This window comes from Capricornis sumatraensis, chromosome 6 (genome assembly GCF_032405125.1).
Source record: "Capricornis sumatraensis isolate serow.1 chromosome 6, serow.2, whole genome shotgun sequence".
NCBI lineage: Eukaryota > Metazoa > Chordata > Mammalia > Artiodactyla > Bovidae > Capricornis > Capricornis sumatraensis.
In genome coordinates, this window is record NC_091074.1 from 72,897,997 (window position 1) to 73,474,712 (window position 576,716).

General features: G+C 40.2%; 7 protein-coding genes and 2 pseudogenes across 13 annotated transcripts; 3 read left to right on the forward strand and 6 right to left on the reverse strand.

Moving 5' to 3' along the window:
- The first annotated feature begins 5,452 nt into the window (after nt 1-5,452).
- STX17 (syntaxin 17) lies at nt 5,453-60,218 on the forward strand. The gene is made up of 7 exons (XM_068974464.1): nt 5,453-5,610; nt 16,604-16,669; nt 39,164-39,389; nt 48,570-48,685; nt 48,764-48,814; nt 58,865-58,951; nt 59,700-60,218. Exons 1-7 carry the CDS (start codon nt 5,488-5,490, stop codon nt 59,937-59,939), a joined length of 909 nt encoding a protein of 302 aa, XP_068830565.1. The 5' UTR covers nt 5,453-5,487; the 3' UTR covers nt 59,940-60,218.
- On the reverse strand, nt 27,708-36,798 carry LOC138081209 (pre-mRNA-splicing factor SLU7-like; annotated as a pseudogene).
- Nucleotides 60,219-76,064: 15,846 nt separating the features above from the next.
- On the reverse strand, nt 76,065-165,214 carry ERP44 (endoplasmic reticulum protein 44). 2 transcript variants are annotated; one of them, XM_068974218.1, is made up of 12 exons: nt 164,978-165,214; nt 125,839-125,911; nt 123,368-123,407; nt 118,275-118,390; nt 97,923-98,107; nt 96,564-96,679; nt 94,722-94,779; nt 92,414-92,530; nt 90,059-90,170; nt 89,052-89,193; nt 78,511-78,613; nt 76,065-76,521 (listed from the first exon to the last, which is right to left on the reverse strand). In XM_068974218.1, exons 1-12 carry the CDS (start codon nt 165,032-165,034, stop codon nt 76,420-76,422), a joined length of 1,221 nt encoding a protein of 406 aa, XP_068830319.1. In that variant the 5' UTR covers nt 165,035-165,214; the 3' UTR covers nt 76,065-76,419. The 2 variants fall into 2 exon arrangements, with proteins under 2 accessions (XP_068830319.1, XP_068830320.1); XM_068974219.1 differs by lacking the exons at nt 123,368-123,407; nt 125,839-125,911 and having other exon boundaries at nt 76,067-76,521.
- Nucleotides 165,215-168,547: 3,333 nt separating this feature from the next.
- INVS (inversin) lies at nt 168,548-300,141 on the forward strand. Of its 2 annotated transcripts, none has more exons than XM_068974493.1 (16): nt 168,548-168,653; nt 183,577-183,743; nt 228,665-228,838; nt 232,032-232,199; nt 235,860-236,040; nt 238,357-238,466; nt 240,839-241,010; nt 247,242-247,397; nt 247,811-248,040; nt 252,085-252,191; nt 260,366-260,578; nt 274,267-274,553; nt 285,848-286,565; nt 293,895-294,130; nt 294,836-294,907; nt 297,601-300,141. In XM_068974493.1, the coding sequence occupies exons 1-16, from the start codon at nt 168,548-168,550 to the stop codon at nt 297,750-297,752; spliced, it is 3,249 nt and encodes a 1,082-aa protein (XP_068830594.1). In that variant the 3' UTR covers nt 297,753-300,141. The 2 variants fall into 2 exon arrangements, with proteins under 2 accessions (XP_068830594.1, XP_068830593.1); XM_068974492.1 differs by having other exon boundaries at nt 293,895-294,124.
- TEX10 (testis expressed 10) lies at nt 299,231-348,280 on the reverse strand. Of its 5 annotated transcripts, XM_068974494.1 has the most exons (15): nt 348,167-348,280; nt 344,395-344,583; nt 342,048-342,760; nt 341,426-341,669; nt 337,150-337,262; nt 328,378-328,616; nt 327,533-327,668; nt 325,978-326,153; nt 324,213-324,390; nt 320,193-320,299; nt 318,769-318,902; nt 307,224-307,304; nt 305,303-305,484; nt 300,661-300,871; nt 299,231-299,464 (listed from the first exon to the last, which is right to left on the reverse strand). In XM_068974494.1, the coding sequence occupies exons 2-15, from the start codon at nt 344,572-344,574 to the stop codon at nt 299,351-299,353; spliced, it is 2,808 nt and encodes a 935-aa protein (XP_068830595.1). In that variant the 5' UTR covers nt 344,575-344,583; nt 348,167-348,280; the 3' UTR covers nt 299,231-299,350. The 5 variants fall into 5 exon arrangements, with proteins under 5 accessions (XP_068830595.1, XP_068830597.1, XP_068830600.1 ...); XM_068974496.1 differs by lacking the exons at nt 299,231-299,464; nt 300,661-300,871 and adding an exon at nt 304,197-304,297; XM_068974499.1 differs by lacking the exons at nt 299,231-299,464; nt 300,661-300,871 and having other exon boundaries at nt 305,302-305,333; nt 305,430-305,484; nt 307,224-307,300.
- A 50,693-nt stretch (nt 348,281-398,973) lies between these two features.
- LOC138080739 (putative serine protease 47) lies at nt 398,974-414,770 on the reverse strand. Its single transcript, XM_068973604.1, has 6 exons — nt 414,742-414,770; nt 414,266-414,564; nt 413,083-413,266; nt 411,368-411,645; nt 408,913-409,073; nt 398,974-399,321 (listed from the first exon to the last, which is right to left on the reverse strand). The coding sequence occupies exons 1-6, from the start codon at nt 414,768-414,770 to the stop codon at nt 398,974-398,976; spliced, it is 1,299 nt and encodes a 432-aa protein (XP_068829705.1).
- An 8,404-nt stretch (nt 414,771-423,174) lies between these two features.
- Nucleotides 423,175-426,138, reverse strand: LOC138080740 (uncharacterized). Its single transcript, XM_068973605.1, is given in 3 exon segments — nt 423,175-423,213; nt 423,216-425,627; nt 425,629-426,138. Coding segments are annotated over 3 exon segments (2,961 nt in total).
- A 28,770-nt stretch (nt 426,139-454,908) lies between these two features.
- Nucleotides 454,909-474,945, forward strand: LOC138080741 (serine protease 40-like; annotated as a pseudogene).
- Nucleotides 474,946-475,035: 90 nt separating this feature from the next.
- On the reverse strand, nt 475,036-483,349 carry LOC138080742 (putative spermatogenesis-associated protein 31C2). The gene is made up of 5 exons (XM_068973608.1): nt 483,333-483,349; nt 482,794-482,801; nt 482,072-482,129; nt 476,562-480,865; nt 475,036-475,100 (listed from the first exon to the last, which is right to left on the reverse strand). Exons 1-5 carry the CDS (start codon nt 483,347-483,349, stop codon nt 475,036-475,038), a joined length of 4,452 nt encoding a protein of 1,483 aa, XP_068829709.1.
- Nucleotides 483,350-576,716: the final 93,367 nt, after the last annotated feature.

Sequence of the window (576,716 nt, forward strand, 5' to 3'; positions counted from 1 at the left end):
CCTACCACAGTGCATAAGGGTTCCCTTTTTTCCACATCCTTGCCAGCAGCCAGCATTAATTATTTCTTGTCTTTTTTGATGATAGCCGTTTTGACAGGTGTGAGGTGGTTTTGACTAACTTTTCCCTGATGATTAGTGATACTGACAATCTTTTCATGTGTGCTAGGAAAAAAATGTCTATTTAGGTCCTCTACCAATTTTTAAATTGGATTATTTTTTGATATTGAGTTGTTTCAATTAAAATTTCATGGACAGAGGAGCCTGGTAGGCTACAGTCCATGGGGTTGCAAAGAGTCAGACACGACTGAGCAACTTCACTTTCACTTTATATATTTTGGATATTAATGCCTTATCAGATACATTATTTGCAAATATCTTTTCTCATTTAGTAGGTTACCTTTTTGTTTTGTTGATGGGCTCCTTCACTGAGAAAGCTTTTTAGTTTGATGTACTCCTATTTGTTTGTTTGCTTTTGTTGCCCTTTCCTGAGGAGAAAGATCTAAAAACGTTGCTGAGACCAGTGTCAAAGGGTATACTGTCTGTTTTTTTCTAGGAGCTTTATGGCTTCAGGTCTTTTATTTAAGTCTTTAATCCAGATAAATGGACACTTTGATATGTCCTTCTCCAGATATGTTGCTAGTGGGAACGTAAATAGGCACACCCTTTTTTGGGATTTCTAATATTAAAAGCCTTAAAAAATGTGTCTACAATGGAACAAAATAGAAAGCCCAGAGATAAATCCACACACATATGGACACCTTATCTCTGACAAAGGAGGCAAGAATATACAATGGAGTAAAGACAATCTCTTTAACAAGTGGTGCTGGGAAAACTGGTCAACCACTTGTAAAAGAATGAAACTAGATCACTTTCTAACACCGCACACAAAAATAAACTCAAAATGGATTAAAGATCTAAATGTAAGACCAGAAACTATAAAACTCCTAGAGGAGAATATAGGCAAAACACTCTCAGACATACATCACAGCAGGATCCTCTATGATCCACCTCCCAGAATTCTGGAAATAAAAGCAAAAATAAACAAATGGGATCTAATTAAAATTAAAAGCTTCTGCACAACAAAGGAAAATATACACAAGGTGAAAAGACAGCCTTCTGAATGGGAGAAAATAATAGCAAATGAAGCAACTGACAAACAACTAATCTCAAAAATATACAAGCAACTTATGCAGCTCAATTCCAGAAAACTAAACGACCCAATCAAAAAATGGGCCAAAGAACTAAATAGACATTTCTCCAAAGAAGACATACGGATGGCTAACAAACACATGAAAAGATGCTCAACATCACTCATTATCAGAGAAATGCAAATCAAAACCACAATGAGGTACCACTTCACACCAGTCAGAATGGCTGCGATCCAAAAATCTGCAAGCAATAAATGCTGGAGAGGGTGTGGAGAAAAGGGAACCCTCCTACACTGTTGGTGGGAATGCAAACTAGTACAGCCACTATGGAGAACAGTGTGGAGATTCCTTAAAAAATTGCAAATAGAACTACCTTATGACCCAGCAATCCCACTGCTGGGTATACACACCGAGGAAACCAGAATTGAAAGAGACACATGTACCCCAATGTTCATCGCAGCACTGTTTATAATAGCCAGGACATGGAAACAACCTAGAGGTCCATCAGCAGATGAATGGATAAGAAAGCTTTGGTACATGTACACAATGGAGTATTACTCAGCCGTTAAAAAGAATTCATTTGAATCAGTTCTGATGAGATGGATGAAACTGGAGCCGATTATACAGAGTGAAGTAAGCCAGAAAGAAAAACACCAATACAGTATACTAACACATATATATGGAATTTAGAAAGATGGCAATGACGACCCTGTATGCAAGACAGGAAAAAAGACACAGCTGTGTATAACGGACTTTTGGACTCAGAGAGAGGGAGAGGGCGGGATGATTTGGGAGAATGGCATTCTATCATGTATACTATCATGTAAGAATTGAATCGCCAGTCTATGTCTGACGCAGGATACAGCATGCTTGGGGCTGGTGCATGGGGATCACCCACAGAGATGTTATGGGGAGGGAGGTGGGAGGGGGTTTCATGTTTGGGAACACATGTAAGAATTAAAGATTTTAAAATTTAATTAAAAAAAATAATAAAATAAAAGTAAAAAAAAATTAAAAAAAAAATGTGTCTACCTGTTAATTCTACTTCCAGGTATTTATTTTAAAGAAATAATCATATAGATGGTTGTATGGACTTTTGTGTAAGGAAGGTAATTACACTGTGGTGTAGTTTATAATAGAGGAAAATTGGAAACATCCTAAATAGCCAACATTAGGTGATTAAATCATCGAACCTCTATATAATGTGATACTATGCTGCTATAAAAAACATTATAGAAAAATAATTACATGGAAACATTTTTATTTAATCAGGTTGTTCAAAATAAATCTTTTATTTGTTCTTTTATTCATACTTTCCTTTGTTCACCCAGTAACAGTATACTTAATTATTATTATTTTTTTTGCTCCTTGCCATTCTTTTCCTTTGGGTTTATTTTCTTTATTGTTAAATCATGCCTTTTAGTAGTTCTTTTAATGAAGGGCTTTGTAATAAACTCGGTCTTTGTAGGTCTGAAAATGATTATTTTACTCTCACTTCTTAATAAGCTGGATATATATCACATCACCACTTTGAAGATATTTCTGTCTTTTGCTGTGTTGCTTTGATGAAAAGTTGCTGCTTTTGTTGTTTTAGTTTGTCTTTTATATCTGCTTTGCTTTTTAAAGTAGTTTTTCTTTTTGCTTAATGTTCTGAAATTTCCCATCTGTGTATTTTGGTAAATTTGTGTTTTTTAATGCTGCTTGGTGCTTATATGCATTTTCAGTTTTGAAATTTTACATCTTAATTCTTAGCATATTCTCTTTGAATAGTGCCTTTTCAGTTCAGTTCAGTTGCTCAGTCGTGTCTGACTCTTTCCTACCCCATGGACTGCAGTACGCCAGGCTTCCCTGTCCATCAACAAGTCCTGAAGCCTACTCAGACTCATGTCCGTCGAGTCAGTGATGCCATCCAACCATCTCATTCTCTGTCATCCCCTTCTTCTCCAGCCTTCAGTCTTTCCCAGCATCAGAGTCTTTTCCAATGAGTTGGTTCTTCACATCAAGCAGTCAAAGTATTGGGGTTTCAGCTTCAGCATCAGTCCTTCCAATGAATATTCAGGACTGATCTCCTTCAGAATGGACTGGTTGGATCACCTTGCAGTTCAAGGGACTCTCAAGAATCTTCTCCAACACCACAGTTCAAAAGCATCAATTCTTTGGTGCTCAGCTTTCTTTATAATCCAACTCTCACATGCATACATGACTACTGGAATGTGACTCTTACTTGTTATTGAGCTTCTCATTTTATCCTTTATGTTGTTTATCTTCTTTTTCCTTTTTCCTTTGTTCTGACTGATAGCTTACAGCCAATAGTTCTCTTTTCAGCTACAAAATTTACTGTTTAGCCCACCTTTGGAGGTTTTTATTTGTAGAATTTTTACTTGGTTTCTTTTCAGATTGGCCTGTTAGTGTTTCATAATATCTAATTTTTAAAAAAATTCTGTTTCTTTATATTTTTATTTTAAAATGTACCAATTTTAATTTCATTTTTAGATTATTATCTCTAGACCCTGAGCTATGAATTTTCCCATTTTGTTTGGTCTGTTGGCCAACTCTTTCGACAGTGAATTTTCCTGTGCACTCTAATGTCCACTAACCACTGTAGCTGTTAGACTATTTATGGTGGCTGGAGATTTTCCTTTTCTGTTTTCAAACTTAGATCAAATGTAAAGACCAAGTTTCTGGTGGATAAGATAATTTGTATAACCAACACTTCAAAGAGAGAAACATTATTTAAAGTAATAGTTTTTAATGTTTGTGGAGTGATAGAGTGTTTTGATAATTTCATGAAAGCAGTTGACTCCTATCTTCTGAAATAATTAAAAAATAGTCCTAGTTTTTTTGTAAAGATTCAGTGACTCCTCAAAGTCCTGAACCCTTATCTCTGTGCACCCCAGTCTAGGATACCATCATACAATGAGATTAACATAGTCAACTTATCTATTTTTAATATGGGAGAGGTTGTGGCTAATTAGATAGCATGAAAACGTGATGTACAAGAGTGTTTTTCAAGCTTACTTAGGCAGTGGAGAACCTTTATTTACATAAAATCAAATAAGTTCAAATTTATGAAATAAATGAAACAAAATTTTCTGAAGCTGAAGCAGGTATGGGGTCCTGGAGCCTGCCCACTTGACAGCTTTTATCATCACCTACTCTGACCCCAAATACATAACGCTAGACTCTCTGCAACACTGGTAGAGAAACTACTGGTGAATTAGAAAGAGCTTTTGATTGTACTCTCAGGAATACTGGGTTCTTATTCCATCTCTGTCACTGGTTACTTGTATTGATTATAGACAATGCTAATTACTCTGTAAGAAAGGGAAAAGGCAATTTAAAGAACATCAATGAGAAGAGTTGCCTTTTATATTTCAAGAGAAATGTTTATATATCAGCAGAAATGTTAAGAATAAAATTTTTTCTTCCAGTTTTGCAAGTTGACACCTGTTTAGAAAACATTATTCACTGTCAAAGATACATTGGGTGAACAGTATGCTTCTGGTTTTCTGAAAAAAGTTATTTTAAATACATGCATATATTGTATTAAAAAGACCTGGAAAGACATACATCAAATGGAAAAAATAAGGGGATGGGAGGGAGGAAAAATGGAAAGAGTAGCTAACTGTAAGTGAGATGATCATTGATTTTGTTTTATTCTCTATTTCCTAATCTCTAAACATTTTAAAGTGAATATACCTGACTTGTAGGAAGGATGGGGTGGAGAAGGCAGTGGCACCCGACTCCAACACTCTTGCCTGGAAAATCCCATGGATGGAGGAGCCTGGTAGGCTGCAGTCCATGGGGCTGCTAAGAGTCGGACACGACTGAGCGACTTAACTTCACTTTCACTTTTCACTTTCATGCACTGGAGAAGGAAATGGCAACCCACTCCAGTGTTCTTGCCTGGAGAATCCCAGGGATGGGGGACCCTGGTGGGCTGCTGTCTATGGGGTCGCACAGAATCGGACATGACTGAAGTGACTTAGCTTAGCTTAGGAAGGATGAGGTGGGAAGGGGGTTCAGGAGGGAGGGAACACATGTATGCCTATGGCCGAGTCATGTTGATGTATGGCAGAGGCCATCACAGTATTGTGAAGTAATTATCCTCTAATTAATATAAATAAATTTAAAAACATTTTTAAGTTTGTTAACAAGTCACTCAGGTTCAGCATCAAGTTGAGTATATGTTCAGAATATCTTATAAAATTACCTAATTGTTGGTTTTTAAAAATAATGGAAGTTAATTTTTAAAACTCTTATATTTCCCTTTTAGGTTTTTCTACATGAGTGGAGAAGATAATTGTTGCAAGTAGGAGAGGCACAGCATTTTTTTAGGATGTCTGAAGATGAAGAAAAAGTGAAATTACGGCGTCTTGAACCAGCTATCCAGAAATTTACTAAGATAGTAATTCCAACAGATCTGGAGAGGTTAAGAAAGCACCAGATAAATATTGAGAAGGTGAGTTTTTTCATTTTCTTTCTTTTTTTTCCAGTTTTTTCTTTTCCTTCTAAAGAAAGAGTTACATATTCTGATTTATATTTGTTGTGCATTTCACCTACATTGAAAATCCCAGGTAAGAGACTTTGCTAAAACATGTAGCTCTTGTTGATTTAACAACATTGTTCATTTTTTCTGTTCTACAAATACTCCTCTCATATTATTTCTTTTTTAATGAAAAGATATAAGAACAGAATCTATGCCTTTTTAGTTGTACATAGTGATGAATTAGCAATTAATAATTAGAATTTGTTTGATAGTTGACTATAATATGAAGGTGATGGATTTCCACTAAAGGGCTTGCCTTAATTTCATTCACCCAGTGGCAAGTTTTCTTAACTGTGAGGTTGTGTTCATCAGTAACTCCTGTCCTCTTCAAGTGCTTTTGGATTAAAGAGGTAAATCATTGTTTGATATGAGAGAATTTCCCAGCTTCATGGCTTCCCTTTGAGGAAACCCCAAAGCCCAAATATTAGCTAGAGGTCAGCTTACAAGATAGGTAGGGGGAAGAATTAGCGTCAGGGACTATGGTGGAGGTTGCATAGAACCTGGCCCAGCTAGGGTCTGATGGAATGGTTGTGGCATTTATGGGGACATGAAGTTTGCTGTGTACTGAGCATGGATTTGGCAGGTTGTGTTGTCTTATTTGCTGTGGGACAAATCAGTGGTATTTGATCTCTCAGGAGAACCTCCCCCGGTACAAATTTTAAGTTGTGAGGTCCTCCATTAAATGTTTTTTGGCTGGGAGTGGGTGGGAGGTGGAAGTGGTCGTTAAGCCTTTCAGTATAAACAGTATTTATCACCCTCAACTGTGTACCTTATACAAGTAAGAAGAGTGCCAGCTTTTTATTTCGTGGATACCAACTGTCTTTCTAGTACTTAAGTCTTCTGTAAAAGTTTAGAAAGTAAGTTCCAAGAAAAATAAGGTGAAAATTTCAATGCAAATATGAATAGAATTCAAGATTAACATTTCATAATCTTTTAGTTTCTTTCTTCTTTCTCCATGATAAGTATTATGACTTTTAAGGATGAAGGAGTTGTCTGGTAAACTGGTTATTCTTGTGGTAAGCAGAAATAAAGATTCCATGTTTTAATTAATAAGGAAGGCATGTTCTTTTAACACTGTAACAATATGGAAATGGAGTTGTTTACTTTTGATCAATCATATCAGGGTGGGAGGTTTGATAAGGTGTGTTTCAAAGTCCTGAGCTTATGTTGAAAGTGTTCGGTTAACAAGATAAGAATTTGGCAAATGAATTGATTCTGAAAGGAAGAAATAAGTGGACTGTGGTCTATTAAGACTCTTTCTTTCTTTCATTGTCCTATTTTGCCTTTGACATTTTTCCCTTTGGCAAATTGCCCCTTTTTTTGTATTTATTCTACACAAACAAAATGCCTGCTGTCATTACCCTCAGATCCTAGCCACGTGTACCACCCGATAATCGATGGAAAGGCCAGAACCCTGGGAGAAAGTTGGGTGGGGATAGAAACAGGTCTGTTACTGATTTAATTTGCTGTGCCAGACTTCAGAAAAAAAATTATTCTAGAGTTATATAGATCTTTTTCTGCCAGAACAACTTTTCCTCTAGCATTTTCTGAAAATTTTACTTTTTGAGAAACTTTTAGATGGTATCAGAATAATTTACTGTATAGGTGATGTCTGAAGCTAAGCAGTTAGACTTACACTGAGTTATGTTTTAGTCCATAATCTTAGATTATTCTATCTATAGGACTTCTAGTTTAGTTTTAATGGTGATTTTTTTAAATCTATATAAGTTTGAATAGCATATTTTAGTAGATACTTTATGGCAGTGTAAAAACATTAAAAAGCCACTGCCTCTACTGTGAACAATAGAGTTAAGAACTAAATTTAGAGTCCAGGTGTCTAACAGTGCCTCATTTTCAAAAAGAGATAGTCTTCTTGAGAGAAGGGTGTAGAAAGATAAAATATTTATTATGTTAGCCATCAGTCATCCAATATGAATTTAAAAGAAGAAAGTCAGACTGAAGGGAAATTGAAGGTAAGCCTTAGTAGAGTGATTGTGCAACATCTGAAAACAATGAGGGTAGTGTGCTGTGGACACCTGGGACTATATTCCATAGGTCCTTCAGCATTATGTTTTATTACTCATGATAGACTTGATTAGAATGTAATACTGAAATTTGAAGTGTTAGCATTTCAGCTTTGTTATCTAACATAGAATAGACTTAAGCATAGTTAATAGGAACAACAACATAATAAGCTTTGAACATAATTTTCTTTGTTTCATTTTATAGAATTTTTGGGGAAAACTTACTGTGTAGCATGCCCCACCATACACATCCTCCTGATTACCTGGTTGTGGTACCTCTAGTTAACTGAGTCTTTCTGGAGTAGTGCTGTTCCTTTGACTCACTTCTCACTGCCTTTCTCTCCCACTTTCCACCCCTTCTGTAACCCTGGGTTTCAACTTTCTCTGCTCGAGTAAGTCAGCTGCAACATATCCATTCTCTTTCCAGCTTCCAAAATGTTGTTAAAGTTTCTTGTCAGTTAATATCTCCTGTTGTATTCTCATTATTCTTGGGGGTTGATCCCTTTTAAAGTTCTTTACTGTCATTTTGGTTAAATTTTGAAAAAGGGCAGAGATGAATATTTCTTCTATCTGCCAGGTTTAATGAGAAGGGAAATTATTACAGGATATAAATATATGTTGGCTTTTCATAAGCGCTGGTGTTTGCTGTTTCTTATATTTTTAGCGTTGAAAGTTATGTAAAAAATTAGGTCTCTAATCTGTAAGAAGTTTACCCTCCAGTTAAAGAAAAAAGATAGGAAATATTCAGATATGATGAGACAACATATAATTAGGTGTGAAAATGAGTGGTATAGACTATTTAGGCAGTATGAAGCCTGAACTATGTGGTACAAAATCAGATATAATCAGTCTTGTTGATTTGTTACTTTTGATTTGGTTTCATTTACTTGTTTTTTTAACTTGTGATTACAACAAAAACTATTCCCATTTCTCTTTTTAGTATGAGAATGTTGGTTTCAATCTTAGGATCACATTTCCCCCCTCATAGTTTTTTTCTGCTGGACTCCTGATTCAGTTTGCTTTCTCCTGTGTTATAGGATAGGAAAGCCTCAGCACAGCTGGTGATGATAATGGGTCTAATGGTGATAATTTCATGCTTGTCAGTGTTTGGTTAGCAATGAAAAATAGACATATCTGACTAATGAGACTTGAGGGAAAACATGTTTGGGATATGGAACTTCTGGAAAAGACTTTTCTACTGTATAAAGATGTACACAGGAGGAAGCAGTTCTGCTGGTCTTATGTCTCCCTGTTGTATATGTAACTGTAGCCAGGAGGGGATAAGTATGAGAATGAAAACTCTTTGTTGAAGGTAATAAAGCAGACAGAACTTGGGTGCTTGACAACCTTGTAAGCTTCTGAACTAAACTACCCTTGAATTTATCATCCCACTTTGAGGGTGCTGTTTATGTGAGGTAATAAATATCTTTATTAGTAAAGCCATTTCTTTAAACTTTGAGCTTTCTGTTATTTGCAACCAAAAGCATCCTAATTGCATCAAGTTATAGTACAACTTTAACTTATCTATCTAGCATCACTGTGCAAATAGACAATACAAAAAAATGACATTTTGTAAAAACAAACATTTAGAAATGTTTGTCAGTGGTCCCAACTTAACTAAATTTTTAGGGGGTTATTTCTTATAATTCCCTCCCCCCCAACACACATTAAATCATTTAAAGCCTTTTCTCCTCTGCAGGTATTTGGAATGACAGCCTTTAATAATTAAACCTAATTTAGGTTTAACATTGTGTAGCAAACATAGAGTCTGAGCTATTCTCTTTTTCTTAGAATTTTGTTGTGAGACGTAAGGTTTCATCTATTCGGTCTTCATCCAAGACACTAATCTCTTCTACAACTTACTTGACATGTGAGCAAATAATAATAGTAATAGTAAAGACAGTAGCTATTGTGTTTATCTGTTGAATGCTGTATAAAGTTTTTGTATTTATCATATTTAATCTCACAACATCCCGATAGGTTAGCCTTCTTACTGTCTTCCTTTTTCAGGTGGGGAAGCAGACTTGGAGTGGTTAAATTACTTTCTTGAAATCACCATGCTGCTAAATATATTAATCTTCTAATATTGTGCCTGAAATATAGCATGATTTAAGTTTGTTCTCACTCTTTTTTAGTTTTTGTTTTCCTCTTAGTCTTGTCTATTGTGGACTGTTCTATTTTTATGCTCATTTTCCAGTGAAGAAGGAAAATGGAAAAAATAGAATTGAGTACTGTGACTTTCCTACATTTATTAGCAGTATCCACTCCATTTGCTCACCTTTCAAACTTTGTTTTTTTTGTTCAAATCCCAACTTAGTTACATCCTGTGGAACATTACCTGGTTGACTCCAACCTGGGTCAGATACAAATACACCATCCCCACACAGCACTGTGCAGTAGACCTTCAGGTTCACCATCATTTTAACCATTCATGGGCAATCTGCAGATGCCCATGATTGATCTCTAGAGAGTTGTAAAGGTAACATTAAAATCTTTCTCATAGTGTTATTCTGAGGATTGAGATATTATATAAAGAATCCCTGAATGCAAAGTTGATACTTAGAAATGAGTTACTTAACAGGTACGTTATTGTTTTCAGGTACTCAACATTGGTGCTGTCAGTTAATTGTTTATAATCATTAGGAGAGTCACAACATTCCTGAGATCTTTTGTGTCTGAGTTTTACATTTTTCATATATGGTAGACACAGTAAGGTGAATTACTTTTAACCTCACTGTACGGTGGATATTATCATCATTACATGAGTAATCCTAATTTTATGGGTTATGCTCATTGGACTATCTGTTAATATTATGTAGCTTTACTCTTTGAGTCTTTGATTTTTTTCTTTTTTATTGAGTTTAATAAATAATTTATTTGAATTGAATACTTAAACTTTTCATCATCTACAGTACTCTCCTCCTACCTGGTTAATCCTCCATAAAGCCATCATCTTCCCTATAATGGGTTCTGATCATTCAGATCATTGAGATATCCTTTTATACCCAGCAAAAGAAGCTTTCATCTACTTTCTGTGCTTCTTTCTCATCATCTTCCCATCATACATTATACCACAAACACATTGATCTTACGTCAGTCCTTTGGATATCACATATAATTTTACAGCTCCATAGTATTTCTTGGTCTTTTTCTCTCCAACTGAAGCATCTTTTTTTCCTACTATGCCCGTAAATTTAAATAAATCTTTTAAGTGTCAGCATAAGGTTTAAAGTGCTTTTATACCCTAAACTCCTAAATCCTGAACACTCTCTGTGTTATATCATCATAAAATTTCCCAAACCTATAATAAATAACTTAGGCTTCCCTGGTGGCTCAGATGGTAAAGAATCCTTCTGCAATGTGGGAGACCTGGTTTCGATCCCTGGGTTGGGAAGATCCCTGGAGGAGGGAACGGCTACCCACTTCAGTATTCTTACCTGGAGAATCCCCATGGACAGAGGAGCTTGACAGGCTACAGTCCATGGGGTTGCAAAGGGTCAGATATGACTGAGTGACTGAGCACATAGTGAAAACCTTATATAATTTTGGAAAATCATTTTTAATAATTATGATTAGCTTTTATGTTTTTATACTCTATGTAGTATGAGGCAGGATTATTATCATTGTTTTTCAATTTTGAATCAAAATATTCTGGAAGATGAAATGACATAAAATGTGAGCCTACAAATATATAAAGTTGTTTAAGTAAATGGTGAGGCATTCTAGAGAGAACTCTTAGCCCGGATACTACTTTTGGAATATTTGTTCTCCTTGCCCAGCAGGCAAAGCGAAACTGAGAGACCTGGTGTCACTGCCAAAGAGCACAAAGGGATTAATGTCAGGAAGGCTGAAAACTCCTGTGCAGAGGCGTTCATCACATGGTGGTGTGGGTTCATAATCAGGGTTATCCAAAATGATAAACTAGAAGAGAGGGCAAAAGGAGACAAGGTGTTCAACAGGATGAGAATGGTGGACACGGCTTTTTCTCACCAGAATAAGAGTGTGCTTTGGTCTTTTTGGGGAAAGTCTAGGGGAAAGGCTGTTTCTGTGAATGTTGGATTCTCTGCTTGTGCCTGTTCCACTTGTATACCATGAGGCCATAAGACACATGAAGAACAACATGAAACATCTTCCTGAAATGACTGAAAAACAATATCTATGATTTTTTTCTGTAGTTTTTCCTCTTTTTTGGTCCAGTTTATTCATAGCAGTTAAAGGTATTTATTAGAATACCTCTGCAGTATCCAGCAGAGGAAAAGACCGGAATCTGAATCACACTGGGGATGTCATTCTGAGTTCCACCCACCTTGAAATATTGGGGCAAAGCTTAATGGCCTGGAAGCCACGTAAGAGCAAATAGTGCTGAGACAAATCCTTCTGCCCACTCTATGAAAAGTGTATATCCAATAGCATCTAGAAAATATTTCCTTCCAAAGTTGCTATGTTTAAAAACCTTTCAGAGAGAAGCCCTAAGGAGAAGCCCTTGGCAAAGGCAAACTGTTTTATAAAATCTCTTGACAGGTAATCTGCCCATCATTCCTTTTCCATCTCTTTGAATCGAGTCTTTGATATTTTCTATGTAGACAGTTATGACGACAGACTGTTTTATTTTTTCCTTTCTAATCTTTGCCTGCCTACTTCCTTCTTTCTTTTCTCTCTTCTGTTTCCTCTCTTTCCCCTCTCCTCCTCCCTTCCTTCCTTCCCTCCTTTGCTTTCTTCTCTCACTTCCTTTCTTACCTTATTGTCCTGGTTATGGCCTCCAGTGCAAGATCAGAAGTCCTTACCTTGTTCCCAATATTAGGGAATGATCTTTTACCACCAAGCATGATGTTAACTGTAGAGTTTTTGCAGATGCTTCTATGAGGTTGAGGATGTTAACTTCTTTTATAAGTTTCTGATAAGTTTTATAATGAATAGATGTTTATCAAATGGTTGTCTTTAAATCTGCTATCTTGCTCTTTTTGTCTATTTGTTCCATCTATTCTTTCTCCCCTTTTTTTCATGTTTTACTCCCTTTTGGATTAATTGCATATTTTTAAGATTCTGTTTTTTCTCTTTTATTGGCTTATTAATTATACTTCTCTGTTTTTATTTTTAAATGGTTGCTTTACAGTTCAGAATATTCATCTTTAACTTATGATAGTCTACCTTCAAGTGATGTGTTATATATATATCACTTCACATATAAAAACTTTATGACAATACACTTCAATTTCTTCTCTCAGAGTCTATGTAGTATTACTGTAATATAATTTACGTCCGTCTAGTCAAGGCTTTGGTTTTTCCAGTAGTCATGTATGGATGTGAGAGTTGGACTGTGAAGAAAGCTGAGCACCAAAGAATTGATGCTTTTGAACTGTGGTGTTGGAGAAGACTCTTGAGAGTCCCTTGAACTGCAGGGAGATCCAACTAGTCCATTCTAAAGGAGGTCAGTCCTGGGTGTTCTTTGGAAGGACTGATGCTAAAGCTGAAACTCCAATACTTTGGCCACCTCATGCGAAGAGCTGACTCATTGGAAAAGACTCTGATGCTGGGAGGGATTGGGAGCAGGAGGAGAAGGGGCCAACAGAGGATGAGATGGCTGGATGGCATCATTGACATGAGTTTGAGTGAACTCCGCGAGTTGGTGATGGACAGGGAGGCCTGGCGTGCTGTGATTCATTGGGTTGCAAAGAGTAGGACACGACTGAGCAACTGAACTGAACTGAATTTACCATTTTCAGTGCTCTCACTTTTTTGTAGAGCCAGGTTTCTGTCTGGTATTATTTTCTCATCAACCTGAAGGACTTCCTTTCACATTTCTTGTAGTGCAGTTTTGCTGATGGTAATGAATTCTGCTTGCTTTTTTGTGTTTGGAAAAAAATCTTATTTTGCCTTCACTTGAAAAAAAATATTTTCTCTGGGTATAGAATTCTAGGTTGACTTTTAGATCGTTTTAGTACTTTCAAGATGTTGCTTCAGTGATTTCTGGTTTGCACTGTTTCTCACAAGAAGTCCTCTATCATTCTTACCTGTGTTCCTCTGTACTTCACATCCTTTTTCCTCTTACTCTTTTTTAGATTTTACTATCATTTATTGTAAGTACTTTTGTTATGATATGCATTAGTATAATTTTCTTCATTTTCTTATTTATGGTATTCCTTGAGTTTCTTGGATCTGTGGGTTTATAGTTTTTACCAAATTTGGAAAAGCTTTGGCCATTCATTTTTCTTTTTTCCTTTCTTGTTGAGATATAACTGACATGCAGAACTGTTTAAGGTGTACAACATAATGATTTGACTTACATACATCATGAAATGATTATCACAAAGAAATAATGAATGTCCATCATCTCATACAGATACAAAATAAAAGAAAAAAAAACAGACTAGGATTTACTCTCTGTTTAACAACTTTTGTATGTAACATACAGCAGTGGTAATTATCTTAATCATGTTATACATTATCTCCCTAGCTCTTATATATCTTATGATTGAAAGTTTGTATCTTTTGTCCATAAACTATATGGTTTCTTCTTTATATCTTTAGTTGTGGAAAATCTCTTCTGGTAGTCTTTAAGTTGTTCTTATCCGTACTTGCTCTGAAAATAGTTGTAATTTTGGTGCACCTGTGGGAGGAGCTGAGCTCAGGGTCTTCTTACTCAACCATCTCAGCCAGTATCTCATTAATTTTTCACATATTTTTTCTCTCCTTCAGGGAGTCCACCTGCATACCAGTTGCTTACAGTTTTCAATGTTGCTTTCAATTGGCCTTTGATTATTGATACTATATTCATTTATTGGCCATTTTTTTTTGTTTCATTTTGCATGGTTTCTGTTTTACATTTTTAAATTTACTAATCTTTTCTTTGGATGTCTTAACCTTCTGTTCATTTTTCATTTCAGCTATCTTTTTAATTTTAGGAATTGAATAAAAAATATCTTTCATATCTCTGTATCTTCAGTTTTCTTCAGCTTTCTTAAACATGGAATACATCATAACTTTTAATATCCTTGTCTGTTAATTCCGTTATCTCTATCATATCTAAATCTGTTTTTGTTGATTGGTTTTTCTTATTACAGATCATATTTTCCTGCTTTTTATTTTTGCATGCATGGTAATTTTTTATTGGATGCCAGACATTCTGAATTTGTTGGATACTGAATATTCCAAAATTTCTTTGAGTACTTTTGAACTTTATTTATTCTGAGACACAACTAAGTTATTTAGGAACAGTGATCCTTTTGAGGCTCTCTTAAGCTTGCAGAGGATCAGAACAGACTTTGTTCCAGGGCTAACTTTCCCCCACACAGTACAGTACTTTGGAGTACTCTGCCTGATTCCAGTATGTTGAGAGATTTTTCTACTCTGACTGGTGGTCACATGAACTGTTTTTGGGCTTGTGTGATTTGGGGTGATGAGCCTACCTGGTCTTTTTCAGTGATTCTTTTTCTGTCTTCAGGTAGTTTCCTTATGTGCTTGTGCTGCTCTGTACTCAGCTGAAGACTCAAAAGCAAAACCCTGCGGATCTCTGAAACTCTCTCTCTGTATGGTCCTCTCCTGTTAATGCAGTTATATCCTCACATGCAGCTTTTTCTTCTCTGATACTCTGCTCCATGGATTCTTGCAGCCCTGACTTCTCTGGATTCTCTGTTTCCTTAACACTAATTTTTATTAAAAATATCATGACAGATTAGTATTAAGTAATAAATTTTAAAGTGACTTGTTTTCAGATATGTATTTTTGGCTTCCATTCCCTTCTTTTTATTAATATAACACTATCTAAATGAACATTTATACTGAATCTGCTGGCATCATTCAGTTTTTATTAGAAGTGAAAGTAGTAAATTTTAAATTTATTTGATTGGGTAGTGGTTTTATGTTTGGCAAATATATTTTCAATATAGTCTAGTTATTTTTAAGCTTAATAGCTATTGTTCTTAGATGATGTAAAAAAAATTCAGGAGTTATCAAGAGTTTCCTTTTTTTGCTGTGTTGTTAACAATAGAGAATATAAAAATACCCTTGAAAAAATTTTAATGCTCTACTTTTATAATCTATTAGGCCTTCTATGTACATATGGGACATTTTCATGTTTATGTGCTTTCAGAATATTTCTAGGATGATTTTGTGTGTGTGTGTATGTGTGTGTATGTGGGTGGTATACCAGAAATTTGTTTAATGTTATTATTCACATCTACTGACATCTTAATTATTTGGATTTTTAAAATTTCAACCAAAAATAATATGTGATGTTTGACATTGTTTATATTTTGTGTAAATATTGTCATGTTACCACATTTTGCTATGGTTCTTCTCAAATGAAAAATTTTCCATTATGCTCAATAAGTTTCTTAGATGAGACTCTGAAAACTAAACATAATCTAGGTAAAAAGCTAAAATATATAAAATGTTCATTCTCATTTTTACATACTTTCTAGTCTGTGATATCAGTGTTCCTTCTTCTCAAATGAGATTTTAGTTTTCAGTAGTTGTCTCTATCATTAACAGACATTTCAAAATCTTCATGTATAGTAAGAATATCTGATGAATGCTGTTAATCTTTTCATTTTTCACATTCTTTTACATTCTCAATCTTTATTTTTTTTCACCTCCAAGGAGTATGCGTTATTGACAAAATACATACTCTTTTTCAGTAAAAGAAAGTAAATAGTATTTAGTGGTTTTTATTTGTTTTACCGTTTGCCAGAATTTTGTGTGTAATGTTTTTGAAAACTTCCTACCTATATGGTCTTTGGACAGTTAATTCCCACTACTAAGTCAGTAAGTTTTTTAGCTTGCATGTTTAAGTTTGGGTGGGTGAGTGGGGATTTTTGTGGTAAACTGGGAATAATCACTTAGTGATTTAAAAAATTCAGTACCTTTCCTTTTCTTTCGTACAGTATCAGAGGTGCAGAGTATGGGACAAGTTGCATGAAGAGCATATCAATGCAGGACGTACAGTTCAGGTACGGCTATTTTATTGTTTCAGGTAAATCGATATGAAAAAGACAGTCTTAAAGAAATTTTGCTAAAATAAATACCCTTGTAGCTGAATCCTTTTATTGTATTTGTAACTATTTCCTTAAAAGTGCATTTTTAGCAGAAATTATTGAATCAGATGTCAGTCATCTTTTTAAGGTTTTGAATAATATTACCAAAATTTTCTCCAGAAATGATATATTAACTTACACTTTCACTATGTATCCATTTTACAACATTAATACTATTCATTCCTCAAATTTTTGCTAATTAGTAGGTTAAAATAATACTGCTTTGTTGTTTTAATCTGGACTTTTTCTTTCATTGCTTTGAAAGGTGAAACTTTTTATATATACCTTGGATAGTAAAATTTTTTTTAATGAATTGTCTGTTCACGTCCCTTGCATATATTATGTTGTTGTCTTCTGTCAGAATTCCTTATAATTTTAAGATAATTGATCTTCTTTTTATAAGACTGATGCAGTAATATAGTGTTGTAAATATTATTTGCCAGTTATTGGCTTTTTGATAAATGTTAATTATTTTAAATTAATTTTTGAAATTCATATATTTACATAGTTAAAAGCCAAGTAAAAAGACATAGCACCTACCCTTCTACATCTCCAGGTCCTTCTTTTAAGAAACTGCTTTTAATCCTTTTGGCCATGTTCCCTGGTATTTAACTCTTTATTCCTAAATACCATGTGTAGACTGTTATTTCTTAATCAGGTCTAGACATAGCCTCTTCACTTCTTGCTATATGAGGTGCAGATCTAGCTTTCAACCCTACTCTCCTATTTTCTTCCCCATATTTATATTATTATAATTTTTGGTTAAATGAGCAATATCTCATTGTTTTGATTATAAAGACATTGTTTCTTGCTAAGCCAAATAGTGATAAACAGTACAGACTTTTGCTTTGTTTTAATCTAACGACTTTTAGAATGTGTTCAGTGTTTATTTTTAATTGAAATATAGTTGATATACGATATTATATGTTATAGGTATATAACATAGTGATTCACAATTTTTAAAGGTTATATTCCATTTATAGTTATTATAAAGTATTGGCTATATTCCCTGTATTGTACAAGGATATATTTATCCTTGTAGCTTATCTATTTTCTACGAAGTAGACTGTATCTCTTAGTTGCCTACTCCTATCTTGCCCCACCTCCTTTCCCTGTCCTTAATGGTAATCATCAATTTGTTCTCTATATTGGTGAGTCTGCTTAGGTCTTCTGCACATTTTTTAGTTGGATTGTTTGTTGTTTTTGCTGTTGAGATATACAAGTTGTTTATATACTTTGGGTATAAACCCCTATTGGTCGCATCATTAGCACACATTTTCTCCCATCCAGTAGGTTGTCTTTTTGTTTTGCCAGTGGTTTCTTTTGCTGTGCAAAAGCTTTTAAGTTTGATTAGGTCCCATTTGTTTATTTTTGCTTCTATTTCCTTTTCTTTAGGAGACAGATCCAAAAGAAATATTGCTAAGATTTATGTCAGAGTGTTCTGCCTGTGTTTTCTTCTATAAGCTTTATGGTTTCTGGTCTTACATTTAAGTCTTTAATCCATTTTGAGTTTATTTTTATATATGGTTTTAGAGAATTTTCTAATTGCATTCTTTTATATGTAACTGTCCTGCCTCTACTTACTGAAGAGACAACTTTTTTCCATTGTATATTCTAGCCTCTTTTTGTAGATTTATTGACCATGAGTAGGTGGATTTATTTCTCAGCTCTCTATTCTGTGCCACTATCTATGTGTCTGTTTTTGTGCCAATACCATACTGTTTTGATTACTGTAGCTTTGTAGTATAGTCAGAAGTCAGGGAGCATGATTCCTCCAGCTCTGTTCTTTCTCAAGATTGTTTTGGCCATTTAGGATCTTTTTTGTTTCCATACAAACTTAAAAATTATTTGTTCTAGTACTGTGAAAAATGCCCTTGGCATATTGGTAGGGTTTGCATTGAATATATAGATTGCTTTGGGGAGTATGGTCATTTTAAGAATATTAGCTCTTCCAATCCATGTACATGGTATATCTTTCTGTCTGTTTGTGTCATCTTCATTTCTTTCATTAGTGTTTTATAGTGTTCCAGGTATAGGTCTTTTACCTCCTTAGGTAGGTTTATTCCTAGATATTTTATTCTTTTTGATGCAGTGGTAGATGGATTATTTACTTAATTACTCTTTCTGATTACTTTGTTGTTAGTATATAGAAATGCAACAGATTTCTGTATATTAATTTTGCATCCTGCCAATTTACCGAATTTATTGAGCTCTAGTAGTTTGCTGGTGGTATGTTTAGGATTTTCTAAGTATCATGTCACCTGCAAACAGTGACAGTTTTACTACTTTCTTTTCAGTTTGGATTCCTTTTATTTCTTTTTCTCATCTGATTGCTGTGGCTGGAACTTCCAATACTATGTTGAATAAAAGTGCTAAGAATGGACATTCTTGTCTTGTTTCTGACCTTAGAGGAAATACTTTGTCCTTTTTATTGTTAAGTATGATGTTAACTGTCCTTTTGCTTCTTTTGGAGTTAATAATCTTTTCATTTAAAAAAATTTCCTGTTTTTTGTATATTTTTAGTTAATTTTTTTTATGTTTGTTGTAGCTAATGTTTTATTTTTTTATTATTTAAATTTTTATTTTTACTTTGTTTTACTTTACAATACTGTATTGGGTTTGCCATACATTGACATGAATCCACCACGGGTGTACATGAGTTCCCAAACATGAACCCCACTCCCACCTCCCACCCCATATCATCTTGCTCCACATCTCTGCCACAATGCTGTCAATATTTTTCATATGCTCAAATATGTCAGTTCAATTCTCTGTCATAAAGACTCTCTCCTGAAACCCTTCTTCTGCCATTTCCAATTTGAACTCATTTTCTAGGTTTGTTGCACAGCTGTTGTTCTGGGACTTCCCTCAGTTGTTCCCGTGTTGGGTTCCTGTTTTTTCTGGATATCACGTCTTCCTCATTTTTGGCTTACTCCATTGTGCTTTTGGAATATATCTTTCAATAGCTCTCAAATAAGGGTACCTTAGAGGTAAAATTTTAATTTATTATGTGTCTGATAAATACTGTTATTCTCCCCTCACATGTGATTGCTAATTTCAGTAGGTATAGAATTCTCTTTCAGTTTTGAAGGCTTTCTAATTTACTGTTGCTCTTAAAAAGTAAATATCATCTAGTTTCCCATTCTTTGTGTAGGACCAAGTTTTTTTTCCTTTTGGGAACTCTGAAATTTGATAATGTGATATGCTTTGTATTGGACACTTTCAATTTAAAAACTCATGATTTTAGTTCTGTGAATTTTTCTTTCCTTTTCATAAAATATATTTAAAAAAATTATTTACTTATTTTTGGCAGCACTGGGTCTTCATTGCTGCTCTAGGACTTTCTCTAGTTATGGTAATCAGGGGCTACTCTAGTTGCACTGTGTTGGTTTCTTGTTGCAGTGGCTTCTCTTGTTTTGGAGCATGGAGTTAGGGCATGCAGGCTTCAGTTGTTGCAGCTTGTGGGCTCTAGAGTGCAGGTTCAGTATTTGTGGTGCATGGGCTTAGTTGTCTCACAGCATGTGTGATCTTTCTGGATCAGGGATTAAACCTGTGTTCCCTGCATTGGCAGATGGATTCTTAACCACTGGACCACCAAGGAAGCCCCTGGGAATTTTTCTTACTTATTGATTATTTATTCCTCTGTGTTTTCTTTTGTCCTCTCTTTTAAAATTATCCTTTTACCACAAGGGTCAGCAAACTATAGCTCACAGGCCAAATCTTGCCTGCTGTGGGCCCCATTTGTTTATGTACTATCTTTGACTGTTTTCATACTACAACAGCAGAATTGAATGGTTGCATCAAGAGATCATATGGCTGGCAAAGCCTAAACTATTTACTGTCCAATCCTTTGCAGAAAAAGTTTGCTGATCTCTATTCAGTTGAATGGAAGACTCTTGGATTGCTTTTCTAATTTTCTATTCTCTTTTCTGAGAGATTTCCTCAGCTTTATTTTCAATTCTTTCTACTGAATTCTTTGTTTCTACTATTATGATATTTATTTCCCAAGAACTTTTTCTTATTATTTTTTATAGCATTTTACCTTTGGACATAACAATTCTTTCTGCTTTTCTGAGACGTTAAAGAGCTTATTGCTTGTCTCCTGGTGGACTTCACTTAAATTTTCTTTGATAGGCTGGCATTTTCCTTGGAGCAACCTCCAAGTATCAGTGTCTGGAGGTTGTTGTGGTTTAGTTTTCTGAAGAAGAATCCTTGTTTTCCTCCTAGGGTAAGTATGCACTTATTTCCTAATTACAGAAGCAGCGTAGGTGAATTCTGCTGTGCTTCCATTGTTCAGTCATGTGAGTCCTGCCCCCTCTCTATTTTAGCCCTGTGCCAAATGTTTCTGAATTTGAAGTCTCACCAAAAAAGGCATCTTTAGTCCTCTTACATTTCAAGAAAGGTTACTATGGCTGCAGTATACTCAGTAGATTGGGATAGAATATAATCAGTGCAAGAGATTATTTAGGAGTGGTTACAGAAATGGTGAAGGTATAGAAAAAAAGATTGATTTGAGACTTAGGTGGAAATTTGACTTGCCTTTCATATATATGTATTTTATCAGTATTTCTTGTTGCCTAGATTATAGCCCTAATATCAGTGACTATGTCACCACTAATTGTGTATCTCAGAATGCCAGCTGCTCAGCAAGATTCAGAGTTTATGGAATGGTACTGTGCATGTTAATGTCAATGAGATTATTATGACTTTTGTTTCTTACCATCTTCACTGTTTAACATGTTATTGAAAATCACTTATGACTTTCTTGAGACAGTGGTAGGGTCAAAGTGTTTGTTTAGTGATTTTTTAAAACTATATATGTATATTTACATTATTGATCTCCATCTGGCATAGAAGTTTTATGTGTACCATTAAAATAATGAGATTGAAACTGTTTTTAGATGTAGGTATTGGCTTAGTTTTATTCGTATATGCCTTGAATTTTTTGTATAGGCTTGTTCTTTGCTAGTTTGTGTAAAACATTTTTAGATAAACAATTTCATGAACAGTTACTATGAATTTTCAAGATTTATCATTATTAGATTTGTACAGTAAGAACTGTCCTTTTACTTTTGTTACAATGTCTTTGTTGAAAAGGAGCTCTTAATTTAAATGTGCCAGTCTTTATTTATCAGTCTTTTCCCTTGTGGTTCATGCTTTTGCTGTCTTGTTCAGGGAATGTTCTGTGTCCTAAGATCAAGAAGATATTTCCCTATATTTTCTATTGAATATTTTAAATATTTTGCTTTTAACATTTAAGTTGTTAATCCACCTGGTATGAGGTAGGTATAAGTAAAATATTATCCCATTTGGAAAACCAGTTGTCTTTCGTTATTAACAGATTTCTGCAGTGTTACTTACATATTGCAGTTCCATATATGCATGAGTCTGTCTCTGGTCTTTCTCTTCTATTTGTCTATTTCTCCATCAAAGTCCACACTATGTTAAGACAGCCTTCTTATAAGGCTTGATATCTAGTAGGACAATACGGTTACCTTATTTTTCCTTCCCAGGAGTGTTTTGGCTATACTTGGCCATTTGGTAATCCATATAAAATTTGGGATCTGCTTTTCAAAGTTTATACACAATCTTGTTGGAAATAAGGGAATCACATTAGATTTGTTCATCTATTTAGAGAAAATTGACATATTTACAATGTCCAGTTTTCCTACCTATGAATATATGATATTCTTGCACTTGTTTACAACTTCTTTATTATATGTGTATCATTATAGTTTTATGCATAAGATTGTGGTAGATTGTACAATCTATCAAGATATCTACCAAGGTTTTTATCATCGTACATGGTCTTCTACAATATGACCTTGTTACTCCCCACCAAAAGGTGGAGTCTCATTCCCTTCCCTTTGAATCTGAGCTGAGGCAGAAGTAATGCCACTAGACCTCTGAGGCTAGGTTAGAAAAAGCCAAATAGCTCCCAGTGGTTCTCTGAGGATGCTTGCACTGGAGGAAATTAGCCATATGCGAAACATCCAAATATCTGAAGACCTCCATGCAGGAGATATCCACAGCCACAACTGAGCTCTTAGGAATTTCCAGCCTCAAGTGCTAGCCACATGAGTGAGCCATCTTGGACATCAGTGCAGTTGAGCCTTCAAATGAATACAACTTCAGCCAGTGCCTGACTTAATTACATGAGTGACCCCAGGGAAGAACTCTTCAGCTGATTTCTTCAATGTCTGGTCTGCAAAGTCATTAGCAAAATTAAGTGGTGGTTTTAGGCAGTAGGAATTTGGAGGAATTTGTTGTGCAGCAACAAATGACTGGAATACAGGACTTACACTTAATTTTGTCTATTTCAATCTACTTCATTAATTTGTTCTTAAATACTTTATTGTTTTAGGATGTGTCTTTGTGTTTGAGGAAGGTGTGAAACATTGTCCTTTTAAATTATGTTTTCTAACTTTTGGTGGTATATATAGAAATATAGTTAATTTTCATAGATAGATCTTATGGCCAATTATATTAAATAATAATTTAAAGCTTTAGGAAAAGAAGTATCATAAGTCAGTATGTGACTAATTGTCAAATATATTCTGGAGACCAGTAAGCGATAGAATGTCAGCTATTTGGATGCTGGATAAGGGCAATATTATTCTCCTTTTTCGGATTAAAGAAGGCTGGAGAACAGAGAAACTGGTGTTCGTCTAAAGCACCAGACTGTCATAAGTTGAAGGACAGGGGAATTATTTTTAATATTAACTCAGGTAGATAGACTAATCCAGGAGTATTCTCAGGAATACTGCACTTAATACATAGACAGTAGGTCTTCATTAGATATTTGTTGAGTAAATGAATGGAGGCCCTTTTCTCCTTTGGTTTTTATTCCTTTTGGTGGTTCATGTAATATATTTTAAGCTATATGTAATCTTTTTGGTGCCTTTTGATATTGAAATATGTGTGAAGTCATTAACTACTATTAATACCTTAATGTAATAGTTAGGTAATACAAGCAAGGGATAGTCCAGATTTATTTTAATTAAATAGTTATGGCTTTGGGGTCCTTAATAATAAATTGTATGACATCTAGAATGTGTTTACTCTAAGTTGTTTAAATGTTTCCCAGTGGACTTGTGCTTTATGTTTGTAAAGAAATCAGATTAATTATTATGATACCAAATGTTTTCTGCTGTGTACAATTTGCTCTCAAAATTAGATGTTGTAAAAACACATTAGAAATCCTTAAATCAATATTTAACAAAGGCAAATATATGCATAGCCTCTCTTGTTTTAATCATTACATACATAATTAGCCATTTTTCAGAATTTTAATTAACTCAGAATGATTACTTTTTACAATTATCAGAATAGATAAGTATACATTTAAATATATCTTTTAATCTATAGACAGAAATTTCAGGATATTTCTGGAAGAAGGGAAAAAGCCATAACTAGTTACTAAATTTAGATGCAGAACTAGAAAGAAAGAGATGTCACCTTTACTTTACTGAAAATTTGGCCATAGTTTGCAGTTTACTACTACTTGCTTACTGCAAAATGTTTTAATTACTGAGTTGGTATACTTTAAAAAAAAAACTTATTTCCTTGATTATAGTACCATTTATCAAACTTGATAGTTTTGCATATTTTCAGAACTTGGCATACTATTGTTTATTTTCAGGAGATTATTGGGAGAACCTGATTATTAGGAGAACAGAAACACTTGAACATTTACTATGTCCTAGATACTATTCCAGGGCTTCCCTGGTGGCTCAGCAGTAAAGAATCCGCCTGTAATGTAGGAGACGCAGGTTCGATCCCTAGGTTGGAAAGATCCCTTGGAGAAGGAAATGGCAACTCACTCCAGTATTTTTGCCTGGGAAATCCCATGGACAGAGGAGCCTGGCGGGCTACAGTCCATGCAGTTACAAGACATGACTTAGCCACTAAACCACCACCACAGATACTATTCAAGTCACTGGAGATACAGCTGTGAGCAAAACAGAAGATAATTCTTTTCTCATTAAACTTATATGTTGGGGGTAGGAATGAAGAAAACAGACATATTTTTAAAATAAATATTTAGATGATTACAAGTACCTTGAAGTAAAAGCAAAAGCTGGTTAAAAGGAACAAAGAATTGCTGGAGATGATGAGTGTTCTTTTGTATAAAGGATGGTTGTGGAAGGTTTCTGATGACATTTGAGCTGAGACCTGGAGGAAGTAAAGGCATAAGGGAAACCCAATGTGAAGACTCTGAGGTGAGAGGATGTGTGGCATATTCAGGGAGTAATAAGGAGGTTAGTGTGGTTGATGTGAGCCCAAGAGATGAGGTCAGAGAGATCAGCTGTCTCTAATTAGGGAAGGCCTTGCAGGATGTGGTAACTTAAAGTTTTGAGCATATGATAATGTGATATGATTTAAAAGAGCACCTTGCCTATTATGAGAAGGATAGATTCTGTGGGAGCAAGGATTGAAGCAAGAATGCCAGATAGGTGGCTAATTTAATAATCAGGGTACTATGGGTCTGCTTTTTAGCAGAAACACTCATGTATAGACAATTTGTGTAGAATGTCAGAGGCCTGGTATGTTAATTTTTACATACTTTCTGTAGCCCTGGGAAAGGTTCTGGACTTAAAAGCTTGACAGAGGAATAGGGGACTATCTTGATAACAAATTGAACATTGAAATACCATTTTGAGAAGTTACACACACTTCAAATATACAAAAATGTAGGAAAGGAAATAACGAAAATATAACATTTATGTACTCATCACTTAACTTTGTCAACTCTTAACATTTTGCCCAATTTCTTCCCATTGTTTTTGGAAAGAAAAATTTAGAAATACCACTGAAGTTAGTTGTGTACCCTTCCTTGATTCCATTTACTTTGTTCCTGTCTGCATCTGAAGGAAATCTTTTCCCTTGTTTTAAATATTTGCAATTTTTCTGCATATAACTGTATATAAATACCTGGAGAAGGAAATGGCAACCCGCTCCAGTATTCTTGCCTGGAAAAATCCCATGGACAGAGGAGCCTGGAGGGCTGCAGTCCATGGGGTTACAGAGAGTTGGACACAACTGAGCACTTGTCAGCAGCATATATAAATAATATATGATATTGTTTTTGCTTTTGTTTCTGCTTTTTTTCCCAAACAGCTTTCTTGAGGTATAATTGACATTTGATAAAGTATACAATTTGATAAGTTTTGATATATGTACACACTGTGAGATCATCACTGCAATCAAGATACCATGAACCCTTCACCACAGTCCAGATAACAAAAATATATCCATTGCTCCCAAAAGTTTCCTTATACCCCCCTGGTAACCCTCTTTCTGACTTCCTCTTCATCCTCCCACATGCACATACACTCCTACTACCCGAGCCACCACTGACCTGTTTTCTGTCACTATGCATTAGTTTGAATTTTCTAGAATGTTCTATAAATAGAAGCATATAGTATATACTTCTTCTTTGTCTGGTTTCTTTCACTTTCACTTTGCATGTATATTTTGAAGTTCATCCATGTTGTATTGTGTATCAGTACTTCACCACTTTTGTTTTTATTTTCAATTATATATCTTTATTAACAAAAGATAAATAAAATACAAAATAGACACTAATATCAGATTTTATGTTGAACCAGCCTATGTTAAGGTAGGAATATGAAAACATAAAATTTGACATTCTTAAAGTAGGTAAGAATTAGATCTGTTTGCATCACTGTTTTAATTTCATACTGGTCTGAATTTAGATTCAATGTATATCCTCAGTACTTGACAGTTTGATTTAGTTTCTTTCCCATCAGCAGTATTTCTGAGATGTTAACTTAATGCAATATTCTAGTGGGTTTTGGTAGTTTGGAAAAGCCAGTGAACTGTTCAAAGTCAATGTACTTGTGTCAGGGGTTTTAAACAGGCTGTTTTCACTGATTCCATGCTGTCAGTATTATCTTCACAATGTTATTAGAAGAAGCTAAAAATCATGTCATTCTCAGTTACTAATAACCCTACAGGCTATACTTGTAATATTTTGAAGAAACCTTCAACTTCAGGTTTCACTTCTTGCGAATTTTACCAAAAGACACCTGCTGGCTATAAAGATTAGGTACAACAGATACTCTACAATCTTTAAAAACTCTAATATTCATGATTGTTATATAAAGGCAGTCACAATTAAAATAGCAATTAGTATCACAAAGCATATCCTCTGTGATAAAGGAGAGGATTTCGGTGTCTGAATACCTCCATCCAGAATTGTAAAAGAACTAGGACTGATCAGTCAACACTGACTCAAGGGTGAAAAACTTTTTTTCCCCATTCAAAGGCTAACACATTTAGTTCTGAGTATAAGATACAAGGAAATGTTTTGAAAATCAAAATTTTATAACCAAGTGGAAAACAGAATTATTACTACACAGATTGACATGAGGGATAAAGTTATTCACATGTTCTACAGATTTCCTTCCAGTAACCCAACGCTCAAGATAGGTTATCAGCTTCAGATCAGAAAAATCTGAGAAGGCAAAAAGAAATGATTATCAAATAACTACAGTTATAGTTACTACTAATTTAAAAAAAATGAAGTCCTTGTTTCAAGAAAGAGTAACTAATTGCCTTCACAATGAGTCCTAACACTACATAAAGGGCCATAAAAACTGAGGAAATAAAGTTTGAAACAAATAAATGTTGAGAAGATATTTGTGATAGGTGGAGAACTAAGACTGTTACCCACATCACTAATATAAAATCTCAAATAAAATCTTAATCTGCACTTAATGTACCACTTTATTTCTTCTTCTTTGTTCTTCACTGTGTAAAGGAAAGAATTTACTATGAGACTTCTGGATGCTTTATTAAAGTCAGGCAGTCTCCTTGCTTTCTGACTTTAATGAGAATAGATATGGATTTTTCCATTGATAATCAACAGCAAGAATCTAAAAGAATGTATCAGCAGAGTCTATCTTGGGTCACCGTCAGTGACGAGTTACTACTGTCCAAGGAAGGAGGCCATGGGGTCATCTGGCCTCTGACGTTTCATTCTGTAGGCCTCCATTTCCTCTTCAGTGGTTCCTGAGTTTCATATATGCTGTTGTAAGGTCGCTTCCTCTCATCGATCTGCATGATCTCCTTGATGTGAAGAAGATGGGCCTCTTCTGCATTCAGTGCCTTTTTTTTTTCTTCTTTTTCTCCTCCTTTAGTTTTTCCTGATGCATCTCCATGAGGGTTTGAGGGTTTTTTCACAGATTCTTCTCCAGTTGCATCATTTATAATACATTCCTCTGAATTAGCAGTCTCATTCCCAGCTTCTACAGTACAATAGAATACTTGAAAAAAGAATGACAGCATTTGTATCACCATCGGCCTTCTTTCCAGTAAGATCCCCAGATATGTGTATGATTGTTGATCTTCAGATCTTCCTCGTACTTGGAGCAGATGACAGCCACTCCTGGCCTTTGATGACTGTCCAATATCTTGAGTATTCCACATAGTTTTCAGTCTGAGCTAAAAGCAATTTGGCTGGAGGAGCATCCAAGCGTTCTTGCCTGCCGTACTTTTCCAGGATGCTTTCTTTCTGCTGTTCTTTGAAGTCTTCTTTCTTGACTTTGAAGGACTCATACAGTAGCTCTAGTTTTGTAGGATCTGCCTGTAGATGCACTTCACACCCCTTGTCATAGGCTTCCCAAGCAAACAGTTGAGTATGAGCCATTGAAATGGTGTCACCTGTGTATCTAATGAAGTTATCCCCTGCATAGCTGACTTCATCTGGATTCTTTCCTGCATTTACATAGGGATTCTCTTTCATTGCTCCAGTTTTGGGATCATAGTAAGCAGAATTTGCATCTAAATTCTACAAATATTTTACAATATATTCTCGAATCCTGAGATTATGACAGTAATTCATCTCTTAGAGTCAAAATTCTGTCCAGGCATGTCAATATCATCTGCATATTTATCTTCATCCTCATCTTCACTGTTATGATCTTTTTCCATCTGAGAATTCATTTCTTCTTCTCCCCATGGATGTTTTAGAGAATTAGCCTGTTCCACTAATTTTCCTGAGGCTAATTCTTCTTGAAGTTTTTGGGCTTTCAGTGTTTGCTTTGCTAGGTCAACTTTGGCATCAGTTCAGTTCAGTTCAGTCGCTCAGTTGTGTCCAACTCTTTGCAACCCCACGAACCACAGCATGCCAGGCCTCCTTGTCTATCACCAACTCCCAGAGTCTACCCAAACCCATGTCCATTGAGTCGGTGATGCCATCCAGCCCTCTCATCCTCTGTCGTCCCCTTCTCCTCCTGCCCCCAAACCCTCCCAGCATCAGAGTCTTTTCCAATGAGTCAACTCTTCGCATGATGTGGCCAAAGTATTGGAGTTTCAGCTTCAGCATCAGTCCTTCCAATGAATACCCAGGACTGATCTCCTTTAGAATGGACTGATTGGATCTCCTTGCAGTCCAAGGGACTCTCAAGAGTCTTCTCCCACACCACAGTTCAAAAGCATCAATTCTTCGGCACTCAGGTTTCTTCACAGTCCAACTCTCACATCCATACATGACCACTGGAAAAACCATAGCCTCGAATAGACGGACCTTTGTTGGCAAAGTAATATCTCTGCTTTTCAATATGCTATCTAGGTTGGTCATAACTTTCTTTCCAAGGAGTAAGTGTCTTTTAATTTCATGGCTGCAGTCACCATCTGCAGTGATTTTGGAGCCTCCCCAAAATAAACTCTTCTACAATTTTCATATATCTGGATTGTAGCCATTCCACCGATCCCTCTTCCCATCGTAGTCAAACATCAGCTGAGGCTGGACATGTTCATCTGGAGCTATATTAGTCTCTGTAAATTTTGCTCCAGCTTACCTAGGTCTCTCAAAACAGTCTTTCGTTTTGTGTGTCATGGCTCTACAGTTTTCACATGCTCCTTTTTGATATTTAGTAGTTATGGAATTCTCTTTCACACCCCTCTTATACCATTCTCCAGATGGGCCTATACTGCTTTTGTTTCTCTGGCTGTGGTCTCTGGTGCTTTAAAGTAGGCATTTTTGATGGATCAACATACCATGGCACTGAAGAAATATACTGAGGAATATGAGGATTGATGTCTTTTCCTTCTTCATCAACTTCTGCAGGGGCATTGCCCAGTTTTCACTGTTCTTCTAGATCCTTTTTCTTTCTGCAGTCCTCTTTAGTCATCTTCTTTGGTTTCTCCAAACTTATTTCCTTGGGCCCTGACAAGGGGGCCACATTGGCTGCATCACAGCCGCAGCTGACATGGTTATCTGGCCTCCTGGTCCCAATGCTGCTGACCCTATGACAGCTTGACACGAATAAACTTCACCACTTTTTATTATTGAGTAGTTACTATATTTTATGGATCTACCACAGTCTGTTTATCTATTCATCTGTTGATGGACATTTGGGTATTTCTAGTTTTTGTCTACTACAAATAAGTCTACTATGAATGTTTGAATATAAGACTTTGTATGTACAAAGAATTTCGTTTCTCTTGGATAAAACTTATGAATAGAATGACTGGGTCATATTCTTTACCTTTTTAAGAACTGCCAAGCTGTTTTCCAAAATAATTGTAGCATTTTAAACTCCTGCCAGTTCCTTCATATGCTTGCCAACACTTGTTATGGTTAACCTTTTAATTTTAGCCACTTTTTATAGGTCTGTAGTGGAATCTTATTGTCATTTTAATTTCATTTGACTAATGATGTTTACATTGTAAATTTCTTAAGTAGTAGAATCTTACTTGAAGATAAACTATACTTAGTATACTATAAACCCTAAAGTAACAAAGTTATAGCTAGCAAGACAAGAAAGAAGATGAATGGAATGAAATATACGTAGTTAATTCAATACGTCTAGTCAAGGCTATGGTTTTTCCAGTGGTCATGTATGGATGTGAGAGTTGGGCTATAAAGAAAGCTGGGTGCCGAAGAATTGATGCTTTTGAACTGTGGTGTGGGAGAAGACTCTTGAGAGTCTCTTGGGCTGCAAGGAGATCCAACCAGTCCATCCTAAAGGAGATCAGTCCTGGGTGTTTATTGGAAGGACTGATGTTGAAGCTCAAACTCCAATACTTTGGCTACCTGATGCCAAGAACTGACTCATTGGAAAAGACCCTGATGCTGGGAAAGATTGAGGGCAGGAGGAGATGGGGATGACAGAGGATGAGATGGCTGGATGGCATCACTGACTCGATGGACATGGGTTTGGGTGAACTCCGGGAGTTGGTGATGGACAAGGAGGCCTGGTGTCAGACACAACTGAGTGACTGAACTGAACTGACTCAAGGAGTCAGACACAACTGAGTGACTGAACTGAACTGAACTGAATTCAATACAAAACATAAACTGAATCTCCATACTGTTCTCCATAGTGGCTGCACCAATTTACATTCCCACTAACAGTGTAGGCAAGTTCTCTTTTCTCCACATCCTCTATAGCATTTAATGTTTGTAGATTTTTAAATAATGGCCTCCCCTCCCAGTCTTTATGCTGCTGTTGTCATATATTTTACTTATACTGATACATGTGTTATTTATTTCATAATGTTTAAACAGTTATCTTTTTCAAGTGATTTAGATATTAAGTGGGAGTGGGGAATCTTATTTATTTACTTCTGTTATTTACATTTTTTGTGTGCTTAATGCTTTTATGTAAACCCATATTTTTATTTAATTTTTTATTTTTTTATATAAATTTATTTAGTTGGAGGCTAATTACTTTAAAATATTGTATTGGTTTTGCCATATATCAACATGAATCCGCCACAGGTGTACACGTGTTCCCCATCCTGAACCCCCCTCCCACCTCCCTCCGCATACCATCCCTCTGGGTCATCCCAGTGCACCAGCCCCGAGCATCCTGTATCATGCATCAAGCCTGGACTGGCGATTCGTTTCACATATGATATTATACATGTTTCAGTACCATTCTCCCAAATCATCCCACCCTCGTTCTCTCCCACAGAGTCCAAAAGAGTGTTCTATACATCTGTGTCTCCTTTGCTGTCTCTCATACAGGGTTATCGTTACCATTTTTCTAAATTCCATATATATGCGTTAGTATACTGTATTGGTGTTTTTTCTTTCTGGCTTACTTCACTCTGTATAATAGACTCCAGTTTCATCCACCTCATTAGAACTGATCCAAATGTATTCTTTTTCATGGCTGAGTAATACTCCATTGCATATATGTACCACAGCTTTCTTGTCCATTCATCTGCTGATGGACATCTAGGTTGCTTCCATGTCCTGACTATTACATACAGTGCTGCAATGAACATTGGGGTACATGTGTCTCTTTCAATTCTGGTTTCCTTGGTGTATATGCCCAGCAGTGGGATTGCTGGGTCATAAAGCAGTTCTATTTCCAGTTTTTTAAGGAATCTCCACCCTGTTCTCCATAGTGGCTGTACTAGTTTGCATTCCCACCAACAGTGTAGGAGGGTTCCCTTTTCTCCACACCCTCTCCAGCATTTATTGGTTGTAGACTTTTGGATAGCAGCCATTCTGACTGGAGTGAAGTGGTACCTCATTGTGGTTTTGATTTGCATTTCTCTGATAATGAGTGATGTTGAGCATCTTTTCATGTGTTTTTTAGCCTCTGTATATCTTCTTTGGAGAAATGTCTGTTTAGGTCTTTGGCCCATTTTTTGATTGGGTCATTTATTTTTCTGGAATTGAGCTGCAGGAGTTGCTTGTATATTTTTGAGATTAATTCTTTGTCAGTTGCTTCATTTGCTATTATTTTCTCCCATTCTGAAGGCTGTCTTTTCACCTTGCTTATATTTTCCTTTGTTGTGCAGAAGCTTTTAATTTTAATTTGGTCCCATTTGTTTATTTTTGCTTTTGTTTCCATAATTCTGGGAGGTGGGTCATAGAGGATCCTGCTGTGATTTATGTCAGAGAGTGTTTTGCCTATGTTCTCCTCTAGGAGTTTTGTGTTTTACATTTAGATCTTTAATCCATTTTGAGTTTACTTTTGTGTATGGTGTTAGAAAGTGTTCTAGTTTCATTCTTTTACAAGTGGTTGACCAGTTTTCCCAGCACTACTTGTTAAAGAGTTTGTCTTTTCTCCATTGTATATTCTTGCCTCTGTTGTCAAAGATAAGGTGTCCATAGGTGTGTGGATTTATCTCTGGGCTTTCTATTTTGTTCCATTGATCTATATTTCTTTCTTTGTGCCAGTACCATACTGTCTTGATGACTGTGGCTTTGTAGTAGAGCCTGAAGTCAGGCAGGTTGATTCCTCCAGTTCCATTCTTCTTTCTCAAGATTGCTTTGGCTATTTGAGGTTTTTCTTGTATTTCCATACAGATTGTGAAATTATTTGTTCCAGCTCTGTGAGAAATACCATTGGTAGCTTGATAGGGATTGCATTGAATCTACAGATTGCTTTGGGTAGTATACTCATTTTCACTATATTGATTCTTCTGATCCATGAACATGGTATATTTCTCCAGCTATTAGTGTCTTCTTTGATTTCTTTCACCAGTGTTTTATAGTTTTCTATATATAGGTCTTTTGTTTCTTTAGGTAGATATATTGCTAAGTATTTTACTCATTTCATTGCAATGATGAATGGAATTGTTTCCTTAATTTCTCTTTCTATTTTCTCATTATTAGTGTATAGGAATGCAAGGGATTTCTGTGTGTTGATTTTATATCCTGCAACTTTACTGTATTCATTGATTAGCTCTAGTAATTCTCTGGTGGAGTCTTTAGGGTTTTCTACGTAGAATATCATGTCATCTGCAAACAGTGAGAGTTTTACTTCTTCTTTTCCAATCTGGATTCCTTTTATTTCTTTTTCTGCTCTGATTGCTGTGGCCAAAATTGAACCCATATTTTTATATGGTATAATTTTCCTTTTGCCTGATAGGCTTCCTTAAACATTTTTTAGAGTGCAGTTTTGCTGTTGTTAAATTCCTTTGTGTATGTATCTGAAGAGTCTTCATCTGGCCTTTGTTTTCAAAAGGAATTTTGCTGTATATAGAATTCTGCATTGTGTTTTTCCTTCAGTACTTCAAAGATGTTGTTCAACTGTCTTTTCAGTTGCATTGTTTCCAATGAGAAATCTGCTTTATTTTTATCTTTATTCCTCTATATGTAATATGTGTCTTTTCTCTCGGTACTTTTACAGCATTCATTTTATCAGCGGTTTTGAGCACTTTGATTATAATGAGCCTTGGTAGAGTTTTCTTCATTTTTCTTGTGCTTCAAATTTGTTGAGCTTCTTGCATCTCCTCATTTATTGTTTGCATCAAATTTGGAAATTTTTTTGGCCATTATATCTTAAAATTGTTTTCTATCCCTTCCTATCTCTGATCTCCTTCAGGGACTCTAATTATATATATACTATGCTACTTGAAGTTAGCTCACAGCTCACTGATGCTCTTTTAAATTTTTTGCATCCTCTTTTCTCTGTGTGTTTCATTTTATATATTTTCTATTTCTATGCCTTCATATTCACTAGCATTATCAGCAGCCATGTCTAATCTACTGTTAATCCATTCAGTGTATTTTGCATCTCTTCTTACAATTTTTTACTCTAGAATTTTGATTTGGGTTTAATATCTTCCATTTCTCTACTTTTTAAACATATGCATACAATTATAATACTTTTTATATGCTTCTCTGCTAATTGTAATTTCTGGATCAATTTCACCTGATTATTATCTTCTTTATTGGCCATATTTTTCTTCCTCTTTGTATATATAGTAGTCTTTGCTTGGGTTACCTTTGTATGACTGGATGCTAGATAATTTTATATTCCTGTAACTCTTCTGAGCTTTGTTATAGCACATAGTTAGGTTACTTGGAAAGAGTTTGATCCTTTTGGATCAAAATGATCCTTACTTTATGATCTATTATAAGCTTGATTGGAACAATGCTTGGTCTAGGGCTACTTATTTTCCCATGACTGAAGTAAAAACCTTTTTGAGTATTCTACCCAATGCCCCATGAATTAAAGAGTTTTTCCAGTTTATCTGGTGGGACACTTTCCAGCTTTGAATGAGTGCTGAGCACTGTTCCCTCTAATCTTTTTAGATGGTATTTTTCTCCAGCCTTGGATGGTTTTCCCACATACATGTTCTAATCAGTTCTTTGCCAAATGCTTTAGGGTTACCCTTCTTCATATCTCCAGCATTCTTTTTCTGTACAGCTCTTTCCTCTTCAGTACTCTGTTCGACAAACTCTGCAGAGACAGAAGTCTATCTGTTGTTATGTTTTGAAACTGCAGGTGTTGAGGTTGGCCAAACCAAAAGAATAGGTTTAATGGTTTTATTCTTTGGAATAAGAAATCATTAAGAATAAGAAAGATTTTGTGATCAAATTTTGAAACTAAGTGAAAAGTTGAAATTGTTACTACTCTAATAATTCGATGAAGAACATTAACTTGGCTTTTATAGAAACTTGGTCAGCAGTGATGATGCAGAGCTTGTTGAGAACACGGATTTCTGGGACTCACTTTAAAGATTCTGATTCAGTAGATGTCAGACCACATTTGGAAAGAAACTGCTCTACAGAGAGTCTGTCCCAGTTCCATAGGTAGCATAAATACAAAGAAAGTCAGGCATGGAACTGGTAGAAGTAAAATATGGCTTTCATGATTTTATTACTACTAGGAGAAATACAGGATACTTGAGCTACTTTTTAATTTTTTAAGGAAAAATTACAAGGGAAAAGTAGTAGAAAAGAGAGGGAATGAGGAAGATATAGGGAGAAATGAGGATAGTAGATAAAAGCTAGGAAAAAAAGAAAAGATTAGACAGAAGCAAGGCCAGGTATCTTAAGGGAGAGAAAGAAGAGTAGACACTAAAATGAATGCAATTAGGAGATAAATTCTTTTTAGGTTATTATGAGTTTAGAGGAATTTAAACTTAAATTTTGACTTGAAATATTTGTGAGCTGATTAGTCAGGATTTAGGATTCCTGCCTGCCTCCCCCCTTTTTTAAAAATACATTTGGTATCTATGCTTCTACTCTGATTGGAATAGGTACTATAGAACCTCAGGGAGGAAATTAAATCTGAGGCACCATTGCTTGTAAGATAGACCAGTATTTTCCTCTAAGAGGCATAAAGTGCTGCCAGTTAAATATGCTTTTTTTTTTTTTTTTAAAAAAAAAAAACCATCTCTTTTTAAGATATATTCCAGTTTCAGAGATGTTGGAAAGATGTGCCCTAAAATTGATGAAATACAGTATTTCCACTCCACCTTTATCTTTTTCTGATTTATTTTCTTTTTTAATATTAGTCATCAAGAATGGCTCAAATCTCACCTCTGTCATGAAGCCTGTGTAGATCCTTACAGTGAGATGTTTCAGGTTTCCTTTGAGCATGTTTCTTATGCCCCTTTCAGTTTTGAATATTCTTCTTAATGGAGAATCAGAAGCAAAATAGGAGTTAAGTAGTTCTGCTTTCTCTGTATCATCTGCTAACATTATACCATCTGCCCCAAGCAGTAGGCCTAAACCTTCTTTCTTGTTCCTCTTGCTCTACATGTTTTTTAAGTCTTTTTTATCGTTCTTAACATTTTTCACCAGCCTCCGCTCATTCTGGGCTCTTACATACATCTTCTTCTCCTTTCACATCACTCTTTTGTGTTCATCCTTATTCACATGCCTTTCTTTTCTTTCCTTTTTTTTTTTTTTAAAACGACTGTCTTAAAATTATGAACTTACAGCACACTTTACCCAGTCATACTGGATTTTTAAAGATATCCGTTCCCCTTAACATTTTCCCTTCACCCATAGTAACAGAATTCTTAAAGTCTGACACTGTATTTTTGCCTGGGGATATAACATTGAACAAATTCTATAGAAGAGGGAGAATATGTCACAGGCAAATGCTCATTAGCTGCAGAAACTTCTTAAAGCTTCTCCAAACTAATATTACCTAACGTACTTCTGTGAACCATGTAGCGTTTAACCAAGCTTTGTAACTAGTGTAGAAAAAAATCACACAGCCAAGAGAATATGTCACAGGCAAATGCTCATTAGCTGCAGAAACTTCTTAAAGCTTCTCCAAACTAATATTACCTAACGTACTTCTGTGAACCATGTAGCGTTTAACCAAGCTTTGTAACTAGTGTAGAAAAGAATCACACAGCCAAGAGCCATGTAGTGAACAATATTGTTCCAAGGCTTGAGAACTGGACCTAATCCTAATTCTGCCACTGTGTTCAACTGGACTCTGTAAAATTGTGAGGTTGAATGGATAATCTTATAAGCCCCTTAGGCTTCTATGATTTTTACATATAAAATGCTTAATATCGTATATCTTTAGTTTTTCCAGTTCACATTGGAATGGTAAGAGTGGATATAAAAGAAATATAAAGTCATGATAGGATAGAGGTACAACTTTTTGATTCACCCAGAAAATCTTACAAGATGCTTTAGTGTAGCTAAACTTTTTTTTTTTTCAGAATTGGCTTTAATATAGTGCAATAGGTACTTTAGATTGTATTAAGGTGCCATATAGCTAGGAATTATGTTTATAGTTTAATGGAAAGGTTGCTGACTTATAAGAATACCTGGGTTTTAACCTCAGCTTTGCTGGTAGATAATTAAATCCTGAACAAATTTTGTTTTGATTTCTGTGTGTAATAATGTGAAATGTAATTATATGGACTATATCACCCCACTGAAAGTAGGCACTTGAAACATTAAAGGAATCAGTACTTTTTGTTCTGTTTACTGTGCAGGATTTGCATTTGTGTCTGTGAAAGTACATTAGGGGAAAATAATTTAAAATATATGAACAGAGATCTGCAGTTTTAAAATAGGCATCATATATAGATCATTCCAATATTCTTGCCTGGGAAATTCCGTGGACAGAGGAGCCTGGCAGGCTATAGTCCATGGAGTTGCAAAGAGTCAGGCACAATTGAGCTACTGAGCACACATGCACAAATAGATTGTTCTTACAAGTTCTGTTTAATTGTAAAAGAAAAATTGGATTTTATGTTTTCCAAGTATAGACCATTGAAAAAGATTAAAAGCTCCCTGGTTTATTTTATGAAGGTAGTACAGCCTGTTAGAGTGAGTTTAAACCTAGTGAAGGTAGCACTTACCTGTTAGAGTAAGTTTAAACCTAGTGAAGTTAGTATAGACACACACACTGGTCATGTATGCATCTGTGCACACATATACACATTCACATACTCAACACGTACTAAAATTCCAAATAAAGTATTAGCAAATTGAACCCCACAGTGTATTAAAAAATTGCATGTATTGACCAGGGAGGGTCTATCTCAGAAATATTCAAATGGCTCTATACCATGAAATTTGCCCAAAATTCATTATATCAACACATTAGAGAAAAATTTATGATTATGCCAGTAGGCGATTTTTAAAAGCGAGAGAAAAGCATTTCATAAAAATCCAGCAACTTCACTCAGAAATTTAAATAAAAGAGAGAGACAACACATAGTACTGGCAGTATATGGGGAAATGGAAACTCAGACATTAGTGGTAGTGTGAATTATTAAGCCTTTCAGGGGAAAACTGGTAATAGCTTTTGAAATAAAAATGCATGTTATCCTTTGAATTCCTACAAAATATAGTATAATACTATATACTAGAATACTAATATATACTGTTACTATTTATTAGGATTTATGTGCATGCATCCTCAGTCATGTCTGACTCTTTGCGACCCCATGGACTGTGCCTGCCAGGCCCCTCTGTCCTTGGGATTATCCCAGAAAGGATACTGGAGTGGGTATCCATTCCCTTCTTGAGGGGATCTTCCCGACTCAGGGATCCAACTCATGTCTCCTGCAATCAGGATTTGTAGTCTAGGACATTTGTTTCATAGTTTGTAATAGCTAAAAACTGGAAACAACATGAAAGACTGTTGATCACTGGGAGAGTGACTGAGTAAATTATATTATATCAGTACTATGAAATATGGTACAGTCATTGACCAGGAAGGATACCCATTATGATATTGTTAAGGTGCAGTGTGAAAGTTTGTCAGTTATAGATTATTCTGCATAATCTGCAATTCATTTTTTGTGAAAAGAAGGTCTATATATGCTAATATTTGTATGAGCAGAGAGAAGTATGCAACCCTATGTAATAGGGTTAAAAGAAGTGGTAGGCTTGATGAAGTGAGGAAATCATTGTTTTTCTTGATGTGTTTCTGCAGTGTTTCATTTTTTATGAAGAATATTTGTTACCTTTGTAATAATCACATTTAATGAAGGAAAAATGCTAAATTCAGAATATGAGGATATGAGTTCTAAAGAAGCTGGATTTGGCCAGAGATATAAAAAATAGAAAGTACTAACTAATACTGTCTGCTCTAGAGGATACTTGTAATCATGTCCATTCAAAGCCATTGTTACAGCTTGGCTCTGAATGTAAAGATATTTTATATTGAGATGGTAGCTTTAATGATTTTTTTTTTTCTTTTACAGCAACTCCGCTCCAATATCCGAGAAATGGAGAAGCTTTGCTTGAAAGTGCGAAAGGATGACCTAGGGCTTCTGAAGAGAATGATAGATCCTGTTAAAGAAGAAGCATCAGCGGCAACAGCAGAATTTCTCCAACTCCATCTGGAATCTGTAGAAGAACTTAAGAAACAATTTAATGATGAAGAAACTTGTTTACAGCCTTCTTTGACCAGATCCATGACTGTTGGCGGTAATGTACTGTCGTATTCTTGATCATAGTATTGTAATGCAGTTAATTAAGTTCACTTCCTTGTACTGATATTGTAGATTTGCAAATTATATATAAATCTCCAGGGATACCTCCTAGTTCAGTATGTTGAATTCTTGGTCCCTGAGTGTGACTGGAAATGTGTATCCTAAACATTTCATGTGTATTAGTTGCTCAGTCGTGTCTGACTCTTTGTGACTCTGTAGACTGTAGCCCATCAGGCTCCTCTGCCCATGGAATTCTCCAGTCAAGAATACTGGAGTGGGTTGCCGTTCTCTTCTCCAAATCATTTTATAGGATTAAAAAAAATAGAGGCTATGCTATATAGTGTGAAACATAAAGGCTTCAAGTACCTACTTGTTCATATATTAAAAATAAGTTTTAAAATTTTTCCTAAGGAGAAAATTAGTACTCTGGTCTGCAGAGTACTTCTCCCTCATCTCCAGGTACAGAGGCAGCCTAGCCAGGCATGCTTCTTTCTGAGGCATTCTAGTTTTCAGAGGGTATGTCAGATCTATCTCCCATAAAAATCTGCATTGGGGGGTCACACCATTAATTTTTATGAAGTGATACTCTAAGGAAGAGGCCAGTAAAACCTGTCATTATAGCTCCTCTAAGGATGTAATTGATAATTGTTGATTACATTAAACAATGTATGTATAAAGAAACCTGAAAAAAATTATTGGTTTAATTAGTACTGCTTCAAAGCAGTTAATCTTTTTTATTCTTATAGATACTGAATGGCATAACTAACAAAGTTTCCTGCTTGAGTTGTTTACTAGAATGTGAAAGAAAGTGAAAGTCACTGTCGTGTCTGACTCTTGGTGACCCCATGGAGCCTGGCAGGCTCCTCTGTCTGTGGAATTCTCCAGGCCAGAATACTGGAGTGTGTAGCTGTTCCCTTCTCCAAGGGATCTTCCTGACCCAGGGATCAAACCCAGGCCTCCCACATTGCAGGCAGATTCTTCACTGACTGAGCCATCAGGGAAACCCAAGAATACTGGAGTGGGTAGCCTGTCCTTCTCCAGTGGATCTTCCTGACCCAGGAATTGAAATGGGGTCTCCTGCATTGCAGGTGGATTCTTTATCAGCTGCACTACCGGGGAAGCTTACTAGAATACTTAAATATAATTTTTTTAACTTCTAAAAGCCTAAGTTTTGAATTTTCCTGGCTTGATTTTGTAATTACTGCCCTTGTTTTTCTTTTGAATTTCTCTTTTTAATTTATGCATCCTATTATATTTTATACATGTTCTAAGCCACCTTAAAACTTTATGGAAAAGATGGGGTATAAATAAATTGTTGTTGTTCAGTTGCTAAGTAGTCTCCAACTCTTTGTAACCCCATGGAATGCAGCAGCCCAGGCTCCTCTGTCTTCCACTATCTCCTGGAATTTGTTCAAATTGATGTCCATTGAGTCAGTGATGCTTTCTAACCATCTCATCCTCTGCCACCCCCTTCTCCTTTTATCTTCTATCTTTCCCAGCATCAGGGTTTTTTCCAGTGAGTGGGGTCTTTTCCATTGAGTTGGCTCTTTGCATCAGGTGCCCAAAGTATTGGATCTTCAACTTCAGCATCAGTTCTTCCAATGATATTCAGGGTTGATGTCCCTTAAGACTGACTGGTTTGATATCCTTGCAGTCCAAGAGTCTCTCAAGAGTCTTCTCCAGCACCACAGTTTGAAAGCATCAATTCTTTGGTGCTCAGACTTCTTTATGGTCCAACTCTCACATCTGTATATAACTACTGGAAAAAGTGATATCACTGCTTTTTAATATGCTGTCTAGGTTTGACACACACACACACACGTTAGTCACTTAGTTGTGTCTGACTCTGTGACCACACACACACACACACACACACACACACACACACACATACACGTTAGTCACTTAGTTGTGTCTGACTCTGTGACCCCATGGGCTATGGTCTGCCAGGCTCCTCTGTCCATGGAATTCTCTAGGCAAGAATACTAGAGTGGGTTGCTGCTCCTTTCTCCAGGGGATGTTCCCAACCCAGGGGTCGAACCCAGGTCTCCCACATAGCAGGCAGAATCTTTACCATCTGAGCCATCAGGGAAGCCCCATTTGTCATAGCCTTTCTTCTAAGGAGCAAGCATCGTAATTTCATGGCAGCGGTCACCATTTGCAGTGATTTTTGAGCCCAAGAAAATAAAATCTGTCACTGCTTCCACTTTTTCCCCCTTTTATTTGCCAGGAAGTGATGAGACTGGTTGCCATGATATTAGTTTTTCTAATGTTGAGTTTCCCAGGTGGCCCTAGTGGTAAAGAATTTATCTGCCAGTGCAGGAGATGTAAGAGACATGGGTTCAGATCCTGGGTTGGGAAGATCCTCTGCAGGAGGACATGGCAACCCAATCTAGTATTCTTGCCTGGAGAATACCATGGACAGAGGAGCCTGGTGGTCTATAGTCTATAGAGTCGCAAAGAGTTGGACATGACTGAAGCAACTTAACATGCACACATGCCAGTATTCTTGCCAGGTGAATCTTGTGGGCAGTGGAGCCTGGCAAGCTGCAGTCCATGGTATCGCAAAGTGTCTGAGGACAACAATAAAATACAAATTAGAATACAATCTGAGAGGTGTTACCTCTGACCGCTTTTCCTCTTTTTATTTATGTAGAAAGTAGGAGGCTCCTGTATCACTCTCTGGCTCCAAAACCTGATTGTTTTAATGCTATATTTTCAGTGCTAATGAATCCAATTTTACAGGTCTCTACCAGGCTCCTTTGTCCATGGGATTCTCCAGGCAAGAATACTGGAGTGGGTTGCCATTTCCTTCTCCAGGGGATCTTCCCGAGCCAGGGACTGAACCCAGGTCTCCCGCATTGCAGGCAGACACTTTAACCTCTGAGCCACCAGGGAAGCCCTAATGCATCCAATTTTACAGGACTCTTTTTTTTTTTTTTAATAGAAGAAACATTTAGGCCATTATTCAGTTTCTGGATAATCTTACTTTCATTGTCTCCTCAGTACCTAAGCATATAGTACATAGAACTTGGCACACAGTGGACCGTTAATAAATGTGTTATAAGTATGAATGAATAAAAATCTTTTTAGAGACAATTTTGTAATTTCAGATGTGCTCTAGTCACTTCACTGTGTAGATAATCACTGTCTAACAACACTACTCAAAGTATTGTTTTGGGTAGAAAGAAATCTTAGCACTCAACCTTGGTTGAAGAGTATTTAGGAAGAATTCTTTTTACTGTTTATATCATTGTGTTCATATAGAATTATCACCTCCATAATGATGTGGCTAAATGCTGTTCTAACTATGAAGTAGAAAGCTATGCTTTCTGTTTATGTATAGAGAAACTGGGCCTTATAAGTTCCATGAGATTAAGGAGTCGTCTTATTTACCAGACCCTGTGACAGTTGTGATGGTAGTAATAAAAGTGAAGATGGTGGATTTTCTGGAAAGAATCACTGGTATCAGTCTCTTCTGCTATTTAGTTTTGAATTGCCCATCACCAGCAATTCCCTCACAAACAAAAATTTTGAGTTCTATTTAAGTATTTTAGCCTGAATTTGCATTTTATTATTGCATTGTTTATGTTTTTACTAGTAGAATTGCTTGGGCTCAACAAATTTGGTTCTACGTGTCATCAGAGGAATTGGGTGATTATTAGAAAAAGGCAGCTTACCCAGTTTGCTGGCAATTAACTTTCTCTGTAGGTAGCTGACTGGTATTTAAAAAAAAAAGTGATGGGAAAATTTGAGGAAGCATGTATATGGAGAAAGTGAAGAAGATTGGGGCAGAGCTAGAGGGTGAGGGAGAAGAAATAGCAGGTGAAATTTGTTTTCCAACTCTGTTGATTCTCAAACTTCTCACTTCATGGAGCACCAGATTAGTTAAAGAACTAATCACTTGCCACTGAGAGAAACTATGAAATCAAATCTCTGCATCTAGTGCAGATTTGATTGAAACAGTCATTCCATTTATGAGATCAGATACCTGAATCTCATAATCTAAAACACCTAAAAAAAAAAAACTCATAATCTAAAACACTGTGTACAGTTTCAAATTCTGAACAATCTTCTGGTCAGATTTTGCTTTGACTTTGTATCCATTGCCAACATTAAGCAGTTAAAATTAACTGTCTCACTTAGTGCCTGAGTATTTCACCAAACATGAAGTTTCTACTAGGTGGTGTTAAATCCATAAATATTAACAAGTAATTGAGAGGGTGGGAAAGGAGAATAATGAAAAGGAAGTAACTAATTTACATAAAACTTTAATAGTGGGGAAAGAACTGGGTTTGCTCTATGTGTGGTCTTCTAGCTATAGACTCTTTTCTGTCACCCTACATGTTTTTATCCTGTGCTCTCTGGGTTTTTTGTTTTTTGTTTTTTTTTCCTTTTTTCCTATTTTTGCTTTTGGTACTCATAACAGTAGTGACAGCTTATACAGAAAAAAAAGAAAAGTGATTTGCGCAGAAATTTAAGTGCCTTAAAATGCTTTTTCCTTTAAAAATTCAATCTAATTATAAATAAATTGGTTGGAAACATGAGAGCAGAAATTCAGGAGCAATGCCACATTTCCATGACTGAGATCAAAATGCAAAAATAGTGTTTCATTTACAGATAGAAATAACAAGTAGAATAGAATGTTTTTATGTTTTCTGGAGAATGAAAGAAGCTATTACGTTTAGGGGGAAGCTGTGATGATTTTGCTGTATCTTTTGTCCAGATTCTGAGAGTTTCTAAAGCACATCTTCTCTGCCAATCTTGCTTGATCTGAGAAACTCCCTTCTGTCTCAGTTGTGTATCTAGTTTCATTTTTAGCATATTGCTTCCCACCAAGAGAAGTGATGAGCCTCAAATTTGATTTGTATTTAGCAAGGTGTATCAAGTCATATAGAGCAAATCAGTGCTTCTCTCTGTCTTTGTCTTTCTTACTTCCCATCCAGCTCACACACTTCACCAGTGCAGTAGGAACAGAATCTTACTACATTTTAAACAACTATTCAGAAAAGAGAAGAGTCAAACATTAAAATCCTGGGAACTTCAGACCAGCATGTTGAATTTTATGAAATACTAGATTTTATCACAGGTATATGTACACTGGTATTGAACACATTGTGAATCATGTAGATGTTTTTATATATTACTTAGAAGGTGTCTTTTGAATTGACTTTAATTTTCTTAAAAATGCTCCTTTGGAGCTAAGTTAAGCCATGACTCCAAAGTCACTTTATCTTGATAGGTAGGTTTATATAGATGATCAGTAAAGTAATTTCAGTATGATAAAGCTGTTAGAACATGAAAGAATTCAGGAAATGCTTTTGAATTAACTTAGATTTAAAATGGAACTTTTCCTAATGTAAAATGTAGTGGAAGTTCCTTAAATACTGTGTTGTAATTCTTACTGGAATCATTGCCCTTCCTGATATGTGGAGAAAGATCGGGGAGTGTATAGTGAGAATAGTTTGGACGCATAGAAGGAAGAAGTCTTATGTCTATGTTGCTAAGCTTATTTTTTACATCAACTAAAAATATCTTAATGTTTGAGTTTATAGTCAATAATGTTTTAAAAAAATAGAATCTGAATAACACTGCTAAGTGATACCATATTCCACATAGACTTTACACTTGCAGTTGTTTGCAAGTGAGTGAAATTGAGATTGTTATACAAGAATAGCAGTTTTGACTTCAGTGGACAGAGTAAGAATTGTTTGGCTGTCTTTCCCGCAGCTATAATCTCTCTGTGTTTTGCCTCATTATGTCTATAGTAGTTTGTAAAAGTTCAAAGTCAATGGATGAACACTGAGATAGTGATTTTTAATACAAGCTAGAATAAATGAATTACGGAAGTTGTAGAAATTAAGAGGTTCCTTTCTTAATTGTTCGTCATGCCTTGAATTGATTAGCAATGTTCTGAGTTGTAAGTTTACAGCAGGATTTTCCATGGAAGAGAACAGATTTCTTTGTTCTAAGACTCCATTTGAACTAAGATACATACGCAGTTTGGTTTCAAGTGAAACGTAAATGACTTACACATTTAATTATTTTTTTCATTGAGGGAAATCTTTTATGTTTGCTTAAAATGTCAAACATTTCCCATCCCTTCATTTTTAGATCAAGAATTTTTGTATGATAATCTCTCCTCATTTTGTTATACATCCTGGCATACTGCATTGGAAGCTTCTCTAATAGTACAATAATTATGGCTTTAAAAAGTCTTTTGAGTGATATTTACAAAGTTTTGCTTTACATTTGATCTATTAATGAAAAGAGGTATCATTATTTATCATCCTATTAAGGAAGTTGGAGTTCTTATTACAAATGGAATATTAAGTAGAAGAAAGATCTTAGAGTAATTAATTACTTTGATTGAAGTAAAAAGTTTTTTTATGTGGTAACTTAGGACATGGAGTAAATAACTCTCCTAAACGTTTGTAAAAATCAGAGCTTTTAATATGTTGGATGTTTGCCATATGTTGTAATGTAAAACTTTACTCTGTGTGTGTTGTTTTTGCTCTTCCTTTAAGGTAGGGAAACATATTCATTTCAGTTAAGATTCAAAATTAAAAGAACACTGTCAATTCTGATAGACCTACAGATTTTAAACTTTTAATCAACTGACTGCCCTTCCTAAATAATTCAAATAGGTTTTATTTCTTAAGAGGTAAAACATTCACAAACTTTGAAAGTAAAATAGAAATGCAGTTTTATAAAATACCATTCAGAGGGGCTTCCCTGATAGCTCAGATGGTAAAGAGTCCATCAGCAATCCAAGAGACCTGGGTTCATTTCCTGGGTCAGTAAGACCCCCTGGAGAAGGGAATGGCACCCACTCCAGTATTCTTGCCTGGAGAATCCCATGGGCAGAGGAGCCTGGTGGGCTACAGCCCATGGGATCGCAAAGAGTTGAACATGACTGAGCAACTAACACAACCACATAGGCTTAGATGAAAGGAGAAATTGATAGAAAAGATGAACTTAAGAGTCATAATGACTTATTTTTAGGAATACAGCAGGTCACATCACTATGTTACTTTCCTGTTTATAACCTTTAGTAGATTTCCATGGTCTTCTAAATAAAGTCCAAAGTCTTTTAACTGGGCTGCAAAGTCCCTCCTAACCATCTATAATGTCTTATACTTCTAGCTGTACGTTTTCAACTTTATGCTTTGGCAAGACCAGACTGCTGATTTTATGTTAAGCTATATTGGGTATTTTCTGAGGAACTTTTTCATGTTGGTCTCTCTATTTAGAATTTATATTCCTGTCTTCTTAGCCTAATAAGAAAAAATTAACCTCTTTTAGTAAGTTGTTCCATAAACTGCACACCACACCAAACTTGATCAGACGCCATGCCCAGCTTGAAACTCCCATAAACACTGTAGGTATCTGTATCTATTTATCTAGATACCAGTGCAGTCTCTTATTGTTTTAGGATTGTCTGTTTGTATGTTTACTTTCTAGAATGTAAGTTCTTTGAGAACAGCTACTTTGTACTGTTCACTTTTTTATCTTTGATGCTCAACCCGAAACATAATGGATACTCAGAAATATTAAAGTACTAGATGTTTTGAGCTTTCAGTAAGGAAGACAAAGGGAAGTAGACCTTCCGATCTCATCTCTCCATTTCCACTGCCGCTGTTCTAGAGCACACCGTCATCATTTAGCACCAGACACATTGAAAAGCCTCCCAACTGGTTTTCACTCTCTAATTTTTTGCCTTTCAACTCAATCCTTAATCTGTTCTTCACACTACAGCTGTGGTTACCTTTCTAAATCTGAAATCTGATTATGGCACCCTCAATTTCCCAGTAGTCTCCATATCCTTTTAAAAGTTCCGTATTGATCTTAAGAGAAAGACAAAACTCTTTAATGTAATTTACAGTGCCATAAATGATGTCACCTTAGACTTCCAGCCTCAACCATTGCTTTCTCTTGTCATAGTCTGTGCTTCAGCTATACTGACTGGTTTCAGTTCCTAAACTTAAGCACGTTAGTCTTTCTGAACTTAATATTCTCTCCTTCCCCCTTCACGCTTGCCCTGGTTCAGCACTGTAATTTCTGTTCATCCTCAGGCTTTAGCTTCACAACCTTGTCAGATCACTCTTTCTCTACAAGTCTCAGTTAAATATTAAATACCTTTCTTCTGTGCTCACATAGCATACCATACTTACCCATATCATAGTTCTTTTCAGACTGTACTGAACTTGCCTGTAAACCTCTTTATCACACATTATATAGTAAACTCCATTAACAGTAACAGCAGTGACAGTATTCTTAATAGATAAGCCAGGCACCATTTAAAATAAACATCACCTTATTTTACAAGTGAGGGAAATAAGCCAAAGAAATCAAAGAGCTAAGTAAATAGGCAAAGTAGGATTCTAACCCAGGTCTTTCCAACTAGGCCGATACTCCTATCCACTATGACTTCTTGGAACTGATTTACCTTAGCATATTGATTGGCATATAGTAGGCATTTTATAAATATCAGTTTAATGACATTGGTAAAACCAAGGAGGAGGTAATGAGAAAGACTTGAAGGTAGAGTTTGGAGTATAAATTCATCTTTATAGCAGTGTTAATGACTAAAGGCTTAAAGGGTTGATGACTTTTTAAAATTCAGAAAAGACATAGAAGAATGAAGGCACAGGCCAGAAAAATTACTCTGAGGAAAAGGATGACAGTATGTGCAAAAGGATACATATGGTAAGAGGTGTTTAATGACAAATTTACTATTACCAAAAATGACTGATTTTTCATTGCTAAAAATGCATCATTTCTCTACTTTTAAAATCTTGTGAATCTGATGTTTATTACTAAAATAGCCAAAGAAAATGTTACTGATTTAGCAATGAAAAGTGTTATTTTGACTAGGTTGTCCCTTCATAGAACATTGGCCAAATAGAATAGTTCTACTTTATGTTACTTTAGCATCTAGCCCCAGTTGTTCAGATTGGGTAAGTAGTATTTGTAGTAATTTTCTTAGATGATTTTGTAGAATAATTAAAGAAATAATGTTTGTTAACTAACCTCCCCATAGATAATCAATTTACTTTTAGCCTGAACTTAATTAGTAAGCATTTTGCATGGTAGTTGTTTCATGGAATTGATTCATGCTACCATCTTTCTAACAAAGCAGATATACTCTAAACATGAGGCTATGTTCATCCAGGAACATTTCACAGTACTGAAGATGAAGCTGATCCTCAGAGTATGACTCAGATTTATGCATTGCCTGAAATTCCTCGAGATCAAAATGCTGCAGAATCATGGGAGACCTTAGAAGCGGTATGTTAGAGATGATTTTCCTTTTGGCAACTGTGAGGCATTAAAGTAAGTAATTTCCTCTTTCTCTCTCTTTTTAAGGACTTAATTGAACTTAGCCAACTGGTGACTGATTTCTCTCTCCTAGTGAATGTAAGTATATAACTGTTTTTGACTCAGAGATGTTGGATTAATAGAATAAGAGGCTTTTATCAATTACTAGACTTCTGATTAGAATTTTAATAGAATTTACAATTTCTAAGACTGGTATTGAGCCCTAGACCAAAGTCTTAAGTGTCCTCAAATCCCACTTCAATTAAAAAAATTTATTAAGCATTTTTTTATATAGAATATACTGGGTATTAGGGTTATGACAAGATTGGATATAGAAATAAATGAATCCTGCTCTCTGCCTTCAGGGATTTACAGTGGGTGGCCATAAACTTGGACCCCACCAAAACTGAAATTTCAAGAATTATTGTTAAGTGTAAAAATAAGCTATGAAAAGTATTATTGGCTCCAAGGAGAAGTGTTTAATTCCAAGGGAAAGTTGCAGGTGTCATGGCACATTAAGAATAATGTCATAAGATAGGTAGCATTTGCCTTCAGCCTTGGAAATTGAGTAAAATTTCCACAGGTGGGAATGAGGGGTGCAGTTGAAGATATTTAAACAAAAACATAAAGTAGAAAAGTGTATGGGCTTCCTGGGTGGCTCAGTTGGTTAAGAATCTGCCTGCAATGCAGGAGACCTGGGTTTGATCCCTGGGTTGAGAAGATATCCTGGAGGGAGGGCATGGCCACCCACTCCAGTATTCTTGCCTGGAGAATCCCCATGGACAGAGGAGGCTGGCAGGCCGCCTGTGAGGTGGGAGACCTGGGTTTGATCCCTGGGTTGAGAAGATCCCCTGGAGGGAGGGCATGGCAACCCACTCCAGTATTCTTGCCTGGAGAATCTCCATGGACAGAGGAGCCTGGCAGGCTGCAGTCCATGGGGTGACAAAGGGTTAGAGCACAACTGTCCTTTCAGGAATAACAAGTGTTAATAATGTGACTAATGCATAAGGTACCATGGGTAAACTAAGCAAGGAGATTGAGAGGCCACTGAAAGCCATACCAAAGAATTTGAACTTTACTTTGTAGATATTAAAGAGCCAGTAGATTTTTGAGCAGATAGAGTGATGTGATATTCTGTACTTCAGAAAGATCACTACTAGCCGTGTGAATAATTGCCCTGGGCGGGAGGAGAATATAGGTGGAAGGACCTTTGGAATCAATTCCAAGAGTTTCACTGAGTGCATGGCAATACAAATATTAATACAAAGGTAAAAGGCAGCCTAGAGGCATTTCTGGGGTCAATTTATGAGAAATTGGAGACAGGTGGAAGAGTCAAAATAAATTAAGGCTTTTTTATTCTACATAATTGGGTGGCCAGTGATACTGTTAACAAAGATTGGGGAACAAAAGTAAATTTGGTGGGAAAGATAAAACAGATTTTCTGTCATTATTTTAGTAAGTTACTCTTATTTTTCCTTCCCAGGAATTATGGGAAGAGGGGGGTGTGTGTGTGTGTGTAGCATGTCTGTTTCTGCATATGCTTCTTCTGGGTTTAGTTCATTGTTCTTGATCAAACTATGAGTTAGGAGTTGTACATCTTTGAATTATGGTTTCCCTGACATTTGGCTTTAAATTATAGGACGTTCCTAGGTCATACAATCTCAGGTTTGGAATTGGAAAGGACTTATGAGGCCTATTAATCTGATGCTTCTACTCTTGCTCCAGCTTCTTAAATAGATGATCTTTTGCCTCCTTTTCAACAATCACAGTGCAGAGATACACTCATTCCATTTGGAGGCGCTAACTCATAGAAGTTTTTTTCTTATGTAAAGTAAACTTTGATCTTAATAACTTCCTTCTGGTACTTTCGCCCTCTGAAACCCTGTCCTGAAAAAGTCTTTTTTCCTTATAAAAGTTTTTCACCACAGCCAACATAATACTCAACAGTGATAAGCTGAAAGCCTTCCCACTAAAATCTGGAGCAAGACAGGGAGGCCCACTCTCACCACTTCTATTCACCATAGAATTGGAAAGCCCAACCATGGGAATCAGACAAGAAAAAAAAAGGTATCCAAATTGGAAGAGAAGAGGTAAAATTGTCAGTGTATGTAAATGACATAATTCTGTGTTGATGGACATTTAGGGTGCTCCTATGTCTTGGCCATTGTAGAGTGCTGCTGTGAACTTTGGGGTGAATGTGTCTTTTCAAATGGTAGTTTTCTCCAGATATATGCCAAGGAGTGGTATTTTTGGATCATACGGGAACTCTATTTTTAGTGTTATGAGGAACTTCCATACTGTTTTCCAGAGTGACTGTACTAATTTACATTCTCTTCAACAGTGTAGGAGGATTCCCTTTTCTCCACACCCCCTCTAGCATTTGTTATTTGTAGACCTTTTAATGATGGCCATTCTGACTGGTGTGAGGTGGTACCCCATTATAGTTTTGATTTGCATTTCTCTAATAATTAAAGATATTGAGCATCTTTTCACATGCCTATTGGCTATCTGTATGTTTATTTCAATCTTCTGCCCATTTTTAGATTGGATTGTTTGTCTTTTTTGTTACTGAGTTGTATGCATTGTTTGTATATATTGGAAATTAATCTCTTGTTGGTCACATCATTTGCAAATATTTCTCCCAGTCTGTAGATTGTCTATTTTTTTTAAAGTGATTTTCTTTGCTGTGTAAAAACATAGGTTTGATTAGACCCCACTATTTATTTTTGCTTTTATTTCTATTACCTTGGGAGCCTGACTTAAGGAAACATTGCTGTAATTTATGTCAGAGAATGTTTGGCCTATGTTCACTTTATGATGTCTGTCTTACATTTAATTCTCTATGCCATTTTGAGTTTATGTTTCTGCATGGTGAGAGAGTATGTTCCAACTTCATTGATTTACATGTGGCTCTCCGATACCACTTGCTGAGGAGACTGTCTTTTTCCTATTGTGTATTCTTGCCTCCTTTGTGTGAGTTTATTTCTGGGCTCTCTAATCTGTGCCATTGACCCATGTGTCTGTTTTTGTGCCAGTACTGTGCTGTTTTTGTTACTGTAGCTTTGTAGTATTGTCTAAAGTCTGGGAGAGTTGTGCCTCCTGCTTTGTTCTTTATTTTGGCCGTGCTGTTGTACAGGAGACAGGGATCAAGACCATCCCCATGGAAAAGAAAGGCAAAAATGCAAAATGGCTGTCTGGGGAGGACTTACAAATAGCTGTGAAAAGAAGAGAAGCAAAAAGCAAAGGAGAAAAGGAAAGATATAAGCATCTGAATGCAGAGTTCCAAAGAACAGCAAGGAGAGATAAGAAAGCCTTCCTCAGCGATCAATGCAAAGAAATAGAAGAAACAACAGAATGGGAAAGACTAGAGATCTCGTCAAGAAACTTAGAGATACCAAGGGAACATTTCATGCAAAGATGGGCTCGATAAAAGACAGAAATGGTCTGGACCTAACAGAAGCAGAAGATATTAAGAAGAGGTGGCAAGAATACACAGAAAAACTGTACAAAAAAGATCTTCATGACCAAGATAATCATGATGGTGTGATCACTCACCTAGAGCCAGACATCCTGGAATGCGAAGTCAAGTGGGCCTTAGAAAGCATCACTATGCACAAAGCTAGTGGAGGTGATGGAATTTCAGTTGAGCTATTTCAGATCCTGAAAGATGATGCTGTGAAAGTGCTGCCCTCAATATGCCATCAAATTTGGAAAACTCAGCAGTGGCCACAGGACTGGAAAAGGTCAGTTTTCATTCCCCAGTCCCAAAGAAAGACAATGCCAAAGAGTGCTCAAACTACCACACAGTTGCATTCATCTCACATGCTACTAAAGTAATGCTCAAAATTCTCCAAGCCAGGCTTCAGCAATACGTGACCTGTGAACTTCCTGATGTTCAAGCTGGTTTTAGAAAAGGCAGAGGAACCAGAGATCAAATTGCCAACATCCATTGGAGCATGGAAAAAGCAAGAGAGTTCCAGAAAAACACCTATTTCTGCTTTATTGACTATGCCAAAGCCTTTGACTGTGTGGATCACAATAAACTGTAGAAATTCTGAAAGAGATGGGAATACCAGACCACCTGACCTGCTTCTTGAGAAACCTGTATGCAGGTCAGGAAGCAGCAGTTAGAACTGGACATGGAACAACAGACCGGTTCCAAATAGGAAAAGGAGTATGTCAAGGCTGTATATTGTCACCTTGCTTATTTAACTTATATGCAGAGTACATCATGAGAAATGCGGGGCTGGAGGAAGCACAAGCTGGAATCAAGATTACTTGGAGAAATATCAATAACCTCAGATATGCAGATGACATCACCCTTATGGCAGAAAGTGAAGAGGAACTAAAAAGCCTCTTGATAAAAGTGAAAGAGGAGAGTAAAAATGTTGGCTTAAAGCTCAAGATTAAGATCAGAAAACTAAGATCATGGCATCTGGTCCCATCACTTCATGAGAAATAGATGGGGAAACAGTGGAAACAGTGTCAGACTTTATTTTCTGGGGTTCCAAAATCACTGTAGATGGTGATTGCAGCCATGAAATTAAAAGACGCTTACTCTTTGGAAGGAAAGTTATGACCAACCTGCTGCTGCTACTGCTAAGTCACTTCAGTCGTGTCTGACTCTGTGTGACCCCATAGATGGCAGCCCACCAGGCTCCCTGTCCCTGGGATTCTCCAGGCAAGAACACTGGAGTGGGTTGCCATTTCCTTCTCCAATGCATGAAAGTGAAAAGTGAAAGTGAAGTCGCTCAGTCGTGTCTGACTCTTCATGACCCCCTGGACTGCAGCCTACCAGGCTCCTCTGTCCATGGGATTTTCCAGGCAAGAGTACTGGAGTGGGTTGCCATTGCTTTCTCCATGACCAACCTAGATAGCATATTCAAAAGCAGAGACATTGCCAACAAAGGTTTGTCTAGTCAAGGCTATGGTTTTTCCAGTAGTCATGTATGGATGTGAGAGTTGGACTGTGAAGAAAGCTGAGTGCCAAAGAATTGATGCTTTTGAACTGTGGTGTGGGAGAAGACTCTTGAGAGTCCCTTGGCCTGCAAGGAGATCCAACCAGTCCATTCTAAAGGAAATCAGTTCTGGGTGTTCTTTGGAAGGACTGATGTTGAAGCTGAAACTCCAGTACTTTGGCCACCTCATGCGAAGAGTTGACTCATTGAAAAAGACTAATGCTGGGAGGGATTGGGGGCAGGAGGAGAAGGGGACGACAGAGGATGAGATGGCTGGATGGTATCACCAACTCGATGGACATGAGTTTGAGTGAACTCCGGGAGTTGGTGATGGACAGAGAGGCCTGGTGTGCTGCGATTCATGGGGTTCCAAAGAGTTGGACGCGACTGAGCGACTGAACTAAACTGAGCTGAGGTGTTTGTAGCAAACGGTCTTTCTCTGGTTACAGCCAGCAGGGGTACTCTATAGCTGTAGTTGTGGGCTTCTCACTGTGGTGGCTTCTCTTGTTGAGCATAGGCTTTAGGGTGTTCAGGTTTCAGTAGTTGTGGTGCCAGGCTTAGTTGCCCCACTGCATTTGGGATCTTCTCAGAACAGGGATCGAACCTGTGTCCCCAGCACCGCAAGCCAGATTCTTAAGCACTGGACCACCAGAGAAGCCCTCTTGCTTTGTTCTTTTTCTTCAGGACTGTTTTGGCAGTCCTGTTTTCATGATTGATTCTGGGTCTTTTATGGTTCCATATAAATTTTAGGATTATTTGTTGTAGTTCTGTGAAAAATGTTGTGGGAAGCTTGATAGCATTAAATCTGTAGATTGCTTTGGGTAGAATGACCAATTTACCAATATTAAGTCCTTCAATCCAAGAGCATGGGATATCTTTCTGTTTCTTTGAATCATCTTTCCTTTACCAGTGTTTTATAGTTCTCAGCATGTAAGTCTTTCACCTCCTTGGTCAAGTTTATTATGCCTAAGTATTTTTTATGTGATTAAAAGGAATTTTTAAATTTTAATCTTATATCCTGATACCTTGATGAATTCATTTGTCAATTCTAGTAGTTTTTATGTGGAGTTATTAGGGTTTTCTATATACTACTCAGCTATAAAGAAGAAGGAAATAATGCCATTTGCAGCTACATAGATGAACCTAGAGATTATACTAAGTGAAGTCAGAAAGAGAAAGACAAGTACCATATGATATCACTTATACTTGGAACCTAAAATATAACACAAATGAACTTATTTACCAAATAGAAGCCGACTCACAGACATAGAGAACAGACTTGTGGTTGCCACAGGGGTAGGGGATGAGGGAGGGATCGACTGGGAATTTGTGATTAGTAGATGCAAATAATTAATCTTATGTATAGAATAAATAAAGTCCTACCCAATCACAGAGGGAAATGTATTCAATATTCTTTTACTAAAACATAATGGAAAGGAAAAAAAATTATTCAGTTTTTTGAGGTCAGCATTATCCTTTCTCACCCAACCACACCGCAGCATATTTTCTTCTCTTAAGAACCCTTGATTCTCTAATGTTTTTTCTAGAGTCTAATTTCTCAGCTTTTCAGTACTAGTTATTTACTCTAGTTTGTGGATTTATTTCTCGAAATGTAACACCTAAAATTGAGTACAGTACATTGTTTGAAGCATTTTCCTTTTTTATGCTTCTGAATCAGAAGCAGCAAAATGTTTGAAATTTCTGAGTTAGGTATCTGTACAATCTATTAATATAGTTGTGTATGAAAGAGAAGTATATAATAAAAATCCAAAAATATTTGTTTTTATAATCATGATTTATTCAATTTTTATAACTCATAATCTGATCTAATCCAGTTTGTAAAATCTGTACATGTAGGGTTACACAAATATTTAGATTTGCTGCAAATCATCAATATTTACACAATAAAATGGATGAGTTACAATGTATGTAAATTATACCTCAGAGTTGATTGAAAACTAAACATGTACAAGTTCTCATTCAAAAGGAGTGCATTTGTCTTCCAATGAAATAGGCACATGAAAGGGAATTTAAGGGTTTGTGGCCATTTAACAAGTTCTATTTCCTATTAGGTTATATAAGCAGCTCCTAGCCCCTAATCTAAGAAAGATTTGTACAAGAAAACTCTGGGTATAGCCATGGCTCTATACAGATGTCCTATTTATAACAGTCTGTGTAAGGACATGAGACAGAATGCTATTAGGCAAAAGCTCAAAGAAGAACCCCTGATTACTGTTCCCAGGGTGACTGAGTTCTCATGACCACATGGTCAAGGACTCAACAGAAACTCCATTTAGACATGATATGATTTGGAAACATAACTAAAGTGACCACATCCTTTCATTATCATCACATGGACATGATAGTATTTAGGCTAATTAACCATGTATTTATGGAATGCTTTTTGTGTGCATAGTATTGTGCTAAACTCAGTACAATGAAGAATAGAGAATAGTATTAAAAAAGAACCTATAGGACAGTCACAATAGTTACGCAAAATTGTGAATGTGCTTAATACCATTGAATTATACACTTAAAAATTGTAAATTTTATATATACTTTTACCATAATAAGTAAGCACTTGCAAAGCCATTAAGAGATCCATGTATATTTCAGTAAATGTTAATTATTGTCTACTAGACAGCCTGCTTTTTTTTCTTCAGCCTTATTGCTCAAGTGCCCTCTTCTGTTCTTGTAACTGTGGAACCAGCCCTGTTTCTAGTCAAGAGGAACTAGGAAAACTCTGGGCCATTTGCTCAATAGCTTGTCACTACTGCTGCTCATCCAGTTTTGTCTCTACCTTTTGCCATATCCTGTATGGCTTTTATACTTAAGTTTTACTCCCAATGCATAAAAACTGGGTTGTAATTGATTAGATCAGATTCTTCCATTTATTATTTATGTGACCTTCAGAATGTTAACTACACTTAGCTTTGTAAATTGTTGGGAGGACTCCATGAGATATTGTCTTATTTCTCACTCCCTTCCCTACCCTTGGAGTAGGAAATGCCAATCCACTCCAGTATTCTTGCCTGGAGAATTCCATGGACAGAGGAACCTGGCAGGCTATAGTTCATGGGTCACAAAGAGTAGGACACAACTCAGCGACTGACACACACACACCATTCCCTACCCCAACCCACTGCATTCTTGCCTTTGTCCCTCCCTGTTTGATTCACTCTTTGCTTAGAATTCCACTTTTGCCACCACCAATACCTTTAGACATTTTAGTACTGTAGTTCCTATAGTCGCTTTCCTATTACTGGAATCCCTTAATGTCAACACCATACTTACCCACCCTGCTTATTGCCTACTCTAGGCCAGTAGATTCTGCCTGTGTATCATAGTGTTTATGTGCTTGTTTCTGGGCTTTTCTGTGTATATGAGTGCATATAATTAAGTTTAGTATATTCATATTATCTATCTTTGGAGCTCAGAACCAAGATAGCTTAGTTGGTTGGGATCTAAGACTAAAGCTGGCCTTGAAAGCTGGCTGGAATTTAGAGAGAGAAGAATAAAGGAACATATCTGGAATTTGGCATTAGTTTCTTAAACCTGTACTTTCCAGGCACATTAATAAAACTGTACAACTACCAACAAGGGGAAAACAATTCTTCATAGTTTTGACTTCAAATGCCCAAATTGCATTCTGCTTGACAAATATTAACTTAATAAATCACATTTCCCCCCAGAATCTTAGGTGCTCTTATAACTGCTTATTAAGATTCTGTTATTTTTTTCAGGCAGGTAAGGAAACCTAAGTCAGTGTTAAATCCATAAACATATTCTTAGATTCTTTGGAGAATTGTTTTCCTTTAAAAAGGAAAGTCTATTCATTACTCTAGTTTGAGAAAACTATAGTGATCCTCATAAATAGTTTAAATAATTGTTAAAGGGATGCTGAGAACAATATGAGGTGCCAGTGTTAAGTTGATGGTTGTCAGATTTGGGAGGCCTAGGTCAATGAAAGCAAACATAAGTAAATCAGAAGCAAAAGGGAAGGTTGGTAGATAGGGGTGAGGAGGCTTTGTTGTTCGGGGCTTGCTGTCCTGTAGTAGAATAAAGTTGTGTATGTATAGTTTGGCCCAGCATAAAGAGCCAAGATCACAGTGGACAAATAGGGTCCAGATTGAGCTCTGAATGGAGTCTAGTTTGGCATTTAGTTGGGGTTGAAGAGGGATTCTCTTCTATTATCTGTGAATTAAAAAAAACCCTCAAAAGTAAATAGTCTATATGTTGATGTTTACATCAACATGGGTTGATGCTTACATGGGTTTATACATGTGTGAGAACTAATCAAAGGATATGCCCTAAGAATTGGTTGTATATTATATGTAAATTCCATGTAAATATAGTTTTCTAAAAATGGGAATATGTTCCTCTGTCAGGTAGTGAGTTCTTGTCACTGGAGATGTTTGAGCTGAGATTCAGTGGCCACTTATCAGAAGTGGTATAGTGGGGTTTCACATAGCTGAGGGGAAAGTTGCACTTCCACCCAGAGATTCCGTGTTTCTGTTGTGTCAGCACAGATGTTGCCATTTTATGTAGACGGCTTTATTAATATGTTTGATCTGAAACATTTTAATTTGTCATGATTTTTAAATGTACTGAAGTGTACAGGTGTAAAACATGGGACAGTAAGTTCGTTCACTGCTCCCTTGTGCATATCACAAATGGAACAATTTTATGGCAGGTCAAACCATATTATATTTTTACTCCTAAAACATAATAACTTGTGTTTATTGGATCAAGGGCATTTAACTCCTGAGACAGATTTGTCTGTTTTAAACTGAATCTTCAAAGAAGATAAGTTAGAAAGGCTTTTGGTTTGATTTTTTTTTTTTCCATCAAACCTCGCATGACACATAAATGCTTATTTGGATGTTTTTCCTCCTGGAAAGTAGATTCATTTGGAGAATAATATGTTTGTATGTTAGAATGCATTTTAGTGTGAGATGCTTTGTCCTATAAAGGTGCCACCCTTTTCTTGTCTAATAATTAAGTCACCCTCTTTTTTTCATACAAGTGAATTTGTACTTTCAACATGGTTTATCAGATGCTATTAATGAACCACTATTAAGACTGCAAGGCTGCAGTACCCAGGGCTCTGATTACAGGAATTAAAGTAGTGTGTATTGGCTGACTGCTGCTCCCCAGCAGGAACGTTCACTCATAATTCCTTTGCATCTAGTCTCAGCAGGAAAAGATTGACAGCATTGAAGACCATGTCAACAGTGCTGCTGTGAATGTTGAAGAGGGAACCAAAAACTTGGGGAAGGTAAGATTCTGCTCCTGCTGACAAATCAATGGTACTCTGGCTCTCAGGAATCCCTAGTATTAACCCAATTGATCTGTTCTCTTTAATGTTGAGGGAACCAGCAATTAAGAAAATAAGGAAGAAATGACACATAGGTAGTGCAGGAAATCAATGGTTGTTGTAATATTCTATTCTAAGATTCCTTCTGTCGGGAGAGAAATTTTTTCAGAGAGAGAGTAAACTGGAGCCCTGCTATATGGCACTTGGTGTTACAAAATAATATTTTCAGGGGTCCAGGAGAGGAGTAGAGAGGGTTGCCAGAATCCAGTAGGGGCCAAAGTTTAGGGACGTGACAGCACACATGGTGTGGGTCCATCTATTTCCCATAGAACGTGGCTTTTAACCCCAGGTACATAGCATGGAGTAATCTGTGTGCAACATAAAAGCTTTGGGAGTATCTGTGGCTACTGAAACTGTTTAAATAAGCTAGCTAGATAGTTAGTGAATTGACTGTTTTGCAAGTAAATCAATCTGTAGCAGTCCACTCTTTGTAGCTCATTTCTCTTAAGTTCTGAGATCTGGAGCAATTAGAGTACCTGTGGAATACTTTCTCCCCTCCCCCAACCCCAGAACAATCTCTAAGGTTAATTATGTACCACGAGTTAAAGAGGCATTGCCAGGAGTAATGAGAGGAAAATGCATATCACCACAGGGAGATATTCTCAACTCAATTTCTAAATTGAATTTTTTTTTTTTTTTTTTTTTACAGGCTGCAAAATACAAGCTGGCAGCTCTGCCTGTGGCAGGTGCACTCATCGGAGGAGTGGTAGGGGGTCCGATTGGCCTCCTTGCAGGCTTCAAAGTGGCAGGAATTGCAGCTGCACTTGGTGGTGGGGTGTTGGGCTTCACAGGTGGAAAATTGATACAAAGAAGGAAACAGAAAATGATGGAGAAGCTCACTTCCAGCTGTCCAGATCTCCCCAGCCAAACTGACAAAAAATGTAGTTAAAAACCAAACTTCGGTATTATTGGTGCCAACATGTCTATCCTAATGACGAGCTTCGCTGCTGTTGGACACCCAGTCAGCTTTCAGAACATGATTATATCCCAATAGTGGCTATAGATGCTCAAGTGGAATTGAACTGTGATAAGAGGATATATTTTTTTGTTTGCTGGGGTATTAATGGAGATGTGAGAAACTGAGGAGCCTGGACTGAGGGTGTACAGTATTTGTCAGGTAGAGTTAAAGAACTGCCAGGGAGCAGATTTTCTACTTGGAAATGTGAAAACTGAACCTATAACTTTGATCAGGACTTGTGATCTGTAGACTTGTTGGGTTATGGAAGGACCGTTTTCAGAATATTTTCTTCCATGACCCTGACTTGGAGACTCCAAGGCTAAGCATATTGTAAATATGCGTCTTTAACTCCTAAATATACATTATTTAGACAGTTTAGCAGATAAAAGAATGGAAGTTCAGGAGCTTTTCACATCAAATAGGGAAATCAGGATCTAGCAAGGGGCCCAAGTGAACTACATAATGGAGTCCATTTGGTGAGCCCTATTGCCGTTTGGTCTAACACTATTTTCCAGTAAAGGAAATAAATATTGTAAGAAAATGGAAAAAAAAAGGCCCAATTTCTCCTTCAGGTATCTTAATTTGTGACACTAGCTTCTTCTCTGAAATCTTTCTTCTGCCTTTCTGTAAATAAAGAACACAGAGTCTCAAGTCAGCCTATCTCTTAACACCTCAGAACTCCCTCTGCCTTTCTGTAATTTTGAAAAGTTCTTTGACTTATGGGATGAATTCTGCCATGTTTAATGAAGACTTTTCTTGTAGTCTGGTTCTTTTTTTTTTTGTATTGTAGAGAGAGGTGTTGATCTCCAAACATTGTTAGAGTTTGGGCTAAAAAATAAGCAAGGCGGGGATAACCAGATCATTTCTTGGGGCATCTTACAATTTCAAGGGGCTCATGTACTTGCCGTGCAGTGAGTCTTTGACCCTATTTCTTTTGTCTTTTCAGCTGGCAATTGGAGGAGCTAAGAACTAGCTTTCTACCTCACTTCCATTACTACCATCCTTTTCCCTAGGTTTTACTATCTCCTGTGCTTTCCTTCACTTTGTACAGCTGCATTTCTTCCCGAGAATAGCATTCATGCTTGCCTTTTCTCACATTCAAGATTGATGATGGACAAGGCCTGGTGCCAAGACTCAGTCCTGGTGGAGGATTTGTGGTGCTAATTTCAACACTTGACATTGATAGCAAGCATGACCCAGCCCAACCCAATGTCTGTCTCAAATAGCAGGGAAATTTTAAATTTAGGAAAAAAGAATTTAAGATTATGGGCAGCCTCATCCTGTACCCTCAACTCATCTGAAGTAGGAAGGAACCACCTTTTGCCTTGTTCTTTATTCTTTTCTGAGGACAGAGGAAAGGGCATCTATACCATAAAAGATGTGAGCTCTCTGCTTAGGAACCAGATGGATTCATCAGGTGGTTGAATGGTTTATCACTTCTTTCTTGCTGAGTTTACTCTTAATAATTTTATTGATTGCTGCCTTTTACCTGTATGTCTAATCTAAAGAGATCTTTCTCTTTCATACTTTTTGCTTCTCACCAGTGAATTCCAATGAGGCAACATACCATTTCTTATCGTTATTGAATAACTGGAAAACATATTGGTCCCTGCTGACTTGTATCCTTAGTATAATACCAGGAGGGGAGTACTTTGAATAAGCGTCAGATTCTGATCCAGTATTTGATATTAGATACCTGTGAGGTTGGGATAATTACTTTTGAGCTCCACCTTTTTATGTTTTCTGATCCTTGCTGTCCCTTTAACACAGGATGTTCAAGCCAGAATGAGGATCAGAATTGCCCAGGGTGCTAATTTAAAACAGAATTCCTATACTTCAATCCCATGGGTTCTAATAATAGCCATTCTGATCCTGTCAGCTAAAATGATAAATTTAAGATATAGTTACATCAAGATTCAGCTGAACTGCTGAATTCTGTAATTTCTAGTATTCTACCCTTCAGCATAGCCCAGTCTTCATCACTGCATATTATTCCTATTCTGCCAATCTAAAATTGGTTAGCTCACCATCTTAACAGCACTAGGGATTCATTATACTGTCAGGGTGGTTTTTGCTCAAGACCTGGTGGAGGAAAGAGGCCTATTGTTGACCCTCACATTTTGTTTTGGGATCTTTCCTTTTCACTGAGCTAGTGTGGGCCATCAATGTATGTGCTCATATAGGCCTTGAATTTTTTTTTTTTTTTTTTTTTTTACTGCTCATCAGGATGGGACTGTTACTCTAGCGGAGTAATATTTTATGCTTAGGTAAGTTACAGTCCTTTTTTAAAGTTTTATAATTCAAAATTATTTAGAAATTGTATCTAATTTCCTCATTAAGAGAGCCTAATAGCCAAATTTTTGTAAGAAATTTCTATAAGTGTTTAATCAACTATGAATGATATACCTATAAACTGTGTTAGAAATATAAATTAGCCAGTATGACACAGAAACCAGTCTTAAAATTGAATTTAATGCCCTGTAGTATCAGATTAAATTTATCTTCTATATGATTCATGTATTATTTTTACTGCAGCAAGTTAGAGGTAGGGAACATTTTAAGTTCTTGAAATTTACTGAGGCTTATTTGGTTACAGGCAGCATTCCTACAGCCTTGTTGATATAATAACCTGAGAATTTCTCTGTAGAGCAGAGACTGAAACTTTTTGGTTGTAATCTATAGTAAAAAAAAAATGCATTTATATCAAAACTCAGCATATGAATCATGGAACAATACTGTATGTTCAGTGTACTTTGTTTTTTGTTGTTTTGGCTTTTAAAATATGCTAGTTGTAACCTATGAAATTGATTTCATAATCTACCAGTAGGTGTTGACATTTAGTTTCTTAAAAACAACAAAACCCATATAGAGGAACTGATACTTATGGAATATTTTCTGTTGGTCAGGCACTTCACTAGGCATTTTATAGGTAAGGAAACTGGGTCTCAGAGAAACTAAATAATTTGCAGATGGTTATTCAACTGCAAAAAGGTGAAGCCAGGATGTGAACTAGGTCTGTTGAACTACAAAAACTTCTGTACTCTTAATTGTGATGGGCTAGTCACTCTGCTTCACCCAAACACCCATATATTCTGTAAGGTAGCAGCAGCAGGCTTGGTTTGAAATTACATGTGCCATTCATTTACACTTTTCTTAAAATCTTCTTTTTCCTCACCAAGTGTCTAGCAACCTCAGAGTTTTTAATGGTTCGGACAGTAAAGAATTTGCTTTCAGTGTAGAAGACCCTGGTTCAATTCCTGGGTTGGGAAGATCCCCTGAAGAAGGGAATGGCTACCCACTCCAATATTCTTGCCTGAAGAATTCATGGATAGAGGAGCCAGTTGAGGCTGCAGTCCTTAGGGTCACAAAGAGTTGGACACAACTGAGCGACTAACATACACACATGCAATGCAGAAGTACATAGTGGTGAATCTGGTCCTTAGGCTATAAAAGTGTTTCCATCCCACATGTATCCTACATATTTCCTTATCTTTGTGGGTCACAGTCATCACTTAAACAGTGTTTTTTATATTGAATTTTAAAATAAACTCTGAAGTAATGTTTTAAAACAATTATAACTCATAGAGTCAAGTTTTTATCCTTTACCATGGTACCCTTGGGAGGCCATGTACTTACTGTAGTGATGCTAGTATTACTTAGAATATTTTTGAAACTTTTCTTTTGGAATTGGCTTTAAAGACATTTTACAGATCATGTAAAAAAAGCCACCTCAGTGTTTATTAGTCACAGATTATGCTCCTTTATCCTTATGACGTCTTCTTTCCTTAGTTTTGCTTTTCTTGTGCTGATTTAGCTCTTCTACCCACCTGTGCAGGAGCCAATAACCTAAGAAGCCCCAGAAGATGGGTGTGTTGGCCAGAGTTCCAGGAGCAAGAATTTTAGGTTATACTGAAACTGAGTGCTGTGTAGGGAGAATTCTGTGAATCCAAAAACCCATCTTCTGTGGGCTGCATAAGTGCCATAAGTAATTTGCACAGGAGTAAGGACTGCAGTATCTATGACTCACAAGAGGCTGTAGAAACTTAAATAGAAACAATTGTGTACATCATTTTTCTCCAGTGAAAGTCACAGAAGCCAAACCAAGCCATTCTTTGTTCTCAGGGTCCCCTTTGCCCTTCATGGCTGCCACTCAAAATCTCTGGGAAGGACGAAAAAGAACTTGGGGAAATTGTTCTCCTGTAAAACGGCATTTTCTTCTCTTGTGATGAAGTATGACATGGTGGTGGCTATCAGTACTTGAAACTCTAATTAGTGAGAGACCTAATAAAAAATAGGGAAGCTTCCCCACTAGCCTAAATTAATGTAAACAGTTCAGGTTTTGTTTATGTTTTTATCAACACGTCATGTTTCTAACAGGAGTTTCTTACTATTTATACTGATTAATTTGACGCCATTTTACAAAGACACTTCTTGGGTATTATAAACAGTCAGTGGTAAAAGATCCACATATTATCTATATTACTGCCCTCAGAAATTATTGGTATAGACAAGAAAAACATCTATGCAATATTAACAAAAATAAATTTATTTAAAAACATGAAAGGTGTCAAAGGCAAGTGATTTCCCCAAGGTTAAAGCTACTTAACACAAAAGTTAGAACTAAAACCATGGTCCAAGAAAAAAAATCCTCAAATAATTTAACTGAGTTTCTGTTATGCCATATCAAGTTGCTTGCTGAAGTTTGTGGTCTTTCAGACCAACATTAACATTCCAAATCAGTCAACAGCTCTAGTGGAAAGAGAATTCACTGGGGAATCAGGTCAGGGTTTTAGTTTTGTCTTTGTCTATTGTAGTAAGTATTTACTCAGGGTAGCTGCTTTCTCCCATTCTCTAGGCAGGGATTCCCCCAACCTAACATTGTCCATTCTTTATATTTAGCCTCCTCCTGGGTCTTGTCAACTGTTTGAATATTAGTTTTTTTTTTTCATTTCTTATATCTATTCATAGCCATCACTCTAGTAAAAGACTATATTACCTCACATCCCCTACCTCATCCTCCCCAACTTTAGATCATTCCTCACATCACTGCCACAAAAGTTATCTTTTATTTTTTGCTGAAATATTTTCAGCAGCTCCTATTGAATAGCTGATCAAGTTTTTCCCTTCCATATTTTGGCCCCAGCTTGTCTCTTCAGACTTGCTACTCACCATATGACAGTGCCACTGAAAACCAGACATTCTATAAGAATGATTTTAAGCTTTTTATATGGTGAAGGAAGAAAATGGTTATAAACTATGTTTACATTTTTTCCAGACTAATTTCTGTAACAGTACATTTTACAAAACTAACCAGCTGAGTTTTAAGCTTTTGAACAAGCCTAAAAGTTGTTTCCTAAGGAGAAGAAATCTTTTGTCCCCCCCGCAAGAAGAAAGCATATTCAATTTCTTAACCTTCGAACGTCAGTCTTGCGACCTGTGCATTGGATAGCCAAAGCCATGAGGATTTTAATTTAGCACATAGATAATTCCAGACTAGAACTGACTGTTGTCAAGCTCCTGTGAGAAACGTGACTGATCAATATTTGAGGAAAGTGCTCAAGAGATCATTTCTCAAGTACTAGAGATTGGTTAATCACTAAAAAAGATGTTTACCTGGGCTTCATTAATTGACCCCCCCAATTATGTCTTCCATTTTATTATTAAAACCTTTGGTGTTAGCAAGGGTCAGCACAAGAAAAGGCCCAACAGAGAATTTCTACAATTCTGTAAAGCCTCCTGAGTTCACTTATTGTGTTGCTGAGTGGTGCTTATTTAAGGAAACATGCAATAAATTTACTTATCCAACAAACATTTAACTGAATGCCTGTTGTATGTTGGGTGCCAGTGCCATATGTAGAAAAATATTAGACCTATAGAATCTACCCTTATAAACCATTCAGGCTAGTGAATTCAGACACTCAAAGCAAGTAAATCACCATAAAACATGGTAAGTACCCTAAAAAAGGAGAGCAAAGTATGAAGATACAGAGAATGGAGTGACTTGTTCTGCCTGGAAAAGAAGGGGAAGACTTTGTAGAACATGGGTTATTTGAGCAGTGCTCCGAAGAAGAATATGCCTGACTGAAGACTGGATTTGTAAGCTTTCAAATGGCAAAGGAATTGCAAGTACAAAGGGTTCAAAACATGAACAAGTATAGTGTGCTTAGAGAAAACGAAGGAGTTAAATGTGAGTGATGAAGCTGGTTAGACCTACAGACCAGGGTTGTTTTTATATGTGTGTGTATGTATTTAATATATACATTTAATAATTATTTGTTTAAATGGATTATTTGTATCAGATAAGACTGTTACAACCCTCTAAGTTCTTTGCTTTGCCTTCCTTGCCAGAGAAGTTAGCAATAAAACTCACTTTTGCCTGGGCTCTTGGTACATTCAGCATATTTGCTTTTCTTCCCCACGTGTAAGAAATGATTTGTGCTTTCTTGCCTCTGTTGTGAGATCCCCTGCTTGACACAGAATGTCTGCTTTCTTCCTATCCCGTTACTCATTCCGTAAATATTTATTGAAAACCCACTGAGAAAATAGTCATGAAATTTACTTTTGCCTTTTAGTGTCCAAGACCTTCATGGCCCAGTTTCCCTTCTCTATGTGAGTATTTCTTGGTAACTGCAATTCATTTGGCTTTCATTTTCACTTGGGGCTAATTCTGCAGTGTTTTATAACTTAACAGGTATAAAATTCTTTCATTTGTGGTAGTGTGATCTCTCTAACTAGAATGCTAGCTTCTTACAGGGCAGGGACTGTATCATCTGCTGCTTAGAGTATTTTACAACACAAAGTACAGCAATGAAAAGGGAAAAAGAAGCTATACCCCTGTTAGTGACTTCTTGATGATGAGTAATGAGGTCATGGCATGTGTGTTTTGCTGTTTACAGAGATGTGTATTGAAATGTTAAAAAGCTTTCTAAGACATACCAAGCCTTTGCTCAGCCCTCACTTTTGTATATTAACATAGGAATGAATGATGCAACAGAAGAAATCTGGAAAACATCTCTGGGACTTGGATATCATGAACTGAAATTTTCAGAATTTGGAGGTAAAGGTATTTCTCTTTTTCCAATTAAAAGTCATGAGTTGGAAGAGAGAAGATATAAATCACTAAAGGAATGATGTGGGAGAATTGGGTTTTCTGTCTTACCATAGAATTAGTGGTGTCAGAATAGTAGGAACCCAAGAATTTATAATCTGATGGTCTAGTATTGAAACAGAATAGTGGCAGGAATTTAATTGCTCTGTCCGGCAAGCAGAGATTGCAATTAGGTAAGGGCAAGGTTCAATCTAGGAAGTAGGCATTTGACAGGATTTGAACCAAGGTTTCTAATACTCAGGGTCATGCCTCTCAGTTAATAGGAATGAAGAGGAATGAAGTGCTCCTCACTTACTAATTCTCCATGGGTCTTAGTTCTTTTTCTTTCCTTTCTAGGTTTTATTGTGTGTAACAGATTGCTGCCTCTTTTCTGGGTTCGGGTGGGGGTCAAGAATTCAGGACTTCCTTAGTGATCCCCTCCTTGCATCCCCAACTCCCTGTTGGTAACTTACCCATCTTACAGGGTGGTTGTGAAGATTTTAACATTTATACATATCGAGTGCCTAAATGGAGCCTGGCTCATAGTAACTACAAATGCTAGTTGCTACTGTTGTTGTTGCAACTATTATTTTTCCCTGAAGTTTAAAGGAAAGGCACATTAATGAAAAATTAACGTGAATAGTGTTAGCTGCTGCTGCTGCTGCTAAGTCGCTTCAGTCGTGTCCGACTCTGTGCGACCCCATAGACGACAGCCCACCAGGCTCCGCCATCCCTGGGATTCTCCAGGCAAGAACACTGGAGTGGGTTGCCATTTCCTTCTCCAAGGCGTGAAAATGAAAAGTGAAAGTGAGGTCGCTCAGTTGTGTCCAACCCTTCACGACCCCATGGACTGTAGCCTACCAGGCTTTTCTGTCCATGGGATTTTCCAGGCAAGAGTACTGGAGTGGGATGCCATTGCCTTCTCCAGAATAGTGTTAGGGAGACACCTAAAATGAGTGGAAAGTGGAAATGTTAGTCGCTCAGTCGTGTCTAACTCTTTATGATCCTGCCAGGCTCCTCTGTCAATGGAATTCTCTAGACAAGAATACTGAGTGGGTAGCCATTCCTTTTTCCAGATGAATCCTAAAATAACTTTAAAATGGCTTAGTTACTAAGAAGTGGTATAATGATGACAGATGCTTGATAGAAAGTAAATCTTAATCTCAATTAAGAATGATACCCAAACATGAAAAGGTGTGGCTCAGATGGTAAAGAACCTGCCTCCTATGTGGGAGACCCAGGTTTGATCCTGGGGTCGGGAAGATCCCCTGGAGAAGGAAATGGCAACCCACTCCAGTATTCTTGCCTGGGAAATCCCATGGACAGAGGAGCCTGGCTCCATGGGTCACAAAGAGTTGGACTGAGCAACTGACACACACACTTAGTAACAGGGTGATCATCTATTCCAGTTTGTCTGGGACAGTCTTGATTTACATCTCTTGTCATGGTGAAATTATTGCTTAATGCTCCCTTTCACTCTCAAATAACTTCAACTGGATAAAAAAATCAAAGTGTCACCCTAGTTACACTTGCAGTAGAAGTAAGTGTGAAATTACCAAACAAACAAACAAACAAAAAAAAAACCCAAACCTGTATTTTGAAAGAATTTCTAGTTTATAGGCTCAGATTTTTTTTTAAAAAAAGCATCCTAAGGTTAGTGAGAACCTGTATATGTGATCATGAAGTACTACCAGCAGTCTTTGAGGAACTAGGAAATAAAACATGCCAGAACACAGCTTGGGCAAAAGTCTAAAATCCAGGCATAAAACTGGGTTTCAGAGAGCAGGGAATTTACCTTCTAATCCTAGGAAATTTCTGAAGTGAACTGTTCAGCATTGTATTAAATCAGAAAGCTGTGCTCATCATGAAAGCATGAAGAAATAAGAAGAACTGATTAAGTCAGAATAGAGGCCTTGTTTTTTCCCCTTTACTATGTGAATAGCCAGGGATGTCCTGCACTGTCCCTCTTCTTGGGCAGTGGTTAGGGCAAGATAACAATCATGGTGTCAGGCCTCCAAGACTGATCTGATCTTACCTAGCCAAGTATACACGTAGCATCAGGAGAATGGGCATACAGCTTTCTGCCTGGAACTCATCCCAATAAGTAAAGCACATGAGAGACAGCACAGATAGGCTGTTATCTGTTAACTGAGTGGCCGAGTTGGGAAGGAAACAACAGGGCAGTAATTACTAGTAACACTTTGCTACTGAAGTAAGACACTAATAGAAAATCACAGCAGCCTCTATTAATGTAATGGGGCTTCCCAGGTGGCACAAAGAATCCTCCTGCCAAAGCAGGAGACTTAAGAGATGCAAGTTTGATCCCTGGGTCAGAAAGATCCCCTGGAGTAGGAAATGGCAACCCATTCCAGGATTCTTGCTTGGAGAATCCCATGGACAGTCTGTGGGGTTGCAAAGAGTTGGACACCATTGAGCATGCACGTATGTATTAATGTAATTCTCCTAGAGGGGAGAAGTTTAGGAAAGTATAGTTCTTTCTGTTCCTATGCAAGAAAACCACTTATGAGAAGATTCCCTTGACCCCCAAGGCTGCACACACACCTCCATGCCTCTGTGGTTAACTCAGAACAGCACCTAAAACATTCTATTATAATTTTTACTTATCTGTTTAGCTCCTTCACTCAACTTGGAAGTCTGTGACAGTAGGGGCAATCTCTTATTCACTGTTGTATCCTTATCCTGGCAACAGTAGATTCAGTTCAGTTCAGTCGCTCAGTTGTGTCCAACTCTTTGCGACCCCATGCATTGCAGCACGCCAGGCCTCCCTGTCTATCACCAACTCCCAGAGTTCACTCAGACTGACGTCCATCGAGTCAGTGATGCCATCCAGCCATCTCATCCTCTGTCGTCCCCTTCTCCTCCTGCCCCCAATCCCTCCCAGCATCAGAGTCTTTTCCAATGAGTCAACTCTTCGCATGAGGTGGCCAAAGTACTGGAGTTTCAGCTTTAGCATCATTCCTTCCAAAGAACACCCAGGACTGATCTCCTTTAGAATGGACTGGTTGGATCTCCTTGCAGTCCAAGGGACGCTCAAGAGTCTTCTCCAACACCACAGTTCAAAAGCATCAATTCTTCGGCACTCAGCTTTCTTCACAGTCCAACTCTCACATCCATACATGACCATTGGAAAAACCATAGCCTTGACTAGACGGACCTTTGTTGGCAAAGTAATGTCTCTGCTTTTGAATATGCTATCTTGGTTGGTCATAAATTTCCTTCTAAGGAGTAAGCGTCTTAATTTCATGGCTGCAGTCACCATCTGCAGTGATTTTGGAGCCCAGAAAAATTAAGTCTGACACTGTTTCCCTATCTGTTTCCCATGAAGTGATGGGACCAGATGCCATGATCTTAGTTTTCTGAATGTTGAGCTTTAAGCCAACTTTTTCACTCTTCCCTTTCACTTTCATGAAGAGGCTTTTTAGTTCCTCTTCACTTTCTGCCATAAGGGTGGTGTCATCTGTGTATCTTGAGGTTATTGGTATTTCTCCCAGCAATCTTGATTCCAGCTTGTGCTTCTTCCAGCCCAGCGTTTCTCATGATGCACTCTACATATAATTTAAATAAGCAGGGTGACAATATACAGCCTTGACATACTCCTTTTCCTATTTGGAAACAGTCTGTTGTTCCATGTCCAGTTCAAACTGTTGCTTCCTGACCTGCATATAGGTTTCTCAAGAGGCAGGTCAGGTGGTCTGGTATTCCCATCTCTTTCAGAATTTTCCCCAGTTTATTGTGATCCACACAGTCAAAGGCTTTGGCATAGTCAATAAAGCAGATGTTTTTCTGGAACTCTCTTGCTTTTTTGATGATCCAATGGATCATCTCTGGTTCCTCTGCCTTTTCTAAAACCAGCTTGAACATCTGTAAGTTCACGGTTCACGTATTGCTAAAGCCTGGCTTGGAGAATTTTGAGTATTACTTTACTAGCATGTGAGATGAGTGCAATTGTGCGGTAGTTTGAACATTCTTTGGCACTGCCTTTCTTTGGGATTGGAATGAAAACTGACCTTTTCCAGTCCTGTGGCCACTGCTGAGTTTTCCAAATTTGCTGGCATATTGAGTGCAGCACTTTGACACCACCATCTTTCAGGATTTGAAATAGCTCAACTGGAATTCCATCACCTCCACTAGCTTTGTTCATAGTGATGCTTTCTAAGGCCCACTTGAAATTCCAGGATGTCTGGCTCTAGGTGAGTGATCACACCATCGTGATTATCTTAGTCGTGACGATCTTTTTTGTACAGTTCTTCTGTTTTGTCAAGAGAACACACTGATCCTAGCCAAACACCCTCTTCCAACAACACAAGAGAAGACTCTGTACACGGACATCACCAGATGATCAATACCAAAATCAGACTGATTATATTCTTTGCAGCCAAAGATGGAGAAGCTCTATACAGTCAGCAAATACAAGACCGGGAGCTGACTGTGGCTCAGATCATGAACTCCTTATTGCCAAATTCAGACTGAAATTGAAGAAAGGAGGGAAAACCACTATACCATTCAGTTATGACCTAAATCAAATCCCTTATGATCATACAGTGGAAGTGAGAAATAGATTCAAGGGACTAGATCTGATAGATAGACTGCGTGATGAACTACGGACCGAGGTTCGTGACATTGTACAGGAGATAGGGGTGAAGACCATCCCCATGGAAAAGAAATGCAAAAAAGCAAAATGGCTGTCCAAGGAGGCCTTACAAATAGCTGTGAAAAGAAGTGAAAAGCAAAGGAGAAAAAGAAAGATAAAATCATCTGAATGCAGAGTCCCAAAGAACAGCAAGGAGAGGTAAGAAAGCCTTCCTCAGCGATCAATGCAAAGAAATAGAGGAAAACAGTAGATTAATTCTTGCCAAATGATAAGTGTATGTTTTGAAAACCACATGTGGTGTTTTGTCAATTCACTCTAGTCTGTCCTTCCACAAGGCTGAGTGACTGAGAAGGGGTCAAATCCACCTCACAGAAAATGTGTCATGTTCATGGTAAAGTTTCCAGCACTTCTGCAGGACTCTACACTGCCCAAATGGGCATTCCAGTGTCATTCTGAAAGTTATGTATCTGTGGGTTGGTTTAAGATTTTAATCTCTTCTAGAATAAAACTCTTAAGACTCCATAATCAGTTTAGGATATAGGATGAAATGTGACTAGCTATCAGATAATTGGGATTCACAGATGATGTAACCAAGGCCATTCCAGTTATGGGGATGCTTTGTTGTCCCTTATTCATTCATTTATTATGTAATTTGACTTTTTTTTCCCCATCACATAGTAATCACTTGTTCTGGGAATCAAAGATGGAGCAGTTTGTGCTTCCAGAGCCAGCCTTCACATGGTGATCAGGAAAAGGGATACATATACTTCCAACTTCTTTTAGACTGGTATTCTAAAACACTTAAAGGGCTGTGGGACCACAACAGGTGGTAATGGTCCTGGGCATTGAAGGATGGATAGAAGGATTTATTAGGCGAGGTGGGGAAAGGGAGGGAGGGAGTAAAGGGAGCACTTTTGGGGCACAGTTTGAAAGCTGCACTCTTCCTCTTCCAGTGTCTCCAAAACCTATTCTCTGAAGGCAGGCTGGCCCTTCCCCAGTGTGCTCTGCAAGAGGGAGCTTTGATGCTTTAGCTAAAGGCTAGGTCTGTTACCAGCACATGGATTCATACAGCTTCCCATGCTGAGTCAGGTACAATTAAATAATCTAAAAAATAACTGTAAAACTGGAACATCTTGTGACTCTGGTCATCTGAATTTTGAGTCAAATATTCATGACAAATAAGTAGTCTCAAATATAGAAGTATTTTAGAAATATAGTTTTATTACTTGGAAATACATACAAAAATTCAAACACAGCTAAAAAACAGTTGCCAAGCAGCAGCCCTATCCAATCTGTTTTAAATGAACACACAAAAGTTTATAATCAGCATAAGACAATTTAAGTTCTAAAACAACTTACTGTCTTCAGGGTCTTTAAATATTGGGCTTAAAACTGATTATTCTTTACAGCTGTTTAATCATCCCCACAACTATAAAGTACTAACTCATGGTTTTGAAAACTGGAAGAATGTTTGTCCATTTCTAGTCTTCTGTTACCTTATGATCTCCATGGTTTCTTAAAAATTCCCAGCAGTTGCTGACAGAAAGCATTTGGTACATCCAGCAGCTGTCTGTGATACTGGAGTTTGGGCCTAAGAGCCCTAAAACTATTCAAGGTGGCAACATTTTTACTTCCTATTTTTGCGGTTTTGCTTATGTCATTTTTTTGTCCAAGCAAACTAGGTCTCTTTGTCAGAGAAAAAAATAAAAAGTGAGTTACTCTGTTTTTCCTGATTGTTGATCCAGTATACTCCTTTATCTGTTTTTCTTTTTGCTGTGATTCAGGTTTTAAAATATTTTTTGGCAGTGTTAGTGTTTTCTGCACATTTAAGCTCATTCTGAGCTTTAACATATCTAACACTGTTTTTTATATTTCACTTTGCTCTTTTCGGGCCTTATCATGCCAGTTTTTCCTTCTTTTGTATGTAATCTTTGACAAGTTGACTTCATCAGAGAGCTCTCCATGAGATGCTTTAGTCACCCATTCTCTGCCTTCTTCTCTAGGTTCATTTAACTTTTAAAAAATGTTCAGAATTTCATCTAAAGTAAGTTCACCCTTTTATCGTCCCCCTCACTACTGTAACTATTAAAAAACAACAACAACAACTGGAGAAGGTAGTGGGCTGACAAGCAGTAGGGCCTGCTTTTAATTTTGGTTTTGCAACTTGACTCTGTTCTTCAGTCTAGTCTAGCATCCTTTCTTTCACAGCTGAGGAGCCTGAGGCCTGAAGTAGATTGGATATCCTGATTCACTGAGGTTCAGAGGAGAAGTCTAAATTTTAAGTTCTAGATTCCTGAAGTTCTCTCTCTATATCCAGCTGGTGACAAATGCCTATGGGACCTCTTGTATTTGTTTCTCTCCATCTCTGCTGTCCCTATCTTAGCTCTGCCTTTCTTTCTCCTCCACTGAACTCATTTAATTATCTTGAGACCTCTGCTACAGTGTTATGAACATACTGACTTGCTTAAACTTGTTGATGGGTCTGGCTATAAGATACAGTAAAAATCTCTTCCTTAGATTGGCATACAAGGCCCTACACAGTCAGCTCCAACTTACTTTCCCATTGTCCTAGCCACAGGCCTCCTCCCCACCCCAACCCTGCACTAGCCCTGTGGCAAGAACTTACTTTCTCTAATGCATTTCTGCTGTTTTGCACTTGAGCTTGTTAGTGACTTTACAAAACTGGGCAACAAATCCTGATGAGTGCTGAGCATTTCAGGTATAAAAATTACCCAACGTCACTGCATATCTCATTCATTCAGTAAACATTTATTGATGTTTATTGTCCCGATACAGGCATAAAATTTAGTATCCTTGCATGCCCTCAGTGGCTTCACACTCTGGAGAAGACAGTGACAGTGGCAGGGCTACAGTCTAATAAGCCCCCATATGCATAAATGCTAAATAAAGCCTCAAATCCACTTTAACAAGCCACTTAGATCACACTGTGTTATCTTAGATCACACTGAAGATGTGTTCTTCAGGGCCTTTATCATGACTACTCTCAAACCAATTCTATGCAACCCAATTCTTAAGTGTAATCTTCTGTTTACTATTTTTTTAAAAGTCAATTAAAGGATTACAAATTTATTCCAGTCAATTGCAGATGCTGCTTTTGGTTTTGTATGCTTGCTTGTTTAATGTTTCTAAGTTTTCATTCTGACACCTCACATTTGGTCCATCTTCTGACTTGAAGACTGTAGCTCTGATTTCAAAGTTACTGATTAAAAGCAATGGAGAGAACAGAACTAAGGCCCAAACTTGAGGAAGCGCTGTCCTGCTTTTCTAGCATTTTCTATTAAACATGCCCCATACTACCTTACTAACATTTATTAGTCTAAATGAAATGATGGGCAAGTCATGCATAACAAAGAATTTTAGACTGATTTTAAAAAATAACAATCATTAAATATCTATTATAAATATTTACTTTAAAAGAATTGAAAGATGTTACATATATTACATACTACATATAATGGCACATGTCAGCCTTTTAAGCTTAAAAATAATCTTTCCCCAAACTGGGACTGACTTAGACTCCAAGTATAAAATGACTCTTGGCCTATAGCACCAACCCAGGCCCAGAGGAAAGCCAATTTTGAACCTGTCCTCTGGCATTGGGCTTCCTGATATGACACCGAGGGTCTTCTCCCTCTGGTTTTGCTCCCTGGCAGTACTGAGGCCTGGCACAGGGACCCATTTGACTGAACGCTGCAGGCCTAGGAAATCAGGGAATCTAGAGGACATAGGGTCCTCCTTAACAGTTTCACAATGAAGAAAGAAATATGCCTTACTGTCTTTGCTTTTGATCTATACAACTAGAACAAGACTACATGATGGAAGAAGGTCAGAATTACTGAAATACATTTTCTCTGCTGGTTTTTCTCTTTGGAAATTTAAAAGTGTCATGATAGGAGGAGCCTTAAAAGTCATCTAGTTCAATACTGGTAATCTGTTCCACTAGCATCTCCTTTTCCTCAGATTTAGGTATAATTCAAAGTTTTAAATGCCACCCATATGCCACTTTGTTAGACAAACACATAGAAATTTAATAACACTTTTCTTTTTTTTTCTTAATTTATAAGGACAATTCCTGCCAAATGTTCTGGCTTATGGCTCTCCTCCTCTTCATACTATGTTTAAGTTGCACATTAAGAATCCAAAAAATACCACTATGGAATTTTCATAAGCAATATCCAACTAATCAGTAAAACACAGTACACAGTGTGAAAATTTTAATTTATTCCCCCTCCCCCCAGCCATCCAGAATGTATACCCCTTTAGCTTTGAGAAATGTGAGAACTAAAAATACCAACAGAGTTGATCATATATAGAGAAAAGAATGAAAAACACATACTACACAGGAAACACCCCTAAGTCCTCCCTAGCCTAGTAGTGCAAGTTAATGGTATATATCTGGCAGTCTCACCTTTCACTTGATGTATAAAAATTTTACAGGACAGATTTAAAGTAAAGGTAGGCCTCTGATTTTTATTTATTTATTTTTAACCCTAGCAGATTTTTTTAAAAGAGGCTATATTAAATGATAATACATTTTGAGTCGGGGAGAGAAAAAATTAAAAAACCCAAAACTTCTTTCAGTTTATTCAAAATAAAAATACACATAGAATTATGAAAATATAGGTTTACTATTTCCACCATGTAAGTTGATGCTGCTGTTTGAAAGGCTTGCAAATTGTTTTTCCAAGTTTTTAAAGCTCATCTCGATCCCTCAATAGAGTATACCTATATTCACTGGGTGCTAGTTTCTGGAAGGAGCTCTCAGGAGGACTGCTTGCTACATCCTGGACTTCCTACATGGGAAAGAATAAAACATTTTTATATCAATATATTTTATAGTTAATTTTAATAGGAGTATTAGATGCATGGTAATTGCCCTATAATTATTTATTAATAATCAATAAACTATAGCTACTATATGCCAAAGACAGACAAGAGTTGAGTTTGAAATCTTGCTTTCCCTGTTTCAAATGCCCTTACTCAGATTCTCCAAGGCAGGGCTACCACAGAGCCATTAACCGTTGATCTGATGACAGTTACTGAGGTGTGGTGGAGAAGCAAAACACCTTGACACCTGGGTGCTTTCCTAGAATATTCTGTAGAGGCAGTAAAATCCTAAGCTGGCCAAAACCCTTCCATTTTACAAATGACTGCTAAGATTATTAAAGGCACCTGTAGCCTGGCAGGCAGCAGTCCATGGCATTGCAAAAGAGTTGGACACAACTTAGCAACTGAACAACAATTCTGCAGACAGAGATCTGGACGTCAGCAGTTACAAAAACCTAGTTGACGTAAGGAAGAAAAACACTTCAATACTCTCAAGAAATTTCTGTAGTATTTTACTTGTATACCAACAGTACGTAAAAATATCCAGTGGAAATATAAGAGTGACGTAGAAGAATTTCAAAGGGACGGTGCAGTCTATCCTTTACATTGTGAGCTCCTCAAGAGTAAACGTGATTATCATTGTTTTAATATTCCCTGTAGTTTACACAGGCACATAGTACATGTAGTACACTATATATATATATATATATATATATATAAATAAAATGGCACATGGGAAGCAATATATCCACACTTTACTTTTTATACTTAGTCACATTCCCTTTCCCCAATACATTTGTTATTTTTTGCTGAGATATGTTTGGTTTAATTAATCTGAAGCTATACTACTATGAAATGAACATGTATTTGGTGCCTACTATGTATTAGTATGCAAAGATAAATAAATACAAGAAGTTGAGTATCTAATATAGAAATTGAAACAAATCAGGATAATACAATAATGGCAAGCCACATCTTTTCTTACTCTGATAAAATACTAAGCAGGCCTACTTTGGGTTACTGCCAACAAAGTTTTCCTACATCTATAGTTGCTTAATTATCAAAGAAAATCTGATCTCAGACTGTAAGGAAAAAAGCATGTTGTCAGATTCCCAAAAGTAACTGGTAACTCTGAACTTAATTTGACTGTTAAAAATTCACTTAGTTTTTATTTTTCTTTGGTGGTTCTTTTGGCAAAAACAGTGTATTGACGTTCTGGGCATATGCAGTAAGGGTTTTGGTATATATCATCTCTGGTATATATCATTCCCTCTCAGTATAATGGTAACAGACATGATATAAATCAATAATGCATCAAAATGCAAATTTAGGGGTGTTTAACAAAGTAGGTACTTATACAGAATTTACAAGGTAACTTAGAACAGAAGAAAATTCTCAGGTTAAAAATACCTATCTGTATATCAAGCAAATATTAAATTGTATTGGTAAACAGTTGTCAAGCATTCTATATCTCAAACGGAAAAGCTGCATTAAACTGTAAGTTTTGAGCATTATGAATACTGTGGTGATGAAGGCTCGTAAGATATCAAATCATTATTTTCTTTATAGTGTGGTGATCACTCAGCCACAGAGGAAGGCTTAAGCAATTAATGAAATCCACTGATTTCTTTGCTAGTCTACCTGCTTCTAATTCCTACCTCTTCTATATGAAGCTAACTGTATTTAACCCTTTTATGGCCATTTTCCACCAAGGACTTACCAGACAACTTTGTTTATATGATCAAGGAAGTATATTGTAATATTCTTACAACTTTTCTGAAGGTTTAAAATTTTTAAATGAACATAATTTGTATATTATCTAGTTGGTTTAGAATTTTTTTACAAACATATTCAGGACTGGAAACTCAAGCTTATGCAAGAGCTTCAGAGTCTTTTCAAGACTAATTGAAAAAGAAAAAAAAGACTTCCCACTGAGAAACAAACAAGAGTCCTACCTCTCCTGGGGCAGTATCAGTTGGGTCAGGACCATGATGGAATTCTCTGTGTAGTTTTCCAGAATGTAAGTCAAATACAAACTGCTTGAGTTTTCCAGGAATTCTAAAACCAAAGTAAAACAAAAATTTAGCTTAAACTATTTAGATGGACTTATTTCTATTTTACCAACTTCACAACATTAAAAACAATTAAAAAAAAATTTAGCTACAATCCCACCAACTCACCATAACTAGTAACAAACAGTCCAGGTACATCTCAAACATTTTCACACAGTTGTAAATCATCATGTCTAGTACTCAACTGTGTGTTCCAATGCTTGCACTTGTTTTACAGAAAATTTTCTACGCTTACTGGAACAAATGCTTCAGAATCAAGATGGTGTCCTAAGGCTTATTCCCTTATGTTGGGCATTCATAAATTTTCCTTAATATATAGAGCTGCAAAATCTTATGTTCTGCAAAATTACACTAAAAATAATAGAAGCTCAAGGGAAAAATAATGTAGGGACTAATCACTTAAAACTATGTAGGTCTGTCCTGAATTAACTGAAGGAAGATTATATTACAAAGCTCCACATCCATTTGGCAAAGTATTTGGAAGGCAGAATTTTAAGCCATGGGAAATAAAGAGAATCACACAGAAAACAGAGACTGATGTGAGCACTTCAGAATGACATGGTGCTTCCAAATATGTAAGGCTTCTCCACCATTCTACACGTTCATGACAAAGGAAATGAGACAAAGACTATGAAATAGAAAAAAAATAAACTGGTTACAAGTCATAGCTTGTTACATAGGTTTGTAACCAGATTCCTACTAAGAGCCTAAAAAATATTAGTGCCCTTCAGCCTCCTCCAGCATTTGATCTCTGTGTCAGCCAGACGACACCTTAACCTGAAGCTTAGCAGTCTTTTTTGAGATATAGGGCATTCACTGCCAGCATAACAAACTTTATCAAAATAATCTAAACCAGGGTATAGCTCTTTCATGTTTTTTCTTAGAGGGAGAACTTTCTTCACAACTTAAACCACACAGGCAGTTTCATCGGCTACCTTAACACTGTGAAAAGCAAAGCACTTCTCAAGGCCAGTGGCCTTAAAAAAAAAAAAAAAAAAAGTCTTCATACATCACAAACACAAAGGCATTGTCTTTTATGGTGAAAAAGCTTTCCTTAGTGGCTTCAAACTATTCTGAGGAAAATAAAGTGAACCAACATCAGTTCAGTTCAGTCGCTCAGTCGTGTCCAACTCTTTGTGACCCCAAGGACAGCAGCACACCAGGCTTCCCTGTCCATCACCAACTCCCGGAGCTTGCTCAAACTCATATGTCCATTGAGTCGGTGGTGCCCTCCAACCATATAACTCACTGTATATTTGATGACATTCCTGTAATTACCAATTATGGTATGAGCACATCTGCAGGACAGAAACATGCACTGCAGCAAAACAGACCAGTATAAATCTAAGCAGATTTACATAGTACCAGCCTTTTCCTTCACAATTATTTCCCTGAGTTGTATCTGATAAAGAAGGAGTGATGAGTTAATGTGTAAGAACTTAAAACAAAGTGGGCAAATTATGGTTACAGAACATCAGTATTGACTACTGCCTGTCTACCTGTTTGTTCTCTGAGGTCTTGCCAGCACTTTTGTCTTTAATACTAAAATCCATTTTGCTAATTTGATAAGTAAAAGACACCAGCATTTTGATTTCCATCTCTTCAGAAATTAAGCATTTTTTCCATTGTTTTAATTTCTATTTCTGCTCATATGAATTGTTTGTCCTCTGCTGAGATCCTGGTAGAGATCTGGCCTCTACTGAGATCAATTAAAATTCATTATATTTTTAAATAGAAACCTGTTTCTCCCCCTCCCCCCAATCTATTGCATGGAATAAAATGCAGGTCTACAAACATTTTGTTTCCTTCAGTAGAACTGATTTTTTAAATGACTGTTTTGGTAGCATACCTGGCTTGTGTTAATATTACCAGTTTTTCTTTTTATCCTCTCCTGAGGTCCTGCAAGTGCTGTTTCTTCTCTTCAATAACTCCCACTGAGATTAACAGCCAATAACTTCATTGTACACCCATTTCGGCTCCCCACTAGCTCCAATGCAACAGAGGCCAGCAGGTGCCAAATGCACAGTTTACAAATACAAATGGCTGTCAGGTAGCTGTATTGACAGAATGCCTCTGAAAGGGTCTCTGGTACAGAAGAAACTGCACATGCACCAGACAGAAACACTGAGAGGATATCAATTTAATCTGACATCATCTATTGTCACCCACAGCAAAGTACTCAAATATATTCAAAGAATTGCAAATCTATAATGTTTAAGATAAAGCCCTTGCTAGTTTGTTATTTAAAAATGTTCAAAGATGGTCACACCAATACAATGTGAATTGCTTCTGCTAGTCAAGAAATAATTTACAATTAAATCTTAAGTGTAACAGATTCATAGACTACACTCCAAACAGATTTTTCCCCTACTTGATTTTTTTCCCCTTTGTCAACATGTGGGAGAACTGTGAGTAAAAGCAAAGACAAGAGAGAGAGGATGAATCTGAATTGATGTGGTAGAAAAACAGATGACAAAGAGCTCTTACCTAGCTTGTGGCTAGAAATTATCCAGTTATTAGGTAACAATCAGTGAATCAACAATACATTGTCAAGAAAACAGGCAACACAGTTATTTGCTAAAAAGGAAGATAAATAACCCTTACTATAATAAATTCAATTAAATTTTCATACTTAGGGTATACTTTTTCTAATTAGAACCCCTAAGTGTTTCTCTTTCATCCTCCATTTTTTTGTTTGCTTACAGTATTTATTTTTAGGTGATACAAAATTTAGACATGGTGAAATGCACAAAACATAAGTGTATCATTTAAACGAGCTTTAACAAGTGCATATGAGGTGAGAAGTATTTTTATTAAAAAATTTACATACAATAGAATTCATTTTTTAGGCTTAAGTTATATGAGTTTTAACATAAGCATGTAGCATCTTGTTATCACCTATACAAACAGGAAATAGAACAATTCCAACACTCACTCCTATCTTCCTCTTCGCTTTAACTCTTGCTGATCTGATCTATTCCCATAATTTGTCTTTTCCAGAATGTCATGGATGTGAAATTGTGAGACTGGCTTCTTTTACCTAACACCCTGCATTTGAGATTTATCCCCTTTGTTGCATGCATAAAAATGTATGTTCTTTTATTCACTGAATAGCATTCCATTGAGTGGATTTACCACAACTGGTTTATTCATTCACCCACTGAAAGACACTGGTTCTTTCAAGACTTTGGTGATTGTAAACAATGCTACCACAAATGTCTGGGCCTAGGTTTTTGTGTGAATATAAGTTTATTTCTCTAGGTAAAATACTAGGTTATATGCATGGTGTATGTTTGACTTTTTAAGAAACTGCCAAATTGTTTTCCAGAGTGGCTGTATCATTTTGCAGTCCCACTAGCAATGTATGAGAGTTCCATTTGCTCCATATGTCAAGTATACCTCTGTTAAGCTGGAAAAAAAAATGGGGGACATATAATTTGGAGTGGAGAAGGAATTGATCTATGTGGGTTGAGCCAATCAGATGTCTACAGAATGTAGGCCAAGGGGTTTAAGGAATACAATCAGATGATATGATGAGAGTTAAAAAGTCATAGAGAGTTCAGACTAAGTCCCATCATGGTAAATCAGAACCACGTCCAGGCAGAAGTTAGAGCAGGGCAAAGGAAAAGCTGCTCTACAGAGAGGAGGAGGGGGCAGATGTGAAGTGAGAGCCCAGAGAAGAGCTCCTGGGCCCCAGAGGAAGGGAAGAAGAGATCAGCTGCCCAGCACTTGCAGTGGTTCAGCCTAGTTCCCCTCAAGCAGTTCCATTCCTTGTCATTTTCTTAATAGTTTTTCAGCATAAACCCCTTGGTTTTGAGCTTCACCGGGTGAGTTATTTTGTTCCTTGAAACTGCAAATACTTAACAGCAGAACTATCCAACAGAACTTGTGTGATGACCAAAAAATACTGTGTATCTGTCCTGTCAAATACAGGAACCATTACCTGCATGTGGCAACTGAACACTTGAAATGGGTTTAGAGTAAGTGAGAAACTAAATTTTTAATTTATATCATTTAAATTAATGTAAACTTAAGTATCCATATAGGGCTATTAACTATCATATTGGATAGCACAGCACTATGACTTTTGACAAAAGGTCAAAAACAAGAAGCACAATCAGTAAAAGACAATGAAAGAGCCATTTCCCCTCTACCAACAAAGGGAAAATCATGATGGGGAAAGTGTTCCATAGCATCAAAACTACAAGGATGTTAATGAGGATGAATCAAGCAAAGTCCCATTAGTAGCAGTGTTATTTTTTCATGGGAAAAACCTGGATTTCAAACAACAGAGGTTATTTAGACAAATCATGAAACAATCCATTCAAAGGCAAGCTATCTGGCCACTAGAAATAATGGAAAAATACCGATGAATGGGAAGATATTTATAATGTGTGGATAAGTTAAAAAGAAAATTTATAAAATAGCATGGTTCCAATTTGGAGAAGGCGATGGCACCCCACTCCAGTGCTCTTGCCTGGCAAATCCTATGGTAGGCTGCAGTCCGTGGGGTCCCGAGGAGTTGGACATGACTGAGCAACTTCCCTTTCACTTTTCACTTTCATGCACTGGAGAGGGAAATGGCAACCCACTCCAGTGTTCTTGCCTGGAAAATCCCAGGGACGGGGGAGCCTGGTGGGCTGCTGTCTATGGGGTCACACAGAGTAGGACACAACTGAAGTGACTTAGCCACTTAGCAATGGTTCCAATTTTATAACACATACATATATTTAGATCTCTTTTGTGGATTTATAGGTGATTTTTATTCTTTGGCATTTTATCAACTTTAAGAATTATCCACAAAGAAAATATTTTTATAATCAGAAATAAGGGACAAATTATATGTTTAACAGATACATAGAGAGCAGACATTTTTGCCTGGTGCTTGATGTTAAGAGGAAAGCATTCAGTCTTTTACCATTAAATATGATATTAGCTGTAGGTTCTCTGTAAATGTCCTTTATAAGATTGAGGAAGTTTCCATATATTCCTGGTTTCTTAAGCATTTTTGTCATGACTGATATTGAATTTTGTCAAATGCTTCTTGTGTATGTTGATGTAATCAGTATATGCCAAATTACTCATTGATTTTTGAAAGCTGGAAGGAAATGGCAACCCACTCCAGTATTCTTGCTTGGAAAAGCCCATGGACGGAGGAGCCTGGTAGACTACAGTCCATGAGGTCGCAAAGAGTTGGACATGACTGAGCAACTTCACTAATGACTAAATGTACCAGCCTTGCATACTTGGGATAAAGCCCACTTGGTTGTTGATATATTATTCTTTTTTCACTAATTGCTGGATTCAATTTCCTAGTATTGTTTACTACTTTTTAACTCAACTTATACAACAGTTTGAACTCATTCAATGTATTACAGTGTAAAAACACTATATCTTGTCATTTTAGTTACTTCTTTGAGCTTCAGCTTTCTGATATGTGAAGTGAGAACAACTTCTTTATTTATCTAACTGTATTGTTTTTATAGTCACAGACTTGGATTTAAATCCAAATATATTAGTGCCTATAATAATCACACGACTGAGCGACTGAACTGAATAATCATAGCTAGCCTTCTAAACACTAGCCATGTATCAGACACTGTTCTAAGAGTTATACATATTCATTTAATACTCAGAAGAACTCTGTTAACTAGGTAAAATTATTATCATTCCTGTTTCATGATGAGGAAACAGAGGCATAAAGGTCTTAGGAAACTGCCCAGGGTGATATAACTAATAGATAACAGACTGGGTCCAGAGTCTGTGCACATAACCACTGTATTCCTTGCCTCTTTAGTGACTCCACTTTAGTGAAGTTTCTAAATCTTGCAGAGCTTAACTTCTTGATTGTAAAGTAGAAATAGTATCTACCTTCTAAGCTTGTTATAGATTAACTGAAAACACATATAAAAGTATAAAGTAGGGCTAGTACAGTGCCTGGCTCTGTCAGTGCTTGATGTCTGTTTTGCTGGCAAAACCAAATAAGGTAAAAATACATTGGAATGATCTGAAAAGTAAAAGTACTTATAAATACTACATCTCAAGATCAGGTGTACAAAAAGTATGTTACAGGAATATAAAAATGGTATTTAGGGGCCTGGACCACTGTATATGTATCAGCCCAGTGGCTGATAAGAGAGACACATTCAGAGAATTAAAACTACAGAGATGAACAGGAGAGGTAGAGAATAGGGCAGATGAGTAACTGATAAATATTAGGATATATTCCAGATATATACATTCAGAATAGTCAAACTCTTAATCTTATAACAAGTGATGAAACTAAAAGCAAATTAAAAGCATTTAATGAACATCTACTAATGCCACCACAAAGCACTTAGTATAGCAAGAGATGATGAAAACTAAATACTGGCCTTTTAAAAAGATTCTCAGGGTAAAGAATCTGCCTGCCAGCGCAGGAGACATGGGTTAGATCCCTGGTCCAAGATCCCACATCCCTTGAAGCAACTAAGCCCGTATATGCGACAATAACTGAGCCTGTGCTCTAGAGTCCATGAGCCACAACTACGGAGCCCGTGTGCTGCAACTACTGAAGCCCTTACATCCTAAAGTCCACGCTTCACAACAAGAGAAACCACTGCAATGGGAAGCCTGTGCACTGCAATGAAGAGCAGTCCCCGCTCACCATAACTGGACAAAAGCTGGCACAGCAATGAAGACCCAGCACAGCCATAAATAAAACTATACACACACATAAAAGATTTTGCAGCACCATTTTTTTTTTCAGTCAAAAGCCTGACTTGGGTTAAAAAAAAAAAGAACCCCTAGATAATGAAGAATGAAACCAGGTTGTCAAGGTTACAAGGGTAAACATTTCTTTTACCTATCCTCTAAGTTCTTTATCATCTCATTCAGTTCCTGGTTTGTTCCCTCTAAGTTGAAGGAGACAGGCTAGTTCATCATGGCAGCAACCAAACTGCTAAATTAGGGAGATACCCACCCCTGTAGTTTCAGTTTCATGTTGCCTCTCTCCTCTCCTCACAACCATGCCCCCTGAGTAGTTTAAGGAATTATGATCATAATTTTCAGTGATGCAGTGATTTGAAATAAATGACCTAGATCTCAGAATTGGGGAACTCCTTAGCCTTAGAGTAACTTGTTCATTTCCCTAGGAGTGATCTGACATCCTGCTGCTTTTTCCCGTCACTGGGGCTCTGGTGGGAGCTTACCTAAGAACCCCTGAGCAAAGGAACAGATGGTGGGGATTTGCAGGCCACAAATTTTAGAAGGTAAGTTTCTCCAGAAAGCCCTTCAACAGTCTTTACACTAGACCCCATCATTTATTCTCTTCTCTCAGGGCTGGTGAACATTTCCTAGGCCTATCTCTATGTGCTTAGGCTTCAAAACTTCCCCCTATTCTACCTCCATATAAAATCTTTACATTTGGCAAGAAATCAATCTGGTCAAACAACAGATAGATAGATAGATAGATAGATATAAAACAACTAAGGATTCAGAGATGTGTGATTCAGTTTCAGGTATTAACAAACAGTGCCTCTTCAAACATCTTTCACATTCACGCTTAGGCTGCCTTTGTATGTACTGAAAATGTAACTGTTTTGGTATCAAGTGTTACGAGCTTGAGGTTTGGGGGTTCAATATACTCTGACATGACTTCTAGCCCTGCCAGTGATTAGTGGTGTGGCCTTGCTGGTTATGTTACATCCCTAAACCTCAGGTTCTCTGAAATAAGGGACGAACAGAATACTGGTTAGCAGCTCCCCACACCATGCTGCAGTGCCTGCCTTTAGCATGGGAGGAGACTGCATCATAAATCTGCTTTCCCTCTCCTTACCACCACATACTTCTACCAGCTGACTCCAGAATTGCTGAGTTACTAAGTAAAAGTAATAGTAATTACAGTAATTTATGGAAACGGCTTATCATTTAAGCCTTAATTACCATGCAGCACAATAACAATTACACAAGCCATTAAATGTGTCAGATTCACTTTGCTGCATGTCTTTTATTTTTTAACACTAACATCTATTCACATAGGCTCAGTTTGTAGCTCACACAGCATGTGCCTCCTTATAATTAAAAAAATATTAGAGGAAACAGTGCCTAGGAGGGGAAATCAGGCACCTAAGGGAGAAATTAAAAGTAATTTGTTTCAGAGCTTCAAATATAATCACTTCTCTTATCTCCCTCCCTGCTCACAGGACTCAACACTTGCAGGATGGGAAAGAATCATTTCCCATTTCCATGTTTCTTTGGGGAATTTTACTGACTCTGTCTTTTTGCACCAGGGCACAAGCAGAGAGAGTGCTTCCAGCTGATAAATTAGCTTTTGTTGGTAACATGCCCATCTCTTGGTCCAGTGAACTGTGGCTGGAGGATAGGGGGATTGGGTCATGTGATAAATAATATGACCGCTGATCTTAGTTTGGGTACTCTAACAGACACCAAGATGGGATTGGAAAGGCTAGAGTGTTTTAAATCTGACTTCAGAACTGGAGGAGAAAACGTAAAAGATAGCCATGGTGAAATTTGTCACAGGTTTCCCTTCATGTGTAACAATGTTCCTGGGAATAAAAGCCAAAGTTGGGCATAGTTTGGTTTCTGACTCGTAAACCTAACCTGAGTCAGCATCCTCTTGACTTTGGCTAACTTGAAACTTCATAATTAGGGCTGGAAATTTACAGTGAAAGGAAGAGGTAGATAATCAACCCAAGATTTGCCCACTACCACAGGTAGGAAAATATAAAACTTCATGCAAATAACCCATGAAGAGGGCAGCATTTTAATACCAAACACTGTCACTGCCTGGAAGCTCTTGAAGTAAACTCAACCACTACAACAGCTGCCCCCTCTCCTAAAAGGTCTGTTCTTTTAGCTAGAGTTTACAGCCTCTGGAGGCAAGCCAATGAAGTAAGAGGAAAAGGATATGCAACCAGCTAAGACATTTCTGTCTAGCACAACAGTCAATGCTCACACAATGCTCAGCAATTTAGATGTTTTCACTTTACCTACACTCAGAAGAATACCACTTAGCATATTAACTCACTGAATATTTATCTGGGTCTTCTATATGACAGTTGTAAAATATAAACCACTGGTTTATATATAAAATAAAACCAATGGTTTATATATAATATAAAAAGTTTACTAAGACTGGATCCCCAGTTCAGTCCAAGAACTCACAACCAGGTAGAAAAAGGAGATAAGCTGGGAATAGGCAATTGGGTTTTATAATGTGGTAAGTGCTCTGACAGCGTTCAGCAGAGGGGCACTGATTCAAGATTTCTGGAGATGTTAACGCCTAAGGTAGGACCTAATGTTCTGGAGAAGTTTTTCATGGAGGAGAGGAGATGGGGCTTGGAGAAAGGCGATGCTGGGAGGAACAAGTACAGACACTGTGGGCTGAATATGAGTAAACAGGAGGGGGATTGCTGAGGTAAAATAAAAACAACTAATGTTTTTAAGTACTTAATGGTTCATAACACAATCATCATCTCTCATTCATTTTTATAACAATCTCATTAGGGAGGCTGTACCACCAACCACATGTTAAGTGTAAAAGAACAAGTAAACAGAAGTGACTTGCCTGAAAGTGAAAGTCGCTTTGTCGTGTCCGACTCTGCGACCCCATGACTTGCCTGAGTGAGGACCCCAAATGGAGACCTCCTCTATGTGAGGACTGAGAATCTTCTTCTATCAAACAACCATATCTCTATTAAAATATTTAGAAGTGAGTGAGGTAGTCCATTCTGCAATAGGACTTCAAATCACCCTCAAACTGTGAAATTTAATCTTTAAACATTAAAATGGGTGATATTTAAATTAATTTTGAAAAGAAAAAGGTCTATTTTGAATTAATAGTTGGCTGTATGCCTTTATAAATGCTTTGTCATAGCCATCTTCTGGTCTTAAATACCACTAACATTCTTGACACACAGTCACAAATGAACACCAATATTATTCATTTTCTTTAATCTACTTACTCCCTTGATGTGCTGACAAAGACTAAATTCAATTCAAAACAAATTTCTCATAGGTCAAAATTTTTCTTTCAGAAATTAATTCCCAAGCATTTAAGATTATCTAATTCTGGCATTTCTATAGAGATATATCATAATTCTCATCGTCATTTAACATTTTCTTTTTTTCCTTGGTTTTGCTGCTCAGCTCATGGGATCTTAGTTCCCTGACCAGGAATTGAACCTAGGGCCACAGCAGTGAAAGCACCAAGTCCTAACCATGGAACCACCAGGGAAATTCCCCACAGTCATTCATACTACACTCTGGAGTTTAAACAAAACAAAACAAAACAAAACTCTTCCTTCCAAATAACACAGCATTACTGTTTCAACATAGGATTATTTAAAATATCCAAACAATCATTTTAAGTTCATTTTTGAGACACAGATCAGTAATTTTAAAAAACCAAAATGAATACTTACAATACATCCCTGAAGTCTCCAAACACATACATATGCCTAAAGCTGTCGATAGCTATTACAGGGCAATCTGCTGGAGTTTTCTGTATGTGCAGAAGAGGATGTCTAAATTTGTCACAGTCAGCATGTAAAAAGTTTATTGTACCTTAAAAAGAAATAGAATTTGGAGAGGTAGATTAGAATATTCTTTATTATATTTTCATAAGTTTGCAAGTTCATAAAAAGTGATATACTAAAAACTTCCCAACATGCTTTAGAGTGATACAGACTACAAAGACTAAAACCTAAATATTACAACACTTAAAGAGGTAGGATTTTAATTTTTAAGGCAGAGAGTATAATTTCTTTAGAAATGCAATAGTGAATTTTAAATTTTTCTGGGCAGTTGTTTGCCCTGGAGATTATCCTGGTCTGTTCTCATGGGAACATCTTCATTTCATCAAGGATGCCCTTCCAGTCCCTACTGGTTGATTTTTAATCTACTACAATTCCCAAAATATTTACAGAGACTGAAATGGGCATGGCTCTATATAAAACCTTCAGTCTATTTTGTTTGACTTTCTTCTCCAGTGGTGATAATGCAAATTCCCTTTTGATGCTTTGGAGAAGTTTGCAGAGAACTACTCAACTTACTTTCATTTAGAAATACAGTAAATGTTAATCAGGCTGTGAAAGTCCTCTCAGCAATATCTCTGGAACTATTAGAAAAGGACTAGACAAGCATCAAGGTGCTGGAAGAAAGTGCCTAAAACACACTGTCCACCCATGATCCCACTTTTCATGGTACTTGATTTTAAAAAGCTAAAAAAATGGTGTGTTTTGTTTAAAGCTACTGCTTTGCATTATCTCTACTCATACCTCCCTTCCCCATATTTTCATGTAATTTTAGGAGTTGAGTTAAAATAACTTAAGTTTTTAATCCAAATATACTTATGTCAATATTAATGTAATGGACAGGGGGAAAGTAAAAAGAAAAAGAGAAAAGAAGGATATAAACACCATCTGTCTACCTTTTTCACTTATTAATTGTCGGGCTACTTCATTCTGGAATATTTCTAAACTTTCTGTATCTTCTTTCATGTGGAAGAGTATGAGAAAAGGCAGTCCTTCTTCTGTCAGTTCCTGTATAGAGAAGTATTCAATGAGAATTATCAGGCCTCTCCATTCAGCTCTAGCTATTTTCTAGGTAGGAACAATTTAACCTCAGCCCATGTAACATAAAGCAGCTGCAACATTCCAGGAAAAAGAGACCAATGGTGTAAATAAATGCCTCAGTGGAAGAAGGAGCCACTGAGAATGGCCCCCTGTGTCCTGTACCTTGGGAACTGACCTGCCTTAAGGTAACCACTTGGCTGACCTGTGACCTAGTACTGGATGAAGCCATGGTATTTAAAAAACGAGCTGACTAATGAGAGGATAAACACTCTTCACAGATAACAATGAAAAACTGAGTGTACAGCAATAAGTAAATCTAACTGGTTTGCAAACTTACATTTATTCTAAGGTTTATTGCAAAAACCACTCCACTTACATGAGACCTACCAACAGCTGAAAAGTGTGATACAGAGCAAAAGACAAAAACACCATAATATAGCCAGTTTTCAATCAATATACAATTTATCAACATTATTAACAAATACTTCCACTTATATGTGTATGTTTATATATATACCTTGTGCATATACACACACAAAAATACCTTGAATCTGTTCTGAACTCTCAGAACATTTTCTCAGTGCCTCACATGTGGCATGTTACTTTTTAGAAAATTTAAGAGCTAAGAAGTTAAAAGTAGAAAAAATATATTACTTTATTAGTAATAAAATTACTAATTTTGTAACTAAACTAAATTTTTTGTTAAAAGAAATCCTACAAATATAGGTGAACTGACAGTTGTTAAAGAGAGAAGTAATAGATTAGTAGTTTGAAAATATGAATTAGTTTGCTAAACTAATTTACACACATTAACATAGTAGCTGATAGTTTAACCTACTAGAGCTTCCAATGTACCCATGTCCACATCTGTACCAATATATTCTTTACAAGTAGGTAGTCAAGAATTCAGGAAAAAGAGAGCAAGACAACCAGATTTACAGGTTAACAAATCTTTCCTTATATTTTAAAGGATTTGTGGGTAATTGGTTATGAAATGTAACACGTCTAAAGAATTTCATTAAATGTGCCGACTACTATAGATGAGAGGCAGGGTTGGGGGTGGAAGGACAGACCTCTGTTTAATTGTTCAAGATTTTCCAGGTCTGTACCTTTAAACTGTTTTGAAACTAACCCTGTAAGAACTGCCAAAGCAGTGAATAATGACAGGTTACTAGATCTTTCTGAGTCTCTAAGGTCTAAATGAGCTGTTACAATAAAAATGTTAATTAATTCAGATAAACATACCTGAAGCCCAGGGAACAGAGAAAGTAGAAAGGATAAAACTAAGACAATAACCAAGCAAGCAAGCTTTACTGCAACACAACGACACTTATTTATGTACTGTCTAAGGCTGCAAGTTGAATAGCTGCAACACAGACTGTATGAGCTGCAAAGCCTTAAAATACTCACTGACTTTTTACAGAATTGCCAACCTCTGACTTGGTGGGAATTATATGAGAGTGTTTATTCTGTCATAATTTCTTGAGTTGTATATTAATACCTGAGCTATGTACTTATTCTTTTGAAGCATATATCCATATTGAAAGTTTTAAGGTAAAAAAAAATTTTTTTTTTAAATTGCATTCTAAGGCTGTGGCTTTTGAAAGTGAAGGAGTAAAATGAAATGAAAGCTATGTTTCAAATACAGTAAAAAACAGAGATGTCTTTTTAAAAACAGACACAGCTCTTTGTATTTGCTCCTCCAACCTCCTAGGTTTTTATGGGAGTTGTTAAGAACTGGAGATAGGCTTTATTTCAGGCACATGGGATCACTGAGGACAGTTACATGGTAATAATAATTGCTTTCATTATTTACAATGGAAAGAGAACACAGGTTCATTCTTTTAGGAGAGGAATCAGAAAAACATTTTCAAAGCAAAGGATTATTCACTGTATATAATCAATTCTAACTAAAATCTGCAGAACATTGCTTCTAAAGCAATCTCCTTAAATAAGAATCTTCAATCAAGGGTGGGATCAGAATCACCTTCAAACTCGTGTTCAAGGTGGTCATGAAACACTGCTACTGCAGGAAATACAACAGTGGGATGTGGGACAGCAGAAGTGGCCCACTGGCCTGTATTATGGAAAGAGCTATGACATGTTCACTGTAACAGTAAGTTCTGTGTTAAAACAGCAAGATGGGTAGAAGCAGCTTGCTCTTTCGGAAATCTTTATTAAAAATAGCAACATACACTAGAAAGCCATACCTCTCCATTTTCGAATGTTATTTCTCTGACAAGAGGAACGCATTTATCTTGAATCCAATTGTAAGTCCCATCAAAATTTGTCATAGATCCCAAGTACACCATATCTGGAGCAGAATGCTGTTACAAAAACAAAGAAAAAAGTAAACATCTAACCTGTGCTAGCAAAACTGCATTCTTAAAGCCATCTATGAGCTTAGAAAATCTACACGGGATATAAAAGAAGCAAAAAATCATGGAACTTCTGAGAAAGAGGACTACTGATGGTAATAAGCTGCTAACTATGATTATGAGGGACCTGATTATCTAATCTGTGATGCCTAAGCCTTCCGCTTTCCCTTGGATTTGCATCAAGTAAATGCTTATCAGTATCTTCATCAATAGCCGGCAGGTGTTGGGAAAAGAATTATCCTAATGATTTAATTGAGCTATCTCTCCCTTCAAAAATGTCAGAAGACAATTTGGAGACTTCCAGTGAAAAAGCGTTGAAAAATACATGATACTATATAAATCTAAACTAAAATTAACTGCTGTTATCTGTTTCCACATTCACTCAAAATCAGTACCTATGAAGTGCCTAAAATGATGATAAACTGCTAACATTACCTAAGCCAACTACTGTGACCAAGCATTGTTTTATCACCTTGTATGTGTTTTAAGCACCTTGTATGTGTTGACTCAATTAATCCTCAAAACATCCCCATAAAGCAGGTACTAGTATTATCATGGCTGTTTTTACTAATGAACAAACTAAAGCACAGAGAAGCTCACAAACTTTCCCAGAGTTTTATACCTAGGAAGGTAGCTGATTGTATTATTTTAGTGAAGTACAGTTGATTTATGGGCTTCCCTGATAACTGGAGACCTTGGTTCAATTCCTGGGTTGGGAAGATCCACTGGAGAAGGGATAGGCTACCCACTCCAGTATTCTGGCCTGGAGAATTCCATGGACTGTATAGTCCATGGGGTCACAAAGAGTTGGACACAACTGAGTGACTTTCACACACATAGTTCATTTACAATGTTGTGTTAATTTCTTCTGTATAGCAAAGTAACTCAGTTATACATACATACATATCTATATAAACCTGTATTGTATATATGTATTTTGTTGTTCAGTCACTAAGTTGTGTCCATCTTTTTGTGACCCCTGTGGACTGCAACATGCCAGACATCCCTGTCCTTCACTATCTCTCAGAGTTCGCTCAAGTTCATGTCCAGTGAGTCAGTGATGCTATCAAACCATTTCATCCTCTGTCGTCAATTTTTCCCAGCATCAGGGTCTTCAATGAGTCGGCTCTTTGCATTACGTGGCCAAAGCATTGGAGCTTCGCTTCAGCGTCAGTCCTTCCAATAAGTAGTCAGAACTGATTTCCTTTAGGATTGACTGGTTTGATCTCCTTGCTGTCCAAGGGACTCTCAAGAGTTGTCTCTAGCACCACAATTCAAAATATTAATTCTTCAGCACTCAGCCTTCTTTATGGTCCAAATCTCACACCCACATATGACTACTGGAAAGACCACAGCTCTGACTATACGGACCTTTGTTGGCAAAATGATGTCTCTGCTTTTTAGTACATTTTCTAGGTTTGTCACAGTTTTTCTTCCAAGGAGCAAGTGTCTTTTAATTTCATGGCTACAGTCACTGTCTTCAGTGATTTTGGAGCCCAAGAAAGGAAAATCTGTCACTGCTTCCAGCTTTCCCCCATCTATTTGCCATGAAGTGGTGGGACCAGATGCCATGATCTTAGCTTTTTGAATGCTGAGTTTTAAGCCAGCTTTTTCAGACTGTTAGGTCAATTTGGGGTAATAATTGTGAGTTTTGTCTTTCTTATTTGTGGTTACCATCACCTGGGTCTAAACAGCTACTTCTAAGTTTAGATACACTTAACTTCTTAGCCAAGGGTTAAAAACAACCTAGTGCTCCTTAGTATCTGCCAAGTACCAGGTGAACTTATACACCAGGAGACATGGGAGTTTGGCTAGTCTCATTCAAGCTCGAGTGATGACCACAGACCTCTGAAGCATTGTTTTGAACGTGAGTCCCAGACTGAAGGTGAAATAGAAGTGGGAAAGGCCTGGGGGTCAGGCGGTCTCTAGTCCCAGCTCTGCCACTAAGTGCCTGTGTGACTTTAGGCTTGTGTTTTCATCTTTACTTTAAAAGGTTTGGATTAGGACAAAATGATGTCTTAAGGTTCCTTCCAATACTAAAACTGTATGAATCTGTGAATATTAACATGTACAAAACTATAAATTATAGTATACATATATTTACATTTTAAATTATACATACTAAGAAATAGCAACTTACCCCTGGAGGCTTATAGACTATGTTGTCTCCACTGTATCTTTCTGGTTTTGAAACAACCCTAACAGAAAGAGAGAAACAGTGATAATATTTTTTAAGAAAAATAATAGCAGTAATATGTCCAAAGTATCCCAGGTGGCACAGTGGTAAAGAATCTGCCTGCCAAAGAGATGCAAGAGATGCAGGTTTGATCCCTGGGTTGGGAAGATCCCCTGGAATAAGAAATGGCAACCTACTCCAGTATTCTTGCCTGGGAAATCCCATGGACAGAGGAGCCTGGCTGGTTACAGTCCATGGAGTCACAAAGATTCAGACATGACTGAGCAAGCATGCTTAGGAAATATGCTAGTTGTTTTGCAACATATGAACTATAACTTGAAATACATACCTTTCCATCTTTCCTACTTATAAGATGATGCAACACCAAGAAAAGCATACATCTGAAGGAAAAGTTTAGTACAAGGCAGATTTTTTTTTTAAGGGACATTTTAGTTAGCTGTTTTTGTGATTGAGTATTGTTATCTTTGGATTAGAAGTTTTGGCAGTAAATGGCTGTTTTTGACCCCAGATTGTTTCTAGTAACTGAGGTGATATCTGGACAAAGCCCTTCGGATAGAGACAATAAGGATAAACGCTCTGCTATGAAGTGTGCTTGCAGTGTTAGAGGAATAGTGAGGGGCCTGCATGGCTGGAAACAGTAATGCAGAAAACGTAAGGGAGATGTTCCTTCATTATTTACTCTGTACAACCATCCTCATAAAACACTGATAATGTTTACAATAGAACACACATACAAAACCTACAGAAGCATTTAAAATGAGGGAAAAGGTCACAAACTGGAGAGGAAATACTATGCCCGAAATCTGGGCTCTACTCAAGACTACAATTGTACTAGTCAAGGTACTGCAATTGAATCTTATCAGTTACAGGTCAAAGAAAACAGATAGTATTGCAAAACATCAAAGGATGGTGGAGATAATTTTCAGTGAGAAAAGACTCAAGGACAGAACCATAAGAATGATTCTATTTTGAAAGAGAAAGAAAAAAAAAAGAAGATAAAGCCAGGGAAATCAGAAATGTAAGGATCAAACCAGGGAGATTCAAGGTAAAGTACAGACATAGCAGAAGAAGGACAGGGTAGCTCAGGGTCACATCCTTCAGAGAAATTGTAGAGAACTAAGATTGGAAAAAAGACCACTGGATTTGCTAATTAAGAAGTCACTTTGTGACTGTAAAGAGAGATTTCTTTAGGGTACTGGAGGTAAAAGTTTTCAGGAGGTTAACATATTTGAACCATTAGAGTATGAGAAATTCAGGGTAGTCAAGCATAACTAATCTTTGAAAAAAATTTAAGAATGAAAAGAAAGAGTTGAGTTAATAGTTCAAGAGACAGAAGAGACAGATTAGGAATGAGAGAATCATGCTTTTGGAAAAGGAACAGTTCATGAAAAGGGTCAGACTGAAAACATGAGAAAGCAAGGACAACTGATGGATCAAAGCCGCAGAGGATTTTGAAGGGACAACTGTAGGGATGCTAGTGGAGAAGTTAGCTGTGGAATGAGCATGTTCCTCTGAGGTAGGGAAAAGACAGAAGAAAAGCTGGTCCATCCTTTTCCTCTTATGTACATTTTGAAAAATATAGTACAGAAAGAATAATTAACAGACTTTTAAATTCCTAAAAAGAGAGGTCAGAGATAGGCATAAAAACCTGTCAGTGACTTTAAAAGGACTGACATAATCTTTATGAGAGGTCATCTTCAAAAAAACCACCACACACAACAAGAATTTAACATGGCAGCTGAGCTGACCCAACCACCAACACACTGTACCAATTAGGCTACTTACCCAAATGCAGCTAGGAAGGCACAATCATCATGCAAAATATTTGCTACTCTTTCAAAAACTCTGTAGTTTTCTGAATCCTTCTGCTCAAAATATCCAATGATATTTCTTTTGCTGCGCTGTAAAATAAAGTATGTAATTACTTTATAAACATATGTAGTTCTTTAAAAAACATTTTATTTCATTTACCTAGCTGCTGTTCAGTTATCTCCAAATGAAGTGTAACCAGCTTTTAACACCTAATCCAAAACTATTAAAGATTACATTAGGTTTAAAACAGTCTGAACTATCATCTAATGTAATAATTTCCTAATAACACTTTATTTTAAAATTTCAAGAAATAATAACTGTTTAATTGGTGACAGTTTTTTTCCTAAATAAGATGACTAATTCTAAGGTGTGTTAAAATAATACATTAATTTGTAATGTGTGGCTGTTGGCAGAGACTCCATCATGGGTCTCTCACACTTTTAAACATTTAGGTATACCCAAGATCCAAGAGTCTGACCATTCTTGATCCAGGTCATCTCTCAAGGTTGTGCTTATAGGGAGCAAGGCTCAAGTATGAGGTGATGTCTCCCTCCAGGACAGAGAGCAGGCTTACTGCTGGGTCTGAGACAGATATTTCCCAAGCCTAGAGTTCTCCTGTCACAACCCCCTGCATGAGCAGGGATCCATCTGGCCCTCTTTCACCTCCAGGACTTGGGGGACAAGGAAACAAATGCAACCATGCTCACACTGTTTGCTGTGATGTGAGCAAGAAAACTGTTGTCTCTGACCAGGAGCCTTTTGTCTTCTAACAGCATCCATGAAATGAATTGGCTAACCTGTTCATTTGTAAGCAGGGTAAGAATCAAGTTGCAATGACAATCTGAAGCCCAAACTTAATGTTTTCGTTTGCTTTTAAAACACTTCTTGGTGTACAAAGAAAAAGACCTTGTTAATGTATCATTAAGGGTGGTTAGGTCAGAGGATACTAAAATTTATACAAACTGCTGCTACAGGAGTAGTGAGAGCAGAGACCCTGAGGGTTGCCACTAAGCAGAAAAAGGAAACTGTGGTTGTGTGTGCCTGACATTAACTTCTATTTCTTCGTAATTCAGGCTACCCTTTGCCCTCAATTAAATTGAATTAGTGCAACTTTATTGCTTTATATATTTTATTCAAAGGCTCAGTAAAACATTAGCATTCCCCTTGAGAATTAACTCAAGAAAAATTCAACTTGTTATGTATATGTATACATCAAAATCCACTGCAGTGAACTATAAGAAAATGTCTATAGATTCTTTGGTTTCCTAAGAATCTGTTTACATGAATCAAGCAGGGTATGCTCATTTGATCCAGCAAAAGTCAATGACTTACATCAGGAGTAGTGATTTCTGCCAAGTCATGAAGTTCTTGAATGGGGTCACTTTTTTGTTGCCTGATGTAATCTGCAAGTGCTTTCACTGATCGCTGACCCCTGTATTCTCTCTTCATCATCATCCCATTACGAAACAACTTGAGGGTTGGGTATTTGCTTATCCTATATCTCTGGGCTATATCAGCTAAAAGAACGAAAACAAAAATTAACTTTACCTTCTAACTTGGTCTCAGTGGGCCCTTTAGCCCAGCTGTAAAAATCTTACAGTTATTTAGGGAGAACATTTTGGTTCATATAATTCTTTTCCAACATTAGAAAAAAGAAACTAATCATGACAAGGTTCATATTGGTTAAGAGGCTAGGTTCCAGATGTATACTGCCTGGTTTAAACCTCAAAGCTATTTTACTGGCCGTTGAATTTGCAAGGTGCATCAACTCCCCATGCCTTATTTCTTATCTGTTATATAGGGATAATAATTTCTACCACACAGAGTTATTTTAAGGACTAAGTGAGACAACTCAAATGCATAAAAGAATAAATTCTTAATAAATGTCATATTATTGTAGATGCCGTCTAGAAAAAAAATTGCAATGTGCAAAATTCCAATTTTGAAAATAGTCATTCAAATTACTTTATATTGTAAGGATCTTACAGTATTTAGTAAAAGAAAATTAAATTTAAATCACTCTTAAAGGCTAAAACTTAGATTCATGGCTAGAAGAAGTATTTATAATCTCACATATGAAAATTTTCTGTAAGCTAATACAATTAAAAGCAAAACTCAGAGTATACACCAAAAAAAAAATATATATATATATATATATATCCCTTTACTATGACCTAAGGGTATATTCTCACACAAATCATTAAAATTAGTATTCAGAGTTTCAAAATAAGAAACTGAGTAAAAATGTATGCTGATCTCACTTTTAGGAATCACAATTACTAAGATACAGACTGAATCAGAATGGAAAAGCCTTGAAATTTTTCTGCTGTTACTTCTAAGAGGTAGCTACTAGGAGAAATCAATGGTTTCTAGACACTTGTCTTAATTCCTAAGTCGTGTCCATCTCTTTTTGTGACCCCCACGGATTACTACCTGCCATGGTTTCTCTGTCCATGGGATTTCTCAGGAAAGAAAAATGGAGTGTGTTGCCATTTTCTTCTCCAGGGGATCTTCCTGACCCAGGGATCAAACCCACACCTCCTGCATTGGCAGGGGGATTCTTTACTGCTGAGTCACCAGGAAGTCCTAGTGAAGCTCAACAGCCATACTAGTCACAAGTATGAGAATGTTAAAGGTGCGCTACACTTTTAGACTGACGGGAACCTGAGAGAGCATAAGTAGCTTAAGACAGGTGAAAAAAAATGTTTTTAACTGAGTTCTAAAATTAAGGAATTTTAAAATAGCAGCACAAAAACCATGAAAATTCTCTAGCACGACCTCCATTCCTAGCAGTTACAAAACAAAACAGAATTGCAATACTGTCTTTAATTTTCTAGGAGATCAGACGGTAGAAACAACAGTACCAGAGGATATATACTCGGATGAGTGCTGACAGTTTCATGGGTGTACACATAGAGCAAAACTTAATTTGTATGTTTTAGGTATGTACAGTTAGGTCAACTATACCGCCATAAAATTTTTTTAAAATTAAAATGACCACTGACTATACAAAACAACAACTATGCCTTGTGGGGTTTGACACAAAATACATAAAATAAAAACAACAACATATAAACTGGGGGAAGGGAAGTAAGCAGAAGGTTAATGACTGCATGTAAGCATTCTAATGTCTTTGCAATGCCTTGGAAGAGGTAAAAATACACTATTTTGGTAACTCAAGGTTGCATTTATTCCCTAAGATCAAAGAATGCTAAAATGGTGTATTAGAAGTTAAGGATGGAATATGGGTTCTCAGAAGTAGGTTTGGAGAAAAGATGATGTAATTAAGATCATATAACTCTTTGTTAACCTCCATGGAGGATTTATAAAGGAGTAAATATGCTTGACTATTATTAACATGGGCTTCCCTTGTGGCTCAGCTGGTAAAAAATCTGCCTGCAATGCGGGACACCTGGGTTCAATCCCTGGACTGGGAAGGTCCCCTGAAGAAGGGAACAGCTTACCCACTCCAGTGTTCTGGCCTAGAGAATTCTCGCAGAGTCGGACGTGACTGAGCGGCTTTCACTTATTATTAATATAATTCTTTAAATAGAAGACAAATATGAGCAAATAGAACCACGGGTCATATGAGACTGAGGAGAATATTTTATTCACCAAATCACAGAAATTTGAAATAATATTAAGATATCTTAATATGCATGTATTTACTAGACATTAATCTGTTTGGCTTAGGAGTCAATACTTTCTGAAGCAGAATACTACAGGATATATCAGCCATAAGCCCTTTATCAACCTGATAAATTAATGAGAAAACATGTCTTTAAGGTGTTATAAAAATGGTGGGTTTTATTACCTGAGCAAGGAATTTAATTAAACTAAATTGGTACTATAAATTAAGGGGTAAGTTCAATTTAGTTGTTCAGTCATGTCCAACTCTGCGACCCCCATGGACTGCAACACACCAGGCTTCCCTGTCCATCAGCAACTCCCAGAGCTTGCTGAAACGCATGTCCATGGAGTCAGTGATGCCATCCAACCATCTATATTCTCTTTTGTCCCCTTCTTCTCCTGGCTTCCATCTTTCCCAGCATCAGGGTCTTTTCTAATGAGTCAGTTCTTGCATCAGGTGGCCAAAGAATTGCAGTTTCACCTTCAGCATCAGTCCTTTCAATGAATATTAACGACGGATTTCATTTAGGATTGACTGATTTGATCTTCTTGCGGTCCAAGGGACTCTCAAGAATCTTCTCTACCACCACAGTTCAAAAGCATCAATTCTTCAGTGCTCAGCTTTCTTTATGGTCCAACTCTCACATCCATACATGACTAAAGGAAAAACCATAGTTCTGACTAAATGGACCTTTGTTGGCAAGTAATGTTTCTGCTTTTTAATATTATGCTGTCTAGAATGGTCATAGCTTTTCTTACAAGGAGCAAGCATCTTTTAATTTCATGGCTGCATTCACCATCTGCAGTGATTTTGGAGCACCAAAAAATAACTGTTTTCTGTCACTGTTCCCATTGTTTCCACATCTATTTGCCATCAAGTGATGGAACCGGATGCCATGAACTTAAGTTTCCTGAATGTTGAGCTTTAAGCCAACTTTTCCACATTCCTCTTTCACTTTCATCAAGAGGATCTTTAGTTCTTCTTTGCTTTCTGCCATAATGGTGGTGTCATCTACATATTTGAGGTTATTGATATATCTCCTGGCAATCTTGATTCCAGCTTGTGCTTCATCCAGCCTGGCATTTCACATGATATATGCTGCATATAAGTTAAATAAGCAAGGTGACAATATACAGCCTTGATGTATTCCTTTCCCAATTTGAACCAGTCTGTTGTTCCATGTCCAGATCTAACTGTTGCTTCTTGACTTGCATACAGATTTCTCAGGAGACAGGTCAGATGGTCTGGTATTCCCATCTCTTTCAGAATTTCTACAGTTTGTTGTGATCTACAAAGTCAAAGGCTTTGGCGTAGTCAATAAAGCAAAAGTAGGTTTTTTTCTGGAACTCTCTTGCTTTTTTCATGATCCAATGGATGTTGGTAATTTGATCTCTGGTTCCTCTGCCTTTTCTAAATCCAGCTTGAACATCTGGAAGTTCATGGTTCACATACTGTTGAAGCCTGGCTTGGAGAATTTTGAGCATTAACTTTGCTAGCGTGTGACATGAGTGCAATTGTGCGGTAGTTTGAGCATTCTTTGGCATTTTCCTTCTTTGGGATTGGAATGAAAACTGACCTTTTCCAGTCCTATGGCCACTGTTGAGTTTTCCAAATTTGCTGGCATATTGAGTGTGTCACTTTCATAGCATCATCTTTTAGGACTTGAAATAGCTCAACTGGAATTCCATCATCTCCACTAGCTTTGTTTGTAGTGATGCTTCCTAAGGCCTATTTGACTTTGCATTCCAGGATGTCTGGCTCTAGGTGAGTGATCATACCATCACTCACCTAGCTGAGGGGTAAGAGTTTTTGTATAAGCAAGAAGTCTTTTAAGAAAAACAGAAGCACTTGCTATAAGGAAAAGGCTACAAAGTCTTATGCTTACCCTAATACATGAAAACCAGCTCAAAGAAATAATAAAAAGTACAGAACTTTACCTTTCCTAACTAAAAAACTCATTCAGTCCTCATCATGCCACACACTAAACCTAGCATACTATAAAATGAATTTTTGCAATAATATATAAATGAACAAGTTTTTAGTAAAAAATGCTGTTAAAATTAGGCTAAATAGTTCTACTAGTCAATGCTACAATGCAGTGGACTGGACTGTGGAAACATCTTTTTAAAAGTTACTATTTTTCCTGAATATCCATCAGTAGGACACTGGTTAATTAAAGTATGGTACACCTATACAACAAAGTACTAGGCTGTTATATAAAAGAATGAAAAAGATTCCTTTGTGCTTCTGAGGAACACTCACTAAGATACACTGTTCAGTGAAAAAAGCCAGGTGCAGAGATGAAAGAAATATAAAAGAAACTTAGAAAATAAGTAGGACTATGTATATATATGTATCTTTGCCCCCTTACCCCCTCATTCCCTCCAAAAAACATCAAAGGACGAAAATGCAAGGTGAAGTCAGGAATGGAATTTATAGCTCCTGACTTTACCGTGGTTTACAGTTTTGATTTGGGATAAAGAAAATATTTAATAGTAAAACAAAATTAGATTAAAGATATTGAATACTCTAATTATTATTTTGAACTAAACACACACACATTATAGATAAAGCCATGAGTAATCTTGCTAATGCTATTAAAAATCAAGATTTTCAGAATAAGATACAAATATAAAATTGAGGAAATTAAATAAAAACCCTGTATTATTTAGTTGGAGTTGAAATCACTACCAAAAATTCAGCATGTGTTTTTTTCTCTTTCAAAAAAACGTATTTATAAGCACTTTCCACTGAAAGCTTCATTGGCTAATTCTACCAAATATTTAAGGAAGAAATAATTCCACTTCCACAAAAACTTTTCCCCAAAACTAAAGAGATTACTTTCCGATTATGATTACTTGGAGTAATTACTTTCCAATTACTTTCCACCATTACCCTTATATCCAAGCCAGATAATATTTGGGCATTTCTTATAATACCCAAATATTATTTTAAAAATTACAGATTAGTATACCCAAAAATCAAAATTAGAGGACCTACACTAGTGGATTTTAACACTTAATGTAGGCCTCCAGTAATTTAGACATTGTGATACTGACATAAAGATAGACAAACAGACCAATGGAATAGAGTCCAGAATCAGACCCACATACCCATGTAGAACTGATTTTTGGCAAAGATACAATAGTAAAGTCTAACTATACACTACTTACAAAATACATATCTAAACCTAAGGATGCAAAAACCTTGAAATTAAAAGGACAGGGAAATATATACTGTGTAATACTAATCAAAAGAAATCTCAAGGGCCGAGAGGAGCTACTCCACGTTCAAGGTCAGGAGGGGCGGCCGTGAGGAGATACCTCTCATCCAAGGTAAGGAGCAGAGGCTGTGCTTTGCTGGAGCAGCCATGAAGAGATACCCCACGTCCAAGGTAACAGAAACTCAAGTAAGACAGTAGGTGTTGTGAGAGGGCATCAGAGGGCAGACACACTGTAAACATAATCATGGAAAACTAGTCAAGCTAATCACAAAGACCACAGTCTTGTCTAACTCAATGAAACTAAGCCATGCCATGTGGGGCCACCCAAGACAGACGGGTCATGGCGGAGAGGTCTGGCAGAATGTGGTCCACTGGAGAAGGGAATGGCAAACCGTTTCAGTATTCTTGCCTTGAGAACCCCATGAACGGTATGAAAATGCAAAAAGGTAGGATACTGAAAGACGAACTCCCCAGGTCAGTAGGTGCCCAATATGCTACTGGAGATCAGTGGAGAAATAATTCCAGAAAGAATGAAGGGATGGAGCCAAAGCAAAAACAATACCCAGTTGTGGATGTGACTGGTGATAGAAGCAAGGTCTGATGCTGTAAAGAGCAATATTGCATAGGAACCTGGAATGTTACGTCTGTGAATCAAGGCAAATTGGAAGTGGTCAAACAGGAGATGGCAAGAGTGAACGTCGACATTCTAGGAATCAGCGAACTAAAATGGACTGGAATGAGTGAATTTAACTCAGATGACCATTATATCTATTACTGCGGGCAGAAATCCCTTAGAAGAAATGGAGTAGCCATCATGGTCAAAAATGAGTCCGAAATGCAGTACTTGGATGCAATCTCAAAAACGACAGAATGATCTTTGTTCATTTCCAAGGCAAACCATTCAATATCACAGTAATCCAAGTCTATGCCCCAACCAGTAATGCTGAAGAAGCTGAAGTTGAACGGTTCTATGAAGACCTATAAGGCCTTTTAGAACTAACACCCAAAAAAGATGTCCTTTTCATTATAGGGGACTGGAATGCAAAAGTAGGAAGTCAAGAAACACCTGGAGAAACAGGCAAATTTGGCCTTGGAATGCGGAATGAAGCAGGGCAAAGACTAACAAGAGTTTTGCCAAGAGAACGCACTGGTCATAGCAAACACCCTCTTCCCAACAACACAAGAGAAGACTCTACACATGGACATCACCAGATGGTCAACACCAAAACCAGACTGATTATATTCTTTGCAGCCAAAGATGGAGAAGCTCTATATAGTCAGCAAAAAGAAGACTGGGAGCTGACTGTGGCTCAGATCATGAACTCCTTATTGCCAAATTCAGACTTAAATTGAAGAAAGTAGGGAAAACTGCTAGACCATTCAGGTATGACCTAAATCAAATCCCTTATGATTATACAGTGGAAGTGAGAAATAGATTTAAGGGACTAGGATCTGATAGATAGAGTGCCTGATGAACTATGACAGAGGTTCGTGACATTGTACAGGAGACGGATCAAGACCATCCCCATGGAAAAGAAATACAAAAAAGCAAAATGGCTGTCTGAGGAGGCCTTACAAATAGCTGTGTAAAGAAGAGAGGCGAAAAGCAAAGGAGAAAAGGAAAGATATAAGCATCTGAATGCAGAGTTCCAAAGAATAGCAAGGAGAGATAAGAAAGCCTTCTTCAGCGATCAATGCAAAGAAATAGAGGAAAACAACAGAATCGGAAAGACTAGAGATCTCTTCAAAAAAATTAGAGATACCAAGGAGACATTTCATGCAAAGATGGGCTCGATAAAGGACGGAAATAGTATGGACCTAACAGAAGCAGAAGATATTAAGAAGAGGTGGCAAGAATACACAGAAGAACTGTACAAAAAAGATCATGACCCAGATAATCACGAGGGTGTGATCACTCACCTAGAGCCAGACATCCCTGGAATGTGAAGTCAAGTGGGCCTTAGAAAGCATCACTACGAACAAAGCTAGTGGAGGTGATGGAATTCCAGTTGAGCTATTTCAAATCCTGAAAGATGATGCTGTGAAAGTGCTGCACTCAATATGCCAGCAAATTTGGAAAACTCAGCAGTGGCCACAGGACTGGAAAAGGTCAGTTTTCATTCCAATCCCAAAGAAGGAAAATGCCAAAGAATGCTCAAACTACTGCACAGCTGCACTCATCTCACATGCTAGTAAAGTAATGCTCAAAATTCTCCAAGCCAGGCTTCAACAATACGTGAACCGTGAACTTCCAGATGTTCAAGCTGGTTTTAGAAAAGGCAGAGGAACCAGAGATCAAATTGCCAACATCCACTGGTTCATCGAAAAAGCAAGAGAGTTCCAGAAAAACATCTACTTCTGCTTTATTGACTATGCAAAAGCCTTTGACTGTGTGGATCACAATTAACTGTGGAAAATTCTTATAGAGATGGGAATACCAGACCACCTGACCTGCCTCTTGAGAAACTTGTATGCAGGTTGGGAAGCAACAGTTCGAACTGGACATGGAACGACGGACCAGTTCCAAATAGGAAAAGGAGTATGTCAAGGCTGTATGTATAGTGTCACCCTACTTATTTAACTTATATGCAGAGTACATCATGAGAAATGCTGGGCTGGAGGAAGCACAAGCTGGAATCAAGTTTGTCGGGAGAAATATCAATAACCTCAGATATGCAGATGACACCACGGTTATGGCAGAAAGCAAAGAAGAACTAAAGAGCCTCTTGATGAAAGTGAAAGAGGAGAGTGAAAAAGCTGGCTTAAAGCTCAACACTCAGAAAATGAAGATCATGGCATCTGATCCCATCACTTCATGGGAAATAGATGGGGAAACAGTGGCAGACTTTATTTTTCTGGGCTCCAAAATCATTGCAGATGGCAACTGCTGCCATGAAATTAAAAGGCGCTTACTCCTTGGAAGGAAAGTTATGACCAACCTAGACAGCATATTAAAAAGCAGAGACATTACTTTGCCAACAAAGGTCCGTCTAGTCAAGGCTATGGTTTTCCCAGTGGTCATGTATGGATGTGAGAGTTGGATTATAAAGAAAGCTGAGTGCCGAAGAATTGATGCTTTTGAAGTGTGGTGCTGGAGAATACTCTTGCAAGTCCCTTGAACTGCGAGCCGATCCAGCAGTCCATCCTAAAGGAGATCAGTCCTGGGTGTTCATTGGAAGGACTGATGCTGAGGCTGAAATTCCAATACTTTGGCCACCTGATGCAAAGAGCTGACTCATTGGAAAAGACTCTGACGCTGGGAAAGATTGAAGGCAGGAGGAGAAGGGGACGACAGAGGATGAGATGGTTGAATGGCATCACTGACTCGATGGACATGGGTTGGGTGGACTCTAGGAGTTGGTGATGGACAGGGAGGCCTGGTGTGCTGCAATTCATGGGGTCATAAAGAGTCAAACACTACTGAGCGACTGAACTGAAATGAACTAAACTGCATGAATCACAGAAAATGTCTCAATAGCTTTCAAATGATTCAACTCATAATGAGAATAAAGTAACTTCTATATGCCATGGATTAAAGATGAAATTACAAAGGGAAACTGGAAAATATTTTGAAATGAATGATAATGAAAATACATATGAGAACTTCCAGCATGCAGCCTAAGCAATACTTAGAATGAAAATATAACACTAAAATGGATATGTTGGGGGAAATTCTACCAAACATTTAAGGACACGATAATGCCATTTATACAACCATTCTAGAGAAAAAAGAAAAAAAGGGGACATTTCCCAAGTAATTTTATGAAACAAATTATTCATATTCATAATATATAAAGAGCAGTAACTAAAAGACCATCAAAAAAGATAAGTGGGCTAAGATATCAATTTATGAAAGAAACCTTTCATAAAGAATGACCAATAAAAATATGACCAATAAAAATATGCTCAGTTGTAATCAAGAAGTAACAAATTAAAACTATCACAGAACACATTTTGACCAACCTATCAGCAAAAGAGCAATAACAAAAAAATTTTTTAATAATACCAAATCCTAGGAAGGGAAAATATATCCTACTAGGTTCAGTTTAGGTGCACATTTAATGTTAAGTCTAATGTGCCAAGAAATTAAATCCCCAAAGGATTTGGCAGAAAGGATATGAGATAGATTCAGAAAGAAATGAACTAGTCTAATACAAAACATCCATTTTCTATTTGTGGCCTAAGTATCAGTATGAAAATGGATAGCAAGAGGCACTGCTTGAGACAATATAATGCTTTCAACTTCCTTAACTTGGTGAACTAGTGGGCATAATGGGAAAAGAGAGTTCTGATAGCAAATACGCATATACTAGAAGTAAAATAAATAAGGCTAGAGATGGACTCCAGAAAATATTAAGTGCTAAATTAATGGAATTTGAATTTTATCCTACTTGTGATAAGCAGTCCCTGAGCAGCAGAGCCGGGCTTTGAAAATATTCACCTGACAGTGTAGAGCACCAGGAAGACTAGTAAGGAAGCCACTACAGCAAACCCAGCAGCAATGAGTCTGTTTACCAACTTAAACAGCACAACCTTTAGAACTGCTGCCTTAAAATCCTAGTTACAGATTAAAAAATAGATTAAATAACACTTAAAGACTATTTAGAGGGATAGATACTTGCTTAATTCTCAAACAACATCATGGCAGCAGGTATACAACATAATGAGGTAGCGTTTAATTACTAGGAAGTAATAACCTTAAAATTGCACTGATCAATAATCTCAGACATAAAGGTGACTTTTTACAAGCTTTGGTCAAAAGTGACTTTAGGATAATTACAAGGTGACATTTGACAGTACAATGAAGAATGACTTAAGGGGTATAATAAATGGAGGTTTTTTTAAAAAAAATTATTATTAACTGGATGGATCAAATGTTAAAATGGATGGCAAAGGAATTATAAATTTAACAAGGTTAACAGCGTGCTGATTGGAAATTAGCACATACTTCTGCTTCAGTGGTCACTTACTGCTCCTTGATGTGTTCTGCCTGCCAGCCTGCCATCCTCATGCCCAGCAAGGTTCCAAAAAGGGAAGTGCCCCTTGCTCTGGTCTGAGCAATGTCCCTGCCTGCTATGATTATCCATGTCAGAGAGTAAAAGAGGCAGAAGATTTCAATAGACAGGTCTTACTGTTCTAGTTCCAGGATAAGGAACACTGCTACCTATGTGTTTTTCTATTCCCAAACTACGCCCTCCCACAACGTGGTAAAAAAAATCCAAAACAAAACCAAACCACAACAATAAAATAAAACCCTAAATGTAAAAATCAGAAACAAAGCCTATAAGCTTACTCGGGATTCGGACTAAACCTGCTCATAGAAGTTCTATTTTATGCACATGAATTCTTCACTGTATATCTTTTTTTCAGAACTGAAATATGTCATGTTGACTTGATTCATTTCTATACTGCAATATTACAGCATGATCCTCCTCACTATAGTGTTAGCTAATATTCCTAAATTTACATAATTATGATTCCTTTTTTGTCGTGGGAATAATTAAGATCCAGTCTCTTAGCAAGTTTGACGTTAATACAATATTGTTGTCTATAATTATTTTCCCATTCTTAATGTCTCACTTGTTTATAGCTCTTAAAAAAACTTCTCAGTTTCTTATGTGGAAGGTTAAAGTTGCACTGGAAGGCAGATAGGTGACAGTGACACTGGTATTTGGGAGAAAGTGCTGCCTACTTCAAGAACAATTACAAAGTACTTTCCCAAAAGTGCTAGTGGGAATCTGAATGTTCTGCACTGACCAGCAAATAATACATTCAACAAGACTATCTCTTGCTTGGAGAAGGAAATGGCAACCCACTCCACTATTCTTGCTTGGAGAATCCCATGGGCAGAGGAGCCTGGTGAGTTATAGTCCATGGGGTAGCAGAGTCAGATACGACTAAGCTACTGACCCATCTCTTGCTCAGTGCCATACAGCCTATAGCCACTGGAGGTCAGCAGAGAACCTGGTCCCACCAGGGGCAGATGAATGAACTTCCTACATCTTAAGGCAGCATGACCACCAAGGAAAGTGATTAATTTTATCCCCAAACTCCCCAAAAGAGGTTGAATAAGATGAGACCAAGTGATATCATCATCTGTAAGTGAAGAACAGGCAAGTTTTAATCATGCACATATGTACAAATTTTGGAAGACAGACAATTACAAACAAAAGGACATGAGAACATTTTGTAATCCAGCTACCACTGGGGAAAATCACTATTAACATGTTGGTTATATATTGCTGCATTTGAATAACAGTTGCTTAACTAGCAGTGACATGTTTTAATTGAGAAAAAAATATATAACTCTGAGGTTAGTCAAACAGTAAAGTGCCAGCATCAGTACTTATAGAACGGGGTATTAACAGATTGGAAGAAAATCCTAGAAACACTCAAAATGGCACAGGAGTCGACATTGTGTGGAAAAACACAAGAATCAATGACAGAATTGGAAAGTGATTGCACAGGAGTCAGATTCTGAATGTGAAACTGGTTCAGGATTTCTTGAATGAATCTGTTTCCCTTTTCAGGTGCATAAATAACCGGTGCGACAAATCTGTAAGGAATTCTAAATAGCTCTTAGGATGGACATAAAAATCCCAAGTGATAAGAAAACACTGTGCTGTAGTTCTGTTTTGTTTTTCTGGTTGTTTTTTTTTCAGTTACAGATAGAAGTGTGCTTATAATCAGCGACAAGTAAACTTGATAAAATACAGCAAAAAATATATTATCATATTGTTGAGAGGTAATGAGAGAACCTATTTGAAGGATTTAACAAAGTACCTACAAAGGAACAGTTCATAAATGCTGGCTATTATTTACCATCCATCTATTCAACAACTATAAACAAACACTGGCTGTGTGCTAGGTGTCAATCCAGTGCTAGACATAGAGGGGTAAAAAGACAAGATCCTTGCTCTTACAGAGCTTCCACTTTACCATTATCGTTGTTGTCATTAATATTACTACTGTTGCTACTGCTATTTCTAACTGTTTCCACACACTAGAATCTTTTTTTTCCTAAAATTTATTGATTCATTTGGCTGTGCCAGGTCTTAGTTGCAGCCCGGGATCTTCGGTCTTCGTCGCAGCATGTGGAACCTTTAGTTGTGGCATGTGGGATTTAGTTCCCTGACCAGGGATTGAACCTGGGACCTCTGCATTGGGAGCTCAGAGTCTTTGCAACTAGATGACCAGGGAAGTCCCCAGACTAGAACCCTAAATGAAATTCTTAAAACTCTTCATATATAATACAGGTAACAAAAAGATGTACCAGTCTGGATTTTCAAGATCAGTATAAAAGAAATCCTTGAATAAGTCAATAATAAATATATCTTCACCAGAGATGCAGCAATTCCTTTTATGGGGCCCCCAGATGGGTGAAATTAATAGGCAATTGTCAGATCTGTGACAAATATGAGCCCAGTCTCCCAGTCCTCTGCAGGATGAGCGAGGACATAGTGGCCATCACAGGACATAAATGCCCTCTGGGTTGTGGGAAGATTGTTTTTCTATCTGTATCTTACATCTCTCTTTAACTACCCTGACTTTTCCTTTTTCTTTTCCTCTACTTCTCTTCTACTTAAATAAAACAAATGGAGAAGTTAGGGGCTCCTAACCGAACTAAATTCTACCACTAGATGAGAGTTTTTCAAGCTACAAGCTTTACACTGGGATTTCAAAAAAAATATAGCTAAGCTTAAACAAAGTTGGAAGCTTCCTGATGTCACCCCAGCATCACTCTGAGTTTAAAATTCTCTAACAGTTTCCAGCCTTTTGCAGGAAGAAAGTAGAGTGGGGAAGGGAAATCAAAGCTGGTGCCTCCAGCTTATACACAGAAACCAAAGGGCTGATGGAGTGAAATTAGCCTGCTGCAGCACTCTTGCCTTCTCTCCTCTAGCTCCAGGTTCTCAGCCTATTTACCTGAACCTTTCAACCTTCAAATAAAGTCCTAAAAGGGCATACAGAGGTGAGATAAAGGTAAGAGAGAAAGCACTCCATGGGGTGCTGCTAGGTGGAAAAGACATAGAAAGAAATGTGGGCAGCAGACCTATAATTATGCCCTGAGATGGGGTTTCCTGATCAACTAGTAAACTGAAGTAGAGGACAACTCCAAACTAAGAACGTCCACCAGGTTCTAAGGAATGAGTATGTGCACTGCCTCCCACAGGGACTACTTTGAAAATACTCACTTGGCATGTTTTATGAAAATTAGTGCCATTACCTTTTTGTATTATTATATAATTATGTTGCTTGTTTCTTAACTTATTGGTATCCTCCTGTCCTCAGTTCTTAAGCAAGGCGGATAAAGAAAACATACGTAACACCACATTGGCAGAAATTCCCAAATGCAAGACAATATACAAGATTTGTGGCTAAGATAAATAGGTAAATTCTGACATGCCACACCTCAATTTAAGCTTGGAAAAATATTAGGAAGCAATACACAGTCACTAAAGATTTTAAAAATTCAATGCAAGCAAAGCGTGGCTCATCCATTTTGCCACATTAATTTCTTCCAATAATCTATCTTGAGTTTTATTAAGTCTTTCAGTGTTTATTGATAGGATAAGCTGGCTTTCCTCCTTTTAGATCTTGATGGGATTTATTGTATTTCCTAACATTAAGCCATTTTTGTGTTACTGGCATAAATTTTTTTTTTTGGCCGCACAGCACATGTGATCTTGGTTCCCTAACCAGGGACTCAACCTGCACTCTCTGTATTGGAAGCGCAGAGTCTTAACCACGGGAATGCCAGGGAAGTCCACATAAGTTCTACTTGGTAATGGAAGAATGTTCACGAAGGGCACATCCAACTTCCACTGTACCTGGTGGTAATGCAGAGATGCTACTGTCCAAGAGAAGGCAGCTTATGAGAGAAGACAGTTCATGACCCATAAAATGCCTTCAACTACCATCCCTGCACACAGGAGGTTTTCATTGAGAAAGAGACAGCCACTAAGAGAACTTGGGCTCGGATTCCAAAAGCCATCAAGTGGCTCTAAGTATTCCTCGAAATGCCAGTAAACGTCTATTCAAGGACATCCTTTTTAAATTCAATCATCATGTTGAAAATTACTTATCACAGTGAAAACAAACAGAAATTACAATTAACAGTAGTATGACAGAACACCTGTAGAGTGCACATTTCAAGCTGTTTTTATCTATATTTTCTCAAAAAGTCTAAATCAACAAGGCTCTCCTCTCTCTTTTCTAAATTAGACAAATTATAGTTCAGTGACTTTTTATAACAGCTTTCTATCTTGAAAATTTTCAAGCTTATAAAAGAGATGAGAAAGTAATATAGTGAGTACCTGTATGCCCTCACCTGAATTTAACATTTAACCACACCCACCCCTCCTCACCCCTACACATACTTTTTATTGTGGCTCCTGAATCAAGTTCAGTGATTTTTTTTTAAAAAGATAACTTGCCCAACTATATATGACTTAGTAGGTAGCAGGCCACTGGTACTAGGACAAAGGCTTCTACCTTAGTAGAGGGTTGGGCCACATACTACAGAAACAATAATAGAAACAATATCATATGTAAGTAAATACATTTTTATGTATACACTGACCCAGTATATATAATTTAAACAGACCATTGCATTATTCATACCAAACATTTTAAGTCATTTTAATACAGGAACTGGGTGAATTCTCAGTTTCTTTGAGAAACCTCAATTTAAATTACTTTACTTTGATTTTCAAAATCATAGTTACCTGATAAAAGCTGTATACTCCTGGGGACAGTCTGGCTCCCTCCATATACCATGTAACCTCGATAAATCACTTACTCTCTCTAAGTCTTTTAGTGTCTTTATCTATAAAGCAATAATATACTCCAGCTCTCTGGAAGTCCAACGTTCATTACCACCTCAGAAACTTCACATTTACTGCTCCTCCTGTCTGAAACACTCTTCTTCCTCTATTTCCCTTAAAAACTCCTACTTTTCCTTATTCTCCAAGGGGACCTCTGTATACCCTTAGACTAAGTTGGACTTATTATCTCATAGTACCTAAAACCCTCCCCTTCAAAACAGTTATCCTGATGAGCAATTGTGTGTGTATTGCCCTTGCCTTTCTGGGTTTATCTGGCTCATTGCTGTATCTCAAAAACTTCCCACACTGCACTACAAAGAGCAGGCATATTAAAAAAAATGCTGAATAAGTAAATAACACTATCTAACTCAAGGGGCTGTGGCGAAGATAACTGAAATAATACACGCAAAAGGCATGCCTAACTCCAGTAGGTTTTTCCCAACAATCTGACTAGAATTTTTTTCCAAGATCTTTTTCCAAGAAATAACACTATTATTTTGAATGGAAGTTCTGGGTGACACACTGAGTCAGAAGCAAGACAGACTTAAGTATCAGAAGGTAAGACAGAGTAGGTTGCCACAGTACCAGACAGGTGATTAATAAGAAAACCTATGTGGACAGGATGGTATTTTGATTCTGAGGTCACCTTCTGGTTTTGATAGGAAACTTTATATCAAACTTCTGTCTGACAGACACAAATCCTAAAGCACCAAGTAGGTACACTTGGCTGGAAAAACTACTGTAAGGAAGCAAAGACTGTAAGAAGTAAAACTTTTTATTTGCATACAGCATAACTGTCTAAGTAAGGGATCTACATAAGACTTATTAGAACTAATAAGTACCAGTATACAAGATCATTATACAAAAATCAATTGTATTTTATACACCAGCAATAAACATCAGAAATTAAAATTTTAGTTTTTACAAATGTACCATGGAAAGGTAAAATGTCAATCAATATTAGGATAAACTATGTTAAGGGGTAGAAGGAAGGTCACTGTATTATCTTCAGAATTTTTCTACAATATATCTCTACATTTGTTCCAAAAATAAAAAGGTTATTTGAAAAGTATCATTTACAGTAGCATCAAAAATAAATACCTATTGATAAATCTGACACAGATGTGAAAGACATGTAAACTAAAACATTGCTGAAAACTGCAAAACACTGCTAAGAGAAACAGAAAAGACCTAAATAAATGGGAAGACATACAGTATTCATGGATTAAGAGAGTCAATAATGTCAAAATGACAGTTCTCCACAAAGTGGTCTAAGGGTTCAAAGCCATCCCAGTTAGAACCCCAGCCATCCTCCCGCAACCACACCCTATGGCTAGAAATTAACAAGCTGATTCTATAAGTCTTACAGAAATCCAAAGCAACTAGAGTAACCTAACTACTGTGAAAAAAACGATAAACTTAGAAGATTTAAACTACTTGCTTTGAGACTTACTACAAATCTAAGAGTTGACTCACTGGAAAAGACTCTGATGCTGGGAGGGATTGGGGGCAGGAGAAGAAGGGGATGACCAAGGATGAGATGGCTGGATGGCATCACTCACTTGATGGACCCAAGTCTGAGTGAACTCCGGGAGTTGGTGATGGACATGGAGGCCTGGTGTGCTGCGATTCATGGGGTCGCAAAGAGTCGGACACGACTGAGTGACTGAACTGAACTGAACAAATCTAAAGTAATCTAGAAAGTGAGGTACTGATATTAATATAAACAGACAAATATATCCAGTACAGAACAGAGACTAGAAATAGATCCATATATATATGGTCAGATGATTCTGACACAGATGCAAAGTTAGTGAGGAAAGGATTGTCTTTTCAACAAGTAATGTCAGAACAACTTGGCAACTATTTAAAAAAAAAAAGGCACTCTAATCCAAATATTGTGCCACATATAAAAATTAAGTCTAAATGCATCACAGACTTAACTGTACACTTCATGCAGAAAATCTTTGTGATAATGGGTGAGGCAAAGATTTATTAGAGAATTAAGAAGTATAGTCCATTTTTGAAAAGGACAGAATTAGATGTCTTTCAGAAGATACTCTCAAACAAAACTTGAGATCTCATAATTCCTAACTTCAAAACTTATTACAAGGCTACAATAATTAAAAAAAAAAAAGTGTGATACTAGCATAAACACAGACATATTGACCAATGGAACACAACAGATTATCCAAAAATAAACCCTCATATATATGCTCAAATGATTTTTGACAAGGGTGTCAAGATCATTCAACAGGGAAAAGATAGTCTCATCAACAAATGGTGTTAGAAAACCTGAATGTCCACTTGCAAAAGAATGAAACTGGATCCTTACCTTGAACCATACACAAAATTCAAAATGGGTAAAAACCTAAACTTACCATCTAAATGATAACACTCTAAAAAGAAAATATAGGAGAAAAGATTCACGACATTGGATTTGCAATAATTTCTTGGATATAACACCAAAGAAATTATTGCAAATCCAAACGTTGGCAGTTCCATGGTCACCTGAGGATGGACGGGAGAGACACACCACAAAGGAGCATAAGCAAAATTTGAGGGATGACAGATATGTTGATATCTTGACTATGATCATAGTTTCACAGCTGTACATGTGTCAAAATATTAAATTGTTATAATTTAAGCTTGTGCAGTTCACTATATGTCAATTATACTTCAATAAATCTTAAAAAAAAAAAAAAAAGGCAAACCCTAACAGGCATTTTTCTCCATACTACAGGACTCTTAAGGTCCTTCCAGATGAAAACTTCTGCAATTCAACTATTATGTGAGGGATTACCCAAAGTACAGCCTATTGTACAATCTCTAAAGACAGAGTAGAAAATATGAACAAATCATTAATAAGGATTTCATGGTGTCACTTTAAAAAGGGAAGAATTGGGCTTCCCTGGTGACAAAGTGGATAAGAATCCACCTGCCATTGCAGGGGACACAGGTTTGTTTTCTGGTCTGGGAAGATTCTAAATGCTGTGGAGCAACAAAGCCTGTGAGCTGCAACTACTGAGCCCAAGCTTGTGTGCTGCAAATATTGAAGCCCATGCGCCCTACAGCCTACACACTACAACTACTGAGGCCCACAAGCTGCAACCACAGAGCTCACATGCTGCAGCTACTGAAGCCCAGGCACCTAGACTGTGCTCAGCAACAGAAACGATTGCGACGAGAAGCCTGCAAACTGCAACAAAGAGTACCCCTCCGCCTACTCCAACTAGAGAAAGCCCATGTAAAGCAATGAAGACCCAGCGCAGCCAAAAAAGGGGGAAGAATTACACAGAAGGGAAAAATAAATAAATAAAACACACAGTGTCTCAGATATAACTTTCACTATTAAGAAACTAATTCTGTAGATGTCTCTAGTGAATTAAAAAAAAAAATCTTAATTATGGCTATTTACTCCCATAAAAAGATTACTAGCAATGATGTTAGATTTATTTATGTTCACTAATCTGTTAGAATTAATGATATGTATTGTTAAATAAGTTAATTTTTCTAATAACTGTAAGCTTGAGAGCAGAATTTCAGATCTTATAATCCAAATTCAGTCAAAGTAGGGACTGTTGTCTGTTCTAATTAAATACATTAAGAATAGAAAATTTTGAAATGAGAGCCCACACCAAAAACCTCATGTTCTCTGTCAGGGAAAGGTGGGAGGAAAGATCCAAAAAGCAGGCCATGGTTGCACTCACAACCTTTTCTTGCTCCCTTCCTCTTATATAGTTGTGAACCTCAGCAGACAGATATGTGGGGCATGGTTTAGGAGATTTTGAAATACTTTGCTGTCAGCTGTTTCTCCCTAGCACAGGGCTTTACCAGAAAATCCCCAAACCATTTGTTGAACTGAATGGAAAAGAAGTAAATGGGTCTGGGAAGGCATTTGGTCAGGAGATCTGGATTTGAATTCTGCCCTGACTAGACAGTAAGCTATATGACATTGGTTAAGTCACTTTATTTCCATTTCCTCATCAGCAAAGTGAAAAGTTAGTGTATACAAACATGTGCACGGACACACACACACACACAGTCTTGTCAGGTGAAATGTAAAGGACAGGAAATCTGCAGAATAGGAATGTTCTGTAATTCAGGCCAACTTACCAATAACTCAGTACTTTTTTTAATGAGCTATCTTTGTCACCCAGAAACACTCAGATGCTTGAGATTCAAAGAATTAATTTGGTCTCCACTTATTAACAAAAGGGAGATTTAAAAACAAAGCTAATAGTTTCTGCCTTTGAAGAACTGACATTACAGTTGGTGAGACAACCAAGACACAATGAAGCAGAACCACAAAGCGCAATGACTTTGGCACTCTGAGAGAGTTACATTCAAGGATAACGAAAGCACTCAGGAAGAAACCTCCAAGTAAGCACCCTGGCTCACACTGGAGAAATCTGTCATGTATACAGAAAATTATAAGGATTTTACAAAGAAAGCACCAGTGAGACAAATGAAGTCCAAGAGGTTGGGTTCTAAGTAGGACTAACCCAAGTTTCTCAAAATTAATCAGTAACTAGAGCAAATTATACCTCAAAGATAGTTTAAGACATCCTAGTAGAATCTTTTATATAAGAGAAATCACACAAAAATCTGAGACTGTTTTATTTGAAATGACTACAAATGGTATTTTTGCATGATTCTAAAACTAACAGAAATCATTTTCTTTCCTAAGCCTATATATCAATTTTATTTATTGATTTTGGTATTTGCTTTGGTAGAAAACCACAGTGATTTACTACCTGCATGCTTGCCCTACTATAGTTTAATGAAAAAGGTTTTTTTTTAATCCTTCACACAGGCAAAATGGAAAGTTGTATTGCAAGTATCCATACATAAAGATTAAATATTAATATTTTAACTAAAGTCAAGAGCATTTTTGTCTTGTTCTCTACTTAGAGCATTAAAAAAAAGTGTGTGGGTATGTGTGTGTGTGTGTAGGAGAGGTGGGGACAGGACAGTTTCTTCCAGACTTCCTATGAGGTACTTACAGTGCTGATCACAATCAACTCTGGCAAAGACTACTTGATTTGCATTTGGGTATTCTTCCTTAATGACATTGGAAGCTTCCTCAAAAATTGGGTGCAACATCTGGCTGAAACGACACCTACACACAGAAAAGGATACCAATTAAAACTGAAAAGTAGAAGCAATAAAATTTTATTTTTGTTTTTATCTGTTTATATTTAGTATTTACTATATGTACAATAAACAGAATTAACAATCACACTGTTAATTCAGGATTCCTGATGTCATTCACTGGAGATGAAAACAATTTGAAATTCAAAGACTATTCCGTTTCAGACTGTACAAATAATTTAAAGATGGATCTCTCACAGAGGCAATGAAACAAGTGTGAGATTAAGTCCTCTAAAATGTATCTACTTGGATCTGTAATTACTGAGTCTCAGGCATTTATAAAGGAAATTAGCTTCTCTGAATAATGAACATATTTTTAGACTACAAAGTCTTTAAAATGATAAGTTTATTGCAAATATTAGACTGATTCACCTGACAAGTTCAATCAAATCTCATAGGCAAGTTAATACGAAAATGGCATATGGTGTAGACTGAACTGTTTCCTCTCAAAATCTACCTCTTGTTCAAATAGGCTTTTGTAGTATAAGCTATTAAACATACTAAGTTCAGGAGCAAACTTTTTTAATTCTCAAAGGAGACTTCCTATCCATATGTCCTCTGTCTGTAGTTTTCTGCTCTGCCTTTACTTTTAAAAGGGGCCATAAACCCCACAATATTTTAGAAACATGAGACTTCTAATTCCGACTGCCCCTTGATCAAGCCAACTACTTCACAAATGTATCCTCTGAGTCATTAAAGGCACCTGATGAGAAAGAGAAGAATCAGAATCAGCACACAAGCAGCTGGGCTAGAATGGTTATTTTCATATGAAAAAGGTTTTGAGTGTTTATTAACAACAACAACAAGAATACAACTATAATTCCTACTATTGTTTCCAGAGCCCTTTTCCATCAAGAAATGTACCTAAATGAAGCCTGTGAACTCTCATCCACATGTAATTAGGTCAAAGAAAGAAAGTTTTAGTCACTCAGTCATGTCTGCCTCTTTGCGACCCCATGAACTATAGCCCACCAGGCTCCTCTGTCCATGGAATTCTCCAGGCAAAAATACTGGAGTGAATAACCATTCCTTTCTCCAGAGGATCTTATCAAACCAGGGATCAAACCCACATCTCTTGCATTGCAAGCAGATTCTTTACTGTCTGAGCCAGGGAAGCGCAATTAGGTCATACATATTAATTATAGTTTAAGAAAAATATAAAGTCTATGACAGGATACAAACTTTATACTTCCTCCCTATTTCTCTTTGTATGTAACTCTTCTAGCCCACTCACCTGACTTCCTAATGAGATGTCAGAAATACCAAGGAGACACAATCTGTATCTTCAATCTCTCGCTTTCAAGTGGCTCTTTTCTCTTCTAGCATTCTTAAATCTCTCCCATCTGGGATAGGTGGGTGGGGTCTGCAGACATCAGGGACCGTGTCTTATTCTGAGACTACATATTCTAATAAGCATTTCAGTAGATTTCTGTTAAATGAATAAATTGGTAGGATGGAGGAACTGGACAGGCTAGGGTCACAGGTTTCTGGGTTCTAGAGGGCCAGGGAGGCAAGGGGTAAGGATTGCATGATGATTTCTTGAAGAAATTAGGATATGGCTTAGTAAAGAATCCTGATTTAAGGGCAAGAAAAGAGAGATATTAAGGGCTCCTTTCTGGATTATCCAGTTTGCTGCTCAATAAGCACTTATAGCACTTATCCTATTAAAACAGGCTCAGTTATAATACCAAAAGGTGAAAGGGGAAGATAAAATAAAACTTCAATTGCAATATAAAGTTACATTTACAAAAGTGACACAACCAAAGCAAATAGATCTATTAACAGGGCCTTGGAACTGTGGTGTTGGAGAAGACTCTTCAGAGTCCCTTGGACTGCAAGGAGATCCAACCAGTCCGTTCTAAAGGTGATCAGTCCTGGATGTTCCTTGGAAGGACTGATGGTAAAGCTGAAACGCCAATACTTTGGCCATCTCATGCGAAGAGTTGACTCATTGGAAAAGACTCTGATGCTGGGAGGAATTGGGGACAGGAGCAGAAGGGGACGACAGAGGATGAGATGGCTGGATGGCATCACCGACTCAATGGACATGAGTTTGAGTGAACTCTGGGAGTTGGTGATGGACAGGGAGGCCTGGCTTGCTGCAGTTCACGGGGTCGCAGAGTTGGACATGACTGAGCGACTGAACTGAACTGAAGAGTCATCTGAATCCAATCTCCGTATCTAGTACTTGAAATCAACCCTTTACGAATCAACCAAATGAGGCAAAAGTCTTTGAGGGGACAATTTAAGGACACTTACTAGTATAACCTAGTGGGAAAAAAATAAGCTTCAGAGTCAGACATACTTGAGGTTAAATCTCAGTTCCACCACTTACTAGCCGAACGACCTCTCTGAGCCTCAATTTCCTCAATCTAAAATGGAAATTATAATACCTACCTGGAGAGTAGTTCTGAGCATTAAAAACAATGTATGTAAGGAACCTGGCACATAACAGCATTATTAAGTTCTACTGTGGTTTACTGTCCTTTCAGTTATATTTTTAGGCAACTCTGTTAGAGAATTCTTCCTTAAGCTGTGCCAGATCCACAACTCCCAGAGGGAACTCAGAATCCTGACTTTGAGGCCACGCAGTGTAAGTCTAAGTCCTATGTCAAGTTATCCACGTTTTTTTCCATTGAATAAAACAGCATTAACTTATGTGCAACTCCAAGTATTCTTTGGTAAAAGGTTTCTCAAATAACTGTAGTTAGTCCACATTTCCAATCTGCTTTTTCACAACAAGGTTGGTGGCATGTTCTATTTCTCTTTCTTACAACACACAAAACCCCTCCATCAAGGTAACTGCATTCTACTGGGTTGGCCAAAAAGTCCATTTGGGTTTTCTGCAACATCTTATGGAAAAACCCAAATGAACTTTTTGGCCAACCCAACAGTTTCAACTCTGCCACAATCTAGTCAGGTAAGTATGGGAAAATATTCCTCTGAATCTGTTTACTTTTAAAGTGGACTGAATTCAATAATTTTCTACCACATTCTGTGGTTAATGTTACATATGCTGCTGCTGCTGCTGCTAAGTCGCTTCAGTTGTGTTCGACTCTGTGCAACCCCATAGACAACAGCCCACCAAGGCTCCACCATCCCTGGTATTCTCCAGGCAAGAACACTGGAGTGGGTTGCCATTTCCTTCTCCAATGCATGAAAGTGAAAAGTGAAAGTGAAGTCATTCAGTCATGTCTGACTCTTAGCGACCCCATGGACTGCAGCCTACCAGGCTCCTCCGCCCATGGGATTTTCCAGGCAAGAGTACTGGAGTGGGGTGCCATCGCCTTCTCTGAATGTTACATCTGGACAATCCTAATTTACTTCGGAAACTATCTTCTGTTTTACATTTTATAAATGGTATTTTCTCTGTATATGTTCAACATTCTACTGAAGTTCTTTAAATACAGATACTATACATTGTTGACCCAGTAAATATTTACTATGCACTTATCTGCCAACTGTCATGCAAAGTGCTTGGTGATTCATGTTGAAAAAAAGATAGATATGGTAACTTTTCACAAAGTTAATGATATAGGAGGGAGGCACCAACTAAACCGTGGCATACAAGTGTTATGACTGGCTAAGTATGCAGGGTTATGAGCAGATATAGAAAGGGTTCCTAACTATATTTGAGAGTAGGGGTAGGGGCATGATGTAGGAAGGTGGCCTGGAGAAAGTGGTGTCTAATCTAAGACTTGAAGGATGGTTCAGACTTAATGAAGTAAACAAGTGGGTGAGAGAAGAGAGATTCATTCAGACAGAAATACCATGACTAAAGGTCAGTGATGAAAGGATACAGAGTATTACAGAAACGTAACAGAACAGAATGTGGGAATGGAGAGAGGCAAGAGATACAGCAGCAGAGGTAGGAAGGAACAGGGCCACCAGGGGCCTTCCAGGCCAAGGTAAGGGACTCACCTAAAAGTAATGGAAAACATTTAAGGTTTTTAAGATGAGGTGTAAACTAATCTAATTTGCACTTTAGGAAAGAGTACTCTGGCTTACTTTGTAGCAAAAAGAATGGAGACATATAAGACCAGAAGCAGAGGAAGTAAGCTAAGACTGTTAATAGATATCTAGGTAAACTGCAGGACTATGTGTGGCCTGATGTAGGGGTAGAGGCACCTGCTAGGTGGTAAGCCTAAAAGGGTCATATAAGATATAGACTGTCTAGGAGTAAGGATGATGTGAGTTGTTTCAAATTTCTCTCCAGCTGAAGTACCCCTCTTTCTATCCCCATGCCACATTCTTTAACATCTACAATATACTGTGCCCTTGTCTCAATGCTGGGAACACTAAGAAAAACTTTATCTCTGCCCTCAAAATTGATTTGCTGGAACACAGAGATTGAAGACAAAACAATGTAGTAAGAAAAGAATGTGGGACATAGGGAACTATATGAACACACAAGACAGAATCCGATTCAGACAGGGAAAGGAGTAAAGGCTTCCTAGAAGTAGTAGTAGATGGTATGCATTACAAAATATCAACATTATTTTTCCTTCTAAATCTGCCATACCCACATCCTCACCTCCAAACACTGCCCTACTTCCTCAGTAAGGAAAAACAGACAACTGCAGTATGTACATGTGTGTATGCATGTGTGAGTGCCAGATGGAGAGACAAAGAGAGACAGACAGACTGAGTAAGACAGAAATCTGAGCTATTCTGTAACGTGATTTTAAAATGTGGGATGATGGAATCAGTATATTGTCTCTCTTAAAACAAATGCTCACCAAATTAAGTTGCTTCATCTATGAATGAATGAACCTGAATTATTAATTTTGTCTATGGAATATTGTCTTACAGAAGAAAGAGGCTTCCCTACTTACTCCTTTCTAGCAAAGAAAAATCACCTCTAGAAAGTTAAAAGCAAAAAACAAAATTGACCCCAAAACCCTTAATGATGTACCCCTCCCCACCAAAACAAGGTATTACTTACCAATCAGCATAAAAATTTACTAAAGCAACATCAGCATTGTCTGAAATTGAAAAACAAAACCAAACAACCTAAGTTACTTGTGTCTACATAATTATGACACAATTCAAGATAATGGTTTTCATCATAGCCTTTTCTATTTTAAAGGCTCACTAAAAATACACAGTAACTATTAAGTTATCTCTCACTCAGAAACCTGTACATAGCATCAAAAATGGCTTACATAATTTGTGGGAGCCCCTATTCCTTTTCTCTATATCCACCATCTTAATACCTCCACTGAATGAATATAAAATAGAGAATCAAGCTCAGATCAGGCAAGTAAGCTACTAAATAGCCTACTTTCATAAAAAGTGAAGTGGAGTGATCTGGATTTTATTAATCCACTTTTTGACCTTCCATATTCATGAATAACTGAGAATTAGCTCTGCAAATATTGCACTGGCCAAAAAGTTCATTTGGTTTTTCCTTAAGATGTCACTGAAATGGAGAAGGAAATGGCAACCCACTCCAGTAATCTTGCCTGGGAAATCCTATGGACAGAGGAGCCTGGCAGGCAAAGAGTCAGACACAACTGAGGGAGGGGCAGGCACTCGCTAGAGGCCCCAGGGCTTTTCACCCCTGGTCTGGGAAGACCGCACGTGGCAGAGCAGCTGAGCCCATGCATCACAGCCACTGGGCCGGGGCTCTCGAGCCCGGGAGCCACAGTACTGAGGTCTCTGGGCACCAGAGCCTGTGCTCCCCGAGAGGAGCCACCGCGGTGAGAAGCCCACACCCCCTTAAAGAGCAGCCCCTGCTCGCCACAGCTAGAGAAATGCCCCCGCCGCATGAAGACCCTGCATAACTATAAATAAAATCATTTAAAAAACATAAAAAAAAAGATGTCACTGAAAAACCCAAACAAACTTTTTGGCCAACCAATAAAATCCTATTTCAGAGAACAGACTTGTATAACTAAGCTATTTCTAAAACTCAGATGCCAGCTAGTAGCAACAAGTAATCTGCAAATAACAGCGTTGCATAAGATGTACCTTTTCTGGTTCCTACTCCTTTAACATTTATTCTCTGTTGCAAAATATAACAGTATTATTTGCATATCCAGATGTGAAGACAGGAGAAAGATATCTGTTCCTTTTGCCTAAATCTAAAAAAAACTCAATACTCAGTAAACTGCATGCACGCACACACGCACGCAAGCACACGCACACACGCGCGTATACACACACACACACGCAAATCATACCCACAAAGATATTCTAGAATGTGAAAGATGAAAGGAGTGAAGATGATTTGTGAGTTTCAATTCTCTTTTTCCTTTTTTATTTAATATCTTTAAAGCACTTTTTATCCACGTACTATTCACTAATGCAGAGTGGTTCTCAAACTGTGATTCCTGGGACCAGAAGCACCAGCATCACACTGGAACTTGTAGAAATGCAAATTCCTAGGTTGGGTCTAGCGATTTCTATCAGAAACTGGGGGCAGGCCTATCAATACTGGTATTATAGGTCCTCTATGTGACACTGATACAGGCTAAAGTTTCTCTCAAGATGTTATGAGGAGGGAGGTTCATGTTTGGGAACGCATGTACACCCGTGGTGGATTCATGTCAATGTATGGCAAAACCAATACAGTATTGTAAAGTAAAATAAAGTAAAATAAAAATTAAAAAATAAAATAAAATAAAGTTTCTCTCAAGAAATCCCACAATGTGGGAATAGACTTTCTAGCATTTAAACTAGTTCCAAGGAAACAAGACAACATATGATGGTCAATGAATAATGCTTTTATCTTTCATTATTTTTAGTTTTGCTCAAACCAGTGGGTGAAATGAAATGTTTTTTTAAAAAAGACATCATTTATCCACAGTACATTTTCTTAAATTTCCTAAGTTGTGATTTTCCTATTAACCACATCTTTACCTTCCCTCTACTTCTTCTAAAAAGAAGAAGAAATGTCTTCCCCCAAATTTATTGAATCTACAATCACACTGTCAACAAACAAGCAAAAAGACTTACTAAACTTAATTGGATCAATGACAAAAAAAGAAATCAGAGTACGTGATATAGTTAAAAGCTAAAAAAGACACACATACAAAAAAATTGTAGACTGTGTCCTAACGTCATTAACATAATACTGCACAGTGGAAACTGCTGGTCTTTAAGCAACAAAATACTCTAAGAGTGGTATTTATGACAAGGCAAAGAAACAAAACAAGACTAAAAGTTTACCTGTAAGACAGGAAAGCAGACTTACACATTTTAAGAAATTTTACCAAAAACTAAAATGAAAAGTGCTTAAATACATATGCACACACACACACACACACACACACACACACACACACACCATGGAATTAATCAGAATGCTGGCTCTTCAACTGTTTTAGGTAACTGAGATTTCATTTTGTTTTTGTATATAAACTAATTCTTAATAGAAAAGAAAGTATACTTTAAAAATATGAAGGTACTTACTTAAAATGTCATCTATATTCTCTGTATCAAGACTTATTATTTCAGCTGTTACAGGAGTAAAAACCCAAGTTACCTGGAAATTTAAAAAACGTGAAATTAATAAATGTTTCTACAAAAGGCAAATGATGCTGAAAGTCTAAAAAGAAAATTTACAAACTAAGTTGGTTCCACTAGTTAAAAAATTACCAAGTTGTTTTAATCCTTATTATCTACTCTAACTCTTCATGGGATCACTGAAATAGGAGCAGTACAACTTCTCAAGCCTGGAAACGGGGTTCAGCAGATTTCCTATACTTCTTTCTAAATACATAAAAGAAACTGTTTCTAAACAATTTTCAAAATTAAAAATGTACTCACTCTTTTAAATTAATATTCTCAACAACTTTATCTCTGCTGCCACTAGAAAAAAAATTGCCAGATTATTAACAGTCTTGAAAGAATATAAAACCAAGGCTAAGTTTGCTGATTCTAACCCACCATGCTTCTAAGACAGAACAAAATACTGAAAAGAATTCAAGAAAGACTTTTCAAATTGATAACCAAAAGCCCTTCTTGCCTGGTCTTCACATGCAGGTGGTAACAATGTGAAGGTGAGAGGCTATAAAGAAGAGAGTAAGAGTAGGTAAAATAAGTGTGTCCACTTTAACATGTCTAAGACACTAAATTCAAAGAAAATTTCAGATTGCCATCTACGAAACAAAGAAAAGGCATGATTTTAAACTAAACAAACAACTGCTTACTTATTTTAAAAAGTTGTATTATTTAAAAAGTAATGTTATCTCACACACTAGTAAAGTAATGCTCAAAATTCTCCATGGCAGGCTTCAGCAATACGTGAACTGTGAACTTCCAGATGCTCAAGCTGGTTTTAGAAAAGGTAGAGGAACCAGAGATCAAATTGCCAACATCCACTGGATCATTGAAAAAGCAAGAGAGTTCCAGAAAAACATCTATTTCTGCTTTACTGACTATGCCAAAGCCTTTGACTGTGTGGTTCACAACAAACTGTGGAAAATTCTGAAAGAGATGGGAAGACCTGATCTGTCTCCTGAGAAATCTGTATGCAAGTCAGGAAGCAATAGTTAGAACTGGACATGGAACAACAGACTGGTTCCAAATAGGAAAAGGCGTACGTCAAGGCTTGTCACCCTGCTTATTTAACTTCTATGCAGAGTACATCATGAGAAACGCTGGGCTGGAGGAAGCACAAGCTGGCATCAAGATTGCCACGAGAAATATCAATAAGCTCAGATACACAGATGACACCACCATTATGGCAGAAAGCAAAGAAGAACTAAAGAGCCTTTTGATGAAAGTGAAAGAGGAGAGTGAAAAAGTTAGCTTAAAGCTCAACATTCAGAAAACGAAGATCATGGCATCTGGTCTCATCACTTCATGGGAAATAGATGGGGAAACAGTGGAAACAGTGGCAGACTTTATGTTTCTGGGCTCCAAAATCACTGCAGATGGTGACTGCAGCCATGAAATTAAATATGCTTACTCCTTGGAAGGAAAGTTATGACCATCCTCGATAGCATATTCAAAAGCAGAGACATTACTTTGCCAACAAAGGTCCATCTAGTGAAGACTATGGTTTTTCCAGTGGTCATATATGGATGTGAGAGTTGGACTGTGAAAAAAACTGAGCAGCGAAGAATTGATGCTTTTGAACTGTGGTGTTGGAGAAGACTCTTGAGAGTCCCTTGGACTGCAAGGAGATCCAACCAGTCCATTCTAAAGGAGATCAGTCCTGGGTGTTCTTTGGAAGGAATGATGCTAAAGCTGAAACTCCAATACTTTGGCCACCTCATGCGAAGAGTTGACTCATTGGAAAAGACTCTGATGCTGGGAGGGATTGGGGGCAGGAGCAGAAGGGGACAACAGAGGATGAAATGGCTGGATGGCATCACCAATTCAATGGAGATGAGTGTGAGGGAGGCCTGGCTTGCTGCAATTCATGAGGTCGTAAAGAGTCGGACACGACTGAGTGACTGAATTGAACTGAATGTTTAGTGTATTTTATTTTTAGGATCCATCTTTAATACACTATGTGTTTTTATCTTTGTTTCTGCACTCAGAAAGTTTACTTCTAATGGAGAAACAAGCATTAAGTAACAAAGACAAAATCAAATAAATCATGTATGGCATCCAGTGCAATAAGTAATTTGATAAATACAATGAGTGAAAGAGAGATGTTTCAACATCATACTTGGTGGGACTGGTGAACAAGTCCATGAAAAATAAACTCAACCAAGGAATGAATACATACAAAAACCAGGAAAGAGGATAAAGGGAGAAATTGAGTATTAATTTCCAAAAGAGACCCACACCTGCTTTGGCAGCAAGCTGTAAGGAAAAGTCTGAAACATTGCATATGGCCCAAAAGTACAAACAGGACTGTGCATGTTGATGTGCATCAGTCCTTCCAATGAATATTCAGGACTGATTTCCTTTAGGACTGACTAGTTGATCTCCTTGCAGTCCAAGGGACTCTCAGGAGTCTTCTCCAGCACCACAATTTGAAAGCATCAATTCTTCGGCACTCTGCCTTTTTTATGGTCCAACTCTCACAACCATACATAACTACTGGAAAAACCCTAGTTTTGACTACAGGGAACTTTGTTGGCAAAGTGATGTCTCTGTTTTTTAATATACTGTCTAGATTTGTCATAGTCTTCTTTCCAAGGAAGAAGTGTCTTAATTTCATGGCTGTAGTCACCATCTGCAATGATTTTGGAGCCCCCCAAAAATAAAATCTGTCACTGCTTTCATTTTTCCCCCCATCTATTTGCCATGAAGTGATGGGACCAGATGCAACACTCTTAGTTTTCTGAATGTTGAGCTTTAAGGCAGCTTTTGCACTCTCTTCTTTCACTCTCATCAAGGGGCCCTTTATTCCCCTTCACTTTTTGCCTTTAGAGTGGTATCATCTGTGTATCTGAGATTGTTGATATTCCTCCCATCAGTCTTAAATCCAGCTTAAGCTTCATCCAGCCTAGCATTTTGCATGATGTACTCTGCATGTAAGTTAAATAAGCAGGGTTGACAATATATACCCTTGACATACTCCCTTCCCAATTTTGAACCAGTCTGTTGTCCCATGTCTGGTTCTAACTGTTGCTTCTTGACCTGCATACTGGTTTTTCAGGAGGCAGGGAAGGTAGTCTGGTATGTCCATCTCTTTCAGAATCTTTCAGTTTGCTGTGATCAACACAAAGACTTTAGTATAGTCAATGAAGCATACGTAGATGTTTTCTGGAACTTCCTTGCTTTCTCCATGATCCAACGGATTGTTGGCGATTTGATTTCTGGTTCCTCTGCCTCCTTGAAATCTGCTTGTACATCTGGAAGTTCTTGGTTCACGTACTGCTGAAAGCTAGCTTGAAGGATATTGAGCATAACCTTGCTAGCATGTGAAATGAGCGCACTTGTGTGGTAGTCTGAACGTTCTTCGGCATTGGAATGTAAACTGACGATTTCCAGTCCTGTGGCCACTGCTGAGTTTTCCAAATTTGCTGACATACTGAGGGTAACACTTTTAACAGTATCATCTTTTAGGATTTGAAATAGCTCAGCTGGAATTCCATCACCTCCACTAACTTTGTTCATAGTAACGCTTCCTAAGGCCCACTTGACTTCATACTCCAGGATGTCTGGCTCGAGGTGAGTGACCACACCATCATGGTTATCTGGTTATCATTAAGACCCTTTTTGCATAGTTCTTCTGTGTATTCTTATCACTTTTTCTTAATCTCTTGTGCTTCTGTTAGGTCTTTAACATTTCTCTTCTTTACCATGCCCATCCTTGCATGAACTTTTACCTTGATATCTCCAAGTTTCTTGAAGAGATCTCTAGTCTTTCCTTATTTTAGATTCTTTTTCCATATAAGCCATTCCAGAGTATTGAGTAGAGTTCCCTGTGCTATGCATTAGGTACTTATTTGTTATCTTTTTTTTTCCCCAATTCTTTTTTGTTTTTCTGGCCATGTGGCATGTGGGATTCTTAGTTTCTTGATCAGAGATCAAACCCATGTCCCCTGCAGTGGAAGTGGAGCATCCTGGCCACTGTCCCACCAGGAAATTCCCTTAGTTATCTATTTTACATATAGTAGTATGTATATGTCAACCCCAATCTCCGAATTATCTTCCCCCGCTCTCCTGGGAACCATAAGTTTGTTTCCTACATCTGTGACTCTATTTCTGTTTTGTAAATAAGTTCCACTTGTACCATTTTAGGTTTCACATTAAGTGATATCATATGATCTTCATCTTTCTCAGTCTGACTTATTTTACATAGTGTGACAATGTCTAGGCCCATCCACGTTGCTGCAATTGGCACTGCTTTATTCTTTTTCATGGATGAGTAGTATTCCATCGTATACATGTACCACATCTTCATCCATTCCTCTGTCAATGGATATTTAAATTGCTTCCATTTGCTATCTGGACAGTTTTTGGTTCAATCCTGTTTATGTGTGGAAATCCATTCATTGAACCACTGCTCTTTATCAAATGACAACTAACATTAGACCCTGATCAAGGTACCAAAGACATTCTTCTGCCCACTCATTTCACGGATGCCTTTGGTACTCACAACAGTTACAATTTAAAATTTTATAATTCACCAACACTCAGTTTCTAAGTAATATAAAGACACATATTGATGTAGCTAAATAAGCCTGTAATTTTTGAAATATTTCTATAAATTCATTCTTTTCTTAGAAAAAGCCTGAGAATAATACTAGTCTTATTTTCAAGTTACCATCAGTTCAGTTCAGTTGCTCAGTCGTGTCCGACTCTTTGCAACCCCATGAATTGCAGCACACCAGGCCTCCCTGTCCATCACCAACTCCCAGAGTTCACTCAGACTCACGTCCATCGAGTCAGTGATGCCATACCAGCAGTCAATCACTGACATTATTTCTATTAGCTACCAATAAATTATACTCTCCTGAAAGCAGGCCAGATAATTTAAAATCCCCTAATATTTTACTTATATACTAATCTCACTATTTTCAATACCTTGAAAATCAACTGGAAAGCTCAGATTTCCCTCACTAGTCATTACTTACTACCCATACCACAATTAACAAATCTTTTCCCACATCAGTGTATGACTAGCTCTAGACAACTATATAAAATTTTTGAAGATAAACTGAGGCACATTAAAATGTTTAAGGGTGTATGAGCAGAAATAAATTTGAATCACACAGCATCCAATCTAGCAGAGAGAAAAGAGCTTCAAGGAGCCGTACAAAATGAAAGACTTTTTAGGCAGAGGGGAGAAGGAACAAGGACATTATACTAGGCAAAGGAAAAAAAAGTTGGTTGGTTATTGCAAATTTACTTTCCTTTAGAGGATGGTAGTGGGTCTATCTGGCAGGTCACCTAAAAATTGATAATCAGGTGACTCCTGATTGACTGGTTTAGAGTTCATTTCTGGAAGAACCTCAACTGTAATTAAGTGAAGCCATGGTTTGGTGATGTGGAGCTTAGCATAAATAACTCTACTTGGGGTCTGTTGTCTTGTTTCTAACAACAGTATTGATACCCCAAGATTTTAGAATGGATTGTATGTTGAAAAAAATTCAAGAAGATCACATAAAAATATCATAGAGCAACAAAGCTGGTCATTAGCAAAGTCAAGTCATTAAATAACTCAACAGTCATTGACAGTGTCTGCTAGGTGCTGAGGGCACAAAAGCATAAGGCATATATAATATGCATGCTCTATCTCAAGAGCTCTCAAACTAGTGGTGGCAATAAGAACTGGAGAAAAAAGTGAGTCACACAGATATGATCATGATCTTCAGCTGTATAAGCCAAGGAAGCCCATTTTTGAAGTTAGTCACCACCTATCAAAACACATGTTTACAGAGAAGCATATTCTAAACTTAATTGCTTTTTACAAGCTAGACAGTGACAAAAATTAGGCACAATCAATTTGGCTGTATTAAACATAACTATTACATAAGAAGCATAGTGCCAATGAGCATGCAACTGCTAAGACAGATTCCGCTAACAGCTGTGTTTAAGGGGGCCCAAAGCAAGCACACACTCTCTGACCCAGTAATCTCTCCTCACTGTAGGGTGTAAAGGAGGCAATTTATCATTAACATTTCTATTAATACACAATATGAGGGGAAAGACAGGTTGTTTATTTGAATTGTTAGCAAGCCCCACTAGTCTGACAAATTGTTTCTTTTCATGTCAGCCATAGGCAGAAACAAGATTCTCCTGGGGAAACATCTTTATATGTCAAATGCTATAGTGCTTAAGTAAAATACAGACAAGTAGCTCTAAACCAGGAAGGAAGGATGAAAATCATTTTTTAAAATTTATACTTTAAGGTAACTTTTAATTTTTTCTTAAAGAAACAACAAAAGCCTACATAGAAATCTTCAATAGCACTTAATAGTCCTGGAGAATTTAGCCTCTAATGATGAAATATTACAACATACATAAATATACAGACACAAATTTCTGAAACAGTTTACAAACTGGTCATTCTTTCCAGTTCATTAGCTCATTTTCTTGCCAAGAAAATTAAGAAGCATTGCCAATCATCTTATATCGGTTGTAAGCTCAAGCTTAAGCAAGTTCAAGGATATATTGTACAACACAGGAAATACAGCCAGTATTTTGCAGTAACTATAAATGGAAAGTAACCTCTCAAAATGTATAAAATAAATAAATAGGAGATTCTTCTTCAGCAAGTAAAGAATATTTTCTTCATTAGATGGCTTTTAAATACTGAGATATCTTTGGGAAGTGAAAAGCCTGCCTTTCCTTTAATGTCTCTGTACCCTTTATGGCCACGCAACTGGCTCGTAAAACCAGTGCACTAGCTGTATTTCCACAGCAATTTTTAAGCCACTCAGTAGCCAGTTACTTTTCTCTTTTCCACTACTGCATAATCAATCCTTCAAAGATTAATTCTTTCTTCCACATTGCTTTATCTGGTTTTCCTGGCAGAAAATGCCTTTTCCCCCCCTGCAAAGCCCAACCTGCTCTGCAAGCATAGAAAAAGGAAAAATGTAGGTTAGGGAAATGGGAGTTACTGCAAAACTAAAATTCTTTCTAGATTAGATGTCAATTTAAAAAAAGATACAATGAAAAGTTAGTTACATGATTTTAAAAAAGTATTTTGGAAATAAATCTTGGAAGATTTATTATTTACCTTCTCTCAATGTGAGGTCAAACTTACTGTTACAGCATTAACATGTAAAAATGCTATAATACTAATACATATAAAATGCTCTGGCACTCACTGCTAAGCCCTAATGCAATTCCTCTTTTGAAAAAAACATTAACTGAACAAGATGTCAACCCAACAGGATCTTCTTTAGAAGTACAACTAACATCAATAATAACACATGTTGGAAGTGAATCATTAAAATTCTCAGCATAATTTTTAAAATAAATAAATACATTTTCCTAGTACATTAAAACCATTTGAGTGGTTACCATTTGAAAAGAGCCTTAAATGACACTCCCTGAATCAGTATCTCCCTTCAATCCAACCTACCCACAGAGTCCAGACTAATCTTTTTGAATTCTGCTTTGCATATATCGATTCCTCTGCCCCTAAAAAAAAAAAAAAAAAAATCTCCAGTGGTTTTTCACTGTCTACAGCATAAAAGCCTAACTCCTTAGCTTGCATTTAGGACCATTCACAAAGTACCCACACTAGCATTCCTAAATCACATCATACTGCTTCCCATTCATATTCTGTACTCCAAGTAACATAAAGTATAGTTAACAGTGACCATACATTCTAGTTGGTCATATACTCTAGGTTGCTTGAGACAAATCCAGTATAGGCTTTTTGCCCTGGAATATTATTAATAGCACCACTCTCTTTCAGAAGGGTCCCAGTTTGGACAATAAATTATATATTATATATGGTCAGCCTATTTGTAGTAGATTCTTGGTAACTGGGAGCAACTGTAACTATCTCTTCACAAATCCTAAATTATTAATAAGCATTAATAATGATCTCCCATATAACAGGTGGTAAAATGAGAGTGGAATGAGAGATGAATAGGGAAAAATAAAGATGGACCAAGATATGAATGCTAAGCTAAACCAATCACTAGCCTTAGGCATTGACTTGAAACACTGGGCCCTTAGGAAGGGGATAAAATTAGTAAAATCAGTAACTTAGAAAAACTATTATATGACTGCTCAAGGATCATTCACAAATGGTCCAAATCCTCTAAGCTACAAATCTAAGAATGCAAGGGGTCTTCAGTATTTGCAGTTCCTAAAATGTGCCATCTTAGTCTCTTGCTTCCATACTTTGCACATGTAGTTTCCTCTGCTTGAAACAGCTAGGAAAGCATTTAGTTTTCAAGACCCAGTTCATATGCTATCTTTTCTATGAACGCTTTCCTGATGATCCCAGACAAGAGTAATTAATTTTGCTCTCCTCTGAAGCTCCAGAGCACTTTCTTAGGTTGTTAACATATTAATTTTTCACAGATTATTTGTCCTACCTTACCTCCTGTAGGAGACGTTCAGTACCTTGAAAGTAGAGATTGTATTTTATTCCACTTTGTACCCCACACATCACCTACTACAGTACCTACCAGTACGTAACGATTACTCAATGTACTAAGTGAATGAATGGGCAGATTGTGGTAATAAACTGAGAATTTAGAGGTAGGGTGTTAGAAGTGAGAACCAAGGAAAAGGGGTTCACAAATGGGAATAGTCAATAAATATTTTTAACATGTTGGAGAAAAAGAAGGTAATCAAATAAGTCTATTTTAAAATTTATTTTTAATAATGTAATGATGAAAAGCACAACACTAGTGATGATACACACACTCAGATTTAGAAGGATACTCAGAAGTGATCTTTCTATTCACTACAGAAACTCCTTGCTATTGCTGTCTTTGAGCTGTCACAAAACCCTAGTAATACCGTCTTCCAGTTCCCTCAGCTATTCCCTGGCATGACTTCCAGACACTTCAGCACAGAGAATGCTCACACTTACAAATAGCTATGCTACAATAGTGGATAAAAATCCAATATGTCTTGTATTGTTCCATTTTAAGGCTGTTAATTCAGTCATGAAAATAAATGATTTGGGACTTTCAGGACCAGAAGTTAATACAGTTTAATACCAGGCAGAAGAGGTTATTAAATATTTCTTTTGGCAAGATTTATAGTAACAAAAGCATTTCTTCAGCCTTACTATGTTTTATTAGAATATTTAGTAAATGAGTTTAGAAAACAGAAAGTATTTCCAGTGAGTGAGTTTGTATTATAGCCCAATGACTTCAAACTTTGCATTCAAACAATGGTCCCTGAACCAGCAGCAGTGGCATCATGGAAGAGCTGGGGAGAAATGCAGGCCCCACGCCACCTACTGAAGCATAATCTCCACTTTTATAAGATCTCCCAGTGACTCCTGTTCGTATTAAAGTTGAAGTACCATGGCCTTAGAGAACAAAAGTTTTGACTCTGCAAACAAGCACATAAATTCATTTTAAATCATGTACAAGGTTTTTTGGCCCTCAAATATGAATACAGTAAGCTCATTCATGAGAATTTTGTATTGACCAATTTTAGAGAAATGGGGAACTAAAATCTCAATAGAAATCTACATTGATGTTAATTTTTAAAAGTATGTCCTGCCTGAATAGATATTTCTACACAAAAAACAGAAGCTTCAGTAGAGGATGTATCTTCTCTATGGCATTACTGTTCTCAGCGGCCATTACATGTGCGAGGAATTCTGCAGTAACAGCTTACTGTATTTTTGCTGAATCTTTCATTTACCCGCCTTTCTATTGGGAGATTCTCAAAGCCCTTCACAAGCTATGTGTCTCCTACGCGTGCTAAGTCGCTTCAGTCGTATCCAACTCTGTGTGACTCCATGGACTGTAGCCTGCCAGGTTCCTCTGTCCATGGGATTCTCAAGGCAAGAATACTGGAATGGGTTGCCATTTCCTCCTCCAGGGGATCTTCCCGAACCAGGGATCAAACCGGCGTCTCTTGTCTCCTGCTTTGGCAGGCAGGTTCTTTACTACTGGCACCACCTAGGACACCTGTGTGTCTCCTATAGCAAGAAATGAGAAATGTACCAGGCACAAGGTTCCTTGCATTTATGATCCAGACTGACAAAGCAGCCTCCCACTTGCAGTCCCAATGCCGTGGGGCCAGAGTGCTTCTCCTCCCTGGGGCGGTGTGCTCACTCTCGGTTTCACATTAAGCTGGCAGGCAGCAGAAACACAGAGGGCTGCAGTTAGCTGCCAGGAGCTAAAGATATGAACGGTCCCCAGAGAAAATAAGCTGAGGCTGTTAGGCACTGTAAGAGCCGTGAAGCTGAGTATCAATCCAGGCACATCTCACTGTTAGTATTCCCAGAAGCATTATAATGAACCACAAGTTCAAAGAGAGGGGAAAAACAGGACTAAGTATAGAATAGCACTGGGAAGCTACTATAACCCTTAACTCGCTCAGATACAACTTTCCTATAACATCAGTGCAACGCATTTTGGACAAGTTAGAACCAATTTGCTTTTATAAAGAAACATTAAAACAGTCACAACTTTCTTCATTAAATAACTCAAAATACGGTGGGTGCAGACATGTTTCAGAAAACAAATTCTATACAAAAACAAAGAATTCAAATATAAATAATACAATCCCTTAAATCAAATTCTGTCAGTAAAAACAACCGTAGAAAATAAAAAGAAAAAAAATGCTGTAATTCATACATTTTCTTACATATTAGTTATTTGATCATGCAAGAATTTCCATTAAAAATTGATGTCAAAATTGTGTTTTGTTCTTCACTGTATCCTAAAAATGGATTAATCAATTTACCTGGAAGACAATGCACTTCTCTGACCTTCAGAGAAGAATACTCTTATTACAAAAAACTCTTCAGGACTGAGAATGAGCTTATCATTGTGTGGAAAGGATTTTCTGATAAAACCACCACCTCTCTAAAACCCAGATTTCCAGAAATGGAAGTACTAACAGAATATAGGAACTGGAAGAAAATTCAAGATGAGAATTGTTTTCTTCCTTTTCTGTACACCCTCTGGGACCATGGGGAAATGTGTGAGAGAACATTCCATTCATCACCATCTCCCAATTAGTTTCTAGCACTGGATCTGGCAAGATAACAGTCCAGAACAAATATTCATACATATATGCCCAGAGAAAATTATGACTGCCCTCCTTGTGCTAAACTGTAATTCTTCCCCAAGATGCCCGTAAGAGAGTCTACAAACATGTGGTCCAAACATTCTTTTGTTAGGTCACTCATTCAATCCACAAATGTTTCACTGAATCATATATTACATGCTAAGTGCTGTCAGTAAAAACAAGACTGGGAGCTGACTGTTGCTCAGATCATGAACTCCTAATTGCCAAATTCAGACTTAAATGATGAAAGTGAGGAAAACCACCAGACCATTCAGGTATGACCTAAATCAAATCCCTTATGACTATACAGTAGAAGTGAGAAACAGATTTAAGGGACTGGATCTGATAGACAGAGTGCCTGATGAACTATGGATGAAGGTTTATGACACTGTACAGGAGACAGGGATCAAGACCATCCCCATGGAAAAGAAATGCAAAAAGAAAAATGGCTGTCTGGGGAGGCCTTACAAATAGCTGTGAAAAGAAGAGAAGCGAAAAGCAAAGGAGAAAAGGAAAGATATAGCCATTTGAATGCAGAGTTCCAAAGAATAGCAAGGAGAGATAAGAAAGCCTTCCTCAGTGATCAATGCAAAGAAATAGAGGAAAACAATAGAACGGGAAAGACTAGAGATCTCTTCAAGAAAATTAGAGATACCAAGGGAACATTTCATGCAAAGATGGGCTCTATAAAGGACAGAAATGGTATGGACCTAATAGAAGCAGAAGATACTAAGAAGAGGTGGCAAGAATACACAGAAGAACTGTACAAAAAAGATCTTCACAACCCAGATAATCACGATGGTGTGATCACTCACCTAGAGCCACACATCTTGGAATGTGAAGTCAAGTGGGCCTTAGAAAGCATCACTACGAACAAAGCCAGTGGAGGTGATGGAATTCCAGTTGAGCTATTTCAAATCCTGAAAGATGATGCTGTGAAAGTGCTGCACTCAATATGCCAGCAAATCTGGAAAACTCAGCAGTGGCCACAGGACTGGAAAAGGTCGGTTTTCATTTCAATCCCAAAGAAAGGCAATGCCAAAGAATGCTCAAACTACTGCACAATTGCACTCATCTCACATGCTAGTAAAGTAATGCTCAAAATTCTCCAAGGCAGGCTTCAGCAATATGTGAACCGTGAACTTCCAGATGTTCAAGCTGGTTTTAGAAAAGGCAGACGAACCAGAGATCAAATTGCCAACATCCGCTGGATCATCGAAAAAGCAAGAGAGTTCCAGAAAAACATCTACTTCTGCTTTATTGACTATGCCAAAGCCTTTAACTGTGTGGATCACAGTAAACTGTGGAAAATTCTTATAGAGATGGGAATACCAGACCACCTGACCTGCCTCTTGAGAAACCTATATGCAGGTCAGGAAGCAACAGTTAGAACTGGACATGGAACAACAGACTGGTTCCAAATAGGAAAAGGAGTATGTCAAGGCTGTATACTGTTACCCTGCTTATTTAACTTCTATGCAGAGTACATCATGAGAAATGCTGGGCTGGAAGAAGCACAAACTGGAATCAAGATTGCTGGGAGAAATATCAATAACCTCAGATATACAGATGACACCACCCTTATGGCAGAAAGTGAAGAGGAACTAAAAAGCCTCTTGATGAAAGTGAAAGAGGAGAGTGAAAAAGTTGGCTTAAAGCTCACCATTCAGAAAATGAAGATCATGGCATCCGGTCCCATCACTTCATGGGAAATAGATGGGGAAACAGTGGAAACAGTGGCAGACTTTATGTTTCTGGGCTTGCAAATCACTGCAGATGGTGATTGCAGCCATGAAATTAAAAGATGCTTCCTCTTTGGAAGGAAAGTTATGACCATCCTCAATAGCATATTGAAAAGCAGAGATATTACTTTGAAAACAAAGGTGCGTCTAGTCAAGGCTATGGTTTTTCCAGTGGTCATATATAGATGTGAGAGTTGGACTGTGAAGAAAGCTGAGCACTGAAGAATGGATGCTTTTGAACTGTGGTGTGGGAGAAGACTCTTGAGAGTCCCTTGGACTGCAAGGAGATCCAACCAGTCCATTCTAAAGGAGATCAGTCCTGGGTGTTCACTGGAAGGACTGATGGTGAAGCTGAAACTCCAATACTTTGGCCACCTCACGGGAAGAGTTGACTCATTGGAAAAGTCCCTGATGCTGGGAGGGATTGGGAGCAGGAGGAGAAGGGGACGACAGAGGATGAGATGGCTGGATGGCATCACCGACTCGATGGACATGAGTTTGGGTGAACTCTGGGAGTCGTTGATGGACAGGGAGGCCTGGCGTGCTGCGATTTATGGAGTCGCAGAGTCGGACACTACTGAGTGACTGAATTGAGGTGCTGTCCGAGGCGCTTGAGAAAGAGATGTGAATAACACTATATTGGTATTTATATTATATCTGGTAAGATCAAACTTAATAATTTCACTTTCATATTTAAAAAGAAAAGACATTTTCTCTCAAGTATTTTAAGAGTCACCATAATTCCTGCAAAAAAAAAGTGTTAGTCATTAAGTCATGTCTGGCTCTTTGCCACCCCATGGACTGTAGCCCACCAGACTCCTCTGTCCTTGGAATCCTCCAAGCAAGAATACTGGAGTGGGTAGCAATTCCCTTCTCCAGGGGATCTTCTTGACCCAGGGATCAAACCCATGTCTCTTGCATTGCAAGTCAATTCTTTACTGTCTTAGCCATCAAGGAAGCCTAGATAACTGCTGGGCACGGAGTAATAAGTATTATACAGTAAGTCATAGTCCCTTTTTGCCTAGGCTATCCAGAAGCTTTGAATTAATCTTAATGTGAAACAACCACATCGACACTGTTACTGAACAATCTTAACATCTCTACAAGTAGGACAACCACATATTGCTTTTTTCTACCTGTTTTCTTGTGATGTAATTGACACATAGCACTGTGTTTAAGTGTTAGGGGTAAGCATAATCACTGAATGTATATCATGAAATGACTACCACAGTAAGTTTAATAAACATCCATGATCTCATGTAGAAACAAAAGTAAAATATGTATTTTCCCTGTGATGCGAACTCTTAGGTTTCCCCCTCACAGCAACTCTCATATACAGCATACTGCAGCATTAACTATATACTAACACACGACTGAGCGACTGGACTGAACTGAACTGAATGTCTCTTGAAAGAATGCAATAGGAAATAAAAAGCACCACTTATGAAGTAATCTTAATCCCCTAAAACTGAACCTGATTTCAATCTAATCAAGCCCAAGAATTAGTGTATAGGAAACAATTGTTTAGTCACTCAGTCATTCCCAACTCTTTGTGACCCCATGGACTGTAGCCCATCAGGCTCCTGTGTCCAAGGGATTTCCCAGGCAAGAATACTGGAGTGGGTTGCCATTTCCTTCTCCAGGGGATACTCCCAACCCAGGGATTGAACCTCCATCAGCAGGCAGATTCTTGACCACTGAGTTGCCTGGGAAGCCCACATAGGAAACAACGAATACACGTAATGTTATACCATGAGGATGCAAGCAGTTATGTCAAAATAAAGGACATTTTAGAGGAATATGATAGCTTATCTTCATTTGGGCTCCTGCCAAAAGTAGATCCCCGAGACAAGCAGTTTATTTGGGAGAAAAAGTTAAGAACCCACAGATAAGTGGGGAATTAGGATGGCAAAGACAGTCAGTACACAATATAATACAGTGAACTAAACACTAATGCTTTCACTTACATAATTTAAAGTTTTAAACTCTCTTATTTACTAGGTTCTTCTGGTAGCCCATGCATTCCTACAATGCAGAATATGAATATGAAGGAAATATCTCCTACATATGTCAAAAAATTATTTTATTTCACTATTAAACATGTGAACTTGACTTTTTTTTTGACACGTCAACAGCCTTCAATGAAAAACTGTTCTTCAGTGAAAGTTTTTGTTTCCCATTTTCTACATTCACTTAGTTTTAGAATGAACTCAGGCTTTCTAGCTTCTTTTCTTCAGTACTATGTTTTAAGGTAAAAATATATATTTTTAATCAAATCCAGGCATGATTCCATTATTATACAGGCCTAACATATTAATCTACTACTAACTTAAAAAAATCTGTTATCTTCATAATGTCCTGTTACTTCTAACCAAACCAATTCTAAATGTCAAACACATCCTTGAAAGGCCATATACTAGCTAAGATATCTAACCTAATTAAATAATCATTAGAAGAAAGACTCTTTAATGCTGCCTCATAGGCTCCACAATATTTTAATTAACTTTTGTCAAGAAAATAGGTTTCTCTTTCTCTTATCTGGTCTAAAAGGTCCCCAGAGATGGTCTCAAAGCTCTCATATATATTAAGGGTTATTATCTTATAGCCTCCATCACCACCACATCGTTTTTGTTTACTAAAATATTACTCAGGAAATGACTGTGGTTTGCTACAAGGAAATCTGAATTTCAGAATCTGTCTCCTTTGTACATTTCTGTCTCCTTTTTCTTAACTGCCATGAGATAGAGGTAAAGAAAGAAGGATAAAAGAATTGGCATAATTAGGAATTACTAACATCAGAAGTGAATGAGGGCACATCACTACAGATCTCATGGACATTAAAAGGATAATCAGGGGATACTAAGAACAACCCTACGCTCACCTAGATGAAACAGACCAATTCCTCAAATGACACAGTCTACCAAAAAACACACAAAGAAACAGCCTATCTAAACAGACTGACATCTATTAAAGAAACTGAATCAATAACTAATAACCTTCCAAAACAGAAAGCACCAGGCTCAGATGGGTTCACTGGTGAATTTTACCAAACATTTAATAAAGGGAAAAAAACTACACTTATTCTCTACAATCTCTTTCAGAAGACAGGAGCAGAGGAAATATTTCCTAACACATTCTATGAGGCCAGCATTACCTTCATACCAAAGCAGACAAGCCATTACAAGAAAATACAAACCAATATCTTTCACAAACACAGATGCAAAACTCTTCCAAAAGATATCAGTGAACTGAGTCTAACAGTAAATAGAAAGAATTATACACAATGACCAAGTGGGTTTTATTCCAGGTATGCAAGACCAGTTCAACACTAGAAAATCATTTAATGTAATCCATCATCACAACAATAGGCTAGAGAAGAAAAGTCATAAGATTATATAAATACATGCAGAAAATGCATTTAACAAAATCTAATACCTACTCATGTAAATTAGGAAAAGAGGGGAAGTTCTACAACTTGTTAATGAACATATGAAGTCTACAGCAAACATCATACGTAATGGTGAAAAACTTGAGCATTACCACTAAGGTCAGTTATAAGGCAAGGATGTCTCTTCATACCATTGTTTTTTAAGATTACACTGGACATCCTAGCTAATACAATAAGACAAGAAAGGGAAATAAAACATATGCAGATTGAGAAGGAAAAAATAAAACTGTCTTTGTTTACAGACAACTTGATAATCCATGCAGAAATTCAAAACAAATGACAAAAAGCTGCTAGAACTAATAAATGATTACAGCAATGTTGCAGAATATAATGTTAATACACAAAAGTCAATTGCTTTCCTAAATCAGCAATAAACAGGTTAAACATGAAATTCAAAATACGCCATCACATTGGCACCATCCAAAATAAAAATACTTAGTATAAATCTAACAGAATGTATACAAGATCTATGTGAGGAAAACTACAAAATTTTGATGAATGAAATCAAAGAAGAACAAAGTACATATTCATGTACCAGAAAACTCAAAAAATTGTCTAGAGGTGAACTCTTGCCAACCTGATCTATACAGTTAATGCAAACCTGGTCAAATTCTCAGCAAGTTCTTACCTGGATATTAAGAAACTAACTCTAAAGTTTATGCGGAAAGGCAAACAATACAGACTAGCCAACACAACACTGAGGAAAAGAACAAAACTGGAGGACTGACACCACTGACTGCAAGACTGACTATAAAGTCACAATAATCAAGACAGTGTGGTACTGGCAAAAGATCAGTGGAAATACAGAAACGGATCAGCGGAAAAGAATAGACAGTCCAGAGATAGACCAAGAAAAACAGAATCAACTAACTGATCCCTGATGAAAGAATAAAGGCAATACAGTGGAGCAAAGACAGTCTTTCCAATAATGGTGCTGTAACAAACTGCACATGCAAAAACATGAATGTAGACACAGACCATACGCCTTTCACAAAAACTAACTCAAGACAGACCACTGACCTAAATGTAAAGCACAAAACTACACCCGTGGCGGATTCATGTTGATGCATGGCAAAACCAATACAATGTAAAGTAATTAGCTTCCAATTAAAATAAATAAATGTATATTTAAAAAATAAAATAAAATTCCTAGAAGATAACACAGGAGAAAATCAAGATGGTCTTAAGTTGATGACTTTTTAGATACAGCACCAAAGGCATGATCCATGAAAGAATGAATTGACAAGTTGGATATAATTAAAAATAATACTTTCTGCTCTAAAAAAATTTTACTTTTTTATGTAAAATTTTACTTTTGCCAATGAAGTGTAGCTTTTATACTGTTTTGTTCATTTATCTCCTTAGTACCTAGTATATGCTTGACACATGGTAGAGACTCCACAATGTTTGCTTAATGAGCAAAGAGATTAACCAAATAACTTTAAAATTCTTCCATGTTTAGCCATTCTACAATTCTTTGAGACCTCAAAAGACGCCCATCTACCTAAAGCTGGAAGAGGACGTGAATGACATTTACTTGATTGTTAAAACAGAAGGCATTTTCTGAAACTTTTGCCTGGGGACTAGAACTCAAATTATGACAGTAAAAGGATCACTTTTAAGTAGGAAAAAGAAACATAATTCATCATACAGCAATAATTCTAGAGACCTCCCACTCACAAAAAGACTTGAGAAGAATATCTGGTCTGCCTTAGGACAAGCAGCAAGTAAAAAAGTGACAAGTCAATTCACAATCAAATGAAGAGAATGAATTTTAAAAATACTGTTCTTACCAATGGATTTTATTTTAAAAGACAGAGAAAAGCAAGTTTCAATCAGCTGAAGTTCACATTCTCTAGCCTTGTGGGGAAGAGTATAATTTTTCTATTTATCATAAATAAAATTAACATAGCAATTCCAACAAACATTTTGTTTTTAGTAATTCAAAACAAAGTTTTTAGATAAAGAGTAGGCTAGATAGTCTTCTAAATGGAAGTCTCTCAGTAGTTGAACAAATCATCAAATGTAAAGGTCACAAAAATGTATTTTGTAATTTTGAATTTTGTTTTCAACATCATGAGATGTAAATAGAGCACTGAAAAACAGGTCCAAAACCTACAAAGATTACTCAGCTATAAATTATTAGTATTACTGTTTAACATCTTGTTACCTTTGTCAATTCCTAAATTCCCATCAGTCTCCCTGGCCTCTTCTTTATTAGGTCAAAACAGTACTTATTTAGAATTACAAAGTTGAAGGGGACACGGATTTATTTGACTGAATAATACCCTCCCCTCCTGGGTCATGCAGAACTCTGCTTAACAGCATCCTTGGCAGAATGGCCATTTAGCCTCCAACTGAACACTAGATATGATAGAGAACTCACAGGATGAACCAATACACTTTAGAGTGGAAAGTTTTACCCTACCAGGCTGAACATCTGCTCACCTTTTCCTTCCACACATTTATCAGACAACTCTATTACGTACAGCTCACCAGGAACATATCCACCTGCTCTCCCACAAGCTCACTGAAGTTCTTTGATTATAGTCTATGGGGATGGAAGCACTGAACCAGTAGGGCCTGCAGGGAATTCGATTAAAGGCACATTCTGTCCTTCAAGAGATTCATGATCATGCATGAAAAGTTAGCACAGAAGACATATGATACCAAGTATTGCAAGGCTTACAGAAAAATTTAGGAGAAGGCAGAGAGCACAGGATGGGTAAAATGAGCAGAGCAGTTTCCACAGATGAAGTAAGTGAACAGAAAGCCTGGCTATGGAAGCTCGCATAGTGCAGTATGAGAGGAGATGAACCTGGAAGCTAGAATGTCAAGGGAAAAAAAAAAAAAAAGACAAACACCAAGATGTTGGGAGAGTAAGTACATGCTGTGCTGTGTGATAAGCCGCTTCAGTGGTATCCAACCTCTTTGCAACCCCATGGACCAAAGTCTGTCAGGCTCCTCTGTCCATGGGATTCTCCAGGCAATACTGGAGTGGGTTGCCATACCTTCCTCCAGGAGATCTTCCCAACCCAAGGATCGAACCCGCTTCTCCTAAGTCTTCTGCCTTGGCAGGGAAATGCCTTACCACCAGTGCCAACTGGGAAGCCCAGAGTATAACACTCTTGAAAGCCTGACAGAGGGACTGAAATCCGCTGTAGCAGAAGTGAGACGTCATGGGAGACTTCTCAGTAAGGAGGGAGCCCTGTCTTTAAGTTCTGGAATCACTGTGCTCCTCTCTTTACTGGAGAGAAGTAAGATAATACAGCTAATTGAGCAAAACGGTAATACAAAGAAGAAAGGGAAATAAGGGCCTGGACTGGGGTTGGGGAGATTTATAGAACTTTCAAAAGAAAGACAAACAGGTCATGGTGACAAACTAAAGGGAAACAAAAGTCAATGAGGCAAATGGAAGTCTCTCAGTAGTTGAATAAATAATCAAATGTGAAGGTCACAAAAATGTATTTTGTAATTTTGAATTTTGTTTTCAACATCATGAGATGTAAACAGAGCACTGAAAATAGTTATAAATCCAAGTAGCTAGAGGAAATGAAAGTAAGACTATTTTAGAAAAGCTATTACTATGCAATCACTGATTCACTTCAATTTCACTAGGTATATGTCTTGCCCAGTCAATGAGGAAATAGCTGACAGAAGATAAAGTACCTTCTACCAACTAGCAGGAAGAGTCTGGAAACTGTATTTGACTACTTTTCACAGCAGGACTAAAACACCAAGAAACTAACTGAGTCCAAGGCACTAACAAAACACTAACAGACACCCAAGTCACTCCAATCTTTAGAAGCAATAGATAAAACTGTGAGTTAAAAATCACTGGATAACAAGATGTGATGAGAAAGGAGAAAAGCAGCTCTTAGCCAGTACATTTATCTCCTTACTGTCCTCCTTCTGTAACTCATATGAAGGTCTTTTCCCTTTCTCCAACCAGTGAGGGGGAGGGGGAGACAGAGGAACAGAGAGAGAAAACGGAGTGAACCACTGAAGCATAAAAGAAGGGGAAACATTCTCTATATGATTTCAGTACCTTCAACCATGAAATTTTTACACCCAGTCTTATGTCCTTGGATACATTCCAGTGTCTCTTATAGTCTATGCGAAGCTGAATAGAATTCGTATTCTACTGTTATGTGAAACCTGTATAAATCTTAATCATGTTGAATTGGTGCATAGTGCTTTCCGGTCTACTATATCCTTCTACTTCTCTGTATAGTCATTCTATTAATTTTTGAGAGTTTGATGTTGAAACTCCCAACTAAACAACGTTAATTTATCTACTTAAAAAGATAACTGTAATATATCATGGAACTATATATGTAACTTCGTTCTATATTTTCCAAGTCTCCTGTAAATGAGTTATCATATTTTCATAATTTAAAAAATAATAAAGATGTAGGAGAAAAGAGAAAAAAAGAAGGGGCATGCTACTTCAAGAAGAAACAGGGTACCTGACAGAATAAAATGTTATCAGGGTATGAGTGAGAGACTTACTACAGGGTAGTCTAAAAACCTCACAATCATCATTTTTAAAAAGTTAAACCATGTCTGGTGCCACTAGTAAGGCAGACACAAGCTCCTCTACTTATACACTTTCAGTCTATAAGCTTAAAATTTGTTTACATGGATGCAAATCAACAGACCCACATAGACTCTTCCTGCCACCAACAGATAAAATTAGCCAACCGTTGTATGAGGTGTCACTGTAGACTTAGGAAGAAGTGAAGTGAAGTGAAAGTCGCTCAATCGTGTCCGACTCTTTGCAACCCCATGGACTATACAGTCCATGGAATTCTCCAGATCAGAATACTGGAGTGAGTAGCCTTTCCCTTCTCCAGGGAATCTTCCCAACCCAGGGATCAAACCCAGGTCTCCCACATTGTAGGTGGATTCTTTACCAGCTGAGCCACAAGGGAAGCCCTAGACTTAGGAACTAAGGCATTAACAAATATCATTTCAGAAGCTAAACAGAAATAGAAATGCTTCTTTATATTCCTTAATGATTTCCAGAAAAAAAGGGAAAAAAAAAGACACACTTGCACACATTTGGCTTGTGTGAATGGAATTGACTTAAATTACCTAAAACAACTTACTGATAGGAAATACGTCAGTCCTGACAATGGGATGATAAACTCTGATAGTAATACAAGTATCATGCATTCTCTTAGAAGAAAATGTGCCCAGAAGATACCCTTGTTCCTTCCTTAAACTAAAAACCATTTAAACAACCTGAATAAAAGCCCATTTTAAGCCACTGAGAAAATATCTTCTATCCCATTTTTAGACTATTCAGGGATATTTATTAACTTAGTCTTTGAAGTAATATTCCAGAATAAATAGTATACTCTTAGAAAATCAATTCATGTTGGAATATATACAACTTTCTGGTAATTTCTTCATATATCACCATTTATTTGGCATAAGAAATAACAGCTGAAGATGATCAAGGGAAGTCAGTACCACTGTACATATAAGTATTCCCCAAATAAGGTAAGCTAAGAATGACTTACACTTAGGCATCCAACACTATACAGTAAGTACAGTTAAGTACTTCCTGGATGGTTTTCCTTGCTCATGGGCCAAATGAAAAAAAGAAGACTCAAAATCTGATTATTCTGCTACAGAATATTGAATACTTTGCAGAATTAAAAGCTATCTCTTGAAGGCTCATTTATATACCTTAAACCACCCCTGTGTTCAAGACAATAACCAGTGTATATCAAGGAGGTCTTTACAACTTAGTGTTGTGGACTGGGAAACATAATTTACCCTTCTTTTCTGACCAAGTACCCATCTTCCCAATTGGAGGGGTTTGTAGATGTAGTCATGAGATTAGAAAAGGAAAACCATATGATGAGTTTTTCTTGATCCAACTTGAAATACTCTTTATAAACTATCTTATATGCCAATAGGTTCTTACCGAATACCTTTATCACAATTTCTAAACTCAAAAACATCTGTTATATCCTCAGTTTTCATCAAATCTATAAGCAGATCTAGCTTAATGGCCAAAACTTACTAAAAGTGGTATATATTATACATGCTTATGTGTAAATAACTTCACATGCTGCTGGAAGCAATATTTAAGGGATAACTACGATATATGCAAGTTAAGCTTTATAGGAACATATGAAACTGTATAACCAGCAATTTGAAATCTTCCACACTTACACAAATAGGATTTTTATATTTACATCTTTTCAGTGACCAAAATATGCTGCAATAATCTTCTATTCTCTAAATTCTACTAGAGAAAGATTATATATTTCTAAGGAATCATCATCATTTTCCAAATACCTCATCAACTACAACAGTCAGGGATGTCTTTTTTTGAATGATTTTGAGAGTACAAAGTACTAGAAATGATGCCTTTCTGTGTGGAGCAAATGATACCTTTCAAACAGAAAAGCGTAAAGCATGTTTCTTACTTTCATTTAAACCACTTAAAGGAATTTATTTGCTTTGTAGTAAAAGCAGAAATGCATATCAAGTTAGATTTTTATTTCCATCAATCACAGTTACATTTGCCACTATTTTGATAAGACTATGTTGCAACTTACTAGGGGAAAGAGACAAGTTGATAAGCACTTTGAGAAACCACAGTGTTTAGAATCAGACTTTTGAAATAAAAAGCCTCATCCATTTGCTCATTTCAGAAGGTTGGAAAGGTAGCACAAGCACCGAAAGTTTATCAGGACAGGCGTAATCCTCCTCCAAGGTACTCCTCCATTTCGTAAGCACGACTCTATCTTCCGTCTCTATTCATTACCTTACAGAACAAAAATCTCTTCTATATGCCAGACATGATGCAAACTACTTCATATACACTGTATCTTAAGCACACAACCATGGAAAATAATTATCCACATTTTCAAAATATGAAACTTGAGGGTCAGAAAGATAAAAAAAAATTTTGCTTAATATCACACAACTACAAAGAGGGGTAGAGCTGAGAATGAACTAGGACTTTCAGTTATCCTGGAATTTCAGATCTTAGAATTACTTCCATAAAGCATCAACTCTCCTTGAAAGGGATGTACTCCACTGTAACCTAGGCAGCAGGGAAAATGTAAGTAACAAATATATGTTTGAAGCACACAAGAATATTTCAGTGTTACAAGTAGATTTACTATACACAAACACACAGCTCTTTTACATCATCATAGCAACTCCTGAAGCTGAAGTAGAAATTATCTCTAGTTTATAAATGAGGAAAGTGAAAGTTTGTAGTATTTCACACACAATAAGTGCAAATAGCTGCTGAAGGATTAAGACTCAAAGACTAAGTGACTTGTGGAAACTAGTGGTGGAACAGGGTTCAAACCCAGGTCTTAATTCTAAAGCCAGTGGTCTGTACAACAAAACAACACTTTTAATTCTAAAACCAGCAGTTTGTACAACAAAATACCACTCTTTCTGTTTTCATCATTATATACTGAATTTAAGTACAAATCTAAGTATAGTTATAAAATAGAACTCAGTTCAGTTTAGTTGCAGTCATGTCTGACTCTTTGCGACCCCATGAACTACAGCACACCAGGCCTCCCCATCCATCACCAACTCCCGGAGTCTACCCAAACCCATGTCCATTGAGTCGGTGATGCCATCCAGCCATCTCATCCTCTGTCGTCCCCTTCTCTTCCTGCCCTCAATCTTTCCCAGCATCAGGGTCTTTTCCAATGAGTCAGCTCTTCGCATCAGGTGGCCAAAGTATTGGAGTTTCAGCTTCAACATCAGTCCTTCCAATGAATGCCCAGGACTGATCTCCTTGCAGTCCAAGGGACTCTCAAGAGTCTTCTCCAACACCACAGTTCAAAAGCATCAATTCCTCAGTGCTCAGCTTTATTTATAGTCCAACTCTCACATCCATACATGACCACTGGAAAAACCACAACCTTGACTAGATGGACCTTTGCTGACAAAGTAATGTCTCTGCTTTTTAATATGCTGTCTAGGTTGGTCACAACTTTCCTTCCAAGGAGTAAACGCCTTTTAATTTCATGGCTGCAGTTGCCATCTGCAGTGATTTTGGAGCCCAGAAAAATGAAGTCAGCCACTGTTTCCATTGTTTCCCCATCTATTTCCCATGAAGTGATGGGACCAGATGCCATGATCTTAGTTTTCTGAATGGTGAGCTTTAAGCCAACTTCTTCACTCTCCTCTTTCACTTTCATCAAGAGGCTTTTTAGTTCCTCTTCACTTTCTGCCATAAGGGTGGTGTCATCTGTATAGCTGAGGTTATTGATATTTCTCCCGGCAATCTTGATTCCATCTTGCGCTTCTTCCAGCCCAGCGTTTCTCATGATATACTCTGCACAGAAGTTAAATAAGCAGGGTAACAGTATACAGCCTTGACATACTCCTTTTCCTATTTGGAACCAGTCTGTTGTTCCATGTCCAGTTCTAACTGTTGCTTCCTGACCTGCATATAGGTTTCTCAAGAGGCAGGTCAGGTGGTCTGGTATTCCCATCTCTATAAGAATTTTCCACAGTTTACTGTGAGCCACACAGTCAAAGGCTTTGGCATAGTCAGTAAAGCAGATGTTTTTCTGAAACTCTCTTGCTTTATCAATGATCCAGCGGATGTTGGCAATTTGATCTCTGGTTCCTCTGCCGTTTCTAAAACCAGCTTGACATCTGGAAGTTCACAGTTCATGTATTGCTGAAGCCTGGCTTGAAGAATTCTAAGCATCACTTTACTAGCGTATGAGATGAGTGCAATTGTGGGTTGTTTGAGCATTCTTTGGCATTGTCTTTCTTTGGGATTGGAATGAAAACTGACCTTTTCCAGTCCTGTGGCCACTGCTGAGTTTTCCAAATTTGCTGGCATATTGAGTGCAGCACTTTCACAGCATCATCTTTCAGGATTTGAAATAGCTCCACTGGAATGCCATCACCTCCACTAGCTTTGTTCGTAGTGATGCTTTCTAAGGCCCACTTGACTTCACATTCCAGGATATCTGGCTCTAGGTGAATGATCACACCATTGTGATTATCTGGGTTGTGAAGATCTTTTTTGTACAGTTCTTCTGTGTATTCTTGCCACCTCTTCTTAGTATCTTCTACTTCTGTTAGGTCCATACTATTTGTGTCCTTTATTGAGCCCATCTTTGCATGAAATGTTCCCTTGGTATCTCTAATTTTCTTGAAGAAATATCTAGTCTTTCCCATTCTATTGTTTTCCTCTATATCTTTGCATTGATCACTGAGGAAGGCTTTCTTATCTCTCCTTGCTATTCTTTGGAACTCAGCATTCAAATGGGTATATCTTTCCTTTTCACCTTTGCTTTCTGCTTCCCTTCTTTTCACAGCTATTTCTAAGGCCTCCCGAGATAGCCATTTTGCTTTTATGCATTTCTTTTTTGGGGGGATGGTCTTGATCCCTGTCTCCTGTACAATGTCACAAACCTCCATCCATAGTTCATCAGGCACTCTATCAGATCTAGTCCCTTAAATCTATTTCTCACTTCCAATGTATAGTCATAAGGGATTTGATTTAGGTCATACCTGAATGGTCTAGTGGTTTTCTCTACTTTCTTCAATTTAAGTCTGAATCTGGCAATTAGGAGTTCATGATCTGAGCCACAGTCAGCTCCCGGTCTTCTTTTTGCTGACTGTATAGAGCTTCTCCATCTTTGGCTGCAAAAAATATAATCAAGCTGATTTCGGTGTTGACCATCTGGTGATAACCATGTGTAGAGTCTTCTCTTGTGTTGTTCGAAGAGGGTGTTTGCTATGACCAGTGCATTTTCTTGGCAGAACTCTATTAGCCTTTGCCCTGCTTCATTCTGTACTCCAAGGTCAAATTTGCCTGTTACTCCAGGTGTTTCTTGACTTCCTACTTTTGCATTCCAGTCCCCTACAATGAAAAGGACATCTTTTCTGGGTGTTAGTTCTAGAAGGTCTTGTAGGTCTTCATAGAACTGTGCAACTTCAGCTTCTTCAGCATTACTGGTCGGGACATAGACTTGGATACTGTGATATTGGATACTTGGATTACTGTGGCATATCTTGGAAACAAACAGAGATTGCATCCAAGTACTCATTTCAGACTCTCTTGTTGACTATGATGGCTACTCCATTTCTTCTAAGAGATTCCTGACCACGATAGTAGATATAATGGTCATCTGAGTTAAATTCACCCATTCCAGTTCATCTTGGTTCGTTGATTCCTAGTGTGGATGTTCACTCTTGTCATCTCCTGTTTGACCACTTCCAATTTGCCTTGATTCATGGACCTAACATTCCAGGTTCTAGGCAATAATTTATTCACTGCATGGTCACATTTTCAAGTTGTTTTTTTTTAGTATAATACTGACAGTGTAATCAGCACCAGAAGACCACAGGGGCTGGAAGCTTGTCATGCTAGCTTATTACTTCAATGCACACAACTGTAATACCACAGGATGGACAACTTGAAAGTTAGCTAAAAGAGCAAATATATTCAATCATTCATTCATCCACTCACTGACTCCTTAAACTAAACAACATTTGTTGAGCACTTAAAACATGACAGAAATAAAAAAATGTAAATGCCTATGATGTACCATGGACACACTCATAAAGTCTCATTTTGTCTTCCCTGAACTCTTCAAAAGAGAGGACTGTATTCTATTTGACAGGCAAGAAAAAGGAAGCTCTGAAAAACTAAATAACTTTCTAACATTAAGTGGTCAAGCTCAATGCCATTTCCAAGTTCCATGGGCGCAAAACGCATGTACACTCGTGGGCAGCTTCTGTTCTCAGGTAGCCAGTAATGGTAGACTACAGCAGGACCAAACAAGAACACGTGCCCAATACTACATTGTTCAAAACACACATTTCACTGTTAAAAAGTCCTTTCAAATATGCACACATAAAAACTGGAAGGATGGATATACACTAAAATGTTTTAGTGGTAGGAGTATGTACTTTTTTCTTCATTATGCTTTTCTGTACTATGAAAGTATATTGCATTTAGCCATCAAAAAAAAAATGTCAGGAAATCTTTTGTCTTAACAGCTTGAATTATTACAACTTCAAGTTGTGACCCATCATGTTACACACAGAGAATATTTTCAATTTAGCAAACTGGGGGAACACTGGGATAAACAGCCAAGGTGACTCCCAGCAGAGCCAACTGGGCCATGGCTGAGATCAATATTACCATCAAGCCTGTTAGGGAGTTCTACCTTCTTGGGTCATATCAGCAATTTAAAAAAAAAATAAAGCACAGAATAGAAAAAAAGAAAAAAGAAAATGTCAGCAATAAAGACAGCTTTGCAAAATGTGTTTAGGTACACGACTTACTCTTCTAATGCAGTGCACCTTCTTCACAGCATGCCACACACACTGCCTTTCTTGCTGCTCCTTCTACATGCCTGTGACACTCTCACATTAGGGACCACTCTGGCTAATGCCCTTGCCTGGAAGGCTCTTCCCCTCAGGAAATCCCAAGGACTGACTCCCTCACCCAGTTCAAAGCTCACCTTCTTGGTGATGCTCACAAACTCCTACTCCTCTGGGCATTCCTGGTCCTCCTTACCCTAGACTTACCTTTTCTTTGTTTCATACACTCAACAAAATTATTATTGAGCACTTAATCTGTGTAAGGTATTGTACCAGAAACTAGTATCTGAGAATAAAAAGGTATGATACCTTTTTAGCACTTTTGTTCCACAGAATCGTAGAACCATGGAAATAACACCTCGTATGAGTCAGACACAAAACCTGTATTAGTCCTCAGAAGTTAATAGGCGAGACAACAAAAGGTGAGAAGCAGCAGATTCAAGATTTGAGCCCAAATCTCTGACTCCTAAATTAAATATTCTCCTAGAAGTTTTCTTTAGTTGATATACTTTCAAGTTATTATTAAGGAAAAAATACTTCACTTTGCCTCTGGAAGATACTCATGATCAGAGTGCAGGCACAATTAAATAATAAACAAACTGGACAGCTTCTGAAACAAATAAATAGAACGTGGTTTAAAATGCAGCACACTTTTTACAGTTCTAAAGCAAAATTACGGTACCTGAAACTGTTCATTCAAAGGTTAAATTAAGAACCAAATATTTTGCAACACTGTGGTACTTGTGTTAATTGTGAAGAGATCACAAGACTTCCTATGAGAATCAGAATCCATTTTAATAGTAAAAACTGGTGCTAGAAAAATTGAGGAATCAGTCCATTTGAGTAGCTGTTTTCAAAGAATTATTTTGACTACTAAAAAAAAATTATAGCTCTTCTTTATCTCAGCTCTTTCAGAATGTGAAGTCATTACAGAAACATGAGCTTTTACTAGCTGCTGCTGCTGCTGTCATTTCAGTCATGTCCGACTCTGTGAGACCCCATAGACGGCAGCCCACCAGGCTCCCTCGTCCCTGGGATTCTCCAGGCAAGAACACTGGAGTAGGTTGCCATTTCCTTCTCCAATGCATGAAAGTGGAAAGTGAAAGTGAAGCTAGCTGGGGTTTTACTGCAGTTGGGTCAGATTCTCTTAGGGAATCCTCTGGTAACCTACTGGTTAGAGCTCTTCCACTGCAAGGGGCACAGGTTTGATCCCTGGTCAGTGAACTAAGATCCCGCATGCTGTCTGGCACAGCCAAAAAGAAAAAAACTCTCTCTTAGATCACACACACAATTGAAACCATTCTTCACTCATAAACAGACTTCCATATTGTTTCAGTAATATTTTAACAGCTGGCATTTTCCCCTACATTTTATAAAACTTCAAAAAAAAAAAACAACCCAGCTAAACAGCAGGCATGTAAATATGAGAGTATCTTGTCCAAAGGACCAAGGAATTATAACTACATTTACTATTTCCCTTTATATTCATAATCTCTACTCCATCACTGGGCTTCCCTGGTGGCTAAGATGGTAAAGAATTTGCCTGCAATGCAGGAGACCTGGCTTCGATCCCTGGGTTGGGAAGATCCTCTGAAGAAGGAAATGGCAACCCACTCCAGTATTCCTGTCTGGAGAATTCCACGGACAGAGAAGCCTGGTGAGCTAAGTCTATAGGGTTGCAAAGAGTTGGACACTACTGAGCAACTAACACTTTCACTCCATCACTAAATCACAGTTTCGTCAACATTTTGGAGTTGGCTCAAATTTCTTAGAAAATGCTTTATATATTAGATATTGGTTTGTCTTAATGAACTCATGTAACTTCTGGCCATTGTAAAGTGGGCAGGAAGAAAAATGCACATTAACTTCTGGGTTTATCAAATTAGAAGATTAAACTCCTGGCAAAGGTATCCTTTTGAAACCTGAGGCAAACAAAACATACGGGGGCCATCTTTCTACAGGTAATTTTAATAACTAAAATGTAGGAATGTTCTTAATCAATAAAGTTTCCTCTAAAGTATCACTTCTGAAGATGAAGCACTCAAAAGGAACTTTATGATGGAGACAAACTGTAGTCCCTCAAATTCCAAAGTCCCAGTCACATTCCAGTGGAAGGCTCATTGGACTGCCCCAAACAGTTTATATGCAATCCTACTCAATTTTCAGTCGAAAAACAAAGCCCCAAGAAGGACAGTGACTTGTCCTAAACTGCCTTGTGAACTAGTAGATGAATCAGTACTAAACACTCAAACTCTTATTTTTGAGTTTTAACTATATTGTCTGAGGTGAGGTGAAAGTTGCTCAGTCATGTCCGAGTCTTTGAGACCCCATGGACTATACAGTCTACGAAATTCTCTAGGCCAGAATACTGGAGCAGGTAGCCTTTCCCTTCTCCAGGGGATCTTCCCAACCCAGGGATATTGTCTGATGTCTCCCTAAATTTGCTATCAGGCTGCTGCTGCTGCTAAGTCACTTTAGTCGTGTCCAACTCTGTGTGACCCCACAGACGGCAGCCCACCAGGCTCCCCCATCCCTGGGATTCTCCAGCCAAGAACACTGGAGTGGGCTGCCATTTCCTTCTCCAATGCATGAAAGTGAAAAGTGAAAGGGAAGTCACTCAGTCATGTTTGACTCTTCACGACCCCATGGACTGCAGCCTACCAGGCTCCTCCATCCATGGGATTTTCCAGGCAAGAGTTCAGGAGTGGGGTGCCATTGCCTTCTCCAAAAGACAAATCTGTGCTAACAAGACAACTAACATTTTTCCAGGTTATTGCTGCCCCTTGGACAGGCAAGATATATGTTCCTCACATGCACTGAAACACTATTTATCTGAGGCATTTTCCTCATTCTTTACCTCACCTTTGTCTTGGGTTTCTGAGACAGATGACAGCTAGACCAGCAGTATCCAATGGTACTTTCTGCAACAATGGAAATGGTTCATCATCTGCGTTGTTCAATACACTAATCATGGCTCAGTGGGTAAAGAACTCGTCTGCAATGCAGGAAGACACAGGAGATGCTAGTTCGATCCCTGGGTTAGAAAGATCCCCTGGAGAAGGGAGATGGTAACCCACTGCAGTATTCTTGCCTGAAAAATCCCAAGGACGGAGAAGTCTGGCAGGCTACAGTCCAAAGGTTCGCAAGGAGTCAGACACAACTGAGTGATTGAGCACACACACGTGACCACTGTGCCCTTGAAAAACGGCTACTGTCACTGAGGAATGGAATTTTAGATTTTATTCCATTTTAATGAATTTACAGTACAGTTATAGATAATTAAACCTTCAGTCACTCTACCGCACGTGACCCACCTAGTGAACTGAGCAAAACACTAACAATAGAGTCCCATAGAAAAATTCCTTTTTTCCAGTGTTAAAAATTCTTCTGATGCCTAAAGATCTTTTTCTAAAATCTCTTAAGTTCAGTTACAACAGCTTCCTTCCACTACTAGACTCTTAATCTTAAGGAAGAAATGGGATAAGTACTGGTACTCTAATTCACGTGACAGTTTTCTTTAGCTCCAATACTCAAATATTTTTCTGAGATGATTTCTTCCTTCTTTTCCCTTTTTTTTTTTTTTTTTTGGTATTATTTCAGTAATGTTCATGTCTACACATTCAGGTGACTAAAAATTAGATACATTAAAATATAATGTTCAAGGTTCAGAAAATCACACAACTAGAGGAATCAGAGATCCTGATCACAACATCACTGAAGGAATCAAAGCAGTTAGAATCTGACTACAGTCTCTACAAGAACAGAACCAAGACCTGAAATCCATGGCATTACATAAGAAATTTCTCCACAGTCACATTTTTGTCCTTCTCCTCTTGAGTGGAGTAATTGGAATACTACTGAGAATCCACTAACGACCATGATTTTTATTTTGGCTAAGATAATAATGAGCTGTTCTAATGGAAATTGGCCAAAGGGTTTGCTAGCTTCTTTAGGGCCAATTCTGACATCTGGCCATGTCAGTGAGCCACACAGGAAGAATCCTTAAAAAAAGAAAAGGAAAGAAAACCCCAAAAACAGGTATCCAAATCATGATACAGATTTATTGTCATTGAAGGATATAAGCTTTCTTATTCATTCCACTCAAGACTGAAAATTAACTCATCAATTTAACCTTTGAAGGCTCTGTTCTCGTCTTCTTTCAAGACTTCTGATTCTGCCAATGAGAAGAAATTTGCTTCTTTTTAGATGTCTACAGCTGTACTTCTCATACTTAATGGTCATATATGAATCAACAAGGTACACTATTAAAGTACAGATTCTGAATCAGTATGGCTGGGGTGAGGACACTGGAAGAAGCAAGATCTACAAATCACTTCTACAAATACTTTAAGGACACCTATCATTCTCATTTTGGAATTCTAATTATTTATATATAGATATTCTCTCCCTCAATGAACTTTAAATTCCTTGAAAGCATGATATGAATCTCAATTATCTTTCTCTTCCATAGCAGACAGTAAACAGGCTCTCAAACGACAGCAGGAAAGGAAAGAATAATACCAAGGAAATAAATCTGCTGCAGCCTGAAACTCATGTAGATCCTCTCTATGGGATCAAAGGTAGGCTAACAAGCACTGAATGCTGCAAAAGGCCAAACTGTGTTTTTTCATTTCATTAGTTAAATGAAACAGAGTACAGTAATATAAGAAAAGCTGTGACCAAAGCATGCTCTTCCCCCCCACTGGATAGCAGAGTGAGGGGGGCATAGACCTGCAAAGCCAGCAGATTTTTTGAGGAACTACCCAATCGAATAAGAAATTCATTAATTAGAGAAGTCAGAGGAATATCCTTTTAAAAAACAAGATAGACTACCAAAGAATCACTGAATCATCAAATCTGGAGTGCTTACCTTAGAGACTAAAAAATTTAGTTAGGTGATTTACCCAAGGATACAGTGTTAAGGATGTGGAAGCGGTGGAACTTGCACACAGATGCCTTGACAGCTAACCCTGTATTTTTTGCATTCTGCTACCTCATGAATGGACACTAAATGAAGAAAGAACACTTTCTGTCATTCTTAAACTGTATCTTGTGAGCACATCTATTCTGAATTACTGCAATGAGTAAACAAGGTTTTCAAAGGGGTAAATAACAAAAAGCTCAACATTCAGAAAACAAAGATCATGGCACCTGGTCCCATCACTTCATGGGAAATAGATGGGGAAACAGTGGAAACAGTGTCAGACTTTATTTTGGGGGGCTCCAAAATCACTGCAGATGGTGACTGCAGCCATGAAATTAAAAGACGCTTACTCCTCGGAAGGAATGTTATGCCAACCTAGATAGCATATTCAAAAGCAGAAACATTACCTTGCCAACAAAGGTCTGTCTAGTCAAGGCTATGGTTTTTCCAGTGGTCATGTATGGATGTGAGAGTTGGTCTATGAAGAAAGCTGAGCACTGAAGAATTGATGCTTTGGAACTGTGGTGTTGGAGAAGACTCTTGAGAGTCACTTGGACTGCAAGGAGATCCAACCAGTCCATTCTAAAGGAGATCAGCCCTGGGTGTTCTTTGGAAGGAGTGATGCTAAAGCTGAAACTCCAGTACTTTGGCTACCTCATGCAAACAGTTGACTCATTGGAAAAGACTCTGATGCTGGGAGGGATTGGGGGCAGGAAGAGAAGGGGACGACAGAGGACGAGATGGCTGGATGGCATCACCGACTCAATGGACATGAGTTTGAGTGAATTCTGGGTGTTGGTGATGGACATGGAGGCCTGGTGTGCTGCAGTTCATGGGGTCGCAAAGAGTCGGCAACTGAACCGAGTCGGCAACGACTGAGCAACTGAACTGAACTGAAATAACAAACATACATACATATTCAAGCAGAACTATAAATAATCATTAATTATGAAGAAAACAAACCTTTGGTTGTAATCAAATAAATGTACATTTAAACCAGATAATATTGTTGGTCTACTAAATTGGCACAGACTACAAAAACACCCATTGTAACTAGTGTGTGAGGAAGTGGATATACTCATACATTGTTCATAAAAATAAACATCTGTATAACTTTCCAGTAGGACAAATTTGTACAATGTATCAGAAATCCTAAATAAAAGACATACCATAAAAGAAAAAAAAAAGGATTTAAGATATACAATTCTAGAGAACTAACCTGAGAATATATTTGCAGATCTATAGTGAATATCATTGTATGTGAATCATCTGCACATTTTTTTAACAACTGGAAAACTGGAGATGACCAATAACTGTATTTTATATTAAAAATATCATTTATATTAAAATAGTAATATTTTAACAAATGATGAAGCAAAATATAGTGCATCAAAAAGTTGAGTTACTACAAAGCTATTAAAAGTCAGAGTCTACAGTGTGGAACATGTTGTCAGTAACTGTGACAATCAGACATTTTTTACAAGGCTTTTACAAGTTTTAACCCAACCAAAATACTACTGAGTTGAGTAGTACGCTCCAGTGCTTCTCAATCTGACTGAATTTGAGGATCAACTAAGGTGATAAAGAGTTAAAATAAATGAGAAAAGTCTGTTACCTTGTTGGTGAGAACTCAAAATGGCAAAACTCCTGTGGAATTTCCACTATCTAGCAACAGCTACAAAGTTACATTTATTATTTGCCTGAGCAACTTCAATTACAGGAATCTATTAATATCTCAAAGATACACTAGCAAAAGTAGTTCTGAAAGTAGTTTAACATATTTGTTAAAGCAAAAGAATGGGAACAATAGTAGCCACATCTACCCAGAGGAGAAATAAACAGTTTAAAAGAAATAAGGAATATTCCTATCCTGAATACACTTTACACTCTAGGATACACTTTACAGATTTAAAGAGGGGTGAGGTGGGCAGAGAAAGAATGAATAATGTGCTACAGTTTACAAAATGTATGGAGAAACCTACAGATATACAGATACAAGTAGACTGCTTACATTTCTTTTTAAAAGAAAGAAATAAAAATTAAAAAAAAATTTTTAAGGTTTCTTATATTAGGAGGAAGTTAAAAGAAGAGAATAGACCAGGGATAGCCTTCTGTAAATACAGTTTGTTTTATAGATTCCTTTGAAAGCAGTAAACCTTACATAATGATAATTATATATTAGAAAATAACTTCTTAAAAACTGAAAAAGAAATGAACCTAACTACTGAGTTGGTGGTTAAACCCACATAAAAGTTAACTACAAATGTATTGGGAATAAATGGAACAGAGAAACATGAAACCACACCACGAGGACACAATCAGAAACATTCAGAAAGTGAGAAATAATATAGGACAGAGGACCCAGTTTCTCAGCAATAAATTACAAGGGAAAAAAAAAATTGAGATTGAGAGAGAAGCCAAAGATTTAAAAATTTTACAAGAGATGTATAATCCAACTGGGATGTATGGCCCTTACACAGCTCCTGCTTTGAACATTCAATTTGTTAAATTTTTTTCTCTTTGAAACAGGAAAATCTTAACACTAAGTATTTGATGATATAAAGAAATTTCTGTTACTTTTTCCACTTGTGACAATGGTATTCTGTTTTTTGCTCTGTTGTTTAATTCTCATCTTTTAGGGAAACATACTAAAGAAAAAACAAATGACCTGGGAATTAAGAACAAAGCAAACAAACAAAAAGCAATGTTTAGGTCCCCCAGATATAACTAGCCTGGTAGAGGACCTACACAGAATTGTATTAAAATTGGCCCAGATGGTTCTAATGAGCAACCAGGTTTTATAAACCACTGATCTGGAGCAAGCCGTATCAATAGGATAAATAACCCACAGAGTTCTAAATGTAACAACATGTATCCAGAAGTACTCTTTTTGATGACAGGAATCAGTATTTATAATAGCCACTAATGGCTAAAACTGACATCTCTGAATTCTACTGTACTTATTTTTTAAGGTACTTAAAGAGTTTAAACAAATATTTACTTAGCTCTCTGATTTACTTAGTTCCCTAAGCAAACACTTCTTGGCTTCTTATACATATTGAACAAACCAGGAGAACAATAATGTCCAGGCACAAGGCAATTAGGGCTAGTAACAATTTATGATCTATAAACCTAACCATCAAGAGATTAATGAGAAAGCCTTCTCCATAAAGTAACTGGAGCAGAATGTTATAAACCTGTGAACCACAGAAAAGGTGGTTTAGGCTGTATCAGACAACTTCATTCCAACTTAGTCTTATTTCACTTATCTCATACTCTCAAAACTCATGTACAAAACCAATGCTGGAAAAACTATTAAGAAATAAATAATTTAAGGGGAAAATGATCACTTTTAATCCTGAGTAAAACCGTCTCAGAAAGATAAGCAGAAAAGAGCTAATGGATAAGTAACTGATTTTTTGGTTAGTGATAAAACATCCCCTTAACTTATCCTATGAGCTGCCAAGTAAAGACTGTCACATAGCAAAATGAAAAGATACTGCCATGATACATCTGGCCAGATGCTTTTTCTCTGATTCAGGTAGCTCTCCTTAAAAGCACACACAACTGAGAAGGAATTTCCCAATCCAGACATTATATACATGGAGCTTTAGTAGAGAAATGCTGCTCCAGCATTCAAATATCCTCAAAATATGATAAACAATTATAGAGGCAGAGATTATGCAGTTTAGGAACTAGAGTTGTAATTGCACATCTAATGGATCAATTCAAATCATAACAGTAATAATATAATGACATACAGTAAAGGCATCAGGAGGATTATGCCTTTTTTGCATTTGCCAGGTGACTCAAATACCTTTTCTGATTTACCCAAAATCAGTGTCTACAATACCTGACTTTGCCTAAGACATGTTGCAAATTCAGTAGAGTTTAAAAATGATTGAAAAGCAAAGGGTGTGTTTCAAAAAGCAAGCCCAAAATACAAGAACTCATTGTCTAAGACCCTAGCTTTAAAGCTATCTAAACATAAAAACTCAGGGAAGAAAAAGTTGTTACATTGAATTTTTATGTTTAGTTACCCATCCCAGAAAGGCTTTTAAGCCATAGCATGATATATCCCAAAATGATTTTGAGATAGAGGTCGGGGGAGGGGAACTACCTGCATACAGAAGTTTAGGATTTTATGTTTCAGCTGTTATCTTATGAACACCACTAAACAGATCTAGTTCTTCAGGGTGGAGGTATAGTTTGCCTGAAAAAAAATCACTGTGGTAAGAGACTATATGGCTTTTTGGAGCATGCTATTTAAGGGAGAGAAAGAAAATGACCTCAGCTAAGTGGGAACTTAGATATTCAATGGCTGAATGAGGGAGGGAATAAACTTGAAGTCTGAGAGTGGAAGTTGGAAGGAGGAGGAAGAAAGTACACTAGAGAAGATAAAGGATATATTTTTAGACAGGTGGGTTACTGAGTAAGCAGGTTCCATCACAAGAACAGAACTGGCAATTGGGTAAGTAATTGAAATTGTGATCAGACAGATGTTCTATGAATATTTGCTAACTGGGATATGATTATTAAAACTACTTTGGTAAACACTGTGTTCAAACTGAATTTAGCTGCGCTTGTAACTCTGGCTTACTAAACCTTTTCTTGGGCTTTATTTTCCAGCCTATTAACCTTTACAGGTTAACCTTTATTCTCTAAAATACCTTATGTATTTTATGTACCTATTCTGCTACATTTATTTAGAGAGGTAAGTATACAAAATGTTAACTAGATTTTAGAAAAGTATTAGAAAAAAATTTTTTATGCTTAACAAGGTTTGTAGGCTTTCTATAAAAAGTGTAAGTTATTTCAAAACAAATTATTTTTCTTAAATTCAGCTCAATAGCCAGTGAATCTTATAGAGTTTCTCTAATCAGTATTTCACCTTTTCTTTTCAATCTCTTATGATTTTTTCCCTTTATATTTTTTGTAACCTAGAAGTAATTTCTGGCAAACAACTCATAATTCAGGCCATTTTTATGGATATGGCAAGATTAGTATCTATTACCCTTAAAGACAGTGGTCTCTGCGTATTATTCTAGTACTCCAGAAGAAAGAGACCCACAGGGTATGATGCAATTACCAAGAAATAATTCTCTACAGAATATTTTCCTCTATAGAGAAGACACTCGTTACCCTATGATTATAAGAAGTGACAACAGGACACTTCATCATGTAACATTACCATGTTTATACGCAACTTTTAGTTCTCAAAAGTATTTTGACATACTATCTTTAGTTCTTTAATAGCACTTTTCCTCTGAAAAAGTCCAAGTACTGGGTATGGCCTTTGAATATGACTTGAAAAATCGCAGAGAAAAGAGGGAGAAGAGAGGAAAGAGAGGGGAGAGAAAACAGGAAGAGAGGGGACAGGCAGAGAGAAACTATTTCATACACAAACATTAAAAATTTAACGTGATATGGCAGAATAATCACTGAGTCAAGACACTGGCTTCAAATCCCAGTTCTGCCAGTAACCAGCTATATGACTTCCTGTGAGTCATTGAATTATATTTCTTACATTGTCAAGAGTGATTTTAACAATGTTCAACTTAAATTTAGCTTTATAAAAACTTAGTACAATTAAAGTACTTTCAAATATCGTGTTATAACAACAGTTCAATTAAAAGTACATCATTTTGCCACATGGAGTTAGTCCTTCACTTTTGTCTAAATTTGACCTGCAGCCTGGATTACTCAGGTTGCACACTTCAGATGTACTTTGGAGGAAGACGGAGTGGGGGAAGATTCCTTTGCAAGATGGGATGGTGCTGAGCCGGTGAGGCAGTTAAGGAATAAGTGCACATGTATGCACAAAACCTGGTCATTCACCAATCAGGAGCCTGAAGAACAACTCTGCTTAAATTTCGGGGTGGAGAAGGGCAGTATAACCAGATGTGAAGGAGGCTCTGAGCTGAGGCTTTCTGGTAATCACAGCCTCCACCCTTCAAACCTTTGCTCCCCCAGTGGATACCAAACCAGCTTCCAGTTCCGGGTTCTCAACCAATCGTATCAAGCCACAACAGAGGGCTCCGCCGACCCGGGCACCGTTTCAGGGCTCAAGAGCGAGATTCACAAGACCCCAGCACCTGTCGGCCTCACACTGTTCCCAAAAGAAGGGGGTGGGAGGGAACAGAAGGTCTACGCCCCGACCTTTTGGACACAGACTACCACCAAGTTCATGAGCCCTCTGAACTGAAACAACCTCCGAAAGCCGGGGGAAGAGGCGCTGCTCGCCCTGACCCTCCCACAGATTCTTCTCCCAGGGCTAATTCTCGGGTTTACAGGTCTCATTCTCCGTCCGTGGTTTCTCAGGCCTCAGGAACCCGGGGCCTGGGAAGCGGACAGACGGATGCCGAGAATGAAGGCAGAGGGGGAGGGTGCACTCCTCGCCACCAGGAGGAAAAAACAGGAAAGCAAGGGTAGGAGAAGCTGTGTCCCCCTCGGTAAGGGCGGGAGACAGACAGACCATCTATCGAAGGGTCTGTCATTCCTTCACTCACTCACCAGGAGAAGCAGGGAGCATCTGAGGTCGGGTAAGGATAGGAAGATGGCAGGAATCATGGTAACGCCAGAGTCCGCGGCAGGGACAGGCGCTGGCGTCTGGGACTGGAGAAGGTTGGGTTAGGATAGGAAAGGGCTGGGCTCCGGGCGCCGGCGGCAGTGGAGGATTCTCCCGGCAGCGGGACCCCGTCCTCTCGACCCGGAGCTCCAGCGGCGAACACCCGGGACAACTTCCAGAGAGGCCTCGCACACCCTCACTTCCGGGTCCTGCCTCTCTCAGAGCCCGTCGGAAGATGTAGTCCTGCACCATTCTCAAAAAGCACGTCATCAAATGCACGGAACTCTTTTCCCATCAAGCTCTCGGGCCTGGTCCAGCAAGTCGGCCGCGCGCGGGGCCTTGTGGGATAGAAAGGGCGTGGGGGAGAGTTATTAGGGGACGCGAACTACAATTCCCAGAAGGCTGTGCCGTCAAGAGCCTCGCGCTGCCTTCCGAGGGGTTCCACTACTTTTCAGCTCGGTGGGCTCAGCCCCAGCTGGATGTAGTGGCCTGGCCTGGCAGGAGGGGCGGCCCAGCGGGGGTCGTGCCTCCTGGAGCCGCCCCCAGGACGTGAGTCCTGGAGGAGGCGACGGTGAGTAAGAGGGGGCCTGGCTGGGGAGGCTCCTATCGGTCTGCAGTGCATAGCCCCTGCCTCAAACTCTCGGCCCTCCTGGCCTGAGCTGTGGCCTGAAGCTCCAATCACTGGCCTCCTTGCCTACTTGCTCTTCTCTCTGCGTTAGTTCTAGCATTATAAAGTCAGAACCACCCCCTTGTTGTGTTTCAGTGGAATATGTTAATGACTTACCTGTAATTGTCACTTTGGACTCCTGTAAGGAATAGTTATGGGATGGACTGGGGAAGCCCGTTGTAAACTGAAAAGCTCAGTTCGAGAGTGATTGCTACTGATGGATGGATCACTCCTACAGGATAATTACAACACTTGCTAGCCAACCAGTTAAGGAACTTAACCTGGGCCCGGTTAGCTCTCCAGATTCATTTACGAACACCTAGCTAGATCGCCGTGCAGCCAATTGTAGCCAAGCAATCTCAACTGAGCTTGCCTGGTAGCTCAGCTGCTGAAGAATCTGCCTGCACTGCAGGAGACCCTGGTTTGATGTCAGTCACCATCTCTGAGAACTTTCCAAACAACCAATCCTTTGGTCCTAATTGCAGTTACTCTTCCTTTGCTTGTGACTACAGCACCACTTTGGGCTTCCCTGGTGTCTCAGATGGTTAAGAATTCGCCTGCAATGCAGGAGACCTGGGTTCTGTCTCTGAGTCGGGAAGAACCCCTGGAACAGGGAATGGCTCCAGTGTTCTTGCCTGGAGAATTCCATAGACGGAGGAGCCTGGCGGGCTACAGTCCATAGAGCTGCAAAGAGTCAGTCATGACTGAGCGACTAACAGTACTACTACTACAGCACCACTAGTTTTCTACAGTTATTATTAGAGCGTTTATTACACTGACTTATTTTATAGTTAGTTGATGATGATACCTTTGCGTTTTATAGAATTTCATAACTAAGAGGTTTTGATCTATAAAAATTAATGAAAAACAGCGCTAAAAAATTTTTGTATACATTTGAGGTTTTTTTTTTTTTTTTAAAAAGGATTTCTCAGGCTGACAAAATTAAATAGTGATGGAGTCAAGATTTTTATTTAGGTCTCCTCTCTCCTAGTCTGGTGTTCTTATCTCTTTACCACTCACCAACCTCTCTGGTAAATAGAAATGATGAGACAGATGAGTATGAACTCATTACTCCAAGAAACTAAACATTGACCCTGGTCACCCTCTGGACTTAGTACTCAGCCTATGACTGATTTTTCACTCAACAAGCATTCACTGAAAACCATCTATCTACCTGTTTCTGTACTAAGTTGCTAAGAATTATGAAATGTATATAAATATATATAACAGATAAAATTTTTAATTTATTTTCTAAAAGTTTTTTTTTGTGATTCTGATGTGTCCAAAACTCTGATCACCTTGAGTGATCTAAAGTGCAGAACAATGTCTAGAGATCAGAACAGTGCCTATCACATAGTTGCCACTCAACCTGTTGAATGAATCTGCATGGTCTGCTGATTTTATGTTTCATATTTTACGGGAAGGCAGAGCTGAGGTAGCCTATGTTTACACTGCATATTATTAAAGAACTGGACCTTGAGCCCAAGTATAATTACTCTTCTGTGTTTTAACCTCCACCCCTGTTTTGCAGCTTCTTTAAGTCACTTTAATTTAATCCTGCATATAACTGGTTTTTCTGACATGACAGACTTGCTCAAACATGACAGAAGTCTCTCAAAAGGCCCATAATTTCTGCCAACACATGAACTGAAATTGTCAGCAAAATAAAGCCATGAAGAGCTAAACTTTACAAAATTAAGAAAATACTTTCACTTTAAAATAACCAATAATCCTTGTCAACGACAGTCAAGCTCATGAACTGTAATAAATTTATTTTACAAAAGAGAGTCACAGGGATTGGAGTTTCACTTTTTGTTAAAATCAGAAGAGGGCTTGCTTACCTTTATGGTAGATATTAGCTGAAGCTAATTAACAGGTGCTCCCTTTAGATAGGTACACATGTCCAGTTTGCTGTGTTACTTGTCACTCCCCATGTTTCTTGTACTTATCTCCCTTATCCTTGTAGGTTCAAGTTTGAAACTTTGATAGGACATCTTAAGTTTAGGATGCAAGTTTATGATCATTGATGAAACTACTCCTCTTTCCTTCCATCAGGTACTTGAATTCTTCCTGCTCCTTTTCTGACATAATCCAATCTCTGCTTAAGCACTCTTATGATAGGGAATGTACTATTTTCCTATGCAGTTAATGCATTTCTAGAAGAGTCTATCAAACCATATCAAATGACCAGTCAGCAAAATTTTCCTTAATGAAACATGGTTTATCCTAATGGTGTGATTTCCAAGTTAAGTTCCTGAGGTCAAGATCTCTAACTAGGTATATTTCCGTGGTGGACACAAGAAGAGAACAAATAAAAATGCCTCCTTTTGTGGGCATGAAAGAAAGAATGAGGTACCTTCTAATTTAGCACTTAAATCTAGGTAGTTTTAACCTGATAAGTTTATATCATTATCTATTTTGTGACTTCATCATCACCTTTAGTCCCAGTATCAGTTCTAATATTTAGTATTATGTGGAGTCAAATCACCTGTATTAACTTAGCCAGTCACTGTGCCTTTTGAACCCTGGGTCTAACGTTAAATACTTAGCCTTTTTTTTTTCCCTCAGCCCCTGATAAGCGTCTTCAGTTCAGTTTGATAAGCGTCTTAGAAGCATCTAATCCTTTCATTTTACAGATGAGCAACTTGTACAGAAGTTCAGCTGCTTTGTTCCTTATGTCTCTTCTAAAACTAGGACTGTAGACATTTTGAATCCTGGTGAAGTGTTTCTAGTAAGCCATAATTATAACATACCCATTTAGAACTGGTGAGATGGATTTCAGAAGTGTTTCCTATGGATATTTATTGGTTGCATCATCATTTCAGGTTGTTCAGTTGTTGAGAAGACTATGAACAGGTCAGAGAACTTGTTCTTTCCCGGTTCTTCATTAGCATCCCAAGTTCATGCTGCTGCTATTAATGGAGATAAGGGTGTTCTTCACAAGCTTATCGTAGGTAAGCTCCAAGTTCCTCTTTAAGTACAGAAACTTGAAAAAATAACTCTTTGTCCTAAGGAAATTTTTTCATTTTAATTTGCAGTTTACTCACACGTTTTAGTGGAAATACATTATTGTTTATATTTGGTTTCAAGACTTGGACAAGAAAGAAATTAAGTCCTGAAACTTAAAATTGTGGTTTTTAGATTAGATGAAAAGTACTTGAGAAATACCTGTGTATGTGGCATCAAATCTAGATCCGTCTAGTCAAGGCTATGGTTTTTCCAGAGGTCATATATAGATGTGAGAGTTGGACTATAAATAAAGCTGAGCACTGAAGAATTGATGCTTTTGAACCGTAGTGTTAGAGGAGACTCTTGAGAGTCCCTTGGACTGCAAGGAGATCCAACCAGTCCATTCTAAAGGAGATCAGTCCTGGGTGTTCATTGGAAGGACTGATATTGAAGCTGAAACTCCAATACTTTGGCCCCCTAATGCGAAGAGCTGACTCATTTGAAAAGACCCTGATGCTGGGAAAGATTGAGGGCAGGAGGAGAAGGGGACGACAAAGGATGACATGGTTGGATGGCATCACCGACTCAATGGACATGGGTTTGTGTGGACTCTGGGAGTTGGTGAGGGACAGGGAGGCCTGGTGTGCTGCAGTTCATGGGATTGCAAAGAGTCGGACACGACTGAGCAACTGAACTGAACTGAACTAGATAGGTACTCTAAGGTGCTAAGAGAATTAATTTGTCTTTTAGTAATTCATCTGTTATTAGAGATCTCTGTAAGAACAGAGATCTGGAATGAGATATTAGATAATGATCTATAACATTTAATATATTCCCAAAGTAATGTTTACAAATGATTTAAACTTCAATGATTTTAAATTGATTAAATGTTCTTATCACTGATTCAGCTGATTGAAGTTGATAGTGGTCACCCTGTCTTATATAGAGAGAAAGGTCAGGTTCTAGAAGAACTTTTAGAGAAGCTCTAGAGAATAAAGTAAACAGGAAAAAGACAGTGGCTGAGAATTTTCCAAGACTGCAAAAACCACAAATCTACATAGTCACAAGTCGTTAGTCCCAAAGAAAATAAATAATATAAAAATCTCCGTTATTTGTAATCTCGATACATACCACTAAATGATGATATCATGATTGACAACCCAGTCTTTAAAGTCAACACTACTTGAACCTCCGTACCTATTCCTTTAGAATGTATTTTCACTCTAAATGTCTCGTTTTTGCAGGAATTTCTACCCATGCACCCTAACTGATGACTAGTTTTTCTATTCCTCAATATGACATAAATTTTGTCTTTGTTTCCTCTATACATCTATTCCTTCTCCCCCTTTTTTACCTTCTACCCCCTTACCTTCTCTGCTAAGCAAACTCCAACTCATCTTCAAGGGCAAAGTTCTCTTACCACATTCTCTGTAAAGTTTTCTCTTCTCTTTCAGAGATGTGATCCTCACTTCACCTCAGCTATCTACATTCAGTTACTCTTCGAATTTGACGTCTTCTACCACCTCTGACTCTTTCACTCAGACACCCACCATTCAACTAAAACTCTCAGTTCCCGCTCATTTACTAATGAGAATGATAGTTTTTCAGTGTCACTGAGTCCTCCAGTCCATTATCTTTTCCACTTTTGACCATCATTATTCTTCTGTTTTTACTTTCCTTTCTATTCAGCCCTGATTCCACAGTCTATTATTAAAATCCTTCTCTTGGAAGAACTCCCTTTTCTTCTCACCTGTGACACCTGGCTGTTGCAATCCCAACTCTGGATGGACCTAATCCATCTACCTCTGTCAAGCCCTGAACAGTTTAACCTGTGTGGAAGATTGGTAACACCTTAAATTCATGCCTTCCTACTTCAGAAAGGCACTCAAGACTGCTCATCATATTACATTTCTCCATATGACTGTCCCATACCTTTTTCCTCTACTGAAACTCTGACTACTGCCATATCTCCCTCCCTCCCTTTCTTGGCTAATTCTTTATGCTTCTTACTTAAAGTGGAAACACTAAATAGGAACTCTCCCAACTTTCAGCCTAATAACCATGTCAGCCTACAGCTTCACCCATCTTCTTCTCTCTTCCTGCTGAAACAGAGCAAATATACCTTTCTGTCAAAGATAGTTTCTCCCTACGTCTGTCTTCTCAGGAATCTTGTTTCATATTTTTAACCTCGGATTACTACATCACCAACCTTTTCCTCTATTCTAAATTCTTTTATCAACATTGAAGATAAACATGCTCTGTTAGCTCCATTATTTAAAAATCCTTCTCTGCTCCTTCTAGGTATCTGCCTCTAGGTATTGCCATATTTGTCAGCCTTCCTTTGTGTAAATGTATGAGTACATGGGCTAAACTGCTTTAACAGTGACTTAAATAAGATAGAGGTATATTTCATTCTCATAATAGAACAAAGGTAAGTGGGCAGTCTAGGGTGGAGAGACATCTCTGCTTTACAGAATCATCCAGGGATGTTGCTAGAGCTTTACTTTGCCATTCTCAACATGTGGCTTCCATCTTTGGGTCAAAGGCAGATTCTTTCACTGTTGTCAGAGCCCAGCCAGCAGGAAGGGGGAAAGAGAGTGTGCAGGGTAGCAATTTGTCATCCTGGAAGTGGGTGGAGTTAGAGCCACGCCTAGGACAAAGAGCCTAAAAAAACCTCTCTCCCTGAATGGCATCATGCCTGGCTAAAACTCAGGGTGCTCAGTTCCCAGAAAGAAAGAATGAGAGAGTGGTATGGGGCACAATTATCAACCTTTGTCACCAAAACCAAGCTTCTCGAGCCATCTGCACTCTTTATCCCCACATCTTTATCTCCATCTATATTTTACTGAAAGAAAAGAAAATATACTTTCTTATTTTGAAATATATGTATAGAGAAGTCCATAGAACTTAAATGTTCAATTTAATGAATAAATATGAAGCAAAAGTGCATGTAGTCAACATTAGGTCAGAGAACAGGACATTATTTTTCTAGAAGCCCCAGTTCATTGCTCCTTCCCTCTTGGCATAATATGGTGTCTTGATGTTTATGTCGGAGAAGGCAATGGCACCCCACTCCAGTACTCCTGCCTGGAAAATCCCATGGACGGAGGAGCCTGGTAGGTTGCAGTCCATGGGGTCACTGAGGGTCAGACACGACTGAGCGACTTCCCTTTCACTTTTCACTTGCATTCCTTGGAGAAGGAAATGGCAACCCACTCCAGTGTTCTTGCCTGGAGAATCCCAGGGACGGGGGAGCCTGGTGGGCTGCCGTCTATGGGGTCACACAGAGTTGGACATGACTGAAGTGACTTAGCAGTAGCAGCGACGTTTATGTGATAATTATATTGTAGTTTTGCCACCTAGTCATATGTCTTACACTCTATAGTTTAGTTTTGCCTTTTTTGGACTTTTCTCCTAAATGTTCCATGTTTACTTGTACTAAAAATTGTATATTCAGTTATATCGAGCTCAAAACACTTGAATTGCTTCCCATTGTATTTGGAACAAAATTTTGAAACTATACCTCTTTCTCTCTCCAACCTCACATTTCACCACTCTCTTCCTAGAAAAACCTGCTTTATTTTCATTTCTCAAATCTGTAAGCCCTTTTCCATCTCAAAGCTTTTGCCTAAAATACTATTCTCCTCATTGTCTGTCGGGCTGACCTTTACTCATCCTTCAGATCTCATCATTGAGGTCACTTCTTCATAGAAGCCTGCTCTGCCCGTTGAATCTCAGTGAAGTCTGTTCACTGTGTCCTCTCTTGTAACTCTTCAGTTTTCTTTCATAGAATCTATCTGAGGTCATAACTGTGTATGTGTATGTTTGACTATTTTAATGTCTCTCTCTAATTTAAAAGCCTCCATGAGTATAGACTAGGTCTGTTGAAGTCGTCTTTATACACACAAAATCCAGCACAGTGCTTGGCACATAGTAGGCACATGAGAAATGCTTGTTGAAGAAGTGAATGAAAATTATTTTCATTGTTTTAAGTATCTTTCCTCCCAGTAAGTCTATAATCATTTAGAGGGCTGAGATTAAATCTGAATTGAGTTAAATTGAATTAAGAGACAAGTTAGGGCTAAATTTCATTGGGAAAAAATTTTTAAGTCAGAACTCCTCAAGAAAACATATTTTATAACTCTTTCATTATTTTAACATGAAATATAATTATTAAGGGGAACAAAGTGTGCAGTATAGGCTCAATCATACAAATTAATGTGTTATATAATAAAACTTGAAATATTTCTGTAATTTTATATCTCCAAAGGAAAAAATTCCTTAAAAACAAAGAAGCAATCATGATATGAAACAAATACAGAACTGACAAATGTATTTATAAGTTGATTCTATGTATTTTATTGTGTTGTCTAAGGAATCCCTTACTCATTACTCACTTTGAGCTGTAATATTGTTCACCTTTTAAGAATTACGCCATTTTTGTCTTCTGTTCAAAGACAGTAATACCTTTGCTCTGTGGTATTTCCTAACATTTATATATTCCCACCAAATAATATGTTATTTTTCAGTATTAAGATACATCTTAAATTTCAGTGTATCTTCTATGTTCTTTTATGTAGCATGAATGATGATTTCTTAAGTATATGCTGTTTCTCTTTTCTAAACTAGCAACATAGTACTACAGATGAATTATTTTTTTCCTTCAATCTTTGCTCACCAACTGCTCCATGAATTCATTCACTTTAGCATTTTCTGTTTTCCCTTCTCTGTTTCCATGGAGAAGTGTGTCGTGATGTGTTTGACTCCATGGGAACAGATGAGCATCTCTTTCTACATACACAGCTAATTAAATCGAACACTTTCTGTGCTGCCCATTGTCCTGGAGGAGGAGTGAAGAGGCTTTTCCTGAATGAGACATCATTTTAGTAGCAGTTCTTAGTGTTTAACCTAATACAGTGGATTAATGTTTTAACATAGCTTATTACGTCCTAGATTCAGATGAATTGGGACTCAGTACTGGGCCCTGAAAACAAACATACATAGTAAAATCCTTTCATTTTATGCCTATCATTTATAGATGTGTAGATTTTTCTGTTAACATTAAGCTCAAATAATTTAATTGAATACCAGAGGTATTGTGGATAATATATTTTAGTTGATTCATTTTAATACTGTACAGTGTAATATAGTAAAAAGGATACAGATTTTAGAGTCAGATAAACATGAGATTTTAATTCTGGCCTTGTCTTTTTTTTTTAATTAAGTAATCTATTTATTTGGCTGCACCAGGTCTTAGTTGCAGCTGCAGAACTTTGATCTTTGTTGAGGCATGTGGGGTCTTTCAGTTGCCCAGTTCTCATCACAGCATGTGGGATCTGGTTCCTTGACCAAGGACAGAACCCGGACCCCCTGCATTGGAAACATGAAGTCTTAGCCACTGACCCACCATGGCCCTGGCTTTGTTATTTATTAATTATATTACCTTGGCTTAAACCACTTGACCTTTTTGAGCCTCTTTCCTCATCTGTAAACTATAGATTATAATACTGTGCCTGTGGGACAGTTAAATTAGATAAGGAATGTAAAATATCTAGTATCACACATGGCAGACAATAGATAGGTTGGATTTACAGTAAAATGATCAAATCTTGTGTAGTTTCAGAAATGTCTCCGAAAGAAAAATCTCTAAATGCTAACAAAGAATAACCCTTCTTTGTAAAAACCAAACAAAATAAGTAGTAAATATTCACTGTGTGTAATGATGGATCCTGGCCTCATTGCTAAAAGTGTTTGGGGTATTTGCAGTGGTAAGGTAGCCAGGCAGCACCATTTCTGATTCTACTATAACTTTTGTTGACCTGTCCATGCTCTGAACTTACATAAATCTCTCTGAATCGTTGTTTCTCTTTGTTTGTAACGTCTCCCAACACAGTAGTTAGGTGTGGCAGGGAGCCTCATAAGTCATAGAGCAGTGACATTATTTTAGGTTACTTTTTCCTTTACCCTGGCTTTAAATGTTATGGTCATTAAAGGTTTTATAAATGGTTGCTTACATACATGAAAGTGAAAATGTTAGTTGCTCAGTCATGTCTGACTCTTGGTGACCCCATGGACTGTAGCCTGCCATGTTCCTCTGTCCATAGGATTCTCCAGGCAAGAATACTGGAGTGGGTAACCATTCCCTTCTCCAAGGGATCTTCCCAACTCAGGGATCAAACCTGTGTCTCCTACATTGCAGGCAGATTCTTTACTGTCTGAGCCATCAGGGAAGCCTACACACGTATATTTTTACAAATATACTTACAGGCATATGCATCTATACTAATAATGATAATAAAATTAGCCAACATTCATAAAGTTATGTTATATAAGCACCGTCTTAAATGTTTTGTAACACGTGAACTCATTTAATAACAAAACACCACGAAGAGTTTGGGGTACTCTTACTTCCCTCATTTCATAGGTCAGGATACTGAGATGTGGAGAGATTAAGTAACTTGTCTAATAAAGAACAGAACTGAGATTGAAGCCTGCAAGACTGATTGTAAAGTCCATGCTTTTAAATACTAAACTATAGGGCCTCCATGTGTAGGTATATCTATCTAACATGCGCATTCTTGTGTATGAGTACGTAAAGAAAGACAAACATAAGAGGAAGACAAGAAAGTTGCTTAGTTCTAAACCTTGACTCATGAAATTAATAGTTATCTAGTTTGGACTTTTCTGAACATTTTTGTGCTATGAACTCTTTTGGCAATCTGGTGAACCTTGTGAACTCCCTTCTGAGAAACGTGTATTTTAAGAGCTTAAATATTATGTAATAACAATCCAAAGAAAATCAGCTGTATCAAAATACAGTTATCAAAGTATTTTAAAATTATGATGTAGCAATATACTTACATTCATTTTGTAAATCAAATAAATAGCAAGATCTAGTGGCAGATGTAGCAACTATGATAATTTGAAAATAGCGATGAATGTAAATAATATTTTAAGATAGCTCACAATGATAATGAGATAATATATAAAAATGTTTTGTAAAATCTCAGGTGCCCTCAAAATATATATCCCTCCCATGTTGTTATTCTCATTTTATATCAGGACACTCAGCAGTTAAGCAGTATAACTACACAGTTAAAACTCAAACCAAGTCATTGGATTGTGGATCCTATCTTCTTTCCATTGTTCCCATGTGGCCTCTATAAAAATAAGCAGATAGTTTTTAGATCACCACAATTGTCTTCCCAAGATTGTGACAATCTGAAATGTATGAAGTAAAAAGCAGGTGAAAGGAGATAAATGCATCTTTGATGCTACACAAAGGCAACATTTTAGAACAAGCAAATTAGATATCTATAGAGAATGCTGAATTCACTTGTGTGGGACAGTATGACACCATAGCTATTGTGTAGAGTGGCACAACTGTCACTACATGTCACAGTCATTGCCTCTAAATGCTGGAGTTGGAGCTCTGGCTTCTGCACGTACCAGTCTGTACAGAGACTCTCCTGTTTCAGCTAGCCTTAAAATAACCGACTGCAGCAGAGCAGTCGGTTTCCAGTCATGGTTCCAGCTCAGCTTCCTGAACTGTGTATAGACGGAGCACATGCAGAATGCCAGCCACAGTTGGTGGTGGATTAGAGGCTACCTCCACAGTTGCCAGAATAATTAAAACAACACAGCACACTAGCCAGCTGCATCCTACATTAGCTGTCCCTGATAGGAATGCAAATTTAAGTGACTGCTGTCCAGTGAATACTAGTTTTCATCATAAGCCCTTCATTTGTACAACATGTTGCAGTTACCAAACACTTCCAAACAATGAATCATCTCATTTGTTCATCAGAAGAAGCTGTGGTGGAGACTGGACAGGTATTAGCTGAATGTTGTAACCAAGGAAATGAAGGAAAGGAGTAGGGTAGCTAGATAAAGGAAGAGGCCTTTCTCAGCTACTCTCATTTAGCAGGAAGCTCAGAACCTAATGGGCTGCTCAGAACCTAATGGGCTGCTTAGAACCTAATGCTCACCACTTGGAAACTAGCCATAGGGCCACTATCCCCTTAAAGCAACTCAAAACAGGACCCAGGTGAGGAGGCTAAGGGCTGCTTTTTCTAGTCATACTAAGGGATACATACTTTCAGCTGCCTCAGTTGCAGAAATGTTCCTTATAGGCACAGCATATTGGATGGTGGTGACACAACCAAATTAAATCTTCCCTGTTGGAAAGTATAAATATCAGTGACACAAAACCAAAGTATGTCAGGAGTTGAAGAGAAGCCTTGGAGTTTCCCTGTATCTTACAGCCGACTGTCTAAGAGTGAAGCGGTTGCCCTGGGATGCAGAGTGACCTGTTGACCCTGTGGTTCTGACCCCACTTTGGCCCTGAGAAATCTAATCAGTCAGGATTACCCCAATGTGTGCCAATTGCCTCCGTTTCTCACGTTCATTCTTATGACCACTGGTCCTGAATCCTCTCCCTTATTCAAACTTCTAAGGAAGGATGCTACTCTGCTGCTGCTAAGTCACTTCAGTCGTGTCCGACTCTGTGCCACCCCATAGGCGGCAGCCCACCAGGCTCCCCCGTCCCTGGGATTCTCCAGGCAAGAACACTGGAGTGGGTTGCCATTTCCTTCTCCAAAGCATGAAAGTGGAAAGTGAAAATTGAAAGTGAAGTCGCTCAGTCGTGTCCGACTCTTAGCAACCCCATGGACTGCAGCTTTCAGGCTCCTCCATCCATAGGATTTACCAGGCAAGAGTACTAGAGTGGGGTGCCATTGCCTTCTCTAGGATGCTACTCTAGGAGGAAATTATTACATAAATTACCATTATCTTGCTAACAGTAAGCACTACTGTCTTTGCTTAATACTAACAAATAAGATGCGGATGAGAGTGTATATCAATTATGAAATACAATAAGCTAGAGACCAGCATTTTTTCCAGTAGTCATGTATGGATGTGAGAGTTGGACTGTATAGAAGGCTGAGCACTGAAGAATTGATGCTTTTAAACTGTGGTGTTAGAGAAGACTCTTCAGAGTCCCTTGGACTGCAAGGAGATCCAACCAGTCCATCCTAAAGGAAATCAGTCCTGAATATCCATTGGAAGGACTGATGCTAAAGCTGAAACTCCAGTACTTTGGGCATCTGATGCGAAGAACTGACTCATTTGAAAAGACCCTGATGCTGGGAAAGATTGAAGGCGGGAGGAGAAAGGGACAGCAGAGGACGAGATGGTTGGATGGCATCACTGACTCGATGGACATGAGTTTGAGTAAGCTCCGGGAGTTGGTGATGGAGAGGGAGGCCCGGTGTGCTGCAGTCCATGGGGTCACATAGAGTCAGACACGACAGTGACTGAACTGAACTGATTCTCTGTGTCATTTTTCACTGTAGAAGGACTCAAATGATAAAAGGAACACGCTCTACCTGTAATACATTTCAGTTCTGTTAATGAATGTGGGTTTAAATGAGCCCATATCTATAAATGCAGTGATAGAATCTCTGGAATCTTCTGGATTAGATATTGGAGGTCTTTGTATAGAGAATAATACCTAGCACTGAGTGACCACCCAGAAGACTTATGCATAGGGGCTTCTATTATCAGATATGTTGAGTCAAATTCAAAACTTACCTCCATCTTCAAAACCGAGATTCTGAAACAGAACAAAAACTTGCCTCTTCCAGGAGTTGGGCTTCCTTGGTTGCTCAGGTGGTAAAAAATCTGCCTGCAATGTGGGAGACCTGAGTTCGATCCCTGAGTTGGGAAAATCCACACTCCAGCATCCTGGCCTGGAGAAGTCCATGGACTACAGTCCATGGGATCGCAAAGAGTCAGATATGACAACTGTAGCCTATCAGGCTCCTCCATCCATGGGATTTTCCAGGCAAGAGTACCGGAGTGAGTTGCCATTTCCTTCTTCAGGGGATCTTCCCGACCCAGGGATCGAACCCAGGTCTCCTGCATTGTAGGCAGACGCTTTACTATATGAACCACCAGGGAAGATGAGTATTTTGTAAGGCTCTTTCAAATTTCAAGAGCAGTTACCTTTCATGCTTTATTAGCAGCATACAAGGAAACATGGATCAGCAAAAAAAGTTATTGGAGAAGGTATGAAGTACTTCTGGGTCCCAATACATCCAAGATTCAAATATATATTGAAATATTTAGAGCTAAAACAGCTTAGTTTCAGGCAAAAATAACTCAGACCAAAGCGTGACATGTTCCCTTTCTTCATTTAGCAATTGTATTTCCCCAAAGCAAATATTTTGTGTGGTCAATTTTCTTCCTCTGTTAGCAGTTCATGCTAAAACACCTTAAAAATAACTGCCTTCCCTCATGCTCAACTGATATATGATTACCCTGAGCCAGTACGTGGATATCTGATGATTTGTGATGAAAGTAAATTTTTTTCACTTTAAGTGTTATGGTATCTTTTTTTGTTGTTTTAAAGTAAAGTTTATGGAGTTTTAATACAATCAATAGTCAATTTTACGCTTTTTCAGTCTGTAGTTACTTAATTTTAGCAAACATGTGGTCATGCAATTACCACCACAGTCAAGATGTAGAACAGGTCCATCACACCCCAAATTTTCCCATGTCCCTTCATCATCAATCTCTCCCCACATCTCAGCCCCTGGCTGCCCCTGGATACAACTAGTCTGTCTTCTGTCCCATAGTTTTACCTTTTCTAGAAACCCATGTAAATGAATCATACAATATGTCTGTACCCTTTGAGACTGTGTTCTTTAACTTAGCATAATACATTTGAGATTTTTCCATGTTATTGAGTAGATTAGTACTTCATTCCTTTTTATTGCTGAGCAGTATTCTGTTGTATAGATGTACTTCAATTTCTATTGTCATTTTCCAGTTGAAGGACAATTGAGATGTTTCCAGTTTTTAGTACTAATAAATGAAGCTTTCATAAACATCCACATGCAGGTTTTTATGTGAACATAAGCCTTCATGCTTTTATTTCTCTTGTGTACTAAACACTCAATGAAATTATTGGGCCATGTAGTAAGTGTATATTTAACTTACTATGAAACTGGCAAACAGTTTTCCATAGTGGCTGTAACGTTTATGGTACCAATCCTACCAGCAAAATCTGAGTTCTAGTTTTTCCACATCCTCACCAAGAATTTGGTATTGACAGATTTGCTTTGGTTTTGGTTTAGCCTTTCTAACAGATGTGTAGTAGTATCACATTGTGGTTTGAATTTGTTATTTTCCTGTGTATTAATGATGTTGAGCATTTTTTCATATGTTTAATTGGTGAAATGTCTATTCAGACCGTTTGGCCATCTTATAATTTCATTATCGGCTTTATTATTCACTTGTAAGAGTTCTTTATTCTGGATATATCGAAGGCTTTATTAGATACGTGTTTTATAAATATTTTCTCCAACTTTTTATGACTTGTGTTTTTATTTTCTTAACAGTGTCTTTCAAATAGAATTTTAAGTTTGGATGAAATTCAATCTATCAATTTTGTAAAGGACTATTCTTAGGTATCATCTCTAAGAAATTTTCACCTAACTCAAGGTTGTAAAGGTGTTTTACCTTTGTTTACTTCTAAAAGGTTTATGTAGTTAGAGATTTTATATTTACATTTATTATTGATTTTTAGATAATTTTGTATATGGTAAAAAGTATAGGTTTTGGTTTGTTTTTTTTTGTTTTTATATGTGGATGTCCAATATTTTTCGTACCATTTGTTTAAAAAATTATCTATTGGTTTGCCTTTGCACCTTTATCAAAAACCAGTTGATCAGGGAGGGATAAATTAGGAGTTTGGGATTAAAATATACACAGTACTGTATATAAAATAGATAACCCACAAGCATGTAGTTAAGTCCTCTCTCTTTTTTTAAAAAAATCTTTTTATTGGTGTGCTTATACCATTTACCTATGTATATGTATATGTGTTCAGTTGCTCAGTCATGTCCGACTTTGCGACCCTATGGACTGTAGCCTGCCAGGCTCCTCTGTCCATGGGATGTCCCCAGCAAGAATACTATTTCCTCCTCCAGGGGATTTTCCCAATCCAGGGATTGAACCTGCATCTCCTGCATAGCAGGCAGATTCTTTATTGCTGCATCACTGGGGAAGCCTCCCGTACCTATAATTAATCATTAATGTTAGAATTTAAGATTTCCAACTTATTGTGTATTGTTTCCTGTTTTTCATTCCTCTTTTTTTCCCATTCCTGTCTTCCTCTACATTTCTTGAATGTCTTTAACATTTCATTTTAATGTGTATGTAGTGGAAAGTATTGCGATCCACCATATCAGCATACATACAAATTTAAAATGTGCAATTCAATAGTTTTTTTCATATTCACAGAGTTGTATTGTACAAACATCACAATTGATTTTAGAAGAATTTCATTGTACCCCTATAACCGCTATATCCTTTAGCTATCCTCAAACACTTTTCCTTTTCACTCCTGGTCTACGCAAGCACTTGATGTAGAATTCTGGGTTAATAGTTCTTTCTCCTCCCCCTCAACACTTGGAAAATGTTGTGCCATTGCCTCTGGCTTCCTTAGTTTCTTATGAGAAATATACTATAATTTGAATTTAGTCTTCAGAAATTTGATTTTGACTGACTCAGTATGGATTTCTTTGGGTTTATTTTGTTGAGCTTTGCTCAACTATGTAAATTTGTAGGTCTGTGTCTTTCACTAGATTTGGGCCATTTCTAGTCATTATTCCTTCAAATATGTTTTTAGCCTCTCTTTTTTCTCTCTTTCTGGGGCTCTGATGATATGAATGGTAGAAACTTTGTTTTTGTCCCACAGAGCCCCGGAACTCTGTTGATTCTTTCTATCTTTTCCAGCAGTTGTTCAGACTGAATAATTTCTGTTGGTCTGTCATCAAGTTCTGTGATTCTTTCTTTTGTCATTTCCATTCTGCTATTGTGCCTATTTAACGTGATTTTTATTTTAGTTTTTTTATTTGTTTTTTTACTTATTTTAAAAGTGGTATTATTGTGATATTTTCATTGGATTCATTGCTTTTTTATTTTTAGTTATTTCTCTTTTTTTCTTTTTTGGATTTCACTGGATCTTTGCTGCTGCATGTAGGTTTTCTCTAGCTGTGGTGCACAGGCTTCTTGTTACACTGGCTTTTCTTGTTGCACGGCATAGGCTCCATGGCACACGGGCTCTAGTAGTTGCAGCATGCTGGCTCCAGAGTGTGGGCTTAGCAGTTGTGGTACACGGGCTTGGTTGCCCCACAACCTGTGGGATTTTCTTGGACCAGGGGTTGAACCTGTGTCCCCTGCGTTAGCAGATGGATTCTTAACCACTGGACCGCCAGAGAAGTCCCACTGAGTTCATCTTTATGAGGCTTTGGATTTTTCCATTTGCCTCAATAGCATTCATAGTTGCTTATCAGACTTTTTATGACAGCTGCTTTAAAATCTTTGTCAGCTAATTCTAATATCTGTACCATCACAATTTTGTTGCCTGTTTATTACCTTATTTAATATTTTCCTGATGTTTGGTTTGTCTAGTAATTTTGGATTATATCTTGAACATTTTGTGTATTATGGTAAAGACTCTGAATCCTATTTAAATCTCCTATTTTAGTAAACTGATAATCTGTTTAGGTTAGAATGAACATTTTGTTCCAATTTTGTGGACTGTGGTTCAAATGTCAAACTTTTTCAAAGCTCTTGCAAGTTATTTTCTGGTCTGCCCCACTTTTGTAATACCCTGGCCAATTTAGAACCTGGGCAGTATTCCACTAAGAGTTCAATTCTCAAAGCTTTTTCTATTTTAACTTTGGTCAGTTCCATACATGGTCTGCTAAAAGTTATCCATGGCATTATGCACTGATATAAAGAATTGCTTTCTCTAGCTTCCTCCTTTCTTTTCTCCACTGTCTAGTTGAGAAGGGATAAGGTAACACCTCATTGCTATCCTTTGCCTGATTCAGGGCATAATGCTTCATAAGGCTCCTTCCCCACAGTCTCTGCAGTATCAGATGGAAAGGAAAAGAGGTACAGTTTGTTGTCCCATGTGCTTTGAATAGAGGAAGTTAGTCAAAAGATTTCAGTGCTGCTGAGCTACTGTTGTCCTGATGTTTTGACTGGAGAGAACAGGCTTCTTGGGGAATTTTGTGAATGTGCCTCTTGGTGTTTCTGGTGTTCTGGCTACTTTAGCACCCAGGCTGTCTCTATATATAGGAGGCAAAAAAACCTGCAAATCTGAGAACTCAACACCACATTGTTCCTGGAGTTTCTTTGTTCTCTAGCCAATTTGCCTTCCTTTCACCACCTTTCATTTATTTTTCCTGGAGTGTTTAGTTTAATTAGCAGGAGGATTATAAGCTGGTTCCTTATTGTCTAGCACAGAAAGTCAATCATGACTCATTTTTGTGGTTCTCAGAAACACACCACAGTGCCCAGTGTATGGTCTACATTAAATAAGTATTTTTTTTTTTTTTGACAAAGAGTAAGGGAGGAAAAAAATAATCTCATATCTCAAAATGTTAATTTAGTATAACATAGTAGTTAAGAACATACTGCTTAAAGTCAACACTCAGTTTGAATTTTAGCTTCACCATCTACTTTCAGTGTAAGGTGAAAAAGTTACCCAACTCCTCTGAGTCTCAATTTCCTATAATATAGGTATGGGGATTTGATCTCTGGGTTGGGAAGATCTCCTAGAGAAGGAAATGGCAACCCACTCCAGTAGTCTTGCCTGGAAAATCCCATGGACAGAGGAGCCTGGTAGGTTACAGTCCAAGGGGTCGCAAAGAGTCGGACAAAACTGAGCAACTTATGACTATGACTATGACTATGACTGTCTCTCTCATAGGGGGAGTAAAACTGAGGTAGTATATTTAATGCATTTACCCCAGTACTTGATGAGAAACAGCTAGTAAATATAGTTCCTAGTTATATTAGTGATAACAACAATAATTATCAAGTATCGTGATTTGTTTCTTGTCCTCACAGGGAACTCTGCCCTTAAAGACAAAGAAGATCAATTTGGGAGAACACCACTTATGTATTGTGTGTTGGCTGACAGACTGGATTGTGCAGATACTCTGCTGAAGGCAGGAGCAGATGTTAATAAAACTGACCATAGCCAGAGAACTGCTCTCCATCTTGCAGCTCAAAAGGTGAGAAGTCAAATTATTCTGAAGAGTAAACCTGCTTTGTGGTATTTGTAAATTGATTAGTGGAACTGTGCAATGGACAGATGGTAAAGAAATCTCCAGTTTATAACTTTATTTTCATATGTTTTCTCAAAAAAATGCAGTCTTTAAACTGCAGAGAGTAAGCACAGATAACCATCACTTATTCAAGTTCCTCAAGCAATGAAGTTTATTTTCTTATCTAAGATTAAGCTGGGGAAAAGGAAGTAAAATTATATGGATAGTATGATTGGATTATGTTAAACTATATTTCAAGTCAGTTTATGCATTGGAAAAGGCAAAGAAAGAAAGAAAACTACCACACACTAAATTGTCAGTAGTTGTTGGGTTTGGGAATTTCCTGGCGGTTCAGTGGCTAGGACTCTGAGCTTCCATTGCAGGGAGCATGGGTTTGATCCTTGGTCAGGAACTACCTGCAGTCCATGGGGTCGCAAAGAGTCGGACGACTGAGCAGCTTCACTTTCACTTTCATGCATTGGGGAAGGAAATGGCAATCCACTCCAGTGTTCTTGCCTGGAGAATCCCAGGGACGGGGAGCCTGGTGGGCTACCATGTATGGGGTCGCATAGAGTCGGACACGACTGAAGCGACTTAGCAGCAGCAGCAGGAACTAAGATCCCAGAAGCCATACACATGAAGCACAGCCTAAAAATAATAATTGTCAGTAGCGTTTGGATTGAAATAATGGGAATATATATGAATTTTAGTACTTCTCATTGTTTAAAATGTTTTCCTTAGTGAGTGTTACTTTTACAATAAAAAGCTGTAGTCTTGTAAAATATGTGGCATTAGAAGCATAAAAGAAATTTATTTTCTGAAATGTATTTTCAGTTTTTTTAAAATCTAAAACTATATTGCTAGTATAAATTATTTCAAATTTTTAAAGGCTTGTTAAGAGCTCAGCTCTTTTAGGATTAAGCATATCAAAACAATTTTTAAATGGGAAGCTTCTAAACTTATTTGAAGATTTTATTTACCTGAAAACAGTTTTTCTCACCATGAAATTTTGGTCTATAAAATGTATTTCTGGTGCCTGGTATTTTTCTCTTTGTTCTTTTAGATACGTATTTTTGGAACAAAAAGCAATGAAAATTAGTTAGATCCAGCAGAAACTATTAGTTATTTCCCATTAAAAAATGTGAACCAGATATAGCTGATTAATTGAGGGGTTAGAAAAATACCTTTTCATTAGTTGAAAGCATAAAAAAAGATTGACATTACGGTGTACTTCTGAATATGCTACTTATATGCGCTTATCAGTTGGGTCTGTCAGGTTATTTCCAAAGTTATTGCTCTTGAATCTGCTTTTCATTACAGTAATTTAAAAGAATTCTCCCTCATTTTCAATCTCTCTTTTAACTACTGCTGAGGTATCTATAACCTTTCACCTAAGCTTGTCAGCTGTTAAAAGTATTCAGTCAGGAAGGGTAACTCTATTTAACTTGTTATCATAAAAAAATAAACATTTCAGATTGGGAATAGCCCCAGTATTAAGAATTTAATACACTTTAGATTTTTTTTCATTGTGATTCATTTAGGTTTAAAACTCAACTTCAAAAATGTAAGGGGAAACTAATTGCACATTAAATGGATCATGCGAGAAAAAAAGAGTTTAAGAGTTGATGATCCAATCATGTGACATTTTGTAGAGGTACAGTGTGAAAAAGTTGAAAGGGGAGTGCACAGCCAGTCGCGGGAATTGTTCAGTCTCTCAGTGAGATGCCGCACATCGTTTCCATTTGCTTTTTGTTTCTCCTTTATTTTTTTGGTAGTGATTTCTTTAGTGTCAAAGAATAAATAGAACTATGATTTACATGTCACAGTTTACATAACTGATTTTTATAAATAACAACTTTCACAGTCTCACACCTATCTGATAATTATGCATTTCCCCCGTCTCTGTGTTGCTGTGTGTATTTGTGTGTTTGCCAAGAGTCATAATACATCTTTAAGTTATACTTAAAGTATAGTATTAACTAGTATTAGTAGAATACTAGTTAAGTTATACTGGTATTAGTAGAATTTCCAGAATAAGGGTGATAATCATTCTTTAATACTCTACTCTGCCCACATCAGACCTGGGTGTTGTGTTTGGTTTTGTGTGTCATGCAAAGGCACCATTATTTAGAACCAGAGATAGTATAGTTCAAGCAGGAATAAGATGGTGGAGGATCTAGAAATAATTTTCAAAAACGGTTGGAGATGTCCCAGGTCTGTAGCCCAACCTGCCTTTCAGTAGTCACAGACCCAAATTCTCTTTAGAGAAAATAGCTTCACCTTAAACTTCCCATATATATTCAGCTCAGTTCAGTCGCTCAGTCGCGTCCAACTCTTTGCAACCCCATGGACTGCAGCACACCAGGCCTCCCTGTCCATCACCAACTCCCGGAGTTCACTCAAACTCATGTGCATTGAGGTGGGGATGCTATCCAACCATCTCATCCTCTGTCATCCCCTTCTCCTCCTGCCCATATAAATTAAAACAGACCAAATATGATCTCACAGTGAAAAATCACCGACACATAGGGAAGCGATGTACTGTCAAGGAGAGTCAGTGGAAACAATAAACAAATTTCTATCAAAAACATTAAAAACACAATATAAAGTAACCAGATGGAATATTTAATGGAATATTTAAAGATAGATAAAAAAGAAATATTTAAAGATATAGAAAAGGAAATCATAGTAAAGAGCTACCAACCAGACACTTTCGTGACTAAGCATAAGTTCTCACCATGAACCCCTATTTTTGAATAGCTTGTCTGCCAAAAGCATCTGAAAACTTAACAAATATGTTGTTTGAAGACATTGGAAACAGTCAGCACAGGCAGGATCATTCAGAGAAGGGAAGCTTGTGAAATTAGCTCCACGTTCATCCTGGCTTTTTCCTTTAAGGTGTTTTCCAAATTGGAATGTAAAAGAATGCAGCCCTAGCAGGAAGCAGGATTCTTAGAAAGATGGAAAAATCCAGGTGGAGTTTGGTGTTAGCAGTAGCTGGAACTTGAAAAGCAAACCCTGAAAACCTGAGTACAGATTCCTCACAAGTCATTAGCAGCTACTTTGGAAGAGGATAAGAATGGAGGTACATAAAAGCCATTATAGTTCAGGCCAAGAGAGAGGAAGAGTTGGATCCAGGAGATATAGTTGCCAAGTATCTGCTCTGTATCATGTTTATACACCTAGTAGTTGTTGTTCAGTTGCTCAGTCGTGTCTGACTCTTTGCAACCCCATAGACTGCAGCACTCCAGGCTTCCCTATCCTTCACCACCTCCTGGACCTTGCTCAAACTCATGTCCATCGAGTCAGTGATGCCATCCAACATTCTCATCCCCTGTCATCCCCTTCTCCTCCTGTTTTCAGTCTTTCCCAGCTTGAGGGTCTTTTCTAACGAATCAGCTCTTTGCATCAGCTGGCCAAAGTACTGGAGCTTCAGCCTCAGTCCTTCCAGTGAATATTCAGGACTGATTTCCTTTAGGATTGGCTGGTTTGATCTTGCAGTTCACGGTACTCTCAAGTGTCTTCTCCAGCACCACAGTTCAAAATCATCAATTCTTCGATGCTCAGCTTTCTTTATGATCCAATTCTCACATCTAAACACGACTACTGGAAAAACCATAGCTTTGACTAGCAGACCTTTGTGGGCAACGAAATGTCTCTGCTTTTTAATATGCTGTCTAGGTTGGTCATAGCAGGTGTCTTTTAATTTCATGGCTGCAATCACCATCTGCAGTGATTTTGGAGCCCAAGAAAAGAAAGTCTCTGTTGCCATTGTTTCCCATCTATTTGCCATGAAGTCATAGGACCAGTTGCCATGATCTTAGTTTTTTGAATGTTGAGTTTTAAGCCAGTTTTTTCACTCTCCTCTTCCACCTTCATCAAGAGGTTCATCTTTAGTTCCTCTTTGCTTTGTGACATTAGGGTGGTGTCATCTACATATTTGAGGTTATTGATATTTCTCCTGGCAATCTTGATTCCAGCTTGTGCTTCATCCAGCCCAGCATTTCGCATGATGTACTCTGCATAGAAGTTAAATAAGCAGGGTGACAATATACAGCCTTGACTTACTCCTTTCCCAATTTGGAACCAGTCTGTTGTTCCATGTCTGGTTCTAACTGTTGTTTCTTGACCTGCATATAGATTTCACAGGAGGCAGGTCAGGTGGTCTGGTATCCCCATCTTTTTAAGAATGTTCCACAGTTTGTTGTTGTGATCCACACAGTCAAAGGCTTTAGCGTAGTCAATAAAGCAGAAGTAGATATTTTTCTGGAATTCTCTTACTTTTTCTATGATCCAGCGAGTGTTGGCAGTTTGATCTCTAGTTCCTTTGCCTTTTCTAAGTCTGTCTTGAACATCTGGAAGTTCTTAGTTCACGTACTGTTTGAAGCCTTCCTTGGAGAATTTTGAGCACTACCGTGCTAGCATGTAAAGTGATGGCAATTATATGGTAGTTTTAACATTCTTTGGCATTGCCTTTCTTTGGGATTGGAATGAACTGACCTTTTCCAGTCCTGTGGCCACTGCTGAGTTTTCCAAATTTGCTGGCGTATTAAGTGTAGTGCTTTAACAGCATCATCTAGAGAGAATATTAAAAAATGAATAATATATCTGCTATAAATAAGTACTGTCAATACTGAGCCCTATTAAACTTCACATCCCTTTGTTTAGTGAAGTTATCTGATATTTTGGATACCAAATATTCTTTTCAAGTATTGTCTGTCTTAATTCTATTATCTGTGAACTCAAAAGTGCTACTTATGTAACACTGATATTCATATATATGTGCATGCATGCATACATTCAACATATGTTAAAAACTTACTGTATAACAGGCACTGTGCTAGGCATTGGAATGCAAAGATGAAAGACATGATTCCTGCTCTTAAACTGCTCACAAACACCATGGATAAAGATATTAAATAACAAAAAAGATATTAAGTAACAAAGTTGGCCTATCTACTGTAAAGTATATATACTTACATGTGATATTAATTTACCTAAGTGTTTTGTAAATTTCAACAGCCATAACATGTAAGTAGTCATTGCCATTATTACTGACCCAAAGATTAACCATTTTCATATATTATTTATTATGGTTTTGGGTTTTTTGTGATAATGAACTATGTTGTGGTATCTTAGGTTGATTAATAGGAAAAACTCATGTTTGCATAGCATCTCATTCATATCTCTATTGGAGCCCCACTGTCTCATATGTGTGATAATTATTACTTACTTGTGTCTTTCCCACCAGATTGGAGTTCCGGATGAGAGACTTGTTTTATTTATTTTTGAATCCCCCAGAATCTAGCACAGTGTCTGATTTGTCTTGGTTGAATGAATGAATACATTTTGTGTCACTTATATAGAAAGTCATTATTAATACAAATGCTAGACATTTTGTTTGTTAGAAACATTTATCCAATTTCAAAATACATACATGGTAAAAGCTTATTGAACTGTGTTGATTGACTTAGTTATTCTGACACATACTTTTCTGGAAACAAATTACTATTAGTCCAAGCAGCTAAGGAAATTATACACATGAGAATAAAATTAATCTCAATATACTGTATGTTTGTACCTAGTTTGTTTTTCATTTAGCACACTCAGTTTAATCCAAGAAAGAAATCAATCATACCTTTTCTGGGTTTCTCACAAAAGATAGCTGTTAGAAATGTTTTGATTCAGGGAAGCTACTGTTTCTCTGATTTCAACAGATACATTTATTTATTGATAAGGATAAAAAAAAGCTTTAGCAATCTCACTAAATGTCAATAACTGTGCATTTTTAATCTTCCAGAAAGTTATTAATTTGGCTTCAAGAAGATGAATATTACCCACCCACTTTGAAAAATTATATCATGTTAAATACACAAATTAAAGAAGCCTCAGGTTGTGGTTGAGTGTTCTTTTTTTATTCATAAAAGAGAATTCTCAATTCATCTCTGAAAACTAAATATTAATTTTCAGTTTTAAAAATACGTTTGCATGTTAATGCTTTAAAAAGTAAAGAAGAGTAGAATACCTCTGAAACTTTTCTGGAAAAATTAACACCAACAGCATTTGGTTTCCTTATCTTACACTCATATACAGATGTCTCTGTATACTTGAGACGTATGCACTACTATATATGTGTTATACCTCATTAAAAATCTATTATAAAAAAATGATAAAATATCCAGAACTTTGTGACCATTATTTGTAGTTCAGCAAAAGGAGAATGGAAACAAGAATGGTTCCTAGCCTAGACTTTTTTGTTGTTATTATTCATTGTTATAATTTCTTAATTTTTATTTTATATTGGAGTTAGTTGATTAACAATGTTGTGTTAGTTTCAAGTGTACAGCAAAATTATACAGTTATACATACACATGTATCTGTTCTTTTTCAAATTCTTTTCCCATTTAGGTTATTATGGAGTACTGAGCAGAGTTCCCTGTGCTATCCAGTAGGTCCTTGTTTGGTTATCTGTTTTAAATTTAGCAATATGTATGTGTCAGTCCCAAAATCCTAATCTATCCCTCCCTCCACCACAGTTCCCCTCCAGCAACCCCAAGTTCCTTCTCTAAGTCTGCGTCTATTTCTGTTTTGTAAACAAAATCGTTGGTATCATTTTTTCAGATTCTGCATGTAAGTGAAGTAATATGATATTTGTCTTTCTCTGTCTGATATTTGTATGTAATCTCCGGGTCCATCCATGTTCCTGCAAATGGCATTATTTCTTTTTTTATGGCCGAGTAGTATTCCATTGTATATATGTACCTATGTATGTACCACATCTTCTTTATCCGTTCATTTATCGATGGACATTTAGATTGCTTCTATGCTTTGGCTACTGTAAACAGTGATGAAATGAACATTGGGGTGCATGTCTCCTTTTGAACCATGTTTTTCTCTGGATATCTTCTCAGAAGAGTGGGATTGCTGGGTCATATGGTAACTCTATTTTTAGTTCCTTAAGGACTCTCCGTACTGTTCTCCATAGCAACTGTACCAATTTACATTCCCACCAATGGTGTAGGAGGGTTCCATTTTCTTCATACCCTCTCTATCATTTATTGTTTGTAGACTTTTTAATGATGGCCATTTTGCCCGATGTGAGGTGATTATCTCATTGTAGTTTTGATTTGCATGTCTCTAATAATTAGCGATATTGAGCATCTTCTCATGTGCCTCTTGGCCATCTGTATGTCTTCCTTGGAGAAATGTCTGTTTAGATGTTCTGTCCATTTGTTGATTGGGTTGTTTGTTTCTGGCCTAGGCTTTTAAGCACTCAGGTCACATTTCCCCAGCCTTCACCTCAGGAGCTATTTGGAAGCCTTGTATCTATGCTGTAATCCAGTGGTTCTTAAGTATGAGCACACAGCAAGATGACCTGGAGTGTTTAGTGGGTGCTCCCAGGCATCTCTGTGACTGTATTCACTCAGTCTGTTTAAAACCAATTTAATAAGCGCTCACTCTCCCACAAACTATAGCCAGTGGATATCTGAAGTGTAAGCAAATGGGGTTTTAGCTCTTGGTGTGCTTCAGGTGGCTCAGTGATAAAAGAATGCGCCTGCCAGTGCAGGAGACACAGGTTCAATCTTTGGGTCAGGAAGATCCCCTGGAGGAGGAAATGGCAGCCCACTCCAGTATTCTTGCCTGGAAAAATCCCATGGAGAGAGGAATCTAGTGGACTCCAGTCCATAGTGTTGCATGGAGTCGAACACTGCTGAGCCACTAAGTACATGCTTCTAAAAGAAGGCACCAAAAGGCATTTGCAATGCCCACATTACATAGAAAGTCTGATCTTATAAAACCCTTATATTCTGGAATTTTAATGATTGCTCAAGACCACCTCTGGACTGAGATGGGCTATGTTAACAACCTTTATGTACTCTTCCATTTGACTTCAGCCCTAGCTAAGCTGCCTTTTCTGGCAGAGAGAGTCTTAACCTGAAAAATCTTAGCTTCATTACATTCTAACTTCTTAGGTTTCCAAGCCAGTATCAAGTTTGTCCTCTTCTGAGTACTTAGAAACTGTATTTAAACCTGTCTGCTGGTTTTCCAGTTTAGAACCTGATTTCAAATAATTAGGGTCTTTGAATTGAGTGTTCCAACCAAATGAGTGTTTCAACCAAAACCAAGATTGGTCTATTTTTAAACAAATCTGAGACTTGAAATAAAAGCCTGTCCATTCTTTAACACTTTGACTATAGTTAATGCACTTCTACTTTCATAGTTACAAGAAACAAAATGTCAGCAAATCTTGATAGATATCACTACTTCTGAGTTGTTCTAACATAGTACAGCTCCAAGCCACCTGATGCAAAGAGCTGACTCAATGGAAAAGACCCTGATGCTGGGAAAAATTGAGGGCAGGAAGAGAAGGGGTTGACAGAGGATGAGATGGTTGAATGGCATCATCGACTCAGTGGATGTGAATTTGAGCAAGTTCCAGGAAATAGTGAAGGACAGGTAAGCCTGGCATGCTGCAGTTCATGGAGTCGCAAAGAGTTAGACAGGACTTAGCAACTGAACAACCATAACAACATAGTTCTAGTAAGAAAAAAACCTTCATAGTAGCTTCTTAGCAATTAGAATAGTTGAATATTAACTGTTTTCTATAGAAGTAAACTGAGGTCTGGTTTGAGTTCTTCAAGGCCACTTTTTCACTTGCAGATTCAGGAATTATCTTGTGTTTTCTGATTCCCAGCTCAGTGCTCCTGGTAATGCTCCACTGAAGGAGAACTCACTCTTCTGCAGCTTACTTTTTCAGACCTCTGGTTCTGTCATAGAGAAATTCTGAAATCCAGCTTCCCAGTCATCTTCCCGCCAAAGTACCTAAGTCTTTCTTTGTCCCTTCCTTCTTTCCTTCCTTTCTCTTCTGACAAAGCAAAAGACTTTATTGGAAAGAAGTGCTCAAGCAGAGAACCATGAAATAAGGGAACCCAGGAGAACTGCTCTCCAACAGGCTTCTTTCTTATGGGCCAGATTCAGAATTTAAACCCAGAGCTAATGCCTTTACATTAGTTTTTTTCTTCTTCTTCTTCTTTATGTTGTAATACCTCCCAAACACAGAAGAACAGCCTTGCAGGCTGTGTTTTGAAAACTATGTCGCTTGCAGCATTGTGTTTCGAACGTGATCATGTTTTCTACTACCATATTCATTTTCTAATCATCTTTATCTCTTCACTGACCCCCACTTTTACTAAGCCATGAAAATTCAGGCATCTGCTTTCCACGACTAGAGATCCCCACAAGCCTAGATTCCCATGGAAACCAATCAGAAACTAAAAGGAAAAGAAAGAGTATATATTGAATTTCCCTGAGACCTACAGCTTGTTTTTCATTAGACTCATGCTGATTTCTTTTAAACTCTGGGCATGGGGCCAGTGAATATTTTTACAGCTGATAAAAAGGAACTTCAGATCCATTTACTTTCATTTAAACTTCTAAAAATTAATTTTGTATATAACATCAATTCCAAAGAAAATGTGATCATTAATTTGCTAATTACCTTCTTGTGTCTTAGAACTGTATTTGTTCATATAATTTTCTCTTCTTGTTTTTTGTACATTTTACTGTTCAGAATTGAAATGAGAGGGAATCAGGGGGCTCATTATTCCCAAAATATGAATATTGTCAGCCCCTGGACACAGCATTTTCCTTGTGACCAATCATAGACCTCTTTATAGCTCTTCTGACTATGAAGCTTTTCCAAAGCCCAGATGATCATTTACTAATATAATAAGAGAAATATAACCAAAATGCTAAACTAAGGGGGTATCAAGAAAACCAGGGAAGAGGCACCTGGGGAAAGCAAATTAGAACTGTAAATAAGGCAGTCAGAATAGTCTTCACTGAGATGGAAGCAGTCACATTGGAAGCAAGACTTGTAGAAGGTGAGAAAGTAAGCCATGTAAATAACTGAGGGAAGAACTTTCTTTTATTCCAGGCTGGAGGAACGGTCAGAACAAAGACTTAAAGTGGGAGCATGCCTGGAATATTGGAGGAGTAACAAAGAGGCTAGCGTGGTGATAATGAGTGAGCAAGGGGAGAGTAGTCGGTCATGAGGACAAGACAGAAATGGGTGCCAGATTCACTGAGCCTTTCGGCCATTGTCAGGAATATGTTTTTATTCTGAACCAGATGGAGGAGGCATTGGAGGGTTTTGAGGAAAGAAGTGATATGATCCGACATGTCTTAAAAATAATCATTGTGGTACTTCCTCTGGCAATCTAGTGGTTAAGATTCACTTCTTCCACTGCAAGGGGCACAGGTTCGATCCTTGATCAGGGAACTAAGGTCCCACATGCCATGGGGCATGACCAACAGTGTAATGATAATAATCATGATGGCCAAGTGAAGAAATTTTTCTCCAGTTTTGCTATTCCTTCACTCCTTCTTCATAGAATGTTTTCAAGTCTCTGTTCCATCCTGAATCTTTCACCATATATGTATTTGGAGACCACAATTTTAAGTCTAGGGGTGCTTATTGTTACTGGGTTGATTGTTTCTAAGCCATAGCAGTAGACACTGCTTGGAAATATTTTTTAAATAAAAATACAGTTTTATCATTTCCTATTCTAATTCAGGACTAAGTTTGGTTGGTTGTTTATGTGTGTGTGTAGTTCTTTGGTTTTTTAGACTTACCCACTGTTATCTTACATTTCTACCCCTTTTTCTTACCCAGCTGAGAATGATGGAGTATCATATCTCACACACACACACACACATACACACACTTTATTTTTTACATTGTTTACTGTCTTATACTCTACCGCAATGTAAACTCTATAAAAGTTAGGGATTCTTTTGGTCTGTTTTATTCACCATTTTCCTCCTGTTGCCTAGAACAGTGCCTGGTACATGGTTCATGCTCAAAAAATGTTCATTAAATGAATGAGTGTGTTTCTAAAGTTACAGCTTCATTAGCTTTCCAGCATTCCCTACATTATGTATGTATTCTTAACTAAAAACATGTACTGACTTTCCAGTTGTCTAACAGAATATTTTTTAAAGGAACAATAGATCTGCTTTGCTATCTCTTTTTCTCATGCAACCCTCCAACCCCACCCCAATGACTCTTGCTTGTTCTTCATAGAATACTTCCTCTCTTGAGACTGTATTTCTTTTTTCTTTTTTTCCTCTCTTCTTCTAGTAAATAGCCATAGACTGTCCATTTGAGCTGACTCTCATTGGAAAGTGAGTCAGTGTAGCCTAGTGGAGAGCGAAGGACTGAGTATTTGCATCTCCAGAATGTTTGTATTGACAAATGGCAGTCAGTTATTGACATTTATGTCCCTTGGTGATACTTCAATTGGCTTATCTTTGCTGGTCAAATGCCTTAATTGTTCTGGCCTTTAATTCAGTCAACGTTGGAGTTAGAGCAGAGGAGAAAGAGAAGGAGCAAGCTGAACAGAACATCAAGCTTGAGCTAGGAGGCTGCTGGCAACGATCAGCCTGTCATAATGTTATGATTTGTTCATTTTTATACCATTTATTAGCCTTTACTTGTTGTGCCATTTGGCCTCCAGGGCAGATAAAGTGCTGTCTAATTTGGTAGGTTTGCTTCTGTCAGAGCAGCCTCGACAGGGAAGGTGTTAGCTGCAGTGACAAGTAATCAATAGCTGTCGTTGTCATGAGGAACGTGAGCAGTTGGGCCTTTCATCTGGAGGATTAGAGGTCTAATTGGATTGAGAATAGGGAGGGTGGGCTGTTGGGTAACCCTGTCAGCCTTGTGAAGCTGTCAAATGTCGGCCTTATTCATGGTGAAGGGAATAAGGAACGTGTGCTTTTAGAATTGAGGGGGAAGGCATGTGAAAGCCCTTTATACAAAAGAATGGATCCTGAAGTCGACGTAGCTAAAATAGGCTCCCTTTTTTATTTAATTAGAGATCCCTTTGGATAATAAATCTATGTAACGTTTAACGATATCTTCAAGCGTGGATGTACAAACACACACACATACACACAATACAAATCTACATTGGTTCTTTTTGTCTTTGATCACACTAGAAGGTAAACTGCTTAAGTGGAGATTAGAAATGAAACTATAGGGGAGAGATTGCATAAATTGACATCTCATTGTCAGAACTAACAAGTGATAAAGATTTTAAAGTGTTATTAAAAGAAAATGACAGAGACATTAAAGGATAGATGAGTTAATAATGAAGTATGGATATTTGATAGTATTTTTCTCCCATACTCATTTAGAAATATTGTTCCTTATAAAACAAAATCTTTCATTTACTCCTACATGAACTAACCCAAAAAATGAAGTTATGCATTAGCTAAATTGTTCCTTCCAAATAATACACAATTTTTTATTTCTTAGTGAATTAGAACAGGTGCTAGAATTGGATTTAAGTGATACCAATGCTATTGTGTCTAATTCAGGCTCAAAATCACTTCTCTTGTATATCCCTATATACTTATGCTATTCTTCTATATGTATCATACATTTGTAGTATGAATGGAGAAAGTACTTGGAAAAAATGAGTTAGTTTATTCTCTAATGTAGAGAGATCCTATTACCACCTCTTCAAGGCCAAGTAAATGACTTTAAATTTCAGTAACAAACTATGAAATGAACTTAACAGTGATAAACGCTAAACATTTATGTTTCCTTATACGTACACTACGTACAAATTAAATTCAGTGCATTTTTGTCATTCAAAAGCATATATAATTTTTAAAAATGCTTCTGTAGTATACTGAGTACTGAGAGCATTTGTAAGCATTATTTATACAGCATATCTTCATGAAAGCTTGAATAAAGGTATGTTGACAGTAATGTCAAGAGTGTATGAATAAGCATTTGTAGGTTATGGATTATGTCTTCAGCCCATCCCTATAGCTCCATGGTCTCTTTGCTATAGTCATTCAAAGCTCTGCTGACCAATTTGAAATGACTCAAGAAAGTATGCCAAAAGAACTGAATGATGTACAAACTAGACACTGCATAGATAAACCCAGTGACCCCACTAGGCCTTCAAACTCTGAGAGTCATTATCATTACAAATATTTTGTTAAGTTCTTCCTGCCTAAGTGCTATCTTGAAGAGTCTATTATAGTCCATAAAGATTCTATTCTTTATAGTCCATAATGCATATTATAAAAATTCTCAATACTGCTGACTAAGCATTTAGATTTATTATTGAAAGTACTTGTTTTGTTTGATCTAAGTTAGGAAAATTTTTAAGTTTCAAAGCAACTCTCCAAGGGTTGCAGAAATCTCTCAGATTTCATGCAGTTCTTCTATAGTTACATCTGTGAGAATATAATTGTGACCACATTTTCTTAAGCGAAATTGCTCACAGGAAATGGTAGAAGCAAACTTGTTGTCCTTGGAAAAGAAGTTTAACATTTAAGTAGCTAGATTCACATTAGGGTGTTTGATCAAAACATACTGTCTGTGACCGATAAGTGGCATCTTTGCTGTTGAAGTCACATTAGGTTACTTTATTGCCTTGTAACTCCTGATAATCTTATTGATTCTTTCATTTAACAAGTGTTTATGCAAAAGCCTCTATGCTAAGTTTCAGAAATAAACCATGAACAGGACATGATCCTGCCCTCAAAGACTTCATAGTTTAATGGGAAAAACAGATAAGGTAAACAAATGGTACTTAGACTATATAATATGCTCAAAATTCTCCAAGCTAAGCTTCAACAGTACACAAACCAAGAACTTCCAGATCTTCAAGCTGGACTTAGAAAAGGTAGAGGAAAGTGAAATTGAAAGTCGCTTAGTCCTGTTCAACTCTTTACGACCCCATGGACTATATAGTACATGAATTCTCCAGGCCAGAATACTGGAGTGGGTAGCCTTTCCCTACTCCAGGGGATCTTCCCAACCTAGGGATTGAACCCAGGTCTCCTGAATTGCAGGCGGATTCTTTACCAGCTGAGCCACAAGGGAAGTCCAAGAACACTGGAGTGGGTAGCCTATCCCTTCTCCAGTGGATGTTCCCGACCCAGGAATCAAACTAGGATCTCTTACATTGCAGGTGGATTTTTTACCAACTGACCTATAAGGGAAGCTCTTAAAGGCAGAGGAACCAGAGATCAAATTGCCAACAACCATTGGATCATAGAAAAAGCAAGAGAATTCCAGAAAAATATCTACTTCTGCTTTATTGACTATGCTAAAGCCTTTGACTATGTGGATCACAACAAACTGTGGAACATTCTTAAAAAGATGGGAATATCAGACCACCTGACCTGCCTCCTGTGAAATCTATATGCAGGTCAAGAAACAACAGTTAGAACCAGACATGGAACAACAGACTGGTTCCAAATTGGGAAAGGAATACGTCAAGGCTGTTTATTGTCACCCTGCTTATTTAACTTCTATGCAGAGTACGTCATGAGAAATGCCGGGCTGGATGAAGCACAAGCTGGAATCAAGATTGCTGGGAGAAATATCAATAACTTCAGATATGTAGATGACACCACCCTAATGTCACAAAGCAAAGAGGAACTAAAGAGTCTCTTGATGAAGGTGAAAGAGGAGAGTGAAAAAACTGGCTTAAAACTCAACATTCAAAAAACTAAGATCATGGCATCTGGTCCCATGACTTCATGGCGAATAGATGGGAAACAATGGAAATAGAGACTTTCTTTTCTTGGGCTCCAAAATCACTGCAGATGGTGACTGCAGCCATGAAATGAAACGATGCTTGCTCCTTGGAAGAAAAGCTATGACCAACCTAGACAGCATATTAAAAAGCAGAGACATTACTTTGCCCACAAAGGTCTGCTAGTCAAAGCTATGGTTTTTCCAGTAGTCATGTATGGATGTGAGAGTTGGATCATAAAGAAGGCTGAGCATCAAAGAATTGATGCTTTTGAACTGTGGTGTTGGAGAAGACTCGAGAGTCCCTTGAACTGCGAAGAGATCAAACCAGTCTACCCTAAAGGAAATAAGTCCTGAATATTCATTGGAAGGGCTGAAGCTGAAGCTGCAATACTTTGGCCACCTGATGGGAAGAACTGACTCATTGGAAAAGACCCTGATGTTGGGAAAGATTGAAGGCAGGAGAACAAGGGGACAACAGAGGATGAGATGGTTGGATGGCATCACCAACTCGATGGACATGAGTTTGAGCAAGTTCTGGAGCTGATGATGAACAGGAAGGCCTGGTGTGCTGCAGTCCATGGGGTTGCAAACAGTCAGACACAACTGAGCGACTGAACTGAATTGAGACTATAATATTGTTGCGTTAAATCCTAGAAGAGGAATAAGCTTAGGGATATTGTGGAGAAAAGTGAGGGGCACCTAAGCCACCATGGTGTGTAAACAAATAGCACCTGCTAAGTGGAGAGAGAAAAGAGGTAGGGAGACTACTTCAAGAATATCTTGGAGTGTTGTTGGCAATTGGTCTCTGGTTCCTCTGCCTTTTCTAAAACCAGCTTGAACATATGGAAGTTCACGGTTCACATATTGCTGAAGCCTGGCTTGGAGAATTTTGAGCCTTACTTTACTAGCGTGTGAGATGAGTGCAATTGTCCGGTAGTTTGAACATTCTTTGGCATTGCCTTTCTTTGGGATTGGAATGAAAACTGACCTTTTCCAGTCCTGGGGCCACTTGCTGAGTTTTCCAAATTTGCTGGCATATTGAGTGCAGCACTTTCACAGCATCATCTTTCAGGATTTGAAATAGCTCCACTGGAATTCCATCACCTCCACTAGCTTTGTTCGCAGTGATGCTTTCTAAGGCCCACTTGACTTCGCATTCCAGGATATCTGGCTCTAGGTGAGTGATCACACCATCCTGATTATCTGGGTCGTGAAGATCTTTTTTGTGCAGTTCTTCTGTGTATTCTTGCCACCTCTTCTTAGTATCTTCTGCTTCTGTTAGGTCCATACCATTTCTGTCCTTTATCGAGCTCATCTTTGCATGAAATGTTCCCTTGGTATTTCTAATTTTCTTGAAGAGATCTCTAGTCTTTCCTATTTTATTTTCCTCTATTTCTTTGCATTGATCGCTAAGGTAGGCTTTCTTATCTCTCCTTGCTATTCTTTGGAACTCTGCATTAAGATGCTTATATCTTTCCTTTTCTCCTTTGCTTTTTGCTTCTCTTCTTTTCACAGCTATTTGTAAGGCCTCCCCAGAGAGCCATTTTGCTTTTTTGCCTTTCTTTTCCATGGGGATGGTCTTGATCACCATGGAAAAGAATATATAGTCTACTGTATATAGATCACTGACTATGAGGTATAAAATATGGAGAGATGATATTGGGCAAGTAAAATGGAGTCAAACCTTAATGGACCCTACATGGAGAACTGTGAAAGGACTTGAAATTTTATTGAAGGGTTTTATTTAAATATGATTATATTGGGCTGAAGGAAATGGATTTGCAGCCAACTCACCAATGCCTTTCTGATCACCAAATTCAAATTCTTTTCCTAAGTCCTCATCTTCTTTGGCTTCATTGGTACATTTGACCTTTTTTATAACCCTCTCCATTAATTTCTTTCTTTTTCCTGAGTTGTATTACCTGTTACAGTGGCAAAAATATTGCACTAGACTCAGAAGTCAAAAGACCTAGATGGATGACGTAGGTTCTATTCCTTTATAACTAAGTGATTTGGGGCAAGTTTTAAGCATAATTGCTCTGGGCTTCTGTTTCATATTCTTTAAATTTGTGATAATACTAATCTCAAATGGTTCTAATGCTTAAATCATGAATTTGAAAGGACCCTTTGTTTCTGCTAAGGGGTATATAGTCTGAAGAGACCTGACTTGAATCTCAAAGTGATAAGTCTGTTAAGTTAGGAAAAGCATGTATTCAAGCACATTAAATGAGTCACTTCAAAGCTAAAATTAAGAAACAACCACTGAGATAATCAGGTAACAGTTCTGAGAATCTTCTATTTGATCTTCCCTTATGAACCTTTGCACTTTTTATCCTGTATTGTGATTATTTATGAACAAATCAAGTGTTCCGGAGTGCTATCAAAGTTATCTTTGTATCCCCTTGCAATCATTTCACTAAATAAGTATTAAATATTTGTGTATTGGGAGGAATGAAACAAGGAATTATTGTGCTAGTATTGTAAGAATTCGTTCTGTGTACAGTTTCATATTCAAATCCTTGAAGCTATGTGTTCTTTCATTTTCAGTTTTGCAGACATGTTTAAAATAGCATTTATTCTGTAAAACCTTTTATTACCCAAACTTTAGGATTTTTTAACAAAATATAGCATACCCTCTTTGGCAGCACATATATGAAACAAAATGTAGTAGTATTTGACTTACAGTGAGAGAGGAAAGGACAGAGCCGTGATACTGACCTCACCTGCTTGGTCAAGGAAAAATAAGAGAAGTTGTGTTACCCAGTTTGTTGTAAGGGTTCAGCAGGAGGGGATGTTGCATCATGTAGAGATTATACTTGATCTGTAATCAAGGATAGCTATCGTCAGCACAAGACCCAAAATAAAATAGTTAAGTGGTACTTATGTGAATGGTCAAGACTACCTAAATGTGTCTTCCATCATCAGGTTGGTGCAGTGTCTGTCAACCATCTAGAGAGCTTTTTAAACTTAAGAACGCCTTTTCCATTTGCAGCAACATGGATGGACCTAGAGATTATCATACTAAGCAAAGTAAGTCAGAAGAAGAAAGACAAATACCATATGATATCATTTATATTGGAATCTAAAATATGACACAAATTAGCATATCTCCAAAACAGAAACAGACTTACAGAGATAAAGAACAGGCTTATGGTTGCCAGGTGGGAGGAAGGGTAGGAGATTAGCACATGGATGCATAAACAAAATCCTACTGTATAGCACAGGAAACTAATGTATTCAATATCCGGTGATAAACCATAATGGAAAAGAATATGAAAAAGAATATATATGTATATATAACTGAATCACTTTACTGTATACAGAAATTAACACTTTACTGTACAGCAGAAATTAACATTATAAATTATACTTCAATAAAAATATTTTTTAAAAAAGAAATGAAAAATAACAACACCTGTTAATGATGGTGTAGCTCATTTTGGATCATCCTTCCCACAAAATTCATTTTAATACTCTGGACAAAATTTAAAAACAACTACCTAGAGGAAGTGAAGAGTGAACAGAAGCATGCTGAAGTTGGAGAGGAATAAACTCTTGGAATAAGTAAAGACAAGGAGGCTTTGAATGGGTTTCCACTTTTATCACTGGGCCTAGTCAGTTCTTCAAGGAAGAGGAAAACTGAATAGAAGTCTGCACTGGTGCTACTTATGAGGAATCAGAGGACAGCATTTAGGATGATGGCTCCAAATCAAGAAAGGTATAGAATAAAGCGTTTGTTGCTCAGTTATGTTCGACTCTTTGTGACTCCACAAACCATAGCCCACCAGGCCTCTCCATCCATGGAATTCTGCAGGCAAGAATATTGGAGTGGGTTGCAATTTCCTTCTCCAATTAAAGAATAAAAGTACTCACAGAAGTGGGGCTCTAAATTCTACATAAAAGCTGCCAAAATCTTCAGCTGACCTCTTATCAAAACTTTAATTGCTACCTGCCCATACAAGAGAAATAGTTTAGAGTTTGAATTCAGACAAGTTGACTGACTGTTTAAAAAAGAAATCAGTACAGGTGTACCTTGAAGATATTGCAGGTTCAAAGACCACTGAAATAAAATGAATATCATAATAAACAAATCATGTGTATATTTTGGTTTCCCAGTGCATATAAAAATTATGTTTATACTGTAATCTGTAAAGTGTTCAATAGCATTGTATCTTAAAAAAGAAAGTATATACCTTAATTAGAAAAGACTATTGCTGAAAGATGCTGTCTTCTGACAACACAGAATTGCCACAAACCTTTTCTTTTTTAAAACACACAATATCTAATAAGCACAAAAAAGTGAAATGCAATAAAATGTTATGTCTATAATCTTTCACTAGTGGTAAAGAACCTGCCTGCCAATGTAGGAGATGTAAGAGATGTGGGTTTGATCCCCTGGAGGAGGGTATGGCAACCCACTCTAGTATTCTTGCCTGGAGAATCCCATGGACAGAGGAGCCTGGTGGGCTGTAGTCCATCGGGTCACAAAGAGCCAATCATGACTGAAACGACTTAGCATGCACACACAGAATCCAGAGTCTCATTTACAGTGTGTAAAATGTTATCTAAAATTATTAGACATGCGGACAAATGGGAAACTGTGATCCATACTCAAGAGAAAAGGAAAATCTTTGAGAGCAACCAAAGATGATCCAGATGTTGTAATTAGCAGATGAGGATTTTAAAGCAGCTTTCACTCTGTTTACAAAAAATATACTCATAATTAATAAGCACAGATAGTAGAAGCTGTAAAAAAAAGAACTAAATGGAAATTCTAAAACTGAAAAATATATAAATAAAAATTTTATTGGAAGAAATTATTGGTAAGTCAGAGATGACAAAGAGTCAGTGGGCTTGAAGATAGATCAATATAAATCTTACAACCTAAAATAAGGAATATATTGAAGAAAAAATTATGTCTCACTGATTTGTGGGGCAATATTAAAAGATCTAACATACTTGTAATGAGATTGCAAGTGTAATTACAAGAGGTAAGAGGAGAGGACATGGGGCAGAAAAATAAAGTTTTCTCATTGATGACCAAAACTTGCCCAAACTTGGTGAAAGACATAAATTTAAAGATTCAAGAGGCATGGTGAACCCCAAAAGATAAATACACAGAAAACCTTACCTATAAATACTATAGTCAAACTACTAAAAAACAAAGATAAAGAGAAAATCTTGAAAGCATCCAGAGAAAAAGATACAACCCAACAGAGTAAACCATGAATACAAATGACAGCATACGTCTCAGAAACAATAGACATAAGAGGACATTAGAATGATCACTTTAAAATGCTTGGGGGATGAAACTATCAACCTAGAATTCTCTATGTAGTGAAACTCTCTTAACATATTAAAAATAAGGACAAACAAAAACTAAAAATGTATCTTAAAAAAACCCACATTATAAGAAATGCTAGAGGAAGTTTTTTGAGCTGAAAGGAAATGGTATCAGATAGGAACTTACAGTGTTGTTGCTGCACCATCTACTGTTAAAGCCAAATTTTATGGCAGCTGGCAAAGGAGAAATGGTTATAAAGTCTAGCTCCAGTATCACTGTGTTTGTTCAGTGACTCAGTCGTGTCTGACTCTGCAACCCCATGGACTGCAGCACGCCAGGCTTCCCTCTCCTTCACCATCTCCCAGAGTTTGCTCAAACTCACGTCCATTGAATCAGTGATGCCATCCAACCGTCTCATCCTCTGTTGTCCCCTTCTCCTCCTGCCTTCAGTCTTTCCCAATATCAGACTCTTTTCTAATGAATCAGCTCTTTGCATCAGGTGGCCAAAGTATTAGAGCTTCAGCATCAGTCCCAGTCCTTCCAGTGAATATTCAGGGTTGATTTCTTTTAGGATTGACTGGTTTAACAAAATAAAGAAGAGTTTATTTGGAGTTATAAGGCAAATAATTGGTAACTGCTACAATGATTGAGGAAATTTATTTTGATTCTAGTTTGCTGAGAATGTGTACCAAGAGTGGGTATTGAATATTGTCAGATGTCTTTCTCTCATCTTTTTGTTCAATATGACCATTTTTTCTGTTGTTTCTGTTGTTGTTTAGATGCTAAATTAGGTCCAACTCTTTTGCAACCCTAGAGTAGCCCACCAGGCTCCTCTGTCCAAGAGATTTTTCCAGACAAGAATATGGGAGTGGGTTGCCTTCTCCTTCTCCAGGGGATCTTCCTGATCCAGGGATCAAACCTACCTCTCCTACATTGGCCCTTACCCCTGAGGCACGAGGGAAACGATTTTTTTTTTTTTCTGTTAGGCTGTTATAATAGCTGCTCTAGAGTGCTTGTGTGTGAATTCCAACATCTGAGTCTTCTTGTTCAGTTCAGTTTAGTCTCTCAGTCGTGTCCCACTCTTTGCGACCCCATGGAGTGCAGCATGCCAGGCTTTCCTGTGGATCATCAAATCCTGGAACTTGCTTAAACTCATGTCCATTGAGTCGGTGATGCCATCCAACCATCCCATCCTCTGTCGTCCCCTTCTCCTCCTGCCTTCAATCATTCCCAGCATCAGGGTCATTTCCAGTGAGTTAGTTCTTCCCATCAGGTGGCCAAAGAGTCATCTTGAGGTCTGTGTTAATTGTTTTTTTCTATTTTGTCCAAAATTTTTTTGTTTCTTTGCATGTGTAGTAATTTTTTATCATGTCCTCACAATTTTAGGTGGTATGTTATAGAGACTCCTCATTCTGTTGTCTTCCTCTAGAGAGTGTTGATTTTTTTTTGTTTGTTTTATCAGGTAGTTAAAACTGGTTAATCACACTGAACTTAAATGTTTTACTTTTTTCCCTAGTCTTTTGTTGAATCTTTCAGACCTGATCCGTAGCCCTGGTACATAATCTATGCTTTTAAGGCATGGCTCTTCGAAAATTTCAGTGGAAACCCTGAGAAGTGTATCAAGCCCTCTAACTACGTGAGACTCAAAACTTCAAATTCTGTCTCCTCTGTGCTGGGTGGTAGCTGAAATCTCTGATCAACTTTTTTTTTTAGCATATTTATTTATTTATTTTGCTTTACATTACTGTATTGGTTTTGCCATACATTGACATGAATCAGCCATGGGTGTACATGAGCTCCCAATCCTGAACCCCCCTCCCACCTCCCACCCCATATTGTCTCTCTGTATCATCCCCGTGCACCAGCCCCAAGCATCCTGTATCCTGTATCCTGTATCGAATATACTGGTGATTCGTTTCTTACATGATAGTATACATGTTTCAATGCCATTCTCCCAAATCATCCCACCCTCTCCCTCTGATCAACTTTTTCAACCTTTAGTTTATTAGTTTCTGCAGACTTCTTGGAGTTTCTCCATGCATTTGCAGTTCAGGGGTCAGCCAAGGATTTTAGATGAATCTATGTGCATATATGAGGTCTCCCCACTTTGGCTCTTTTTTCCATTCCTGTTATTCCATCATTCTAATCCCATCCATCGTAATTTAATGTCTAAAGAACTAAAGTAGCCTGTCAGCATTCTGGATTCAATTCTTCCCTCTCAAACCATTCTCCATGCTGCAGCCAGTTTCGTTCATTCATTAACTCATTTGTCAAATAATTGATGAGCACACACTCAAAAGACAATACAGTCGAGCAGTCAAGCTATTGCAGCTAGTAGGTTGGCTTGCCACATCAGCAGATGAAGAGACCATAAGATCACATGTATTTCAATCGTTTATTATTTATGATAGAGCAGGCAGCATTGATTCTTCTTGCCCCCAAGTACTACGGTGATGCAGAAGCAAGTCCAGGTAGATGCTACACAGGCAGTAGGACTGTGTCCCATTTGAGAAAACTTGAGCTTAGAAATCTTACATTAGGAATGTGAGCACACCTGCCCAACCTTTTCCCTCAAGCAAGACATTATCTTTGTTGTCCCTGGGCAGCAAGCAGATTCATCCTCCTGCCTGAAGGGAGATACTATCTCTAGATTCCAAGGCCACTTACTGTGCAGACATCCTTGAAAAGACAGTCTAAGTAACCAGACAGGTAGAAAGACTGAAGAGTCACCTCCAAACAAGTCCAGAAGCAAACCAAACTTACCTTAGGTTGAAGTTTCAGAGTGATTTCAGAGATAATAGAAATGTGTCCATCTGTTCCCTTAAGTCCTTCTTCCTTCTTTTCATCTGCAAAGGAAAAACGGAATCCCAGTGAGGTGATAGGTTTAAATTTCCACAATATATTTTAAATCTTTTATCCCACCACAAAATATAAGGCTGTAAATTTTAATTACCTTGGAAGTCTTAGACTTATATTCTTTTACACTAAATTGGAAAAGTGTCTGCAAAGGCAGAATTTGTTTATAATCAGCAATTTATTAACCCTTTGAACAGCTATACAAAGGAATTGGGTTAGATTTTATTGAAGAAGAAAGAATATATGTTGTGATTCTACCTGCAAGAGCCCTATACCCAAAATGAGTAGAATGGGCCTATACTTGAAGAGGGTATTTTTCTTATAAGACAGTGTCAGTATCCTGAGTGTACCTTCTAAAGAACCCAGGCCGTAAGGGTTTCTTGGGTGGTAACAACTACCAAGGGAAGCTTTTATGGCCCATTCCAGTTTCCAGTGTTCTTCCTGCTGGGTATGGAGAGGCAGTTATTAGAGCAGTCTGCCCACCCCTGCCACTTCCTGGTGTAAGTGCAGACTTGCATTGAACTTAATACTGTTGTCACGATGGCAGCTTTGCATTGTTAGAGGAATCATTCCTTGAAGCCTAGTTCCTTCTGATTATTTAGTATATAAATCACTGTATGAAAAATTCTTCCTTTCTAAAATAACTAAAATAGCTGTTTCCTATACTGGATAAACCTAATATATGGAGGGCCTGAAATTTCAGGTGGGCCTAGTGAAATGGTCAAACTTAGACAAAGATCAGAAATGAGGGGTAGAATTTCAGATAGAAGGAATTGAGTGAGCCAAGACTGAACAGCAGAAATGGACTTAGCATTTTTTTTAAAAAGAAACACTAAGGAAGTTAATTATAGAAGAGAATGAGAGATGGACTCATTTCCTGTAAGTTTCTTTCTTATTTAATCCTAATTCTTTTTGTATTTCACTTTCTTCCTTTCTTTCTGGTTTCCCCATCCTTTTCTTCCCTATTTTACTTGCCTATAGCATAAACCTTTCAGTTTCATACAGTAGCATCTATAGGCATTGCTTACTTATTTTGGGTGGCCTCCAGAATTAAAGTTGCCGCACGTCCAAAGCTTGTCCTTTCCATTGAATATTCTACTCTTAGGTCAGCAGAGTCATTCTTGAACTTGGCTGTATTACTGAGCAGACTCATTCATAAATTTAGACTCCTTGGACTAACTAGATTTATTGTGGGCTACCAGAAATCCCTTTCAGATGTGCATGACTGCACTTGGAAGCTCTGAGCTTTACAGCCCTCTTTACTTCCATCTCTTCTAACCAGAGCAATATCTCTTATCCACTAGCAGAAGAGAGTTAAAGATGTGATTGGGAGTTTGAGCATGAAAGTAATGTGATGGGCTTGGAGAGTGTGAATGCAAGATGTGTTGGAGATAATAAGATAGGTACTTCACCACAGCCATAGGCAAATTCTGTCTCCTAAGGTATTACTACAAAACATAAAGCCCAATATATACTTAATGTTTAGCATCTACTACATTTGCTGAGGCATTGTGAAGAACATACTGGTTACTATGATAAATTAGGGTGAAAGGAGATTTGATTGGAAACAATCTCTGCTTCAAGTGTTTTGTGGTTTGGGTGATTTTTATTTCTTGCTGCACTTGCTGGCATTTATTCCCAATGTTTTACATTACCCAGTAGCTTGATTTTTATTATTGACAATTATAGTCTCAAGTGACTTTCTCCTTGACTTTGTGAGAGTTTTTCCCCCCCAAGCATATTTCCCAGGTTTATTCTATCCAAGAAAAATGAGGGTAGTTAATAACCTGCTCTATGTTTCTTATTTAAAAAAAAAAATTATAAAAGCTTAAAAAGGACCTTGAAAATCATTATGTACATCATTTCCCAAAGCTCCTTCCTTAGAACAGGTAGTCTCATGCAATGTTGTGTGAAAAATGGATCCCATCGTCAGAGAAGTTTGGGAAATACTGAATGTTCTTTCTTGGAAATTTGCAATACACACTAGCAACTTAAAGGCTCTGAAAAATGATACAGTAAAGAAACCTGTGTATTTTTTTTTGAATCTAGGATTTTTCAAAATCATTTGATCTCAACACTTTTTAAGGCATAAACTGATAGCATCTTAACTGAAAGTGAAAGTCGCTCAGTCGGTTACTGACTCTTTGTGACCCCATGGACTATACGGTTCATGGAATTTTGTAGGCCAGAATACTGGAATGGGTAGCCTTTCCCTTCTCCAGGGGATCTTCCCAACCCAGGGGATCAAACCCAGGTCTCCTGCATTGCAGGCAGATTCTTTACCAGCTGAGCCACAGGGAAGCCCAAGAATACTGAAGTGGGTAGCCTCTCCCTTCTCCAGCGGATCTTCTGACCAGGAATCAAACCAGGGTCTCCTGCATCACAGGCGGATTCTTTACCAACTGAGCTATCAGGGAAGCAGCTTAAGGAATTGGTCAAAGACTTGGTGAATACTAGTTTATTTGAATATCTTTATTTCACAGCTGAAGAAACATGGGCCCTGAAAATTGTCTTACTCATCACATCTAAAAACAATGCCTTAGATCTACAAATAAATGATAGATAATGATATGCTCTTATTTAGGAAACTAGTTGTAGCCTCAGTCAAAACCCAGACTAGTTGGAGCCATGATCAAACCCCAGATATTCTAACTTGTATCTCATACCGTTTAATACTGATAGTGCGTTGAAGTTATGTGTGCTACTGTTTAAGCTGAAGATAAACTTTAAAAATGTTATTATTGCTGTAAAATGTTTCATGCTAGCTAAAAAGGCAAACTAAAAAGTGAATATTTTGGTGATGTTTTCAATAGTTTTAGACTACTGCTGTCTCTAGTCTATAACATTGTCAAGTGCTGTCCCTTGAAATTGGTTAGAGTGCTCTGGGTTTTGAAAAAACAGTTCAAGTCTCTTTAAAGCCATCTGAAAGGGGAATTTTCTGAAGCTTTTTCTATTCCCATGATTCTCACAAGATTCTCCAGTTCTTTCTAGTATAGAAAGTAATGGATCTTCCCTTAAAGAAGTGCTAATCCCAGAGTGATCATGTAAGACAGATTTTCCCACCTCTGATCAGGTTTTTTTTTTTTTATATATATGGTGTTTTATCCTCAAGGTGTTTCTTTTTTCATGAAAATAGTGTACTGTATATAAGAAACACTCTTGGAATTTTTATTTTTCAGGACTCTATTTTGGTATGACATTTTTTGATCACTACCACACTTAGCTAAGTCAGATTTCACTATCATCAAAGAATATATCTTAGAATTAAGATCTCAAATTTCGCTTGACCTTCCTGATTTGCAGTCTATTTAAATTAGATAGTATCTCCCGTCGTCTTAAAACAGGTGACCTCTTAGAACGCTACCATTTGTGGAGAAAGCAACTATAACAATAGGAAAAATATGGGAGGTGAAGAAAAAGCCTGTATCATTTGTTTTAGCATCAAAAAAAAATCTATGAATAGTTTTTAATGCTGGAGATAAACAGGTATCATAAATGGTGTATGGGGGTTGACATCAGTGTATCAGAAGTTTTTATGGGCACTCTTGCTGATTACTTGATGCAACCCTGTATATATTGTGCTGTGTTTTCTCAACTGCCTTTGTAAACACTGTGGCCTTAATAGATCATTTTGAAAGAAGCTACCATCCCACTGCATCTGTTGGTAGCCTTCTTTCAGGTTTCTGACATATCCTTAATCTGATGCTCAGCCTTGTCATTTGGATCAATAGTCAACCAGATAAGATGTCTTCTACTTGCAAGACTATGGCTATAAAAGGTATCTGAAAAATAAATTCACTTTTTATGTCCATGCCACAAACCTTGGGGGTACTAATTTGTCATTTGTCTCTCCATCTATCTGTAAACAGTCAGTTAAATTGGTTATTGATGAGAATAAGGTGAATTATACTTGAAACAAGAGTAATATAGAAATAAACTTCATAGTAAATTTCTTAGATTCCTTCAGAAAAGTGACATCTTTTTAAGAGATGGCATATCTTAAATTTAATCTCTATTTTAGAACGAGCAATTTGTTTCCTATATTGTTTTCTATTCTATATCATCAATAATAATCAATTATAATAATGTTATACTTTATAAAGCACTTTTATATACATGATCTTATCTTCATAACCTCATAATGTATTACCAGTTTTATAATTTGTAATGCGTTTGTCAGTCATTCGGAAATTTTTATCTAGTACCTGTTAATACTATATATATATAATATATATTTATATATTATATGGCACCATGCTAGGCACTGCACATTCTGTATACAAAAAAATGTTGGTGATGATAGAAGAAATTAAAATTGTGACATTTTAGTATTAGAAGGATTTCCCCAAATCATCTCCAAACTTATTGTTTTACAGGAAGCTAACTTGCAGCTGGTTTGTGAATCATAGTCAACCAGCCATCCAGTAGCATTGTTTTTTTTTTTTTTTCTGTTATATAAACTGATAATCTTTCTAAAGTCAACCCATAGTTTAAATTTTCGAATCTGTGTTTCTTCATCTATGAACTGACAATGATTCTGACCTTCACAAAAGGGATATTATGAATATTAATAAAGGTATGATTATGGAACATTTCAAAATTGAAATGCCCATCTGAGGATAAGAAACAGGTCCTATAGGGAAGAGACAGGGAGCAAGTGAATCAAAATGTAAGCCATGGTTCCCTCATGTTTGTGAAGTGCAGGCTGCTCATTGTTTTTTTTCTATTTTTCTTCATTTTTGAAGTTTCTTTAATGAACATCCTACTACTTTTATAATAAAATTAAGTTTTTTCCCCTCTCTACCCCCTCTAACTTTATACTTTGGAATAATTTCAGATTTACACAAAAGTTGCAAGAATGCTGCAAAGAATTCTCATGTACCCTTCACCCAAATTCCCCAGATGTGCACATTTAACCACATGCACTTTATCCTTTACTCTCAGTGTATATGAGTGTGAGACATTGTCTTCTCAACCATCTGGAGTAGGTTGTAGACATGATCCTCCTTTGCTCTCACATCTTTAGTGCATATTTCCTATTAACAAGGACACCCTCTTAAATAACCACAGTTCAATTATTAAAACCAAGCAACTAACATAAATACAGGCTTCCCTGGTGGCTCAGACGGTAAAGCATCTGCCTGCAATGCGGGAGACCCAGGTTTGATTCCTGGGTCAGGAAGATCCCCTGGAGAAGGAAATGGCAGTCCACTCCAGCACACTTGCCTGGAAAATCCCATGGACAGAGGAGCCTGATAGGCTATAGTCCATGGGATCGCAAAGAGTTGAACACGACTGAACGACTTCACAACATAAATACTATTATCAAATTCTTATTTAGATTTTTCCAGTGATCCAAATAATACCATCTATCTAAGAGAAAATCCAGGATTAGGCATTTCATTTGATTATTATATTTTTTTAAATTTTCATTAATCTGAAACAGTTCCTTAATCTTCTGTGTGTGTGTGTTTGTGAGTGTGTATGTGTGACCACATATGACATTACATTCTAAAGTGTACAGACCAATTATATTGTTTTTCATTTTGAATTTGCCTGATGTTTCCTCGTAATCTAGATTATACGTTTTTGGTAAAAATGTCGCAGGAATGATGTGTGGTTTTCTTCTCAGTGCACCATAGCAGAAACGCATGTTGATATTTGTCCCATTACTGGTGATGACCCTGATCATTTGGATAAAGTGACTTCTGCCAGGTTGCTCCAGTGTAACCTTACTTGCTTTCTTTTTGTGATTAATATGTATTTTGTGGAGTGCTCATTTGAAACTATGTAAATATGTTATTACTCCTCAAACTTTCACCCACAAGTATTAGCCTCCTCTGGCCACTCCACCTGAGTCAGTTATTATTATGATAGCTGCCAATAATAGAAGTTTTTTTTTTTCATAGGTAAGAAGTAGATTTATTTAGAGAGAAACACACTCTGCAGACAGAGAGTAGGCCCTAAAATGTTATTTTTAATCAGTCGCTGCTGGTTCCAGATATGAAATTGGGTGTATGGTCTGATGGAAACTATAAAAGTGACCTCTCCTGTTAAACAAAAAAGCTAATAATAAGTGGAAGAGATTGTACCAAGAGGCTAAAAAAAAGCTTATGTTAGACTTAGGGTAATGGAATTATAGGAGCTCTTTCTTCTTATTTTCCAAATTTTTAATAATTTTCCAGTTTTCAATACATATGAAATATATAATTCATAATTTTTTAATTGCTTTCTAAAATGTGTATTTGTTTATATCTGATTGGTCCACAAAGAGCTTGAGGGCAATACTAAATGTTGATTTAAGAATTGTGATGTGCTTGAATTTAGAAGGACTGTTAAACTAGAATTAAAACATAGCTGTGGCAAAAAGGACACTTTTCCTGGGATAAGTTATCAAATGGAACAATGAAAATAATCTTTGATCTGCTGATGTTTCTTCCCCATTCTAACTGCTAAACTGCAGCATTATTTTTTTTACCAACTCAGTTGCCTCTTTCTTAGTTTCAAGAGAAAAGGTCCCAGAACAGTGGAAGATGAGGAACAGTACAGAGTTCAGGGGTTGATCTGTAGATGGAGGTGGTGTGTGATATGATATTTTGAAGATGGCTTAGATTTAACACTAGAAGGTACGTGTTTGAATTCAGGTATCACCATTCATTGTGGGGACCTTGGCTACTATTTTGAAGATGGGTCATAGTTATGAAGTCAGATAACTACTTAGTGCTCAGCATTTAGTGAAAGCCTTTAATGAGTAGCCTGAATGAGGTTCATTAAGGATTTCTGAGTGTAATTGAATTTATTTACATATTTATCTGTCATTTGTCTTTCCCACTATCTAAGAAATCCATCCATAGTGTGGAACTGAAGTAGAGAAGGCAACAAATGGATTCAATCAGTTGTTTGAAACAGTTTCCCCAAAGGAACATATCTTAGCCAAATAGATGAATTGATTTTTTTTTAACTGCATGTTAGGATCGATAGAAGGTACGTTGTTGAAAACTAAAGATGGAGCCCTACTACAAGACTTGGGGTGCTTCAAAGGAACCAAATGTTAAGCAAGATTTGTTTGGATTTAGCTTCTAAATTTAGTAGTGAAACATGATTTTTTTAAATATAAATTTATTTATTTTAATTGGAGGCTAATTACTTTACAATATTGTAGTGGTTTTGCCATACATTGACATGAATCTGCCACAGGTGTACAAGTGTTCCCCATCCTGAACCCTCCTCCCACCTCCCTTCCCATCCCATCCCTCTGGGTCATCCCAGTGCATCAGCCCTGAGCACCCTGTCTCATGCATCGAACCTGGACTGGTGATTCATTTCACATATGATAATATACATAAAACATGATTTTTAAAAAGTAACTGCTTTCAGTGCAACTCAGGAGACTGCTCAGGGTCAGTGAGGAGAACAGACCAGGCAGATTATGATGTTCATCAAACAGTGAGAACACTAGGAGTAAATTCTTTCCTCCTTTGAAGGTTGTCATCCAACCTTCCTGGTGTGTTTTTGTATTTTTTATGCACTTGCCCCTCCTTGCATGTACTACATTGTAATGTATAGTGACCGTGCATATGTATTTTAAGTATTTTTAAAGCTTCCAAAACCCTTAGCGGAGTGTCTGATTCAGAGTAATTACATAGTAAGGAACTGTTGAGTATCGAATGAATTGTTGAATTAGCAAGTCTCACTCTTGATACCATTTTCAAATTACCTGTAGAGCATTTAGGAAATACTAATCCCAAAGTCTCAAATTCTGATTTCATTGACCTAGAATGAGACAGGCATTCTGTTTTGGTGGTTGTGAGTGCTTTTTTAAGTTCTTCATGGTTGAGAACTCTGATAATTAGGTTATTTGTTTAAACAATGATTCTCAAAGTATGAACTCCTGGACCTATCAGCACTGGTATCTCCCATAAACTTGTTGGAAATGTAAATTCTTACACCCCACACCAGAGCTAGTGAATGAAAAACTCTGAGGGAAGTCCCCAAGCAGTCTGTTTTCCAGCTCTTCAGAGATCCTGATGCATGCTAGAGTTTGAGAACTACTGATTTAAGATGAAATCAATGTTTTCCTGTAAATAAAATGTCAACTATGAGAAACAAAATACATTTTATAATCAGCCCAAAAGGTTGTGCCAACTTAAAGCACCACTCTAAGTAAATGAGGGTAGCTCACAAGCACGAGGGAATTGTACTTGTGGAAATAAGCATCACAGCATTTTACAGTTTTTTAATATTTATTTTTTTTTAATGAAATGCTCTCTACTGAAGGGGCTAACTTTCATACTAATCTTAAAAAATTGCCCCTATCAAGCAGAAAAATCACATGAAAAATCCAGCATTGTGTAAGGAAGCCTCAGAGTCAAGGATACCTTTCTATAGTTTCTTTTCTTAGAGAAAAGTCTGTCGACTTTTTTCTTGACAGTAACATTTTCTTTTTCTGTTGTGCTGTTTGACTATGTGCCACTTGATAGTTCTGTCTGTTCCTGTGGAAACCAAGTTAGTGGATGGAGCCAAGGCTTGAGGGAGGCATTGAAGAGAAATATTAGTAGAGTTCAGCCACAGAGCAACTAAAGACGTTGCCTTTCCTTCAGTCAAATCCTTCTTGAGAGCCAGAATCTGTTTTAAGCCAGGGAGATGTTCTTGGCTGATGTATTGTCTAGCTGCTCTGCCAGATGGATGAACATCTTAAACTTGAAAAGCGACAAATAGAGCTCCCATTCTGCCTTTGAAGTACCATTCTTAGCCTTTGCTTAGAGAATTGTCAAATAGGTTTTTTTTTTTTAATTAAGATTTGCTTAAGTTGACATGTTAGTGATGTGGTTACCATCATTAGGTGTTGAGTAATTAGAGCTTTTACCTGTAAAACACAGTATTTAGGCTTGAAATCAGAAATTTAAGGAAAGGAGGAGAATGTCTCTGACTGGAAAAAGCAACATGAATTTCATTTCATTGCTATAGCTCAGTAATCCATGTAGTCATTTCTATAGCTCAGTCATTCAAAAATTTGGTTTTTAAAGCTGTTTCCTGTAAGGATTCACATTAAAATTTTTTTAAAGAAAAAGCATGAAACCAAAGTACAGTGAGACACCTAATTGGAGCCCAAAAATTATCCAAGCAGACAATAATAATAATAAGGAAAGGCCCATCTTTTTTCCAATTCACTTACACTCTGTATTTGATATGGTAGCAGTATCTCGTGGTCTAGGAAAAAGAACAGTGTGGATCACATTATACTAAGCTAAGCTATTTATATGGTTATTTAAATTATGTTTATATTTCAGTTAGGATGTATAGATTCATTTTTCCAGTTTTATGTGCTTTCATTTATGCCAGAAATTATGTCTTTTGATAAAACAGTTGACATAGCTATTAATATAGATGATTTATAACCTTGTATCTTGAATCCTAGCCATCTCTTCCAATCTTCAGATCCATATAGATTCTCTTCTTTTTCTACTTTTCTTTTTTGATAGACATCTCTGTATAGATTTCCCTCAGGCACCCTAAACTCCACATGTTAAGAAAACAGAACTCAAAATCTTCATCCTGAATCCTGTTGTTCCTTCTGTCTTTTCAGTTATTGATACCACTCTCCATTGGACCCATTCAGGAGTCCTCTTACATTTAACAGCCCATCCTCTAATTTCCGCTTGCTGCTGCTGCTGCTAAGTCGCTTCAGTCGTGTCCGACTCTGTGCAGCCCCACAGACAGCAGCCCACCAGACTCCACCGTCCCTGGGATTCTCCAGGCAAGAACACTGGAGTGGGTTGCCATTTCCTTCTCCAATGCGTGAAAGTGAAGTCACTCAGTCGTGTCCGACTCTTAGCGACCCCATGGACTGCAGGCTACCAGGCTCCTCCGTCCATGGGATTTTCCAGGCAAGAGTACTGGAGTGGGGTGCCATTGCCTTCTCCGAATTTCGGCTTAGCTGCCAACATTTCTATTCTGGATCACTGCTGTAACCCCCTAACCAGTTGCACTGCCAAAGATTTGTTTGCCTCAAATCAATGCTTCAGACTGCCTCCAGGGCATTTTCTAAAAACATAAATTTACTTACATCATTTCCTTAAACTCTTCATTGGTGCCCCATTACCTATATGATAAGTTTTAGACTCTTCATCTTGCTGTATTAGACTCTCCATTTTCTAGCCCCTACTCACCTCTCTAATCACATTTCACTTCTTATACTTCATTCATGTTGCAATAATATAGAACTGTTTTCAAGGCCTAAGGTTTTATTTTACCCTGTATACAAGCCAAGAAGTTAGTCTGTTACTCCTTCATGGATGTTGACAATAGACACAAGCCTCTAGGTCAGGGACAAAGAAACTTATTATTCATGGTGTAGAAAAAAAGCACAGCACCCATCTGTTTGCATCCCTTTCCCCAAAGAACCATGAGGAAGGCCCACATAGGTGCTGTGCACACAGTAGGTTTCCATCACAGCACAGAGGAACACTGAACTTCAGGAATCACACTTTTGTAATGAGCAGTTAGTAAACCCAGGGGAAGAGATGTCCTGTCCTTCAAATTGATTGCAGCAGACACAGCCCAGAGAAGCTGCCTAGGCCAAGAATGGTCAAGTCTCTGCATTTGGGGCATAAGAACATGCACAGCTGATTAGGACCCATGGTAAATTGCTTCTCCCACCAACCCACTACTTGGCCTTCCATGTTCTTCACATGAGCATGCCATTCCATCAGCTACTCTGATTAATCTAACCAACAGAGACTAGGAACAAACCTAATTAATATGTCTCATATAGCATTTAAGTGATAGAATTCTAAGCTGCAGGATGAGAACAACCTGCAGTATTGACTTCAGTGTCCTGGATTAAGTCCACTGTGACTAAGTACCAGGGGAGACAGCAGGTCTTACTTTACACAGCCAAGATATACTCTAAGGCTTTTCTGTTATCAATTATGATACATGCAAGGGAGTTTGGCTGACCTGCTGATCTCAGTGTTATTGCCAATAATTATAGGAGGCACTAGATGGGCTGAAAAACAACCCCTAAGCCCAGTGGAGAAATATTTCCCCTCTCTCCTCCAGATATAAACATAAAACTTGAAGAGGCACAAGTCACTTTAGTTCAGGGTTTATTGTTAAACATGGATCACCATTGGCTTTCCAGGTGGTACAGTGGTAAAGAACCCGCCTGCCAATGCAGGAGACGCAGGTTCCATCCCTGGGTCGGGAAGATCCTCTGGAGTAGGAAATGGTAACCCACTCCAGTATTCTTGCCTGGAGAATCCCATGGATAGAGGAGCCTAGCGAGCTACAGTCCATAGAGTCACAAAGAGTTGGACATGACTTAGCGACTGAGCATATACACACACATGCCACCCAGAGGGTATACCCACGAGGCCAGCCTGGGATTACTCTTAGGGTATGAATCCTACATTTTCAAAATAGCTGTGTATAACCCCCCACTCCTTTTGTCCTGATTATTTCCCAGGAGGCTGCCATGAGAAGATGAACTCTTTCTGAAGATGGCCATGTATAGTAACCAAACTACCTCTCTCTTAGGTGTGTGGATCAGGAAGAGGTAACAGAAGTAGAGTTAGAAATCTTTCTGAATTTGTTTTTGAGGAAACCATGCCTGCTCCTGATTATTTCAGATTCCTGGAAACATTATGGGGCATAGAATGTCCATCAAATATCTCAACTATTGGCCCAATTTTGGATGGTCTTTGTGACAAAAGACACATCATAGTCAGATGGTATAGAAACCCAAAACATGAAAAACACTTTAGTTTCATGGGCCTCAATGCCGTGGCTAGTATAGGCTAATCAGACTGGATCAGTGACATTGTAACCTGAAACATGTCTGCAATCGTGAGGCATAAGGTGTCCCTGAAAGGGGTTGGTCAAAATCCCTACGAAGAATGGGCAGGGGCAATGCCCTGTTAAAGTGGCCTCCTTTATTTTAAGAGAAATCGGCCAACTTAGAAGAACAAGCAAGTCTGGTATGCAGTGGTAGCTTCTACATCAAACATGTACCTTTTACTCTGGGTCCAATCTGTGATGATGGATTCATTACCGTGTTTAGTGCAATGATGAATCCAGGAGGCAAATGGCCGATGACCTTGGCAATACAGGCTTATTCAGCAGCCTGAAGCCAGCTGGTCTCATAAGAGAATAGGCCCTTACAGTGGGCATCTACATGACTGACCCAGACTGTTCAATTGGCAGCTAGAGTTTATCTCCATAGTTTGTAGCCCCATAGAGGGATGTCTTTAAACGATCATCTATAGTCTTCCAGGTGCCAGATCAGATGACTTGAACATTGACAACATTCCATGAGTTAAAAAAAAGCATGTCGCATCCCTAAGAGTAGTGTCTAAGTTAAGGACAATGGCTTTCACTTGAGCCCACTGGGCTGACCCGTCGTTAGCATAGTCGGTCTTCCAGAGTTGCCGTTGAGACTGGACTGCTTCCCAGTTGTGGTTGGACTGCCTCCCAGTGGATGCCATCTAGTTTTAACTTAGCCAGATCATCAGTAAATCAGGCCAAGGCATTCAGGGGAACCTCTGTGCATTGAGGGCACCATTAAACAAGCAGCTTTGCTTTAAACAGTGGCCACCTCTACACCCAGTGCTTTGTCCTCATTACCAGACAAAGCAGACCATAGCAGGGATTGGGTACATGGCACAGTTGGCTCTGCATTATTAGACAAGGCATTGCATTCATTTTCACTTTTGAGCCGTTGCTCACTCAAGTCTCAACCAAGGGAACGTCTACTGTTTTCATTCCACCCAAAGTTCTATATCAAATAGCAGGGTCTCATTGCTTTCACCATTTAGTTTCACTTTGGAAAGTCCTTCGCTCAGCATCCACAACCACACTGCCTTTCAGCTTGCTGCCCCATTCTCGTGCTGCCATTTCTTTCTCTGACTGCCCAGAGGAAGGTGAGCTAAAACCAAGGCGTCATTTGGGCAGATTATTTTAATCCTACTCCTCATCACTGAGTCAACAGACAGGTCAGTGGGGTCCTTTACCTCCCCAGCCCTGCCCACCATGTGGATGTGTGAAGATTCCACATGGAATCTTCTCATCCCTGAACCTGACCTGCAGGGCCCTTGCCCTTACTCTTAGAGAAGACTATGTCTCTGTCAGCATCCCCTCCTCATTTCCTGTAATGTCAGGTGTTGGATTTAATTTATCCTACTTCCCTGCTTTTTTCTTTGTATGTACCAACTTCCTACAAGGTAATGAATTAGCTCTGAGTACTGGCAGAAGATATATGAGTACCTTCAGCGACAAAAGAGCTTACTACTGATGCACAGCAGAAAGCATAATCACTTGCGTCTTTGCATCCGTTCCTTTACACCAAGAACCAGGAGGCATTGCCAAGGCCCCAGATGGACACTGAGCACACAGTGGGTTCACATGGCATCTGAGGGATGCTGAACTGGGACGAATCTCCAACTTTTCTACTTACTTTAGTAAACACTAAGCAAGACTCCTCTCAATCTAATGTTCAAGGAGACATGAATGTCCCACAAGTTTGCTCGGTACAAAACCAACTCCAAGAAATGGCCCAGGTAGAGAAGTCAAGGCTTTGCATTCTTGGCACGCTTAATAAGAACATGCAGGGACACTCCAGCCCCATGGCAGAGTGCCTCTCCCGACACTACTGTGGTATTTCTGACTGATTTGTGTCTGCAGCCATTACAAGAAAGCTTGATATAAAGAGGTTATTGATATTTGTGACCTGTATACTTCCTGCTGCTGCTGCTGCTAAGTTGCTTTAGTCGTGTCTGACTCTATGCGACCCTGTAGACCTCAGCCCACCAGGCTCCTCTGTCCCTGGGATTCTCCAGGTAAGAATACTGGAGTGGGTTGCCATTTCTTTCTGCATATACTTCCTAGGGATAGTGATTTTTATTAAAAAATTAATATTGTAAATGCCTTGAGAGTTTATAAATATGTAATTATATAGATATCATTAGAATTAATAATAACAAATGTTTATATTACTTCCATTTAAGTTTCAAATGATATATCTTTTGGGGGTACAGAATGATTAGGATTTAGATAAAATATGGCAGAATGCCTACCTTACATTTATTTGTGCTATTATATATATATAGTTATAGTTATAATATTTCCAGGACAAAATTATACACAAACGTATAAATGAAAACAAAATATAATGAACATTTGGTGGACAGTTGTTTTCTCCCTCAACTACCATGAGAGTAAATATAAATGCTGAGGACATAGAACAAGAATGCATCAGGAAACATACAGGTTTGGGGAAAATATATGGTCTCTTCAGTGTCCCAGTGGGGAAAAGGGCTGCTGTATGCAGTCCTGTATTCACACTAAAGCAAAAAAAAATTGCTTAGAATTTGGGGGTATTCTTTGTCTTGACATGAGGCTATTAATTTAGAGGAAGCTGTTTTAGAGAAGTGGCAGGAGCAGGACAAAGATCAAGTCTCAGGAACAGGAAGCTACCCACTAGCTCAGTGACAGTAACTGTGATACCCCTAATATCACTAGACGTGGGGCTGTAAAACATCATCATAAATACAAATTCTTAAATGAACCAGGGGCTGGGCATTAGCAGCTATAATGGTGCGCAGAGAGAAAAAAAGGAAAACAAAACAAATAAAAAATAACAGCAAACAATCTTCACTTCAAAATGAACCCACAGACAAAATAGATGAAGAAATCTAATGCTGAGACAGCTAACAATATCATCATTTCAGATAATGAATTTATTCCTAGCAGAAGTGTGTAAACAAAGCAAAAAGGACAGCCACACAAAGAGAGAAGATGTTTGCTAAATAAGTCAAGAATTAGTATCCAGGAAACTCCTACAGATCAGTAAGGAAAAAACAAATAGCTCAGCTGTGGAATGAGTAAACAACACAAAAAGGCTGCTCAAGAAGAAGAAACAAATAGCCAACAAAGACATTCCACCTCAGGAAGGGAAGTGAAAATTAAATCCATGATAAGACACAGTTGTGTACCCACTGGCAAAAGTTAGCAAGTCTGACAAAACCAAGTGTGGAGAAGATGTGGGGAAACAAAAATTCTCAAACGTAACTGGTGTGAATGTCAATTGGAGTACCTACTTGAGAGAACAGCTTCAGCCCAGCAGTTTCAGAAATTCTGGTACATGTACCAAGAGATATATGAGAAAATTCCTTCCAATATTGTTTGTAATAGTGCAAAATGAGAAACAAGCTAAATATTCCCTTAGAGATAAATAAATATACTATTTTCATATGACAGAATGCTTTCTCCAGTGAAAATGTATGAACCAAAGCAATTTGGATATATCTCAAAAATATTGCTTTGAGTAAAAGGTGGCAAGTGATTCCTGGAGGACTACTTATATAAAGATTGAAAACATACCAAATAATGCTGTGTAGTTTATGAATACATGTATTTGTAAGAAATAAAATATATCAAAACATTCATGAGAATAATAATCACCAATTTCTCCAAAGATAGGGAATAGACCGGGGGAAGGGCACAAAGGGAGTGTTAACCATATATGTTATATTTTATTTCTTAAAAATGAAAAATTAAAATATCAAAGTATTTCACTCAAAACCTCCAAATCTTTGTTATTTAGATTAAATGACTTTTCCAAAAAAAAGGAGTTCATCTTAGCAAATTGGACAGACAAAAATATGAACTTAAGTGGCATTTTGAGTTGAGTCAGATTCATTTCAAATGCTGTTCTCCAGGTCAGAGAGCTTTTTCATTCTCTTTTACCCTTTTAGATATTATACTCCTTTTCACGTATCTGAGGAAAATCCAAATGTCATAGTCATTTACATGACAGACAAAAGAAGATCATCATGTTAATAATTGTAGAAAGATTAAGATGAAGATTATTAGTACCTAACAATAACAGCAACAACAAAAAACCCCAAACCAAAAAATGACATCTTATTCAATGTTTCAGAGCCATTAGGAAATATTTTCACATTTGCATGGCATAATAGACATCATATCAGAGTTAATATCATTTTACTGATGAAAGAGGACATTTTTGTAACTTTAGTTCTCATTTCTACTTACTTGCCTGCAGAATTTTCTTAAGAGTATATACTCTTTTGATCTATTATCTATTTCACTCTTACACTGTTTCCTACCCAGTCTGAAATTATAAAAGTAGATCCCCACTCTTTACCTCAGGATCGTGTCATGTGGCCTTAAGAGATGATACTAAATTCTTAGTATCAAAACAAAAGTAATTGTGTCATAATAAACCTGAAAATTTAAGCAGTCCTGATTTGGAGCAATAGTGAGGAAATGTTTGAACATTTTGTTTGTTTGCGCTTGTATTGAGTTGGCTTTATGGGAAACAGAGTAGCCTATAACACGGGTCCCCAAAGTCATACAGTCTTCAGGGGGTTATCAAAATAGCTTGCTGCCTGAAACTAGTATTTTCCTCTTTTCCACTGTTACTAGAAATACTCTCTTGATTTTAGCTCAAAAAGTTGTCTGTCCCCTCTGTTCATTCTCAGAATTGAGTTTGTATACACTGAGCATTTAACAAATGCTTGTTCGTAACACCAAGGAGGTTGATGTTGGTCCAGATGGATTATATTTTTTCTAGTCCGAGCATTTGTCAATAGTATCTCAGATGGTCTGTGTCCTTCGGAATAGGAGAAGCTAGCCTGATCATGCAGGAGACCCTGGTTCAATTCCTACCCACTCCAGAATTCATGGGCTTCCCTGGTGGCTCAGGTGGTAAAGAATCCTTCTGCAATGCAGAAGACCTGGATTTGATCCCTGGGTTTGATCCCTGGGTTGGGAAGATCCCCTGAAGGAGGGCATGGCAACCTAGTATTCTTGCCTGGAGAATCCCCATGGACAGAGGAGCCTGGGGGCCTACAGTCCATGGGATTGCAAACAGTCAGACATGACTGAGCGACTAAGCACAGCACAGCAACACTCCCCACTAAATTCCTGCTGGGTATGTTCTTTTTGGTACTGTATCACCTTTATCTGAGGTTATAGACATTTTTCTCAATGTAAAAAAAAAATCAGAAAAGCCATTATATAGAATATTCCATCTGTTTTTATTTTCACCTGTTCCTAACCTTGGTTCTCTCCTTAATCACTAGCTATGTACACTGTGTTCAGTCAGATCTTTCTATCTACTTGCCCTCAGTCATGGGCCATTCTTGGTTCCACTTGACCATCTGTTTTTTGTTGCTTCCTCCACATTGGAAAACTGTTTGTAATAAAATTAGCAAACATCACCGAGCATTTGCTTTGTGTACTGTTCTAAGTAAAAATATTACCTTTATCATTTCGTATACATGATAATCTCAGGTACTATTATTATTCCTGTGTTACAGATGAGGAAATTAGAAGCACAGGAAGATACTTTATTTGATATGTAAAAATTTACCCTGATACTTCTGTGAGGAACAAAGATGAAATCTGTGTCAAAATAAAGTACATTTTACTCTTGTCTGCTTTGTAACAAGGCTCCAAGAATGTTTTTTGAATGATTGAGTAATTATTACTGAAATGTACCATGTTTTGTGTATGTAGAACCCCCAGAATAATGTGGAGTGCAAATATAATAAGCACTGTGTCTATAACTCAGTAGCCACCCCTAACATATTCTAGTTTCCTTCTTCTCCTTCCCTTTTCCTCTTAATTTCAAAATCACAATGATTGTCTGATTGACTGTCTTTAAAAGGTCATGATGAATTATTCTGTAATATTTGAAATGTTATGCTCAGAAAGGTCAAACCTTATTTTTTTGGTATGAAGTACCACATAGGTTTGTTTTTCCTGGGCATTTTTTTCTTGTTTCAAAGAAAGATGGCAAGAGATTTAGAGCAGGGTGCCCTCTTGAGGAAATTTTAGTACCTTCTCAAAAACTGGAACTGGCATTGGGTGAAGTGAAAAAATCCAGATAAATGATGTCCACTATGAATGAAGTGCTGGTAAATAAATCTTAAAAAATAAGAGTAACGAAATACCACATATTTGAGAATTAATATTCTTAACTGTTATGCACTAATTTAGCAATTGTCAATAAGTTTTAAATAAAAACAAAAAGCTCTAGAAGATATTTTACATCCTCCTAGTCACTCAGTCCTTCAAGTAACATTTATTAAACACCTAGTCTGTGCTAGGAACCATGCCGAGCACAGTGATCAATAAAACATAGCCTCTGCCTTCGTGATGCTTACTACTTGTGAGGAAGATCTCAGTAAAGAGAAATTAACAGATATATATGTAACTACAAACTGGGGAAAGTGCTGTGAAGGAAATGAAAAGATTCTGCAATAAAGAAGAACAAAATAAGTTTTCCCTAGGATGGTCAAGGAAAACCGTTCTAAATGGAAATAACTGAGCTGCATCCATGCTTTTCAGTCCATTCCAGGTTTGCCCACTAGTGTAGACAGCCTTATGGACCCCTTTCCTAGTTTCCTCCCTTATTTCAGCCTCTGCCCTGGAGCTGAGTTGATTCCTGCCTCTGAGGCAAGCAGACAAGTCTCATTCTTCTTTCCTCACCTCCCTGTTGCCTTAGAGCCTCACATTCATTACAGCGGGGGTGGGGGTGCTCAATTAATAAGTGTCTTCCTTATTAATACTGATAGCCCCGTTAGTAGAACATTAAAGCATTGTAACTATATTGCTTAAAAGCCGCATTCCCAACAGTGTTAAGATGTAGACGGTGTCAGTTTCAGTTGCTCAGTCGTGTCCAACTCTTTGTGACCCCATGGACTGCAGCACACCAGGCTTCCCTGTCCATCACCAACTCCTGGAATTTGCTCAAGCTCATGTCCATTGAGTCGGTGATGCCATCCAACCACCTCATCCTCTGTCCTCCCCTTCCCCTCTTGCTTTCACTCTTTCCCAGCATCAGGGTTTTTTCAAATGAGTCAGTTCCTCACATCAGTGGCCAAAGTACTGGAATTTTAGCTTCAGCATCAGTCCTTCCAATGAATATTCAGGACTGATTTCTTTGGGATGGACTGGTTGGATCTCCTTGCAGTCCAAGGGACCCTCAAGAGTCTTCTCCAACACCACAGTTGAAAATCATCAATTCTTTGATGGTTAGCTTTCTTTATAGTCCAAATCTCACATCCATACATGACTACTGGAAAAACCATTGCTTTGACTAGATGGACCTTTATTGACACAGAAATGTCTCTGCTTTTCAATATGCTGTCTAGGTTGGTCATAGCTTTTCTTCCAAGGAGGAAGCGTGTTTTAATTTCATGGCTGCAGTCACTATCTGCAGTGATTTTGGAGCCCCCCAAAATAAAGTCAGTCACTGTTTCCTTTGTTTCCCCATCTGTTTGCCATGAAGTGATGGGACCGGATGCCATGATCTTAGTTCTCTGAATGTGAGTTTAAGCCAACTTTTTCACTCTTCTCTTCCACTTTCATCAACCAAGAGGCTCTTTAGTTCTTTGCTTTCTGTCATAAGTGTGTCATCTGCATATGTGAGGTTATTGATATTTCTCCCAGCAATCTTGTTTCCAGCTTGTGCTTCATCCAGCCCAGCATTTCGCATGATGTACTCTGCATAGAAGTTAAATAGGTAGGGTGACAATATACAGCCTTGACATACTCCTTTCCCAATTTGGAACCAGTCTCTTATTCCACGTCCAGTTCTAACTTTTGCTTCTTGACCTGCATAGAGATTTCTCGAGAGGCAGGTCAGGTGGTCTGGTATTCCCATCTCTTGAAAAATTTTCCACAGTCTGTTGTGATGCACACAGTCAAAGGCTTTGGCCTAGTCAGTAAAGCAGAAGTAGAGGTTTTTCTGGAACTCTCTTGCTTTTTTGATGATCCGACAGATGTTGGCAATTTGACCCCTGGTTCCTCTGCCTTTTCTAAATCCAACTTGAACATCTGGAAGTTCACGGTTCACGTACTGTTGAAGCCTGGCTTGGAGAATTTTGAGCATTACTTTGCTAGCGTGTGAAATGAGGGCAGTTGTGCAATAGTCTGAATGTGCTTTGGCATCTTCGCATCCTGTAATGCCAAGTCAAGTGGGCCTTAGGAAGTATCACTACAAACAAAGCTAGTGGAGGTAATGGAATTCCAATTGGGCTATTTCAGATCCTAAAAGATAATACTGTTAAAGTGTTCCACTCAGTATGCAAGCAAATTTGGAAAACTCAGCAGTGGCCACAAAACTGGAAAAGGTCAGTTTTCATTCCAGTCCTAAAGAAAGGCAATGCCAAAGAGGGTCTCAGAAGGTGAAAAAGACAGGCTGCCCTGCCTGCCACTATGCTTTGAGTAGAGAAAGAGAAATAGGCATGAGGATGGCAGAGAATTTGATCATGGAATATAGTTTGTTCGTGTTGACTGTGAAGTATATATGGAATCTAGAAAATGGTACTGATGAACCTCTTTGCAGGGCAGGAATAAAGACATGGACATAGTGAACACACTTGTGGACATGGAGAAGGGAAGGAGAGGGTGAGACAGATTGAGAGAGTAGCATTGACATATATACACTACCAAGTGTGAAATAGATAGCTAATGGGAAGCTGCTGTATAGCACAGATTACTCCACTCAGTGCTCTGTGATGACCTAGACAGGTGGGAGTGGGGAGGGGGAGCTCGAGAGGGAGGGGAAGTATGTATACTTATAACTGATTCGTGTTGTTGTCCAGCAGAAACTAACACAACTTTGTAAAGCAATTATACTCCAATAAAAATGAAAGAAATAGAATTATCTATGGTACCAAGCATATTGAAGTCTCCAATCAGAATTGGAAATATAGAAGTAGATCTCAGGGAAGAGTTCAAAAGCACTGCTCTTCAAGGGTTTCAAAGCTCACACAGGCATACTGTATAATGGTTGACTTAAGTACCATTATGTGTTAGTGTTTCAGTCGTGTTTGACTTTTTGTGACCCTATGGACCCACCAAGCTACTCTGTCCATGGAATTCTCGGCAAAAATACTGGAATGGGTTGCCATTCTCATCTCCAGGGGATCATCCCAACCCAGGGATCGAACCCGAGTTTCCCGCTTTGCAAGTGTATTCTTTCCTGCCTGGGCCGGAAAGGAAGCCCAAGTACAATTACAGTCAATCCATCTGGAGAAAGAAGTTTAGCTAGAACTTCTTTCTCCAGATGGACTGATTGTGCCAGATTGGAAGGTTTAACCGATGTGGATAGCACTGCCTGCACTGGGTGGCCCTCAGTGACTTTTGGGTTGGTGTTTTTGTGGCCATACGAGTCTGGAACCTGAGCTGTGAGGAAGTTCCTTATACCTTAGTTGTAACTATAAATAGCTCTCTTCAAGAACACTAACCACCTTCTTATTAACCAGTTGCTATGGAAAAAATATTTAACCCCTTTGAATCTCACTTCTCTCACCTCTAAATTGGGGTTAAAAATCTGTTTACTTCACAAAGTTATTATACTTTGAATATAAATAATATATGCTGTGTTGGTCAGATTGTGCTGAAACTAATACATTCATACATTGTTGGTGCTGCTAAGTCGCTTCAGTCGTGTCCGACTCTGTGTGACCCCATAGATGGCAGCCCACCGGGCTCTGCCGTCCCTGGTATTCTCCAGGCAAGAACACTGGAGTGGGTTGCCATTTCCTTCTCCAATGCATGAAAGTGAAAAGTGAAAGTGAATTCACTCAGTCGTGTCCTACTCTTCACAACCCCATGAACTTCAGCCTACCAGGCTCCTCCGTCCACGGGATTTTCCAGGCAAGAGTACTGGAGTGGGGTGCCAGTGCCTTCTCTGACATTGTTGCTACTAGATAGCAATTTGAAAGATACACCAAAAACCATAAAATGCACAAACTCCTTTGACCCAGTAATTTTGTTCCTGGTAATTTATTCTATGGAAAAAAAAAAAAAAACCTAAGTGAAAAATCATATACATTGGAGCATTTTCTATTCAAAAAGTTATAAACAATAATAGGATTATTAAATAAAATATCTTGCCTTAACACAATGAAATATTGACCAACTCCTAAGGAAACTATAGGTATGTAGAAAACAGTTGGGAAAAAACATGAACAAAATAAAACAACGGATAGTATAGTAGAATTTTAAGTATTTTTCCTTTTATTAATTTATCTGAATGTTATTACTCCAGCAGAATAATTAAAATGCGTAAAGCATTTTAAAATTAAAAAAGAATTTTTGGCTCCAAACTAAATTTCTTCTTACTGTCTCTTATTTTTCATTTAGGGAAATTATCGTTTCATGAAACTCTTACTTACACGCAGAGCAAACTGGATGCAGAAGGATCTGGAAGAAATGACTCCTTTACACTTGACTACGCGGCACAAGAGCCCTAAATGTTTGGCACTTCTGCTGAAGTTTATGGCACCAGGAGAAGTGGATACACAGGATAAAAACAAGGTAACAGACTATCAGAATGGAAGACAAGTAGAACAGAAAGCAAACACTGTATTTTATGATGTGAAGCCTCAAGGAAGAAGGCTCAATTACCACTCGTACATGGCAGAACAATTCCAAATCTCCATATGCCCAGTAAAGGATTTCACTTAAACTGTGTCCTGCCAGCAACTGTAGTGTAGTGGGTAGTATCATCTTCTCACATATGGGGAAACCGAAGCTCAAGAAGATTAAAATTCTACCAAAGATCCAAGTGCCAGGACTCGAATGTGAACCCAAGCCTGTCTAACTCTAACTCATTATTTGACTGCTAGTCATGATAGTTGCAATTTGCTGTGAGATTTGTGGTGACCAAATGCCCCCAAATAATGTACTTAGTGCATAACTGCTTTAATGTCCTGGGCTTTGACATACTTCTTGGGTTTCAGTGTCAGTTCAGTTCAGTTGCTCAGTCGTGTCCGACTCCTTTGTGACCCCATGAATCGCAGCACGCCAGGCCTCTCTATCCATCACCAACTCCCGGAGTTCACTCAAACTCACGTCCATCGAGTCGGTGATGCCATCCAGCCATCTCATCCTCTGTAGTCCCCTTCTCCTCCTGCCCCCAATCCCTCCCAGCATCAGAGTCTTTTCCAATGAGTCAGCTCTTCGCATGAGGTGGCCAAAGTATTGGAGTTTCAGCTTTAGCATCAGTCCTTCCAATGAACACCCAGGACTGATCTCCTTCAGAATGGACTGGTTGGATCTCCTTGCAGTCCAAGCGACTCTCAAGAGTCTTCTCCAAAACCACAGTTCAAAAGCATCAGTTCTTCAGCGCTCAGCTTTCTTCACAGTCCAACTCTCACACCCCATACATGACCACTGGAAAAACCGTAGCCACTTCCAGTGTAGAAGCCACTAATTGTTCTGTGTGCATCAACTTACTTAACCTCGCTCTACTTCAATTTTCCCGTATGCGAAAAGGGGATAAACAGGGTTGTTGAAGATAAAATGAGATAATATATATCAAGTGTTTAGCACAATGCCCAGTGCATAGTATTCTCTCAATAAATACTAGCTGTAAAATTATTATTAATTTCATTTTCATTGTAATATTTGCTCTGACATTGTTATTGGGATTCATTATCTTCCATGCTCTTGAATTTGAACATGTTGTATCAGTTCAGTTCAGTTCAGTTGCTCAGTCGTGTCAGACTCTTTGCAACCCCATGAATCACAGCACGCCAGGCCTCCCTGTCCATCACTAGCTCCCGGAGTTCACTCAGACTCACGTACATCAAGTCGGTGATGCCATCCAGCCATCTCATCCTCGGTCGTCCCCTTCCCCTCCTGCCTCTAATCCCTCCCAGCATCAGAGTCTTTTCCAATGAGTCAACTCTTCACATGAGGTGCCCAAAGTACTGGAGCTTCAGCTTTAGCATCATTCCTTCCAAGGAAATCCCAGGGTTGATCTCCTTTAGAATGGACTGGTTGGATCTCCTTGCAGTCCAAGGGACCCTCAAGAGTCTTCTCCAACACCACAGTTCAAAAGCATCAATTCTTCGGCTCTCAGCCTTCTTCACAGTCCAACTGTCACATCCATACACGACCACTGGAAAAACCATGGCCTTGACTAGACGGACCTTAGTTGGCAAAGTAATGTCTCTACTTTTGAATATACTATCTAGGTTGGTTATAACTTTTCTTCCAAGGAGTAAGCGTCTTTTAATTTCATGGCTGCAGTCACCATCTGCAGTGATTTTGGAGCCCCAAAAAATAAAGTCTGACACTATTTCCACTGTTTCTCCATCTATTTCCCATGAAGTGATGGTACCGGATGCCATGATCTTCGTTTTCTGAATGTTGAGCTTTAAGCCAACTTTTTCACTCTCCTCTTTCACTTTCATCAAGAGTCTTTTTAGCTCCTCTTCACTTTGTGCCATAAGGGTGGTGTCATCTGCATATCTGAGGTTATTGATATTTCTCCCGGCAATCTTGATTCCAGCTTGTGTTTCTTCCAGTCCAGCGTTTCTCATGATGTACTCTGCATAGAAGTTAAATAAGCAGGGTGACAATATACAGCCTTGACGTACTCCTTTTCCTATTTGGAACCAGTCTGTTGTTCCATGTCCAGTTCTAACTGTTGCTTCCTGGCCTGCATACAGATTTCTCAAGAGGCAGGTTAGGTGGTCTGGTATTCCCATCTCTTTCAGAATTTTCCACAGTTTGTTGTGATCCACACAGTCAAGTGACGCTCAAAATTCTCCAAGCCAGGCTTCAGCAATATGTGAACCGTGAACTTCCAGGTGTTCAAGCTGGTTTTAGAAAAGGCAGAGGAACCAGAGATCAAATTGCCAACATCCGCTGGATCATGGAAAAAGCAAGAGAGTTCCAGAAAAACATCTATTTCTGCTTTATTGGCTATGTTGTATACATTGGTCATTGTTTTGATCAACATCTGATTATTCTTTACAGGAAAAAAATGTGGTCTTTAGTTAGACAAAGGCAGTCATCCTCTTCCTTTTCATCAGGCACTTAATCATAGAGTCTTGCAAACTCCTGCACACTCATGAAATTAAAGCTGTTATAATTAAGTCCCTGGGTTGATGTTCAATAACCTTTTCACTCCCATAGTATTCTTAATGTGATTTTTAAATTTTGTTGAGTAGTCACTCATATAACCTGAAGTTCTGAGATCAAGTTTTTAATTTTACAACTACTGTAAATTGATGTTATTCCTAACTCACAGCATTTGTAGTGCTAACAGTTCACTGAAATTTCCCTGGGCATCCAGTGGTTGGGACTCTTCATGTTCACTGCTGAGAGCACGGGTTTTCTGGGTTGGGGAACTATGATTCTTTAAGCCATGTACTACGGCCAGAAAATAAATATTTCACTGAAAAAAGAACTTTGTTCAGTCCACAAAGACCCATTAATCACTCGATCGTAGTAAAAGTCCTTTACTACATTTATGCCATTTAGCAGATTGCTTATCCTCCTCACGCTCAGTTTCCTCATCAGTCACAAAATTCAAGAGTGCAAATCAGTGCAAATTCAAGAGTGCTCATCTCCCAGAGTTGTCCTGATAGAGACTACAGGAGAGGAAATATGCAGAAGTCTTACGGCAGTAGCTGCCATGCAGTAAGAGTGTGGGAAAAGTTTGTTGTGTTGTCACTGTTCTGTTGTCTATGTCATTTTGAGAATCTTCATTTTGCAGCAAACAGCTCTGCATTGGAGTGCCTACTACAATAACCCTGAGCATGTGAAGCTGCTCATCAAGCACGATTCTAACATTGGAATTCCTGATGTTGAAGGCAAGATCCCACTTCACTGGGCAGCCAACCACAAAGATCCAAGTGCTGTTCACACAGTGCGATGCATTCTGGTGGGTATAATGGATGGCCTTACCCCCCAAGAGAAATTATGTTATGAATTATCCACTGTATGCAAAAGCATTTTACAGCACACTAGCAAACTATGACACAAAAGAGTACAACAAAAAACGTGTGAGTTCATCAGCAAGAAAGAGAGCATTTTAATACTGTGATTTAAGACCACACAGAAATTTCCTGCATGCCTGCTTCCAACGGCGTTCTCTCTCCCTATGCCATGCTCATTTCTGTCCCGCATCGGCTACTTTTCTGAGTTCCTATTTATCATCCCTGACTTTGTTTTATACTTGTTCTTATCAAATAGTAAGTAGATGTAAGTGAATAAATACATTTAAGATATAAGGAATAAGGAAACTTATGTACTCATCACTGAGTGGAGGAGCCAATTAAATCACTGTTTAAGTTCCCTGGGTACCTCCAAGTAGCATTCTTTTATCTCCTTTCTCAGAGGCAGCCACTACCCTCAATTTTGTGCTTATTATTCCACGGGTTTTCATTATAGTTTTGCCACATATGTTTGCATTCCTAAACAATGTACTGTTTCATTTTTAACATTTTTGCATTTTATATTCATAGAATCATACTGTATGTATTCTGAGACATCCTTTTCTCTTGCTCAGTGTTAAGTTGGTGGTTTTAATCTGTGTTGCTGTGTGTAGCTGTAATATGTTACTTTTTACTGCTATATGCTGACTAGTATTCCATTTTTTGAAGATTGAGTGGCACACATTTTTCATTCTGTTATTGACAGACATTAGAACTGTTTCCAGTTTTTTGCTATTTACAACAGTGCTGCTTTGAACCATTTTTAAAAACCCTATTTAGGGTATGAATTTAACTGGTTGTTGCAGGTGCATAGAAATGCAGTTGATACTTTTGGCCATTAATTATATACCTAACCAACTTTCTATACTTATGAATTTCGAATGTTTATCAGTAGATTCTTTGAGGTTTTTTAATCATTTCTTCCAAAATTACCACTTACATGCTGTGGTAGTCTAATGTTTGGTCCTATTTGCTTATAACACAGAAATCAGACATTTGAAGATGTTATTGTTTTATTTATACAATGATTAACTTATTTCTACTTGTTTGTTACCTGATTCCTCTGCCGTGCATTTCTCCTTGGATCTCCAGTTTTCCTTCCAGAGTTACTACCTTTTTCCTTGAAATACAATTCTTAGCACTCTCATTAGTATAGATACATGGTAGTTAACTCCCTGATTAATTCAACTGTTAAGAATGTCTGTGTTTCTACAATGCTCTTGAATACGTAGTTTTTCTGTATACACAATTCTAGGTAGTTACTTTTATCAGCCGTTTCAGACTGTTATTTTGCTGCTTTCTGCCTTTCATTGTTCCTCTTAAACAGTCTGTTATTTGTCTAATTGTAATCCCTTTATAGATTATCTTTTCTCTCCAGGTGGTTTTTAACATTTTTCTACATAGTATTCTACAGTTTTACTACAGTGTGTCTAGTATGCCTTTTTTTTTTTTTTTTTTCGTGTTTAGTATACATTCTGATTATCGCATCTCAGTTCTGGAAAATATATAGCCATTATCTCAGTATTGCTTCTCTTTCTTTCTCTCTATGCCTGCCTATGGCGTCTCCAATAATGCATATTTTAGACCTTTCCATCTTACTTTCTATGTCTGTTAACTTTTCTTTTACATTTCTATCATCTTGTCCCATTCTGCTACATTCTGGGTAATTACATCAGATCTGCCTTCCAGTTTACCAAGTCTTTCTTCAGCTGCATCCAGTCTTGTTTACACTATTTGTTTAGTCTTCAATCTTGGTGATTGTGGTTTCACTTCTAAAAGTTCTCCTCAGTTCTTTTCAGATCTGCCTGATCATTTCGAGAGCTTTTCCCCTTGCTTACTTTAAACCTTTTTAACCGTGCTATGTGGTTTGTGGAATCTTAGTTCCCCCACCAATAATCAAACCCATCCCCCCTGCATTGGAGGCACAGATTCTTAACCACTGGACTGCTGAGGAAGTCCCCATTTTTTATATTCTTACGTGTTTTATCATTAGTTATTTTATATTCTCTATGTGTTAATTTCAAAATCTGAGGTCTATGGAGGGTGATTCGCACTTATAATATCTTCCTTACAAATTTGGCTTTTTTTTCCCCCTCCTTTATAAGTGCATTTAAGTCCTTGGGAGGGTGAAGGTCCTAGAATGCCGCCATGGTAATATTCTACTTCTTTTTTGAAGTGTTTTATAATACCTTTTATACTCTTCTTTTATAAAATAGGCTGACTGGATAGAGAGCTCTAAACCTGGAAAGGCCCTTCAAAGAGTTCTTAAATTGGGACAGGAGGGCTTGACTTTGGGTATGACCTAATCTGAGAAGGGACCTGAGGTAGGCGAGGAACTCTCTTCAGCTAAAGCAGTTCCAAAAAGCTGACAGGAGAAGATCGTCTGCTGGTAGCACTTTCAGCAGCTGTGGAGGTAGGGAAGGAGGACCTAAGCAGTGCATCATATCTCTACAAAGATCCAGGAGAAAAACAAATAAATGTTGTGAACTGTCAGTTTAAAGCAAAAATCTACTATCCATGTGATAAAAAAATTTCAACCTCATTCATAAAAGGAATACAATTTAAAGCATCAGTGAAATGCTTTTCATACCTACAAGGGGAAAAATGTTTTAAGTTTGATAATATCAAGTGGTTAATTTGTGCCAACATGTGGGGAAATAAAAGCTTTTACACATCGTCATGGATGTGTTAATTAGTACAGCCATTTGGAGAGCAGTTTGACAATACCTAACTGAAGATGCAGATATCTTTTAACCCAGCAGTTTCCCTTCAAAGTATCTGGGCTAGAGAAAAATCTCACATATATGCCACAAGGAGATATGTAAAGGAAGTGCAATGTAAAAAATGGATTGCAGCATTTTTGTTAATAGTGGAAAACAGTGTAAGTAACCTAAATATCCTTCAGTAAGGGCTTCCCTGGTGGCTCAGATGGTAAAGAATCCACCTGCAATGTGGGAGACCTGGGTTCCATCCCTGGGTTAGGAAGATCCCTGGAAAAAGGAATACCCAATCCAGTAATCTGGCCTGGAGAATCTCCATGAACAGAGGAGCCCGGTGGGCTACAGTCCATGGGGTTGCAAAGAGTTAGGCATGACTGAGTGACTTTCAAGAGAATGGATAACTAAATTGTGGTTTAACAAAGAGATTAGTATCATTACAGATACCCAAATGTATTGTGTTGAATTAAAAAAATTTAAAAATATAATTTTGAAAGAAAAAATTCAAGGATATACATGGCATAATGCATAAGTATAAATATTGAAAACACATACAAAATTTATCTATTGTTTATGGATGTATATATATGAAGCAAAAATACAAAACATATGGCTTTAGCTGAATCCATAACAGATTAAAAAAGCACATTAGGGAAAGTGTTGATTCCTATTTAATCTAGATAGTACAAGTACATTTATTTTTCTGTACTTTTTATAGTTAAATATGAAATTAAATATTTTAAGATTTAGACTGTATACTTTTTTTAATTTTATCACTTCTGCTGAGAGAGAATATATAGGTTTCAAAAATTGCTCAGTTAATACTTATATCAAATGTGGCTTTTTTGAGGATTCTATGTATGTCTGAAGTCTCTGGTTCCTTAAAAATAGGATGCTGCTCCAACAGAGTCTTTACTGAACTGGCAAGACTACGAGGGTCGAACACCTCTTCACTTTGCAGTCGCTGATGGGAATGTGACAGTGGTTGATGTCTTGACCTCATACGAAAGCTGCAATATAACATCTTACGATAACTTATTTCGAACGCCGCTTCACTGGGCAGCTTTGCTAGGTGAGTTGACTGTGAAACCAAGGATCAACAGTAGGAGGAACTGCTTGAGTACAGGAAATTTTCCGTGGCTTCTCCCCGCTATCAGCTCCCACCTCCTATATAACTGGTTTAATTTTTAATTGATATGTAGTACTTTGTACCTAAATTCCTCTGTTGTATGCTTAAATTTTAGCAATATAAATGTATTCTATGTTATATGTTAATTTCAACAACATGTCTTTTAAAATTGTTATTATAAAACCAATGTGCATTTGTTAACAAATGTAAATATAAAATAATCTTCACATTTCAATGCCTTTGCTTTTTTGGAGAAGGGCTATAATTTTATGTTTCAGCTAATACTATGTTTGATTTTCTTCTTCATATTTCCTGATGTGCCTTTTACTTACCATTTTTGGGGATCACTTTTTTATATGGGAGATTATATATGTGTATCTGTCTGAATTTTGGCAATCTGAGAGTCTTTCCCTTTAAGTGAAGGAGTTTTGCCCACTGACAGTCATTGTTACAAATTGTACAATTTGATCTTTTTTCTGTTAATCTGATCTTTGAGGATTAGTTTTTTTTTCCCCTTAATTTGGAGTTTTTCCTGATTTCTTTGTTTTCTGCCTTGTGGTGTATGGATTACATTGTAGCTATCTGGTTTTGAATTTCCTAATGTTTCAGGAGGGTTTCTAGGTTTTACTAGTAGTTACTTTTAAATTTATTAAAAGCTTTCTTGAGCCTAAGCCTGAGTCAAGAGCAAAACTGCATTTACTGATTCCCATCTATTTAAAATGAGGAATTTGACATACTTTCACTTATACTCTTTGGGTGTTTGTTATATGATCTGACAGTTATTATTAATATTAATGATTATAAAAAGATTATTATTATAGACTTAGTTTTTAAATTACATGTTATCTCTTTTTAAAATTATTCTTACATTTGCCTTTGGTTTTGTAGTCAGATTTATAATTATTATTCAGTCTTCATTTCAGTGTTTAGTTTCATTCCTTTTCCTCTGCATTTTTGCAAATTTGTCTGCATAGCACTAAACTGAATTTTCTTTTCATGAATTCTGCTTTCTTTCTGCCTCTTATAGATTATATTTTAGGCTATGTTTTTATTTCCTTCTATCATCCATATTTCTTTTTATCTCAGCTTTTTATATTTTTACCTCCTCCCATTACCCTTTCATTTTAGATTATCTTCTTCTTAGGATACTGTTTCACTTCATAGAGGCCATCTTTCTATAAAAGTCAAGGATGCCAAACTGTTGCCTGAAATTTTCTTCCGGATCCTTCTCTAGATCATTTTCTGAGGTATGCTCTTGTTCTTTCTGATAGTGTTCCTTTCCCCCGTCTTAAGAGTGTTTCCATAAAGCCTTTTCTGAATTTTTCTCCTTATCTCTCAAACAAGATGAGAAGTATTTAGATTGAGTGTGTGGCATAAATTGCCCTTGACCCTACTTTTGCCCATTTGTGTTATGGAGCACTCGATCTCAAACCACAGCTGAGGAGCAGGCAGAGGAGCACAACTCCCATGCAAATTCCTGTTTTTCTGCTTGGCGTTCATGCAGTGTATTCTTGCTCTGCTAATGTGGCTTCTGCGCCATTGCCTCACTCCCTGAACACTGAAGCAATAGCATGTATGAAATTGAGGTTTCCTAAATATACTGTTAGCAGGTCTGTTCATCCTTTGATCTTTTCTACAGTCCTTCACTTGGGGAGACCTCCTCCACATCCTCCAAAGTGGACTGCAGAGCACTCTTTTCTACCAGCACCTCACTATTCCTGCCCACTTCTGGGGTTTGAAATTACTGCCTAGATGTTCAAACGTTGGGGGAAGGAGGTACAAAGTGATAGACAGAAGGCCCAGAGGTCACAAGAGACTGTGTTATAGCTGGTCCACCTGAATAGCAGACGAGAACAGCCATACAGTTCTGATTGGTTGTGCAGTAGAACCTGGAGATGAGGGACAGAGAGGGCCTGCCTTCTGACACCTTCCCTCCCTCTTGATGGGCAGTTTTATAAGGTGAACCAAGGGATGCAGTGAGCTGGTACCATATACAGTTTTTTCTCAGTCTGGCAATTATAATTAGTCATTTCCTTGTTGATCAAAGCATTGAGTTTTTAGTATTTACGTTTTTGCCTTTGTGCTGCCTAATCATAGTATTTTGGTAAGAAGTTAGAAGAGGCTGCACTAGGGACCGTTCTTCTGAAACCCTTGTGAGTGCTGGTTTATGGACTAGTGATTTTTCTTTTCCCTTTCCTTTAAACAGACCATAAATGAATCAGTCCTTTTGTGTGATAACTACCGTGTGTCTGCTTTCAGGCCATGCACAGATTGTCCATCTCCTTTTAGAAAGAAATAAGTCTGGAACCATTCCATCTGACAGCCAAGGAGCAACACCCTTGCACTATGCAGCTCAGAGTAACTTTGCTGTAAGTAAACCATGATAGTTATCTCCTTTTAAATTAGAATGTTATCATCAGCACAGTATAATTCCATCTTCCTCACCTCCCCTAATGCACCATTGAATAGTACACAGAATACTCAGATTGCTAAAATACCTTAATTTCCCACATTTCTTTCTCTCTGGTACCCATAACAAATATAGCTATAGTTTTCCTTCCTGGCACTCCTAAAAATCTATTCTACTTACTACCTACAGTTTCGGTAAACCTTTATCTTCTATTATCTCCCAAGATCTCAGAAAAATACTAAGTTTTGAGGTAGGGTTCATTCTTATTATGAATAGATAAGAAATTCAGTTGGCCCACTATAGTCAATCTATGGAAATCATAATTCAATCCATAGTTCAACACAGGCCTATGTAAAGACATGTTATCCCTATTTAGGGATGAAAAAACCAAGATTCCAAGAGTTTAAATGATTTACCCACGAGGTTTTTTTTTAATATACTTTAGTGTTTTTATAGTTTATTTATTTTTGGCTGTGCTCCGTCTTCATTGCTGTGTGGGCTTTCCTCTAGTTGGAGCAAGTGGGGGCTACTCTCTAACTGTGGTATGTGAGCTTCCCTTTGCCGTGGCTCCTCTTGTTGCAGAGCACAGGCCCTGGGGCATGCAGGCTTCAGTCGCTGTGGCATGTAGGGTCAGTAGTTGCAGCTAACAGGCTCGGGAGCACATGCTCAGTACCTGTGGTGCATGGGCTTAGTTTCTCCGTGGCACGTGGGATCTTCCCAGATCAGGGATCGAATCCATGTCTCATGCATTGGCAAGTGGCCTGTTTACCACTGAGCCACTGGGGAAGCCTTGTCTAGAACCCAACTCTTGGATTCCGGATTTAACTATGTACAGAAACTAGTAGTTAAGTAGCTGTGCTAATGAAAGTAAGAAAGAATACTAGAACATTATAGATGTTTTTTCAAAGAAACACTTGCTGTAGATAGTTTGCCAATTACAAAAATAGTTTTTTAATGATTATGCAAAGTCTAAGCTCAGTTTCAAGTTCCTTGATCTCCTTTAGACTCTATTAACTTGCAAGAGGTTGTAATTCCCTTTTTAAAAAACACTGCCACCAACATCAAAACCCCATAAAACCCTTGTAAGTATTCATCACTTAGAAAACATACTAAACAAAAGAAATGTTTGCAAATTGTTAAAAGAAACCCCCCAAATCACCAACATTAAACAAAAAAAACTATTTCTGTATTCAAGTCTACTTAATAAGCACCTACATTAGCTCCTGGGAGCTAAGCTATAATACTGCAGTAGCTCAACAACTAGTTTTAAGACTAGGAAGCAGTGTGTGTTGCAGTAGAAAGAGTGTGGTAACTTAACCCTGGATTCTACTTGTGTGTTTGCTACCTGTGTTTATGTGGCCTTGAGCCTAAATCTCATCTGTAAAATGAGGAGCTGGAATAGATGAACCCTTACATTTTTTCTTGCTCTAAAGTATTGAACATCAACATTTTATGCATTTCTAGCCAACTCACAGCCTCCAGAAATTGTTTTTTTCTGAAACTATTTTATTTCCATCCAAGCAAAAGTGCCTATGATCTTCCTATAAGTTTGTAAGCATCTGAGTTTTGAGGAAAGATGCAATTTTAAGTGCTGTGAATATTGTTGTTATTTAGTCGCTAAGTCGTGCCCATCTCTTTTCAACCCCATGGACTGTAGCCTGCCAGGCACCTCTATCCATGGGATTTCCCAGGTAAGAATACTGGAGTGGGTTGCCATTTCCTTCTCCAGGGGATTTTCCTGAGCTAGAGATCGAACCCACATTTCCTGCATTGGCAGGTGGATTCTTTACCACTGAGCCACCAGGGAAGTAGCTATGAATATTAACTGCCATTAAAATTGTCGAACACTATAAGAATTATTATGGGTCCTCATTTTTGTATGATTCTATAGAGGAAGTACTTAGAATGCAGGAATTACTGAATAATATTTGTTAGGTGAATTGAACACTGCACTTCTCAGTAGCCACCACTCATCATTTGATAAATCTATTAACTATTTAAAAAAATAGTAACAAAGTACATAGTTTCTTCTCTGCAGTTAAATTTTTAAATTTAATTGAGAATAATCATTCTCAATTATAAGAATATTGAATGAGGGAATTAAGTTATATTTTAAAATGCTGTGAAAACTAAAACCAATACATAAGGACAGCAGATTGTTATTTTCAATGGAAATCATAATTTTATTATTCATAAAAAGATAATTTCATTTGATTCAAAAGTAGACCAAAAAATTCTTTGCTTCTTAGTGGAAGTCACGTGTAAACACTGGTTTTATTGCAATAGAAAATGCCACTCTCATGTCTCAAATTTTTTAATGTTTTCTTACAGGAAACAGTTAAAGTGTTTTTAAAACATCCATCAGTAAAAGATGATTCAGACCTTGAAGGAAGAACATCCTTTATGTGGGCTGCTGGGAAAGGCAGTGATGACGTCCTTAGGACTATGCTGAGCTTAAAATCTGACATTGACATTAATATGGCAGATAAATATGGAGGTACAGGTAAGAACTGGCAGACATATTCAGCTTTCATTCAGGCTTCAGAGTATAGATGGTGCTATAATACTTCCAAAATAGCGAGTTGAAACCATTGTTCCTAATCTACTATTATTTGACATTGATCTTTACTTTTTAAGTTTAGGTTGCCAGGATATCACTCCAACAGCTTTATTTTTCCAAGTATTACAGCTAAAATTACCCTATGTTATTATCAAGTAAAATTTGACATTGATTTACAAGCCTTGTTGCTCCTTAGACATAATTGCAGGAACTCTTCTGATCATATATCTTTGCATAAAAAAGCATAGACCTGAACTTTAAAAACTATGCATACTTAGCAGTTATTAACTACATTTTCAAAAATTTAGAATTAATATTTTAAAGAATGCACACATCTATGTATATTCTCACCAGTCTCATTTAATATGCTGTTTTCTCAGTTTTGAACAGCATTACTGCTGTTCTCCTGAATCTCCCATTTCTCCCATTAACCTCCCATGACTCTAGAAGCTTCAAAGCTTTGAAAGCTCCTCCTATATGCTTCCTTTAATCTCTTTTTCTAAGAAGAGAGCCCTCGAACGATGTGTTGATTACTAAGAGAAGTACTTGTTTTTGTAACACCCATTGTTACCTTGGGTGACACAGCTCTTCCTTGTGTACTGCAGTCAGCCCTCCATATCCAAGGGTTTTGCATCTGTGGCTTTGGAAGGCTGACTTGTACTGCACCATCTCATAAAAGAGTCTTAAGCATCTTCAGATTTTAGTATCTGTAGAGGCTCCTGGAACCAATCCCCCATGGATAAGAAAGGACACTTGTATATACAAATTACAAGTCAGAAAGAACAATCACAGCACAGAAACACTGAATGGAACAAAACCTCAGCTACAAGCTTCTCAATGTTATGTTTTCTTACACATGAAAACATTCTAGAGCCATTTGCACCTACCTGTCATCCTGGATAAGATCTTTCTATCTTTCTTGATCACCAAAACTGTTCATATAGCACTTGTGGGACAGAGGGGTATGTGGTTGCTATACCTAATATCTCCCTCCTTATACCTAGAGCATCTCACCTTCTGATTTTTTAAAAAGAGTTTTTAGGTAATATCAATTTTGATAAAGGCTTCAACTTTTAAAAGTATTTGTTTATCAGAATTTTACCATAGACCTTAAGCTCCTTAAGGAGTATTATACAGACACATAAGGCATTGAGTTTATAAATGATCTGAGTATTTATTTTTTTAACAGACTTTTATTATTATGCAGTCTTTATCACTGGCATCGCTCTTTGTTTAACTTTTCATGTATTTTAATAAAGTATGGGCTAGGATACTTGCATTCTCAACCAAAGATGTCTTTCTGATGTACATCTTAGTTGGGGTTGAGACCTAAATTTTCAAATTCATTCATTCCCTGGGCTCTTTCTCTTAAGGATATTTTATTATACATCAGTGATACATATCTTTGTGACATTTCTATGCCAGTGAGTTCCTCTCCATCATCCCTTTCAGTTCAGTCAGTTCAGTCACTCAGTCGTCTCCGACTCTTTGTGACCCCATGAATTGCAGCACACCAGGCCTCCCTGTCCATCACCAGCTCCTGGAGTTCACTCAAACCCATATCCATTGAGTTGGTGATGCCATCTAGCCATCTCATCCTCTGTCATCCCCTTCTCCTCCTGCCCCCAATCCCTCCCAGCATCAGAGTCTTTTCCAATGAGTCAACTCTTCGCATGAGGTGACCGAAGTATTGGAGTTTCAGCTTCAGCATCAGTCCTTCCAAAGAACACCCAGGATTGATCTCCTTTAAAATGGACTGGTTGGATCTCCTTACAGTCCAAGGGACTCTCAAGAGTCTTCTCCAACACCACAGTTCAAAAGCATCAGTTCTTCGGCACTCAGCTTTCTTCACAGTCCAACTCTCACATCCATACATGACCACTAGAAAAACCATAGCCTTCTTCACAGTCCAACTCTCACATCCATACATGACCACTAGAAAAACCATAGCCTTGACTAGATGAACCTTTGTTGGCAAAGTAAAGTCGCTGCCTTTGAATATGCTGTCTAGGTTAGTCATAACTTTCCTTCCAAGGAGTAAGCGTCTTTTAATTTCATGGCTACAGTCACCATCTGCAGTGATTTTGGAGCCCAAAAAAGTGAAGTCTGACACTGTTTCCACTGTTTCTCCATCTATTTCCCATGAAGTGATGGGACCAGATGCCATAATCTTAGTTTTCTGTATAATGAGCTTTAAGCCAACTTTTTCACCTAAAGCCAGACGTCCTGGAATGTGAAGTCAAGTGGGCCTTAGAAAGCATCACTACGAACAAAGCTAGTGGAGGTGATGGAATTCCAGTTGAGCTGTTTCAAATCCTGAGAGATGATGCTGTGAAAGTGCTACACTCAATATGCCAGCAAATTTGGAAAACTCAGCAGTGGCCACAGGACTGGAAAAGGTCAACTTTCATTCCAATCCCAAAGAAAGGCAATGCCAAAGAATGCTCAAACTACCGCACAATTGCACTCATCCCTTTAGAGGGTTGTTTTTCCTCAATTAAAAGTGAGTTCTTATCAATAGCAATCTATAAGTATTATTTGGATCAAATAAATCAACTATAAAACAAAATACAAAGCTATCAGGAAAATGTGAACACTCTCTGGGTGTATCTGATATTACAAAACTTGTGTTAACATCTTTTAGATATGAAAATGAGCCTGTATTTTCTTTGCATTGCTGGGGCTGGGGTTCTGCAAACCACATTTGCTCTTTGCCAGCAGGGGAGTCAGCCCACAGTAGGCAGTACAGGGAGACTGGAAAGTCAGAAGAGGAGTTTGGGATTACAGCTTCCAGTTTGCTTCCTATTCTTGTATTTGTTTCTAGTTCCTGTCAGCGTATCCTAGTCAGTCTTACTCAGCAGAGCACTGATCCCTTGTTCCAGTGGCAACAGTTAATTCACTTTGTGGTTTTTCCAGCACTACAGGACCTACCAAGCAAAGCCCCTCCTCAGAGGTCTGAGTCTCAGCTTTGCAGAGCACCTCCTCTAGGCCTTTAAAGTTGTAATAATTCTATCCTCTTCTTTTTGTTCCCTCAGTCTTAGAATTGCTAGCCTCTGTGATACCTTAGTGTTTCCTTTTTGCTTTTTTAGCTCTTTAGTACAAGGCTGGCAATCCTTCATGTTTAATTTTCTCTGTTAAAGTATCTGAGAGATACTCTGATTGATACAGTGACTGTGTTTTTAAAAAGAACCCTCATCTTTCAGCCATACTAACTAAAATATTCACAAACAGAAGGATGTGACTCTAGACTTTTCTTCAAAACAATCAGAAGTGGGGGAATGAATAGCAGTTAAATGAAACAAGATTAGCCAACAAGATCACTGTTGAAGCTGGGTGATGACAGTATTCACCCAGAGACTCTTGGCTTTATTTATCTTTTTTTGTAGTCTTCCAAAAAGATACATGCACCCCTATGTTCATAGCAGCACTATTCACAATAGTCATACATGGAAACAATCTAAATGTCCATTGACCAATGAGTTGATAAAGAAGATGTACCTTTACATTTGAATAACATTTGAAATTCTCCATAACATAAAGTTATTGGAAAGAATTTTTAAAGTTCCTATGTAAACGTGTTTTTTCAAAGAAGAAACAATGATTGGAGTCTAAAATTGTTTTAAAATAAATGAAAATAATCAGAAATGGGAAATTTCATTTAACAAGATCCTTAATTCTATCTTTCACTCAATTGAAATTTTGTCTTTAAAAAAAAAAACTTGACATTGATATTTATCTGAAGAGTATCTGTTGATGCCACATTACACAATTGATGCCACATTACACAATTATAGAATTTCAGAGTTAAAAAGTACCTTAAAATTACATCTAGTCCAGGATTTTCTAAGCTGTGTTCTTCAGACCAGTACCTTCCCATAGAGTTATCTAAAGTGTTGCTGAGGGAGTGGGTGCTTGAGTGGGTAACCCCTACCCCTACTTTAACCAGAAACACTCACCTCTTAACTATTTTATATGTTGGATGTTTTATAAAATTTCATTTGGGAGGGAAAAAACTAACATTCTTATGGTTTTAAATGTGAAAATCACTGAACTATCACAGATGTATCATGTGCCTTAATCTGCCTTATAACATTCTCACCAACATTTTTTTCATCGAAGACATCTCCTTACTGTCTTTCAACCTCCAGTTGAACAACCTCCAATACAGATAACTCATTACCAAAACTTCGGTCTTTTATTTTGGCTGTGCCATGTGATTTTTATGATCTTAACTCCCCAACCAAGGATGGAACCTGGCTGGGCCCTTGGCAGTGAAAGTGCAGAGTCTTAACCACTCAACCACCAGGGAATTCACCCATTACTTCCATCTTAATCTCACTCTATTAGGATGTGCTGCTTTATACTAAGCCAGTATTTTTCAGACTGAGTGTTGCTTTCTCTGTTGTCTTCCACATGACATGCTTCAGATACTTGAAGGCTCTCACACCCATCTTGTCTAGGCTAATCTACCTTTCAGGCATTTAGGTCAGGCTTTTCAAACTCTTGTATGCATAACAATTACTAGAGATATTCCCAGATTAAACAGAGATCCTACATCAATTCCTGTTAATAAGTCCTGTTGATTCCACATCCAAAACATTCTAAATTTTTTATGCTTCTCTCCATCTCCATTCCTGTCACCCTAGTTCAAGGCACCACTAGGTACTAGTGTTAACTGGTCTCCATGCTTACATTCTAATTTGCTTGAATGTATTCTCAAAATGGCTAGTGTGATTCGTTTTGAACATAAACATCACTCACCCACGTAAAGCCCTTCAGTGTCTTCCATCACTCTGACCTGATGGCCATTTATGATCTAGCCTTTTCTACCTTTCTGGCTTACTGCACTCTCACTCATATACTGCAGCTTCTTTGCCTTCCTTAAACACATGCATTCATCCCTGTCCTTGTTCTCGTTATTCTTTTTGCCTGGACTAGTCTCCCTTGAGAGCTCTGCTTTGCCTCTTTTTTTATGATTTAGTCTCAGCTTAAATGTCAGCACCTTGACAGGGCTTTCCCTAACCACCAATCAAAAGTAATCCCCAGGTCTCTTCACATATCAAAATAGTTTTTACTTCTTTAACTGTACCATCTATCATCATCTAACACTTAAATGTTATTAATTCATTGTTTTTGTTTTTTTCTGCTTTGCTTCTTCTATGAAAATGTAACCTTAGCTATTTTGTTCCCTACTGAATTCCCAGCATTATATTGTGTACCCAGCCCATAGTGGCATCTCAACAAATCCCCAGGAATCTGCATTTTATAGGCACCCCAGGTTTGGTCCATGGATCACACTTTATGAAAAAAAACATTGTCCTAGACAGTATAGAGCCGTAATTCTTAGATAGAACTGGCCTGAATCTCTAGACAGATACCCTGAAACATTGAGAAGAATTTAGAGAATGATGACTTAAATAGAATTTAAAGAGTAATCTAAAGAGTGATGACATAAGTACTAGAGGAGAGTAACAGGCAGGGATCAGTGCGATGTGAAACTCACACGTAGTCAAAACTGCTCTTTCAACCCCTTACCAGAGGCGAGACCACATTCCACTTGGTTTTTTTCCTCCAATCTTGAAATGAATTGCTCTTTTTAAAATTGGGCCCTGAGGAAATAGCTGGCTTGCATTTGGAATCATGTTCTGTGAATAATGCTCTCAAGGCAGTGAGATGCACACACTTTTGGTACCATGTGGATACACAGACCACCTGGAAGAGTAGCACAGGTAACCGACTGAAGAACCAGTAGACTGACGGCTCCCATCACATCCCCTCGGAGGCATATACTGATTGTGAGTGGCTTGGTGGGCAGATTGCCTGCATCATTTAAATCATTTCTCTTTGTCATTTTTTGTTCTCTTGCTCTCTCAAAAGAGGAAAAGATAATAAACTAGTAACTGAGGAGACCATTTCAGACCAACAGGATAGAAAGGAAGAAAACAGTGGGATGAGAAAGGTAGAAAGAAGGGAAAAGTGGGAGTAATAATACATACCAATAGAAAGGAAGATATAAAGAAGTGTGTACAAGTGGAAAATAGATAATCTTGAAGATTAAATTGCATTTGGCCAAAATGATGGAAAAATCGAAAGAGGAAGAGATACATAGTTAGAATAGTAAAAAGGTAAAGTTCTTACTTAAACGTTCTTCACTCTCTTTTGCTCCCTTTTTAGCTTTACATGCTGCTGCACTTTCTGGCCATGTCAGCACCGTGAAGTTATTACTGGAAAATAACGCTCAAGTAGATGCTACTGATGTCATGAAACATACTCCACTTTTCCGAGCCTGTGAGATGGGGCACAAAGATGTGATTCAGACACTCATCAAAGGTTAGTTATTAAGAGTGCTCATAACAAGTCAGTCTCAAAAGGTAGGATTTCTTACATTCACCTTTTGAAATACAGCTGTACATGGCAGAGAGGTGCCTGGGTGGAAGCATGGAGGAAAAAGCCTGGCATCAGGAAACTCGAGAGTCACTCCTAGCTCCACCTATTAGTAGCTGTTTGATTTGGGAAAAGTCACTGTTTCTGCCTGATCCTCAGTTTCACTTCATATAAAAGGGGAACGATTTCTATCCTGACCAACTCCCAGGCTTATTATAAAAATCTGAAATAGATGATATACCTGAAAGTTTTTTGCTAAGAGTAAAGCATTTAAAGGACTGTTATATTCTTTAAACTTCTCTTCTCTTTGATAAATGCTCTCTATCTTAGACATTTTCACTTTATTTTTGCTTTTTCAGGTGGAGCGAGGGTGGATCTAGTCGACCAAGATGGACATTCTCTTCTACACTGGGCCGCGCTGGGAGGAAATGCAGATGTTTGCCAGATCCTGATAGAAAATAAGATCAACCCAAATGTGCAGGATTACGCAGGAAGAACCCCACTGCAGTGCGCTGCATATGGGGGTTATATCAACTGCATGGCAGTGCTCATGGAAAACAGCGCAGACCCTAACATTCAAGACAAAGAGGTAAAAATTCTAGGTCTTCTCTCTATTGTTTGCTCCAAAGTGTTTGCAGCATTGCTTCTTTGTTAACTAAAATTAAGTAAAATAGTTTGTCAAGTGAAGAGATCACTCGCAAATCTGTTAGTTAAAAGTGATTTTTATTTGTCCATGTTCTCTTCTAGTCCTTGTGCATACATATATATAATTTTTAAAAGCCATAGGATGGGAATAGTTTTATAATTTTTATAAAATATATAGATACATGGCATATGTATATAGGTATGTAAATATATATATATGATTTTACAAACCACATTTTGTTTTGCTTACTTAAAATTATCACCAATATTTTTTCATTTGGTATATAATCTTTTTCATAATCATGGATGCTTAATATTTCAAAGTTCTAAGAGCTTTTTGTTTTGTAACTCATTCAGTCCTCACAGCAAGTCTATAAAATCGCTTTTATTTTCTATATTTGAAATTTTTCACTATTTCATTGATATTTATTCTTATCTTTATTATTGCCTATCATCCACTTTTATAAGGTTTGATTTAATATTCTTTAAAAAATTCTTTTGATGAAATTTTAAATCATTGGTTTTTTTTTCAATGTATATATTTAAGCATGTTTATTACTCTAAATGCTGCTTTAGCTGCATCTTACAAATTTGGATAAACTGTACTATCCCTGGAGAAGGCAATGGCACCCCACTCCAGTACTCTTGCCTGGCAAATCCCATGGATGGAGGAGCCTGGTAGGCTGCAGTCCATGGGGTCACGAAGAGTCGGACATGACTGGGCGACTTCACTTTGACTTTTCACTTTCATGCATTGGAGAAGGAAATGGCAACCCATTCTAGTATTCTTGCCTAGAGAATCCCAGGGATCGGGGAGCCTGGTGGGCTGCCGTCTATGGGGTCACACAGAGTCAGACACGACTGAAGCAACTTAGCAGTAGCAGCAACAGTACTATCACTATCATTCAACACAAACATTTTCTGATTTCCATTTTGATTTATTATTTGAATTATTTGAATTAGTTAAGTGTATTGTTTAATTTCTAGGTAGTTTGGTATTTTCTCATTATCTTTTTGTTAATGATTATATTGGTGTTCTATTGCTGCTGTAACAATTACCACAAACTTAGTGTTTTAAAACTAAACAAATTTGTCATATTACTAATGTGGGTGTCAGAATTCCAAAATGTCCTAAAGATCAAGATGTTGGCAGGACTTCATTCTCTTTGGCGACTCTAGGAGAGAGTCTGTTTCCTTGACTTTTCTAGCTTCTGGGTGGTGCCCACATTCTGTGGCTTGTGGCTCCGTTTCTCCAGCTTCAAATCTAGCAGTGACTGGTTGACTTTTTCACACTGCATCACTCTGACATTCACCTTCTGCCTCTCTCTTTAACTTACTATAAGGACCTTTGTGATTACACTTGGCTCAACTGGATAATCCAATTCATAGTCGACTGATTAGCAACCTTGATTCCATCTACAACCTTAATTCCCCCTTTCCATTAATATAACATAATTACAGATTCCAGAAGTTATCAGGCCTTATTCTGCCTACTCACTGATTTGTAGCTTAAATTTTACTTTAGTTTAAAAAAATACTCTGCATTATTTTAATCTTTGAAAAGCTTTTGAGGCTTTCTTTATGTTCCAGCTTATGGTTGATTTTGGTAAATGTTCTGTGTACCCTTGGATACTAATTTTGTCATTGTTCAATACAATGTTTTATATACATTTTACATTGTATTGTTCATGCTACCTATACCTTTCCTACTTTTTAAGCTATTTCTGCTATCAACTATTGTATGACATGGGTTAGAAACCTCCCACTGTAATTATGGATATGACTGTTTCCTCTTTTAATTTTGTCAGTTTTTATCCTATATATTTGGAGACTGTGCTATTAGTTGCATTCAGATTTAGGATTGTGACATCTTCTTCTTTGACTTCTTTAACACTATGAAATATTCCTTTTTATCTCTAGCAGTGCTTCTTGACTTTTTTCCTCTTTCATGACATTGAAATTTTTAAAGAATACAGGCCATTTATTTTCTAGAATTTCACTCAATTTGTTGTTGCCTAATGATTCATCATAATTTGATTCAGGATTTACATTTGAGATGGAATATTACGTAGATGATACTGAATCCTCAGAGTATCATTTTGGAAACATGTGATACTTCTTCAGTTCAGTCCAGTTCAGCCGCTCAGTCGTGTCCGACTCTTTGTGACCGCATGAATCATAGCATGCCAGGCCTCCCTTTCCATCACCAACTCCCGGAGTTCACTCAGACTCACGTCCATCGAGTCCGTGATGCCATCCAGCCATCTCATCCTGGGTCATCCCCTTCTCCTCCTGCCCCCAATCTCTCCCAGCAGCAGAGTATTTTCCAATGAGTCAGCTCTTCACCTGAGGTGTCCAAAGTACTGGAGCTTCAGCTTTAGCATCATTCCTTCCAAAGAAATCCCAGGGTTGATCTCCTTCAGAATGGATTGGTTGGATCTCCTTGCAGTCCAAGGGACTCTCAAGAGTCTTCTCCAACACCACAGTTCAAAAGCATCAATTCTTCGGGGCTCAGCCTTCTTCACAGTCCAACTCTCACATCCATACATGACCACAGGAAAAACCATAGCCTTGACTAGACGGACCTTAGTTGGCAAAGTAATGTCTCTGCTTTTGAATATACTATCTAGGTTGGTCATAACTTTTCTTCCAATGAGTAAATGTCTTTTAATTTCATGGCTGCAGTCACCATCTGCAGTGATTTTGGAGCCCAAAAAAATAAAGTCTGACACTGTTTCTATTGTTTCCCCATCTATTTCCCGTGAAGTGATGGGACCAGATGCCATGATCTTCGTTTTCTGAATGTTGAGCTTTAAGCCAACTTTTTCACTCTCCACTTTCACTTTCATCAGGAGGCTTTTTAGCTCCTCTTCACTTTCTGTCATAAGGGTGGTGTCATCTGCATATCTGAGGTTATTGATATTTCTCCCGGCAATCTTGATTCCAGCTTGTGTTTCTTCCAGTCCAGCGTTTCTCATGATGTACTCTGCATAGAAGTTAAATAAGCAGGGTGACAATATACAGCCTTGACGTACTCCTTTCCTGATTTGGAACCAGTCTGTTGTTCCGTGTCCAGTTCTAACTGTTGCTTCCTGGCCTCCATACAGATATCTCAAGAGGCAGGTTAGGTGGTCTGGTATTCCCATCTCTTTCAGAATTTTCCGCAGTTTATTGTGATCCACACAGTCAAAGGCTTTGGCATAGTCAAGAAAGCAGAAATAGATGTTTTTCTGGAACTCTCTTGCTTTTTCCATGATCCAGTGGATACTTCTTAACATAATATTTTTTATAATTTTATTTCTTTTTGGGTGCAGTGAGTCTTTGTTGCTTTGCATGAGCTTTCTCTAGTTGTGACAAGTGGGAGCTACTCTTTCCTCATGGTGTGCAGGCTTCTCATTGCAGTGGCTTCTCTTGTTGCAGAGCACAGGCTTTACGCATGAGGGCTTGACAGTTGGGACCGAGGGCTGAGTAGGTATGATGCACTGTCGTAGTTGCTCCACTTCCTGGACCAGGGATCAGACCTGTGTCCCCTGCATTGGCAGGTTGATTCTTCACTGTGCCACCAGGAACGTCCCTTGCTGCTGTTACTGCTCAGTCACTTTAGTCATGCCCAACTCTTGGCAACCCCATAGACATAGCCTTCCAGGCTCCTCTGTCCATGGGATTTTCCCTGCAAGAATACTGGAGTGGGTTGCCATGCCCTCCTCCAGGGTATCTTTTCAACCCAGGCATTGAACCTGTGTCTGCTGCATTGCAGTCTGATTCTTTACCACTGAGCCACCAGGGAAGCCCGGGAAATCTATTAACATAGTATTAATTTTGATCACTTGGTTAAGATACCGTTCATTTTCTCCACTGTATACTTAATGTTTTCTCTTTCTGTAAGTAAGCAACTGGGAGAAATGTTTATATATTTGAGTTAGCATAAATAAATATGCGTCCCAAAATACTGACACCAGATGTATTTGATTTCTGTTTACGCTTGTAGGGAAGAACAGCTTTGCACTGGTCCTGTAACAATGGATACCTTGATGCCATTAAGTTACTTCTAGACTTTGCTGCTTTCCCTAATCAGATGGAAAACAATGAAGAGAGGTAAGCCACTGGCAAGAAGAATGCATCATTGTTCATCTCACATCCTTTCTGCCATATTTTAAAATTTTCAAGTTTAGATGCTCGTTCAGAAATAGTATTTCATCAGGAAACACTACACTAAGAAATCTTGAACCAGAAGAAAACAAACGTTCCATGTAGTGTTGATTTAGAATCATGGGATTTTAAAGCTATTAGAAACTTCAGGCATCACTTAGGGCAAGCTGACACTTTCCAGATGAAGAAATGTAGGATCTTCTTTTGATGTGTGTCTAGCATCAAATCAGGGGAGTCCTGACTGACCAGGACTAAGAATTCAGTTAGGCCAGTGAGATGTGTTATATGTTCAAGAAGTTTCTCTTGATGAAGAGGATATTATCAGTTAGTGGACAGAGATGCCACCATGTAGCGTGAAAAAATAAGGAGAAACTGAGGCTAAAGCTCAGGATTTTAATCATAATACAGATTTCTTAAATAATATGAGATTCACAGAGTTAGGCTGGGGTTGCTATCCAGTGACCCAGACCCAATAAAAAGGACTTGACATAGTGTGAAGTCTAAGCAGGAGACATTCTTGATGGTCTTGGATCTAGGAAGATTCTAGTAATTTGTAGGTAACAACTAAGATGGTAATCAGATTTCCATACCTGCCCCCTGCCCCCTACCCCCTACCCAGATCTGTGCTTTAGTTGTCATTGTTCATGGATACTGTCACTAAAATGGCCTTGCAGTGGCACCATCCCTGCACTCTCAGCCACCACCAGCTTTTTCTTTCTTTCAGGAGGTGGGACACTTTGTAGAAAAAGAGGGGTTTCCTCTAAGCCCTCTGTCTCAGAGGAAACATGGGGCCGACCCCTTCATCTTTCCCACTTCTTTCAGAACCTTTCCCCGTTATTTTACCCTCCATCTGTTATTTTCCAAGTCTCTTTTCTCTGAGGTTTGTCTTCTTTGCCCTCTCTCACACTGTCTTCACTGCCTCCGTTTCTTCATTGTCACCATTCATGCCTTTGCAGTTTGGCATCCACCCTCTTGGTTACACTGAAATCTGCACCTGAATGGTCCCTGACAGATTCCTAGTTGATAAAGCATATGATGTCTTCTTTGCCCCCTCATTGGCCCTTCTGCCTCTCCTCTCTGTTGACCCCTCTTCTTCACCTTCCTGAGCCTGCATGTTCTCTAAGCTTCTGTGACAGTATGTTTTCCCAGTTCTCTTAGAATTAGGATTCTCTTCTAATCATGCTCCTTCTCCATTTCTTTTGGCTTCTGTTGCATTTTTTTCTGTTTTAAATATGAACAGTCTTCAAGGAGTGGATCAGTTCTCTCAGCCTACCTCCTTTGGCAACCTGACCAACCGCTGAGGCTTCAGCACTCACCTGGGTGCTGGTACGTTCTCAGTCTACAGTGCAGACTCACACCCCTCCTTGGTTAACACTCCACTTCACCAGCACCGCTGTCTTGCCCTCTCTCACTCTTTCTGAAACTATTGCAATGCCTCCTCACTTGTTTTCCTTCCTTTGATCTTTCCCTCATTCAATTCATTACCTTCCAAAGTAACCTTTCTTAATCAGATCGCTAATATAGTTGTTAATCATGTCATTCCACTGTTCAAATTCAGTGTCATCTAAGGAGATTGTCCTGGTCCTGCAGTCATGTGTCCCAAACTGTGTTTCCTCCCCACTGTGAATCTTTATAGCCCTTGGCACATTTCACTTTTTATTATGATTGTATAGAATTTGTCTTCCTTTTAGCGGAGAACTCATGGTCATCTATGAATTGCTCACAGCACTTTTCATGAAGTAAATGCTCAGTAAATAACTGGTGAATTGTCAGATCAGTGTTTTCAGGCTCCCAGTAGCATCACCCTGATTCATACCTTCATTAGAAACTTATGTGGAATTCTTAGACCACAGGCAAACTTAGATAAAGCAAATTAGTATGCCTTACTTTGAGAGTGATTATATAAAGAACTCCACATCTCTATTATAGTCAAATGACAACTGCAAAACCACAATGAAGATAGGCATTTGGACATTTAAGGAAACTGGAAAGCCAGAAGAATCCTCAAGGTTGAGGATTTGACCTTAAAACAGGTATGTGAGGGTGCTGGAGGCTTCTCCCTTTGAAACCCTGAAGAAGCAAAAAGATTAAGAATTCTTAGAATTAGGGATGATATATTTCTATAAGGTATATTTTTTATAAAACCATTTACTGCCTGAGTGCTATTTTTTAGGAAACAATAAAAAAATAATTTTTTTGTAATTCAATGTCCATTTATATGCTGAATTTTGAATTTCAGACATAAGTAAGCTTATGAATTAAGAAACTTACCACCTCCTGGAGCAAGCATATGTTAATTACAGACCAAAAGACCAAAGGAAAAATCCTCCAAAGTGTACTTGCCAGTCTATGGATGAAAAGAGACAGTGGCAATATCCCAGTCTGTTTTAATGTTTCATCAGCAATGCACCTTGATGTACAAATGTCAGAACTTGGCACTGCCTTTTATGTTTATTGACATTCCAGTTTAGGCATTCTACTTGTTCCATCAGACCATTCCCACATGGCAAGTCCAATTGTATCTTGTCTCTTGTCTTTATCTGCATTGTTTCTTGACTGGTTACCATCAATGTACTGTTAATTTTTAATTCACATGCATTGACACAAACTGCTTGATGTTCTCTGTATAGACATAATTTTTGCCACCTACTGCTGGCTTTCAGTCAATAACTATCTGACAGCCATACCCTGACATAGATGGGAATATTCACAGTGCTAGAATGTGTCTCAGTTGAGTTTGGGATGAAGAAAGATTCAATAGTAATAATCACAATGCGGTCAGTTGCCTAAACACTAAGTATAGACTTTAGTCTTAAAGCCTTGCTAGATATTTAGTTTGTGTCTACTTGAGTCAAAAATTGACCGAGAAGTAATTTGAAGAAACTAATTGTAAAAAGAAAAAAAAAGGAAAAAGACATTTTTTAAAAGAAAATCAGGAAAATGTGTGTTTAGAGTAGGCATTAGATCTTGCTAAGGAATTCCTGTTAATTTTGTTAATACAATGGCATAGTGATTATGTTCACCCTATTATAGTTAAATCTAAAATGCAGAGAGATTAAATGATCGGAGTCTGGGATTTGCTTTATTGATTGATTGATTGATGGCTTGTGGGATCTTTCCCCACAAGGGTTTGAAACTGGGCCCATGGCAGTGAAATCTCTGAGTGCTGACCACTGGATCCACCAGGGAATTCCTCTGGGATTTGCTTTTAAAATATTTGAGCAAAAACAAAAAAGAAAGGAGTAGATGAAGTGAATGTAGAAAAATTTTGCTAATTATTTGGGTAATGAGTGTATAAAGCATTAGTGTGCTGTTCACTCTACTTTTGTTTATGCTTAGTTTCTCATAATAAAAATATGATTTTTTATAATAAAAATATTTAACATATTTGAAATGCAACTTTCCATCCTCAAGCAGCCTGAGAAATCTAGTTCTTCTTCTCCCCTTCCTTTCACCTTTTACAGATGAGGAAACAAACTCAGAGAAGTGAAGAGCATGCCCAGGGTCACACAGGTCTGCTGACCTCCGGTTCAGCATTCTTTAGGGAATATTATGCCCATGTCATTTCTTTTTGTCATATTTGTAAGTAAACACATAACTTGGGCCTCACTTTCATAAGCCATATTTTGATAATCCTTCTTGTATACTATGTGAAAGATACTGTGTATTAATAATTATAGAAAAAAATGATCAGACTTAATAAAACTGCATATGTCATTTGCACATTGATTTAGAAGCAGTTTCATTCTGTAGGAGACATATATTCAGTGATTGAGAGATGAATTATGGAAGGATTACTGTACTGAACAGGGCAACATCTGATTATAATCCTACGTTTTGCAGGTAACTAGTTACATAGACTTAAGCATGTTGCTTAATCTTTCCAGGTCTGTTATAGTGAGGGTGTTAAACTAAATCTGTCAAATTCACTGCAGTGGTTCTCTGACTCTGATGATTTTTTTCTATTGGGACAAGTACAGTCATGAAAGGCATTTTAGAATATATAGTGGCTTTTGTAAAAGTTCTGAATTTACAAAATACGCTGCTGCTGCTAAGTCGCTTCAGTCGTGTCTGACTCTGTGTGACCCCATAGACCGCAGCCCACCAGGCTCCGCCGTCCCTGGGATTCTCCAGGCAAGAACACTGGAGTGGGTTACCATTTCCTTCTCCAGTGCATGGAAGTGAAAAGTGAAAGTGAAGTCGCTCAGTCATGTCCGACTCTTTGCGACCCCATGGACTGCACTGCAGCCTGCCAGGCTCCTCCGTCCATGGGATTTTCCAGGCAAGAGTGCTGGAGTGGGTTGCCATTGCCTTCTCCTACAAAATGCTATTTACATGTAAATAATGTTTTAAAGTTTATTCAGGCACCTCTACTTTATGGCCTTCTGGTTTCTGAACAATATTAGCAGATCAAGCTGTCCTTAAATGGGGGTTCATTCATTTTAGCATTCAAGAGCTTCCTTCTGACTTTGGAGTCTCCTGACTGAAGTGACCAAACTACCCTTTGCATTTACTGAAAACCTCTTCCTTTTGTATCTTACTGCGACTGTTAGGTGAGTTTTGAAGAGTTTCTTTTCTATAATCATTGGCTGATTTTCTGAGTCTAATCATGCACCCATATAGTCATCATTTTTCCAGCTCATCAATCAGCTGATTATTTCCTTCCAACACTTGTGACTGCACTGACTCAGTGACAGTCATCCAGAGGAAGCTGATCTGGCAGTTGTTCAGCAGTCATAAATGCTAGTTTGGGTCTGTGCAAATAATATTCGTGATAAGTGCTATCACCAACACATAAGCACTGCAGTGTGTGTCCTGTAATAGCACTAATCACACTAACTTTTATGAGCTGCTTCCCTCTTGCCAGGCACACTGCTGCCTTCTTCACACTGATTATTTTATTCTCTCATCATGCCAAATCTGTACGAGGATAAGTGGGGCATAAGTTGGTCAGGAAGTGACAACCATTGTTATTACCACAGTTGGATGGTTGGGGGTATTTTCTTTACTTCAAATTTTAGTACTTTTTACATCATTTGAATTCTTAAACTGTATGTCATTTTTACAAAGTGATTATTTCTCTTTAAAAAAGGAAACATATTCCCAAGATATTAATATTAACAGTGGTTAACTCTGAGAGTGAGAGTGTAGATGACTGTTATTTTCTTCTCTATATTTACCTGGTTTGTTGTAGATTCCAAAAATAGAGAAGATGTATTTTTTTTTTAATCTGCCTAAAATCACAGATCTAGAAAGTAGTCAGTTGAAATTCTAATATATAACTCTATGATAATAATAATATCCATCTTTTCTAAATAATATACTTATCAAAAAGGTGTGTACACTGTAGAAAATTTAAAAAGCATAAAAGGGCATTTAGTAAAACTAACTATCCCTCCTATCCCTGTCTCTGAGACAGCTAGCTTCCTCCCCAGAGACATCACTGTCACATTTTCTTGGGAAACTCCTAGAGAGTTATATCAATATTTTACATAGGTGAGAATATAGGGATATATTCTTTTTATATCAGTAAAGCACATCATAATACTGTTGTGGTTTCTTTTTCTTTTTTCCTTCACTGAACAAGTCATCCTGGTGATTGTTCCTTGTTTATTCATGTACACAATAATGGCTGCTTTACGCAGGTGACTTTATGATGGGATGGCCTGTACTTTATTTAACCAGTCCTATATTGATGGAGGGCTTCCCTGGTAGCTCAGCTGGTAAAGAATTTGCCTGAGTGCAAATCACCCCAGTTTGATTCCTGGATCGGAAAGATCTGCTGGAGAAGGGTTAGGCTACCCACGCCAGTTTTCTTGGGCTTCCCTGGTGGCTCAACTGGTAAAGAATCTGCTGCCTGCCATGCAGGAGACCTGGGTTCAATCCCTGTGTTGGGAAGATCCCCCGGGAGAAGAGAACAGCAACTTATGGGGAAACAGTGGAAACAGTGTCAGACTTTATTTTTTGGGGCTCCAAAATCACTGCAGATGGTGATTGCAGCCATGAAATTAAAAGACGCTTACTCCTTGGAAGGAGAGTTATGACCAACCTAGATAGTATATTCAAAAGCAGAGACATCACTTTGCCAACAAAGGTCCGTCTAGTCAAGGCTATGGTTTTTCCTGTGGTCATGTATGGATATGAGAGTTGGACTGTGAAGAAAGCTGAGCGCCAAAGAATTGATGCTTTTGAACTGTGGTATTGAAGACTCTTGAGAGTCCCTTGGACTGCAAGGAGATCCAACCAGTCCATCCTAAAGGAGATCAGTCCTGGGTGTTCTTTGGAAGGACTGATGGTGAAGCTGAAGCTTCAGTACTTTGGCCACCTCATGAAAAGAGTTGACTCACTGGAAAAGACTCTGATGCTGGGAGGGATTGGGGGCAGGAGGAGAAGGGGATGACCCAGGATGAGATGGCTGGATGGCATCACGGACTCGATGGACATGAGTCTGAGTGAACTCCGGGAGATGGTGATGGACAGGGAGGCCTGGCGTGCTGCAATTCATGAGGTCGCAAAGAGTTGGACATGACTGAGCGACTGAACTGAACTGAACTGAACCTACTCCAGTATTCTGGCCTGGAGAATTCCATGGACTCTATAATTCATGGGATCACAAAGGGTCGGACATGACTGAATGACTTCCACTTTCACCATTGATGGAATTGAGGTTGTTTCCAGACTTCCCTTTTGGCTCAGACGGTAAAGCGTCTGTCTATAATGTGAGAGACCTGGGTTTGATCCCTGGGTTGGGAAGATTCCCTAGAGAAGGAAATGGCTACCCACTCCAGTACTCTTGCCTTGAAAATCCCATGGACAGAGGAGCTTTGTGAAAGCTACTGTCCATGGGGTGGCAAAGAGTCGCACGACTGAGTGACTTCACTTTCACTTTCCATTGTTTTACTATTTCAAACTGTGCTTCTGTGAATATCCTTATACATAAAGCATTTCAGAGGAGAGCAGATCTACTGGATGAATGCCTATAAGTGAAGAGGCTATGGCAGAGGGCAGATACATGGATAATTGTGAAATATATCGCCAGATTGCCTCCCTAGTACGTAGAGAGCCTGTCTCCCTCCATCCTCGCCAGCACAGTGTGTTATTAAACTTTCTGGTCTTTGCTAAATTAATCTTTAGATTAAAGTGCTCACTCATATTAGTCTTAAATTGTATTTCTCTTAAATGAGTGACATTGAACATATTTCTATATGCTAGTAACCCCTAGTATTTCCTGTTTGAAGAACTGTCTTTTGTCTTTGTTATTGGTGTTTTTGCCCTATAGATATTTGTTATTTTTATGTACTCGGATTTATCAGTCTTAAGGTTTCTGCATTCTGTATCTTTCTTTGGGAAAAAACTTCCCACTCCAATATTTTTAAAAATCATCCATGATTTTTTCTTCTACTTTCACTTTTTTTTTTTTTTCTGGCCATACCATGCAGCTTATGGGATCTTAGTTCCCCAAGTAGGGATTGAACGTTGGCCCTCAGCAGTGAGAACACAGAGTCCTAACCACTGGACCACCAGGAAATTTCCTTAGAAAAAAAAATTAGATCATTACTTCATCTAGCATTCATTTTGGAGTGAAAGTGATGTAGGAATCTTTTCTTTTTGTTTTCCCAGATGACCATACAGTTGTCCCAACTCTGTTTAATAATCCATCATTTCTGCAGGGGTTTAAAGGGCCATTCTTCTCACAGACTAACTCTCTCCATTTGGAGATATATTTTGCATTTCATAAACATTAACTATCAGTAATCATGGGCTCAAACTTAGGAACCTCACAGAATATTATTTGCAGTGTTTTTTAGATAGGATTAAGGAATTACTTAGAACATGGCGAGGAAGAAAAGTGATCATGTATTCTCAAAGCCCCTAATTTGTGAGCAAGTGAGCAAAACTGAGGAATAGACATGGTCAGCAGTGCAAAACACCAGGTACCAGCTCCACCCTTGTTCTGTGCTCCTCAGAGAAAAAGGAACAGCCCCGGAGGACAGAAGATAGCCATGCCTCAGGAGTATTCGACATCTTAGAATGAGGTTTCCTCCCACTGCATAATGTCACCAGTTTAACTGTCCTCTGAATTACCTTACAACACTTAAAAAAAAATCTCCCTACTTCAGGTACACCCCCCTGGATTATGCTCTGCTTGGGGAGCGTCATGAAGTGATCCAGTTCATGCTGGAGCATGGTGCCCTGTCCATCGCAGCTATACAGGACATCGCTGCCTTCAAGATTCAGGCCGTCTACAAAGGGTACAAGGTCCGAAAAGCTTTCCGAGACCGGAAAAATCTCCTCATGAAGCATGAACAGTTGAGAAAGGATGCTGCTGCCAAGTAAGTGTGAACTCTAGAGACTGTGTTCTCACAACTCAGGAGTCAGTGTGGAAGGGGGCACGGTGGTGGGAGGGGCCAGGAGAGGGAACCAGGAGGGAATCTGAAGTAACTGTGATCCCTACATCCATGTCACCTCCCCACTTCTGCTCACCAGTGCTTCAGGGGACTGAGGCCAACAGGAAGGACCGTGGCCTTGTCTCCACTTGGTGGCTGTTCCTCTAGGTTAGTCCTCAGGGTTCTAACTCTGGGACACATCACTGCCATACTCAGCCATGGCGAGGAGCTGGGGGTGAGGGCACTGCCTGCAGTAAGCCACAAAGGAATATCTGGTCCTCTCACTCTTCCTACCTTTTCCAGAGAAACTCATGCCAATATCTAGCCTGCTTCTACTAGACAAATATAGGTCTAATTTTGATTTGATTAAAGCAACCGACTTGTACAAATAACTTGCTCTTCCTTACCTATTCCTTAACAAATCCCTACTAACTAATGCAGTTTATTCCAGAAATACTGATTGAATTCTTACTGCACATACAATACTCTTGACTTGAGCCTAAGGAGAAAATAGTCCTTGCTTCGAGGACCTCACACTTGTTTAGGTAATGATATAGTGTGTGAAATAGTCACTTGTGCCTGTTATAAATCTGAAACTGTTAGTTGCTCAGCTCTGTCTGACTGTTTGAGACCCTATGGACTGTAGCTCACCAGAATTCTCTGTCCATGGGATTTTCCCAGCAAGGATAGTAGAGTGGGTTGCCATTTCCTTCTCCAGGGGATCTTCCCTGACCCAGGGATCAAACCTGGGTCTCCTGCATTGCAGGCAGATGCATTACCATCTGAGCCACCCAGGAAGTTTATTATACATTGTGATTGTTTTTACTGTGAGTGATTGATTTTAGATTATGTTTTGGTTTGACTTTTCTGTTATATACGTGTTGGGTGTTTTAAATAGGAAGAGAGTATTGCATTAGCAGATATAAAACCAAAACATCTGATGATAAAGATCACAGGAAGATTCTGTGTGTGTGTGTGTGTGTGTGTGTGTGTGTGTGTGTGTGTGTGTGTGTGTGTGGCTGTGCTGGGTCTTCCTTACTATGCGGCTTTTTCTCTAGTTGCAGGGAGGTGGGCTACTCTTTTTGTGGTGCACAGACTTCTTTTTGAGATGGCTTCTCTTGTTGCAGAGCAGGGGCTTAAGGATGCATGAGCTTCAGTAGTTGTGGCTCCTGGGTGCTAGAGCTCAAGCTCAATAGTTGTGGCACACAGGCTTAGTTGCTCTACAGCATGTGGGATCTTCCCAGATCAAAGATCAAACCCATTGGCAGGCAGATTCTTTACCACTGAGCCATGAGGGAAGCCCTGTTCTTAATTCTTAGTTTCTTGGGAGCTGTGCTTACTGTGATAATCATTGAAATTACCAAAACTGAAAATTTTAGCCTTCTTTACTTTTTCTCAGTCACAGTCTTCCTCATTATAGGGAGTAAATGAGTTTCTTAATACTTCTTAACCATCACCTCCTAATAGTCATTGTAGCATAGATCTCCAGGAGAAATGTTTGAATCGAGAATTACTGATTTAATTTGTGTTAATTTTATTTCTCAAAAGTTATTCCTGAAAATGTGAGTCAGTGTTTCATTTTGGTTTTGAATTTGGTTTTAAGGAACAGAAATCAGAATGTTAAATTTAGCCTTTGCTGCTGCCACCTCATTGACTAAGATGGCCCAGGCACATCACATTGCCTCAACATACCCTCCCCAATTTCTCATGTTAGGATGGCAGAAATCACCGTCCTTAGAGTAAGGGTGTCAAAGAGACTGATTAAACTTAAAGTGATTTCTATTTTGCTGGTAGAGAAATTGAAAGAGAGACGTTTTAGTCATATTTTCTAAGGCTTTTTTGTTTGTTTGTTTAGGAAATACCTATAATCCATTTAAAAGCACTTTATAACTCATACTACACCTCCAATGTGTTGCCAAAATGAACACTACTGTAATCTACCTGCCAAAGCACAGAGCTGAATGCACATGAAAATAAGACTGTATTTATGTTGATCGCTCCTTTTCCCTGAAGCTTCCTTTTTGCTGGGTTTTTGTTCACTCTCTAAGCTCAGATCCCCTCTAACTTTCTGAACTCTCCCTTCATACATCTTTTCAATTATACCGTCTCCACACTGAAGTCAGCGCTACAGGCTAACCCTTTAAACTTCTTTTCTTGCCATATTTTTTTCACTGAAAATATATCTACTCTTAAAACTTAAATTACTTTATCTTTGTGGATAACCCCTTCATCTCTCTGACATCTTAATCTCCTGGAACTCTAGTCCTAGATCATCAGCTCTCTACCAGGCACTTCCACTTGGCTGTCCTTTTGTTACTTGCCAACATGTCAGATCTTTGGACATTTCCATTTGCACGCCCTGTTGTCACTGTCACTTCAGGCTCACTGTGTGAACCATACAACTCATCACCACAGACTGTCTCTCTCTTCACCTCCTGATCTCCCTGCTAGTGCTGCCACCACCAGTTGTGCTAATTCCTCTTTCTGAAATGTCCTTCTGTTTCAGTTCTTCTGTCCCACCACCCTATACAGGCATCAGACCCTGTAACATTTTACTTCTGCTTATATCTCCAAGTCTCACCTTTCTCTCCACTAATTCCACCCATTCACCCTCACACCTGACGTCTCAACCGTCTTGAACTTTCTTCATTTCGTCACTTACAGCTTTCCTTACAGCCCACGCTCTTGGGAGACCTGAGCTTCTTTCTGACTAGTGTATGAGACTATGTCTCTTAAGAGTTATGTAATCAAATCCAGTTTGGGTCACCCAGTTCAAGCTCTCATGATGCTCAAGTTCCTTCAATGGGAGGTTGTTCTGTGTCCTTAAAAAGTCAAGTGACAAGGAGTTCTGTGCCTCTAAGGCAGCACATTTCATTAGTGGACAGTTCTGTTGCCGGTATTCTTGCCTGGAAAATCCCATGGACAGAGGAGCCTGGTGGGCTACAGTCCATGGGGTCACAATGAATCGGACACGACTGAATGTCACACTGTTGGCAGAAGTTCTTTTCTCCCTTTTGATCTTGAGCTGCCCCTTGAAGCAAAAGAGAAAAGTCTAAATCCTCTTCATAAACCAACTTCCAGATAATTAAAGAAGGTGCTCCTGATACTCGCACTCCAACCCCAGCTCTCTTTCTCACTTTGTAATAGATCCGCTTGCAGCCTGCTCCCCAAACATCTTCCGTTTGTCAATGCCTTTCTTCAGGGTTGACCCTTAGGTCTGAATCTTCTGCTCACCTGTGGTCTGATGCGTGAGAACACTTCCATCATTCCACTCTCTGAGCCTCAGTTTCTCAATAAAAAGAAATTTTTTTAGTTTGGGACAGGTTTTGGGGCTCCATGAATGCCCTGAAACTGTAGGCAGTATTTTGTATGTTATGAGTTCATATGCACTTGGTGGGAAGAGAGGATCTAGATTTTTATCACCTTCTCTAAGATGGCCCATGAATCACAGAAAGATTTTTTTAAAAGATTGGACTAAATGATATCTAAGGTTCCTTCCAGCTATAACATTCTATAAGTCAAAGGTCCCAAAATGCATGACATTTTCTTATTCCCTTGAAAGGAAGTCAAAGACCAAATATTACTAAGCCTGTGCTTCAGCAACAATCAAGAGATAGAATCTGACAGACCCCACCCCAGCCCCCATCCAATGCAGTACCAACTGAAAAGGTTAGAGCCAAACCTTTTCTGTCTTCTGAGGTAAGCAGTTTCCTCTCACTGAAAATGTTCCAGGATAAATTGAATTATCATCTCTCCAGGATAAATATATAAGGAATTTAAAAAACTATATAAAAGAGCCGGGCTCTCAGATCTCTTCTGAGTCAAAGATTCTATGAGAGCTGTGCCCTCTGTCTGCCTGAAATAACCTTCTCTCAATTCTCTCCTTTCTCACTTTGACATTATTTCTATGTAACCTTTTTTTTCTCTTCCAGTTTAATTAGTCTCCCATATCCCCAACCCCCAGCTCAGGGTTAATACTTCTGTTTTCAGTTCAGTTCAGTTCAGTCGCTCAGTCGTGTCCGACTCTTTGAGACCCCATGAATCGCAGCACGCCAGGCCTCCCTGTCCATCACTAGCTCCCGGAGATCACTCAGACTCACGTCCATCGAGTCCGTGATGCCATCCAGCCATCTCATCCTGGGTCGTCCCCTTCTCCTCCTGCCCCCAATCCCTCCCAGCATCAGAGTCTTTTCCAATGAGTCAACTCTGCATGAGGTGGCCAAAGTACTGGAGTTTCAGCTTTAGCATCATTCCTTCCAAGGAAATCCCAGGACTGATCTCCTTCAGAATGGACTGGATGGATCTCCTTGCAGTCCAAGGGACTCTCAAGAGTCTTCTCCAACACCACAGTTCAAAAGCATCAATTCTTCGGCGCTCAGCTTTCTTCACAGTCCAACTCTCACATCCATACATGACCATTGGAAAAACCATAGCCTTGACTAGACGGACCTTAGTTGGCAAAGTAACGTCTCTGCTTTTGAATATACTATCTAGGTTGGTCATAACTTTCCTTCCAAGGAGTAAGCGTCTTTTAATTTCATGGCTGCAGTCACCATCTGCAGTGATTTTGGAGCCCAAAAAAATAAAGTCTGACACTGTTTCTACTGTTTCCCCATCTATTTCCCATGAAGTGATGAGACCAGATGCCATGATCTTTGTTTTCTGAATGTTGAGCTTTAGGCCAACTTTTTCACTCTCCACTTTCACTTTCATCAGGAGGCTTTTTAGCTCCTCTTCACTTTCTGCCATAAGGGTGGTGTCATCTGCATATCTGAGGTTACTGATATTTCTCCCAGTAATCTTGATTCCAGCTTGTGTTTCTTCTAGTCCAGCGTTTCTCATGATGTACTCTGTATGTAAGTTAAATAAGCAGGGTGACAATAAACAGCCTTGATGTACTCCTTTTCCTATTTGGAACCAGTCTGTTGTTCCATGTCCAGTTCTAACTGCTGCTTCCTGACCTGCATACAGATTTCTCAAGAGGCAGGTCAAGTGGTCTGGTATTCCTATCTCTTTCAGAATTTTCCACAGTTTTTTGTGATCCATACAGTCAAAGGCTTTGGTATAGTCAATAAAGCAGAAGTAGATGTTTTTCTGGAACTCTCTTGCTTTTTCCATGATCCAGCGGATGTTGGCAATTTGATCTCTGGTTCGTCTGCCTTTTCTAAAACCAGCTTGAACATCAGGAAGTTCACGGTTCACGTATTGCTGAAGCCTGGCTTGGAGAATTTTGAGCATTACTTTACTAGCATGTGAGATGAGTGCAATTGTGCATTAGTTTGAGCATTCTTTGGCATTGCCTTTCTTTGGGATTGGGATGAAAACTGACCTTTTCCAGTCCTGTGGCCACTGCTGAGTTTTCCAAATTTGCTGGCATATTGAGTGTAGCACTTTCACAGCATCATCTTTTATGATTTGAAATAGCTCACCTGGAATTCCATCACCTCCACTAGCTTTGTTTGTAGCGATGCTTTCCAAGGCCCTCTTGACTTCACATTCCAGGATGTCTGGCTCTAGATTAGTGATCACACCATCATGATTATCTGGGTCATGAAGATCTTTTTTGTACAGTTCTTCTGTGTATTCTTGCCACCTCTTCTTAATATCTTCTGCTTCTGTTAGGTCCAGACCATTTCTGTCCTTTATCGAGCCCATCTTTGCATGAAATGTTCCCTTGGTATCTCTAATTTTCTTGCAGAGATCTCTAGTCTTTCCTATTCTGTTGTTTTCCTCTATTTCTTTGCATTGATCACTGAAGAAGGCTTTCTTATCTCTTCTTGCTATTCTCTGGAACTCTGCATTCAGATGCTTTTAGCATGCATCATATCTAGAATTCAGCATCTTCAGGAGTAATGGGTCTGATTTCCCAACTAGATTGTCAGTTCCTGGAGAGCAGGGATTGTGTTAGGTACCTCCATACTTCTAGTGACTTAAAGCCCCTGATATGTTTCTTGTTCTTCAGTCACTAAGTCCTGTCTGACTCTTTGCGACCCCATGGACGGTAGCACACCAGGCTCCTCTGTCCTCCACCATCTCTCAGAGTTTGTTCAAATTCAAGTCCATTGAATTGGTGATAACATCCAGCCATTTCATCCTCTGTCACCATCTTCTCCTCCTGCCCTCAGTCTTTCCTAGCATCAGAGTCTTTTCCAATGAGTTGGCTCTTTGCATCAGGTGACCAAAGTATTGGAGCTTCGGCCTTAGTCCTTCTAATGACTGTTCAGGGTTGATTTCCTTTAGGATTGTCTGGTTTGATCTCTTTGTTGTCCAGTGGATTCTCAAGAGGCTTCTCTGGCACCACAATTCGAAGGCATCAATTCTTTGGTGCTCAGCCTTCTTTATGATCCAACTCTCATATCCCTATGTTGTTACTTGGTTAGTGATGTCTGACTCTTTGCGACCCCTTAGACTGTAGCCCACCGGGCTCCTCTGTCCATGGGATTTTCCAGGCAAGAATACTAGAGTGAGTGTCCATTTCCTTCTCCAATATCCCTGTGTGACTATGGAAAAACCATAGCTTTCACTATATGGACCTTTGTCAGCGAAGTGATGTCTGCTTTTTAATAGCAAGCATGTAATAATAAAGAATCTGCCTGCAAAGCAGGAGACCCAGGTTCGATCCCTGGGTTGGGAAGTTCCCCTGGAGGAGGAAATGGAAACCCACTCCAGTATTCTTGCCTGGAGAATCACATGAACAATAGAGCCTGGCAGGCTACGGTCCATAGGGTCATAAAGAGTTGGACATGACTGAAATGACTTAGCACGCACGCAAGAGAGGCTTGAGAGATGTGATTAATATGGCTTCTACAGAAAAAGGGGTTGTGTGGTTTCAACAATGAGCATTTCCTGAAAATGTCATCAGGCCCAGCCCTGTAACTCCTAGATGGTGGGGCACTCATGCCACACCCACACTTCTTCACTTCCAACCGGAACCAGTGACAGCTTAACAGCTTTCAGTTCAGTTCAGTTCAGTCACTCAGTCATGTCTGACTCTTTATGACCCCATGAATTGCAGCACGCCAGGCCTCCCTGTCCATCACCATCTCCCGGAGTTCACTCAAACTCACGTCCATCAAGTCCGTGATGCCATCCAGCCATCTCATCCTCTGTCATCCCCTTCTCCTCCTGCCCCCAATCCCTCCCAGCATCAGGGTCTTTTCCAATGAGTCAACTCTTTGCATGAGGTGGCCAAAGTACTGGAGTTTCAGCTTTAGCATTATTCCTTCCAAAGAACACCCAGGGCTGATCTCCTTTAGGATGGATTGGTTGGATCTCCTTGCAGTCGAAGGGACTCTCAAGAGTCTTCTCCAATACCACAGTTCAAAAGCATCAATTCTTCAGCGCTCAGCTTTCTTCACAGTCCAACTCTCACATCCATACATGACCACTGGAAAAACCATAGTCTTGACTAAACAGACCTTTGTTGACAAAGTAATGTCTCTGCTTTTCAATATGCTATCTAGGTTGGTTATAACTCTCCTCTTGATTACTTATATTGATATAGTTCTTTATAGCTTACAAAATCCTTGTACAATAAACCCTTACAATAACTCAGTAAAGTAAACAAGGCATCTGTCCTTAAACTCATTTCATGCAGGGGATGATAGTACCAATTAAGTTGCCTGAAATCACTCAGCCAGTAAGGGAGGAGGTTGGCACATGGATCTCAGTCTTACCCTAAGCCAGGGTTCCTGCCATGGCTTGGTTCTGGGGAACAGCCCCCAGCCATGCTTATGCAGTAGGCTCTCCAGATCCTAGCACTATCTGATAGGCCAGCATGGAAGGGCCCTGCTTCTTTCTCTGACTTACATGCAATATATAACTGTTGGTGCAAAGGTCACCAGGCCCCCCATCAGCTTTTGTCTTAACCCAGCGCTTAGTCAGCTGTGCATGTTGTTTCCAATGGCTGTTAAGAGAGTGGCACCAAGCTGCCACCATCAATTCTGCAACATTGTTCAGGAAAAATCTTATGACTCAGAGCTAACCGAGCAGAGCATACCAGTATCCTTCTAAATCCTTGAGAAAGTTAGGAAAATTAGTTGGCCCCTAACCTACACCAGGACTATGACCAAGAAAGTCACCAAGGCAAACCCAGGTGTAATCAGTGCAACAGCAGGACACACTAACTTAACCTTCCTTTCCTGTGGAAACCATTTTAATCACAGCTCTCAAACCTCTCTTAGTCCTGTATTGATGGCACTGGCGACTTGAGTACTCATGAATGAGAATGAACCTGCTTTATTTCTGTGGGGTCTGGCAGAATTACTTTCTTTTTGATGAAACTGGACAACTATTAATACAGCTCTCTGTGGAAGCCACACAGTGGGGTAGGGAAAAAAAAAAACTCCATCAACTTCCAGGACTTAAACTTTCCAGACCCAGAGGAAAGCATGTGCTGTCTTGTGCAAACAGATGCATCCAATGCTGAGATGCTGAAGCTGTGGAACGTTCAAGTTACTGCCCTTGACCTAGTTCTCTGCACAACAAGCAATCTTTTAATAATTTGGTTTCTTTTTTCCTTCTTCTCTTTTTTATTGAGGATAATTGCTTTACAATGTTGTGTTGGCCTCTGCCACACAATAAGGGGAATTAGTCACAACTGCACATGTCTCCTGTCCCTCCTGAGCCTCCCTCTCCTCTCCCACCCACCCCTCTAGGTCATCACAGAGAGCCGGGCTGTGCTCCTTGCATTCTGTGGCAGCTCCCCAGCAACTCTGGTTCACACATAAGAGTTTGCATATGTCACTGGTGCTCTCTTAGTTCTACCCTACCCTCCCTTTTCCCCACTGTACCCACAAGTCTGTTCTCTGTATCTGCCTCTCCATTTCTTCCTTATAAATAGGTTCATCAGTACTGTTTTTCTAGATTTCATATATATGCATTCATATACAGTATTCGTTTTTCTCCTTCTGACTTCACTCTGTATAACAGGCTCTAGCTCCATCCACTCACTACAACTGACCCGCATTCATTCCTTGGATAAGTTTTCAATTAGCAATAACTGCAGCTCGGATAAACCTCATTGGCTATGATGATAACTGCCACAGTGCAGAGCTCACTTGGTTTCTTTTTTTTTTTTTTTTTTGCTGTTGTCATCTAGGCTGCTCATTTGTCAGGTCCTCTCCTTGGGTCTTAGATCTGTCTTGGGAGAGTTCCAGGGTATATCTCTGTGCCACCACAGCCCTTCGGAGATTTGCACCAGCAAAGTGTGCTTCTGGTCTTTTTTCCCCTGGGTGAAACAACCCTTGGTTCCTCTAGTCCATCCTTTGGAGACCCTCTTCACCGTGTGGTGGACAGCACCTGAAGCAGATGTTGTCAGAGATCTGATCCCTGGTTGGCTTTCTTACAGTTTTATACTGTAAGCCTCTAGGGAGCGGTTCAAATTGCTCTAGAAAGACAGTACAAGCCAGACTAATTGGCAGCCCATCAGAAGATGTTGTCTGGTGATTTCCCGTAGCGGAAAAGGGGAGGAAAATGTGGGACTGGTTAAGATTCTGCCATCTTAATAAATGTCCAGCTAAAATGTTGCTTGCTGTGTCACGGCCAGGATTTTTTTTTTTCTCTTTAAGTTTTCATGTAAAGTAGAATAACTTCAGTTTGTCCTCTTTTATTTGTTTCTTGAACTTTACAAAAATAGGTCAAGTGTATAGCATGGCCCACCCTGAAGATTAAAGATCTTTGACAGTCTGAAATAAATTAGTCAGAGAAAACACACTGAAATTTTAGGATAATTATTAAGTCTAAGAGTTTAAGACTAAAAGCTAAGCTAGACGCTAGCTTGAAATGCTGTTAATGGTTACTTTGATGTGATGTTGCCACTTTCTTCTTATGACCCAATTCATTTTTTACGTGATAGAAGAAGATTTGACATTTTTACAAATGATTTTGTGAGGTGAATTTTACAGGAAGAAGTTAAGCTGCCAAGTTCAGCTCAGTTCTGTATATAGTTTAGCATGTAACATTGGGCAAGTCACTAAGCTCTCTGCCTCAGTTTCCTTATCTGCCAAATAAGAGCCTGGCCTCAGTAAACTGAGATTCTTTCAGACTCTGAGCAGTGGTTCTGGACCTTTTTTTCCCAGGGAAACTAACACACACACGCACACACACACACACAGGATCATGTTCTGTTCTCAGGAGCTGTTTCCTGTGTGTGTGTGTATGTGTCTCTGTGGTGGTGGTTGTTGCTTTTTGTTTCAAGGTGGCAGTATAGATAAAATAGGATGCAGGTCAGGCATAATTCCCAGTTCTAATCCCCCCTCCTCCTCAGTGATCACAACTTTTACATCAGTAACCACAGCTCTCGTGAAATGCACATTTGTGGAATGTGTGCATTGAAAGATTTTTTTAAGTGCAAAATGCATCAGTTTTTGAAAAACATTAATTCTGTTCCTCCGCTGAAGGTGTAATTATATATTCTTCTGTTTACATTCTTTCTCCCGGCTTACTGAGTTCTACCACAATGAAAAACCAACCCCTCTGCAAACCTCCCCCTCCAGAGGAGTCTTAAAAAAGCAGAGCTCCCCAAGTGCTGGCCAGCCTGATCACTCTGAAAGGCTGGGTCCCCTGTTTGTCCCATGGCTGTCCTCATGGGAGGCCCAGAAAGGTCTGCAGTGACAAAGTTTGCCCCCCAGGGCTAATTATACAGTGGCTTCTTGGAATTGAAAAGGAGAGCTGTTTGGTCTCCTAAAACAAAGCGAAATAAATGACTGCTCAAATAACAAAGTCTAGGTTGTCACCTCAAAGGCCCCATTGATGGCAGTGATATATCCATTCAGGTGCCAAGCTGGGCAACCCCACACGCCTGTCTGTCTGCAGGACCAACATTCTCTTAAAGCAGTTCTATTCATCCAGCCTCGTAAAGAGAGCAGCTCCCCACCTCCCTGCCAGGAGCAAGGTTGCTAGATCAATTAGCAGCACCTCTGCCACCCAGATAGTTCCACTTTCTTCTGAAAGCAGGCTTCTCCCATTCGAATCACACTGAAATGGCACCATCCATGTGAACTGCAGGCCCTGAGGATGACAGGCTCTCCGGCTCGCCTGTCGATTGCAGTGCAGCATATACCAGTGTCAGTGCTTGGAGAGGCCTGTATCAAGACTACAGCTGAACGAGAACGTTCGAGCTGCACTGGAGTCAGCATGACCCACCGGCACACTGTCTCTGGGGTGGCCCCCAGTGGGAACCTATCAGGAGGGCTTCACAACACAGGCCAAGAGACGAGTTGAGTTGACCAGGCTTTCTATTTAAGTGTGACTCATATCTGTCGTCTGGTCTTCCCTGTCCCTTGAGATATAAATAAGCTTTGCTTCAAATTGCACAGTCTATGGAAATCTGAATTCTGTGACTTCCTGGGGGCTTGGGGTCTCTGTCTCAGCTCTTGCTTCTGTGTCTGGGACCTTAGCCCTGCAGCTTTCAGGTTGCTTATGAAAAGGCATGTATGAGCATGGGACCTTCCAGAAAGCTGGTGTCATCAAGACGACCCCATTTTCATATCCCATAATGGTATAATTAACAGTGCACCTGAGTATAGTTAACAGTCCTCATGAGACTTGCCTGTTCTCTTAAGCTTTGCTTCTCAGGGTGTGGTCAGAGGCCCGATAGTACCTGTATGACCTGGGTGCTTGATAGAAATACAAAATCTTGAGCCTGACCCCAGGCCTGGCAAGTCAGCATCTAGGTTTTACCAAGATCCCAGGAGATTCCGGTCCTTAAAGTGTGTGAATCACGGATCTAAAGTCCTTGGCTGTCCCCTCACCCTGGGCGGATTCTCTGTCCCACCCTTGCTCCACACGGTACCCATTCTTCTACTTCCTCTTTCTTCCGCCTCTGTTCTCTCTCTTGTTCTTTCATCTCTTCCCTCCCTGTTAGGAACTACAAATAAATTCTTTGTATCTTGACAGATCAGGCCTCTTCTCTGGAGTCTCAGAGTCAGTCATCACCTAGGCCCTGAGGGTCTCACCTTCTACCAGCTCTCAATCCTGTCCTCAAGCTTATTAAAGTATTTGTCTAAACAAGGCCCCCAGCTTAGAGGGACCCTGATACCAGATACTCTGATAAAAGAAATCTCTCCATCTCAGTATAAAACACAGCCGTGATTTTATCAAGACATTCCAGAAGTGAAAAGTGAGAACTATTGGTCACTCAGTCGTGTCTGGCTCCTCGTGACCCCATGGACTGCAGCCTGCCAGGCTCCTCTGTCCATGCATTCTCCAGGAAAGAATACTGGAGTGGGTAACCATTTCCTTCTCCAAGGGATCTTTTCAACCCAGGGATCAAGAGCCTAAGTCTCTTGCGTCTCCTGCTTTGCAGGCAGATTCTTGACCATTTGAGCCACTGGGGCTTTTACGAGACATCCAAACAGACTCTTAAATCAGTTCAGGATTATTAGCTATCATATAAGCGCTTCTCAGTGGCACTAATGGTAAAGAATCCACCTGCCAATGCAGGAGACACAAGAGACTTAGGCTCAATCCCTAGCTCAGGAAGATCCCCTGGGGCAGAAAGTGACAACCCACTCCAGTATTCTTGCCTGGAAAATTCCATGACAGAGGAGTCTGGTGGGCTACAGTCCATGGGGTTGCAAAACTGAGCACACATGTGCACACACACAGAGCTATCAAACAAGGCTTAGACCTGGAGAAACCGAGTCTTCTACAGGAAAGTGACTTATTCAAGGTCTTCTTGCATAATTTTTTCATGTAATCGTTAAGTTTTGCCAGTGGTCTTTTTAATGAATAGAGAAGATTAAAGGTTACCCCTATGCTTATCATTCTCAGTTGCATTCTGATGTACTTTCTGGAACAGGAGGAAAGAGTGTAGTTACAGCTCTGGGGATCACAAGCTTGGGGACACACCATGGGATCCTGTTGTATCTCACCAAACAGTTTCATGTCATGTGTCTCCCAGCTGGGCACAGGTTGACCTGTAAGGTTCTTTCCAGCTCCATCATCCTTTCAGATATGAAAGTCAGGAATCTGTGAAATTGTGAATTACCAAATCCCCCCATGTTGTGGTTCAGTTCAGTCGCTCAGTCATGTCCAACTCTTTGCGACCCCATGAATCGCAGCACGCCAGGCCTCCCTGTCCATCACCAACTCCCGGAGTTCACTCAGACTCACGTCGATCGAGTCAGTGATGCCATCCAGCCATCTCATCCTCTGTTGTCCCCTTCTCCTGCCCCCAATCCCTCCCAGCATCAGAGTCTTTTCCAGTGAGTCAACTCTTCACATGAGGTGGCCAAAGTACTGGAGTTTCAGCTTCAGCATCATTCCCTCCAAAGAAATCCCAGGGCTGATCTCCTTTAGGATGGACTGGTTGGATCTCCTTGCAGTCCAAGGGACTCTCAAGAGTCCTCTCCAACACCACAGTTCAAAAGCATCAATTCTTCGGCACTCAGCTTTCTTCACAGTCCAACTCTCACATCCATACATGACCACTGGAAAAACCATAGCCTTGACTATACGGACCTTTGTTGGCAAAGTAATGTCTCTGCTTTTGAATATGCTGTCTAGGTTGGTCATAACTTTTCTTCCAAGGAGTAAGCTGTAGCTCCTTTTAAAAATCAAATCTCACTCGAGAGTACTTGAATAGGTAACGCTCTGAATTTTTTCCTCTTTGCCCTTGGTTTTGTTCCTAGGAAACGAGAAGAAGAAAACAAGCGGAGAGAGGCAGAACAGCAGAAAGGAAGGCTAAGCCCAGATTCCTGCAGACCCCATGCTGCTCTCTGTCTGCCCAGCGCCCAAGCTGAGCCCCACAGCCAGAGCTGGGCCCCCAGCAAACAGCCCCTCTGCAGCGACAAGGCCCAAGGTCCTGAGCGGAAAGCCTGCAGACGGTCTCCAGGTAGAGGGTCTCCAAGCAGAGCCCCCCAGAAGGAGCAGCAGCTCTCCTCAGACTTGCAGAGAACAGAACCCATAAAACCAAATGGTAAGTGTATTGCCTTGCGATTCAGTGCTAACCCATGGACTGTGGACTCTTTTGTTTCATATTATTTAGACCATTTACATTTGAGATAATTATGTCAGCACTTAAGTCTGCCACTGTATCATTTATTTTCTGTTTATTTTTTCTGTTTCTCTTTTCTTCCCTTCCTGTTGTATTTCCTCAAATTCTTTGTTAGCTTGGGATCGTTATATAGCAGTCCCCTTACCCATGTTAATTAAAAATGCCTCTTATTTTTTAGCCCTCAGAGTGAATGCTCCTTCCTCTGACACGCGTGCATTCCCACCCTGAAGCTTTTTCCCTTCTATATGCTCCCACAGCTTTCCTGTGCATCCCTATTGTAAAGATCCTCAGCTTGCACTGTCAGTGGATTACTGGCTTACTTGTCTGTTTTTCCCACTAGACTATACAGCCTGTAAAATCAGGATTGCTTCAGTTATGTAATGCTGTGTAACAGACTACCCTAAAACTAAGTGATTTATAATAACAGTTTACCATTTCTCCTGATTCTGTGGGTTGGTCTCGCAGTTCCTCTTCAGGTATCATCTACGCTCACTCATGTGGCTACATTCAGGTCGAGGTCAGTTGAATTGGTTGGTCTAAGATGGCCTGCCTTGAATATCTGGCAGTTGGTGGTGGCTGTCAGCTGGGATTCCTTGGCTCTTTTACATGGCCTTTCATCCTCCCATAGGCTAGACTGGCTTCCTTACACAGGGGTCTTGGGCATCATTCTGACAAAGCACAGGAAAAAGCTATAAGACTTCTTGAGGAATAGGTTCAAGAATGTGCACACCACATTTTGTTGATCAAAGAAGTTGTATGATCCTCCCAGACTAAATAATATAAAGAAATAGAATCCATCTTTGCATACTAAAATGGGAGTAATTTTTGGCTATTAAACAATCTATCACAGTTACTTTTTGGTCACAGATTATTCACATTTCTCCCACATGTAAAATGTTTCATCCCTTATCTTAGGACCCAAAAATCTCATCCCAGTTAACACATCAAGTTTGAAGTCTGGGATCTTGAGACCTGTGTGAGATTCCCCATGTGTGAATCTTTCTGATTCAGAGAACAGTCAAAAAGAACACACATTGGCCCACACATGCATCCAATAAGCAATGGTGAGATAGGACCAATTCCAGGTGGCTCAGAGGTAAAGAATCCACCTACTAGTGCAGGAGATTTGGACTTGATCCTTGGGTTGGGAAGATCCCCTAGAAAAGGAAATGGCAACCCACTCCAGTATTCTTGCCTGGAAAATTTCACAGACTGAGGAGCCTGGTAGGCTACAGTCCATGGGGTCACAAAGAGTCAGACACAAATGAACAACTGTGGATGCACACAAACCACAATAGATACTCCTGTTCCAAAAGAGGAGAGATTGGTACATGGCAGTCACTGCTGCTGCTGCTGCTGCTGAGTCGCTTCAGTCGTGTCCGACTCTGTGCGACCCCATAGACGGCAGCCCACCAGGCTCCGCCGTCCCTGGGATTCTCCAGGCAAGAACACTGGAGTGGGGTGCTATTGCCTTCTCCGTAGCAGTCACTAGTCCATAGCAGTTCTAAAAGCCACCTGGTTATACACTGGCAAGGCCCCTATTCTGAGATATGAAATACGGCTTGAGTAAGGTCTGGTTTTACTCCTCTGTGTGTTTTCTATGCCATGTTCGTCTTGGCTCTGGGCTGTGCCACCTGGGTTCTTGGCCCTGCTGAGAAGTCTTCCTTTTCAATGAGACGTAGCCCATATTTGCAGCTGAGTAGCTTTCTTAGCCTGTTTCCAGCATAAAAGAAATTGAGGACCCAGAGGCTCCTTTGTGTTTGAAACTGCCTCCATAGGTCAAGCTCGTGGTACTCTCAGTGATACAATTATTTCAAAAAAAATTCATGGGTTTCCTATGAATCTGATTGAGTTCACTTCATGTTTCAAAACCACATCAATTATTTTTCAAATAGGCCTTTCTCTACTTTGGGTGGCTCCGGCTACTATGGAAAAATGCCCTTGAGATTCTTTTGAGTTCTTTTGTCTAGCCAAAAGGCCCACAGTGTACCATCTTTAATATTTATGAGATCTTAATAAAGGGTTGCACAGCCATACTCTTGATTTGATCTTTATCTCTAGGTCATATTTTACTATGAGACTCTTTTGGTGGCTGGAAAAAAAGAAAATTTAAAACAGTTTTCTATTCTAACCCAGCACTGGGCTTTTATAGTTACTGTAAATTCTTCTTGTAAGCTGAGAAGTTCTTTTTTTTATATTATTTCTTTCTCTCTGTATGTGTGTGCTAAGTTGCTTCAGTCATATGCAACTCTATGCTACCCTATAAACTGTAGCCAGCCAGACTTCTCTGTCCATGAGTGTTCTCCAGGCAAGAATACTAGACGTGGGTTGCCATGTCCTCCTCCAGGGATCGAACCTGAGTCTCTTATGTCTCCTGCACTGCCAGGTAGGTTCTTTACCATAGCACCACCTGGGAAGCCCTCTTTCTCTCCACAACTTATCATGTGCAGCTAAAAAATCCATTTGATATTTTCTTCAACATTCCTCCTGGAAAACTCCTAAGCCATATCTGTAAGTTCATTAGGTGTATTTTCTGTCTTCCAAGTTACTGCAGGTTGCCAGTTATCATACCACTGAACTACATGGTTCACTTTTTTCCAGACTCCTGTAGCAACTCCTATAGCAACTTCCTATAGCACTTCTCTAGTCTTCACTAATTAATAGTGTCTTCATTGTCTTTCTAACCTCTGCTCACCAGCCAGTCCCAAAGTCAGTGCTCTGGGTTTCTGCTAGGCCAGCCAGCCTCTGTTTTAGGGATCAGTTTCTGTGTTGATTATCTCTAATCATTAACACCCCACCCTCCAAACTTAACACAGTGATTTATTATTTCTCACAGTTCTGTGGGTTGGTTAGGCAGTTCCTCTACTGGATCAGCTGGGCTTGCTTTTGTAGCTGCTAGAAGGGTGGCCAGGCTGGAAAGTCCCAATGTCTTCCTTCACATTTCTGACAATTGGTGCTGGCTATTGGCGATTGGTGTCTCAGTTCTCTTCTTATGCCCTTTCATCCTCCAGTAAGTTAGATCATCTTACTTTCATACTATTCTCAGGGCGGTGTCCTGAAAAAGGAAAGCAGAAGCCACAGGCCCTTTTGAGGCCTGGGCTCCAGAACTATCACGTCCCTTCTACCACATTCTGTGGATTAGAGCAATTCACAAGGCCAGCCCAGTTCAAGAGAGTGGAGACATAGACATATTGCAAAATCACATTTGAAAGGTGAGTGGATCCTCAGATGGGAAAAATCCTTGGCCATTAAACAGTCTATCAGAAGGACCAGTATGTCTCACTTCTATATCCCAGCAGGGTATTGGGCACATAAGAGATATAATAAGCATTTGTTGAATATATATCTGTATGGTACTGGCTAAGTGCTTGAGATTCAGTGGGTATGACTGGTGGGAGTGTCAGTGGCCCTTACATTTGGAACATGCACAGTGGCTAAGGCAGCAAACTCTGTTTGCTTACCTCTTTCCTTACCCCAGTTATGTATACTCAGTTATTTGCTATGTCATCATTTAGAATCTTGCCTGGAGAATCCCAGGGACGGGGGAGCCTGGTGGGCTGCTGTCTATGGAGTCGCACAGAGTCGGACACGACTGAAGTGACTTAGGAGTAGCAGCAAGGTATCTCAAACTCAACCTGTCCAAGATAGAATTGAATAACATATTCATCCATCTGTATGTCCATCCCAGGAGTAAAATCTGATCGTTTTCTTCTTTTCCTTTACCACTCAAAATCCAGTCTGTCACCAGCTCTTGTCACCTTTACTCCCTAAATACCTTCCGTTCTCCGCATCTCATCTACTACCGCCACCTGGTCTAGCTAACGTTTGCTTACCTTCGTCTCTGTCTTGGACTGTTGCAGCAACTTCCCAGCTGGCCTTACTTATCTACTCTGATTCCTCTAATCCATTTTCTTCTCAATATGTGAGCATATCAGTGCCTTCGAACGTGAAATCGCATCGAAGCCTTGTAATCAGCACTTCTCCAGGAACCAGGTTCCTTTTGTTGGAGATGGTAATAGAAACCAAGATCTGAGTGCTAGGTGTGTATACCACTGTTGGACTGTCATTGCTCCTAAGCCCTTTCAACAGAGAGAACTGAGAAATATTTATATCTATTTGGCATCTATTTGTGTATATCACACACACACTGTTTTCATATCAGTACCTCCAATTGCATTTGACACCACAGATTTTATTCTAGCTTTTATCTTTTTTATTTGAAATTTTTTTCTCCCAACTGACATATCTGGCTTCAGTTATCTGTGATATATATGCTTATTTGTTCAACCCCATTATACACCTAAAGTAGTTTTAGAATTGCCATCCCATACCCCTTTGAGAAATAAATTTACTAACTAGAGCTCAGTATTTTCATACATTCCTTAGTCTTACAGTACTCAGCCAAAATAGGATTTTACAAAGTTACTTTGGTAAGTTCCCTTCTCCACATTTTAGTGTGATTACCTCATCTATTTGTAATAGTGTTAGGTTTATTTGTTATTATTTTTATTCCATCTTGGGTTCTTTCCCACATTCTAGCTGATTCTAATTGCTGTTTTTGGGGGTTTTTTTGGTAGTGGGGTACTTTTTATTTAAACAGACAATGACATTTTCTCATAATTATAAAATTAGTTAATGTATGTTACCAAAAAATTTAAATAAGAGAAAAGAACAAAGAAGAACAAATAAAAATCCTAAAAATTAACAAAAATCTTTTTAAAAAATCTTAAAAGTAAACAATTATACAAACCCTTCTAATTTTTTTAAAATCAGAAAATTGTGGACATCCTGTTTTGAGGTATTCTTATATCATTTCTTTGTTTTCAATAAAAGTGTTAATAGCTGCTTATTATTATGTCAGATTATGAATACAGCATGCTTTGTTTAATCATGCCTGTGTTGCAGAATATGTAAACCAAACAGCTTTTCATATAAAGTTTTGTGTTTATCTCTAATATTTATAGCTCTTTAAACTTGCTGCCAAACTTCTTACCAAGAAGGTTGAAGAAGTTTGTTCTACCCTTTCAAAAGCCAAAACCAAAAACCTCTCTCCAAACACTTAGGCAAATAATGGTTTTACTAAATCCTAGTTAGAAAGATGAAATTTTGTCATGTTTTTATTGGCTTTGTGTATTTATTTTCTGGATTATTCACTAACATCCTCTGCCAATTTTTATATTGGTTTTTCATTTTCTTAATAGTTATAAAATCTTTTTATATAATAAGGATAGTAACCTTTCTCTCTCATATATAATAAACTTTTTTGCATATGCTATAATTCTGTTTCATTTTTTTCTTCTGAGATTTTCTCTTTGTGGTTTTATGCCAAGAAAACATTTTTCTCACTTTAAAATAAATACATATATTTTCTAATTTTTAATATCTCATTCAATTTGTTGTATAGTGAGTTTGTAACCAAATGGTTTCTTTTTAGAGAATAAGTGGTCATGCCAGCCATAAACATTGAGCCATCTGGAGCTGCTGTGCTGGCAGCAGGCTTGTGAACAGTGGCTTCTGGAGAGCATAGCATTGCTGTCTGGGGTCATGCCCAGGGTCTGTGAGCACCTCAACTAATTCAGAATGCCATCTTTATTTTCGTAAATGGGAATATTTTTAGCTTTCTGTTCTTTCTCACTGATCTGTCTCTACTAATACCCAAATCACATCATTTTTATCATTATTAGTTATTAGTGTGTAATAATATCTATTAATAATAGTCTCTTCATTACCTGTTTCTTTATGATAGAGTTTTCTTTTTAAAAAAGATTAGTACTTACCTGGTTTTGGCCATGCTGGGTCTCCATTGCTTCGCGGGCTTTTCTTAGCTGCGGCACGTGGGGCGACTCTCCAGCTGTGGTGTGCGGCCTTCTCACTGCAGTGAGAGATGCACTGCAGTCGGCCACTGCAGTGGCTTCTCTGGTTGTGGAGCACAGCTCTGGGGAGTGCAGGCTTCAGTAGGTGCAGCCCTCGAGCTCAGGAGTTGTGGCTTCCAGGCTTTAGAGCACTGGCTCAATAGCTGTAGCACAAGGGCTTGATTGCCCCGCAGCATGTGGGATCTTCCTGGATCAGGGATTGAATTCTGTTTCTCCTGTATTGGCAGGCAAATTCTTTACCACTGAACCAACCACCAGGGAAGCCCTAGAGTTTGCTTTTTAGAGAAGTTTTAAGTTCACAGCAAAATAGAGCAGGAAGTACAGAGAGCCGCCATATACTCCTGCTCACAAATGCATATACCCTTCCATCATCAACACCCTACACCAGAATAGCACATTTGTTAACAGTTGGTGAACCTACACTGACACGTCTGCTTCTGCTTCATTGACTACACTAAAGCCTTTGACTCTGTGGATCACAACAATCTGTGGAACATTCTTAAAGAGATGGGAATACCAGATCACCTTACCTGCCTCCTGAGAAACATGTATGCAGGTCAAGAAGCAACAGTTAGAACCAGACATGGAACAAGAGACTGGTTCCAAATAGGAAAAGGAGTACATCAACGCTGTATATTGACACTGTGCTTATTTAACTTATATGCAGAGTACATCATGCAAAATTCTGGGCTGGATGAAGCATAAGCTGGAATCAATATTGCTGGGAGAAATATCAATAACCTCAGATATGCAGATGAAACCACCCTTATGGCAGAAATCAAAGAGTAACTAAAGAGCCTCTTGATGAAAGTGAAAGAGGAGAGTGAAAGAGCTGGCTTAAAGCTCAACATTCAAAAAACGAAGATCATGGCATCTGGTCCCATCACTTCATGGCAAATAGATGGGGAAACAGTGGAAACAGTGACAGACTATTTTCTTGGGCTCCCAAATCACTGCAGATGGTGACTGCAGCCATGAAATTAAAAGACACTTGTTCTTTGGAAGAAAAGCTCTGAAAAACCTAGACAGCATATTAAAAAGCAGAGACGTCACTTTGCTGACAAAGGTCCATCTAGTCAAAACAATGGTTTTTCCAGTGGTCATGTATGGATGAGAGAGTTGGACCATAAAGAAAGTTTGGCACTAGAGAATTGATGCTTTTGAACTGTGTTGTTGGAAAAGACTCTTGAGAGTCCCTTGGACTGCAAGGAGATCCAACCAGTCAATCCTAAAGGAAATCAGTCCTGGATATTCATCGGAAGGACTGATGCTGAAGTTGAGGCTCCAATACTTTGCCACCTGATGTGAAGAGCTGACTCATTGGAAAAGACCCCAATGCTGGGAAAGATTGAAGGTGGGAGGAGAAGGGGACAACAGAGGATGAGATGGTTGGAAGGCATCACTGACTTGATGGACATGAGTTTGAGCAGGCTCTGAGAGTGGGTGAAGGATAGGGAAGCCTGGAGTGCTGCAGTCCATGGGGTTGCAAAAAGTCAGACATGACTGAGCAAGTGAACTGAACTGACACTGACACATCGTTATCACGCAAGTCCAGTTTACAACAGCATTCAGGCCTGGTGTTACACATTCTGTATAATAACTTGTATCATACAGAATAGTTTTACTGCTTTTATCAGGGGTCTCCAGAGAAACTGAACCAATAAGATAGACAAATAGACAGACAGACAGACAGATAGACAGGCAGGCAAGCAGGCAAACGTTAAAGGAGATTTGGTATAGATTGCTTGTTTGATTGTGGAGGCTGAGGAGACCCACAGTCTGGCATCTGGGAGCTGGAGACCCAGGAAAGCTGGCAATGTGACTCAGTCTGAAACTTAAAAACAAGGGAACAGATGCTGTGAGTCCAAAGTTTTGGAAATCGAGGGGCTGATGGTTTAAGTCATCATGCTCAGTTGTGTCTGACTCTTTGTGACCCCATGGACTGTCACCTGCCAGGCTCCTCTATACATGGAATTTTCCAGGCAAGAATACTGGAGTGGGTTGCCATTTCCTACTCTAGAGGACCTTCCTGACCCAGGGATTGAACCTGTGTCTCTCCTGTATCTCCTGCATTGGTAAGTGGATTCTTTACCACTGAACCACCCAGGAACCTTGTACAAGTCCTGGTCCAAGTCCAAAAGCCTGATAAACAGGAACACCTGTGCCCAAGGGCAGGAGAAAATGGATGTCCCAGCTCTAGCAAAAAAGGAAAATCACCCTTCCTCCACCACTTTTTTCTGTTTAGTCCCTAAATAGATTGGACTATGCCGACCTGCCTTGGTGAGGGTGGTCTTCTTTACTCAGATTACCAACTGAAAAGCTAATCTCTTCCAGAGACACCCTCACAGACACACCCAGAAATAGTGTTTTACCAACACTCTGGGCATCTTATACCAGTCAAGTTGACATTACATTAACTGTCATACTGCCCTAAAAATCCACACTTTCTTTCCTGAACCCCTGGTAACCACTGAGCCATTTAGTGTCTCCATAATTTTCCCTTTTTCCAGAATGCCATGTAGTTGAAATCATATAGTATATGGCCTTTTCATGCTGACCTCCTTCACTTATTAATGTGTATTAGTACTATTCATGCAAGGATAGTAATATTTCACTTCATAATCTGTGTGGCTGGGTAGCTCATTTCTTTTTGGTACACATTCACTTTTTAAAAACTTATTTCCTATTAGTTCACTCCTTTTTATTGCTGAATAGTATTCCATTGTCTGGATATAGCACAATTTATTTATATGTTCACCTACTGAAGGACATCTTGGCTGCTTCAAGTTTGGGCAGTTACAAATAAAGCTACTATAAACACCCATGTGCAGGACGTTGGGTAGACATAAGGTTTTAATTCATCTGGGAAGATACCAAAGAGCAGGATTGCTGGATTGTATAAGAATATATTCTGTTTTGTAAGAAACTGCCAGTCTTCCAAAGCAGCTGTACCATTTTGCATCCCACCAGCAATGAAGGAGAGTTCCTGTTGCTTCTCACCCTCATCAGCATTTGATGTCAGTATTTTTGATTTTTACCATGTATAGTGGTATCTCATTGTTATTTTGATTCACTGTGGGTTTTTTTTTTTTAATTTTGTTTTGGTACCTGTGAAACATTATAATGCGTCTGAGAGAGCGGTACAGGAAGTTTCACTCAGGAAAGCATCTATCACTTCCCCACTCCATCCTTGTAGGGATCTAGTCTCTTCAGTTTCTGGATTATCCTTCTATATTTGTTTTGTACAAATGAGCAGATGCAAGTCTATTTTCCTATATACCCTTCCTTTATACATGAAGAATATACATATTCTTCCACACGTAAGAATAGTTATTTTAAAGTCTGTTTCTGAAAACACGTCTGGATGACCTGCGTGTCTGTTTTATTGTCTATTCTCTCTCCCTCTCTCCTTCTCTCAATTTTCTCTTGTATCATCTCCCTGTATATTTCTCACTAAGTACTGGACCATTGAGTATAACAAAGTAGAGAAATAAGTTAAAGCCTAGCATGGTATGATTCATAATTCCTCCAGGGCGGATTTACATTGACTTCTGCCAGGCATTCGGGAGAAAGAGCAATCCAGGGTCACCGTAATGCGGTCCCAGAACTGAGATGATGCAGAGTGGGGCTTTCAGTGCCGGCAAGGGTCAGTCCACTGCCAGTTCACCTTTTCTCCCTGGAACAGCCATAGAGGAGCCCAATCCAAAACAATGCTCTTTGGCTGAATCTGGGCTCCAAGTTTTGTCCGCCAAACCTCAAGGAGCTTATTTCCTTAGGGATATGTAGCTCCAAATGCCTTGTCCATCTCCTGGTCACCTGATTTTCTTGGATCTTGGCCTTTTTTTTTTCCCCTGCCTTGTTAGCTCTTCAGTGCCTCAGACAGGTGCATGCATGCTAAGTCACTTCAGTTGTATCTGACTGTTTGCAACCACATGGTCTGTAGCCCACCGGGCTCCTCTATCCTTGGGGTTCTCCAAGCAAGAATACTGGAGTGGGTTGCCATTTCCTTTTCCAGGAGATCTTCCCAACCCAGGGATGGAACTGATGTCTCTTGCATTGGCAGGCAGTTTCTTTACCACTAGCGCCACCTGGCAAACAGGTGGTTGTAATATTTTAGCTTTTTGATTGTCCTTATTGGTGAGTATGCGTAATTCTGCCGTTATAGAAGCAGAACTTCCTTCACTGTTTATTACCTCAAGACTAACATGTTTTCATTTTAGGTAATTATATTTCGTTATTTAAATTTTTTTTCTCTAACTTTGAACTTCTGTGTGTTAATGAGTACGCTTTGTGCACATGTATGTGCACATACACATTGTTCTATTAGTTGACATTTTTGTTGATCTAATCTTGCTATTTTTCTCTGTTAACTGTCCCTCATAGTAGGCTGTTTCCTTGTGTTTTTGTAATTATGGATTGCAAAGTTATTTTTAGGAGGTCCCCTCTGTGCGGCCTGTGTTTGCTTCTATGAGGCCCCCTGCATTACCACCATTCTGAGACTAATTTTTATATAATTTTTCCTCTGGGTTGAGAATAAATGAATACCAAACCTATGTGAGGCACAGCACTTTGGTTTCAAACTCTCATGCATGACCCTTTACCCTATCTGGAACCGAGGCTGAGACAAATTTCTTTATCATCTTCTAGTGCTGGGAAGCAGAGAAGGCGATGGCACCCCACTCCAGTACTCTTGCCTGGAAAATCCCAGGGACAGGGGAGCCTGGTGGGCTGCTGTCTGTGGGGCCACACAGAGTCGGACACGACTGAAGCGACTTAGCAGCAGCAGCAGCAGCAGTGCTGGGAAGATATTTTTATCTGGATTATCATTTCCCAAGAGTTTACTGCCTCAAGAGTCCTGACTTCATGCAGTGTCCTGTTTCCAGTTAACTTTCTGCCTGCAAGGCTTGTCTTCTATTCTTATCTGGATGTTAAAACAATCTGTTATTTAATAAGACCAGCCATTGCCCACTTCACCACTACCACCTGCCTGACAGTCGCTGGATCAGCTCACAAGCTTATTACTAGAGTTCTCGGTTTTCTCTTTGTTTCTGGCCCCCAGGGATTTCTTTTATTTTTCTTGAAGGCACTGTGGTGCTTTTAAAATAACGTTTATTATATTTTAGTCAGAATTTCTAGGTTTCTATAGGGGAAGGCTTTCAGGTTGTCTAACCTACCATTACTAGAAAAAGAAGTTAAACAATTTTTCCTAATCATACTATCACTATCATGGTGACACAAAAGGAAAAGTCTGAATATTTTTTTGGTGAACAAGTGGGCAGCACTGCCCTACCCTGCAAGTTTTGGACAATAATGGTTCCTCCCCTTCTTCCTTGTCTCCCCAAGAAACAGCCAGAGAACATTCTAAAGGCCGATCTGCCTGTGTCCACTTCAGCCCCAGTGAAGGCAGTGATGGGAACAGGCGTCCTGGAGTCCCCCCTGCTGAGAAGCCCAGAGGTGAGACAGCTGGGGAGCAGCACTGTGACAAGGGGAAAGGCTCCTCCAAGCAGCCCTCCCATGTCAAGGGGGCTGGGCCCGATGTGGAAGGCAAGGAGGCCAGCTGGGCAGCTGCAAGCCTTCCACAGCAGGACAGCCACTGGAAGGCCAGCCGGCGGCAGGACGCAGCACCCAAGGCCATGCGTGCCTCCCCGAAGAGGCGCAGCCAGGAGCTCAGAGGAGGTAGGCGCTCCCCGGCCGGGTCCAGCCGGCCTGGCAGTGCCAAGGGGGAAGTGGTCCACGCTGGGCAGAGTCCTCTCCACCACCGGACGCCAAGGAACGCAGTGACACAGGACAAGCTCGCAGGAGGGACCTCCTCAGATTTGCCACCAAGCACAGAGGTGTTGAGATCAGGAGTCAGGAAGCTGGGGACATTGGCCCGGCCTGAGGACACTCGACTGCCCAAGGAGACTGATCCGGCTCCTGGTCCCGTCCCTGGGCAGACTGTGAACATTGACCTTCTCACTGTAGAGCTGCGGCTGCAGATCATCCAGAGAGAAAGAAGCAGGAAGGAGCTGTTCCGCAGAAAGCACAAGGCCGCAGCGGTCATCCAGCAGGCCTGGAGGAGGTATGAAGGCAGGGCGCCACCACAGCTCTGGCTCTGTGGCTGTCCTCCACCTGGCGCGACACTCCCTCTCTCTGGGACACTTGCTTGACCTATGCAGTTTTATTTATTTATGGCTTCTTTGGGTCTGCATAGCTTTTTTCTGGTTGAGGTGAGTGGAGGCTACTCTTTAGTTGTGGTGGGCAGGCTTCTCACTGCGGTGGCCTCTCTTGTTGCAGAACATGTGCTCTAGAGCCCAGACTCGGTAGTGGTAGCACACGGGCTTAGTTGCTCTGAGGTATGTGGGATCTTCCCAGACCAGGGATTGAACCTGTGTCTCCTGCATTGGCAGGTGGATTTTTTTTACCATGCAGCCACCAGGAAACCTTCTAGTGAATTACATGTGCTGGCCTGACAAGGCCAATTTTACTGAGCCTACCTATGAGATGCACACGTTTAGATCTTAATAGTTTATATTAAGCTATTTGGAAGGTGTTTTTGCCCAGAGAGAGAGGAAAGCACCCAAGATAGTGGGGTGTAAATGAAAAACCGGGGAGCCTGAGTTTCAGGTGAAGCTCTAACACATTATCTGACCTTGAGCAATGGCCTCCCTGACCCTCGGTTTCCTCCCCTGTAAAACGGTGTTTAACAATTGCTGCAACCTGTCCTGCTTTTGTGACAGGTTGCTAGGATGAGATTAGCTGTGCTTTGTAAGTTCTAAAGCGCTGCACATGTGAGGAGATAATTTTCCCTCTTTACTACTCAGGAATTAGATACAGTGCATCGAGTGGCTGAAAGTTATAGAAACCTGTGTGAGCTCAGAAAGTGGAGTGGGTGCTGGGAGTGGTGCTTCCTGAAGTACTGAGCTGAATACACCCAGCTGTAAGTCTGGGAAGACTGCAGAAGTCCTTTGCTTCAGGTTTTCTCATCTCTCATAATCCCTTTCATACGGCAGGCCCTCCTAGGGCCCGAATCCAGATTAGGCCTTCTGTGATGACCACACCCGGGGGAGGGCCGGACCCGTCATGGGCGGGTGGGAGCCATGCGGTCTCCGTCTTGGTAGAGAGGAAGCTTGATGGGGGAACAAAGCAAGCAGATCAGTGCGAGCACAGGTGTGCCACGTACCAATGCCCCTGTTGGGAGATAAAAGTGCCAGAGACCCTAACGCTGGCAGAGGGAGAGCTGAGAGTCTTGGGAGGTCCAGGGAGACGCCTCAGGGATCTTCGTGCTGAAGTCTTCTAACCCGGAGCCAGCAACCTGCCCGGGGCCTGCCCGGTCATCACTGTAGGGCATCTTCATGTCTGCTGAGGCTCGTGGCTGCTTACAGTCACCTCATGCCTGATCTCCTCAGCTCTCCCAGCCATGCCATGAGCTGACACGGCAGGGATTCGTATCCCTGTTTTTCAGACAAGCAGATGTTTTCAGGAGACGAGGCTGGTGCTAATGGTCAGATCCAGCGCTCGAAGTTCCGTCTGACTTGAGTCCAGGTATCTTTCCCTTAGGTTCTCTGTGAAGGTAGTGTGTGCCGTGGTCAAAATGATGGAGGCACAGGCCAACCTCACGCTGTTCACCTCAGAACAGGCTAGAGAATAGGCTGTCTGGATGGTCTCACCACATCAACATGTTTTTATAATGTTATGGGGTTTGCTGTTATCACTGTTACTAATACCAGTAGTTGCGTTCATCTGGCACTCCCGCCAGACACTGCTCTAAGTAGTTGTGCATGTATTAACTCGGGTAATCCTCACAGTAAGCCTGTGAGGGAGGCCGGGGACACTGTTCTTCCCCCCGTTCCACAGTGGAGGAGACAAGCACAGAGAAGTTCATCAGCCAGCCCTGCTTACAGAGCTGGTATGTGCCAGTACTGGCCTCCCACTCAGACCGGTGACCTCTGAAACCACAGATAGGAAGGGTCCTCGCTCCCCGTCTTGGGTGTTCTGCCAGGACGTACACTGGCTACCATCCCAGAGGAACTTCTTGTTAAGTATCTCAGCTGAAACCTGGGATCCAAACAAGCCTGTGAGGCTTTCCACGTCGAGCCCCACAGCTGCTCCCCAGCTGCAGGGCCTCCCTGTCAGGCTGGCCTCTGGCTCCTTTGAAGAGTCAGCAGCTGACAGGTCCTGTCAGCCAGTGTCCACAGCAGCAAATGAGCCTTCAGTCATTCTCCTCAAGAACAGTGGACTCACAGTCTGTGTGTCCACCTGGGGAGGTAGTTACACAGGCCCCTCTGGTTGCACCCTGTGCATTTCTGAGTCCTGGGAAATCAGCTCCCAAAGGGCTTCTGGGAAGCTGCAGACTGTGGCAAGTCCCGTGCCAAGCGACAGTTAAAACCCCTTCAATGACTCTGCAACAGCCATGTCTGTCTTCTGTTTGAAGCCCAGGAGCCCTCAGTGCCATCCAGGATGATGCAGGGTGTCCGAGGTGTCCTCAGGGGCCCTGAGGGCAGGGGTAGGGAGCAGGGCTTAGCACATGAGCTCCCATAAACTCAGGTCACAGTCCTAGGACATATGCCCAGGGAAGCAGGCAGGCCAGCTGAAAACACACCGGACAGAGTGAGCAGATTGAACCTGGGACCCAGAAAAAATGAAACTTCGTCCTAGAATGTGTTTTATTACCAGTCAAGGCTTGACTAAAGGTTGAAACTGGATACTGGACAAGCTAGGCTGCGCTGGGAAGTTGCTGTGATGAAGAGGAGTTGCTGTGTAAGGCACTTATCAGCTCCTCTCCAGCATGTTTTGAAGTAAATAAGCAAGGAGCAGCTGGATCACAGCAAGAGCCCTGCACCCAGGCCGAAAGGGACCATTGAGTGTGTTTGGATTCTCAGCAAACCAGGAGTGCACATTCTCCTTGAGAACAGGAGACCAGCAGGCAGACTCAGTCTCCACACCAGAGTCCATGAGGTGGCAGTTTGCTACAGCTTCAGCCAACCCCTCGGTTCCCAGCCTCCGCTTGCAGAGCAGGGGATATGGGAGAATTGAACTGGGGAGCCGTGTTGTCCCATAACGCTTACTTCTCTCTATAATTGGCTTTTTGAAAACATGTACATTCTAGTAAAGGGGTGCCATGGTTTGTCATGCTCTGGGGAAAGAAAGGAAAAATTGCTGTAGTTCTACTCAGATAGCCTTTAGGACAGGAGGGAAGGGTTGCACCAAGCACTGCACAGAGCTTCGAGCACTTGGGAAGAAGGTTCTGTCCCGTCTGGTATATTTTAAGACCGGGCATGCAGCTTCCTGTGAGCGCGCCAGGAAGAGTTAATCAGCTGCAGTTAATGAACCCTGGTGCAGCTTCCCTGGGAGGCTGCACAACAGCCAAGGGCTCAATAAGAGCTTTGGGAGTGCACATGGGATAAACACTGGAAGGAAAACACCAGAGGTAAATATAGCCATCACCCTGGTGCCCCTCCCCTCCCCCACCCAGGCTCCACCCTCCAGCAGAATGGTTTTAGTAAGACTCAGCTCTTAACCTTTGCCACTGTTTTTAGAAATCTCTGAGCATCCCCACCAAGAACAGAGTAGAGACCAAGTCATTAGCAGTGTTTGGCTGCTGGACTAGACAAGCACTGATCTGAATGTTGGCTTCTCCTGGCTGTTAGCCTTTTCCCTCCAATTTTTATTGTGATATAATTGAGATGTGGCCCTGTGTAAGTTTAACGTGTACAGCATAATGACTCGGCTTACATATGTTATAAAACCATTACCACATAAGTTTAGTGAACACCATCATCTCACATAGGTAAAAGGTTTTTTCCCTTGTGATGAGAACTCCTAGGATTTACTCTTTAAAAACTTTCACATATGTCATAAAGAAGTGTTAACTATAGTCATCACATTGTACGTTGTATCCCCAGTACTTACTTGTCTTATAACTGGAAGTTTGTACCTTTTGATCATGTCCATCCAATTCCTCTCCTCCAATCTCTGATGACCACAAATCTGATTTCTCTATGTTTTTGAAGATTGCACATGTAAGTGAAATAATGCAGTATTTATCTGAAATAACGTCTTTAGGGTTCATCTGTGTTGCTGCAAATGGCAGCATCTCTTTTTATGACTGAATAATATCCTATTGTATATATATAATACATATATATAGGAAGAAACACTATGACCAACCTAGGCAGCATATTAAAAAGCAGAGACATTACCAACAAAGGTCCGTGTAGTCAAAGCTATGGTTTTTCCAGTAGTCACGTATGGATGTGAGAGTTGGACTGTAAAGAAAGCCGAGTGCTGAAGAATTGATGCTTTTGAAATGTGGTTTTGGAAAGACTCTTGAGTCCCTTGGACTGCAAGGAGATCCAACCAGTTAATCCTAAAGAAAATCAGTCCTGAATATTCATTGGAAGGACTGATGCTGAAGCTGAAACTCAATACTTTGGCCACCTGATGTGAAGAACCAACTCACTGGAAAAGACCCTGATGCTGGGAAAGACTGAAGGTGGGAGAAGGGGACGACAGAGGACGAGATGGTTGGATGGCATCACTGATGCAATGGACATGAGTTTGAGTAGGCTCCAGGAGTTGGTGATGGACAGGGAGGGAAGCGTGGCGTGCTGCAGTCCATGGGGTCGCAGAGTCGGACATGACTGACTGAACTGATAATACATATATAATGTACAGTATTCTATTGTGTGTGTATATATATAAAACAACTTCTTTATTCATTCATCCATCAGTGGACACTTATGTTGTTTCCATGTCCTAGCTCTTGTAAAATGCTGCTGCTAGGGATATAGGGATCTCTTCAATGTACTGCTTTTATCTCCTTCAGTTATATACTCAGAAGTGGGAATGCTGGATCATATGGTAGTTCTGTTTTAAATTTTCTACATTTAAAGTAATTATTGGTACATGTGTGCTAAGTTGCTTCAGTCATGCCCAAGTCTGTGTGACCCTATGGACTGTAGCCCTCCAGGCTCCTCTGTCCATGGGATACTGCAGGCAAGAATACTGGAGTGGGTTGCCATGCCCTCCTCCAGGGGCTCTCCCCAACCCAGCGATCGAACCCACGTCTCTCACATCTCCTGCATGGGCAGGCAGGTTCTTTACCGCTAGCGCCACCTCAGCCCAATTATTAGTAGGTAAGGATATACTGTTGCCATTTTGCTGTCTTGTTTTTTTGATCCATTGTTCCATCTTATCCTACTCTTTTTGTGTGTGTTTTGGTGCTTTCTGGTATCAATCTGCATTGACTTATCATGTTCCTTGGTGTAATTAGTACAGGTTTTACCCCTGTGATTACCATGAAGCTTATATAAAGTATCTTAAAATATCATTATTTCCTTTGGTATCATATTTACCTGTGGTTTTTTTTTTTTTTTTTTTTGGCAGTGAGGGGAATTGTATCCTTGGTCCCTTACGTTGGCATCTATGCATTTGAATAAGCAGTCTCCTCTCACAAGTTTGCTTTGGCAGAGACGGTTCTTCAACACTGAGCTCAGTTTGGGTTTCTGGATGTGTCTGCTGATAATGTACTTGGGCAGGTGGGACTTGCTTTCTCTTTTTGGGCAAGGCCGCTGCCTAAGCTCTAAGATTGCATGGCGGGGAGTGGACAGGACTGCTGCTTTGGTTCCCTGCTCAAGTGAGGCTGTAGGTTGGGCTCTGCAAGTTGCCCGGATTCTCTGGTCAGGCATACTTAGTCGAGACTGGCAGTAGGCAGAGCTAGGATTTACCTTCCTGCTCTGGTTGGATAGGACGCCCCAGCATGGGCACTGAATTCCCTGGCCAGACACAGCCACTAGTTTTATTCTGTAGAGGGGAAAGCCACGGGCAGTCCTCTGTTCAAATGCCACTCTAAGGACTATGGGATGGGTTTCAAGGCTTGAGTGTACTCTGGTGAGGTCCCCTGGTTGGACGGGCTGAAGGCTGTATTCAGCCATGGTGGGGCTTGGCATTACTTTCCCTACTCGGACAGAGTGGAGGAACTGGTTTCAAAGGTGGCTTATTCGTGATCTTGATTCAAGGTGCCCTGCTCCCCAAGGTCCCTGGCTGAACAATGCTGTTGGCTTTGTGGATGATCGGCTCTGCCTGCTTTGCACTATTCTTGAGCATTCCTGGGCTACAGAGCTTCCAGGTGGTCTGGCCAGCCTTTCTGGTCAGGAAGCGACCAGAAACTACACTCAGCCATGGGCTGGGCTATGACTCAGCTCTCCTGCCGGGGCAGGGTCAGACTAGGCTCCAAGGCCAGCAAGGTTTTTTGTAGAAGAAACTGGATCAGGGAAACTTGAACTCCAGTGGGTTCCCTGGTCAGACTGTACTGCCATCTTGTTTCTACACAGTCCAGTCAGAGCTACTGGTTTGAACTACTACTTGGACTCTACAGGTAGGCTCTGCCAAGATCCCTCTGCTGGTTGTTACAAGCCCCTCATTCCTTCTCTGTCATCACTGGATTCCCAGTGGTTAAGTCCCAGAGTCCCTTGCAGTCCCCATGGAGTAAGACAGGAGTTGCTCCCAAGAAGCAACCCATGATGCTGGGGGAGCTGGATGTCCATCCTGGGCTCTTTTCCCACTGGAAGCCTAGCAGGCTCAGGGCAGACCTCTCCGTGTGATGCTGTGCCAGCCTGGGGGAAGGCAACGCTGTCAGCATGGAGCTGCTCACACGGTTACCCTTCTAAATCTGTCTCTGGAGCAGGGGTTCCTTTAGCCTCATCCCCATATTCCAGGATTTTCTCACTGCTGTCTTTATCCATGAATATTAGCTGCTGTTCTTGTGATGGGTAGCAGTCAAAATGGACTTATGTCACCATCTTGGTGATGTTCCCCTCTACTCAGCCTCATAACGTCTACCTCACAGGTTTACTTTCAGACTTAACCACAGGGGAGGTGCCTGGTATTCAGGAGGCCCTGACCAAATGCTGGTTCCTTCCACAGTGGGGCCCAATATCCAGTCCTCCTTGCCTTACCAAATACATAATCCTTTGCACACATCTCACTCCGCTAGTAAAGATTCATGCACAAATGCCCACATCTCTAATCATGTCAATTCTGCTACCCAGAATGCCCTTCCCTGCCTAGCAAGCTTTCACTTATCCCTTAAAACCCAGCACAAACACCAGCCATCTAGCTCCTAGCTCTCACATAGTACTTCTCATACTTCATTTGTTTACACGTTGTCCTGTCCCACTTTGGCAAGGACCCATCTAACTGATTCCTAGTTCAGGAAATACTGATGGACAGTATTGCCATCAATATGGCAATTGCCATCAACATATTGCCACTGAAATTAGGAATGGGACTTTGAATGAATCTCACAAGAGTTCAGCAACTACCATCTTATAGCTTCTAGGAACTTCAAGGGACATTGGTTTTCTCAGTACTGTGACCTTAAATTCTCTGCCCTCCTCTGACTCGCCAGCTACCAGCTCAGGAAGCACCTGTCGCACCTCCTGCACTTGAAGCAGCTTGGAGCCAGAGATATGGACAGATGGAACCGAGAGTGCCTGGCTTTGATCCTCCAGGTTTGGAGGAAGGAACTGGAACTGAAACCCCCAAAGACCATGGCAGTAAGCAAGACCACCAAGAGTCCACCCAAGGGCAGCTCAGGCACCAAGCCCACCAGGCACTCAGTGCTCAAACAGATCTACGGTAACTGTCCTTCTGTGTACTGTATGGTAGCATCCCCGAAGTGTGTCACCTCAGATTTTGAAAACAGGATTTAATTACATTGGGCAAATGTCCATTTAGGTAGGAACTGTATTAAACAGCCAAAGAGAATTCTCATCATATTTATGCCTCCTTTGCAGCAACTCTGGGTTGGAATTGGTTTCATGAAGCATTCTGATCTCAAACAAGAGAGCCTTACTGCCAAGAGATTGTCTGCTGGGCTTCCTCATGGAAGCCTCACCACACAAGCTCTCTAGACTGCTGCCGGGTTTCCCCTTAAATTCTCATTAAAGGATCCCAGGCCCAGGCTGACCCTGCCTGCCTCATGCTGACCTTCCCTGTGCTTAGAGAGCACAGAGCTGCCTGTCTATGGGAACACCCCAGATCCAAGCACTGAAGTACATGCTTGTTTGGCAAATAAACTGCTGCATACTGAAACCCTTTCAGCTCTAGAACGTGCCTGACTCGCTCCTCGATGGAGGGAACAAAAGTTAAGGCACCTTCACAAACAGATCTGTGGCCCTGGCAGCAAAATCTCCAGACTTAACCCCAGACCTATGTGGTTCTGCACATACCTAATTTATCTTGGTGGACACCTGCAAGCTCAAGGCTTCACCTCTATAAGAAATTCAGCACTTGGTCAGGCTACAGCTGTCACTAGTTAAAAAACAGGTAATTGTTGGTTGATTTCAGGTTCTCAAGAAGGGAAAGTACGTCAGCCCACAAGATCTTCGAAAGCCCACTCTGTGCTGGGTCTCAACTCAGGTAAGGCAGTCCCTACATGGGCAAAGCAGACAGGGGGGACCATGTGAGAAGCACTTCCCTTTTCTGTTTCACCCCAAAGGTGGAGATATTAGAGCAGACTGCCAGGGGGTTCCAATGGCCAGTTGATTTCAGGACTGCATGTTTTTCATCCCCCTTTCATGGAATCATCACCACAATGAACATCTCTTCTTCAGAAGAGACAAGTTATTTTTATAACCCAAAACTATAACATTACCTCCAGCAGAAATAATAAATAGCACCTATTACCGATCACTTTACCATACTTGTTCACATACAGGAAGGGTAAGCACAAATACTGTTATTCTTCAAAGTAGTATCCTGGGAGTTCTTATTCTGTTTTGGTTTCCCATTAAGATCCACCATCTCCTCCTCAAAGATGGGAAGAAGTCCTTTTACTACAAATTCTGGCTTTTGCCTTTTAGAGCCACCTCAGGAGGACATTTTAATAGCAGGTCCAGCTCAGGTTCAACTGTCCACACTTTCACTCACACAGTCAATTCAGAGAACTTTCCTTTTAGCCCAAGACAAGAGTGTCTTACTCAGGGCCCCTCCATTCATGCCAGCATTAAATGTGGGTGATAAGTTCAGTGCTGTCAGCAGTTAATGCCAGGTCTAGTGTTTCTCATAGGTGGCTATGGCAACACGCTCCCCCCAGTCCCTGATCCAGTCATCCGGCGGGAACAGGGTGCAGCTGGGGAGGTGAACAATGATTGTCAGCATGAACTTTAATATTAATTTAGTTTTTGATGGGGGAAAATCTGGAGTTGGGACAGTAATTACTACCAAAGCTTTAATAAGAGTTGGGCAATTCATCTGACATAGGCAGGCTGATCAGGGCAATTAGAAACTCAAAGGAATCAGGCCCATAGTTCTAGGTTTAAAAGAAAAAAAAACACACACACACCTCTAGTTATCTTGAGTGAATTGAAGAATAGTTTCAAAAACAACTGTTAGATAAAATTACTTTAAGATGTAGCATTTTTGGTATTTTGGTATTTTACTCAGTCTCAAGAAAGTCCAAGACTATCAAATCTTTAAAAAATGAAGGTGTTTAACAGCATAAGAGGTTTTAAGTTAAAGGGCTCACAGTTAAAGACAGAAGAAACAAAAGTCAATAGTTTCTTAGAACTATATGTGAATTAGTTTATTCTACACTGGCTTGAAAATGGATGAGGACGGAAGAGAATCTTTTCCTGAACCCAAACTTGAGGACAAAGGTTTTATGAGGCCCACCTACCTACTCACATTAATCATTAACCTGTGAATAAAGCTGATGGGCAGAGCAGCAAGCTAGTCAGCTGCAGCCCATGTTTTACTCAGAATACAAGTCTATAATTTCCATGAAATGGGCATGACTTGGAGAGACATATTTGTTTCTGCAACATGGCGTCACAGATGGCCAACTGAACCAAGGAAGACAAGCCGTTTGTTTTAGTCTTTACCTTGAGTATAACTTTTTGCTTTGAGGGACTTCCCTGGCAGTCTGCACTTCGATTGCAGGGGGCATGGGTTCCATTCCAGGTCAGGGATCTAAGATTCCACATTCCCTGAGGCACAGCCAAAAAGTTTGTAAAAAGTTTTAATTTTTTTTGCTTTGAGAATTCCATCGAGTTAAGGATGTCTGACTTTTGTCCACTGTTTATTTAGCTTTAGTGCATTGTTGGGCATATTGTAGGTGCTCAGATCTGAGTTCAGATTGTGGCTCCTAACCTTCAACTCAAGGAGAGATGTTAGTGCTTTTATCTCTTACAAGGAATAGAAAGTTAGCTGGATAAACCAAAGAAACAAACTCCTTGGACTATTTCTTTACATGCATCCAGGAAACAAACAATTGCATTCTCCCCAGTCTTCCCACCCACCTGCAAACCACCCACACCCAGAAAGAACAGCACCATCATAATGGATCAGAGAACAGAGAGATAGAGAGAGAGAATGTCCCAAATTTGGAGGCCCATCTCATTAAAAACTTCCTCTAAAAAAAATCCCATTCCAATAAATGGAATAACCATGGCTTAGTAAAAATGGTACCACCTGTATGAATGCAGAATATCCCTGCCCACCTACAGAGGGGTATGCAGATAAGACGACTTGATATACAGCAAAGCAGCCAGAAAACATCAGAGTTCCAAAACAGTCCACTTCAGCTTTATTGAATAACAGTAATAAAAACAGAAGAGAACAATTATCTTTGTAACTTTTTAGAAAAACTACTCACCTTTCATGCTTGCTTCTTTGCTTCACAGCAAGTTAGGAGCAACATTCAGCAATACAGCCTCCACAGCGTCTCTTAACCCTTCGGAGCCTTAGCATCCTCCTTTGTTAAGTCAGAGGGTTGAGTGCACCACGAGTTTTCCCACTGTAGCATCCTGTCTTAACTGTCGTGTTAAGAGGAGATGCAGAGAAAGCAGCATCATAGTGGTTATTTCAAACAAACTGAAGACCTATGTTCCAGTCCTAGCTCCTCAGGCACCTGCCCCATCACAGTCAAGTTTCTTTCTTAAAAAGATGTCAAGTATCTTTGAGAGGATGGAAAAGGGGGGGCTTATGTCATCCTGTCTCTACCATAAACCATCACCTTTTTGGGTCCCATGGATAGTCCAAACCTAAACCCCTTTTCCTCCCCACCCTGCCCTTCAGCATTAATAATTTGAGTATCTATCTGTTATTAACAGTGAGCAACTTGCAGTGTATTCACCTCCTTGAGAACAGTGGAAGATCACAGAATTTTTCTTATAACCTGCAATCAGCTAACCCATCAAGAAACAAACTAAAGCTTCGACTGCCTAAGGAAGGAAGACTGGGCCCGGGGGGCTCGGATAGCTAGTGCAGACTTCAAGTTCTCTGATTAGCGTTTACACTTTAGGCAACTTTAATATCCCAAAGCCTTATTAGCCTGAAAATGTGGTAACAACTGAAAAGAAATGTGTTTTCCTTCTGCTCTCACATAGCACTGTTTTGTAAATTCTTCACCTGCACTGAAGGGACCAGGGTAGTCCATACCTGTGCAGAACTGCCCATCTGCCTCCACTTCAATAGGACTGGAAAAGACTTTATAGTAACAATGAGTCTATGTAGAACTAAGAAAAGTGAGCACTGAAGATGCTGCTGGGTTGGGATTTCTCCCTGCCAGCCGGTGCAAGCCTGGCTTTGTTGACTCCAGTCTGAAGAACCTAAGTGAGATGCGGAGGAGCCTGGCCCACAGCAACTGCCTTCAGCTCACTACCTTTCAGGAATCAAATGCAATGAACTTCATTATGGACACCACATCCTGTTATTTTTAGACGAGAGTCATGACCCAGTGTTTGCTTTTAGAGATTGTAAGACTGTACCAGGTATATCGTTGATGGCTTGCTTACATTTTAGTTTCCACGTCAGCCTCTGGAGGCCACAGGTGGCTGCCATGTCCTCTCGGTGAGCGGTGTTCCTTCCGCTGAGCACCGGCGGCTGCACCTAGCCCCAAGTCCTCAGTCAGCAGACCTACAGACCAGATCATTCACGCACAGGGTGCCAGCTTGGGCCTTAACCTCCTACTTCTATTTTCTGCCTGACCTGCAGAGGTGAGCCATCTTGTCAAATTGCCTTTCCTCTGGCACTGTGCGAACTGTGCATTCCAGCTCTTGAAGAACATCTGGTTTAAATAAAATCAGTGATTATGGGCTTCTTCATATCTACTAAGGGCAAAGCTACTAGGAATGTAGACAGGCAGAAACAATGACATATTAGGCTCACAGGTATTTCTAGGACTGCTTCTGTTTTAAGATTACTGCCACCCCTGTCTTGACAGTAAGAGACGGGAAACAATAAAGTGTTAAACACTTGGATTTTTTTTTAACAGTTGGCTAATTACATCATTATTGTGAAAATGATTATAACAAAAATTATAATCACTAGTAGAAAAATCATTTTTTAAGAGTTTTGCAGCTCAGACCAAACACCACTTAGGTATAGGAAAATTCACAACAATGGGAGTACTGTCTTGAAATCCTGCTAGAAATCCTCTGTAAACAACACAACTCCAAGGCGAGAAGCAACCACTCCCAAACCAAACCAAAATCTAGTCTGTTGCTGTCTGAATGAACTGGGACTGAGAACACACAGAATGAGGTTTGCCTAGATGGGGCCAAAAAGATTCAGCTGGTTTCTTAGAATCTAAGAGAAAAGTACCATATTATTGCTGTGTATTTTATATATACTTAGCTATGAGGATGTATATACTTAACCACACATCACATGCTAATCCAAGAAGCCAGCCTGTGCATCAGTGGCAACTCCCAAGCATTATTTTCCTGTTTCAGTGCAAAGGAAGGTTCATAAACAGCTTCTTTAAAAGTTCAGCTTTAATGACAAACATTTATGACATCAGTCTCTCTTCAAAATTAGATGTGAATAAACAGTTTCCAACAGAGGTGCTGCAGTGCCTTTTCAATACACTGTATTCAATGCGTTGGGGCCCTGGGGATGCCCAGTGATGTACACGTTGAAGCAATAATGTAAGTCTGTAAGCCACTGCTCCTGCACACCTCCGCTCTTCAGTGTCTGCAAAGAAAACGAGAATAATGTGAGAGTGGTACCAAAACTGCTTCCTGATGGTTTTTATCACACCCAAACAAGATCTCAAGAGTCCCTTAGTAGTATCATCATCTATAAATTACGACAGCAAATCTCAGTGAAAAGGGAACCTACTACTGGGGAATTACCACAGGGAGTTAAAACTACTCGTTTCATCCTCAAGCACAAGTGCTACCAGTTTCTTGTTGCGTCTCTTCCCTCCTACCTCTGCTAGGCACTAATGAAATTGCACCATTAACCACCCCTTACTCTGTATTTCTGCCCTTTTGCATTCTAGAATCTCATGATCTCTGCATTAACATCAACTGAGAATAATAATTCTACAGGACTCAATTTGTCATTCTTATACAGATGGGCTGATTCTCCGAATTCTTGACTTCCTCTATTTCTGAATTCTGCTTCGTCTTCCATTACAGAAGAGATTCAGAATGCATCCTATGTTTATGCATGTATAAGCTCTATGACTCAAGTATTATTATATATACCAATTAATAACTTCCTCCAATCAAAAAAACCTCATTTCAACTCTCCAAATCAAAACACCCAAATGAATCCTTAAACAGAGCTGCCTGCCCCAGGTGAACACAGAACCAACCGTTAGACAAAGCTAAAGCCTACAACTTCCAGCTTCTTCCCCCTCTCCAGTGACCTAAGTGACCAGAAATAGGTCTGCAGTTTATTCCTGCTAAATTTCCTTAATGACAGCTAACATTTGTTGGGTATTTAATAAATGGCAGTTACAGTATAAACTTTACTTGGATGATTTCATTTTGGTCAACAAAACCCAACAAAGTTGCTACTATTTCCATTTCTACAGCTAGGAAAACAAGCTCAGATAGGTTTTTTTAAAAAAAAGAAAACTTGCCAAATCACCATAGTCAATTAATAGAATCTATCACAATCCAGGCAGGACTGACTCTGATGCCGTACCTTTTCCAACTAAGCTGCCTGCCACCTTAATTTAGTTTGAATATTTTAAGGCTTTTAGTACTGATTCTGGAATCAGTGACAGTTACCAGACACTAGGGGAAGTCTTAAGAAACCACCACACTGGGCTTAATCCCAGGAGTCTGTCAAGGTGCAGGAACCCTGGCCTCCCACAACCACCTCTGCGCCCATGAATCTAGTACAAGCAGTAGGGTGGCCCTGTTCGTGCTTCTTACTGTGATATTCTTGATGATCTGCTGCACCAAGATGGCGTTGGTCAACATGTGGGTCCTGAGGGGTGCATGCTGCAGCAATAGGCGGAGCAGCTGGCCCACTACAGGCAGCTCCTCAGGCCCAGCTCTGTTCACCCGCAGGCTCTGCAGCATCAACCTGAGGACTCGAGGCAAGAGGGCCAGGATGGAGACACAGACCCCCCAGAGCTTGTCCCTGCAAAACAAAGAAACATGTCAGTGAATGGACACATAGAGGAGAGGGGCCCTTTCCATACTTCCCAAGACTGAAAAATGTCCTTTTAATGAGAAACAAAGTGTTTTCTGATAAAACCCCACAAACCAAAACTAGTAGGAACTGAGTTTCATTGAGAGCTAAGTAAGCAAATGCAGTGATGAATTAGCTGCGTGCCCCTATTTTAGGGGTTTCAGAAAGCCTAGCAAGCAGCATTTTCCTGGGCAAGACATTCTTGAAGCCCTAGTGATCATATTTAACAGAAAATTCACCAGAGAATAGAAAGACCTGTACATACATATTATTCTCTACCAGTGAACATTATGCAACTGTTGTACAATACCAAAGGTCAAAGGGGAAAGAATATCCCACTGGTAAAAGAATAAGAAAAGAACCTCATGAAACTCTAAGCCTCTGACCTGGATTCTGAGCTTCTTCAATGTGTTAGAACAGGGCAAATTTGCAGAGAAATATGTGCTCTCAAGGAACCAAAAGGCATCTGAGAAAGTAGCCTGTCAGGGAACTGTCATGGACCAGAGACAGTAAATCCAAATTTCAGTGAGCATCATTCTTTTGGTAACTTTATAGAACAGGAACAGAAATGTTTTATGAGAGCGGTAAATGGTCTAACCACAGTCTAGAAAAGCATCAATTAAATGGAGGAAAAGTCCACTGGCTGCTAAAGGCTCTGATCTTAGTCTGTTATGGTTTCAAGAGTGCATAACTGACCCAGTCCCAAGACTTTCTAAGAAAACCTGACTACCTCTAGACACAGAAGCAGCAAACCTTTCACCATCTGACCTCCCTCCCAAGTCCACATACAGCAACTGCATCAAAGGTGGATACTGAATCCATCCTAAGGCAACCAAATCCTCTTATTGGAGACTTTATTCAGCCTGTGGACTCATGCACAGCCAGGTCAGGACAGCAGTGTGCAAGAAGAGAAAGTCAGACTGAAAGACACAGTTAATGATGAGGCAAAGGCAGAGATGGTAACTACACAATCTAGAAAAGACTAGAGAAAGCCACTTTGGTTCTTCCTGGGTTTCAAATTCCTACCTGCACAATTCCTACCCCTTGGGGTTTTGTTTTTTTAAAAAAAACAAGTCACTACTATAATGACCCAATATATTCATTTTCTACTTGAACTTGAGTGAATTTCAAATAACTGGATCAAGACTTCTAAAAGGACTCATAGATTCTACATCATACCAAATTAAGTATAGTGAGGGGATGAGTGGTTTAGAATTTCACCTTCACACACCACAATTAAAGAAAACTGTCAGGTCAAAAAGAAGATGACCTGGGGAACCACAAATGATGGAAGCAATACCATTTGAAGAGTCATTCTTAGGTTTTTCTAAAAGTTGTTATGTACAAAAATAACTGTACTTAACTATAAATTATTTAAAGGACAGAAGCAGAACCAATGAAGTTGAGATTTTAGCTCAACAGAGAACAATGGTTCTAAACCACTCTAAAGGAACTGATGAAAGTCATTTCATATATAATTTTCAGGAGTTCCACTAACTAACTGCAAACTTCAGATATAGTCTTGTCAGATAATACCAACCAATCCTCCACCCCCTAAACACAGAAATATGGATAATATACTTAAAAAAAAAAAAAATACAGCAAAGCTCAAAAGCTAGAATGGTGAACTCTCTAGGTGCCAGCAACTGACAGAACTCCTATAGATACACAGGGGCACAAACTGGATGTGGGATTTTAGGACGCGTTTTCAACAGCCAACAGCTTTGGAAGATAAGGCTTCAGCCCCAGTTATAGAAGGTGGGGAGCTAAGAACTGGGCTCCCTGCAGAGAGCTGGAAGCCAGGAAAAGGCAAATGTGAAACTGCCCACAGGGAGGTCTCCACAGATTCTCACAACAGATGAATTCAGAGAAAGCTATACAGCCCCAAACATGAGGTTGTTTCTTCATCCCCATGAGTGACATTTCTAGAGCCTGACCTGCTCCCCAAAACAAGGGAGAATTCCCACACCAGAGAAACAGTGAACAAAACAAACTGACAAGAAATTTTACACCAATGAATGAAGAATAAGCAAGAATGACAAAGAGCCAAGTAAAAACTCAAAACAGATCAAAGGGAAAACAACAGCTGACAAAATAAAAACTCAACAGAAGGGTTAAAGAATTAGCAAAATGGAAGATGTTAAGAGAGGACAGAATCAGATGCTCCCTATGTTTAAAAGGAGTTTTTAGGAGAGAACAGAAACAGTGGGTGAGATAATAGAAATAAAAACGGTACTTCCCATACCTGAAAAAAAGAAACTTGTCTTCAGATTAAAGAAGTTAAGTCTCAAGCAGGGTAAATAATAACAAACCTACACTAGGATATAACCTGACTTTCAAGGGAACAAAGAGAAAAGAGTCAAAAACCGTGGAAAAGAACAGACTATCTATGAGACAAGAGGGCTCAGTTGAACAGCAGATCTTTCATTTATTAACAGAGTCCAGGAAACAATACAACAGTTTCTTCAGAGTACTGTGGCCAGAGTTTTGAATACCTCAATTGGTTGAGCCCGATTTTTTGGTTAGCACTTGTGAAGTTCCCAGTAGTTTCACTGGCACACTCACTATCTGTAATCTCACAATTACCTTGTGTAAGAGGGTAGGAGCAGCCCAAAAGGGAAACTTAAGTACCTAAGGCTCTGGCTGCCAACCCTTTCTTGTGCCTAAGTAACATCATCCAGAGATGCATATGGTCATCGTAGTATCAAACTTTCCAATACCCAGCACAAAACACTTTTACAACAGAATTTTTAAACAGGCAAAATGTATCAAATACACTTAATTTTGTCAGTCCAACCACATACAATCAAAGCAGAATGTTCTATAAGAAACTAAGAAGACCTCTGAAACATAAGTGTACCACAAAGGGCCTATATTTCAAATGACAGGAAATGACAAATAGCAAAATAGCTATTTCATACACAGGGATGCTCATTATAAAATTTTTATAACCTTGAGAAGTTCCTTGCTATTTACAAAGGTTTTTCTTGAGCTATTAGACCTAAAGTTTGATGATGTGTAAGAAAAGTACCGTCAGATCTATTTATTTATCTGTAAATTTTACAGGATATTAACAGTGAAATCTACCAAGTTTTAAATACGCACAACACTGTGGGAAAAATCCCAATCAGTAAGTTATAGTACATTCATAAAACGGAATACTACAGAGCAAAGGTACCAGACGACAGCCAATCATGCTTGCAGACTGTATTTGTAAATAAAATTTTACTGGAACACAGCCACACCTATTCATTTATGTATCATCTGATGCTGCTTTCATAGGATCAGGGAGTGCTGAGTAGTTCTGACAAGTTCTGACAAAAACCTAAAATATTCACCATCTGACTCTTTATAAAGCAAGAAGTTTGCTGACTCCTGGTAGAGAGAAACAAAATGAATTACATCCTTAAATCAGCATGAGTAACTCTCACAATGATGATGAAAATTAAGTCACAAAAAATACACTATGATTCCTTTTATAGTAAACTCTTAAAACATGCAAAACAAAGATTCACTGTTTATACATGCACATAAAACTTTTAAATAAAAAGGCAGCAGAGTGAGTAACACAGAAGTGATCTCTGGAGCTGTAAAAGAGAAATGTAACTGTGGAAAGGACATGCATAGAGTGCATGCTGACAAGGTTCTATTCCTAAACCTGGAATTCAGCTAAATGGATGTTCAGTTTATACTCTTTAAACTACTTAAATGTTTTATACAATCATATGTATGACATATTTCTATGACACTTAAAAGCTCGAAAAAAGACTTAAAAGGCAAATGTCAAAATGTGACAGAGTGATTTTTATTTTCTTATATGTGCTCATCTCTTAAGACTGTTTAATAACCTCCTTGCAATGAACTGTAAACAGCATACCGAAAAGAACATAAGCATGAGAACACTTATAATGAAAGTGAAATCTTCCATACTATCCTAGAAGCTTTAGTCTAAAAATTATATAGGAACAAAAGTAATAATTAAAAAACACCAGCATCTTAGAACAATTTGGTTAAACCCATGAATTTAAAATTTGAGTCTACCTAGTTCTAATGAAGCCCAAACAAAATACAAAGGCTCGTATTAATGAGTCCATTCTTCTTAATTTTTTCTTGCCAGATCTATAGCAAAGTTAAGGAAAGCTGCCAAGAAACTCTATAATACCATCTAACTTTTCAAATTTGTAGCCTACAAGAAAAAACAAAAACTAAGACTGCTATACCACATCACAAAGAGGATTCACAAAAGAACAAAGAAGCAGGCAGCTAGGGATATACAAACTCTAAAAAAGAATTAGATTTTGGAAATATCTTTCATGGATTGGCTGACTGAAGGGAGTCGAACAAGTAGGAAACAAAAAGTTAAGAGTACAAAACTGTTACCTTTTTCTTAGATGTTCTGCTTCTCCTTTCTCTAAAGTAAGCAGAAAATAAAGCAGACTGTAGCAACAAGAAGCCAGAAACGGCAGTAGAGTTTCACTAAGTACACACGTATGATCCAGGAGCTTACAGATAACACCCAAAACACAGCCAGCCGTGCTGTCAGGAATTACAGTCAATCCAACCTAGGCAGAGAAATATGAGGTTAATGACCTGTTCACAACAGCCCTTCTCCCCAGAATAAAAACAAATACCATCACCTGGACAGTTAACCTCCCATCACTACTGGTGGCTCAGATGGTAAAGAATCTGCCTGCAATGTGGAAGATCCAGGTTTAATCCCTGGTTTGGGAAGATTCCCTGGAGAAGGGAATGGCAACCTACTCCAATATCCTTGCTGGAGAATCCCAAGGACACAGGAGCCTGGCAGACTACAGCCCATGGGGGTCACACAGTCGGCGAGGACGTAACGACTACCCTACTACTGGTGGAAATGAGAATAACCACAACACATGCCATGCCACCCACCGCATCGGAAGGTCCTGTTTCCCTCTGACAACTTAACTGCTACCTGAAATGACCCTGAAAATATTTAAACTCAAGAAATACTATCAATCCAATCCCCCACATCCCCTTCAAGACAAAGTCTCTTAAATTTTCTAGATGTTACAATTTCTACTGTTGGCCAGAAATATTATTTAAAAGGCTTATTTCATGCATCCAAAGAAAATCTTGATACCAACAATCACATTTACATGATCCTGAGTATTCAGACTGGAAAATGCTAATCTGGCACCACCCTCATCTCAGGAAATTAAATGCACAAACCAGAGTTCATTTTACAATTTTCCTTCCCCTGCCCTTTGATTTGACCGGTCATGCAGACATAACCAAAGAAAATCATCTGCACTGGAATAAGGTAATACTATACTTACTCTTGACTGCCTCACTGCCCCAGACCCAGACAGGGGACATCCTGGTACACTGGCTCACCTGGACTCTACTGTATCAACAGCCATTAAGGTGGACTCTTAACTTGTAACGATAAGTATACATAGTTAAAATCTCCTGCAAGCAACTGTTGAGTAATCATAGTCTGCAGGCTCTGAGGTCTTAACCTTTCTACCAGGCTGTCTGAAGAAAGCGACCAAGACTGACTGGAATGCTGATCTTGGAACAGTGAGTTAAAAAAAAAAAAAGATGGGGATCTTTGGAGATACAATGTATATGGATTGGAAGTTTAATAGCAGGAAGAAAAGGGTACTGAGAATTCAAAGGGGTAGTCCTCCAACTTGAGGGAAGTAAAGAAAACGGGGTACGCATGTGCCTATAAAATTATCCAAACAAGTGACAGTCCCTTGAAGAAAACCTTGGGGGCTCTCCCTTGCACTGTAATATATCATTATACTAAAAAGTCAAAGATCAAAGTGTAATGGTTGGAGGAAGTTAAAAGCAAAACGCAGGCATACCTAATGAGAATTCAATACCAATGGGAACAAGAGACACCCACAGGCCAAAAGACAAGTAAGTTTCATGGCTAAGCTCAGTTTCTAGTGGCCTTGAGCCTGTGAGGTGACAGCCCTTACTCCACACCTCACCCCTTCTAGGTATGACACTAAGCACATGTTCACGAAAGCATTTCAAGTCAGAAAGACCCAAGGTATCATTTTAAGGTCTTTCATTGCTCATATGTAGAGAGTAAGGTCCTGGGAAAGTGAGGGATTTCCTTAAGGTTACACAATTAGTTAGCAACAGCCAGCAAACAAACCAAGATTTCTCAGTTCTCACCACAGATGAGAGGCCATGAAATTATTAAGCTTAGATTTCTGGACACTCACTCTATCCCTGATTATGGCAAACCAAATCTTAACAAGTGAATCTCTATGCTTTTTCTGTAACAGAAAAAAATGTTAAGTATATTTACCAAATGCTTACTGATGGCAGTCTGCAGGACGTCAAAGCTTTGGCTTCGGACAGGGACAACCAATAAATTGTGACAAACTGTCTGTCAGAAAGGAGAAAACCAGTACCAGATCAGAACACTGTAGGTCAGAAACAAGTCCAATAGTTTTTTTTTTAAACCTACTTGCTCTACATATCAAAAAGAAACTCAACAAGAAGTGACTCTAAAGATGCAAACATCAATCAATCAATCCTCGTATACAGGGGCTAATTTTCCAAATAATTCATTTATTAAATACTTACTGAGCACTGTGGAGAAGGAAATGGCAACTCACTCTGGTATTCATGCCTGGAGAATTCCATGGACAGAAGAGTCTGACAAGCTACCAAATATGGGGTCACAAAGAGTTGGACACAACTGAGTGAGTACCACACAAACTGAGCTAGTCTTATCAGGCGCTACGCATAGGAGTGAAAGAATGAGAAACTTCTGTCTCACAGCCCTCGGGTAGCTTACAATCAACCAATGTAGAGCCTACATTCCCATTAAATAAGCGCTACAATAGGGAATACACAAAAATACACAGAGAACTGTACAGAAAAGATCTTCACGACCAAGATAATTGCAATGGTGTGATAACTCACCTAGAGCCAGACATCCTGGAATGTGAAGTCAAGTGGGCCTTAGAAAGCATCACTACGAACAAAGCTAGTGGAGGTGATGGAATTCCAGTTGAGCTATTTCAAATCCTGAAAGATGATGCTGTGAAAGTGCTGCACTCAATATGCCAGCAAATTTGGAAAACTCAGCAGTGGCCACAGGACTGGAAAAGGTCAGTTTTCATTCCAATCCCAAAGAAAGGCAATGCCAAAGAATGTTCAAACTATGGCACAATTGCACTCATCTCACACGCTAGCAAGTTCAGTTCAGTTCAGTCACTCAGTCGTGTCCGGCTCTTTGCGACCCCATGAATTACAGCACACCAGGCCTCCCTGTCCATCACCAACTCCCGGAGTTCACTCAGACTCGCGTTCATCGAGTCAGTGATACCATCCAGCCATCTCATCCTCTGTAGTCCCCTTCTTCTCCTGCCCCCAATCCCTCCAGGCATCAAAGTCTTTTCCAATGAGTCAACTTTCACATGAGGTGGCCAAAGTACAGGAGTTTCAGCTTTAGCATCATTCCCTCCAAAGAAATCCCAGGGCTGATCTCCTTCAGAATGGACTGGTTGGATCTCCTTGCAGTCCAAGGGACTCTCAAGAGTCTTCTCCAACACCACAGATCAAAAGCATCAATTCTTCGGCACTCAGCCTTCTTCACAGTCCAACTCTCACATCCATACATGACCACTGGAAAAACCATAGCCTTGACTAGACAGACCTTAGTCGCCAAAGTAATGTCTCTGCTTTTGAATATGCTATCTAGGTTGGTCATAACTTTTCTTCCAAGGAGTAAGCATCTTTTAATTTCATGGCTGCAATCACCATCTGCAGTGATTTGGGAGCCCAAAAAAATAAAGTCTGACACTGTTTCCACTGTTTCTCCATCTATTTCCCATGGGAGTGATGGGACGCAATGCCATGATCTTTGTTTTCTGAATGCTGAGCTTTAAGCCAACTTTTTCACTCTCCTCTTTTACTTTCATCAAGAGGCTTTTTAGTTCCTCTTCACTTTGTGCCATGAGGGTAGTGTCATCTGCATATCTAAGGTTATTGATATTTCTCTCCCGGCTATCTTGATTCCAGCTTATGTTTCTTCCAGCCCAGCGTTTCTCATGATGTACACTGCATAGAAGTTAAATAAGCAGGGTAACAATATACAGCCTTGATGTACTCCTTTTCCTATTTGGAACCAGTCTGTTATTCCATGTCCAGTTCTAACTGTTGCTTCCTGGCCTCCATACAGATTTCTCAAGAGGCAGGTTAGGTGGTCTGGTATTCCCATCTCTTTCAGAATTTTCCACAGTTTATTGTGATCCACACAGTCAAAGGCTTGGCATAGTCAATAAGGCAGAAATAGATGTTTTTCTGGAACTCTCTTGCTTTTTCCATGATCCAGCGGATGTTGGCAATTTGATCTCTGGTTCCTCTGCTTTTTCTAAAACCAGCTTGAACATCTGGAAGTTCACACTTCACGTACTGCTGACACCTGGCTTGGAGAATTTTGAGCATTACTTTACTAGCATGTGAGATGAGTGCAATTGTGCGGTAGTTAGAGCTCAAAATTGTCCAAGGCAGGCTTCAGCAATACGTGAAGCGTGAAGTTCCAGATGTTCAACCTGGTTTTAGAAAAGGCAGAGGAACCAGAGATCAAATTGCCAACATCCGCTGGATCATCAAAAAAGCAAGAGAGTTCCAGAAAAACATCTATTTCTGCTTTATTGACTATGCCAAGCCTTTGACTGTGTGGATCACAATAAACTGTGGAAAATTCTGAAAGAGATGGGAATATCAGACGACCTGACCTGCCTCTTGAGAAACCTATATGCAGGTCAGGAAGCAACAGTTCTAACTGGACATGGAACAACAGACTGGTTCCAAATAGGAAAAGGAGTACGTCAAGGCTGTATATTGTTACCCTGCTTATTTAACTTCTATGCAGAGTACATCATGAGAAACGCTGGGCTGGAAGAAGCACAAGCTGGAATCAAGATAGCCGGGAGAAATATCAGTAACCTCAGATATGCAGATGACACCACCATTATGGCAGAAAGTGAAGAGGAACTAAAAAGCCTCTTGATGAAAGTAAAAGAGGAGAGTGAAAAAGTTGGCTTAAAGCTCAACATTCAAAAACAAAGATCATGGCATCTGGTCCCATCACTTCATAGGAAATAGATGGGGAAAACAGTGGAAACAGTGTCAGACTTTATTTTTTGGGGCTCCAAAATCACTGCAGATGGTGACTGCAGCCATGAAATTAAAAGACGCTTACTCCTTGGAAGGAAAGCTATGACCGACCTAGATAGCATAGTGAAAAGCAGAGACATTACTTTGCAAACAAAGGTCCATCTAGTCAAGGCTATGGTTTTTCCAGTGGTCATGTATGGATGTGAGAGTTGGACTGTGAAGAAAGCTGAGTGCCAAAGAATTGATGCTTTTGAACTGTGGTGTCACGTGAGAGTCCCTTGGACTGCAAGGAGATCCAACCAGTCCATTCTGAAGGAGATCAGCCCTGGGATTTCTTTGGAAGGACTGATGTTGAAGCTGAAACTCCAATACTTTGGCCACCTCATGTGAAAGTTGACTCATTGGAAAAGACTCTGACGCTGGGAGGGACTGGTGGCAGGAGGAGAAGGGGACGACAGAGGATGAGATGGCTGGATGGCATCACCGACTCGATGGACACGACTCTGAGTGAACTCCGGGAGTTGGTGATAGACAGGGAGGCCTGGCGTGCTGTGATTCATAGGGTCGCAAAGAGCTGGACACGACTGAACGACTGGACTGAACTGAACAATATGGAGGTCTCAGTGATATAAACAAAGAGCTGACAAAAGCCTTTCTCCCATCTGGTGGAAAAATACATCACTGCAAAAAACATGATCCACAAAATAGAAATTCCATGTGCAAATTATGCTGCCTCTTATTCCCTAACGGTAAAAGAACAGTCTATAACGAAGAAAAAGATGAATGAGATGGGAATCAAATCTCTAGTATTTTTAATTTTCCAAGATCTCAAGAAAACAAGAAGCAGAATGACAGCATCAAGTCCTTCAGAGAATCACAACACAACTCCAGAAGCCAATGGAATGCAGTACCAAAATGAAGTTTGTAGAAAAATCCCATGGGGAGACAAGATAATGCTAGTGGAAAGAAGAATATGACTCTAGGAAGAGAAGGAATCGTCAAGATAAATTCCAGAGAACTGTCAATCCTCAAAAATCAACAGTATCTGCATTATGTCTCTATAAACCTCTTGCAGAGTGATACTACCCAGAGTTTTCACAGGGCAATTGTCTTCTCTTTTAAACCTGTAGGTAACAATGTAAACAGGATATTTTCAATGCCATCTTCCTTCTTCAAAATGAGCACAGTGAATATTATCATTCATAAAAGGTAAATCATATTTGAAAGGCCCATTCAATAGTAAATGATCACTCAATCCCCTCCTTTTTCCTTTTTGCCTCCCTCCCCTCCTGAACGACTCAGTTTAGCTACTGCGTGAGGCCAAGCTAGACATCAGCACTAGAGTCAATGGGAGAGCTTCAGTGGCCCAGAGTCAGTTATCTGTTAACAAATAGAGGTGCTCTGTCCCCAAGAATTGAAGTTCAAATGGGAGAAGAAAGATGCCCACAGGGGAAAAGGGTGGCACCGAAAGGAGACGATCACAGACAGAGGAAGTGACCAAGTAGGTAAATAAGTAAATGGAAGTCGGGTTTCTCACCATCAGAAAAAGCAGGTACAAGAGGGAAAGGAGAAAACCAGAATGAACCCCATGGTGTTGAATTCCTGATTTCTGTTCACTGATAAGGTCTGGGAACAGCAATATCAACTAGCAATGAACACACTTCTAAGAGTCCAGAATCGTTTCCTAAAATCCATTCTCCACCTATAGGAAAACTGGGCTTCTTAAAGAAATACCTGATTGCTGGGCTGGGACACGGAAAATACAACATGAATCTGAAACAATCTGTGATACAATAAAGGTAGTACAGCTAACCCTTGAACAACATGGGGAGGGGATTAGAGGCACAGACCCGCTGTGCAGTTGAAAATCTGCACGTAACTTAACAGCGGGCCCTCCACATCTAACGTTCGTATCTGCAGATTCAACCATGGGTCCATGTAGTAATGTAGTATTTACTACTGAGATAATCTGCATGTAAGTGGGCCTGCACAGTTCACATCTGTGTTGTCCAAGGTCAACAGCACTCAGAGAAACGTGAGGACATGTCAGAAGAACAAAGACGTTTGCTTCCAGGAGGACCATGGCAAACATGAACATCACAATTAATAAAGATAGTAAGGAATTTTAATCCACTGGAAAGTATAAGAAACCATTCTAACAAAAAGAAATAAATGAATAAAAGAGAAGACCAAAAAGAAATGATATTTACACTGTTTCAAAACATCATAAAATATTACTAAAGGGGAAAAAATAGAGTGGAGAAGGTGACCAGATACCACTTACTCAAGTGGGCAAAGTGAACATCTAATGGGACAAATCAAAACCCTGCACCATCTGACAAGCTGCCATCAGAAACCCACAGCATCACTTCAGCATCACTTGTGACATATTCCTGCCACATCTGTATAACCTGATTTAACCATGCGGAAATAAACCTGAATTGAGAGAAATTTTACAAATAACTGTCCTGCAAAAATGATGCTTACTCCTTGGAAGAAAAGTTACGACCAACCTAGACAGCATAGTAAAAAGCAGAGACATTACTTTGCCAACAAATGTCTGTCTAGTCAAGGCTATGGTTTTTCCAATAGTCATGTATGGATGTGAGAGCTGGACTATAAGAAAGCTGAGCGCTGAAGAATTGATGCTTTTGAACTGTGGTATTGGAGAAGACTCTGGAGAGTCCCTTGGACTGCAAGGAGATCCAACCAGTCCATCCTAAAGGAGATCAGTCCTGAATGTTCACTGCAAAGACTGATGTTGAAGCTGAAACTCCAACACTTTGGCCACCTCATGTGAAGAACTGACTCATTTGAAGAACTGACTCATTTCCCTAGTGCTGGGAAAGACTGAAGGCAGGGGGAAAAGGGGACGACAGAGGATGAGATGGTTGGATGGCATCACTGACTCAACGGACATGAGTTCAACTCCGGGAGTTGGTGATGGACATGGAGGCCTGGCGTGCTGCAGTCCATGGGTTCACAAAGAGTTGGACACAACTGAGTGACTGAACTGAACTGATTCTTCAAAAATGTCAGGGTCAATGAATGACACTGCTTTATCAGCAAAGTCTATGTGCTATTCTAAATCCTTTGTTGTCATTTCAACAATCTTTACAACATCTTTACCAGGAGTAGATTCATTTGTTCATTCTTTGCTCATTCATTAGAAACAACTCTTCATCCATTCAAAGTTTTATCATGAGATATCTGCAATTCAGTCACATCTTCAAGCTCCATTTCTAATTCTGGTTCTCTTGCTATTTCCACAACTGCAGTTACTTCCTCCACTGCAGTCTTGAACTCCTCATGAAGGTTGTAATCAACTTCTTCTAAACTCATGTTAATAGCGACATTCTGATCTCTCGCTGTGAGTCACAAATGATCTTTATGGCATCTACAAGGTGAACTCTTTTCCAGAAAGTTTCCAATTTACTTTGCTCAGATCCATCAGAAGAATCTCTAATTATGGCAGCTTATAGCTTTAGAAAATGTTATTTCTTAAATAATAAAACTTGAAGGTCTAAATGACTCCTTGATCCATGGACTGCAGAACGGATGCTGTGCTAGCAAGCATGAAAAAACATTAATCTCATTATGTATCTCCATGAGGGTTCCAGAATGACCAGTGTTTTGTCAATGAGTAGTAATACTTTGAAAGGAAGCTTTTCTTCTGTGCAGAAGATATCAACAGTGGGCTTAAAATAATCAGTAAACCATGGTGCACTGTCATCCAGGCTTTTTCCTTTATAGGACACAGGCAGAGTAGACTTAGCATAATTCTTAAGGGTCCTAGAATTTTCAGAATGGTAAATGAGCACTGGCTTCAACTTAAAGTCACCAACTGCATCAGCCCCTAACAAGAGTCAACCTGTCCTCTGAAGCTTTGAAACCAGGCACTCATTTCTCTCTAGCTAAGACGTGTCCTAAATGGCATCGTCTTCCAGTATAAAGCTGTTTTGTCTATATTGAAAGTCTGTTATTTAGTGTAGCCACCATTTCAATCATCATCTTAGCTGGATCTTCTGGATAATTTGCTGAAACTTTCCCATCAGCTATTTCACCTTACACCTTCATGTCATGGAGACAGCTTCTTCCCTTAAGCCTCATGAAACAGTCTCTGCTTCCTTCAAACTCTTCTGCAGCTTCCTCACCTCTTTTAGCCTTCAGAGAATTGAAGAGACTACTAGAGTTTTAGGGCTTCCCTTGTAGCTCAGTTGGTCAATCTGCCCACAATGTGGGAGACCCGGGTTCGATCCCTGGGTCAGAAGATCCCCTGGAGAAGGAAATGGCAACCACTGCCAGTATTCTTGCCTAGAGAATCCCACAGACAGGAGCCTGGAGGGCCACAGTCCATCGGGTCGCAGAGGGTCGGTCATGACTTAGCGACTAAATCATCATCAGGGTTTTGCTTGAGATTTGGCTTTAGCTTTAGGGAATGTTGTGGCAGTTTGATCTTCTATCCAGATCATTCAAACTTTTTCCATGTCATCAATAAGGTTGTTTCACTTTCTTATTATTCCTCTGTTCATGGAATAGCACTTTTAGTTTCAAGAACTTTTCTTTTGCATTCACAACTTGGCTAAACAGCACAGAGGTCTAGTTTTCAGCCTATCTTTGCTATCAACATGCTTTCCTCACTAAGCTAATAAGCATTTCTAGCTTTTGATTTAAAGTAAGAGATACACAACTCTTCCTTTCACTTGAACACCTGGTGGCTCAGACAGTAAAGAATCTGCCTGCAATGCAGTAGGCTGCGGTTTGATCACTGGGTCAGGAGGATCCCCGGGTCAGGAGGATCCCCCAGAGAGGGAAATGGCAACCCACGCCAGTATTCTTACCTGGAGAATTCCATGGATAGAGAAGCCTGGCGAGCTACAGTCCATAGGATCACAAAGAGTTGGATACAACTGAGCGACTAACACACACACACTCACAGAGGCCACTGTAGGGTTATTTATTAACTGCCCTAATTTCAATATGGTTGAGTCTCAGGGAATAGGGAGACCTGAGAAGGAGAGAGATAGGGAATGGCTGGCTGGCTGGTGGGGCAGTCAGAACACACATATTTTACTAAGTTCACTGCAGTATCTCATGTGGGCATGGTTCATGATGACAATTAATTACAAAGCCCGAAACAATTACAACAGTATTATCAAAGACCACCAATCACAGCTCACTGTAAGAAATAACAATGAAAAAGTGTGAAATATTTCAAGAATTACCAAACTGTGACACAGAGACATGAAGTGTACCCATGCTATTGGAAAGATAACAGACATCCTCAATGCAGCACTGCCACAAAATTTCAGTTTGTAAAAACTCAACCTGCAAGTACGAAAAACACGGTCTACTTGTATGCTGAAGTATGGACTATGGGCATTTTGTCAAATAGTTTAAGAAAACAAGTTATCTGTACTGCAGTTGTAATTTTTCTCTAAGTCTGAAATTGTTTCAAAATAAAAGTAAACAAAAATACAAACAGAGACACACAAACATACATATATATAGGCAATCTTCACTTTTGCAACTACAGTGTTAACCAAAACTTGCATACCTCAGATTCCTGACCTCACAGTGCTCAATTCCAGAACAGGCATGGCAATTTGCTACTGTGGAAGCTAAGTTTTTAAAAAATTTTCTACCTAATTTTATACAGAAATATCATACACATAAAACTGTTAATAAAATGAGAGATTTCAAAAACAAAAGAAAAATGGTCTATTTCTTAAACTAGAGTAATGTTTTATTATTATTCTTCAGAATTTAGATAAAAAGCAGTCTTTTCAAACCATTCAAAATTTTAAAAATGACAATGAAAATTAACCTTAAAAACTTCCACTAGCTCTGGAAAAGACACTTCCATTTGGGAACAATATCTCTGTCCAAAGATTCCTTTTCCCTTTGTGATCTTTCCCTTTCAACTACTATTTCCATCATTAATGGCAAGATCAGACAATTCTTTCTTCAGTGTTTGGAAAAAATGATCACGAAGATACTAAGTGAAAACTGCAAGATCCAAATCAGAGTATGTTATTTGTGTAAAAGGAGAAGCCAAAAGAATACATATAATCATTTGTGAAGACACAGAAGTTATCCAAAAGAATACATTTAGAAACTAAGGAAGGGAAGTAGGTGGCTGGGAGACAGGGAATGGAAGAACACTTTTACTATGATCCTTCTGTTCTTCTAAACTGTACTTTGTGGGACTTTCCTTGTGGTCCAGTGGTTAAGAATCTGCCATCAATGTAGGGGACACAGGTTCAATTCCTGGTCTGGGAAGATTCCACAGGGCAACTAAGCCTGTGTGCCAGAACTAACGAAGCCCTAGAGCCCTTGCTCTGCAACAAGAGAAGCCACCACAGTGAGAAGCCTGCACTCCACAACTAAAGAGCAGCCCCAGAGAGTGACCCCCACTTGCTGCAACTGGAGAAAGCCTGTGCACGGCAACGAAGACCTCGTACTGCCATATAAAAATAAATAAATGCTTAAATGTAGTTAAGTAGATAAATAAATTATACTTTGTTTAGAAAATCTACTCAGAAAAAAAGGTCCGATTTAAATAAAAAACCACTTCAGACTAAGCAGATAAAACAACTAAGCAAACCCACTCCATGGACTACTAACTTTTTCAAATGAAATAATAATAAAAAATCAATTTTTACACTAAGGCTGTCAAAAACTACATATATTTCAAATAATTTCATATGAAAAGGCCAACTTAAAGACAAATTTTATCCAAAACAGAACTAGAATCTTAACTTCAAAAACTAACAATGAAACTTTCAGATTTTTCCTAATTTATGTCTTAACATTTCAAAGACAGCATCCTTGAAGTTTAATACATGTCCTTGCCAATGTACACTCAGAAACATAACCAATCACATTTTCATGACATGTGTCTTTACACATATGTGATTCTGAAAAATAAAAATTGTCAGAGAAAGATTACTGGAGTTGTGCAAGTTATCAAACTAGACACATAACAAGTCTATGTCTGGAATCTGGGGCCCACTAATCAATCCCCATACCACGCTTTCCCCAATCCATAATGATGTAGTTTAAAAACATTAGAAACAATCTTACAAAACAACTACTAATACTAAACCCAATCTCTTCATGTACTATGGATTAAGATAAAATGCCAGATATTAGATATGCAGGCTGGGTACCTAACTCATTAGTTTTCACTGTTTAAAATCCACTATTTTTTGAAAGCCGATATATGAATATAGTTAGGCACCTGGTAATAAAGAGAAGAAAGTGTCCCTGGCATGACCTAAGTATTGTGATCAGAGTCAAACAAAACCATGAGAGAAATGTGTTAGATGTCTACAAAAGGTGTAGCCCTAAGATACAGGAAGAACGTAAAGATTATTCTGGAAAAGAATGCAAGAAGTAGTAAATAGATCAGCTGAATAAAATCAATTGGTATAGCAATAAAACAGATTTAGGTTCTAGAGACTACCCTGTTGAGAACAATGACAAACGTTGTTTTTTGTTTGAAAAGGCTATGGCCTAGCCTTAGCTATGGCCTACGAGTTGCAAGAAAAGAATATACAGTCAACACCCTAACCAAAAACCTTATGTATCATTAAAAAAAAAAAGTTAGCTAGCACAGAACACAACCTCAGAATTTGCAAGAAAAGTTCCAACCAACATTATTTGGGATGACACAACTGCAATCCTACTGGGCAAGTACTGTTCAATGCAAGGAAAGAAACTGAAGAAATACGTAAAAGACATTAACTAACATATAAATATCTTACAGACTCAAATCCTTAGGACTAGTATTTATGATGCTTTTACATATTTATATATTTGTAACACAAAACAATTCTGACGATTAGCATAAAAGATCAGCCCTATAATTCCAATTTAAAACACTATTAACATCTAACCTAGACTTGTAGTTTTAATTTGAATTTCACTATAAACAGTACTGAAACTTAAGATATTAAGATGTACCATGCTTGTAAGTTTATTAAATGTTTTAAGATTTACCATAACAATTGTGAAGGTTTGTCTGAAAACTGAACTATTTACCAAATAGTGAATATATTATTTAAACTGTTTTTTAAAGTTTTAAATATGTTTGTAACAGGGATAAAACATAATTAAAGCCTCCTTTTAAAATGATTGCCTAAACTTACTATACTTATCTAAAAAGACTTGTTAGGCTGAACTTTAAAATTCAAGGGAAATTTGGGGTTTAAAATGTAACTTTGATAAACTACATACTAATTCTTTAAAACCAAATGAACTTCCAAATAATTTTTCTGTTTAGAAAAAAAACCCACCTTCAAGGAAACAAAATCCTGCTTAACTCTTATTCATCCTTCACTAGCTACGTAAAATTCTTCCCTTTCCATGAAGCCTTTCCTCTTTTCTATAAATGGATTTATCCTTTTACTCTACACTAGTAAAAAGAAAATAAATGTGTCTCTATCATTCAAACAGCTAATTTATTCTATTCTAGTGGCATAACTTTTTGAACACTCTTCTTTTAGGAATCTAGATCGCCTATCCAAGGATCACATACACTTTCAGAACAGGGACTGTATTTTATACTACTCTGCTGCTGCTAAAGTCGCTTCAGTTTATACTACTCTAAATCTCTAAAAATATCTTACACAAGGCAATGCTAACACATAGTAACTATTGGTGGCTGACGAACTGAATTCTAACAATCTTGCATGCCTTTTCAAACGGACCATTACCTCTGTTACGTCCCAATGGTGTAAAAACTGATCCAAGTCAGTGAGGTAAAGTAGCACAGGGGAAAGCTGCGTCTGGATGACATGAGGCACTCCTCGAAGGCTCTGAAGCCAAGTCAGTTCCTCTTTTGAAAACCCTAATTTGAGTAAGAAAGCCAATTTAAAATAAATCACAAAGCATGTAACATTCTTCAATAATTTTTTAAAAACAGGCATGTATCTTCAAGTTAAATTCTTCAAGCTGTTTTCTCTGAATTTCATGTATTATTTTAAAAAATGAAATGCCAGCAATGTAATAAAATTCATATAATTATGTAAACAAAGATGTGACCTGAATCAATGTGTAATACATCAAGAAATAACATTATACCCCTTATACTGAGGACTTTACCACCTTTATACTTAAGTAAATGTGAAAGATATAATCATTCTAATTAATGTCAGGTTTAAAAAAGCAAACGAACAAGAGAAACAGCATGCTCCTTCATACATACACCAAACTCTGTATTCTTAAACAATAGCCTTCCAAATGTTTTAAAACTATTCCATCCCTCCTAAGTCTATTTCTTCAACAATTACTGTGTACTTTCTTCTACCTATCCTATTTGTAAGATTTCTGATTCTCTTACCACCTCTATTATACCTAGTCTGACCTACACAAACAACTTGCCAAAGTCCCTCTGGAAAGACAGCTCTTAGAATGATCAGAATACCAGCACAATGTGGTCTGACCCTAGCTACCTGCTTTGATGTTTTCAGATCACTGCACTTCCATGAACATGCCCTAAAGAGTCATCATCTGGTTTGGAAGCCATATCACACTCCTGATTGATTCCTAATGAGTTTCCTAAAACCACTAAACCCTTTGACAGGTACTCCTAATTAAAACATGAAGCCCTCACATCCATCTCAAACGCATACATCCAAAGCTATCAAACAAACATGTACAAGCCTACTTGTTTCTTTCATATAATATTTATCTTGCTACATTCAGCTCCTTATCAGAACCTTTCAAGCTATTTTCGGATTCTGATTTAACATATTTAATAAGTCTCTTAATTTTAAGTCTTCAGAAAATTTCAAACACTGTCATCTTTATCATCCAATTACAAAACAAAACTACTGAAGACAGTACAATCATCTAAAACAACAGCAAAAATACTTACCAATCCAACACATCAAGACTCATTTTACTAATTTTTCTTTGAAATCAATGGAAAGCAAAATATGGCTAATTAAAATCTGATGTTTTTCCTAACACACTGAACATTTTAAACATGTTTAAAATGAATATTCTGTTCACCATCTTATTAAACTATGCAGTGAGGTTCAAAACTTAGACCCAACCAGGTAAGACAGTAAATCTTAGGAGAATTTTCATACTAGGTTCTTTTCCTTTCCTTAACTTGGCAGATCAGTGTAGTTACCTGTAAGTGTTGAAAATAAGAAGCTGAAATAGTCCGCATTACTGATGTTTAACTGAACACTTCCATTCTGTTCTTTCACTGAAGACTTCCATCCAGAAAATGATGATCTATAATAAATGGAGACCTAGTACTAGAAGTGACCAACTTGAAGACTCAGGAATAAAGACAGAATATATGACTATTTTTCTTTGTTGAAAACAAGTCTAATTTAAGAGCTCAGACAAAAATCCACAGTATGTATAATCTTTACATATAAGGGTTCAAGTACCATAATATGGAAAACATTTTTAACATATATTTATGTAGTTTCCTTGAAAAGCATAACTGGTCCACATATATGGTACAACTTAAAAAATTTTCCACACCACTCAAAACTCAGATTCAAGGAGCCAAGATGAAGTTCTGCTTTTCAGTAGTAGGTTCAGCTGCTATGTATTTACTACCTCATCTTTATAAAAAAAAAAGTCTTACCTTGCTTATATAAATGAGCTAAGTTTAAACAAGCTCCTGCTTCCTACCTAAGCAAAAGCATCTTAACTAGGTAAAGAATACTTCAATTTAAAGCCACTCTGTGTTAACTATGCATTCCTATACTTTGCAAAGCTTTAGAACTAGTCTACTTCACAATCCTGCAGCTAAAGTATTGGTAGGGGACTTAAGGGAATAGCTAAACATAAAGCAGCTTCTCATTAAATGAAGATTATCTGGTTCCTGCTATGAGATCAGTTTCCAGTGATATCTTTAAAAACTCTCTTCAAGGTAAGACTAAGGAGGAATACAGGCAAATGTCAACCATGGATACAGCAAAAAAAAAAAAGAAAGAAGAAAAAGCTGAGAATCATCAGATCCAAAAAGCTAAGACTACAATTTTTTATCACAGAAATCTGAATAAATGTCAAGACAAAATTAGGAGTTTCTAATTCAACAAGAAGCACTTAAATTTTTTTACCACTGAAATAATTGTATTTATTAATATTCTTAAGAGTTGGGGAGTTAAAAATGGAAACATTCTTCTGAATCATTCCCACTTAAAGGACTTCTCTTTGCTTAAAGGGCTATGGAGGGAATGTCACAAGCTCAGAGGTTATAAAAAGTCAGAGATGTTCAATGGAAATGAGTACAAAATGGTGATTAGAAAACAAACCAACATCCTCTTGAATCCAGTGAAAACTGCGCCACCCAGTGGCTAAAAGGGGTAGCAAATCCATTTAAAAATCTAGTTTGGACAAAAGACAAGCAATGTATCACACTGTCCTTAAAACTACCATGACCATATATACTGGACAGACCAGAACACTTCTGAGAATAGAAGGGACGCTATTATCAATCATGCTTGGACAACAGCAGCAAACTAGACCTGCTCCTGGCAGCCTAGCTCACATGTTTACCGTGCTTCGAAACCGGGCTGAATTTCTCAGTAGCTGCTCCCTTCTAATATTTTTTCTAACAGTGTAGATTACGTTTCCACATCCACGTCTTATGTTCCCCAAATCAGCTGTAAATAAACTAGGGGCAGAGAGGATAAGGAAGAGTAAAGGTCAGCAGAACAACACAGGTAGATGGAGGGGGAAAAAAACTCAAACTCAAAAAAGCTCTAAGTGGATGGTGAAAAAGGTAGGAACAGCAATTCTAAGTACAGTTTTTAAAAGATAAACTAAACACCAACAGTTTTAAGTTGATGGGTTTTTCACACATTGAACAAACTGAGATGATCTGCTCTTAGATAAACTCCCTCTGCTAGAGACAACAGTGTCAGAACTACAAAACCCAAAGTGAACTAGATGGTAGAGCCAATTAATAGATGAAAATCAGAAATCATTAAAGGAACATTTCAGGAAAATTAACCTGACAACAATGCATGATATATATGGAGCTGAGAAGCAAGACTACTTACTATAACGGTACATGTGGGAGATAATGAAAAAGCTGCCAAGTTTACAGTCATGATCAAGGACAGAAGGGGATATTTTGAAGAAAAAACTTAAGATATGAAATAACCCAGGTGACTTCTAAGGAACCAAACATTATTCTTCAATTCTAAATCTAGAAAAAGTGATGCAATAATAATACCACTGGCCTGGGAAAGTTGAAAAGCCCCCATTTTGTTTTAATTTTTAAAGAGATTAGTTTGAATAGGGACAAAACATCTACAGAAAGAGAAGTATACTAAGACTCTGTGCAAATGCTAAAAGGCAAAATTTAACTTAGTAGACTTTTAACTACAAGACAGTTTGCTTTTGATGATTATAAACTTCTATTGCCATTACTTGAAATTAATATTTTCTCAGTACTAGCCACAAACCCACAAAAAGAGGTAAAAGACAACGTGTGAAAAAAATCCTTTACAGAAGTTATTGAGCATAAGTCAAAAATAGCTGATGCCAATAAAGATACTAAATACAAGTTCTAAAGAGAATTAATTTTAAGAGGTGTTCACAAGTTGCTTTTAAATGAATGTTAAAACAGATCCTAAACTAGTTTCTATCATGGGAAAAGAGTGCCCTCTACTGGAAGTTAACAGACATGAAACCACTTAAGTTAACTGCATTGCTTAAAGACCTGGCATTAAGTACTCAACTAGACAAAGAGGGGTTTCACATATAGGCAACACATTGCAAACGGCTCTCTTTTGCTAAAAGGAAAAAGTTATTATCAGTTATGAAGCACACTTTGGGTGACAGCATTCAAACATACATCCTATCCTGGTATGAAGAGACTGGCAAACAAAGCTAAAGAAATCTACTAATAAAGTGAGCTACTCCTGTTTAATTGGGACAGAGGATATCTGCTCAAGAAGCCAGCTACAGCATAGATTCAATTTCTGCCTAAAACTATCAGACCCTGGCCTTGAGCCACAATCAGTTAGAAATGGCTGAATACGAAAGTACTATGCCTGATACAAACATTAAATTTTAAAGGATACTTTGAACTCGCAACATGAAACACTATTAATTTTTAAGACCTTTGAGGGTAAAAGGGTACAGTCACACTCTGGAAAGTAGTTCCTCAAAAAATTAAACAGAAAATTAACATATGATCCAGCAATTCTACTTCTGGCCATACAGCCAAAAGAATTAAAAGGATTCAAACAGGTATCTGCACACCAGTGTTTATAGCTGCATTATTCATAATGGCCAAAAGGCAGCACAACCAAGTATCCATTAACAGATGAATATATCAAAATCATGAAGACAAAACAGTGGTAAACAAGGGCTGGGAGAAGGGGAAATAATCAGTACAGAGTTTCAGTCTGGAATGATGACAAGTACTGGAGGTGAACAGTGGTAGCAGTTGCACAACAGTGTGAATGTACTTAATGCCCCAAAACAGTTCTAACTGTACACCTACAACTGGTTAAAACGGTAAGCTTTATGTGATGTATATTTTGCCACATACACACCCATCCACCCAAAGATATTTCAATGATTCCTTGTCGGAGTCTGCAAGCTTTTATTTCACCACCTACATTAAACTGAGCTCCCTTCCAAAAAGGAAGACCTGTATTACAATTTCATAACACCAAAAGTTTTAAAGCACAGCACTCTCATCTGCCACTGAATCCTTACTATGGCTTACTTCTGATCATTTTAACCTGTTTCAATCCACCTACACAAATCACTGTATGTATCTACCTATGGCTCAGCGGTAAAGAATCCACCTGCAGTGCAGGAGAACAAGGGTTCGATCCCTGGGTCAGCAAGATCCCCTGGAAAAAGAAATGGCAACCCACTCCGGTATTCTTGCCTGGAAAATCCCATGGGCAGAGGCGCCTGGTGGGCTACAGCCCATGAACTTAGTGACTGAAACCATGACGATGCAAACCACTGAACAAACCACCGGGAGCAGTCTTCCTCTAGTCAACTTCCTCCATCTAGTAATAACCAACAATTTTAACTGCTGTTTCAAGAGCCAATGAAGGGAGGGGCAGTATTTGTAAGTCAGTTCATAAACTGCCCGGGACAGGGGAAGGGTGAGGGAGAAGATTATACACTTGAAATACAGCTCACTTCAGCATGCTACCTCATGTGCAGTATCCCGATAAGCATGGCAGCCAAATTTGCACTGAGTCTTCCCATAATACAGCAGCGACTTAGCCGAGAAAGCAAGTCAGCAGGCAGACTGGGTAGAAAATACACAAGCTGGACCAAAAGCTGCTGAGACTCTGCTGGGAGAACCACCACAGCGCCTTCTTGTGGATCTAGTGAGGTAGGAAGACAAGTTACAGTTTAAAAGATACACAAATAAGAATTAATAAAGCAGACATAATTTTCACTGTGCTATGGTGAATTCTCGGAGAAGGCGATGGCAACCCACTCTAGTACTCTTGCCTGGGAAATCCCATGGACGGAAGAGCCTGGTAGGCTACAGTCCATGGGGTCGCGAAGAGTCGAATATGACTGAGCGACTTCACTTTCACTTTTCACTTGCATGCACTGGAGAAGGAAATGGCAACCCACTCCATTATTCTTGCCTGGAGAATCCCAGGGATGGGAGCCTAGTGGGCCGCCGTCTATGGGGTCACACACAGTTGGACACGACTGATGTGACTTAGCATGTTGAATTCTAACATACCAATTACATGGAAAAAAGTTTTATCAAAAAGGATATATGTATGGCTTAAGGTACTGCCTAGAGTAAAAGACTAAATACAATCATTATTTAGAGATAACATTTAACACTGAATTTCATAACATTCAAATGTGTTATTTGAAATAAAAACTGATGGAGTTAAAGGAATCAGAAACAAAGCAAAACAGTAAAAAAAAAAAAGCAAGCACTTTTGCCAAACAGGGACAATTATGATATCAACCTAATTTAACACCAAAGACTTATTTGAGTACACACACACCCCTACATATAAGCAATACTAAAAAATACAGATTTTATAATACCACACACAAAAGGTAGACACAAACCAATGTTCGTCACCTAATAAATGGATAAATATAAAGTGGTGTATCTTCAACAATGGAATGTTACTCAGCATTAAAAAGAAATGCAGTACTCATATATGCTACATGAATGAATCCTAAAAATAGTATGCTAAGTGAAAGAAGCCAGACTGAAAAGACCCACATTATACAATTTCATCTAAGAAATGACCAAAATAGGCAAATACAAAGAGACAGAAATGGTGAGCAGCGGTTGCCAGGAGCTGAGGAAGGAAGAAATGAGGATATAGGGACGGACTACTAATGGTAGAGTTTCTTTCTGAGGTGATAAAAATATTCTGGAATAAGAGAATAGTGACTATTGCACAATCTTGGGAATATGCTAAAAATTAATGAATTGCACAGTGTGAAATGGCCAATTTTATGGTATATGAATTGTGTCCCAATAATAAATACTAATTATACATATGTATATATGTCAGTATGTTTTTATTGATATTTTTGCTTAAAGAATGAAAAGGTTTTAGGGGTGAATAAAAAATTAATATATGAAAGCCACACAAGATATTGATAATGATTAAATAAGTAAAATGTGCCAAAGTTTTAAAAGAATTTTGTAAGAATACCAGATCAGTTTTGAATTTGTGAGTTTCATGGCTTAAAAGACAATTTAAGATTTGAAGAAACATCTACAACCTTTAATTTTCTAAAACTATTGTATTAAGTAATACTACTGAAAATGAATTTACTGGTTGATATTTTGTTCATTTTACCATGGTATAATTAATGCCTAATCTGAAGCAAAAGTAAAACCTAAAGATCTCCCCTTTGCAACATCGTTCCTAAGTTGGGGCAGACAGATTACTACTTACACAGGTACACAAAACTCTTACCATAGATTCGGAGAGCAGTAACTTGTAAACTTTTGAGCAGCTCTTTATTTGCTCGGGCTGCAGCAGTATGGATAATGTCAATAAGCTGTGTTGAAAGTTCAGGGTTTCGGGAGCCGAGATGAGCAAGCTGCAGTGGTAAACCAGCCAACCAACGTGATAACACTTTACTACGGTATCTAAGGCCATCAAAGAGAAGAGAAATACACCACATTTATTTAAACATTTGAGAGCCTATAAGATGGCTGGCATCATTTATTCAGCTATAGCATTCTCTAAGGTTTATCCCACTGTATTTGAAAAGTTTATGTAATTTGGGGCACTATGTAAATTGTAGTTTTATCTTAAAGGACACAAACTCTACTTCACTTCTTGTGAACTATTTACACTAATTTGTAATAATTATTTTATTATTGATGCACTCAGTATAGGGTGCCCCACATTAAGTGGCTTCAAACTTGTGTTATTTCAGTTCTTTCCTATACTTGCTAACTCTCTAATGCCTCATCTCGGACACAGCAATCACTTTTGCTGTCCCCCAAGAGCTTAGTGATTTACACATGACCTTTGGAGTCTAACAGACCTGAACTTAAGTCTCAGTCTGGCTGCCCTTTAGCAGCATGACACTCACCAACTTATTTAACCTAAGCTTCCTTCTATAACCAACAGTACCTACATCGAAGTATGAGAATTACTGAAAAATTAAGAAAAGCCCTGACTCACAGTAAAGACTCGAATATGTTCTAATAACTACCTATGTATGCTGAGGTATCCCAAATCTCTTATCTTAACCCAAACATCTCTTCCAGACTATCCCAAATAAACCTCAAACTCACCATATCTAAAAACGGATTCCTTAGTTCTACTCTTTGTGTTGTCTATGTCACCAGACAGCACCAAACTAAGCCAGGAACTTTCTCACTTTAAAATACTCCCATTTTTAAAAATTTATTGAAACATTTTTGACACACAGTATTATCTTAGTTTCAGGAATATATCACATAATAATCTGACAACTGTACACACTGCAAGTGGTCACCACAAGTCTAGTAACCACCTGTCCTAATAAAAGTTACTGTAGTATTACTGGTCATATTCTTTATGCTGTATATTACACCCCCATGGCTTATTTACTTTATAAGTAAGTTTGTACCTTTTAATCTCCTTCACCTATTGTACACTTCTCCTCTTCCACTGCCCTCATTCTTATACCATATGTCCCAATATGTCACTAAGGGCCAGAGGTTAAACCTCCATAAAATTTACGGGAAGCAAAAGAAAAAGCTGAGGCTGCTACAGGTGGTTCCAATTGTCCTTTAGCTGTTAAGCAGACAAGTGGAAATATATGCTCAAAGAGACGTTTACCTTCTCAGTTATGTGTATAAAGGTTACTGGAACTATTATGTACACCTCTTTATAAAAAAAATTTTTTTAATGAAACCAAAAAGGATAAAAGACAGAATTTCTCCAAAGATTTAATCACTCTATCATCTTATTATACAGATTACAAAGTAACCTGGTAAGAAAAAGAAAAGCAAAATAACATAGGGAACTGTACCGGATTCTGTAAGATCTCAGTTCTTCTTTTTGATAGATTTTACTGAAAAACTTCAGTAACAAAGTCCGAACTGGAATGAGCAGGCCTCTTTGCTGATACAATGTATAAACTGCCTTTATGAGAGACTCTGTCGCCTCTAAAAACAAGAGAAAACAACTGCATGTGAGTCAAAATGTTTCTTCACCAGCACCATAATTCTTCTAAAAAGCACAGAAGCACCTTGTTCCTATGACAAAGCAGATTTTAGCCACAAACTGATGACTACCATCAAAATCCTACATCAATGGCCTAATACAAAAGTCAAACCAACCAGAGATTACAGTACAAATATTCCTAAGAGACAACAAACCTAGGAAAGGACAGCGAAAAACAGAATACTAGAAAGGTGGATAAGCCAGGAACCAACCAGGAAAGCTGTTTTGAATGAAAAGAATTATTAAGTCACAGTAAAAATTGACAATGCAACATAATTTCAAGTAGCAAGAAAGGTAAAGAGAGAAGGATCAATTTCTAGTCAAATTAGATCAGAAAAGAGTACTTCTTCATCCTTAGGCTCAATGTCACTTCCTCTTAATAAAACATACCTCCTTTCACTCCAACTATATAATCTACTAGAAAACCTTCCCATCAGCTTCAGAGTGGACCTACTCACTGAAAAAGGGGTGTTCTCAGCAATCAGGGTTCAAGGAGATATTCCTTCATGATTATGCTAGCTACCTTTTATAGCTTGAACGTAAATGACTATGTGAAATGTTTGACAGTTATGAACTCAAAGTTAGACTCTAAATGTTAATAGCATGCATAAGAGCTCCTCTCTTAAATAAGGACAGAGCATTAACACCTACCTCTGTTTGGCTGTATCTGCATTAACCTCCAGGAGACTCCAAGCAATCTGTTCAGCTGCTTACTATTTAGCCTAGAGCCATCTTCAAGGGTTTCTGTTACAAATTTCCTTATCCTTTCTATCCAACTGGAATCCTTCTGCAAAGTTGAGGCATTTGCCAGGGAGACCATGATATCAGACAGTGTTAAATTCAGTAAAAGATGATCTACATTATTCGAGAGAATCGTGCAATGCTTGATGCTAAAAACAAAGACATACATAACTGTTACGTGTTGTATCTACCATGCCTGCTTCACTAAAATACTTAACTATTCTTCCCAGATTCCCTGGTAGCTCAAAGGGTAAAGAGTCTGCCTGCAATGCGGGAGACCCAGGTTTGATCCCTGGGTTAGGAAGATCCCCTGGAGAAGGAAATGGCAACCCATTCCAGTATTCTTATCTGGAAAATTCCATGGATGGAGGAGCCTGGCAGGTTACGTACAGTCCATGGGGTCACAAAGAGTCGGACACCACTAAGTGACTTCACTTTCACTTCATTCCTCCCAGAATGAATTGCCAAGAAGGTAGGTATATAAAAGCGACTGTAAGTAAACTATTCATTACAGAATCAGGGTTGTTAAGGGATAAATTAAGAATGCATACTGCTCAGTTCATTACCCAAGTTGCTATTCACACAAAAAATACAGGCCCTTGAAACACTGCTTGGTAATCCTATATGTAATGTGGGGATAAGAACACTTGAAAACTTCAACACACTTGAAGATTTTAAGCAGATATTTATATTAGGATGAAACTCACAATAGACCTTGATTCTGCTTCTAACTAATTTTGACTTAACAGAATCACTGATTTCTCCTGACCACAATTTCCTTATGTGTGAAGACTGGTCTAAATAAGCCCGATTCTGAAACAACTTAATTTTATCACTCACATATTGAAATCACTTTTTCCTAGCCATATAAAACACATTTCTTTCAAAGCTTGAAAGAAATTTCAAAAAAAGGTTCTAACAGATTATCTTAACAAAAACAAAGTTTGCAACTAAGGATATAAACCACTAGATACATAAACACTATATAAACACTGTAGATTTCAGGCTACACTGCATTCAACAGCAGGGCAGAGCCTATTTATTTTCATGTCCAGAAACACGGAAGTTGATTAAACTAAAAAAATACCTGAAACTAACTTATTTTAAAAGAAAAAGTTAACCCTGGATTAAGCATGAGAAAGGACACAGTAGTAACAAACCACAAATACAAGGGAAGGGAAATTTTTAACATTTGGTGTTATTAGGGTATCAAATGTAGAGTTAAGAATGACAAATGGGACCAGATCACAAAGAGTTGAAAGCTAAGGACACTGAAATCAATTCTGCAAGCACAGGAGTAACATAGTTGAAAAGTTCTTTCTTTTCTGCTGATGAAAAAGAAAAAATCAGTTACAAGACTCTAAACAAAGTAGTTGTATGTCTATTTGAGCAATACAGGCAAGACGTGACGAGCTCAAGAAACAATGCTGGTACAGACTAGGAGAAAGGGGGATGTATGGAAGAATAAAAGTTAGCTGGATCTGAAGTCTGCTTAAATGCATACATGCATGTGAGCTTTTAGCTCAGCTGGTAAAGAATCCGCCTGCAATGCAGGAGATCCCAGTTCGATTCCTGGGTTGGGAAGATCCCCTGGAGACGGGATAGGCCACCCAGTCCAGTATTCTTGGGTTTCCCTGGTACCTCAGCTGGTAAAGAATACGCCTGCAATGTGGGATACCCAGGTTCCATCCCGGGTTGGGAAGATCCCCTGGAGAAGGGCATGGCAACTCACTCCAGTATTCTTGCCTGGAGAATCCTCACGGACAGAGGAGCCTGGCAAACTACAGTCCATGGGGTCGCAAAGAGTCAGGACATGACTGAGAGTAAGCATAGCACAGCACAGCACAGCAAATGCCCAGCAAAAAACTGGGAATTCTATAACAAAGAGGAAGAATGAATGAAAACTGGGACAGATGACTAGCAATATATATACTACAAACCCAAAACTACTGGTAGGTTCTTTGCCCAACTGTTCAGTGTCCAAAACCAAGGCACATTGTTTACTAACCAGACCACACAAAAGCTCGACTGCAACATTTCTTCACCACAGGTAAAGCTTTTGAAGATCTACTTTAGTTTATCTTAAGCAGTATAACCTATTACTGTCTGGAAGGTGTCAACAGACATAGAAAAGTTGGGAGAATTCATCCTGCTCCTCCAAGAATTTACACAAAATTTTAGTCTAAATACACTGACCACCAATTCTATGAGGGAGGCAGGAAACTGGGGAAACTCATTTTCAGCAATGATAGAGGAGGAAATTAGAACTGAGTCCCTTCCTGAAAATAACTTTAAAAGCTGGATGAAATAGTTTTTAACAACTCAAAAGCATTCAAGAAGGAACAAGATGATGATCAATTGCTGGGTCCCCCAAATAAAGCAAGGCCACAGCACTCAACTTCCAAGGGCTGCTGCCAATTCCAACGAAAAGGCTAAAAAACTGAAGTAACCTTTCAGAGGCCTCACAGGGAAAAGTCAAACCCCAGAGCCAGACAAACACAGGGACTCTGGTATATTATTCCTACTTCAAGTTGGACCCTTAAGGGCTTTCCCTTTCAGAGTACAGGTGAACTGGAAGTAAAGAGAGCTCTTACATAAAACAGACCCAGTTATGCATCACCTCAGTAGTTAACAATTTTTCCCAACTAGATCTATAGATTCAACACAGTTCCAATCAAAACCCCAGCCAGTTACTTTATAGTTATCAACAAAATGATTTCTGAAGTTTATACACAAAAGCAAACACTAGACTACCCCATATAAGACTGAAGCGGAACAATGTTGGAGGACTCACAACCACTCAATTTCAAGACATACTGTACTACAGTAATCAAGACAGTATGGTACTGGTGAACGAACAGACAAACATAGGTTAATCCAAGAACCCCAAGAGAGGTCTGCAAGTACAGTCAACTGATGATTTTAGACAAAGGAGCAGAAGCAATCCAAAATAGAAACAATAGTCTTTTCCACAAACGGTGCTAGAATAACTGGACAGAAACTCTAGAACTGAAAAATAAAAACAAAACAAATTCAACAAATATATGTTTGAATGATAAAGAGAAACAGAAAAATCAGTAAGTGGGTCTTATACACATTCAATTAATCTTTAAAGGGAAGGAGAAAAATGGCACAAATATTTTTTTGAAGATGAGATCTTTTTCAGATGTGTTTACACACTTCATTCAAGATCTCAGATTTAAGAAGCTCACTGAATTCCAAGGAAAATCAATAAAAAAGAAAACCACACCTGGATACATCATTATCAAACTGCAGAAAATAAAAGACAAGGAGAAAAGTCTTATGGGAGGGGAGGGGGGAGTAACTTTTATAAAGTAGCAATAGTTCAGACTCATAGCTGACTTCCTAACAGCAGTGGAAACCAAGAGAGAGCCAAGTGTTGCTGTCAGTATGCTCAAACAAGAAAACTGCCAAACCCAAGTACTGTGCTCTGTTAAAATAGTCCTTGGAAATAAAGGAGAATACATATATTCTCCTTCATTATACATATATGTATTTGTGTGTGTGTATAAACCATCTAGCAGCTTCTAAATAAGCCTAATGAAGAGAGATGAAAAAAATGAAGAGCAAAAAAGTAGGATATACAGATGGTGGATACAAGTTCTCCCAAAATATTCATTTTTGCTTAAAGATTCAAATTTTATCTCTAGCTCAGACACTATTTTCCTGGAACTGATAGGCTTACTTTATTCATTTCTGAGAAAAATATCTGCAAATACCCAAGTCTGAATAACCACAGTTAGTCATTCAAATTAAAATCATGTCCATCACAGAAAATACAAACAGAATGACAAGTGCATTTCCTTGAGACAACCATCATTCTTTGGTATGCAGCCAAAATACTTTAGGCATACTTCCCATTTCACCACACAGAATATTAAAAATATGTGTTTTCAAGGACTGTGACCTCACAAGATTAGTAATTTTTACCACTTAAGAACAATTTTAAGTGAAACTGGCATGTTCTTTTAAACTGTGAATGCATGGTGGTGAAGAATACTGTTAGCCCTCCAGACCGTTCTGCATCCACGTATTCAACTGACCGCAGATGGGGTATCATGTTTATGAATTGTGGTTTTCTGAATCCACAGATGCAGAACTTGCATATTTGGAGGGCAACTTGCTTCTGCTGCTAAGTCGCTTCAGTCATGTCTGACTGTGAGACCCCACAGACGGCAGCCCACCAGGCTCCCCCATCCCTGGGATTCTCCAGGCAAGAACACTGGAGTGGGTTGCCATTTCCTTCTCCAATGCGTGAAAGTGAAGTCGCTCAGTTGTGTCCGACTCTTGGCGACCCCATGGACTGCAGCCTACCAGGCTCCTCTGTCCGTGGGATTTTCCAGGCAAGAGTACTGGAGTGGGTTGCCGTTGCCTTCTCCCAACTTGCTTCTAGGACAGTGAAAATACCATGTATGACACCGTGTCTTACACAAAACTCAGACTGTACAACACCAAGAGTGAACCCTAACATAAACCAAAGACTCTGAGTATAAATGATGTGTCAAGTTCATATTTTACAACAGATATACAGCTCTGGTGTGGGATGCTGACAGTGAGGGAGGCCATGCATCCACAGAGGCAGGAGTACAGTATACGAGGACTCCATCTCTCTGTTCAATTTTACTATGAATCTAAAATTGCTCTAAAAACTAAACTCCATTTTTAAAAAAAAAGGAATGAAATGCTAGTAGCGCTACAACATGAATAAACGTTAAAGATATCATGCTAAGTGAAGTTAAACCAGACACAAAACAATATTTTAAGTTTCTACTGGTATGTGGTACCCAGAACACTCAAATTAATAAAGGAAGAAAAGTGCAATAGCAGTTCCCAGTACCTGTGGGAAGAAGAGGATAGGAAGTTATTATTTAATGTGTAGTGAGTTTCAGTTTGGTAACATGAAAACCGTGAATGTACTTAATGCCACCAATCAGTACACTTTAAAAATGGTCAAAATGTTAAATTTTATGCTATCGACATTCTACCACAATGAAAATAGTATCTTTTGTAACTCCACAGTTCCACCCAAGATTAAAAAAATCTAGACATCAGGTCAAAATTGAAAACCACTGGCCTAGGCCACATTGGCTCCTCCAACTTTAACTTGTGAATTTAGTAGATAGCCTCCAAAGGCTACATGCGAAATAGTCAATGCACTTCCTTATGGAAGTGTAAGAGCAGCCTGCAGACCCTCAAAACAAATCACTAGGGAAATTTATGATAGTCAATCCACTGTCAATCCACTTTTGTTAAGAATTCCACAATTTCACCACCTCAGTCTCTTCATAGTTCTTTTCACCTTTTATATCTTGGCACAAATTACTCCCTAGGCAGGCAGCCCTCTCTAGGACCTATGCCCCCCATGAAAGAGCAAGACCAGCTCCTTACTACATTGATATACTCTTGTTACCCTATTCTTTTTCCTAAGTGCCTTCAACATATTAAGTGTCCAATAAAGTGAATAATGACAGTACACCCATATGCTCGAGTAGTTTCAGTTCAGTTGTTCAGTCGTGTCTGACTCTTTGCGACCCCATGAATCGCAGCACGCCAGGCCTCCCTGTCCATCACCAACTCCAGGATTTTACCCAAACTCACGTCCACCAAGTCGGCGATGCCACCCAGCCATCTCATCCTCTGTCATCCCCTTCTCCTCCTGCGCCCAATCCCTCCCAGCATCAAGGTCTTTTCCAATGAGTCAACTCTTTGCATGAGGTGGCCAAAGTATTAGAGTTTCAGCTTCGGCATCAGTCCTTCCAATGAACACCCAGGACTGATTCCTTTAGGATGGACTGGTTGGATCTCCTTGCAGTCCAAGGGACTCTCAACAGTCTTCTCCAACACCACAGTTCAAAAGCATCAATTCTTCGGCACTCAGCTTTCTTCACAGTCCAACTCTCACATCCATACATGACCACTGGAAAAACCATAGCCTTGACTAGACGGACCTTTGTTGGCAAAATAATGTCTCTGCTTTTTAATACTCTATCTAGGTTGGTCATAACTTTCCTTCCAAAGAGTAAGCATCTTTTAATTTCATGGCTGCAATCACCATCTGCAGTGATTTTGGAGCCCCCCAAAATAAAGTCTGATACTGTTTCCACTGTTTCCTCATCTATTTCCCATGAAGTGATGGGACCAGATGCCATGATCTTAGTTTACTTACATTTAATGGTCTACCAAATTCCAAACATCCTTTTATTCTATCTCATTTTGATAAAAATTATATCTGAAACCTCTTACTTGACAACATAAAAAACACATATAATTATATTCACACGTTGAAGGATATTCTAAAGCTTATCCCATGCATCTGATTAAAAACTTCTGTGTCAATAAGAAAACTGTATCTGGAGGAAACAAACCCTAACAACTTACTTGCTCAAGAAAGTATCTCCCTATTTGGTTCTGTCACCTCCAATTCCAGAAACTCTAAATTAATGGTCCTAAAACATGGTTTTGATCCAACCAATAGTCTTCAATGCCAAAAGGACCAAGGATGAAAGAGAAATGAGGGTCAGAGACAAAAAAATGACTTTCAACATTAAGGGTATTCATCAATAGAAACTGATGTGATGCAGGTCTGTCCCATGTTCTCCATTACACCATTCTATGGCTTTCTCATGCCCTGTAATATCTCCTTCCATTACTACAATCATCCTCCACTTCACTTCTGCCTGCTAAAGTCACATTCATGTTAAAACACTATTCTCCAACACTGCTTTGTCTGTTTATCCTAACAAGGATCTGTCTCCTCCTATGAATTCCTATAGCATTTCTTAATCATAAAGTTCTAATGACATTTAAATATGCCTTGTGTTAAGTATGTAGATTCATTTTTCTTCCTGCAAGTTACTGAGCTTTTGTTTCTCAGCCTTAAAACCACCCTTCCACACTCTTACTTTGTGATTCTGGGAGTGAGTCACATTTTCTCCTTTACAGTTTGCTTCTTGTTAGGCTCTGCCAATAAAGTACTTGTTATTGTTTAGTCACTAAGCTGTGTCAGACTCTTTTGCAACCCCGTGGACTGCAGCCCGCCAGGCTACTGTCCATGGGGTTTCCCAGGCAAGAATACTGGAGCGGGTAGCCATTTCCTTCTCCAGCCGATCTTACCAACCGAGGGATTGAAATCTGTCCCCTGCATTGGCAGGATTCTCTACCACTGAGCCAGCTGGGAAGCAAAGAGGTACTTGAGACTGGAAAGCTGTAAGAGGAAAATGCGGCACTTTCTGTTTGCTTCCTACTTCTAGTTTTTCCTCCCTTTTGCCACCAGTGCAACCCAACCACTCTTCAGGCCAGCAGCAGTTCATTCTAGCAGCCAGAGTCTGCTCCAGTCTGTATTTCCCTGACACAGAACCAGCATCATTGTGCCCCTGGAACACCAGTGCCAGCCAGCCAGAACCCCCTTTGCTGAATCCTGTACCCCTATCCCACTAGGCCCCTCTCCTGATCTCAGACATCAGTCCCAGCTGAGTGCAAACCCCGTCCTAGAGGGCTGAGTTTGGGCTCCAGACAGCGACTCAAGATACCTGCCCTCTTCTCTCTGTTCTCCCAGTCGAGAGGCAGTGGCCGCTTCCTGCAGGCCTACCTCTGCAGTACCGTACTGCTCCCATTCACCTTTCCACTATGAAGTGGAAATACCTAGTTTCCATTTTCCATCAAACTAGGAAATACCTAGTGTAATACCTAGTTAAAACCCGTTTGTATTAAATTCTCTGTGAAAATCACTGGTATGATTTCCATCTCATGACTAGAGTCTGACACACATTTTTATCAATTTTAAGATTTTGTATTGATTTTTGCAATTTATGAAATCACTTAAGAGATCAAAGAGTATACGTTAGGACATCTAATTATCTGTCATAATACTTTACTTACAGTGAGAGACCAAAAAACTTTGGTGAATGAATGAAATTTATCTGCCTACAACATACTTTTCACTTCTGAGCATATCCTCTGAACTCTACCCAAAGAGCCTCACTGATTCTCCTCACTGTTCTTCCTTTTGATAAATTTAAGAACCTTCTGACAAACTTTAACATCTGTTCAAGTGTTTGCTCATTTGGGGAATTACACCTTGAGTTTTCTAACTTGTATCTGCTTGTCAAATTTTATTGGGTAATTTGTTTTTACGTTTATCTGCTCTTACTTCAGGTAATCATTTGAAATAACTTCCAGGCTTACACTTTTCCAGTGAAACTTCATCCATAATTCATTCTTTCCACTTATTTTAAAAAAGAGAGCTACTTTTCTCCAATTATCTCTCTTCCATCAGGATACTGATAATAGTTATATTACGCTTCCCTGTGTATATAAATGAGAGCAGAAACTAGTGATGTTATGCTCTCAAAGATTCAGTAATTACACAGCGCCTCTCACAAATAAACTATCCACTCTTAGCAAATTTTTATTAAATTTTTATCTATACAATTTGATAGCTGACACTCATTTAGCACAAAACATTCACTTTACAGATTAAAAATAAAAATAAAAGTTAAGTAAAATTGCAAGTCCAGGGCTTAAAGTGACTTAAGATCAGATACTATAGCTTTTATCTTTACTTCACAAAGTCTATATAAAAACACCTCACAGTGTACAAAGTTCAGTTTAAGACTGTTTTCTGAAAATGTCAGATTAAACAGTGGAAGAGAATGGCAATACCTTTTATTTGTCTCTTTCCTTTTTTGCTTGGTTATTTCTTTTAAGGCATATGGAAAATTATTCATAAAATGGTGTTTGAAATCAATAAGGTAATTCTTTCGAAGCCATGACTCCTAGTAAAATAAGCACAGATTAGAAAATCTATAAGAAACAATAACTTAAAATAGCAAATAAGACTTTAAGCAGAAACAACTTGTCAATATTCACTTACAAATTTACCCTTATAATACATCTTCTGCTAATGATATAATATGTAAATATCTTAAAATCTGAATAAACTGTTAGGCCATCCAATTTTCACCCACAGTTCTTTTTGCTGGTTTTATTTTTACATGCATTTATCTACTTAGAAGGAGAAAAAAGGGAGAAAGTTAAGATTTACTAAAATTCTACATTCAAACTACTAATATTTATAAAATATACAAGAAAATCTTCTCCCTAGTATTCCATTTAAGAGTAACTATTCTCTAGAAATGCTACTGCTTGTTAAAGGCATTTCACACCTTCACAAGTCACTGTACTTGTCTAAAATTCTTCAGCAGTATTCTTCAATGTATCATGTTCTCCTACCTGAAACACTGATTTCCTGCTATCCAGAGGACCAATCATTGCAGTCTGCCAGTAACTGAGGGGTTGCTTGGGATATGGGACATGAGATGCTACAATAGCTAGCTCCAGCTCCAGCAAAACTGGAGGCCAAACTCAGACCATAAATCAATAGCTAGCTATTGCAGTACATCTCCTTAGTTACCTTCACTAGGTTCTTCTCTTTTTCTTGACCTAAAAACATGTACTTGACAACTCCTGGACTTCTAACAGGCATCTTAAATTTAACATGAATAAACTGAACTCTCCTATGTGTGGTCACTCCATCATTTAGACCATTAATACAGGCATCACTCCTGCTCCTCTTTTCTTTACTATATACACCAGCATTCAAGCTGCTTTCACCAGAATCCAGCTGCCTCTCATCACTTCAACCACTAGCTACTGTAGGACTCCAAGCCACCATCACCTCTCACTTAAGATTACTGTTTCAGTCTCCCAATGGTCCTCATGTTTTTCCTCTTGCCCCCCTAAACTTAATTCTCTACACAGCAGCCAGGGTGATCGTTTAAATCATAAATCACACTTCAAAATATTACAGGAAAGGATAAACGAGATAATGTATATAAAGGAAGGACAGGTCATCCATGGGATCAATGATCTCAGTTGGGCCCCAGTTTTGCTAGAGCTGGAGAATGAGGACATGGGAGTTTATTACTGTTTTATTTGTAAATGTGACATATTAAAGTTAAATAAACATAATTTAGATCATACCACTCCTCTGCTCAAAACCCTCCAATGTGGTTAAAATTGTAACTCTTTACCACAGACCACAAGGAACCACACGATGTGGCTACTGTCACTTCCCCCCTCATCATCCACCACTGTCCCAGGACCGCACTTGCATAGGCCTTGCTGCCATTTCTCAAATATGTCAAATTTGTTCTCACTTCAGGGTTTTGCACTTGCTGTTCCCTGTGCCTAGAAGGTTCTTTCCACAGGTCTTCACAAGACTTGCTCCTTCTCTTCATTCAGTGACATGTAGATGTTAAGAAGGCATTCCCGACCACCTATTTAACAGTCCCCTCCCTGCAGTTTCATTACATGTTCTCTCTTATCCCACTTTCATCTTTCTTCCTAATGATGACATGATGGACATCATCTATTTGTTGGACATCATCTCTCAACCCCACCAGGAGCTAAGTATTTGCCTTGTCAGTCATGTTTATCTCTGTATTCCCACAGTCTAGCACAGAACCTAACTTACTGCAAAGCAGTGCTATTCAAAAGACCTTTCTGCAGTGACAGAGCTATTTTATATCTGTGCTGTCCAACACACCTGCCACCTGAGGCTACTGAGCACTTGAAATGTGACCACTGTTTACTGAGGAACTGAATTTTAATTAAACAGCCAAATTTACAGATGCTCAATTCACCTTTGCATCCAATTCTTTCTCACAAATTCTGATCTTCATGGTAAAAATGAAACAATAAAGAAACATTTAGACTGAAAGTAGCAAGCATTAAAATACAAAGCTAAGATACAACAAAATCTCCGTAGTGTATAAAATTATAATACTGACCTAAAGTTATTAATAGAGGCCTCCAAAAACTGAAGTTAACTAAAAAGTTAATGTTACATTATATTTTAAAACAACTGTGTGTCTTAAAAATATTAAACACAGTATACTTTAAATTAAGGATACTAAGGATACAAAGAGTGTATTAGAAATAAACCACCTCAGTCAGGATCTGAGTACTCAACCACTGCAAATAAGATTTAGTGTTAACTTGAAATTTCTTTCCAAAAATGAAAGATTTCAAATTCCTAAAAAGGTTTTTTAAAAAAAAATACCTGGACAAAAATGAAACCTCTCAATTATGCAGCAAAATACAAACACACTATATGCATTTAGCAAAACTTAAAAAGTAAGCAGTCAGTTACCCTTAGGTTGCACCCAAATACAGATGCCAATTTATCAACAGAAAACCTACACATTTTCTGAATTTTCTGAAAAAAATTCAGCCTGTGGTGCATAATTAGAAGACCAAGGAATGCCATTTCATTCCTCCTAAAGTTTGAACTTTGACTGCTCAACATCTTAAGTACGAAGCTATAACTAAGGTGAATGAGAAAGAGGAACAGCAGGAATGGTAATGAAAAATTAAATAACAGGCATTTTAATGCCATCTGGTGTAACATACATATTTATACTCTGTCTGCAAAGTAATAGATTTACCTTATTCAGTTATTACAGTTCAAATCTGCCATGGTAAATTAGAGAATTCTACCAATGGATGCTTTTAAATACTATTTCTATTTGAATTAACCACCCTCGGTTTACTTCAATTTTATACACTATCCCACTTTACTATTCTACATAACCTTCAACAGTCTGTGCAAAACAGTCGTCTGAATTTAGTATTCTATGTTAATGAACTAATAAATAACTTTAGTTGTAATAGCACAGAATATTTCTAAAACATACTATTTTAAATATTCATAAAACTAAGGCAGTGTTTAGATTCTGTGTTATCTCAGTGTTCTTGCCTGGAGAGTCCCAGGACGGCAGAGCCTGGTGGGCTGCTGTCTATGGGGTCGCACAGTCGACACAACTGAAGTGACTTAGCAGCAGCGGTAGCAGTGTTATCTGAATGACAGTAGATGATCCAAAACTACACAATTAATGAATCTGCGTTTAGTCCTACCATTCTATCTAATTACAAATATTACTAAAGCAATAATAAGCATTAAGGTGCCCATGAATAATTAAACACCCAAATGCCTGAAATAAAAAGAACTGAACAAAACTAAAAAACTGCCTTGTCCATTCTGTACATATGTAGGCAACTTCAAAGAGTCACAACTTCCTAGTTAAGTCATTGCAGAAATTCTCCTATAAAACGATGCTCCAAGCTTTAAAGTATTGTTCGAGCAGCTGCCTTTTTTAAGATTAACCACATTAATCCAGCATCACTCAAGCATGTTCTTCCTTACTTGTGCCATGGACTATGTATTATATTCCCCACAACAAAACACCTTTAAAAAGCCCACCAATATTCAAAATCTCCCCAAACAGGAGGTAAATTCACTCATCTAGAAACATGTTTGCTAGCTGGAAACTGTTCTATGACTTGGAATTACTTAGGTTAACGTCACTTGCACCATACCAGCAATTGCAGCTTACCTACAGTAAAAGTAACTTTAATAAATGCTTTCCAATTTACATTCTTTATCAAGAAGAAAACAAAAAAGCATACACCAAGCAAATTTACATATAGCTTCTTCCCTGAAATGTAATAGTTTAAAAACAACTCAGGGTTAGATATGAGATCTTCGGTTTCATCCATTTCTTGGCATAAACTCTGTAACGTGGCCCAAACTGGAAGACACTGCTTAATAACCAACTTTTTAAATCAAGTAAGAGGTCTCCAGACACTAGAATGTTCCTATGTAATCAATCTGCCATAAATAATACAATGTAACATTATTATAGTTAATAAAAAAAGAAATCAAGCACCTTGCTGTACATTTCACTTAAAAATTAAAACAGATAACAAACTCAAAGAATTATTTTAATTTGCAGTTTTGAGCAAATGTTACAAGTTTATAGTTAAATCTTGGGAATTTTTTGGAAAATGCATAACCAGTTAGTAGTAATACACTGATTTTTAATCTGTCCAGTTATGATAAAAGGCATTACTCAGAAAATAACCCAATAGTTCTCACCAATTTATGAGTTTCATCATGTTGCTTAGAGAGTTTCCACAAAAGGGAAATAATATTAAGAACTTGCTGCATAACCTGCAGAGGTTCTCGTTCTATACCATTTCCAACAGAAGCCATTAGTTGTGGAGGCACAGCTTCAATCCAGCACTCAATTAGCAATGGAATTATTATCTCAATAAATCCTTTCAAGTTTTCAGTACACGACAGGCCTTCATCCACAGTGCCTAGTCCTCCAACCAGATACCTAGCAAGGAAAGGTAAGAATGAAAAATTTTTAATTAAAAAATATTACTCCTTGCTTAATTTAAATCTTAAATATATTAAGTACCAGTAAAATGAAGCACCATGAATTGATAATTACATTGATCAACACTAGCAAGAAAAACAGAACTCTAAGACAAAGCCAAAAGATGATCAATTTTTACTTTCCATTAGGCTTTGCTAGAAATGAGTAAATTAGTATACTTTGAAATGACTCCTCCCATCAGTAAATAAAATTAAATTATGAGTAACTATTGAAACTTTGGAAGACACCTGCGTGTCTCCCGCCATTAGCCATCAATGGTCAGCAGTTATAATTCAATACAGGAAAACTGAGTGTGGACGTAACTGAAATCCTTACCGTAGCCTGAACTGTGAACTGACATTTGGCTGTGAACCCCCATTTTCATAAACCTGGATGTGTTGCTGGTCGTTGGCATGTTCCTTCCAGTTGATAAAAATGGAGTTGCTAGTGGCATGGGGATTTTCTTTTTGTTCCTGAAGTCCTTCACTTTCTCTCAACCTACTGGATCCATCTGTCAAGGCCTGAAGGAATTTACTGAGTCTCACTAAGACTTTCAGCCTCCACTGCTGAGAAGTGAGTCTCCGATTAGGATTTACAGAAAGTATCCAGGACTGGGATCTGTCTCTATTTACCAGTCCTTTGGACGGCTGCTGATGAGAAATAAGTTCTACAAAATTCTTAAGCAATATACTGCTACGGTCAGTAATCAGAGCTGGGTACTGTTCCAGCAGAATGTCCAAAACTTTTAAAGAGTCCTCCTGAATTCCTTCAGTAATGTGAGTCATGGCACTAGAGAGATGGGCACTTACCAAAGGAAAAAATGGAGAAATTTGTTCAGCTCGTATTTTGGGGGCCAGGAATTGAAGAAGTTGAACTGCTGCTAATCGTACATTAGCATCTTTATCTGTAAACACAGCAGTCACTTCACTTAATATGTTTGAAAGGTGTGCATCAATTATATATGGGTATTGAGACAAAAGGTCTTTAAGTCCAAGAAGAGCACTTTGTTTAACCCCAGCATTGTAGTGATGCATCTGTGACAGCAAATCCTATAAATAAAAATACAGGTTTTAGGTATATACATATACATACACATCATTTTCAAATAAACAGTGCTAACTGAAACTATGCTAATAAAGTGACACTTCGGTGGGTGTCAAGGGCTGCTTCAGTAGGTATTTTTCAAGTGTTACTTTGAGAAAAATGTACCTTTTGTTAAGATCAGGAACAGTTTTAGCTTTAACGTAGCTTTGGCTTCATAAAAGAATTGTTTTAACTTTCAGTCAGTATTTTCTCGTTTTGAAATTACACAGGATTAGGCACACTGTCGTTTAAACTGATAGCAATCATCATTATCACTTAAAGACCTACTATGTACCATATACATATTTACACTATTTTCTACCTATTTTAAGTGGTCTTTCAGGGTGTCTGTGTATTTTATTCAGAGTGTAACATACGGCAATTCTATTTAGAATAATTTATATAATCTGTAAAGAAACCACAACTTCAAATATCTTTTTGATATTATTTAACCTGCAGACATTAGAAAGCAAAACTAGAACACGTGTATCTTCACAAAGATTTGTTCACAAATGTCTCTAACAGCATTATTCATAAGAGTCAAAAAGTGGGAGTAAGCAAATGCCCATCAACTGCTGAGTGAAAAAATATAACACAGCTCTGCACTGCAATACTATCTGACACATCAAAGGTATGAAGTATTGTTTTGATATGTGCTGTAACGTGGATGAACATCAAAAACATGCTAAATGAAAGACCAGTAACAACAGACCACATTTCATGATTCCATTATATGAAGAGTCCAGAATAAGCAAATCTTTACTGATAGCTTAGTGGCTGTCTGGTGTGGGGAAGAAATGGGGAGCAACTTCTAATAGGTATAAGGTTTCTTTCTAAAGTGACAAAAATGTTTTAAAACTAGATTACTGTGATAGCAGCCTAACAATGTAAATATGTTAAAAACCACTGAACTGTCCTCTTTAAATAATAAATATTATGTGCAAATTACATTTCAATAAAGCTGCTACATTTTTAAGCAAAAATACTGCTTAAATTTCAATTAATTTCACACATTTACTATGAATCTGGAATAGCGATGCATTGTAAAGGTTCAAAAATGGGTAAGACAGGGTCCTATCCTAATGAGCTATAAAAACAGCTGAAGACCTGTCACATCAAAAACTTGACACATCAAAAAGATATAAAAATTACTTCCAGATGACGTATTAAATTATCACATGAATACCCAAGGGAGAAATCACTTTGACTTTAGCTGAGCAAGTGTTTCTGGAGGAAGTGGGCAAGTTGTAGTGCCAGCATGACCTCTGAAAAACAGATAAACTCCAATGTTCAGCCACTTCCCTGGTGGCTCAGACGGTAAAGCGTCTGCCTGCAATGCAGGAGACCTGGGTTTGATCCCTGGGTAAGGAAGATCCCCTGGAGAAGGAAATGGCAACCCACTCCAGTACTCTTGCCTTGAAAATCCCATGGACGGAGGAGCTTGGTGCTGGCTACTGTCCATGAGGTCCCAAAGAGTTGGGCACGACTGAGCGACTTCACTTTCACTTTCAAAAGTTAAAACAACTTTCCATAAAAGTACACCATTCTAGATGACTTTAAGGAAAATCCTATCTTATCAAAAAAAATGTTTATGATTTACCTTTATGTTAAGTTTTCTATTGTTTGTTGGAAGTGTTACATCCTCTTTGAGCTGCTCGGGCAGATGTATAGTCTTCGTTTTAAAGTTTGTAAGAGTAGAATTTTCTGACCTGGGCTTCTTCTTACCAACTTTTAGTTTTACTTTCTGAAAATCATCTTGGCGTTTTCTTTTTTTGGTCATTCTTGAGTACTATGATGAAAGAATTAATTTAAAAACAATGAATACAGACCAAAGATAAATTATAGAAGAATAGAGAAGGTATTTTCTAACCTTTACATTACTCTAACATTATCAAGATCAACAATAACCATGCCAATGCATCAAAACATTAAATGGAAAATACCTTTATAAAGAAACAACAAAGTCAGTTTACTTAAGATATTTTTCGCTATGCAACCTTTTGTCAAGCAATGTTCTAAATAGGAATCTTGGGTCGAGCAATGTGCTAAGTAGAAAACTTGTGTATATTTCAATTAATATATTTATACTTCAATAAAAAAGGAAAAAAAACTTCTGAAAATTTTTTGTTTTCATAGGACAAGAGGGAGATAGCAGAGTTGCTACAGGTATACCTTGCACCTACTGGGAAGCTCCTGGCCCCCAGAAACCCCCAAGAAACTCTAGCAAAACAAAGTCTAAACCAATTTTATCACTGAATGCAGCCTGTAATAGCTAGGAAAAATTTCATGAACCTAAGCTGAGTGCCTGAAAATGGGGACGATTCAGATATGCAGCAAGGACAGGCACTGGGCATTTCATGAGCAAGGAAAACAGTAGAGATGAAGAAAAGGGGATAAGCTTGGTATAGGCAAAAATGAAAGTACTAGCATTCTGAACACCAGGAAAAGTTCAGACTAGATACAAACCGGAAACAAAAAGAGGAGGGAAAAAAAGCAATATAAAAGGAAATACAGTGTAACAGAGAGCTAAGGAACAAAGACCAGCTAGGCCGCTATTATAACCACTCAGGTATAACCCTGTTGAACTGCACTTCTCTTTCTCCATCATATTCTTTCAATTTACACACAGATTATCCCACTTACACACAAAATCTTTGATCTGTGCCTTCTCCCCATTCCCACTCCCTGCTTAAATCCTTTATTTCAACCCAAGACTGTTCAAGTTTCCCCACCAGCATTCCTGCCTTGTCACTAGTGTCCACTTCATGGTCCATTTGATAATCGCCAAAGGGCTCTTTCTAAACACAGATCTGATCAAGGCTCACAAGCTTTCAGCTGCTCCTTTTACTTGCTTACAGTAAAAACACCTGGGTTTGACGGTCAGCGATCCTTCCTAACTTCCTCTACAGCTTTATCTTCCCATCAACTAACCTCTATCTAAAAAAATAGCCTTCTATACCTGGAACTGGCTCAGCCCTTCTTGAAGCCTTTTCCACACAAAAATAATAAACCCTACCTTGCACTGTATACCCACCAGAGTAGGTGTCTCTGGAATAAATAAAACTTCCCCTGACCTATCATAATTATCCTATGCCTAGCTACTTTTTTTAAGTCACAACGCTACACGCGGGAGTTCAAGAAATTTGAACAAAATGAAGGTTTGAATTATTTTAAGATTAATAAAATGGCTGGTGCAAGACCAGAAACTTGAAGTTTCAGGAATCTAGAAGCTAATCACCTATGACATTACATTCAAATTCACATGGTTACAAGGTTTTAACACATTAGAGCCCTATCACCTAGGGTTTGGCTACATAGGTTAAGAGCAGATACAAGAGAGCAACTAGCTCTTATCCAGACTCTTGCACTTTATAGCCATAGTTAAACCATCTGTCTCAGTTTTTATCTACAAAACCGGGCTAATAATAATGCTTACCTCATAGAGTTGTTACTAGGTAAGATGAATGAGGAGCAAATGAGCTCATGTGTAAAATACTCAGAACTGTGCCTGGCACGGTCAACAGATATGCTATAAGCACAAAGGTGTATTTTCTTAGTCTCATGACCAGTACATATCAAGCATAATAGCAGATATACAAAAGCATTCAGTTCTCACAAGACCATGCAAGGAGGGTGATGCTAAAACCATTTGAAAGATGTGTCAGTCCTTTACTAAGGACTTGAAAGAGGGTTTTGTAAATAAGACTGAATTCATCAAAACCAACTTTATGCTATATATACTGCAATCCTGGTGAGAATTGGGGGAAAGGTGGCAAAATGGCTTGCCTTATTTCATTTATTCCAATATCAAATTTTCAGCCCACCCACACCTCTAGTTATTCTGGTCTAAAATACGAGTAGGTAAAAACTACAAAGAGGGCTGTAATACTCACTTGGCCTCTCTGAAATAAGCAAGCACAGTTTGTGAGCTTTCACTACAATTACTATCTAGTACCAGAGATGAAAACAAGTCGAACAAGATATTCAGAAAAATCGAATCAATTAACCCTCCACCCCCTTATTCTCTGTGCTATCTTTAGCCACTAACTAGCTGATCAGGGTCCAACACACAGTCAAGCTTGTACAAGCATTACCCACCACTCAGTATTAATTACTCTGTTCTCCCTCTGTTAGGAAAGCTAACAAGACTGACCGCCTCTCCTTGACTTTTCAAGCTAATAAGATTATTATTATGGTACACAGGGAACATTATTATACTAGGAACTCAGAGTTCTACAGCAACTGTTATTTTCGCTTAAAAGCAAGATTTTCATAATACAGCAAACCAAACGGCCTCCCTGGTGGCTCAGAGAGTAAATCTGCCTGCAACACAGGAGACCCGGTTCGATCCCTGGGTCAGCAAGATTCCTGGAGAAGGAAATGGCAACCCACTCCAGTATTCTTGCCTGGAAAATCCCTTGGAGAGCGTACGCTAGAGTCCATGGGTTCACAAAGAGTCGGATACAACTGAGAAGCTAACACAAGCCACTTTTTCAGAAGCTGGTATCGAATAGATGGTAGGAACACCAACCTCAGGGACTGAGCTCTCACATCACTTGAAGCAGGTGAGCCTCAAAAGTTTTCAAGATGAATTTCATATGCTCCAACTACAGGCTTTCTAATTTCAATAAAAAGGAGAGTCTAGTCTACCAGGATTTCAACCGAACCGAATTTCAGCTAGTTTGTCTGCCACCTCACTACCCTCTCCTAATTTCCAACTTCTTTCCACCCGCCAAAAAAAAAACCCTCAGTAAGTCACATTGTACTCGGCCTTTGGTTAATTTCCTCTCTAACCCTTTACGCTCACGAGTTCCTCCAAACTCTACCTAGGGGCCAATCGGAGACACCTGACTTTCCAAAGAACAAATATCCCAGACCAGGACCACTCGAGACGTCCGATGGTCTGAACTTGCTCGGCTGGTTACTCCACACCTGGACTGCGAGGGCCGAATTGAGTACGAGACGACTGCGCATCCTCAACCCCAGACTTTGGTCCCGTATCCCATAAGCGAAGACCCCGTGGTTTTCAAGAAACTATCTTTCCTTCTCCCACAGGGGAAGGCGGTCCGAACCACAGTCCAGGAAGCGGGGCCCAATTAACGCACACCGGCCTAAAAGTCTCCTAGACCCGAAACCGCGCGAACCCGCCCAGTCACTTGAAACGCTTCAAATGCCCGCGGGGCGCCCCGCCCCCGCGCTGCCCCTCTCCGCACCCAGGCCCTGCTCTGTCGGAGCGCCACGACCCGGCCCCCGGGGGACGCAGACTGACCCCAGCCCGCCCTACCCGCCTGGGCCGCGGACCGAGGGGCAACGGCCCCGCGCGCCGTCCCGCGCCCCGGGAGGGCCCGGCCCGACCGGGGGCGACCGCTCACCTGCGGACCCGGCCGGGACCCGGGCGCGGAGGCAGAGGGGAAGAACGTGCGAGGAAGAGCCCAGTGGGCAACGGCGGGCGCCACCGGCCTCAGCCTCTCGCTCCCGAAGCGTGTTTTCAAATCGCCTCGTCCTCACGCGGCCGCGTCTCCTTCCGCCGCCCGGAAATCAGGACCCCTCCTCCGCCGCGCCGCGCTCACGTGATCACGGCCCGCAGCCGCGCGCAGCCGGGGAGGCGGGAGCGGGAGCGGCAGGCTCCGCCCCCAGGAGGAGCGGGCGGGCCCGCGCCGGAAGCTCCCCGCGCTCCGGGAATCCGAGATCGTAGAGCGCAGGATCCAAGGACAAAGCTTGACCCTCCCTGAATTTCCCTGGCGTGCATTTACTGATGGGTGTCGCCCTGGTCACAGGTAGTTGAGGGCTGGCGTCTTCTCTCCCTGCTAGAACACTGTTCTTCAGACCTGGAGCCACATTCAAATAAGAGTATAAGTTGAACTGAATTGAGAAAGAGGAAAAGTTTGGGACTGCAAGAACCCTAGAATTCCTGGGAACTTTAACCTGGATGGAGCAATTAAGAATTAGTTGACAAGAGGGAAAAATACGCCTAGCATCTGGAGTCTGAAAGTGTTAGTTGAGGATTTTATCTAATATTTAGTTTCTCTGCACTAGGTAGGGTTCCTGCTGCTGAAATCAAGTGGGCCCAGAGAATTTAAGAGAGAAAGTTGAATGCCTAGAAAGGAAGTGGGAAAGCAAAGACAATGCGTCTTTGAAAGATACCCTTGCCAAAGATTTGCAGGAGGCGTGGAGCCCCAGATATGGATTTTAGAACTTGATTTAAATTTGTTTTTACAGTTTACCAGGTTATAAGACTTAGTAAAGCGAATAAGGAGTGAGCCTCAGTTTGCTGGATAGGGATTAACAGCAGTGATGTCTGGGAGCTCAGTGGAAGAATCTGGTCCAGGCCTCTCTCCAAGCTTAAGCTTTACATGTTTCTTCGCTTATAGATGGCGTTCTCTCTGTCTTCACAATGTCCTCCTTTCCTGTGTGTCTGTGTCCAAATTTCCTATTTATAAGGACACATGTCATTTAGGGCGTACCCTAATGACCTCATTTTAACTTGATTACCTCTGTGAAGACTCTTATTTCCAAATAAAGTCACCTGAGGTAGCAGGGGTTAGGACTTCAACATGTCTTTTCAGAGGGACACAATTCAACCTTTAACAGTCAGTAAAATCTGTGTCCAGGAATGGCTTATATTTCTGAACATCTTTACTTTCTTTGTCTATGCTCAGAAGCATCACAAAATTCTAACCTATTACCACAACATCTACGGAAACTTTGCATCTTCTTTGTTCTGTATACTAGGCTCTGCTTAAAAAAAAAAAGTTGAAGCTCTATTAATCTAATAAATTTGATTTTATAATGTGTTAATTGTTCAGTTGTGTCCAACTAATTGTGATCACATGGACTGTAGCCTGGCAGGCTCCTCTGTCCACAGAATTGTCCAGGCAAGAATACTGGAATGGGTAAGCGGTTCCCTTCTCCAGGAAACCAATCCAGGGATTGTACCTGGGTCTCTTGCATTGCAGGCAGATTCTTTACGATCTGAGCCACCAGGGAAGCTTTTATAATGTCAAGACAGATAATAAAAGCGTAAACATGTTAACCTGGCTCTTACATTTCAGGTCTACTACTAACACAAAACCAGAGACTCTCTGAAGAAATGTGAAAAGGAAGAGTTCAAATTTGCTACAATGATCAGGGACTGGAAAAGTGCATTCTCTAGGAATTAATCGATACATTATATGCAAATGAGTTGATACACTGCCTGGCACACAGCAAGCCTTCAATAAATGGCAACAGATTTTCCTGTTCATTGGACAGGGTTTGTGCAAAATGAAAACTTGTAGTCAAGTTTCTTGGATAAAGGAACCAGTTCTGACTTTAAATTAAAAGGAATTTATTCAGAGAATGTTGACTAACAGAAAGGTGAGAAAGGCTGCCGATCCAGGCTTGGATAAGAGAAAGGAGGGAAAATACTCAGGAGCCAGGAGTACCACCACTGTTACACTACAAAATCTGTCCAAGACACAAGAACTGAAAATGATGTAAAATTATCTACATTTCTAGAAATAATTGTATGCCTAAAAAATATCAACTGAAAGGCTACTAAAAACAATAAGAGAATTTTTAAAGGGTGCTGCTGCTGCTGCTGCTAAGTCGCTTCAGTCGTGTCCGACTCTGTGCGACCCCATAGACAGCAGCCCACCAGGCTCCCCGTCCCTGGGATTCTCCAGGCAAGAACACTGGAATGGGTTGCCATTTCCTTCTCTGTGAGGCAGTATAAAACTAACACTTATACACTAACAATAACCAGTTAGATAACAGGATAGAAAAGGAGGCACCTTTTGCAATAGCAATAACTTATAAAATTCCTAGAACTGAATAAAAAATTTGATTAGAATATTTAACTTCCTAAATATACCTGTTGTTGGAGAAGGCAATGGCACCCCACTCCAGTACTCTTGCCTGGAAAATCCCATGGACAGAGGAGCCTGGAAGGCTGAAGTCCATGGGGTCGCTAGAAGTTGGACACGACTGAGCGACTTCACTTTCACTTTTCACTTTCACGCATTGGAGAAGGAAATGGCAACCCACTCCAGTGTTCTTGCCTGGAGAATCACAGGGACGGGGGAGTCTGGTGGGCTGCCATCTCTGGGGTCGCACAGACTTGGACATGACTAAAGCGACTTAGCAGCAAATATACCTGTTGTCCCTAAATTAATTGGTAAATTGAATGAGATCCCAATAAATATGTCACCAGGGTTTTTTTATAGACCTACACAAACTGATTAAAATTTTTATATGAAAAATTAAACAAGTAAGGATAGCCAACAAATTTTTTTAAAAGGAAAGCAATGAGGAGGACCAACCTTATTGGATATGGAAATATAAAACCTCAGTGATTCAAACATAGTTTTGGCATACGAATAGACAAACCAGTGGGCCAAAATACAAAATCTAGAAATAGAACCAAATAAACTTGAGAATTTATAAATTAAAAAATTTTTATATGTACATTATAAAGATAACACCTCATATAAATGGTATAAACATAATCAGTTTGCATATAGGGAGCCAACCACTTAATGAAACATAAAGTTGGGCTCATATTTCATGTATTACATTCAAAGATGTAAATTTAAAAAACAAATCCATAAAAGTACCAGCAAACAAAATGAGTGTATCATTTTACAACTTTGGATTTCTTCTAGAACTTAAAACTTAAATACCAGGGGAAAACTTTTAAAATTTGATTACAGGCTTTTCCCAAAACCTTTAGAAATCTTCTTTACGACCATAAAAAAGAGAGAGAAAGAAATCAAAAGATAAGACAAATACTGAAAAAAAAATTGCAACTCATATCATAGGTAAATGATTAATTTTCTTAATATACAAAGAATTCCTAGAAACGAAGGGGGGAAAATCAAGTACTCATTAGAAAAATATTTATTTTCAGCCAGTTTACAGGAAAAGAAATAAATATCATTGTTACATAAAAGATATTCAGCCTAATTCACAAAAGAGAAATATAAATTAAAATAAGATTTTTTCCCCTCACTTTTACGCTTATCAACGTCCAAACTTCTTTTAACATTTCTTTTTTACCTTCTGGCAGTGCTGGGTCTTTGTTGCTGTGCGGGCTTTGCTTTAGCTGTGGGAAGCAGAGGTCACTCTCTAGTTGCAGTGTGTGGGCTTCTCGTTGCAGTGGCTTCTCTTGCTGGTTTTAAACTCAACATGCAGAAAACTAAGATCATGGTATACAGTCCCATCACTTCATGTCAAATAGATGGAAAACAGTGGAAACAGTGGCAGACTTTATTTGAGGGGGCTTCAAAATCACTGCAGATGGTGACTGCAGCCATGAAATTAAAAGATTCTTACTCCTTGGAAGAAAAGCTATGACCAACCTAGACAGCGTATTAAAAAGCAGAGGCATTACTTTGCCAACAAAGATCTGTCTAGTCAAAGCTATGCTTTTTCCAGTAGTCATGTGTGAATGTGTGAGTTGGACTGTAAAGAAAGCTGAGCACCGAAGAACTGATGCTCTTGAACTGTGGTGTTGGAAAAGACTCTTGAGAGTCCCTTGGACTGCAAGGAGATCAAACCAGTCAATCTTAAAGGAAATCAGTCCTGAATATTCATTGGAAGGACTGATGCTAAAGCTGAAGCTGCTCCACCTGATTCGAAGAACTGATTCATTTGAAAAACCCTGATGCTGGGAAAGATTGAAGGCAGGAGGAGAAGGGGATGACAGAGGATGAGATGGTTGGATGGCATCACCGACTCGATGGACATGAGTTGAGCAAGCTCTGGGAGTTGGTGATGGAGAGGGAAGCCTGGCATGCTGCCGTCCATGGGGTCACAGAGTCGGGACATGAGTGAGCAACTGAGCTTACTTAGAACTTAGTCTCTTGTTGCAGAACACAGGCTCTACGGCACATGGGCTCAGTAGTCGCTGTTCCCAGGCTCTGAGCACAGGCTCAATAGTTGTGGTGCACAGAATTTGTTACTCCACGGCATGTGGGATCTTCCCAGATCTAGGATTGCACTAGGATTCTTTACCATTGAGCCCCCAGGGAAGCCCCAAAATCCAAATTTTGACACCACATCTATTCTCTACAGTTGACACTGTAGAGAAGCAGCACTCTCATACATTGTTGGTGGAAACATAAATTGGCATAAACTCTACAGAAGATGTATTTGTGAGAATTAAGTTTGATGGAAGTAACAGTAAAACACAAGATCACTATTTACTTTTTCACATTAAAGTATAATTGCTAATTCCTGGCATTAAAGTCAAGATGTAGGCAGTCCAGTCTTCAGGTGGCTCTGTACCAGCAATCCCTCAAACACAGGCCACTTGTCTATTGTTTCATCAGACTCAAGGTCACCTCATGATTCAAGATGGCTGTTTTAGCTCCAGCCATCACACTCATATTTCAGCAAGTTAAGGTAAAGGAACAAGAAGGATATGGTCTCTCCATTTAAGGACACTTCTTGGAAGTTGCATATAGTATTTCTGATTACATGCCTTTGGCTAGAATTCAGACTGCTACTAACTGTATAGGAGCTGAGAAATGTGAAAGATATTCTGTAAGTAGTAAAATCCTCCACCTCAAACATGGTTTTGTGATATAATTTTTGTTTCAGTTTTATATAAACCTGTATATGTATATTCATTGACAAAGCAAAATACATTCTTATAGTGGTTCTCAACTTTTTAAAAGCTCAAAAACTGAGGCAACAATAGTGCAGAAAGAAAAACCACATGGTATTTTTTTGGATCTCTAGGTGGAAAGGACTTCTCAAAGCATAAAAGCAAAGGAAAAAAGTGACCAAAAAAAAAAATTGTTGAGTTGGACATAAAAGCTGTTAAGGTCTATATATCAAAAATATTTTAAACAAAAACAGTAGAAAAAGATGGGTTACATAATGATCACTGTTAGGACAACTGATGAGCTCTTTAAGGGGTGGAGGGAAGTGGGATTAGCCTCTGGAAAATTCCTAACAACAAAAGCATGCCATAACATACAAAAAATCCAAAGGAAAAGATTTAAAAATTCAACAGCATCATTCAGGGTCAAATCAGGAAACAAAAATCAAGTTAGTTATTTTAAGAGAGAATTTAATATAAAGAACTGTTAACCAAGTACTAAAGAAATTAAAAGGCAGAAAGAGAATCTGAGATATCCTAGGAGAATAACTGCAGGAAACAGATACCACACCAAGGGATGGGGAAAAGAGGGAGAGAGTGGGGATTATTGAAATTTACAAGGATGGATATGGAGCCCAGTGAGCTGGAGGTCAGACCCACAGAGAGGGTCAGGACACCTAACTGGTATCTCTGTGGTGCCACCTAACTGGTATCTCTGTGGTGGTGTGATATGGATGTTTTCCAAGTATTGGGAAAACTGCAAATTGGGATGCTATTCTGAAGCTAGTTGCCACTGGATGAAGACCAAATACTGCAGTGATGTTGACAGCAATGCAGGACAAATAGGAGTAAGCAAGTCTTTTCCTTTTGTATCTTTCCAGTCTCACTCTTCACTTGTCACTGAGAGCCCAGCAGGGAGCTACTTGACAAAGCGGAAATGGGGTTGGCAGAGTCCTATATCTAGAGGTCATCAAAAAAGCAAGAGAGTTCCAAGAAAACATCTATTTCTGCTTTACTGACTGTGCCAAAGCCTTTGACTGTGTGGATCAAAATAAACTATGGAAAATTCTGAGAGAGACGGGAATACCAGATCACCTGACCTGCCTCTTGAGAAACCAGTATACAGGTCAGGAAGCAACAGTTCAAACTGGACGTGGAAAAACAGACTGGTTACAAATAGGAAAAGTAGTACGTCAAGGCTATATATTGTCACCCTGCTTACTTAACTTATATGCAGAGTACATCATGAGAAATGCTGGTCTGGATGAAGCACAAGCTAGAATCAAGATTGCTGGGAGAAATATCAATAACCTCAGATATGCAGATGAAACCACCCTTATGGCAGGAAGTGAAGAGGAACTAAAAAGCTTCTTGATGAAAGGAGGCTTTCATCAAGAGGAGAGTGAAAATGTTGGCGTAAAGCTCAACATTCAGAAAACAAAGATCATGGCATCTGGTCCCATCACCTCATGGCAAATAGATGGGAAACAGTGGAAACAGTGGCAGACTTTATTTTGGGGGGCTTCAAAACCACTGCAGATGGTGATGGCAGCCATGAAATTAAAAGACACTTACTCCTTGGAAGGAAAGTTATGACCAACCTAGACAGCATATTAAAAAGCAGAGACATTACTTTGCCAGCAAAGGTCCGTCTAGTCAAGGCTATCGTTTTTATAGTAGTCATGTATGCATGTGAGAGTTGGACTATAAAGAAAGCTGAGCACAGAAGAATTGATGCTTTTGAACTGTGGTGTTGGAGAAGACTCTTGACAGTCTCTTAGATGGTAAGGAGATCCAACCAGTCCATCCTAAAGGAAATCAGTCCTGAATATTTATTGGAAGGACTGATGTTGAAGCTGAAACTTCAACACTTTGGCCACCTGATGCAAGGAACTGACTCATTTGAAAAGACCCTGATGCTGGGAAAGATTGAAGGCAGGCAGAGAAGGGGACGATAGAGGATAAGATGGTTGGATGGCATCACCGACTCAATGGATATGAGTTTGAGTAAACTCCGGGAGTTGATGGTGGACAGGGAGGCCTGGAATGCTGCTGTCCATGGGGTCACAAAGAGTCGGACACGACTAAGCAACTGAACTAAACTGAACTGAGTATCTAGAGGTACAAAGCAGAGTAGAGAGGGATAGGTTTGAAGCCAAGGGAAGGTAGCTTAGTAATCAAGCACTTCAACCCCATGAAAACTGTAAATCATTAAACAAAATAACAAAAGTATAAGAAAAAAATTTATACAGTACAAGTATAATTAAGGGATTGGGGACGTTTTCATTAAGAAGATAGGAGACAGAAGTCACTGAAGAAAAATATAGATCTATTTCACAACGTTAGAAAATATATTTCCCTGGTGGCTTAGACGGTAAAGTGTCTGTCTACAATGTGGGAGACCTGGGTTCAATCCCTGGGTCGGGAAGATCCCCTGGAGAAGGAAATGGCAATCCACTCCAGTACTGTTGCTTGGAAAATCCCATGGACAGAGGAGACTGGTAGGCTACAGTCCATGGGGTCGCAAAGAGTCGGACACGACTGAGCAACTTCACACACACAGTATGGCAAATGATGCCATAAATACAAACCAAAGGCAAAAAGTAGCTTAGGAGAAAGATTCTATACATATACGAAAGGTAAATTATTAATGTCTGCAATATACAAGGAGCTCTGACAACTTATCAAGAAAATGACAAAAAGAATTCAATTGAAAACAAGGTGAAAACTATTAATGATTTACTCACCAAAAATCCAAATGATCAATAAACTTTGCAAGACTGTTCAATCTTGTTGTCAAGGAAAGGTAAAATTAATAACAGTGGATTATAACACCTCATTTATCAAATTTGCAAAATTATAAGATAAAATAATGCCAACTGCTGATAGGAATGAAGAGAGAAGTGTATTCTCATGCCCTGCTTTGTTTTTCATACTTTGTTGGAAATATATAATACTGCAACCATTTTGGAAAGGAGTCTGGAAATATCTTTTTAAAAGGTTTTAAATTCATACTCTTTCAACCTAGTAATTATATCCCCTGAGAATTTATCCCATAGATACAAAAGCACCAGTCTGAAGTATATACTTATGAGATATTTATTACAACAAAAATTGAGTAACAAAGCACTAGGAAAAAAATGAACGTGTAATCAAAAGGGAATAATTGAATGAACGGTGATAACTGATATTTTTGGCACCATTGAAAAGGTTCAGTTCCATCAAGGGATTTCTCTGGTAGTCCAGTGGCTAAGACTCTGAGCTCCCAATGCAGGGGGCCTGGGTTCCATGCCTGGTCAGGAACTAGATCCCATATGCCTCAACTGAAGATCCCTTGTATGGCAACTAAGACCAGCACAGACAAATAAGTAAATAAATATTTTTTTTAAAGATTCAGTTCCATCTATACCAGTTAATTTGGAGACTTTTTTTTAAATGTATTTTCAAGTAAGAAAATGTATATAATCTAATCACATTGTTATGAAATAAACCAAAAATATAAACATCAATATATGTCTATATTTGTGTATGACAACATAAACATGGAGAAAAATATGAAAAAAAAGTCAGAATGTTATTAATTACTTGGGAGAACCAGAGGGAAAGAGTGATATGGAAATAGCATAAAGAGATGATTGAAAGGATCAAAAAGGTTATCAAAAAGTTAAATAAAGTAATATTTAACACCATAAGGTTAAGCACTGTTCTGTTTTTTATTTTAACATAGTATATTGTTGAAACCAGGAAATTGGTATAATACTATCAACTCAGGTACAGCTTTTTTTTGGACCTCAGCAGTTTTTACTACAAGAAGTGATACTTTTTTTTTTTTTTTTTTAGTTTTGTTAAGGTATTGGGCTTCCCTGATAGCTCAGCTGGTAAAGAATCTGCCTGCAATGCAAGAGACCCTGGTTCAGTTCCTGGGTTGGGAAGATCCACAGGAGAAAGGATAGGCTACCTACTCCAGAATTCCGCCTGGAGAATCTCATGGACTGTATAGTCCATGGGGTTGCAAAGAGTCGGACATGACTGAGTAACTTTTACTTTCACTTTCTCTTAAGGTATAATTTACATACAAAAACCTACAGATATTTAATGTATGCAATACAATGTGTTGGGATATATGCATGTATCCAGGGTACAAACATAACAAACAAGGTGATAAACATATTCATCACTTTCAAAAGTTTCCCTGTTTCCCTTTACATTTTTTTCAAGTTACAAAAATATTATGATGAGGACATTTAACATGAGATCTACCCTCTCAGCAACTTTTTAAATGCACAACAGCAAATTGCTAACTATAGGCATTATGTTGTACAGCAGATCTGTTTGCATAACTGTAACTTTATACCTATTGATATCACTGCCCATTTCCTATTCTCCCCACCCCCTGACAACCACCATTCAGTTTTCTGCTTTTCGAAGTTTGACTGTTTTAGAGACCTCATGTATGTGGAATCGTGCATTATTTGTCCAAGCATTGATTTTTAAATGCTTACTTAACCATATCCCCAAACTTGAGACATTAGCATGCCCTCTAACAACACATCTGTAAGTCCCATTACAAAGTTCTGGAGAAGATTCATCTTAATCAAAATTTTGTCTCTTAAAATGCCTGAAGAAGGAAATGTCAACCCACTCCAGTATTCTTGCTGGGAAAATCCCATGGACAGAGAGGAAACTGGTGGACTGCAGTCCATGGGGTTACAAAGAGTTGGACACAATTTAGTGACTAAACCACCACAACTAAGACTTGATGCAGCCAAATGAGTAAATTTATAGTAAAGCTAGAAAGCAAACAGACCACTTAAGTAAGAAAGTACATTCTTTAACAAAACTTTTTGAAAAAGTCATGGAATCATCATAGAGGTTAAAGTGTTACCTTACAAATCCTATACATCTTCATAGTCTCGGTAAATATTTTTCCACATCTGGATGTCACTTTTGACCCTCTCACTACTTCTGCTAAACTGGAAAAGTTTGCAGTTTCCACAGCTAGAGAGTGAATAAAGAGCTCTGTGGGATATTCTTACCGGGAGAATCCCATGGACTGAGGAACCTGCCGGGCTATGGTCCATGAGCTTGCACAGAGTTAGACACAACTGAGCAACTAACACACACATACACAGCTGCTGCTGCTGCTAAGTCGCTTCAGTCGTGTCCGACTCTGTGTGACCCCATAAACGGCAGCCCACTAGGCTCCTCCGTCCCTGGGATTCTCCAGGCAAGAACACGAGTGGGTAGCCATTTCCTTCTCCAATGTATGAAAGTGAAAAGTGAAAGTGAAGTCGCTCAGTCGTGCCCAACTCTTAGCGACCCCATGGACTGCAGCCTACCAGGCTCCTCCGTCCATGGGATTTTCCAGGCAAGAGAACTGGAGTGGGTTGCCATTGCCTTCTCCTCATACACAGCTAGAGAGTAAATAAAGGGCTCTGCAGGTATCCTTGATTCTGTGTTGAAAGTCAGAAGGCACAAGCACCAGGTTAACGTTCTTATTCCCAAGGATGATAGGATGGCAGTTCAAAAGTTTTAACAAATGACACAGCTCAACACCAGACAATCCACACAGAGGCCCAGCTTCAAAATACCAAGACAGCCAGCCTAGTGCCTCCCAAGTGAACATCAACCCTGAGGAAACTAAGATACAAGGATGTGTATGTAACTATGCTACTGCTAAGTCGCCTCAGTCATGTCCGACTCTGTGCGACCCCGACTCCCACCAGGCTCCTCTATACCTGAGATTCTCCAGGCAAGAACACTGGAGTGGGTTGCCGTTTCCTTCTCCAATGCATGAAAGTGAAAAGTGAAAATGAAGTCTAGGTAACTATAAACTCTGAATCCGGATATCAAAACCCCTAAATTTACAGGGAAAGAAATGAGACAGTCTTCCGTATTATACTCAACTAGAGAAAATGTTAAAATTAACAAATGGCTGTTACAGAGCCTGGGGCATTATTTCCAAAGTATTATCCCGTAAAACAGCATTTTGCAGTTAACATACTATAGTCAGAAATTTACATTTTTAAAACTTTATTTCTATAACTTTACAATGATTGCACACACACATGCACAGCTATTCTATATTTGCCATTAGTTTCTGAAAACAATAGGTGAGTAAGCATGAGTGTCACCAACAATATTTCAACATTTCTCCATGGTTTTGAAACTGTACAGGTTAATTTTTTATTTTTTCTAATGTGAGCAATGGCTTTTTTCTTACTTCTCTACATTCTATAAAATAAAATAACAAGCCTTGATTGTTCCTGCTGTGCTTATAGTAAATGTGTGTGAGAATGGTTAGGACAGAGAGGAAAACCAGCCCTCTCATCTGTGGAGACAATAGCTGGTGCTTTTCACTATGCAGTAAGAAACTACAACACTTTAGCTCTGAGACTTCCACTGCTAAGACTCCATTCTAAAAGAAAAACCAGACACATAAATAGAGGCTTATGTATAAGCTATGTACAAGATTGTTGGTCCCACCAATGTTTACAGAGTGGAAAATCAGAAACAGTCTAAACGTGCAGCAGTTAGGGAACGGTTATAGAAAGCATGGTAAATCCTTAGGAAGGAATACACTGAAGCCTTTCTTTGAAGTATTTTTGGGACTTCCCAGGTGTTCCAGTGGCTAAATCTCCACTATCCGAATGCAGGAGAGCACTTTCAACCCCATGTGCTACAATTAAGATCTGGCACAGCCAAATAAATAAGTAAATAAAAATTAAAAATACTTTTAAGAATATTTAGGGATGTGGGGAAATCTTCAGTGGAAGGATCAGACCAAAAAGTTGATCAGAGAACTTTTTTTTGGTAGAAATATTCCAGCTAATAAATGAAGAAGGAATGAAGGGATTAAAACATCACCATTTTCAAAAGCCCTTAGTAAACAAATGGTAATGATCATAAACAGCTTTTAAATTATGGAGGGTGAAACAAACTTTACATACCTTATTAAAGAACGCAATACTATCTTTATAAAAGACTTACCAAAAAATTCAAAGTTGAATATGATCAAGCCTAGATCTATGGAATGTATGTAAATTAAGGGCAGAAACGACACCCTGGCAATGTAATCAGCACCTTCTGGATGCAGGAAACAAGACAAACCACCTGGTTTCTTCTGGGGAGAAGCTGATTTGAAGGAATGAAAAGAGACTGAGTAACTCTCTTGGTAATTGTCACATTGCACTCGAAATGATGGGGGTTATTTTCAAATATCTTTTCTTATTGGTTTCTAACAGAATTCCACAGTGATAAGAGAACAGACCCTGTGTGATTCCAATGCCTTTAAGACCATGAAATTTTTACACCTTGTTTTATGTCCGTGGATAAGTTCCAGGGTCTCCTAGTTTACAGTCTATGGGAACTTGAATAGAATTTGTGTCTTACTTTTCTGTAAAAATTGTATAAGTCTTAATTATATTGAATTGGTTCATAGTGTTTTTCAGGTCTAGTATATCGATTTCTCTATATATTCATTCTCTTAATTTTTGAGGGTTTGATACTAAAACTCCAACTAAAAATCTTAATTTATCTTCTTAAAAAATAATTGTAACATACAGTATAGCTATATGTAATCTTGTTCTGTATTTTCCCAGTCTCCTGTAAACGTGTTATTGTACTTTCATAATTTAAAAAATTAAAATAAAAAACTACCGTGTATAAAATAAATAAGCCCCAAGGATATATTCTACAGCACGGAGAATATAGTCATTATTTCATAATAACTTTAAATGGAGTATAATCTATAAAAACACTGATTCACTATATTGTAATACTGAAACAAATCAACTACGTGCTCATGCGTGCTCTGTCTCTTCAGTGGTGTCTGACTCTTTGCTACCCTGTGGACTATAGAACACCAGGCTCTTCTGTCCACGGGATTCTCCAGGCAAGAATCCTGAAGTAGGTTGCCCTGCCCTCCTCCGGGGGATCTTCCCCACCCAGGGATTGAACCCAAGTCTCCTGTGTCTCCTGCATTGCAGGCGGATTCTTTACCGCTGAGCCACCAGGGAAGTAAATCAACTATGCTTCAATATAAATACCCTCCTCAAAAAAGAGATTGAGTAGGAAGCTAACAGAGAAGGCGATGGCAACTCACTCCAGTACTCTTGCCTGGAAAATCCCATGGACGGAGGAGCCTGGTAGGGTGCAGTCCATGGGGTCGCACAGAGTCAGACACGACTGAGCGACTTCACTTTCACTTTCCACTTTCATGCATTGGAGAAGGAAACGGCAACCCACTCCAGTGTTCTTGCCTGGAGAATCCCAGGGACGGGGGAGCGTGGTGGGCTGCCGTCTGTGGGGTCGCACAGAGTCGGACACGACTGAAGCGACTTGGCAGCAGCCGCAGCAGCAGGAAGCTAAAGATCAGAGAATCTTAAGTGATACATCAACCAAGAACCCTGATTTAAACAAAGAAACTAAATTAAATTGGCAATCAAGGAAATATGAACACTAGATCTTTGATAATATTAAGGAATCATGGATAATGATAAAGGAATTTTAATTATTTTTTAAAAGACTTACTGCCTTTTAAGAAAACATGCTGAAACATTTATGGATGAAATGATGATATAAGATTATTTGCTTTGCTTTGGCTTAGGATTTGCTTCAATCATCTCTATGAGGGGTTGGGGGGTGAGGTGGATCAAGCAGAAATAGAAAAAGTTTGTCCATGAGCTGAAAGCTGTTGAAGCTGGAGGATCAGAGAATATAGAGATTTGTGTTCTATTTTTTGTGTGTGAAATTTTCTATATTATAATCTTAAAAAGAAAAAGAAAAAAACTAGTAGACCCATTGGTTTTTTTTAAAAAAGCAAGTAGGTCATAAGAGTGTAAGAAGATTTCCAATAATGGATAAACAACCTACAAATAGCTATATATAATGGTTATCCTACTGGAAATTTTAATATAAGTAAATTCAGTTATTTGGGAAAGTTTCTTTCAGGTTTATATGTTGTATTTGGAAAATATAACAGTCATACCCAGGGGCAAGTGACAAGACTCATCTGTGCACCTGGGTCTTCGCTGCCAATGCCTGTGACACTTAACTATTTTACCATTACCACGCTACCATTCTCAGAATATAAGGCAAATCTTGCCTAAAACACTGTCACCGACCCCAGAGGGTCCTAGTCCAGAGCCTTCAAGAAGGTCTTCCTCCAGAAATTAGACATGGTCCTTGTGTAGTTCTGTCCTCTAGAATCTTTCTCCCAAGTAACAAAAGAACAAGAGGAGAAAGGCAAAGATGTTCTGGATTTTTTGAAGAATCATCTGGGTGGATCAAGCTGTTTCTTTCTTCCTTCAGTGCACATTTACCAAGTCCCTCACCTGCGACAAGCTTCAGTGTCAGGTCTTGGTGACACATTCCCACTCAGAGACTGTCTCCTGGGGGAGATGGAGAAGTAAGCAGACAGGTAGTAGGAAATAGCTTCTTAATCTGAATTAGATCAATTTAATTTGAAAGAGGAAGTAGGTTTACAGCAATCCTTTTTCTCTTCATTGCCAGATTACCTCATTGCTTTAAAAGAAAATGAGCTCTTCCTCCTCAAGTGTTTGGCAAACAATAGTCAGCAGATTTGTGTGAAAAAAAAAAGTATACATAGTCAATTAGGGATGGGTTACAAATTCCTATTCGGGGAGTGTAGAAATTGGGAACCTGGGAGTAGGGTGGAAAGGAGATTTTCCCCTTTGAATACTTTATGCCTTAAAAATTTTGAGCCACGTGAATGTATTGCTTTATGTAATTAATTAGTTAATTGTTAAAAATAAAGATTAAATAAATAAAAATAAAGATTAGAATGGAGATCATAATGCCTAAAAAAGCATAAAGAGATTAACATCACAGGGCCATTTGCTCCTAACGTAAAAACCAATACAAATCACTCTATTAAGAATCAAAATTAAATGACACATAATATCAGATTTTCTTTTGCAAAATAGGCCCTTGTGGGCAAAGTTGGTGAATTCTGAATAAAATCTCTAAGTTAGATAACACTATTGTATCAATATTAACTTCCTGACTTTAGTAATAGTACTGTGGTTATATAAGTCTTTTTTAAGAAACACACATCAAAACATTAGGGGTAAAGAGCTGTCGTATCTGCAACTGTCTCTGAAAGAGTGGGGATGAGGTGTATAGAGAAAGACAGAAAATAATAATAATAAAGTAGAGTCGATAAAATGTTAATATTTACTGGCAAAGAGGAGGAGCGCCTGGAGCTGTCACGCACTAATGGTAGAAGTAAAAAAATTATGACTATTTTTTAAACCAGGCAATGCTTTAATAATGTTAAACATAGACTTATCATATGACCTAGCAATTGCACTACTAGGTATTTACCCAAGAGAAATTAAAACATAGAGAGCCAAAACGTGTGTATAAGAATGTTCATATCAACTTTATTCATAATGGCCCAAAGTGTAAACAATCTCCACGTTCATTAATAGGAGAGTGAATTACGTTCATCAATAGGAGATGAATAAACAGATGTTTATCAATAGGAGAGTGAATAAACAAATGTATTCCCACACAAATGTTTCACAAACATTACTTTCACAAACAGATGTATCCACCTGCAAAGCGGGAGACCTGGGTTCCATCTGATCCCTGGGTTGGGAAGATCCCCTGGAGAAGGGAAAGGCTACCCACTCCAGTATTCTGGCCTGGAGAATTCCATGGACTGTATAGACCATGAGGTGACAAAGGGTCAGACACTGAGTCACTTTTACTCCACTTCATTCACTCAGTAGACATGGGAGATGATTCTCCATGGGTCCCTTGTGTTTCCACACGTCTTATGAACAGAGGCACTGACGGTTTTGCTCCAGACAATCTTCTCAAAAAAGCACCTGCATAGCAGATACCCTTGGAAAATACAGTTTCTCCATCTGGAGCAGAGGGCAAGTTTTTTGGAGTCCAGTACAGTGAAGATAATGTCTCCTTCTGGGAACAAAGGTTGGGCAGATTTTCTTGCAGCCTCTTATTAAAGACTGAGATTTTCTAAGCTTAGGGTTCCTCAGCTATGACTCAAGATTTACTATGTGTGGACATTTGGGTTGTTTTTACCTGTATAAGTTTATTGAGGCATAATTTACATGCAACAAAATCATATTTGATCTGGTACAAGCATGAATCCGAGGCAGCCTAACTTGTTTGCTTGCAAATAGGATAAAATCTCAGATTCTTCACAGTCCTTGACAGTGGAATGCTGCTCAGCAATGAAAAGGAATGAATCACTGAGACACACAGCAGTGCAAAAGAATCTTGAAAACGTTATGCTGAGTGGAAAAGCCGAGCCCAAATCAAATATAATACTGTCTGACTTTATTGAAAATTCTCCATCAAGCAAAATAAATCTGTATTAATAGAAGTCACATCAGCAGTTGCCTGAGACAGGGGATTTGAGGCATGTTGACTACAGAGGTAAAGGATGAAGGATTTTCCTAACAGTCCAGTGGTTAAGAATTCTCCTTGCAATGCATGGGACACAGGTTCAGGGAACTAAGATTCTACGTGCTGTGGAACAACTAAGCCCATGCACTGCAAATACTAGGTGAGGAAGAGCCCGCCCAATGCAACTAAGACCCGAGGCAGGCAAATAACTAAGTATTAGAAAAAGAGGTGAGGGAGGAAACTTTCTAGCATGGTGGGGGTGGCGGAACTATTTTGTATCTTTGTTGTGTTTGCATGGATGTATACATTTTTCAAAGTGTATCAAACAGTATGCCCTAAAATGTATAATTTTGTTACATGTGAAATATGCCTCAGTAAAGTTGCATAGATAGAACAGTCTAAACATCTATCAACATATGAACAGATAGGCAAAATATGGTATATACATAAAATGGAATATTATTCAGCCTTGAAAAGGAATTAAATTCTGAAACATGCTACAACATGAGTGATCCTTGAAATCATTACACTAAGTGAGAGAAGTCAGACATGAGAAGACAATTACTGCATGCCACTTCTCTGAGGTACCTGGAATAGACAAATTCATAGAAAGTAGAACAGTGGTTATCCAGGGCTGGGGAGTTGTGATTTAGTTGGTACAAGGTTTCAGTTTGGAAGGATGAAATAATTCTGGAGATGGAGGTGATGGTGTTGTACAACAGTGTGAACATACTTAGGGCCACTTAACTGTACATTTAAAATGCTTAAAATGATAAATGTTATATCTAATATATTTATATGTATTACAGTAATGGTGTGAAAAAAATAATCTCTCTCTCCAGCGGTGTGCTGCAAAATGTATAACAACCAGTTATGCAAGGGAGGCATATTGGTAGTACTCACTTTGATAGAAACACTCCCACAATGATCCAGTTCAAGCAACAGTGTGATATCACTGAATGTAGAGTTTGGAAAAGATGCTAACAATTGATTTTACAAAGTCAGTAAGACCTGGCTCAAGGACATTACTGTCTCTATCCAACCGACCAATTGTTAGTATACAGCAAGTCCAATAAAGAAAACACAACATGAAAGTTATAAAGAAAAAGGGAAAAAAATCACCCTGCCACTATTTATATGCAGTTATCTGTATGCCAGCCAGGGAGGTTGATTGTTATTTGTGGGCTAATAATGTACAGGAACAAGAAGTTGCCAGTCATTGATCCTGCAAGCTGGAAGGCATCAGTTCTGGTTGGTTGGTGCCCATTGCCGTGTGTGTGTGTGTGTGTGTGTGTGTGTGTGTGTGTGTGTGCGTGTGCGTGTGTGTGTGAAGTTGCTCAGTCGTGTCCGACTCTTTGTGACCCTGTGGACTGTAGCCCACCAGGCTCCTCGGTCCATGGGATTCTCCAGGCAAGAATACTGGAGTGGGTTGCCATTTCCTTCTCCAGGGGATCTTCCCGACCCAGGGATCGAACCCGGGTCTCCTGCTTTGCAGGCAAATGATTTATCCTCTGAGCCACCAGGGAAGCTTCCCATTGCCATATCAGTTGTTAAATCTCGTGGCTCTTATTCCTGGTGGCAACATACAGAAAAGGAAAACTGTGGGACCTTCTTGAATTATGTAAGTTTATCTACCAGTAGGTAACCCTTTAACATTTTTATAGATCTTCACTGTTGTCATATTCCCTTTGTTTCGGCACAAAATGGCTCCAAAAGTAGAGGAGATACAAAAATTTGAAGCCATTTCCAGAAGATTTAGGCTGATTCTCAGTGCCAGTGACTCTCAGATAGGGTGTACATGTAATTACTTGGAGTAATCTTCATTTCAAAAGAGAACTACTGGTGATTCTAATGCAGTTGTTTCATAGACCACATTTGGCAACATTGTTGATGATGTAGCTATTTCCCTTCTCCCCTTACATAATTTCACACCACAGCCACATTGCTCTAAGATGCAAATTAGGGTAACTGATGTCATACGGCATGTCCCAATGTGTGTGTAACAATGTCTGAAATGATTTTAAGATAATTCACTATAGACAAGGTGACATAAAAGTATGCTAATTGATTTTACTGTCATTGGTGAAACAAGTGTTGTTCAAGCCTTTTGATGTGGCAGATATATTTTAAGACAATCCCTTCTGTTCTTTGAACAGGAAATAAAATCTAGCAAACTGTGTAGCCAGTAACCTTAGGGATTGTACTTGAGGCTTGATCTGTAAAAGATCTTGAGTCCAAAAGTTGAACTTAACTCTGCCTGTATTGTTCTGCCTTGAGTGAGCCTTTCATGCATGCTGTGATCAGTGCATTTAAAAGAGCAGAGATCTGAACTTTATTGAGATTTACCTTATGCTTTATTATTGTGGGCTTCCCAGGTGGCCCTAGTGGTAAAGAACCCACCTGCCAATGCAGGAGACATAAGAAATACTGATTGGATTCCTGGGTCAGGAAGATCGAGGAGGGCATAGCAACCCACTGCAGTATTCTTGCCTGGAGAATCCTATAAACAGAGGAACCTGGTGGGCTACAGTTCATAGAGTCACAAAGAGTCAGACACAACTGAAGCAACTTAGCACACATGCATGTTTTATTAATAATGAATTTCTGTTTAGTAAATGTTTCATAATTATGTGCCAGACTTGCTTTTCTTATAATCTGGTGGCAAGTTTCAGTTCAGTTCAGTTCATTTCAGTAGCTCAGTCGTGTCCAGCTCTTTGTGACCCCATGAATTGCAGCATGCCAGGCCTCCCTGTCCATCACCATCTCCCGGAGTTCACTCAGAGTCGTGTCCATTGAGTCGGTGATGCCATCCAGCCATCTCATCTTCTGTCGTCCCCTTTTCCTCCCGCCCCCAATCCCTCCCAACATCAGAGTCTTTTCCAATGAGTCAGCTCTTCGCATGAGGTGGCCAAAGTACTGGAGTTTCAGCTTCAGCATCACTGCTTCCAAAGAACACCCAGGGCTGATCTTTAGAATGGACTGGTTGGATCTCCTTGCAGGCCAAGGGACTCTCAAGAGTCTTCTCCAACACCACAGTTCCAAAGCATCAATTCTTCAGTGCTCAGCTTTCTTCACAGTCCAACTCTCACATCCATATATGACATAGCCTTGATTAGACGGACCTTTGTTGGCAAAGTAATGTCTCTGCTTTTCAATATGCTATCTAGGTTAAGGAGGCATAGTTAGTCTTCATCCACTCTAACTAATAAATGCTACATGAATCTACCAAAAAGAACCTTATAACTGTGCTTTAAAAATTGGCTTAGGGCAGCTCTTAATAAGGTGTTTGGGGGAACACTAAACCCCAAGATGCTCATTTGAAGAAAGGCTTGCATGATTAAATAAACATAGGAAATGCTGCATAGTTCAATATTTTATTTTTTCATTTAGTCCACCATTTACCAAAATTATTGATTAAGCATTTTAAAATTTCATGAGAATAATGTTTTGTGGAATACATATTTAGAAAAGAATTCTCCAGTGCTCTGGTGAAAATCTTAGCTGTGAAAGGGAGCACAGGGATAGAGAAGGAAATTAATATGGCATTCCTGACTTCAAACTTACTTTAACCACATATATTTGTACTATTAAATATAAAGCATTTGAATGGATTTACCAACAGTCATCAAGGATAGTCAGAAGGTAACTTTCCTGGTGGTCTGGCGCAGCCAAAAATTTTTACAAAAGGATAGTCAGAAAGTATTCAAGTTCCTTCTTGAAACTGTATCTGCACTTGACAGCTCAGTGAACAATTCTTTACCTAGACTTCTCTTACATAACGCAAACAAAACCTACATTCAAAAGGCTGCATTTTCAAGTAAGCATCAGTTCTCTGGGACATACTGTACTAATGGTGAGACGAAGCTCTGGAGCTAAGCTCTGTAGGTGAGAATCCTGGTCCACCACTTTTTAGCATTATGGGCAGCTTAACCTTTCCAGGTCCTTGGTGTCTCACATGTCAGTAAGGACTGTTGGAAAGACCAAATTTTTGAGACAAATAAAGACAGGGAGCATTATTTTTTTTTTAACTCTTTAAACTTTTTATTTTGTATTGAGATATAGCCGATGAAAAAGCAATGCTGTGACAATTCCAGGTGAACAGTGAAGGTACTCAGCCATACATATCCATTCTCCCAAACTCCTCTCCCATCCAGGCTGCCACATAATATTGAGCAGAGTTCCCTGTACTATACAGTAGGTTCTTATTGGCTATCCAGGTGTGCATGTCCATTGAAAGGGTGTATTAATTTTAAATGTTAATTCATATTATTGCTACTTCTTTCATTTTACCATTTATGGTAAAATAGTAATATTACCATTGCACTTCCACATAACTTCTGACAAATTTACTTTTTATCCAATGAACAGACCTATTGTTTTCACACAGAGTACAATTTATTATAAAAGATTCACATTTTAATATTAGCCATTGGGATACATATAGAATATATTTAAAATAATCTTAAATTTTCTATACAGCAATTGCAAAATAATTTGATTTTGCTATTGCTCATCTGTTTGTTTCAAAACACTTAAATGCTTTTCAAAACCTTACCTCCCAAATAATTGATTTCTCTGTGGAGTTTCCATAGTTCTCACGAGTTTGAATATTTCATCAATTTTATCTTCATCTAATTTTTAAAACCATTTTAGAGATACAGTTTCTTTTTCCATCTTAGAGGTCACTTCATCTGCAGGACAGAAAGATATTTTAAAAGAGCAGAAGAAAATTATTTGAGTTCCTATTATTTTGATTCTGTGAAGTAATAAATGGGAACCTTAAGAGAAAAAGCTTTCCATAAATATCATTGTACTATATTTCAGTGGATTCATGAGATGAGCAACAACTGTGCTGATGTTTTGAAAGGAAACTATGATGCAGAGTTCTTTGGAGGGAAAAATGCAGGTAATTTGTGCCATTACCTTGATAACTTTACTAAGGTGCCTGCAGGGTCTGATTCATCCCCCCTGAATGCTTAAAGGTTAGCTTAGGCAGGCTTAGAGTAAGCTTTCACTAACCACGCTCAAAGGAGCTAATGCCCAAAGACTGAGTGTCAATGTTTGGATTTCTAAAAAAGAAAAACAAAAAAATAGACCTGCTGCAGAGCCCAGAACACTCAAGGCAATAAACCCAGCACAGTCTTATCCAGTTATGGATAAGACTTATCCTGTTATGCCTTATCTTATAGGCATTTTTCCATGGGAAGAAAGAAAAACTATGACCACAAGGCTGAATAGGGGACATGGAGATAAAATAAAAGGAATACATTAACTTGAGCGATTACTGGTAAGTCACTTTCAAAATTAAGTCAGATTTTCTCTAGGAAAGTGATTTCCAAAATTTTCCAAGTAAGTTTCTTCCCCTGAGCAGTGTTAAATGAGCAGACCAAATTTTTCTTTAGGAAGTTTCCTTTTCTTTTGTTTAAAAGGCCCATCAATTCCTCTTCTGATTGACACATTCTTTAGCTATAAAATAAATTCAGTTTAGCTTCAGTCTTCCAATCCAGAAGCCTGTCTTTCTTTATAAGTGACACATCCCTAACTCAAAACTCATAGATATTGTGATTGTACTTTAAGTCTAAAAAATGAAACTTTATTTCCTTTATTGATAATTTCTATTTGGGCCTCTTCATCACCACCACCTCCCCCACACATATAAATCTACCCTTTTGATATGATCATCATCATTAATTATACAATTGTACAAAACCAGAATTAGGAATTTAAAAGTCTCCTTTTGAATACTCAAGAAAAAGAAATTAATTTTATTGTGAGACACACGATATGCTTAGAAATGTTGAGACCTTGTAAAAATATCATCTTTTAATTTTGCTATCATTAAATCTAAATTCTAATTTTGATCCTGTTTTCAGTGTGGAACTCAGATAATAGAAAACACAAAGGCTGTTACTTGTCTTTACAGAGTACAGGAAAGGAAAAAGAAAATCTTCAAATAAAATATAAATTTTTAGGTTAAAAAATAGATAAATATATTCATATACTCACAAATTATGCATATTTCAATTTAGAATCAGAAAAATATTTCAAATAAAAAAATTTCCTTTTCTGTACCACTTAGTCTTTTTTTATGAAATATGGTTATAGGGACTAATAATCACAAAATAAGAAAGCTAGCTTGTCTTTAATATCAACCAAAACAAAACAAAATGCAGAAGCCTACAAATAAGAAAAGTTTTTGGCTCAATAGGGAAGGGATATAAATACACAGTTATGCCTGATTCCAGTTGTTGTAAAGCAGAAACCAACACAACATTGTAAAGCAATTATCCTCCAATTAAAAAAAAAAAGGAGAGAGTTTACTTGGGGTCTTAAGAAATGCAGTTTGGAAGACAAAGATTCAGGTAAAATCAAGAATGTTTTAGGGCAGAGAAAGAGTCAGAGGCTTATGTAAGCAAAAGGCATGAGGCTGGACTCTGACACAAGAAAGGATATATTTGTCCTTAGGAGGTGGCTGTCACTAGTCACCAGTCTTCCCACCAGTCATTTTAGGGTAAAGGTCCAGTAAGTAGATAGGCTGTCACAAGTTATTCTAGGGTGAAGTCACCATAAGTGTGCTGAGATTCTGACAGATGTTCTGGATGCCTTTGTTAGGACAGTAAGTAGTCAAAAGGTCATATTCCATCCAGGTTGAAACTTGCATAAGTTACATTATCTCAATGGCTTCCTGATTCCATTTTAGCAAGGTCTCTTAGCAATACCAACTTCATTTAAATTTTTCTCCCACATTAGCAAATGGTTTTATGATCTTTCCTATTTGTACAGCAGTCAGTTTCTTCATAAAGCAGTAAATCAGATGTTTGGAGTTAGAAAAGATCTGGGAGTGTTGTTACTTTACCCTAACACAGCAGCTCTTCTTCAGTTCTTCCTTAATTCACCTGTGCTGTACTTAGTCACTCAGTTGTGTCTGACTGTGTGATCCCATCGACTGTAGCCCACCAGGTTCCTCTGTCCATGGGGATTCTCCAGGCAAGAATACTGGAGTGTGTTGCCATGCCCTCCTCCAAGGGATCTTCCCAACCCAGGGATTGAACCCAGGTCTCCCGCATTGCAGGTGGGTTCTTTACTGTCTGAGCCACCAGGGAAGCCCTTATAAAGCACCTAAGCATCTAAAACTTTGAAAAATTATCAGGAAGTTTAGGAACAGCAAAGGGAACACGTGCCACAGTCACAAGATCATCTCTTGAGGCTTATTCTTTCCATTTGTACATAAGAGTGAAGTACTAGATTCTAAAACTATACATGTGTACACTATGATATAATGTATGGTAAGGACATTAACTATACTTCTCTATATAAGCTATACCTGGAGAAGGCAGTATGTAGTGAGTGAGCCCAGTGCTGCTGGCAGGCTACCAGATAAAATTCGCTGCACCATCATTTGAAAGTTGTACAACTTTGAGCAAGCTGTTTTACGTTTAAGTCCTTTAGTTTCCTCATCCATAAAATGTGGATTATATTAGTACCTATTTTATTACACCATTGTGAGGACAAAATGGGTATATATAGACAGAAAGAGAAAGAAGGAGAATTGGACATAGTCCCTATTGTAAAAGAGGCAGAACCTGACACATCTTAGTTTTCACCTGGGACTCTTAACAAAAAGACAGATTAACAAGATAAAACCAGTTTACTAACACCTACAAGCAGACATCACACATCATGTGTTAGAAATCTAAACAAAAAATAACTCAAAATGACAGCTTACAATTCCTGCTTACAGAGCATCATCAGCAAGGAACAATAAATTTGTGGAGAGATGACAGGATAAAGGAGAGCAGCATAGGCTCCCAAGGTCAGCCAACTGTGGGGAAATATTGTGTACACAGGAGGAAACTAATGGAGCAAGATCTGAGGCTTCCTCTGGGCTGATAGAATGGCTTCTTTCCTCCTGGTACAGGGAGGGACCCTTTCACGCGGGAGTTTGTCTCCTACTTGCACAAAGTAAAAGGAGGGTCAGAGCATCCTACTTGCATCTGCCGTTTCTTCAGTGCCTTTAGTCAACATGACAAAGGAGTGTATTTTGGGGTGACGTATTCCAGTTTCCTTCACTGTTATGTAACATGACAATGCCAAATGGTAGCAGGAAGTAGAGTAACAGAAATTCTCATATTTTGCTGGGAGCTCTATAAAATGGTATACTCACTTTTGAAAACCATTCTTCGTTTTTTAAAAATTGAGCTTAATGTATACTTACTGTGTGATGAAGTAATTTCACTTCTAGGTATTTCCAATTCTAGGTATTTATGCTAGAGAAATGAAAACTTACATTCATGAGAAATTTTGCTCAGGAATGCTCATCACAGCTTTATTCATAACTGGAAATAACCCAAATGTCCATCAACAAAAGATCAAATAAACAAATTGTGATATGTTCATACTCAGCAATAAAAAGGAACAGGTGAAACACACAATAACATGGATAAATCTCACACATTATTTTGATCAAAAGAAGCTACATACTACAGAGTACATATTGTATATTTCAATTTTTATGAATTTCAACAATGGACAAAACTAATTCATAAACTAGTTTTTAAAGATTGAGTAGTGGCTACCTCTTACAGGGCTAGAAGGAGTGACCTGAAAGATACACAAGGGAACTTCTGAGGTGACAGAAAAGATCTATACTTTGATAGGGATGTGAGTTGCACAGAGATGCACATTTGTCAAAGCTCATCAGACTTTATTCTTAAGATGTGTCCATGTCACTGTGTTAATAGCTAAGAATTCTATCTTTATGGAACAAGCAGCTAATTCATCTCTTTTATTTAAAAAATATTTATTTACTTAACATTTATTGATCATTTACTGTATGCTAAACAGTTCTTTGTTATACTATACACTGTATATATACTATACACTATATATATATACATATATACACACACACTATGCTGTCTTGTGCTGTGCTTAGTTGCTCAATTGTGTCCAACTCTTTGTGACCCCATGGGCTGTAGCATGCCAGGCTCCTCTGTCCTTGGGGATTCTCCAGGTAAGAATACTGGAGAGGTTGCCATGCCCTCCTCCAGGGGATTTTCCCAACCCAGGGATCGAACCCAGGTCTCCTGCATTGCAGGCAGATTCTTTACTGACTGAGCCACCAGGGAAGTCCATATATATATATATATATATATATATGCACCATACACTTTGTATATACATCTCAGATATGCAGATGACACTACCCTTATGGCAGAAAGTGAAGAACTAAAGAGCCTCTTGATGAAAGTAAAAGAGGAGAGTGAAAAAGTTGGCTTAAAACTCAACATTCAGAAAACTAAGATCATGGCAAATAGATAGGGAAACAATGGAAATAGTGACAGACTTATTTTTGAGGGGGCTCCAAAATCACTGCAGATGGTGACTGCAGCCATGAAATTAAAAGACCCTTGCTCTTTGGAAGGAAAGTTATGACCAACTCAGACAGCATATTAAAAAAAGCAGATACATTACTTTGCCAACAAAGGTCCATATAGTCAAAGCTTTGGTTTTTCCAGTAGTCATGTATGGATGTGAGCGTTGGACTATAAACAAAGCTGAGCGCTAAAGAACTGATGCTTTTGAACTGTGGTGTTGGTGAAGACTCTTGAGAGTCCCCTGGACAGCAAGGAGATCCAACCAGTCTATCCTAAAGGAAATTAGTCCTGAATATTCATTGGAAGGACTGATGCTGAAGCTGAAACTCCAACACTTTGGCCACCTGATGCAAAGAACTGACTCATTTGAAAAGACCCTGCTGCTGGGAAAGATTGAGGGCAGGAGGAGAAGGGGATGGCAGAGGACGAGATGGTTGGATGGCATCACCGACTCAATGGACATGGGTTTGAGTAAGCTCTGGGTGTTGGTGATGATGGACAGGGAAGCCTGGCATGCTGCAGCCCATGAGACTGCAAAGAGTCAGACACGACTGGACTGAACTGAACTGATACATTTTGTTATAAGCACTCTCATATAGTTTATAATTAGTCAATGGTTTAGGTGGTCTTATTATCATTATTATATAGCCATGAATAATAATATAAATTAATAAAAATGAATTATTATAATAATATATTGGTTTATAACAAGTTAAATAACCAAGTACACACTACTAGTGAGAGATATTACTGGGGTTAGAACTCTTATTGCTTACAATGCTATCCTGTCTGCCTTACTTCAAACTGAGTTTCTGATGTAATCTTATAACTAGACCAAATCATGTTAACTGTAGTTCAGTTACATGTATTTTTAAAAATTAGAGACACATGTACCGCAATGTTCATCGCAGCACTGTTTACAATAGCTAGGGCATGGAAGCAACCTAGATGTCCATCGGCCGATGAATTGATAAGAAAGTTGTGGTACGTATACACAATGGAATATTACTCAGCTATTAGTAAGAATGCGTTTGAATCAGTGCTAACGAGGTGGATGAAACTGGAGCCTATTATACAGAGTGAAGTAAGTCAGAAAGGAAAATACCAATACAGTATATTAACGCATATATATGGAATTTAGAAAGATGGTAACGATGACCCTATATGTGAGATAGCAAAAGAGACACAGATGTAACTTTTGGACTCTGTGGGAGAAGGCGAGGGTGGGATGATTTGAGAGAATAGCATTGAAACATATATATTACCATATGTGAAATAGATCGCCAGTCTAGGTTCGATGCATGAGACAGGGTGCTCAGGGCCATTGCACTGGGATGACCCTGAGGGATGGGATGGGGAGGGAGGTGGGAGGAGGGTTCAGGATGGGGGACACATGTACACCCATGGCTGATTCATGTCAATGTATGGCAAAACCCACTACAATATTGTAAGGTAATTAGCTTCCAATTAAAATAAACTAATTTACAAGAAAATTATTGTTTGAACAATAGGTGAGACATGGAAAAAACCTAAGTGTCCACTGACGGATGAATGGATAAAGAAGTTATGGCATATATATTAAACAAAATATTATTCAGCCATAACAAAATGAGGAAAGCCTACTATTTGTGACAGCATGGATAGAACTTGAAGACATTATGCTAAGTGAAATAAATCAGATAGAGAAGGCAAATACTATACAATCTTACCTTTTTGTGACATCTAAAAGAAATATGAACAAAAACACCCAAACTCATAGAAATAGAGATCTGACTTATGGCTAGCAGAGGTGGAGTTTCGAGGGGCAAGGAGCTATAGAAAGGTAGTGAAAAGGTACAAGCTTTCAGTTATAAGATAAACAAGTACTAGAGATGTAACATACAACATGATGACTATGGCTCACACTGCTATATGATACATAAGAAACTTCTTAAGATGGTAGATCCTAAGAATTCGCACCACAAGGAGAAGCTCTTTTTCCCATTTCTTTTCTTTTATTGTATGTGAGAAAGAAGTCAGTTGAACCAATCGTGGTAATCATTTCACAAGATATGTAAATCAAATCATCATTCTGTATGCTTTAAACATATACAGTGATGTCTGTTAATTATTTTTCAATAAAACAGGAAATTTTAAAAAATTGACATAATTGCAGACTTCTGATTCATAGAACCAAGATTACAAGCGGATATTTTTATAAGCCACTATGCTGAGAAACACTGGACTGGAAGAAACACAAACTGGAATTAAGATTGCCGGGAGAAATATCAATAACCTCAGATATGCAGATGACATCACCCTTATGGGAGAAAGTGAAGAGGAACTAAAAAGCCTCTTGATGAAAGAGAAAGCAGAGAGTGAAAAAGTTGGCTTAAAGCTCAACATTCAGAAAACGAAGATCATGGCATCTGATCCCATCACTTCATGGGAAATAGATGGGGAAACAGTGGAAACAGTGTCAGACTTTATTTTTTTGGGCTCCAAGATCACTGCAGATGGTGATTGCAGCCATGAAATTAAAAGACGCTTACTCTTTGGAGAAAAGTTATGAGCAATCTAGATAGCATATTCAAAAGCAGAGACATTACTTTGCCGACTAAGGTCCGTCAAGGATATGGTTTTCATGTTGTCATGTATGGATGTGAGAGTTGGACTGTAAAGAAGGCTGAGTGCCGAAGAATTGATGCTTTTGAACTGTGGTGTTGGAGAAGACTCTTGCGACTCCCTTGGACTGCAAGGAGATCCAACCAGTCCATTCTGAAGGAGATCAGCCCTGGGTGTTCTTTGGAAGCAGTGATGCGGAAGCTGAAACTCCAGTACTTTGGCCACCTCATGAAAAGAGTTGACTCATTGGAAAAAACTCTGATGCTGGGAGGGATTGGGGGCAGGTGGAAAAGGGGATAACAGAGGATGAGATGGCTGGATGGCATCACTGACTCGATGGATATGAGTCTGAGTGAACTCCGGGAGATGGTGATGGACAGGGAGGCCTGGCGTGCTGCAATTCATGGGGTCGCAAAGAGTCGGACACAACTGAGCAATTGAACTGAACTGAACTGATGCTGTTCTCAAGAAGGCAATGGCAACCACCTCCAGTACTCTTGCCTCGAAAATCCCATGGACAGAGGAGCCTGGTAGGCTGCAGTCCATGGGGTTGTGAAGAGTCAGACACAACTGAGAGACTTCATTTTCACTTTCATGCATTGGAGAAGGAAATGGCAACCCACTCCAGTGTTCTTGGCTGGAGAATCCCAGGGACGGGGGAGCCTGATGCGCTGCTGTCTATAGGGTCACACAGAGTCAGACACAACTGAAGCAACTTAGCAGCAGCAGCAGCATGCTGTTCTCAGTTGCTAAGTTGTGTCAGACTCTTTGCAATCCTATGGACTGTAGCCTACCAGGCTCCTCCATCCATGGGATTTTCCAGGCAAGAATACTGGAGTGGGTTGCCATTTCCTCCTCCAGGGGATCTTCCCAACTCAGGGATCAAACCCACATCTCCTGCACTGGCAGGCAGATTCTTTACCACTGAGCTATCTGGGAAGCCATAAGCCCCTATACATTTGTAATTCGTTTCAACAGCAATAGAAAACTAATACAGAGGTCTTGCTCTTCTTTAGACTGGGCACCAGCCACCGCCAAAGAACTTTCCAAGCAAGATGATATGATAACACTCAGTTTAATACCATGTGATACCCACGTTAGATGTTAAGTATACTTTCAAAAAATAAAAAAAAAAAACAATTTACTGACGGATCTTTTGATGACCATGAGAAGGAAGCTAGTCAAACTACTCAAATGAAAGGGAGTTTGTTGCAACAATATGAGAGGAAATTCCAGACCACCAGCACAGCTAATGAACCTAGTCTTTACACAAAAGAAAAAGAATCCAATAAGTACTCCTGGAGAAGGTTTCCTTCACATCTTCAAGCCAGAGCACAGTCAGAATAAATACAAAAATAGATCATTGTCAACAAATTAGTTAAAATTAAGTGCTTCATTTCCAGGCCCAAGGGGCAACCCAAGACAGGTGGGTCATGGTGGAGAGGTCTGACAGAATGTGGTCCACTGGAGAAGGGAATGGCAAGCCACTTCAGTATCCTTGCCTTGAGAACCCCATGAACAGTGTGAAAAGGCAAAATGATAGGATACTGAAAGAGGTACTCCCCAGGTCAGTAGGTGCCCAATAAGCCACTGGAGGTCAGTGGAGAAATAACTCCAGAAACAATGAAGGGATGGAGCCAAAGCAAAAACAATACCCACCTGTGGATGTGACTGGTGATAGAAGCAAGGTCAGATGCTGCAAAGAGCAATATTGCATAGGAACCTGGAATGTCAGGTCCATGAACCAAGGCAAATTGGAAGTGGTCAAATAGGAGATGGCAAGGGTGAACGTTGACATTTTAGGAATTAGCGAAATAAAACGGACTGGAATGGGTGAATTTAACTCAGATGACCATTATATCTACTACTGAGAGAAGGAATCCCTCAGAAGAAATGGAGTAGCCATCATGGTCAACAAAAGAGTCCAAAATGCAGTACTTGGATGCAATCTCAAAAATGACAGAATGATCTCTGTTCGTCTCCAAGGCAAACCATTCAATATCACGGTAATACAAGTCTATGTCCCAACCAGTAACACTGAAGAAGCTGAAGTTGAATGGTTTTTTGAAGACCTACAAGACCTTTTAGAAGTAACACCCAAAAAAGATGTCCTTTTCATTATAGGGGACTGCAATGCAAAAGTAGGAAGTCAAGAAACACCTGGAGTAACAGGCAAATTTGGCCTTGGAATGCAGAATGAAGCAGGGCAAAGACTAATAGAGTGTTGCTAAGAAAATGCACTGGTCATAGCAAACACCCTCTTCCAACAACACAAGAGAAGACTACACATGGACATCACCAGATCGTCAATACCGAAATCAGATTGATTATATTCTCTGCAGCCAAAGATGGAGAAGCTCTATACAGTCAACAAAAACAAGACCAGGAGCTGACTGTGGCTCAGATCATGAACTCCTTATTACCAAATTCAGACTGAAATTGAAGAAAGCAGGGAAAACCACTAGACCATTCAGGTATGACCTAAATCAAATCCCTTATGACTATACAGTAGAAGTGAGAAATAGATTTAAGGGGCTAGATCTGATAGACAGAATGCCTGATGAACTATGGACTGAGGTTCGTGACATTGTACAGGAGACAGGGATCAAGACCATCCCCATGGAAAAGAAATGCAAAAAAGCAAAATGGCTGTCTGAGGAGGCCTTATAAATAGCTGTGAAAAGAAGAGAAGTGAAAAGCCAAAGAGAAAAGGAAAGCTATAAGCATCTGAATGCAGAGTTCCAAAGAATAGCAAGAAGAGATAAGAAAGCCTTCTTCAGTGATCAATGCAAAGAAATAGAGGAAAACAACAGAATGGGAAAGACTAGAGATCTCTTCAAGAAAATTAGAGATACCAAGGGAACATTTCATGCAAAGATGGGCTCGATAAAGGACAGAAATGGTATGGCCCTAACAGAAGCAGAAGATATTAAGAAGAGATGGCAAGAATACACAGAAGAACTGTAGAAAAAGATCTTCATGACCTGGGTAATCACAATGGTGTGATCACTCATCTAGAGCCAGACATCTTGGAATGTGAAGTCAAGTGGGCCTTAGAAAGCATCACTATGAACAAAGCTAGTGGAGGTGACAGAATTCCAGTAGAGCTGTTTCAAATCCTGAGAGATGATGCTGTGAAAGTGCAGCACTCAATATGACAGCAAATTTGGAAAACTCAGCAGTGGCCACAGGACTAGAAAAGGTCAGTTTTCATTCCAATCTCAAAGAAAGGCAATGCCAAAGAATGCTCAGACTACCACACAATTGCATTCATGTCACACGCTAGTAAAGTAATGCTCAAAATTCTCCAAGGCAGGCTTCAGCAATACATGAACCGTGAACTTCCAGATGTTCAAGCTGGATTTAGAAAAGGCAGAGGAACCAGAGATCAAATTGCCAACATCCACTGGATCATCAAAAAAGCAAGAGAGTTCCAGAAAAACATCTATTTCTGCTTTATTGACTATGCCAAAGCCTTTGACTGTGTGGATCACAATAAACTGTGGAAAATTCTGAAAGAGATGGGCATACCAGACCACTTGACCTGCCTCTTGAGAAATCTGTATGCAGGCCAGGAAGCAACGGTTAGAACTAGACATGGGTCAACAGACTGGTTCCAAATAGGAAAAGGAGTACATCAAGGCTGTTTATTGTCACCCTGCTTATTTAACTTATATGCAGAGTACATCATGAGAAACGCTGGACTGGAAGAAACACAAGCTGGAATCAAGATTGGCGGGAGAAATATCAATAACCTCAGATATGCAGATGACACCACCCTTATGGCAGACAGTGAAGAGGAACTAAAAAGCCTCTTGATGAAAGTGAAAGTGGAGAGTGAAAAAGTTGGCTTAAAGCTCAACATTCAGAAAATGAAGATCATTGCATCCGATCCCATCATTCCATGGGAAACAGATGGAGAAACAGTGGAAACAGTGTCAGAATTTATTTTTTGGGCCTCCAAAATCACTGCAGATGGTGACTGCAGCCATGAAAGTAAAAGACGCTTAGTCCTTGGAAGAAAAGTTATGACCAACCTAGATAGCATATTCAAAAGCAGAGACATTACTTGCTGACTAAGGTCCATCTAGTCAAGGCTATGGTTTTTCCAGTAGTCATGTATGGATGTGAGAGTTGGACTGTGAAGAAGGCTGAGTGCCAAAGAATTGATGCTTTTGTACTGTGGTGTTGGAGAAGACTCTTGAGAGTCCCTTGGACTGCAAGGAGATCCAGCCAGTCCATTCTAAAGGAGATCAGCCCTGGGTGTTCTTTGGAAGGAGTGATGCTAAAGCTGAAACTCCAGTACTTTGGCCACCTCATGCGAAGAGTTGACTCATTGGAAAAGACTTTGATGCTGGGAGGGATTGGGGGCAGGAGGAGAAGGGGACGACCAAGGATGAGATGGCTGGATGGCATCACTGACTCGATGGACGTGAGTCTGAGTGAACTCTGGGAGTTGGTGATGGACAGGGAGGCCTGGTGTGCTGCAATTCATAGGGTCGCAAAGAGTCATACACGACTGAGCGACTGAACTGAACTGATAAAGCCCTCTAGGTGTTGTGCTGTGCTAAGATGCTTCAATTGTTTAGCCCACCAGGTTCCTCTGTCCATGGGATTTTCCTGGCAAGAATACTAGAGTGGGTTACTAGGCCCTCCTCCAGGGGGGTCTTCCTAGCCCAGGGATTGAACCCATCTCTCTTATATCTCCTGCATTTACCGGTGAGTTCTTTAGCACTAGGGCCAGCTGGGAGGCCTAAAGCCCTCTATGTACCTGAGTGTATAGGAGCTGTGTAACTTAGGATTTAAACAAGTATCTACAGCAGTGGCAATGGTGGGACACAGAGGAGGTGGGGTGCAGAGAGTTCATGAGTAGCAGAATTCATGGGTCTCCATGATGGATTGGGTATAGAGGGACAGAGAAGGAAGAACTTCATGATTCTCAGGATTTTAGCTGCTCTGTAAACTCCAGGAGGACTGCCAAAGTCCAATTTCCTTTCCTTCCTCAGCCTACAACCAGCCTACATTTCCCAGCCTCTGCTGGGTTTGGTATGGCCATGTGAGGATGTTCTACTCTATCATGTGATTCCACTTATATGAGGTACCTAGAGCAGTCAAATCCATAGAGACAGAAAATAGAGTGGTGGTTGCTGGGGGTAGGGGGTTGTGTGGAGAGAAGGGAGTGAGGAGTTATTTCAGGGGTATAGAGTTTCAGTTTTGCAAGACGAAAATCATTCTGGAGATTGATTACACAACAATGTAAATGTATTTAGCACTACTGAACTGTACACTTTAAAATGATTAAGATGCTTTGCATATTTTACCAAATTTAAAAAATTAATTGAAAATAAACACAAATGCAGGAGTTTGTTAAAGGAGAGCGAGCAGAGGAGAAAATGACTCACAGCTGACATTTCAGGAAATTTTCCTGACCAAGCCAGCTCAGCTGTGATTGTTCCTTTCTGTACCTTATCTATTTATTTTGTATTGAATCACTTTGATCTTTTGGATAAATAACTGATTTTTGTCATGCTTTTGCATGAATTTAGATTATGTGCTATGTGTTCAGGCAGTCCTGTCCAACTCTTTGTGGCCCTGTGGAATGTAGCCTGCCAGGCTACTCTGCCCATGGAATTTTCCAGGCAAGAATGCTGGGGTGGGGTGCCATCTCCTCCTTCAGGGGACTCTTCCCAACCCAGTGATCGAACTCTCGTCTCTTGCATTTCGTGCATTAGCAGATGCTTTACCACTAGCACCACCTGGAAAGCCCCATTAGTTAATAGATTATAAGCCCTTTCAGAATAGACATTCTTTTCCACTTCTCTGTAAACAGTAAATGTTTACCTTAGAACTACACAGATTTAGGAAATTCAACGTTTTCATTGTGAATTACTAGAAAGAAAGATTAAAAACAAAACTAGTGGACGCACCAACTGCAAGTTCTGCATTTTTACAACATCTAGTCCAAGACGTCCTATCAAGGTCTTCTCAGCTGTTATTTAGGATCACGATAAACAGCACAAAAGATATAATCCACACACACAAAATTTTAGCTCTCCCTCACACAATCAACTAGTGTGATTAATAAAATTACTTTAAGATGGTCTTGGAGAACAGGTTTATTTTCTCTGGCTGCAGCACACAGTATGTGGGATCTTAGTTCTCTGACCAGGGATCAAACCTGCACCCCCTGCTTTGAAAGTGCAGAGTCTTAACCACTGGACTGCCAGGGATATCCCAGGAGAGTGGGCTTAAATTCCCCGACTTTTGCCTGCAACTTGCCTGAGGCTTGGTTGAAACAAGTGCCTGCCCTCTATAGTTCACTTCCCCTCCTTTCTCAGACGTCAAATTGTGTTCCCTTCAACTTGGGTCATCGAGGAGTGTTCAAAGACTGGGTAATACTCATATGGGTGCTCAATGCTGGCTGAAATTTTACTTCCTTAAATAAACAAAAAAAATACTATATTTAATAAGAAAAATTCGACACAATATAGAAAAGAAGGGAGGAAGGAAATTGACATTTGCTGAATGTGTACTTTGTGCCAAATTTCATGTAAGAGTCTACTTCAATATCAAGTTATTGTTCTATCACTTTTAACCTTAAGATTAGAATGCCTGTTTTTTTTTTTTGTTTGATGTAGGAAATTTTATCTGCTCATTCTATATGTATGAAGGGAAATTAAATTTATTCATAAAATTTGTATGATTAAACTAGCTACTATGACTTCACAGATCCTGGTTTTAATTAACACAATCAATATAAGATGATTTAGACTATCTTTCATTGAGGAAAAAGGCACTTACATTTCTTTTAGAATCAGTTATGGTTCACATAAAAATAAATGATTACAAGAGAAATATTTTTAAAACACGTTTTAGAATTAGACTTCTGTGACTGTTTGCTGGACCCCAACCCTCCCTAAGGCAATAAACTTATCTATTAACCCTTATTTGAAATTTGTTTAATTATTTCATCACAGAATTCTTGTAGCAAGTATTTTAATGAAGTAGGAATATTGCCTTTCACTGAAATGTATGTGCCAATTAGGTGTTATGGGGTATGCTAATGCAAATGCAACTTATTTTTTGTTACAATTAAATATTCACCATAAGGGAAATTTAAAATGTAACTTGGAAAAAAAACTCCTAAATGGAAACTATTTGTGCAACAATTTTCTAGAACTTCCCTCCTCAGACTAATAATCAACACAGTAGTACACATCTAGAACAGCAGCATCCCAGGTTCTTTCTGGTGCCTTTTGGGAATCACACAGCTGCATTTTTCACTTAGAAATCCCATTAACCCAACTATACTGAAGGATTTTTACATTGTCCCATTTCAAGTCCCTTGCACATTGTACAAACATTCACACAATGAACAGAGTATATCTGTCTTAAATCTCACACATTTGGTCTTCACAAAGCAATCATGTGGTATATTTACTAATGCCTGATAAGGCATTAAAATTTTTTGTTTTAAATATTTATTGATTTGGCTGCACCAGGTCTTAGTTGCAGCACGCAGAGTCTTTAGTTGGAGCATGTGGGATCTTTTAGTTGTGACATGTGGGCATTTAGTTGTGGCACGTGGCATCTAGTTCCCCATCCAGGGATCGAACTCAGGTACTCTGCACTGGGAGGATGGAGTCTCAGCCACTGGACCACCAGGGAAGTCCCTAAAAAGTATTTTTTTATTATTAGATATTATAGAGAATCACTCATGGAACATATTTATAGACCAGGCTTGCATGAAGTGTACATTAATTCTGAACACCTATGAGTAAATACAAATTTAAAATAGTTAAACATTGATTTAATTAAAATTCCCCTTGTGCCTAAAGGGAAAAAGAAATTTTCCCATTTTCCTTCATTTTAGCATTTTGTTTTAGAAAACTTGAAGCTGTAATTGCTTTCTCTGTCTCCTGGAGATGTATGTAAATCTTTTTTAGAACTAAGTGAGCTTCTTGCCAGTTCAGCATCTCAAGAATCTCTTTTTTGGAGCCACCTTTTGGAAACTGAACCTCCAGAAGCACAGTTTCCTAGCTACTTGGACTGACCGGGGATGCTTGGCTACAAGATGGGACTTCTCGCTGTTGAAAAGATATGAGAAAAGAAAAGGAAATTTTCCCCTTCCGTAAAGATAGTTAACGTATGTTTGTAAAAAGGTGAGATTTCTTTTTTATTTTACATCTTTTTAGTCATTAAGTGTGATAGGCATGATGTAATGCTTACTCAATAATAAAACTTTTTTCTTTTTTGAGTACCTTTGTGGAAATGTTTCCTTGGTTGTCAGTGAATATATTTAAAATTATTTCCTCAACACTCATGTTCCATTGACTGGTGTTCAGACAGGGCCACAGCTACAGAGGGAATAGAGAGAAAATAGTTAAACTGTGTTGTCCATGTAAATAAGGGAAGGAAAACTTCATGACTGAGGTCAACTGATCACTGGATGTGGGGCGTGGGCAGGGGGCAGGGGGTGGATAGGTGGGTGGGGAAGCTGCAAATTAATTAACAATAGACAGATTAACAAAGAATAACTTATTATGCTCAAAAGAGTACTCAGTAGTTAGTAATTCCCCGAATCAGTTCAGTTCAGTCGCTCAGTCCTGTCCGACTCTTTGCGACCCCATGAATTGCAGTTCGCCAGGCCTCCCTGTCCATCACCATCTCCCGGAGTTCACTCACACTCATGTCCATTGAGTTGGTGATGCCATCCAGCCGTCTCATCCTCGGTCGTCCCTTTCTCCTCCTGCCCCCTATCCCTCCCAGCATCAGAGTCTTTTCCAATGAGTCAACTCTTTGCATGAGGTGGCCAAAGTATTGGAGTTTCAGCTTTAGCATCATTCCTTCCAAAGAAATCCCAGGGCTGATCTCCTTTAGAATGGACTGGTTGGATCTCCTTGCAGTCCACGGGACTCTCAAGAGTCTTCTCCAACACCACAGTTCAAAAGAATCAATTCTTTGGTGCTCAGCCTTCTTCACAGTCCAACTCTCACATCCATATATGACTACTGGAAAAACCATAGCCTTGACTAGACGGACCTTTGTTGGCAAAGTAATGTCTCTGCTTTTGAATATGCTGTCTAGGTTGGTCATAACTTTCCTTCCAAGGAGCAAGCATCTTTTAATTTCATGGCTGCAATCACCATCTGCAGTGATTTTGGAGCCCAGAAAAATAAAGTCTAACACTGTTTCCCCATCTATTTCCCAAGAAGTGATGGGATCAGATGCCATGATCTTCGTTTTCTGAATTTTGAGCTTTAAGCCAACTTTTTCACTCTCCTCTTTCACTTTTATCAAGAGGCTTTTTAGTTCCTCTTCACGTCCTGCCATAAGGGTGGTGTCATCTGCAATCTGAGGTTATTGATATTTCTCCCAGCAAACTTGATTCCAGCTTGTGCTTCTTCCAGCCCAGCATTTCTCATGATGTACTCTGCATAGAAGTTAAATAAGCAGGGTGACAATATACAGTCTTGACGTACACTTTTTCCTATTTGGAAACAGTCTGTTATTCCATGTCCAGTTCTAACTGTTGCTTCCTGACCTGCATACTGGTTTCTCAAGAGGTAGGTTAGGTGGTCTGGTATTCCCATCTCTTTCTGAATTTTCCCCAGTTTATTGTGATCCACACAGTCAAAGACTTTGGCATAGTCAATAAAGCAGAAATAGATGTTTTTCTGGAACTCTCTTCCTTTTTTGATGATCCAACGGATGTTGGCAATTTGATCTCTGGTTCCTCTGCCTTTTCTAAAACCAGTTTGAACATCTGAAAGTTCATGGTTCATGTATTGTTGAAGCCTTGCTTGGAGAATTTTGAGCTTTACTTTACTAGCATATGAGATGAGTGTAATTGTGTGGTAGTTTGAGCATTCTTTGGCAAAATTCCCTGAATAGTCAGAGATAAATGTTTATATACCAGATTAAAAAAAGGAGGACATTTAGGGCTTCAAAGGGAAAGTATGTTTCCCACTGAAAGGAAGATTCTATTGAGTTTTTTTATACTAATGTCAGCTGAGTTTGGACTTCCCTGGTAGCTCAGACTGTAAAGAATCTGCCTGCAATGCAGGAGACCTGGGTTTGATCCCTGGGTCAGTAATATCTGCTGGAGATGGAAATGGCAACCCACCCCAGTATTCTTGCCTGGAGAATCCCATGGACAGAGGAACCTGGTGGGCTACGATCCATGGGGTTGCAAAGAATTGGACGTGACTGAGCAACTAACACACATAAACGCAGCCGAGTTTATACTTTCTCATGCTGAGGGTCAGTCTTCTTTCAAGAAGGAAACTTTCTTGGAGGAGGGTAAATAGCAGATGTATTTCTAGAGGTTCTGCTAAAGTTCAGCTAACAAGTTTTTTTTCTGTGGCTGCTGATTGCTGAGATGTTTCCAGTTTAAAATAATTTCCAGACAGCTTTCATACCACTTTGGTGAGCTGTTAATGCCTTCAGTTTGATAACAACTAGCTAGCTTTTGCTTCTGCAGTAGATCAGATTCATATGTCTTCCCCAACACAGAACACTTTCAACACTTACCCAATGAAGAAATCCTAATGTTCCATGCTGTCAATGCATTCAGGAGAGTGACTTAGTGCATAGCTCCTGTTGAAGATCTTGTCTCCCCTCAGTGACAGAGAAACCAGCGCAGGTGTTGGATTTTTATTTACCCTTCAGTTCAGTTCAGTCACTCAGTCGTGTATGACTCTTTGCGACCCCAGCAATCGCAGCACGCCAGGCCTCCCTGTCCGTCACCATCTCCTGGAGTTCATTCAAACTCATGTCCATTGAGTTGGTGATGCCATCCAGCCATCTCATCCTCCGTTGTCCCCTTTTCCTCCTGCCCCCAATCCCTCCCAGCATCAGAGTCTTTTCCAATGAGTCAACTCTTCGCATGAGGTGGCCAAAGTACTGAAGTTTCAGCTTTAGCATCATTCCTTCCAAAGAACACCCAGGGCTGATCTCCTTTAGAATGGACTGGCTGGATCTCCTTATAGTCCAAGGGACTGTCAAGAGTCTTCTCCAACACCACAGTTCAAAAACATCAATTCTTAGGTGCTCAGCTTTCTTCACAGTCCAACTCTCACATCCATACATGACCATTGGAAAAACCATAGCCTTGACTAAATGGACCTTTGTTGGCAAAGTAATGTCTCTGCTTTTAAATATGCTATCTAGGTTGGTCATAACTTTTCTTCCAAGGAATAAGCATCTTTTATTTTCATGGCTTCAATCACCATCTGCAGTGATTTTGGAGCCCAAAAAGATAAAGTCTGACACTGTTTCCACTGTTTCCCCATCTATTTGGTAAAGTAATGTATGCCTCCTTCAGGCCTGGCCCATAAAAATGTTCCAAGAGTGATTCTCTATATGCTTTCTCCATCTCATATTTTGAGATAGAGAAACTAGATGCTACATTTATATGGCTTTTCCAGTTGTTCATTGCTAACATATAGAACATATCCTGGTTCAAATAGGTTAATATGCAAGTGGACACAATTTTTCCCACACGCGGATATCTCGGATGGAAGTAGTCATTTGAAAAGGGCCATCTGCTGGTCTTGGAGAGCCTCCCATAGATGAGGAAGGCAACTGGGACTCCACTGGGGAGATAGACGCTGGAAGCAGCCATTCTGGTGGGCTCGTTCCACCATGAGGATGCCGATGCTGTCAAAAGCCATTTTGGAATCCTCACTCTAGTTTATTAGTGCTGACGTGGCCCTGCCCATCAGGCAGTTAGCACCAGTGCTGGGATACCCCAGACCAAGCAGCTAGCCAGGCAGGGCTGTAGCATCACCTATCAGCAGACCAGTTGCCACAGGAACCCCTGAGTCCCTAACCAGTTGGGGACAAAACCCACCCACCAGTGGGCCAAAGCCAACTCCAGGAACCCTAGAACTCTGCAGCCAGAGATCCCAGCACACAGCTCCACCCACCCCTGGGGAAATGCCAGCCCTAAGGCTATCACAACCCCTTTAGCCAGCCAAGACCGGACCCACCTGCTAACAAGTCAACACCAGCCTCAGGACACCTTCAGCCCCTCACCTAAATGCCTCAGGGTCTAGCCTCTCCTACCAGTGGACTGACACCAGCTTTTCCCTGGTGGCTCAGATGGTAAAGAATCTCCCTGCAATGCAGGAGACCCTGGTTCCATCCCTGGGTTGGGAAGATCCCTGGAGAAGGGAATAGCTACCCTCTCCAGTATTCTTGCCTGGAGAACTCTATGCACAGAGGAGCCTGGTGGGCTACAACCATGGGACTGCAAAGAGTCCTACACGATGGAGTGATTAACACACACACACTTGGAACACCTCAGAGTCCACAGCCAGCTGTGTCAGGAACCAACCTCACCTACTGGCAAGCCAACACCAGCCCCAGGGACGCCATGGGCCAGGCCTTGCCCACCAGCGGGCTGACACTGGCTCTGAGACACCCTACCTTGCAGCCAGCCATCTGGCTTCACCCACCAGTGGACCAGCAATAGCCCAGAGACCCACCCAAGGGAGGGCTCTGCAGTTGGCTGCTTTGTGACCCAACCACCTCAACCACAGGCTAATATTTTATTAGTCTCAGGTGCCTAACATAGTGCTGGGTGGGGTTGATACTGGTACATAGGTCAATGCAGCAGAATAGAGAGCCCCAAAGTGAACCCACACATACATGGGCAATTAATCTATGACAAAAGAGGCAAGACTATATACAATGGGGAAAAGATAGCCTTTCAATAAATGGTACTGGGGGAACTTCACTTGTGGTCCGGTGGCTAAGACTCCTTGCTACCAATGCAGAGGGCCTGCATTTGATCCCTTCTCAGGGAACTAGATCCCTCATGCACACTACAATAAAAAGTTTACTGCTGCAACTAAAGATTCCACAGGATGCAATGAAGAGTGAAGATCCCACATGCTGCAGCTAAGACCTGTGCAGCCAAATAAATAAACATTTCAAAAAATAAAAATAAAAATAGATTTTGGGAAAACTGGACAGATACATGCAAAAGAAACAAACTGGACTACTTTCTCACACCATAGACAAAAACAAACTCAACAGGGATTAAAGACCTAAATGTTAAGAACTGACATCATAAAACTCCTAGAAGAAAACATAGGTAGTACACTCTTTGACATGTCTTAGCAACATTATTTTAGATCTGTCTCCTCAGGGAAGGAGAAATAAAGCAAAACAAGCAAATGAAACTACATCAAACTAAAAAGATCTTGTACAGCAAAGAAAACAATCAACAAAATGAAAAGGCTGCTACTCAATGGGAGAGGATATTTGCAAATAATATATCTGGTAAGAGGTTAATATCCAAAATACACAAAGAACTCATACAACTCAACATCAAAAAAATAAAAAAACAATCCAATCAAAAAATGAGTGGAGAAACTGAATAGACATGTTTCCAAAGACATACAAATGGCCAATGGGCACATGAAAAGATGCTCAACATTACTAATCATCAGGGAAATGCAAATCAAAACCACAATGAAATATCACCTCAAGAATACTGGAGTGGGTAGCCATTCCCTTCTCCAGGGGATCTCCCTGACCCAGGGAATGAGCCTGGGTCTCCTGCATTGCAGGCAGACTCTCTTTACTCTCTGAGCCATCAGGGAAGCCCTTTTTAAAAAGAGTAAGCCCTAAATCACAAGGAAAAAATATTTTCTCCTTTTTATTTTGTGTCTGTATGAGATAATGGATGTTCACTAAAATTATTGTGGTAATCATTAAAAAAGAAGAACAAGCAAAGGAAACTAGAACTCAGGAAAAAAAATCTAAGCAAAAGTACAAGACCTATATTGACAAAAGCTGTCAAAGCTGACCAATGGACATAATTTTTTTTCCTTCTAACTAAATGGAAAATCATTGTACATGGACTGGTTTGGAAGACCCAAATATAGTGGTGTTTCTTTTGCCCAAATTAAATCTATAAATTTCAAGGCAAGTCCCACTTAAAATCCCAGTTGGATTAAAAAAAAAGAACTTGACAAGATGATTCTAAAGTTCCTTTGATTCACGGTAGCATTCTTTGTTATAGCAAGGGATTGGGAACTACTTAATGTGCATTGGAAGGGAACAATAGGATGCTAAATTGCTATTAAAAAGAATGAAGCTGAACTATAAATATTGACATTGAAAGCTTTCCAAGATCTATTGTTAATGAAAAAGCAAAGTACAGAACAGAGTGCATTCTACCCTACAACCAGGGCCAAAAAGGAAGGAGCGTATGTATGTGTACATATGCACACATGCTTGTGTATATCTAGAATACTTCTGGAACAACACAGAAAAACCTAATAATGATAGTTTCCTTGGAGAAGGGAATTTCTGGAAGTGGGGGTTACAGATGGGAGGGGAAACTTGCTTTTCACATAGCCTTTCATCATCATGTACGTGCATTAATTAAAAAGAAAAAAAATTTATCAAACAAGTTCACTTGGAAGCATATGCATAAGAATAGGCAGATTCTGACAAAGAAGACCATGTAGGGGATTTATTCAACTGAATTTCCAAATGTACACAAAGTTGTAGTAATTAAAATTCTGTGATAGCAGACCTAGAATAGACAAATAGATTGATGAAGCAAGGAGACCCAGGTATACTGTGTTAATCTAGATCCTCTGAGAACCAAATTGCGAGATACTGCTGCATTGTTGGTGGGAATGTAAATTGGTACAGTCACTGTGAAGAACGGTATGGAAGTTCCTCAAAAAACTAAAAGTAAAACTACCATAGGACCCAGCAATCCCACTACTGGGCATATACCCTGAGAAAACCATAATTCAAAAGGACACATGTACCCCAATGTTCATAGCAGCACTATTTACAATAGCTAGGACATGGAAGCAGCCTAAATGTCCAATAGATGAATGGATAAAGAATACACACATATACAATGGAATGTTACTCAGCCACTAAAAAGAATGAAACAGGGCCATTTTGTAGAGATATGGATGGACCTGGAGTTTGAAGTAAGTCAGAAAGAGAAAAGCAAATACAGTATATTAACCCTTGTATGTGAAATCTAGAAAAACGATACAGGTGAACCTATTTCTAAGGCAGGAATAGAGACACAAGTATAGAGAATGGACGTGCGGATGCAGAGGGGAAGGGGAAGGTAGGGCGGGTGAGGTGTTAGGACTGATGTGTGTACACTGCTGTGTGAAATTGATTGGTAGTGGGAACCTGCTTTGAAGCACAGAAAGCTCAGCTTGGTGCTCTGTGATGACCTAGATGGGTGGGATGTGGGGGAGAAGGGTAGAGGGAGGCTGAAAAGGGAGTAGATATATATGTACACATATAACTGATTCATTTCATTGTACAGCAGAAACTAACACAACATTGTAAAGCACTTATATTCCAACTTAAAAAAAAAAAAAAGAGCTCATATGCCACCGCTGAAGATCTTGTATGCCCCAACGAAGATCACAGATCCCAAGCGCTGCTGCAACTAACACCCAGAGCAGCCACATAAATAAAAACAAATATTAAAAAAGGAGAATATGAAAGGAACATCAGAGGATGTAAGTGACTGTGAGTAGATACAATGTATTCCATATAGAGTAAATGGTTGTACTTATGTACAATATATTATGTTTTATGGAATATAGTGAATCCATTAAAAAGAAAAGAATACTATAGCTTTACATAAAACTAGTATGTAGAGATCTCCAAGATCTCTTTCACTATTAAGTGAAAAATCAATGTGTGGAACAATGTTATAGTGATTTCTTTTGTGTTAACTTTTAAAACAAAAGAAAAATCAGTATGGATAGTATATGTTAATAAATGTAATTCTTTCTAGGAAGAATCACATGCTATCATGTTTTTCTTTTCTGAACGGTTTCTATTCTCTAGCCATGAATGATTATTGCTTTTATTATTTAAAAACATCCATAGATGGAGAGTGAGATTATGGTCTCCTCTGTATTTTTTTCTGAATTTGAAAAAATATAGCAAGCATTATTTTAAAAATTTAGGCTGCACTGTAAGGATGTAAAATCTTAGTTCCCTGATCAGGGATCAAACCTACGCCTGCTGCAGTGGAAGCAGGGAGACTTTCCCAGACTGCCAGGGATGTTCCAGGAATATTATTTTTAAATAACATTAAAAAAAAAAAAGAAAAACTTTACAATAAAGAAGTTGAATCTGATGCCTATGGTTTATTGTGGCATGAAAAGAGAAAGTTGTACAGCAAATGTATTACAAGAGCCTCTTTATTAATGAAAAGCAAACATATGGAACTATATAATATACTTGGATAAATATGGATAAATAGTATAATAGACATTGATACACGAGGGATATAGGTGCACACCCACACACTAAGCAGTTAATAGGGCTGGTGGGTGGCGAGGGAAGTGATATTGAGGGTATAGATGGAGGAGGACTTCAACTGCACACACGTCTTACTTCTGTATTGTAGCCTTTAAAGTTTTTCTTATTCCTTATACTTTTACAGAGTCACCAGACTGTATCCAAGACTTTCTTCCTGAGAAGTTAGATTTCTTTTAAGTTCTCGGCAATTATCAGTTGCTGTCTCTTCACTAACGTTTCACTAGCATCCTTTCTATTCCCTTCTGGAACTCCTATGTATCTAGATCTAGATCCATCTTTGAATTTATTTTTAGGCACCTTTACCGAGATATAATTCACATAGCACATAATCATTCACCCACTACTAAATATATATTTGAAATGTCTTAAAGTGTCTTCCATGTTTCTCAACTGTTCACATTTTGGAAAGAACCCTTTTGACTGTGGGTACTCTGGAAGAACTTATCCATACTATTTCCTAAGTCCATGGGAACATTGGTTCTTTCCTCATCCCTTGTCCTAATCATCTCTACCACCTAGCTGTTTCTAAGTTACATCCTTTTGCAGTAGACCAGTAATATAGTCAGTTCAGTTCAGTTCAGTCACTCAGTCATGTTCGCCTCTTTGTGACCCCATGAACCGCAGCACGCCAGGCCTCCCTGTCCAACACCAACTCCAAGAGTCCACCCAAACTCATATCCATTGAGTCGGTGATTGCCATCCAACCATCTCATCCTCTGTCATCCTCTTCTCCTGCCCTCAATCTTTCCCAGCATCAGGGTCTTTCAAATGACTCAGTTCTTCGCATCAGGTGGCCAAAGTATTGGAGTTTCAGCTTCAACATCAGTCTTTCCAATGAACACCCAGGACTAATCTCCTTTAGGATGGACTGGTTGGATCTCCTTGCAGTCCAAGGGACTCTCAAGAGTCTTCTCCAACACCACAGTTCAAAAGCATCAATTCTTCAGAGCTCAGCATTCATTATAGTCCAACTCTCACATTCATATATGACCACTGGAAAAACCATAGCCTTGACTAGACGGACCTCTGTTGACAAAGTGACGTCTCTGCTTTTTAAAATGCTGTCTAGGTTGGTCATAACTTTTCTTCCAAGGAGTAAGTGTCTTTTAATTTCATGGCTGCAGTCACCATCTGCAGTGATTTTGGAGCCCAGAAAAATAAAGTCAGCCACTGTTTCCATTGTTTCCCCTTCTATTGGCCATGAAGTAATGGACTGGATGGAGAAGGCAATGGCACCCCACTCCAGTACTCTTGCCTGGAGAATGCCTCGGATGGAGGAGCCTGGTTGGCTGCGGTCCACGGGGTTGCAAAGAGTCAGACACGACTGAGTGACTTCACTTTCACTTTTCACTTTCATGCATTGGAGAAGGAAATGGCAACCCACTCCAGTGTTCTTGCCTGGAGAATTCCAGGGGTGGGGGAGCCTGGTGGGCTGACGTCTACGGGGTCGCACAGAACCAGACACGACTGAAGCGACTTAGCAGCAGCAGCAATGGGACCGGATGCCATGCATAAGAAGCAGTAAAACAAAACAAATGTCACTACAGAAGTATCAATGAATGAAATAAATTTTTATCATATATGTCAGGATGAAAAAACTGAAATAATCAGTGAAAGAGAAAATAACTTAGGGAAAAAGAGTCAGTGTAAAACAGGAAAAAAGGGAACTCAAAATTAAAATCTCTATAAAAGAAAGTGGGAGAGAAAGATTTATGGACTCTAAAAACATTGCTTAGTGCCCTGAGTGTCATGTCATTTCCAAACATGTGGACCCTGATCTATACCACCTCAGTCTTCCCTGACAGCTCAGCAGGTAAAGAGTCTGCCTGCAATGCAGGCGACTCAGGAGACTCAGGTTCAATCCCTGGGTTGGAAAGATCCCCTGAAGGAGGAAATGGCAACCCACTCCAGTATTCTTGCCTGGGAAATCCCATGCACAGAGGAGCCTGGTGGGCCACGGTTCATGGGGTCGCAGTCAGACATGACTGGATGCACTAGCACCTACACCATCTCATCGTGCAAACACCTCCTTGCTGGATACTGCCTTCAGCAGGAAGCCTCTGTCCTTGCTACTTTAGCAAGGCTATATATATGGTACCTGGGCTTCCCTGGTGGTGCAGAGGTTAAAGCATCTGCCTGCATTGGGTTGGGAAGATCCTCTGGAGGAGGAAATAGCAATCCACTCCAGTATTCTTGCCTGGAGAATCCCATGGACAGAGGAGCTTGGTGGGCTACAGTCCACGGGTCACAAAGAGTCGGACACAACTGAGCGACTTCACTTTCTTTCACTTTCACTATATGGTACCTAACCTTTAACCAGGCACTCAAGCCTGAGCACACCTTTCAGATCTTTTAATCACGCAATCCCTTGCCTAACTTGTCAGTTCTTTCAGTATGGCAAAGAAGTAAGAAACTAAGACTGAATAATTAACAGGTGACCAGATTTCTTTCCTAGACTCCCCTTTAGTAATCCCGTAAACAAACTGTGTGAACAAGATAAGGACTAGAGGAAGATCACAGGGAGTCCTGGAGCCTGCATGCAATGACTCTGACTCAATCTCAAGGATTAACTGAAATTACTTCTCTCCTTTCCCTAGTAGTTCAGCTTGCAACTCCTTGTTGCAGTTCTGCCTGCAACGAAGGAGACCCTGGTTCGATTCCTGGGTAGGGAAGATCTGCTGGAGAAGGGAATGGCTACACCCTCCAGTACTCTGGCCTCGAGAATTCCATGGACTGTATAGTCCACGGGGTCACAAAGAGTCGGACACAACTGAGTGACTTTCACTTTTCCTTTAAAATTTTCACTATTGAGTAGAATCTCCAGAAGTAGTTTTCTGAGGGACACTGAGTTTATCATCTTCCCAGATTGCTGGCACTCTGATAAAAGACAACTTTCCTTTCTATCAGTGTTTGTAAATTTGATTCTGTAAGTGGTAAGCAGTGGGCCTTGATTCAACTATTCTGTAATCCCCCTTCTCTATCTCTCATCCTCACCCTGACATCCACCCCCAACCAAGATTTTACTCTTTTGTTGTAACTCAGTTCAGTTCATTATGTCCCTTCTGAACCTAAAAGTGAGAACAGGGAATGCAGCTCTTGCATGTTTGGGGCCTGCATATGGTAGACATGAATGCATATTTCTTTTTAAAAAATATTTATTTATTTATTTGACTGCATTGAATCTTAGTTGCAGCATAGTGAAAGTGAAAGTGAAGTTGCTCAGTCGTGCCTGACTCTTTGCGATTCCATGGACTGTAGTCTACTAGGCTTCTCTGTCCATGGGATTTTCCAGGCAAGAGTACCAGTTCTTTTTCCAGGGGATCTTCCTTACCCAGGGATCAAACCCAGGTCTCCTGCATTGCAGGCAGACGCTTTACCCTCTGAGCCATGCAGGATCTTTAATTGCAGCATGGTAACTCTTAGTTGTGGCACATGGGATCTAGTTCCCTGCCCAGGCATCAAACCCAGGAAGCTGGGGCAGTGAGTTTAGGACCAGGGGGTGGGTGAGGGGACATGGGGGTGGGTGAGGGACCATGGGGATGGGTGAGGGGACGTGGGGGTGGGTGAGGGGATGTGGGGATGGGTGAGGGGATGTGGGGGTGGGTGAGGGGACGTGGGGGTGGGTGAGGCACCATGGAGTGGGTGAGGGGACATGGGTGTGGGTGAGGGGATGTGAGGGTGGGTGAGGGGACGTGGGGGTGGGTGAGGGGACAGGGGGGTGGGTGAGGGGACGTGGGGGTGGGTGAGGGGATGTGGGGGTGGGTGAGGGGACATGGGGGTGGGTGAGGGGACGTGGGGGTGGGTGAGGGGACGTGGGGATGGGTGAGGGGACGTGGGGGTGGGTGAGGGGACGTGGGGGTGGGTGAGGGACCATGGGGGTGGGTGAGGGGACATGGGGGTGGGTGAGGGGACGTGGGGGTGGGTGAGGGGATGTGGGGATGGGTGAGGGGATGTGGGGGTGGGTGAGGGGACAGGGGGGTGGGTGAGGGGACGTGGGGGTGGGTGAGAGGACGTGGGGGTGGGTGAGAGGACGTGGGGGTGGGTGAGGGGACGTGGGGGTGGGTGAGGGGATGTGGGGGTGGGTGAGGAGACAGGGGGGTGGGTGAGGGGACATGGGGGTGGGTGAGAGGATGTGGGGGTGGGTGAGAGGATGTGGGGGTGGGTGAGGGGACGTGGGGGTGGGTGAGGGGACGTGGGGGTGGGTGAGGGGACATGGGGATGGGTGAGGGGACGTGGGGGTGGGTGAGGGGATGTGGGGGTGGGTGAGGGGACATGGGGATGGGTGAGGGGACGTGGGGGTGGGTGAGAGGACGTGGGGATGGGTGAGGGGACGTGGGGGTGGGTGAGAGGATGTGGGGGTGGGTGAGGGGACGTGGGGGTGGGTGAGGGACCATGGGGGTGGGTGAGGGGACATGGGGATGGGTGAGGGGACGTGGGGGTGGGTGAGAGGATGTGGGGGTGGGTGAGGGGATGTGGGGGTGGGTGAGGGGACGTGGGGGTGGGTGAGGGGACAGGGGTGTGGGTGAGGGGATGTGGGGGTGGGTGAGGGGACGTGGGGGTGGGTGAGGGGACAGGGGTGTGGGTGAGGTGACAGGGGTGTGGGTGAGGGGATGTGAGGGTGGATAAGGGGACATGGGGGAGGGGGAGGGGCCATGGAAGTGGTTGAGGGAGCATGGGGATGGCTGAGGGAGATTCTGGGAGTCTACTCTATGATCAGAGATGTGAGGACTGCCAGACTGGACCTCAGCTCGCGGCCTGACAAGGGCCTCCTCGTCCTGTCTCCAGCTCAGTCTCCTAGATCCCCCACATTCAAGAGCCTTCTGTGCTGCAGGCTGGAACTCCCTTCTTTATGGCCTGGGTCATTATACTCCAGTTCAACTCAATTGTCCTGGACTCTGGGAACTTCCCTCTACCTCCACCGGGAGGAGCTCCTCCCTCCTCCAAACCCGGGGAGTGATGCTTCACTACCTCACTCCCCTGCACTACAGACACCTGACGATATGTCTTACTTCCTATTACGGGCTGAATTGTGTACCCCAAATTCTTATGTTGAGTCCTAACCTCCAGCACCTCAGAATGTGACTTTCTTTTGGCTGCGCAGTCCAGCAAGTGGGATCTTGGCTCTCCACCCAGGGACTGAACCCACATCCCATGCAGTGGCAGCCTGGAGTCAACCACTGGACAACCAGAGGTCCCCAGAATGTGACTTTATTTGGAGTAGAGCTTTTAAAGAGATAACTCAGTTAAAATAGGACCCACTAGGTTGGGTCCTAATCTAATATGACTGGTGCCCTTTTAAGAAGGGGAAACGTGGACACAGACACACAGAGGGAAGGCAGTGTGAGGACAGGGAGAAGATGGTGTCTACAAGCCAAGGCGAGAGGCCTCAGGCTGCTGGGCTCCGGAACCGTGAGATGATAAATGCGTGTTGTCTAGAACACATTGCCTGTGATATTTGTTACGGCAACTGGAGTTGACTGATGTTCTTCCTCTGAGGCCTGTGCATTTCCATGGTAGGAAGACACCCTTCTCTCTCCCCAGCTGGACTCCTTCAGAGTCCCCACCCCTGCCTCCTCCTGCTGTAATGTTCCTGCCGGTTCCTGTTTGCTTGTCCAGGGAATCAGACGACAGACCTCAAGAGAAGGGCTGAGTGCTGAGGATCAGGAGGAGCCATAGGGCCCCAAGACAGAATCAGGATGACTCTTTCATTTGTTTTTATTTGGCTTTTCAAGCTTGGATTGTGGGGGTCACAGCTGGTAGACAGGGAAGCCAAGAAGGGACCACTGAGAGTGACGGGGCTGGGGGAGGGGAGAGGGGAAGGTTCCAGTGAGGAGGCTGGAGCCTGAGGCACAGAGCAGGAGCTGAGGGGCTTGGCGCATCACCGCATGGTTTGCCTCAGGGAACCAAGCAGGAACAGCAGCAGGGGCCAGGTCTGTGGAGGCCCAAAGGCTGTGCCCAGCACAGACGAGGCGGCAGCCTGCAGAGACTGGTGTGGAAACTGGGTCTGTGGAGGAGTGGACGTGGGCTCAGGGAGCGGTGTAAGAGCAGACATGGGCTCAGGGTGGGGTGTGAGTCTCTGGATCTCTTCGATCCAGTTGGTGAAGTAGGCGACATTGGTGAAGATGCTGGGGTAGATGGGGTGTCGGCAGTCAAAACCCCAGCTGGCCAGCCCCATCAGAACCCAGGAACCGATGAAGTCACAGACGAGGGGGCCCCCGGAATCGCCCTAGGAAAGAAATGGGAGTTCACGTGGGTGACTGAGCCAGTTCTGAGAAGACCAGGTAGCAGGGTGGGGCTTATGAGTCTCTGCCCTCCAGCCTCATTCTGTGAAATTCCAAGCACCAACTTCCCACTGCAGATCAGCCCAATTAAGCCATGCAGGCAGGCACTGGAATCATGCTTCAGGAAGTCCTGATTGACCCTCAAAACAATCACAGATCTATATCCATCAATATATGGATCCTATGCCCAGGGAGGGTGTGGTGGCCAGGGACAAAGCACTGTCCAAGGCCGAGAAGGGACAGACAGCTGCAGGATCTGAGCTCAAGAAGGCTGGTCTGAGAGTGGAACCAGCTGAAGCTGCTGCAGACCTGGATCTTGCAAATTCTGAGCTGCAGCAGCACATGTCCACCCAGGTCCGCCTCCTTTTTCACTCAATTAGTCAGTCCTTTAGTTTTCTCTCAAATTCTTGGTTGAGCATCTTCAGAAAGTGCCCATACCCAGGCCTGGGGGAGGCAGCCTGTATTACTCAGAGAGCAATGAAAGCTGCTAGGGTCCCCTGAAAGCTGCTAGGAGTTACTGGAGTCTTGAAATGCTGTCAGGGCAGGACCACCTGGGTGGAAATCTCTCACTTCATCACCCAAAGGGAAGGTGTCATCCTTGGAGGCAGGGTGAGAGGAGCAGGATAGCTGTGCTTGCTGCCTTCCATACGCTTGTCTAACACGCACATCCAGCATCCAGGGAAGCTTCTGCCCTGGGCACAGGGGTGAAATGTCAAGGTTCCTCTTTCATGGAGTTATTGTAAATAAGGCAACCAGCCTGTCATTGTCAGATGTGACATGTGGAAACAACACATGGAAGGGACAGGAGAGGAAGGGAAAGGCATTTCATAGGGTGGAAACATGGAGCTTTCCCAAGCTGAGAGTCCAAATGGGACAACCCAACTTTCTGATGCTGGAGCAGAGGGAGCAGTGAGTGCAGACGAGGAGAGGAGGGATGGCCAGGTGGGTGGGAGGAAGAGCAATGACATGTGGGAAGCGAGGGGGGTAGACGGGACTCGGATTTCCAGGGCCTTATGGTGGGGGTTGGAGTTGACGCCCATGGAGAACTGAGCCTATCTCAGGGAGGCGGTGTGGAGGGGAGGTATAGCCCCGGGGTCTCCAGCATTCAGAGGTGGGCAGGGAGGGGACCAGGTGCAGAGTGGAGTAGCTGGCTGGTCCTGGTGCCCAAGAAATGGCAGTGACACTTGGTTAAGTGCCGAGTGAGAGGAGGATTTGGGGCCACGGGTGTATCTGGCAAGACAGGTCCCCAGGGACGTTGGCCATGTGGCTCTGGTGGTACTGGGGACACTCCTGGGTAGAGTGAGTTAGATCCAGGGCTATTAGGAGGAGTCTCTGGGGGAAAGGAGGCAGAGAAACTGGGCAGTAGCGGGAAGGAGAGTGCCACTGCACATTTATACGAGAGCCGTGAAAGCGGAGACAAGACATGGAGCAAGGGAGCCTCTGGACACCCAGAGCTCCAGGAGGGACTGGGTACAATGGGCCAGGAGGCTCAGGAGAGATGGAAGATGCCCACTGGACTGGGAAGATGAATGGCATTTTGTCCAACAGAATGCTTTGAAGTTCTCAGTGAAATAGGAAGCAAGCTCTCCAGCTGAGAGGGAGGGGTGGGGGAAGTGGTGACTTGAAGGAAGGAGAAGGGTACATGGTGTGGCTAGCCAAAAGTAACCCTCAAGGACGGCCATCCTCATCAGCAGAACCTGGGGCTATGTTACCTTACGTGGCAAAAGGGACTCAGCAGCTGTGATGGAGTCGAGGATCAGGAAATAGGAAGATTATCCTGGATGATCTGGTTGGATCCAGCATAAACACAAAGGTACTCATGAGGAAAGAGGGAAGCAGGAGGTCAGAGTCAGAGGAGGAGATGTGATGACAGGAGCAGAGGGAGAGCAACGTGATTTGGTGACGCAGGAAGGGGCCATGAGCCGAGGAGTGCTGGGGACCTCTAAAAAGATAGAAAAAGCAAGAAAACGTTTTCTCCTAGAGCCTCCAGAAGGGAGCAGCCAGGCCCACACCTTGATTTTAGACTCTGACCTCCAGAAATGTAAGATAATACATTCTGTTGTCTGAGCCACCAATTTAAGGTGATGTCACCAAAGCACCAAGAAAGTCACACCAGGGGCTTCTTGGACATTGGGAATGTGCCATCATCAACTCAGTTCTTCCCTTCTGGTGTCCCCACCTGGGTTGCCCTTGGCCTTCCCCACAGTGTACCCTCCCTGAGCTGTTCAAGGCCAGGGGAAGGCCTGGTCCCTGTCTACCACAGGCCTCCAGGATTCGTGCAGATAAGCCTCATGGTTGCTGATATTATGGTGAAATCTGGGCCAGTCTGTGGGAGATGGGAAGGGCTCCAAAAGCCTCCTGCACCCTAGGGAGCTCTCAGCACTAGTGGGAAGCCCCAACACTAGTGTATCCCATGGAAAGTGAGCTGTGGTTTGCACTATTGAAGAGACAGAGCAAACCAAGGCAGTGTGTGTGTGTGTGTGTGTGTGTGTGTGTGTTGTGTACTGTGTGTATATGTGTTGGATGGGGCCAGGGCAGTGAATTCTACCTTGGGTGAGAGGACAGGTCCAAGACAGGCCCAGAAGAACAGGTACAATCCTGGTAGAAGGAGACAGAACAGGCCAGGATATTGAAAGCCAAAACTTGCTAGTTCAGCTTCAGTTCAGTCACTCAGTCGTCTCTGACTCTTTGTGACCCCATGAATTGCAGCACGCCAGGCCTCCCTGTCCATCACCAACTCCCGGAGTTCACTTAGACTTGTGTCCATCGAGTCCATGATGCCATCCAGCCATCTCATCCTCGGTCGTCCCCTTCTTCTCCTGCCCCCAATCCCTCCCAGCATCAAAGTCTTTTCCAATGAGTCAACTCTTCGCATGAGGTGGCCAAAGTACTGGAGTTTCAGCTTTAGCATCATTCCTTCCAAAGAAATCCCAGGGCTGATCTCCTTTAGAATGGACTGGTTGGATTCCCTTGTAGTCCAAGGGACTCTCAAGAGTCTTCTCCAACACCACAGTTCAAAAGCATCAATTCTTCGGTGCTCAGCTTTCTTCACAGTCCAACTCTCACATCCATACATGACCACTGGAAAAACCATAGCCTTGACTAGACAGACCTTAGTCAGCAAAGTAATGTCTCTGCTTTTGAATATGCTATCTAGGTTGGTCATAACTTTTCTTCCAAGGACTAAGAGTCTTTTAATTTCATGGCTGCAGTCACCATCTGCAGTGATTTGGGAGCCCCCCAAAAATAAAGCCTGACACTGTTTCCATTGTTTCCCCATCTATTTCCCAAGAAGTGATGAGACTGGATGCTATGATCTTCGTTTTCTGAATGTTGAGCTTTAAGCCAACTTTTTCACTCTCCTCTTTCACTTTTATCAAGAGGTTTTTTAGTTCCTCTTCAATGTCTGCCATAAGAGTGGTGTCATCTGCATATCTGAGGTTATTGATATTTCTCCCACCAATCTTGATTCCAGCTTGTGTTTCTTCCAGTCCAGTGTTTCTCATGATGTACTCTGCATATAAGTTAAATAAGCAGGGTGACCATATACAGCCTTGACGTACTCCTTTTCCTATTTGGAACCAGTCTGTTGTTCCATGTCCAGTTCTAACTGTTGCTTCCTGGCCTCCATACAGATTTCTCAAGAGGCAGGTCAAGTGGTCTGGTATGCCCATCTCTTTCAGAATTTTCCACAGTTTATTGTGATCCACACAATCAAAGCCTTTGGCATAGTCAATAAAGCAGAAATAGATGTTTTTCTGGAACTCTCTTGCTTTTTTGATGATCCAGTGGATGTTGGGAATTTGATCTCTGGTTCCTCTGCCTTTTCTAAAACCAGCTTGAACATCTGGAAGTTCATGGTTCAAGTATTGCTGAAGCCTGCCTTGGAGAATTTTGAGCATTACTTTACTAGCGTGTGAGATGAGTGCAATTGTGTGGTAGTTTGAGCATTCTTTGGCATTGCCTTTCTTTGGGATTGGAATGAAAACTGACCTTTTCCAGTCCTGTGGCCACTGCTGAGTCTTCTGAATTTGCTGGCATATTGAGTGCTGCACTTTCACAGCATCATCTCTCAGGATTTGATATAGCTCAACTGGAATTCCATCACCTCCACTAGCTTTGTTTGTAGTGATGCTTTCTAAGGCCCACTTGACTTCACATTCTAGGATGTCTGACTCTAGATGAGTGATCACACCATCGTGATTATCCGGGTCATGAAGATCTTTTTTGTATAGTTCTGTGTATTCTTGCCATCTCTTCTTAATATCTTCTGCTTCTGTTAGGTCCCAACCATTTCTGTCCTTTATAGAGCCCATCTTTGCATGAAATATTGCCTTGGTATCTCTAATTTTCTTGAAGAGATCTCTAGTCTTTCCCATTCTGTTGTTTTCCTCTATTTTTTGCATTGATCGCTGAAGAAGGCTTTCTTATCTCTTCTTGCTATTCTTTGGAACTCTGCATTCAGATGCTTATAGCTTTCCTTTTCTCCTTGGCTTTTCACTTCTCTTCTTTTCACAGCTATTTGTAAGGCCTCCCCAGACAGGCATTTTGCTTTTTTGCATTTCTTTTCCATGGGGATGGTCTTGATCCCTGTCTCCTGTACAATGTCAACAACTTCAGTCCATAGTTCATCAGGCACTCTACCTATCAGATCTAGGCCCTTAAATCTATTTCTCACTTCCACTGTATAATCATAAGGGATTTAGGTCATACCTGAATGGTCTAGCGGTTTTCCCTGCTTTCTTCAACTTCAGTCTGAATTTGGTAATAAGGAGTTCATGATCTGAGCCACAGTCAGCTCCTGGTCTTGTTTTTGTTGACTGTATAGAGCTTCTCCATCTTTGGCTGCAGAGAATATAATCAATCTGATTTCGGTGTTGACCATCTGGTGATGTCCATGTGTAGAGTCTTCTCTTGTGTTGTTGGAAGAGGGTGTTTGCTATGACCAGTGCATTTTCTTGGCAACACTCTATTAGTCTTTGCCCTGCTTCATTCTGCATTCCAAGGCCAAATTTGCCTATTACTCCAGGTGTTTCTTGACTTCCTACTTTTGCATTGCAGTCCCCTATAATGAAAAGGACATCTTTTTTGGGTGTTACTTCTAAAAGGTCTTGTAGGTCTTCATAAAACCGTTCAACTTCAGCTTCTTCAGCGTTACTGGTTGTGGCATAGACTTGTATTACCGTGATATTGAATGGTTTGCCTTGGAGACGAACAGAGATCATTCTGTCATTTTTGAGATTGCATCCAAGTACTGCATTTTGGACTCTTTTGTTGACCATGATGGCTACTCCATTTCTTCTGATGGATTCCTGCCCGCAGTAGTAGATACAATGGTCATCTGAGTTAAATTCACCCATGCCAGTCCATTTTAGTTCACTGATTCCTAGAATGTCAACGTTCACTCCTGTCATCTCGTTTGACCACTTCCAATTTGCCTTGATTCATGGACCTGACATTCCAGGTTCCTATGCAATATTGCTCTTTACAGCATCGGACCTTGCTTCTATCACCAGTCACATCCACAGCTGGGTATTGTTTTTGCTTTGGCTCCATCCCTTCATTCTTTCTGGAATTATTTCTCCACTGACCTTCAGTAGCATATTGGGCACCTACTGATCTGGGGAGTACCTCTTTCAGTATCCTATCATTTTGCTTTTTCAAGGAGTGGTGGCTGTGTGGGCACAGGAGGGCCTAGAGGAGCCATCCCACGCTGAAGGTCAGGAAGGGTGGTGGAATGAGATACTCCTCATCCAAGGTAAGGAGCAGCAGCTGTGCTTTCCTGGAGCAGCCGTGAAGAGATACCCCACGCCCAAGGTAAGAGAAACCTAAGTAAGATGGTAGGTGTTGCAAGAGGGCATCAGAGGGCAGACACACTGAAACCATACTCACAGAAAACTAGTCAATCTAATCACACTAGGACCACAGCCTTGTCTAACTCAATGAAACTAAGCCTGCCCTCAGGGCAACCCGAGACGGGTGGGTCATAGTGGAGAGGTCTGGCAGAATGTGGTCCACTGGAGAAGGGAATGGCAAGCCACTTCAGTATTCTTGCCCTGAGAACCCCATGAACCGTATGAAAAACTTGCTAAGTACCTACTGAATGTCAGGCACAGTATTAAACTTTCTACAGGGACCCTATTAAGAGGAGGCTGTTAGCAACCCCATTTCATGGGTGAGGAAACTTAGCTAAGGTCACAATCCCAGTAAATGACAGATCGAATACTGAAACCAGGGCTCTCCTGCCCCGCAGTCTGAGCATTGAATGCCTCTGTGGCCTGTCTCTCCTCAGACCTGTTTCTGAGTGCCCTGCACAGGGGGAGGGGTACTTCCAAGGAGAGGAGAGGGGCCTGGGTTTCAGGGTGGGGGCTGGAGCAGGTGATGCGGCAGCAGATGAGTCTAGATGGAGTGTCTCAGGTAGGCTGTGGTGACTGAAAGGCTAAGAGAGGGAGGAGGGGGGTCATCTAATGCCTTGGCTCTTGGGGGTCCATCTCAGTGCTGTCCTCAGCCTGGGACGAAACGAGAGGAGGAGTGGGCTCAAGGGGCACTATGGATGTCCAGCAGGCAAGGAGACAAAGGGTTCCAGCCCTGAGCTCCGTGGGCATGACCTCTGCAGGCTGGAAGGGAGGTCTCGGGTGACAGCAGATGGGGACTCAGGGTCTGAGCCCTTTGTTTCACCTTCAGGTGCAGCTGACTCTGTGAGAAGGACAGGCCAGGCCAGACAGCCAGACAGTTCATACCACTGGCTGTGGACTGGGAACCAAGAAACCTGGGTCCACCTCCTACAAGGAGGGCAAGGGGCCAAGCTTCTCCCCTCTGGCTCAGCAGCTCACTGGGCCGCCATGAAAACAGCTGTCTGGGAGGCCATCCTGTGGGCCAGGTGCATCTCATCCCTCCTATGTGCATTTCCTGGCATGCCAAAGCATATCACCACAGACTGGCTAACTCCTCTGAAATCAACAGAAATTGATCTTCTCACAGTTCTAGCAGTCAGACATCTGAAATCAACTGTCTGTGTCTCTCCATCTTTCTATGAAAAAACAAGTCACTGGATTTAGTCAGTTCAGTCAGTTCAGTCGCTCAGTCATGTCCGACTCTTTGCGACCCCATGAACTGCAGCACGCAGGCCTCCCTGTCCATCACCATCTCCCGGAGTTCACTCAGACTCGCGTTCATCGAGTCATTGATGCCATCCAGCCATCTCATCCTCGGTCGTCCCCTTCTCCTCCTGCCCCCAATCCCTCCCAGCATCAGAGTCTTTTCCAATGAGTCAACTCTTCGCATGAGGTGGCCCAACTACTGGAGTTTCAGTTTTAGCATCATTCCTTCCAAAGAACACCCAGGGCTGATCTCCTTTAGAATGGACTGGTTGGATCTCCTTGCAGTCCAAGGGACTCTCAAGAGTCTTCTCCAACACCACAGTTCAAAAGCATCAATTCTTCAGTGCTCAACTTTCTTCTCAGTCCAACTCTCACATCCATACATGACCACTGGAAAAACCATAGCCTTGACTAGACGGATCTTTGTTGGCAAAGTAATGTCTCTGTTTTTCAATATGCTATCTAGGTTGGTCATAAATTTTCTTCCAAGGAGTAAGCATCTTTTAATTTCATGGCTGCAGTCACCATCTGCAGTGATTTGGGAGCCCCCAGAAATAAAGTCTGACACTGTTTCCCCATCTATTTCCCATGAAGTGATGGGACCAGATGCCATGATCTCCGTTTTCTGAATGTGAGCTTTAAGCCAACTTTTTCACTCTCTTCTTTCACTCTAAATTCAGCAAGGTCTCATCTTGTGATTCTCAACAATCGTCTCTGCAAAGACCTAATTCTAAATAAGGTCACATTCTGAGATTTAGAAGACACAAATTTAGGAGACACTATCCAACGTACTATACTATCCTTGCAACAATCCCATGACGGAGGCCTCAACACCCTACGCTATGAATGAGGACACAGGCTCAGAAGTTGAAAAGACCACCCAAGGTCACATGCTGGTGCAGTGTCTCTAACTCCAGAACCCTAACACTTCCCCTCCACTCTACGACACCATCTATGGAAGAATCAGCACATGATGCCAGCCTGGGAGCCTGGGCCCTGAGGATGATGTGGTAGAGGTCAGGTTAGGCTTAGAATCAGAACACAGGGGCCCAAGTTGTGGTGTCTTATTTTAGGGTAGCCACTTTCCCTCTCCAGGCTTGTTTTCTCACCTATAAAAAGGCACCACAGAGAGTGGAAAAAAAGCTTCACAATCAAATATCCAACAGTGGGACTTCCTTGGTGGTCCAGTGGTTATGAATCTGTCTTCCAATGCAGAGGATGCAGGTTCAGTCCCTGGTGAGAGAACTAAGATCCCACATGCCCCAAGGCAGCTAAGCCCACATACTGCAGCTGCTGAGCCCATGCGCTCTGAAGCGCGCATGCTGTAACTAAAGGGAAGCCCACACACTGCAATGGAAAGCCTGCCTGTCACAACTAACACCCAGCCAACACAGGCAAAACAAACAAACAAAGCAAAACCAAAACCCCCAAAAACAAATATCCAGCAGCAGACTGATATCTGGAATATGTAAAATGCACAAAGAGCCCCTAAAGGAAGAGACAGGCAACCCAACAGAGAAGTGAGAGGGGAGAAAAACCCTGAAAGGAAATGTTACAGAAAAATGTGTCCAAAGATAGTAAATATGCGAAAGTACATTTAATTCATCAACCACAATAATTATGAAAATAAGAAAAGATGGAAAGTGCTAAGTATTGGTGAGAATATGAACTCTCATCCACTGCTTGAATGAGTGGAAATGGTGAACCACTTTGGAGAAGGTTGGTAACATCTGCCAAAGTTTAATATACATGTACCTTTTAATCCAATAATTCTACTCAAGGGTTTTGTGAAATAGAAGATAAAACATTTGGAAGTGAAATGAAATGAAAAATTTGGAAAGTACAAAAATATGCATTACAGTGTACCTGATCATAGGATTCAGTGGACAGAGGAGCGTCCGATAGAGTAAGAAGACTGAACACACTACAACTACAGGCAACAGTATGGACGAATCTCACAAATACAACGTTAAGACGAGAAAGGTTGACAACTGGAAATACATTCTATTTACAGAACATTCAGAATCTAATCTAAGGTATTACAGGTGAAGATGGTGGTTTGTGTTGGGTGTTGGTGACAGGAAGGAGGTGTGAGCGGGGCCTCTGGGGTACTGATCACATGTTGCCTCACTATGTGAACATTTATCCAACTTATGAAAAGAGCATGGATATACTCTTTTGTATGTATGTTACACTTCAATAAAAACTTTAATATATGCCTCAAGAATAGATGCTGTCGATGCCCTCATGTGCAAGGGAGTTAGGAAGGGGGGTTGACCTGGGGGACACTGCCAAGGGATGGAGCCCAGGAAGACTCATGGAGGAGGAAACGGGAAGTCCCAGGGGCTCCACAAAGAGAGCAGAGGCAACACAGCCCCTCCCCAGAGAAACCGAGGCCCTGAGACCAGCAGGGGAAACAGAAAGGACCTTACTCACTTGGCAGATGGACTTTCCTGTGGAGAAGTCCCCAGCACACAGCATGTCCTCCTGCACAGAGAGGTTCTTGCCTTTCGCAAATCCATATAACATATTACAGAACTTGTTCTCAATGAGGCTCACCTTACCCTCCTGGAGATGGAAGGGTTCGAGCAGAGGTGCTGTGAGGATAAGAAGAAAATCAGGGAAGGATGCTGTAGCCGAGCTACAGAGCTCTGCCTTACCAGTCAGCACTGCCCCTCAACATGAGGTTTTCTCTGCACAGCTGAGCTTTCATCCTTGTTTCAGTCTTCTACCTATGCCTAATAAGCCCTCCCGTGTTTCTCAAACGTTTCCAAACTCATCCTATTCCCTCCACCTATTTCATAGCAACAAACTACACTCCTCCTATTCCACAAAGGAAAAAGGCAAATCCCTCCAACACATGCCACTCACTGGTGCTTAGCAACCATTCACCAATCTATCTACCCTGTCACAAACCATCTCATCCACTCACCTTTTGTCTATCATTAACCTTGCTTTCCATTCACTTGTCCCTCCATCCATCTACCTATCTTTCCTCATGTCCCATTCACCCACTCACCCTTCCATAAATTTGCTTATACACTCATCTCTTCATCCATCCCTCCATTCTCGCCTCCAGCAATAGACCACTCACTGCATCTCTCTCCACCACCCTTTCACCCACCCGCCCAACCATCTTCCCTTCCACCCACTCATACTCCCTCCTTCTCCCATCCATTCTCTCATCCAATCACTGATTTATTCATCATTCAATTACTCATTTATTGCTCTATCCTCGTGCTAAGTATCTTTTAACTAATGATACAGGGGAATATTTTAGTTGGGGCAGACAGGGTAAATGAAGTAAATAAATAGCACTACTTTAGATCTAATAAGTGGTATAAAGGAAATATAACAGGAAGATGTGCCATTAGGGGTTGCCTATTTTAGCTCACATGATCAAGTAAACTCCTCAGAGGGGCAGCTGAGTTGTATATGTAAAGAAACAAGTCATGACAAGGTTAGTTGGGAGAGTAAATGCATCCAGGGAGACAGCCAAGGTGGAGACCTGAGGTGGGAATGGCCTTGGCATCGTCAAGGCAGGAAGGAGGCCTGCTGGCTGGGGTGGTGTGGGTGAGGGATGCAGCAGGAGGTGAGAGAGAGTAATGGGGCCTGAGAGCCAAGGCAGGGAGTTGTGACCTTATTTTAAGTAGAAATGAGAAGGCACTGGGGGTGATGAGCAGGGAACTGGCATGACTCCTGCTCTAAAGCAAATACTCAAACGGCTACATGGAGAGTAACATAGAGCACACAGGGTGGGAGCCGAGATCAGTCTGGAGGTCCAGGGAAGAAGCACCCAGGGCAGCAGTGGGATACCTACCAGGTGCCAGGCCCTGCCTGGGGCACGGACTGGAATATTGAAACAAGAAAGACAGGGTCCCTGTCCTCAGGAGGAACCAGTCTGTGTGTGTGTGTGTGTGTGTGTGTGTGTGTGTGTGTGTGTGTGTGTGAAGTGTGAAGTGTGGTATACATGTGTGTTGTGTGGGTGGTGTGAGAATTCTGGGGACCTAGTTGTTTGTCCTATGATTATTGAGTGTTAACCGACACACTAATAGGCAAGGACCAGGGATGCTGGAACATCCCACCTAATGAAGCAGCATCTGTTCAAAATGCCTGCAGCACCTCTGTAGAGAAACACCATACCAAATTATGACCCTACAAATAATGACAAATAAATATTCTTTCCCTCCCTAATTTGGCATCGTAAGCATTTCACCAAGTCATAGACACTCCTTTCTTTAGTGGAGACTCTTGCTCATAAGTTTTGGTCTCCTTTTCTTCTCTTTCAATCTTAAAAAATACAATTTTTTCATGTTACTCAGTTTGTCTAACAAGTCTACAAATTAGATAGATGACCTGACCTGGGAGAAAACCAAAGTGAGGTCTGGAGAGTGAAACCTTCTCAAGTTGTAATAATTCTAAATTGATCAGGCAGACTCAGAGGTCAGAGGTCATATTTGAGTTTTCTTTCCACTTTTCCCAAGCACCTCCTATGGCACTGGGAAATCAGAGAGTTTGTCAGTGACCTGGAAGGAGTCAGGCCCCAACCATGACCTTTGAGTTAGATCAAGTCATCTCAGATCTATGGTTGATTTAAACCTTGGAATCAAGAACCAGAAAGACTTCAAGAACTCAGATTCTTGATTCCAAAGTCAAATATTCCCAGACTTCAGAGTTTTACACTTAGGGAACACCAAAGCTTTAGAATCACACACTTTCAGAATTAGAACTAGAATGGTTCAGTCCTCTGGAAATGAAGCATAGTGGGCCAAGGGGACCTTTGCCTGGGGACGCCTCAGGTGGAGACACACCTCTCTTTTTTGCCCCTCTGTCCTCCCCTTCCTCCTCCTCCCCATTCTCATCCCCCCTCCAACTCCCCACATCCCCTTACTTTCCTCGTTGAGCATCCCCCAGCCAGTTATCCAGCAGGATGAGTTACTGGGGAGCTTCATGCCAGGGACTGGGAGGCAGGCAGGGATGACATAGGAGGTGAAGTTCACAGGAAAGCGCAGCTGCAACATGGCAATGTCACTCCCAAAGGGATGTAACTTCTCGAAGTCTGGGTGTGTGATAATCCGGCTCACAGACACCTCCCGGGTCTGAGGGGTGTGCTGGTACAGCTGGGTGCTTCCTAGCAGAACCCGGTAATTCTCCGGGGCTTTGGATTTCCTGGAGGAGGAAAAGCGCACTGCCACCATCATCTCCAAGTGGGGACTAGCTCTTTCCCTGCATCCTCATCTAACTGCCCACACGCCTCTGGACCCCTCCACCCCACATGACACCAGACAGCCTTTGTCTCCCCATTTCTAATGTTCAGGAGCCCTTCTTTCCTGAGGCTAATTGATACCCTACTTACAGTTTCAGACATATGGCTGGCTTCTCCAGCCATAGAATTGAGGAAGCACTGAATCCTTGTTCTGGAAAGGTCCTTGGTGAGGTCATTAAATGAAGGCCTTCTGATTGTACACAGCAGGCATTCTGGCTCAGTTCAGGCTCTAACTTTACCCTTCCCGAGATGCCATACAACCCACCTTCTGGCCCCACACTCCTGTTAACCATCCCCTTTCTCTAAACACATCCATGCCCAAGGCCTGCTTCTCCACTTAGTTCCAAGGACAAAAGATTTGTTAAATAAATGAGCAAATGGGTGCAGGAAATGGAACTTTGCCTTGTTCCCCCAACACAGGTGCTGAAACTTCCCACCTCCCTGACTGTCTTCACAGCTCATCTACTTGCAGACCCTCTCTCATGTTCCCCTCACCTAACCCTTCCCCTCCAGCAAGGCCTCCCTCTCCACACATCTTCTCCCGAACCCCCACCCTATCTGCTCTGCCCTTCTCATCCATGCTGGGCTTTCTCTTCTGACAGGATGGAGACACGGTGGTGTGGGATTTGCCACCCCTGATGCCACCAAGGGTCTTGCACGGAGCATGGCACAGAGCAGGTGCCGATAAACTCTGAGCCCTCAAAGCTCCAGGGCCCAGAACTGGGCTGTGATGCCTGAACTCCCTGGTGACCCCTCCTCATCCGTTCAGAAGCCAGTCACTGAGCCAGCCCCACCTGGCTAGGTGAATTAGACTCTGAGCAGCCCTGTCACTCTCCCAGGGAGCCCACCTCCCCCTTATGCAGCCTGGCACCACGGCTTCCTGCATGCACGCCAGTGACTGTGACTCCTCCTGGGCACAGTTTCGCAGGACTAATAAGAATCTCCCGGCTGCTGGCCACACATGTAGTCCCAGGCCCCCGCCAAGAGTCTGACACCTGGAAATATGGGGACACTGAGAAGAAGCTGTGGTCTGAGATGGGTCCACACCACATGGCAGTGAGGACTGACACTGCCGCTTTCCTGAGGCACACCTGTGTTGGGGAACGGACACAGGGGCCAAGGGCAGAGCATGAGGAGGATCTGGGCAGGTGAGCAGGGAGGACAGTCCAGGTGGAGGGTACACAGCCCAAAGGCAGGAACGACATGCCTCTGAAGGCCACAGACTGCCCAGAGGAAAGCCCAGAGGAGCTGACATGGGACACCATCCCCCTTTTCTCATCTTCCCCTGCATCCTCCTCCCCTGCCAGAGCCTGCGCTGGCAGCCTAGGAGGGAGACTCACTTGAGAAAGCAGTGGGCAGTGGAAAGAAGCCAGCTGGAGTTAATGAGGACAGCTCCACAGATGTGCGAGCCCTGGGACCGCAGGCTGGCCTGCCACGGCCACTGGCCAGCCTCCACGTCCCGGCCACCATAGATCCTCCCCATCACCTTGGATTTCCCGCACACCGTGGAAACTCTGCTGCCACCTACAATAGAGACACTGTTGGTGCCCCAAATGTCACAACCAGGAAGCTCTCCCCACTTCACAGATGGGAAAACCAAGGCCAGGCGTCTAGCAGTCTAGCCAAAAGGCCAGGCGTCTAGTGGTGTAGCCAAAATGACAGGACTCTGCCTTCACTGGCTGCCACTGAGGACTGGACAGCAGAGCACAACACATCAAGCCCTGTGGGGAAGAGGACCCAGGGGTCTGGGGGGTGGGACAAGGAGGGACCAGCTCACAGGAGCGTCTCCAGGCAGGTGGACATCCTTGAGCAAGGCTGCCGAGCGCTGGGCATGGCACAGACCTCACTTCCCTCACCTCGCTCGCCTCAATGCCTTGTCTGGTAGATCAAAGAACTAAAGGTCTCAGAAGTTACCAACATTACTTTCTCAAGATCACGGCTTCTAAGGGCCTGTGCTCCCTCCACTCTACCCCATGTCTTAGGGAGGAGACTTGCAGGCAGAAGTTGTGGTGCTGTGTGATCTGGGGCAATTCACTCCCCTCTCTGACTCTGCAGGAGTCTCCATGTCTAAAAGAAGAAGGAGTGGGCTAATGGGGACAGCCCTGGTTCTAGGACTCACACTCGGGAGGGCAGGAGTGTGCCCAGGCCCCCTGAGACTGGGCATCTAGTCTAGGGCCTGGGCTCCCAGGGCCTCAGTGAGGGGAATGACACCCCTGGTCCCTGGACTCAGGCCTGTTCACTCAGTAGTCCTAGAACTTTCTTCCACCCAGCCTCCAACCTCCAGGGCAGACCCTACTAGTCCCCACTCCCACAGCCCCACAAAGGAATTGGGTCTCTTCCCTCCCAGAGGCCTCACGGTGGAGGGCCTGACCCACCTGTGTGGAGGGGATCTCTGGGCTGCCTGGTTGGAGGGAAGGCCAGAGAAAAGATGATACTTAGTGACTCACCAGGCCCTGGTCACAGCCGGCCGCCCACAGGCCCTGTAGGCTAGGAGATCTTGGCCCGAATGGAGGCCCAACTCACCTGTAGCTCCCGGAGCCAACCGCTGTGCTCGCCAAGTCGGAGCGCCGCCCCTCAACGCTCCCCCATCGCCTGCAGTCGGGCCGGGGGCGGCCGTGGCTGGGGACCCTCGCAGCTCCCGGGTGGCCACGTTCAGCAGCAGCAGCCAGAGAAGAGCCGCGGGCTGGCCTAGGTGTTGGGGGATCCCCCCCTCCCCGCCCATTGCCAGGGTTACTGACCCCAGCCTGACCCCACCCTGCTCTGGCCCCGCCCCAGACCAACCCCAATCCACCCCTATCTTCTTGAAAACTTTATAAACAGCGCTACTTTTAATTTTTAAACCATCAAGTTCATTTATACAAAGGACAAGTCAATGATTTTCAGTAAATGTTTTAAAAATTTATTGATTTATACTTAAGTAAACCTTTTGTTTTAGAACAGTGTTAGATGTGCGGAAAAACGGCAAAGATGATAAAAAGAGTTCAAATATTCCTCCTCACCCGTTTCCCGCAATGATCAGATCTTGCATTACTCTGCACGTTTGTCACAAGTAGTGAGCCGGTACTGATACATTAATATTAACCTAAGTCCATTCTTTTTTTCTTTCTTTTTTCAATCTTTTAAGTTTAAGGTGCGTAGCATAGTGATTTGGAGAAGGAAATGGCGACCCACTCCAGGATTCCTGCTTGGAGAATCCCAGGGACAGAGAAGCCTGGTGAGCTGCCGTCTATGGGGTCGCACAGAGTGGGACACGACTGAAGCGACTTGGCAGCAGCAGCAGCAGCATAGTGATGTGCCTTGGGTGCACCATGAAATGGTCATCCTGATAAATTTAGTGAACCCACATGGGTACAGAATTAAAAAAATAGGAAAAAAAATGTGTTTCCAATGATGAGAACTCAGGATTCACTCTAATAAGTTTCCTGTATAATATAGGGCAGTGTTAATTATATTTATCATGTTGTATATTACATTCCTAGTACTTAACTTATAACTGGAAGCTTGTTTCTTTGACTATAGCTATCTAATCCCTACCTCCCCATTCCTGGCTTCTTGTAACCACAAATTTGATATCTCTTTTTCTGTGGATTTGTTTTTGAAGTATAATTGACCTACAATGCTGTTAGTTGCTATTACACAACATAGTGATTGGATATTTCTGCACATTTCAAAATAATAGGAATAGTTATGATATGTCACCATACAAAGGCATGACATAGTTATTCACTATATTCTCTGCGGTGTTATTTCTTACCCATTTCATACTCATTTATTTGGCAATTAGAACTTAAAAAAATATATATATATATATATATATATATATATTTTTTTTTTTTTTTAATTTATTTTGGCTCCACTGGGTCTTTGTTGCTCCACGAGGGATTTGTCTAGTTGTAGAGAGCAGGGAGTAGGACTCTTCGTTCTGGTGTGCAGGCTTCTCATTGCTGTGGCTTCTCTTGTGGAGCACATGTTCTAGGGCATGGAGGCTTCAGTAATTGAGGTGCACTGGCTTAGTTGCCCCATAGCACATGTTGTCTTCCTGGATCAGGAATCGAACACATGTCTGCTGCATTGGCAGGCGGATTCTTAATCACTATACCACCACGGAACTCTAGCCATGGGAACTTTATACCTCAATCTCCCTCAGCTTTTGCTTTCTTCCCCCCAGTCTTCTCCCTTCTGGTAAACACCTGTTTGTTCTCTTTGTCTATAACTCTGTTTATGTTTTGTTATGCTTGTTCATTTATCTTTTAGATTCCAAAAGAAGTGTAATCATACAATACTTGTCTGTGTCTGACTTATATCACTTAGCATGACAGTTTCTGGGCTTCCCAGGTGATGCTAGTGGTAAAGAACCCACCTGCCAATGCAGGAGACATAAAATAAGCAAGTTCTAACTCTGGGTAGGGATGATCCCCTGGAGGAGGGCATGGCGATTCTCCCGCAACTGCCCCAGCACAGTATTCTTGCCTTGAGAATCCCATGGACAGAGGAGTCTGGTGTGCTTCAGTGCTCAGCTTTCTTTATAGTCCAACTCTCACATCCATACATGACCACTGGAAAAACCATAGCTTTGACTAGACAGGCTTCTGTTGACAAAGCATTGTGTCTGCTTTTTAATGTGGTGTCTAGGTTGCTCATAGCTTTTCTTCCAAGGAGCAAGCGGCTTTCAATTTCATGGCTGCAGTCACTATCTGCAGTGATTTGGGGGCCCCAAATAAATAGTTTCTCACCGTTTCCATTGTTTCCCCATCTATTTGCTATGAAGTAATGGGACCAGATGCCATGATTTTAGTTTTCTGAACATTGAATTTTAGCCAACTCTTTCACTTTCATCAAGAGGCTCTTTAGTTCTTCTTCGCTTTCTACCAAAAGGGTGGTGTCATCTGCATATCTGAAGTTATTGATATTTCTCCTGGCTATCTTGATTCAGGCTTGTGCTTCATCCAGCCCAGCATTTCACATGATATGCTCTGCATAGAAGTTAAATAAGCAATATGTGTGAAAGGACCCTCATCTTTCTGAATCATTGCGTTGTTCCTATCAGGTGGGTCAAAGAATTCCCATCACTGTTGGGGATTCCCAGCAGAAATCATGCAGATGGATAGAGGGATGTCTGTACCTTAGGCTCGTGGGCACTCCTTCAGCATTTGTGTGGTGGGTCCTGGCATCTGGGCTCCTAGAAGGGTGGGTCTGGTGGACAGATGGCATGCAGAGGAGAACCTTCAGAGGTGTGTTGTTGGTGTAACAGGCAGCAGTCAAAAGTCATGGTGCTTCCTGGATAAGAGGTCAGATAACCAAGTGCTCTCTCAGGAAAAGGCCCTGAGAGTCAGTTGGACAGCTCCAGGTGTTACTGGTTATTCTGTGGCACAGCTGATGGGCAAGGACAACTCCACATTGGGTCCAGGTGGTGAAAGTCTACAAGTCTTGTGTCCCTGAACCCAACTTCCCCAGGAGCTGTGGGGACTTGAGTATCAATCTGGTCAGCTGTATCACTAGGTCTCAACCAACCTGTGTGTGTGTGCTCAGTCATGTCTGATTCTTTGCAACCTCATGGACTGCAGCCTGCCAGGCTCCTCAGTCCATGGGATTTCCCAGGCAAGAATACTGCAGTGTGCTTCCATTTCCTCCTTCAGGGGATCTTCCTCACCCAGGGATCGAACTCAGGGAACCAGGGATCAATCTGCACTGCAGGTGGATTCTTTCTTTTAAGGCACCAGGGAAGGCCTGCAACCAGTCTAGCTCCATGGAAACCTAACTTCTCAGGGATACACAGGACCTCTGGGGATCAGTGAACTGACAAGGATGAAGGTGGGTGTTTTGCAGAAAGTTTTCACTTTCGTCTCAGGTTCAAATAATTTCTTAACAAAATAAGCCACTTGTTATACATAAATAAATAATACAAAAATTTATTAGAGAATTATCTAGCTTTCTTTCAATATACTAATGTTAAAAGAGAAGAGAAATAGAAACAGCAGAGGATACATCACCGAATTGGGTTTTGACCAACATTCAGAATTAACCGCACTGGGAAGTCCCCTGACACAGCATATCTGGAGTCCTAGTTGGGAAAAGTTCCCAGGCAATGCATCTGCTTCATGAGTGAGACTTCAAATATTGCAGTTTGGGATTCCAGTTTATAATCCCAGGATGCAAACTGATACCATCATCAATCTGTGAGCAATTTCAGCTAGGTTTCACACTAATGCTATTTGTTTGTCATGTAAAACTTGGAATATTGTTAAGCCTGGGGCTTGGTTGGCCAGTGTCCCTCCGGAGGCTCAACAATTTCAAGACTTGTCTCCTGTCTTGCCTATGGTTCTGCACAGCTTGCACTCACAATAGGCAATCAAGCCACTCAAGTCAGTGCTGTGTCCAAGTAAGTTAGAAGCAAGGTCAGAAGCCTGATCTGCTTTGTCTCTGAAGCCTGATCAAGACTATTTATTTAATTTCCCTAGTAGTAGGGAGGCTTTGTTCCTGAGAGAGAGCATTGCTCCTGCTGCTGCTAATTCGCTTCAGTCGTGTCCGACTCTGTGCGACCCCATAGACGACAGCCCATCAAGCTCCTCCGTCCCTGGGATTCTCCAGGCAAGAACACTGGAGTGGGTTGCCATGTCCTTCTCCAGTGCATGAAAGTGAAGAGTGAAAGTGAAGTCTCTCAGTTGTGTCCGACTCTTAGCGACCCCATGGACTGCAGCCTACCAGGCTCCTCTGTCCATGGGATTTTCGAGGCAAGAGTACTGGAGTGGATCGCCATTGCCTTCTCCAGAGAGAGCATTAAGGACTGAGATTTGGAGAGCCTGGGGAGTCCCGCTCTGAGGAAATACAGTTCTGACATTCTCAAATCCTTTAGACATGTTCTCCATTCTTTTCTGAAGGCTTAGGATTCTTCTAGCAGTGGAAGCTCATCTCAGTTTCATGTTTCCTTTATAGGATGAAGTGACCCATTTTTTTAAAAACTATTCAACAGGAATTCGGCAATAAGGATCTCATGATCTGAGCCACAGTCAACTCCCAGTTTTGTTTTTGCTGACTGTATAGAGCTTCTCCATCTTTGGCTGCAAATAATATAATCAATCTGATTTCAGTATTGTCTATCAGGTGATGGCCATGTGTAGAGTCTTAAATTCAGACTTAAATTGAAGAACGCAGGGAAAACCACTAGACCATTCAGGTATGACCTGAATCAAATCCCTTATGATTATACAGTGGACGTGAGAAATAGATTTAAGGGATTAGATCTGATAGACAGAGTGCCTGATGAAGTATGGATGGAGGTTTGTGGCATTGTATAGGAGACAGAGATCAAGATCATCGAAAGAAAAAGAAATGCAAAAAATCAAAATGGCTATCTGAGGAGGCCTTACAAATAGCTGTGAAAAGAAGAGAAGCGAAAAGCAAAGGAGAAAAGGAAAGATATAGCCATTTGAATGCAGAGTTCCAAAGAATAGCAAGGAGAGATAAGAAAGCCTTCCTCAGTGATCAATGCAAAGAAATAGAGGAAAACAACAGAATGGGAAAGACTAGAGATCTCTTCAAGAAAGTTAGAGATACCAAGGGAACATTTCATACAAAGATGGGCTCAATAAAGAACAGAAATGTTGGGGACCTAACAGAAGCAGAGGATATTAAGAAGAGGTGGCAAGAATACACAGAAGAACTATACAAAAAAGATCTTCACGACCAAGATAATCACAATGGCATGATCACTCACCTAGAGCCAGACATCCTGGAATGTGAAATCAAGTGGGCCTTAGGAAGCATCACTACGAACAAAGCTAGTGGAGGTGATGAAATTCCAGTTGAGCTATTTCAAGTCCTAAAGATGATGCTGTGAAAGGGCTGCACTAAATATGCCAGCAAATTTGGAAAAGTCAGCAGTGGCCATATGACTGGAAAAGGTCAGTTTTCATTCCAATCCCAAAGAAAGGCAGTACCAAAGAATGTTCAAACTACTGCACAATTGCACTCATCTCACATGCTAGCAAAGTAATGCTCAAAATTCTCCAAGCCAGGCTTCAACAGCATGTGAACCATGAACTTCCAGATGTTCAAGCTGGTTTTAGAAAAGGCAGAGGAACCAGAGATCAAATTGCAAACATCCATTGGATTATCAAAAAAGCAAGAGAGTTCCAGAAAAACATATATTTCTGCTTATTGACTGTGTGGATCACCACAAACTGTGGAAAATTTTCAAAGAGATGGGAACACCAGACCACCTGACCACTTGAGAAATCTGTATGCAGGTCAGGAAGCAACAGTTCGAATTGGACATGAAACAACAGACTGGTTCCAAATCGGGAAAGGAGTACGTCAAGGCTGTATATTGTCACCCTGCTTATTTAACTTACGTACAGAGTACATTATGCGAAATGCTGGGCTGGAAGAAACACAAGCTGGAATCAAGATTGCTGGGAGAAATATCAATAACCTCATATATGCAGATGACACCACCCTTATGGCAATAAGCAAAGAAGAACTAAAGTGATGGAAGTGAAAGCGGAGAGTGAAAAAGTTGGCTTAATCTCAACCTTCAGAAAACTAAGATCATGGCATCTGATCCCATCACTTCATGGCAAATAGATGGGGAAACAGTGAAAACAGTGGCAGACTGTATTTTTTTTTGCACTCCAAAGTCACTGCAGATGGTGACTGCAGCCATGGATTTAAAAGATGCTTGCTCCTTGGAAGAAAAGTTATGACCAACATAGACAAAATATTAAAAAGCAGAGACGTTACTTTGCCCACAAAGGTCTGTCTAGTCAAGGCTATATTTTTTCCAGTGGTCATGTATGGATGTGAGAATCGGACTATATAGAAAGCTGAATGCTGACTAATTGATGCTTTTGAACTGTGGTGTTGGAGAAGACTCTTGAGAGTCCCTTGGACTGCAAGGAGATCCAACCAGTCCATCCTAAAGGAAATCAGTCCTGAGTGTTCTTTGGGAGGATTGATATTGTAGGTCAAACTCCAATACTTTGGCCACCTGATGTGAAGAACTGACTCATTTGAAAAGACCCTGATGCTGGGAGAGATTGAAGGCAAGAGGAGAAGGGGATGACAGAGGATGAGAAGGTTGGATGGCATCACTGACTCAATGGACATGAGTTTGAGTAAACCCCTGGATTTGGTGATGGACAGGGAGGCCTGGCGTGCTGCAGTCCATGGGTTCTAAAAGAGTTGGACATGACTGAGTGACTGAACTGAATTGAACTGAACTGTTTCAACAGGAAGCTGCAATGCCATCAGATGGAGCCATGTGATCAGTGTGGAAATCAGCTGACCCCACAGCCACCTCCTGCCTCCCATGGATTCACCCAAGAATTTCTGAACCCTCTTAACGGTGAGTCTTCTGGCCTTTTCTCCCTTATTGTGAATCCTCCTGCTAACAAAACATTCTGTGGAAAATTAAGAAAAGCAAACCGTAACTATAGTTGGAGTCTGGAAGGTCTGTAGAGGGAGCTCTCATGCCGTGTCATTCATCCTCAGTTACCCAACAGGAAGAAATAAACCTTGCATTCCCAAACAAGAAGTGCAGCCACATCACCACTCCAGCTGGAGGAGGAAGACTTCCCTTTTGGCCAGCCACAAACCCAGCTAATAGAAAATTCTTCAGTTTAGCTAAAGAGAAGCCATTGTCCCCTGAATGTTTTCTTTCTTCTGCTGAAGTTACACTTTTTCCCATGCTGATGACTTATTCCGTTGTCCTGCCCTCCTTACCTTAAAAGCCTTCCATGATGTGTAACTCCTTGGAGCATCTCCCTGTCTTCCAAATGAAGTGCTGCCTGGTTTCATGAATCAGTTCTAGAGTCCATTTATTTTAAATTTGAAGTAAATCTTCAAATTTACTTTTTACTTCAAATTTACAAATTTTTCTTTCTTAATGTGCTGGTGACAGCGATGGGATCTCAAGGGAATTTCTGATGACATTTAGAGACAAGGAGAAACAACTGTGGTGCCCACACATCCTCTGAGTTCACTGTTTTTCTTGCCATTCACAGAGATTGTTAGTAAGCTCCTCTTGGTTTGCACTCCATTCTCTTTGCATTTGTGCCCCTAATCTAATTGGCTTTCCTTTCAGGGAGGTTTGGGTTGGCTGGCAGATCATTCTGCCTGAGGCCAAACCCATAACCTATTAGATCAAATTTCCAGTGCACAGTAACATTTCTTGGTTGTTGCCAATCTATTTTTGAGTGGTAAACCCTAGCCCCTAATTTTGTTTGCTAGATCCCAATTTGGGAACCGCTGACGATGTAGTTTCTACTTCCCCATGTGTTTGGAATCAGTATCAGCCCAGCTTCTGTGCTCAGAACTGTCGGTGGCAGCTATAGGTCTCCATTTTGCATGGAATCAGTTTGTAGTCCCCATTTCTAGGGATTTGCTGGTTTTATCATTTTACCCAATACAAGGTTCTCTGAGAATTAGTGATTGTGCACGCCAGCCTTATTTTGGCCAGGCCATAGTAGCATCTCTCGGGTAGTGTTGATGTATTATGGCATAGGTTTGTTTGTCTTGTTTGGGGATGACAAAGGCTAGCTAAAGAAATGGGAGCCTAATCCTACTGAGCATGTCACCTTCTGGCACAGCTGCTTATTTTATATTTTATATGGAAGAGCTATAGACCTTGAGGCTATAGATATTTAGAAAGATGGCAAATTTTTACTAATATTGATCTAGAATTATAGTAGTCATTGTGGGGAGTGTTCCAGGTAGACAAGATTGTTCATTTAAGGAAAATCCTAGAGAGCACAGGATCCCAAATTGGACAAAGTGAAGGAGATGCCTACTTTAATTGACATGTAAAAGCTTACAGAAGGTTTCAAGATTCCAAAATAGCTTCATTTAAGTACTCAGTACAAAAAGCTAAGGAATGCATTGAAACATGTGCATTACCATATGTAAAATAGTTAGCTAGTGAGAAGTTGGTATATAACACAGGAAGTTCAACCTGGTGCTCCTTGACAACCTAGAGAAGTGGATGAGTTGGGGTGGGAGGGAGGTTCAAGAAGAGGTGGATAAATATATATATTCTCATGGCTGGTTCACTGCCGCGGCCAGCACAAGCAAGAGTTGCACCTGCACAGGGAGAGAACGGAGCGTCCCCGCTAAGAAAAATAAGAGAGAGACAAAAGATGGGGTTGAGAGGATCAGACCACAATTGGCTGATGCCTTTCTTTATTAGGCTATAGTATTTATAGGATAATGTACGTGACTTAAGACATGTACAAGATTATTTTTTAACCTCAGGATACAATCACTAGACCCTTACCATTGTGTACAGAGTATACTAAGTAATCTATCTTCTATGACATGTTGCAGGACACCCTGACCTTAAGGGCTGTAAAAACTCTTCAAGGGTGGCGGGACAGGGAGCTTAGGAAAAATGCCTAAGGCTCTGCATACCTGCCGAGCAGCTCCCAAGACTTAACCCTTTACGGGCGGTCCCCCGCAGCTCCCCTCTCTTTATTTTTTTTTTTAAAAGCTCCATAAGGTGTCGGTGTTGCAACATGTTTTTATGTATCAGAATTTTCATGTGTAAGAATTTTTTAACAATACTACAAATAAAACAAGGAGCCAAACAAATCACGATAAGCACAACAATCAAAACCGCGCCCACAGCAATTATGCTTCGCCACAGTGAATGCAAGCTAGGGAAGTTAGAAAATAAATTTTGTAAAAAATTGTCAACAGTATCAGCTATGTTTAGAGTAGCTTTAGGAGAATTTTTAATATTAAGAATTTCATTATGTAATTGCAATAGGTCTAGAGAAACATTAGTATTAAACCAAATTCCTTGTAGATGTTTTTTCACCTTATCCCATGGAAAGTCAGATGCATTATAAGCCTTTTTTGTAACACAAATCCATTTATAATTAGCATGACATTGAATTTTCATGCGAAAGCTAATGCTCTGAACTTGTTCTCCTAGAACTCTAACCACATCATATAAAGCTGATAATCTATCTTCTATTTTTCTATCTATATCTTCTTGTGTTCTCATTACTTTAGTAACGTTATATGACAAGGAATCTACAGTATGAGCAGCTTGAATGGATTGTGCCAGAGATACAGAAGCAGTAACAGCAGTTGCTATAAGGGTGATTAAAGATACTATACCCAGAACAATCAGGCTCACACTTTTTTTAGTGCGGTTAAGAGCCGTGTTAATGCGTTGTAGCAATTTTAAAGCAGTCTCGTCATACCAAGCTTCAGTTATTTCAACTGGTAACATTACAAAAGCAGGTTGTTTTACTATTATAACTTGTTCTCCTTTTGCAACACCTCTTATGCAATTGGTAAGTATGCAATTAGAACAATTTAAATGATAAATATTCAATGACAATGCTATTTCCACATGGCTTTGTATCAACATAAATGGGTAAGGGACACAAGCTCGGGGATATAAAAACCCCGTAACTCCTACATTACCATATTTACTCCCACTGATATTGGGTTGTAAATATAGACTATTGCCATGACAAAAAGCAGCCAAAAGTTTCCACAGTTCTGTTTGATATGTGTGAGCAGCGTTTACAGAGAGAATGGGTGGATGCTGTCCTCGATATTCAGGAAAATCAGGTTTTCTTCCAGGTGCCCAATCTCATAAAAAGGTGGTATTGGCATTGTTGATGTTGTACACCGACGCAACCCGGGCTCGACATAAAGTCCGAGGAGTGTCTATTCCTATGCGGATGCTTAGATGTTTGCCACAAAACGGAATGTCGAGAGGTCCAGTTCCGTCACAGTGCGATCTTTTTCCGGTTTTTTCATCAATGCCAGAAATAGTCACTTGAGGATAGGATATATCAGCTGACACCTGTATACAGTGAGGATGCTGTAATTGATAAGAAAAGCACATAGGATATTGCGTAGTAAGACCATAAAAGGAGATATTGGCTTGTTGCTGAAAAAGTACCTCTTTAATGTTTTTTCCTTGTAATGTCGCTGCCATAGCAATGCCTTGCATATAGGAGGGTCCAATGTCAGCACAAATACGAATATAATCAGACAGATCTGCCTTCTTTCTATAAGGTCGTAAAGCAGCTTGACAGGCAGAGTTAGCGTTTTCAAAAGCCAATTGTTTTGCTAATACCATCCCAGCCTTTTCATCTGACATTATCTTACCTATAGTATCTAAGAGTCGTGCCATGAAGTCCTGATAAGGCTCATCAGGTCCCTGTCGGACCTTTGAAAGATCTTCTGTCTTAGTACTGGAGCTAGGGAGTTTTTTCCATGCCTGTCGGGCTGCATTTGATATTTGTGCATATGCACCAGGTAAGAAATTAAGTTGAGTATTAGTAGCCTGGAAAGCGCCTTCACCAATCAACATTTCATAGGAGGTTTGTATACCTTGCTGCCGATTAACATCGGCTATACGAGCACACTGTTCAACATATTCAGATTTCCATAATAAATAATCTCCCCCCGAAAGACAAGCTCTAGCTATTTGTTTCCAATCATTTGGGGGTAGATTCTGAGTACCCAAACTTTCTATCATAGCAACAGTGAATGGAGCGGTAGGACCGTATTGTGAGCAAGCAATCTTTAACTCTTTCAATTGCTTGAAAGGCAGCGCTTCATAGAAACGCTGGTTATTATGTTCAAAGACAGGAAAAGCAAGAGAAAAATCGGAGACAACCTCACCAAGTCGTTGTGCTTGTCTCAATGCCTTTTGTAGCGGAGACACATTTTCAGATGGCGGAGGAGGAGGCCCCGGAGGGGGATCGAGACCAGCAACTACGGAAGGAGCATAGCCAGGGGGAAGAGGCGGAGCAGAAGGAGATTTGGAGTTGTTACTAGGAAGCTTGATTCCTGAGTTTTGTAAAGCAACAGTGAGATTTTTTAAACATTCAACCAAATCATCTTTAGATGTTGACGCCCCCTTTTTGTTGTGCCAAAAAACCCCAATCTTCTTGATGGTATTTAGCAGCCTCTTCGTCTAATTCCGCCTCATCTGTGGAGGAAAGTGAATCATCATTATCCGGTGGACGCGATAAGTTACAAAACGGAGGGTCACCTTCAATTCCCTTGGGAACAGCATACTTGGGCTCCGAATCAGGAACATGAAGAGGATTTTCTTCCTGTTTTAACAAATTTCCTAAACGTTTTAATTCATCATTATCAAAGTCCAGGCAATCACGAATTAGTGTCCAAAAGGATAAAGTTTCTACAGGAACCTTTTCAGGGCCATGTAAAGTATAATGAGTCCGAATTTGTTCCCCTACCTTCTTCCACGTCTCTAAACTTACTGTGCCTTCTCTGGGGAACCAAGGGCAAACTTCCTCAATAAATGAAAGAAAATTGATTAATTTAGGTTTGGAAATAGTAATTCCCCGGTGTTTTAACATTACAGATAACATATGTGCAAACAATTGACGACTATGCGTCTGTCCCATATTTATACTCTCAACTATATACCTTACTACTCCTCCTTAATTTAAATCACTTGTATACTTATATACTCACTCTTTTCAGCTTAATAAGAGTAGTGGCGAGGAAAACTGTCAAACTGCCCCACGTTGGGCGCCACCTGCCGCGGCCAGCACAAGCAAGAGTTGCACCTGCACAGGGAGAGAACGGAGCGTCCCCGCTAAGAAAAATAAGAGAGAGACAAAAGATGGGGTTGAGAGGATCAGACCACAATTGGCTGATGCCTTTCTTTATTAGGCTATAGTATTTATAGGATAATGTACGTGACTTAAGACATGTACAAGATTATTTTTTAACCTCAGGATACAATCACTAGACCCTTACCATTGTGTACAGAGTATACTAAGTAATCTATCTTCTATGACATGTTGCAGGACACCCTGACCTTAAGGGCTGTAAAAACTCTTCAAGGGTGGCGGGACAGGGAGCTTAGGAACAATGCCTAAGGCTCTGCATACCTGCCGAGCAGCTCCCAAGACTTAACCCTTTACAGGCGGTCCCCCGCAGTTCACGTTGTTAAACTGCAGAAACCAACACAACATTGTAAAGCATTTATCCTCCAATTAAAAATAAGTTTATAAAAAATTAAAGGATAAAATGTACCTAAATCAAAAGACTATAAAGACTTAAATCCTACTGCCCACCCTATCTTGTCTTTTTTCACCTGAGTACTCATGTTTTACTAATTCTCTGTCTGAACTACTTTTCTAATCTAAAGAGCATATTTAGCAATTATCATTTAAAATAACTGTACCTGAGGTTGCAGGCAAACCCCCTCAGGTGTTCTTTACTCCTTTGCCAAACTGAACAAAGAGCTCCAGTCAAGGAGTTCTTTAAACCTAAGAAAGTGAAAAGTGAAAGTGAAGTCACTCAGTCTTGTCCGACTCTTTGTGACCCCATTGATTGTAGCCTACCAGGCTTCTCTGTCCATGGGACTTTCCAGGCAAGAGTACTGGAGTGGGTTGCCATTTCCTTCTTCAGGGGATCCTCCCAACCCAGGGATCGAATCCGGGTCTCCTGCATTGCAGGCAGACACTTTACCATCTAAGCCACCAGGGAAGTCTAAGAAGGAGCCTGCAATATTTTTTGAAGAGCTAAGGGTCATTGTGATGGCCTTGACTCCAAACTGCTAGATCTTTCTCAGCTTGTACACATGTTGGCAGGACCAGGGAAGGTCACCAAATGGATATAGCAAGCAAAATAGGAAAATCCTAGGATAATATTTAGGGGTTGGGAAGAACCCCTGGAGGAGGGCATGGCAACCCACTCCAGGATTCTTGCCTGAAGAATCCCAGGAGACACAGGAGAACTGTACTACAAAGGTGGTGAGCTGCAGTCCATGAGGGCAGAGTCAGGCATGACTGAGCGACTAAGCACAGCACAGCAACCTTAATAAAAGGCTTCCGAAACAACAACTGACTTACAAGCCATTTCTAAAGCCATCCTTGCTCACACTGATTGATCTGTTATTCTATCATACAAATGAAAGAGGGAAGAATCTGCGGCCATTGACAGCTAGTTTAGAAGCTCTCTTTTTACAGCATCTGGGATTCCATGTAATAAAAAGGACACTCAGCAAACTTTAGCTGCCCTCTTTGTAAACACATTATCTTCTGAGATTGTTGTTGTTCAGTCACTAAATCCTGTCTAATTCTTTGTGACTTCATGGACTGCAGCATGCCAGGCCTCCCTGTCCTTCACTGTCTCCCTGAGTTTGCTCAAACTCATGTCCATTGAGTCAGTGATGCCATCCAACCATCTCATCCTCTGTCACCCCCTTCTCCTCTTTCCCTCAATCTTTCTTAGCATCAGGGTTTCCCAAAGGGTTGGCTCTTCAAAGTAGGTGGCCAAAGTATTAGAACTTCAGCAGCAATCCTTCAAATGAATATTCAGGGTTGATTTCTTTTAGGATTGACTGGTTTGATCTCCTTGCATTCCAAGGGACTCTCAAGAGTCTTTTCCAGCACCACAGTTCAAAGCATTAATTCTTCAGCATTCAGCCTTCTTTATGGACTAACTCTCACATCTATATGTGACTACTGGAAGAAATATAGCTTTGACTATAAGGGCCTTTGTCAGCAAAGTGATGTCTCTGCTTTGTAATACACTCTCTAGATTTGTCATAACTTTTCTTCCAAGGAGCAAGCAACTTTTAATTTCATGGCTTCAGTCACCATTTGCATTGATTTTGGGCCCAAGTAATGAAATCTGAACTGTCTTCACTTCTCCCCCACCTATTTGTCATGAAGTGATAGGACTGGATGACATGATCTTTGTTTTTGAATGTTGAGTTTTAAGCCAGCTTTTCACTCTCCTCTTTCACTTTCATCATGAGGCTCTTTAGTTCCTCTTTACTTTCTGCCATAAAGTGGTGTCATCTGCATATCTGAGGTTATTGGTATTTTCCAAGCAATCTTGATTCCAGCTTTGAGTCATCCAGGCCAACATTTCTTTTGAGGTACTCTGCATATATGTTAAATAAGGAAGGTGACAATATACAGCCTTGACATACACCTTTCCCAATTTGGACCCGTCTGTTGTTCCATGTCCAGTTCTAACTCTTTCTTCTTATCCTGCATGCAGGTTACTCAGGAGGCAAGTAAGGTGGTCTGGTATTCCCATATCTTTACAAATTTTCCTCAGTTTGTTGTGATCCACACAGTCAAAGGCTTTAGTGTAGTCAATGAAGCAAAAGTAGATATTTTTGTGGAATTCTCTTGCATTTTGTTGATTCAATGGATACTGGCAATTTGGTATCTGGTTCCTCTGCTTTTTCTAATTCCAGCTTGTACATCTGGAAGTTCTCAGTTCATGTACTGCTGAAGCCTAGCTTGCAGGATTTTGAACATATTTTGCTGGCATGTGAAATAGTGCAATTGTACAGTAATTTGAACATTCTTTGGCATTGCCTTTCTTTGGGATTGGAATGAAAACTGACATTTCCAGTCCTGTGGCCACTGCTGTGTTTTCCAAATTTGCTGGCATACTGGGTGCAGCACATTAGCAGCATCATCTTTTAGGATTTTAAATTACTCAGCTGAAAATCCATCACCACCACCTGTTTTGTTCATAGTAATGAATCTAAGGCCCAATTGACTTCACACTGCAGGATGTCTGAATCTAGGTGAGGACCACACCATTGTGCTTATCTGGGTCACTAAGAACTTTTGTGTAAATTCTCCTCTGTTCATGGGGTTTCTCAAGGCAAGAATACTGGAGTGGGTTGCCATACCTTCCTCCAGGGGATCTTCCCAACCCCGGGATGGAACCCATGTCTCTTATGTCTCCTGCATTGGCAGGTGGGTTCTTTACGACTAGTGCCACCTGAAGGAAATAAATAGGTCATAAGAGCCCTCATATCAACCCTGCTTCTTTTAGAGGAAAGATTGTCATCATGCAGATAATCTGACTTAACAATGATAAGTGCATGGCAGCTATCATTAAGTCGATTTTAACAAAGCAGGGAAACTAGTTACATATGAGCAATGACAACTATGTCTGTGATATCACAGAAGTCCCCCTTTGGGAAGGGCTGGATTTACAGTGTGAGGATTTTGATGATTGCTGTACACCTTGTGTATGTCAATGCACACTTTGATTATTTATGTAAACATTCTTTGATTCAGATGTGAAGTCCCTTCTGGTCATTTTATTAGACCATGTGTATATATCAAGCAAGATTAAATGATGTCTTTTGTAAGATTCCACAGTATTTGAGGCAATGTATCCTTTTCTAGCCCTATAATGGACATAAAATTGAGCCCATTTGAGTCTTGGAAATTGTACATTTTAAAAGAATTATTTAAATACTGAATCTTCTTAAATGGTTAATAAGTTTAAGCTATATTACATGGACATTAAGATTATATCATATTTTGGAAATATGCATAATATCATTTGAGGGCATTACCACATTTTGAGAAAAAAATAAGTATTCTTTTGCAGGGGACCAAAAAGCAATTGCCAGTTACATGATTCATTTGAAAACCTACACATAATTTTAGGCTGTTGCCTTTGAACTTAAAACCCAAGCCTGACACAAGCCGTTATGTACAAAATGCTGTGTTAGTTGCATGGCCCCCTGGGAGGTGAGTGAAACTCCACACACCTTGTTGCTGGTTAATTTTATTCCTAGAGCCCATTTGCTGCCGTGCTTTACCTTGTTTCCAAAGTAAAGAAACCTGCATCATGAGTTCAGATCTTATCCTCCAGAAAAGAAAAAATATATGATATTGGCACCATCTGACAGGAAGATGAATAAATGGGACAAATAAGATGCTTTCATTGGAGGTTGGCAGCATTTAACTCATGTTTAAAATTTGTGATTCTCTAAGCAATGTGAAGTCGAGTGCATCGCTACGAACAAAGCTAGTGGAGGTGATGGAATTCCAGTTGAGCTATTTCAAATCCTGAAAGATGATGCTGTGAAAGTGCTGTGCTCAATATGCCAGCAAATTTGGAAAACTCAGCAGTGGCCACAGGACTGGAAAAGTCAGTTTTCATTCCAATCCCAAAGAAAGGCAATGCCAAAGAATGCTCAAACTACCGCACAATTGCACTCATCTCACACACTAGTAAAGTAATGCTTGAAATTCTCCAAGCCAGGCTTTAGCAATACATGAACCGTGAACTTCCAGATGATCAAGCTGGTTTTAGGAAAGGCAGAGGAACCAGAGATCAAATTGCCAACATCCGCTGGATCATCGAAAAAGTAAGAGAGTTCTAGAAAAACATCTATTTCTGATTTATTGACTATGCCAAAGTCTTTGATTGTGTTGATCACAATAAACTGTGGAAAATTCTGAAAGAGATGGGAATAGCAGACCACCTGACCTGCCTCTTGAGAAACCCATATGCAGATCAGGAAGCAACAGTTCAAACTGAACATGGAACAACAGACTGGTTCCACATCAGGAAAGGAGTACATCAAGGCTGTATACTGTCACCCTGCTTATTTAACTTATATACAAAGTACATCATGAGAAACGCTGGGTTGGAGGAAGCACAAGCTGGAATCAAGATTGCCTGGAGAAATATCAATAAACTCAGATATGCAGATGACACCACCCTTATGGCAGAAAGTGAAGAAGAACTAAAGAGCCTCTTGATGAAAGTGAAAGAGGAGAGTGAAAAAGTTGGCTTAAAGCTCAACCATCGGAAAACTAAGATCATTGCATCCAGTCCCATCACTTCATGGCAAATAGATGGGAAAACAGTGGAAACAATGGCTGACTTTATTTTGGGGGGCTCCCAAACCACTGCAGATGGTGACTGCCGCCATGAAGTTCAAAGAGACTTACTCCTTGGAAGGAAAGTTATGACCATCCTAGATAGCATATTAAAAAGCAGAGACATTACTTTGCCAAGAAAGGTCCATCTAGTCAAGGCTGTGATTTTTCCAGTGGTCATGTATGGATGTGAGAGTTGGACTATAAAGAAAGCTGAGTGCCGAAGAATTGATGCTTTTGAATTGTGATGTTAGAGAAGACTCTTGAGAGTCCCTTGGACTGCAAGGAGATCCAATCAGTCCATCCTAAAGGAGATCAGTCCTGGGTGTTCTTTGGAAGGACTGATGTTGAAGCTGAAACTCCAATACTTTGGCCACCTGATGCGAACAGCTGACTCATTTGAAAAGACCCTGATGTTGGGAATGATTGAGGGCAGGAGGAGAAGGGGATGACAGAGGATGAGATGGTTGGATGGCATCACTGACTCGATGGACCTGGGTTTGGGTGGACTCCGGGAGTTGGTGATGGACAGGGAGGCCTGGTGTGCTGCGGTTCATGGGGTCATAATGAGTCAGACACGACTGAGTGACTGAACTGGACTGAAGCCATGGGATAGAGCTCAAGCTAAGGAAGATCTGTGGAGGAAAGACTTTTGCAGGTCTGCATGTGGAACACCATGACTCTTCTGTTCAGAGGCAATGGTTACAAAGGACAGAAGGCATGAGCATTTCCTCAAGCAGAGAATGCCATTTAGGGCAATGCTGACAGTATCTGGATATCTTGGAGTTCTGGGACTTGGGGTAGGTGCTGGGCACCATCTCTGGTCCTTCTTCTGTGCTGCCAGTTTCTTAACTGACATCTGACCCACCATGAAGGACCTGTCAAGTGGGTGGATACTCAGATCCTAAAGAACACCTGTGAGGTGTGTGCATGGGAGGTCTCACAGCGAGGTCTCTGTGGGATGCTTGAGTGAGATTTCTCAGAGTGGATGTGTGGGAGGTCCCCATGTGGGGACAGTGTGGGTCTCTGTGTGGAGTCTCTTAGTGAGGGGACCTCCATTGCTGGCTGTTCTGCCTCTTTCAGCAAGAGAAGGGCACAGGGATTTTCCCCTTCTGGTTTCTTGCTCTTTGTTGGTGTCCCTCTGCGTCACATTTCCTCACAGGTATCTTCAGGGTCAGCGCCCCCCAACCTCAGCACTCACCCCTCAATGCCTCTGAGAGGACCAGGCAGCACCCAGGCTCAGAGTCTCTGTTTTGTGCCCTCCTCTATCCTGAGCTCTGGAGGCCACTCTGTGCCCTGGGTTCTAGCTGCTCCCTTAGACCCTGTCTGAGCACCCACTGCTGTGCCCACCCTGGGGGATGGGGCTCAGAGGCAAGACCTGGCTCCAGGTAAAGACCTCAGCACATGCAGGCCTGTGCACGCCGCCATGCAGACCTGGACCTGGTTCCAAATGTGAGGGTTGTAACAGGCATGGGGCAGGGCCATTCCAGCTGTCACTGGGATCAGAGGCCCCTCCTGGAGCTGGTCTCTCCACCGCTGTAGTGAGTATGATACAGAGCCCCAAATTGCCCTAGAGAATTGCTCTTGTCTCCCTGCTTTTCAGGGCACCCTGGTGGCTCAGATGGTAAAGAATCTGCCTGCAATTCAGGAGACCTGGGTTCGATACCTGGGTCAGTAAGATCCCTTGGAGAAGGGCATGGCTACCCACTGCAATATTCTTATCTGGAAAATTACATGGACAGAGGAGCCTGCAGGCTACAGTCCATGGGATCTCAAAGAGGTGGACATAACTGACTGACTAACACTTTCCTGTGAAGATGGGTCCTGGGGAAGAAAGCTGACAGCACCCTTCTCCACAGGTTGCTTCCAGCTTGCTGGGTGACACATTCTGTCTGCTGGCTTCCTCACTGTCTGGGCTCTGGGCTGAGCAAGGCTGATGACAGGTGAGACTTGCGATGACTGTAGCAGAGCCCTTGGGCCTGTTGAGTTCACCTGTCCTCTGGGAGCCTCCTTGGGCCACGTGCATAGGTAGAGGTCACAGACCACGAGTCTATCCCGAGCTCCCAGTCCTATGGTAGCTGACTAACTACACTGTGGAGCGGTGAAGATTGCCTGCTTGGAGGCTCTGCTGCTTCTGAGAGCCTGGCCCTCTGTCAGGGAGTCCAGGTGGCCTCCCTCTGTCTGCGTTCTGGAGGCTAGAGTAGAGGGGAGACTCTGGGGTGGGGCCACCAGGAGCCAACGGCCCCGTAACTTCTTTCCTCTGGGCCTGTAGAGGCTGGTGGGACACCAGGGGCTCCTTGGTCCCTGCACCATCTATGGGCACCTCTGCCCCCTCCCTCCTTTCCCTGTATCTGACACTAGGGGCACAGTGTCCCACCCTCAGACACTGAGGTGACTGCACACAAAAACACACCCCTACCCATTTCCTGGCAGAGGTGGGTACTATGAGCTGTCCTCTTCTCCAAGGCAGGGGTGGGCCAGCCCTCAGGGGCCTCCATGCTCCACACCGCAACCCTCAGAGCTGAGTGTGTGTGGATCTCATTCTCACCCTTGCTCCAGAGCATGAGAAAAACAGAAAGGGTGACAGGCCTGGCGCACCTCATTACAGCTCCATCTGGAAGAAGAGGGGCTTCCAGGACTGCATCATCTAATCCCACCATGACACAGGAATGAGGTTTCTCCCACCCTGTACTCGGGGCCAGCACTGCCCCAAATTCCCCTCCTTATTCTGATGAGTGAACTTGTTTCTGACACTTTCTGAGCCTGAGGGGGGTGGAATTTCAGCTTCTGCAAACTCTTCCCCTACAGCCTCACAAGTTCAAAGTAGAGAGAGAGATGGGGAGGACTGAGCTGTCCTCTCCCCTGAGAAGGGAGAGGTCTTTAGGTTTAGTTCACCGTGACATATCCTGAATGCTGTTGCTTGTTTCTGTAATACTGTGCTGGTATTATGGACACTGAGGTGCAGGGAGGGAATTGAGGTATGGGTTGAGTATCCATTCTTGGGTTCACTTTCCTTCCATGACCCCGTCCCATATGGAAGTCAAAGCACACACCTGGGAAGAAGGGACGCTTATCCATTTCCTTTCTTCAAGCAGACAGAGCCCCATTTCTCATGAGAAATAACATTTATTTCAGGAAACTAATTTTGTGGTAGGAAGAAGGTTTTAGCACACAGAGGATGTTCTAACATGAGAAAAAACGTTTTCATGTGCATGGTATGGATTTTTTTTTGAGAAGTGTTTTCCTTTCAGGAAAGCTGTGACAAGCATGTTCTGATTGGCCAGAAGAGGTGTATTTCTGAAGACAGTGCCTTGGGCTGTGGAGGGGATGGTATGGGATACTTGTCACTCTTGATCCATGCTGGCAGGCTCTGCCCAGAAGGGGACCTGACTCCCTGGGTGGGAAGGTCCATGTGCTGTTCCTGGGACTGGTCCACTTACTCTTGGTAGGATACCTGTGGCCTACAGGGGTAGCTCGCTGATGGTGGGCTGTTTGTTTCATCACTCTCCTTTGCTCTTGATTTCTGAGAAAGCCATGGTAGCAGTAAGCTGGACCTAACGGGGCCTGCAGTTCTGCTTTGTACCAGTGAAACTACCCTGGTGAAGCTCCATCTTCTTCTATTAGATCTGTCCAACAGATGTCATGAGATCCTGAGCCTCAACAGCCTTGCTCTCTGTAATCAGACTTCTTTTGACAGTTCCTTGGCTCTGAGCAGTGTCTGCTGCAGGCTTGCTGTTGCAGGGCTTGTTATAGTCTTTTGCCTTCATAGGGGCAAATCCACTGCAGAAAGTGCTTAATCCTTTCTCTAAAGTGGTTTTCTGAAGAAACCTGTCCCTTCTTCAGGATTAACGGTTTTGTAGGGAATCTGCTGATTCCTTTTTCTGGCCAGGGTGGCTCATCCTGTGGGCCTGGTGGAACTTCTGTGCCACCAACCCCTTTTTATGCTGTTGTAATTTGGGCCTCCTATTAGTCTGTCTCGCATCAGTGGAGATGAACTTCCTGTGCTGACTCTTAGGCTGGGGCTGCCTTTTCAGGGCATCCTGCTGTCCCTGGCTGCTCCCTCCACTCGATGTAACATCACATGTGCAGGAATTGGCCGTGTCTCCACTGGACAAGGTCTCAAAACAACACAGAGATTCCTGAGAAACCAAGGTGTTTGTGGCAATGAATATATCTAAATGAGTCTTTGAGAAGCCTCTCAGTGGCACAGTCTTGAAGGAGCAGGCAAGTGGCCTGGCCTTGAGCCTGTTTCTGCCAGTCTATGAACCCTTGGAACTTAAGCTTATGAAACTGTTCATCAAAGTATACATCTTCTGGATTTCTGGCAACAGACTTTGTGTTCAAGGAGGGATTTTTATGGGACCTTGGTGACCATGATCTCCTGTCAAAATTAATTATTTGGGATTTGATTAGTAGACCAGGTTCAAAGTACCCTTCTAAGCAGGGTCTCCCTCCACAGTCTCTTGTTCTCTGGAAGATTGGGAACATTCATCAAGGTCCATGACGGTCACACTAGAGCAAGTTTCTGGGGAGGCCCGATCCCCAGATTCCTCCTGTGGCTCATTTCTGGCCATTGCTGGATGTGGACTGGGCTCCAAGCTGCCTTTGTCAGCCTCCACAACAGATTCACTGTGCCAAATTCTGCCCACAAAGTTGTATGTGGGGGCCTGAGAAGGTGGCTTATCCTCCTTTCCAGTAAGAGGGGCTTCTGAGGGCTTCTGGACATTTCCAGTTGAGGTTCCTCCCAGAGCCCCCTGGGTTTTCTGAGTTGCCGGGTAGGGGGCAGGACAGGTACTCTCCAGGGTGGGCACTGCCTGGATTGTTATCACTTTCTCTCCTGGATGGGGATGAGAATGATTTCCTGAGCCCTCTGTAACTTGGTATTTGGGTGGTCCCCAGAGTCACTGGTGGTCTTCAAGGTGGATCTTCGAAGGTGTATGTGATGAAAAGTTTTCAACTTCAAGCTATATATGAACCTGAGGAGAAGGATCCATCTGTGCCTCACCTGAAACTTTATTATATGAGCTTCCAGCTCCTGTTAAATATGAGGACTGAGGACAAGAGACTCATAGGAAGTCTACATGGAAGCTTCCCAATCCTGAGAACAACCTGCATTTTCTGTTCCCATAGGAGCAGTTGACAGTCCAGGAAGGTCTATGAAATGGTTGGCAGAAAGCCTTGAACAACAGACATTAACAGGGGTCTAACACTCATGGATCTGCTATGCCTTCCTGTTTATAAGGACCCCCAGGATTTCTTCTGGATGCTTCCTGCCTGGGCTCAACTCTCTTTCTAACTCATGCTTTGCACTTGGAACCTTCACTGGAGGGTTGGCTGAGGTCATGTACAGAACTTTTAGGATCCTCCCCATGCTCTGCCTTACATCCTGGCTCAGGAGTTTTCCTGCTGGGATCCTTGCTAGGTACCAGGACATCATTTTCTGTGTTTCCTGGCTGCTTTTGCCTAGACCTGCAGAAGGTCTTGAGGGTTTCTTCATGCCCAGTGTCTGCCAAGGCCTTGGGGATTCGCCCTGAGGCTGCATCAATTTCTGAGACTGTGGATTCTGCAGGGCATGCCACTCTCTTGTTGCATGAACCTTTTGGAAAGAGGGTACTCCAGTTTCTCCTGAACCTCAGGGCTGATCAAATCCCCAGGAATAATGGAAACACATCTGCTTGCCTGGGAAGACCTGTTTTCCTGGGGAAGATTGGGGGTGATCTGGCTAAAGACTTGCTGAGATTTTTCTAACTGAAGAGGGTTAAGTTCACCCACTTTCTAGTTGCTTTTTTAAAAAACAGACATTGTAGGCTTGAATTGCATTGAGGATCAAAGATTGTGCCTTGTTTTGGAATATAAGGCAAGACACTTCATTGTACCTAGTCTTCAGTTGAGAGGAAGATAGTTCCATTGGGAAAGAGTGTGAGATGGGCAGTGGGTCCCCATGTAAATCCGAGGTTGTGGTTGTGACTGAGGTTTGCTTGGAGTCAAGGATTGGGTTCGGGCCTGGGTCCCCATGTGAATCTGAGTTGGTGGTGTTTGAAAGTGAGCTGTGGTTGGAGTCAAGGGTTGGGGTGAGTATGGGTGTCCACATGAGCTGGAGGTGGTGGTTGAAAGTGAGTTACAGTTGGAGTCATAACTCCATAGTGTTTTGATTGGAACTGGGTCTCTACTTGAGCCTGAATTGGTGGTTGACACTGGGGCATGGATGGAGTCAAGAATTGGAGTCAAGAGTCCAGCCTGAGTCTTCATGTGAGCTTGTGGTGGTGGTTGAATCTGGGGCATGTTTGGAATTAAGGGTAGGGGTCTGGCCTGGGTCTAAATGTGACTCAGAGGTGATGGCTGCAACTGGGACATGATTGCAGTCAAGGACTGAGGCTAAGCCTGGGGTACAGAGTGGATCAAGGACTGGACCAATGGCAGTTGTGAAATTAATTTAGTTTGAATTTGGAATTGTTCAGCCTTAGAGCATTCATTGAATAAGATAGGGTGTAACTCTAGAGGGGACCCAGGTACTGTGTCAGTAGCCACCAGAGACACACTCTGCAGAAAGGGGAGACCCAGAAGTGCTACCTGCATGTCTTCTGTAAATGGTCCCTCAAAGTGTTAGGATATCGGAGCTTTCTGGGACCAAGCTGCTGTTCTGGTTTGCCTTTTATGCTCCAGAAATGTTGGTGACCCAAGGTATGCTGCTTGTCACGCAGCGACTTAATTCTCTTCCCCAGTGAAGTCAGATGGTGGCCTGCCTCCTCCTCCTTTTCTTACTCCTTCCAAATCTTAAGTTCCACTCTCTTGGTGATTCGTATCTCCAGCAGCTTCTGGACATCTGCATTGACAAAAGAGGGTACCTGCCTCTACCTGTCTGTTTCTGGGGTCTCACCAAAATAATGCCTCTGGTGAGCGTGTGGAAAGCTATTCTTTTGTGGACCCCAAGTGTGTCAGGGTGGAGAAGCTCAATTCTTTGGCAGCCCCCTGCCACCAAGACAGGGTTGAAAGGGGATAACTTGAATGGACAAGCCCTAAGATGGCTGGTCTCCAAGGGGAGCACGGGGATGAACTTTGTGGGATAGTGCCCAGTGTTAGTGCCATGGAGTCGCCCTGAGTGAGACTCAGCAGGGAGCCTAATGGTGCTGAGGTGGAAGGCAGGTACCTTCATCAAGATGACGAGGGGAAGGAGAGAGAGCAAGTGGGTGGAAGACTGTCCAGCAGAAGGACAGGCTCTGGTGTTGGAGAGGCACTCAGGGATGAATCTGAGTGAACGGAAACTAAGGAGGGGACTAAGCCTGGAGAAGAGCTGGAGGCTCGAGGTAGAGGCCGTTTGGGCAGAGGAGGCATGGAGGACATAGTGGGAGCAGGCTTTTCCCTCCACAGCTGTTGGGCTGCAGTAGGTGTTTCTTTGTACATCTCCCCTGGGATATCTTGAGAGACCTGATGAAAGCTGCCTTTGTCAGGGAACCTCCCCAAGTGTCTGCAGGAGACATGAGGAACAAGCTTCAACCAGGAGTTTCTGGGCCTGGAAACCTGGGCAGGCTGGGAAGGGGTGCACATCTGCAACCAACTACCCTGCACAGCCCCATACTGACTTCACAGTGTCCTTGCTGTCTCTCACCCCAGGATTTTAAACCTAACCACCCCCAGGAGTCTCCCTTCCAGTTCAAACCCAGGCTACCTGCAGCCCTGGGGTCACACCATAGGCTCTGGGAAGAAGAACCACCAAGGAGAGAAAGGGATGATTCTCTACCTTTGCAGAGGTGATGTCAGGTCCCAGACCTCCTTCAGTGCTTTAAGGCAACTTCTGCAAGCTGGAAAGCAGCAGACTGGCTCATGGTGAGGAAGCCAGGGCATAGGGATATTACAGGAGGCTGATTGCAGTGTCCCTTTAAGGGAACACAACTGGGAGGTTGGGATCCAAGAACCAGAGTCCAGGGCCACATGATCGCTGACAGTGATGGTGAAGCTTGTGATAGGGTTTATCATTAAGAAAGTGCTTTCATATCCATTACCCCTTGATGCCTTCACCAGTCCCTTTGTGGGGAAGAATGGGCAGCATTCACTGCATAGATAAATCTGGGAGAAGTTAGTTCAGTTCAGTTCAGTTGCTCAGTCGTGTCTGACTCTTTGCACCCCATGGACTGCAGAATGCCAGGCCTCCCTGTCCATCACCAACTCCCGGAGATTACTCAAACTCATGTTCATTGCGTTGGTGATGCCATCCAACCATCTCATCCTCTGTCGTCCCATTCTCCTCCTGACTTCAATCTTTTCCAGTATCAGGGTCTTTTCAAATGAGTCAGCTCTTTCATCAGGTGGCCAAAAGTATCGGAGTTTCAGCTTCAACATCAGTCCTTCCAATGAACACCCAGGACTGATCTCCATTAGGATGGACTGGTTGGATCGCCTCATAGTCCAAGGGACTCTCAAGAGTCTTCTCCAACATCGCAGTTCAAAAGCATCAATTCTTTAGCACTCAGCTTTCTTTATAGTCCAACTGTCACATACATATATGACTATTGGAAAAACCATAACCTTGACTAGATGGACCTTTGTGGACAAAGTAATGTCTCTACTTTTTAATATGCTGTCGAGATTGGTCACAACTTTCCTATCAAGGAGTAAGCATCCTTTTATTTCATGGTGGCAGTCACCACCATCTGCAGTGATTTTAAAGCCCCCAAGAATAATATCTGCCACTGTTTCCACTGTTTCCTCATCTATTTGCCATGAAGTGATGGGACCAGAGGCCATGATCTTAGTTTTCTGATGGTTGAGCTTTCAGGCAACTTTTTCACTCTCCTCTTCCACTTTCATCAAGAGGCTCTTTAGCTCTTCTTCACTTTCTGCCATAAGGGTGGTGTCATCTGCATATCTGAGGTTATTGATATTTCTCCCAGCAATCTTGATTCCAGCTTGTGCTTCCTCCAACCCAGCCATTCTCATGATGTACTCTGTATATAAGTTAAATAAGCAGGGTGACAATATACAGCCTTGACGTACTGCTTTTTCTATTTGGAACCAGTCTGTTGTTCCATGTCCAGTTCTAACTGTTGCTTCCTGACCTGCATACAGGTTTTTCAAGAGGCAGGTCAAGTGGTCTGGTATTCCCATCTGTTTCAGAATTTTCCACAGTTTATTGTGATCCACACAGTCAAAGGCTTTGGCATAGTCAATAAAGCAGAAGCAGATGTTTTTCTGGAACTCTCTTGCTTTTTTGATGATGCAGCGGATGTTGGCAATTTGATCTCTGGTTCCTCTGCCTTTTCTAAAACCAGCTTGAATATCTGGAAGTTTGTGGTTCATGTATTGCTGAAGCCTGGCTTGGATAATTTAAAGCATTAATTTACTAGCATGTGAGATGAGTGCAACTGTGTGGTAGGTAGTTTGAGCATTCTTTGGCATTGCCTTTCTTAGGGATTGGAAAGAAAACTGAACTTTTCCAGTCCTGTGGCCACTGCTGACTTTTCCAAATTTGCTGGCATATTGAGTGCAGCACTTTCACAGCATCATCTTTTAGGATTTGATATAGCTCAACTGAAATTCCATCACCTCCACTAGCTTTGTTCGCAGTGATGCTTCCTAAGGCCCACTTGACTTCACATTCCAGGATGTCTGGCTCTAGATGAGTGATCACACCATCGTGATTATCCGGGTCATGAAGATCTTTTTTGTACAGTTCTTCTGTGTATTCTTGCCACCTCCTCTTAATATCTTCTGCTTCTGTTACGTCCCTACCATTTCTGTCCTTTATTGAGCCCATCTTTATATGAAATGTTCCCTTGGTATCTCCAATTTTCTTGAAGAGATCTCTAGTCTTTCCCATTTTATTGTTTTCCTCTATTTCTTTGCACTGATCACCGAGGAAGTCTTTCTTATCTCTCCTTACTGTTCTTTGGAACTCTGCATTCAAATGGCTATATCTTTCCTTTTCTCCTTTGCTTTTTGCTTCTCTTCTTTTCACAGCTATTTGTAAGGCCTTCTTAGACAGCCATTTTGGTGTTTTGCATTTCTTTTCCATGGGGATGGTCTTGATCCCTGTCTCCTGTACAATGTCACAAACCTCAGTCCATAGTTCATTAGGCACTCTATCTATCAGATCTAGTCCCTTAAATCTGTTTCTCACCTCCACTATAAGTGATTTTATTTAGGTCATACCTGAATGGTCTAGTGGTTTTCGCTACTTTCTTCAATGTAAGTCTGAATTTCACAATAAGGACCTCATGATCTGAGCCACAGTCAGCTCCTGGTCTTGTATTTGTTGACTGTATAGAGCTTCTCCATCTCTGGCTGCAAAGAATATAATCACATTTCGGTGTTGACCATCTGGTGATGTCCATGTGTGGAGTCTTCTCTTGTGTTGTTGGAAGAGGGTGTTCGCTATGACCAATGCATTCTCTTGGCAAAATTCTATTAGCCTTTGCCCTGCTTCATTCTGTATTCCAAGGCCAAATTTGCCTGTTACTCCAGGTGTTTCTTGGCTTCCTACTTTTGTATTCCAGTCCCCTATAATGAAAAGGACATCTTTTTTGGGTGTTACTTCTAATAGGTCTTGTAGGTCTACATAGAACTGTTCAACTTCAGCTTCTTCAGCGTTACTGGTTGGGGCATAGACTTGGATTACTGTGATATTGAATAGTTTGCCTTGGAAATGAACAGAGATCATTCTGTCATTTTTGAGATTGCATCCAAGTACTGCAGTTCGGACTCTCTTGTTAACCATGATGGCTACTCCGTTTCTTCTGAGGGATTCCTGCCCGCAGTAGTAGATATAATGGTCATCCGAGTTAAACTCACCCATTCCAGTCCATTTTAGTTTGCTGATTCCTAGAATGTCAATGATCACTCTTGCCATGTCCTGTTTGACCACTCCCAATTTGCCTTGATTCATGGACCTGACATTCCAGGTTCCTATGCAATATTGCTCTTTACAGCTTCGGATCTTGCTTCCATCACCAGTCACATCCACAACAGGCTGTTGTTTTTGCTTTGGCTCCATCCCTTCACTTTTTCTGAAGTTATTTCTCCACTGATCTCCAGTAGCATATTGGGCACCTACTGACCTGGGGAGTTCCTCTTTCAGTATCCTATCATTTTGCCTTTTCATACTGTTCATGGGGTTCTCAAGGCAAGACTTCTGAAGTGGTTTGCCATTCTCTTCTCCAGTGGACCACATTCTGTCAGACCTCTCCACCATGACCTCCCCGTCTTGGGTGGCCCTACAGGGCATGTCTTGGTTTCATTGAGTTAGCCAAGGCTGTGGTCCTAGTGTGATTAGATTGACTAATTTTCTGTGATTATGGTTTCAGTGTGCCTGCCCTTGGATGCCCTCTTGCAACACCTACCGTCTTACTTGGGTTTCTCTTACCTTGGACGTGGGGTATCTCTTCACAGCTGCTCCAGCAAAGCGCAGCTGCTGCTCCTTACCTTGGCTGAGGGGTGTCTCCTCACCACCGCCCCTCCCGACCTTGAACGTGGTGTAGCTCCTCTAGGCCCTCCTGCACCCATGCAGCCACTGCTTCTTGGACGTGGGGTTGCTCCTCTCGGCCGCCGCCCCTGGCCTTGGGCGTTGGGTAGCTCCTCCTGGCTGCTGTCCCTGACCTTGGACGTGGGGTAACACCTGTCAGCTGCCCCTGTGCTGTTGCAGCCTGGCACTCTCAGCCGCTGCCCCTGACCTCGGACGTGGGGTAGCTCCTCTCGGCCGTGCTTGTGCACCATCGCAGCCACCCGCACTTTCATCAAGAGGCTCTTAAGTTCTTCTTCACTTTCACAAACATGGCATGTCTTTGTTTCCTTAAAGGTTCATAGTGGAGTGGAAGACAAACTGTCTTCTGATGCTTGTGATCCTTGTCCAGAGATGTTTTGTCTCTGTGGTCAATCAATACCTGTGCCCAGCCTCTCTGCAGGAATAGTCAGAGGTAATGATCTGAAGGAATTTAGATACTCCCTTCCATGACTGGTCTTCCCAATTTATATTTGGGCTGATTTGAATATATCTGTCTCTGGGGTGTAGTATTTTGTTAGTACAAAAATGATTACAGAATTATGACAGGATAGTTATTCCACAATGCAATTTCTATATAAATGGCACTGAGAAGATGCACTCAATATTGTATTCCAGTTATGAGTAAGAATCTTGTAAGTAACTAATAGAATGACTTAACAAGAGGACAAAGCAACAAGGAAGCTTTCTTTTCTTGAGTGCCTGTGTGCAATATTTTGCTTCACCATCCCTCTAGCATGAAGTTATTGGTTGAAAATCTTTTAAGTTTTCCTTCACAATAAAAGCTCAAGTACTGAGTGATATTTCCAAGTTATTTTTTCAGTCCCCAAAAGGAGTTTCTTCATACAAATTTCACCATGATATTGCTTGAAATACTCTCACCTCATCTTGTTGTCTTCTTTTGAAACTGTTTTCCCTTGCAAGGGGCAAGGAGCTTCTTAAGCAGAAACAGGAGTCTTTTTCACAGTGTGAAATTGTCCTTCTAAACCTCTCTTTCTTTCCCCAACACCCCATAATCAGTACTGCTGCTATAGCAGGGAGTGGCTCTTGTTTCTCAAGATATTAGTTTACAGTCCTCTGAGGTTTTCGCCCTTCATCTCCCTTGACAAGATTCTTAACAGTTCTTCTCACAACACAAATGTGAATACTCTTTCATATCATTGTGATAGTGATAAACTGACTGATTCACAAATGAAAATAAGAATCAGGCAAATTTTTTTTTAGAAGAGATGTCCCCATGATTTCTGTGCAGATGGGACCATATGCAGTGACGAGCCCAGGTTCTAAAGAGCAAGGGAATGTGATGCAAACAGGAAATTCACAAGCTTATAAGCTGGGCTTGCAGGTTAGGATTTAGATGGAAGTAGGTTTGTGTGAATGGAGACTGGCTTTTGGTAGATAAACTCTTGACATTGTTGGAAGGCACACATCCATTTCACGGTTAGTGGATTTTTAAAACCTAGAAAAACCAGGACTCTAGGATATTTAGTCCCTATCACAAGGAAAGAGAAGATTTTTGTCTTCTTGTTCCTTACGTCTGCCTTAGCCTTACTAAAAGTCTAAACATTGAATGCTATATGATGGCTCTTCCAAATCAATTTCCTCTAAAAAGTCTGAAGGGTTTGTACATGTTTGCAATTGTGTTTTGTATTGGACACAAAATACACACTTCTGTCTATTGACTGCCGGTTCTCTTTCTCAAAAGATGAGTAACTATTAATGACTTAGCATGTTACACTTTCCTTGGAAGTGTTGCCAGATAGAAAGCATATCTTGAGGTAACTGTAAATCTCACTCATATAATCAGAGAAAGAAATTGCAGTAAAACTATTTCCAAATATTGCATAGGACACAGTTATACTAAAAATTGTCACTTCTGTGAAATTCAAAAATCAAGTTCAGTTAAGCATCTGTTATTTTTATTTGCTAGTTCTGCCGACTCTATCCTTTCAGTTACTTTAAAATTTAAGAGACGGTAGAAAATTTTTGTTCTAGGACTCTAGTCCAGGAACAGTGGAGCCAGGATATCAGTACAAAGACAATCATTGGAAATACACTCAGATATATTGAAACATGTATGCTACCCACGCCAGTATTCTTGGGCTTCTCTTGTGGCTCAGCTGGTAAAGAATCCATCCACCTGCAATGCTGGAGATTTGGGCTTGATCCCTGTATTGGGAAGATTCCCCCAGAGAAGGGAAAGTCTACTCACTCCAGTATTCTGGCTTAGAGAATTCCATGGACTATGTTCTTTCACTTTCACATGAATATTCAACCAGGAGAAAAACTGAAGGCAGTTGTAGATTGCACTCATTTTTAGTTGCAAATCACATCTATGGAAGGACTTTAATAAAACAGATAACCCTGGTTTCCTCTGGGAAGAGGATAGGGTTGACAGCATAAAGATGTGGGAGGTGGGCTTGTCACTGAAAGGCTGCTGCTGCTAGCCGTGTGTTACACCGGATTTGTGACCTCCGGAGGAGAGGATTTTGATCCAGGGTCAGAGATGAAGCTTGACTGCTTGGAGCTTTTTGTGTAGCAAAGTTTTATTAAAGTATAATAGAGATAGGGAAAGGCTCTGACAGAAGGGTACAGAAAGAGTGCCCCCTTGCTAGTTTTTAGCAAGGTGTTTTATGTCTATTAGAAAGCTGTTTAATTAGATAAGAGAGACGCCTCAAGGCTGAGGGAGTTTCACCAGGCACCTCTCCCACAATATGCACTTTTGAGACAGGACGGCATGAGATGTGTCATCCCCCATCATAACACAATTGACAGGAATACTGGTTTGTTGAGCCATTATCAGCCCAAGGTTTAAGAAAAGAAAAAAGTTAGTCTTAGTTGGAACCATTTTAAAGAAATGCAAATTCCAAAGCAAATACATAGTTTCATTACATAAGAAAAACTCATTGGTTAGCTCAAGGTAGAACCAGGTCTCCTCAACACAGAATAAAAAAATTAAAATCTTTTTAAATTTTGTGTAGAGAAGGAAAAAGCATCTGCCACTTGCAGTTTCTTTCCTCCTGCCGCTGGGAGCCCTCTGGCCTTCCTGCCCATTACACTCTCATCATTGCCTAGTTCTATTTTGCACAGTGTAAAATATTGCACTAAAATAATTTAAAAAGTTAAAAAAAAACTAGTTAACAATAATTAATGCTATGAGAAACACATTTGGTGAATTCTGGTCTTGGACATGTGGGCTGCATGATGTTTTATTTTTTATAGACAGGGGCGTTCCAGCAAAAAAGACCATCAGTAAGGAAAGTCCTGCTGCATGTTGGTTGGGGCACAAGAAATGCTTCCTTAGGAATAATGTACATACAACAATCATACACTCTGCATCTGCAGAGACAACCCTAATTTCAAACACTTGGTTCTATGTGGCCATAAATGCCCAAGTGTTTATCAGAGAAAGTTCTGAACTAAGTTGAGAAAGTCTAGTCTCTGTTGAAGTAAGCCAAGAGCCAGGCAGGAAGCAGAGAGGGTTGAGGGACACAAAACTATGGTTAATAGGTAAAGAAGTGAAATAAAGGGAACATCAAGATGCTACCATCAAGAACAACCTTGATGCTGTGAATCTGAAAACCAATTGATAAATTGCCTAAAAAGGCAGACACCAATTTTGTTGCTACTACGTAATGTGGAAGGAATGTCTGGTTCTTGCTTTCCTACCAGAGCCCTTCATGTCTCTTCACCCCACAGGCCCACCTGCCCTCTGCCCCTCCACCACTACAGAATGTTTCAGTTCCACATTCTACAGTTTGAATTCAAACTTTTCCCTCCTTTACTTGGATGCTGAGTATCTGCTGAAGCAGGTCACTCTCTGGGTCCTGGTCCTGACTATTCTCGCTGAGGTTACCAGGCAGCAGTGGTCAGTGTCCAAGCCTGCGGGAATAGCTTTAGAAGTAGGTAATCCTGTAGGGAATAGCTTTAGAAGTAGGTAATCCTGGGGTTGTGTTCTCAGAGACTCTGCCATTTCTCAGATCCCTGAGTCCACATGTGACATTTCACTGTGGGCACATGGTTGAACTGAAGTTGAGTGAGGAGAGAGCATCAAACCCAGAAGGACTTCTGGGGAGCCTGAAGAGCCAGAAGAAACCTGAGACTGCATGGGGGAGGAGGTTCTTTGGAGTGGATCAAGGGAAATTGCCCTGGGTATGGAGAAAGATGGCACCAGAAGTCTTGGTTATTTCTAGAAGGAAGATAAGCCACTTTGAAATGTGTGTGTATGGAGTGTGAGTGATGTCCTGGTAGTGACAGAGGGAGGGTCATAAGAAGAGCCTAGCCCTGTATTGTGTTCTTTAGGCACTGGAAGCTTGTCCCCACTGCATATCTTTCTGAGTGGTTTTAACTGTATCTAATGGGTCTTCCCTGGTGGCTCAGATGGTAAAGTGTCCGCCTACAATGCAGGAGACCTGGGTTCAATCCCTGGGTCAAGAAGATCTCCTGGAGAAGGAAATGGCAACCCACTTCAGTATTCTTGCCTGGAGAATCCCATGGATGGAGGAACCTGGTTAGGCTACAGTCCATGGGGTCGCAAAGAGTCGGACATGACTGAGCGACTTCACTCACTCACTCACTCACTCAATGGGGCCATGGGGAGAGATGCTCTTAGTCATAAAACTATTCAGTGGGGTTCTGTGTGGCCACACCTGTAGTAAAGCATCTGTTCTGAGAACTAGGCAGGAAGTTACCCTAACTGCCACAATCCAGATCTATTCTACTTCCAGCGCATAGCTCACTTCTCTCTTCAGGTAACTGTTGCCTTGGCTTCAATAGGATCGACAGCCATGTAACTTCAACCAAGACAGGGCTCAGGTTCCTTGGCAAAGGGATGTGTTAATATCCTCTTGCAGCCATTCACAGGTGGACGATGTCAGGATGTTTCCCTGAATAAAGCACTTTGGTTTAACATTCAGGCAGAAGGGCAGGGTTCCCTGAGGCCGGTCATTATGTATAGACAGAATCCATTTAGCGAACAAAACCAAGAAGAAGCAAAAGTTACAGAAATAGATTCAACATTTAGTCAGATTCTGTTCTTCCCTGTAATATCCCCTCACTGTCCATGTCCATTTCACACTCTTGCGGGGAAAATGGCCATGACCATTATAATTGCTTCTTGTTGCATTTCATCAGATGGATCTCTGGGAATGTCTACCATCAGGGCCAGTGTTCCAAATGTCACTTCTTTTTGTTTCTCTTTGGAAAGTGTCTACTTTATATCTGTAGACTTAGAAATATTTGCAACCTAAAAGTTGAGAGTTGTGTTTTATTCAGTAGGAATTTTGAGGACTTCATGCCTGGGAGGCAGCAACTCAAATTAACAAATTTACCTCTTTTCCATGAATGGGAAGATGCAAAGTCAGGGCTCATTGAAATCATTCCCTTGATACATACCTCAACTATCTGGGATCTATATCCTGTATTCTCATATCCTGAGTTTCCTCAGGACTCATCGTGGGTGGGGAGTGGCCGCAGTCTGATGCCTGTTGGATGACAGATATTTTCCTCCTTCCTGAGTTACCTCAAGGTTCACAGGTTCACATTGGAAGGCTGTAATCACTGATGAATGACACAGCAGGAAATATTTCATTTCACAGATCCTTTCGTCTTGGTCAGGAATTTGACCAATATTTGGGAGATATTTGTTAAAATGCTTGATATGCCAATCCAGGTGCTAATTTTTGGATTAGAACCTATTGGTAATTGAAGATTCTCTGGATTTTCTGTCTAATTATGGTCCAGTAGACATTTTCCCTTGTTTCTTCCCATACCTAGAATCATGCTCTTACAATTATTTTTTGCTATGTACGTAATCTATTTCCTCAAGATGTTTAGCCATAGAAGTTTTACTGGAAGCCTGGATACTCACTGGGTACTGTAAGAGAAAACAATCTTATAAAATAGAACATAAGTAATGTAGTTAGTAAAACTGACAATGGTATAGTACAGCAGGGGGATACAAAGCAGAAGCAATTTGAATACAAGGAACAAATCAAAACAATGATTACTAAAACTAGTTGTAATCCAGTTGCAATAATGAGTAACCAAAGGAACTGTAACTGATTTGATGAGCTAAATGCAGTTTCACTGTACCAGGCAGGCATACACGCATGGCTTAATCTTTGAGACAAGCATAGGCTACTGGCAGGATTGACCAGGTAGTGAGAAAATGATACACATTTCAGTTCTCCTTACAAAGGTAAAATTTACCAAATTACTGTAAGTCATAATTAGTTTAAGGGGAAGTTTTCCTTTATACCTTAAAAACACAGATTTAAACCAGTAATTTTTCAGAAAGAAATCATAAAAATCATAATGATATTCACCAGTACATTCAGTCCTATATAACTGATCCTTTCTGTTAACAGCTTTGAGAAGCCATCAGGTTTATCATTTCTTACCCAAATTCAGCATTATGATTTGAAAGCCAGAGACTTGTATTGACCTAAAAGTCTTTTCTATAAATATTCTTGAAGAGGAAGCATTTTTGAAAACGTATCAGAAAGAAGCCATAACTGTCCATAATGACAAAGACTTAAGAAAACACATTTAAATATTACAATGCAGTTGACAAAGTAAACTGGTGACTATTGTGACATATAATGCTTTCAAATAATAACTAAAATTATGACTGGTAACATAGATGGGAATAGCAGACCACTTGACCTCCCTCTTGAGAAACCTGTATGCAGGTTAGGAAGCAACAGTTAGAACTGGACATGGAAGAACAGACTGGTTCCAAATAGGAAAGGAGTACATCAAGGCTGTATATTGTCACCCTGCTCATTTAACTTATATGCAGAGTACATCGTGAGAAACGCTGGGCTGGAGGAAGCACAAGCTGGAATCAAGATTGCCGGGACAAATATCAATAACCTCAGATATGCAGATGACACCACCCTTATGGCAGAAAGTGAAGAAGAAGTAAAGAGCCTCTTGATGAAAATGGAAGAGAGTGAAAAAGTTGGCTTAAAGATCAACCATCAGAAAACTAAGATCATGGCATCTGGTCCCATCAATTCACAGCAAATAGATGGGGCAACAGTGGAAACCATTGCTGACTCTGTTTTTCTGGGCTGCCAAATCACTGCAGATGGTGATTGCCGCCATGAAGTTAAGATGCTTACTTCTTGGAAGGAAAGTTATGACCAACCTAGACAGCATATTAAAAAGCAGAGACATTACTTTGTCAACAAAGGTCCATCTAGTCAAGGCTATTGTTTTTCCAGTGGTCATGTATGGATGTGAGAGTTGGACTATAAAGAAAGTTGAGCACTAAAGAATTGATGCTTTTGAACTGTGGTGTTGGAGAAGACTCTTGAGAGTCCCTTAGACTGCAAGAAGTTCCAACCAGACCATCCTGGAGGAGATCAGTCCTGGGTATTCATTGGTAGGACTGATTTTGAAGCTGAAACTCCAATACTTTGGCCACCTGATGTGAAGAGCTGACTCATTTGAAAAGACCCTGGTGCTGGGAAAGATTGAGAGCAGGAGGAGAAGGGGACAGCAGAGCATGAGATGGTTGGATGGCATCACCGACTCAATGGATATGGGTTTGGGTGGACTCCAAGAGTTGGTGATGCACAGGGAGGCCTGGCGTGCTGCAGTTCATGGGGTCGCAAAGAGCTGGACATGACTGAGTGACTGAACTGAACTGAACTGAACATTTTATCAGGACATGTTAGTAATTTAGGAATTCTATAAAAATTTCTAGGATATCTGCATCATTTACCATACAACGTAACCTAAGAAGATTTATTACTCATTTAATAACAATTCCCATGTAATTTAACATCCAAATTGAACCTATTGGTTTCATATCTCTCTTTAGGGTGTTTCAGGGACCCTTTGAAACATCTCAAAGCTAGTTCAAGGTCAAAGGAACTTCATTATAATTTGATTTTGGAAGTTATATTGAAAAATATCAAAAAAGTTTTAAAACACCATAGGATCATAAGTCACTGTGAAACAATAATTTTTCATTTAACCAAAGTCACAAAAAGATTAAAAGAAAACAAATACAGATCACCTAAGGACACAGAAATGCTTGCAATCTGTTATCAAAATGGTGTACTTCTAACAGAGAGAGAGAGGTCAAATTCCAGTCTTATATTCTTACTTAACATAATCCATTTACTTAGTTAATTTCCACCTAAATTTATTTAATCCTGATCATGTATAAAACTTTCACATTCTTCATACCTCAACTGAAAACATACATTCTACCATATTGAAATGTTTTATTATTTTCAGTGGCTTTATTTATATGCTGAAGCTAGAATCCCTGACTTCTTGAAACCTTAATTTCTAGTGAAAACCAAGGGGCAAATAATAGTTACCAAAATCTGGAGATACTATTTTAGGTGATTTTTAGAACATAATTATTCTCATAGAGTTTACCTAAAAGCTCTTATATAGTTTACATTTACTTTAAAGTCTCATCATATCAAGTTATATTTCTTGCTGACAAATTTGCAACAGGTATAACAAGATTTTATTTAACTTCTATTAAACCTATGTGTAGTGAAAATATTATACTTAATATTGATTATTCTAAATAGCTGTCTATATTAATTAATTAGATCAACAAATTTGACATAAATACTAGGCATTAATTTAATACTGAATACTTCCCAGTTCACATGAACCTGAAATTCAGTTAGATAATTTCTCTTACATTTATAATTTTTTGGCTTGTACTTGCTAATTTTTCTTTAAGCCAATTAAACAGAACTCATCCACAAATCAACCACAGACATATTATTCAAAGACAAAGACACGAACAAACAGAGACCTCATAGTTCTCAAATCAGATTTTAGCCCTGAGTAATGTGCAGCAATGTAAAACCCATCAATTTACAAAAGTGGTTGAATTAATGTTGGATTTCTGGCAAATAGAGAAAATTAAGCTCACTTGTCAGATGGCTATATATTTAGAGAAAACGAACTTATGATTTCTATTTACACTCGACAACATAATTTGAAATTACAATCAGTTTCGAAATTACTTTACCCTCTTTTCAAAATCTGCATTTTAAAAAGATAGCAGAGATGAGCATTCCGGAGAAGACCAGATACAACTTTTGCATCTCAAAGGTATAGGAACGTTTTCCTTGGGTGACTTTGTTTCCCCTTTGTGTAATACTTACAAGCCTCCTAAGATAAGCAGGAAAGGTTTGGGGAGTGGTATCTATTAGAAAGTCAATCAACTTCTTCCCTACTGTTAAAGTTACCCAGGACTCTTGCAGGGAAATTCAAACAGGATGCCTCAAGCCCAAGGGAGTCCTCTGGTCTCTTTTTGTCCTAGAACTGAAATAAGCAGCTCCAGGACAAAATCACTTTTTCCTTTTATTAGTAACAAACTGTATTTCCAGTCTTCATACCTTCTTTTCTGAAAACATACTATTTTTCTTAAGCCACCATGAACTGCCTTTAACATTAGCAGTCCCTGATTGGAAAATCCTAATACTTCTAGAAACATGCAATGTTCCAAAGCACAATTACTTTCGTTAAGATGCTGCAACACATGTGTCTAATGAACCCAAATGACTCTCTCACAAGGAAAACAGAATAGGTAAATTTAGACCTGTTTAGCAATTAATGTTTCATCACAGTTAAAATGACATGGGGACTCAATAGATTACTACATTTTAACTTAATTTAGTTTCAAGTTACCAAAATTTGAAGGGACTATTCTAAATGGACTTTTCCAAAATACATTTATTCCCTTGAAAGTGTGAAAGTGTTAGTCACTCAGTCATGTCCAATTCTTTCGGACCCCATGAACTGTAGCCTGCCAGACTCCTCTCTGTCCATGGGATTCCACAGGCAAGAACACTGAAATGGGTAGCCATTTCCTTCTCCAGGGCATCTTTCTGACCCAGGGATGGAAGCCGGGTCTCCTGCATTGCAGGAGTATTCTTTTTCATCTGAGCGACCAGGGAAGCCCAATTATTCCCATCAGTTCAGTTCAGTTCAGTTCAGTCGCTCAGTCATGTCTGACTCTTCGCACCAGGCCTCGCTGTCCATCACCAACTCCTGGAGTCTACTCACACTCATGTCCATCGAGTTGGTGATGCCATCCAGCCATCTCATCCTCTGTCATCTCCTTCCTTCTTCTCCTGCCCCCATCCCTCCCAGCATCAGGGTCTTTTCCAATGAGTCAACTCTTCACATGAAGTGGCCAAAGTATTGGAGTTTCAGCTTTATCATCAGTCCTTCCAATGAATACCCAGGACTGACCTCCTTTAGGATTGACTGGTTGGACTTCCTTGCAGTCCAAGGGACTCTCAAGAGTCTTGTCCAACACCACAGTTCAAAAGCATCAACTCTTTGGCGCTCGGCTTTCTTCACAGATCAACTCTCACATCCATACACGACCACTGGAAAAATCATAGCCTTGACTAGATGGACCTTAGTCGGCAAAGTAATGTCTCTGCTTTTGAATATGCTATCTAGGTTGATCATAACTTTTCTTCCAAGGAGTAAGCGTCTTTTAATTTCATGGCTGCAGTCACCATCTGCAGTGATTTGGGAGCCCCCAAAAATAAAGTCTGACACTGTTTCCACTGTTTCCCCATCTATTTCCCACGAAGTGATGGGACCAGATGCATGATCTTAGTTTTCTGAATGTTGAGCTTTAAGCCAACTTTTTCACTCTCCTCTTTCACTTTCATCAAGAGGCTTTTTAGTTCCTCTTCACTTTCTGCCATAAGGGTGGTGTCATCTGCATATCTGAGGTGATTGATATTTCTCCAGGCAATCTTGATTCCAGCTTGTGGTTCTTCCAGCCCAGCGTTTCTCATGATGCACTCTGCATATAAGTTAAATAAGCAGGGTGACAATATACAGCCTTGACATACTGCTTTTTCTATTTGGAACCAGTCTGTTGTTCCATGTCCAGTTCTAACTGTAGCTTCCTGATCTGCCTATAGGTTTCTCAAGAGGCAGATCAAAGTTTACTTAAAACTCCTATCTCAGTCATGTTTACTTAAAAGTTTAATCATATCAGGTTATTTTTCTCAGTGACAGATTTTACAATAAAAACAGTATGCACTTATTGATTTCCAGTAATGCTAGGTACAAGAAAAGTATATTTCTTAACTTTGATAATACAGAGAAGTCTGTATTTATTAAACCCACAAACTTAAGCCAGGCAAGTTAATTTTTACAGCACCAGAGACCTGATCATTTTCCTGCTTGAACTTTAAAAGGTCTCCCTCCACCCCTCATTTTGGGGGATCACAGATGGATCAGGTATTTCCTGAGAGTCCTGGCAGAATAGGCTTCCCAGGTGGTGCTAGTGGTAAAGATTCCACCTTCCATGAGGGAGACATGAGAGATACAGGTTCAATCCCTGGGTCTGGAAGATCCCCTGGAGTAGGAAATGGTAACCCACTGCAGTATTCTTGCCTGAAGAATCCCATGGACAAAGGAGCCTGGCAGCAGAATAGTTACACTGCAAAGGCAGAGAGGAGAGATGAAGGTTCCTCATTTCTTTTTTGTTCTTTAAACTCCCACTAAGTTGGCTCAGTGGGTAAAGAATCTGCGGGAATGCAGGAGACACAGAAGATCCGAGTTTGATCCCTGTGTTGGGAAGATCCTCTGGAAAAGGAAAAGCAACCCACTCCAGTATTCTTGTGTGGAAAACCGCATACACAGAGGAGCCTGGTGGGCTACAGTCCAAACGGTCACAAGAAGGCAGACATGACTAAGCTCACAGGCAAGCGACCCAAGGCTGGAGTGTCAAACAATGTGGGTTGCATTTGTATTTCAAGGCATAGGTGCTCCACCACGCCCACAATGTCAGCAGAGACTTGCAGGAGCAGTTGGACAGACAAACCTAAATAAAACAAAGATACCAATGACAGAAACTTGAAGACACAAACAAGAAGTATTCAGGATTAAGGGGATGGGTGTGCAGGTGTAGGACTAAGGGTGGGGTAAGGGAAGGAGGGACAGAAAAGACTGAAAAAAGAGAAAGTGACAGAAAGAGACTGCAGTTTCAATTCACGCCCATGTGGGTGTCTATTCAGGCACCAACCTGTGAGCTTCCAGAAAGGCCCAGTTAAGGAGGGAGCACCCTGTGCACTGCCCACTCGGGTGATCAAACCTGGAAACCAGCCAGTTGTATGTTGCTGTGGGACTCTAACCCACAGGTGGGACTCACCCATGTGTACACCAGTGTATGGGAATCTGCTGCAGCACTTCAGCAAAGGGTCCCACATCCCAGTCTGTCTCAAATTGGGGGGAAATATAAGAGATATACAGAAAACAAATTGCAAACTGGAAAATGTAATTCCAACTGTATTAATAATTACATTACTGTGAATAGATTAAACACTCAAAATTAAAGACAAAAATTGATAGATTATATTTAAAAGAACAAAGTCCTTATCAATGTCAACTCTGTGATGTGGAAGAAAGAAAGAAAGGGAGAGAGAGAGAAAGAGAGGAAAGAAGGGAGGAATGGAAAAAGAGAGAGAAGAAGATAGGAGAGAAATAAGTAAAGGAATCCCACTTTAAATGGAAAAATTAGAACCTTTAGTGCAGAAGAGATGAACCTATATGTTAGAAACACCCAGTGAACCCACCAAAGCAATGTAAAACAAGCCAAAACAGACTAGGATGAATAAACAAGTGTAGGAAGTTCATAGGAAGCAATATTTCTTATAAAATAAATTGCATTTATGTATTCTAGGTACAAAAATATGAAAAGAGAATTAACAAAATAATTTCATTCATAATAGCATGGAAAAGAATAAAATCCTAGCAATAAACATAATAAAGAAGTGCAAGATCTGTACACTGAAAACTATAAAATATTGCTGATAGAAATTAAAGGTCTATACAAAGCAACTGTTCTTGTTCATGGATCAGGAGATCTCATATTATGAAGAAAGCAACTCCTCAAATTGGTCTATAAATTCAATGCAGTCCCAGTGAAAATTCTAGCAGGCTTTTTTTGGGTAGAATTTGACAGCTGATCCTAAAATTCATAGGGAAATTCAAAGGATGTAAAATAGCCTAAACAATTTGGCAATAGAATAAAGCTGGAGAACTTTCATTACCTGATTTCAGATTTTACCATAATACATACTAATCGAGACAGTGGAATTCTGGCACAGGAAAGCAATACAGTTCATTGGCACAGGATTGAGAGTCCAGGAGTAGAACCTTACTTTTTGTTATGAATTGATTTTCAACAGATGTTCTAAAACAATTCAATATGAGAAAGAGTAAATTTTCTTTTTTAACCAAGAAAAGGTGCTGGTACAAATGGATATACACAAGAAAGATGAAAAACTAAGAAACGGAAACCTATTATATCTGGTAGGTAAAAATGAACTAAAACATGATCATGGTTTCAAATGTAGGAAACAACCTTTACAGTTTCTCAGAGAAAACACAGAGAAAACATAGGAGAAACTCTTCATGATCTCTTAGATATAACATGCAAAGCATGAGTTATACAAGAAAGAATAGTAAATTAGACTTCATTAAATATCAGTGAAGGCGGAGTCCAGGTAGCCCTGTCATTTTGACTAGGCCTCTGGACGCCTGGCCTTGGCCTGGCCTCTGTGAAGTGATGTGACCCTCCTGGTTGCGACACTTGGGGTCTCTACTATAGGTGGCAGGGAAGTCTCCACAGTGTGTGGGAAACCCAAGGTGATGGGAGGATCTACGGTGGCTGGGACATGGAGGCCAGTGGCCGCGGCAGGCCAGTCTGCAATCCCAGGGCTTGCACGTCTGTGGAGCTGTCCTCATTAACTCCACCTGGCTCCTTTCCACCGCCCACTGCTTTCTCAAGTGAGTCTATAGCCTAGGCAAGGGAGGGGGATAGTGTCCCACGTTAGCTCCTCTGGGCAGTCTGTGGCCTTCAGAGGCATGTCGTTCCTGCTTTGGCCTGTGTACCCTCCACCTGGACTGTCCTCCCACTCACCTGCCCGGATCCTCCTCATGCTCTGCCCTCAGCCCCTGTATCTGTTCCCCAACACAGGTGTGCCTCAGGAGAGCGGCAGTGTCTGTCCTCGCTGCCATTTGGTATGGGCCCATCTCAGATCAAAACTTCTTCTCAATGCCCCCTATTTCCAGGTGTCAGACTCTAGGCAGGGGCCTGGGACCGCGTGTATGACCAACAGCTGGGCAATTCTTACTACTCCTGCAAAACTGTGTGCCCAGGAGGAGTCATGGTCACTGGCGTGCATGCAGATAGCTGTGGTGCCAGGCTGCATAAGTGGGGGTGGGCTCCCTGGGAGAGTGACAGGGCTGCTCAGGAGTCTAATTCACCTAGCCTTTTGGGGCTGGCTTAGTTACAGACTTCTGAACAGAGGAGGAGGAGTCACCAGGGAGTTCAGGCATCACAGTCCAGGTCTGGGCACAAGAGCTTTGAGGGCTCAGAGTCTGTCAGCAACCACTCTGTGCCATGCTCCATGCAAGCCGCTCTGTGAATCAGGGTGAAGTGACAAATCCCACTTCACCATACCTCCATCCTGTCAGAAGAGAAAGCCCAGCATGGGTGAGAAGGGCAGAGCACATGGAGTGGGGGTGGGAGGGTCAGGAGAAGGGCTATGGAGAATGAGTGCCTGCTGGAGGGCAAGGATCGGATGAGGGGAACATGAGAGAGGGCCTCCAAGTAGATGAGGTGTGAAGATTGAAGGCTGGAGGAGAAGGGGATGACAGAGGATGAGTTGGTTGGATGGCATCACCGACTCAATGGATATGAGTTTGAGTAAACTCTGGGAGTTGGTGATGGAGAGGGAGGCCTGGCGTGCTGTAGCCCATGGGGTTGCAGAGTCGGACATGACTGAGCATGTGAACTGAACTGAACTGGTTTCAGCACCTGTGCTGGGGAAACAAGGCGAGGTTCCATTTCCTGCACCCAGTTGCTCATTTATTTAACAAATATTTTGTAAATCTTTGTAACTAAGTGGAGAAGCAGGACTTGGGCAGGGAGGTGTTTAAAGAAAAGGGATGGTCAGGAAGAGTGGGCCAGAAGGTGGGTTGTATGGGGTCTCCAGAAGGGTAAAGTGAGAGAGAGAACTGCCCCAGAATGCCTGCTGTGTACAATCAAAAAGCCTTCATTTGATGATCCCACTGAGGACATTTCCAGAGCAAGGATTCAGTGCTTCTGCCATTCTAGTTTCTAATGGAGAAAGCAGCCATATGTCTGAAACTGTAAATAGGATATCAATTAGCCTCAAGAAAGAAGGCCTCCTGAACATTCAAAATGGATGGACAGAAGCTGTCTGGCGTCACAAGGAGTGGATGGGTCCAGAGGGGTGTGGGCAGTTAGATGAGGATGCAGGGAAAGAGCTAGTCCCCACTTGGAGATGATGGTGACAGCACGCCTTTCTTCCTCCAGGAAATCCTAAGCCCTTGGGAACTATCAGGTTCTGTTAGGAAGCACCCAGCTGTACCAGCATACCCAGCACACCCAGGAGGTGTCTGTGACTCGGATTATCACACACCCAGACTTCAAGAAGTTATATCCCTTCGGGATTGACATTGCCATATTGCAGCTGCTCTTTCCTGTGAACTTCACCTCCTACATCATCCCTGCCTGCCTCCCAGTCCCTGGCATGAAGCTCCCCAGTAACTCATCCTGCTGGATAACTGGCTGGGGGATGTGCAATGAAGAAAGTGAGAGGTTACTGGGGAGTTGGGGGGGGGATGAGAGGAGGAGGAGGAAGGGGAGAAGGACAGGAGCAAAGAAGGGAGGTATGTCTCTACCTGAGGGGTCTCCAGGCAAAGGTCCCCTTGGCCCACTATGCTTCATTTCCAGAGGACTGGACCATTCTAGTTCTAGTTCTGAAAGTGTGTGATTCTAAGGCTTTGGTGTCCCCTAAAGTGTAAAGCTCTGAAGTCTGGGAATCTGACTTTGGAATCAAGAATCTGAGTTCTTGAAGTCTTTCTGGTTCTTGATTCCAAGGTTTAAATCAACCATAGATCTGAGATGACTTGATCCAACTCAAAGGTCATGGTTGGGGCCTGACTCCTTCCAGGTCACTAACAAACTCTCTGATTTCCCAGTGCCATAGGAGGTGCTTGGGAAAAGTAGAAAGAAAACTGAAGTATTGCCTCTGACCTCTGAACCTGCCTGATCAGTTTAAAATGATTATGACTTAGAGGGTTTCACTCTCTGAAACTCGCTTTGCTCTTCTCCCAGCTCAGGTCAGTTATCTACTTTGTAGGGTTATTAGGCAAACTGAGTAACAGGAAAAAAATTGTATTTTTTAAGATTGAAAGAGGAGAAATCTAGGCCAAAAGTTATGAATAACTTATAAGCAAGAGTCTTCATTAAGGAAAGGAGTGTTTACAACTTGGTGAAATGATTATGATGCAAAATTATGGAGGGAAAGAATATTTATTTGTAATTGTTTGTAGGGTCATAATTTGGTATGATGTTCTACAGAGGTGTTATAAGCATTTTGAATAGATTCTGTCTTCATTGGGTGGGATGTTCCAGCATCCATGGTCCTTGCTTATTAGTGTGTCAGTAACACTCAGTAATTATAGGACAAACAACCAGGTCTCCATAATTCTTACAGCACACACACACAACACACCCAAACACACACAACACATGTATACACACTTCACACACACACACAGGCTAGTTCCTCCTTGAGGACAGGGACCCTGTCTTTGTTGTTTCAATATCCCAGTCTGTGCCCCAGGCAGGGCCTAGCACCTGGTAGGTATCCCACTGCTGCCCCCGGGTCTTTCTTCCCTGGACCTCCAGACTGATCTCGGCTCCCACCCTGTGTGCTCTTCGTTAGTCTCCACATAGCTGTCTAAATATTTGCTTTAGAGCAGGAGTCATGCCAGTTCCCTCCTCATCACCCCCAGTGCCTTCTCATTTCTACTTAAAATAAGGTCGCAACTCCCTGCCTTTGCTCTCAGGCCCCATTCCTCTCTCTCACCTCCTACTGCACCCCTCACCCACACCACCCCAGCCAGCAGGCCTCCTTCCTGCCTTGATGATGCCAAGGCGGTTCCCACCTTAGGTCTGCATCTTGACTATCTCCCTGGACTCATTTGCTTTTCCAACTAAGCTCATCATGCCTTGTTTCATAACATATGCAGCTTGGCTACTCTTCTGAGCAGTTTCACTCGATCACATGAGCTAAAACAGGCAACCCCTAATAGTACATCTTCTTGTTTTATTTCCTTTACACCACTTATTAGATCTAAAATAATAATACTTATTTCATTTAACCTCTCTGCGCCAACTAAAAATGTTAGTATCATTAGCTAAAAGATACTTAACATGAGGATGGAGGAATAAATGAGTAAACTGGATGAAGAATAAATGAGTGATAGGGCGAGAGGATGGATGGCGGGAAGGTGGGAGGATGAATGGGTGGAAGGGAAGATGGCTGGGCCAATGGTTGAAAGGATGGTGGGCAGAGAGATGGAGTGAGTGGGTCTATTGATGGAGGGGAGAATGGAGAGATGGGTGAAAAGATGAGTGTATAGGCAAATGGATGGAAGGCTGAGTGGGCGAATGGGACATGAGGGAAGATGGGTAGTAGGATGGAGGAACAAGTGGATGGAAAGCAAGGTTAGTGACAGACAAAAGGTGACTGGATGGGATGGTTTGTGAAAGGGTAGATAGGTTGGTGAACGATTACTAAGCACCAGTGAGTGGCAGGTGTTGGAGGGATTTGCCATTTTCCTTTGTGAAATAGTGTGTCTGTTATTATAAAAGAGGTAGAGGGAATAGGATGAGTTTGGAAAAGTTTGAGAAACAGGGGAGGGCTTATTAGGCATAGGTAGAAGTCTGAAACAAGGATGAAAGCTCAGGTGTTTGGAGAAAACCCCACATTGAAGTGTAGTGCTGACCGATAAGGCAGAGCTCTGTAGCTTGGGTACAGCCTCCTTCCCTGATTTCCTACTTATCCTCAGAGCACCTCTGCTTGAACCCTTCCATCTCCAGGAGAGAATGTGAGCTTCGTTGAGAACAAGTTCTATAAACTTATACTGAGATGGAAAAGGCAAGAACTGCTCTGTACATGTGGACATGCTGTGGGCTGGGGACTTCTCCACAGAAAGTCCATCTGCCAAATGAGTAAGGCGCTTTCTCTTTTTCCCTCGCCTGTTCTCAGGGCCTCAGTTTCCCTGGGGAGGGGCTGTGTTGCCTCTGCTCTCTTTGTGGAGCCCCTGGGACTTCCCGTTTCCTCCTCCATGCGTCTTCCTGGGCTCCATCCCTTGGCAGTGTCCCCCAGGCCAACCCCCCTTCCTAACTCCCTTGCACATGAGGACACCTACAGCATCTGTTCTTGAAGTATATTTTAAAGGTTTTATTGAAGTGTAACATACATACAAAAGAATATATCCATGCTCTTTTCATAAGTTGGATAAAATTTCACATAGTGAAGCAACATGTGATCAATACCCTAGAGGCCCCGCTCACACCTCCTTCCTGTCACCAACACCCAACGCAAACCACCATCTTCATCTTCAGTACTTTAGATTAGATTCCGAATGTTGCATAAGTAGAATTTATTTCCAGTTGTCAGCCTTTCTTGTCTTCACGTTGTATCTGTGAGATTCGTCCATGCTGTTGCCTGTAGTTGTAGTGTGTTCAGTCTCCTTGCTCTACAGGACGCTCCTGTGCGCATTGAATCCTATGATTAGTTACTCTTAGTGGGTATTTTAGTGCTCCAAGTGTTTCATTTCATTTCACTCCAAATGTTTCGTCTTCTGTTTCACAGAATCCCGTGAGTAGTACTGTTGGAGGAAAAGGTATGCATGTATTCACCTTTGGCAGACATTACCAAACGTCTTCAAAGTGGTTCACCATTTCCACTCATTGAAGCAGTGGATGAGAGTTTGTATTCTCACCAATACTTAGCACTTTTCATCTTTTTTCATTTTAATAGCTTACTGTAGTTTGATTTCCTTGATGACCAATTAAATATACTTTCACATATTTATTATCATTGGATATCTTTTTCTGTAAAGTTTCTTTTCAAGATTTTTTCCCCCTCTTATTTTTCTGTTGGGTGCTCTGTCTCTTCGTTTAGGGGCTCTTTATGTATTTTATATATTCCAGATATCAGTCTACCGTAGGATATTTGTGTGTGTGTGTATTTTTTTGCATTTGCTTGTTTGTTTGCTTTCTTTTGGCTGTGTTGGGTGGGCACTAGTTATAGCACTCGGGCTCTTCGTTTCTGCGCGTGGGCCTCTCTCAGTTGTAGCACGTGAGCTCCAGAGCACGTGAGTGCAGTAGTGGCGGCATGTGGACTTAGTTGGCCTGTGGCACGTGGGATATCAGTTCCCTGACTAGGGATCCAACCAGTGTCCTCTGCATGGGAAGGCAGATTTGTAACCACTGGATCACCAAGGAAGTCCCACTGTTGGATATTCGAATTTTGATGCTTTCTTCACACTTTCTGTTTTCCCCTGTTTTATAGGTGAGCAAACAGGTCCCAAAGAGGGTAAGTGGCTACCCTAAAATGTGGCAGCACAGCCTGAGCCCCTGTGTCCACTCTTACACCCCACCCTGAGCCCACGTCTGCTCTTATACCGCTCCCTGAGCCCACGTCCACTCCTCCACAGACCCAGTTTCCACACCAGTCTCTGCAGGCTGCCGGCTCGTCCATGCCAGGCATAGCCTTTGTGCCTCCACAGACCTGGCCCCTGGTGTTGTTCATGCTTGGGGCCCTGAGAAATGCCCTGTGGTGATCCGCCAAGCCCCTCAGCTCCAGCTATGTGCCTCAGGACCCGGCCTGCTCACTGGAACCTTCCCCCCTCCCCTCCTCCAGCCCCATCAGGTCTCGATGGTCTCTTCTTGGCTTCCCTGTCCACCAGCTGTGACCCCCACAATCCAAGCTTGAAAAGCCAAATAAAAACAAATGAGAGTCATCCTGATTCTGTCTTGGGGCCCTATGGCTCCTCCTGATCCTCAGCACTCAGCCCTTCTCTTGAGGTCTGTCGTCTGATTCCCTGGACAAGCAAACAGGAAGCAGCAGGGCCATTACAGCAGGAGGAGGGCAGGGGTGGGGACTCTGAAGGAGTCCAGCTGGGGAGAGAGAAGGGCGTCTTTCTACTGTGGGAATGCACAGGCCTCAGAGGAAGAACATCAGTCAGCTCCAGCTGCTGTAACAAATATTACAGGCAGTGTGGCTTAGACAACAGGAACTGTTTATCACAGTTCCGGAGCCCAGAAGCCTGAGGCCTCTCGCCTTGGCTTATAGACACCACCTCTGCCCTGTGTCCTCACAGGGTCTTCCCCCTGCGTGTTTGTGTCCACATTTCCCCTTCTTATAAGGGCACCATTTGCAACCCAAGGGCACCCCACTCCAGTACTCTTGCCTGGAAAATCCCATGGGCAGGGGAGCCTGGTAGGCTGCATCCATGGGGTCGCTAAGAGTGGGACATGACTAAGCGACTTCACTTTCACTTTTCACTTTCATGAATTGAAGAAGGAAATGGCAACCCACTCCAGTGTTCTTGCCTGGAGAATCCCGGGGAGGGGGGAGCCTGGTGGGCTGCCGTCTATGGGGTCACACAGAGTTGGACATGACTGAAGTGACTTAGCAGTACCCGGATCCATCCTCGTGGCCTCATTTTAACTTGATTATCTCTTTAAAAGCTCTACTCCAAATAAAGTCACATTTGGGGACTGCTCTGGTTGTACAGTGGTTAAGACACCAGGCTTCCTCTGCAGGGGGCATGGGTTTAGTCTCTTGTTGAAGAGCCAAGAACCCACATGCTGGACTGCGCAGACAAAAGAAAGTCACATTCTGAAGTTCTGGAGGTTAGGACTCAACATAAGAATTTTCTGTGTGTTAGTTGCTCAATCATGTCTGACTCTGTGACCCCATGGAGTATATAGCCTGCCAGCCTCCTCTGTCCATGGAATTCTCCAGGCAAGAATACTGGAGTAGGTTGCCCATTCCCTTCTCCAGGGGATCTTCCCAACCCCAGGATCAAACCTGGGTCTCCCGCATTGCAGGCAGATTCTTTACCACCTCAGCCAATGAACTGGGGTTGGGGGTTGTCAGAATTCAGCCCGTAATAGGAAGTAAGACATAGTGTCAGGTGTCTGTACTGCAGGGGAGTAAGAATCTTTCTCAAAGTAAAGAAGCATCACTCCCCAGGTTTGGAGAAGGGACGACCTACTCCCTGTGGAGGTAAGGGGATGTTCCCCGCATCAGGACAATTGAGCTGGACTGAGGTACATGACCCAGGCCATGAGGAAGGGGGTTCCTGCCTACAGTACAGAAGGCTCTTGCACGTGGGGGATCTGGCGACTGAGTGGGAGACAGAGCGAGGAGACCCTTGCCAGGCTGCGAGCTGAGGTCCAGTCTGGCAGACCTCACACCTCTGCTCCTAGAATTGACTCCCAGTAACTCCTCACCCACTCCCATGTCCTCTCAGACACCCCCATGATCCCTCACCCACTCTATGATCCCTCTCGGACCCCACGGATCCCTCACCCACCCCATGTTCCCTCACGGACCCCATCATCCCTCACCTACCTCCATGGTTCCAAACTCACTGCCCACCTTCCTGGCCCTGAACCCCACATGAAATGGCTCCCTTCTGGCCAGGGCCTCAGGCCAGCCTGTCCCAAGTGTCCACACACCTTCAGCAGTAGGAGCCTAGTGTCTTCTTTCTGCTTAGCTGACTCAGGACTTAGTTGCCTGGCAATAAGCCTGGAAGCAGTGTTCTCATCATCCTTCCTGCCAAGTACCTGACACAGAGTCATTGTGTAACCAGCAGCACCCCAGGAGGCCTCAGAATGTACCCACCCCAGACTTCGCATGATAATATGGTAGATGTCCCCTTTAGCACATATCCAATACGGACTAGACGCTATTCAAAAGATTCAGGCCAAGTTCTTTCCAATCCTGGCATTGCCGATATATCCTGGACTCCCACAGACAGATAACCACAAATGGACTCACATGCACTCTCACATGGATCCCATGTCTGGAGCCAGGAACTCGCACTCGAGTTGAAAAGGTCTCAAAAAAGTGTCTTCCCAGCATCCACACATTTCCACAGTCCCTGCGTTTGGCCATTCCTCTGGCTAGAGTTCTACCACTGAGGTACCACCATCAGCTTCAGCCCTTAACAGCCCAGCAGTCTCTGGAAGGTGAAGACTAACTTTCCCTGCCTTGGTGGGGAACTCTGGTATGGGTCCTTAGGCAAGATTGCTCAGGGCCCTGGAGTCAGGGAGCTACTGAGACACCATGTGGTCCACACACATTCTCCAGAAGACCAGGGGAGCTCAGGCAGTTCAGCTGCACTAGTAGCCACTCCACTGGTCCTAAGGTCTTATTTTCTTCCCAACCCCAGCAGCCTCAGGCTGGCTGTGCCCTGGGGCCAGGCCTTCCTATATCTTATTTCTGGAGGTAGGTGTTTTTCTGCCCCCCACCCCCACCCCGCCACCGCCCACCCGGTTTTCCTTAGACCTCTAACCAGGGGATTCCAACACATATCATATCCACATAACAGATGGACCGAATGTCTGCTCCAGGGCAGCCAGTTCCCCATTGCCTGAAACTGACTTAGTGCTCAGCATTCTTATCTTGGTTTAGCTGCTTTTAAAAGATAAACTGAAGCCTAGCAGGGTTAAGTAGTTTTTCAGAGGTCACATAAGTAGGAATTAGTGGGAACAGGGATTCAAATCTTGATCTTTCTTACAGAACTTGAATATCTTTGTACTCCTGCAGACTATACTCAGATCCTGTTACCCTGTGTTCATTTTCCTGGAGTAAACAGCCAGGGATGCAATTGCTGGACCATATGGTAAGTATATATTTAGTTTTTTAAAGAAATAGCCAAACTGCTTTTAGGTTTGACTGTATCATTTTACAGTTCCATTAACAGCACTATGAGATAACTTATTCTTGGCACACTCACTAATAATGAAGTTAGTTTTCATTTTAGCTGTTCTAAATCAACATGTGATTTATTCTCATTGTGTTCCTAATTTGAGTTACATTAAAGACCAGGAGTTTTGAACGTCTTTTCATGAATTACTTGTCAAACAGATGTCCTCTTTTGGTGAAATGTATCTTCATATCTTTTCCTCATTTTCTAATTGAATTGTTCCTATTTTTATTGTTTTGATAGTTTTTTATACACTCTAAGACTTTTGTCAGATGTGTGACTTGCGAATAATTTCTCCAAACTTGTAGCTTCTTCTCATCCTTAACAGAGTCTTTCATGTAGGAAAATATTGAATTTTCATAAAATCCAATTTTCTCTTTTTTTTAATCAATAATGTTTTTCCTCTCAATGTGTAAAAAGCCTTCACCAAGCCCTAGGATCCAAAGATTTTCTCCTATTTTCTTAAAAATGTTTCAAATTTTGAAATTTTACATTTAAATCTATGTTCCATTTTGAGTTAATTTTAATATTTTTTAAAATCTCTATTCCTTTTCCATTATATTGCTTTTTAATGTTTGTAAAGATTTAGAAGAGCAATTGAGTCCTTTGGGACACAAATTTTTCTTTCTGCTTAAAAAGTTTTTTGCTCCTGGTGAAAAAAAAAAAACAATTAACTAAAGAAAAAAAATGCCTCAAAGGGCAAAGCTGTATGAAAACTTAACAGTGGCCATATTGAAAAAGAAAAATAGGGAATTGGGAATTCAGAACTCAGGTTCTTTACTCTTCTTTGTTACAATTGTGTAGGAAATTGTTCTTAACTCATGCCCAGTTCCTCATGATTTCTACCTTTTTTCCCAATTCTAAATCTGAAAGATTTCAATGATACATATATTGGATACTTTCAGAGGGTTTGACCAGTCACTGGAAGGGAATGGCTTGTCCATCTGCATATTTTCCAGGCCTTTAGCGCTTTCAGTACAAAAATATCTTCTTACATGCACCTAACTTTTTCTTTTTTATTCTCTGGGTTAGCTACTCTGTGCACTCTCCCTCGACCTTAGTTGAGAAGATGAGGTGAGAGCAATTTAAGGAAAATCGCAGTAAATTTTATTTAACAAACAAAAAACATCAATCAAACTGTTAAGGGTTGAAGAAATTAACAACTTGGAGACATTTCTCACTATTTGAGCTTTTCTCATGGGAAAAGATGAAATTATTTTAACCAGTAACTTCACACTAGAGGAATGGGGAGGTAAAATATTGTACCCTGGCACTCCAGAAAGGTGGGCTTTCTTGTTGATTCTTCCCCTTGTCCTGTCAAAAAATTGTTAAAAAATTCTTATTCATGGCTCTGAGTAGAGTTTGAATGAACCTTCCCAGGGCCACTGATATAAAAATTGAATTTTGGAAAAAATTATCCCATCTCATGTCTACAGTCATTTTTTACTCCATCAAAATCTTAGACCACGGAGGCAGATACAATTAAATGAGTCCAGAAGTAATCTGGGGAGACAGGCAACAGAAGGGAGTAGCAGAAGTCCTTTGGACCATGATCTCTGACTATCATGCAGAAAGGAGGGAGGCAGGTATTGCTTGCTGAGAAAAAAATCTATGGTTATGGATCACAGACCTTAGATGACCTATCGTATTCTGCTGAAGCATGGAACATTAGAAGTGCAGTGGGATTCCATGCTTATGTCTTGTAGAGTTTTCAATCTGTGTGCTTGGAGGCTCTCAGTATTGTTAGATACCAGGGGTTTTAAGAGGTATCCTGTGAAGTAGAAATGGTACTAATTTTGGAATTGATCACTAAGAGAATCTGATGATTGAATCTTCTTTGTAAAGTATTACTAACCCAAATCAGTAAGTTGATTCTGCTACTATCTCTTAAAAAAAAAATTAGGGAGCTTAAATTCTCCAATATATAATAAAAACGGAAGGGAGCATAAAACTATTCCCATGCTACTGCTATGTCAACTGAAACTGACCCAGATTTTCAAGTCTTGATCAAAGTTATTGATATAACAAAAACCTTGCAAGGAAACATCTGAGAATCAACATTTACTGAAGACCCTCCATGAAGTAAATAAATAATAAGAAAAAATACTCTAGTCGAGTGAGTGCATTTGGAGAGTGTAGGAATGGAGTCAGCACACAGTATCTCAGAGCGTTTTCCAGATCTGAAATTCTTTGCTAGAATTGTTCTTTAATGGAAACTTTTGGCCTACTAGGGAAAAGGACCTACTGGTTTTTGACAGACATAAACAAGAATCAAGGAACTGCAGTCCAAGGGCATGAAAAGGCATGAAAGGGCATGAAAACACTTTCCCAATTTAAGGATGGAGTTCTCCAAAACTCTTGTATTTAAGTGCATGGATTTCAGGTGTGAAACGTAAAAATCACCGGTGCGCAGCTCACAAGAGCTGATTTTAAGAGAGTGCTATGAAGCTTCCCGGTGAGAGGCCATGGACATAGAAGCTCCTCAGCGTGTTCGAACCCTAACTTCTCTGCCCTCTCGACCTCCTCGGACAGTTGTCTGTGTGCCCAGTGTCTGCACGCATGCGCACGCCCACTGTGGCCAGGCTGACGGCCATTATTCAAAAGCTGCTCCCAGCTTCTGTTAAAGTTGTCTGCTCAGGAAGACAGGAACTCTAACTGAAATACAGAGGGCGGAGCCCCAACCGCCAACCCTGCGTGGACAGAGGTGCCACTCAGGGCAGTCTCTAGCATCAGTTACAGGAACTTTGAGGTAAGGGAGACACAGACTTTTCAACCCTCAGGTGTCGCACTCTGCGCTGTTTTTCACCCTGGGGGTTACTTGTGCCCTTGTCAGTATAGGGAGACTCCCCTACAGCGCTCAGTTCCCTTGCAGTGTTTACACCAGGGTTACTGGCACCTCTGGGGAGCAGGTTGCAAGAATGCTTCCCGGACTGCAGGGCCTGTAGTGGAGGGTCAATCGTGAGAGCAGTTAAACAGGTGCCATTCTAGTCCGTGCCTTCTGAGGAGTATAAAAGCTAAAGGGAATTTCTTCCACTTGAAAGCGCTCATCGCAAGAAGTAGCGCAGGTCATTGGAAAATGAGTGGACAGTGAGTGAAGATCTAACATACATTCTCATGGTTTCACAGGTGAAAATATTTAACGTGAAAATATCAGTCGACACATATGTTCAAAGGGCAGTCTTGTCCATGATGAAGTAGCAGACATCTATTTGTAGTCTGATGTCAAATCATGATTGATTTGCAAGCATAGATGGGGTTTGTACGTAACTAATTGGTTAGTGGGAGTCTGATAGGTTGTCCAATGTGCAGGTTGGTTTTGTCTGTGGATATTTGTGATTAAGGGGAGTTCATGCCTCTATTTTTGTGAGTGTGTAAGGGTGAGTGTTGGATTTGGAGGGTGTTGAGATTGTAACACAGACATCAAGTAGTTGGTGATTAGGTGTTTGATATTTGAGGACTATTTTTACATGTGCTTTTTTCACCCATGAATTTGGGGATTTGTATGTGTTTAATGGTAGGTTTTTCATATGTGTAAGGGCAGTGTTAGGAAAAGTACTGGTGTATATTAGTTTGGGTGTACAGTCTATTTTGTGTCTATTTTTCCTTTGATTTTATCTTTGACCCAATGTTTTTTTTTTTAAATGTTTTATACAGCATAATAAATGTAATTAAAATGGGTGTATTTTATATATGACAGTTAAGAAAGTAAATCCTAAGAGTTCTCATCACAAAAGAAACATTTTTTCTTTTATTTTTATTTTGTATCCATAAGAGATGATGTTCATCAACCTTCTTGTGATAATCATTTCATGATATATGTAAGTCGAATCATTATGCTGTATGTCTTAAAATTATGCAGCGGTCAATATCAGTTATACCTCAGAAAAACCAGAAGTGGGGGGAAAGAGTGTATTGTTTAGCTTCCACATGTTTCTCAATTTTCCTGTTTTCTTGCTCTTAAGGGATTTCTTATTTCATCCTATTGTGGTCAGAAAAGATACCTGAAATTATTTCAGTCTTTTTAAATTTGTTAAAACTTGATTGTGACCTATTATGTATCCTGGTGGATGTTGCTTGTGTACTTGAATGTATATGTGCTGCTGTCTGGTGGTATGTTTAAATATGTCTGTAAGGACCATACGATCCTTACATGTTTTCATCAAGGCATGTTTGTTTATTGATTTTCTATCCATTTTTACAAGTGGATTATTGAAGTCCCTTACTGCCCTTATATGCAATCAATTTTTTTCTTTAATTCCAGTATTTGCTTTATACCTTTATGTGCTCTGATGCTGTATGCATATATAATTTTTATATCTTCCTGTTGAAGTGACTCTTATTAAAATATAGAGACCTTTTTCTATGGAAACAATTTTGGACTTAACATCACTCTTTTATATGAGTAGCCACCCCTGCTTTCTTTTGCTTACTATCTACATGCATGGAGTATCTTTTTCCATCCCTTCATTTCGAGCCTGTATGTGTCTTTAAATCTAAAATGAGTCTCTTGTAGATAGCTTCGAGTTGGGTCTTTTTTTTTTTTAAACCATTCAACCACTGTTTAATCCATTTATATTATTTCTCGATCAGCAGAGATTACTGTTACTGTTTAGTTAATGGTCTTATTTATGTTTTGTAGGTGTTTTGTCCTCTTCCTGTCTGGAGAGTTATAGTTCCTCTTAGTTGTGCAATCTGCCCTCCATCGTGGGGCTGGACTAGTGTGAAGGTTTCCTGATGGGGGGACTTGTGCTTGTGTTCTGTTGGATGAAGCTGGATCATGTCTCTCTGAAGCACAGTTCAGTGGTGAGTTTCGGGGTGTCTATGGGTTTGGTATGACTTTGGGCAGCCTATGTGCTAATATGCTGGATTGTGTTCCTGTTTTGCTGGAGGATTGGCATGGGGCATCCTGCACTGGAGCTTGCTGACACTTATTAAACAAAATTAATAACAAAAGATTGAATGGTGGACTTCCCACGGGAGTTGATCCTGGTTTGTTGGACCCTTGGCAGAGCCAAGCCAACTGGGCTCCCAGCTGGGTCCTGTGGAGGTTGCCACAGTCTTAGGTGAGTTGTGTGTTTCCCCAGGGGAGTTGTCCTTGGGTTATGACCCTGCTGGCTGGCAGATCTGAGCCACTCAGGGTTCTGGGAAGATGTGGGTAGTGATCCTCGGCCACTCACAGCTTAGCTGTAGATGTGATCCATGGGTCCATGGGGCCAAGATTGTAGTGGTCCTTTGCCTTTTGCCTCTGGCAGTTGTGCGCCTGCTTTTCTGCCTCTGGGGCTACAAACTGCAGCCTGCTCTCCCCTCCTAGGTATTCTCTATGGTTCTGTTCTTTGTTCTGTGGGTGCACGCAGAATTAGAATGCTGCCTGAGAGCCTTCCCACAGAAGTGAACTTTCTCTAGTGGTCCCAGAGTTTCCCCTGTCCTGCTGTGCTGTGTCACATTAACCCTCTTGGAGTATCTTCACAGCATTCAGCCCCAGTCCTTTCCCTGAGGACCAAGCCCCACAGCCAGAGCCTCCGCACCCAGCCCCCACCTGCTGCAGGCTGATGAGAGTGTGTGAGCTTCTTTTTGGCTGGAAATTGCAATTTGGCACAACCTCTGTGCAGAATTTTCTCTGTTTTGCATTATTGTGCTTCCATCTGAGGTTCCTAAGCTCCCCTATAACCCCACTTGTGAGGGGGTTTCTTGTTGCCTGGAAACTTCTCCTTCAGGACCCCCTCCTCAGGATGGATTCTCAAGATCCTTTCTCTCCCTTTTTGTCTTTGTCTTTTGCCCTACCTCATTCCAAGTAGATTGGCTTGCCTTTCTGGACTCCTGGGGTCCTCTCCCAGGGTTCAGAAGATGTGCTATGGGAATTGTTCCACATACAGGTTATCTTTTGATATATTTGTAGGGGAGAAGGTAGTTTCCCTGTCCAATTCCTCCATCATCTTGAAACCACCCCCCTTCTATAGCAAGTTTTGAAATCAAGAAATTTGAAACTTCAAACTTTATTTTGCTTACACATTATTTTGCCTGTTCAGGCTGTTAGAATTCCATGTGAATTTCAGGATGAAGTTTTTTATTTTCTAAAAAAAGAAGACCTCATTATAATTAGAGACTGTCATCTGTGCATCACTTTTAGTATTGACAGCATTACGTCTTCTAGCCTGTGAACACAGGATGCCTTTACATTTGTTGGCATCTTTATTAATTTCTTTCAGCAATATTTTCTAGTTTTCCATATACATCTCTTTTTTCCCCTTGTAAAGTTGTTTCTAGTATTTTACTCTATAGTTCATGATATGATAAATGGTGTTGCTTTCTTAATTTCTTTCTCATGTTTTCCATTGTTAATATAGAGAGACAGAATTGATTTTTAAATGTTGATTTTATATCTGGCACTTTTCTAAATTCATTTATTAATGCTAAGGGTGTTTTTTGGTGTGTTTGTGTGTAATCATAAGGTTTTCTGCATATGATATTGTATTGCCTGAAAACAAGTATAGTTTCATTTTTCCTTTTTGATTTAGATATCTTTTAGTTTTTATCTTGTCTTATTTATTCGTCTAGGAATTCTAGTAGTGTACTGAATAGAAGTGGTGAAACAGGCAACCTTTCTATGTCCCTGATTTTCACGGGAAAGTTTCACCACTTAATAGCTATGACTTTTCCCATATGTGACCTTCATTATGTTGAAGTCATCAACTTTTTTTTTAATCACAAAAAGGCATTGAATTTTGTGAAATGTTTTATTTTCTGCATCAGTTAAGATGATCACATGATGTTTATTTCCATCTTTTTAAGTGATAAGCCATATTGATTTTTCTCATTTATTGAACCAATCTTACATTGCAAGATCAGTCCCATTTGGTCATGGTGTATAAGCCCTTTCCTCTGTTGTTCTGTCTTATTGTTTTTTAAAGGGCTTCTGCGCCAGTTTGCATGAGGGATGTTGGTCTGTGGTGTACTTTTGTCATGTCTTTGGCTTTATATTCAGTGTAATGGTGACCTCATAGAATGACTGAGGAAACTGTCTCCTATTTAATTGTTTGGAAGAACTTGAGAAGACTTGGTGTTAATTCTTTCCACTTGGTAGAATTCACCATGAAGATACTTGATGCTGGGTGTTCCGTCACTGGAGGTTTTTTGATAGTTATTCAATATCTTCACTTCTAGAGCTGTTTAGATTTTGTATTTCTTCATAATTCAGACTTGGTAGGATGTTTCTAGACATAAAATTTTCTTTTTATGTCTATAAAGCTGGTAGTAATATCCCTTCACTTCTGATTTTATACATTTTTTCCTTATCTCTTTATGTAATGGTAAATTTAAGTAGTTTTGTTCATTTTTTTGATTTTTTTTCTCTTTTTTGAGGGCTACCTGACAAAACCATGGTGTAGCTAAAGTACATAAAGTGGTTATTTGACATACATATGTGTTGTGAAAGGATTCTAACAATCAAGTTAATTAACATACCCATTACTTCTCACATATTTACATTTGTATATGGGGACATGTAAATTCTACTCTCAGAAATTTTCAAGACTTTATTCTTTCATTTATTTTTCATGTTATAACAGAAAATTTGTATCTGTTTACCAATCTGTTTGCAGATACCCCATGACCAGCTATGACTGTCCTTTTTTTGATTCCACATGTAAGTGATACCATGCAGTGTTCTTTTCCGGAAGGCTTATATTATTTAGCATAATGATCTCCAGGTTCATTCATGTTCTTGTAAATGTCATGATTTACTTTTTTTGAGGCTGAATAATATCCCATTGTATATGTTATGTATGTATATTTGTGTGTGTATTCTTTATGGACTCATCCACAACAAACTGGAAGGTTCTCTGCATGCCATTACTATGAATGAAGTTTCAAAGGACATAGAGAAGTACTGATATCTCTTGAGAATAAAAGCATTTTAATTCCTTTTGCTCTATGACTGGAAGTGGAATTGCTGGATCACATGGTATTCTAATTTTATTTTTTTGAAGAATCTCCACACTGTTGTAAATATTGGTTGTACACATTTGCATTGCAAAGCACAATGCACATGGTTTGTTCAGTGATATCAGACTCACTATGAAGGAACTATCACAGTGTGTATACTCAGATTCTAAAGAATGCCTGTGAGGTCTGTGTGGGGGTCTCAAAGAGAGGTCTCGTGTGAGATTGCTCAGTGTAGGTCTGTGGAAGTTTCCTGTGTGGGGTAAATGTGCGTCTATCAGAGGTCTCTGTGTGGGGTCAGTGTGGGTGTTTGAGAGATCTGTAAGCAGGATCAGTGTGAATCTGTGGTTGACTGCTATACAGGATCAGGGTGGATTTGTGGAAGATTCCCATGTGAGGGTAGTGGAGTCCCTGTGTGGGTCAGTGTGGGTCTGTCAGAGGTCTCTGTGTTGGGTCTGAGGGTTCCTGTGCAGGGTTGCTGTGAGTCTGTGGGAGATCCCTATGCAGAGTTAGTGTGGGTCAGTGGGAGGCCCTGTCTGGGGTTAGTGTGGGTCTGTCAGAGTTCTCTGTGTGGGCTCAGTGTGGGTCTGTGTGAGGGTTCCTGTGTAGGGTCGCCGTGAGTCTGTGGGAGATCCCTGTGTGGAGTTAGTGTGGGTCAGTGGGAGGCCCTGTCTGGGGTGTGGGTCTCTGGGAGGGCCCTGTGCTGGATCAGTGTGGGTATATGGGAGGTCCCTGTCTGGGGTCAGTGTGGGTAGTCTTCATGGGGACCCTCCATTGCTGTCCTTTCTGCACCTCATGGCAGGAGAAGGGCAAGTGACTCTCCCCGTCTGCTTTCTTGTTGTTCTGTCAGGGTCCCTCCTGTGTCATTTCTCCAGATCGGCGCCTTAGTTCCAGCTCACCTGACTCAGTGCTCACCTCTTGGCACCTCTGAGAGGACCTCGCAGGCGGGCTCAGAATCCACGCTCTCTGCTCCCCTCTGTGAGCTCTGGAGGCCACTCAACGACGTAGGTCACAGCCCATCCCCTCAGACCCTGGCTGAGCCCCCACCGCTATGCCCCCTATGGAGGACACAGTGCAGAGGCAGGACTAGTCTCCAGAGAGAAAACAGCAGAAGCAGGCCTGTGTCCTCTACCCCCACAGCCCCGGGCCTGGTCCTATATGTGGGGGTCCTGACAGGCATGGAGGCGGGGCCATTCCAGCTGGCTCCTGGATCGGGGACCCCTCCAGGAGCAGATCTCTCCACAATGGGAGTGTCTGTGACATAGAGCCCCAAATCTCTCTAGGGAAATGCTCTTGTCTCCCCACTTTCCCATGTGGACGGGCCCAAGGAGGAAAGCTGGTGGTCTGTTCATTTTCTACAGGTCACTTTCATGCATGCTGGGTGATGCATCCCGTCTGCTGGCATCTTCCACCCTGGCCTCTGGAGTGAGTAAGATGAGAGCAGATGAGACTTGCTATGACCCCTGAACAGTCTGTGGGCCTGTTGAGTCCTACCTGTACCCTGGGAGCCTCCTTGGGCCACAGGTGTAGGTAGAGGTCACCGACTGTGAGTCTGTCCTGAGTACCCAGTCCTGTGAAAGCTGATTGCTTCAATGGGGAGAAGTGAAGCTTCTCTGCTTGAGTCTCTGCTGCCTCTGGGAGCTTGGCCCTCTGTTGAGGGGCTCCAGGTGGCTTCCCTCTGTCTGGGCCCAGGGAACTAGAGTAGAGGGGAGACTCTGGAGTGAGGCCACCATGAGCCATCAGGCCCCTAACGTCTTTCCTCTGGTCCTGTGGACGGTGGTGGGACACAAATGCTCCTTGGTAAATGCACCGTTGTGGGCGCCTCTTCCACTAACATCCTTCCCCTGCATTCCATCCTAGGGGCACAGCGTCCCACTCTCGGACCATGAGGTGCCTACACACAGAGTCACAACCGTGCTCATTCACTGGGGGAGGTGGGCTCTGTAAGCATGGCTGTCCTCTCCTCCAGGGCAGGGTGGGACCAGCCCTCAGAGGCTTCCATGGTCCACACTGCACACTCTCAGGGCTGGGAGTATGTGGTCCTCATTCTTGCTGCTGCTTCAGAGCATGAGAAAGGCAAAGGGAGGGTGACAAACTTAGCCTATCTTGTTCTAGCTGCATCTGGGAGAGAAAGGGGCTTTCAGGGTGGCGTCACCTATCCACTGTGACATAAGGACTCCCCTCCTTATTCTGACTGTGAGTTTCTCCCTAACACTTCCTGAGCCTGAGGGGAATTTCAGCTTCTGAACACACCTCCCTTACCAGCTGCACAATATCCAGGTGGAGAGAGAGTAGGATAGAAGTGAGCAAGATCCTGAGAAGGGGGAGGTCCTTAGGTTTAGCTCACTGTGACATGTCCTAATGGTGTTGCTTGTTTCTGTAATGCTGGTATTATGGAAACCGAAGGTGCAGTTGGGAATTGGGGCACGGGTGAGTATCGATGCTGGGGTCAACCTCCCTCCATGGCCCCACTCCATGTGGAAGTCAAAGCAGGCACCTGGGAAGAGTGGACCCTGATGCCTTCCATTCCCCTCAGTAAGGCACAGACAGCCTACTACCCCTGCTCCTGAGAAAAAGCCATTTATTTCTGGTAAGAAGAAGCCTTTAGCACACAGAGGATGTGCTAACATGAGAGAAAATATTTATCTGCATGGTATGGATTTTTCTCTTGAGGAAGAGTTTTCCTACCTGTAATGCTGTGAAAAGCAGGTTCTGATTTACCAGAAGACATATTTCTGAAGGAGACCATGCCTTGGACAGTGGAGGGGATGGCCTGGGATGCTTGTCACTCTTGATCCAAGTTGGCAGGCTCTGCCTGGAGGGGGACCTGGATCCCTGGGTGAGAAGGCCCACTTGGTGTCCCTGGAACTGGTCCACTTACCCTTATTTGAAAAGCTATGGCACATCGGGGTAGCTTGGTGATAACGGGGTGTATCTCTCCTCATTCTCCTTTGTTCTTGGTAGGAGAGAATTCTGTGGTGGCAGTAATGTGGACCTATTGGGTCTTGGAATTCTGCTTGGTACCAATTTAACTCCGTGGCATGAGGTCCATGGTGAAACACCATCTTCTCTTTTAGGATCTGTCCAACAGCTGTTATGACAGTCTGAGCCTCAACAGCCCTGCTGTCCATGGTGGATTTGCTTTTGATTGATTCTTGGCTCTTGACACTGACTGTTTCAGGCTTGCCTTTTTGCAGGGGCTCTTCTGGTTCTTTGCATTTATTGGGGAAAATCCACTGCAGAAGGAGCTTAATCCTTTCTTTGAAGTGGCTTTCTGACAGAACCTGTCTCTTCTGTCGAAACTTACTTTTTAGGGACTCTGTTGATTCTTTTTTCTGGCCAGGATGGCTCATCCCTTGGGGTTGGTAAGCCCTCCGTTCTGCCAGTCCTTTTTGAATCTGTCTTAATTTGGGCCTTGTGTATTTCTCTCTCCCATCCTTGGGGACAGACTTCTTGCCTTGGCTCTTATATTTGAGCTGTTGTTTCATGTCCACCTGCTCCCCCTGGCTGCTCCCTTCACTTGATGTAGCATCATAGAGTTCTGAGGAATTGGATTTGTCTCCACTGGATAAGATCTGATAGGGCAGAGATTGCTGAGAAGCCAAGATGTTTGCAGCAAGAAATATATTTGAGTGACAGTCTTTGAGAAGTGTATCAGTGGCACAGTCTTGAAGAAGCACACCAGTTTCACAGTCTTGAAGGAGCACACTGGTGGCTTGGCCTTGAGCGTGATCCTGCTGGTCAGTGAACCCTTGAGACTCAAGCTTAAGAAACTGTGTCTCAAAGAGTAGATCTTCTGTATTTGAGGCAACAGATTTTGTATTCAATGAGGGGCTTTTATTGCACCTTGGAGACCGTAATCTCCTGAAATCCATATTAATGTCTAGGGATTTGACCTGCACACTAGGTTCCCTGGTGCCCTTCCCAGCTGAGTCTCCTTCCACAACCTCTTGGGCCCTGGAAGATGGGGAACATTCATCGAGGTCCACAACTATCACATTAGAGCAAGATTCTGGGGAGGCCTGCCCCCTAGTTTTCTTCTGTGGCTCACTGCTGGCCATTGCTGAACTTGGACTTGACTCCAGGCCACCTTTCTCAGTTTCCACAACAGACTCACTGTGCCACATTCTGCTCACAAAGTTGTATTTGGGGGCCGGAGAAGATGGTTTGTTTTCCTGTCCAGTCAGATGGACATCTGAGGGCTTATGGGTGTCACCAGGTGTGGGTCCTCCCAGGTACCCGCAGGTTTTCTTAGTCGCCCATGAGGGGACAGGGAGGGGACTCTCCAGTGGGACTGCCTCTGTTGTTATCAGTTTCTCTCCTGCGTGGGGCTGAGGAGGTTTTCCCAAGCCCTTGGTTAATGGGGCTGAGTGGTCTCCAGATTCACAGGTGGCCTTCAATGTGGGCCCTTGAACCTTTTTCAGCTTCAAGTAAAATATGAACTTAAGGACTTTGAAGAGTAGGCTCCACCTGTGCCTCACCCGAAACCTCATTGTATGTGCTTCCAGCTCCTGCTTGGTATACGGACTGAGGGCAAGAGACTCATGGGAGGGGATCATGGAGGCTTTCCCATCCTGAGAGGACTGTGTACTTTCTGTTTTCATGGGACCATTTGTCTCTCCCAGAATGTCTAAAACAAGGTTGCCAGCAAGCCTCGAATGATAGACTTTCACAGGGATCTCTCTCTCACAGATTTGCTCTCCCTTCCTCTCTGTAAGGACGCTTGAGACTGCTGGATGCTTCTTGTCTGGGCTCAACACTCTTTCTGACTCAGATTTTGCTCTCGGATCCTCCACTGGAGGGTTGGCTGAGAACATGTACAGATGTTTAGTGATCTTCCCCACACTCTGCCCTACATCATGGCACAGGTCTCTCCCTGGTACGATTTGTGCTGGGCACTTGGACCTCATCTTTTGTGCATCCTGTCTCCTTTTGCCTAGACCTGCAGAGCATCTTGAGGGCCCCTCCCTGCCCTGTGCCTGACAAGGCCTTGGGTATCGATCCTGAGGCTGCATCAGTTTCTGAGATGCTTGGATTCTGTTCAACAGGCCACTCTGTTGCTGCGTGAACCTTTGGGAAATGTGGTGCTCCAGTTTCTCCTGCACCTCAGGGCTGATCAAATACCCAGGAAGGACGGAGACAGAGCTGTTAGCCTGGGAAGACCTGGTCTCCTGGGGTAGGTTGGGACTGACCTGGCTAAAGACTTGCTGAGAGTTTTTAACTGAAGAGGGTAGAGTTCTCTCTCTTTCTAGTTGTTTTTTCCGAAAGTGACTTTCCAGGTTTTCAATTGCATTTGAACTGAAAGACGATGCCTTATTTTGGACTGTAGGGCAAGATGTTTCAATGGACCCAATCTGGTGTTGAGATGATGATGACTGGACTGAGCGAGAGGCTGATGGATGGACAGTTGTTTCGAACTGAGCCTGAGGTCGTGGATGATATAGGGGTATGACTGGAGTCAAGGATTGGGGTCTGGCCTGGATCTCCATATGAGCCCGAGAAGATGGCTGACAGAGAGGGATGTTTAGATTCAAGGGTATCGGTTGGGCTTGGATCTCCATGTGAGCCCGAGGAGGTGGTTGAAACTGGGGCATGGTTGGAGTTGAGGGTTGTTGGTGGTCCTGGACCTCCATGGAAATCTTAGATGTTGGTGGACATTGAGGCATGGTTGCCTGACCTCTACCTCCCCAAGGAAGGGGTTGGGCCTGGGTCTTCATGTGAGCCCAAACAGGTGGTTGAAACTGGGGCATGTTTGGAGTCCAGCGTAGGTGTTGGACCTGGGTCTCCATGTGAGCCTGAGGTTGTGGTGGTTGACACTGGGACATGGATGGAGTCCAGAGTAGGGGTGGAACCTGGGTCTCCATGTGAGCCCGAAGTGGTGCTTGAAATTGAGGCATGGTTTGAGCCAGGAGTTGGGATTGGACCCAGGTCTCCATGTGAGTTCGAGGTTGTGGTGGTTGATACTGGGACATGGATGGAGTCTGGAGTAGGGGTGGAACCTGGGTCTCCACGTGGGCCTGAAGTGGTACTTGAATGTGAGGCATGGTTTGAGCCAAGAGTTGGGATTCGACCTGGGTCTCCATGTGAGTTCGAGGTGGTGGTTGAAACTGGGGTATGTTTGGAGTCCAAGGAAGGGACTGGTCCTGAATCTCCACGTGAGCTTGAGGTTGTGGTGGTTGACACTGGGACATGGATGGAGTCTGGAGTAGGGGTAGAACCTGGGTCTTCATGTGAGCCCAAGTTGGTGGTTGAGAGTGAGGCATGGTTGAAGCCAAGATTTGGGCACTGGACTGGGTCTCCATGGAAACTTCAGATGATGGTTGACATTGTGGCATGATTGGAGTCAAGGGTAGGGGTTGGGCCTGGGTCTCCATGTGACCCAGATGTGATGGCTGCAACTGGGGCATGGTTGGAGTCAAGGATTGAGGTTGAGCCTGGGTGACAGGGTGGGTCAAGTGCTTGGCCAATGACAGTTTTGAAGTTACTTTAGCTGGAAGATGGAATGGTCTGGCTTTAGAGTGTTCATTAAATAAGACAGGGCATAACTCTTGAGCTGACCCAGGTAGTGTGACAGCAGCTACAAGAGACTCACTGTGCAGAAAGGGGAGACCCCAGAAGAGCTGGCTGCATGTCTTCTGTAGACAGTCCCCCAAAGTGTCAGGATATCGGGGCTTCTCAGGACCAAGCAGCTGTTCATGTTTGCCTTTTATGTTCCGGAAGTGTTGGTGACCCAAGGTGTCCTGTTTGTGACCCAGTGACTCGATCCTCTTCCCTGAAGAATTCAGGTGGTAGCCTGCCTCCTCCTCCTCTTTCTCTTTCCAAAACTTAAGTTCCACTCTCTTGGTGATTAGTATTTCCAGCAGCTCCTGGACATCAGGGTTGATAAAAGCGAGGCTACCAGCCTCTATCTGCCTGTTTCTGGGATCTCCCAAGAATGAAGCCTCTGGTGGGGAGAGGGGAAGGCTTTCTTTCTGGGACTCTAAGTGTGTCAAGGTGGAGAAGCTCCAAGCTTTGGCTGCTTCCTGCCACCAGGCCAGGCCAGGGGAGTGTGGAGATGACCTGTGTTGGATGGTGCCCAGTGCGAGTGCCGTAGAGTCACCCTGAGTGAGACTCATCATGGAGCCTGATGGTTTTGGGGCAGAGCAGGGTGCTGGAGGTGGAGAGCAGGCTCTCCCATGAGGGGGCCTTGGTGGGGAAGGGGAAAGAGCCAGTGGCCAGGGTGAAAGGCTGTCCAGGGGAAATAAATGCTCTGGTGTTGGAGAGGCACTCAGGTATGACTCTGAGTAAGTGGAAACTGAGCCTGGAGAAATGGTAGAAGCCCATGGTAGAGGCTGCTTGGTCAGAGGAGCTGGGGAAATGGTGGGAGCTGCCTCTTCCCTGCATGGTTGGTGGGCTCCAGCAGAAACTGCTTTGCAAACCTTACCAGGTGAATCTTGACATGAGACCTGATGAAAGCTGCCCTTGTCAGGGAACTTCCCTAGATGTCTGCAGGAGACATGAAGAACCAAGCTTCAGCCAGGAGCTGCCAGGCCAGGAGGACCAGACAGGCCAGGCAGGGGTGGGCAGCTGCACCCCACAGCCCTGCATGGCCCCAGTACTGACTTCACAATGCTCCTGCTGTTCCTCACCTCAGGGTGATAGCCATACCACCCCCCCGGGAATCCTCCTCCCAGCTCAGCCCCAGGCTGCCAGTATCCCTGGGCTCACACCATAGGCTCTAGAAGAACCCCCTAGAAAGAAAGGGTAGATTCTCTACCTTTGCAGAAGTGAAGTCAGGTCCCAGACCTCTTCCAGTGCTTCCAGGCAATCTCTGCAAGCTGGAAATCAGCAGACTGGGTCATGGTGGTGAAGATAGGAGCCTGGGGGTCTTACAGGAAGCTGAGTGCACCGTCTCTTTCAGGGGCACCATTGGGAGACTGGAGCCCAAGCACCAGTGTCCAATACCACATGACCCCTGACAGTGATGGTGAAGCTCGTGAAAGGGTTTATCACTCAAATTTTCCATATCCTTTACTCCTTGCTGCCCTCACAACCTACCTGTAGGGGAAATGGGCAGGCATCAGTCTGCAGTTGAATCTGAGCAAAGTTAAACCATGTGTGCTATGTGTACTGGAGGGCTCACCCCTCCCAGTCCAGGTGCTATTAGTCCAATACAGCCCACACGCCCCTTTGGTACAGAGTCTTTTTCAGGCCCCTCACAGCTACATTCTACACACAGAATCTGGGAAGTATCTGGATTCTGTTGTCCTTCTCAGAAGCCTCCCTGGGGGCTCTGTTTCTCACGGAAGAAGTCCAGCCACTGGCCCCCTCCGAGTCCGTGGAGCTGGGCCTCATGGCCAGAGAGGTGGGGACCAACTCTGGGGGCACTCATGGCTGGATGTCAGAACTCACCTTTCAAAGCTCCATTTCTCTTGCTGCTCCTGCTTCTTCCCCTTCTTTCCATTTGATGCTGAGAGAGAGAGAAAAAAGGGCAGCTTAAGACCCAAATCTCAGTCTCCCCTGTCTAGACAAGCATCAGGCACTAGTGTCCATACATAATATGACTTTCTACATTTCACGGACAGAGCTCTGTGATGTTTCTTTCCTTTCACTCATTTTTAAAGTGGATAAAATATTTTCTGTTTTCCTTCTTTGAAGAACTGCCGGTGACAGAATGAAACACCAATACTGCAGAGTGGTTTGAATCTTTATATTTTAACACTTGCTTCTTACAGCTGCTTTATTTTATATCCCTTGCACAACAACCTACAGGGCAAGCTGCCAAGCACTATGATTCAGAGACTATACAGTGCGCAGGCGCAGGTCGAGATAACCTTTACCTTGACTTATTTACTGCAGCTAAGACTTTGTTTTGGGGAACTTCCTTATCAACTTAGAATCCGTTTTGTCCCAGGGTCTGTTCCTTTTGAGGAATCAGAGAAACATCCTTGTGTGCAAGAAATGTTCTTTTCCCACGGGAACAAACAGGATTCTTAGCTGAACATCTTGTTTGCAAGAATGTTCAGCTCAGGTTGAGAGTCTCGTTTGCAAGCACTTCTCAACCTTCCTTAAACCTAGTTCCCTACACTGGGCAGAACATCTCGTTTGCAAGCACTTCTCAACCTTCTTTATACCTTGTTCCCTACAAAGAACAAAAGATGATTTTCAATGTGAGAGGTACTTCTTTTGTCACTGTTCCTCTGCTCAAGAAACACACGCATTCTCAGACTGTGGGTGAATCTTAGCTCCATCAGGTAGATCTCTGCTTCTTGATACCAGCCCCTGCTCTGAGGTTCTTGGGGCTTCAGCATTGCCAGAAGATCAGCCCTGAGACACTGTTCACAGCTGCTGAACTAGTGCTTAGAGAGTCCTGTCCTCTCCTGAGATTGAACTAAGTATCCAATCCTCAACCCCTGGTCACTTTGTTTGGGATATGCCCTGGAGCCCCTGCCACACCTGGACGCCTGATCTGAGATCTTTGGGTAGAAATCCTAGTGTTCACTATATCTCCTGCCCAGCCTGGTTTGTCCCTAGAGGCATGATATTCTATTTTTCCCTGAAAATAGATGTCCTGTTCTTTCCCACCGCAAGAATCTCTGGTTGATTCAGAAAAGTAGAAATCATAATAAAAAAGATTTCATATGCTTGTGAGTCTGGACCAAGGGTTCCTTACCTTTCTGATGTTTCCATGTTTCCTAAGGGGAGGAAAGGATGGGTTATTCTCCAGGTAGGGAAGGATCAGGAAAAAGAGCCCCAGTCCACACAGAAAGGCGAGGATGGTATCGATCGCCCAAAAAGGGGAGCTGGAGTTCAGCCAAATATCAAAAGTACTTTTCAGATAAAGGAGAGGATTTTCCTTCATCTGTATCACACTGCTGCCCTCAGGCAACTGAGTACAGGGTGTGCACTTGGGGACTAAAGTACTAGGCTCACATCACAGAGCTGTGGTCTGGTCACAAAGGGCCTTTGGGAGTAAGAGGGAGTAGCAGAGGAGGAGGCTGGACTGTAGCCCCTCCCTAACCATCCAGCCCTGCAGCCTCATGCATCTCCCTTCTCTGAGCCTTCCCATCCTACCTTCTCATCCTGTTAAGAGACATTAGTCAAGTGTTGCCTCTTTCTCCCTAGGACTCAGAGAATTCCAGGTTCCTTTGATATCACTGCTTGAGTCCCCATCAATACTTTAAAAAATCTGGAGTTCTCCCTGTAACTTTGATTAATCCCAGGTATTTTAAATTTTATGATATTTTTTTAAAAATTTCAGTTAATTTTGACTATATTCAACTACCAGGAATTAAAAGTTAGTAAAAAATTTTTGAAATTTCCAAGGCTGTGAAATATAAAGCAAATTAAACCTTCAGAGTAAATTTTTCATAAGTTTCCAGCATCCTTGTTTTCTGAACTCAGTACACTGAACAAAAAGTTTTGGAACACTGTACAGATACACAAACATCCTTTAAACAAATCAGCCCAGTGTTTTCAAATCTAAGAACCAAGTTTTGTTTTGTTTTGTTTTGTTTTCAGTTCAAATGTTATCTTTCAGTATTTTTTATATGTTGGACTGCTAGCAGTCAGTTCTCCCAGCCTCTGTTTATCTGGGAATATTTTTATTTTGCCATCTTTTCTGATTTAATAGACATGGAATCCTTGGGTGACAATTTTTTCCTTCAGATCTTTTAATGTGGCATCTCACAGCCTTCCCTCTGCCGTTTCTGACTGGAAGTCAGTGATTAATCTTATTGTGGTCTCTTCATATATGGAGAGGAGAAGGAAATGGCAGTCCACTCCAGTGTTCCTGCCTGGAGAGTCCCATGGACAGAGGAGCTTGGTAGGCTGCCCCCTATGGGGTCACACAGAGCCACGACTGAAGTGACTTAGCAGCAGCAGCAGCAGCATATATGGAGAACAGTTTTTCTCCGGCTACTTTTTTTCCTTTGTTTTTCCACAGCTTGACCAAGATGTGTCTTAGAGTGGATCTGTTTCCTTTCATTTTTCTAGAGGTAAACTCTGAATCTGGAGAGTGGTTTTCATCAAAATTTTATAAACTTTCAGCCATATGTCTACAAGTAATTTTATTCTGTCCCCTTTCCTCTCCCTTCTTTCTCAGAGTCTCTTTCCTTCCACATTTGATGGTGTGCTGAATGGATGCCGTAGATCGTTTCCCCTCAACATTTTTTCTCTTTGTTTTTTACATTGATTTCCTGAATTCATCTTCAAGGTTATGGATTCTTTCTGCTTCCATCTCAAGTGTGATATTGAACCTATTTTTCATTTTAATAATTATAGTTTTCAATTCTAGGATTTATATTAGTTTCCTTTTTAAAAATAATTTGTAGCTATTCATTGAGTGTCTCTTTTAACTTAGATGAATAAATGAAAATCATATTTTCATCTAATTCTTCGAGCATGTCTCCTTTAGTCCATCTTGCAGTTATCATTATTTTGATATTTTAATGTTTTGACCTTCATCTGAATTTATAAGTGATATGTGAGTCATATGTGATATATTATATAAATGCTTTACTCACCACCGTTTCAACATTAGAGTTTTCTGATTTTAACTGTGTACTTATCTGTCCCAGGGAGTTTTATACTTGGATATATTTTCCTTTTCCTAATTAGCATCTTTTCATTTCAGCTTGTAGAACTCCTTTTAACATTTCCTATTAGACTGATCTAATGGTGATGAACATTTGCTTGTTTGGAAAATTCAATGTCTCCTTCAATTCTGAATGACAGTTTTGCTGGGTATTGTTTCTCTGAATTAACTTTCTGCCCCTTGCTCTGCCTCTTGTCCTTTCTCCCTTATAATTCATATCGTAGGTCCACTTGATGGTGCCCCTTAATTTCGTGTGCTTAACTCCACTCTTTTAATTTTTCTTCTTTCTCTCTGAGGAGGTGAATTCCACAGTTTTGTCCTCAAGTTTTCTGATTCTCCCTTCCACTAGTCCATTGTCGAATCTCTCGGTTGATTTTTCAGTCCAGGTGCTGTACGGTTCAGATTTATGGCTTCTGTTTGGTGCTTAAAAATAATTTTTTTCCTATCTCTTCATTGAAATTCCTGTTTTGTATATGTATTGTTCTCCTGATCTTGGTGAACATGTTTTTAACAATTATTTCAAACTCTGTATCATGTAAATCACTTCTGTTCATAAGAATAAGGACTGTTTCTAATCTTTTGTTTGTTTGTTTGTTTGGAACACTGTCCTCTGTTTATTTAATTTCCCTCACTCTCTCTGTTGGTTTTGCACAATAGATAAGATAGCCACCTCTCCCAGTCTTGACAGAGTCATTTCACATTGAAGGTGAGACTCACTAATCAGCTCAGCCTGGGTTCTTGATTGTTTCTCAAATTTTGTGGGTTTTTTTCAACCACACTCTTTGTTCTTGGTACTTCCCGGTAGCTGAGGATGTTCACGGGCCCATCAGTGTCCCAAAGGGGAGAATCACGGTCAGCACATGGAGGTAAGATGACTGGAAGCTGGGAAAGTATGTAGTCCAACCCCTTTCATGGACAAGCTTCTTATTGGGAGACCTAGCAACTTGGTGTAGGACTGAGGAAGAAGGTAGAGGGACACAGGCTTCTTGGGCTTCTGGTGAGACTCTCAGTCAGCTCACGTGCTCGGTGTGCTCAGTCGCTAGGTCATGTCCAACTCTGAGACCCCATAGATTTAACTCTCCAGGCTCCTCTGTCTATGGAATTCTCCAAGCAAGAATACTGGAGCGGATAGCCTTTCCCTTCTGTAGGGCATCTTTCCAACCCAGGGATCGAACCCAGATCTGCATTGTGGGCAGATTCTTTACCATCTGAGCCACCAGAGAAGTAGTGTTCAGTATAGTTATCATATTGTACATTACATCCAGAGTTTGTATTTATCTTGAAACTGAAAATTTGCTCCTTTTGACTGCCTATGTCTAATTTCCCCCTCCACTTACTCCCCACCTCTGGCAAGTACAAATCTGTTCTCTTTTTCTATGAGATTTTGTTTGTTTTTGAAGTATAATTGAGCTGAACACTATATTAGTACCTGTTATGCAAAACAGTGATTTGGTATATCTAGACATTTCAAAATTATCCCAAAGTTAAGTTCATTACAATCAGTAATACAGAGATATTACCTAATTATTGACTATATTCCTCACGTTGTACAATTTCATACCTGTGACTCCAACCAGAATAAATGTCCATATGTATGACATCTATTTTCCAAGCAGAAATTTGTACCCTCACCATTTCTCTTCTTTGAACCTCTTCTTCTGTCAGTCACTTATTTGTTCTTTGTAAATATAAATGTGTTTCTGTTCTGTTCTATTTGTCTATATTTTTGTTTTTGGATTCCTCACGTAAATGAACTAATAAAATATTTATCTTTCTCTGACTTTTGTCAGTTAGCATCCCTCTGGTCCATCTAGGTTATCACAAATGGCAAGATTTCATTTTTTTTTATGACTGAGTAATACACACACACACACCATATCTTTCTCCAGTCATCTATTGGTGGGAACTTAGGTTGCTTACATACATCAGCTACTGTAAATAATACTGTAAATATCAGCTACAGTGAACGTAGCAGTGCATATATTTTTTAATTAGTGTTTTCATTTTCTTCAGATAAATGCCCAGAAATGAAATTGCTGAATAATATGATAGTTCTATTTTAAATTTCTTGAGGAATTTCCATACTATTTTCCATGGTGACTTCACCAGTTTACATCACTATTTACCTTGTATGGTACAGTGTACATTGTTTGGTTGAACTCCCCTTTGAAGCTGTCTGTCCTAGACTTTGATTTGCTGGGACGGTGTTGTTTACTGTTTCAGTTACACTCTACCACTAGCGATCAGTCTGCTCAGACTGTCTGCTCCTTCCTGATTCGGTGTTGGATGAAGCTGTCAGTCCTGGACTTTGATTTGCTGGGACGGTGTTGTTTACTGTTTCAGTTACACTCTACCACTAGCGATCAGTCTGCTCAGACTGTCTGTTTCTTACTGATTCAGTGTTGGATGATCAATTTCTATAAATTGATTCATTTCTTCTCTCCGTTCAATTTGTTTACACATAACTGTTTGTGGTATTCTCTATGATTTTTTAAGCTCTATGATATCAGTTATAATTTCTCCTCTTTCATTTTTTATTTTGTTGTTGTGTTCTTTCTTTTTTCTTTCTTAAACTGGTTTTGAATTATGTTTATTTTTTCAAAAACTTAGCTCTTGGTTTCATTAATATTTTCTGTGAAGATTTTGGTATTTCTCTTATTATTTCCTCTTTGATCTTTATTATTTTCTTCTTCCCTCCCAATTCCTGTAGATAGTAGGTTAGGTTGTTCATTAAGATTCCTCTCGTTTCCTAAGGTAGGCCTGTATTGCTCGACTCTAAAAACTTCTTTTGTTGCATGCCATAGACTTAGGGAGGTTGTACCTTTATTTTCACTTGCTTCAAGTTAGTTTCTGTTTTCCTCTTTGATTTCTTCATTGACCCTATGTTTTCTCAGTAGCATATTGTTTACTCTCCATATGTTTTTTTTTCTAATATTTCTTCTTAAAATTAATTTCTAGTTTTATACTGTTGGTATAAAAAAATTTGACATCATTTCTATCCTCCTAAATTTGTTGACACGAGTTTTGCAGCCTAGCACTTGCTCTGTTCCATGTGCACTAGAAAAGAATGTATATACTGCTGTTTTTGCAGTCAATGTCCAACATCTATTAAGTCCAACTTGTGTGTGCATGCATGCATGCTAAGTCGCTTCAGTCATGTTCAACTCTTTGAGACGCTATGGACTGTAGCCTGCCAGATTCCTCAGACCATGGGATTCGCCAGGCAAGAAAGTTTGATAAGGGCAGGTATGACCTCTGGACTTCTGTTGCTTAGAGGGTTTTTTTAAAATTACAAATTCAGTACCATTACTAGTGATTGATCTGTTCAAGATGTGTGTTTTATTTTGATCAAGTCTTGGCAGGTTGTATGTTCTAGAAATTCACACTTTCTTCTTCTGCTGCTGCTGCTAATATGTTGGCATATAGCTGTTCATATTGTACTTTTATGACAAATTGTATCTCTGTGCAATTTGGTTTTCATTTACCTTCTTTCATTTCTTAATTTTGTTTATGTGACTTACCTCTTTTCTTCTTGGTGAGCCTGGCTATAGGCTTATCAACTTTATTATCTTTAAAAAATCTTGATTTCATTGATCTTTTCTATTATTTCTGTCCTTTATTTCCTGCCTTCTGCTAACTTTGGGCTTTTATATTTCTTATTTTTATAGCTACTTTAGGAGGGAGGTTATTTATTTGAGAGTTTTCTTGTTTTTTGAGGAAGTTTTTATCACTATGAACTTTTCAAACTGATTTTGCTGCATCCCATATAGTTTAGAGTAATGCATTTCCATTTTCATTAGTCTCAAGGTATTTTCCAATTTTCTCTCTGAGATCTTCACTGACCAATTTTTTTTTTTTGGTAGCATATTTAGTCCCTCATGCTGTTTCCCATTTTCTTTCTGCAATTTACTTTTAGTTTCATACTGTTGTGATAAGAGAAAAAGCTTTCTATATTTTCTGGCTTCTCAAATTCATAGGGATTTGTTTGTGGCCTAGCATGCTGAGTGCTGAAGAATTGCTGCTTTTGAACTGTGGTGTTGGAGAAGACTCTTGAGAGTCCCTTGGACTGCAAGGAGATCCAACCAGTCCATTCTAAAGGAGATCAGTCCTGGGTGTTCTTTGGAAGGACTGATGCTAAAGCTGAAACGCCAATACTTTGGCCACCTCATGCGAAGAGTTGACTCACTGGAAAAGACTCTGATGTTGGGAGGGATTAGGGGCAGGAGGAGAAGGGGATGACAGAGGATGAGATGGCTGGATGGCATCACCGACTCAATGGACGTGAGTTTGGGTGAACTCCAGGAATTGGTGATGGACTGGGAGGCCTGGCATGCTGCAATTCATGGGGTCGCAAAGAGTTGGACACGACTTAGCGACTGAACTGACATGAACTGAACTGATACTTAAAAAGAGTGTATATTCTGCTACTTTGGGATGCATTGTACTATAGATATATATGGAGCAGAGTTAGTCTACTGAACCAATGAAGACCATTGATGTAATTGAGGTGTTAAAGCCCCATACTCTTATTGTATTGGGTTGGGGCCAATTGGCTCTATTTCCTCTGAGTGTGTTTTCTTCTCTCCCTTTACCAGATCCCTTGCCCCAGAGTGGGTAAAGTGCTGAAGCAAGTTGGGGCATTTGGGGGCTCTTCACTTGCATCGTCTGCAGACAGGTCTGCAGGTGCTCTGCATGGGCAGGCACCCATATTTACTTCTTTCACTCTGCACAGACTCAGCCTGTTCCAGGCCCTCTTTGATCTTCACAGCTGATCACTGCCCCTAGTTTCTGCCATTCCTGCACAGTTGTGGAGCCACAGGGCCTTTGTGATCTCTTAGCGTGTACTGAGGGACAAGATGTCATGGAGTGGCTGCTACCAGAGATCTGGGCTGCTTCTGATGCCTGCTGAGTAAGCACCAAGCATAGCTGCTCTTTCTGCCCCACCCAAGTTCTACCCCAAGACCAGGTTACTTCTGCCTTCCACAGTCAGGTCTTATCTCTGGCTGTCATTGCTCCAGGTTCAATGCCACACCTTGGCATGGAGTGAACAGTACCAGAATATTTGCTAGGAATGGGGCATGTTCTAAGGTGATCATGAGAACATCAGCAGCTGGTAGAATAGGATTCTCTACCCTCTGCCTCAGGAACAGGCCAGCACATACTGTTCTCATGAGCAAAGTCCAACCTTCCCACTGCTTATCTGTTTGTCCCAGTAGTCCATCCACCAGCCAAGAGCTTTGTCTCCCCTGGATCAGACCCTAGGAGTAGGAATTCAATCTGTGGGTCTTAGGAATCCCTCCCCAGAGTGGGTGTCCAGCTGTGTATTTTCCCTTTTCTTCTGAGTGTCTTCCAAAGCACTAATGTAAACAAGAGTGTTTTTCTTCCCTTCCTGCTTGGTTACCTATGTTTCTTCCTGATTGTCTTGGTTGTATTGGAAACTTTCATCCAATTTCCTGTTATGTTTCATCGAGAATTATTCTCCATGTAGATGTATTTTTGATGTTTTTATGGTGAGTTCCACATTTTCTTACCATCATCTTGATTGATCCTTCCTTAGAGTATTTGATAAATAATATTCCATCATCTGAAAATAGTGACAGTTTTGCTTCTTCATTTTTAATGGGATGATTTTAATTTTTCTTTTTCTTTCCTAATTTCTCTGGCTAGGACGTCCAACACTGTATTGAATAAACTGGCAGAAGTGGGCATTTTTGTCTTGTTCATGATTAGAGGAAAAGCTTTAGTTATTCACTATAACTGTGAGCTTGTCATAAATGGCTTTATTTCATCTTGTTATTTTCCCTCTGAAAGGTTGCTGTTGAATCACGACGCTGGGATTCTTGGACCCCGGAGGAGAAAAATTCAATCCTGGGCCAGAGACGAGGCTTGATCGCTCAGAGCTTTTGTGTAATAAAGTTTTATTAAAGTATAAAGGAGATAGAGAAAGCTTCTGACATAGGCATCAGATGGGGGCAAAGCGTACCCCCTTGCTAGTGTTAGCAATGGAGTTATATACTCTCTAGTAAATCCAAAGAATGTCTGGAGGTGTAAAGACCTCATCAGACCTCAGTTCAGTTCAGTTCAGTTCAGTCGCTCAGTTGTGTCTGACTCTTTGCGACCCCATGAATCGCAGCACGCCAGGCCTCCCTGTCCATCACCATCTCCCGGAGTTCACTCAGACTCACATCCATCGAGTCAGTGATGCCATCCAGCCATCTCATCCTGGGTCTTCCTCTTCTCCTCCTGCCCCCAATCTGTCCCAGCATTAGAGTCTTTTCCAATGAGTCAACTCTTCACATGAGGTGGCCAAAGTAGAGGAGCTTCAGCTTTAGCATCATTCCTTCCAAAGAAATCCAGGGTTGATCTCCTTCGGAATGGACTGGTTGGATTTACTTGCAGTCCCAGGGACTCTCAAGAGTCTTCTGCAGCACCACAGTTCAAAAGCATCAATTCTTCGGTGCTCAGCCTTCTTCACAGTCCAACTTTCACATCCATACATGACCACAGGAGAAACCATAGCCTTGACTAGACAGACCTTTGTCGGCAAAGTAATGTCTCTGCTTTTGAATATACTATGTAGGTTGGTCATAACGTTTCTTCCAAGGAGTAAACGTCTTTTAATTTCATGTTTGCAGTCACCATCTGCAGTGATTTTGGAGCCCAGAAAATAAAGTCTGACACTGTTTCCACTGTTTCCCCATCTATTTGCCATGAAGTGATGGGACCAGATGCCATGATTTTCGTTTTCTGAATGTTGAGATTTAAGCCAACTTTTTCACTCTCCTCTTTCACTTTCATCAAGAGGCTTTTTAGCTCCTCTTCATTTTCTGCCATAAGTGTGGTGTCATTTGCATATCTGAGGTTATTGATATTTCTCCTGGCAATCTTGATTCCAGCTTGTGTTTCTTCCAGTCCAGCGTTTCTCATGATATACTCTGCATATAAGTTAAATAAGCAGGGTGACAATATACAGCCTTGTCGTACTCCTTTGCCTATTTGGAACCAGTCTGTTGTTCCATGTCCAGTTCTAACTATTGCTTTCTGACCTGCATACAGATTTCTTAAGAGGCAGGTCAGGTGGTCTGGTATTCCCGTCTCTTTCAGAATTTTCCACAGTTTATTGTGATCCACACAAAGGCTTTGGCATAGTCAATAAAGCAGAAATAGATGTTTTTATGGAACTCTCTTGCTTTTTCCATGATCCAGTGGATGTTGGCAATCTGATCTCTACTTCCTCTGCCTTTTTTTAAAACCAGCTTGAACATCAGGGAGTTCACGGTTCACGTATTGCTGAAGTCTGGCTTGGAGAATTTTGAGCATTACTTTACTAGCATGTGAGATGAGTGCAATTGTGGGGTAGTTTGAGCATTCTTTTGCATTGCCTTTCTTTGGAATTGGGATGAAAACTGACCTTTTCCAGTCCTGTGGCCACTGCTGAGTTTTCCAAACTTGCTGGCATATTGAGTGCAGCACTTACCCAGCATCATCTTTCAGGATTGAAACAGCTCAACTGGAATTCCATCACCTCTACTAGCTTTGTTTGTAGTGATGCTTTCTAAGGCCCACTTGACTTCACATTCCGAGATATCTGGCTCTAGATTAGTGATCACATCATCATGATTATCTGGGTCATGAAGATCTCTTTTGTACAGTTCTTCCATGTATTCTTGCCACCTCTTCTTAATATCTTCTGCTTCTGTTAGGTCCAGACCATTTCTGTCCTTTATTGAGCCCATCTTTGCATGAAATGTTCCCTTGGTATCTCTAATTTTCTTGAAGAGATCTCTAGTCTTTCCCATTCTGTTGTTTTCCTCTATTTCTTTGCACTGATGGCTGAAGAAGGCTTTCTTGTCTCTTCAAGCTTTTCTTTGGAACTCTGCATTCAGATGCTTATATCTTTCCTTTTCTCCTTTGCGTTTCGCCTCTCTTCTTTTCACAGCTATTTGTAAGGCCTCCCCAGACAGCCATTTTGCTTGTTTGCATTTCTTTTCCATGGGGATGGTCTTGATCCCCATCTCCTGTACAATGTCAGGAACCTCATTCCATAGTTCATCAGACACTCTATCTATCAGATCTAGACGGAATTAGCCAGAGGGTTTAATCCAGAGACTGTCCTCAGGCAGAATATATTGTTGTTATATAATCCTAAGGAATGTAGAGAAAAAAAGTTTGTCCTTTCTTCCTCCTTGAGAATTCCAGACCCCTCTCTCCTTGGGGACCCCTAGACTTCTTATTAACCTGCCTAGGAAATGACTCTCTCACCTCTATGCTCTCTTTATTGGATTTTTAAGTCATAAATGGATACTGAATTTTGTCAAATGTTTTTTCTACATTTGTTCAGATGATCATGTTTTACCCTACATTTACAGTGTATGTAAGTCACATACACTGATTTACTGATGTTGTACCATCCTTGCATTCCTGAAATAAATCTCAACTGATCATGGTGTATGAGCCTTTAATTGTACTGTGAATTTCTTTTGTGACTATCTTGTTGAGAAGTTTTACTGCTGTGTTTATCAGTGATACTGGTTTGTATTTTTTCTTCTCATGTCCTCATTTTTTGGTAACAGGGTGATGCTAGCCTCATAATATAATATAAGTTTGGAAGTTATCCCTTTTCTGTTTTTTAATAAGTTTAAGAAAAATTGGTATTAATTCTTTTGTGAAAATTTGATAGAATTCATCAGGTAAACTTTCTTAGTTTGTTTTTAGATTCCTGTTTGTTTTTAGATTCCTGATTCAGTTTCATTAGTATTAATGAGTCTGTTTAGGTTTTCTTTTTCTTTATGATTTAATATTGGTAAAATGTATGTTTCTAGGAATTTATTCAGTTATTCTAGGTTGTCAAACTTGTGGACATATTCAGTTCAGTTCAGTTAGGTCGCTCAGTCGTGTCCAGCTCTTTGCGACTGCATGAATTGCAGCATGCCAGGCCTCCCGGTCCATCACCAACTCCCGGAGTTCACTAAAACTCACATCCATTGAGTCGGTGTTGCCATCCAGCCATCTCATCCTCTGTTGTCACCTTCTCCTCCTGCCCCTAATCCCTCCCAGCATCACAGTCTTTTCCAATGAGTCAACTCTTCGCATGAGGTGGCCAAAGTATTGGAGTTTCAGCTTTAGCATCATTCTTCCCAAAGAACACCCAGGACTGGTCTTTAGAATGGACTGGTTGGATCTCCTTGCACTCCAAGGGACTCTCAAGAGTCTTCTCCAACACCACCATTCAAAAGCATCAATTCTTCAGCGCTCAGGTTTCTTCACAGTCCAACTTTCACATCCATACATGACTACTGGAAAAACCATAGCCTTGACTAGACGGACCTTTGTTGGCAAAATAATGTTGCTGCTTTTTAATATGCTATCTAGATTGACATATTAATCAATCATAAAAGTTTCATGATCCTTTGTCTTTCAGTAGCATTAGGTATTATATTTCTTTTTTAATTTCTGATTTTGTCTATTACTGTCCTTTTTAAATGAGTCTAACTAAAGATTTGTCGATTTTGTTCATTTTTTCAGTTCTTAATTCCACTGATGTTTTTACTGTACTCTTATCTCTTTTATTTCTGTTCTGATTTTTCTTATTTCCCTCTTTCTACTAATCTTGGATTTTCTTTATTATTCTTTTTCTATGTAATGTTAAGCAGTTGATTTGAGCTATGTATTATTTTTAGAAGTAGGCCGTTTTTGCTAGGAACTTTCTCCCTATATCCTTGTTTTTTTTTCTAAACAACTAGCATTTATTGAATAGTTATTGTGTATCAGGAACATTGTGTATTGCATACATCATGTATAATCCCATTTACTTTTTGGAGCAAAGAGGGAGCTATTAATATGCTCATTTTGTGATAAGAAAACTTAGAGATGGAAAGTTAGTCACTTGGCCAATTTACAAAAACAGTAAGGCACAGGGTAGTTATTTAAACTCTAGAATTTGAACTTTTATGCTGTAGTTTATTTGTGGCTATACAGAGGTGTCTGTATTATGGTTGACCAAAATAAGAGACTCCAAATCGCCAAAGCAATCTTGAGAAAGAAGAACAAAGCTGGAGACATCACATTCACTGATTTCAAATTATACTATGAAGCTACAGTAATCAAAACAGCATGGTCCTGGAACAAAAACAGAGATGTAGATCAGTGGAACAGAATAAAGAGCCCAGAAGTGAATCCACCCTTCTATGATCAATTAATTATGACAAAGGAGGGAAGAACATACAAATGGGAAAAGATTCCCACCTCCATGAACAATGTTGAGAAAACTGGACAATTACATCTATAAGAAAAGAACTGTAAAACTTTCTCACACTAAGTAGAAAAATAAACTCAAATTGGATTAAAGACTGTAATAAAAGACCTGAAACCACAGTGACCTTTACACAGTAAAGAAAACTATGAGCAAAATGAAAAGTCCAACTATTGACTGGGGGAAGATATGCACACATACTGTATCTGATAAGGGATTAACATCCAAAGTATGCAGAAAACTTCTACAACTTAAGATCAGAAAGCAAACAACCTGAATAAAAAGTGTACAGAGAACCTGAATAGACATTTTCCCAAAGAAGAAATATAGATGGATAAAAGGCATATGAAAGGATGTTCAACATCACTATATCAAAAAGTCAAAGAGATGTCACTTTACACTTGTCAAAATGGATTTATCAAAAAGACAACATATAGCATGTTGGCAAAGATATAGAGACGAGGGAACACTTGGGCACTGTTGGTAGGAATGGAAATTCATGGGGCCACTGTGGAAAACAGCATGGAGATTCCTCAAAAAATTAAGAATAGAACTATCATATAATTTGGCTGTGTATTAAAATGCAGAGACATCACTTTGTCAATGAATGTCCATATAGTCAAAGCTATGGTTTTTCCAGTAGTAATGTATGGATGTGAGAGTTGGACTATGAAAAAGGCTGAGCACTGAAGAATTGATGCTTTCAAAGTGTTGTGCTTGATAAGACTCTTGAGAGCCCCTTGGACCTCAAGGAGATCATTCCAATCAATCCATAGGGTATCAACCTTTTATATTCATTGGAAAGACTGATGCCGAAGCTGAAGCTCCACCTAATGTGATGAGCCAGCTCATTGAAAAGGTCATGATGTTGGGAAACACAGAGGGCAAGAGGAGAAAGGGCAACAGAGGATGAGATGGTTGGATGGCATCACTGACTCAATGGACATGAACAAACTCAGGACCATAGTGAAGGACAGGCAAGCCTGGCATGCTGCAGTTCATGCTGTCACAAAGAGTTGGACACGGATTAGTAACTGAACAACAACAATAACAACAACATATAATCCAGGGACTCCACATCTGTGTATTTTTCCAAAGGAAACAAAACACAATTTAAAAAATATATGTACCCTTATTCATTGCAGAGTTATTTACAAAAGCCAAGATATGGAAGTGGTCTGTGTGTCCATTGATATATGAATGGATGAGTAGTACATAGAGAGAATGGAACATTACTCAGTCATAAAAAAATGAAATCATGCCATTTACAACAACAGGGATGGGCCAAGGGGGTGTTAGGCTCAGTGAAATAAGTCATACAGAAAAACACACACATCGAAGATTTTACTGATGTTTGGAGTCTAAAAAGCAACACAGAAGAACACACATAACAAAACAAGAAACAACAGTTACTATCAGAAAATAAGTAGATAGCTGCCAGAGGGTAGAAGGGAAGAGTGAAATTGTTGAGGGAGATTAAAAGGTACAAACTTTCAGTTAAAAAATAAAAGAGTCTTGGGGGTGAAATGTATAGCATGGGGAATGTAGATGATAATATTGTAATATCTTTGCGTGGTGGCAGATGGTAACTAGACTTATTGTGCTGATCATTTTGTAATGTGTAGAAATATCAAATCACTATGTCTTCAATCTGAAATTGACATTATGTTACAGATCAGTTACACTTCAATTAAAAAAAAAACTCTCCAACACCTAGAGATTTAGTACATAATCCTATATTAATGAGATGTGTACAGAAATATTATAGACTAGTTTTTAAACTCATAGAATCACTGTCACCATTTGTCTATGGAAACAGGGTTCAATATCTGTGTATTTCTATAGAGTATCTTTGTTGTATGTTGTGTAGATGAACACAGTCCATACTGAAGTAGGTATATGCACATATACGTGCAATCACAGATTTTGATTTGTCATGGCTGTCCCCAGGAATCACAATGCTAGGTTAGCATCAAAAACTCTCTGACATTTTGCCTTAAAGTTATAAAAGGTAATTTCATAGATATTACTTGGTTTCACCTGATCAAAAACACTCTTCATTCACTGCCTGAGTTTCAAATACATGTTTAATTATACAAGTAGCATATAAAGGTATTTTCTTTGTAAAAATGCCAGGTGTTGATATTAGAACCTCCGCTTAGACTATCCTTGATCCCAATTCCCTGCCCAGGGAGTGATCACTGTTTTCAATTTGATGTGTAAAATACTAAAACAGTGCTGCTGGTTGTATTGTCCCATTAATTGGTGAGGAAATGGGGAATCAGCAGTGTCATTTGTTTAACACAATTTGCAACCAATTAAATGTGGAGAATCCTTGTCTTGGTCCCACGCCTCCAAATTGCAAATATGTAGTTCTTTCTCCTTCTCCCTGATCTTCTCTAGGGAGGTAACACAGTCCACCCAGATCAGCCCTTCAAATGTGGGGAAGCTGCTTGCTTTCTCCACGTTCCTCACATGGTGCCATTCCCAAATCCCACTACTGCAGGCGAAGTGCTCTGGTGTGTGGCTGGCTGTCTGTGCACACTGACCAGATCTACATACAGTTCTCCAGCTGGTTTCCTTAAGGTGCAGAGGCACCCTTGCTTCATTAGCTAGTACCCCACACCACTGTCAGTGCAGCCGAAGTCAGCATTAGGGTAATCCTCCCTCTCTTACTGTTCAGCACTTGAGATACACAAAACTTTGAGATTTCTTTATTTACCATCCTGTCTTCATTCAAGTCCCTGATAAAACATGTACTCCAGGGCCAGCTGGAAGCTCTGGTTTTGGTGAGTGTCCTGAATCAAGAGGATCCCTTGTTCAGCACTCCTGCTTAGGCTGTTCTAAGTCAGTCACCCCACCAGCACTTACCCAACAGTCTTTCATCTTTTCAGACAGTTATAAAATACCTAACGAATGCCTTGATGACAGGAAGATGTATTTTTCCATCATTTCTCTAGATATCTAGTCTGGTAAACCAGAAAAAAAAAAAAAGGAAATAAATGTAGATTGGAAAACATTGTTCTTATGAATCATGTGAATCTCGGGGCTACTTCTTAACTCTCTGTAGCCCTGTTAAGAGCCAGTTGGTGCCCATCCTCCCCCATCCCACCCCCATCCATATGTTGAAGCCCAGCTCCCAACATAACTGTATTTGGAGACAGGGCCTTTAAAGGGGTAATGGCACCCCACTCCTGTAGTCTTTCCTGGAAAATCCCATGGACGGAGGAGTCTGGTAGGCTGCAGTCCATGGGGTCGCGAAGAATTGGACACGACTGAGTGACTTCACTTTCATGCATTGGATAAGGAAATGGCAATCCACTCTACTGTTTTTGCCTGGAGAATCCCAGGGTCAGGGGAGCCTGGTGGGCTGGTGTCAATGGGGTCGCACAGAGTCAGACATGACTGAAGCGACTTAGCAGCAGTAGCAGCAAGGTTAAATGAAGTCCTAAGAGTAGAGTCCTCACTGGTATGATTTGTGTTCAAGGGGAAGAGACGTCAGGGATGCAAACCCAGAGGAGAGATCATTATAACCCCAGGAGAGAGGACTCAGAACCAACCCTGCAACACCCTGATCTTGGGCTTTAGTCTTCTGAACTGTGAGGAAATGAATGTCTATTGTTTAAGGCCCCAGAATGTGCTATTTTGTTATGCTAGCCTAGAAAATTAATATAGGCCTAAAAGTTTATACCGTATGCTTAACGTCACCCCAGTCATCTTGAAGCCAAGTGAGACACTTTGGAGCTCCTGGGCATGGAAGCATCTGTGTCCCCCATGTCTTGTTTGTAGGAAATGGACCACAGCCTCCATGACCTTCCCTGAGTCCTGAAGGGCAGATTCAAACAGTTTCTAATCAGGGAAGGGAGGAGAGGCAGAGACAAGGGAGGAGCATCCAAGAAACAAAAGTGCAGCCTTGGAGCGGGGTCCTGGTTCCACCTCAAGGGGTACACATAACAGTATTTTTGAGCTCTTCTACAAAACTGAAACCCCTAAGCAAGGGAAGATGTTAGCATTCTTCATTCCAGAGAAGGCAACCTAAGGCCAGATTAAAGAAACCGGAGCAACTCAGCAAGTTTAGGAAACCACCTGAGGTCAGATTAAAGGAGTGAAGGTGCTGCACACACCCTAGTCCTTGTCACAATCCTGCCCTTGAACCATTGCTCTAAAACTCCTCACTAAATCCTCCCAGGTTGGGCCACACAGTTTTGAGGGGAAGAAGGCCACTGTGTCCTCCTTTGCCTGGCAAAGCAATAAAACTCTTCTTTGCTACTTCACCCAATACTCTTATCTTCAAGATTCAATTTGGCACCAGTGCAGAGATGCTGAAGTTTTGGGCATCCATCTTGTATTTAATTTTCATTAGCTATATTATTCTTAAACCTTGGTCTGTTCTATCAGTGATCACTTTCCTTGGGGTGACCTTTGATTTCTTCACAGGCTGGCAGGAACCACAGTGTCATGGCTTCATTTCACATCTGGGTTAATGCATATGGTGCAGCTCACGATGGCAGGTACCAGCAAAGGACTATTAGGTTGTTTCCTCCAAATGTGTGGAAGAATAGCATCTGGCAAGGAGACCTTGAGCACTTTCCCTGTGCTCTCATTAACTCACTGAGTACATTCACCTACTGGTAATGAGATTTTGATGAAGGTCTAGAGTGACAACTGGGCTTCCCAGATGGGACAGAGGTAATGAATCTGTCAGTGCAGGAGACCCAGGAGATGTGGGTTCGATCCCCAGGCCAGGAAGATGATCTGGATGAGGGCATGGCAACCCACTCAAGTATTCTTACCTGGAGAATCTCATGGACAGAGGAGCCTGGCATGCTTCAGTCCATAGGGTCGCACAGAGTTGGACATGACTGAATCCACTTACCATGCATGCATGCGCTGCAGTGATAACTGTGCTCATGGCTGTCAGGCCCGAGATTCTCGGGTTGGCCCATCCCACCATCCCTCTTCCTTGGAAGGACAGCTAACTCCTCAGAGGGCTGTCTTGGAAATGGGCACGGATATCTTGGGAAGTGATTCAGTGTTCTCAAGACTTGAACCTCAGCTAAGGGAAGTGTACAGGCTCATTTAATTATAGTATAAAAGTCCTGTAGAAAACATTGGCCATAACCACATAGCCATACTAGTAATAATAATCACACAGTAATCAGATAACAATCCATAGTGATGTGTTTCTCTCTGTAATTTTCATATGCACGTGCATATGCACACCCATCCATATGCAACAAACTTAAAAAAAAATCATTCTACTCAGCAAGATGTAGAAAATAAAAGTCGCTTGAAATCTGAATGATTTCATGTTAATGTATGGCAGAAGCCAACACAATATTGTAAAGTGATTATTCTCCAATTAAAAATTTTAAAAAATAAAAGAAATCGTGAACAAATTGAAAAAAAATCAGACTTGATTAAAAATATGCTTGTTTTCAAAGTATGTTTCAGAGGATATGCCACTGCGGTCTCTCCTATTTAAGTTGCTTTATAATGAAGACTTAGAAAAGCACTTTTATTAAAATCCCCTCGATCCACCCTAAACTGGTGACAATATACTGTTCTCTGGCGAATTGTTAAAGTAGACATCTCATCTTGAAAAATTAAAAATCCAAGACAGACTTGTGTATACAGAGATGATGACAGGAAGGAAGTGATGAACTTTTACAAAATGGGATACGATGCTATCCAGAAATTAATTTGGATTAATATTTACATTTAACTGACGATTTGGGCAGGATGACATGGCACTAAACATGTGATGTTGTGTTTAGTTTTCCTTATCATAGTTATCTTTCCATTTTAAAAAGTCTCTTATCTTCTTTGTGCAGGTCCTGGGTTTGTATTTAGGGATGTGTACATTGAAAAACACAATAAAGAGATAAGTATGCCTCTGGTTGGGACACATTTCCACCACTGAGTCTGCTCTTTCCCTTAAGTTGAATGAGGTAAATATAGAATATATTAGTTTTTTTTAAACCTCAATAAAATGCAAGTTTTTTCTGCTGATACTGTATATCCAACGTGGGTGAGGTGGAGGTTCCCTTTGGGCAGAAGCTTCCACAGTCATGGTGGTAGAGAGAGAGAGAAAACTGGCAATTCGTACCTGGGCTCTTTTTAAATATTAATAGTTTACCTTTATTGGAATAGCTGAACCATAAAGAAAGCAGAAGACTCTTGAGAGTCCCTTGGACTGCAAGGAGATCCCACCAGTCCATTCTGAAGGAGATCAGCCCTGGGATTTCTTTGGATGGAATGATGCTGAAGCTGAAACTCCAGTACTTTGGCCACCTCATGTGAAGAGTTGACTCACTGGAAAAGACTCTGATGCTGGGAGGGATTGGGTGCAGGAGGAGAAGGGGACGACAGAGGATGAGATGGCTGGATGGCATCACTGATTTGATGGACGTGAAACTGAGTGAACTCCGGGAGATGGTGATGGACAGGGAGGCCTGGCGTGCTGCGATTCATGGGGTCGCAAAGAGTTGGACACGACTGAGTGACTAAACTGAACTGAATTGAAAGAAGGCAGATTGCCAAGGAATTGATGCCTTTGAAATGTGGTGCTGGAGAAGACTCCTGAAAATTCCTTGGACAGCAAGGAGATCAAACCAATCTTAAGGGAGATCAAACCTGAATATTCACTGGAAGGACTGATGCTGAAGTGGAAGCTCCAGTATTTTGGTCATCTGATGCAAACAGACAACTCATTGCAAAAGTCCCTGATGCTGGGAAGGATTGAGGGCAGAAGGAGAAGAGGGCATCAGAGGATGAGACGGCTGGCTGGCTTCACTGATGCGATGAACGTGAACTTGGCCAAACTCCGGGAGATGGTGAGGACAGTGAGGCCTGGAGTGCTGCAGTCCATGGGGTCACAGAGTCGGACATGACTGGGTAACTGAACAACAATAATTGATTTATTAATATGGTGCCATGTTGGTTTCAGGCATACAGCAATGATTCAGTAATGCATATACATATGTTCAGAATATCTTAGAATTGAAGTGTTTGAGCTGTACTTCAGTAACAGTTTGGGGATGTTAGGAAAATGAGTGTCAGTGAGAAACACTTCAGTTCATTCTATTGCTGATTGCCTTCAACTCGGTGCTGTCAACTACAAATTGGCACTGACTGAGAGCATTGCCAACAACTGAGCAATGAAGGCATTTGTCAACTGCCTCTAGGGAGATCAAACCCCATGCTGCTATAGTTGTTGACCTTCAACAATCCCTGAGGGAGTTCAGGGTGGAGTGAGGCACTCTGTGCTCCAGGGAGTCTGGTGGGATAGGTCTTTAGATAGTTGGATGTTTTTAGGAACAGATTTTATGATCTCAATCCTTGCATCTCCTCCTGTCTAGAAAAGCACTAAATCCCTTACCATCTGAGCCACCAGGGAAGGGTACATTAATGTAAAATTTAATTGAATAAAGGAAATGGCAACCCACTTCAGTACTCTTGCCTGGAAAATCCCATGGATGGAGAAGCCTGGTAAGCTATAGTCCATGGGGTCTCAACGAGTCGGACACGACTGAGCGACTTCACTTTCAAAGGACACTCTAGGTTTGTTTCTGCAGTTTATCTCAGTAATTTGTCTTAGGATGAAGATCAGATGCCTCACACATGGCCTTCAATAAGACTAGAAGAAGACATAATTTAAGGAACTGTCTCCAACCTTTCTATTGGTACTCTTAACTAGCTCATGCCTGGTGAAATTGAAGGGAAATTGACTCTTGGGTTAACTCCCACTTCCAAATGCCCCTAAGCTGGACTGGTCTATAGAGAGGCCTACTGGATCATGGAAAAAGGAAGAGAGTTCCAGAAAAATATCTTATTTCTGCTTTATTGAGTATGCCAAAGCCTTTGACTGTGTGGATCACAATAAACTGTGGAAAATTCTGAGAGAGATGGGAATACCAGACCACCTGACCTGCCTCTTGAGAAATCTATATGCAGGTCAGGAAGCACGTAGGAGATCTGGGTTCAATCCCTGGGTCAGGAAGATCTCCTGGAGAAGGAAATGGCAACCCACTCCAGTATTCTTGCCTGGAAAATCCCATGGACGGGGAGGCCTGGTAGGCTATGGCCCATGGGGTCGCAAAGAGCCAGACACGACTGAGCAACTTCACTTTCACCTTCAGGTATCAGTTCAGTTCAGTTCAGTTCAGTCACTCAGTCGTGTCCGACTCTTTGCAACCCCATGAACCACAGCACGGTTCATCACCAACTGCTGGAGTTTACCCAAACTCACGTCCATTGAGTCGGTGATGCCATCTAACCATCTTATCCTCTGGCATCCCCTTCTCCTCCTGCCTTCAATCTTTCCCACATCAGGACCTTTTCAAATGAGTCACCTCTTTGCATCAGGTGGCCAAAATATTGGAGTTTCAGCTTTAGCATCAGTCCTTCCAATGAACACCCAGGAGTGATTTCTTTAGGATGGACCAGTTGGATCTCCTTGCAGTCCAAGGGACTCTCAAGAGTCTTCTTCAACACCACAGTTCAAAAGCATCAATTCTTCTGTGCTCAGCTTTCTTTAAAGCAATAAAATCAATAAAGCAGAAATAGATGAACTCTCTTGCTTTTTCAGTGATCCAGTGGATGTTGGCAATTTGATCTCTGGTTTATCTGCCTTTTCTAAATCCAGCTTGAACATCTGGAAGTTCATGGTTCATGTATTGGTGAAGCCTGGCTTGGAGAATTTTGAGCATTACTTTACTAGTGTGTGAGATGAGTGCAACTGTGCCACAGTTTGAGCACTCTTTGGCATTGCCTTTCTTTGGGGTTGGAATTAAAACTGACCTTTTCCAGTCCTGTGGCCCCTCCTGAATTTTCCAAATTTGCTGACCTATTGAGTGCAGCACTTTCACAGCATCATCTTTTAGGATCTGAAATAGCTCAACTGGAATTCCATCACCTCTGCTAGCTTTGTTCATAGTGATACTTCCTAAGGCCCACTTGCCTTCACATTCCAGGATGTCAGGCTCTAGGTGAGTGATCACACCATCATGATTATCTGGGTAGTGAAGATCTTTTTGTATAGTTCTTCTTTGTATTCTTGCCACCTCTTCTTAATATCTTCTGCTTCTGTTAGGTCCCTACCATTTCTGTCCTTTATTGAGCCCATCTTTGCATGAAATGTCCCCTTGGTATCTCTGATTTTCTTGAAGAGATCTCTAGTCTTTCCCTTCTATTGTTTTCCTCTATTTCTTTGCATTGATCACTGAGAATGGCTTTCTTATCTCTCTTTGCTATTCTTTGGAATTCTGCATTCAAATGGGTATATCATTCCTTTTCTCCTTTGCTTTTCACCTCTCTTCTTTTCACAGCTATATGTAAGGCTTCCTCAGACAGCCATTTTGCTTTATTGCATTTATTTTTCTTGGGGATGGTCTTGATCCCTGTCTTCTGTATAATGTCACGAACCTCCATCCATAGTTCTTCAGGTATTCTATCAGATCTAGTCCCTTAAATCTATTTCTCACTTCCACTGTATAATCATCAGGGATTTGATTTAGATCATACCTGAATGGTCTAGTAGTTTTCCCCACTTTCTTCAATTTAAGTCTGAATTTGGCAATAAGAAGTTCATGATCTGAGCCACAGTCAGCTTCTGGTCTTGTTTTTGCCGACTGTTTAGAGCTTCTCTATCTTTGGCTGCAAAGAATATAATCAGTCTGATTTTGATGTTGACCATCTGGTGATGTCCATGTGTAGAGTCTTGTGTTCTTGGAAGAGGGTGTTTTCTATGACCAGTGCATTCTCTTGGCAAAACACTATTAGCCTTTGCCCTGCTTCATTCTGTACTCCACGGCAAAATTTGTCTGTTACTCTAGCCATTTCTTGACTTCCTACTTTTGCATTCCAGTGCCCTATAATGAAAAGGACATCTTTTTGGGGTGTTAGTTCTAAAAGGTCTTGTAGGCCTTCATAGAACTGTTGAACTTCAGCTTCTTCAGCGTTACTGGTCGGGGCATAGACTTGGATTACTGAGATATTGAATGGTTTGCCATACTTTCAGGTATTAAAAGATGCAATGAGATCCCACACGGCCCAAAACATCAGAGAAGGGCCAGATATATTTTTACTATTTTTAAAATCATTCCTTTTTTTTTCTTTTTTCTTTTTTTTTCTAACCTTTTTTTTTAATTGTTAAGTCATTTCTCCTCTAATTTTTATTACTATAACCTACTATTACTATTTAAAAAAAAAAAAAAAGAATTTTTTTTTTTTTTTTTTAAGGCAAACACAATATATAGCCTTTGGATGGTTCTCGGTGGTTTTTTGTTTTTTGGGTTTTTTGTTTTGTTTTGTTTTGTTTGTTTGTTTGTTTTTTAATAATTCTTGTTTTTTTTTTTTCCTATCTTTCTTTCCTCCTTTTTCCTTCTGCTTCTTTTCTTTAATATTGTATTTTTGAAAGTCCAACCTCTACTCTAGATTTTTAATCTTTGCTCTTAGGGTTTTTGTTGTCAATTTCGTACATTTAAAAACCCAAACTTCACTACCCAAGTTTACCTGAGAGCGAGATTACTGGCTTGACCACTCTCTTCTCCTTTGGACTCTCCTTTTTCTCCACCAGGTGGCCTCTGTCTCTTTTCTCCCCCATCTCTTCTCTATCCAACTCTGTGAATCTCTGTGTGTTCCAGACGGTGGAGAACACCTAAGGAACTGGTTACTGGCAGGATTTGTCTCTCTCCTTCTCATTCCTCTCTCTTATCCTCCTGGTCACCTCTGTCTACTTCCTCCCTCTCCTCTTCCCTGTATAACTCCGTAAATACCTCTGAGCGGTCCAGACTATGGAACGCACATGAGGAAGTGACTACTGGCTAGCTTGCTCTCTCCTCTTTTGATCTCACCACATCTCATTCCAGTTACCTCTAACTACCCGCTCCATCTTCTCTTCTCCTTGTAACTCAGTGAACCTCTATGAGCGTCCCTCAATGCGGAGAAACTTTTCGTCTTTAACCTAGATGTTTTATCATCGGTGCTGTATAGATGGAGAAGTCTAGAGGCTACTGTAAAAATAAAACTGAAGACCAGAAGCAGGAGGCTTAAATCCAAAGCCTGAAAACATTAGAGAACTCTTGAATTCATGGAACATTAAGCAATAGGAGCTCATCAAATGCCTTCATACCTACACTGAAACCAAGCTCCACCCAAGGGCCAACAAGTTCCAAAACAAGACATACCGCTCAAATTCTCCAGCAACACAGGAACACTCCCCTGAGCTTCAATATATAGGCAGCTCAAAATTATTCCAAAACCTTTGATGTCTCATAACCCATTACTGGTCACTCCACTGCACTCCAGAGAGAAGAAACCCAGCTACACCCACCAGAACTCCAACACAAGCCTCCCTAACCAGGAAACCTTGACAAGCCACTGATAGAACCCCACCCACAGTGCGGAAGCTCCATAATAAAGGGAACTCCACAAATTACCAGAATATAAAAAGGCCACCCCAAATGCAGCAATATAACCAAGATGAAGAGACAGAGGAATACTCAGCAGGTAAAGGAACAGGAGAGTTGCCCACCAAACCAAACCAAAGAGGAAGAAGTAGGGAATCTACCTGAGAAGGAATTCCGAATATTGATAGTGAAAATGATCCAAAATCTTGAAATCAAAATGGAATCACAGATAAATAGCCTAGAGACAAGGATTGAGAAGATGCAAGAAAGGTTTAACAAGGACCTAGAAGAAATAAAAAAGAGTCAAAATATAATGAATAACGCAATAAATGAGATCAGAAACACTCTGGAGGCAACAAATAGTAGAATAACGGAGGCAGAAGATAGGATTAGTGAAATAGAAGATAGAATGGTAGAAATAAATGATTCAGAGAGGAAACAAGAAAAACGAATTAAAAGAAATGAGGACAATCTCAGAGACCTCCAGGACAATATGAAACGCTCCAACATTCGAATTATAGGAGTCCCAGAAGAAGAAGACAGAAAGAAAGATCATGAGAAAATCCTTGAGGAGATAATAGTTGAAAACTTCCCTAAAATGGGGAAGGAAATAATCTCCCAAGTCCAAGAAACACAGAGAGTTCCAAACAGGATAAACCCAAGGCGAAACACCCCAAGACACATATTAATCAAATTAACAAAGATCAAACACAAAGAACAAATATTAAAAGCAGCAAGGGAAAAACAACATATAACACACAAGGGGATTCCCATAAGGATAACAGCTGATCTTTCAATAGAAACTCTTCAGGCCAGGAGGGAATGGCAAGACATACTTAAAGTGATGAAAGACAATAACCTACAGCCCAGATTACTGTACCCAGCAAGGATCTCATTCAAATATGAAGGAGAAATCAAAAGCTTTACAGACAAGCAAAAGCTGAGAGAATTCAGCAACACCAAACCAGCTCTCCAACAAATTCTAAAGGATATTCTCTAGACAGGAAACACGAAAAGGGTGTATAAACCCGAACCCAAAACAATAAAGTAAATGGTAACTGGATCATACTTATCAATAATTACCTTAAACGTAAATGGGTTGAACGCCCCAACCAAAAGGCAAAGACTGGCCGAATGGATACAAAAACAAGACCCCTCTATATGCTGCTTACAAGAGACCCACCTCAAAACAAGGGACACATACAGACTGAAAGTGAAGGGCTGGAAAAAGATATACCACGCAAATAGAGACCAAAAGAAAGCAGGAGTGGCAATACTCATATCCGATAAAATAGACTTTAAAACAAAGGCTGTGAAAAGAGACAAAGAAGGCCACTACATAATGATCAAAGGATCAATCCAAGAAGAAGATATAACAATTATAAATATATATGCACCCAATATAGGAGCACCGCAATATGTAAGACAAATGCTAACAAGTATGAAAGGGGAAATCAACAATAACACAATAATAGTGGGAGACTTTAATACCCCACTCACACCTATGGACAGATCAACTAAACAGAAAATTAACAAAGAAACGCAAACTTTAAATGATACATTAGATCAGTTAGACCTAATTGATATCTATAGGACATTTCACCCCAAAACAACGAATTTCACCTTTTTTTCAAGTGCTCATGGAACCTTCTCCAGGATAGATCACATCCTGGGCCACAAATCTAAACTTGATAAATTCAAAAAAATCGAAATCATTCCAAGCATCTTTTCTGACCATAATGCATTAAGATTAGATCTCAATTACAGGAGAAAAACTACTAAAAATTCCAACATATGGAGGTTGAACAACACACTTCTGAATAACCAACAAATCACAGAAGAAATCAAAAAAGAAATCAAAATATGCATAGAAACTAATGAAAATGAAAACACAACAACCCAAAACCTGTGGGACACTATAAAAGCAGTGCTAAGAGGAAAGTTCATAGCAATACAGGCATACCTCAAGAAACAAGAAAAAAGTCAAATAAATAACCTAACTCTACAACTAAAGCAACTAGAAAAGGAAGAATTGGAGAAGCCCAGAGTTAGTAGAAGGAAAGAAATCTTAAAAATTAGGGCAGAAATAAATGCTAAAGAAACAAAAGAGACCATAGCAAAAATCAACAAAGCCAAAAGCTGGTTCTTTGAAAGGATAAATAAAATTGACAAACCACTAGCCAGACTCATCAAGAAGCAAAGAGAGAAAAATCAAATCAATAAAATTAGAAATGAAAATGGAGAGATCACAACAGACAACACAGAAATACAAAGGATCATAAGAGACTACTATCAGCAGTTGTATGCCAATAAAATGGACAACGTGGAAGAAATGGACACATTCTTAGAAAAGTACAATTTTCCAAAACTGAACCAGGAAGAAATAGAAAATCTTAACAGACCCATCACAAGCACGGAAATTGAAACTGTAATCAGAAATCTTCCAGCAAACAAAAGCCCAGGTCCAGACGGCTTCACAGCTGAATTCTACCAAAAATTTCGAGAAGAGCTAACACCTATCCTACTCAAACTCTTCCAGAAAATTGCAGAGGAAGGTAAACTTCCAAACTCATTCTATGAGGCCACCATCACCCTAATACCAAAACCTGACAAAGATGTCACAAAAAAAGAAAACTACAGGCCAATATCACTGATGAACATAGATGCAAAAATCCTCAACAAAATTCTAGCAATCAGAATCCAACAACACATTAAAAAGATCATACACCATGACCAAGTGGGCTTTATCCCAGGGATGCAAGGATTCTTCAATATCCGCAAATCAATCAATGTAATTCACCACATTAACAAATTGAAAAATAAAAACCATATGATTATCTCAATAGATGCAGAGAAGGCCTTTGACAAAATTCAACATCCATTTATGATAAAAACTCTCCAGAAAGCAGGAATAGAAGGAACATACCTCAACATAATAAAAGCTATATATGACAAACCCACAGCAAACATTATCCTCAATGGTGAAAAATTGAAAGCATTTCCCCTAAAGTCAGGAACAAGACAAGGGTGTCCACTTTCACCGCTACTATTCAACATAGTTCTGGAAGTTTTGGCCACAGCAATCAGAGCAGAAAAAGAAATCAAAGGAATCCAAATTGGAAAAGAAGAAGTAAAACTCTCACTGTTTGCAGACGACATGATCCTCTACATGGAAAACCCTAAAGACTCCACCAGAAAATTACTAGAGCTCATCAATGAATATAGTAAAGTTGCAGGATATAAAATCAACACACAGAAATCCCTTGCATTCCTATACACTAATAATGAGAAAGTAGAAAAAGAAATTAAGGAAACAATTCCATTCACCATTGCAATGAAAAGAATAAAATACTTAGGAATATATCTACCCAAAGAAACTAAAGACCTATATATAGAAAACTATAAAACACTGATGAAAGAAATCAAAGAGGACACTAATAGATGGAGAAATATACCATGCTCATGGATTGGAAGAATCAATATAGTGAAAATGAGTATACTACCCAAAGCAATTTACAAATTCAATGCAATCCCTATCAAGCTACCAGCCATATTTTTCACAGAACTAGAACAAATAATTTCAAGATTTGTATGGAAATACAAAAAACCTCGAATTGCCAAAGCAATCTTGAGAAAGAAGAATGGAACTGGAGGAATCAACTTGCCTGACTTCAGGCTATACTACAAAGCCACAGTCATCAAAACAGTATGGTACTGGCATAAAGACAGACACATAGATCAATGGAACAAAATAGAAAGCCCAGAGATAAATCCACACACATATGGACACCTTATCTTTGACAAAGGAGGCAAGAATATACAATGGAGTAAAGACAATCTCTTTAACAAGTGGTGCTGGGAAAACTGGTCAACCACTTGTAAAAGAATGAAACTAGATCACTTTCTAACACCGCACACAAAAATAAACTCAAAATGGATTAAAGATCTAAATGTAAGACCAGAAACTATAAAACTCCTAGAGGAGAACATAGGCAAAACACTCTCAGACATACATCACAGCAGGATCCTCTATGATCCACCTCCCAGAATTCTGGAAATAAAAGCAAAAACAAACAAATGGGATCTAATTAAAATTAAAAGCTTCTGCACAACAAAGGAAACTATAAGCAAGGTGAAAAGACAGCCTTCTGAATGGGAGAAAATAATAGCAAATGAAGCAACTGACAAACAACTAATCTCAAAAATATACAAGCAACTTATGCAGCTCAATTCCAGAAAAATAAACGACCCAATCAAAAAATGGGCCAAAGAACTAAATAGACATTTCTCCAAAGAAGACATACAGATGGCTAACAAACACATGAAAAGATGCTCAACATCACTCATTATCAGAGAAATGCAAATCAAAACCACAATGAGGTACCACTTCACACCAGTCAGAATGGCTGCGATCCAAAAATCTTCAAGCAATAAATGCTGGAGAGGGTGTGGAGAAAAGGGAACCCTCCTACACTGTTGGTGGGAATGCAAACTAGTACAGCCACTATGGAGAACAGTGTGGAGATTCCTTAAAAAATTGCAAATAGAACTACCTTATGACCCAGCAATCCCACTGCTGGGCATACACACCGAGGAAACCAGAATTGAAAGAGACACATGTACCCCAATGTTCATCGCAGCACTGTTTATAATAGCCAGGACATGGAAACAACCTAGATGTCCATCAGCAGATGAATGGATAAGAAAGCTGTGGTACATATACACAATGGAGTATTACTCAGCCATTAAAAAGAATACATTTGAATCAGTTCTGTTGAGATGGATGAAACTGGAGCCGATTATACAGAGTGAAGTAAGCCAGAAAGAAAAACACCAATACAGTATACTAACACATATATATGGAATTTAGAAAGATGGCAATGACGACCCTGTATGCAAGACAGGAAAAAAGACACAGCTGTGTATAACGGACTTTTGGACTCAGAGGGAGAGGGAGAGGGTGGGATGATTTTGGAGAATGGCATTCTATCATGTAAGAATTGAATTGCCAGTCTATGTCTGACGCAGGATACAGCATGCTTGGGGTTGGTGCATGGGGATGACTCACTGAGATGTTATGGGGAGGGAGGTGGGAGGGGGGTTCATGTTTGGGAACACATGCAAAAATTAAAGATTTTAAAATTAAAAAAAAAAAAAAGAAGAACACACACACACAAAAATAAATAAATCAGATAAGCAATTCATTAAAAAAAAAAAAAAAAAGATGCAATGAGAGGGAATACTCTCCTGGACCATAACTAGAATACAGGTGTCCAGAGATCTTTGACTATTAAGACCTAGTCCAGTAATAGCACATTGAGTGTCTTATCAACAAAAACCTTCCTCAGAACTGGGAACAAGCATTCCCAGAAACACGGGACAAAATGGTCATGAAATGCTCCCCAAAGTATGGTCGGATTTATGGCCACAAGAGGGCTGTGTCAACTACAAATTGGCACTTACCAAGAGCATTGACAACAACTGAACAACGAAGGCCTTTGCCATCTGCCTCTAGGGAGATTGAACCCCATGCTGCTATAGCTGTTGACCTTCGGCAACCCCTGAGGGAGTTCAGGGTGGAGTGAGGCACTCTGTGCTCCAGGGAATCTGGTGGGACAGGTCTTTAGATAGTTGGATGCTTTTAGGAACAGATTTTATGATCTCAATCTTGCATCTCCTATATCTAGGTGAAAGTGAAAGTCGCTTAGTCATGTCCGACACTTTGCTACCCCATGGACTGTGCAGTCCTGGAATTCTCCAGGCCAGAATACTAGAGTGGTTAGCCTTTCCATTCTCCAGGGGATCTTCCCAACCCAGGTATTGAACACAGGTCTCCCGCATTGCAGGCAGATTCTTTACCAGCTGAGCCACAAGGGAAGCCCTCATATCTAGAGAAGCAGTAAATCCCTTCATGGTGACATCAGATCCTCATGACTAACAAAAGCCTTTTGTAAAATGAGTGCTTCATGGCATTGAACTCCCCCTTCCCCAAAACCTTATATATTGACTTTTCCCCACTGCTGCTTAGGAGCAGCCTCTCAGAGCTATCTGAGATGCTGCCTCCCGGACTGCAGTCCTCATTTTACTCCAAATAAAACTTAACTCGCAACTCTCAAGTTATACATCTATTTGTTTAGTCAACAGTGTCCAGCCTGTGATGGCCAACAGACAATAGAAACTATCTTTCTAGTTTATTCCTGCAGGTTCAGAATTCCAACAGGCTGAAATGACTGTGTTTTCTCCAAGTTCAGTCTGTTGTTAGCCACAATGACCTGACACTGAATTACTGGTGAGAACAGTGAACTTCCTGTGGTGAGCCTTCAAGTGAAGATGACATGTGGGCAGAACTGTGTGTAGCTCTGACCGCACATCAGTCTAAGTCAGGGGTGACTGGAGCCATATGGATTCTTAGTCTTATCCCTGGGTCTGCCACCCTCCCCCTACACTTCAGGCCGGCTTTCTGAACCGGTGCACATGTGTGATAACCAGCCCCTCGAATTTCTTCCCCTGTTCTGGGTTTGTCCTGTGGTCTGTTTGCACAGATGTATCTGATCACTGGAGCCGTGTGACGAGGGTCATAGTCCAGCATCAAGAGACAGGTGCTCTCTCATTCTTGACCCACTGCTGTTAGGACCTTGTTAGGTAGGTAGAATAGGGAAAAGGAGTCCAAAATGGCGGTGGCTAAAAGACAAGGAAGGGAAAAGCCCGCGAAAATAGGACAAAAGAAGGTCCAAGGACCAGAGTGAAGACTTCAGGTAGAACAAACAGCACTCCTGGCTAAGCCCAGTTTGCATAGGGCAGGCCCAGGTGGAGGAAAAAACATAAAAGGAGGAGCCAAAGCGCTTTCTCTCTCTCTCTTCCTCTCCTGTGTGCCTGCGCTCTTTCTCTCTCTCTCCCTCTCTCTCTCTCCCTCCCCCACACGCTCCTCCACTCTCTTCCCTTCAAGTCTTTGGGTTGGCATGCCCTCACACTTTGAGGATGGATTCTCCTGGTATCTTCTAAATAAAATAGAGCTGTAACACTGATTTGCCTAAAAGCTATGAAACAGTGTGTCCAAGACCCGAGAGCTGTGACGCGCCGAGGGCTTTAATGTCCGTCGCTCCAAATCTTTGTTGTGAAGAGACAAAGAACCGAGGAACAGACACTCTCATGACAGACTTGAAAGCTGCAGGGCCTGGAGTCCAGCTAATGACCAACTCTCTCAGTTTAGGAACCAGGGATCCCTAAAGAAGTAGATTCCTCCAAGGTCCTGCTCCTCTGACTGGCAGAACCTGGAAGGGCACTAAAGTTCCCCTGACCTCAGGTCAGAGTTCTAGCAGAAACACCCAGGGCACTCACCTCCCACCACTTTCCCATGGTCTTGTCACTTGGGCATATAAAACTGATGTTGCCTGGGTGACTTCAGAATGAGGAGCACAGTATGGCCGTGGAGTTGCTGGGGAAAGACAATGACAAAAGACCCATCCCCTGTACAGTGTAGGGGTGGGGGAGAGAGATAGAAAAACAGAGAGAGCAAAGGAGAGAGAGACCAATTGAGGCAGAGGGTTTATTATAGAGCAAGCATGAACAGATTGCAAAGTCAGATGAGACTTTCATGCAAACGTGTATGGGAAAGTAGAACAATTAAAGGTTTTCTTATCTCCTTGAGAGACAAGTGGCTGCCTCTGGGATGTCTCTGGCACACCTCAGGAGTTAATTTTGGAGGTGAATGTGTTTACAGTTCCAGGGGTTACAAGCCTTTGACCTTGGAGCTATAACATTGAGATGTCAGTCTCTTACTGAGCCTCCTGCTTACAAGGAGATACCCTGAGGAGGAGAGAAGGGAAGACAGTTGCCTTCCTCCCCTCACTGAACAGAGTCCATCATTTAACCCTATCATGTCTGTGTTAGTTTCTGATTGCTGCTGTAACAAATTACTACAGTGGTTTAAACCATACAAATGTATTGTCTTACAGTGTGGAGGTCAGAGTCTAAAATGGGCGGGCAGGGCTGTGCTCTCTCTGGAGGCTGCAGGGGGCAACCTGTCCCTTGCCTTCTCCAGTCGCCAGAGCCCACCCACATTCTTTGTTCACGGCTCCCTTTCCTCCTTCAAGGTCAGCAGCACAGCATCTTCAAATCTCTTTCTCCTCGATGTTCACCTTCTGTCATGTTGTTCCCTCTGTCTGTAGTCAGCTCCTGCTCTGTCTCCTCGTATGAGGACCCTGATGACTGCATGGGGCTAATCCAGGTACTGCAGGGTCAAGTCCCTACAAGATCCTACCTTAATCATGCCTGCCCCCTGAGATAACAAAGTCACACGTCCCAGGGATTATGATGCCTTTGGGTCATGACTCAACCTTCCACATTCCGCAGGCTTAGAGCTCTGCTGGATTCCACTGAGGCCTGATATGGGCCTCACCCCAGTGTCACTGCCCCAACAGAGGTGATAGTTTGGGCTGTGTGAACACTTGTGAGGACAGGTATCTTTTGTCCATCCTTGTAGGCAAAGAGGAAACATGGCTATGAGGTTTCACATTTGGGGCTGAAGCTTAATAGCATGATAATAATTAGAAAGACTGATTTAAAAATGTCTTAATCTCTTGCTGGAGTGCATGTATGCTAAGTTGCTTCAGTCCTGTTCCAACTCTTTGCGACCCTATGGACTGTAGCCACCCCCCAGGCTCTGTCCATGGGATTCTCCAGAAAAGAATACTGGAATGGGTTGCCATGCCTTCCTCCTGGGGATCTTCCAAACCCAAGGATGGATCTTGAATCTCTTATGTCTCCTGCACTGGCAGACAGGTTCTTTACCACTAGTGCCACCTGGGAAGCTTGCTGGAGTAGCATTGGAAAGTTCTCTGAACCTCCAAGGAGAGAAGGATGCAGCCAAAGGAAACATTCTGCACTTCAGGCGCTCAGACTCCTGTTTCATGGAGTTTGTCTCTTGGAGAATTAAGCAGCCATTTCTAAGGGTATCATAACCAGGGCTGCCATGAATTATTCAGTGTTTGATTTCTGCCTCTGTATAACAGAAACGTGACTCTTGCTTTCACCGAGGAAAATGGTTGCTGTGCAAAGATTGTCCAGAAGAAGGAGCCAAAGGCTTTGAAATGTGCCAGGAGCCCTGAGCTGATTCTAGGGAGCAAGATGCAGCAGCCCCACCAGGGATCAAGCGATGCCTAACTAGTTGCTACAGGTGCCCCCTGCTCACATACTGGGTGCTCAGCTGGGCCCCATGTGCTTCCCTGCGAAGCAGTCAGGCAGGGCCTGGGACACGTGGGCCCCACCTTCTCCCCACTTCGGGATCCTTGCTTTGGTTCATCAGGATAATATAAATTATGAATGCTTGCTTTAAAAAATTTTGTAAAAGAAATATACACACTGAAAATTCAAAACAGCAATCAGTTGTGCCGAAAGCCCTACTGTAGCCTGCCAGGCTCCTCTGTGGAATTCTCCAAGTAAGAATACTGAAATGGGTAGCCATTCCCTTTTCCAGGAAATCTTCCCAACCCAGGGATCGAACCCAGGTCTCCTGCCTTGCAGGCAGTTTCTTTACCATCTGAGCCACCTGGGAAGCCCTTAAAAAAAGTGAAAGAAATATACACACTGAAAATTCAAAATTGCAATTAGTAGTGCTGAAAGCTAAAGATATTATTATCTTCCCATAGACATAAATACTATTATCAATTTGGTCAGTAGACTTCCAAACATTACATATTTACATTCTTTATTTGAATTGCTCACACTCACCATTTGTTTGGAACTCACAGCCTGTGTTGACTCATCAGGGTATGTTTGTGCGTTGCCCTCTCCCAGCATCATCTTTCAAGTTTGCTTCTTTGATTATGGGGTTTTGGTTGTGGGATGTGGAGAGGTGCAAAGAAGATAAGAATTATAAGAGTGGACGTAGACACTGATGAGGAAGAGAAAAAAGCAGTGCATCCCAGTTCAGGGAAACATGGGGCTCCTCTCTGTTCTTGTTTTATTCTCCAAAGCCAACCCAAACTGTAATAGAATCCACCTTCTGCTCAAGGACCCCTGTGATCAAAATACCAGGTGACCTTGTGCATGGGGGGTTGGCAGAACCCTCTTCTCTGAGGACACATTTGACCTCAGGCTGACCTTGTAATTTTGTTCCCCTGAACCCTGAGAAAGGGGGCCGGTGGCTGAGCCACCAGGCAGCACCAACTGTGGTGAAATAACCCTGACCATGTAAATTGCATCTGACTTGGGGCTCTGAGAGCATATGAGCATGTCTGGCCCGTCCCTGGGACTCTCCAGGCAAGAACACTGGTGTGGTTGCCATTTCCTTCTCCAGTGCATGAAAGTGAAAAGTGAAAGGGAAGTCACTCAGTCATGTCCGACCCTCAGTGACCCCATGGACTGCAGCCTACCAGGCTCCTCCGTCCATGGGATTTGCCAGGCAAGAATACTGGAGTGGGGTGCCATTGCCTTCTCCACCTCATCTCATAAGCTTATATTAATCTTTCTTTCCTCTGAACTATCTACCCAATGACTCAACCTTAGACTGGGCAATACTGTTATGACCTCTTATAGGGTCAGAACACATTATCTTTTAAAGGTTTAAAAGACCCTCTGCACACTGCTGTATTTAAAATAGATAATTGATAAGGACTTACTCTATAGCACAGGGAATTCTGCTCAATATTTTATAATAAACTAAATGGGGCAAGAGTTTGAAAAATAATAGATACATGTGTATGTATAACTGAATCACTTGCTGTACACCTGAAACTAACACAACATTGTTAATCAACTATGCCCCAATATAATATTTAAAAAAGACTTTTTGCCCAATTTTAGCATCCAATAAATGGTTAATTGATGCTTAAAATGATTAGTCTTTTGCAGTTTATGCTTTTGTTTTGTTTTGTTTCTCCAGACAGCCCACTGCACCCTGGCTTGCCAGCTGACCTTGTGGTAACTAAGGTTTCAGGAGTAGGCATGCCAACTTCCCTTTCTAATACTGCTTTCAGATTTTGTTTCCATGAATGGTTTTACTTTTCATGTATGCGTTTTCTCAGGGAGAGATTCCTTTCTGAAATGATACCTACATTCTGGGACAATGAAGCTCCATGTCTATTCAACAAAGCATCTCCTATTTCTTTTCTAAAACTCCACTCTTGTGCCAAGACCCCATTAACCAACAAACAAGTAGTACATAAAGTCCTGGTTGAACAACTGTCATCTAATCCTTCTCAAAAGTGAACTGGGAGAAACCAAATCTTGTGGTAAGATGAATCAAGTTTTTAGTTCTGAATGAATTGGCAATCCTTTTAAAAATGACTTTGTTTTCAACTGGGAACATTACAGAAATATATTAGGATTTTTTTTTTTTGCATCAGCTGGGTAAAAATCTTGATTTTTGAGGTGACCTTTTACTTTTGTTTTGCAACCAATTTATAATAACTCTATAATATTTCTTAAAATTGCATATTATTTGCTCCAAGTGGTTTTGGAAATGAGCCCTATATTATTATTATTGTTATCCATTTAAAAAATAAGAAAATTAGATAACTATAAATGGGATTTTCAGTCATGCCATCTTCATTAAAAATACAGCTATTTATTTATCAGACCTGATCCACCCAACACATTTCTAATCTCTATTGTTCCCTCTTGTTCCATTTATTACTGGCCTAGGAAAGCATAAGGCTCAATAATTTGTAAACACAGTAGAAATCCCTAAAAGAGAAAAGCTCAGAACTAATTTTAGAAAAAGAGCAAACCACCATGTGCTTGCTCTTAGGTCCCTAGATTGCATGGCTGATTTAATTCCATAAGTAAACAGCCTGCCCACATTTTCAGATAATGTTATCAACTGAATTCAGTTCAGCACAATACTCATGTCCTGAGTTGGTGAACTTGGGGGAGGGCATTTGCTATGGTGGCCTGAGATGGTGAGTCAGGGTTCAGAGCCCAGTTGCCTGTAGCCTTGCCCTCACTCCAATTCATTCTCCAGTGCCCAGTTTCTTCACATGTAAAGTGGAGATAGTAATATTTCTTGTGTTATAGATTTATTAAGAGGATTAAACCATGTGTATAAAGTGCCTGCCTCTTTGGGAACCTGTTATAAATGTTGAAGATCTTTTTTTTTTTTTTTTTGTACAGTTCTTCTGTGTATTCTTGCCACCTCTTCTTAATATCTTCTGCTTCTGTTAGGTCCATACCATTTCTGTCCTTTATCAAGCCCATCTTTGCATGAAATGTTCCCTTGGTATCTCTAATTTTCTTGAAGAGATCTCTAGTCTTTCCCATTCTGTTGTTTTCCTCTATTTCTTTGCACTGATTCCCGAGGAAAGCTTTCTTATCTCTTCTTGCTACTCTTTGGAACTCTGCATTCAAATAAGTATATCTTTCCTTTTCTCCTTTACTTTTCACTTCTTTTCTTTAAACAGCTGTTTGTAAGGGCTCCCCAGATAGCCATTTTGCTTTTCTGTGTTTCTTTTCCATGGGGATGATCTTGATCCTTGTCCCCTGTACAATGTCACAAACCCAGAAGAGCTGTACAAAAAAGATCTTTAAGACCAAGATAATCATGGTGGTGTGATCACTCACCTAGAACCAGACATCCTGGATGTGAGGTCAAGTGGGCCTTAGAAAGCATCACTATGAACAAAGCTAGTGGAGGTGATGGAATTCCAGTTGAGCTATTCCAAATCCTGAAAGATGATGCTGTGAAAGTGCTGCACTCAATATGCCAGCAGGTTTGGAAAACTTAGCAGTGGCCACAGGACTGGAAAAGGTCAGTTTTCATTCCAATCCCGAAGAAAGGCAATGCCAAAGAATGCTCAAACTACCACACAGTTGCACTCATCTCATACGCTAGTAAAGTAATGCTCAAAATTCTCCAAGCCAGGCTTCAGCAGTACATGAATCATGAACTTCCAAATGTTCAAGCTGGTTTTAGAAAAGGCAGAGGAACCAGAGATCAAATTGCCAACATCCACTTGATCATCAAAAAAGCAAGAGCATTCCAGAAAAACATCTATTTCTGCTTTATTGACTAAGCCAAAGCCTTTGACTGTGTGGATCACAATAAATTGGAAAATTCTGAAAGAGATGGGAATACCAGACAACCTGACCTGCCTCTTGAGAAACCTATATGCAGGTCATGAAGCTACAGTTAGAACTGGACATGGAACAACAAACTGGTTCCCAATAGGAAAAGGAGTACATCAAGGCTGTATATTGTCACCCTGCTTATTTAACTTCTATGCAGAGTACATCATGAGAAACGCTGGACTGGAAGAAACACAAGCGGGAATCAAGGTTGCCAGGAGGAATATCAATAACCTCAGATATGCAGATGACACCACCCTTATGGCAGAAAGTGAAGAGGAACTGAAAAGCCTCTTGATGAAAGTGAAAGAGGAGAGTGAAGAAGTTGGCTTAAAGTTCAACATTCAGAAAACGAGGATCATGGCATCTGGTCCCATCACTTCATGGGAAATAGATGGGGAAAAAGTGGAAACAGTGTCAGACTTTATTTTTTGGGCTCCCAAATCACTGCAGATGGTGACTGCAGCCATGAAATTAAAAGACGCTTACTCCTTGGAAGAAAAGTTATGACCAACCTAGATAGCATAATGAAAAGTAGAGACATTACTTTGCCAACAAACGTCTGTCTAGTCAAGGCTATGGTTTTTCCAGTGGTCATGTATGGATGTGAGAGTTGGACTGTGAAGGAAACTGAGCCCCAGAGAATTGATGCTTTTGAACTGTGGTGTTGGAGAAGACTCTTTAGAGTCCCTTGGACTGTAAGGAGATCCAACCAGTCCATTCTGAAAGAGATCAACCCTGGGATTTCTTTGGAAGGAATGATGCTAAAGCTGAAACTCCAGTCCTTTGGCCACCTCATGCAAAGAGCTGAGTCATTGGAAAAGACTCTGATGCTGGGAGGGACTGGGGGCAGGAGAAGAAGGGGAAGTCTGAGGATGAGATGGCTGGATAGCATCACTGACTCAATGGACGTGAGTCTGAGTGAACTCCGTGAGTTGGTGATGGACAAGGAGGCCTGGCGTGCTGCGATTCATGGGGTCGCAAAGAGTTGGACATGACTAAGTGACTGAACTGAACTGAACTATAAATGTTAGTCAGGCTGATGACCATTACTACCCTGGCCAAGTGTCCAAGCTTCCCAAAAATGTAATATTGGAAACTTAAGAGCTCCTACAATAAAACAATTAATTTATCAACAAAAACCCAGAACCAAGAAAGGACTAGGTGCTCACAAAAAGGGTGAACCTGAAAGATGTAACGATCAGTGGGACAGTCAGCCCCAAATTATTTCTGATCACTGAAGCTGTAGCATCTTCCATTCAGAAAATTTAATGTACATCAGAGACACCAATCAAAGCTTCATAAAAAGTGAATAAACAGAAACCTCAATTAAATAGAATTGGGAGGCCAGAAGGGCAATTCTCATGTCCTGGGAGGCTAGCAGACCTTACTAGGAAGAAGAAAGACTCCTCTTCGTTCCTGGGAAGGAGTCAGCCAATAAATTCTTTTGTTGGCAAAGTAATGTCTCTGGTTTTCAATATGCTTTCTAGGTTGGTCATAACTTTTCTTCCAAGGAGTAAGCGTCTTTTAATTTCATGGCTGCAGTCACCATCTGCAGTGATTTGGGAGCCCTGAAAAATAAAGTCTAACACTTCTTATATTCCTTTTCCTCTCTATAAAATTGTTATCCTTCTTTTGCTGCTTAGGTATTTGCACATGGTTTACCATAGCTGCAGAACTTGAATTGCAATTTTCTGTGGACCCCAAAGAAACCCATCTTTGCTAAAAAAAAAAAAAAAAAAAATCTGTCATTCTATTTGTTTCAAGTCGACAGCCTGGAAACTTTTTACCGACTGTTGCAAGTCACAAGCTCTCATGGTTTCCCAAAGCTACCAGGGGTTTTATTGGACTGAACATTTACATATAAACCAGTGAGCTAATGTGGCTACAGCAACGGTTAATGCAACCTCAGACGCCAGCCAATAAAAGTGTTGCAGTTAAGGTTAAGTCTTGGCCCCTGCAATCTGAACCAGTCCATTGGCAGGGGAAGATGGCCATAAGAACCATCAAAAGTGATGCTCCCAGATACTCCTTGCACCATGATGCTGGAGGTCTGTACACTTTCCATAGACAGTTGGAGAAGAAGAAAAAGATACTGGGACAAGGAGGGGAAGAGAAGGTACAGAACTACCTGCTGCAATTCTGTGAAGAGTAGCAAGGAGGGGGATGGGTTTGGCTGCTATAAGGGAAATCTCACCGGGGACTGAGAAAACAAGACCAGAAAATGTGCTGCCTCCACGAGCACTGAGTGTTCTGTCCCCATGAGGACCAAGATCACATTTGATGGCCCTCTTCATAGAGACTGCAAGGGAATACCTATTCTGGGTATCAGGCTGGGATGACAGTGTCTCAAGTCAATTCCTTTTCTCCTCCAAGGCTGTCTTTCTACATTACCTGGGCTAGACATAATGCACCTTATTGTTTCTTTCTACCCAGGAGTTGTTTGTGTAACAGTCTGCCACACCCTGCCTAACAAGGGCCTAACTAAAAAACAGAAACCAACTCAGCTTTAAGGAGTAACTTTTAAGTTGTATGGGAATGTATTGTATAAAATTGCAGAACAAAAAGAAAAACAAAGCAAAAGCCCAACATATGGCATGACGTCAATAAAATAAATTTTGTCAACATGCCAAGGGAGAAAGGGGAGGAGGAGTCATTGCAGGGGCAGGGTACACATGGAACTGACAAGCCAGATGGAACACTGAGGCACCAGAGGTGTAAGTGGGAATGGCTAACTCCAGATCACAGGGCCCAGGTAGGAAGGAGGGTCCCTGATGACCAGGACCACTGCTGGGAGCTGGCATCACAGGTGGGCTTCTTCACTAGGACCTGCGGCAGTGGAGGAGCAGCCAGAGGGCACTAGCATCTCCTTTCTTCATGCTTCTCAGTCTCCCAACAACGTCTTCACTGTCAGACCCATCCAGAAGCCAGACCTGGGTGCCTGGGAAATGCAGCCTGCAAGAGCCAGCCCTCCTGTAACGCAGAGGAAGCGCAAAGAAAATATGAGGAATAATCTGAGAGCAATCTGGGTGAAGACTGGCCCAATCCACCCTACATCAGTTTGTTGGTCAAAAAATAATGCAGGGGATCGTTTTTTTGAAGGATCACTCTCAGAGCAGATGAGAAACATGCCTGTCCTTTATGCCAGAAGATGTTCCAGAGGTCTGCCCATTTAGGTCAGGCTTAACTCTGCTCAACAATTTGTGGGTTGCATTAGGACGTCCTCCAAGAATCTGACCTCTTACTATGATTAGGAGGCTGGTCTGGGCATGCTCTTCACCTGGCAATTGCAGAAACACAAGAGGGCAAGCAGAAAGCGGGGATCACTTGAGTCTGGACCTAGAAGGAATAAAAGCAAGTCACCAGCTGAGTCCACTATCAAAATATGGGGAAATGCACTCCATCTTTTATGGGAGGAATTGCAAAATTGAATGAGAAAGGACATGACCATAGAGAGGGTTGAGTATTAAGGTCAATAATTTCATCTGTAGCTCAGCCTCTCAGTGTATATGTGTGTATGTGTTTTCCACACCACCAAACAATTCCCTGACACCAGTTGGGTGTCTTTGATTCTATTCCATTTGACAATATTAACCTAGAAGTTTCAGCTCCCACAGGTTAAGGGCTCAGTCCTGTGAGACTCCTTCATGTTCCTTCTTAGGAGGCAGGGAGGATTGATTCTGAAACTATTGAATATGTGTGTCATTTTCATACTATGTTTTACCTGATTGTTGTACCTATTATGCCCTTATTTACTTATTTGCAGCTTTAACCCATTTTTTGCTGTTTTTGTGGGGACTGAAGATCAAGATTGGCTGGGTTCAAGTAGAGATTGAGAGGAACATCATTGTAAGATAAATAATAAAATATAGAAGCCTAGTAGGTTGGATGGTATCACAGACTTGATGGACATGAGTTTGAGAAAGCTCTGGGAGTTGGTGATGGACAGGGAAGCCTGGTGTGCTGCAGTCCATGGGGTCACAAAGAATCAGACATGACTGAGTGACTGAACTGACTGAGGGGACTTAACCTTTCCCTGGTGGCTCAGATGGTGAAAAATCTGCCTGCAATGCAGGAGATTGGAGTTCGATCCCTGGGTCAGGAAGATCCCCTGCAGAAGAGAATGGCTACCCACTCCAATATTCTTGCCTGGAAAATTCCATGGCCAGAGGAGCCTGTGAGCTACAATCTATGAGATCACAAAGAGTTGGACATGACTGAATGACTAACACTTTCAGGGGATTTCAGTAGAAGTAGCAAACATATTTACACTATTCATAAAGTTAAAAATTAAACTAGCACTATCAAAGTACAGTAATGAATTCACATGCAAAATAGAGAAGCTGTAGTGCTCAGGCTTACGGCACTCAGGCTCCACACTTGGGTCAGTGCAGCAATGCATCATCCACTGTCCTGAACTGCACATCACGGTGGCGATATCAGCCAGTGGTCAGGGGGATAATTTTTGCCATGACCATTTGACACTGAACATGGGGTTACTTTCAACCCTTCTTTTCTGAGCTTTCCCTACAACCTCCTCAACCACCCATCACCGAAATTAGCAGTTTCACATCCCAAGGAAGGATGCAAGGCTTTCCATGTCAAGACCAGGATAGTCACAGAAACGTAGACCCATGGTGCCTGACGTATTCATCAATAAAGACACTTCCACCTCAAGAAGTTTGGGACCACCATGAGTTTTAACCATAAAGCTAGCAAGTGTTAGTTACAATTTGGAATTAAAAAGGAAAGAATTAGCTAAGGGAGATTAAGAGGCACAAATTTCCAGTTGCAAAGCAAATGAGTCCTGGGTGTGAAATGTACAGTGTGGGGAATATTGTCATTAACTAATGATCTTAAGCTTATCGTGGTGATTAGTTTGGGATATAAAGAAATAACTAATCACTATGTTGTACAATAGGAAATAATTATACTTCAAAAACAAACAAATTCAAAGAAAAAGTGAGAAGATTTGTGGTTACCAGAGATGGGGGTTGGGAGAAGGGCAAATCAATGAAGGCAGTCAAAAGGTACAAACTTCCAGTTATGAGATAAATAAATACTATGGATATAACATAGAACCTAATAAATTAACATTATTCTATACATGTAAAAGTTAAGAGAGTAAATCTTAAGCGTTCTCACCACAAGGGAAAAAATTGTTTCTCGAATTATGTATCTATATGAGATCACTGATGTTCACTAAACTTACTGTGCTAAACACTTCATGATGCACATAACTCAAGTCATTATGCAGTACACCTTAGACTTATACAGTGCTGTGTGTAAATTATATCTTGATAAAGCTGGTAGAAAAAAAAAACTCAAAGAAAGGGGGAGAAATAAGTCAGGATGGCTGGTGATTCTATTCCACAGGCATAGCCTAGAGAGGGAAAAATGTACTTGTAAAAATATGAGTGAAGAAGGCCATTCTTGGAAGATCTCAAACATTTCCCACAGGAAAAGTTGGAGCACCCATGAACATTCATTAGTTCTGACTTTGACTCTTTTGAAATTGTGAGGCTTTACATCAAGGTGAAGGAAATTAATCACGTAATCAACATAAGTGATGTTGAGCATCTTTTCATGAGAATAGTGTATTCAATGAGAATTCAAATATTTTTGTCCTTTAGAAGCAGTCAGCACATATAGATATGTTAACTTTGGCTAGTTATTAATTCTTAATTATTCTTTAAAGAGTGCACTTCCTTGGGAAGTTTGCTTGCTCAGTGGGTGTCTGAAATAAACCATTTCTTTGGAGACATTTCTGGATTCAGACTCTCCATCCATTCATGTTAGGTTCCCGTAGGCCAGGCTGGCCAGACGGCTCGCCCCAGTTAGCCCCAGAAGTAATGGGGGGGTTCACCCCTATCATATGTTTATAGAGCCTTGGTGATCTCTGGCCCATGTTAGGGAAGTGATATGACTAAGTCACCACAGTGCTCATCTTGGAGTCTCATGGACAGGAGGCATCTAGGTGTCTTTGTCATTATGGATTCTTAATTTCCTCATCATCATTCAATTTCTGCACTTTATGGGGGAGGTTATATAAGTCAATACATTTTTCTGTCTCTCCACCACCAATAATTGATGTGTTGAGGATTTTAAAATCTGAGGCTTTAAAAATCCTTTTTCTTCATATTATGAATACTTGATCATACATTAAAATTTCCAAAGGATGGGAACATGAAATAAAGAAAAATTCACTGAAATTTTCTTTTGCCAAGTGTAATCCATACATGATAACTTTTTTTTAAAATGAACTTTGTATTTTGGAATAATTTTAGATTCACTGAAATGTATTGATAGCAAAGATGGTAACAAAGTTCCTGTATGACTCTTCACCCAGTTTCCCGTAATGTTAACAACTTACATATTTCTGTTATGTTTGTTATAACTAGGAAATTAACATCAGTAAATTATACCATTTAAAAATATTTACTTCAAGCTTTATTTTCTTTTTATTTTTGAAGTTGATATTTATTTACAATTTTACTCTTTTTAACATTCTGCCATAGTAATTCCTCATGTAACTGAAATGCTCTATGCAAACATTAAACATCTTAAATATTTCATCTTATTGGTGTTTTCATAATTTACTTAACATTTTCCTATTTTGCACAAGATTATTTACAGTTTTCTAACATAACTCATGCATCATTCAAAGTTTGCACTATTCTTTTATTATACTCTCCTAGAAGTAGAACTGGGCTTTCCTGGTGGCTCAGACAGTAAAGAATCCGCCTGCAATACGAGAGACCTGGGTTCGATCCCTGAGTTGGGAAGATCCCTTGGAGGAGGGCATGGCAACACACTCCAATATTCTTGCCTGGAAAATCCGCATGGACAGAGGAGCCTGGCGGGCCGCAGTCCATGGGGTGGCAAAGAGTCGGACACAACTGAGCGACTAAGCACAACACACACAGAAGTGGAACTATCTAAACATTCTTAGAACTCTTCAAGTACATTACCAACTTCCTTTCAGCAGTTATACTTTTCAGTTTATTCCTTTTTACTACAATGTTCACGAGCACTTCGTCACCAGTACTGAGTCCTGGGGGTGTCTTGTGTCTTTTCATTGTCATTGATGAAAGAAAAAACACACTTGTTTTATAGTTTTAATTTTATTAACCCTTTGAGGCAATTTTTTAAATACACATTTGCCATTTTTAGTGCAGATTTTGTAATCTGCCTGTTTTTTTTTTTTTTGCTCATTTATATATTAGGATCATTATAACTTTTATTTTATTGGAATGGTCTTTTTATATACCTCCCTCTTGGCTATTACAAATATTGCCCCATATGTTATAATTTAACTTTGCATATTATATTTTCTCACTTATAAAATATTAAATTTCATGTAATCAAATAGATCCATCTCTTTTCCTTCTCCCCTCCTTTGTTTTAATCCCAAGAATGCTCTCACTTTGAAAAGTTGGTTCTAGTTCTTAACTTACTTGAATTTGACTTTTAAATGTGCTCTATTTGTGGAAAAAGTCTGAGTGTATATTGGTCCTTGTTCCTTTGTCAGAAATTGGGCTGACTTTTTGCAAGCCACTTTTTTTTTTTTTTTTTTTTGATGCAGCTTCTAACTAGAGACTCAAAGAGGCTGATGGCCTGCAGGCTGGAGCTAAGCCAGAGACAGGGTTATCTAATAGTTCAACAACAGATATGCTCTTGGGCAGCTCCTGGATCCTTTCACCGTGGGCCTCTGATTCTGAGAGCAGTATTTCTCCTGCTAGCCAGCAGGGCTCTGTCTTCTCCCTTTGCGTGAGAAGACTCATACTCAAAGTGCAAGAGCCCATGGCTCAGCACAGTTAAGCCAGGGACTGGGCACCTATATTACATTTATGTGGAATGTTACCCCAAATTTCAGAAATAGAGTCTAGATTGAAATAAAGAGCTGTTTATTTGGGATTTGTTAGGACCTCAGCCTGGAGAAGATGGATTCAAGAATCACATTTTGTAGCTGGACTAAGAATGGAGGAAGCTTTTAAAGGCAAAAACTGCAAGGTCACAGTTACATAAGTTATATGTCAAGAATTGTACCTGAAGCAGGCAAGAAGTAGGGGTGTTTGTCCGGCAAGGATTGGTTGGTGTCTGAAATGGTTACAGAGTTACATGGGGGAACAACTTGAGACTATTAAGTTGCAGGTGACAGATGTTGTTTCAAATAGCCTGGTATTTGTTTGATACAGTTCAGAGAAAATTCAGGTTCTTAGCAGTGCAGGAAAGCATCTGAGACAAGATCCTCCATGGATGATGGACAACTCTTTAGTATGCCTGGGCTATGACTGCTTCATTCAGTTTCTCAAAAGGGCCAAGTATTTTCGGAGTACCACCTATGTCCCAACTGGATCTCTCTGTTACCACTTGGCACCTATTGGTACAGCCTATGAGTGGGTGAAAGGAACCCAGAAGTATTCATCAAATGAATGAATGAAGGAGTGAATCTTCTTAAGTCAGTCACACCTTTCACTTCTTCCCTCCCAGCTTCAATATACCTCAAACTGATCCCTCCTAAGCCAGCAATGGTGATCAGTACCTGTGAGTGATGCTGTGTCCATATTCATGATTGGTTTGGCTGCTTGAATTAAACCTGTTGGTCAAAATTGTTCACACATTATTTTGAGAAGATCAGAAACAACCTGCACTTGAGTACATGACATGTTGTAATTTCTGGTGTATTCATAACACTCATGGAAGAAAGCGGTATAAATTTACCTTAGAAATTCTGTTTTTCTTTGTCTGACTTTCAGTTCAGTTCAGTCACCCAGTTGTGTCTGACTCTTTGCGACCCCATTAACTGCAGCACGCCAGGCCTCTCTGTCAAACACCAACTCCCAGAATTTACCAAAACTCACGTCCATTGAATTGGTGATGCCATCCAACTATCTCATCCTCTGTCATCCCCTTCTCCTCCCACCCTTAATCTCTCCCAGCATCAGGGTCTTTTCAAATGAGTCAGCTCTTCACATCAGAATGCCAAAGTATTGGAGTTTCAGTTTCAACATCAGTCCTTCTAATGAATACCCAGGACTGATCTCCTTTAGGATCGACTTGTTGGATCTCCTTGCAGTCCAAGGTACTCTCAAGAGTCTTCTGCAACACCACAGTTCAAAAGCATCAATTCTTCAGCGCTCAGCTTTCTTCACAGTCCAACTCTCACATCCATACATGACCACTGGAAAAACCATAGCCTTGACTAGACGTACCTTTGTTGACAAAGTAATGTCTCTCCGCTTTTTAGTATGTTGTGTAGGTTGGTCATAACTTTCCTTTCAAGGAGTAAATGTCTTTTAATTTCATGGCTGCAGTCACCATCTGCAGTGATTTTGGAGCCCTCCAAAATTAAGTCAGCCACTGTTTCCGCTGTTTTTCCATCTATTTGCCATGAAGTGATGGAACCGGATGCCATGATCTTAGTTGTCTGACTTTATCCTACACTAAAATAAACACCCTTTCCATAAAATTGCATTTCTTTTTCACACTTTTCCTTTTCTCTCATCTTGGCATTTCTATAGGACACCAGTGCCTTCTTCCTGGAGTTTTGGAAGGGACCGACGGACAAGAGGGAGTAATGGAACAAATGATACAGTAAGTTGTTTTTAGTTGGAAAACACATCGACTTTGAAGCATTTTGCAAAACTTGGGACCTGAAGCTGTGATTTTAGTGTGTGTGCTAAATGCTCATGTACTGTGCACACACCTTGACAATAAACACAACTCAAGGCTATTTGGGAGGCAGGGAGCTAGCCCACAAACACTTGAAGGGCATTCTCTTCTGGTAGATACACTGATAAAAGTGTGGATGAAATCCTCCATCACTCTCCCTATTTTTTCAAAGTGGCCATAGTATATTTATGTCTTGCATGCTTTAGTCTGATTTTCCTCCTATGGGACTTTTTAAAAGTAATTTTCATCTATATTCTCTTCTCTACCTTAACCAAAAATGACTGATAGCCCCGCCCTCCTGCATTTCCAGTGACTCACAGTTTAGCAAAAGGATCCCACAGGCTTGAGGGTGAATTGTACTGTGAAGATAACATGAGTGGTAAACACAGTAGGGAGGACACATGTTCTTGTTAAACCTCCACTATATAGAGAAAGAATCAGTGGGGGAAATCATTGTCTGTAAATAATATCCATAGAACCTGATGTGGCTGAAATGTTTGGGTGTTTAGATATGAATGGGGCTTCCCAGGTGGTACTAGTGGTAAGGAATTTGCCTGCCAATGCAGGAGACTAAGAGACAAATGGAACTGACCTGAGAAAAATTCTTTCTTAGCTTGTAGCCCAGACTGAAATTGAGGAAGGGAAGAGCATAGACCTATCTAGGCTGATGGGGCCATCCAAGAGGACAGGACATGCTACACATCCCTGTGCTGTGCAGTAGGACCTTGTTGCTTATCCACTCTAGTGGGTTACATCCACTAACCCAAACTTTCACTCCAGCCCCTCCCCAACCCCCTCCCCCTTGGCAACCAAAAGTCTGATCTCCATGTCTTTGAGTCTGTTTCTGTTTTGTTAAAATGAAAGCATTGGTCTCACAGTTGTATCTGACTCTTTGCAACCCCATGGACTCTATAGCCCACCAGGCTCCTCTGTCCATGGGATTTTCCAGGCAAGATTCATTTGTGTCATACTTTATATTCCACATATAAGGGATATTGTATGATATTTGTCTTCCTTCCCTCTTTGTGAGGACACAATGAGAAAGTGGCTCTCTATGCACAAGGACTAACCAAACTGATCACATGGACCACAGCCTTGTCTAACTCAACAAAACTGTGAGCCATGCAGTGTAGGGCCACCCAAGATGGACAGGTCATGGTGAAGAGTACTGACAAAACAGAGTCAACTGGAGAAGGGAATGGCAAACCACTTCAGTATTCTTGCCTTAAGAACTCCACGATCAGTACGAAAAGGCAAAAAGATAGGACACTGGAAGACGACTGAAGGTAGGAGAAGAAGAGGACAACAGAGGATGAGATGATTGGATGGCATCACCAACTCGATGGACACGAGTTTGAGCAAGCTCTGGGAGTTGGTGATTGACAGGGAAGCCTGGTGTGTTGCAGTCCGTGGGGTTGCAAAGTTAGACACAACTGAGTGACTTAACTGAACTGATGCACAAGGAAGTGGGCTCTTTCACCAAACACCAGATCTGCCTTCATCTGAGACTTCTCACTCTCTAGAACTGTGAGGGAAAAAGTTTGTTGTCTAAGCCCGCCGACTATATTTTGTTATACTTGCTCACGACAGCAGGTATTTTTGTGTCCACTTAGACACTTTGCCCCAAGTTTTCATATATCGTTCCCAGGGAGGGGTGGTCCTTTCTTAACAGCCAGTCCTGTTACTAACCCTGTAATGAGGTGAGCAGAGAAGCCATTGGCATATACCTCCTATCCCAATTAAACACACCTTTTCCAAAATAAGTGAATGATGCCTCTCTATAAGAATATAAAGTGTGGTACTTTGTGGTCACATTAATAATGATTATTTACTTTTTCTCCCTGGTGTCTGTGCAGCAGTGGTGGTAGAAGAGAGAGTTCAGGGCCGAATCCTCAGGGGATTCTGTCCCAACGTGCAGTCTCTCTCTCTTCCTTTTGGGTTGAGAGGTTTCTAATTTAAAGAAAAACACTGTTGAGCTCCACAAGTTCAGTAGTGAAGTGTACAGGGCAAACGAGCATGATGCAAAAGTAAAACACACTGAAATGCTTCTCATGATGAGCTGGAAGGGCTGGGGCTTATTTTGCAGTTAGTTAATGAACTTGTGAATAAATGCCACTCACTGCTGGATTGAGACAGGGTTCAGGATTGACTTTCTTCTTGTTTTCCAGTCTAATACCATTAAGTGAAGTGAAAAGTTAAAGTGTTGTTCTCTGTCTTGTCTGACTCTTTGTGACCCCATGGACTGTATAGCCTGCCAGGCTTCTCTGTCCATGAAATTCTTCAGGTAAGAATACTGGAATGGGTAGCCATTCCTTTCACCAGGGGATCTTCTTGACCCAGTGATCAAACCCACATCTCCTACACTGCAGGCAGACTCTTTACTGTCTGAGCCACCAGGGAAGCCCAAGTACAGTGAACTCTGACTCAGGACTTGAAGACAGCAGGACTTTGTTATGGCACCTTCCTTCATGGTTTATAACTCCTCCAAGTTTTCATGTTGAAAATCATGGCATTATCTAAATCAAAGATATTTTAAATGATCTATCAGCCGACATGTGGTTAAAATAAAAAAAATTGGGAGCAACTTGAGTTGGGAGAGTAATACTCAATCACTAAAGTTATAAACACTTTTTATTTCTGAGAAGTTCACCAACATGAAAATGAATTATATCTTTTTGTCTCTCACACAGGTTTCTTGATAACCCAATAAACTCAGAATTCAATATATTATAAATTGAAATATATTTAAAATATTCACATAATATAATATAGTGCATTCTTAGGGGAAGTGGGGACTTCCTCTCTAGTTCCATCATGAGAAATTCCATCTAGATGAAGAGAAAAATCTATTTATTTCAGAAACAAGTTTGGACATTTCAGATGAATGTTATTTAAGTGCTATATAGATTTTACCAAGAAAGATCACACTGTGCTATTCAAGTTCATAGGGCACTAATTATTCATCATAATATCCCAGATGATAATGTATTTCATCATTATTTTACTAAAAGTAAACTTTTATGAAATGGGCTATAATCTAGTATTTGAGTAATCAAAATGAAAACAAACCAGCTGACTGCCAGGATGGGGAATGTAGCTTCAGCAGAAAGCTGGGTTTTGCCCTGTGGCATTTCAACTCATAATCCAAATGACAAAAATATTTCCAATGAACTTTAAGATTTTCTCATGACCAGAAAGAACAAAGGGAAAAAAATTAGCTCACAAGTTTTAAGCTTCCTGCATTATTAGTTCTTTGGTGGTAATCAGCCCTTTAAAAGAAGACAACTCTTGCTTATGGAAATCAGCAAGCCCACAGAAATCCACGGGATCATTCACTCAGCTCCAGGGTTACTGGGCTCACAAAGGCGGCCTGGATGGTTGGATAACCAGATGTTTAAACCACAAAAGCACGATTGGACTCACAGGCTTCTCCCAAGCAGCATTTTTCTTCTCACTGGCTTACTTATATGTTTCCTTTCAAGGAAGTCAAAGAAGCCTATAGCATAGGGGGCTCTTGTGGGACTTTGAATGCTTTCTGGAATATTTAACACTTCTTCAAACAATGGTATAATAAGGTGATACTAAGTCACAGGTTGAATGAATAGGTGCATGTATACTAAGTTGCTTCAGTCATGTCCATCTCTTTGAGACCCCATGGGCCAGAGTCTGCTAGGCTCCTCTGTCCATGGAATTCTCCAAGCTAGAATACTGGAGTGGGTAGCCCTTCCCTTTGCCAGGGCATCTTCCCAACCCAGGGATTGAACTCCAGTCTGTTATGTCTCCTGCATTGGCAGGTGGGTTCTTTATCACTGGTGCCAGTTCTTCAAATAATGATATAATAGTTCAGTTCAGTTCAGTCGCTCAGTCGTGTCTGACTCTTTGTGACCCCATGAATCACAGCACGCCAGGCCTCCCTGTCCATCACCGACTCCCAGAGTTTACCCAAACTCATGTCCATTGAGTCAGTAATGACATCCAACCATCTAATCCTCTGTCAGCCCCTTCTCCTCTTACCCTCAATCTTTCCCAGCATCAGGGTCTTTCCAAAGGAGTCAGGTCTTCGCATCAGAATGCCAAAGTATTGGAGTTTCAGTTTCAGCATCAGTCCTTCCAATGAACACTCAGGACTGATTTCCTTTAGGATAGACTTGTTGGATCTCTTTGCAGTCCAAGGTACTCTCAAGAGTCTTCTGCAACACCACAGTTCAAAAGCATCAATTCTTCAGTGCTCAGCTTTCTTTATAGTCCAACCCTTACATCCATACATGACCACTGGAAAAACCATGGCCTTGACTAGACAGATCTTTGTTGACAAAGTAATGTCTCTGCTTTTTAATATGCTATCAATATGGTCATAACTTTTCTTCCAAGGAGTAAGCATCTTTTAATTTCATGGCTGCAGTCACCATCTGCAGTGATTTGGGAGCCCCAAAAAATAAAGTCTGACACTGTTCCCACTGTTTCCCCATCTATTTCCCATGAAGTGATGGGACCAGTTGCCATGATCTTAGTTTTCTGAATGTTGAGCTTTAATCCAACTTTTTCACTCTCCTCTTTCACTTTCATCAAGAGGCTTTTTAGTTCCTCTTCACTTTCTGCCATAAGGGTGGTGTCATCTGCATATCTGAGGTTATTGATATTTCTCCTGGCAATCTTGATTCCAGCTTGTGCTTCCTCCAGCCCAGTGCTTCTCATGATGTACTCTGCATAGAAGTTAAATAAGCAGGGTGACAATATACAGCCTTGCCATACTCCTTTTCCTATTTGGAACCAATCTGTTGTTCCACGTCTAGTTCGAACTGTTGCTTGCTGACTTGCATACAAGTTTCTCAGGAGGCAGATCAGGTGGGCTGGTATTCCCATCTCTTTCAGAATTTTCCACAGTTTATTGTGATCCACACAGTCAAAGGCTTTGGCATAGTCAATAAAGTAGAAATAGATGTTTTTTTCTGGAATTCTCTTGCTTTTTTGATGATTCAGCAGATGTTGGCAAATTGATCTCTGGTTCCTCTGTCTTTTCTAAAACCAGTTTGAACATCTGGAAATTCATGGCTCATGCATTGTTGAAGCCTGGCTTGGAGAATTTTGAGCATTACTTCACTAGCATGTGAGATGAGTGCAATTGTGTGGTAGTTTGAGCATGTACTTCAATAAAATAATTAGTTCCCCCAAAATTATTGGTAGCAAATATCATCACAGGTTTATTGCTAGCCCAGTGATAAACCCAGGCACCTTTGAGCATATTATTTTTGAGAAAAGATGCAAGAATAAACAATGGAGAAAAGACAGTCTCTTCAATAAGTGGTGCTTGGAAAACTGGACAACTACATGTAAAAGAACGAAATTGGAACATTTCCAAACACCATGCACAAAAGTAAACTCAATATGGATTGAGGACTTAAATGTAAGGCCGGATACTATAAACTCTTAGAGGAAAACATAAGCAGAACATTCTTTGACATAACTTGCACTAGGATCCTCTTTGACCCACCTCCTAGAGTAATTGAAAATAAAAACAAAAATAAAGAAATAGGACCTAATGAAACTTCAAAGCTTTTACATAGCAAAAGAAATCATAAACTCATAAATAGGCTTAAAAAACAACCCTCAGACTGGGAATCAACTCACAAAGGATTAATCCCAAAATATACAAGCAGCTCATGCACTTCAATAGAAAAAGAAACAGTCCAATCAAAAAATGGGCAGAAGGACTAAACAGACATTTCTCCAAAGAAGACATACAGATAGCCAACAAACACATGAAAAGATGCATAACACTGCTCATTAGTAGAGAAATGGAAATCAAAATTACAGTGAGGTAACACTTCACCCCAGCAGAATGGCCCTCATCAAAAAATCTACAAACAATAAATTCTGAAGAGAATGTGGTGATATGGGAACTTTCTTGCACTGTTGGTGGGAATATAAATTGACACAACCATTATGGAAAACAGCATGGAGAGTCCTTTAAAAACTAGGAGTAAAACTACCATTTGACCCAGAAATCCCACTTCTGGGCATATACCCTGAGAAAACCATAGTTCAAAAAGACACATGTACTCCAACGGTCCACTGAAACACTATTTACAATAGCCAGGACATGGAAGCAAACTAGATGTCCACTGACAGTCGAATGGATAAAGAAGTTGTGGTACTTATATACAATGGAACATTACTCAGCCATGGGCTTCCCAGGTGGCAAAGTGGCAAAGAATCTGCCTGCCAATGCAGGAGATGCAAGAGACACAGTTTCAATTCCTAAGTTGGGAAGATTCCCTGGAGTAGGAAATGGTAACCCACTCCTGTATTCTTGTCCGGAAAATTCCATGGACAGAGGAGCTTGGAGGGCTACAGTCCATGGTATCCTAGAGTCAGGGTTGGACACGACTGAGCAACTAAGCACACACATTACTCAGCCATAGAAAGGAACAAAATTGAGTCATTTGTAGTGATGTGGATGAATCTAGAGTTGATCATATAGAATGAAAGTCAGAAAGAAAAAAATATAATATTAATGCAAATATATAGAATATAGAAAAATGGTACTGATGAACATATTTGCAAGGCAGGAATAGAGACACAGACATAGAGAATGGACTTCTGGACACAGTAGGGGAAGGAAAGGTAGGAGGAATTGAGAAAGTAGCACTGACATATACATACTACCATGTGTAAAATAAACCATGGGAAGCTGCTGTATAGCACATATGCTCAGCCTGGTGCTCTGTGATGACCTAGAGGGTTGGGAAGGGGGATGGGTGGGAGGGAGGCTCAAGAATGAGGGGATATATGTGTATGTATAGCTGATCCACATTGTTATACAGCAGAAACTAACACAACATTGTAAAGCGACTATACTTCATTCAAAAAATAAATTAAAAGAAACAAAAACATGATACTGGTCAAAAAAATGAGGAAATGTGTTTTCAATCATTACATGTGTTTAAATGAAGGTTCTTCACTCCATGTACAGGATTTTTGCTTTAGTTGGAAAGTGAAGCTACTATATTCCAAGTTTCCTTTCTGTTCTGGCATTCTGTGATCTGCTGTGGGTCTAATCCTAAAATGTACTCTGTGGCAGAAATCTGCGAAAGGCCCTTGGGTTCCATGTTAAGACCTGGACATTGTGAGCATGATGGGATGGCAGCCCTGTGAGCATGCTGCTGTGTGGCAGTTATCCCTAAAATAGAGAGGGTATCTGAGTCATCCTGATATACTCACATGAGCCTTTAAAAGCAGAAAACATCTGTAGCTGGGCGCAGAAGACAGGGGCCAAAGGAGAAATCGGAGATTAAAGCACTGGAGGGATTTGAACATGGACTTGGCTACATGAGAAGGAATATGGGTGACCTCTAGGAGTAGGGCATGATTTCCAGGTGACAATCAGCAGGGTATTGGGAACCTCAGACCTAAACCACTAAGAACTCAATTCTGCCAACAATCGGAATAAGATTCTGGTTTCCCAGAATCTCCCCATAGGCACCCACCCACACTAAATTTTCATGACACTGGAAGAAGAGTCCAGTCAAGTCCTCCTGAACCTCTGACCTACAAAACTGAGCTTACAAATGAATGTCATTTTAGCCACTAATTTTGTAGTACTTGGCAATAGAAAACTAAACAGTCTGTGATACTTATTCAGTTCCTAAGTGAATTAACTCCATTTGAGTGAATTGTCAGTTCCAATACATGGGCTACATATACATCTTATGTATTATTTCATATTATTTAGGCATTTTGTGCTTTTGCTCTTTTTTTTTGCTGAAAGAAAATTCGTATATATGTAATATTTATATATATTATATATATGATTTATATATAATTATATATATTTATCTGGAGAGGAAATGGCAACCCACTCCAGTATTCTTGCCTGGAGAGTCTCATGGATGGAGGAGCCTGAGGGGCTACAGTCCATGGGGTCATAAAAAGTCAGACATGACTGAGTGACTTAACTTAGAAATAATATTTATTTATATATAATATATATATGTAAAGTGCAGTGATAATGTTAACTGGATTGTTTTCTCTAACTTGTTATGAACTAAGAGTATATTATTTTCATTGTTAGTAGAACAAAACCAGAACTATGGCATTGCCTATTTGGTTTAGTTCATTCTCTTTAAAATTGCAAAGGACTCTTATTTCTTCAGAAAGTTCAGCCATATTCAAGCACAGTGAAATAATATTTCACATCACAATATTTCATTTTGGACATTTTGGGTTAAAATGTCTTTATCAAGTTTCTCATACCTTCAGCTCACTGAGTCTTGATTTGTTCATGCTGGTTGTAAAGTGATTCTTTTGTGCATACCACAGTCTTCCAAAAAAAACCAAAACAAACAAAAAAAAACCACACACAAAAGATCAAACCTATTTTAAGATTTATCTTGCTTTGAAAAATTTAGCTTTTACAGTGTTCTTGTAAAGTTCCAGCCCTGGTTGTGCTTTAAAGTCAGACTTTTAGAACCATCAGAGAGTTATTACTGAATGACAAAGACATGGCTATTCTGAACAGAGGATTTAAAGCACTCCTCAGGGTCTTTGATGTAGATTAAAAGTTAGATCAAAGGTGTGCTGAGCAGGGAACCTACCTTGTTTCACTATGATAGAAGAGACATAAAAGATATATTTTGATTGACCCCAAAAACTATGATTTTAGGAGTGATCATGATATCATTTAAGTGTTCACTTCTTCTTTTATTGATTCATTTAGTGCATTTAATGAATGTCTCCCATTTGCCTGACCCATGTTATGTGCTGAGGTGAAGAGAAGTGGTAATGAAGCACAAACTGGGGCATCGGAAACAGACAATGTGCTGAGGGCTGAAGCTGAGCCCTCCACAGAGCCCTGAGGGCCTTGGAAAGAAGTGACCACTTCCTCTGAAGGGGCCGGAGAGAGCATCTCAGGTAAGGTAAGATTCTTAGTCATGAAGATGCAGTGGGAGAGCCCAGGTAAGGAGGGGCATTTCTGGAAAAAAGACATAAAGAAATGGATCGAGTGAGCAAGCAAAACAGAACACAGGGAACCTACTGTGTCCAGAGCAGCTTGAAGCTATGTATAAAGTTTATGGGAACAATGATAGACAGAGGGACCAGAGAAAGAGGTGGGGCCAGATTTTTCAAACTTCTGATGACATTTTAAGAAATGTGGACAAGAAGTTGTCCTTGGAAGATGTGAAACAAATACTAAGATCCACGTGGTACAGTTACATTCCCAGCCTTTTTGGAAGCTGAGGTCCTTCCTGCTCTGTAATTCATGAAGAAAATGTGAGTGTCATTAAGAATGAAAATGTTTCATGTAAAATATCATATGTGAAACAAATCACCAGTCCAGATTTGATGCATGATACAGGGTGCTTGGGACTGGTGCACTGGGATGACCCAGAGGGATGGGATGGGGAGGGAGGTGGGAGGGGGGTTCAGGATGGGGAACACATGTACACTCATGGCGGATTCAAGTCAATGTTTGACAAAACCAATACAATATTGTAAAGTAAAATAAATACATTCATTAATTAAAAAAAGAATGAAAGTGAAATGTTCAGAGTCAATAAAGAATCTCTGGATGGAAGGGAAAAAGTGTAGGGGCCTGTCTCCAGCAACGTTTCACCTCCCTTCTCTGTCCCCTGTCTCCCTTTCCTTCTACTGGATGATTAATATCCACATTTTCCCCTTGTACCTATTGCCCTAGAAACAGCAAAATTATTTCAAGGCAAGACTTAAAAGACCATGAGAAGGCAATGCCAAGAACAGACATGACATGCAAGTTTTAAAAATCTGGGTATTAGGAAACTAAGCAATGAAACAATTGAGAAATAACTTCAGCCTGTAGAGGGCAACTTGTGGCCACCACAATACTCTAGTAGATGACCTGGAGAGAGCACCAAGGGCACTCAGACCCTGGGTCCCACCACCTGTATTTTTACCCCATGAGCCTCCCATTTAGCATGTAACTGATATAGAAATTAACTCAGGCCCTTCTCAGTTCTCCATTCACAGTCATGTATTTAGTCTGTGATATTTTCTAATACAAACCTTTTTTCATTTTTGTCATTGAAGCCTATGCATTGTTCCTCTAAGCTGATTCCCTTTGATGTGTCTTTCTTCTCTACTTCTTCGCTCTTGATGTGCAATGGTTTTCCTACTGCTTGTGCTGCAGGAATAACCTAAGCTGATGCATTCCCAGAAAAATGATACTGACAGAAACTGAGCTCAGCAAATTCACTTTACCCTCTCTCAGCCTTTTGAACCCCTGAGCTCTCCCATGTGTAAGTAGAAAGTATTTGCAAGTATCCAGCATTGTTAGGAAAGCAGTCCTTGCAAACGTTGATAAATTTCCTTTTTGTTGTGATTCTGATTCAGTAGATTTTGGTCTGGTTGTCTTGTGATGATGATAATGAGACCACAGAAAAACCTCTAAGTAATGTATGAATTGCAGGCAACAAGAAGTGTATTTTCTAAATGTTTAAGAACAAATGCAACATTAGATACTTTTCAGATGCATAAACATCTTAGTACATTTCGGGGGAGGTACAGTAAGTTTAAGGAAACTTGACCTAACCTGAAGTAAAGAGAAGGTTGTGTTGTAACCAGCCCCAGTGAATTATCAGGGCATGAAACTGGGCATGCTGAGTTTCAGTAACTGAGACAGCCCTTTGGATTGTCGCTGTTGGTTGCCAACCTCCTCTTTTGCTCAGGAGCTAAGTTAGATTGTCCTCTCCTTTGTCTGCTGGTACAACTGCTGTTTAGAGATATTGTGGCTAATAAATGTGCCCAAATATTATCATTTGCAAAGCTCTACAGTGTGCTTCTGTTGTAGAACTAGACATATGGAAAGCAGGGTTGGGGAAAAGAAAGCAGCAAGAAGAGGCAGATGTACCGCATGCATTGCAAACTCTACGGGATCTCTTCCCGAAACACCCACCTAGGGCTTGGGTCCATTCCTGGTGCATCTTCCTGGCATCTCTTACCTCATGACATGGTCCCTCTTCCTCCTAACACCTAGAGGGATATCTTGGTTTAAAGTCTTTCTAGGTAACTAGATTCTATTTAGCAAGCAAGAGAGCAAGATACACACTAAGTCATGTCCGACTCTTGGCACCCCCAAGGACTGAAGCCTGCCAGGCTTCTCTGTCCATGGGATTTTCCAGGCAAGAATACTGGAGTGGGTTGCCATTCCCTTCAGGGGATCTTCCCCACCCAGAGATCGAACCTGGGTCTCCTACATTGTAGGAGGATTCTTTGGCAACTGTGCTACCAGGAAGTAAGATTCTATTTACCTGCATTTAAATGTCTAAAACCAAATGCTTACTTCCAAATGTGTCTCTTCCTTCAACTGCTTTAAACTTTCAACTGCTTTGAACACTTAACCTGGTTGCCAAGGCAGAGTGATCATGTCTTCACTCACAAGATTGAAGTGTGACTCAGGGGAGATCCTTATTTCTGGGGGTGAAGCCCACTGATCATAATCCCAGAGCAACAGAACTCAGTCCATCAGCAGTAGATGAAAAAGTTTAAGAAAATTATTGAACAGTTATTCAATTTTAGAGAAGAAACTGATGATGAAACATAAATTTTTCAGGGAATGAGGAAAAACAGTGTTCTCATAAGCAGAAATATGTAAGAATTTTGGTGACTATTAAAAACATTTTTGAAAGTCTAAAACTGCCAACATTTAAGCAAAGGTAGAAAGTCATTGAAGCAGTTTCCATTTAGCAGCCTGGAGGCTTTGGATAAAATCTAGCACTCATCTCTAGTGTACTACTAAAAGCATCAATAGGATAAAGGAATCTTACTGATGGCATAAGTGAGACTCCCTAGTGATCATGGGGAAAGAAACAGTCAAGGATCAGAGTTGACTGGAGACAGGTGATCTGGGGTAGGATCTGAAGCCCTCTCCAGGTAATGCTGAGCTGAGACTCTGAGCTGGCTGGTTGTGGCCAATGGGGTCAGATCCTGGGTTCCTCTATCTTCCCATGGACACTGGGTTTCTTCAACTGCCGCACTTGTGTGTCCATCTGGTCTCCTTGACTAGCCATCCCTTGTGCTCCAGGTGTGGCCAGTCTCATTGATAATACCTATTTTGTATTAGGAGAGGTACAGAGATGTATGCTGTGACCTCCTCCTTCAGGGACCATCTCTAGTGATCTGACAAAAATAACAGTGACACCGTGTTACTGAGCTCAAGTTCTTTATGCTCTATGAACACTCTCTCCTAACTCTAGGGGCATCTATTTTTGTTTTAAACTTCTCAGTTTCCCTGGTAGTTCAGCTGGTAAAAGAATCCACCTGCAATGCAGGAGACCTGGGTTCAGTCCCAGGGTTGGGAAGATCCCCCGGAGAAGGGAGTGGATATCCACTGAACTTTCAAGATGGCAGAGTAGAAGGAGGTGTGCTCATTTTCCCCTGCAAGAACTCCAAAATTACAACTCTCTGCTGAGCAACCACTGACAGGAGAATGTTGGATCCCACCAAAAAAAGATACCCCACATCCAAGGGAAAAGGAGAAGTCCCAACAAGATAGTAGGAGGGGTGAAATCAAGTTTAGAATCAAACCCCATACCTGCCAGAGATACTTGGAGAGCTCAAACAAACCTTGTGCACACCAGGAGCCACAGACCCCACAGACTAAGCCAGACTGTGTTTGAGTGTCTCCTGAGGAGGTACGGGTGAGCAGTGGCCTGCCGCAAGGGCAGGGGCTCTGGGTGCAGCAGACCTGGGCATGGCATAAGCTCTCTTGGAGGAAGCCACCTTTAACTCCACCATAGAGCTGTCAGAACTTACAGAAGACAGAGGAAACAGACTCTTGGAGGCCACAAACAAAACTTTGTGCACACTAGAACCCAGGAGAAAGGAGCAGTGGCCCCACAAGAGACTGACCCAGACTTGCCTGTGCATGTCCAGGAGTCTCCAGCAGAGGTGTGGGTCGGCAGTGGCCTGCTGCAGGGTCAGAGGCATTGAGTGCAGCAATGCATGCCCAGGATGTTTTGAAGGAGGTCGCCATTATCTTCATTACCTCCACCATAATTTGGCCTCACGTCAAACAGAGGGAGGGAACACAGCCCCGCCCTTCAACAGCAAATTGGATTAAAGATTTACTGAGTGTGGCCCTGTCCATCAGAACAAGACCCAGTTTCCCCCTCAGTCAGTCTCTTCCATCAGGAAGCTTCCATAAGCCTCTATCCTTCTCCATCAGAGGGCAGACAGAATGAAAACCACAGTCACAGAAAACTAACCAAACTGATACGTGGGCCACAGCCTTGTCTAACTCACTGAAACTATAAGCCATGCCATGTAGGGCCACCCAAGATGGATGGGGCACGGTGGAAAGTTCTGACAAAACGTGGTCCACTGGAGAAGGCAATGGCAAGCCATTTCAGTATTCTTGGCTTGAGAACCCCAATGAACAGTATGAAAAGGCAAAAAGATAGGAAGCTGAAAGATGAACTCCCCAGGTCGGTAGGCGCCCAAAATGCTACTGGAGATCAGTGGAGAAATAACTCCAGAAAGAAGGAAGAGATGGAATTAAAGCAAAAACAACACCCAATTGTGGATGTGACTGGTGATGGAAGTAAAGCATGATGCTATAAAGAGCAGTATTGCATAGAAACCTGGAAAGTTAGGTCCATGAATCAAGGCAAATTGGAAGTGGTCAAACAGGAGATGGCAAAAGTGAACATAGACATTTTAAGAACTGGCAAACTAAAATGGACTGGAATGGGTGGATTTAACTCAGATGACCTACTCCTGTGGGAAAGACTCCCTTAGAAGAAATGGAGTAGCCATTATAGTCAACAAAAGAGTCCAAAATGCAGTACTTGGATGCAATCTCAAAAACGACAGAATGATCTCTATTCGTTTCCAAGGCAAACCATTCAATATCACAGTAATCCAAGTCTATATCTTGATGAGTAATGCTGAAGAAGCTGAAGTTGAACTGTTTTATAAAGATCTACAGGACTTTCTAGAACTAATACCCCTCCTCCCCAAATGTCCTTTTCATTATAGGCGACTGGAATGCAAAAGTAGGAAATCAAGAGATAAATGGAGTAACAGGCAAATTTGGCCTTGGAGTACAAAATGAAGTAGGGCAAAGGCTAACAGAGTTTTGCTAAGAGAACATACAGGTCATAGCAAACACCCTCTTCCAACATCACAAGAGAAGACTCTACATACAGACATTTTCAGATGGTCAATACCGAAATAAAATTGATTATATTCTTTGCAGGTAGAGATGGAGAAGCTCTATACAGTCAGCAAAAACAAGACTGGGAGCTGACTGTGGCTCAGATCATGAACTCCTTATTGCCAAATTCAGACTGAAATGGAAGAAAGTAGGGAAAGCCACCAGACTATTCATGTATGACCTAAATTAATCCCTTATGATTATACAGTGGAAGTGACAAATAGATTCAAGGGATTAGATCTGATAGACAGAGTGCCTGAAGAAATATGGACAGAGGTTTGTGACATTGCACAGGAGTCAGTGATCAAGACCATCCCCAAGAAAAAGAAATGCAAAAAGGCAAAATGGGGGTCTGAGGAGGCCTTACAATCAGCTAGAAAAGAATAGAAGAGAAAGGCAAAGGAGAAAAGGAAAGATATACCCACTTGAATGCAGAGTTCCAAAGAATAGCAAGGAGAGATAAGAAAGCCTTTCTCAGTGATCAGTGCAAAGAAATAGAGGAAAACAACAGAATGGGAAAGACTAGAGATCTCTTCAAGAAAATTAGAGATACAAGGGAGCATTTCATGCAAAGATGGGCACAAAGATGAGCTTCCAGATGTACAAGCTGGATTTAGAAAAGACAGAAGAAGAAGAGATCAAATTGCCAATGTCTGTTGGATCATCAAAAAAGCAAGAGAGTTCTAGAAAAACATCTACTTCTTATTTATTGTCTATGCCAAAGCCTTTGACTGTGTGGATCACAACAAACTGTGGAAAATTCTGAAAGAGATGGGAATACCAGACCACCTGACCTGCTTCCTGAGAAATCAGTATGCAGGTCAGGAAGCAACAGTTAGAACTGGACATGGAACAACAGACTGGTTGCAAAAGGGAAAGGAGTATGTCAAAGCTGTACAATGTCACCCTGTTTATTTAACTTATATGCAGAGTACATTATGAGAAATGTTGGAATGGATGAAGCACAAGCTGGAATCAAGATTGCTGGGAGAAATATCAATAACCTCAGACATGCAGAGGACACACCCCTTATGGCAGAAAGCAAAGAAGAAGTAAAGAGCCTCTTGATAAAAGTGAAAGAGGAAAGTGAAAAAATTGACTTGAAGCTCAACATTCAGAAAACCAAGATCATATCATCCTGTCCAATCACTGCACATCGAGTAGTTGGGGAGATAATGGAAACAATGAGAGACTTTAGTTTTTTGAGCTCCAAAATCACTGCAGAAGGTGACTGCAGTCATGAAATTAAGAGACGCTTGCTCCATGGAAGAAAAGCTATGATGAACCTAGGCAGCATATTAAAAAGCAGACATTGCTTTGCCTATAAAGGTCCATCTAGTCAAAGCTATGGTTTTCCCAGTAGTCATGTATGGATGTGAGTGTTGGACTATAAAGGAATCTGGGCACTGAAGAATTGATGGTTTTGAACTGTGGTGTTGGAGAAGACTCTTGAGAGTCACTTGGACTGCAAAGACCAAGGATGGATCCAACTTGTTAGGATGGATCCAACAAGTCCATCCTAAAGGAAATCAGTCCTGAACATTCATTGGAAGGATTGATGCTGAAGCTGAAACTCCAATATTTTGGCTACGTGATATGAAGAACTGACTCACTAGAAAAGGCCCTGATGCTGGGAAAGATTGAAGGCGGGAGGAAAAGGGCCATCAGAGGGGGAAATGGTTGGATGGCATAACTGAGTTGATGGACATGAGTTTGAGTAAGCTCAGGGGATTGGTGATGGACAGGGAAGCCTGGCATGCTGCATTCCATGGGGTCACAAAGTTTTGGACACGACTGAGTGACTAAATTTAACTGACACACTCCATATTGTGGCCTGAAGAATCCCATGGACTGTATAGTCCATGGAGTTTCAAAGAGTCATACGTGACTGAGCCACTTTCACTTCACTCTGGGATGCTTTCTGACTTTTCTGTAAAACAACATTATTTTGTATTTCTAGGACAAATAGTATCCTAGATCTAAGGTGATAATAATCACATTTTATACTCTGTGTTTTCTGAATGTTGAGCTTTAAGCCAACTTTTTCACTCTCCTCTTTCACTTTCATCAAGAGGCTTTTTAGCTCCTCTTCACTTTCTGCCATAAGGGTGGTGTCATCTGCATATCTGAGGTTATTGATATTTCTCCTGGCAATCTTGATTCCAGCTTGTGTTTCTTCCAGCCCAGTGGTTCTCATGATGTACTCTGCATAGAAGTTAAATAAGCAGGGTGACAATATACAGCCTTGATGTACTCCTTTTTCTATTTAGAATCAGTCTGTTTTTCCATGTCCAGTTCGAACTGTTGTTGCTTCTTGACCTGCATATAGGTTTTCTCAAAAGGCAGGTCAGGTTGTCTGGTATTCCCATCTCTTTCAGAATTTTCCACAGTTTATTGCGATCCACACAGTCAAAGGCTTTGTCATAGTCAATAGAGCAGAAATAGATGTTTTTCTGGAACTCTCTTGCTTTTTTGATGATCCAGTGGATGTTGGCAATTTGGTCTCTGGTTCTCTGTCTTTTCTAAAACCAGCTTGAACATCTGGGAGTTCATGGTTCATGTACTGCTGAAGCCTGGCTTGGAGAATTTTGAGCATTACTTTACTAGCTTATTCTTTGGCATTGCCTTTCTTTGGGATTGGAATGAAAACTGACATTTTCCAGTCCTGTGGCCACTGCTGAGTTTTCCAAATTTGCTGGCATATTGAGTGCAGCACTTTCACAGCACCATCTTTCAGGATTTGAAAGAGCTCAACTGGAATTTCATCACTTCCACTAGCTTTGTTCGTAGTGATGATTTCTAAGGTCCACTTGACTTCTTGGAGAAGACTCTTGAGGATCTCTTGGACTGCAAGGAGATCCAACCAGTCCATCCTAAAGGAGATCAGTCCTGGGTGTTCTTTGGAAGGACTGATGCTAAAGCTGAAACTCCAATACTTTGGCCACCTCATGTGAAGAGCTGACTCATTGGAAAAGACCCTGATGCTGAGGGGGATTGGGGGCAGCAGGAGAAGGGGATGACAGAGAATGAGATGGCTGGATGGCATCAGTGACTCGATGGACATGAGTTTGAGTGAACTCTGGAAGTTGGTGATGGGCAGGGAGGCCTGGTGTGCTGCGATTCATGGGGTCACAAAGAGTCAGACGCGACTGAGCGACTGAACTGAACTGAACTGATACTCTGTGTTTCCCTGAATCATTTCTACTACTATTGAGAGGCAAGCATTGATAAGAAAAGAATGTGCTGAGTTAGAAGTAGAAAAATGTTATCAGGATGGGTTAGTAAGAAAAAAATATGCAATTCAATGAGTTCAAGGGGTACATGCAGTTTAGAATGTAAGTCCTGGGAGATCAGCTGTTGCTGAGATTTAGAGCATGCTTCTGGGTCACGTGTCTGATGCGGTCACAAGACAAAAACCTTTTGTCCTTCTGCACTGTGCTCTTTAAAACTGTGATTTTCTGAAAGATCCTCCTGACCTGCACATGTGCTTTGGGTGTGCTGATTTTTTATGATCAGTTATCACCACATGATCTGGATATTTTTTGTGCCTAAGCAATGCTTCCCACTCAACAATTACTTGGGAGACAATGGAGCCAATTACCTTACTTCAAATATGCTTAAAATAATCAGCAATTTTAGATAGCATATTATAAATTTTTTTTCAAAGTAAGATTTGTCACTGAACTTTATAACTTTTAATTTCACTGGTAAAATCTATTATTCCATCTTTTGTTCTATTAAAAGTAGGCTGTAGGTTTAAAATTTCTGAAAGTGAGAAACTTTCAAAAGTAAGCCATTTGCTTTCTTTGAAGCAGTCAGTACATGGTAGCATTTTGGGCAGGGATGGGAAATTTCTTTCATCTCTTTTTAAAATCTGATTGATTCACTGTGAATGCTTAAAGTCTCATCTCAACTCAGAGAAGAGTGCAATGATTGATTAGTTATATCTGCCAAAACAAAAGGTGAAAGAATGCTAGCCCTTAAGTAAGAATGGTAAACATTGAGTCTTTTCTACCAATATCTGAACATGTGGCAGAAATCTGTTTATACTATGATCATCATTGCTCATAGATTTAGAAGAATATACCAGTAACTAGTGGGAAAAAAGAAAAGGAGTGATATGAATTCAAATCTTAACTTTTTTATACTATCTCTGGATAATGGAAAATCTATCTAAACTGTTTAAGTAGCAGTTAAGTTTCATCTTGCACAAAATAAAAACAATGATTTACAGCTAATAGAGAGGGTTTAAAAATTAAATAATGGAATGTAGCATTTGACTAAATGTGAAACCAGCAATAGCCACTAACATCTATAGACTGATCACTATGTACCGGAAATTGTTCTAGATGTTTTCCTCTCTAGCCATGTGTTCAGTTCTGTTCAGTTCAGTCACTCAGTCGTGTCCAACTCTTTGCGACCCCACGAATCGCAGCACGCCAGGCCTCCCTGTCCATCACCAACTCCCGGAGTTCACTCAGACTCGCGTTCATTGAGTCAGTGATGCCATCCAGCCATCTCATCCTCTGTCGTCCGCTTCTCCTCCTGCCCCCAATCCCTCCCAGCATCAGAGTCTTTTCCAATGAGTCAACTCTTTGCATGAGGTGGCCCAAGTACTGGAGCTTCAGCTTTAGCATCATTCCCTCCAAAGAAATCCCAGGACTGATCTCCTTCAGAACGGACTGGTTGACTCTCCTTGCAGTCCAAGGGCCTCTCAAGAGTCTTCTCCAACACCACAGTTCCAAAGCATCAATTCTTCAGCGCTCAGCTTTCTTCACAGTCCAGCTCTCATATCCATACAGGACCACTGGAAAAACCATAGCCTTGACTAGAAGGACCTTTGTTGTTAAATATACTCAAAAGATTTAATTGTCTTAAAGTTTTCTAGAACATGAGAAACACAAACAGTCTAGAAGAGTTTCTTGGAAAATAAAAATATAGAAGCCCTTTTACATCATTATATGCAGTGTAGTCTTTGTATTCAAAACAGCAGAGATTCACTGAGAGTTTTAAGCAAGGTTATAATTGTAACTATCGACAGTTTAGAGGAAATTCCAGTAAAAATGATTCAATAGATTACCACATGGATGCAACTCCTTTGCTCTCAACACCAATACACATTTGCTTTCAATAACATTTTTGTTATTGAACAAAGAAACTTAATGCTAAAAAAAATGGCAAATTCAGATGGAAAATTAACTCAGGGCATGTAAGTTGAATTTACAGAACAGAGTGGGATTGCAGGGTCATAAGGTAGCTCTGTTTGTAGTATTTAAAGGAATCTCCATACTGTTCTCCATAATGGTTCCACGATTTTATATTCCCACCAACAGTGCAGGAGGGTTCCCTTCTCTCCACACCCTCTCCAGCATTTACTGTTGGTGGATTTTTTGATGGTAGCTATTTTGACTGGTGGGGCTTCCCTGGTAGCTTAGCTGATAAAGAATCCGCCTACAATGCAGGAAACCCTGGTTTGATTCCTGGGTCAGGAAGATCCTCTGGAGAAGGGATAGGCTATCCATTTCAGTATTCTTGGGCTTTCCTGGTGGCTCAGCTGGTAAAGAATCCACCTGCAATGTGGGAGACCTGAGTTTGATCCCTGGGTTGGGAAGATCTTCTGGAGAAGGCAACAGTTACCCACTCCAATATTTTGACTGGTATGAGGTGATATCTCATTGTAGTTTTGATTTGCATTTCTCTAATTATTAGTGATGTTGAGCATCTTTTCACTGCCTCTTGTCCATTTGTATGTCTTCTGAGGAAAAATGTCTATAGTCTTCTGCTCAATTTTTGCTTGGGTTGTTTGTTTTGATGATAAGCTTCATGAGCCATGTGTAGATTTTGGAGACTAATCCATTGTCAGTCATATCATTTGCAAATATTTTCCCCCAATCTGTGGGTTTTTTTTTATGTTGTTTATTGTTACCTTTGCTATGCAAAAGCTTTTGAGTTTAAATAGGTCCCACTTGTTTATTTTTGTTTTTATTTCCATTACTCTAGGAGGTTGGTCAAAGAGGATCTTGCTGTGATTTATGTCAAAGAGTGTTCTGCTTATGTTTTCCCTTAAGAGCTTTATAGTTTCTGGCCTTAAATTTAAGTCTTTAGTCCATTTTTAATTTATTTTTGTGCGTGGTGTTAGGAAGTGTTCTAATTTTATTCTTTTGCAAGTAGCTCTCCAGCTTTCCCAGTACCACTTATGGAAAAGGTATGCCTCAGAGAACAATAAGGGTAAAACACATATCTTAAAAGTATCCAGAAAGAGAACAAAGATTAATTTCAAAGAAAATAAATTGATGATGGGCATCTCATAAGCAACAATCGAGGCCAGAATGCAGCAGAGAATATTGAAAACAGAAATGTACCAACAGCAAGTACTTTAGTGGAAAAAACAAATTTCATTGCCAAAAAGCTGATTTAAAACTCAACATTCAAAAAACAAAGATCATGGCATCCATCCTATCACTTCATGGCAAATAGATGGAGAAAAATTGGGAAGTGTCAGATTTCATTTTCTTGGGCTGCAAAATCAATGTGGGCAGTGACTGTAACCACAGAACTAAAAGATTCTTGCTCCCTGGAAGAAAAGCCATGACAAACCTAGACAGTGTATTAAAAAGCAGAAACATCACTTTGCCAGTAAAAGTCCATATAGTTAAAGCTATGGTTTTTCCAGTAGTCATGTATGGATGTGAGAGTTGGACCATTAAGAAGGCTAAGTGCTGACGAATTTATGCTTTCTAACTGTGGTGCTCAAGTTGACTCTTGAGAGTCCCTTGGACTGTAGGAGAGCAAATCAGTCAATTCTAAAGGAAATCAACCCTGAATATTCATTGGAAGCACTGATGCTGAAGCTGAAGCTCCAATACTTTGGCCACCTGATGTGAAGAGCTGACTCACTGGAAAAGACCCTGATGCTGGGAAAGTCTGAGGCCAAGAGAAGGAGGGGGCACCGAGGATGAGATGGTTGGGTGGCATCATCGACTTAACGGACATGAGTTTGAGCAAACTCCAGGAGATAGTGAAGCACAGGAAAGCCTGGCGTGCTGCAGTTCATGAGGTCACCAATAGACAGATTCAACTTAGCCACTGAACAATAACGAACAACAAACCATAATTAAAGTTACTTCTAAAGGAAGTATCAGAAGAAGAAGAAAAGATTCCTAAAGGAAGAGATGAGACAGGAAATAATTCTGAAAAATAAATAAGTATAGTTAAGGAAATCCAAATGAAAATTGACTGTTTAGAAAAATGGAACATTTAGGTTTAAAAAGACAGAACTAAAATCTTGAGCTCTTATAAATATGTAAAAGGAAAGGAATTATGTTCAGCATTTTACAATTTTAAGGAGAGTGTAGAAATATGCTAAACTTTGGATTTTCAAGTATGTATTTTTAGGTATGAGTATTAAAATCCTCGTAATCAATGATAGAGTGAAATTAGAAGACATGGATTTCAATGTAATAGAGGAGAAACTGGATTAAACACAGTAATTCATTCAAAAAGAGTGTAGAAAAATAAACAAAGCAATATAGGAAAATCATAAGGAAAAAAGTCCAAAACATTCTGTTCAAAGAAGGCCAATGGATGTTTAACAGTAATTTCTAGGCAATTTCAGATGTCACAGGTTCCCACAGCAAGATCCTGGACACTGAGGCATGGTGAAGTGATTTATTCTCACATTTTCACTACAACAGCCAGAAAATATAAGACAACTAGAATATTCCAGCAACAGCCTCGGGCATGATTTATCTATAGATTTCCTGGAAAGGGACAATGGGAGACTATACACTCCATGGTCTCACAACCAGCTGCCCCAGGAAAAGGCCTGGATCCACCCCAACATATGTTAATACTACTTCTACTGTTCACACTGTTCATGCTTAGTATTTCATCTTGAGGTGATTTGGTCAGGCATCCACTTGTGATGTTTTTCTTTATGAAATGCTCCTCTATCTCATGACTGGTTTTTACCTTGCCTTATTATTATTTTCATCTGTTTATTTTTATTTTATTTTTTGTTTGTTATCTATCTGTCATAGTCTTCCCTGGTGGCTCAGCAGTAAAGCATCTGCCTGCAATGCAGAGACAGGGATTTGATGACTGAGTTGGGAAGATCCCTTGGAGAAGGAAATGGCCACCCATTCCAGTATTTTTGCCTGGGAAATCCCCTGGACAGAGGAGTGTGGGGGGCTACGGTCCATGGGGTTGGAAAGAGTCGAACACGACTTAGTGACTAAACAACATCTATTTGTCACCATTTACCTCCATCTGGTGTACCATTTCCCATTTTTACCTTTGACTTCCTCCAACTCACATAGTTTTTAGATAGTTTCATACAGGTATAGTTGGATTGATTTATGATCTCTATTGAGAAATTTTTCTCCTAAAGCAAATTTAACTCATGTTATTTACTGATATAAAGCTTCCCAGGTTGCGCTAGTGGTAAAGAACCCACCTGCCAATGCAGGAGACATAAAAGACGCAGATTTGATTCCTGGGTTGGGAAGATAACCTGGAAGAGGGCAGGGCAACCCGCTCCAGTATTCTTGCCTGGAGATTCCCATAGACAGAAGATCCTGGTGGCCTCAGTCCCCTGGACCACAAAGAGTTGTGCATGACTGAAGCAACTCAGCACCCTCACACGCACGCATTCACTGTGACACATGCATTAGTTCGGTCCCTGTAACTTTCCGATGGTTTCTGTTTAAAGTTTCCATTTGCTTACTATATAACTATATGTTCCTTCTTTGTTTTTATAATTAACTCTAATAATTTTAAGGTTTAGTGAACATATTTTTTAGCTATTCTGGAATTAACTTTAAAATTTTTATTATTATTTTTATTTTTATTGAAGTGTAGCTGATTTACAATGTTGTGTTTGTTTCTGCTGTACAGCAAAGTGAATCAGTTATGTGTATACGTATATCCGCCTCTTTTAGATTCCTTTCCATACAGATCATTACAGAGGATTGAGTAGAGCTCCCTGTGCTATATAGTAGGTCTTTATTAGTTATATATTTTATAGGTAGTAGTGTGTGTATGTCAATCCCAATCTCCCACTTTATCCCTCCCCTATTTCCTGGTTTAACTTCTATAAGGTTTAAGTATATACATTTCAAGTATGTGTGGTAGATATGGACATAAAACTGTATCTAATTGCCAACATTCACTGGATCATGGAAAAAGCAAGAGAGTTCCAGAAAAACATCTATTTCTGCTTTATTGGCTATGCCAAAGCCTTTGACTGTGTGGATCACAATAAACTGTGGAAAATTCTGAGAGAGATGGTAATACCAGACCGCCTGACCTGCCTCTTGAGAAATCTGCATGCAGGTCAGGAAGCAGCAGTTAGAACTGGACATGGAGCAACAGACTGGTTCCAATAGGAAAAGGAGTACATCAGGGCTGTATATTGTCACCCTGCTTATTTAACTTCTATGCAGAGTACATCATGAGAAATGCTGGACTAGAAGAAGCACAAGCTGGAATCAAGATTGCTGGGAGAAATATCAATAACCTCAGATATGCAGATGACACCACCCTTATGGCAGAAAGTGAAGAGGAGCTAAAAAGCCTCTTGATGAAAGTAAAAGAGAAGAGTGAACAAGTTAGCTTAAAGGTCAACATTCAGAAAACAAAGATCATGGCATCTGGTCCCATCACTTCATGGCAAATAGATGGGGAAACAGTGTCAGACTTTATTTTTGGGGGCTCCAAAATCACTGCAGATGGTGGTTGCAGCCATGAAATTAAAAGACGCTTACTCCTTGGAAGGAAAGTTATGAGCAACCTAGATAGCATATTCAAAAGCAGAGACATTACTTTGCCGACTAAGGTCCGTCTAGTCAAGGCTATGGTTTTTCCTGTGGTCATGTATGGATGTGAGAGTTGGACTGTGAAGAAGGCTGAGCCCCGAAGAATTGATGCGTTTGAACTGTGGTGTTGGAGAAGACTCTTGAGAGTCCCTTGGACTGCAAGGAGATCCAACCAGTCCATTCTGAAGGAGATCAGCCCTGGGATTTCCTTGGAAGGAATGATGCTGAAGCTGAAACTCCAGTACTTTGGCCACCTCATGTGAAGAGTTGACTCATTGGAAAAGACTCTGATGCTGGGAGGGATTGGGGGCAGGAGGAGAAGGGGACAACAGAGGATGAGATGGCTGGATGGCATCACCGACTTGATGGACATGAGTCTGAGTGAACTCCGGGAGTTGGTGATGGACAGGGAGGCCTGGCGTGCTGCGATTCATGGGGTCACAAAGAGTTGGACACGACTGAGTGACTGAACTGAACTGAACTGAACTGATTTTTTGACTTCTGTGCTTCCCTTCAGAGAAAATGGCATTAATGGCATGGTATTTGATTGGGAAGTGTGAAAAGTAACAGACTGTGAAACGAATATTGTGTTTGAAGTAGACTGACCTCCGGCAGAGCTAATGGTAGATGGCCCTCTTTCTGAATGTATGTTCTGTACCAGTGTAGTACATTTTTATGATTACCTTTTGAAGCATGCAAAGTTGAGCATGTTTGAGTTTCTCGATAATTTTAACTTCTATAGCATGCATTTGAAATTAGACAGATTAGTCATTTTTAAATTAATAGCAGTTTTTAAATGCTCAGTAAACATCTGCTAACCTAAAGGAAAACAACTTGCACAAACAAAAAACAATTTATTGTATTTATCTTGTAAAAGTTACTCTCTGATTCTAAATTAGAATATTAAAATGTCCAATTTGACTTTAGAAGCCACTGGAATAGTATTTAGGTCACACAGAGTTGGATATGTATTTAATTCATAGGCAATTGTGAGCAAAATACCATAAATATGAAAGTACCAGAGAACACAACTGCAATAAAATAGTATAACAAGTGGCTTTGGAGATAAGGTAGGGAGGATACTAAAATGATAGCTCATCAAACATGTTTAGCTATTGACCATGAGAAACTGAAATCAGTTTTAAATCCATATGTAAATATGTAATCAGGTATAAGTTTTAATATGTAACTCATGATAATTTAGATACAATCAAATACATATTTTCAGAGGAAGATGTTTATTATAAATGGAACACTGTGATCAAAAGGATATAAAATATTTAGATGATGAAAAGCACTTAATGTACCCAAGAACTTGGGTCCAAAGTAAACATAGAGGGGGAAACTTCTTGAATTTTGGAAGACTGTTATTTCCAAATTTTGTGAGAAAGCTCTTCATTTTCTTATTTTCAACAGTGTTCCACATTCCACAGTGTATAATAATCTATGCACATTAAGTTCATAGTTTTCTCTAATGCAGAAAAAATGTACTTTGTGTTCCTTATAATTTAATGAGAGGATAAATCTACAAAACAATGATGTGCTTTCCTACTGCTGTTCAGCTCCTGCTAGGTATTACATTTTAAATGCATTGTTGTTCACCATGGTGTGAAATTGTGGCTAATGAAGAAGAAATGCTTACACAGGTCTTTGTATCAAAGAGGTCCCGCATCTATGCCTGATTCTCCAGCTCAGTGCAAGAAGATTTTGCTTGGCTGTGAGCTTCTCTGCCAAATGGTATGGTTTCCATTCTACACATTTTGCTGTGAGCACACAGATATATAGAGCTGATGTTCATCCTCAACGAATATGTAGGAAAGACAAAACACGCTAAAAGCTAGCTGTATTAATAGGTGGAATGTTCTATGAATCATTAGAAAGCCATCATAATGATGTCAAGTGAACTCCCTTGAAGATGTTCACGTCCTGATATGTTACCTTATGTATCAAAAGAGATTTTGCATCTGTGATTAATTAAGGACATTCAAAGGAGAGGATTATCCCAGATTGTTTGCATGGGCTCAGTGTGATCATGCTGCTGCTGCTGCTGCTGCTGCTAAGTCGCTTCAGTCGTGTCCGACTCTGTGCGACCCCACAGACAGCAGCCCACCAGGCTCCCCTGTCCCTGGGATTCTCCAGGCAAGAACACTGGAGTGGGTTGCCATTCCCTTCTCCACAATGTGATCATAAAAGTCCTTAAAAGTGAAAGAGAGAGAAATATGTTGGCAATTTCTGGGAAGCTTTAAGCAGTGAGATGATGGGAGGTGAAGCACAACCATGAGGAGAAAAGGAATGAGGGGAGGACCATGGGACTTGAAAGGCAGAAAAGATGCGCAAGTAAGAGGCCTGATAATGGATACTTGATTCATTTATTCCTTAAAAATATTTATGAAGCATTTTCAGATACCAGGCACCTAGCAGAAGTTAATGGGGAGACTGATACCAGTCATATATCACTCATGTGTGCCTGAAGTTGGTTTAGTCATGTCTGACTCTTTGTGACCCAATGGACTGTACCCTGCCAGGCTCCTCTGTCCATGGAATCTTCCAGGCAAGAATACAGGAGTGGGTTACCATCCCTCCTCCAGGGATCTTCCCAATCCAGGGATCAAACCCATGTCTCTTACATCGCCTGTATCGGCAGGTGGGTACTTTACCACTAGTGCCACATCTGTGGAAAATCACAACAGTGAGAGATGCCAGGAAGGAGGGTCTTGTGCTGAGCATAACAATGATGACAAGGCTGTCGACCCTGGCTGAGGTCTTAACTAGTTGGAAGTTGATTGAAAAAACTAGTCAAGACCCAGATGATGCCACTTTGAAGGGTTTGAATTTATCCCTATTAACTATCTTTGATAACATGCTTCCATCCCTTCTTTCTAGAGATTGGACGCTGCAGTCTGCATCTCTGAATCTCTTCTCCAGAGATGAAATGGGGTTTATGGTCATCCTGCCAGTTTTCTTCACTTAAGCCCTCCTTGATGAAACATCTGTGGAATTCTTCTTCCAGATACGCTTAGAAACAACTAGTAAATAAACCAAATTGTCCTCTGAACCTGCCCACCCTACCTCAGAGTATTTGATCTTATCTAAGTTCACTTCTAGGCTGATAATAAGTTCAACTGACTAGTTGCACGCAAGAGAAGGAGAAATAAGTAAATGGTGAAGATACATTGAGAAATTTATGCTTTAAAATGTTTTCATGACTTAAAACATTTTTTTGAAATTAATTATTTTAAATGAAGGATAATTGCTGTACAAAATTGTGTCTATTTCTGCCAAACATCAACATGAACCAACCATAAGTATACATATGTCCCCTTCCCTCTTGAATCTCCCTCCCACCTTCCTCCCCATCCCATCCTTTTAGGTTGTTACAGAGCCCTGGTTTGAGTTCCCTGAGTCATACAGCAAATTCCCATTGGCTATCTATTTCACATATGGTATCGCTGGTGGGTCAGACGATAAAGTGTCTGCCTACAATGTGGGTAGACCCAGGTGTGATCCCTGGGTCAGGAAGATCCCCTGGAGAAGGAAATGGCAACCCACTCCAGTACTCTTGCCTGGAAAATCCCATGGATGGAGGATCCTGGTAGGCTACAGTTCATGGGGTCGCAGAGTGGGACATGACTGAGCGACTTCACTTTCACTTTAATGTAAGTTTCCAAGTTACTCTCTCCGTGCTTCCCATACTCTCTCATTTCATGTCCATAAGTCTATTCTCTATATCTATGTCTCTATTGCTGCCCTGCGAATAATTTCACCAGTACCATGTTTTTAGATTCCATATTATGCATTAGTATATGATATTTGTTTTTCTCTTTCTGACTTACTTCACTCTGTATAATAGGCTCTGGATTCACCCACCTCATTAGAACTGACTCAAATGCGTTTCTTTTTTTTGTTTTCATAACTTTTGTTTTTGTTGTTCAGTCACTAAGATGTGTCTGACTCTTTGTGACCGCATGTACTGCAGCACACCAGGCTCCTCTGTCCTCCACTATCTCCTGGAGTTTGCTCAAATTCATGTCCTTAGAGTCAGAGATGTTATCTAACCATCTTATCCTCTGCCACACTCTTTTCCTTTTGCCATCAATCTTTCCCAGCATCAGGGTCTTTTCCAATGAGTTGGCTCTTCCAAAGAGGTGGTCAAATTGTTGGAACTTCTGCTTCAGTGTCAGTCCTTCCAATGAATATTCAGGGTTGATTTCCTTTAGGATTGGCTGGTTTGATTTCCTTGCAGTCCAAGAGACTCTCAAGAATCTTCTTCAGCACCACAATTTGAAAGCATCAGTTCTTCAGCATGCAGCCTTCTTTATGGTCCAACTCTCACGTCCATACATGACTACTGGAAAAACCATAACTTTGACTATAGGCACTTTGGTGGCAAATTGATGTCTCTGCTTTTTAAAATGCTGTCTAGGTTTGTCATAGTTTTCTTTCCAAGGAGCAAGCATCTTTTAATTTCATGGATGCAGTCACCATCCACAGTGATTTTGGAGCCCATCATGACTTTCAGGAAGCTGCTATTGAATACGTTTATTATGTTAACAATTCTCTGTTGCTTGGTCTATATAAAAACTTTTCCTTTAAATTTTAAGACAAAGAAAAGTCTTATTTAATATATTTTGTGATTTTCCTTTTGTAAAATAATAATGTAGCTTTTTCTATGTATACTTAAAAAAAGCCAAGGGAATAATTTCATGATAAAGTATAATTATGATTTCAAGCAAATTTTCTTCCTTGTATTAGACCACCAAAACTACGTTCTTAAATGTATTGTGTGCACATCCCATTCTGTTAGAGGGCATTTTCATTGACTTAAACTTCCCGCTGCTTCAGTGTTTTCTCTTGTCTGACCCTGAGGTGACTTAAATAGTCTGGACTTCTTTGTGCTATTTGGGCATGTGAAGTAGCTTAAGTGTATGACCTCTGTTCATGAGGTTGGACTTCAGTTATGTTCTGACTGTTTACATTTACTGTTGAAGAAATGAATGTCTTCTGGAAACACGGAATTTAGAGAAAGAGTTTTCTGGAGATTATCATCACAGCTGACTGGGTAAGTATACCTTCAGTAGGAATGACATTAGTTTGATAGCTAATCAGGAGGTGTTCAGAATGCAAATAAGTGCCTTAGCATGCCAAGTTATGTGCTCCACAGAACATAATATTTTGTAGGAAATCCTCTAGAAAATAATAAAAATTCTAGCAGAAGTTTTATGTGAATAAATAAGATCCTGTGGATAGTGAGATTTTCTGGAGCCTACAAACATCAGCAGTGGATTTATTGTGTGGTGAAACGAGCAAGGAATGGCACCCATGCAACAGTGGGAACATTTATGGAGCTGTGAGCAAGAACCAGCTTCCTAAAAAACATACTTTTCAGAGAAAGTCAAGTTGTATCTGGAAATCCAGGCTCCAGGGAAGGGATGGTGACCCTTGGGAACACTAGCTAACACAGACACAAGAGTCCTATTGTGGGTTTTTGGGATTTCAGCAGAGCCTCACATGTATCAACTGTGTGGTAATCAACTCGCTAGGTTCCAGATTCCTCATCTATAACATTAGAGTGTCAGAGGAGCTGTCCTCAAAGTCCCCTCCAACCACACTTCTTTCTCCTCCTGGATCTCCATCTAATTCCCTCCGTTAGAGAATTCTGTGCATAATGTCCCCTTTGCCCCCAGCTGCCTCCCTGACCTGCAGAGAGGCACTTAGGAAATCCACTTGCAGTGGGAGAGTCAAACATCCCTTTTTGTAACCTGCAGCCCTTGTTCTGGGCCCGTGTCCTTAAGCAAGTCTGATCTGTCTTGCATGTGACACCCAGTTCTCATGCTTCCTGCTAATCACATCTATTCTCCCTGATTATCCTGAGAACATGAATTTCAGATTCTTCTCTCTTTATTTTCTTTCCTCTGGAGCTACATGTATTCAGCAATGTTCTAAAACTGTGCTGCTTCCTCTGATTATGCGGCTACTAAAATAATTCAATATGTTAAGCCTATTACCATAGGGCTTCAATGGCTAAACATAACTTTTATACTATGGTCAGCATGAGTTTGAAAATTGAAGGGTATATTTACCGTAATGTTTCTTTCCTTCAACCCTGTTATAAGATTGATTGTGTCTTAAAATTGATAACTTCTTAGAATTGAGGAAGTAGAGTACGCTCCTCTGATATTTTCTCCATATTTTTTCGTGTGCGGGGAATATTTTACCTGTGACACTCTTGCCAGTTCTAAGAAATTTGTGTCTGTTCTACAGGATTTCCTAATCAAGAATTACTGGAGAACAACCGTGATGATTGCTAAGCACCTAGACGAGAACATCATCCCATGAGTAAGGAAGAGTAAAGATGTTCAAAGGCTACCAGTGCTCGAAGAAAAATGGGTTACTCCACCCAAGATATGCAGTAATGATGACTTCTTCAAGCCCAACCAAGTTTGAGAGAAGACAAGGATGGTGAGATGGCACAGGGTCCCTGTTCTTTGGTAACATTTCTGCCTTCTCTGCAAGGCTGTCTCATTCACAAGAACTGGAGTGCAGCCACTAGGGAACAGGATGAGGAGCCCGTTCTTCTAGGAACTGAGTGAGAATCAGAATGTGATCTTGAGTGTGATAGTTAATTTTATGCATCAATTTGGAGGGTGATTTTGAATGATATTAACATTTAAATCAGTGAACTGTGAGTAAACAGATTGCTCTCCATAATGTCATGGGCCTCATCCAATCAGGTGAAGGTCTGAATAGAACAAAATGACTGGTGCCCTAGGCCTGAGGAGATTCCCCAATAGATTGCCTTCAGACTTTATCTGCATCATTGGCTCTCCTGGGTTTATAGCAGATTGACTTTGGACTGGAACTGAAACACTAGATTTCTTGACTCTCAAGCCTGTAGTTTTGAACTTATGATCTTCCATGACTACATGAGCCAATCCCTTATAGTAAGTTATTTTCTTTATTTATATGCATATATCACATCCTATTGGTTCTGTTTCTCTGAAGGACTCTATTACACTGGGTCACAAGGTGGTTTCTGCCCAGAGCTATGGCTGCCGGAAACACAGTGAAGATACCAGCTGGCCAAGAAATGGGCAATGCTGACCCCAGATGTGACCGATGGAGATTACTGCCAGCATCAGCAAAGCAGAGACAGCAATGGAGGATCTACACAGACCAAGATTGGCTCAGATGTGATCACTAATCTAGAGCCAGACATCCTGGAATGTGAACTCAACTGGGCCTTAGAAAGCATCACTACAAACAAAGCTAGTAGAGGTGATGGAATTCCAGTTGAGCTGTTTCAAATCCTGAAAGATGATGCTGTGAAAATGCTGCACTCAATATGCCAGCAAGTTTGGAAAACTCAGCAGTGGCCACAGGACTGGAAAAGGTCAGTTTTCATTCCAATCCCGAAGAAAGGCAATGCCAAAGAATGCTCAAACTACCACACAATTGCACTCATCTCACACGCTAGTAAATAATGCTCAAAATTCTCCAAGCCAGACTTCAGCAATATGTGAACCACGAACTCCCTGATGTTCAAGCTGGTTTTAGAAAAGGCAGAGGAACCAGAGATCAAATTGCCAACATCCACTGGATCATGGAAAAAGCAAGAGAGTTCCAGAAAAACATCTATTTCTACTTCATTGACTATGACAAAGGCTTTGACTGTGTGGATCACAATAAACTGTGGAAAATTCTGAAAGAGATGGGAATACCAGATCACCTGTCCTGCCTCTTGAGAAATCTGTATGCAGGTCAGGAAGCAACAGTTAGAACTGGACATGGAACAACAGACTGGTTCCAAATAGGAAAGGAGTACATCAAGGCTGTATATAGTCACCCTGCTTATTTAACTTCTATGCAGAGTACATCATGAGAAAATCTGGACTGGAAGAAACACAAGCTGGAATCAAGATTGCCGGGAGAAATATCAATAACCTCAGATATGCAGATGACACCACCCTTATGGCAGAAAGTGAAGAGGAGCTAAAAAGCCTCTTGATGAAAGTGAAAGAGGAGAGTGAAAAAGTTGGTTTAAAGGTCAACATTCAGAAAACGAAGATCATGGCATCTGGTCCCATCACTTCATGCAAATAGATGGGGAAACAGTAGAAAGAGTGTCAGACTTTATTTTTGGGGCTCCCAAATCACTGCAGATGGTGACTGCAGCCATGAAATTAAAAGATGCTTACTCTTTGGAAGAAAAGTTATGACCAACCTAGGTAGTATATTCAAAAGCAGAGACATTACTTTGCTGACTAAGGTCCGTCTAGCCAAGGCTATGGTTTTTCCTGTGGTCATGTATGGATGTGAAAGTTGGACTGTGAAGAAGGCTGAGCCCCGAAGAATTGATGCGTTTGAACTGTGGTTTTGGAGAAGACTCTTGAGAGTCCCTTGGACTGCAAGGAGATCCAACCAGTCCATTCTGAAGGAGATCAGCCCTGGGATTTCTTTGGAAGGAATGATGCTAAAGCTGAAGCTCCAGTACTTTGGCCACCTCATGCAAAGAGTTGACTCAGTGGAAAAGACTTTGATGCTGGGAGGGATGGAGGCAGGAGGAGAAGGGGACAACCCAGGATGAGATGGCTGGATGGCATCACAGACTTGATGGATGTGAGTCTGAGTGAACTCTGGGAGATGGTGATGGACAGGGAGGCCTGGCGTGCTGCGATTCTTGGGGTCGCAAAGAGTCGGACACGACTGAGCGACTGAACTGAACTGAACTGTGTTGGGAGGATTGGAAGAAGGATAAACACCAGGAAGGATGCACAACTTCAGGGGCCATGTGCTGTGTGACTCTGTACATCATATTCCCCCGTTTGCATAGTTAATAAGTCTTTGTGGATTGTCACTGAAGCTGTTGAGCCAGATTAACAATTTTTCTAGTCAAGGCTGTGGTTTTTCCAGTGGTCCTGTATGGATGTGAGAGTTGGACTGTGAAGAAGGCTGAGCACCGAAGAATTGATGCTTTTGAACTGTGGTGTTAGAGAAGACTCTTGAGAGTCCCTTGGACTGCAAGGAGATCCAACCAGTCCATTCTAAAGGAGATCAGTCCTGGGTGTTCATTGGAAAGACTGATACTAAAGCTGAAACTCCAATATTGGCCACCTCATGTGAAGAGTTGACTCATTGGAAAAGAATCTGATGCTGAGAGGAACTGGGGGCAGGAGAAGAAGGGGGTGACAGAGGATGAGATGGCTGGATGGCATCACTGACTTGATAGACATGAGTTTGAGTGAACTCCGGGAGTTGGTGATGGACAGGGAGGCCTGGCGTGTTGCAATTCATGGGGTCACAAATAGTCGGACACGACTGAGCAACTGAACTGAAATGAACAATTTTTCAGTTGCTGAAACTTGTTATTCTCAGCACCATCTGGGGAGAGCCCCCTCCATCTACCCCTCCTGCTCCTCCAGATCTCCTTTCACCTGCTGCATCTTCAGGATCTTTCCTGACACCCTTCTCTCCAACTGGCTGGATCAGGTTCTCCTCTTCTCAGTTCTTACCAATCTGCTGTGTTTCCTCTATCACATTGATTCTGGTTGGCTTCTGTGTGCTTGATCAGCTATCTGATCTCTCTCTGCTCACCTCCCTAGACAAAAGCCTTTGGAGGGGAGGAGGGAACTGTTTGCTAGCTCTAGTATTCCCATCATTGAACACAGTGTATTGCATAAAGTAGGCATTCCATAAATATTGGACAGATTAAAGAATGAGTGAGTATGAGTAGATTGTTGCTGTGCATTGAGAAGGTTCTATAGCAGGCAAAATATCAATTAACTAATCAAATGTAAGAGCAGAGAGGACCAGAAGCTCCTTCTCACCATCTCATCCAACAGGGAGCTGAGGGTTGGGGACCTCTGACAGCAGCTGCAGAGGAGAGCACCCCAGTAAGCCCAGTGAAGAGAGTTGAGCCACCAAATCTCCCCAGTTTTTCCAAGGTCCTTGCCTGACTTCAGTGAGCATTGAGCATGGAGGCTTCTTCTGACCATGTGCCACAAACTAATATTAGAAGATTTAGTTTGTGGTAGATGTCATTTTGTTTGCAGTGTTTTCACCACAAAGGTAGTAAACACAAAACTGTGGTTATGATCAGAATTGCCATGCAAACTTATTTTCCCTCATAAATTAATAAATGAGAACACAAGAAGGATAGCTGAAACAGGGAGAGAAGAGAAGGGGAGGCATTTTTAAATTTAATAAGACCCTTAACACAGATTCTAGTATTTATAGGTCATTCAGGGAGTGAATGAATTAGCCTGACAGTATCTGCTCTGTCCTAGCTCCGAGAGGGGTTTTTAATTAAGCCCATCACAATGGAGTCATCACAAGTTAGGACTTGTCAGTATTTTACTTATCCAGTCACAGTGATTTCTTAGACCTAAAAAGTATCTACGCATATGGATGAGGGCAACATTTTAACGTGTTTTTACCCTTTATTTAAAAATGTGTTTCAGTTTTATTATAATTGACATATAGCACTATATAAGTTTGTGTGTAATATAAGGACTTGATTTATATATTTCAAATTGATTACCATATATGTTAACATTCATAATCTCATATAGAACATTTAGGATCTATTCTTCCAGCCACTTTAAAAAATTACCATGCAGAAGTGTTAATTATAGCCACCATGTTGTACATTGTATCTCCAGCACTTATCAGTACTTAATATTGTTCTTTTAAATTTTATTTTTATTTTGGCTGCACTGAGTCTTTGTTGTGGTATGTAGGCTTTTCATTGTGGTACTTGGGCTTTTTCTACTTGTGTCATGAAAGGGCTGCTCCCTAGTTGCAGTGTGGGCTTCTCTTGTTGTGGAGCATGGGCTCTAGAATGTGTGAGGGCTCAGCAGTTGTGGTGTGTGGGCTCAGTTGCCTCTTGGCTTGCAGAATCTTAGTTCCTCAACCAGGGATCTAACCCATGTCCTCTGCATTGGAAGGCAGATTCTTAACCACTGGACTGCCAGGGAAGTCCCAGGCTTCTCTGGTAGCTCAGCTGGTAAAGAATCCACCTGCAATGCAGGAGATCCCTGTTTGATTCCTGGGTCAGGAAGATACTCTGGAGAAGGGATCAATTCAGTTCCATTGCTCAGTTGTGTCCGCCTCTTTGCGACCCCATGAATCGCAGCACGCCAGGCCTCCTTGTCCATCACCAATTCCCAGAGTTTATGCAAACTCATGTCCACCGAGTCAGTGATGACATCCAACCATCTCATCCTCTATTGTCCCCTTCTCCTCCTGCCCTCAACCTTTCCCAGCATTAAGGTCTTTTGAAATGAGTCAACTCTTTGCATGAGGTGGCCAAAGCATTGGAGTTTCAGCTTCAACATCAGTCCTTCCAATGAACAGTCAGGACTGATCTCCTTTAGGATGGACTGGTTGGATCTCCTTGCAGTCCAAGGGACCCGCAAGAGTCTTCTTCAACACCACAGTTCAAATGCATCAATTCATCGGTGCTCAGCCTTCTTCACAGTCGAACTCTCACATCCATACGTAACCACTGGAAAAACCATAGCCTTGACTAGACGGACCTTTTTTGACAAAGTAATATCTCTGCTTTTGAATATGCTATCTAGGTTGGTCATAACTTTTCTTCCAAGGAGTAAGCGTCTTTTAATTTCATGGCTGCAGTCACCATCTGCAGTGATTTGGGAGCCCCCCAAAATAAAGTCTGACACTGTTTCCACTCTTTCCCCATCTATTTCCCATGAAGTGACAGGACCAGATGCCGTGATCTTCGTTTTCTGAATGTTGAGCTTTAAGCCAACTTTTTCACTCTCCTCTTTTACTTTCATCAGGAGGCTTTTTAGCTCCTCTTCACTTTCTGCCATAAGGGTGGTGTCATCTGCATATCTGAGGTTATTGATATTTCTGCCTGCAATCTTGATTTCAGCTTGTGCTTCTTCCAGCCTAGCGTTTCTCATGATGCACTCTGCATATAAGTTAGATAAGCAGGGTGGAAATACACAGCCTTGATGTACTCCTTTTCCTATTTGGAACCAGTTTGTTGTTCCGTGTCCAGTTCTAACTGTTGATTCCTGACCCACATATAGGTTTCTCATGAGGCAGGTCAATTGGTCTGGTATTCCCATCTCTTTCAGAATTTTCCAGTTTATTGTGATCCACACAGTCAAAGGCTTTGGCATAGTCAATAAAGCAGAAATAGATGTTTTTCTGGAACTCTCTTGCTTTTTTGATGATCCAGTGGATGTTGGCAATTCTATCTCTGGTTCTTCTGCCTTTCCTAAATCCAGCTTGATCATCTGGAAGTTCACGGTTCATGTACTGCTAAAGCCTGGCTTGGAGAATTTTGAGCATTACTTCGCTGATATGTGAGATGAGTGCAATTGTGAGGTAGTCTGAGCGTTCTTTGGCATTGCCTTTCTTTGGGATTGGAATGAAAACTGACCTTTTCCAGTCCTGTGGCTACTGCTGAGTTTTCCAAACTTGCTGGCATATTGAGTGCAGCACTTTCACAGCAGCATCTTTTAGGATTTGAAATAGCTCAACTGGAATTCCATCACCTCCACTAGCTTTGTTTGTAGTGATGCCTCCTAAGGCCCAGTTGAGTTCACATTCCAGGATGTCTGGCTCTAGGTGAGTGATCACACCATAGTGATTATCTGGGTTGTGAGATCTTTTTTGTACAGTTCTTCTGTGTATTCTTGACACCTCTTCTTAATATTGTCTGCTTTTGTTAAGTCCATAGATTTAAGAGACTAGATCTGATAGACAGAATGCCTGATGAACTATGGATGGAGGTTCATGACATTGTACAAGAGACAGGGATCAAGACCATTCCCAAGGAAAAAAAAAATGCAAAAAAGCAAAATGGCTATCTGAGGAGGCCTTGCAAATAGCTGTGAAAACAAGAGAAGCAAAAGGCAAAAGAAAAAGGAAAGATATAAGCATCTGAATGCAGAATTCCAAACAATAGCAAGGAGAGATAAGAAAGACTTCCTCAGCGATCAATGCAAAGAAATAAAGGAGAAAAATAGAATGGGAAAGACTAGAGATCTCTTCAAGAAAATTAGAGATACCAAGGGAACATTTCATGCAAAGATGTGCTCAAAAAGGACAAAAATGCTATGGAGAAGGGATAGACTCCAACACTCTTGGACTTCCCTGGTGACTCAGACAGTAAAGAATCTGTCTGCAATGCAGGAGACCTGGGTTTGATCCCTGAGTCAGGAAGATCCCCTGGAGGAGAGCATGGCAACCCACTCCAGTATTCTTGCCTGGAGAATCCTTATGGACCGAGGAGCCTGGCAGGCTGCAGTCCATGGGGTCACAAAGAGTCAGACACGGCTGAACAACTAAGCACAGCACAGCACATTATCTTATTAATGGAATTTTGTATATTTTGACCACCTTCATCTAATCTTCCAAACTTGAGTCTGGTAAAAAGCTGATTTCTTTTTCTATGAGTTCATTTAAAATTATTTTATGTTCCACACATATGTGAGATCATACAGTATTTGTCTTTCTTTCTTTGACTTATTGTTGCAGATATCTTCCTTGACATAGTGTTTTTATTTCCTTCAAATACATATCCAGAAGTGGAACTGCTGGATCACATGATGCTCTATTTTTAACCCTTTGAGGACTCTCATACTGTTTTCCATAGTGGTGTACAGCAATTTACAATCCCCCTGGTGGTGCCCAAGGATTCCCCTCTCTCCACATCTTGCCAGCCTTTGTCATCTCTTGTCTTTTTGCTGACAGCCATTTATTTGTTGACAGTAGTGTCTGGACATGAGTGGTTTACAAGAGCTTTGTCCAGACAAGGCACTCACTGAGATTAAGGATTAGTGGAAATAAATGAGGTAAAGAATTTGAAGTGAGTCTTCCTTAAAAATCCTTCTCTAATAAGCAAACAGTTTGTTGGATGAAAAAGCGATTGCCCTAAAGTGAGTTATTTCCCCTGCCTCCATACTGCATGCCTTCCTCGGCTCTTTAGCTGACCAAGACATCCCCCACTGTCTACTTTCATTCACTAAATCTAGCCTTTCTTGTCTGTTCCTCCTATTTTTATTGAGTACTTCACATTTCTGTAGGGCTTCCCTGGCGGCTCAGTTGGTAAAGAATCTGCCTGCAATGTAGGAGACCTGGGTTTGATCCCTGGGTCAGGAAGATCGCCTGGACAAGGGAATGGCAACCCACTCCAGTATTCTTGCCTGGAGAATTCCATGGAGAGGGAATCCTGGTGGACTACAGTCCGTGGGATCTCAAAGAGTTGGACACGACTGAGCGACTAACACAACACTCACATTTCTGTAGTGCTACCAGAGCCACTTTAAAAAGTGAAAGCTTCTTTAATATTACAATAGTTATGCTAAAATAAATCCTATTAATACACTGAGAATTATTTTTCTCCTCTTGATAATGAAAAATGAGAGTCTATTAACACTGATTATTTCCATGACTCCAATTTATTACCTTGCTTGAAAAATCAAATAAAAATTCATCATATGAAATAACTATTCTTTTTCTTATAGCAAAGATCCATTTTTCTTACTAATTAGTGTCTTAATTCTCTCAAGGCCACAATGAACTTATCTGAGTATCTTTTACAAAATCTTGCCCATGCAAATTTTAAATTGAAAAGCACATGTATACTTATGAAGCAGGAAAACGGAGTTCATTTTAAAGTCAAAGTAGACAGTAGCAGGGAAGCATATAGGAGGGCTGGTTTCCTGTTTGACTGTGCTCCATAGACCTTCTAAATTCTTACCTCTTTTTCTTTATAGTCCCCTTAAAAATTATGTGACTGTACCTAACTGTGAAAACCAACTTCAGACTGATATTTTGCTAGATGAGTTTGTCACAAGATACTGAGTGCCATGCTAAGTGTGTTTAAATTTATTTCTGTCATTTAAAGAATTGTAATTTTTATAACAAGTTTATCCTTAATTGTTCAAAATTGAAAAAATTACAAATGTCTTTCTGTGGGTGAACGTACAAACTATGGTACCTCCATACTCTACAGTGCTATTCAGACAAAAGGTACAGACTTGATCCACATGAACTACATGGTTGAATTTTACAAGCATTTGCTAAGCAAAAGATGCCAACCCCAAAAACTACACACCATAGAATTTTATTTCTATAGCATTCTGAAGAACTGTTGGGTTGGAGAACTTAAAGGTCGGCAGGAGTGGGGAGTGGTAAAAGGGGAGTATATGAAGGGCAACAGGAGGAAATTGGGGGGTGAAAAAACTGTTCTCTATGATAATTTTGATGTTAAGTATATGACTGAATGTATTTGTCAAAATGCTTAGACTTCAACACCACAAAGAGTCAGTTATACGTTTGCTTCTTAATGCTTCTTTTCTGCATTCTTTGCTTTCTGTCTTTGCTATCAGGCTGGATTCTTGGGTAGCAACATTAATCAGAAAAGTAGCATGATTCTTTAGATGGACATTTCTTGCAATACTTCCCAGGCACTAAACATCCTGTTTGTTGCCATAGTATAAAATTAACTCTTTTGAGAAAGATAGACAAGTACATTGTTATGTCTCACTTGAGAAAAGTAATTTTTCTGGAGTAGATACTTAAGGATACAATTGCTGGAGAGTAAGATATGCATATTTTTAGTTTTAATAGGCATTGTTCAATTGACTTCCAAAGGAACCGTATGCAAAAGTTATTGTTTCTCTGTGGTCTAAACCAGATCCTGATATTATCAGACTTTTGAAATCTTGCTCACTTTCTGAATAAGACATCATATCACATAGCTTTAGTTTGAATTTTCCTGATTAATAGTATAGAACATAGGTACCATATGTTAATTGACATTACTTTTTGTCCTCTATTATTTTTTTAAATTACTATTTGCTTTTTCTTCCCCTCACAATGACTTGTAGTTTTAAGAATATATCCTGGACATTGACCTCAATTTTTTTTAAAATTAATTAATTTATTTTAATTGGAGTCTTTACAATGCTTTGCAATATTGTGGTGGTTCCTGCCATACATTGACATGAATCAGCCACAGGTGTACCTGTGTTGCACCATCCTGAACCCTCCCTCCTCACCCCATCCCTCTGGGTTGTCCCAGAGCACCAGCTTAGAGAGATCTTCATGCATCAAACTTACTATTTAACAGATGAAGGAAATACAACTAGTGAGGTTTTAATTACTGTGCTCAAAGTTATAGGAAAAATAGTTTCTGAAGCATTGTTTATAGCCAAATGTTATGCACAGAAGAGTTTACTATAATGGAGACCATGTCATGAATAGCTCTTTTAGAAACAATATCTGTTTCATTCATTTTACACACTATCCCTGCTTATTTAACTTCTATGCAGAGTACATCATGAGAAACTCTGGACTGGAAGAAAACAAGCTGGAATCAAGACTGCAGGCAGAAATATCAATGACCTCAGATATGCAGATGACACCACCCTTATGGCAGAAAGTGAAGAGGAACTAAGAAGCCTCTTGATGAAAGTGAAAAAGGAGAGTGGAAAAGTTGGCTTAAAGCTCAACATTCAGAAAACTAAGATCATGGCAACTGGTCCCATCACTTCATGGGAAATAGATGGGGAAACAGTGGAAACAGTGTCAGACTTTATTTTTTGGGGCTCCAAAATCAGTGCAGATGGTGACTGCAGCCATGAAATTAAAAGACGCTTACTCCTTGGAAGAAAAGTTATGACCAACCTAGATAGCACATTCAAAAGCAGAGACATTACTTTGTCAAAAAAGGTCCATCTAGTCAAGGCTATGTTTTTTCCAGTGGTCATGTATGGATGTGAGAGTTGGACTGTGAAGAAGGCTGAGCGCTGAAGAATTGATGCTTTTGAACTGTGGTGTTGGAGAAGACTCTTGCGGGTCCCTTGGACTGCAAGGAGATCCAACCAGTCCATTCTGAAGGAGATCAGCCCTGGGATTTCTTTGGAAGGAATGATGCTGAGGCTGAAACTCCAGTACTTTGGCCACCTCATGCGAAGAGTTGACTCATTGGAAAAGACTCTGGTGCTGGCAGGGATTGGGGGCAGGAGGAGAAGTGGACGACAGAGGATGAGATGGCTGGATGGCATCACTGACTCGATGGATGTGAATCTGAGTGAACTCTGGGATTTGGTGATGGACAGGGAGGCCTGGCGTGCTGTGATTCATGGGATCATAAAGAGTCAGACAAGACTGAGCAACAGAACTGAACTGAACTGATTTTATATCTGAGAGCAAGTTTCGATATTTCCATGCCTTCACTGAGTCTTCTCCTGACCTCCAGCTTCACCTTAAAGGTTTACATGACCCCATTCCACACAGTATATGAAATAATGACGTCTGTTGCAAAAGATTATCAGATGGTGCAAAGAGTTAGCAGTAGTCTCTTATGTCAAACCATTATCTATGTTCAAAGAGAAAGATTTTTGCATCAAAGTTAGTTAGTGTTCTGTCTTGACCAATTTCTTCACACATCATCCTTCATTGTGGCAAGTGCTGACAGCTGAAGATGCTCCCTTCCCCAATAACTTGACTGAGCGAACGCCTCTCTCTTGGATGTCTTCCAATTTTACCTGCAGAGCAACAGGATGGCTGAAAAGTTGTCTCAGATCTACCAATGCTTCAGTAGACAAGGAGTGCCATTTCACTTGCTAGCTGTGACTATTTTCCAGTAAAGGCAGAGAATTAATTTGCCAGGGCTGCTGTAACAACAGACTACAGACTAAGTGGCTTAAGCAACAGAAATTCATTGTCTCACAGTTCTGGAGGCTGGAAGCAGGGCCCAGGTGTCAGTAGAGCTCGGTCGTTTTAGGGATGTGAGGGAGAATCTGTTCCAGACTTCTCTCCTGGCTACTGCTGGTTTGCTGGAGATCTGTGGTATGGCTTAACTCGTAGACACCTCAGTCTGACATCTACCTTCATCTTCACACGTGGCTGTTTGTTTCTGTGTCCAAGTGTTCTCTTTTTATAAGGACACAGTCATATTGGATTAGAGCTTATCTTAATGACTGTCACCTTAACTGGATCATTTGCAAAGACCCCATTTCCCAATAAGGTCACCTCACAGGTGCTGAATTAGGATTTCAACATCTTTAAAGCAACATGGTTCAACCATTAGAAGCAGTTTATTGATCTAATGTTCAATTTTGTCATATATTGGAAAGCCCTTCCTTGTTATGGTCTCGTTACTGTATCTACTGACCTTGTCAATAAAAATCTGTTTCTCTTTTCCTGTCTTTAAAATTTCTTATCAGTGACTTTATATAATTCTAAGAAACAGTTCTCTGTCTTACACTTTATGGCAGCCTACTCTAGTATTTTTGCCTGGAAAATCCCATGGACAGAGGAGCCTGGTGGACTACAGTCAACAGGGTTGCAAAGAGTCAGACACAACTGAGCGAAAGAGCACACAGACACATTTGTTTCTTTTGATGCATAATTTTCTTGTTTTTTTTTTCATGACATTTCATTTTCATAAACATTCCATGCTTCCACATCAGATGCTGCCTCTTGTCCTTGGTGGTTTACTGTATTTTGGTCATCTCTTGGACTCAGCCATTATTTGACTTTGGTAATATTTTAAACACAAAAACACATTATAAATCAAGGAAAACTGGCAAAGCTTTGTACTACAGAAAGAGCTCCCATCAGAGTTGCTAAGTGCTTTCCTTACTGATACATATTGCAGTTTTGTTGGCTAAATGGGAAGCATTTTAAAGGCATGAGAAGATTAATGTATGAACACATATGACATTCAGTACTCTGACATTTCTCCAGGAGAAGTTTGACCAGCTATTTTCTGTGCTCCACCCCTCAGCCATTCCACATGCAGCTTCAGCCAGTGAGAGATGCTGATGGGAACAAGAGGGCAGGAGCAGGGAGAGACCAGGGCACTTACTCATTGTCTTCCATCACCCTCCTTGGATGCAGCCTTGGCAGTGAATGGATTCTTCTTTAGCCACAACTTCAGCTGGGCAAGGGTCTTCCACAGCAGGCTATGGTCCAGCTTTGGGACCTCCCCTACCAGGCCCCTGCAGATCTGGGGTAGAACTGTCTTCTTGTTTTCACTTTCCCCAGGTCCCTGGGTGCCCATATCCTCAGGGATTCCCTTAAACCTGTCTCTACCCCCATGAGCCCTTTGTTAAAAGCCCCTCAGTAAGCACTTGGTGTGTGTACTCTGTCTCCAAGTGGATATGATAATCATTTAAATTGTAATAATCTTCCTTTTTCTATGAACCTTGGAAAGGCAACAAAACAACAGTCTCTGAGGAAACACTGGCTTTTCTTTCAGACATGGGCCGTTGTACACTTTTCTGAAAATTTTAAGTTCAATCATGAAGTTTTATCACCACAGAATGAAATGAGTGAGGCTTGCATTCAACATTTTTATTATGTTCCCCATTCAATTACATTTATGATGCTATTTCTGCCTCAGAAAAATTTTCTTTATCAATTAATAAAAATTCCTCTAGGATTCACTTATTTGAAATATTGATGCAATTTTCTCTGACTTTGTAAGAAAATGAAATCACTATTCTTTGAAGTGCTATCTAATACCAGCATTAATTATGTCCCTGGGGGCTAGAGGTGGGGTGGTTTCAAAAAAAGATGTCCATTTTGCAGTATTGCACATTATGTGCAAACATCGAGAGGAAGTTAGGCTGTTTAATATGTCACTCTTCTGTTTTATCTACTCTTTTTTAAATCCCTGATGCATTCAGATGACTCTGGACAATTCAGTTCTCTATTTTCAACCAGTCAAAAAAAAACTGCAGGAAAGCTTTATCTCATTCAAATTTTTTACAGGAGTTTCCAAATAGTGAATGGGACATTGTCACTTCGATGACTCTGATATGTTACTATATACCTCATACTCTACTCTGTGCCTGGTTCACTTCAGGTAAATTGAAAGATATTATATTTGGATATCTGCATATTTGGAGGAAAATTCTGTACTATGAAATAAGGAGAGCAGTGCAGGTACACAGAGGTGATCGATCGCTCAATGGTCATGGCCGGGACTATTTTTTGTTGTTTAGTCCCTCAGTCGTGTCTGACTGTTTGCGGCTCCGTGGACTGTAGCCTTCCAGGCTCCTTTGTCCGTGGAATTCTCCAGGCAAGAATACCGGAGTGGGCTGCCATTTCCCTCTCCAGCTGTGACTATTGCTCCACTCACTTGGTCCCTGCAGCCTAATGCACCACCCACAGCTCCCCCACAGTTAACTCCGGTCCACACTACTTAAGCCTGGAGGTTTCATGGATCCCTGGTGTTTTATCCCCTCAGGGTTGTCCATCCTCAATCAGCTGTCAAAGGCTCCCTGAAGGCCCTGGAGGGACCTCAGGGCGGAGAGTATGAGGGATGTGACATAGGACACACTCTTGGCCATGCTGGCTGCACTGTCCATCCAGTGGCTCCCAGATGCCTGTCCCAGTGCAGTGCAGGTCCAGGTCCCCTGGGAAATGAGAACAGGAAGGAGGATGTGATAGGTATTTTACAAAACCAAATTTGCTCAATTAAAAGGGCCCAGCCTTAATTCTAGGAGTATGCCCTTCTTACACCTTTGCATTAAAACTCGCCTTCCTTTAGGAAATCAAAGCCATAAAGAGAGTTTAATGTGCTATATTTTGCTTTTATTTTAAATATTTTTATGTATTTATTTGGCCAACAACAATGCTGTATCATAACTTAATTTTGGAACACCAAGGGTTTTGTTTATTTACTGGCCTAATAAATAGAAAACCTGGGGTCATTCTTGGGAGGCACCTGCAAACCCTAGGAGCTGACAATAAAGCCAGCCTGGGTGGGGGCAGAGCAGAGTGTTTGAATTTGTCTCTGTGCATTCAACAGAGGTGGCATCACTAACTTTTCTCAGTGTTAGTGGGCAGAATGGCAGTGGTCCCTTCCCATGGCCCTTGGCATACCAGTTCCATGTGGCTCACCAGGGTCCCTGGGGATGATGATTGTCCCCTCAACACAGAGGAGCTGACAGTGGGGTCTCCTTCTCCATCCCTAAGCATGTGGTGACCAGCCTCGGGTGCCTGTCCACATGGACTTACAGATGACACTGTCTGGTTATAACCAAAGGACTCTCGCAGAATGGACAAGGGGCTTAAGTTTCTAGGTTCCTGCCAAGAACCAGCTGGCTGAAGAGGCCAATAAAGCCCACACAGGGGAAGGGGTGGCAACAAGGGGACTGCAGTGCTGATAGTGTTTGCTCCCCTACAAGTGTTTCAAGTTACTGGTGAAATCAGTGAATGACAAGGATTGGCAAAAATTAGACATTGCCAAGAAAACCTCTGAAATATGGATTTACAAACATTCCAGAAACTACAAACCGTGGCTGATGGACTGCTGTGCAGCAGGTACACAGCCAGAGTGGTTACCAGCAGATCCTTTTCATCTGTAGCTAACAAGTACTTAGCATTTTTTTTTTTTTGTACATTGTACTGTGGCTTATATAACATATACCTAAATAGATGTACATCTGTGAGGGTGTCTTTCATTTCTGAGATGATAAGCAATTGCAGTTTTGGAGATCCCTTCCAGAGAGAAGCCCACAGATCTACTGACCCTTTGGTTCTGGAGATGAGAGAGATGCTTGTGCTTGGTCCTGTTGGACTCTTTGTGACCCCATGGACTAGCCCCTCCAGGCTCTTCTTTCCATGGAATTTTCCAGGCAAGAATACTGGAGTGGGGTGACATTTACTTCTCCAGGGGATCTTCCTGACCCAAGGATCGAACCCAGGGCTCTTGTGTCTCCTGCTTTGGAAGGTAGATTCTTTACCACTAGTGTCCCCACAGGGGCTATTATACTGCAGAGCCCATTGTTGCCCTTAGAAGATCACTGGAATCTTCCTGTTCCATGACCTTTACCATGGGGCATACACACTACTCTGTACATCGAGCTGGGAGCATCATAGATGGAAACTAAATTCTAAAATCCACCGACATGCCATCTCAGGCAGTGACACTTGGGATTTTTCACCCTAACACACCTGGGGTTGGTGTGGGTCTGATTCACATCATCAGTGACAGTAATTTGCTGACTGTGAGCCAGGGGCTGAGGTAATAACAAGGCTAAACAGCCACACTGTCCTGAGTACTGTACGTGAACTAAGTGAATATCTGTGTGCCCAGGACTCAGATGTGGAAACTGTCAGGCAAGGTGGCTGAGTGACTTGCCCTGAGTTGCCTACCTTGGGGGCCACAGGATTCAAACCTGTCTGACTGCTTGATTCCAGAGCCTCTCTTGATTTGTGAGCCCTGGGTAGGGGTGTGTGCGTGAAAGGCCTCCTGGTCCTGCAACCACTATGCCACTCCCAGCTGCTCTTAGTGCCCTACTTCATCCATACGCAGCAGAGCCCACTGTGTTCCTGGGGACCTCCAGGAGCCAAACCTACCCTGATCAGCTGAGCTGCTATTGTCACCCACTAACAGGTGCTGTCCAGGCCTTCCTGCAGGAGCTGCCAGGGCAAATTACGAGTCCCCAAGTGTCTTCCCAGGTAATCCCGAGTTTTCTGTGGAAGCACTGAGGTTTTGTTATTATGGGGAGCACTTTAGCTCCAAATCTGAAAGAAACTCAATTTTCTATTCTTCAAAACAAGGAATCTCCAGTTGTATTTGTCAAATACATTAATGAACAAAGAGAAATAAGAGATTGCATTTCAGCAGAACTCTTTGATCAACTGTTAATGCCATCCATGAGAAAAGCCCTCATGTGCAAATGAGAACAGTGTTAAGTGATGCCTTACCTCCTCTCCAGAAGAGAGTCATGAACATCCATGCATGCGTCAATTCCAGGAAGTTGCTCTAAGTGAATGAAGGTTGAGAGGTTCCTTCTTGGAAAGGAAAAAGAAACACTTTTCAATAAATCTGAAATCTGTAGCTTCCCTTTAAAAAGGAACAGGGCATAGAGCAAAGTTTTCAAACATGTTTTCTGAGCATTGCAATCAGTCGAAATCGATTTCTGTGGAGGAAATCCAGTTGTTATATTGCTGACTTTACACAGTACCGCTCCTTTGGTTTGCTTTTATTGCCTTTTTAAACTATTTTAAATAGGGTTACTTCCGACTTTAGTTCAAGGATCTTCCTTCTGCTCT

Excerpts from the sequence above, each read along its gene's own strand:
- STX17 (XM_068974464.1), top strand. The coding sequence starts at position 5,488 with ATGTCTGAAGATGAAGAAAAAGTGAAATTACGGCGTCTTGAACCAGCT. Across the intron at positions 5,611-16,603 it reads ACCAGATAAATATTGAGAAG|TATCAGAGGTGCAGAGTATG; the intron begins GTGAGTTTTTTC and ends TCTTTCGTACAG. Across the intron at positions 16,670-39,163 it reads ATGCAGGACGTACAGTTCAG|CAACTCCGCTCCAATATCCG; the intron begins GTACGGCTATTT and ends TTTCTTTTACAG.
- ERP44 (XM_068974218.1), bottom strand. The coding sequence starts at position 165,034 with ATGATTCCTGCCATCTTCCTATCCTTACCCGACCTCAGATGCTCCCTG. Across the intron at positions 125,912-164,977 it reads GATGCTCCCTGCTTCTCCTG|GTAACTTGGGTTTTTACTCC; the intron begins GTGAGTGAGTGA and ends TTAAATTTCCAG. Across the intron at positions 89,194-90,058 it reads ACAATTAATAAGTGAAAAAG|GTACAATAAACTTTTTACAT; the intron begins GTAGACAGATGG and ends TTTCTTTTTAAG.
- INVS (XM_068974493.1), top strand. The coding sequence starts at position 168,548 with ATGAACAGGTCAGAGAACTTGTTCTTTCCCGGTTCTTCATTAGCATCC. Across the intron at positions 183,744-228,664 it reads TCCATCTTGCAGCTCAAAAG|GGAAATTATCGTTTCATGAA; the intron begins GTGAGAAGTCAA and ends TTTTTCATTTAG. Across the intron at positions 232,200-235,859 it reads ACACAGTGCGATGCATTCTG|GATGCTGCTCCAACAGAGTC; the intron begins GTGGGTATAATG and ends CCTTAAAAATAG.
- TEX10 (XM_068974494.1), bottom strand. The coding sequence starts at position 344,574 with ATGACCAAAAAAAGAAAACGCCAAGATGATTTTCAGAAAGTAAAACTA. Across the intron at positions 326,154-327,532 it reads CTGAGATCTTACAGAATCCG|ATACCGTAGTAAAGTGTTAT; the intron begins GTACAGTTCCCT and ends TGATGGCCTTAG. Across the intron at positions 320,300-324,212 it reads ATCGGGATACTGCACATGAG|ATCATCATTTTCTGGATGGA; the intron begins GTAGCATGCTGA and ends CATTTATTATAG.
- LOC138080739 (XM_068973604.1), bottom strand. The coding sequence starts at position 414,770 with ATGCAAGATCTGATCATTGCGGGAAACGG. Across the intron at positions 413,267-414,265 it reads GTTGGCTCCGGGAGCTACAG|GTGGCAGCAGAGTTTCCACG; the intron begins GTGAGTTGGGCC and ends TCTCTATTGTAG. Across the intron at positions 399,322-408,912 it reads CAGGAAAGTCCATCTGCCAA|GGCGATTCCGGGGGCCCCCT; the intron begins GTGAGTAAGGTC and ends TTTCTTTCCTAG.
- LOC138080742 (XM_068973608.1), bottom strand. Across the intron at positions 480,866-482,071 it reads GAGAAATGGAGCTTTGAAAG|GCCCCCTCATGGGAGAGCCT; the intron begins GTGAGTTCTGAC and ends TTCCCCACCAAG. Across the intron at positions 475,101-476,561 it reads CCATAGCTTTTCAAATAAGG|AGGCCAGGGTGGAAGATGCC; the intron begins GTAAGTGGACCA and ends TACTCACTCCAG.